Raw genomic sequence first — 525,595 nt, forward strand, 5'->3', positions numbered from 1 at the left:
CAACACAGTGGTGGGACACTCATATAAGAAAGTCATTATAACACACTGTGATAAGCTCTTCAAAGGAGCCATCTAAAAGGTACTTGGGGGCTTCCCTGGTGGCGCAGTGGTTGAGAGTCCGCCTGCCGATGCAGGGGACGGGTTCGTGCCCCAGTCCGGGAATATCGGAGCGGCTAGGCCCGTGAGCCATGGCCGCTGGGCCTGCGCGTCTGGAGCCTGTGCTCCGCAACGGGAGAGGCCACAACAGTGACAGGCCTGCGTACCGCAAAAAAAAAAAAAAAAAAAAAGGTACTTGGGAAGCACAAAAACAAACACTTTGATGGGGAGGGAATGCATAAATGGTCCAGGTAGTCCTACGTAGGGAAGGAAAATCTTTTCCCTTTACTCATCTTAGGTTTATTGGCTGGGGCTCTGCAAATAAGACTGATAAAAGACAGATTAACAAGAGAAAAACAAACAAAAGTCTATTAGTGCATGCACTGCACACATACATGGGAGCAGTCAGTGATGAGTAACTCAAAGAGGTGGTTAGAACTTGTGCTTCATAGCATGTTAACAAAAATATAACAGATATTTTAGAGAAGTGACAAGACAAAGGAAAAAGACTTTGAATTTCCAGGGCAGCAAATAGTGGGAAGGTAAATATATGGGGGAATTAATGGAAGATAAGGACTAGTTAGTAAAGTCTGTTATGTAGCTATCTCTGGGGTAACTAACTTCTGTTCTTCCTGGTAGAGAAGGGAGGGGAGAACACCTTTACAAATTTATGTCTTACATTTAGGCAAACAGGGGAGGGCAGAGAGCTTTTCTTGTATCTGTTTCTTCTCAATTGCCTTCAGCTCTAAATAATCCTTACGTCAAAATGGCGTATTTTGGGGTGACATATTCTGCTACCTTTCACTTAACAGAGGACAAGTATCAGTCAGGAAAACAAAAGCACATTAAGCATTTCAACAGAGAAAATTTAACATAAGAAATTAGTTAGTCAGGTCTTGGAGAATTGAAAACGCAAAAAGGGAACCCTGAGATTTCACAGAGACAGCAACTTCAGGAAGCAACTACCACCTCTAGGTCTGAGCAAACCAAGGGAAGAGATTGGGGTTATCAGAATTTAGAAGCTGAATGAAGTATTGTGCAGAGATGGGACCCAGACCTTGGAGGAGATAGGGCTGGCTGGTGCTGGTGTTTCTGAGGAAGGTAAGATGAAGCTGGTTCTTCTAGGCATGGAAACAACTGCTGTTGTCAGGATGAAGTGTCGCTGCTGGGTGACTTTACAGGAACTGCAAGCAAATAGGAAGGAACAAGTCCCTTCAACTTCCTCAGGCCTTCTGGTCTCCCAGTCTTCCTTTAGTGCCCCCTATTGACAGAAACCAAAAGGAATTCTGCTGTCTAAAAAGAAAGCTGGTTTGCATAGCCCCAGCCCCAGAGAAATGTGGGTTTGGCACTGACGGAAAATAGCTTAATCTCCAGTTTAGGAGTTTACCTTATAAAATGAGGAGGCAGACTTAAAAGGAGGGTATTTCAGGCAAAAGGAAACTGCACGTGCAAAGGCATGATGCCATCAAAGTGCTCTGTGCTCTTGGGAGGTACAAGTATGAAATCCGTTGTAGCTGGAATGCAAAATGCATTGGGAAAGTATCCGGCAGAGCAATTGGAATGACAGAAAGGGACCCTTTGGTCTGAAGGGCAGGGAATCCCATGCTAAGGAGCAGAGGAAAATATTATTTTTTAATATCTCTTGCATTTTTCAGTAGTTCAGGTTTTTTTTACCCTCATTTCCATTAAGAGTATACCTTGAATCTAAGGCCTAAGAAAGGAGGAGTATTTGATACAGCATAGAACAAAGAGGTCATTGCCTAGATTTTTGAATTTCAAAATAGTTTTTTAATTACCTAGGGAAACAAAATATCCTGAGAGTAAGCCCTTTTGATTTGCAAAAATTTGGCTTTTTGAAATAGAAAAAGATTGACTCAAAAGTACAAAAGCCTTATGAAGATCCAATAAACCATAGTTTATTCTAGGGAGCCGCAGACAAGGAATACACAGGATAGGATATAAGGCAAGTTCCTGTTCCACAGAATGAAAAAGCCTTCTGCAGCTGAGAGGAAGAACCAACCACAAATTCAGATTCAGATTCCAGGGTTCTGTGTTCCCCCCTTACCCCACACCTCTGGGTCAGACCTGTGCAGGGCAGGGAGTGGATGGGCGTGTGTGTGTGTGTGTGTGTGTGTGTGTGTGTGTGTGTGTGTGAACTTCCTGGAGACATTCAGTGAGAAATCACAGAACAAAAAGTTTATTCCTCAATTCCTCAGCTGCAACCTGTTCCTCAGAGAAGCCCTGTGTTGATATGGGGCTGCAATGATACCTTAGGATGGGTCTTTGATAGTGTATCACCAAACAATATGATGTATGTTTTTTTGTTTTTGTTTTTGAGTGTTGCAAAAATGGTATCATACTCTATGTATGGAACTTGATTTTTCCATATTGTTTCATGTAGGTGCAGTTCATTCTTAAATGTAAAGCATTTACGCTTAAATGTAATGCATTATGAGAATGTTCTATAATTTATTAATCCATTTTCTGGTCAATGGATGTTTGTGTTGTTTCTCATTTGTACTGTTATGAACAGTGAGGCAATGAACAAGGCATCCATTTCATTAGGGTATTATCAGGGATGGAATTGTTGGGCTATGTGATTATTCAATTTTATAAAATAATGCTAATAGTTTTTCAAGTTGGTTTTAACCCATTTGAATTCTCAGCAGTATTCTCTTTTTTTTTCAGCAGTATTTTTAAGAGTTTCTGTTGATTGTATCCTTTCCAATACCTGGTATTGCTTGACTTCTTAATTTTGTCAATCTATCAGATGTAAAATGTTATCTCATTATCATCTTAATTTCCATCTTTTTTAATTATTAAAAAGGCTGGACATCTTCCCATATGTCTATTTGCCATTAAGGATTTCCCTACTATGAAATTTCTTTGTATGTTCTTTGCTTTTTCTGTAAAGTCACTTGTCTTTTGATATTGATTGGTAGGAGATCTTGAGATATCCTGGCTTCTAATCCTTTGTTGGTTGTAGTTGTTGCAAACATCTCGTATTCTACTATAGTTTGTGATTTGAGTTTTCACTTTCTAAATGGTGTCTTTTGAGAAGCAAATGTTCTTAATTTTAATGTAGTCAGATTTGTCATTCTTTTTTTTAATGGTTAGAACTTTGTGTATCTTAATTTAAGAAATTCTTCTCTACCCTGAGGTTATAAAATTTTAAAAAAATTTCTCCTAAAAGTTAAAAAAAATGTTGACCTTCACTTTACATTCCCAATCCTCCTGTAATTGATATATCAGGATGATGTGAGGTAGGGATTCAATTTTACTCTTTCCATATGGATAACCAGTCATTCCATTTACTGAATAATCTGCCATGCATTGCCATGCATGTCCATATATCAATGTTCCGTAACTATTTTAGATTTTTAACAAGTCTTGATATCTAATATGAAAAATTCCCCATTGTTAAGAGTAATTTGGCTATTCTAGGCCCTTTGCTTTTCTATATGCATTTTAGAATTAATTTGTCAATTTTTAAGAAATATTCTATTTGGATTTTTACTGGAATTGCATTAAATCCATTCAATCTCAACCCACTCCATTCTAGCATCAATCCCTAGGACTTCACTAAAATTGATCTTGTCAAAAATCACCAAAAATCTCCATATTGCCAAATCAAATGGATTTTTCTTCATTCTCACTTTACTTGACCTGTTAACAGCATTCATAAGAACTCTCCTTTTTCACACAATTTATGCTCTGGACTTCAGGAAACATCACATTGTCCTGACTTTCTTCCTAAACCACTGAACTAGTCTCAATTTTTATAGCTGGCTCTTTCTCCTCTGCCTGAAATCTGAAAGTTGGACTGTTGAAGGGCCTAGTTTTCAATTCTCTCTCCTTAATTTTCTTCTGGTCCTATGGCTTTAAAGGTTACTATGTGCTCACGTCTCCCAACTATGTAACTGACCTAAGCTTCAGACTCATGTATCTAATTGCACAACTAACATTTCCAGTTGAATTCCAAATAGGTGTTACAAACTTAATGTACAAAAAAAAGAACTCTTCAATTCTGCCCTAAATATGTTTCTCTCTCAGTCTAAGTAAATACCCCCATCATATACCCAGTTGCTTAACCCCAAAAAACTGAGATCTCAGTCATTCTAGATTCTTCCCTTTTCCTCATTCTCTGTATCTAATCCATTGACAAGTTTGTAGGTGCTACTTCCAAAATATATCTTGAATCCCTCTACTTTACTCCATTTCCACTGCCATCATCTGAGTCTAAGCCATCATCCTCTCTTGCTTTGACTACTGCAATAATCTGCTAATGGGTCTGTCTCCTGTTCTTGCCTCCCCATAATTCACTCTCCACTAAGCAAGCAGAATAACCTAAGAGCAAGGACAGAACATGTGCTGCCTCTGGTTAAAACCTTCCAAAGCCTTCTTGTTGCACTTAGAATAAAATCTTAAACTCCCCACCACGACCTACAGGCCCTACGAAGCTGACTCCTGCCTACCTCTTGGGTTTCTGCTCACTAATTCCATTCCCATTGGCCTCCTTCCGCTTCCTCAAATATGCTAAGCTGTTTCCCGTGTCAGGGCTTTTGCATGTGTTCCTCCAGATGCCTTCAGCTCACTGGATGGCTTATAACTCCTTATCATTCTTCTATCATTTCATATATCCTCAGAGGGGACTTCGTTGACCCCAAAAGGTCTGGAATTATTTTATTTATTTATTGGTTTACATATTTATTCCCAACTAGAATTAAGTTCTTGGAGGACTGGGGCCTTAGGCTGTCTTGTTCATCATTATATCCCAGCACCTGGAACAGTGCTTGGCACACAGGAAGTGGTCAATAAATATTTACTGAGTGGATAAAAACTTCTCCCAGAGGGATAAGAAAAGAGGATAAGTAAAGAGGACAGATGACTGAGGCTTATTAAGCATCTTACTTTTTTTTTCAACCACTATGCAAATAGACTTGATATAGAAATAAACAAAGAAAAATTAAAACAACTGATGTGTTAGGGTATGAGTGCTAATGGTATTTCCTTCCTTCTAATATTGTTGTTATGCTATTTGGGTAATAAATTCAAATTAGTAGAGCAAATTAACTTCTTTGAATTTATATATTCTCATAATGAAATGGGCCACAGTCAGCTTAGGAAAACAATTTACACTTTTGACTTTGGAAGAAGAAGTGAAACCTATAAGAGGGTGTTCACCTAGGTGTTCTTTTCACTTTGTCTGACAATCCAATTTAGGTCTAAAATACTGAACTTACACATTTGTTTTAAAATCTTAAGTAGTACTTTATCACTAAGAGTGTGGTTCTTTAACCCATATTTTTTGTGTCTAATCTATTTTAGAGAAGGAGAGGTTTAAACAACTCTCAGTATGTTATTTTTCTTTAATTATTGTCTTAGTAAAATATTAGTTGGATGTGTAACTGAAAGTATACTGTGGCTAATACAACATTCTGTTTAAGAGATAAAATATGCTGGAATAGTCAGTAAATGATAACAAATAGGTACTTGTATGTTTTACTTATTTAACACATCCATACAAAATGCTTAGTATGTGTTAGGCACTGTTCTAAGTACTTTAAAATATGAACATGTTTAATTCAATTCTTATAAAAACCCTACGATATAGGTACTATTATCATCCATATTTTATATATGTGGAAAATGATATGCAGAGAGGTTAAGTAGCATTCCCAAAGCTCACGTAACTAGTAGGAGATGCCAAAGCTGAGATTAAAATCTAGGCTGTACTTGGTACTGGATATTCACTACAACTGAATGTGATAGCGACTGAAAAGTTGGTTAAGTAAATGAAAATATGTTTCTTTGTCAAATTGAAATAATTTTGTGACGTGCTTGTTATTTTGAATAGTTGCTTGTTCTGAAATACAAGAAGAGCTAGTAAGACAAGCAGACTGCTGAAGTATCATTTATCACACATGGTATTCCGAAAGATATCACTAGTATTTCTATGGGCACGGTCACTATGGACTATTTTGTGACTTGTGCAGTGTACAACTCCAGAAGGCACCACCCACATAGGTTCTATGTGAATGGCACCCCTTAGACTTGTTTAGGGTATAACCATCTGTAGTGGCCCTGCCAATGGCCTAAAGATTTATTGGCAGTCTCAGTGTATGACTTCCAAGCAGGAGACCCTTCTCTCTACATAATCCATTTTTAGTTTTACACCCATCAAAATTTATTACTATGAGAATATATTAAATGTCACTTTGTGTACTGGATAATTGTCAAGGCTCTTCCATGTTAAGCTTACTAGAAAGAAAAAAATGCTTAAAGGTCTCCATAAATGGTGCACTATAGAAACCCTTTTTCTTTTTCTCTATGAAACGTTATGATTTTAAATGCCTTTCTTGGTACTTTTAGAGATGGCAACAAATCTAAGCCAAGATTTCATGAAAGGCCAAATCCATTTCATAGTCCACTTGCCTTTAGATAGTTCTGAGAACATCTTATTAAATTCTCCATTTAACTAGCAGGCAGTCAGCTGGTTTGGTACTCCTGGTCCACTGAACTTAACTCCAAAAGGTGGGTGTTGTCACTGCCAGAATGGGCAGAGCTAGAGAAGTCATGGTTACATGGGGCCTGAGTTGTCATCTGGCCTAATTTTTCCTTAGACAGGTGAAGAACCTGAGGCCTGGGAAGTTGATAGCAGTCCAACTGTACACAGCTGGTTGGTGGCAGGAGTGAGACTTGAATCTGAGATCCTAAACTCTTACTTTTTGGCCTTTATTTGTTACACCTCACTATATTCCGTTCCCCTGTGGAAAACACAACCGTTATCTTGTGTAAATACTTCAAACCACTATGTCCTAACTTTGTTATTTGCCCTTGTCCACATTCACTGGTACAATCAGTACAGTCCTTTGAGCATTAAATGTGATCCACCCCATTTTTAAGGAAGGAAAAATCCATTACTAGCTCAAAAATATAGACTTGTGGTATATTGGTCATCATTCAGGAGTCAGGGCTCCACCTGCCATTGTGTGAATTTAATTAAGTGGTCAGTTAACTTCTATGGGCTTTCCCCAATTATGAAATGAGAGAGCTGGACAAGTGGCCTGCCATGTACTCTCCAGCTCTTGTATTTCATGTTTCTGTGAACTACCATTGTGATTCTCAATTATCTTGTCCTTAAGGTACATTTGGAACATATAACATTCTTTTTAGGTCTTATTTAAATTAGATCATGATTTTTAGTAGCCTAGTACTTTGCTGCCTTATTTTTCACATGTTGCTTTCGATACTTAGTACCCTAACCCTCTAATAGTCTGTTCTTTTCTTCCAAATTGCCACTATATATATGGTGACCTGTCATTCTGCTCTGGCTAGTCTAGTCTTACTTTTTTGTTTTGTTTTGTTTGGGAAAGGATTGTTGCTAAAACGAGCAGAGAAGGAAATCTTCCAGGTGGATTCTTCAGAGTCCCAGGGACCTGCCAAGGATTGCCATGCTTAGGAGCACATGACTGGTTAAACCAGGGGTTGTTGCCTGGTCCACAGGGAACTCATGGGGGGCCTGGATTGAGAACTTAGTCCAAAATAGATGCTCAGAACTAGACAGTAACCAATGGACCCAAACAGATCCTCTCTTGGAGCCTTTGAATGGAGGCAAAAAGTGGGCTATAAGCAGGAGAGAACAACAAAGACCTAGAGACAGGCCGTTCAAAGTCTCAAAACAGAAGCATTGAGGTAGTAGAATCCATGAGGCAGGGGAAAGTTAGTCAGAAAGAAAGGAAAATAAATGAAGATAGAGACTAGCTGAGTCACAGTAATTGAGTCTAGTGGACTCACTAGAGCAAGGATAAATAAGCCTGAGGCAATGACCAGATGACCAGAGCTCTTGTTTCATGAGGGTGTCAGGAGCTCTTGCTGCATACTGTACTATGTTCTAGTTCTCTGTGAGCCAGCTAAAAGCTGCTTTTTATAGCTCCATAGTTCCCCATCTATCTTTCTAGTAATTTCCATCCCCTGAAGTATCCCAAATAGGCCTCTGTACCTTGCCACTTGAAAAAGCCTAAATAACATGGTGTCTTAGTTGAATCCACACACCAGGCTCTTAGAGTGCCTGCATGCTGCATCGTGCCATCATATAAGAAGCTCTCAGTAGTGTTTGTCGAATGAAGCTTTGAGATGTACAGAACTACTTTGGGAGAAATCGAGTCCAAGTTAGGCTGGTGAAAGAGTAGTTCTGTACAAGGATCAAAGTGTATCCAAAGTTATCTGATAAGTCATGGGCTGGAGCAGAGTGGAGCCTTGTGAGTAGGTGAATAAAAAAGTGATTTATGTAGCAAGACTACCAGCAAGGGCACCTACCCCAAATATTCTGCCTCCAATTTGCCACACTGCCTGAAATTCATACTGAGAGATTGACTTCTTCAATGGAAGTCAAAATCTCCCCAAATGTCCACTTATAAAGTACTTATGTTCAGAGATAGGAGTAACACTTAAACTTGTTACCAGTATTTCACACCAAAGTGTGCATTCATTCAGCAAGAGCATTCCTTGCAGTTTGTTCTCTTAAGGGACTGAGGAAATAAGAGTTTTGATGGTGTCGGGTCATGGGAGGTAGAGAGGGGATACTTTCAGAGTGCGAAGCACTACTGAAGGAAATTATGGTGACCAAGTGGACAAAATAAACTCTGGCTAATGTCAGTGATGGCAAGAGCAAAGGAAACAGTAGGGATGAAGCTAGATGTGAAATACCTCCAGGCATCATTCTAGATGATCCAATTACCAAATATAATACAAAAAGGACAACCTTCAAGGATGATGTATGTTTAAGAAGATCTGAGCTCTATGTCCACTCTCTACTGCTTGTTTATTATACATATAACTTGGAGTCTCTGGACCTCAGTTTCTCCATCTATAAAATGGGACATAATAATAATATATAATTCTTCAGAGGGAGGTGGTAGGGACCAACTAAGAGGATGGAGGTCAAATGACGTTGAAATTGCAAACTGCATATGTTGTTAAGTAGTTTGATCCAGGAGCTGATGGAGAGGGCCTTACCCCCAGGGTAGAGCCTTTTTGCTGCTAAACCCTCACCACCCGCCCCCCACGCCTGGGCCCAGGGAGGGATGCATGGATTGACTTGTGTCCCACCCAACATTGCTATGGTGGCTACTCATCGTTGTGAGACATTTTTTCCTCAACCTGTTCTCAGTAGCAATCACTCTTCTTTTCCTTATTGGTCTTGCTCTTTTATACTTAGTTATGAAATTAACCTTAAAAGTAGCCCATTAGATTCTCTCTTTATCCTTTTCCCTTTCTTTTATAAATATTTTCAAACAGATAAAAGCTTTGGTTGCAAATTACAGAAAAATTGAATCAAGCTAGTATAAACAACATGGGGGTTTAATGGTTTATATTGTTAAATGGTCTAGAGATAGATCTTCAGGTCAAGCTTACTCCAGCAGTAAAATGATGACATCTGGGACCCAGTTTAATTCAGTTTCTCTGTTCTGCCCTCCATCATATTTGCTTTATTTCAAGGCTAGTCCCCATTATGACCCTAAGATGACTGCCAATTGCTTCAGTGTTCTTGTCTACCAGGAAAAAGAGAATGACTCTTTCCCAGAAAATGCCTCAAGATTCACTTTGATTGGATGAGCTTAGGTCACATGCCTCCTTTGAACAAATCTCTGTGGCTGGGGGACAGAATGCATTGAATAGTTTAACCTGAGTCACATCCTCTATTCCTGGGGCTGGAAGAAGATGAAGTTTTTCCAGAGCCTCATGAATCCCCACACATTTTCTGGGCTGATAAGGAACTGAATAGGGAGCAATGGATGCTGAAGAGGCCACTAACCAAGGACCACTGCAAAAGGTTAGAAAGAGATACTATCCCTACATGAAAAGCTGCAGTGAGTGGCCAAATGCTTAAAGATTTTCCATTTGAAAACTAGAGCACATGCTGTTTAAACCAAATCTGATGTGTCTAACGTGATACAAATTGACTTTCATCAGCAGGCATGAAGAACAATCATTAACCTTTCAATTTGGTGATTTTATAAGGCATTGAATTCTATACTTCAGTGCTCTCATGAGGGAAGCTTTTTTGTTTATGCATTTTAGCCATCTTCAACATGCCCTAAATTGAAACAGAGAATGTGTGGGGTTTTTTCCTTCTAGTGTAAAATTGAATAAGCAACAGCACACTGCAGGAAGTCAGTCTAGCCACAGCAAATCTGTACTTGTTGTTGTGAGAGAGGATGGGAGAATGAATATTTGCCCTGTGGCATCAATTTCCTGTTTAATGTTCTCCAAGAGGCATTTGGAAAATGCCCAGCAACACAGATGTACATAAATACCTCACATAACTTGTTTTCGTGAGTGGAAAGAGGAGTCTGTAAAATTATGACAAGACTGATTTAGCCTCATCGCCTGGTAGTTGGTGAGTCACTCTACCTTTCACTTAATAATTTGGAGGATGGATCATTCCAGAGTGTGGCATTGGAAGGACAAGAAGTATAGGAATATCATGGCATTTGCCTTCTTAGCCCAAGTTCTTATTCATTTAGGACCACTTACATTCCAAAGTTTGCTTGTGCCTGCTGGAAGCTGCCTTCAGACTGCCTGTAAGAGATATATATCTATATCTGTATACATATATATATAAAATGACAGTTTTCTAAAAAAAACAAACAAAGAAAATAACACGCCCCAAACAGAAACCCATCTGTAAGATTTGCAGACACAAATTTGTTTGTTTTCAAACCACAGAAAAACATATGCACATACCACATAGTATCTCTCAAGGTGTGGGAAGATGTATTCTCAGTTCTGTACAGTCATATTACCCCAGAACACTCACACACCATTTTTGGACAACTTGTTTGAAAGGTCATGGCTTGGTTGCAGAACCAAACTCTTATTTTCGTTTCAGAAACTAACCTCTAGGGCTACTATATAACTTAAGAACTTGACATAGAAAGGAAGATTCAGACTTAAAGAGTCCATCCTCTAACTTACTCTTTTGAGCCACTTCCTCACATAAGGAAAGATGAGAAATAATAGTTATGATATGTTAAGTATCTACTCAGGTGCTTAAGAAGGACTATGCAAGGAAGGCCTTTATATATCTCAATCTCAATGTTAATCCTTCTCATACCCCACTATTTGTTTCAAGTCTCCCCATCTTATAGATGAGGAAACTAGGACTTACAGAAGGTAAATTACAGCCCAAGGTCACCTCAATAACTAGTGGAACCAGTAGTCAAGCCCAGATCTGTCTGGCCCTGAAGCCCATGCTCTGTTCTCAAACTTAGAAATTATTAATTTAGGATTCATGGATGGGCTTCAGAAGATTCACAAGAGCCTAAAATTAAATGTGTATATATATATATATATATATATATATATATATATATATATATATATATATATATATATGCTTTTTTTTCTGGGGAGAGTGTCTAGAATTTTCCTCAGACTTTTCAGCTGTAATTCCAGAGCCTGACATAATCTTGAATACAGTAGGCACATGATAAATACTTGCTCAATTAACAATATGGGTCCAAGACACAAAAAAGGATTAGTACCACTGCTTGTCCCATTATCTGTCCTACAGCTTAATAGATTTGAATTTCCAGTACAACTGGCTTTGTTTTGGATACATAAATTCATTCCTTTAAAGAGTTAAAAATGCTGAATTTAGTTGATATTCCATTTGAAACTATTTGATATTTATATAAAAAGATTAAACATTTTTAGAGGCTATTGTCTAAGGACATTTTTTTTTCTTAAATAGAGCTTGCTAAAGCAAAGGAATGGAAACTATTTAGACCACTATAGAATAGAAATATAATGTGAGCCAAAAAGGCAAGCCCCATTTGTAATTTTTAACTTTCTAGTAGCCACATTCAAAAATAGGAGAAAGAAACAGCTAAAGCTAATTTTAATCATGTTTTATTTAAGTCAATACGTCCAAATTATTCTCATTTCAACCTGAAAGCACTATGAAAAATTATTAATGAGATATTTTACCTTTTTTCATACTAAGTCTTGGAAATCCAGTGTGTATTTCACACCTACTTCAGACTGGCTTCATTACTTATGCTCAGTGGCCACGCTGGCTCGTGGCTGCTGTATTGGGCTGTGCACATGGAGACCCGGGTGGTTGAAAGAAGTGGGCAGTGTTGATGAAGCACAGAGGAAAGCAGGAAGACAATGAGGCAGGTTTGGGCACGTGGGGACATGCTCTGACAATCCAAGATACAGTGACGTTAGGTTAGGTTGCCAGCTCGTTTTGCCGAAATTGTAGCTCTGCAGGTGATTATTAAGACAGGTTCTAGAAAACAGTGTAAAATCCAGCATCTCAGCAGAAGTCTTTTCCTATTCCTGCAGTCACCTTCTTTTCTTGGTAACAGACGTGCAGATCCAGGGTGCACATTTAGGGGAAGATTTGATGTAGAGTGACTAAAGTTACACCTAGTAATTATAATAATTTTGTTCTTTTAACCACCCCTAGAGCAAAGGATCTGAGTTTTATAGTGCATAGCTCAGGCTGTCTCCACGTCCTGGAGTTGCATTCCTCCATTTGACAGACCCAGGAAGAAGGCTGCAGAGCCCTGAGGTCATAGACTACAAGAACAGACAGGGCCATAAAAGAGCCCAGGAAATTTTGTTCTGCACCCTGCCCAAGCTTCACTCGTGTTCTTTTATGTGCTTTTTGAGGCTGTCCTAAGGCTTTTTCACAGGGTGTGGCCCTAGTCTACGCTTCTGTCTGCCTCTTCTAAGGCTGAGATTGAACTCATTATAACACATTTTGCTCCTAGGTGCGCAGCTTGTGATCTAGAAACACATCTAGAAATACTTTGTTGATATAAAGTATCTTTTGGAGTTTCTTCTAAATAGTTCAGTTACTCAGCATGACAAGCATAATATTGTATTTCTCCATAAAATACTTAGAATCCATTTGGGGGTTGACGGTCTGGTTAGCACAGGTACCATACCTAGAATTCCCAGGAATTGAGAAGTTACCTGAATCCATATGACGTGGTTTCATTTTACCCCTGGTTTTATGTTAAATGCATTTACTTTAGGCAAGTGGTAAAAAGATATTTTAAAGGAAAAACATATAACCAAACATATGAAGACCTATGCCACTTGAGGAGAACAGAGATACTGTATATTTGGGAACTTTCAATTTTAACGTCATACACTCCTGATAAACTATGAAACATTGACAAGATAAGTTCAAATTTATCAAAGTAAAATGAATTCCTACATCCATACAAATATTTGCTGGGTGAGGTGACCGATGTAGTTGAACGGATTCTTTCCACCATCACCACAGTGGTTACCACCACAGTGGTAACCACCACTGTTACCACCACCACAAACATGCCTCTCCTTCCATTAACCTACTTCAGGTAGTCGGGAAAAAGAATCTAGGGAAACAATACTTCATGGAGAGTCACCTCTGTACTCAGGGCCATGTCCTCCAGCAGGTTACTGGGTCATGGAGTGGTATGAATTGGAAAATGCAGCTTTTCTAAACCAATCTGCAATCCAGACACTATCTTGTTCCTCTATAATGATGCAAAGTTATTTGCTGAGGTAGACATCAACTAGCGTAATAGAAGAGTCTAAGAAAGCAATTAACTAGGAGGGTGAAAATACAAGTCAGAGATGACTGTGGCTGAAAACCCTTGGGGAGTAATGAGATAGGAATTTCTTAGGACTCAATTCATAATGGAGAGCGTCAGAGTGTGGAGGAGTGGATGGGTAGGTGATGATTCATATCGCCTGCACAGGGTACGACCTCAAAATACTGAGGTTGCTCCTACAAAGCATATATGAAAACCAGTCTCAGAACTGCAGCCACTACTCACCATTGACCATTGACTCTGTGCTGGTTAATTTCTAAGATTGCTTTTATAGCAAAATAGTGCTTTGTTCACAGCTAGTTTACAAGCAGAAGCCGTTAGGAGGATGTTCTTCAACATGTGTGATCTGTTTCTTAATTCTCTGAGTCTCAGTGGCTTTATCTGTAGAATGGGAATAATGCAGTATAAATTAGAAGATGCAAATAAAATAAAATTCAAAAAAAAGAAGATGCATAATTTATTACACAGGATCTTCAACATATATTAGGAATGATCATGATACCATGGACCTTATTTACTAAGAGAATGCTTGCCTTATCTCTATTAACCTCTTAATATCTCTAGGAGATAGATACTATTATCACCCCCATTTTATAAGCAAGGAAACTAAGGCTCAGCAAGGTTAAAATCACACAGCTTGCAGAAAGATTTCTTCTACTCTACTTTTCACTGTTGGTGCAACTAGATTTCTTTAATTTGCAATGCTTTAGACATCAATGGAAGATGAAAATTATCCAAACCCAAATATAAATACATATAGAAAAACTCACTAATCTGGATCAACTGGGCCATTTTGAAGGAAATGCAGCTTTATTACTTTCAAGTACATACAGTAACCAGAAAAATGACTAACAAGTGCTGGCAGTTCAGACCTAGATTTAGTTAATAGATAAAAATGATTATTGTATCCAAGAAGTTCTGGTCTTGCCTACACTTTGAATAGAATGTTTTATAAGTAAAAGAAATCTCAAGTGTTAGAAGACAAATTCTTTTCTTTGATAAGTAAATGCTTTCTTTCAGATATTATTTATACTGTCATTATTTACTAAGCCATTTTTTCATAGATAGTATAAAAGAACAGACCAGCTCAGTCCCTGCACACATGATAAAAAAGTTAGAAGTTAAAACTGTCCAAATTAAGTGCTGACATTTTTAACTAGCTTAACTTATTTGTCTTTTAATTCTTTAGAATATAATGTTCCAAATAAATGTAAATTTCTAAAATGTTTTTCAAATATTACGGTTATTCAAACTTTATAGAAAATATTTATTCTGGTATTAATATGAAAGGCATAGTATCAACTATGTCCTTTGTTACCATAGACAGTTTTTGAGCAATGTAGTCTTTTCTCAAATGAAATATTTATGTTATCTATGAGTACTCTTTATAGTAGAAAATGCAAAAATGGAGAAGGAAGTGTTCAGACTATAGTCTTTGACAACCCTGGTGCTAAATCTGCTCTCAGTTACAGACCTGAGACTTCCATTCACCTCAGTGTACCAAGTATGGCCCAACTTCGGTGCGGAATCTTTTAGCTGTTGCTGTTAATCCATGGAAAATGTTTTAGTGTGATGTGTTCCCATCAAAAGTTAACGAATTGTTGCAGAAAGAATAAAGGGATTTATTAAATATGGTGGTCTTGTACCATGCCAAATATTTTGTGGTTTTGTGGGAATACACAAAGGTAATAATTGGCATTATAATAAATGAGGGTCTCAGCAAGTCCCAGCTGTTGAACATATGATTGTTACTTGGGAGGGCAAATAGCAATATTTTTCCATCTCTTAAGTATAGTCTGCTCTTGATACGTCCGCATAACTACAATGAACCATTAGTGGGAGTTACATACAGAGAAAGGAGACTGAGGGACTACATTTCTTTTCTCCTGTCTAAATGAAACTTCATCTGGTTGGTATCTGTCCAGAGTTAAGTTTTCCATATCACACAAACTCTGTGTCAGTATTATAATTGCATTTGATAGGATGTCTTTCTTTATAAAAGCCAAACAAACATTTGTAGTAAATTTTTCATTAGGTAGTATCTGTTTTTTTTATTGCATATTTGTGTATATAACTAAATTTAATGTTCAACAAACAACTTATTTTTTTTTTTTTTTGCCCACACCGCACAGCATGTGGGATCTTAGTTCCCCAGCCATGGATTGAACCCACGGCCCCTGCATTGGGAGCATGGAGTCTTAACCACTGGACTGCCAGGGAAGTCCCTCAACAAAAAACTTTTAGGCAGCTGCTTTATGCCCAGCACTATAACCTGCATAAGCAAAGAAAAAGAACCAGGCACTGTCCTTCAAGAACTTTAAGTCTGGGTAGAGAGATAAGACATATTTATCCAGCATCATAGAGTTAGAAGGGACCCCAGAGGTGATACAGTCTTTGGGTTATATATTCAAACTCTAATGGAGAGTTAGCATAAACAAGTGAAGTGCCCAGGTCACTAGGGTACCATGTCACATCAGAGAGTTCCTGCCCTGTGTTAAGGGACAGTTACTTTGCTTCTCAATGGATTTACTGCCATGCAGAAATATAGGCTTCTTGTTGCCCGATCTGTTGATTTTTTTTTCAGAGAGGGTAGAATTCCAAGCTTTCCAAAAACTTCCCAATTTTTAAGCATTGCCAACTATTTTGAATTTTCCTAAGGCCAGATGAAACACATCTGTGGGCCTTATTCAACCTGTGGGCTGCCATTTTGCAACCTCTGGTCTAGATTAACTCTTCCATTTTACAGATGTGGGAAATGGCCTGTTCAAAGTCTGGAATTGTTCTCCAGGACTCCCAGTCCAAAACTTCCATCACTTAACCACACCTTCTCTCAGTAAGCAAACAATTTTAGATGACTTCAAAAAGAAAAAAAAATTATAGTTATAAAGCAACACTGATTTTTTTTTTAAAGCACAAGATAATATCATGAAAACGATGTGGTGAATCTGTGGGGGAGAAGTAATAGAATGCTCATGGCAGGAAGAATTTGAGAAGGGTTTTGCAAGTGTTTTGCATTTGTGCTAAATCTTGAAAGAAGTGATTAATACAAATTCATAAGGAGGAACAGTAAGGCGAATTCAGTAGAGTGGAATAGAATAAAGAAAACACATGATTAATAATTTGTTAATGTACATGCAATACAGCACAGAGTATGGCTTGACTTAATCAGGGAGTAAAAATCATGTCACTATCATTCACTCAAAAAATATTCCTTGAGCTCTAACTGTGTGCTAGGCACTTGTCTAGGCCCTGTAGATACAGCAGCAAACAGGAGAGCCAAGGTTTGGTTTCTTGTGGACTGTTTTGTCCAGTGGCACAGACAGGTTATAAACAAGTAAAAAATAATCTAAAGTACTATGAATAAAATAAAACTAAGAGATGTGACAGTAGCAGCTATGAATGCACATGAGAGAGGATGGTCAGGGAAGACTTCTCTGAGGAGATAGCAGCTGCACTGAGTCCCAAATGATGAGAAGAAGCCAGTCATGCAATGACCTGGGAAGAGAGCTTTCAAGTCAGAGGGGAAAGCTAGTGCAAAGGGCTTTGGGCAGGAAGGAGCGAGTGAACTAAAGCAGAGTGAGCTGTGGCAAGTGCGGTAGGAAACAAGGTCAGAAAGATAGGCAGACACTTATTAGGCCTTGATAAGGAGTCTGGAGTGAAATGAGGTTTCCCACAGGGAAGCAACATAATTTGATTATAAATTCTCAGTTCTTAACAAGAAAGTAGCATAATTTGATAAGAAAAGGAGGTAAATAATGGAAGTTCTTAAATGGAAGCTGATAAAATACAGTTAATTTTAGGGAATTGCTATAGATTCCAATGGGCAGAACAAAGATGAAAAGGGTGGCTGAGAGTCTACTCTGCCTGCCGAATGCAGAATGGATTGGGGTCAGGAGCTCTGGGTGGAGGCTGTGGACAATCCAGGGATAAAGGGGATTAGGATTCAGTCAGCAGTGGTGGAAATGAAGGAAAGTAAGCATCACAAAGAGAACAGAATGGATTGATGCAAATTAGAACAATCAGAGGAGAAAAACTGTCCTGAGGAACTCTCAAGTTTCAGAGTTGGAGGCCATTTTGGGAGTGGCCTTGGTGACTAAGATGGGAGAAAATTCTATCAAGATACTAACTCTTAGGGGATCATGAGACATATAAACAACTAGATATAAAATTAAAGAGGCTTTGGGGGTAACAGGGTAGGACAGGAGAGAGGTTTGGAACTACTCTTTGTAACAATAGAAACTGAGGCTAATAGAGAAGCAGAACTCCCAGGAGGTAATGTATTTGTTTTGTTGTTTGTTTGTTTGTTTGTTATTTGGCCACAGCAGTGAAAGCCCAGAATCCTAATCATTAGGCCACCAGGGAATTCCCCAGGAGGTAATGTAAAGAAGAGAAACAGGTCAAAAAACTCAACCCTGATTATATCCATAGCAAGGCTGAGAGTACAGTGTAACTAGGTGTTTGTTCTTTTTTTCTTTTTTTAATTGATCTGTTCAATCAAGGAAAAAAGCACAAAGCCCATTTGTCAACTAGGGTTTGGGCAAAAATAGCTTGTTAGAAGCATGCAGCTATTCTACATCAGTGTAATAAACACTAATATGTTTTACTATAAGAAAGTGTTATTTGAAGCAAAATTTAAAGGAATACAAAACTTAGACTTGGATGGCTTCTCTCTCATTTTCACTTACTATTGATGATTACTTAATATTTGAATGTAAACCTGAGTGTTTTCCTAGAATCTGCAGCCTCTCTGTATAGTCTAGGAAGGCTGATAGTCCTGAACTTGAAAGCTCTGAGTTTGAAAACAAAACAAACCAAAATTTCAGGCAGACTTTTAAACTAGCTCTTTACTCTTAACATAGCAAAGCATTAATTTTATATTTTAAGAAAAAAATTAAAAAAATTTTATACCCACAAATGTTTATTCAGTGCTTATGTGCAAGAATGAAGAAGATATGGTTGTAAGTGCCCATGGAGCTTACAATTTCATCAACAACAAAAAAATTGTTCTTCAAAGTAGAGGAATTACTTTTAGCAGAGCAGAGAGTGAGGGTTAATTTAAAGAATAAGGAGTTGATTGTTTTATAGGAAGACCCATGGCTATTGTCAGTTCCTTTTAAGAATAATCAAGCTCATAAAATGAGTGGAGAGGAAAAGATCAAGGACCTATTTTCCCACTCAAAATGCCAAATTGTGCCTTCCTCAGAAAAATTCTGAGGAAATTTGCTTGGTCAATTAGGAAAATTCTAAAAGATTTCCTTCAATTATTTTATTTATCTAGTTAGTTAGTTTTTTTATTTATTTAGTTTTTTTTATTTAGTTAGTTTTTGGCCACACCCTGCAGCATGTGGGACCTTAGCTCCTCGACCAGGGTTCAAACCTGCACCTCCTACATTGGAAGGAGGGGGAAGTCCCTCCTTCAATTATTTTTAAAATGCTTTCAAATTTTATTGTTTTGATTTTGAGGAAAATCACTGCTGCTTTCACAAACATTAACATGTTCATCAATCCTTGTCATGAAGAATTCAAACAATGAACACAGTACAAATATGAACATGAAAAAAATCATCTCACTTCCCACTACTTCATAATGAGATCATCATTATTATGAGCAGAAAAACATCGTCTGGGTGCTTATACTCAGATAGAAGGATAGATTAGAAGGGTAAAAAAGGAGACAGGAGATAGAGACATATTTTTATACAAATTAGGTTCTGTGTTGCTATTGTTAATAAAATATATTACATTTAATTGTAGCTGAGCTTCACTGGAAGAAAAGAAAAACAAAAAGGCAAAAATAGAAGGGAAAGAAAGATGGAATAGAGTGTGAGAAACACCAGAAGCCACTGAACTCTGGCCTCTAGTGCCATACTGCTCCGTACTAGGTGTACTAATCTGTGATTTAGTAGAGGTTTTTATTAGCTTTATTTATGTTATGTTAAGGTACATGTTTAACACTTCACTTTGATATATTGCCCTTATTATCCTTCCATGTTTAATCCAGTTCAGTTATAACATATGAGATAGCTTTCTATCATGAGCACATATTTTTCCATTAATATATGCTAAAAACTAACAATGATGATGTAGAATAGGCAGTCCTCTACATGGTTCTGACATGCGTGAGTTTCAGTACCACACTTTAATTACATAACACCAGGGCCCCAATAACACAGTTCATTTTAGTTAGCATGCTACATGGTATATTAACTGTGAGTAACTGCATAAAGTACAAACTTCGCTCCTAGCACTTCAGCACACAAATCACTATGTAAATAACAGATGCACATCATGATCCATGACTAATCACATCACTTCCTCCAAAGTCTGTATGGTCACCTCACATCTGTTATTCAGTTCACCCAGATCTGTTTGCTATCACACAGATAGCAAAGTGTGCAGTTGCACTGCTTCCTTGTCTCCCAGAGATAAACCTCTGTGACATTGTACAGAAATGGTCAATCAAAAGAATGAATTGACCAACAACGATGAAAGCACAGCAAAGTACAAAAAGAGATAAAGCTGGAATTGAAATCCAAATGGGGATTGGGGCTATAGAAGAAATAGCTGACTGTGTGCAATGTTGTCACTGCTCCAGTGTGAGTCCCTCTACGTATGCAGCAAGCAGCACTTAGTGAAGGCAAACTAATGACATTAAAGAGGAAAGTGGTTGTGATGAAAAGGATGACAATGTCCCAGAGGAAGTGAATCCAGTAAAATACTTCATATTAAGGAAGCTCTTGGAGACATGTCACAACATTGAACATGCAAAGGATAAAATGTTGGACGCTGATCCAGACTTAGAAAGAAATATGACAATTTTGCCAAAGCAAGGAAAAGATGTATTGTAAGTTGTACGATAAGACAGTAAGTACTGCTGAAACTACTCTCGGTATGTTTTTTACAAGGAAGTAAAATACTTTAATCCTCAATGTTTCTAATGCTTTAAATTATAGTTTACTGAATATCTGTGTTTACTACTTTTTTCTTCTCCCTATACATTTATAACTGGCCTTAAGAGGAGTTTTAATGTTTTCACAAACAATTTTAAAGGTCTTGGAATAATCATAATATTTCCTATTGATTATGAAGAACACTTGGCACGCTTCAGCTCGCATAGTCATTTTTACGTCCTATACTCCCAAGCAAAGTGAGATCTGCCTTACTTAATTACACCATGCAAATTAGCACTTAAATATATTTTGTCCCCATTTTGTGTATTGACTCCTCAGCTGGAGTTGAAACTGCTTAATTGAGAAATAAGGCAAACCCTATTACTTCTACATTGCCTACTCCACCTAGCATAGCATTGAATATTTGGTAACGGCTTAAATAGCACTTATTGGCTTACTAAATAGCCACTCTTATGGTGAACAATAGGGATTTTATAAAATGTGAAGCCATAATAATAAATATTATTCCTTTTATGAGAGTGTAAGATTTACCCATTTTATTTTCCACTGTTAGGGCAACAAAGTATGGCTCCCAAGGTTGTATATTCCTAGCTCACAGGTACACTGTTCCTTTGGTTGATGAGGTAAATGGTGGCCTGTGGATTTGCTTTGTACACAATTTGTATAATCCCACAGGCAGCCCCGACTCCTACCCCTAGCACCTAGAACAATGCCTACCATACCGAAGGCACATGATAAATATTTATCAAATGAATGTAATTAGTAATAATTACTAGGACTGTGCACTGCACATTGTGCCAGATTTTATATATATATTATCCTATACTATCCTTACCACAATCCTATGGTCCCCGTTTTATAGATGAAAAAATCTTGCCTCGGAGAGATTATGTGACTCACCCAGCAAGGGCCTACTAGAACTGGAATTTGAATATAGGGCTGTTTGATACTAATTCCACCACACTGCTAATAAACTGACATTAGTGACATCAAATGATGTGCAAATGGATTAGAGAGAAAGAGATGATGCAATTAAAAATCTCTTCAAATTCATTTCCTCTTATCCCAGGCCTATCCTGACAAGGGGAGAACTTCTTATCAGATTTATTTTTTTGCATAATTTTCCAGTTATAATTTCCCTTGTGACATTCCTTTTTTAAAAAACAATTTTTAGAAAGAATCACAAAAACTTATTTCCTATACTAGCTTAAAGCAGAAATGATTGTTTATTATTATTTTTTTTTGCGGCACGCGGGCCTCTCACTGCCGTGGCCTCTCCCGTTGCAGAGCACAGGCTCTGAACGCGCAGGCTCAGCGGCCATGGCTCACGGGCCCAGCCGCTTGGCGGCATGTGGGATCTTCCCAGCCCGGGGCACGAACCTGTGTCCCCTGCATCGGCAGGCGGACTCTCAACCACTGCGCCACCAGGGAAGCCCCAGAAATGATTATTTAGAACAGTCTCTATATTTACATCATTTTATGACGCTTTCAGTGTATAAAAGAAGGTGTGTGTGTGTGTGTGTGTGTGTGTGTGTGTGTGTGTATGTAACATCCTTTATATTTTAAGAAGTTCATGTTTTAAAAAAATCAGTTCCTTTTCTGCTTTGGTATTTCCCTACACAAACACTTTATAGGTACTTCTTGGCTAATAAACTAGTGATCGCAGGAGGAGACATGCCACTGTAGCATAATACACTACATAAATTTCTATTAATTTCTTATTCTAGTAGCAACACATCAGATCAGCCACAGCAGGCTCTTCATGCGAAGGGTCAGGAGGCACATGAAACCTGAAGAGGCCATCATGGGCCATCAGAGACTGTGATGTACCTGGGCAAACCCACTGTTTTTTTGGAGGGCTGCTATAACTGTCAACTCAGCAAATGCCCCTGCTTCAAACTTGAGTTAGTTTGAAACCACTGTTGAACAGAACACGGTTTACTGTCTCATTTCTCTCTGTCTCCTCTTTGTGTCTGTCTCTCCCTGACTCTCTTTCCTGCTGTCTCTCCCTGACCACATCCCCCCTGCTGCCCCATCCCTTTTCTCTTCCCAGGATTCTATGCTAAAATTGCTTTTTAAAATCAGGCTTTTGTTCTTTGATATTTGTTCTACTTTTAGATTCTTACTGTATGCCTTACAATGCTCTTTCCTGGCTGTTCACTTTGCCTCCCTTCAAATCTTCACATTTATCTTCCTTTCTCTCTCTCTCTTTTTTTTTTTTTTTTTTTTTTTTGTGTGTGTGTGTGTGTGTTTTCAAGTTCTAGACAGACCGGAGAGAAAAATATAAAAAACAAAACAGAGGTGGAAGCCCATCTAGGCCAAACTTAGTACATATTACAATTTTTATGATATTGGAGCTGGTAACATTTTGATTAAAGATCCACGACTTCTTCATTCAAAAGCAAACGCTAGCTTAGTATAATATGAAATAAGGTAGTATGAAATAATATAGAATAGAATAGAATAGAATAGAATAGAATAGAATAGAATAGAAATGCCATGATTCAAGGTGGAACTGTGAAAACCATACTTCCAAAAAATACTGTCTACTTTCCTCTCCATACAAGGTAGAATTTGCAGGGCAGGTGCTCCATGGTGAATGGCAGAATGAAGATGCATAAGACAGCAGTGTAGTTGTCAGGATTAACTCCTCTCTGGGAAAGAAGCCACAAGAGAAAACACTGAAACTCTTTAAAAGCAGTAGATCTTTTCCAGTCTCTTGAGACATCTATCAGCCTGCATGGCTCAAAAGAAAATTTTACTTGCACTTTTGTTTCCCTTTTCTGTTCTGTGCAGTGAGTGGTCTTTGATCCTAACTTCAAATCATGTACTACTTCTTATTTTAATTAAATTTGTCCTCAAAGTCAGGCATTTCAAAAGGATGCAACTTGGCCGTTCTTCTCGTCTGCCTAGAACTTCCTGGTGTAACCTCTCTCCTCTGTATTAAACTGGGTGATATTTTCCCATGGGTCACTGAGAGGGTGCTAACTTTATTATTTTTTTAATTTTGGTTTTCTCTATTCTCCTATTCAATATTCTGTCAAGTCCATGAGTGAAATTTTTATTTCACACATTATGCTTTCCTTTCTCTTTAAACTAAAGGATCTGTTGCCTGAGCATTTAGTCAATGCTCCATTAAGGTGGTAACTTGGCTTGTGCTCAGGACCTGAAACAAAGAGTTCTACCAATTGTGGTCAGTTAGTGGGGTTTTTCCATCAATATTCTCTCTCAAATACGTCACTCTCCTTGGGGCTTAAACTATATCCCCTCTGTACAAATTCAGTTGTTCAACAAATATTTATTGAGCAACGACTATGTGCTAGGCCTATAGATATGGTGGTAAACAGAACAAATAATTTCTTACCTTCATTGAGCTTACATTTTAGGGGGGATGACATTAAACAGAATAGTAAATAAAAGGAAAAGCAATATAAATTTTGATAGGTAAGTGCTATCACAGGGGAGGAAAAACTTTTCCTCTGCTTTCTTACAATCTGTCGCTAGGACCTGCAAATTGAGCTGACAAATGACAGCTTAAACAGCAGAAATTATTAACATATACATTTTATCTGATGTTAATAATTTCAGATGGCACAAAGGCTTCATAGGAAAGAGGTGAAAACCCTAAAGAAGCAGTTAGACTTGGGGGCCTATATACCGTTTTAACAAAGGGTGATAAATTGTGGAGAAGTAACTAGAGAAAGGAAAGGGGTTTGGGCTTCTAGGCGTGGTAAATTGTGGGAAAGTGACTAGGAAATATATGGGGGTACCTAATGGAAGGGACGGGTTATTTTAATAAGATTTGTTTGTGAAGATTCATCTTGGTATCAACTCCTCATCTCCAGATAAGAATGTTTTATTCTTTCTGGTACCAGGATGGCATTTTTTCACTGGAAATTTATGCCCTGCTTTTAGGTAGAAATGGGGAAGGGCAGAGAGCCCTTCTTGTATCTGCTGTTTTTCAATTGCCTTCAGCTCAATATAATAAATATGGCCTAAGCAGTGTATTTAGAGGTGCATATTCTGATTCCCTCACTGTGAAAGCAGTAAATGGGTACTATGATGGGGTAGAGATGCACTGCTTTAAATAGGGTCATTAGGGAAGGTTTTTATTAGGAAATGACATTTGCTCTGAGAGCTAAAAGCTGATATCCTGGATGGTCAATTCAAGGTCCCAAGAAAGAAGTCTGCAGGTAGAGGGAACAGCATTGCTACCCTGTGGCAGCAATGAGCCCCAGAGGCTGTCTTGCTGAAGAAAAGAAAGGCAGCCAGAGGGGCAGAGGAGAGGTGAGCAAGGGTGAGTGTGGAGGAGGTAAGGTCAGGGAATCATCAGGGGCTGGATCCTGTGGGGCCTTTGTGGGCCATGGGAAGGAATTTGGATTTTATTTTAAATGCCATGGGAGACCTCTGGAGGGCTTACACTTAAGGGTGACAAGAGCCAGTATACTTTCAAAAGCTTACTCAGAATATGTGTGGAAAACAGATTTTAGGAGGTGGGATGGTAAATACAGGAAGTCTAATTGGGAGGTGAATCAGTAGTCCAGGTGGCTTGGACTAGGTGGTAGCAGTAGTGATGGAAAAGTGTATAGATTTAAAATACATTTTGGAAGTAGAACTACCAGGATGTGCTGATGAGGTAGATAGATACAGGAGAAAGGGGAAAGGGAGGAGTAGAAAATGGCTCTTAAAATTTCGGCTTGACCACTATGGTGTGTTTCCTGAGACAGGGAGGACCAGTGGAGGAAGAGTTTGGGGAAGAGGAATGAAGAGTTCTGTTTGTGCGTGTTCAGCGTGAGGTGCCTATTAGACATCCCAGGGCAGCTATGTAGAGCTTGGAGTTCAGGGGAGGTCAGCATCTCTTGCCCTTAAGTTTGGAGGAAATTTTACAGAGCAAATAGTGTAAGAAAAATAACAATACATCTATCTTGAAGTTAGAATTATATCCTCATTTATTAATGTTTGAGTCAACTGCTTCATTTTGGAAAGCAAATGACTGGTGATGGCAGGTTAATACAAGAGGAGGACACTTTTGACATTGGCTGTTAAATCAATGTAGATAGTATTTTTCAGAGCAGGATTCTAAGTGTTCATCTGGGAATGTTCCAAACGATTTCCCAGTTTATTCTGATGTTTGACTGGATTTAAATCCCAACTCTATCACTTACTAACCTTATGATTGTGGCAAGTTATTTAAGTTTCCACAGCACTGTTTTCTTGTGAGGAAATGGAGATAATATTGACCTCACAGGGTGGATTTCATCAGCGGCCTCTTTAGTCTTACGTGGACATTATGTGAAGGGAGACAAGAGATTAGTGAAAGTTATATTTGCCTATGGCTCCCAAAGATGACCTAGGTTCAAGCTGGATCGGCCCAAGAGGGCCAGCTAAGGTGCTCAACACAGCACTGCAAGGAGGCCTCAACCCTATCCATCACCTCCTCCACTTTGAGATGCATTATGAAGCTAGTGAGCCCTGCTGGCAACCTGGAGTGGACGATCATTTAATAAGCTCAGAGGAGGGTGTGGAGTTGATCCCTGACTCTAAGCCTGGGGCCACTAAGACTTGCCTTGAGAAAGAGACACATGTTTGTTATTCAGACTGATGCCCCTAATGCAGTGGTTCTCAAATTTAAGTGTGCATCAGAATCCCCTGGAGGGTTTGTTAAAGCACAAATTGCTGGGCCCCACTCCCAGAGTCTTAAATTCAGTAGGTGTTGGATGAGGCCCAAGAATTTGCATTCCAACAAGTTTCCAGGTAACGCTGATGCTCTGAGAACCATACTTCGAGAGAACCATTGCCCTCCTGCAACCCAGAGACCTAGGCTGTATGTGTGACTGTGACCTCATACTCTGTACCTGGTACAGGCAAGAGTTATCCATCTTGGCAACAATGTTACAATGCATACAACAATGATGATCTCATACAACAATCCTCAACCTATGGGGAAAAACTCATCTCTAAACACAACTTCTCTCAGCTCCAGAGAGAAAATTAGAATCCTGGCTTTCAAGATCAATTGGATCCAAAACCCATATGAAATGAAGAATATAGAAAAGTAGAAAACTGCCTTAAAAAGCTATATACCAATCCAGGGCCTGGGACCCCTGCCGCCTCCACAGTTTGCATCTAACCATAGGATTTGGGCCCAGGCAGTAGGCTGGACCTGAGCTACTACAGCTCCCATGTCCTCTCTGAAATGGTACCCTGCCTCATGGAGATTGTGTGGGATACATTAAAAATTCCACCTGGGGCTTTCAATCATACCACAGGCAGTCAAACTTGGCCCAGAGGAAAGAAAGGGCTTGAAGTTTCTCTTAGTCCTATCCCCAAAAGACTATTTCATTTCTACTCTACAGACAACTAAGGGACTTTTGCTCTTTTGTGCATTCTGAATTTTGTGTCCTTTTTCTCCCCTCCTATCTCCTGAAGGAAAGTCATCGTGTAGGTTTGCTCCATTTGGCGCCTCTGATCCTGGATTTTCCTGTCAGAGCCTATATTGTTCCCGTTGGAGGTTTTCTTGATATCTGACTGGCACCTAAATTTCCTGTCTCGTTGTGCCACAATCTACTTGACTTGTATTTCCCCTCCCACACATCCCTACTACTGCTCTCTCTGGCTTCTGGAATGAATGTCTTATCAGTCAGGTCAAGCTACATTATGGTGCAATAACACATGATCTTGATATTTGAGTGGTTTACAACAACGAACGTTGTTTTCTGATTTAATTTCTCATTCATGTTCTGTTCCATGTCATCTTTATTTCGGGGCTTGGACTGAAGGAGTAATCCCTACCTGTGACACACTGGTCATTTTACAGCAGAGAGAAAAGCAGTGGCAGAACCATGCAATAGCTTTGAAAGCTCTGCTAGAAGTGTCACATGTCCCTTCTACTCACATTAGTCAAAGCAAGTCAGAAAGCCAACCCTAATATTGGTGTGTGGAAAATATAATCTTCTCTCAGTATACTCCCTCCTGTAATATAATACTCCCCTGCTGGGAGGGGCTGGCAGGGTGGAGCTGGACTTGTGTTTGTTTTTACAAACTGATACAAATTAAATTCTAACTTTATGGACATCTAGGAGATTCAAGTTAGCAGTGATCTGCTCCACCCTTCTTCCCTTTTTACTTTTGCAGCCTCTCTGTTTTCACTGGCCATTCTACCCATTTTCCTTCTGTCATTCAAGCCATAATCAGCTTCTTTGGACTCTACAAATTGATCTTAAACTTTCTTTGGTTGAGAGGTTGAGAAAGGGAAGAAAAGAAGTGAAACAGGGAGAAAGAGGAAAGGAAACTACTTTATTTAAGAATCTTAAACCAATGTACTTTCATAGATTTAAACAAAACTATGCTCCACAGGAAAATTTCATCTGTCCAGCGTGGTACAGACTAATGACATTACCAGTTGTCAGTGGCCATCTTTTAGTCACTGCCATGTTTGCTGTGATCGTGCCTATATACGGGGGTACTTTATGAACCCTTTTGACTCTGTTTTGTCCAGAAAGTACAAAGGCCATGGGACTGTTGGAAGAGCTGGTAAGAAGACACATATGGCTGTGATGGAAACCAAAATGGAGAGAATAAACATTTTAAATGAGAAAATGATGAGAGTTGCATGTGTACAAGGGCTGAGTTGCTTCCCAGAAGGAATAGTTCTGAAGGACAAAGAGAATCAGGCAGCAATTGAAGAGCTGGGCTTTTGCAATCAAGAGTAATCAGCAAGAGATGAGGCACAGTGATTAACAAAATGGAAAGCCTTGCCCACGGAGATAGATGATCAGAATCAACACAGATGTCCTTTAGCCTGTGTTAATTCAGGAGAAGGCCAAGAGTTTGTTTGAGAACTTAAAGGCTAAATATGTTTGTGGTAGACCAAGGCCGGGCCTGCCTACAAAATAAGTGGAAAACTCCTACACCCTGCCGCCCAGGTGTAGATAAGGAGCGATTGCCCCAGGCTGGGCACAGCAAGCATTTCAAGGTCTGGAATCTGGACATTAGCCTGAATGAAACAGCTTAGTGAGTAACTACATTTTTGCCTTATATGGTAGCATAAATTTTTTCTGGTTGCTAATGTGTGTGGAGGTATGAAAGATAGTGAGTCCACACTTCTGGGCTCCCCTGACCTCCCAGACATCTCACTCTCTTCAGGCTGCCAAGACCACAAAATTTATGATGTCTCTGTGAAAAACAAAGGAGGCAATGGACAGCTGCATCTGCCTTACCTCATGTCTATGCTTTGCACTGCCTACACGATGCTTTGGAAATAAATCAAAGTGCAGCATCTTTGAACTGAACTCAAGATGTCATTCTTGCCCATTCTCTCACCTAGACCAGACTCCATGTTCTGACTCTGCATGGGGTGAAAGTTCTGCTGAGGAAGCCCCTGTTAAAAGCCACAAGTGATCCATTAGTTTAAGGCTGGGCCCCATCTGCACTGTCAAATGACTAGGTAAGTGCAGATATTATATCTGTGAAGGTCAAGGGATTACTGCCTCAAGAGGTTTTCAATGATCTATTCTGGTGGAGAAAATGCCCAATAGTACACATGTGTCAGTAGAAGGGGGACGAATGATTTAAAAGTTCTGAGAACCATCTAACTCAGGTAGAATGTGCTTAGTTATTATAAGCTTAAACTCTTAGTCACATTAGACAGTGGCAATGCGTCCCAACTCCCACCTGCTTGGTGTCTCCTTTTCCCTCTGAAAGTCTCTCCCCAGGCACCTTTACAAACCCCAGGGCTCCTTACACCACAATATTAATAGCCCTGCCCTACCTTATGCAATATTAGTAAGTTATAGTCCAAATTGGGACATTTTTGAGCATGAAAGGGAGCACGGCTGGTAATGATGCCAGACCACAGACCTAACTTGGGACCATCCTGGGAAAACTGGGATTACAGTCACCCTAGAGATGTCCCAATCCCAGTATCTGCCTGCTGAGGCTCCTTCTGAAGGAATCCTGCTCCGTCCATAACCCCTGCTGGAGAGGCAGCCCCGGGCTCATCAGGCTGACCCTGAGCCGCAAGACTGAATTCTAGTTGAGCATGCGACCCAAGGCTGGTAAATAACCCTGGGCTAGTGACTCCGGGAGACCTTGAGGCTTGGCTGGACACAACAAGCCTGGTCAAGCGGATTCTCTCTTTCATAAATCAGAAATACTGACCAAAGTAGCTGGGGGGTATGATGATTCTATCTTTTCTGCTTCCACACTGTTAACATGGGGAACAAGCACTGCCATTGTCAGTAAGTAACATCTGTCATTATACTGCAACAATTCTCAACTGCTAGGGAGTGGAGCGGGGAAGCAGCAATGTAAAAATTTCCAGCAATGTCTGCTAAACCCACAAATGTACACATCTTGACCAAGCAATTCCAAGCCTAGAAATTTATCTGACAGATATCCTTGCACATTTGCAAAATGATGTAGGTAGATGCTGTTCATTGCAGTCACGTTTTACTAGCAAAAGACTGGCCCCCCAAAACGCTTAAATGTTGATCAATAGGGAATTTATTAATATATTATATAGGACCATGAAATGTAAAAACTGAATGTACTAAATGGAATGACTTTCAAGATATATTAAGTGAAAAAAGCAAGTGTGAATAATATGCTACAGTTTGTGTACAAGGTAGGACAGAGGAAATGTTTGTGTGAGCGTGTGTTTTTGCTTGTATATGCAAAAAATAATAAGGATAATAAAGGTTGCCACCAGGGAGGGAAATTGGATGGCTGGGGAGTGAGTTGGAGAATTCTTCCTGGACACTTTTATACTTGTTGAATTTTGAACCATGTGAATTTATAACCTATTTTGAAAATGAGTAAATAAAATTAGAGACCTGGGATGTATGACAGCTCTTAGGTAGGAAGTATTTAAAAGAATTTGTCTTAGAAATATTAACTCTATCCTTGCCAACAGGACTACCTAGGATTTCTTTGGGCACAATGGACTCAGGAACAATGAGATTTGGGGATTGGCAGTGTGGGGATTGGGTGACAAAGTCCTGACATCCAGCAAATACGTGCTAGGCTCTATGGGGATTACAGATATTAATAAGATAATTTACAGGTGCACAACAAAGTAAGTAATAGTTAACACTACTGAACTGTACCTTTTAAAATGGTTAAGATGGTAAATTTTATGTTATGTGTTTTTAACCACAATTCAAAAAACAAGGTAATAATAATACGAAACCAAAACAAAACAAAAATTTAGTCTTCTTAGAGCCTGGATATAATCCAGTATTTTACCCATAGATGATGCTCAACAAATGTTTGATAAATGGAATAGAACTGGCAGAAGAGAGAATTAAAATAAATTAAAACACAAAATGGAGTGAAATAATTGCAATGATAAAAGGATAAGCCAAGTGCTGAAAGAGGGGAGGAAGGGCCCATTAATTCTGATGCAGAGGATCAGGGGTATGCACATTGTGATGGAAAGGAACAAAATGAAGGGTTTTGGATCTTACAGTCCTGGGATCCATTCCTGGCTTGACTCTTTTTCTGGCTAGGTGACAATTTCTCATTGCTGCCTTGTATAAAGCAGTGATACTACCCACCTTTCAAGTCTACTGTCCCTTGTAAATGAGGTAACTCAAATAAAGCACCTAGTAAGATGTGTACTTCACATATGTTGGACCCCCAGTGAGATTCAGTAAGAACCTTAAAGGATGAATAGAAATAGACAGTCTGGAAAAAATCTAGGAAAAAAGTATTTCAATTCAAAGGACTATTATGATTGGGTGAGTCAAGCAAGAGAAGCCTTGGGATTTTCATGAAAACCATTCAGAGGACTTAAGTAACCTTTGAATATGGCTAAATGCCAGCGCAAGATCTGGGTCTCCTGTTTCCTTTTCATTTTTGCTTCTGCTAATTTTCTTCTTTTGATTTCTTACAGTTGTTTTTTTTTTAAATCCTTCTCCTCCTTTCCTTCCTCCTCCTTTTTTCCCCTTCTTTTTCCTTTTTTTTTTTTTTTTAATGTCAGAAGGTAGATTCTATTCTGAAGACCATTATTATTTTCCCAAGTAGTTTCAAGGAAACTACAAAACTTTTCTGAAACAGCGTAGTTTCATAGGAGTTAAGACCTGGGAGGAACTTGCTTTCAAATTTAAAACAGGGAGGACAGAGTTATTTGCTCTACTGAGACATAATTTACAAAGGAACAATGGTAACACCTCCTGTGTACTGAGTACCTGTTAGGTGCTTCGCATGTGGTATTATTATTTCTCACAACTGCAAGGCAGATATTAGCCCCATTTTACAGAAGAGAAAAATCAAACCTGGAGAAGTTAAGTGCTTAGACTTAGTGGAACCAGGGTTTGAGCCCAAGTCTCAGTTCAAGACCAAGGTCTTTCTTGTGTACTATCTTCCCTCCCCAGACTCCTTAATTTTCTCTGGTCTCCTGTCTCTAGCCTTCTAGTAATGCTTGCTGTCCTTAGTTCTGGAAGACATAGTCAGGTTTAACAGAAAAGAGTGCTTGAGATAGGTCATCTATATAAACTAGAAAAATGACAATAGTATTGCTATCTTTTTGTTGGTTCTGAGAGTAGAATTGTATTTAATAGAAGCCTAAGTTATTAATAGTTTATTAAAGTACATGAAAGACACAGGAATGCCTTTGATTCCACCAGATTCTCATAATGATTGATACTGAATCAGTGAATCCCCCTTCCTAAACCATTTTGTTTTTAATGCCTGAGGTCATATAGCTGTCCTCTTTCTGTAATTCCTTTTGCTTAAACCTACTATGCAGTGAACAGAATTATCACCATGCAGAAAAACATGGAGAGTGTGTCCTCTATACTCAGGAGAAAAATGTATTGTTTTGAGAATTTAACAACTATTGTACATATTTTATTCATTTGTTCTCTTAGTGACGATGTTTGTACACTGGTGGCCTGCTTTAAATGCTGGTGTGTTTTCTTTAATATTCCAAGTATTGTTTGTAAGGCTCAACAGTTTTTTAACTGGACTGTGCTCATGTCTGAATACAACTATAATTGGAACAACTTCTTGGGAAGTTCCTTTGCTTATAAGAGAAATGGTTCAAGTATGATAGTGTACAATTGCTTAATTACTCTTTGTTTTTATTTTTTATGAAATGCTTCTCTCTAGCTTATGATGTTCTGATGTAACTTTACCATTGGTGTCTACACACACACACACACACACACACACACACACACAAACACACACATATCCCTACTTCTTATCACATTTCTAAGATAATTTTTCCCCTGGAGGAAGATAAGACTTAAATGTTGAAAGAGGAGGGAACTTACGGGCTTTTTGCTAGAATTATAGAGTATTTGTTGTAGAAATGGCTTTAAAGAAAATTTGTCTAAAACTTTCATTTTACAGATAATGACAATGAGACCCCAGCAGGCAAAGTTACATACCCAACGTTACCCAGCTAGAGGGTCACTGAGGCAGGATTGGAATCTATTTCTTCTGACTTCCAGGTTGAGATATGGTAGATTGATCAGAGGGAGCAAGCCTTAAAACAATTTGTGTTAAAGGTGCCACTTTGAAACCATGTTCCCTTTGCTCCTGGTGACCTTCTGCTCCCTCGTGTTTCCTTATCAGTACTTTTGGTTGAAATTTATAGCCCAGACTCTTCTGTGCCTTTCACCTGCCTGCAGCCTTTCTTTTATCCTTCCCAACTCTACTCCAATTCTTATGTGTACTGCTGCTTCTTCTCACTGGGCAAGTATTTTACAAACCTGCTCAAAATTCAAAGGGAGTCACTGAGAGAGGCATTATGTAATGCAAAAGACTAATGGTAAAAATTTAGACAGCAATGGAAGAGAGGTTTTTATTTGTTAATTACATTAATTAAGTACATAATGTTGGTTGGAAGAGGGGAGAGCTTAGTTGGAGAGTGGTTCTCAGCCTTTAAATAATAACCCTCTAGTCCACTGTGAACCACCAAACCATACAAACACCTTTGTATAAATTAAGCTTAAAATCCATAGCAAAAATGAGAACTAGGATTTAAAAGATTGCCCTTTAAGCCTGCAAAACAACTAACATTTTTTATAGTTCTTTACAGTTTACAAAGCACTTACACATTCATTTTCCTCTTTGGGCCTCAAACAACCAAGTGAGCTCAGTAAGGCAATCTGTGTTGTCATCTAGAGGAAAAACAGAGGTTCAAAGTTAGAGAGACTTACCCAGGGTAGACTCAAATCTAAGTCTTCTAATTCTATAAATCCCAAGTTCCTATCATCTGGCCACTCTGTCTCCCAAAAAGCCCAACTGCAAACTCACAGTTTTAGAAATTGAGGAAATTGGACCAAATCTGTTTAGAAGGTATGATGGTTAATTTTATGTAGCACCTGCAACAGGTCCAGGCTGCTGTGCAAGCTGCTCTGCTGTTTGGGCCACACGATCCCAGAAGGTTATATTGATATTATAAGACACTATTTCCTGTGGCAGGTGAGGTCAGAACATGAGGCACAGATATGCACAATGGAGAGAACTTGGCTGGTTTGGGATGGTTCAAATACAACAGTAAACACTTGCTTACTTACTCTTATTTTTATGAAATGCTTCTCTCTTGCATACATACAGACAGAGATTTTATTGATGAGAAAGCTGATATCTGACAGTTACCTTCCTCATTTAAAACCCCAGTATGAGACTTCTCTCCCCACTCACAAGACCTAAAAAGGCCTCCTTCTGCCCTGTTCATCATTGGGCCTGGAAGAGCAAAGAAGAACAAACATTCCCTTCAGGACAGCTCAGTCCTAAAGAAGAGAAGATGCTGGGCTACTCACGGGCTGTTACTCTTTCCAAACTCAGATGTCGAGAGAGGAGCCAGGATGTTTACATTTATGGAGTTCCCTCCACACAGGAGGAGACGACAGGGGTGGGAAGACACATTCCACCCTACTATAAGCTAGTGAAGATTTCAAGAGTTAATGTAGGTGAAACACTTAGGGCCTGGTCCAGAGTCAGTACTTGATCAATGCAAGCTCTTTTAATTAGACATCCACAGACTTATTTCTGGTTCCAGCTCCTCCATTAACTGTATGATTCAAGGCAAGAAACCACATCTGTTTGGTTCACTGATGAATGCCCAGAAGCAAGACTGGTGCCTTGAATAGCACCTGTAATAATAATAATAATAATTATTATTATTTTTTAAGATAAATTATCCTCTCTAAATTTGTTTCCTCACCCATAAACTGAGGAATTTGGTGTCTTGATGCCATTTAGATTTCTTCTTTGCTCTATTGATCTACTTCTATAATAGGGAGTTGAAGCAAATCTCATACACAGTTTTTTTGTTTTTTTTTTTTAAAGATGAAAGGGTTTTCTGCCAGCATTGGCATCTAGTCTTTGCATATTGAATTCCAATATTCTGAAAGGGCAATTCACTTAGAATAGCAACATATGTATAATTCTCTAATAATGTTAGGGTTAATTAATTTTGCTCTACCCCCCAAATATCCCAGTCAATAGTGCCAGCATTTTCTTTTATTCTTTATAATTTTTCAAAAAACTTTCATTTGGGGGTGATAAAAAGCTTAACTCTATTAGTAAAGTGTCTACAGCTATGCTACTATAAGTTCTTCTCACTTTAAAAGTTTAGGATTTTATGGAACAAATCCAATGTTGCCAAGCATATAGAAAATTGTTTTAGAAAATAGTCTCCTCCTTGCCCTCTGAGCCAAAACCAAAACCATCCTCCAATTGTTACCGTATTAGAGATGAGAAAATAGGCTCGGGTAGTAATATGACTAGGGCACAAAGCCAATAAGCGGCTGTACCTTGTTCTGAGCTTTATAAGGTGTCTGTATCTTATTACTATCTTATCAAGCAGTTGATACTTATAATCATGTGCCCCATCTTCCACTACACAGCTAGAGAGTTAACATGCTCCAGAAGAGAACATGCACAGAACATAGTAGAATTTCGAAATTTTCCATTAGAAAATATAAAACTCCTTATTTACATTTGCACAGATTTGCCAACAAAGACAAATATAATCAATCTAAAGCAGACAGCCTCAAAAGGCACAGTGAAAAATACCACAGTAGGTGAATGAATTCAGCAATTCCAAACACAAATGTTCTTTAAGACTCAGATCTCCTTTATGCCCTGCTGTTTCAGTTTGGAGTCTAAAAGACTATCTATCTACTTTGTGTCTGACTTATTTTCCTGTCAGACAGGAACTGGAATTTGAACTTTGCTCTCCAAAAGCCAAAGGCCAACTAATTTAGAAGGAGACTCTCAAAATCAGTGATGGTTTCTTCTAGTTTCATTAGTTCTGTCTAAAGTGATTAAAGGATTTGATTCCCAGATAACCATGATCCTTACTGATATTTTTACAAATCACATTAATTTCTATACTTAATTCTGATCACTTGTGGCATTCCTGAGGCAAGTCTGGATTCATGCAGCATTCCAACCTTGAGTGCCTTTTCAAGTTTCCAACAGAATCCTGTGCTGGTGAGTGATGATACCTTTATTGTACTAGCCCCAAGGTGTGGAAGTTGTTTCCTGTGGCCTAGACTCAGCCCAACCCCTCCACTTGTTGAAACATCTGCAAATATTTTGTTCATTTCAGAGGCATCTGACCACAGCTAGCCTCCCATCCGCATTGCTTCCTTTTTCCTGATTGCTCACGTAAGGCATCAATAATCTGGGAAGGCACTCAGCAAGAGAGAAACTGGGAGGGCCTAGGGATTAGAGTGAAGTGCTTGGAGGATAGTTCTTATGGGTTTTCTCTCATACTCATTCATTAATTGATTCATTCAATCATCACCATTTATTGGGTGGTACTAGGGCGATGCAAACATCAACAACAAGCAGTCTCTGTCATCAAACAGGAGACAATCTATTGTGTGCTACATTTATTGTCTCAAGTAGGGAATTATATTAATCAGCTTATAATAATAAACTATATTTACCAGGTGTCTTCTATCTGTAAAGTTCCACAATTGCTTTAATTCTTATCTTTAGTAGGTATAAGGTTTATAGAATCTTTCATCTGTTTCTCCACTTTGAAACTACATAAAACTGAAAGCAATACTCTCTAAAGGATTTTGTAGATAATGATCATTAATTAATTTAAGGAATACCATAGGAATCTTTACTTGATAAGTGAAATGATAAATTGTGTAGTGCTGAGTAAACACATTCCTTCATATGTTGCATTTGCTTTAGTCCTATATGTTAAACTACAAAACTATCTGCTTAACTATTATTAGAAAGGGACTATATTTTAAAAGATGCTAATGCAGTTGGATCATTTTTATGCTCTTATATGATATTAATTCCATGTTTTAAAAATATATCTATCTTATGCACACATTTGCACATTTTATTAAGTTTATTATAATCAAATCATACAAAAATCTAATTAACCCATCCCCTGAGTTGTTGAGCAATAATTATACCTTCAGAGAACCAGGAGATTTAAGGTGTATACAGGGTGGGGCCCATCCACCCAGGATTTCAAAACCACATGGTTCTTCAGGTCCTGTTGGGGCTTATCTATTTGCACGTCTCCCCTGCAGGAGTTTGGACTAATCAGGTCACTACATCTTGACTGCAGTCTCTACCACTCATTGTTTGCAACATGAATTAGCATCAACAGACCACAGAGAAGTTAGCAATGGGAAAAGGAAAAGGCTTTAATACCAAGGTTGTCTCCAGGGTTCAGCAGGACATATATCCTCTATCAAGTCATCTGACATCAAATCCTACAAATAAGGGCAAGCAAAAGGTTGAGCCATGTTGTCTGATGGTATCGTGTTCTCCGGTTGCAATGCAGTACTGAGCAACCTGTTGTGAGTTGATAGGTCTTCCAGTTTGCTAAAACTGAAAAGGCAGGCTGTTGCTCCAGCATTGTTTCACTTTTGCTGCAGAACATTCACACAGCATCCTGCCTTGGCTAGTCTTCATTGATCTAGATTTTTTTTCAAATAAATTTATTTTTGGCTGCGTTGGGTCTTCGTTGCTGCGCATGGGCTTTCTCTAGTTGTGGTGAGTGGCGGCTACTCTTCGTTGCGGTGCGTGGGTTTCTCATTGTGGTGGCTTCTCTTCTTGTGCAGCACGGACTCTAGATGCGCGGGCTTCAGTAGTTGTGGCTCTTGGGCTTAGTTGCTCTGCGGCATGTGGGATCCCGGACCAGGGCTCGAACCTGTGTCCCCTGCATTGGCAGGCGGATTCTTAACCACTGCGCCACCAGGGAAGTCCCCATTGATCTAGATATTAATTGGACATCCTGGAAGCTGACGGGCTGGTTCATTTCTCCTTCAGCCTTGGCTTCTCCCCATCCCCCAGTGCTCCCTGTCTTGCGACTCATAACAGAGCAGTGCTATTAAATACAGTACGAAAATACACGTCAAGGGGCAGATGGGAGCTAGGTGCCTGAGAACTCTGAAGAACAAAGAGATCCCCTGTGCCCTATGGTGCTTTGTTCAAATTTTTAAGAAGGCACCCCTTCCTCAGGTGGATGGTATATATCTTAGGAGGTGAAGCTAGGGGCTGGAGTTCAAAGCCTCTCCACCTCCTCTGCCAGGCACCATTATGCATTCAACAAACCGCACAAGTGTATGGCGGCTGGGCAGAAAAGGTATGCAGAGCCTTACAATGATAGCAGAGGGCATTAAGAAAGATGTGGGCAACTTTGAAATGAAGAATAATGGAAAACAGGCAGTACTGAGTGATTTCGTCTTATGATTTTCTAAATAGAAGAGGCTGATTAAGCATGGTATCTGCCTTCTGATTCAAGTTAAAACCACTTACCACTCTGTAGTGACTTCCTTCCCCTCTCAGGAGATCTCTTCTAAAAGCTGAGATGACGAGCTAATTTTACATTTACACAAGGACTTACGTACTGTATTACTATTCCTAAGGTGGTTTGCATTTAAATAGAGGCAAAAACATTTAAACATTAAGTAATCAATCAGTTTTGTCTGTTTCCTGCTCTATCCCCAACATCTATAACAATGCCTGGCACACAGTAGGTCCCTTAATATGATTAAGTAAATCTCTAATCCTAGACTTTCAGTCACTGAGCATCAGGAAAATACACCAAGATGGTCTCTTGCTTTCAAGATTCCACAGATCAAAGTCATCAAAAATAAGTTTTCTTCTAGGCACTTCATAGGCCAGAGGTCTCAGCTCTCTTATAAAATACCATCACCACAAATACTACTCAAATATCAATTATTTAAAACTTCCATTGCAGGGAATTCCCTGGTGGTCCAGTGATTAGGACTCTGTGCTTTCACTGCTGAGGGCCCTGGTTCTATCCCTGGTCTGGGAACTAGGATCCCGCAAGCTACTCGGTGCAGCCAAAAATAAATAAATAAACATCAAACTTTCATTGCACATCATGAGCTTTTTGTCAACTGACAATAAAACGTCTATAAACCAAATAGATTATGTAAGGATGCAGCCTCCCACACTGTAGTTCAGTACTTGATAGACAAAGTACAAACAAACAAAAATTGGTGGCACAGTTGTAAATATTATTTTATACTTTTCTAATTTTATATATGGGCCGTCATAATTGCAGTGTATTATTTATAATAATTGAATGTATCACCTTCCTCCAAAGATCTCAAAGCACCTTTGGTGAGTAAGGAATAGTCCTCCCCACACCTCTGGTGAAGCAGGTATGCTGTAAGCATTATTTCCATCATACCAGGATCCCACATGAGTCAGTGGCAGGGCTGCATTACTCAAGACATTTTAGTTCACAGCTCTAACCATCAGAGGACTGCCTACACATTCATTCATTCACTTATTCTTTACTTCATTCAAAACATTCATTTGATGCAGTTTGCTAGGCACTTAGGTTCAAGTCCCTATTTCCTTACTGAACTTGCATCATACGAACACTGCAATCTCTTAAAAAATTTTTTCTCATAACAAATATTTAAAATTCAGAGCAGAGATTTTTCTGCATTTTGTGATTAATTCTATTTGTTTCATAGTGGCATACCTACCAGGGAGTCACATGTATACTAAGGAAATGACTGAAATACAAAAAAATTTAAAGATATACCTCTCTTATGTTATGGATGTCAAGCATGTATCTATAACATTAAGCTTTTTTATTTTTTATGTTTGCCTGGTGAGCTAAATACTTGCACTTTCTGTGTCTAATTATAAGTTTCTGCTGTGTGTTATAGCTGAGTTGGTACAAGATGTTCAAGACCATGAAAGGATGAATGTAATGGCTTCCTCGTGTCATGGTCAATTTTTTTTTTTCAGTTTATTTGTCCTTTTAAGTAATCATACTGTTTGTACCCTGACTCTCGTACTGAATTCACAATTATCCCTCTTGCCAAACCATGCCTCCTGACTTGACTGTGTAGATGGAATTTCATGCAAGCATATGCAAACCCTGTGCACCGCCTGCCGAACGAAGTAATATAAGCAAATTAAAGGCACATTTTAACGACTTTTGAGTTCCGTGTTAGAGTGGTTTTTAGACAGTTACCTACTGGGCAAAGTATAAGACACCGATTCACAGAGGTCATCATCAGTGTGCGCCTCCCAAACGGGTTTGCTCATGGAATCCACCCCGTAACTGTGCACGTCGCATTTTCTGGCCCCTGGAAGGGGCTGATTCACCCCCAGCTCCCTCTGCCAGAGCCGGCGCGTCCAAGCCGCCGGGTCAGGGCCGGCGCGCCGCAGAGGCCGGGGTGCGTGACAGGCTGCACTTCCCAGCCCTGACGCTGTGGTAACTGACTAAGCTCATCGCCGCTCGTCACGACACGCGCAGCCTCGGCGGCACGCGGCATAGCGTGAGAGGCGCCGGGGCCGCCGGCGCGCCCACCCCGAAGCCTTCGTGCAGACGCGCCTCGCCGCTCCTTGGAGACCCAGACTGCTTGTCACCACGCCGCCGTTCTCAGGCTGCAGAAAGACGGCCTCCGGACGTCAACAAATAACCTGACCTCCCAGGCGGTGGCCTTCGTTCTTTTCAGCCTCGACCCTGTCCCTCACCGCCCCCTGACGCACAGCTGCCAACCCCCTCGTTGTGGGAAAGCGCCGGGTCAACGTGGTCAGTCGCCCGGCAACGCCACTCGCCTCACGTGCGCCCCGGGTTCCCGGCAGGCGGGGCTGCGGTGGCGCGCTGGGGGAGGGGGGCGCAACCCCCTTCCTGGGTGTCCCTATCCCGGGGCGCAACATCGGTGGGGCGCGAAGCTGCTGTGGCTCGCGACCGCGCTCCCGGGCAAGGCAGGCAGCGAACAAGCGCCGGGGCAGCTCAGGAAGCCGACAGGTGTCCGCGGGGCGAGACCGATTCCTCGCCGGCGTTCCCCTTCGCCCTCGTCCCGCCGCCCGTGCTGTTTGCTTTACAGCAGCGGAGCTGGGCACTTTTCGGCCTTAAAATGAGCGCATCAGCCGCTTGGGCTCAAGTCGGCGGCGGGGGCCGGGCGGAACCGGATTCTTCGCGGGCTTAGGCGGCCGGGTTGGCACGCGAGGCGGACACTTGGCTGGCCAGGAAGTCCGGGTGAGCGCGGAAGAGGCGAGCGCAAACCGCCGGGGGCGGGGCCGCGGGGTTGCGTGACCCTCCGCCCGGCAGCTGCACGCACTTCGTGCCCCGGTCCGCCCTCCTAGCCTAGCCTGCAGCCTCGCCATCGCGGGGCAGGAGCACAGGTGCAGGAGGGCGGCGCCCAGTTTCCATTTTTATAACCGCAGCCGGGAGAGGAGTCACGCTATACTTCTGGGACGGGGAGTGAGTTCACCGGAGAGGACACGGCGTCTCCTTGTTATCGGAACCTGGGTAACATTTGGTAATAAAACCCGCTCAGACAGGATGTATTAAACGAACTGGGAACCAGAGCTGCTCTATCAGTAAGCAGTCGTTCCGGGGAAACTTTCCAACGAAAGCTTTACATTAAGAGGGCACACAGGTGCGGTTCGTGTGACATGCTATCACAGGAAGGAATAAGAGCAAGGACGGTGGCTTTGGGACGCAAATTTTGTGCACTCTGCGCAAGAATTAGTAACAGAGTTGTGATGCTGTGCAAACTGTCATTCCTCCTAGAAGCGTTCTTGCCAGTGTTTTATTTTAAAAGAAGAGGAGCCTGATTTTAATGACATAGTAACTGGAGAGCCCTCTATTACATGTTGACTCGAGAGTCCCAAGGACATTTAAAAGAAAAAAAAGTGACTTCACAGGACGCCATAATCCAAGTTCCTTCTCAAGATCATGTGCGGGAAAAATGTTTTTTTCACTCAGATATCTGTTTATATAATTCAAATATTTGTTGATTTGTAGATAAATCAAGTTTGGAGAGAAAAACAAAAATACTAACACAAAGACAGTTTAACACACAAGACCACTCCAGTCGTCTAAGCTCTCAAAATTCCACATTAACTTATTTATTTAAAGTTTGATTTGGTGGATCTATGCATTTATTTATTTCTCTATTATTACCCTTGGGCCTGTGGTGCCTAGTTACACACACACTTGTTACACAAGTAACACACCATTATATAAGAGGGGCTTCTCCGGGGTTAGGATACCTATCATAAACTCCCAGAAAGCTCTTTCAGAAGACACATGTTCACCTCTCAATTTACCACATGTGGAACGATAGCAAGATTCACTGTTTAATTTTAAAATGTTCTCCCAGCTAACTCAGATTCTCACTTGTGTATGTAGGAACGTTTATTTTATCTGCCTAGCACTCTTCCTGTCTTCTGGGACAGAACTGCCCCTTCTCGGATTCTGCTTCTGCCTTACTCTTCTAGACATGTAATTAGAAAGGGAGGTGTCATCATGTGTGGCCTTGCCTCCCTGGTCACCACAATTGGTCAGGAGGCAGGTACCTATCTCCTCCTGGCTTCAGTGATTTGGTCAAGGAATCGGTGTGTTACTCAAGGTGTGCTAAACAGTCATTTCCTGGCATTTTTCTAACTGGAGGTTGGGAATAGAAGCCCCTTTTCCTCTTGGTGTCAAAACTGGACTGTCAGCCACCACTGCCCTGCCGCATGCAGACACTGTAAAAGAGAAAGGAACCAACTTTCAGTAAGTGGTAGATTCAAAGGGCTGAGACTTTCCATGACTTCTTAGAGTTCCAGAGTTCTCAAAGCAGTCCTGTTTCCTGCTTTCTTGAAGCTTGGTTATTTAGCGCTTCTGTTGATTCTGTGAGGTACCTTGATATTCTAACAGAATATACATTGATAGTAATCATTAACAAAATGTATATTTAGAATGCTGTGTGGAATACGTTTTAAAAATTTATAACACTATTTGTAACTTGCTTTTTTTCATAGAAAAGAAGAATAGAATTCACTGGGACATTCATCACCAATAAACTACATCATCATTTTAAACAGCTGCACAATCTTCTTGTTTGATAAGTCAATTTATTTCATTTTGGTATTTCAGATTTTTAAACATTATAAACAAGACTCTGATGAACACTAAATATATGTGCTAATAACAAAGAACTCTCCCAGAAGCTTCCAGAAGGCTTCTCCTGGAGAATTGGGTCATAGGCCCATTCCTGATTTAAATAACTGGTAAAGGGCAAGTGGCCAGTAGAATTGACCTAATCTGAGCTCATTCCTGGAGTTGGGCTGATTCACGTGTGCTTAGGGGCGGAGGGAGGGGAGGGGAGGGTGATGAGGTCTGGATTCCTGAACAAAAGGAAGAAGGGGGAATCAGGTGTCCACTACAATAGTTTTGAACATTTCAAGGTGTTTAAAACATAATGTATTAAAATACATTAATTTTTTCACCCTAAAAGCAGTGTTTAAGAGTGCTAGTTGCTCTACACCATTGCAAACCAAGGCTACTATAATTACTTTAATCTTTTTTCACCTGTTTGATAGGGAATTCCCTGATGGTCCAGTGGTTAGGACTCTGCGCTTCCACTGCACGGGGCACAGGTTCCGGGAACTAAGATCCTGCATGGTGCAGCCAAAAAAAAAAAAAAAAATTCAAATGTTTGATAGGTCTGATAATAATGTTTGATTTTAGTTCATAAGAAAATCTCTTTAAGATGATTCACAACTCCTTATTTAATGGTATTAAAATATTCTATTAATAGAGATATAACAAAATGACAGGAAAATTGCCCTAATTCGATTCTTATATAAATTCCATAGCTACCTAAAATTATAGGTGCAGAATCATGAACTTCATCTCTATAAAAGCAGAATGAAATCACTTCTGCCAGTCACGTATCAAACATGTTAGGCTCTTAGGTGCTTCATTAGAATCTTATGAAAATCTCAGAAACAAGTAATAATTTCATTAAACAAGCAAGTTCTTTAAAAAGTTGTTTTTTAAATGCATAAGGCAGTTGTCTATGTTCGGTCTTTGAATTCATTAACATTTGTTATAGGCTAGATATTGGATGCTAAGGTTTAAAGAACTATCAGTGCCATATTTTTGAGCATCAAATGCATTACGAGAGTTTTAAGTCACTACCTTAGAGGTTTATTCTTTTTGTGTTTTTAAATATATTCATGAAAGTAAGTCCTAGGGATGTAATGTTCAGCATCGTGACTGTATTGTATATTTGAAAGATGCTAAGAGAGTAGATCTTAAAAGCTCTCATCACATCTATGTGTGGTGATGGATGTTAACTAGACTTGTGATTATTTCACAATATAAACAAACATTGAATCATTCTTTTGGATACCTGGAACTAATATAATGTTATATGTCAGTTATATCTCAATTAAAAATAAACATATTCGTTTGACAAATATTAAACTATATTTGGCACACAGTACATTTTTGGGTAAAGCTCTTACCAACAGTGAACAGGCCACAAAAGAATACATTTATGATCATCAAAAGTTTCACTGTTGAGCTTGACTTTTAATATTTGAAAGTAGATGTTTTATTGCTTTAAGGCCTAACTTGTCTCATTGGAAATTTTGTTCAATAATCATATTCTTAGGGCTAAAAAGAGTTCAGTACACAATTTATTTCTGCACAGATGACAAAATGAACTCCTAGAGAGAAGCTCTATTTAAACATTGTGACCTTCATTTTATTAGGTACTCTAGTTTACACTGCACATGTGATGGATTCAAAAATATACAGAGTCTAAACCCACAAATAGTATTTTGTGTTCAAGCCACCTCTAGACCAGAGTTATTTGGGGTTCAAAATAGACAAAACAGTTTTACAAAGGAGTCTAACTATTGATTAGCAGTTAAAAAAAAAACAGAAAAGAAAATCCTATCCACATTTTGGTGGGAATAAAATGTGGTAAGTACAAAAAGCAGGAGGTCACTTGTAGCTTTTTTTTTTTTTAATGAAGCTGTATGGGAAAAGTTATGAAAAAAGTAAGTATAACACAAAGTTACATTTCCAGAATTAAATACTTCTTGGGTATTTACATGTGACATCCATAGCAGGCTGAGGTCCCATGGATACTGGCTGGCTGGCAGAGTCAGCTAACCCAATACAGGAGTCCCAGGTGCTTCTGCTTACACTCATATTCGGTCCAAGTATACTTTAGTGCTCAAGTGTTGGGTCATGCCCTTGGCCACTTCCATCATTTGAGTGAGAGTAAACAATAAATAGGATCTGACTGAGTTACGTTTGGAAAGATTCTCCATAAATGAGACATTGTGTATGAAATGCCAGGAAAGAGCCCAGTAAATGTTAGCTTTTAAAAAATTCTGCACTTGCATTGGATGGAACCCAGAAATAGCAGTGAAAGCCATTGTTGCTTCCAATCTGGGAAGCCCGTCTGCAACGATTTATTTCAAACTCTTGAGGATCTCAGTGTTGTGTTGTACTGTGTTCTGATTCACAGGATAAAAATAAAGTTGGGCTAACTGTAATTTTGTCATGCTCCCTTTGTACAGTTTTGAGCTCACTTTAAAATAAGCAATCTTGGGTAGACTTCCTGGTCTTTGTATCAGACTTGCAGACAAAGTACCTATTCTCCCAAATGCTTTTCATGTGGGCACAGGGAGAGGAGAGGAGGGGGCATAATATTACTTACCAGAATGAATGGGATGAATGACAATGCCTTGCTGGATAAATATCTTAGGTAAATTCAAATTCATAACAGAAGCATAGACACTGTGTTCTCACAAATGTTAATGCTACAACACAAAGGTGTGCGGACCATGTGGAAAGCCCTAGTTTATCACTTTACAGAGACCCTACTTCCAAAACTAGGGAGTATTTTTTTTTCCCCCCCGCTCTCAGGGGTCATTGACCCACAGGAGAAAAATAATAATAAAGGGTCACAGAAGGGGTTAAAAGGAACTCAATTTGGTTCTCACTGATTATTTTTAAAATATTTTTAGAAGTCACAATAAAAAGTGAAACTTACCTAGTTTAAAATTTAAGAAGAGGATAAAACAAAACTTTATTCAGTATGTCCAATGATGGAAATGCTTTAAATTCTGCTTCAGTTCCAGTATGGCCAGTAATGGGGTGGGGAAAAGGACTGGAAAAACAAAAGGGACAAGGAAAAAAAACCTGGAGAGGTAAAGGGAGAGACTGAGACCAAGCAAGAGTCAAGAAAAAACACACCAACAATGGGAAGAGGCTTTTTGGATTACTTTTTTTTTTTTTAACTTTTTTAAAAACCTGTTTTGTAAAACCCTGTTACAACTCTTCATCTTTTTTTTTTTCCTTCCAGGCAAGGCTTTGCGGGGAATCCTGCTGCAGCACTAGGGAGCGAAAACAACAGGTTCTCTTGCTTGCTCCCTGCAGGGGTGGGGTGGAGGGGGTGTGGGAGGCAAGCTGGTTCCTTATATGGAGTGAGGGCAGGGGTGGGTCTGTGGTGTTCAGGAATACAACTTTTCGCTGCTACTCTTTTAACAAGGTCTGTTCTTCACAATTTATCAACTCTGTTTATCCTGTAAATTCTTACTGGGTCTACCAGTGTTCAGCAGAACTTTTTTTGATGATGAAAATGTTCTATATATGTGCTGTCTCATGTGGTAGTAACATGTGCCTACTGAGGACTTGAAATGTGGCCAGTGCAATAAAGGAATGGAATTTGAAATTTTATTTCATTTTAACCAAATTAAGTAGTCACATGTGCCTATCTTATTGGACAGTGTGAAGGTCTAAGGGACATTTACAGTGGAAGGAAAATCGGTCTCAATGTCACTGTAGAGATGAATAAGCACAGGTGAAATGAGACCACACAATGAATTACAGCCTTGCAGCTGGATCTTCTCCCATCCTTAAAGTGTTTCCTTATCATATATACAAAGTACTCAATAAATATTATTAATGCTAATAATCATACAATAGCCAAACTAGCCTCAGAAGAGTGATCTTGCTTTAGGTGTGCAATTCCTGTTCTAGGTAAAGCACTCCATGGATCTGGATGCTAAACCCCCTAACCTAAACCCCCATTGTTACAAAATGAGAACAATCCTACTTCATTGTCCCTCAAAGAAACATGCTGAGGATGAACAGCTCTGAAAGTTCTTTGCATTTCTCATAAACATGCTGTACTTGACCACTTCATTGGCTGTCCTCTGCTTCCCTTAACCCTCTCTTCCATCCTCTAATTATTGCTTATCTTTTCCAAATGAAGAAAGATGCTCTCTTTTAGGGAGTGGAAACAGAAAGTCACTGGTAGACGTTGGGGCAAAAATATCAATCAGGTTAAGTGTATTTTGTGTTTTCTTTGTATTTACTCAACCTTATTTCATTCAATAGTAGTAAGTCTCTTACCCGGCTAGCAAGCTGCGAATGTTCTATTTCTTGGAAGAGCTGCATTTTGGACCTCATAAAATCCTCAAAGGAGAGACCTGGACTATGAACGAGTTCCCTGCATGGATTCAGTCACTGAGCATCACCCCAGCCTGGTATGCAGTTGCTTATTACGTAGTAGGTCATCCATAAACACTTTCTTTTGAACGAAGAAAGGAAAGTAAGTCACGTGTAAGGGTGGGCAGCCTTCTATAAATTGTGGACTAGCGGGTCTCAAGATATCTTTTGAACTAAGCCTTTCATCTTGACTACTTTTGGACTAGTATGAAAATTTTACTAACACCTTCCCAATTAACTTGCCCTCCCTGCAATGACTGAGACCAGAGCTTCCCTTTACACCCATAAATTCTACAGGCATCTCTCTTCTTTCCGCTCAAGAACAGTAATTGCCCACTGCTGCGTCAGCCACAAGGACTCTGGGGCCTGACGTGAGAGGTAGGCGGACTTTGGCCTCCACCTCAGCCAGCGTCTCTCCAACCCGCCGCACGGCTGGGAACGCCTCCCTCCCCCACTCCAGCCCGCCCTCCCCTGCCTCGCCCTTCTCACCCATTGCTTCCCTCTCACAGCCCCCAGCGTAAACCCAGCCCTTTCTCCGAGCCCCGCCACGAGATTTCCCGCCTCCGCGCAGCACTTGGGACCCCGGGAGGCGCTCGGGAGTCCCGCTTCTGCGTTGGGGAGCGGCGTGGGCGTGACGTCATCGCGCCCTGACGTCAGGCCGACGTACAGCACTGTGTCCTGGGAGACCGGGAAAGCCGTTTCGCACCCGGCAGAATTGAAGTCTAGGTGAGAGACAATGGAAGGTTTCCTTGAGCCCTGGGATGACCCGGTCCCCGGGCGCAGTTCCGGAGCGGAGGCGTGCTGGCTCCCGGGGAAAGGGCCGGAAAGCCGAGCCGTGTTCTCGCGCCTAGTGGATGGGCCCGGCGCCTAGCCTCTGACCCCAGCTGCAGCCCCTGTAGTGTCTCCGCAAGCCCGCCGGGCCCGACGCCCTCTTCTCCCCGCGAGTGCGCGGCTCGGCCTCACCCCGCACCCTCCTCCTCCTCCTCCTCTTCCTGCCATCGCAGGTCCCGATGGAACGGGGTTAGAAAGGGACAGATTTCAAAACCCTTGCAGCCGTTTTGGCTGGACTTGCAGTTAGTTTCTGTTTGGAAAATCCCGCCCCTTTAGAAAAGTCTTAGGACGTTAACTTCCGCTTCACCTGACCCTGACCTACTCTTCTGTGGGTGATTCACACCAAGGGAATAGTTCTTTAGGGAAGGGCATGAGAGCTGAACGTGAGTTAATGGCCCAACGTGACACTGGTGTCAGGAAGGGAATCGGAAGTGAGCAGTCGGGGACGTGTCTGTATTTTTGACGTCTGCCTCGTGATCCTGTGGTTCACAAATACCTACGCGGCTGCTGCCGGTTATCATCTCACCCCCTGTCTAAGGGCAGTCTACAAAGTGTGTAATGTGAGGGAATAAAAGGGTCTCTTTTGATAAAAAATGTAAAACAATGCAAGAGCAAATTAAAAATTAAAAAATTTCCCTCTTGCCTAAAGGGAAAGAGACCTCTCGCCTCCCTTTCTTGGGAAACCTCTTATTTGTGAGGGCTTCCTCTATTCCTTTAATATGTATGCACATATTTTAAAGACCCAGAATGTTCTTCTGGAGCACCTGGGAGCCATTTCTTTAAAATGTAAACATCAAGGAAGATAAGGCCCCTATCTCCATATTACCTTGAGAGTTTCGTACTTCTAGTAACCACCTGCTTTGTCATAGAGATATGTATTCCTTAGAACAAACGCTCTTAGCTAGCACAGGTGGCTACTTCAATTACCAGTTGAATTGAAAACAAACTATGAAAGAGAGTACAGCAAGCTGTGTTGAGGACAAGTTATCATTTATCTTGAGAACATTGTATGTAATGGAGTGTATCTGTTTGGCTGTATTAAAAAGAGTGGGATTTTCTTCTGTCTTTGTAATCTCATTAGCAGATTAGCTGTGCTGTGCATCACAGTCTAGTTAAATGCTTATTCAGTAATAAAATTGTTTTCTCTCTGCATCATGGAGAGATTTTCTGGATTGGCAGGATATTTTGTTTTTAATTTTTCCTCAATAATCAGACCTACCAATTTTTCCCACTTGGTATAATAAGGCCACAAAATTGGAATAGATTTAGAATAATGATACTGTTCAACTATACCTTGTTTATAGTGTCTCTAGATCCATGCTCTCAAATGAATTTATGCGTGAAATTTAAAAATGAGATTTAGTTGGTAATTTTAGGAAAAATTCTGCTCCCAGTAGAGTTTAATTAAGATGATGCCATCTTATTTTACTGATGGTGAGCCCATTGTAAAATGGCAGAAATGAGAATAATGAGCTTTCTGTGAGGAATGAGCTCTTGCCACATCACCATGACAGTCTGCCAAACATCAGATGATTATGTACTTGGCCATGTGGGCCTATGTTAACTACATCAGTTAACTTTACCCCCCATCCCCGCACGCAGAAACACATTATGTTGATGTCAGAAGACAGCCCATTAGCTATTTGTTTTAAACAGCAGCTCGTTAAAATGTGGAGCTCTGTGCTACCACAGGGGATGGGAAATCCTCTCTTCCACCAATACTCGCACAATTAAAAAAAATACTGCCTCTACAGGAATTTTTGTCAACTACGATTTTCCTAGCACCTTGCTATGTTGCTGGGGTTACTGTCTCTGATAGAGTACTATGCCTCTTCAGTCTCTCTGTCAAAATCTTGTCCTGATCAAAAGTAAACCACCTCAGGTAGCCTTCACTAATTCCCTACTCCCATGAGAAAGATAAGACTTTTTTTTCCCTGAACTTCTAGATTTGTTCCTTGTCTACGACTCCTGGCCCTCAGGCCTTCTTTCCTGCTATGGAATTGTGCCTGTATCATCTTACTCTGCTGTCCCCCTTCACTACTCCTCTGTCTCTCTCTCTCTCTCTCTCTCTCTCTCTCTCTCTCTCTCTTTCTATATATACATATCTCTCACTCCTGAAACTGGACTGTCTATTCTTTCTCCACATTTGGGAAGGATTTAAAAAAAAGAACCCAAAGTGCCCCTTCATTCATCTTGCGTGGTTTTATGAAAGTAGTGATAGAGTTTTGTATTGAATTGTTTCATTAGAAAATGAAAATCTACTAAATGTAAAACATCTGCATAAAAATTATTTAAATGTCTATCTGTGGTAAGATTGGCACTTGGCTTCTCATGCTTTGATGACTCTTCTATTCAGTGCCTGCATATCATACTTAACCTGATAACCCTAAATATCTTTTTCTGCACTTCATCATTTAAACCAGCATTCATGTCACAATTGCTTTTTTAATCTGCTGAACTAAAATTATTTAGATATTTTTTCTAGCAGCTTTTCAGAAGAAACCACTTTCTTTTAAATGAAATAAATCGATCGTTTAAAATTTTGTTATCCTTATTCTGTATTTGCAAAGCAAATAACTAGTAGTAAACCACCACAGAAGTTACAATTAGACTATAAAGTTCCAAAGAGAGAAAGTATTATTTCTAATTCAGTAGTCTCTCTCGAGGTCTTTCCTGTTCTATTGGCCTCATAACTAACTGAAAAAAAACCCATTTGTACCTTTTAACTTTGAGTTGATGAAACAAACATCTGTTGAAACAGTTATCACCATTGATCCCCAAATACTCCTAGGAATTTATTTCTTTTAATTTGAATTTTCTTCACATTGTTTTAATTCTGACTATCACCATCAATGTTTTTAGATTATTTTACTTCAGAGCTCCCTCAGTATATCTTGAGAAATTATGGATCGTCACATTCCCATGCATGCATTACCTGAAGAAATCCAAAAGGTATGATATTATGTTATTACAGCACAACATTAGGAGCATTTTAACAGATAATTCTAAAACATGGGAGAATGAATTCAGAGGTTTTATATTTATTTTAGTCAGAGGATCTGCAGTGAATTGGTGGGGTAAGGAAGGGAATAATTGTAATGGTCAAAACTGTAGAATTCAATTCAGTGCAAAGAATGTTCAGCCTGTGAAAGAAGACAGATATATAATTCTGGCATGGTATTTGACCAGGTGTTTGTGGACCTCTTGTGAAAAGAGGGCTCCAGCAATGGCCAAATAAAATATTTAGATATTTTTCTAGCAGCTTTTCAGAAAACAAACAAACAAACAAAAACTAATTAAAAAAAAATCAACTGACATTAATGGGTCTGTTTAAAATTTAAGTGATATTTATTCTATATTTGCAAAACAAATAATTAGTAGTAAACCACTACAGAAATTATAATTAGTTTGTAACTTTTTATGATGCAAAAATTTTTAAGTGTGTCTCTCTATAAGGGTCTATTTCAGTTTCACCTTAATTCTTATTTTACCGTGTTTTAAGGCCTTACATAGATATCAACTCATTTAATCTGGTTAACAATCAATTCTTTTTCACCGTTGCTATGCTACTTTCCTCCCCGTTAATTTATAGCTGTCCTCAGGCAAAAGCATTTCTCCCATGTTTAGTTTGGCAATGCATACATTGCTAACAGCATAATTAAAAATATATCTCTTTGAAACTGATTGACAAATTATGAATTAAAACCTCAAACCTTAACTGTCATTAATCATTCAGTTTTTAAAGTAAATCTATAGTCAGCTCTTAATTAATCACCAGTCGTTAGTTTTTAATTAAAAATTGCAGTCAGCTCTCAGATATGCTTTTATCCTTTGTGCATGTTGTTTTGGGCTGCCTGTTAACATTAATCATGCCATTGATTTAACTTGATGCTTACTTCTACTGCATGTTCTTTAGATTTATGTAAATGGCAATCTAGCAGGAACTGGAAGGGAAGTCCAGTTACTAGAAAAGACCTTTTAAACCATTGCATTTAATTTGCTTCACCTTTTAAGTATGAGAGAGTAAGCACAGAGGGAACTCAGCTCTGCTATGCTTACCTGAGAAATGGTGCCTAGATGTGTTTGAAGACATGGAGTGTCCTATCTCTCCCTCAACTCAGTTACTTCCGTGTACTAGCCTGTGTGGTAGAGATTAAAAGAAACAAAACAAAACAATCTGCAAGAAACAATACCCATACTCAGATACCAGTCATCTGTCAGGAAGCAGATATATAATGACATGAAAAAAAAAAAACCTCTAAAAGATAGTGTTTGATTTAAATGTCACATAAGATAGTATCTTCTCTGAAAATGGAGAAGGTGGGGAGAGGAATCCCTGAGTATTAGGATGGTCAAGGGAGGATCTTTATGCAGGAGATAGAACTGGAATTGGCCCCTGAAAGCTAAATATTTCTGGAGACAGACAGGGAATAGGGCATTCTGGGCCTAGAGAACAAAAGCTTACTGGTGAGAAGAAACTGGCCAGGTTACAGGATGTTTAACAACATAAGTGTTTTAAATGCATGAAAGAGTATGTATTTATTTTAACAGAGTTTTTATGACTTGAAGAATGCGTTTGTTTTTTTTTTAATGTTTAAGTAAATTGTTTAAAAACGCTAAAACCAAGCATTTTATAAATATGGTTATATTCTTAAAGCTTGAATGGCAGGCAGCTGTCTATATAGTGCAGAGAGGTGAGGAGGCCAGGAGCAGCTCAGTTGTCTAAGGTCCTGGACAAGTGAGCTGATAGTAGCCCTTGGCCTGCTAAATGTTTAGAGTATAAAGTGCAGCTTTGCACTTTTTCAGACCTAAGTTAGATACATTTGTACAACAAATATTGATCAAGTGCCTATAATGTGCCAGACACTGTTTTGGGTACTTGATGATAAAGCAACCAAAAATATGTACATGCATCCCACAGCCTATTAAAGCTAAGTCTGAGCATGTCAGTTACTTGTTTTCCATAACTTCTTACCTATATTTGATTCCTCTAGATTGTCCGTAATATAACTGGTTAAATTGTCTAGTGATCAGCCAGTATATCTATTTAGTCAGCTTGCGTACATCATTCTATACACAATCATGTTAGATAGATATATAGCTTATAATAGTAATAGGAGTACTTCAGATTACAACCATTTCATTATTCAGATAAAACAAATCTTTGTGTTTCATAATGGCTTGGAAATTGTGCTACAGTTCTTTATTGGATAGAAAAAGACATGAGGTGGGTGGATCAGTGTACAGTGACAGAGAGGTCTTTCAAAGGCTTTTTTTTTCTTGTTCTTTTGTTAACTTTTTATGTTAGTTTTTATGCTGGCTATTCTTTCTAGAGAAGGCCCTGCTGTGTTTCCTTTTTTTCTGTGTGTAGTCAAGGAAGGTTAGTGTAGAAATCAAGGAAGGGAAGGGAAGGGGAGTCTTTCCTCTTTATTTCTTTCTGTACTTTTGCTGTATGATATGGAAATGGGATGGTTGATGAAATACATGAAAGATATGTGATAAAGGAAATGAAAATGGCTGTACTACACTGTACTACTAATAGTAAAATAGGTAGCAGTAGAAAGAGTTGCAAGAAAAAGTAAATGTGTGTGTGGGGGGCAGGAGGAGATGGCCACCAAAGGAAAAGTGTGGAGAAGAATGCTGATGATAATAAGCTCTAGTGAGAGAGTCCATTGTCTGATTAGAAAGCGAAGATTGTTAAATCATGCCCCCCACTCCCTGCCCAGTCTCATCTTAGGGAAGAAAGAATAAGATAATCTTTTGACTATCACTCCCTAATCTTTTTGCTTTTTATCACAATTTCTGATTGAGCATAAAACATGTTTCAGGTTCCCATTTCCCCAACTGGCAGAAAATGTAAAACAGGCCCATGGGCTGGACGGCAAGACCATACTTATCCCCTTTGCTGCTAGACTCCACAGCTTACTTCTATATGTACTTAGATCATATCTGTAAATCTACTCTCTAGACTGAGCTGACTCCTACCTGTCTCTGACCTCCGATAAGCAGTAGCTTTGCTAGAATTTTCATCTAGCATTCTGAAAGCAGAATATACCTGTAATGATAGTATAGTTCTGTGTTTGGGATTTTATTGCCACAGTTTAAAACTAAAACAACATTTATAGATCAGCAAAGTAATAATTCTATATCTCTTCCGCCCTTGAATGTCCACCTATCTCAGAGACATATGGACTCCTCTTTTTAGAAAAAAAGCAATGAATAACTTTCTTTTTTGCTGTTTTTGCTAGAAGACATACACAGAAGTCAGAACAACCTCAACAAATCAGTGGAAAAATCACTTATTTTGCAAAAGTAGAACTGACCTCTTTTTTTTTTAAATGGTGACAAAATGAGCACTTGTAATAGGATTTTAGCTTCAGGAGATATTTATTACCACAGGACACAAAGTAAAATAAAGAGACCAGAGTTATTTATTTTACAAAACAGAAGTGACAGAGCAAGGTCTGGAGAGCACACTGTTCTTTCTGGGATAACAATCCCTTTCCCTACCAGTAACAGCTCATTTTGTCCTGTTTCAGTAAAGTAATCTTAGTACTTTGGAACTTTGAAATTTATTCAGAATAACAGTTTTATATTTCCAAGCACAGATTGTCATTGCCAGAAAAAATAAACTTAATTTTCCAGGTCATTTTGGGCCACTGTGGCTAGGGTCAGATTTTGTGTTCAGTTAAAGTAGAGAAAAAAAGAGAAAACTGTCTTAGAAACATTAGTGCTAGCATCCTGGAAAAGTAGTGATGTGTGTTTGTGTGTGCAGGTATATGTGTTGTCTTTTTAAGCAATTGTGCTTTTGAAACTAATGACAAAAGAAACATAGGGGTGTCATGTATAATTTGTGTATGAAAACAACGTTTCTTAAAATTGCTCAATAAAATTTCTTTATGGATTAATCTCTGGTATTTTAGTCCCAGATTTGCATATATATATATATATATATATATATATATATATATATATATGTAGCCTTAAACCATTATCATTATTGTCAACATTATTTTTTTTTCAGTGATACATATACATGTATCTATTCTTTTTCAAATTCTTTTCCCATTTAGGTTGTTACATAATACTGAGCAGAGTTCCCTGTGTTATACAGTAAGTCCTTGTTGTTATCCATTTTAAATATAGCAGTGTGTACATGTCAATCCCACACTCCCTAACTATCCCTTCCCCCTAACCTTCCCAACTGGTAACCAGAAGTTCTTCTCTAAGTCTGTGAGTCTGTGTTGTAAATAAGATAAGTTTGTATCAGTTCTTTTTAGATTCTGCATATAACCGATATAAGATATCTCGCTTTCTCTGCCTGACTTACTTTACTCAGTATGACAATCCCTAGGTCCATCCATGTTGCTGCAAGGGAATTATTTCATTGTTTTTAATGGCTGAATAATATTTCATTGTATATATGTACCGTATCTTCTTTATCCATTCCTCTGTCAATGGACATTTAGGTTGCTTCCATGTCTTGGCTATTGTAAACAGTGCTTCAATGAACATTGGGGTGCGTGTATCCTTTAGAACCATGTTTTTCTCCATATATTTGCCCAGGAGTGGGATTGCAGGATCATATGGTAGCTCTATTTTTAGTTTTTTAAGGAACCTCCTTACTGTTCTCCATAGTGGTTGTACCAATTTACATTCCCACCAACAGTATAGGAGGGTTCCCTTTTCTCCACATCCTCTCCAGCATTTGTTGTTTGTGAATTTTTTGAAGATAGCCGTTTTGACTGATGTGAGGGAATATCTCGTAGTTTTGATTTGCATTCCTCTAATAATTGGTGATGTTGAACATCTTTTCATGTGCTTCTTGGCCATCTGTATGTCTTCTTCAGAGAAATGTCTATTTAGGTCTTCTGCCCATTTTTTGATTGGGTTGTTTGTTTTGATGATATTAAGCTGCATGACCTGTTTGTAAATTTTGAAGACTAATCCCTTGTCAGTCACATCATTTGCAAATATTTTCTCCCGTTATGTGGGTTTTCTTTTTGTTTTGTTTATGATTTCCTTTGCTGTACAAAAGCTTTTGAGTTTAATTAGGTCCCATTTGTTTATTTTTATTTCCATTATTCTGGGAGATGGATCAAAAAAGATATTGCTGCGATTTATGTCAGAGAGTGTTCTGCCTATGTTCTCCTCTAAGAGTTTTATAATCTCCAGTCTCACATTTAGGTCTTTAAGCCATTTAGAGTTTATTTATGTGTATGGTGTTAAAGAATGTTCTAATTTCATTTTTTTACATGTGGCTGTCCAGTTTTCCTAGCACCATTTATTGAAGAGACTGTCTTTCCTCCATTGTACAGTCTTGCCTCCTTTGTTGTAGATTAATTGACCGTAGGTGCAGGGGTTTGTTTCTTGGGGTTCTGTCCTGTTCCACTGATCTATATTTCTATTTTTCTGCCAGTACCGTACTGTTTTGATGACTATAGCTTTGTAGTATAGTCTGAAGTTAAGGAGCCTGATTCCTCCAGCTCCATTTTTCTTTCTCAAGATTGCTTTGGCTATTTGGGGTCTTTCATTTCTCCATACAAATTTTAAGATTTTTTGTTCTAGTTCTGTGAAAAATGCCATTGGTAATTTGGTAGGGATTGCATTGAATCTGTAGATTGCCTTGGGTAGTATAGTCATTTTGAAAGTATTGATTCTTCCAATCCAAGAACATGGTATATCTTTCCATCTGTTTGTGTCATCTTCGATTTCTTTCATCAGCATCTTATATTGTTCTAGTTTTCTGAATACAGGTCTTTTGTCTCCCTTAGGTAGCTTTATTCCTTGGTATTTTATTCTTTTTGATATGATGGTAAATGGGATTGTTTCTTGAGTTTCTTTTTCTGATCTTTCGTTGTTAGTGTATAGGAATGCAACATTTCTGTGTTTAATTTTTTATTTTACATCTTTATTGGAGTATAATTGCTTTACAATGGTGTGTTAGTTTCTGCTTTATAACAAAGTGAATCAGTTATACATATACATATGTTCCCATATCTCTTCCCTCTTGCATCTATCTCCCTCCCTCCCACCCTCCCTATCCCCCACCCCAGGCGGTCACAAAGCACCGAGCTGACCTCCCTGTGCTATGTGGCTGCTTCCCACTAGCTGTCTACCTTACGTTTGGTAGTGTATATATGTCCATGCCTCTCTCTCGCTTTGTCACAGCTTGCCCTTCCCCCTCCCCATATCCTCAAGTCCATTCTCTAGTAGGTCTGTGTCTTTATTTCTGTCTTACCCCTAGGTTCTTCATGACATTTTTTTTCTTAAATTCCATATATATGTGTTAGCATATGGTATTTGTCTTTCTCTTTCTGACTTACTTCACTCTGTATGACAGACTCTAGGTCTATCCACCTCATTACAAATAGCTCAATTTCATTTATTTTTATGGCTGAGTAATATTCCATTGTATATATGCGCCACATCTTCTTTATCCATTCATCTGATGATGGACACTTACGTTGTTTCCATCTCTGGGCTATTGTAAATAGAGCTGCAATGAACATTTTGGTACATGACTCTTTTTGAATTATGGTTTTCTCAGGGTATATGCCCAGTAGTGGGATTGCTGGGTCATATGGTAGTTCTATTTGTAGTTTTTTAAGGAAACTCCATACTGTTCTCCACAGTGGCTGTATCAATTTACATTCCCACCAACAGTGCAAGAGGGTTCCCTTTTCTCCACACCCTCTCCAGCATTTATTGTTTCTAGATTTTTTGATGATGGCCATTCTGACTGGTGTGAGATGATATCTCATTGTAGTTTTGATTTGCCTTTCTCTAATGATTAATGAAGTTGAGCATTCTTTCATGGATTTGTTGGCAGTCTGTATATCTTCTTTGGAGAAATGTCTATTTAGGTCTTCTGCCCATGTTTAGATTGGGTTTCTTGTTTTTTTGTTATTGAGCTGCATGAGCTGCTTGTAAATTTTGGAGATTAATCCTTTGTCGGTTGCTTCATTTGCAAATATTTTCTCCCATTCTGAGGGTTGTCTTTTGGTCTTGTTTATGTTTTCCTTTGCTGTGCAAAAGCTTTGAAGTTTCATTAGGTCCCATTTGTTTATTTTTGTTTTTATTTCCATTTCTCTGGGAGGTGGGTCAGAAAGGATCTTGCTGTGATTTATGTCATAGAGTGTTCTGCCTATGTTTTCCTCTAAGAGTTTGATAGTTTCTGGCCTTACATTTAGGTCTTTAATCCATTTTGAGCTTATTTTTGTGTATGGTGTTAGGGAGTGATCTAATCTCATACTTTTACATGTACCTGTCCAGTTTTCCCAGCACCACTTATTGAAGAGGCTGTCCTTTCTCCACTGTACATTCCTGCCTCCTTTGTCAAAGATAAGGTGACCATATGTGTGTGGGTTTATCTCTGGGCTCTCTATCCTGTTCCATTGATCTATCTTTCTGTTTTTGTGCCAGTAACATACTGTCTTGATTACTGTAGCTTTGTAGTATAGTCTGAAGTCAGGGCGCCTGATTCCTCCAGCTCCGTTTTTCGTTCTCAAGATTGCTTTGGCTATTCAGGGTCTTTTGTGTTTCCATACAAATTTTGAAATTTTTTTTTTTTTTTTTGGTGGTACGCGGGCCTCTCACCGTTGTGGCCTCTCCCGTTGTGGAGCACAGCCTCTGGACACGCAGTCTCAGCGGCCATGGCTCACGGGCCTAGCCGCTCCGCGGCATGTGGGATCTTCCTGGACTGGGATACAAACCCGTGTCCCCTGCATCAGCAGGCGGACTCTCAACCACTGCACCACCAGGGAAGCCCCGAAATTGTGAAATTTTTTGTTCTAGTTCTGTGAAAAATACCAGTGGTAGTTTGATAGGGATTGCATTGAATCTGTAGATTGCTTTGGGTAGTAGAGTCATTTTCACAATGTTGATTCTTCCAATCCAAGAACATGGTATATCTCTCCATCTATTTGTATCATCTTTAATTTCTTTCAGCAGTGTCTTATAATTTACTGCATACAGGTCTTTTGTCTCCTTAGGTAGGTTTATTCCTAGATATTTTATTCTTTTTGTTGCAATGGTAAATGGGAGTGTTTTCTTGATTTCACTTTCAGATTTTTCATCATTAGTGTATAGGAATGCCAGAGATTGCTGTACATTAATTTTGTATCCTGCTACTTTACGAAATTCATTGATTAGCTCTAGCAGTTTTCTGGTAGCATCTTTAGGATTCTCTATGTATAGTATCATGTCATCTGCAAACAGTGACAGCTTTACTTCTTCTTTTCTGATTTGGATTCCTTTTATTTCCTTTTCTTCTCTGATTGTTGGGGCTAAAACTTCCAAAACTATGTTGAATAAGAGTGGTGAGAGTGGGCAACCTTGTCTTGTTCCTGATCTTTGTGGAAATGCTTTCAATATTTCACCATTGAGGACAATGTTGGCTGTGGGTTTCTGATATATGGCCTTTATTATGTTGAGGATAGTTCCCTCTATACCTACTTTCTGCAGGGTTTTTATCATAAATGGGTGTTGAATTTTGTCAAAAGCTTTCTCTGCATCTATTGAGATGATCATATGGTTTTTCTCCTTCAACTTGTTAATATGGTTTATCACATTGATTGTTTTGTGTATATTGAAGAAACCTTGCATTCCTGGAATAAACCCCACTTGATCATGGTGTATGATCCTTTTAATGTGCTGTTGGATTCTGTTTGCTAGTATTTTGTTGAGGATTTTTGCATCTATGTTCATCAGTGATACTGGCCTGTAGTTTTCTTTCTTTGTGACATCCTTGTCTGGTTTTGATATCAAGATGTTGGTGGCCTCATAGAATGAGTTTGGGAGTGTTCCTCCCTCTGCTATATTCTGTAAGAGTTTGAGAAGGATAGGTGTTAGCTCTTCTCTAAATGTTTGATAGAATTTGCCTGTGAAGCCATCTGGTCGTGGGCTTTTTAATCACAGTTTCAATTTCAGTGCTTGTGACTGGTCTGTTCATATTTTCTATTTCTTCCTGATTCAGTCTTGGCAGGTTGTGAATTTCTAAGAATTTGTCCATTTCTTCCAGGTTGTCCATTTTATTGGCATATAGTTGCTTGTACTAATCTCTCATGATCTTCTGTATTTCTGCAGTTTCAGTTGTTACTTCTCCTTTTTCATTTCTAATTCTATTGATTTGAGTCTTCTCCCTTTTTTCTTGATGAGTCTAGCTAATGGTTTATCAATTTTGTTTATCTTCTCAAAGAACCAGCTTTTAGTTTTATTGATCTTTGCTCTCATTTCCTTCATTTCCTGTTCATTTATTTCTGATCTGATTTTTATGATTTCTTTCCTTCTGCTAACTTTGGGGTTTTCTTGTTCTTCTTTCTCTAATTGCTTTAGGTGCAAGTTTAGGTTGTTTATTCGAGATGTTTCCTGTTTCTTAAGTTAGGATTATATTGCTATAAACTTCCCTCCTAGAACTGCTTTTGCTGCATCCCATAGATTTTGGGTCGTCGTGTCTCCATTGTCATTTATTTCTAAGTATTTTTTAATTTCCTCTTTGATTTCTTCAGTGATCACTTCGTTATTAAGTAGTGTATTGTTTAGCCTCCATGTGTTTGTATTTTTTACAGATCTTCTCCTGTAATTGATATCTAGTCTCATAGCATTGTGGTTGGAAAAGATACTTGATATGATTTCAATTTTCTTAAATTTACCAAGGCTTGATTTGTGACCCAAGATATGATCTATCCTGGAGAATGTTCCATGAGCACTTGAGAAAAATGTGTATTCTGTTGTTTTTGGATGGAATGTCCTATAAATATCAATTAAGTCCATCTCGTTTAATGTATCTTTTAAAGCTTGTGTTTCCTTATTTATTTTCATTTTGGATGATCTGTCCATTGATGAAAGTGGGGTGTTAAAGTCCCCTACTATGAATGTGTCACTGTGGATTTCCCCTTTTATGGCTGTTAGTATTTGCCTTATGTATTGAGGTGCTCCTATGTTGGGTGCATAAATATTTACAATTGTTATATCTTCTTCTGGATCGATCCCTTGATCATTATGTAGTGTCCTTCTTTGTCTCTTCTAATAGTCATTATTTTAAAGTCTATTTTGTCTAATATGAGAATTGCTACTCCAGCTTTCTTTTGGTTTCCATTTGCATGAAATATCTTTTTCCATCCCCTTACTTTCAGTCTGTATGTGTCTCTAGGTCTGAAGTGGGTCTCTTGTAGACAGCATATATATGGGTCTTATTTTTGTATCCATTCAGCCAATCTGTGTCTTTTGGTGGGAGCATTTAGTCCAGTTACATTTAAGGTAATTATCAATATGTGTGTTCCTATTCCCTTTTCTTAATTGTTTTGGGTTCGTTATTGTAGGTCTTTTCCTTCTCTTGTGTTTCCTTCTCTTGTGTTAGCAGTTGTTGTAAAGCTGGTTTGGTGGTGCTGAACTCTCTCAGCTTTTGCTTGTCTGTAAAGGTTTTAATTTCACCATCAAATCTGAATGAGATCCTTACTGGGTAGAGTAATCTTGGTTGCAGGTTTTTCTCCTTCATCTCTTAAATATGTCCTGCCACTCCCTTCTGGCTTGCAGAGTTTCTGCTGAAAGATCAGCTGTTAACCTTATGGGGATTCCCTTGTGTGTTATTTGTCGTTTTTTCCCTTGCTGCTTTTAATATGTTTTCTTTGTATTTAATTTTTGACAGTTTGATTAATATGTGTCTTGGCATATTTCTCCTTGGATTTATCCTGTATGGGACTCTCTGTGCTTCCTGGACTTGGTTAACTATATCCTCTCCCATATTAGGGAAGTTTTCAACTATAATCTCTTCAGATATTTTCTCAGTCCTTTTCTTTTTCTCTTCTTCTTCTGGAACCCCTATAATTCGTATGTTGATGCGATTAATGTAGTCCCAGAGGTGTCTGAGACTGTCTTCAGTTCTTTTCATTCTTTTTTCTTTATTCTGCTCTGCAATAGTTATTTCCACTATTTTATCTTCCAGGTCACTTATCCGTTCTTCTGCCTCAGTTATTCTGCTATTGATCCCATCTAGAGTATTTTTAATTTCATTTATTGTGTTGTTCATCGTTGTTTGTTTCATCTTTAGTTCTTCTAGGTCCTTGTTAAATGTTTTTTGCATTTTGTCCATTCTATTTCCAAGATTTTGGATCATCTTTACTATCATTATTCTGAATTTTTTTTAGGTAGACTGTCTATTTCCTCTACATTCATTAGGTCTGGTGGGTTTTTATTTGCTCCTTCATCTGCTGTGTGTTTTTCTGTCTTCTCATTTTGCTTATCTTACTGTGTTTGGGGTCTCCTTTTTGCAGGTTGAAGGTTCGTAGTTCCCGTTGTTTTTGGTGTCTGTCCAGTGGCTAACGTTGGTTCAGTGGGTTGTGTAGGCTTCCTGGTGGAGCGGACTAGTGCCTGTGTTCTGGTGGATGAGGCTGGATCTTGTCTTTCTGGTAGGCAGGTCCACGTCTGGTGGTGTGTTTTGGGGTGTCTGTGGACTTGTTATGATTTTAGGCAGCCTCTCTGCTAATGTGTGGGGTTGTGTTCCTGTCCTGCTAGTTGTTTGGCATAGGATGTCCAGCACTGTAGCTTGCTGGTCGTTGAGTGAAGCTGGGTGCTGGTGTTGAGATGGAGAGCTCTGGGAGATTTTCACCGTTTGATATTATGTGGAGCTGGGAGGTCTCCTGTGGACCAGTGTCCTGAAGTTGGCTCTCCCACCTCAGAGGCACAGCACTGACTCCTGACTCCAGCACCAAGAGACTTTCATCCACATGGCTCAGAATAAAAGGGAGAAAAAGTAGAAAAAAAGAATTAGTAGAAGAAGAAAGAAAGAAAGAAAGAAAATAGGGAGGGAGGGAGGAAGGAAGGAAGGAGGGAAGGAAGGTAAAAAATAAAGAAAGAAAGAAGATAAAATAAAATAAGATAAAAATACAATAAAGTTATTAAAATAAAAAAATATTAAGAAAACAAAACAAACCAAACAAACAAAAATGGACGGATAGAACCCTAGGACAAATGGTGGAAGCAAAGCTATACAGACAAAATCTCACACAGAAGCATACACATACACACTCACAAAAAGAGGAAAAGGGGAAAAAATCATAAATCTTGCTCTCAAAGTCCACCTCCTCAATTTGGGATGATTCGTTGTCTATTCATTTATTCCACAGATGCAGGGTACATCAAGTTGATTGTGGAGCTTTAATCCGCTGCTCCTGAGGCTGCTGGGAGAGATTTCCCTTTCTCATCTTTGTTCTCACAGCTCCCAGGGGCTCAGCTTTGTATCTGGCCCCGCCTCTGCGTGTAGGTCACTGGAGGGCGTCTGTTCTTCGCTCAGACAGGACGGGGTTAAAGGAGCCGCTGATTCGGGGGCTCTGGCTCACTCAGGCCGGGGGGAGGGAGGGGCACGGAGTGCGGGGCGAGCCTGCGGCGGTAGAGGCTGGCATGTTGTTGTACCAGCCTGAGGCGCGCTGTGCGTTCTCCTGGGGGGGTTGTCCCTGGATCCCGGGACCCTGGCAGTGGCGGGCTGCACAGGCTCCCCAGAGGCGGGTGTGGATAGTGACCTGTGCTCGCACACAGGTTTCTTGGTGGCGGCAGCAACAGCCTTAGTGTCTTATGCCCGTCTCGGGTCTGCGCTTTTTAGCTGCGGCTCGTGCCCGTCTCTGGAGCTCCTTTAAGCGGCGCTCTTAATCCCCTCTCCTCGCGCACCAGGAAACAAAGAGGGAAGAAAAAGTCTCTTGCCTCTTCGGCAGGTCCAGACTTTCCCCCTGACTCCCTCCCGGCTAGCCGTGATGCACCATCCCCCTGTAGGCTGTGTTCACACCGCCAACCCTAGTCCTCTCCCAGCGCTCCGACCGAAGCCCGAGCCTCAACTCCCTGCCCCGCCCACCCCGGCAGGTGAGCAGACAAGCCTCTCGAGCGGGTGAGTGACGGTCGGCCCTGATCCTCTGTGTGGGAATCTCTCCGCTTTGCCCTCCGCACCCCTGTTGCTGTGCTCTCCTCCGGGGCTCCGAAGCTTCCCCCCTTCGCTGCGTGCGAAGGGGCTTCTAGTGTGTGGAAACCTTTCCTCCTTCACAGTTCCCCCCCACTGGTGCAGGTCCTGTCCCTATTCTTTTGTCTCTGTTTATTCTTTTTTCTTTTGCCCTACCCAGGTACATGGGGGGCTTCTTGCCTTTTGGGAGGTCTGAGGTCTTCTGCCAGCATTCAGTAGGTGTTCTGTAGGAGTTGTTCCACGTGTAGATGTATTTCTGGTGTATCTGTGGGGAGGAAGGTGATCTCTGCGTCTTACTCTTCCACCATCTTCCCGGGAGCTATGTGTCTTAATTTTGTAACCTGCAACTTTACCAGATTCATTGATGAGCTATAATAGTTTTCTGGGAGCATCTTTAGGATTTTCTATGTATAATATCATGTCATCTGCAAATAGTGACAGTTTAACTTCTTTTCCAATTTGGATTCCTTTTATTTCTTTTTCTTCTCTGTTTGCCATGGCTAGGACTTCCAAAACTGTTGAATAATAGTGACAAGAGTGGACATCCTTGTCTTGTTCCTGATCTTAGAGGAAATGTTTTCAGATTTTCACTGTTGACTATGATGTTAGCTGTAGGTTTGTCATATATGGCCTTTATTATGTTAAGGTATGTTCCCTTTATGCCCACTTTCTGGAGAGTTTTTATCATAACTGGGTGTTGAATCTTGTCAGAAGCCTTTTCTGCATCAGTTGAGATGATCATATGGTTTTTATTCTTCAATTTGTTACAGTGGTGTATCACACTGATTGATTTGCAGATATTGAAAAATCCTTCCATCCCTGGGATAAATCCCACTTGATCATGGTGTATGATCTTTTTAATGTATTGTTGGTTTCAGATTGCTAGTATTTTGTTGAGGATTTTTGCATCTATGTTCATCAGTGATATTGGCCTGTAATTTCTTTTTTTGTGGTATCTTTGTCTGGTTTTGTAATCCGGGTGATGGTGGCCTCATAGAATGAGTATGGGAGTGTTCCTTCCTCTACAATTTTTTGGAATAGTTTCAGAAGGCTAGTTGTTAGCCGTTCTCTAAATATTTGATAGAATTTACCTGTGAAGCCATCAGGTCCTGGACTTTTGTTTGTTGGGAGTTTTTTAATCACAGTTTCAATTTCATTACTTGTGATTGGTCTCTTCATATTTTCTGTTTCTTCCTGGTTCAGTCTTGGGAGCTTGTACCTTTCTAAGAATTTGTCCATTTCTTCCAGGTTGTCCATTTTATTTGCATACAGTTGCTTGTAGTTTTTTATGATACTTTTTATTTCTGTGGTGTCGCTTGTAATTTTTCCTTTTTCATTTCTAATTTTACTGATTTGAGTCCTCTCCCTTTTTTTCCTTGATGAGTCTTGCTAAAGGTTTATCATTTTGTTTATCTTTCAAAGAACCATCTTTTAGTTTCATTGATCTTTGTTGTTGTTTTCTTTGTCTCTATTTCATTTATTTCTCCTCTGATCTTTATGATTTCTTTACTTCTGTAACTTTAGGTTTTGTTTCTTCTTCTTTCTCTCATTGCTTCAGGTGTAAGGTTAGGTCATTTATTTGAGATTTTTCTTGTTTCCTGAGGTAAGATTTTATTGCTATAAACTTCCCTCTTAGAACTGCTTTTGCTGTATCCCATAGGTTTTGGATCGTTGTGCCTTCATTTTCATTTGTCTCTAGATATTTTTTAATATCCTCTTTGATTTCTTCAGTGATCCATTGGTTGTTTAGTAGCATATTGTTTAGCCTCCACGTGTTTGTGTTTTTTACTTTGTTTTTTTCTTGTAGTTTATTCCTAATCTCATAGTGTTGTGGTTGGAAAAGGTGCTTGATATGATTTCAATTTTCTTAAATTTACCAAGGCCTGCTTTGTGGCCCAGCATGTGGTCAGTCTTGGAGAACGTTCTGTGTGCACTTGAGAAGAATGTGTATTCTGGCTGCTTTTGGATAGAATGCCGTATAAATATCAATTAAGGCCATCTGGTCTAATGTATCATTTAAGGCCTGTGTTTCCTTGTTGATTCTCTGGATGATCTATCCTTTGATGAAAAGTGGGGTGTTAAATCTCCTACAGTATTCTATTATTTTTAAATCAAACTTTTTATTTTGAGATCATTGTAGACTCACAAGCAGTTGTGAGAAATGATACCAAGAGATCTCATGTACCCTTTCCCCAGCTTCCTCCAGTGGTAACACCTGGCAAAACTATACTATAATATCACAACCAGGATATCGACATTTACACAGTTAAGGATTCTGTCACAACAAAGATTCCTCATGTTACCCTTTTATAGCTGCATTCACCTCAGCCTCCCCTTTTACACACCTCCACTCTCCCTCTTCCAATTCATGACCCTTGGGAACCATTGATCTGGTCTCCAATAATTTTGTTGTTTCAAGAATGTTATAAAAATGGAATCATGCAATATGTAGTCTTTGAGATTACTTTTTTTCTCTCAGCTGTAATTCTCTGGAGTTTTATACATATTGTTGTTGTGTTTATCTGTAGTTTATTCCTTTTTATTGCTGAGTAGCATTCCATGGTATGAATGTAGTACAATTTGTTTAACCTGTTGAAGAACATCTGAATTTTTTCCAGTTTTTGGCTATTATGCATAAAGCTGCTATAAATATTCGTGTATAGGTTTTTATGTGAACATATGTTTTTATTTTCCTGTGATAAATGCCCAAGTACAATTACAAAACAGTGCCAAACTTTTCCAGAGGGCTATAACATTTTACATCCTCACCAGCAGTGTATGAGTGATCCAGTTTCTCTACATCTTTAGCATTGATGTTGTCATTAGTTTAAAAAAAATTTTTTATTGAGGTATAGTCAATGTACAAAATCATATAATTTCAGGTGTACAACAGATTCACAATTTTTAGAGGTTATACTCCATTTACAGTTACTGTAAAATATTGGCTATATTCCCTGTGCTGTATAATATATCCTTGTGGCTTATTTATTTTATACATAGTAGTTTGTACCTCTTAATCCCCTACCGCTATCTTGCCTGTCTTCCTTTCCCTCTACCCACTGGTAACCACTGGATTGTTCTCTTTATCTGTGATTATTTTTCCTTTTTGGTACATTCACTAGTTTGTTGTATTTTTTAGATTCCTCATATAAGTGATATCATACAATATTTGCCTTTGTCTGACTTATTTCACTTAGCATAATACCTGCCAAGTCCATCCATGTTCGTTGCAGATGGCAAAATTTCATTCTTTTTAAAAAGGCTGAGTAGTATTCCATTCACATCTTCTTTATCCATTCATCTGTTGATGGACACTTAAGTTGTTTCCATATCTTGTGGCTATTGTAAGTAATGCTGCTATGAACATTGGGGTGCATGTATCTTTTTGAATTAGTGTTTTCATTTTTTTGGGATATGCACCCAGGAGTGGAATTGCTAGATCATATGGTAGTTGTATTTTTAGTTTTTTTTGAGAAACTTCCGTACTGTTTGCCACAGTGGCTGCACCAATTTACATTCCCACCAACAGTGTATGAGGGTTTTTTCCTCTCTGCATCCTCGCCCACATTTTTTGAGTTCTTTATGATGACAGCCATTCTGACAGGTGTGAGATGATATCTCCTTGTGGTTTTTCATTTGCATTTCTTTAATGGTTAACAATGTTGAGCATCTTTTCATGTGCCTGTTGTCCATGGGAAAAGGTTTATTCATGTCTTATGTCCATTTTTAAATTGAGTTATTTGGGGTTTTTTTGATATTGAGTTGTGTGAGCTGTTTATATTTTGATTATTAACCCCTTATCAGTATTATCATTTGCAAATATTTTTCCCATTCAGTAGATTGTCTTTTTGTTTTTTCAAAGGTTTCCTTTGCTGTGCAAAAGGTTTGATTATGTCCCATTTGCTTATTTTTGCTTTTATTTCCTTTGCTTCAGGAGAAAGGTCAAAAAAATATTGTTGTAATTTATGTCAAAGAGAGTTCCACCTGTTTTCTTCTAGGAGTTTTATGATTTCTGGTCTTACATTTAGGTCTTTAATCCAGTTTGAGTTTATTTTTGTATATGATGTTAGAAAATGTTCTAGTTTCATTCTTTCACATGTAGCTGTCCAGTTTTCCCAGCACCACTTATTGAAGAGATTATCTTTTCTCCATTATATATTGTTGTCTCCTTTGTTGTAGATTAATTGACCATAGGTGTGTTAGTTTATTTCTGGCTCTCTGTTCTGCTCCAATGATCTGTGTGTCTATTTTTTCTGTTTTTATGCCAGCATCATACTGTTTTGATTACTGTAGCTTTGTATTATAGTCTGAAGTCAGGGAACATGATACTTCCAGCTCTGTTCTTTCTCAACATTGTTCTGGCTATTGGGGGTCTTTTGTATTTCCATACAAATTTTAAAATTATTTGTTCTAGTTCTGTGAAAAATGCCATTAGTATTTTAATAGGGATTACATTGAATCTTCAGATTGCCTTTGGTAGTATGGTCATTTTAACAATATTAGTTCTTCCAGTCCATGAACACAGTATATCTTTCCATCTGTTTGTGTCATTGTCAGTTTCTTTTATAAGTGTTGTATAGTTTTCCTTACCTCTTTGGGTAGGTTTATTCTTAGGTATTTTATTCTTTTTGATGTGACTGTTTTCTTAATTTCTCTTTCTGATAGTTTATTGTTAGTGTATAGAAATGCAACAGATTTCTGCACATTCATTTTGTATCCTGCAACTTTACCAGATTCATTGATGACCTCTAGTAATTTTTTGGTGGCATCCTTAGGATTTTCTATCTATAGTATTGTGTCATCTGCAAGCCATGACAGTTTTACTTCCTCCATTCCAGTTAGAATTCCTTTTATTTCTTTTTCTTATCTAATAGCCGTGGCTAAGACTTCCAATACTATGTTGAACAAAAATGGTGAGAGTGAGCATCTTTGTCTTGTTCCTGATCTTAGAGGAAATGCTTTCCGCTTTTCACATTGAGTACGATGTTAGCTGTAGGTTTGTCTTATATGGCCTTTATTATGTTGAGGTATGTTCCCTCTATGCCCACTTTCTGGAGAGTTTTTACCATAAATCGGTGTTGGATTTTGTCAAAAGCTTTTTCTGCATCTATTGAAATGATCATATGGTTCTTATTCTTCAGTTTGTTAATGTGGTGTATTACATTGATTGATTTGCAGATATTGAAAAATCCTTGCAACTCTGGGATAAATCCCACTTGATTATGGTATATGATCCTTTTAATGTATTGTTTGATTCAGTTTGCTAATATTTGGTTGAGCATTTTTGCATCTATGTTCATTAACGATATTAGCCTGTAGTTTCTTTTTTGGTTTGTGATATTTGTCTTGGTTTAGTATCAGGGTTATGCTGGGCTCATAGAATGAATTTGGAAGCATTCGTTCCTCTGCAATTTTTTGGAATAGTTTGAGAAGGATAGGTGTTAACTCTTCTCTAAATATTTGGTAGAATTCACCTGTGAAGCTATCTGGTCCTGGACTTTTTTTTTTTTTTTTTTTGCGGTACGTGGGCCTCTCACTGTTGTGGCCTCTCCCATTGTGGAGCACAGGCTCCAGACGCTCAGGCTCAGCAGCCATGGCTCACGGGCCCAGCCGCTCCGCAGCATGTGGGATCTTCCCAGATCGGGGCACAAACCCGTGTCCCCTGCATCGGCAGGCAGACTCTCAACCACTGCGCCACCAGGGAAGCCCTGGACTTTTGTTTTTTGAGAGTTTTAAAAAACTGATTCAGTCTCATTACTGGTAGTTGATCTGTTCATATTTTTTATTTTTTCCTGGTTCATTCTTTGGAGATTGTACATTTCTAGGAATTTGTCCATTTCTTCTAGGTTGTCCATTGTATTGGCATACAGTTGTTCTTAGTAGTCTCTGATGATCCTTTGTATTTCTATGGTGTCTGTTGTAACTTCTCCTTTTTCATTTCTGATTTTATTGATTTGGGTCCTTTCTCTTTTTTTCTTGGTGAGTCTGGCTGAAGGTTTATCAATTTTGTTTATCTTGTCAAATAACCAGCTCTTAGTTTTATTGATCTTTTCTATTGTTTTTTAAAGTCTCTATTTAATTTGTTTCTGCTCTGTTCTTTATGATTTCTTTCCTTCCACTAACTTTGGGTTTTGTTTGTTTTTCTTTTTCTAGTTTCCTTAGGTGTAATGTTAGATTGTTTATTTGAGATTTTTCTTGTTTCCTGAGGTAAACTTGTATTGCTATAAACTTCCCTCTTAGAACTGCCTTTTTACTGTATCCTGTAGATTTTGGATTGTTGTGTTTTCATTTTCTTTTGTCTCCATGTATTTTAAAATTTCTTCTTTGATTTCTTCAGTGAACGATTGCTTGTTTAGTAGCATATTGTTTAGCCTCCACATGTTTGTGTTTTTTACAGTTTATTTTTCTTGTAGTTGATTTCTAGTCTCATAGCATTGTGGTTGGAAAAGATGCTTGATATGATTTCAGTTTTCTTAAATTTACCAAGGCTTGTTTTGTGGCCTTGTACATGAACTATCCTGGAGAATTTTCCACGTGCATTTGAAAAGAATGTGTATTCTGCTGCTTTTTGATGGAATGTTCTATGTGTATCTATTAAGTTCACCTGGTCTAGTGTGTCATTAAGGCCAGTGTTTCCTTATTAATTTTCTGTTTGGATGATCTGTCCATTGATGTAAATGGGGTGTTAAAGTCCCCTACTATTATTGTATTGCTGTCAACTTCTCCCTTATATCTGTTAGTATTTGCTTTATGTATTTAGATGCTCCTGTGTTAAGTGCTTATATATTTGCGATTGTTGCATCTTCTTGGATTAAGCCCTTGATCATTATGTAATGTCCTTCTTTGCCTCTTGTAACATTCTTTGTTTTAAAGTCTATTTGATGCAAGTATTTCTACCCTGGCTTTCTTTTGATTTCCATTTGCAATGAATACCTTTTTCCATCCCTTCATTTTCTGTCTGTGTGTGTCTTTAGATCTGAAGTGAATCTCTTGTAGGCAGCATATATACGGGTCTTGTTTTTGTTTCCATTCAGCCACTCCATGTCTTTTGATTGGAGCATTTAGTCTATTTACACTTAAAGTAATATTGATATGTATGTTCTTATTGCCATTTTGTTAATTTTTTTAAGGTCTTTTTTGTTCCTTTCTTCTTCTTTTGTTCTTCTTGTGATTTGATGACTGTCTTTAGTGCTATGTTTGGATTCCTTTTTCTTTTTTGTCTGTGTATCTATTATAGATTTTTGGTTTGTGGTTATCATGAGATTTATATATAGCAATATATATATATTTGATTGTTTTAAGTTGTTGATCTCTTAATTTCAAATGTATTTTAACAACCTTGCATTTGTACTCTCCTCCCCTCATGATTATTCTTTTTTTTTTTTTTGCGGTACACGGGCCTCTCACTGTTGTGGCCTCTCCCGTTGCGGAGCACAGGCTCCGGATGTGCAGGCTCAGTAGCCATGGCTCACAGGCCCAGCCGCTCCGCGGCATGTGGGATTTTCCCGGACCGGGGCACGAACCCATGTCCCCTGCATCGGCAGGTGGACTCTCAACCACTGCGCCACCAGGGAAGCCCGATTATTCTTTTTGACATAGTATTTCACATCTGATTGTTTTGTGTATCCCTTAACTGCTTATTGTGTGTATAGATGATTTTATTACTTTTGTCTTTTAACCTTCCTACTAGCTTTGTGCCTGGTTGATTTTCTATATTTACTGAGTTTACCTGAGTTTTTTTCCTGTTGTAATTTTCATGTTTCTAGTTGTGGCCTTTTTTTTTTGCTTATAGAAATCCTGTTAACATTTCTTGTAAAGCTGGTTTGGTAGTGCTGAACTCTTTTAGCTTTTGCTTGTCTGTAAAGCTTTTGATCTCTCCATCAAATCTGAATGAGTGTCTTGCTGGGTAGAGTATTCTTCATTGTAGGTTTTTCCCTTTTATAACTTTAAATATATTGTACCACTGTCATTAGTTTTTATTATAACCTTTCTGATAGGTGTGAAGTGATAGCTCATTAAAGTTTTAATTTGCATTTTCCTAATGGCTAATGATATTGAATATCTTTTCATGTGGTTATTTGGCATCTGTGTATCTTTTTGTTTAATTTTAATTTTTTAAATTTTTATTTATTTTTTTATTATTTTTTAAAATTCTTTTTAATTTTATTTTTGGCTGTGTTGGTCTTTGTTACAGTGCGCGGGCTTTTCTCTAGTTGCATTGAGCGGGGGCTACTCTTCGTTGTGGTGCGTGGACTTCTTATTGTGGTGAGCTTCTCTTGTTGCAGAGCATGGGCTCTAGGCACGCGGGCTTCAATAGTTGTGGCACGTGGGCTCTAGAGACCGTTGTGGCACACAGTCTTAGTTGCTCCACGGCATGTGGGGTCTTCCCAGACCAGGGCCTGAACCCGTGTCCCCTGCATTGGCAGGCAGATTCCCAACCACCAGGGAAGTCCTTTTTTTAAATTTTTAATTAAAAAAATTTTTTTTTTTTTGGTCTGCATTGGGGTTTCGTTGCTGCGCGCGGGCTTTTCTCTAGTTGCCATGCATGGACTTCTCACTGCAGTGTCTTCTTTTGTTGTGGAGTCTGGGCTCTAGGCACACGGGCTTCAGTAGTTGTGGCGCATGAGCTCAGTATTTGTGGCTCGCGGGCTCTAGAGCGCAAGCTCAGTAGTTGTGGTGCATGGGCTTAGTTGCTCCGTAGCATGTGGGATCTTCCCAGACCAGGGATTGAACCCATGTCCCCTGCATTGGCAGGTGGATTCTTAACCACTGTGTCACCAGGGAAGTCCCATCATCTGTGTATATTTTTAGGTGAGATGTCTCTTCATGTCTTTTGACCATTTTCTGATTGGATGTTTTTTAAACTGTCGAGTTTTGAGAATTCTTTATATAATCTAGATACTAGTCCTTTGTCAGATATGTGGCTTGCAAATATTTTTTCCCAGTCTGTAGCTTGTCATTTCATTCTCTTTACAGGGCAAAAGTTTTAAATTTTGGTGGAATTCAGGTTATCAATTTTTCCTTTTATGGTTCATGCTTTTGGTATCAAGTGTAAAAACTATTTCCCTAGTTTAGATCCTGAGGATTTCCTCCTAAGCTTTTTTCTTCTGAAATCAAATTTTTATGTTTTACATTTTAGTCCATGACCCACTGTAAGTTAATTTTTGTATGGGGTGTGAGGTTTAGGTTGAGGTCCTTTTTTAATTTTTTTTTAAACCTATGGATATCTAATTGTTCCAGGACCATTTGCTGAGAAGGCTATTTTTCCTTTACTGAATTGCTCTTTTACACCTCTGCCAAAAATCAGTTTGGCATATTTATACAGATCTATTTCTGGGTTCTCTATTCTATTCCATTGATCTATGCATCTATCCTTTGACAAATACTACACAGTGTTTATTAGTATATAATAGTATGGCTTGAAATCAGGTAAAATGCTTATCCCATTTTATCCTTTTTCAAGACAGTTGTAGCTTTTTTAGTTCCTTTGCCTTTTCATATAAATTTGAGAAGAATACTGTCTGTATCTAAAAAAACCCATATTGCTGGGAATGTAGGTTTAGGGGTTTTGGGTAGATGGTCTTTACCAAATTGATTTTTAAATTGGTGGTGCAGCCAGTTGACTTATTGAAAGGAAGGGTCTTGATGGCCTTATGAAATGGTCAGGTGGTCTGTGTTGCTAATGACTCAGAAGGTCCACTGTCCTGCCTCAAAATGTTTCTCCCAATCTGAATGAAATACACTAGGTAGACACTCATTGTTTTGAGTAAAGGCATTTTTTTTTAAATGTAAAACTTCTTCGAAAGGTCAACATTTTATACTGCTGTCATTTTTACAGCAGTGGAATAGCTTCTCTGTTTCTTTCCTCCTTACGCAAGCACAAAAAGCATGGGATGGGTGGGGAAAGGAAGGAAGAACAATTTTTGGATCAGAGAATGCTTCGCTTGCACAGCAGGAGGTTACTGAGTGCTTTTTCCAGTTGAAGCACAGACAGGAGTTTTGAAAAGGATCTGAAGCCTAATTTAACCTTTTAAAAATTTTGCATCATTTTTATATTTAAATAACTATAATTTTAAAAGTATAGATACTACATTTGAGAAGTTTATTTTACAATTTATTTTCAAATGGCTCTGCATTTGTTTAAAATACTGCATTTGTTGATGCCTCCTCCAAAGTGCATCTTGTAAAAAGCAAAAGCATCCTGCTAATGATAGCTCTTTTCTCAAGAATGACAGCATGTTCTTATTTTACTTACACAACGAGATGATATACCACCTAGTTATAAGAATGAAGCACACATTATATTTCACAAAAAACATCTAAGTTTTACTTACCTCATCTGGGAACATAATTTTAGTATTTCATATCTTCTCAAGTTTCACAGAAACGTCCTAAGTAATTAGCCTATGTAGATACAAAGAATTTGAAAGCGTTATTATATTTTCCTGTTGCAGTTTTACTTACAGAAAACTATTTACAATTTAATAGCATTGAAAACTTTTGTTCAGTATATTTGTTTTACACAGTGATTCAGGTTGTACTAAGTGAAGTATAGAGTCTACTCCTATGGACCTATTACTTTATAATTTGTCTTGTTTCCTAGATCATAATGAGTATCATGTTTTGGCTTCCTTTCCTGAACTTTTAGAAGACCTGTTCTACAAAATGTATATTTCACTTATTTTCAGCTTTCCCCACCATGATTGCTATGGTGTAATAACATTTTGATAGCTTTCACAATTGTGAAGTTTATACTGTTTGTATTTTGTACATCAGGCTGCATAAGCTCCATCCAGCAAGAGTTTTATTTAAAATAAGGATATGGCACTTTCCCAGGAGCAGGGAAAGAACTGTGATTAATAGGTTAAGGATGAAATTTCCTTAGAGTAAGAATGTAATTTTCAAATTGATGAGAAGGAACCAAAACTCATGATGGGCAAAGGGACTGTAAGAAAATACCCTTATTCTCTGCATTAGTTCAGGTCTCTTGACCTGGATGAATTATATTCCTGGGGACTGATAGTACCTTTCAGTGGGATTGCAAAGCCACTCTTGATGATCTTTGAGAATGCGTAGAGAGTAAGAGGATAGTGTACAAATACCATTCCATGTATAGAATGACCATAAATTACAACCAGTGAACTCCCAGACAGGATTCTAGAATATAATATTAAAGGGTGATTTGTGGGCTTCCCTGGTGGTTCAGTGGTTGAGAATCCACCTGCCAATGCAGGGGACACAGGTTCGAGCCCTGGTCCAAGAAGATCCCACATGCCATAGAGCAACTAAGCCCATGTGCCACAACTACTGAGCCTGTGCTCTGGAGCCTGCGAGCCACAGCTACGGAGCCTGTGTGCTGCAGCTACTGAAGCCTGCGTGCCTAGAGCCCGTGCTCCATAACAAGAGAAGCCACCACAATGAGAAGCCCACGCACCGCAACGAAGAGTAGCCCCCACTCGCCACAATTAGAGAAAGCCTGTGCACAGCAGTGAAGACCCAACACAACCAAAAATAAGTAAATAAAATAAATATATTTATAAAAAGAAAAAAAGGTGATTTGTGAGGAGATACTAGAGCAAATACTAACCCTTGAGCCAATTTTATGTTCTTGAAGAGAACCAGCACGTAGACCTTGCCATGCCATTTTGTGTAAAGTCACTAGATCCAGGAACTGTAGTTGACATAGAACATATGGACTTTATGAAGGCGTTTGACAAAGTTTGTCTTAATATTCCTAAAGACAGTATGAATAAATACAAACTGGTTACACAAATAATTGTGTAGTTTAATAACCAGCTGAAGCGCTGTATCTGTAATGTGCAGAGTAGTGGATTAGTATCAACCAAGCAGATATGACATGCCATAGCCTCAACTTTGTCATATTCAACATTTTTTTATCAATAAATTAGATGAATAAAACAACTTGCAAGGATCAATTTTGCAGAAGATACAAAGCTTAGAATTTTCTGGGTACTGAAGTCACTAAAGTCTGAGTTTAAAACGTACATATGGGGCTTCCTTGGTGGTGCAGTGGTTGAGAGTCTGCCTGCCGATGCAGGGGACATGGGTTCGTGCCCTGGTCTGGGAAGATCCCACATGTCGTGGAGCAGCTAGGCCCGTGAGCCATGGCCGCTGAGGCTGCATGTCCAGAGCCTGTGCTCCACAACGGGAGAGACCACAACAGTGAGAGGCCCGCGTACCTCAAAAAAACCCCAAAACAAACAAACAAACAAAAAACATACATATGTATGTGTATATATACATAAAAAATATATTTTATTTATTTATATTTGCAGTTATATTTCTTGTTGTGCCCTTGCATCTGAAAAGCCAAATGCTCACATAATAGAATGAGGGTTATTGGTTGTAAGGGATAGGTAGCTTTAGGGGAAAAGGAGAATAGTGGAGGAAGATTGGGCATGGATCCTGAAGGGCAAGTAGGGCAACTAGGTCTCATCAGGGACTGAAGTAAGGAATTGGAAGTTCGCTGGGTATGAGACACTGACTGGTTCCATATTTTCCTCTCTTACTCTGGATCCACAATGTCTTTTTCTCATCTTCTCTCTATGTGTCTGCTCATTTTTCGCTCTCATCCCAATAATGTGGCTTACTCTGTACATCGCACGTGACCCTTCTTTATTATGGCCACCCTAAAGGTGTCCAAATTGCCTGGTCTTCAACACTTACAGGCCTAGCTGGCTCATCCCAGCTCAGGGCTTGGTTCTTCTTGGTCTTATGTCCAACCCTCATCCACCACTCAGCCATGGTAGGGTGGATGGGTGGAGGGGGGTTTAGTCATATAACCACACAGAGCAACCAGGACTGTGGAAGGTGGATTCTCTACAAAAGGGGAAATAAGTGGGAAGGAATGGATTGGTATATTCAGTATAATGAGACATGGTTTTACAGTGCAGTGTGGTTTTTTGTTTTATTTTTTCCTGCGGTAAGCGGGCCTCTCACTGCCGTGTCCACTCCTGTTGCGGAGCACAGGCTACAGACGTGCAGGCTCAGCCACCATGGCTCACGGGCCTATCCGCTCCGCGGCACGTGGGATCTTCCCGGACTGGGGCACGAACCTGTGTCCCCTGCATTGGCAGGCAGACTCTCAACCACTGCGCCACCAGGGAAGCCCAAGTGCAGTGTGTTTTTAAATAGGGGCTTTATTTAACATAAAAGCCAGTTATAGTATATAATAGCAACATATAATTGCCAAAAATACAAAAGACCATTGTGATCTAAGGTTGAGTAAGATGATGTTACTAATGGTATTATTAATGAGAGATTATAATGAGGGAAGTTTGAATCCTCTCTTATTCTGCTTTAGTGAGACCAGCTGAAGTATTCAATTCTGGGCACCATACCTTGAAACATATAGAGAACACTGGAACAAGTTCAGAGAAAATTATCTAGAATGAGGAAGAAATTCAAAACCATGTCATATGGGAAACAGCTGAAGGAATTGGAAGCGTTGACCTGGAGAATTAGAAGATACAGAGTGTTCCTAATAGCTGTCTTTAAATATTAGAATAAGGCCTGGGTTATTCCTCATGGTTGCCAGGTGGTTTAGGACCTGTGGATGCTGCAGGGAGGAAGATTTGGGGTCAGCAAGAGAAAGAATTTCCTCATAGACAAAACCATCAGAGGATGGAACAGGCTGCTTTACAAAGTAGTTTCCCATCACTTGGGACGCTGAAATAGAGCCTGGATAACAACTTATCTAGCTTGGAATAGTCTCAATGAACCCATCCAGAGCTTGAACCAGGTTATATTTATGATTTCTTTCAAACTTCTTTTATAAATCTGTAAATTTGGTGTCAGTGGCAGTTAGGTGATTGATGTAGTCATTCATCTGTATCCCATAGTATTATATCATGGTTTTTAATTTGAATTTTTTATTATTTAAGTTTAAATGAGAAAAACGTTAATGTATAAAAAATTTTTTTTGAATTTTATTTTATTTTTTTATAGAGAATGTTCTTATTAGTTAACCATTTTATACATATGTCAATCCCAATCTCCCAATTCATCCTACCACCCCCCCTACCACTTTCCCCACTTGGTGTCCATACGTTTGTTCTCTACATCTGTGTCTCTATTTCTGCCCTGCAAACCGGTTCATCTGTACCATTTTTCTAGGTTCCAAATTTATGCGTTAATATATTATATTTGTTTTTCTCTTGCTGACTTACTCTGTATGACAGTCTCCAGATCCATCCACGTCTCTACAAATGACCCAATTTCATTCCTTTTTATGGCTGAGTAATATTCCATTGTATATATGTACCACATCTTCTTTATCCATTTGTCTGTCAATGGGCATTTAGATTGTTTCCATGACCTGGCTATTGTAAATAGTGCTGCAATGAACATTGGGGTGCATGTGTCTTTTTGAATTATGGTTTTCTCTGGGTATATGCCCAGTAGTGGGATTGCTGGGTCATATGGTAGTTCTATTTTTAGTTTTTTAAGGAACCTCCATACTGTTCTCCATAGTGGCTGTATCAATTTACATTCCCACCAACAGTGCAAGAGGGTTCCCTTTTCTCCACACCCTCTCCAACATTTGTTGTTTGTAGATTTTCCAATGATCCCCATTCTAACCAGTGTGAGGTGATACCTCATTGTAGTTTTGATTTGCATTTCTCTAATGATTAGTGATGTTGAGCATCCTTTCATGTGTTTCTTGGCAGTCTGTATAACTTCTTTGGAGAAATGTCCATTTAGGTCTTCTGCTCATTTTTGGATTGCATTGTTTGTTTTCTTAATATTGAGCTGCGTGAGCAGTTTATATATTTGGGAGGTTAATCCTTTGTCCATTGATTCATTTGCAAATATTTTCTCCCATTCTGAGGGTTATCTTTTCATCTTGTTTGTAGTTTCCTTTGCTTTGCAAAAGCTTTGAAGTTTCATTAGGTCCCATTTGTTTATTTTTGTTTTTATTTCCATTACTGTAGGAGCTGAATCAAAAAAGATCTTGCTGTGATTTATGTCGAAGAGTGTTCTTCCTATGTTTTCCTCTAAGAGTTTTATAGTGTCCCATCTTACATTTTGGTCTCTAATCCATTTTGAGTTTATTTTTGTGTATGGTGTTAGGGAGTGTTCTAATTTCATTCCTTTACATGTAGCTGTCCAGTTTTCCCAGCACCACTTACTGAAGAGACTGTCTTTTCTCCATTGTATATCTTTGCCTCCTTTGTCATAGATTAGGTGACTGTAGGTGCGTGGGTTTATCTCTGAGCTTTCTATCCTGTTCCATTGATCTATATTTCTGTTTTTGTGCCATTACCATACTGTCTTGATTACTGTAGCTTTGTAGTATAGTTTGAAGTCCAGGAGCATGATTCCTCCAGCTCTGTGTTTTTCCATCAAGGCTGCTTTGGCTATTCGGGGTCTTCTGTGTCTCCATACAAATTTTAAGATTTTTTGTTCTAGTTCTGTGAAAAAATGCCATTGGTAATTTGATAGGGATCGCATTGAATCTGTAGATTGCTTTGGGTAGTATAGTCATTTTGACAATATTCGTTCTTCCAATCCAAGAACATGGTATATCTCTCCATCTGTTTGTATCATCTTTAATTTCTTTCATCAGTATCTTATAGTTTTCTGCATACAGGTCTTCTGTCTCCCTAGGTAGGTTTATTCCTAGGTTTTTTATTCTTTTTGTTGCAGTGGTAAATGAGAGTGTTTCCTTAATTTCTCTTTCAGATTTTTCATCATTAGTGTATAGGAATGCAAGAGATTTCTGTGCATTAATTTTGTATCCTGCTACTTTACCAAATTCGTTGATCAGCTCTAGTAGTTTTCTGTGGCATCTTAGGATTTTCTATGTATAGTATCATGTCATCTGCAAACAGTGACAGTTTTACTTCTTCTTTTCCAATTTTCCAATTTGTATTCCTTTTATTTCTTTTTCTTCTCTGCTGTGGCTAGGACTTCCAAAACTATGTTGAATAATAGTGGCAAGAGTGGACCTCCTTGTCTTGTTCCTGATTTTAGAGGAAATGCTTTCAGTTTTTCCACCATTGAGAGTGATGTTTGCTGTGGGTTTGTCATATATGGCCTTTATTATGTTGAGGTAGTTTCCCTCTATGCCTACTTTCTGGAGAGTTTTTATCATAAATGAGTGTTGAATTTTGTCAAAAGCTTTTTCTGCATCTATTGAGATGATCATATGGTTTTTCTTCTTCTGTTTGTTAATTTGGTATATCACATTGATTGATTTGCGTATATTGAAGAATCCTTGCATCCCTGGGATACATCCCACTTCATCATGGTGTATCATCCTTTTAATGTGTTGTTGGACTCTGTTTGCTAGTATTCTGTTGAGGATGTTTGCATCTATATTCATCAGTGATGTTGGTCTGTAATTTTCTTTTTTTGTAGTATCTTTTTCTGGTTTTGGTATCAGGGTGATGGTGGCCTCAAAGAATGAGTTTGGGAGTGTTTCTTCCTCTGCAATTTTTAGGAAGAGTTTGAGAAGAATGAGTCTTAGATTTTCTCTAAATGTTTGATAGAATTCACCTGTGAAGCCATCAGGTCCTGGACTTTGTTTGTTGGAAGATTTTTAATCACAGTTTCAATTTCATTACTTATGATTGGTGTGTTCATATTTTATGTTTCTGCCTGGTTCTGTCTTGGAAGGTTATACCTTCCTAAGAATTTGTCCATTTCTTCCAGGTTATACATTTTATTGGCATAGACTTGCTTGTAGTAGTCTCTTATGATGCTTTGTATTTCTGCGGTGTCCATTGTAACTTCTCCTTTTCCTTTTCTAGTTTTATTGATTTGAGTCTTCTCCCTCTTTTTCTTGATGAGTCTGGCTAAAGGTTTATCAATTTTGTGTATCTTCTCAAAGAACCAGCTTTTAGTTTTATTGATCTTTGCTCTTGTTTTCTTTGTTTCTATTTCATTTATTTCTGCTCTGATCTTTATGATTTCTTTCCTTCTACTAACTTTGGGTTTTGTTTGTTCTTCTTCCTCTAGTTCCTTTAGGTGTAAGGTTAGATTGTTTTTTTGAGATTTTTCTTGTTCCTTGAGGTAGGCTTGTATTGCTATCAACTTCCCTCTTAAAACTGCTTTTGCTGCATCCCATAGGTTTTGGATCGTTGTGTTTTCATTGTCATTTGTCTCTAGGTATTTTTTGATTTCCTCTTGGATTTCTTCAGTCATCTCTTGGTTATTTAGTAACATATTGTTTAGCCTTCATGTGTCTGTGTTTTTTAATGTTTTTTTTCCCTGTAATTGATTTCTAATCTCATAGCATTGTGGTCACAAAAGATGCTTGATATGATTTCCATTTTCTTAAATTTCCTGAGGCTTGATTTGTGACCAAGGTGTGATCTATCCTGGAGAATGTTCTGTGTGCACTTCAGAAAAAAGTGTAATCTGCTGTTTTTGGATGGAATGTCCTATAAATATCAATAAAATCTATCTGGTCTATTGTGTCATTTAAAGCTTGTGTTTCCTTATTAATTTTCTGTTTGGATGATCTGTCCATTGGTGTAAATAAGGTGTTAAAGTCCCCCACTATTATTGTGGTACTGTTGATTTCCCCTGTTTTAGCTGTTAGCAGTTGCCTTATGTATTGAGGTGCTCCTGTGTTGGGTGCATATATATTTATAATTGTTATATCTTCTTCTTGGGTTGATCCCTTGATCATTATGTAGTGTCCTTCCTTGTCTCTTAGAACATTCTTTATTTTAAAGTCTATTTTACCTGATGAGTATTGCTACTCCAGCTTTCTTTTGATTTCCATTTGCATGGAATGTCTTTTTCCATCCCCTCACTTTCAGTCTGTATGTGTCCCTAGGTCTGAAGTGGGTCTCTTGTAGACAGCATTTATATCGATCTTGTTTTTGTATCCATTCAGCAAGCCTGTGTCTTTTGATTGGAGCATTTAATCCATTCACGTTTAAGGTAATTATCAATATGTATGTTCCTATTACCATTTTGTTAATTGGTTTGGGTTTGTTTTTGTAGGTCCTTTTCTTCTCTGTGTTTCCCACTTAGAGAAGATCCTTTATCATTTGTTGTAGAGCTGGTTTGGTAGTGCTGAATTCTCTTAGCTTTTACTTGTCTGTAAAGCTTTTGATTTCTCTGTAGAATCTGAATGAGATCCTTGCTGAGTAGAATAATGTTGGTTATAGGTTCTTCCCTTTCATCCGTTTAAATATATCATGCCACTCCCTTCTGGCTTGGAGAGTTTCTGCTGAGAAATCAGCTGTTAACCTTATGGGAGTTCCCTTGTATATTATTTGTCATTTTTCCCTTGTTGCTTTCAATAATTTTTCTTTGTGTTTAATTTTTGTCAGTTTGATTACTGTGTGTCTCAGCGTGTTTCTCCTTGGGTTTATCCTGCCTGGGACTCTCTGCACTTACTGGACTTGGGTGGCTATTTCTTTTCCCATGTTAGGGAAGTTTTAGACTATAATCTCTTCAAATATTTTCTTGGGTCCTTTCTCTCTCTCTTCTCCTTCTGGGACCCCTATAATGCAAATGTTGTTACGTTTAATGTTGTCCCAGAGATCTCTTACGCTGTCTTTATTTCTTTTCATTCTTTTTTCTTTATTCTGTTCCACAGCAGTGAATTCCACCATTCTGTCTTCCAGGTCACTTATCTGTGCTTATGCCTCAGTTATTCTGCTATTGATTCCTTCTCGTGTATTTTTCATTTCAGTTATTGTATTGTTTATCTCTGTTTGTTTGTTCTTTAATTCTTCTAGGTGTTTGTTCTTTAATTCTTCTAGCTCTTTCTTAATCATTTCTTGCATATTCTTGATCTTTGCCTCCACTCTTTTCCTGAGGTTTTTTTTTTATCATTTTCACTATCATTATTCTGAATTCTTTTTCTGGAAGGTTGCCTATCTCCACTTCATTTAGTTGTTTTTTGGGGTTTTATTTTGTTCCTTCATGTGGTACATATCCCTCTGCCTTTCCATCTTGTGTATCTTTCTGTGAATGTGGTTTTTGTTCCACAGGTTGCAGGATTGTACTTCTTCTTGCTTCTGCTGTCTGCCCTCTCAAAAATGATTATTAGTTTGTTTCAACCGTCTCTTGCATAATGGCATGGATAGGCACAGATGGTGGATGGCATTGATAGGCAGATGTGGTGGCATCACTCAGTTATAGGAGCAGTTTCTACAGTCCTAAGGGAGGTTGCATTAAGAGTAAGCATTCCTTGTATAATCTAAGAGTTTTAGTGCCCTGGAGCAAATATTTAACAAAGCTTTGTCCTGTCTTTGGTGAATAGCGAGACAAGTAGAGGCCACTTGAAGAATATTTGTATACTTGAGACAGAAAAAAGAATTACCTTTCTCTTGACTTTGCTAAAATTCCATTTTTCACTGCCCCTATCTGGCCAAAGATATATAAGCATTTTATCTGAAGGAAGTAAGAGGATTTAGCTGACATTCATATGGTAGATAAATATGATACAAATGGTTACAGGCATAAGTGCTGATTTTAAAATAGACTTGGGTTTAATGCTGACTTCTCTACTTAGCAGCTGGTTATCTAACTTCAGTAGTCTCCATTTCCTTAAGTGTAAAATAGGTATAATCATACCTACCTGAGGGGAAAAGTACTATCTGATTTAGGCAGAAGAGATTAGGTTCAAAGTGTTTCTCCTATATCTGGTTTTATGACAGAATGTTAAATCCTATAAAAATCTTAAAATGTTAAAAAACTGAACAGGAACTTAAAGTTCATTTGGCCCAATGCCATAATTTTATAAATGAGGGAAATGAGATCTGAAGAAGCTAAGAAGCATCTCCAGGATCACAGTGCAGTTGGAAGTGAAAGGCCAGTGATTTATTCCCACATCGTGGAAAAGGCATCTTAAAATAAGAATTGTAAAGATGTTTTCATCATTTTTAGTTTTATTTTATGGAAAATATTTCAAGAGTAAATCTTTCTTAGAGATACCATGGAGAAATTATTACTCTGAACAACCCTATTCTAATTCCAAGATTTTGTGTCAGTCGATATCATGCCAGTTTTTAAAATTTTATCCAGATGTATGCAGTGTTGCAAGTATTACTCCATGGCATAGCACAGTATACATTTACTTCATTTAACCAACATGGTTACAATAACATCTTCAGTTGAACGTTATGTTTTAGAATTAAAAAACTATCATTTCAGTAAATGTCTGTTCTATTTTCTAGATGTCTCCAGAAGAAAAAGTTTGTAAGTACTGTGGAGTCAGCTATCTAATTCTTCATGAGTTTAAGGCTATGGAAGAAAAAGTGAAAGCAATGGAAAAAGAGATGAAATTTTATCAAGGAAGTGTAGAACGTGAAAAGAGCCTTCAAGAAACACTACAGACTCTTAGCCAAGATTTTGAACAGTACAAAATTGACAGTGAATCCAAAATGGAAAGGTTAGAATATGTTATTCTTTTCTGTCATTTATTTAGTTTGGAAGAAAAGTACAGAGTATAGACTTGACTTTGTTTTTCTAGAATTTCTCTGCATCAAGTATAATTTATACCTTAATACATTTGAGTTTGTTTATTATTACTGATTACTAAATATACTTCTTAAATATAATTTGAGCATTCCTTTGAGGTGTATATTTCTATCAATAATTAGAAACCAATTGATTCAGTAACTATAAGTTGTGATGGGTTGATTTAACTTTTCCCCAGATATATATCTTAATTTTTTCATTAGGAAAGTTTATCTATCAAAAATCAGGTGAATTTTGGTAGATTTGATATCTAACATTTGTTTTTAAACATGCATGAATATTTAGATTTATAGAATAAGGCTTTCATGTTATGAAAAGGAGGCCAAAACATTAAAATTGGCACATGATTCTAAATCAGTGAAACTGGAATAAAATTAAAGATTGGTTTCCTAATGTTGAGTCTAATCAGCAAGTTAGTCTGCCTAAAGACACCTCACTGAGCTTATACAAACACTTCTACGAAAGGGTTTTTGCTGTTGTTTCATGGCTTTTCCTTTGAATGAATATGTCTCCATTTAAAATATCGACAGCTGGGGTTTCCCTGGTGGTGCAGTGGTTGAGAGTCTGCCTGCCGATGCAGGGGACACGGGTTCGTGCCCGGGTCCGGGAAGATCCCACATGCCATAGAGTGGCTGGGCCCGTGAGCCATGGCTGCTGAGCCTGCGCGTCCAGAGCCTGTGCTCCGCAATGGGAGAGGCCACAACAGTGAGAGGCCTGCGTACCGCAGAAAAAAAAAAAGAAAAAACAAAAGAAAATATCGACAGTTGTGTTAGTAAACTATGAACTAATGAATATAATGAAATCGTGTCCTTATAAAGTAGAAACTTTCTTAAATCTCTTAGGATTAAGTACTCCTATTAAATTTTATTACAAATTTGAATAATTACATTAAATACCAATCCTTAGTCCTTTGCTAAGAAAATTTTGTTATATTTTCTTGAATTTCAAGTCTGAATAGTAAAGTATTTAATAATGTTTGAGTGGAAAAATTAAAAATATTTAGTTTAAAATTTTAAATTTGGAGGGTTTTTGCCTGTCAGATTCTTTTGTTTGGTGTTACTCCCACTTTCTTGAATAATATATTATATTATATAAATAATACATAAACATACGAAATAAAAGAAGTATTGATATATAGAAGAAAAGGCAAGAAAGTCCTTTTTTATCCTTCTGATTGCTTTCTTCTTACTGGAGATAAAAAAATAAAAAAACACTTTTAATGGTTTGGTATATATCTTTCTAGATCCTTCATTTTGCCTTAAACTTTATTATAGATATATCCTTTAAATATATGTAATGTTTATATATACCATGTAGTTTTAAAACTATTTTTTAATAGACTCATTTTTAATATAAGTAATATAATAAATATATTGGTCTGTGACTTTTGCCACTTAATTTTATATACTGGAAATTGTTCCATGTTAATGCATATAGATCTATCTTGTTCTTAACTGCTGCAAAGTCTTCCTTACTAAGAATATGCTATAATTTACTTAACCATTTCTCTTTTCAACATTTAGATTATTCCAGTATTTATGATTACACACAGTAGTTTTATTTATATTCTTGTGTACGTATGTTTTCCATAGGATAAATTCCTAGAAGTGGAATTGCTGAAAAGAAAGTAAATACCAATTTAAAATTTTGGTGGACATTATACCAAATTGTCCTTTGAGAAGATAGGGTTAATTTGTATTTGGCCAATAGTTTATAAAGTGGTCATTTCCTTACATCTTGTTAATACTGGAGTCTTCTTAATTTTTCTCAAATTTTCACATTTTTCTTCAGCAGAAAAAATGTTACTTCATTGTTATTTAATTTGTGTTTCTTTATTGCTAGTGAGGTTGAACTTTTTTTCATATGTTTATTAGATATTTATGTTTTGTCAGTGAGTTACTTGTTCATATATATTTTCCAATTTTATACAGTATTATTTGTATTTTTTGTTTATATATAGGAGTTTTTAATATAATATGGACTCATACTTTGATTACATATTGCTAATATTTTCTCATTGCTGCTTATCTTATTGTTTATTGTATTTTTTTCTGTATCAATTTTTAAAAAATATGCCAAATTCTGGTAAGGGTTCTGAATCAAGTCCTTTTGGTTGCAAACAACAGAAACTTACTCTGGCTTTTGCTAACCTAGATTCAAGCAAGTTGAAAAACAACATAAGTTTAAAACTTTTATAGTGTTGTTGTTCTGGTAAGTCTTTTAATGTATGAGTTAGATTTATAATTTCATGGGTTTTTTTGTTGTTGTTTTATAAATATTTATTTATTTATTTATTTATTGTTGTCCCAATATCATTCTTTAAATTCTTCATCCTTTCTCACTTGATTTGAAATGGCACCTATTATAGTCTTATTCTGGACTCTGTTTTATGCTATTGATCTATAATCTATCACTGGGTGTCTTAGTCCATTTGGGCTGCTATAACAAAGTAGTAGACTGGGTGACTTATAACAATATTATTTATTTCTCATAGTTCTGGAGGCTGGGAAGCCTAGGATCAAAGTGCTAGCATATTTGTTACCTGGTGACAGCCCCTTCCTGGTTCATAGACAGCTGTCTTCTTGCTGTGTCCTCATATGGCATTGAAGGCAAGGGAGCTCTCTGGAGTCTCTTTTATAAGGATACTAATCCCATTCATGAGAGCTTCATCCTTAGGACCTAATCACCTCCCAAAGGCCAAACCTCCAAATATCATCACATTGGACAATAGATTTCAACTTAAGAGTTTTGGGAGGACACAAATATCCAGTGTATAGGAGTGGGCCAGCAACACACTTTTAACTACTTTTGCTTTATATGTTTTGATATTTTGTAGGGCAACTGTTTGTTTTGCTTTTCATATTATCCTGGCTTTTCTAACATTTTCTAGATGAATTAGAATCAGCTTATCAGATTCCATAATACATTCTATATTATGATTTAGATTGGAGTTGCATTTGCTTTCTAGAGCAATTTGACATCTTAAGAATTTACATCTTTATAATCTTCAGTCTTTTTATCCTGGTACATGGTATTTTACCCCCATTTATTTAGGCTTTGTTTAAATTACTCAATAAAATTTTGGAATTTTCTTGCATATTCCATATTAGTTTAATTCCTGGACATGTAACTTTTGTTGCTGTTGGGGATGGGATCTTTTTGTTCATTAGATTTTTAAATTTTTCTGAATGCTATTGATTTTCATATATTGACTTTGTAACTAGCTCACTTACTGAATTCTTTTATTACTTGTATTTGTTTTTCAGTTGATTTTCTTGAATATATTACATCTATTCATTTTATATATACACAGTACACATATATAAGACAATCACATTATATGCAAATAGTAACTGTCTTACCTTTAAATTTCTAATAGTTCCCCACTCCCCGTCCTTTTTGTCTCGTTAACTTGGATTAGACCTTTAGAACAGTATTGAACAGTAAACTTGTAGAGTGCATCTTTGTCTTATTTCTGATTTAATGTGAACCCATCTGGTGTGTTTCTATGTTAAATTGGGTGTTGGCTATAGGTTTCTTTTTTTTTTTTTTTTTTGTGGTACGCAGGCCTCTCACTGTTGCAGCCTCTCCCGTTGCGGAGCACAGGCTCCGGACGCGCAGGCTCAGCAGCCATGGCTCATGGGCCCAGCCGCTCCGTGGCATGTGGGATCTTCCCAAACCGGGGCACGAACCCGCGTCCCCTGCATCGGCAGGCAGACTCTCAACCACTGCGCCACCAGGGAAGCCTGGCTATAGGTTTCTTAAAGATGACTTTTGTCAAAGGAATTTCCCTTTTTTTCTAGATCCTTAAGGTTAATATTTTAATCAGGAATTGAATTTTAACAAATGCTTTACTATCTTCTTTGTTGTAAATTAATTGTCCCTATATGCATGGGTTTATTTCTGGGCTCTCAATTCTGTTCCATTGATCTATGTATCTTTTTCTGTCAATACCATGCTATTTTGATTACTACGGCTTTGAAATATTTTTGAAATCAGGGAGTGTGATACCTCCAGCTTTATTCTTTTTTCCTCAGGATTGCTTTGGTTATTTAGGGTCTTTTGTGGTTCCATATACATTTTAGAATTTTTTGTTTTACTTCTGTGAACAATGTCTTTGGGACTTTGATGGGGATTGCGTTGAATCTGTAGATTGCTTTAGGTAATATGGACATTTTAACAATGTTAATTCTTTCAGTCCATGAGCATGGAATATCTTTCCATTTATTTGTGTCTTCAGTTTCTTTCAACAATGTCTTAGAGTTTCCAGGTCTTTCACCTCCTTGGTTAAATTTATTTCTGGGTGCTTTATTCTTTTTGATGCAGTTGTAAATAGAATTTTCTTAATTTCTCTTTCTGCTAACTCATCATTAGTGTATAGAAACCCAACCGATTTTTGTATGTTGATTTTGTACCCTGGAACTTTACTCATTTATTATTTCTAATAGTTTTTTTTGTGGATTCTTTAGGGTTTTCTATATCTAAAATCATATCATCTGCAAATAGTGACAATTTTACTTCTTCCTTTTCAATTTGGATGCTTTTTACTTATTTTTCTTGCATGATTGCTCTAGTTAAAACTTCCAGTATTATGTTGAATAAGAATGGTGAGAGTGCATATCCTTGTCTTGTTCGTGACTTTAGGGGGATAGCTTTCAGTTTTTCACCATTGGGTATTATGTTAACTGTGGGTTTGTCATATATGGCCTTTATTATGTTGAGGTACATTCCTTCTATACTAACTTTATTGAGAGTTTCTATCATAAATGGGTGTTGAATCTTTTCAAATGCTTTTTCTGCTTCTATGAAATGAGATCATGGTTTTTATCCTTCACTTTGTTATAGTGATGTATCACGTTGATTGATTTGTGGAAGTTGAAGCATCCCTGGAATAAATCCCACTTGATCAAGGTTATTATACTTTTAATCTATTGTTTTATTAATCTAATATTTTGTTGAGAATTTTTGCATCTATGTTCATCAGAGATATTGGCCTATAATTTTGTGTGTGTGTGTGTGTGTGTGTGTGTGTGTGTGTGTGTGTGTGTGTGTGTGGTCATTGTCTGGTTTTTGTATCACAGTGATGTTGACCTCATAAAAATGAGTTAGGAAGTCTTCCTTCCTCTTCAAGTTTTTTTTTTTTTGTGGTACGCGGGCCTCTCATTGTGTGGCCTCTCCCATTGCGGAGCACAGGCTCTGGACACGCAGGCTCAGTGGCCATGGCTCATGGGCCCAGCCGCTCCATGGCATGTGGGATCTTCCCAGACCGGGGCACGAACCCACGTCCCCTGCATTGGCAGACAGACTCTCAACCACTGCACCACCAGGGAAGCCCCTCTTCAAGTTTTTTGGAGTAGTTTGAGAAGGATAGATATTAAATCTTCTTTGAATATTTAGTAGAATTTACCTGTAAGGCCTTCTGGTCTTCTGGTGGACTTTTGTTTCATGGGAACTTTTGGATTACTGTTTCCATCTCTTTACTAGGGATTGGTCTATTCAGATTTTCTATTTCTTCATGACTCAGTCTTGGAAAGTTGTATGATTCTAAGAATTTGTCCATTTCTAGGTTGTCCAATTTTTGGCATATAGCTGTTCATTATATTTTATTATAATCCTTTGTATTTTTGTGGTATCCATTGTTATTTCTTCTATTTTGTTTCTGATTTTATTGATTTTATTAACAGAGCCTCCTGTCTCTCTTTTTTCTTAGTTAGTTTAGCTAAAGGTTTGTCAATTTTGTTTATCTTTGCAAAGAACCAGATCTTAGTTTCATTGATCTTTTCTGTTGTGTTTTTAGTCTCTATTTCATTTATTTCCTCTCTGATCTTTATTATTTCCTTCCTTCTACTGACTTAGGACTTTATTTGTTCTTCCTTTTCTAGTTCCTTTACATGTATGGTTAGATTGTTTAATATTGTTCTTGTTTCATTGAGACTTTTTTTGTTTCTTGAGGTAAGCCTGTATTGCTATAAACTTCCCTCTTAGAACTGCTTTTGTTGCATTCCATAGATTTTGGTATTTTATATTCTTATTTTCATTTGTCTTCAGGTAATTTTTTATTTCTTCTTTCATTTCTTCATTGAACCAATAGTTGTTAAGTACCATGTTGTTCAGCCTCACATATTTGTGACTTTTCCAGCTTTCTTCTTGCAGTTTATTTCTGTTTTCATACCATTGTGATTGGGAAGGATGATTCATATGAATTCAGTCTTTAAATTTATTGAGACTTGTTTTATGTCCCAACATATAGTCTATTCTTCAGAAAGTTTCGTGCACACTTGAAAGAAAATGTGTATTCTGCTGCATTGGAATGGAATTTTCTGTACAAATCTATCACATCGATCTGGTCTAATGTTTCACATAAGGCCAGTGTTTCCTTGTTGACTTTCTGTCTAGATGATCTATTTATTGATGTAAGTGGAGTGTTAAATTCCCTACTATTACTGGGTTGCTATCAGTTTCTCCCTCTAGGTCTGCTAATAAGTGTTTTATATATTTTTGTGCTCCTAGATTAAGTGCATATATATTAATAACTGTTATGTCTTCTTGATGAATGATCCCTTTATCATTATATACTGTCCATTATTGTCTCATGTTAACTTTTTTGGCTTGAAGTCTGTTTTGTCTGATGTGAGTATGTCTATACCCACTTTCTTTTGGCTGCCATTTGCTTGGAGTATCATCTTCCATTCTTTCACTCTGAGCCCGTGTTTGTCTTTAGAGCTGAGGTGAGTTTCTTGGAGGCAGCATACAGTTGGGTCTTGCTTTTTAATCAGTCCAGCCACTCTGTGTCTTTTGATTAGTGAATTTAATCCATTTACATTTAGGGTGATTATTGATAGGTGAAGACTTAGTACTGCCATTTTATCTTGTTTTCTGGTTGCTCTATTTCTCCATTATTTCTTTTTCCTTGTGATTCTGCCTGCCATTTTGGTTTAGAGGTTTTCTGTGATGTTTTTCTCAGTTACGTCTTTTTTTATATTTCATGTCTCTGCTCTAGATTTATGTTTTGGGGTTACCATGAAGTTTGTATAAAATGTCTCATAAATAAAATAGTCCTTTTTTAGGTAACATCTTATCTTCACTTACCTATATATTCACTCTACCATGTTGTTGACATCACTTTCTCCTAATATATTTTCTAATATTAAGCTATACTTACATTTTTGGTATAAAGCCATTTGGATTATGGTGTGTATTTCAGAGTTCCCTAAATTTTATGCATTTGCTTACAGCTATGAGTACTCTATACTATTTTTCCATAAATGCTCCATTTAATATATATGTTTAAAGGAAATTTTCTGTAAGAAAAGTAAGTGGGAAAACATTATCACTTGCCATAAATAGAAGGTTAAAAATAAAGATATAATTATTAAAATAAAATGTCTTTGTACCACTAAAATAATTATCCATATTACTAGTTATGTGTGAGAAATTTTACAAAAGTTATTTATATTTAATATGGTGCTGGATTAATTTGCTAATGTTTTACATAGATTTTTGCATCCGTATTCACAGGTTAGGTCTTGTTTTATAGTATAAATACTGGCTTAAACTAGCCTGTTGAAAAACGTTAAGAAGCCTTTCACCTTTTGTGTACACCAGACATGTTGAATAACACATGAGTTGCCTGTTCCTTGCAGCTTTGGCAGATATCCTTCATAAAGAGTGTGCTTGTATCTTTTTTGGGAAGTAGAATTTTGATGACTCATTATGTGTCCTCTGTACTTATTGGTTTATTTGTGGATTTTACCTCTTCCTGAGTCAATTTTAGAAATTGATATTTTCCTAGAAAAACAAGTATTTCACTTACATTTCAAGTTTCTTGTTAGTTAGTAATATGTGGTATCCTTTTATTTAAAACTTTTCCTCTGTATCTGTTACGACCCCCTTTATCTTTTCTTGGGATGATTATTTCTGTTTGATTAAGAGAGAGACAGGATAAAGAGAGGGGAGGGGAAACTTTTTTTCCCTAAGAAAAGAAACAGATCTATTTTATTGACCTTTTCAAAGAACCAGAATTCAGCTTAACTGATCAAATCTGTTTCTTTACTATTTCATTAATTTACACTCTTATTTTTATTTATTTATTATGCTTTAAAAAATTTCTAGTTTTCTTACTAGTTACCTCACCAAAGCCTTGGCTAATTTTTCAGTCTCTTTTCCTAGTAGTTACATTTAAAATTATTAAGTTTCCTTATGGTAATAAGTTTTCACAACAAAATTTTGATAATAGTGTTATATTTTTATTTACTTTTAAATAAGATGGGAGTTCAGTTTTATTTCCTTTTTAATCTAAGACTCTTGGAAGAACATTTTTTAAGTTTTCTAAGTGGATACCTTTTATTTTTTGCTATCTTTTTATTTATGTCCATTTTTTATTCCACCATGGACAGAGAATGTGACTTATTTAGAAGAACTTACTGAGAGTTTAAAAAACAGTGAGTTTTTGGAACTACCCCATAACTACTTGAAAATGAGGCATGTTCTCAGCTAGGTCCAAGATGGCAGAAGACTCGACTTCCAGTGAACCTTGAGCCTCATTATATGCTCTTTGTAATACCTTAGCATGCTAAATAACATACCCACCAGTGCCATGACAGTTCTAAGGCTAACCATAAAAGGCCAAAAAGTGGGCAATGGCCCAATTCCTGGAAATTCCCTCCCCTTCCCCAAAATAGTTGGAATAATCCTTACAGTCATTAGGCTATGAAATTACCCAGTCCCCAAAAACTAACCACCCCATGTTTCGGGGCCTCTCACCTTCTGAGATGGTCCACACTGTCTGTGGAGTTTCTATCTCTCTAAATAAATCCACTTCTTACCTATTTTGATAAGGTGAAAAAAAAGAAAATGAGGCATGTTCTTTGTATTAGGGATATAACTTTTTAATAGATCCATTAAAGTACACCGGTTAATTGTGCTATTCAAAATCTGTATGTCTTTGCTTATTCTTGCCTATTTCACTTGGCAAATCATAGGGGAATATTAAATTCTTCCAAAATGAATGTGGGTTTGTCCATTTCTATCTATTGCAAGGTTAGGTTGATGGAATTTTTAATGGGATGGGATTACATATGTTTTAGTATAGAATATTTTTCTTGACCTACTATAACTTTTCTAACACTTGATTTTTTAAAAAAAATTATTTATTTATTTTTATACAGCAGGTTCTTATTAGTTATCTATTTTATACATATTAGTGTATATATGTCAATCCCAATCTCCCAATTCATCCCACCCACACTCCCCCACCCTGCTTTCCCACCTTGGTGTCCATACGTTTGTTCTCTACATCTGTGTCTCTATTTCTACCTTGCAAACTGGTTCATCTCTACCATTTTTCTAGATTCCACATATATGCATTAATATATGATATTTGTTTTCCTCTTTCTGACATAACTTCACTCTGTATGACAGTCTCTAGGTCGATCCACGTCTCTACAAGTGACCCAATTTCGTTCCTTTTTATGGCTGAGTAATATTCCATTGTGTATATGTACCACATCTTCTTTATCCATTTGTCTGTCGATGGGCATTTAGGTTGCTTCCATGACCTGGCTATTGTAAATAGTGCTGCAGTGAACATTGGGGTGCATGTGTCTTTTTGAATTATGTTTTTCTCTGGGTATTTGCTCAGGAGTGGGATTACTGGGTCATATGGTAGTTCTATTTTTAGTTTTTTAAGGAACCTCCATACTGTTCTCCATAGTGGCTGTATCAATTTACATTCCCACCAACAGTGCAAGAGGGTTCCCTTTTCTCCACACCCTCTCTAGCATTTGCTGTTTGTAGATTTTCTAATGATGCCTGTTTCTAACACTTGATTTTTAAAATTATATTTTGTAACATTACACTTCACAAATGTTTTATGCTGGCTTTTTTATTGAAGTATAGTTGATTTATAATATTATATTAATTTCAGATGTACAGCATAGTGATTCAGTATTTTTACAGGTTATACTCCATTCAAAGTTATTACAAGGTAATGGCTATAATTCCCTGTGCTGTATTCTTTGTTGCTTATCTATTTTATACATAGTAGTTTGTATCTCTTAATCCCATAACTGTAATTTGCCCCTCCCCCTCCCCTCTTCCCTTTGGTAACTGACTTTAAAAAATCAATAAACTTTAATTTTTTGAGCAGTTTTAGGTTCGCAGCAAAATCTAGTGGAATGTACAGAGTTCCCATATACCTGCTGCCCCTACACACCTACAACTTCCCCCACTGTATACATCCCACATCACAGTGAAACATTTGTTACAGTCAATGAACCTACCTTGGCACATCATTATCACCTCAAATCCATAGCTTACATTTGGGTTCACTCTTGGCGCTGTACATTCTATGGGTTTTGACAAATGTGTAATGCCATGTATCTACCATTGTAGTATTATACAGTATAGATACGCTGCCCTAGAAATCCTCTGTGTTCTGTTCTGCATGTTTGTCCCTCCCTCCCCTCTAAGGATGGACAATCAGTGTTCTATTTGTTGTCTCCATAGTTTTGCCTTTTCCAGAATGTCATATGGTTGGAATCATATAGTGTGTAGCTTTTTCAGATTAGCTTCTTTCAGTTAGTAATATGCGTTTAAATTTACTCCACGTCTTTTCATGGCTTGATAGCACGTTTGTTTTTAGCACTGAATAATATCCCATTCAGTGGATGAACCTCAGTTTATTTATCTATTCACCAACTGAAGGACACCTGGGTTGCTTCCAAGTTTTGGCAGTTATGAATAAAGCTGATGTAAATATCCATGTGCAGGTTTTTGTGTGAACACATATTTTCAGCTCCTTTGGGTAAATACCAAAGAGTGTGATTGCTGAATCATATAGTAGAAGTATGTATAATTTGTGAGAATCTACCAAATTATCTTCCAAAGTGGCTCTATCATTTTGTGTTCCCTGCAGCAATGATTGAGAGTTCCTGTTACCAAATTCTCACCACGCTTTGGTGTTGTTGGTGTTTTGGATTTTGGCCATTCTAATAGGTGTATAGTAGTATCTCATTGTTGTTTTAATTTACATTTCCTTGATGACATATGAGGTTGAACATCTTCTAATATGCTTGTTATCTGTATATCTTCCTCGCTGAGGTGTTCGTTCAGGTCTTTTGTCCATTTTAAATCAGATAGTTTGTTTTCTTATTGTTGAGTTTTAGAAGTTCTTTGTATATTTTGAATAATAGTCCTTTATCAGATGTCTTTTGCAAACATTTTCTCCCAGTATGTGGCTTGTCTTCCATTTCTCTTGACATTCTCTTTTGTAGAGCAGAAGTTTTAAAACTTAATGAAGTCCTGCTTATTGTTTCTTTCATGAATCTTGCCTTTGGTGTTATATCTAAAAAGTCACTGCTGTACCCAAGGTCATCTAGGTTTTCTCCTATGTTATCTTAAAGGAGTTTTACAGTTTTATATTTTACATTAGGTCTGTGATTCATCTGAGTTAATTTTTGTGAAGTGTGTATGACCTATGTCTAGATTCATTTTTTTTCTTTGCATGTAGATGTTGTCTAGTTGTTTCCGTCTCCACACGTCTTTGCTCCACTGCATTGCCTTTGCTCCTTTGTCAAAGATCAGTTGACCATATTTATTTGGTTTTATTTCTGGACTCTGTTCTGTTCCATTAATCTATATGTCTTCCACCAAAATCACAGTATCTTGAATATTGTAGCCTTATAGTAAGTCTTGAAGCTAGGCAGTATCAGTCCTTCAACTTTGTTCTTTTCCTTCAATATTGAGCTGTCTATTCTGGGTCTTTTGCCTCTCCATATAAACTTCAGAATTTGTTTGTCCATATCCACAAAATAACTTATTGAGATTTTTGTTTGGGATTGAATTAAATCTATAGATCAAGTTGGGAGGAATTGATGTCTTGACAATATTGAATCTTAACTATGCACAAACATGGAATATCTCTTCATTTATTTAGTTCTTTGTTTTTGTCCATATGAATTTTATAGTTTTCATCATATAGTTCTTATACATATTTCATTAGAGTTTGTACATTTATACCTACATTTTTGGGAGGGACTAATGTAAATGGTAATGAGTTTTAATTTCAAATTCCATACGTTCATGGTATATAGGAAAGTTACTGACTTTTGTATAATTAACCTTCTATCTTGCAACCTTGCTATAAGCACTTGTTAGTTCCAAGTTTCTTTGTTGATTCTGTTTCTTTGTTGATTCTTTCAGGTTTTCTGTATAGGTGATCATGTCATCAGTGAACAAAGACAGTTTTATTTCTTCTTTCCCAATCTGTATACCTTTATTTTTTTTCTTGTCTTATTGCATTAGTTAGGACTTCAGATACAATGTTAAATAGCAGTGGTGAGAGGGGACATCCTTGTTTTGTTCTTGATCTTAACAGGAAACCTTCAAGTTTTTCACTGTTAAATATGGTATGAACTGTAGATTTTTTGTAAATTTCTTTTATTTATTTTTTTTCTGCTCTGTGTGGCATGTGGGATGTTAGTTCCCTGACCAGGGATTGAACCCGTACCCCCTGCAGTGGAAGTGCAGAGTCCTAACCACTGGACCTCCAGGGAATTCCCTAAATGTTCTTTATAAAACTAAGGAAGTTTCTTTCTATTCCTAGTTTGCTGACAGGTTTTTTTTTTTTTTTTTTTTTAGTATTTATTTATTTATTTGGCTGCATTGGGTCTTAGCTGCAGCATGTGGGTTCTTTCATTGCAGTGCATGGGCTTCTCTCTAGTTGTGGTGTGCAGGCTCTAGAGCACACGGGCTTAGTTGCCCCACGGCATGTGGGATCTTAGTTCCCCCACCAGGGATCGAACCCACGTTCCCTGAATTGGAAGACGGATTCTTAACCACTGGACTGCCAGGGAAGGCCCTGCTGACAGTTTTTAACATGAATGAATGTTGGATTTTGTCAAAATATTTTTCTTCGTCTATTGATATGATCATGTGACTTTTCTTCTTTAGCCTGTTGATGTGATGGATTACATTAATCGATTTTTGAACGTTGAACCAGGTTTGATACCTGGAATAAATCCCATTTGGTTGTGGTGCATAATTTTTTAAATATATTTTAAAATTTGATTCACTAATATTTTATTGAGAAGTTTTACATCTATGTTCATGAGAGATATTGATCTATAGTTTTCTTTTCTTGAATTTTTGTCTGGTTTGGTATTAGGGGTAATGCTGGCTTATTGAATGAGTTGGGAAATATTCTCTTCACTTCAATCTTTTGGAAGAGAGAATTGGTATAACTTTTTCCTTAAAAAATGGTAGAATTTTTTAAGGAAATTAAAAAATTTGGTAGAATTTATGAGTGAATCCATCTGGACCTGGTGATTTCTGTTTTGGAAGTTTATTAATTGTTGATGATATTTCCTTTCTAGATACAGTTATGTTCAGATTGTCTATTTATTCTTGTGTGAGTTTTGGCATTTCTTTTAAGGAGTTGATTCATTTTATCTTGGTGATCAAATTTGTGGGCCTGGAGTTATTCATAGTATTTCTTTAAAACATTTTTTTATACTTTTTTTCTGTTGAAGTATAGTTGATGTATAATATTATATGTCACAGGTGTACAACATAGTGGTTCTAAATTTTTAAAGGTTACACTCCATTTATGGTTATTATAAAATATTGGCTGTATTCCCTGTGTTGTACAGTATATCCTTGTAGTTTATTTTATACATAATAGTTTGTACCTCTGAGTCCCCTACTCTTGTATTGCCCCTTCCTCCTTTTCTCTCCCCACTGGTAACCACTAGTTTATTCTCTATATCTATGAGTCTGTTTTCATTTTGTTGTATTCATTAGTTTGTTTTATTTTTCCACATATAAGTGATATCATACAGTGTTCATCTTTCTGTCTAACTTATGTCATTTAGCATAATGCCCTCCAAGTCCATCCATGTTGTTACAGACGGAAAGATTTCATTCTTTTTTTTATGGCTGAGTAGTATTCCATTGTATATATATACACCACATCTTCTTTATCCATTCATCTCTTGATGGACACTTAGGTTGCTTTCATATTTTGGCTATTGTAAATAATGCTGCTATGAACATTGGGGTGTATATATCTTTTTGAATTAATGTTTTCATTTTCTTCGGATATATACCCAGGAGTGGAATTGCTGGATCATACGGTAATTTTGTTTTTAGTTTTTTGAGGGATCTCTAGTGATGACTCCTCTTAATTTCTTTCTTTTTTTTTTTTTTTGCGGTACATGGGCCTCTCACTTTTGTGGCCTCTCCCGTTGCGGAGCACAGGCTCTGGACGCGCAGGCTCAGTGGCCATGGCTCACGCGCCCAGCCGCTTCACGGCTTGTGGGAGCTTCCCAGACCGGGGCACGAACCCGTGTCCCCTGCATCAGCAGACGGACTCTCAACCACTGCGCCACCAGGGAAGCTCTCCTCTTAATTTCTGATACTAGCAATTTGTATCTTCTCTCTTCTTCTTTGTTCGCCTTACCTGAAGATCAATTTTATTGATCTTTTTAAAGAACCAGATTTTGGTTTTATTGATTTTTCTCTATTGATTTCCTATTTCAGTTTCATTTATTTCTGCTCTAATTATTATTATTTCGTTTCTTCTGCTTACTTTGTATTTAATTTGCTCTTCTTTTTCTAGTTTCCTAAGGTGGAAGCTTAAATTATTGATTTTAGATCTTTCCTCTTTTCAAATAAATGTTTCCAATGCCATAAATTTCCCTGTAAGCACTGCTTTGCTGCATCCCACAAATTTCAATACGTTGTATTTTCACTTTCATTTATTTCAAAGTATTTTTAAATTTCTCTATGATTTCTTCTTTGATACACCTGTTAATCAGAAGTGTGTTGTCTAATCTCCAAGTATTTTGGGATTTCCCAGCTCTTTGTTTAATTTCTAATTTAATTTTATTGCTGTCTAAGTGCAGACATTGTGTGATTTTTATTCCTTTAAATATGTTAGGATGTGTTTTATGGTCCAGAATGTGGTCTATCTTGGTAAGTGTTTCATGTGAACTTGAGAAGAATGTATTACACTGATGTTGTTTGGTGAAGTCATCCGTAGATGTCAGTTATATCAGTTGATTGATGATGCTGTTGAGGTCAACTATGTCCTCACTGATTTTCTGCCTCCTGGATCTGTCCATTTTTGATAAAAGTGTGTTAAAGTCTCCAACTGTAATAGTGAATTAATCTGTTTCTTCTTGCAGCTCTATCAGCTTTTGCCTTACATATTTTGATGCTCTATTGTTAGGCTGTCTTCTTAAGGATTATTATCTCTTCTTAGAGCATTGACCCCTTTATCATTTTATAATACCCCTCTTTGTTTTGTTTTTTTTAAAGCAATGCATTCTTTTTTTAAAAATTAATTAATAAATTAATTAATTTTTGGCTGTGTTGGGTCTTCCTTTCTGTGCGAGGACTTTCTCTAGTTGAGGTGAACGGGGGCCACTCTTCATCGTGGTGCACGGGCCTCTCACTGTCGTGGCCTCTCTTGTTGCGGAGCACAAGCTTCAGATGCACAGGCTCAGTAGTTGTGGCTCACGGGCCTAGTTGCTCCGTGGCATGTGGGATCTTCCCAGACCAGGGTTTGAACCCGTGTCCCCTGCATTGGCAGGCAAATTCTCAATCACTGCGCCACCAGGGAAGCTCCCCATCTTTATTTCTGATAACTTTCCTTGCTTTGAAGTCTTCTCTGTCTGAAACTAATATACTCTCATTTTCTTTTGATTAGTGTTAACATGATATATCTTTCTCCACCCCTTTATTTTTAGTCTGTATGTGTCTTTATATTTAAACTGTGTTTCTTGAAGATAGCATTATAGTTGGGTCTTGCTTTTTGATCTACTCTGACAGTCTCTGTTTTTTAATTGGTGTCTGTAGACCATTGATATTCAAAGTAATGACTGATATAATTGGATCAACATCTACCATTTTTTGGTTATTGTTTTCTATTTGCTGCCCTTTTTCTTTGTTCTTATTTTTGTCTTCCACACTTTTTTCTGCCTTTAGTGGACTTGACAGTATTTAATACAACAATTCCATTTCTCTTTTTTAGAATATCAGTTATACTTCTTTTTCTCACTTTTTTAAGGTGTTGCCTTAGAGTTTGTAATATATTTTTATAACTAATCCAAGTCTACTTTTAAATAGCACTTCACTGCTTCATGGGTAGTGCAAGTGCCTTATAATAACAAAATATTCCTAATTCTTCCCTCCCATCCTTTGCATCACTGCTGCCATGCATTTTACTTACAAGTAAGCACACATAAATATCTATATATAGATAGATATAGATATCTCATAGGTAATCAAATATATTGTTGCTCCTATTAGTTTGAATAAACTGTTACCTATTAGACCAATTAAGAATAAGGAAAAGTTTTTATTTTACCTTCACTTATTCCTTCTCTTATGCTCTTTTTCTTTATGTTGATCTGAATTTCTGTCCTATATTGTTTTCCTTCTTCCTGAAGAACTTCTTGTAAAATTTCTTGCAAAGCAGATCTACAGGCAGCAAATTTCTTCAATTTTTGTTTGCCTGAGAAAGTCTTAATTCTCCTTTACCTTGGAAGGATAATTTCTCAGGGTACAGAATTCTAGGTTGATGGTTGTTTTCTCTCTCAAACTTTAAATATTTCACTCCACTATTTTTTGCTTTCATGATTTCTGTGGAGAAGTTGGATATGTTTCATCTTTGTTCCTCCATAGGTAAAGTGTTTTTATCCTTTCAGTTCTTTTTGGAGTTTATCCTTGATTTTCTGTAGTTTGGAGATGTTAAATCTTAGTTGGCATTTATCCTGCTTGGTATTCTCTGAAGTTCCTGGATCTGTTGTTTGGTGTCTGACATTAATTTGGAGGAAATTGTCAATCATTGTTTCAAATATTTCTTCTTTTCCTTTCTCTATTTCTTCTCCTTCTGGTATTCCTATTATGTATATGTTATACTTTTTATAATTGTCCCAAAGTTCTTGGATATTCTATTATTTTTAAAAATTTTTTCTTTGGGCTTCCCTGGTGGCGCAGTGGTTGAGAGTCCGCCTGCCGATGCAGGGGACACGGGTTCGTGCCCCGGTCCAGGAAGATCCCACATGCCACGGAGCGGCTGGGCCCATGAGCCATGGCCGCTGAGCCTGCGCGTCCGGAGCCTGTGCTCCGCGATGGGAGAGGCCACAACAGTGAGAGGCCCGCGTACCGCAAAAAAAAAAAAAAAAAAAAAAAAAAAAAATTTTTTCTTTGCTTTTCAGTTTCAGTAGCTTTTCAGTTCTATTGTCATATCCTCCAGCAGAGAGATTCTTTCCTCAGTGATGTCTAGTCTACTCATCAGCCAATCAAAGGCATTATTCATTTCTGTTATGGTGTTTTTTTATCTCTAGCATTTTTTGATTCTTTCTTTGAAGTTCCATGTCTCTGCTTACATTATCCATCTGTTCTTGCATGTTGTCTGCTTTTTCTATTAAATCCCTTTTCATATTAATAATAATTTTTTAAAAATTCTGGTCTGATAATTCCAACATTCCTGCCATATCTCACTCTGGTTTTGATGCTTGTTTAGTCTCTTCAAACTGTTTTTTTGCCTTTTAGTATACACTGTTAAGTTTTTGTTGATAGGTGGACATGAAATACTAGTAAAAGGAATTGCAGTACATAGGCCTTTAGTAATGTGGTGGTAGTGTCAAGGGAGGAGAACTGTTGTACAGTCCTATGATTATGTCTCAGTCTTGTAGTGAGCCTTTGCCTGTGGACTGTGAACACAGATATTTCTCAGTTGCCATATCTTCCATCCCCAACCCCCCTGACCTTAGGTGGGACAGGATTTCTAGAGCTGGGCTAGGGCTGGGTTTTTCCGTTTGCCAGGTTAGTTAGGCTCTGATAATATCCCAGCAGGTTAAGTTCTGGTAAAATAGTTTCTCCTGAGGGCAGGTCTTGTTAAACAAGCTTTGGCTTATTTAAAATATTTGCTTTTCCCCTTCCCCTGACAGAAGCCCAAGTAGATTTTTCTTTGGATATTAGAAAATTTCACTCATAAATTTACTCTCTTCACTGCTTTAGTTATGCTGCACGTATTCTGATATGTTGTATTTTCATTTTCATTCAGTTCTGTGTTTGTGTATAATTCTTAACATTTCCTTTGAGAGCTTTCCTTTGATATACAGATTATTTAGAAGTGTGCTGTTTAGTTTCCAAGTGTTTGTAGACTTCCCTGTCATTTTTCTGTTAATGATTTCTAGTTTGATTCCATTATGGTCAGGGAACATATTCTGTATGATTTCAACTTTTAAATTTTTGTTGAAACTTGTTTTATGGACAAAGATAGGCACTTGCTTTGGTGACTGTTCCATGGGTACTTGAAAAAAAATGTGTACACTGCTGTTGTTGGGTGAAGTTTTCTAAATATGGCAGTTAAAACCTGGTGTTTGATGGTTTTGAGTTCTTTCATTTCCTTGCTGATCTTCTGTCCAGTGATTCTGTCAGTTGCTAAGAGTGGAGTATTGGAAGTCTCCAACTCTAATTGTGGATTGTCTGTTTCTCTTTGAGTAATATAATTTTTGCTTCACGTATTTTCTAGCTGTTTTGTTTGGTGTGAACATATTTAGGATTGTTATGTTTTCCTGGTGGATTGATCCTTTTATCATTATGTAATATTCTTCTTTGTCTCTAGTAAAATTGTTTACTCTGAAGTCTACTTTGTCTGATGTTAATATAGCGACTCCTGCTTTTTTTAAAAAAAAAACTGTTTAGAGCTTCCCTGGTGGCGCAGTGGTTGAGAGTCCTCCTGCTGATGCAGGGGACACAGGTTTGTGCCCTGGTCCGGGAAGATCCCACATGCCGCAGAGCAGCTGGGCCCATGAGCTATGGCCGCTGAGCCTGCACATCCGGAGCCTGTGCTTCGCAACAGGAGAGGCCACAACAGTGAGAGGCCCGCATACCGCAAAAAAAAACCACAAAAAACTGTTTACATGGTATATTTTTTCCATTTTACTCTCAACCTACCGATGTCATTGAATTTGAAGTGGGTCTTATAGCATATTGTTAAAGTATGTTTGTTTTTTTTTAATCCACTCTGCCTCTTAATTGGTGTATTTAGATTTACATATATATTTAGGTAATTGTTGATATGTTAGGGTTTACATATGCCATTTTATTTGTGTTCAGTTTGTTTCTTCTGGTTCTCTTCTGTTTCTCTTTCTTACCTTCAGATTGGTTTGTTGAGCATTTTTAGGATTATATCTTGACATAGTGTTTTAAGTATATTGCTTTGTATAGATTTCTTAGTGGTTGCTCTAGTTATTGCAATATAGATGCATAATTTATCATAATTCAGTTATGATCTGTCTTAACGTGGATTTCTTTGGGTTTATTCTATTAAGATAGAATGGGATCTTCCCTACAGCTTGTTGAATCTGTAGGTTTATATCTCTTGCCATGATTACAAGTTTTCAACCATTATTTCTTTGAATATTTTTTAATCCTACTTCCTCTCTCTCCTCTCCTTCTCAGACTCTGATCATATGAATGCTAGCTTTTTTGTTATTGTCACACAGGTCTCTGAGACTCTGTTAATTATTTTTTCTGTCTATTTTCATTCTTGTTCAGATTGGTGAATTCTGTTGATCTATCCTAACATTCACTGATTCTATCTTCTGTCCTTAAACTCTGCTGTTGAGCCCCTCCAGTGAGGTTTTTTTCTTTTTTTCTTTCAGTTATTATATATTTCAGTTCTATCATTTCTGTTTGGTTTTTTGTAACTTCTATTTCTTTGTTGAGATTTTCTTTTGTTTCAAGAGAATTTTTAATTGCTTTTAAAAGAATTTTTATGATGGCTGCTTTATAATCCTTGTCAGATAATTCCAACATCTGATTCACCTCAGTGTTGGGTCTGTTGATTATCTTTTCTCGTGAACATTATGATTTTCCTGGTTCCATGATGAGTGATTTTCCATTGAGCTTTGATTATTTTGGAGGTTATACTGTGAGACTCTGGATCCTATTCAATCTTTTTTTTTTTTTTAGCACACATTCCCCTTGTTGAGATAAAGCGTGAAAGCCAAATGGGTATGTTTGTTCAGCTTCCTGCTAGGTCCAGTGTCACTACTTTAGCAAAAGTTGGGTTTTGACTTACACTGCCTTGTATAAGACTAGTGAAGTTGAAGTTAACATATTGCCCTTGGCCCCATTCACACCTTTCTGGCAAAAGTAGGTCACCAACTTGCACAGCCTTGTGTCTCTGCATGGGGATATAAGATCAGTTCCCCACTGAACTCACTGTCACCAGGGAGGGGGGAACCAGAGAGCTGTCTCACACTGCTTTTTTGCAGCAGGGTGGGGGCAGAAGCTTGGTTTCTCTCTGTGCCCCACTGACACCAAAGGATGGGAGAAGTAGGGTGCCAACCAGCCCTGATTCTGCCTCATTGATGCCAGCTAGGAGTAGAGGCTCATCTCCCTGCATGTCCCACTGGCATCAGAGGAGGGGAAGCAGGGTGTTGACTACTCTGTGTCACTACCTTTTTCTACCTCACTGATACTGCGTGCAGCTGGAGGCTTCTGACTGAGACCCTCTGAAACAGGATACGGGTAGGGAGTCAGAATAAGAGTGCCACCAGTCCTGTTTTTCACTGCTTCCTTTGGTCTCTTTGCTGCCAGTTGGGTTTAGTTCCCCACTGGGCCTCACTGACACAAGGAGTGTAAGGAGAGTGAGTGCTTACTACTAACAACTTGTACCACTTTGTTCAGATTCATTGGTGCAGGGTTGGGGTGGAGGCTCAGCTCCCCGTTGGCCCCACTGACACTACCGTGTGGGGGAATGGGAGCATATCTTGCTTCTACAGAGGGGAACGGAAGATCGGCTCTCAGCTTACCCCACTGATACTATACCGGCCAGGTGACCTGGAGTGCATCACCTGCATCTATGGAGCAGGGCTGTGGTGGTGTGGAAGATCAACTCTCTGCTCAGTTGTGTCTGCCCTTAAACCGTGAGGTGGGGAGGGGGGTACAGTTTTACAGTTGATATTTGGTGAGAGAAGGCAGCTATTACCAAGATTGTTTTCTATTGTTTAGTCAGGCTTTCCCTGATCAGCTAAGTAGATCAGACTTTTCTTATTTTTTTTTTTTTTTGTCTGTGGCTTTTGGTGGTTCTGGGTTGGAAACTTCTGTAGCACTCTGTGAGATGTATGGGAGACAATAAGCAAACTCAGGGATCTCATTGCCTTGGCATTTCTCAAGTCCTGAAGCAGTGCTCCTCCATCTTGGTTGTGACCTTGTGTTGATTTGTTAGTCAACTTAAATATTGCTTTGAGTAACTAAGAACATTTTTTTAAAGTAATGGCTTAAATTCTCACAATGTTAATAGGTAGCTCACAAAAGTTAGTAGTTAGATATATGCATCTCTACGTGCCTGCTAAATATTTCCTTTTTGATTTCTCTTTTGCTTATGCCAAATTGAGATGGTGCATGGAAATTTAAGCAGTGGAAGGCTAGGCCTGTCCATGAGGAACTAGACTTAAGAGTTCTGTTGATCATAATTGGCCACTCTCACAAATCAGATGAGCTGTAGAAGTCAAATCTAGACCAGTCAGCCCAAGAAAGGGGCATAGGTACACACCAAGGGTTCAGAGAGCCAGATTGAGTCCACAATTTGGGATCAAATTAACAGAGCGTCTGCAAGTTTATAAATGAAGACACTTGGAGGAAATAGATGTACCTGGCTGGAGTAGAGGATAATGGGGCAAACAGGCAGATTTTGTAAGTCATTATCTTCCTCTGCCAAAACTACCTCCCTCATAGACCAGTTATGTCAGTTAGGAATGCATTCTGGAGCAAGTGGCTCGAATGGACAAGGTTTTATTTGTTTCTTGAATCAAAAATAAGGCGTGTAGGCAGCTCAGAATGTCACCAGGGATCCAGCCCCTTTCCATCTCTCATTCCGTCTTTCTCAGTGAGTAGGCCTTCAGTCTCATGCTGATCTCCTCATGATCTCAAGATGGCTTCTGCACTGTCAAAAGTACATTTCTAGGCAGAAATATGAAGGGGGAAGCAGTCAGGGGAAATGCCAGTGACAGGAGGTCCAAAGCTTTCCCACAACTGCAGGGGAATCTGGGGAACTGACTTCAGGGAGTTGGCTCATTGCTTCCTGAAATAACAGGGTCTGTTGTAAGGAAGAAGACACTAGCAGGGCCTGCCTCTCTGGACATTACATTTCCCTCCAGAAAATAACACATGGCTGCTTACTTTATTTCCTTAAGAGGGGGGAAAAAATAGTTATCTCAAGGAAAGAAACCTATCAGGGCCTCCCTTTTTTAAAGGTCTTGTCTTTTGCACACGTCTTACTCAGGCTCAGCTTTTTTACTTGTACAGTACTCTCTATTGTCTATGGAAGTAGTGTAAGAGGCATACATGTTAAAAATGTTTGTGACAACTGAATTTTGAATAATCAAGATTTTATAGAACAAAGAACTGATGCAGAACTATAGCTCTCATGGTTTGGGCATACTTCCTAGGCATTCATTTCACATATCTAGGAGCTTTCTCAAACCTTCACCTCTCTCCTAAGATTCTGATTTGCCTTTTGGGGCCAAGTGGGAATCTCCGCAGTGAAATAAAAGCTGTTACTGATGAGAGTGTGACTGGGCATATGAACATGGGGAAGGCAGGAAAAAAAAGGTTGAGTACCATTTGGAAGAGCATTGGTTCTTTGTCAGGCTACTGAAAAATGACTCCAATAGACACAGGGTGTTAGTAGCAAATAATTTAAACCTAGATGTTTATATCATGTTTCTCTTATTCTAGATGTATGGATATGAATTTATTATATTGATATTTGTACTATGTATTACTTAAACTTTGAGAAACCTAAACAGGTTTTATTCATACCATGTAGCTCCAAGACCAGCTCATCCTTTTATTATCTTTTCATTTTTCTCCTGTACCAGCACTAATTGTGTTGCAGACCAAAGTACTTAGGTATAGAGCATACTGTTTTCCATTACTCCTTTTCCTTGTGGACACATACAAACAGTAAATACTAGAAGTTGACAGCTGGTTTTTACTATTGATATAAATAATATTTACATGGGTTTCTCGTTACCAGATCTGGCAAGGTTATGGAGATTGGTATTTACTCAACAACATTGATAGACCTGTGTATTCATGTATATCTTTTATTACCAGTATAACTTTGAAAGCTCTTCTGTGTATCATTATGTTGTTGCTATAGCAACATGTTTACCAAAATAAAGTACATTTTTTTCTGCTTTGTGTTTTTAAAGGAGGTCTTTTTAATCCCTCAAGCTTTTTTTTTTTTTTTTTGCGGTACGCGGGCCTCTCACTGTTGTGGCCTCTCCCGCTGCGGAGCACAGGCTCCGGACGCGCAGGCTCAGCGGCCATGGCTCATGGGCGCAGCCGCTCCGCGGCATGTGGGATCCTCCCAGACCGGGGCATGAACCCGCGTCCCCTGCATCGGCAGGCGGACTCTCAACCACTGCGCCACCAGGGAAGCCCTCCCTCAAGCTTTTTAATCAACACGGCAGATCAGCGGTCCCCAACATTTTTGGCACCCGGGACCAGTTTGGTGGAAGACAATTTTTACACGGATGGGGGGGGTTTGGGGGGTATGGTTTAGGTGGTAATGCAAGTGATAGGGAGCGATGGGGAGCGGCAAATGAAGCTTCACTCACTCTTCTGCCGCTCACCTCCTGCTGTGTGGCCCGGTTCCTAACAGGCCATGGACTGGTACCAGTCCCCAGGGTTGGGGACCCCTGCTATAGAGTTTCTGTCCCAGACATTCAGTATTCCTTCTATTTATCTTTCCTCCTTGAATTTCCCTTACTTAAAATTAGTTATCATTATAACATAAAATACAGTTTGTATTGGACTAAATCCTAGTGGAATTACAAGAATAAATGAAGCGAAGCAGTGTATGATATAGTATAAACAGTAGAGGCTCTGCTATTGCTTAGCCCCATGACCTTGCCTCGTAATCTTTTTGTACTTTTAACATATAGCTTTTTTTTTTTTTTTTTTTTCCGGCCGCACTGTGGGGCTTGTGGGATCTTAGTTCCCCGACCAAGGACTGAACCTGGGCCCTTGGTAGTGAAAGCACTGAGTCCTAACCGTTGGAGCGCCAGGGGATTCCCTCTTTTTGTACTTTTGATTTTTCATCTATAAAGTGGTCAGAGACATAGCTACTTCACTGGGATGATATATACATTACTCTGTGCCTGGCAGGAATTCAGTTTTTTTCACTTCCCTCACCTTCCTTTTTTTTTCCTTCCTGTGTTTTTTAACTAAGGTTAATAGCATACAGTCCCCCGCCCCCCTCCCCCCCACCATAGATAGCATCACATTCCCACCTACTTTGGATATCTAAACATTGCCCAATATCACAAGGGAAGTTCTTGTATCTAGGAAATATCCTGATCTCAGCTCTATCATGACAATTAATTTCAGTTTAATTGGGGATTTTAAAATGCCTAGCCCAACTTTGATTAGGTTCATACCCTGTGTTTTCTGCTCGGTGGAGTAGAGATTTTGTAGAAAGCATAACTTTAGAGCTTAATTGTTACTTTTATTTATCATACACCCTTCTTTCCAAAAAGGGTGTGAGGTGTTTTAAAAGGACATAATAAAATTAACAACATAGGGGAAAAACGGAGGGAGCTGCTGGATAAAAACCAAGAAACGGAATATGTAAATCCTGAGGGTCAACAGTTAAGTGCAGCTTTCCTGCAAATCCTTCTACCTGAGCTTTTAGGGATTTCTGAAAGGCTTTTTGTAGGAGTAGGATTGGAAGAAGGGTTTGGGGAGGTGGATTTTCTTTCTTTCTTTTTTACGTTTATTTATTTAAGCAAGGCTGACTTAGTACTAGAAGAAATCTATGAGAGCTCTACGGAAGTAATTCAGGAGGGCAGTGAGGCCCTAGTGAGAACCCGCACTTTCTGCCCTATTGAGGGCAATCCTATCAGGTGCTAGGTAGCTGCCCTCTAACGCTGGAGGCAGCAAGACCATTCTAAACCACCCAGCCCTGCTTACCTTTCCGTTAGTTTTCTTTCTATCCTCACCTTTCCACCCAGCTCCTTACTGCCTCACCACCAGGCCTGAACAAACAAGTCAGGACATGTTATTTTAGCTTAGGAATAGAATGATATTTATTTGTTGTGGGTTCGAATTAATGCATCTTCAAAAAGTGTGCATTTTTGTTTCTTCTTAGATTCTTCACGATTTACATATTTCTAAATGGGAACACTTTCAAATTGGAGAAAACTGAATTAACTCATTGGGTGAGGTATGATTAGAAACTCCTGTCATATCCATTTTATAGATGGATAAGCAAACAAAAAGATTGAATAACAGTGCTCACACAGTTGATTAAATTCGTTGTCTTTTCTGTAACATCACTATTTGGGTTACTTGAAGAAACCACACAAATATGGCTATGGCAAGCGATGGCATGAAGACACTGTCATTGGAGACCTGCTCTTTTCTATTTTGATTCTACATTTTCTCTTCAGTTTCCAGCTGTTCTTATCCAAGCCCAAGGCCTCAGTTACTCTCTTTGTGTTGTGGGCTTGTGAATCTCCACTTTTACTTCTAACTTATCCTCTGAGCTCCAGGCTAATCTATTCGACTCTCCAATCAAAATTTCCACCTGGCTGCATCACAGGCTTCAACAGTGCCCCAAGATGAACTGGTCGTCTTCTGTCCACATCTGCTACTCTTGTCTTCTTAATGCCAGGAAATGTTTCCCCCATTATTACTAGGCAGCATTTAAGGTAGTGTTGAGAATCTGGGTTCTATAATCAGATTGACTGGGTTTGAATCTTGGCTCCACAGGTTATTCGTGTTATGGACTTGCTTCAGTTTCCTAGTCTAAAATGGGAGTAATGCTGCTACATATATCACAAGGTTATTCTGAGTATTAAATAGGGTTGTTGTGAAGTGTTTATATATATGTGTACATTTAATAAAATACATAAATTACTTATATAACAAGTTATGATTATTATCATTCCTGGGCATTCCTTGATTTTTCCTATTTTATCACCTTCTTCCTGAATATCTCTTCAATCTGTCTATATGTTTCTCAATCCACACAGCCACCATCCTGGTCCATTCTCTGTTTGGACATCTACAGTAGTCTCCCTACATGACCTGAATGAATCTGTTCTTTAGTCTGTACCCAAGATGGTTGTGTCAAAATACATATCTGACTATTACACTCTACCACTGTACCTGCCACAGGTTTGCATTTGCCTTAGAATAAAGTCCAAATCCTCTCTATGGTTTGAGACTCTATATGATCTGTGGCCCTTGGTTATATCCCAGCCTCACCTGCTTTGTTCCAGTCATCCTAGACTTTTTTTTTCAGTTCCTAAGATGTACCATACTCTCAACCATACCCTTTGAATGTACTGTACTTTCTCCTGGGGACTCTTCCCCCTTCCACGTTCTTCTATTTCCTTTTGCAGGTCTCAGCTAAAATTCCAGGTCCTCAGGAATTCCCTGACCCGTGATGGAGCTCCATGATATTCTTTGTTTTCCATTTTTATAGTGCTCTTCATACTTATAGTTATTTGTTTAACGTTTGCATTCCTGGCTTAAATGTGAGTTCTGTGAAAACCAGTCTTATTCTTTGCTTTATCTATCCCCAGCACCTAACAGAGTATCTGGCACATAGTAGCACTCCCAAATATTTTTTTGATTTCATTAATTTATAAGCAGATAGGAAAAATGTATAGTGGCTTCCTGTGTTGGAAAAATTCTCCACTCTGATTCTTGTAAGCCGTAGAGCTGACCTTTCTCTATAGATGCTGAAAAGGCTAGACACTCACTTTCTCAGCCTCACTTGCAATTAAGGGGGACTGTCTATGAACATACTATCAATTAGATGTAAGTGAAAATCTGCTGGGGGTTTGTGGGAAATTTTATACTCCTCCTCCCCTTTGTGGTTTCCTTTTTATTCTTCCTACCTGAAAGTCAGAGGACAGGCTGGAGGCAGATCAGCCTTCTGTAATGGTGAGGTTACTTTGAGGAGGGTGAGCATGACATTCTAAGAAAGACAGGAGGAGTCTGGGTCATTGATGACATCTTAGTACCCTTCTACTGTCCCTGAAATGCCTCTCCCCAGACTTCTTGTTATATGAGAACAATTAACCACTATATGGTTAGTATACTGTAGTCTGTTTTCTGTTGTATGTAACCAGATACAATCCCTGATAAATAAACTTGCTACCTACATCACTTATTTGGTACCTAGCATGTGCTCTTTTATGATAGTGGATGAATGGATGGATGAATGCATGGATGTATGGGTGGTTTGGATGGATGAGATGGATGGACAGATGGGTGGATAAACAGCAACCAATAGATTATACTGCTGGAGAATCAAGACCATATCTTATTTTTTGTGTGTCACCCTTTCCCCACCCAACCCTATCCACCCTGAATACTGCACTGCATATAGTAGATGCCCAACAAATGTTCATCGATGATGATGTTGATTGTGGATTGAAGATGTTATTTCATTAGGGAAGGCTATGAATAAGGTTTAATTTGGTTTCTAACAATGCAATCCCGTAAAATGGTAGCTTCTATACTTTCACAATCTAAAGATGCTCATAGACATTTGGATCAATCTTGTGGTGGTACATCCCAGATAATTTAGAAATTTACATGTTTTTATAAAAGTCAGAATCAAGGATATATCTTGGCAAAGGTTCTTCTCAATGGTGTTTAAAACAAAACAACCTTTATTAAATGAAAGGATGTCAAGTAGTGTAATTCTCTGCTGAAACAGCACATTATAAGAGGACCATAAGATTCATATCCAAATTGGGAACTTTATGAGAGTCAAATGGATGTTATTAAGAATTATTCTTTGAGACTTTATTTTTTAAAGCAGTTTTAGGTTCACAACAAAATTGATAGGGAGATACTGAGACTTCCCATATCCTCTCTTCTTCCACACATGCATAGCCTGCCCCATTATCAATATCACTCACCAGAAGTGTACATTTATTTTTTCCAAGGATCAACCTATATTTACATATCATAATTGCCCAAAGTCTGTAGTTTTTCTTAGGGTTCCCTTTTGGTGTTGTATTCTGTAGGTTTGGCAAATGTATAATGATGTATATCCATCTGTTGTATCATACAGAATAGTTAACACTGCCCTAAAAATTTTCTGTCTTCTACCTGTTCATCTACCCCTCCCCCCAGCCACCACTGATCTTTCTCTTGAGTCCATAGTTTTACCTTTTCCAGAATGTCATATAGTTGGAATCATACAGTATGTAGCCTTTTCAGATTGGCTTCTTGCACTTAGTAATATGCATTTAAGGTTCCCCCATGTCTTTTCATGGTTTCTTTTAGCTCTGAATAATATTCCATTGTCTGGATGTACCACAGTTTATTTATCCATTTACCTACTGAAGGAAATCTTAGTTGCTTCCAAGTTTTGGCAATTGTGAATAAGGCTGCTATAAATATTCGTATGTAGGTATCAAGGAGCATGATTGCTGGATCATATGATAAGAGTATATTTAGTTTTGTAAGAAACTGCTGAACTGTCTTCCAAAGTGCCTGCATTCCCATCAGCAATGTATGACAGCTCCTGTTGCTCTACATCATCACCGGCTCTTGGTGTTGTCAGTGTTCTGTATTTTGGCGTTCTAATAGGCCATCTCATTTTTGTTTAATTTGCACTGATGACATATGATGTGGAGCATCTTTTCATATGCTCATTTGCCATAACTTCTTTGGTGGGGTGTCTATTAAGGTCTGTGGTCCATTTTTTAATTGGGTTGTTTATTTTCTCATTGTTGAGTTTAAAGAGTTCTTTGTATATTTTGGATAACAGACCTTTATCATATGTGTCTTTTGCAAATATTTTCTCCCATTCTATGGTTTTTCTTCTAATTCTCTAGGTATTGCCTTTTGCAGAAGTTTTTAAATTTAATGAAGTCTAACTTATCAGTTGTTTCTTTTATGAATCTTGCCTTTAGTGTTGTATCTAAAAAGTCACTGCTGTAACCAAGGTCATCTAGGTTTTCTCCTATGTTATCTTCTAGGATTTTTATAGTTTTGTATTTTATGTCAGGTGTATGATTCATTTGAGTTAATTTTTGTAAAGGGTGTTAAGGTCTGTGTCTCCATTCATTTTTTTGCAAGTGAACATCTTGTTCCAGCACCATGTCTTGAAGAGACTGTCTTTGCTCCATTGTATTGCCTTTGCTCCTTTGTCAAAGATCAGTTGACCATAGGGAATTCCCTGGCAGTCCAGTGGTTGGGACTCGGTGCTTTCACTGCCAGAGGCCGGGATTTGATCCCTGGTCTGGGAATTAGGATCCCACAGGCCGTGTGGCATGCCCACCCCCCACCAAAAAAAAAAAAAGAAAGATCAGTTATCCATATTTATGTAGTTCTACTTCTGGACTCTCTATTTTGTTCCATTAATCTATTTATCTATTCTTTCACCAGTACCACACTATCTTGATTATTGTAGTTATATAGTAAGTCCAGAAGTCAGGTAGTATCTCTTTCAACTTTATTCTGCCTTCAGTACTGTGTTGGCTATTCTGGGTCTTTTGTTTCTCCATATAAATCTCAGAATCAGTTTACTGATATCTATAAAATAACTTGTGGTACTTTGACATTGAATTGAATCTATACATCAAGTTGGGGAAAACTGACACCTTGACAATATTGTCTTCCTATTCATAAACGTGGAATATTTCTTAATTTATTTAATTCTTCTTTGATTTCTTTCATCAGAGTTTTGTAGTCTTCCTTATATAGATCTTGTATGTATTTTGTTAGATTTATACCTAAGTATTTCATTTTGAGGGGTGCTAAGGTAAATGGTAATGTGTTTTTTAATTTTAAATTCCATGTGTTCATGGTATACAGGAAAGTGATTTACTTTTGTATATTAACTTTGCATCCTGTAACCTTGCTATAATCGCTTATTAGTTCCAGATTTTCTACGTAGGCGATCATGTCATCTGAGAACAAAGACAGTTTCATGTCTCCCTTTCCAATCTGTATACCTTTTAGTTCCTTCTTTTGCCTTATTGCATTAACAAGGACTTCAATGTGATGTTGAAAAGGAGTGATGAGGGGTGATATCCTTGCCTTGTACCTGATATTAGAAGGAAATCTTCAGTTTCTCACCATTAAGTATGATTTAGTTATAGTTTTTTTGTGTGGATTTTCTTTATTAAGTAGAGAAAGTTCCCCTCTATTCCTAGTTTACTATGAATTTTTACCATGAGTGGATGTTGGATTTGTGAAATGTTTTTTTCTGCATCTATTGATATGATTATGTGATTTTTCTTTTTGAGGCTGTTGATGTGATGGATTACATTAACTGATTTTCAAATGTTGAATTAACCTTGCATACCTGGGATAAATCCTACTTGGCTGTGGTCTATATATTTTAAAACTTTTTTGGATTCAATATGCTAATAATTTTTTGAAAAATTTTGCATCTGTGTTTATGAGAAATGTTACTCTGTAGTTTTCTTTTCTTGTAATGTTTTGTCTGATTTTGGTATTAGGGTAATGCTGGCCTTGTCAAATGAACTCGGAAGTATTCCCTCTGCTTCTATCCTCTGAAAGAGATCATGAAGAATTGGTATAATTTATTTCTTAAATATTTGTTAGAATTCACCAAAGAACCCATCTGGGCCTTGTTGTTTCTCTTTTGGAAGGCTGTTAATTATTGATACAATTTCTTATCTAGGTATAGTCCTATCCAGATTGGCTATTTATTCTTGTGTGAGTTTTGACAGTTCTTTCAAGGAATTGGTGTGTTTCACCTAGGTTATCAAATTTGTGGGCATAGAGTTATTCATAGTATTCCTTTATTATCCTTTTACTTTTTTATGTTATCTGTAGTGAAGTCTCATTTCTGCTATTAGTAATTTGTATCCTCTCTCTTTTTTTCATAGTTAGCCTAGTTAGAAACTTATTGATTTTATTGATTTTTATCAAAGGAACAGCTTTTGTTTTCATTGATTTTCTCAAGTGATCTTCTGTTTTTAATTTCATTTCTGCTCTAATTATTAATTCTTTTCTTCTGTTTACTTAGGATTTAATTTTCTCCTTTTTCTAGTTTTCTAAGTTAGAAGATTAGATTATTGGTTAGTAGATCTTTCTTATTTTCTAATATATGCATTCAATACTATAAATTTGCTTCTAAACACTGCTTTTGTTTCATCCCACAAATTTTGATAAGGTATGTTTTCATTTCATTTAGTTTGAAATATCCTTACATTTCTTTTGAGATTTCTTTTTGGACTCATGTTATTTAGAAGTGTGTAATTTAATCTTCACATTTTTGGGGATTTTCCAGATATTTTTCTGTTATTTCTAGTTTAATTTCTTGTAGCCTTAGAGCAGACTCTACTCTCGTGTATGATTTAATATTCTTTTACATTTGTTAAGATGTGTTTTATGGTCCAGAATGTAGTGTATCTTGATGAATGTTCCATTGATCTTGAGAAGAATGTGTATTCTGTTCCTGTTGGATGAAGTTGTCTACAGATATCAATTATATAGTTGTGATGGTGTTACTGAGTTCAACTATTTCCTTACTGATTTTCTATCTACTGGATCTATTCATTTCTGATGGAGGGGTGTTGAAATCTGCAACTATAATAGTGGATGCATCTATTTCCCATTATAGTTCTATAACTTTTTGTCTCAGGTACTTTGGTGCTCTGTTGTTAGCACCTACATGTTAAGAATTGTTATGTCTTGGGAGCTTCCCCAAGATGGTGGAGTAGGAAGACTCTGAACTCACCTGCTCTCACAGACACACCAAAATTACAACTGTTTACAGAACAACTATTTATGAGATGACCCGAAGAGTAGAAGAAAAGATGTTGACAACTAAAGAGATAAAGAATGAACTACAACAGGATGAGTAGGAGGGGTAGAGATGCAGTTATAGTGAAGAACCACACCCCTGGGTCAGCAACCCAAAAATGAGAGAGATATCACAACTGCAGGGGTCCTGCCTGAGGAGCAAGGGGTCCTGAGCCTCAAGTTGGGCTCCCCAGCCTAGGGGTCCTGCACTGGGAAGATGAGCCCCCAGAATGTCTGGCTTTGAAAACAAGCAGGGCTTAAATTCAGGAGAGCCAGAGGGATATAGGAAATGGAGACTCCACCCTTTAAAGTGCAGGTGCAAAATCTCACGTGCTCCAAGTACCAGTACAGAGGCAATAGCTTGAAAGGAGCCTGGATCAGACCCACTTGCTGATTTTGGAGACCCTCATAGAAAGGCAGGACTCCCCCTGGTGTTGGAGACACTGGCAGCAGCCATTTTGGGCAGCTCATTCTACTGTGATGACACTGGTGCTGGGAAGCACCATTTTGGAGTTCTCTCTCTAGCCAATTAGTGCTGGGGACTTGCCCTGCCCATCAGCAGGCCTGCAGCAGCTGCATGCCCCTGGGCCAGCCAGATGCACAGGGAGCCAGCCCTGCCTACCAGTGGGTTAGCAGCTGCCATGTGCCACCAAGATGCACAAATAGCCATGGAAGGAGCTGGTTTCATGAACCAGTTAGCCCCCAGCAACCACGTGCTGTTGGGCCACCCACCAGTGGACCACAGCCACCACACAAGGCAGGGCCTTGCAGCTAGCCGGGCTGGGGGCAAACCCTACCTACCAATGTGCCCACAGTAGTTGACCCCACCACAACAGAAGGGTGATGTAGTTCCCATAGGTAATATCCCTATAACATATACCTCTGGTGATTAGAGGTGGTGTGCTGCTTTGCCCCATAGGAAGTCTCCTACATAAGGCCACTTCTCCAAGATCGGGACATATAACTGACCTACCTAATGCATAGATATAAACAGAGAATTCGGCAAAATGAAGAGGCAGAGGAATATGTTCCAAATGAAGGAACAAGACAAAACCTCAGAAAATGCACCAATGAAATGGAGATAAGCAGTCTACCCAATAAAGAGTTCAGGGTAATGATCATAAAGATGCTTATTGAACTCAGGAGAAGAATGGATAGACACAGTGAGAATTTATAAAGAGTTAGAAACTATAAAAAAGAACCAAACAGAACTGTAAAGTACAATAACTGAAATAAAAAATATATATACTAGAAGGAATCAACAGTAGATTAGAAGATGCGGAGGAACTGGCCCGTGATATGGAAGATAGAAAAGTGGAAATCACCCAAGCTGAACAGGAAAAAGAGAAAAGAGTTAAAAAAAATAAGGATAGTTTAAGAAACCTCAGAGACAACATTAATCTTAATAACATACAAATTATAGGAGTCCCAGAAGAAGAGAGAGAAAGGGGCAGAGAATTCATTTAAAGAAATAATAGCTGAAAACTTCCCTAACCTGGGGAAGGAAACAGACATTAAATTCCAGGAAGGATAGAGAGTCCCAAACAAGATGAACCCAAAGAGGTCTGCACCAAGACACTTTAATTAAAATAGCAAAAATTACAGAAAGGATCTTAAAAACAGCAAGAGAAAAGCTACTTACCTACAAGGGAACTCCCATAAGACCACCAGCTAACTTCTCAGCAGAAAATTTGCAGGCCAGAAGGGAGTGACATGATATATTCAAAGTGCTAAAAGGGGAAAAAACCTACAACAAAGAATACTCTATCCAACAAGTTTATCATTCAGAATTGAAGGAGAGATAAAGAGTTTCACAGACAAGCAAAAGCTAAAAGAGTTCAGCACCACTAAACTGGCCTTACAGGAAATGTTAAGAGGACTTCTTTAAGTGGAAAAGAAAAGGCTACAACTAGGAATAAGAAAATTATGAAAGGAAAACTTTCATTGGTAAAGGCAAACATACAGTAAATGTAATGGATCAATCAATTATAAAGCTATAGGAAGGTTAAAAGATAAAACAAGTAAAACCATCTGTATCTACAATAAGTATTTAAGGGATACACAAAATAAAAAGATGTAAAACGTGACATCAAAAACATTAAATATGGGGGGAGGGAGGTTTGTTAGAATGTGTTCAAACTTAAGAGAGTTTCGAGTTAAAATAGTCACCTGTAAATATAGGTTGTTATATTTGTATAACCTCAGAGTAACCATAAAACAAAAACTTACAATGGATGCACACACACAAAAGAAATTAATGCAAACCTAACACTAAAGGTAGTCATCATATCAAAAGGGAAGACAGCATAAGAAGAAGAAAGGAACAAAAAGAACTACAAAAACAACTAGAAAACAGTTAACAAAATGATAAGAGGTACATACCTATCAATAATTACTTTAAATGTAAATGGACTAAATAATCAAAAGACATAGAATGGCTGAATAGATTAAAAAAAAAAAGACTCATACATATGTTGCCTACAAGAGACTCACTTCAAACCCAAAGAAACAAACTGAAAGTAAGAGGATGGAAAAAGATATTCAATGGAAATGGAAATGAAAAGAATGGTGGGGTAGCAATGCTTATATCGGACAAAAGAGACTTCAAAACAAAGACTATAACAAGAGAGGAAGAAGGACATTACCTAATGATCAATGGATCAATCCAAGAAGAAGAAAAAACGATTGTAAATATATATGCACCCAACATGGGAGCACCTAAATACATAAAGCCAAATATTAACAAACATAAAGGGAGAAGTAGACAGTAATACAATAATTGTAGGGGACTTTAACACCCCACTTATATAATGGACAGATCATCCAGACAGAAAATTAATAAGGAAACACTGGCCTTAAATGAAACATTATTTCAAATCTTGTTAATAGGCATATACAGAATATTCTATCCCAAAACAACTACACATGGAATACTCTCCAGGATGGATCACATGCTAGGCCACAAAACAAGTCTCAATACATTTAAGAAGATTGAAATATCAGGCATCTTTTCTGACTACAAAAGTGTGAGACTAGAAATTAAATACAAGAAAAAAAACTGTAAAAAACACAAATACATGGAGGCTAAAAAATATGCTACTAAATAAACAATGGGTCATTGAAAAAATCCAAAAGGCAATCAGAAAATGCCTGGACAAAAATGAAAATGGAAACAAAACAATCCAAAATTTATGGGATGCAGTAAAAGCAGTTCTTAGAAGGAAGTTTATAGCGTTACAGGGCTACCTCAGGAAACAATTACAGTATTAACCAAGCTAATCTTGCACCTGAAGGAACTAGAAAAAGAAGAAAAAACACAAAGTTAGTAGAAGGAAAGAAGTAATAAAGGTCAGAGTGGAAATAAATGAAATAGAGACTGAAAATAGCAATAGAAAAGATTAATGACACTAAGAGCTGGTTCTTTGAAAAGATAAGCAAGGTTGACAAGACTTTAGACAGACTCATCAAGAAAAAAAAAGAGAGAGGAGAGGATCCAATCAATAAAATCAGAAATGAAAGAGAAGTTACAAGCAACATAGAATAAGAAAAGATCATAAGAGATTACTATGAACAATTATATACCAATAAATTGGACAACCTAGAAGAAATGGATAAATTCCTGGAAATGTACAATGTCCCCAGGCTACATCAGGAAGAAATAGAAAATATGGACATACCGATTTCCAGTAATGAAATTGAATCAGTAAAAAAACAAAACAAAACGAAAAAACTCCCAACAAATAAAAGTCCAGGACCAGATATCTTCACAAGTGAATTTGAATAGACATTTAAAGAAGAGTTAACACCTATTTTTATCAAACTATTTCCAAAAACTGAAGAGGAAGAAATGCTTCTGAACTCATACCATGAGGCTAGCATCATCACTCTGATACCAAAACCAGACAAAAATACCACCAAAAAAAAAAAAAAGAGAGAGAGAGTTAAAGACCAATATCACTCATGGACATAGATGCAAAAACAAAATATTAGCAAACCAAATTCAACAATACATTAAAAGGATCTCACACCACAATCAAGTGGGATTTATCCCAGGGATGCAAGGATTGTTCAATATTCACAAATCAATATGATACACCATATTAACGAACCAAAGAATAAAAATCATATGATCATCTCCATAGATAAAGGAAAAACTTTTGACAAAACTTAACAATCATTTATGATAAAAACTCTCACCAAAGCGGGTATAGAGGTAACATACCTCAACATAATAAAGGCTATATGTGACAAACCCACAGTTCACATCATACTCAACAGTGAAAAGCTGAAAGCATTTCCTCTAAGATCAGGAACAAAACAAGAATGCCCACTCTCACCACTTTTATTCAACATAGTATTGGAAATCCTAGGCAATGCAGTCAGACAAGAAAAAGAAATGAAAAGAATCCTAATTGGAAAAGGATAAATCAAACTCATTGTTTGCAGATGACATACTATATGTAAAAAATTCTAAAGAAGCCATCAGAAAGACTGTTAGAAATAATAAATGAATTCAGTAAATTTGTAGGTTACAAAATTAACATGCAGAAATTTGTTGCATTTCCATACACTAATGACAAACTATCAAAAACAGAAATTAAGAAGTATTTCATTGTGCATTTGTGTGTGTCTCACATCTTCTTTATCCATTCGTCTATTGATGGGCACTTATATTGCTTCCATATCTTAGCTATTTGTAAATAATGTTGCTATGAACATTAGGGTTCATGTATCTTTTTGAATTAGCGTTTTTGTTTTCTTCAGATACATGCACAGCAATGGAATTGCTGGATCATATGGTACTCCTATTTTTAATTTCTTGAGGGACTTCCATACTGTTTTCCATAGTGGCTGCACCAATTTACATTCCTACAAACAGTGTACAAGGGTTCCTTTATCTGCACAACCTTGCCAACATGTGTTATTTGTTGTCTTTATCAGATATATTGTTTGCAAATATCTTCTCCTATTCAGTAGGTTGCCTTTTTGTTTTGTTGATAGTTTCCTTCACTGTGTAAAAGCTTTTTAGTTTCATGTTGTCTCATTTGTTTATTTTTAATCCTTTAATCTGCATGTGTCTTTATATTTAAAGTAGGTTTCTTACAGACAACATATAGTTGATTTATTTTTTTGTTTTTTGGATCCATTTTGATGATCTGTCTTTTAATTGGTGTACTTAGACCTTTCCCATTCAAAGTGATTATTGATATAGTTGAATTAATTTCTGCTGTATTTGTACTGCTTTCTACTTATTGCCCTTGCTCTTTTTTTTTAAATCTTCTACTCTTTTCCTATCTTTTGTGTTTTTAACTGAACATTTTATATGATGCTCTTTTCTTTCCTCTTTTTGACATATCAATTCTACTTCTTTTTTTACATTTTCAGTGGTTGCCTTAGGGTTTGCAATATATATTTACAGCTAATCCAAGTTCACTTTCAAATAACACTATACCTCTTCATCAGTAGTATTATGTATACCTTATAATAACAAAATAATCCTGATTTCTTCCTCCGATCCCTTGTATCATTGCTGTTATTCATTTCACTTATATGTACATAAGCATGTATATACTGATAAGTTATATACATAAGCATTCATAATCAAATACATTGTTGCTATTATCATTTTGAGCAAACTGTGACCTGCTAGATGAATTAAGGATAAGAAAAACATAAGTTTTTTTTTTAACCTTAACTTATTCCTTCTTTGATGCTCTTCCTGTCTTTATGTAGATCCTAGTTTCTCACCTATGTTAGTTTCCTTCTCTTTAAAAAACTTTTAAAATATTTCTTGCAAGGCAAGTCTACTGGCAACAAATCTCCTCAACTTTTGTTTGGAAAGCCTTCATTTCTCTTTCACCTTTGAAGGATAGTTTCACAGCATACAGAATTCTAGGTTGGTGGGTTTTTTTCTCTTAACTCTTTGAATATTTATCTACTCTCTTCTTGTTCACAAAGGTTTCTGAGCAGAAGTCACATGTAAATCTTATCTTTGTTCCTATATAGATAAGTGTTTCTGCCCTCTGGCCTCTTTCAGGATTTTTAAATTTATCTTTGATTTTCTTTAGTTTGGAGATGATGTGCCTGAGTATGCATTGTGGGGTTTTTTTTTTGTTGTTTATTTTTTATTTGTTTGTTTGTTTTCACTTATCCTGTATGGTGTTCTCTGAGGTTCCTGGATCTGTGCTTTGGTATCTGACATGAATCTGGGGAAATTCTCAGTCATTATTTTTCAAATATTTCTTTTGTTCCTTCTCTTTTTCCTCTTCTCTTATTCCCAATATGCATGTGTTATACCTTTTATGGTTGTCCCACAATACTTAGATATTCTGTTCTGTTTTTTTCAGTCTTAGTTCTCTTTGCTTTTTTAGGTTCAAGTATTCTATTGATATATCAAATATATATTGATATATTGATAACTTAGAGATCCTTTCCTCAACTGTACTGTCTACTAATAAGCCCATCAAGTGTTCTTCATTTCTGTTATAGTTTTTTTTGTCGCTAACATTTCTTTTTAGGTTTTTCTTAGGATTTCCATCTCTCTTTCATTGCCCATCTGCTCTTGCATTCTATCTACTTTGTACATCCGAGCATATTAACCTTAGTATATTAATCATAGTTGTTTTAAATTCACAGTCTGATAGTTCCAATATCCCTGCCATGCCTTGTTCTGATGCTTGCTCTGTATCCTCCTCAAATTGTGTTTTTTTGCCTTTTGGTATGCCTTATAATTTTTTCTTGATGGCTGGACATAATGTACAAGGTAAAAGGAACTGCTCTCAATAGGCCTTTAGTAATGTAGTGGTGAGGTGTTGAGGGAAGGGAAGTGATCTGTAGTCCTGTGATTAAGTCTCAGTCTTGTAGTGAGCCTTTGTCCTGTGAACTTCATAAGGTTTCCCACCTCCACCCCTGCCCACCTTCCATCCCCAGCCCTTATTTGGGACAGGATGGCTGGAGTGAGCTGGAGTTGGGTATCTCCCTTAGCAAGGCCTCTGATAATACCTCAGCAGGTTAGGTTCTGGTTGACTGGTTTCCCCTGAGTGCAGGTCTTATTAAGAACAAAGTGCTCTGGCATATTCATTTTCCATTCCCTCTACTAGAATCAGAAGGAGAAGGGGTTTTTTCTTCAGTATCTACTATGGGAACCCAGTCAAGTTCCTAGAGGTAAATTGCACAATATTATGGAGGCAGTGCTATGACTAGGTCCCTTTCAGAGTTGTCCACAGTGAGCCTTCAGCAGTTTGTCATTTGCAATTTAGGTTTTCCTCCCCTCAGTAATTATTCTTGAATAATCTTAAACTGGAACTATCCTAGGACTTACGATTAATCTTGGGAAAATAACTCATTTGCATATTTAAAAAGTCTGTAATTTTGATACAGATATGAATTAGTATAAAACTTTCTGAGGCCATTCTCGTTTGTGTGTTTGCACATATTTTTTCCCAAGCCAAAATAAACTACCCATTTCATTTCTTTCTTTTTGCTTACATTATTTTGATTCTTCAAGATCTTTCTTTTTTATGATGTTACCTCTGTTTACTCCAGCCCATAATAATCTTTTTGATATAATATAGCACTTACATTTTCAAGCAAACCATTTAGCAGTTGAGTAGGTACAGTCTTATTTTGTATTTTTGTAGATGTTTGTTCTTAAGTCTTGCCTTTTTAATATGTCAAAATCCTTGAGGCAGTAACTGTCTTTATCTTCCCCTATATTACCCATAGGATCTAGCACCTCGTGGTGGTTGCATGGGAGGTGTTTGCTAGTTTGCTGAGTGATTGAAATGCATGATATTAATCATGAAGCCAAGGTTTTCATATTACATTTCATTTTGATTTTACCACTGTCCACAAAAAAGAAATGTTTACACACCTCCTGGAAAGTAATCAAGCTTATGCGTTGTTCTGTATTATAAATGATATTCATGTCAAGGATGGAGAAATGGAACATATCTCTTGCTGCCACCTTTGTTTTCCGTTAACAGTAAATGCATGTAGGCCTCTAGATGGCTGTCTGCTATGAATTGCATCATTTACAGTGGCTTTTAATATGCCTCCTGGCATTTCAGTTTCTGTTCTCAGCAGGCAACCTCACTCATGCTGAATCCTCTGATATTTGTACCCAGATAAATGCTTAGATTGCTATGAAAGATGTTCTCACTTTGCTTCTTCATGGTTTCAGATGAATGTCAATGACACGTTGGAAAGCACATCATTCAATATTATTTAAAATATTGAATCATAGCAATTTGCTAGAATTTATATTCCATGTTTCTGTTAATGGACATGAGTTTTTATACTGAGTTTTGTCGCCTGTATATGATTACTCGTGGGTTTTGTTATCATCTGCTCTCAGAAGAGGAGGGATATATTTTACCTGCTACCAGCCAGCATCTTGTGGAATACCTGTGCCTGAGTTCAGAAAGGGGAGCAGAGAAACAGAGAGAAAGGAAAAATGGAAAATGATTTATGACATTTTCCTTATCCAAATTGGGGATGGAGTGTTGCAAGGAAGCTTGGAAGAAGGAAAATGCATATTTAAATGTGGTATTAGCTTTTAATCAAGGCTCAGAGAACAAGACAAAAATTTTTACTTTGTAATAATTATACATTTTTCATGTGTCAGTAATTATGTAGATGAACTTAAACATTTTTTTAAAGCTTTTTTTTTCGTCAGGACCCTTTGTGTTCAAAGACTCACGTTGTACACGAGATAAAGGTAAAAGAAAATCACATTTATTTTCATGGAGAACATTCTTTTTCAAATTATATGTTAGTAAAATGATATAGATTTTTTTTTCAGGGAACAAGACTTCATAATTAAAAACATGTATTCATAAATATTAGGATTATTTTTTAGATGTTTTGTGTGGCCATCAGAATGGTAGCTTTGAATTCCGATTTCTCTATTGAAAAATATTTGAATGATACTTTCTATATTCTGCTTTATTGGTATATTAATGAAAGTCCCCTGGTTATTGCTCAGGGAAGAGCACTCAAATAGCAACTCATATAATTTATATGAGTTATAATCCTAATGTTGATCTAATTTAGAATCATTTTTATCTACTGGAAATTTTTTAAAAATTTTAAATGGAACATAATTATTGTGGTAAGGTGCTGGAATCAGGGTAATTCTTCGGACCCTCCCCTTGCCATTTGAAAAAAAATCTGTAGATAAAGATTTAGGTTAACTTGTTCACTCATTTATTCATGAATGACTGATCGTTTTCTAATTTTTTCCCGGTGGTATATCTTAAGAAAGACATATGAATATTCATTTGTATATATTTTGCATCATTCTGTTATTATTTTGACAAACTCAAGAGAGTTGTTCAGTCCATGTTCTGTCATTAACATGCAGATAGAGTTGTGATAACAGTGAACATAATGATACAATCAGGGAATAGGGAGGCAAGGTAGTATGTATGGCCAATCTTAACAGCAGAATATATCCTAGACTCAGGCTTAGATTGGAAATACAGTATGGCCAAGAAAAAAACTAGTGCCAAATTCACAACACTCACTGAGCCGTGCATAGATCTGTGATTTATGTTGTCCTTATCCTTTTGTTAATAACCTTGGTTTTGTAAAATAAGTAATTTTGTGAAATGAGGTTAATAGCTTTCTTTTGATATTAAGTCAGAAGGTTTTGGAGAGGCACAGAGAGAGAAACAAAAATAAAAAGATTGCAAATGCCTAGTTAGAATATCCAGCAGATCTGCGGGGCTGCTAATCTGAGGAAAGGGATAGCTAATTAAATGTGCTGTGTCCTATTGCTCCTTTCCTTTTGCTTAGATTTATTTGTTTTCTCTTTCTTTAATCTTTTGCTTTTAGCCTTTTGCTGTCTTTTATTTCTTTTTAAGTTGTGTCTGTTAAAGGCAGAATTTTCTTGGAATATTTGTCACCATTGTTCTGTGTCAGACTTTATCCAGTGTTTTCAGGTCTTTCTCAGCAGTGTCACATTCCAAACACAAGCCTGTCTTTTTTTCCTTTTTTTTTTTTTAACTTAATGAAAAGCTAATTAGAATATGAGCAGAAAAACATATTATGTTTATGCCTCTGAAAAAAGAAACATTAGTATAACCTGTTTTAGAGCTCTTATTTTCTGAAATGGAAAGCTTATCTTCTTGTAAATGTTAAATCCTAGATTTCTTTATTAATCTTGTTTTCTTTGGCTAGATATTTTATTCACTCATATCTTTATATCTAGAAGAATAGGTTATAATTTTCTCTATTTCCTATCACTTTTAGAGGAAAAAAGAAGTTAGCTATAGAAAGTAAAACTCAAAATTGTCAATGAGTTAGAAGCCAATCATTTAGTACCTCGTTTACACTATAATATTGGCCTGGGTTTTATGCTGTTGTGAGAGGGAAGCTGCAGCTCGAGAGCTTTCTAGGGTTGATAGCAAGAATTATACTAAAAAAATATGTTTCACATAATTATAAGCATGTTTTGTTTGTTGCAGTAGAAAAAGATAGCAACACCAACAACCCCCCTTATGCCCCTTTCCTCCAGTGCCTTTCTTTCTTTTGCCCAAATCTGAAGCCAATTTGGAGGAAGTTAGAAGGAGATGAAAGAGATTTGCTGTGGAAGCTAGAATATTAAGCGCTTTGGCAAGCATTTGGATTTCTCTCTAAGGAGGAAAGGAGCAGCATGCCAAATTCTTACCGTGCTGAAAGACAGAGACTAACTGGGGTTGATTCTGAAAACATTTTATGCCTATGAAACAAAGGTTCGTGAGAATTACCAGTGAACTCTTTCCCTCTGTGAACTCCTGGGTTTTGTGAGGGGATTTAAAAAAAAAATGTGTATTTGGGAATATGTGTAAAGTTAATCTTCTGCTTAACTTCATGCGCATAACATTTTTAGCTGCCGCTCACCCCCCTTTCTTAATAAGGCCATTTCCTACTCCTCGATTCATGTCAGTCCCCATTAAGTATCAATTCAATCAAGACAGAAGTCAAAGTACAATATGCATATAAAAATCCATCTTCTAAAGTGATATGCAAATAAATAATCAAATGTACAAATCAGAGCAAAGTATGGTCAATTCCACGTTAGTAGCAGGATGAGAGTTAGGCTGCCTGGGTTCAAATCCTGGCTCCATCCTTGCTTGTTGTGTGGCCTCGTTCAGCTTGTTTACCTCTCTGCCTCTTCATTCCTTTACCTGTCAAATGGGGCTGGTTATGAATTAATCTCATAGGAATATTGTGATGTTTCATGCAAATTATTAAGCACAGTGTTTGGCACTCAGTAGAGTTAATTATTATTTTTGTTGTTATTATTGTCATTGTTATAAAAGTTTTCTGAACTGTAGGAAGATATGATTTTGAAAAATAAACGTTTTACTATCAATAAAATAGCAACATATAAAGCAGCATACTGAACTAACTCATATATTTAAATGCCAAAATTAAGAGAAGTAAAATCTCACAAGTGGTAATTGACCTCAAAATTCAGTATTGTTTGCCAAGAGCAATCTAGATTACTAAATATCTAAATGAGAGAATGTTTAATATGTAGTTTTAATTCATTGAAATATATATAAGTAATAAAACCAGGATGACAAAGCACTGTGTGATTTAATACTTCACCGATTTGATTTAATAACCCTTAAACCTAATGTTAAACTTTTTAATTATTTCTAAATGTAAACAGTTCATACTTAAGTATTTTTCTGAAGTTTGTAAGTGGTTATTAAATTAATATTTCCCTCATAAATAATGCAGACAAACTTTAGCCCAGTCTTTTGTTCCAACTATCAGAAATTCCCCGTTAGTATATTTGGAGTCAATTAAATTGTAATATTGCACTATATTTACCAGGCAACTCTGTGGTGTCTCTATGCTGTTGATTGAGATCAGCACTATCAGCCTACCCCTGATAGAGCATTACTTTGACAGAGGGTGGATAAGAAGAGAGGCAGCAACCTTGGATATGGACAGTTATTTTCTAAAAGTTGTGTTTCTTTTTTTAATCAAAGATGACAGCAGTGTTTATGGGAAGCTAGATAAGTATCTTTTTGCTTGTTTACACTATGACACTCTAGGAGAATTTTTTTTATTTTACAAGTTTCAGGTATGCAGCATTATAATTCGATATACACTACAAAGTGATCATCACCACAAATCTAGTTACCATCCATCACCAGACAATTGACCCCCTTCCCTCATTTTGCCCACCCCTCAACCTCTTTCCCCTCTGGTAACCACTAATCTGTTCTCTGTATCTATGAGTTTGTTTTTGTTTTGTTTGTTTATTTTGTTTTATAATCCACATGTGAGTGAAATTTGTATTTGTCTTGGCCGACTTATTTCACTTAACATAATACCCTCAGGGTCCATCCATGTTGTCACAAATGGCAGGATTTCATTCTTTTAGTGGCTGAGTAGTATTCCATTGTGTTTACATACCACAGCTCCTTTATCTGTTTATCCATCAGTGGACACTTAGGTTGTTTCCATATCTTGGCTACTGTAAGTAATACTACAGTGAACATAGAGGTGCGTATATCTTTTTGAATTAGTGTTTTTGTGTCCTTCGGATAAATACCCAGAAGTGGAATAGCTGGGTCATATGGTAGTTGTTTTCTTAATTTTTTGAGGAATCTCCATTCTGTTTTCCTTAATTTTTTGAGGAATCTCCATTCCATAGTGGCTGCACAAATTTACAGTCCCACCAAAAGAATAGGAAGGTTCCACTTTCTCCACATCCTCTCCAACATTTGTTATTCCTTGTCTTTTTGATAATAGCCATTGTAACAGGTGTGAAGTGTCACCTACAAATTGGCACTTGAAATGGTCATGTAATGCCTCCCAAACCATGGTCGAATTTATGACCATGAGGGGGCCCTGTCACCTACAAATTGGCACTTGCCATCTACCTGTACAAGAATCAAATTATGAGCCGCTGCAGCTGCTGACCTTCAACACCCCCTGAAAGGAGTTCAGGGTGGAGATCAGGAATGAGGCACTCTGTGATCTGGGAAAAACTGGCAGAATAGGTCTTCAGATAGTTAGATATTTTCAGGAGATGATTTTATGAGCCCTATTCTTGCATCTCCTCATATCTAGAAAAGCATTAAATCCTTCATGGTGATGTCTGCTCCTTGTGACTAGCAGTAACCTTCATGAGACTAGCAAAAACCTTCTGCAAAAAATATGTGCTTGATTACATGTACTCCCCCTTTACCAACATCACATACACAGTGACCTTCCCCCCTACCTCTTTGGAGCAGTTTCTCAGAGCTATCTGAAATGCTGTCTTCCGGGCTGTAGTCCTCATTTTGCCCCAACTAAAACTTAACTCACAGCTCTCACATTGTGCATTTTTTTTTCAGTCAACAGAGGTGATATCTTGATTTGCATTTCCTGATGATTAGTGATATTGAGCACCTTTTCATATATTTTTGGCTATTTGTATGTCTTCTTTGGAAAAGTGTCTGTTCAAGTCCTTTGTCCATTTATAAATCAGGTTATTTGTTTTTTTGGTATTGAGTTGTATGAGTTTCTTATATAGTTTGGATATTAATTCCCTATTGGATATATGGTTTGCAAATATTTTCTCTCAGTCCATAGGTTGTTTTTTCATTTTGATAATGGTTTCACTGTACAGAAGCTTTTTAGTTTAATGTAATCCCATCTGTTTATTTTTGCTTTTGTCTCCCTTGTCTTTGGAGACAGATCCACAAAAACATGGCTAAGACCGATGCAATGCTGTTACCACTATGTCTTCTTCTAGGAGTTTTATGGTTTCATGTTTTACGTTCAAGTCTTTTATCCATTTTATTTTTTTGTGTATGGTGTGAGACAGTAGTCTAATTTCATTCTTTTGCATGTGTCTCTCCAGTTTTCCCAACACCATTTATTGAAGAGACTATCCTTTCTCCATTGTATGTTCTTTGCTCCCTTGTTGTAAATTAATTGTCCCTATATGTGTGGGTTTATTTCTGAGCTCTCAGTTCTGTTCCATTTATCTATGTGTCTGTTTCTGTGCCAGTACCATACTGTTTCGACTATAGCTTTGTAATATAGTCTGAAATCAAGGAGCACTATACCACCAGCTTTGTTCAGGAGAATTTTAATTTTGAGAAATAAATTCAAAATTACTAAAGGGTAAGAAAAAGTATTCGCTTTTGCCTTCTGGGTTACATGATTCCATATTCAATAGATTATAAGTCCTACAGCATAGGCCCAATACTATCTAGTTTCTTTTTTTTTATTAATTAATTTATTTATGGCTGCATTGTGCTGAGTGCAGGCTTTCTCTAGTTGCGGTGAGCAGGGGCTACTCTTTGTTGTGGTGCGCAGGCTTCTCATTGCGGTGGCTTCTCTTGTTGCAAAGCACGGGCTGTAGCGCACAGGCTTCAGTAGTTGTGGCTCATGAGCTCTAGAGCTCAGGCTCAGTAGTTGTGGTGCACGGGCTTTGTTGTTCCACAGCATGTGGGATCTTCCTGGACCAGGGCTTGAACCCATGTCCCCTGCATTGGTAGGTGGATTCTTAACCACTGCACCACCAGGGAAGTCCTATCTAGTTTCTAAGAGTGGAAGAATTGAAGCGTTTATGAATCTTTTAAATCTGGATAAGGGAAGGAAACACTTAAAGGGTAGCAAAGGAGAAGTATAACATGATTATTTTATGGCATGCAACGTAAGATTTAGGTGTCAGTGAGGATCAGTCTGAGGAGCCAGGTTATCATCTGAGAGAACAGTTAGAATAAATGGCAGTTATCACCTTCCTGAGCTCAAGTGAAGGTTGGCTTGGTTTCTCATGACAAGCATATAGCTTACTAGAAGGGGTTGGGACCTGGAATTACGCTCATCCATTGGCTAGAACAGGTGCTAAGGAAAACAGCCTCAGCCTTATGTACTGTATAGGTGTAGACTTTTAATACTTGCTCTCCTTCCACACACATCCCTTGAATTTCTAAGTTGATGTGTTGGATAAAAATTAACATGAGAAGTTCAAGTCAAAGTACTAATAACTAATAAGTTTCCCCAACAGATAGCAGGGCTCATGTTGGGGAATCCAAAAGTTGATTTAATCACTCAGTCAGTGACAATTAGAGAAACTGAATTGTAAGACTGTGATCCTGGCCTGGAAAGAGAATATTAAGGATGTAGTCTTAGATGGGGTTACCAACAGAAGAAAAGATGACAAGAAACCAAGATAGAAGCCTATTTATTAATGGAGCATAAGAAATTCAACAACAAGAATGAATTGGTGCAGAGAGTTGTGCAGGGCTGTTGAACTCAGGCCTGGAGTCAGAACTGGTGTCCTAACAAGCAGGAAAGAGAGGAGGAGAGAGGAAAAAGGCATGAGGGCAGGAGTTCGAGTCTCTAAGTGGGGAAATCATGTGGCAGTAGTTGTGAAGTAGAATAAGCACTGATTGATGCTATCAATCAATGAGAGCATCTATAAGTTGAGCTGTATAGGAGAAACAAGATTCTAAAGGAGAGGACTCAACTGGAGGATATACTGATAGGAGGAGGGGGTTCTCCCCCTCAAATATTCCTGAGCCTAAGTCTTTTTGGAAGTTTTTTAGGTGACTTCTGGCAGAGCAATCTTTCTAAAAGGCAAATCTGATTCCTGCCTCAAATCCCTCAGGGGCCCCATAGCACTGAGGGAAAAGTGTACATTCCATAACATGGCTCACGTGATCTTCAGTTTGCCCTTAATTGTTTTCACTCCATGGAAACCACTAAGAATTAACCACAATATGCCAGTTTTTCTCAAGCTTCTCTGCTTTGGCTAATGCCCTTCTGAAATTACTTGCTTATTATGCCCTCCTCTGCTCCATACTGACCCTAACTCATCCTTTACCATTCTAACTTCCTTGACTGAATCCTCCTCTGTGCTCACAAAAAATTCTGTGCATGCCTGCTGCTATAGTACTTACCTTTAGTGCAGGTTGACCAACCAACCAGTTTTCTAAATTAACTGTTCTTTGATGAATGAATAAATGAATAGGTGAGACTGAGTGGAGAGAATTACTGCTAAGATTTAGCCTGGTTTGATGGTCAGCTAGTTTGAAGCACCTCAGGCCTACTAATGATAGCTTCCTGTTTGCAGTGAAGGAACTATCCAAAAACTTTCAAGAGGTCTCCCTTAGCTGGCTTCTGTTTCTCAATAGAGCCCTTTGTGGGACACTGGAGCCTTGTTAGGTCAAGATACATAGGAGAATCTCTGTTATTGAGGGGCTCAGGAATTCTAACTATGCCTTTGCTATCAGGGGAGGTTTCAAGTTCTATATTTTGGAGAGCGGAGAAGTCTAAAAGAAATAATGTAGTTTCTGTCTTCAAGATGCTGGTGAAGGAATGGCATTGGAAAAACCTTCCTTGGCTATAATTTTTATCCATGGATCTTGAAGTTCATGGTGTGGGCTGCTTGGGAAATATGTGAAGATCAGATAGATCAGATTTTGTGGATTTGACAACGTGACAAGTTGTGGGTATGACAATATACTCTTCATTAGCTCACTTCATGTATCTTTTGGATTGGCCTTACTGATCTTTAACAAGAAAAATATTAATATTCAACTTCACCAAACTTATAGGAACAGCATCTTTATTTTATTTATTTTATTTTATTTTATTTTTTTGCCAGAGTCCAAGAATTGATCATTTTTTTACAGGAACTAATTCACACTAACTGTACCTAATGACAATCATTTATTATTATCTCTCACTGTTCTGGGAATTGACTGGATCAGCTCTGTGGTGCTTTTTTTTTGGGGGGGGGAGTGTATTTTTACTTTTTTTTTTTCCTTATTAGTCATCCATTTTATACACATCACTGTATACATGTCAATCCCAATCTCCCAATTCATTACACCACAACTCCCAACCCCCGCCACTTTCCCCACTTGGTGTCCATATGTTTTTTCTCTACTTCTGTGTCTCAATTTCTGCCCTGCAAGCCGGTTCACCTGTACCATTTTCTAGGTTCCATCTATATGCATTAATATACGATATTTGTTTTTCTCTTTCTGACTTACTTCACTCTGTATGACAGTCTCTAGATGCATCCACATCTCTACACATGACCCAGTTTCGTTCCTTTTTATGGCTGAGTAATATTCCATTGTATATATGTACCACATCTTCTTTATCCATCCGTCTGTCAATGGGCATTTAGGTTGCTTCATGACCTGGCTATTGTAAATAGTGCTGCAGTGAACATTGGGGTGCATGTGTCTTTTTGAATTATACGAATTTTAAGATTTTTTGTTCTAGTTCCATAAAAAATGCCATTGGTAATTTGATAGGGATTACATTGAATCTGTAGATTGCTTTGGGTAGTATAGTCATTTTCACAATATTGATTCTTCCAATCCAAGAACATGGTATATCTCTCCATCTGTTGGTATCATCTTTAATTTCTTTCAGCAGTGTCTTATAGTTTTCTACATATGGGTCTTTTGTCTCCCTAGGTAGGTTTACTCCTAGGTATTTTATTCTTTTTGTTGCAGTGGTAAATGGGAGTGTTTCCTTAATTTCTCTTTCAGAATTTTCATCATTAGTGTATAGGAATGCAAGAGATTTCTGTTCATTAATTTTGTATCCTGCAATTTACCAAATTCATTGATTAGCTCTAGTAGTTTTCTGGTGGCATCTTCAGGATTCTCTATGTATAGTATCATGTCATCTGCAAACAGTGACAGTTTTACTTCTTCTTTTCCAATTTGTATTCCATTTATTTCTTTTTCTTCTCTGATTGCTGTGGCTAGGACTTTGAAAACTATGTTGAATAATAGTGGTGAGAGTGGACATCCTTGTCTTGTTCCTGATCTTAGAGGAAATGCTTTCAGTTTTTCACCATTGAGAATGATGTTTGCTGTGGGTTTGTTGTATATGGCCTTTATTATGTTGAAGTAGGTTCCCTCTGTGCCCACTTTCTGGAGAGTTTTTATCATAAATCAGTGTTGAATTTTGTCAAAAGCTTTTTCTGCATCTATTGAGATGATCATATGGTTTTTCATCTTCAATATGTTAATATGGTGTGTCACATTGATTGATTTGTGTATATTGAAGAATCCTTGCAGTAAATCCCACTTGACCATGGTGTATGATCCTTTTTATGTGTTGTTGGATTCTGTTTGCTAGTATTTTGTTGAGGATTTTTGCATCTATGTTTATTGGTGATATTGGTCTGTAATTTTCTTTTTTTGTAGTATCTTTGTCTGGTTTTGGTATCAGGGTGATGGTGGCTTCATAGAATGAGTTTGGGAGTTTTCCTTCCTCTGCAATTTTTTGGAAGAGTTTGAGAAGGATGGGTCTTAGCTCTTCTCTAAATGTTTGATAGAATTCACCTGTGAAGCCATCTGGTCCTGGACTTTTGTTTGTTGGAAGATTTTTCGTCACAGTTTCAATTTCATTACTTGTGATTGGTCTGTTCAAATTTTGTTTCTTCCTGGTTCAGTCTTGGAAGGTTATACCTTTCTAACAATTTGTCCATTTCTTCCAGGTTGTGCATTTTATTGGCCTAGAGTTGCTTGTAGTAGTCTCTTAGGATGCTTTGTATTTCTGCAGTGTCTGTTGTAACTTCTCCTTTTTCATTTCTAATTTTATTTATTTGAGTCCTCTCCCTCTTTTTCTTGATGAGTCTGGCTAATGGTTTATCAATTTTGTGTATCTTCTCAAAGAACCAGCTTTTAGTTTTATTGATCTTTGCTATTGTTTTCTTTGTTTCTCTTTCATTTATTCCTACTCTGATGTTTATGATTTCTTTCCTTCTGCTAACGTTGCATTTTGTTTGTTGTTCTTTCTCTAGTTCCTTCAGGTGTAATGTTAGATTGTTTTATTTGAGATTTTTCTTGTTTCTTGAGGTAGGCTTATATAGCTATAAACTTCCCTCTTAGAACTGCTTTTGCTGCATCCCATAGGTTTTGGATCATCGTGTTTTCATTGTCATTTGTCTCTAGGTATTTTTTTATTTCCTCTTTGATTTCTTCAGTGATCTCTTGGTTATTTAGTAACGTATTGTTTAGCCACCATGTGTTTGTGTTTTTTATGTTTTGTTCCCTGTAATTGATTTCTAATCTCATAACGTTGTGGTCAGAAAAGATGCTTGATATGATTTCAATTCTTAAATTTACTGAGGCTTGATTTGTGACCAAGATGTGATCTGTCCTGGAGAATGTTCCATGTGTACTTGAGAAGAAAGTGTAATCTGCTGTTTTTGGATGGAATGTCCTATAAATATCAATTAAATTTATCTGGTCTATTGTGTATTTAAAGCTTATGTTTCCTTCTTAATTTTCTGTTTGGATGATCTATCCATTGGTGTAAGTGAGGTGTTAAAGTCCCCCACTATTATTGTGGTACTGTTGATTTCCTCCTTTTTAGCTGTTAGCAGTTGCCTTATGTATTGAGGTGCTCCTATGTTGCGTGCATATATATTTATAATTGTTATATCTTCTTGGATTGATTCCTTGATAATTATGTAGTGTCCTTCCTTGTGTCTTGTAACATTCTTTATTTTAAAGTGTATTTTATCTGATATGAGTATTGCTACTCCAGCTTTCTTTTGATTTCCATTTTCTTGGAATATCTTTTTCCATCCCCTCACTTTCAGTCTGTATGTGTTGCTAGGTCTGAAGTGGGTCTCTTGTAGACAGCATATATATGGGTCTTGTTTGTATCCATCCAGCAAGCCTGTGTCTTTTGGTTGGAGCATGTAATCCATTCACGTTTAAGGTAATTGTTGATATATATGTTCCTATTACCATTTTCTTAATTGGTTTGGGTTTGTTTTTGTAGGTCCTTTTCTTCTCTTGTGTTTCCCACTTAGAGAAGATACTTTATCATTTGTTGTAGAGCTGGTTTGGTAGTGCTGAATTCTCTTAGCTTTTGCTTGTCTGTAAAGCTTTTGATTTCTCCATCGAATCTGAGTGAGATCCTTGCTGGGTAGAGTAATATTGGTTGTAGGTTCTTCCCTTTCATCACTTTAAGTGTATCATGCCACTCCCTTCTGGCTTGTAGAGTTTCTGCTGAGAAATCAGCTGTTAACCTTATTGGAGTTCTCTTGTATGTTATTTGTTTTTCCCTTGGTGCTTTCAGTAATTTTTCTTTGTCTTTAATTTTTGCTGATTTGATTACTATGTGTCTCGGAGTGTTTCTCCTTGGGTTTGTCTGGTATGGGACTCTCTGTGCTTCCTGGACTTGGGTGGCTGTTTCCTTTCACATGTTAGGGAAGTTTTTGACTATAATGTCTTCAAATATTTTCTTGGTTCCTTTCTCTCTCTCTTCTCCTTCTGGGACCCCTATAATGTGAATATTGTTGCCTTTAATGTTGTCCCAGAGGTCTCTTAGGCTGTCTTCATTTCCTTTCATTCTTTATTCTGTTCTGCAGCAGTGAATTCCACCATTCTGTCTTCCAGGTCACTTATCCGTTCTTCTGCCTCAGTTATTCTGCTATTGATTCCTTCTCGTGTATTTTTCCTTTCAGTTATTGTATTGTTTATCTCTGTTTGTTTGTTTTTTAATTCTTCTAGGTCTTTGTTAAACATTTCTTGCATCTTCTCGATTTTGCCTCCATTTTTTTTCCGAGGTCCAGGATCATCTTCACTATCATTATTCTGAATTCTTTTTCTGGATGATTGCCTGTCTCCATTTCATTTAGTCGTTTTTCTGGGGTTTTATCTTGTTCTTTCATCTGATACAGAGCCCTCTGCCTTTTCATCTTGTCTTTCTGTGAATGTGGTTTTTGTTCCACAGGCTGCAGGATTATGGTTTTTCTTGCTTCTGCTGTCTGCCCTCTGGTGGATGAGGCTAGATAAGAGGCTTGTGGAAGTTTCCTGATGGGAGGGACTGGTAGTGGGTAGAGCTCAGTAAAACTTTAATCTGCTGGTCTGCTGATGGGTTTGGCTGGGTTCCCTCCCTGTTGGTTTTGTGGCCTGAGGCAACCCAACACTGGAGCCTACCCGGGCTCTTTGGTGGGGCTAATGGTGGTCTCTGGGAGGGCTCATTCCAAGGAGTACTTCCCAGAACTTCTGCTGCCAGTGTCCTTGTCACTTGTTAAGCCAAAGCTGCCCCCTGCCTCTGCAGGACACCCCCCAACACTAGCAGGGAGGTCTGGTTCAGTCTCCTGTGGGGTTACTGCTCCTTCCCCTGGGTCCCGATGCGCACACTACTTTGTGTGTGCCCTTCACATGTGGAGTCACTCTTTCCCCCAGTCCTGCCGAAGTCCTGCAATCAAATCCCGCTAGCCTTCAAAGTCTGATTCTCTAGGAATTCCTCCTCCCGTTTTCAGACCCCCAGGTTGGGAAGCCTGACGTGTGGCTCAGAACCTTCACTCCAGTGGGTGGACTTCTGTGCTATAAGTGTTCTCCAGTTTGTGAGTCACCCATCCAGCAGTTATGGGATTTGATTTTATTGTGATAGTACCCCTCCTACCGTCTCATTGCAGCTTCTCCTTTGTCTTTGCATGTGGGGAATCTTTTTTGGTGAGTTCCAGTGTCTTTCTGTCAATGATTGTTCAGCAGTTAGTTGTGATTTGGTGTCCTCGAAAGAGGGAGTGAGAGCATGTCCTTCTACTCTGCCATCTTGAACCAATCTGAGGAACGGCATATTTAGATACGGTCCTATAGCTCTTCTCTCAAAATCAAAGAAAGTATCTAGGTCTGAGGAAGAAATTTGGTTTTGGGGAAGGGAACATGCCCCAGTTGCCCCCTGCAGGTGGAGGACAGGATTGGGCACATTGGCCTGCTCAAAGAGTCTTCCAAGTTGAAAACAGTGGGCCAAGGGTGAACTTAGAGGTGAAACAAAGGATTCAGAACTGGAAACCAGTTTGATTATCAAGAAAGCTTGGAAGGCAGAGCCTCAGACCACCCCTGAAATAGTATGTAGGGAAGGGAAGCCTTTAATGGGGCAGAATACATCCTGGGCAGGAGTCCCTCTGAAGGGGACAGCTTATGGGGCCAGATGTGAGTCCTCTTCAGGACTCAATAGGAAAAGAAGAATCTCTGTTCTTGTTGGGAGTAGCTGCTATCTGCTTGACTTTCTGCCTTTTGCTGATATATTCTGATACCCTATTGAAATGAACATCACTTTAAATAAAAGTAACCACTTAGAATGATTATTAAATTAATACTGAAAATAGAACACGCTCAAAGTGTGTTCCAAGGGATTCCTGAGAAATGTTACTGAGAAAGTATTCTATGGTCAAATTTTAAGTTTAGAACATTCTCTACATTTATCTTTTCTCGGTGATTCTCTTTACACATTAGCATAGTAAAAGCTGTGAGAAGTCTTACAGTAAAGAAATCTGTTTTTTCTAATCTTAGTTTACTATGAAACCATTATAATTGTGGTGGGGGCTTACTGTAGAACACACCTTGACAACATTAAAATAAGGGTTAATGAAACATTTGATCTGGTGAAGAAACTGCTAAATATCTGGTGAAAATCCCTTGATTGGAACTGAAAGGAAATTGAGAAGCTGGAGCTAAACCCCAAAAGATTGCAATCAGAATATCTGTAAAGCATGTTGCGTGGGCCTTTTGTATAGTTGGTGCTGGGCCACTTCTTGCTGCAGTTGTTTTTGTTTTTATTGTTTAAAGGGAAAGGAGATGAAAAAGGCCTATTCTTGCCAGCTGTGGTTGAACCAAATTGCTGTCAGTGTGGTAGATATCAGCTAATCTTTCAATTAAGGAACCATTGCAGTTTTGGAGCAGTCATGGTTTCTCCTTGCCTTTAAGTTTTAATATCTTGGTAACTGTCCGTATAAATTTAGATTTTTCTCTATGGTTTTACCATTCTCTCTCTCTCTCTCTCTCTCTCTCTCTCTTCCTCTCTTTCTCTCTTTCTCTCTAGATAGATAGATAGAGATAGATATATACTTTTTTGTTTTTAAAAATAAAAATAGAGTTCATTTATTCTACGGAATTCCTCAAGTGAATGGCAGGCAACCACCTTTCGTAATTTTCAGAGAAAAAAATATTTGAAGTAGCCAAATGCTCATTCAGTTGGGCTCATTTTAGAAGTAGGCAGAATGGCAAATCAAATTCCTATGGAGCAAAACAGGTATCCAGAGTAAGTGAACAAAACAGGCTGGATGTGAACTACAGTGATTGGAAAAGTACAGGCTCATTAAATGAGGCAGCTGCTCCAGGAGATAGAAATGTGGGCCACTGTTTCTGAATTACTTGATTTTTACAGAAAAAGCAGAGAATCTGGATCTTTATGTAAAATCCCTCAAATTTTCAACTGGTGCTCATTAAAAAAAAAAAAACCCACTCTGCAAGTCAAATAAAACGTGTTCAGGAACTGGTTTGGAGCTTCTAAATTAGGCAAATGTAAGATTGTTCACAGCAGAACCCGGGCAAGTCCTCACACCAGCTTAGTTCTCTGTTCTGTCTATAGCTGAACCCTTTACAAAGAAACTAGTGTAACAATGTTCCTAGCCAACCCTATAGCTGAGGTGTCTTTTGTGAACCTTATAAGCATCTGCTTAAAATTAATTTGAGGCCACAGTACCATTATATGATGATCGAAAAGAGTCACATTTCCTACTGGCATTGCCATTAGGAAACTTTCAATTTAAGGTTGTAGGATTTGAGTTAGAAAATATTTAGTAAAACAATGATAGCAGAAAAAGTGGCCAAAAGTAAAATAGTTTTCTTAACTGCAAGAATATTTTGGCTATTATATTTTTATGTGATTTAATAATTTTCAGTTGGAGAATATTTCATAACTTTATTTCCTCAGAATATGGCAGGCAATAAGTTGAATTTTAAATAAATACTACTTAAATTTTTTTTTCCTATTTTTCTTATTCTCTTTGAATGGTGAAATGAAGAACATGTAATACCTTGTTGAAAAGATTTTTCATGCATTTTAAATGTCACTGCAGTATTAATGAACTTCTTTGAATGACCTTTGATTTGGGAGTAACCACAATAACTTTTTTTTTTTTTGTGATCATTAAATATTTTGAGAAGGAAATTAAGTCTTTCTAACAAACCTTCATTTTTTCCCTCCATTACGCTTGGCGGACCTCCTCCCTCTTTTCCTCTCCCCTCCCTCCTTGCCTGTTTACAACAGCATTTATGATGAAATCAGAGAGACTTCTCTAATCAGAAAGTTCTTCATGCTTTCCAGGACACAGAAACAGCAGCTGATTACTTGCCTTTCTCTGCCTCCTCTCATCTGCCTTTTTCCTTTACCATTGGTATAGCACTGCAATGTAACTACCTTCTTTTTTGCTCTCTGCCACATCTAACCATGAGTCCCTCGAGGACAGGTACCATTCCTTTCTATCCAAATAAATAAATGGTGTTTGGTGTGGTATCATACACATCGTGGGCATGTAATACATAGTTTAAAATGAATGACTTTCATCTTTCTTTTTTCTCCTTAGTGTAATTACAGCTTTATCAGAAGATACAAATAGTGACCTGAAGCTCTCACATCCTCTCTTTTCCTTTTATTGAACCAAGGTTACTATTTCAAACCTAAAAGTGGGAAGAAAAGGAAACCTTAAATTTTAATGATTCTTTGAACATCTTATAGTTGTATATGTTATTTCTAGAAGCTTACGTACAACTCTCTTGAACCTCTTCAAAGAAAAATAGATGTTAGACTAGTGTTTAAAACAACTGATGTAATCTAATGATATTTTGGGGCACATTAATAAATGGGTTATCATACTGTGTTTCAGATATACTCATTTTTTCATCATTTCAAATGTTAATTTGTAGATGATTTGCTGATCTAGATCTATTCTTTAGAAAAAATTATCTGTCATATTTTTGCTGTACACATTATGGAATATTAGGAAAGTAGAAAGTAAGGACTTCCCTGGCTGTCCAGTGGTTAGGACTCTGCGCTTCCACTGCAGGGGGCACGGGTTCCATCCCTGGTCAGGGAACTAAGATCCCGCGAGGCATGCAGTGTGCCAACCCTCCCCACCAAAAAAAGAAAGTAGATGAAAAAGATTACCTTAATTTTACTTCCTATGATAGCTGATATTAACTTTTAGAGTCAGTTTCTTCTTTTAAAATGTGTTCATTGGGGGCTTCCCTGGTGTCGCAGTGGTTGAGAGTCCGCCTGCCGATGCAGGGGACATGGGTTTGTGCCCCGGTCCGGGAAGATCCCATGGGCCCTTGAGCCATGGCCGCTGAGCCTGCGCGTCCGGAGCCTGTGCTCCGCAACGGGAGAGGCCACAACAGTGAGAGGCCCGCGTACTGCCAAAAAAAAAAAAAAAAAAAAAATGTGTTCATTGTATTACCCCCCAAAACTTTAAAAATCACACTTAAAAAAAGATATTTCAATGAGAAAAAGAGATTTAGAAGCTGAGAATTTCACAATGAAAACATTGCTTTTTCTATAAGAATTTTAATAAAAGTTTAAAAATCTTTTATAGACATTTTACTACTGCAGGATAAAAATAATAACTATAGTTTAGCTAAGGGACAAACATATACTTAAATATCACCGAGAACATCCTGAACAGCCTGTAAAACTGTACTGAAATTGGGTTTCTAGGAATTGTGCGTCAGAACCACCAACAGTAAAGAAAGGAGGCAGCCGACTCAACAGCCAGCCCCTTACACAGAGTAGCCGTGTGTTCCAGCATTTGGAGAACAGCTTTTATCCCTTCACACAAGGTGCTAATACCTGTAGACATCAACTTTTCAGTAAAATCAGTCTTCAGAATGCAAATTATGTTCCCTGTTAACCTATTGAATAATATCTAGCTTATATTATAAAAACTTACAGTCAAAGACATGCCTGAATTATTTTGTTTATATATATAGTTTTAAAAACATTTAATTTTGCAATCTGATATTCTGATTTTTAAAAATCCAGTACCATAATATAAGCATTTTTCTGTGTTATTACACACACTGACTATAAAATTATTTCTAATGACTAATACTGCATTGAATAAATTAATAAATCACTTTCTTACCAAGCATTTGTATTACTCTCAGAATTTTGCTACTGCAGATTACTGGGTGATTGGCTTTCTTCCAAGCCAAAGCAAAGAAAAAGGTTTTCTATATTAGCGCTAGATCCGAGCAGTGCAATTTCTGGGTCAAAGAATATGAATACTTTTAAGCTTCTTAATGCATAGTTTCAAAATATATTATAAAAACAGTTTATAAAAATTTATTCTTCCACAAATGATGTAAGAGAATGCTGTTTCATTGTAACTTGCCAATATTGGATATGCTCATTTTTGTTAAAGCTTTGTTAATTTATTAGATTAAAATACTATTGTTTCAGTTTCCATTTCTCTGAATTTTAGTGATATACATTTTTTTGGGTGTTTTACTCAGAATATTACTTTCCTCTGAATTGCCCATTTATTGTCATTTGCTTCTTTAACTATATGTTTTTCATTCTTAAGGACTGGTAGAAAGCATTCAGTCTTCAAACACTTTTAGTTAGGACTCTTGGTTGTAAGGACTAAAATCTAGCTTGAACTGGCATAGGCAGAAAGTGTTTAATAGATCACAGATTTCAAGGAAAAATTTGAACGGTGGAAGGGTCTATGAAGCTAGGCTTCAGGAGTAACCTGAACAAAGGACATGACCAGCCCTAAGATTTTCCTTTTGTTGTCTTTCATTTCTGCTTTCTTTGCATTTTGCCTTTATTCTCTTAAACTGCTGATTGGCTTTCTTTACCTAAAGGAAAAATTGTTGCCCACAATGCCTAAGTTTTACTTCTTACATCTACTGCCACCTGAGAGGGACTGTCTGCTGTTTTCTGTAGTTCCAAGAAAATAATCCTGGATAAGAGCTCTGACCCAGTTTGGGGCAGGTGTTTCGTCCACTAAGCCACTGGGGTTGGGTCATAAACATGGAAACTTCTGTCTGTGGCAGTCATATGAATGGTTGGATCTGTAAGAGTGGGGTGGAAGGAAGCATTGATGATTCCCAAAAGAAAAGGAATATGTTAGGTGGACAAAATAGTAGCTAACTACTACATGAAAAAGAGAGGATATCCAAGGATTTTATATGCTTTTTCATCCTTTAGAGTTAATCAATAGAAGAATATTTATCAATGCCTACTATGCTACTAGAACTCTCAGGAGAGAACAATTAGGGAAGTAAGAAACATAAGGTCTTGCATTAAAGAATAAATAAGGTAATTTTTATTCAGAGTACTTTAAAGTGATGGTAGCAATATTTAAGACAGTATTTTATATAAACAACGTGATTTTATTAAGAGCACTTTAAAACAATGGAGATTTCAGTTTTTCTCTAAATTGTCTTTTATTTCTTTACTTTCAAGAAAAATACAGTAAAACATTTTGCCTCCATTTTATGAACTATATATATCAACCCTAAAATACAGAATTGTGTGTATTTTATCGGTTTTTTATTAAGTCAGGGTTAAGAGTTTTAACTTCTGCTTCTGCACTAGTAAAGCTTAACATTATCGTATTTAATCAAGGGAAGATCTATTATTTTAATAGACTCTCTACATATTAAAGAGACCGGGGGGAAATAAGTGAATAATCAAAGACTGAATAAAGCTCAAATGAGGTTAATTAAATGAGGTTAATTTAACAAGCAATGTAGATTCAGTCCAATGCAAGGTACCATTCCCTCGCCTTATTGGGAGAGGGTGGGGAGAGACAGAGACAGAGGGGAGAGGAGAGAGGAGGGAATGAATATGAATGTGTATCAAAGTCAAGCGATGGCTTATTAATGTTAGACTTTTGAAACCCCTACCTGTTAGCAAAGCTAAATATTCCTGACCCTTAACTCAATAAGGCAAGCACGTTTTAGAAGGAGTCAAACTAAAGGAGTACATTGTACAGGGTAATGACTCTTCAGGATAAATTTAAAACTACTTTAGCAAAAGAATATATTTTTATATTATATATAAAATTTTTAAAATAAAATAAATTTTTAAAATAAAACCAATAGAATGCCACTCAAGAGGAAATTAAGTGTTTGTATTCACAAATAATTTTGTCTTGAATATTGCTACTGTTCTATACCCTTGTATGTTAGTGACATTTCTGGTCCTGTGCAATCTCCTGTTGACACTTTTGAAGTTGCCATAGGTCCTGATAATAGGTAAAGAAGTTTGGGTTCTGCCTCTGGAGTTTCACAAAGTACTTATGACTTTTCTCTGCGAAATAAGAATTCTTTCTAGTTTTATTGAATCCTGAGTGATTTATCTACCTGTATATGTGGGCTTCCCACCCCCATTCTTTATTTTCTAGAAAGGTAATTTAATTTTCTGGATGCATTTAGGTAGTGATTGATTCCAAAAAAGTGGTTACAGAAGCCACTTCTTGGCAGTCGTATGTCAGTGTCTAAAATCCATTTCCCAAGAACCCTTGAAGTACTATCTTGTTTTGATTGATTTCTTTGTTGCAGTTCTAATTTTCCCCTTGATAGTTAGATGCCTTTGCCTGTCAGATCTTGGTAGGATACAATCCTGAAAATCCCCCACTTTATTTTTTTCAGACCCTGAACTTCCACCTGTCATCTCAGATTGCTGCAAAACCAGTTTGATGGAAAGACTAAAAATAAATGAATCCTTAGAACCAGGAGCTTAACAAAAAAGAGTTTAGGTTTCAGGTGGTAAAATACCCAATGACGCGATCAGCTTTCTGGTTGTCTTTTCTAAAGTGTTTGACTACAGAGTGGAGGGAAGTTAAAAGGACATTTTAAAGTATTTTCCTTTATAATATTTTCATTACGAATAATGTCAATAGATGATCCAAATGAAAATAATTAAGAAGAGACAGTAATACCTTTCCCAAATTTGTTTTACAACTCTGTGATTCTTACCACAATCCGTTTTGATCAAGTTGGCTACAGGAAAAACTGGAAAATAGATAACAGTAATAAATGTGTTGTTCTCATGGTTGCGTTGGCAAGAGGGTTATAATACAAGTCATCTAATTCCAGTACAGGACTCTGTCCACTAGAACATGCTGTTAGTCCCACTGTTTTTGGAACACCCTCTGACTAGACAACAGCATGTCCTCACATCAGTCAACGTAGTGTTCAAATTCTGTGCAGAAGAATTATGACTCTTAGCGAAATCCGTGTGCTTGCACAGTGCATATTGGATTGCAATATTTTGTGAATTATTTATTTCATAAAGTTGATATAATATATACAGTAAAAGAGAACATAAGGACCTTTCAGGCATGTCATTTTTAACCGTATCAGTTTGATTTGAAAGAAGTGGAGTTAGCAAAGCCAGAACAGAGTGAACTAATGTGACCTAACTTCTCAGGGAGTGTTGTCAGAGGGCTTGAGATGCTATTTATATGTAACATTCATTTGGGGAATATATCAAAATAAGTGACCTTGGAAAGTGTTTTAATGTGTGTTTTTTTTTCTTTTTAAATTATGAAAAGAAAAATGTTTTGTTAAAAAACAGGCTTAGAATTCTTTTCTGGGTAAATCCTAATAGTTGAAGTGGGCTTTTTAAAAGAATTTTATTTTTATACAATTTTTAAAGGTTACACTCCATTAACAGTTGTTTTTTTTTTTTAAGTGGTAGCACTGACGATAGCTCCAGTCAGTTTTATTTTTTTTAATTTTAATTTAAAGGATATACTATATAGCATAGGTAATTATACCCATTATCTTGTAATAACCTATAATGGAATATAATTTTCAAATATACTGAATCAATATGCTGTACACCTAAAACTAACACAATATTATAAATCAAGTATACTCCAATAAAAAACTAGAATTTTTAATTTATTTAATTTTTATTTAAATATGGTTAATGTATCATATTATGCTAGATTTAGGTGTACTACATAGTGATTTGACTTTTTAAAACATTTTTATTGGAGTATAGTTGCTTTACAATGTTGTGTTAGTTTCTACTGCACAGCAAAGTGAATCTGCTATACCTATACATATTTCCCCTCCTTTTTGGACGTCCTTCCCATTTAGGTCACCACAGAGCATCGAGTTCCCTGTGCTATATAGTATGTTCTCATTAGTTATCTATTTTATACAGAGTATCAATAGGGTATATATGCCAATCCAAATCCCTCAATTCCTTCCACCCACTCCCTTTTCCCCTTGGTATCCATACATTTGTTCTCTATGTCTGTGTCTCTACTTCTGCTTTGAAAATAAGATCATCTATACCATTTTTCTAGATTCCATATATATGCATTAATATCCAATGTTTGTTTTTCTCTTTCGGACTTACTTCACTCTGTATGACAGTCTCTAGGTCCATCCATGTCTGTACAAATGACCCAATTGTGTTCCTTTTTATGGCTATGTAATATTCCATTGTATATATGCACCACATCTTCTTTATTCATTCCTCTGTCAATGGACATAGGTTGCTTCCATAACCTGGCTATTGTAAATAGTGCTGCAGTGAACATTGGGGTGCATGCATCTGTTTGAATTATGGTTTTCTCTGGGTATATGCCCAGTAGTGGGATTGCTGGATCATATGGTAATTCTATTTTTAGTTTTTTAAGGAACCTCCATACTGTTCTCCATAGTGGCTGTATCAATTTACATTCCCACCAACAGTGCAAGAGGGTTCCCTTTTCTCCACACCCTCTCCAGCATTTATTGTTTGTAGACTTTTTGATGATGGCCATTCTGACTGGTGTGAGGTGATACCTCATTGTAGGTTTTTTTTTCTTTATTATTATTATTTTTCTTTGGCTGCGTTGGGTCTTAGTTGCGGCACATGGGATCTGTTCGTTGAGACGTGCAGGATCTTTTGTTGTGGTTCACAGGCTTCTCTCTAGTTGTGGCGTGTGGGTTTTTCTCTCTCTAATTATGGTGCATGGGCTCCAGAGCATGCCGGCATCAGAGCTCATGGGCTCTGTAGTTGCAGCACCAGCCTCTCTCATTGAGGTGTGCGAGCTCAGCAGTTGTGGCGCGTGGGCTTAGTTGCCCCATGGCATGCGGGATCTTAGTTCCTCGACGAGGGATCAAACCGGTGTCCCCTGCATTGGAAGGTGGATTCTTCACCACTGGACCACCAGGGAAGTCCCCTCATTGTAGTTTTGATTTGCATTTCTCTAATGATTAGTGATGTTGAGCATCCTTGCATGTGTTTGTTGGCAATCTGTATATCTTCTTTGGAGAAATGTCTATTTAGGTCTTCCACCCATTTTTTGATTGCGTTGTTTGGTTTTTTGATATTGAGCTGCATGAGCTGTTTGTATATTTTGGAGATTAATCTTTTGTCAGTTGCTGCATTTGCAAATACTTTCTCCCATTCTGAGGGTTGTCTTTTCATCTTGTTTATGGTTTCCTTTGCTGTGTAAAAGCTTTTACATTTAGTTAGGTTCCCTTTGTTTATTTTTGTTTTTATTATCATTACTCTAGGAGATGGGTCAAAAAAGATCTTGCTGTGATTTATGTCATAAGAGTATTCTGCCTGTGTTTTCCTCTAAGAGTTTTATAGTGTCTGAACTTACATTTAGGTGTCTAATCCATTTTTAGTTTATTTTTGTGTATGGTGTTAGGGAGTGTTCTAATTTCATTCTTTTACATGTAGCTGTCCAGTTTTTCCAGCACCACTTATTGAAGAGACTGTCTTTTCTCCATTGTATATGCTTGCCTCCTTTGTCATAGATTAGGGGTCCATAGGTGCGTGGGTTTATATCTGGACTTTCTATCCTGTTCCATTGATCTATATTTCTGTTTTTGTGCTAGTACCATACTGTCTTGATTACTGTAGCTTTGTAGTATAGTCTGAAGTTGGGGAGCCTGATTCCTCTAGCTCTGTTTTTCTTTCTCAAGATTGCTTTGGCTATGCATGGTCTTTCCTGTTTCCATAGAAGTTGTAAAATTTTTTGTTCTAATTCTGTGAAAAATGCCATTGGTAATTTGATAGGGATTGCATTGAATCTGTAGATTGCTTTGAGTAGTATAGTCATTTTCACAATACTGATTCTTCCAATCCAAGAACATGGTATATCTCTCCATCTGTTTGTGTCATCTTTTATTCCTTACATCATTATCTTATAGCTTTCTGCGTACAGTTCTGTCATCTCCTTAGGTATGTTTATTCCTAGGTATTTTATTCTTTCTGTTGCAACAGTAAATGGGATTGTTTCCTTGATTTCTTTTTCTGATCTTTTGTTGTTAGTGTGTAGGAATGCAAGAGATTTCCATGTATTAATTTTGTATCCTGTGGCTTTACTAAATTCATTGATTAGCTCTAGTAGTTTTCTGGTGGCATCTTTAGTATTTTCTATGTATAGTATGTCATCTGCAAACAGTGACAGTTTTACTTCTTTTCTGATTTGGATTCCTTTTATTTCTTTTTCTTCTCTGATTGCCATGGCTAGGACTTCCAAAACCATGTTGAATAATAGTGGCGAGAGTGGACACCCTTGTCTTGTTCCTGATCTTAGAGGAAATGTTTTCAGTTTTTCACCTTTGAGAATAATGTTTGCTGTGGGTTTGTCATATATAGGCTTTATTATGTTGAGGTAGGTTCCCTCTATGCCCACTTTCTGGAGAGTTTTTATCATAAATTGGTGTTGAATTTTGTTAAAAGCTTTTTCTGTATCTATTGAGATGATCGTATGGTTTTTATTCTTCAATTTGTTAATATGGTGTATCACATTGATTGATTTGCATTTATTGAAGAAACGTTGCATCTCTGGGATAAATCCCACTTGATCATGGTGTATGATCCTTTTTATGTGTTGTTGGATTTGGTTTGCTAGTATTTTGTTGAGTATTTTTGCATCTATGTTCATCAGTTGTATTGGCCTGTAAGTTTCTTTTCTTGTGGTATGTTTGTCTGGTTTTGGTATCAGGGTGATGGTGGCCTTGTAGAATGAGTTTGAGAGTGTTCCTCCCGCTGCAGTTTTTTTTTTTTTTTTTAAAGAGTATAGTGGGGTTTTTTAAAAATAAATTTATTTATTTATTTTTGGCTGTGTTGTGTCTTCATTGCTGCGCACACGGGCTTTCTCTAGTTGCAGTGAGTGGGGCTTCTCTTCATTGTGGTGCATGGGCTTCTCATTGCTGTGTCTTCTCTTGTTGTAGAGCAGAGGCTCTAGGTGCACGGGCTTCAGTAGTTGTGGCACACAGGCTCAGTAGTTGTGGCCTGTGGGCTCTAGAGCACAGGCTCAGTAGTTGTGGCACACGGGCTTAGTTGCTCTGCGGTATATGGGATCGAACCCGTGTCCCCTGCATTGGCAGGTGGATTCTTAACTTCTGCACCACCAGGGAAGTGCCCCGCTGCAATTTTTTGGAAGAGTATGAGAAGGATAGGTGTTAGTTCTTCTCTAAATGTTTGATAGAATTTGCCTGTGAAGCCATCTGGTCCTGGGCTTTTGTTTGTTGGAAGATTTTAAATCATAGGTTCAATTTCATTACTTGTGATTGGTCTGTTCATATTTTCTATTTCTTCCTGGTTCAGTCTTGGCAGGTTGTACTTTTCTAAGAATTTGTCCATTTCTTCCAGGTTTTCTATTTTATTGGCATATAGGTGCTTGTAGTAGTCACTTACGATCCTTTGTATTTCTGCAGTGTCAGTTGTAACTTCTTTTTGATTTCTATTTTATTTATTTGAGTCCTCTCCCTTTTTTTCTTGATGAGTCTGACTAAAGGTTTATCAATTTTATCTTTTCAAAGATCCAGCTTTTAGTTGTATTGATCTTTGCTATTGTTTTCTTCATTTCTATTTCATTTATTTCTCCTCTGATTTTTATGATTTCTTTCCTTCTACTAGTTTTGGGTTTTGTTCATTCTTCTTTCTGTAGTTGCTTTAGGTGTAAGGTTATGTTGTTTATTTGAGATATTTCTTGTTTCTTGAGGTAAGATTGTACTGCTATAAACATCTGTCTTAGAACTGCCTTTGCTGCCTCCCATAGTTCTTGGGTCATCATGTTTTCATTGTTATTTGTTTCTAGGTATTTTTTGATTTCTTTAGTGATCTCCTGGTTATTTAGTAGCGTATTGTTTAGCCTCCGTATGTTTTTTTTACAGTTTTTTTTCTGTAATTGATTTGTAATCTCATAGCGTTGTGGTCAGAAAAGATGCTTGATACGATTTCAATTTTCTTAAATTTACTGAGGCTTGTTTTGTGAACCAAGATGTGATCTGCCTTGGAAAATGTTCGACGTGCACTTGAGAAGAAAGTATTTTCTGTTGCTTTCAGATGGAATGTCCTATACGTATTAATTGTCTGGTCTACTGTGTCATTTAAATCTTGGGTTTCCTTATTTATTTTCTGTCTGGATGATCTGTCCATTGGTGTAGGTGGGGTGTTAAAGTCCCCCACCATTATTGTGTTACTGTTAATTTCCCTTTTTATGGCTGTTAGCACTTGGCTTATGTATTGAGGTGCTCCTATCTTGGGTGCATAAATATTTACAATTGTTATATCTTCTTGGATTGATCCCTTGATCATTATGTAGTGTCCCTCCTTGTCTCTTGAAATAGTCTTTATTTTAAAGTCTATTTTGTCTGATACGAGAATTGTTACTCCAGCTTTCTTTTGATTTCCATTTGCATGGAATATCTTTTTCCATCCCCTCACTTGCAGTCTGTATGTGTCCCTAGGTCTGAAGTGGGTCTCTTATAGACAGCATATATATGGGTCTTGTTTTTGTATCCATTCAGCCAGTTTCTCTCTTTTGGTTGGAGCACTTAATCCATTTGCCTTTAAGGTAATTATTGATATGTATGTTCCTATTATCATTTTCTTAATTGTTTTGGGGTATTTTTTGTAGGTCTTTTTCTTCTCTTGTGTTTCCTGCCTAGCAAAGTTCCTTTAGCATTTGTTGTAATGCTGGTTTGGTGGTGCTGAATTCTCTTAGTTTTGCTTCTCTGTAAAGCTTTTGATTTCTCCTTCGAATCTGAATGAGATCCTTGCTGGGTAGAGTAATCTTGGTTGTAGGTTTTTCCCTTTCATCACTTTAAATATGTCCTGCTACTCCCTTCTGGCCATCAGAGTCCAAAGACCTACCTGGAGGTATTGGAGGGCCTCCTGGGGAGGTGGGGATTGGCTCTGGGCACTGTGGGACCAGCTCAGACAATGCCCTGCCCCAACTCCCACGTGTACTTGTCCCCAAAGTCCACTGCTGCTAAGGCTAGACCAGTTTCAATTGTGGGAACACTCATTGTCTGTTCAGGTATTCCTCAGATGCAGGATTTACCAAGCCGATCTCAGGGATTTAATCTGCAGCTTGTGCACCTTCACGGAAAGATTTCCACTCCTTTTTCTTAGTCTCCCTGCCCCTGGGGCTCAGCTTTGGCTTTGGCCCCATCGCTGCATGTGCATCACTCTCAGGCATCTGTTCCCTGCCCAGGTGACAGGGAGAGAAAGCAGTGGCTGATTAGGGCACACTTACTCCTTCCACCTAGGGAGGGGTACAGCAGCCACACCTGGGGTGTGTGCAAGTTGCCTGTGGTGGCAGGGACCAGCAGGCAGTTGCAACAGACTGTGGCATGCTCGGTCTGGTGGGAGTCCCTCCCAGTGCGCATGGAGGCAAGAGCTGGTGTGGGGGGGGCAGTGGCATCCCCATCCCCTGCACACCTCTCAACAATGGTGCCTCATTTCCTCGGCAGATCACGCTTCCTCTAGGGGCATTCCCAGCCATGGAGCCCCTCGCTCCCATCCCCTCTGTTGAATTCACACAGCCAACAGCATTCGTCTCCCCAGATCCTCTCCTTAACCCCTCACTTTAGTACTCAGCCCCCACCAGCATTGGCAGATTTCCATCTCATGCAGGGGCACTCAGGACCCCAGAGCCTATGCGGGCGGAGGAGGCCTTGGCTTGAGGGACAGGCGAACTACTCAGATGGGAGCCCTTTCCAGTTACCATGGAGGCCGAAGAAGCTGGCGGGTAGGGAAAGGAGTTGTAATAGCGGCCCCGCCCCTTGGGCACCACTCAACAATGATGCCTTGCTTCTATGGTGTCCTGGGCTTTTTTCCACAAACTTTCCCGGTTGTGCAGTCCCTTATTCCTGTCGCTTCAGGCTATCTTTATACAGCCAACAGCTGTCCCCTACCTGTGTCTGGGCTCCAAACGCCACTTTCCAGCACCCAGCCCCCCTCAGCAACAGGCGACTCACGACTCAGGCTGGGATGCGCAGAGCTGCAGCGCAGACTATGCACGCAGTTCTTGCTTTGTCCTGCCTTCCACAGGCCGTCCGCTGCATTCTCCTTTGATCTCCTGAAGGTCTCCTTCCGTCCCAGCTGATTTCCCCACCGTGAGGGATTTTCTGAGTGCGGGGACCTCCCCTCACCCTCAGCTTCCCACCAGGGTTGCTGGTCCCTTTTTTGATTCCTCTTTTCTTTTTTTTCTTCTTTCTTTTGTCCTACCGAGTTGTGAGGGGATTTTTCTTGTCCTTTTAGGTGTCTGAAGTCTTCCCCTAATGTTCAGCAGGTGCTCTGTGAGAAGTGTTCCATTTATGGATGTATTCTTGATATACTTCTGAGGGGTGACAAATTCTGCATCCTCCTATTCTGCCATCTTGCCTCCTCCCTCCATTTACAATTATCACAAGAGATTGGCTGTATTCCTCGTGTTTTATTAAGGAATGTTTAATACAAATTTCATTTAACCCCACAATGTACTATATAAGGTTAAAATCCTTCTAATATTTCTGGACTTTTTTCCCTATTTATCAACCTTAGATGTACTTACACGTAATGAGACTCTCTAGGTGATTTTTTTAATTCTACTTTATTTAATTTTTTATTTTTCTAAATTTTTATTGAAGTATAACATATATAAGAGAAAAATGCACAAATAATACATGTATGACTAAACTAAATTTCACAAAGTGAATTTCCCATGTAATCAGCATCCGGATCATGAAACTGAAGATACATCCCCCTAGAAGCGCTCTTGTACTTATCTTACTGTCACCCACCCAAAGGAAATTACTATCTTGAATTATAACACCATAGATTAATTTTGCCTATTTTTGAACTTTATGTGAATGGAATCATATGGTGTGTATTCTCTTGTCTGGTTTACTTCACTTAGCCTTATGTTTGCAAGAAGCATTCATCTTGCTATGGGTAGCTGCTGTTCGTTCACTCTTATTGCTGTTCAGTTTTCAATGGTATGAATATACCACAATGGATTTATCTATTCTACTGTGGGTGAGCATTTGGCTGTTTCCAATTTGGGGCTATTAAAATCAGTGCTGCCATGAACATTTGTGTGCATGTCTTTGGTACATACTTGAGTACATTTTTCTGTTGGGTATGTACCAGGTGTGGAAATTCTGGGTCATGGCATTGTGCATATGGCCAGGCTTAGTAGATCCTACTATTTATTCAACGTAGCTATGTTAATTTACATTCCCAGTAGGAGTGTTTGAAAACTCTTGTTGATCTGTAAATTACAACTTGCTTTTCTTTTTTCTTCTTAAGTCTTAGTATTCTTTCCATGTCAGGACATAGAGATCTACTTCATTCTTTTTTTTTTTAATATATATATATATGGTATTCCATAGGAATATAGGTTACTTAATGTTTCTCTAATATTGACCGTGAAGGTGTTTTCTTTTATTTTTGCTATATAAAAATGCATAACTTCCAAAATTTAAAGTATACCTACCTTTTTACACCATAGTTTATAACAGATACATTTGACATGTACAAATTATTCATTAAATATGTACAAGTGATTTTTTTAACTTTTTACTTTGAAATAATTTTAGATTTATAGAAAGTTGCAAAAATAGTATGGAGAGTTCCCATATACACAGCTTCCCCTAATGCTAACAACTTTCATAACTATGGTACAATTATAAAAACTAAGAAACTAACATTGGTATACTACTATTAACTAACCTACAGACTTTATTTGATTTTATCCGTTTTTTCACTGACATGTTTTTTTTCCCCCACTCCAGGATTCAATCTGGGATCACTGATTGCATTTAGACCTCATATCTTTTTAGTCTCCTTTGATCTGTGACAGTTCCTGAGTCTTTCTTTGTCTTTCATGACTCGAGGTTTTTGAAGAGAACTGGTCAGTTATTTTGTAGAATCCCCTCAATTTGGGTTTGTCTGATGTTTACGCATAATTTAATAGAGATTGTTCATTTTTGGCAAGAATACCACAGAAGTGATATGCCCTTCTCAGTGTATCATGTCAGAGTGTATGTGATGTCAATATGTCTTAATACAGATCATGTTAAATGTTGATCACTTGGCTAAGGTGATGTATGCCAGGTTCCTCCACTGTAAAATTATTATTTTTCCCTTTACAATTAATAAATATCTTGGGGTAGAAACTTTGAGAATATTCAAATATTCTGTTTCTCCTCAAACTTTCACCTACTTTTAGCATAGATTTTGCTTGCAACAGTTATTACTGTGCTCTTCTAACAATTTTTTTTTTTCTCATTCCTTCTATGTTTATTAACTGGAATTTCTCTGTAAGGAACAGCTGTTCCTTCTCTCCCATTTGTTTAACTATTCAGTTATTTGTTAATGTCAGTATGGACTCATTCACTTTTATTTTGTGGGTTATAATCCAGTACTACAGTTATTTATTTTGTTGCTCAGTTGTTCCAGTTTAGCCATTAGGAGCTCTTTGAGGTGGTACCTGTGCCCTTTCAACATGCCTCTGTCTTCCTTTGAACTCTTCCTTACTTTCTGGCATCATAAAATGTTCTAGGCTCATCTTAAATTTTTCCTGCCCCACCCCTGGAATCAACCAGTTCTCTAAGATCTTCTGATATCTTTTACTGGAGAATAGTATTTAGAAACCAAGATATTGGCTTTGGGTGTGCTCATTGCTACTGGGGTTGCCTTGCTTCTGAACATTCATTGTTTTTTGTCATTTATGCTTTTCTCCTGGCTTATGACATTCAGAGTACACATTCATTGTTTTTTTTAAAGTAAATATTTAAAGCTATAAATTTTCTTCTAAATACTTTGATAAATAGTGCTTCCATTATCATTTATTTCTAAATAGTTTATAACTCGACTTCTATTTCCTCTTTGGCCCAAGGTTTATCAGATGTATGTTGAAGTTTCCATGTATGTGGTTTTTGACTACCGTTTGTTGTCGATTTTCATGTGATTTTATTGTGGACAATGAATGTGGGTGTAATTTTTTTTCTTTTTATGAATATATTAAAATGTCAGTTGTGGCTGATTACGTGGTCAATTTTTGTGGTTATACCATGTGTTTGGAAGAAATGATTATTAGATATAAGTTCCGATTATGGCCATACATTAAGCTTGTTAATTATGTTATTCAGATCCTCAATATCTTTACCTATTTTTCATGTCATTGTGACCATTTCTGTGAGAAATGTGTTAATACCTTTTATTATGATTATTAATTTGTTCTTATTGGATTTTTAACAGATTTTTCCTTTATATAATTTGAGGCTATGTTTTGGGTATACAAAGGCTTATAATTCGTATTTTTCGTGGTAAATTAGGCTTTTTATCAAAATAAAAGTGTTGTTCCATTTAGTGTCTTGCTAGTTATTAACATTAATATATATCTTTTATCGTTTTAAAGCATCTGTCCGGTATATATTTTCTTAACCTTTTTTCTACGTTCCTCTGTTAAATTATTTTTTTAAGGTGTGACTCCTGAAAACAAATTCAGCTGATTTTTTTCCTCTTAGTATGCTTAGGGAAATACTTTCAGGGTACAAAGTGGGAATGGAAATAGTACGATTCATGAAAAATATTTTAAAGGTGCATTTAGGCTTTTCAGAACTTCTTCCCAGTATACCTTCCCAAAGGCTGATAATTACCCTTCCCTGACTCGGTCAGATGGCATAGGTACTATCAAAACAGCTAGTTCCTCACCTGATTTCCCCACAGTGAAGCCCATCATTTAACAACTACTGTACACACATACACACACACACACACACACACACACACACACACAAGCTTACAGAGAGCATTTCAGTGCCTCATTCATTCTTTTTTTTTTAAATATCTTTATTGAGGTTAATTGCTTTATAACAAAGTGAATCAGTTATACATATACGTATGTTCCCATATCTCTTCCCTCTTGCGTCTCCCTCCCTCCCACCCTCCCTATCCCACCCCTCCAGGCAGTCACAAAGCACCAAGCCGATATCCCTGTGCCATGCGGCTGCTTCCCACTAGCTATCTACCTTACGTTTGTTAGTGTATATATGTCCATGCCTCTCTCTCGCCCTGTCACAGCTCACCCTTCCCCCTCCCCATATCCTCAAGTCCGTTCTCCAATAGGTCTGTGTCTTTATTCCTGTCTTACCCCTAGGTTCTTCATGACATTTTTTTCTTAAATTCCATATATATGTGTTAGCATATGGTATTTGTCTTTCTCTTTCTGACTTACTTCACTCTGTATGACAGACTCTAGGTCTATCCACCTCATTACAAATAGCTCAATTTCGTTTCTTTTTATGGCTGAGTAATATTCCATTGTATATATGTGCCACATCTTCTTTATCCATTCATCCGATGATGGGCACTTAGGTTGTTTCCATCTCTGGGCTATTGTAAATAGAGCTGCAATGAACATTGTGGTACATGACTCTTTTTGAATTATGGTTTTCTCAGGGTATATGCCCAGTAGTGGGATTGCTGGGTCATATGGTAGTTCTATTTGTAGTTTTTTAAGGAAACTCCATACTGTTCTCCACAGTGGCTGTATCAATTTACATTCCCACCAGCAGTGTAAGAGGGTTCCCTTTTCTCCACACCCTCTCCAGCATTTATTGTTTCTAGATTTTTTGATGATGGCCATTCTGACTGGTGTGAGATGATATCTCATTGTAGTTTTGATTTGCATTTCTCTAATGATTAATGAAGTTGAGCATTCTTTCATGGGTTTGTTGGCAGTCTATATATCTTCTTTGGAGAAATGTCTATTTAGGTCTTCTGCCCATTTTTGGATTGGGTTTTTTGTTTTTTTGTTATTGAGCTGCATGAGCTGCTTGTAAATTTTGGAGATTAATCCTTTGTCGGTTGCTTCATTTGCAAATATTTTCTCCCATTCTGAGGGTTGTCTTTTGGTCTTGTTTATGGTTTCCTTTGCTGTGCAAAAGCTTTGAAGTTTCATTAGGTCCCATTTTTTTATCTTTGTTTTTATTTCCATTTCTCTCATTCATTCTTTTTTTTTTTTTTTTTTTTTTTTTTGCGGGTTGTGGGCCTCTCACTGTTGTGGCCTCTCCTGTTGTGGAGCACAGGCTCCGGACGCACAGGCTCAGTGGGCATGGCTCACGGGCCCAGCTGCACTGCGGCATGTGGGATCTTCCCGGACCGGGGCATGAACCCGTGTCCCCTGCATTGGCAGGCGGATTCCCAACCACTGCGCCACCAGGGAAGCCCCATTCATTTTTCTAAAGAGAACATAGTATAATAAATACCCATTAACACGGATTCAAAAATAACCAAGATTTTGTTATATGTGTTTCATCTGTTCCTATTCTTGTTTGCTGAAGTAATTCAAGGCAGATCCAAGACTCCATACTGTTTTCATCCCTGTTTACTTCAGTTTGTTTTTTTAAAAAAAATAAATGTATTTATTTATTTTTGGCTGCATTGGGTCTTTGTTGCTGCTCATGGGCTTTCTCTAGTTGTCAGAATGGGGGCTACTCTTCATTGTGGTGCGCGGGCTTCTCATTGTGGTGTCTTCTCTTTGTTGCGGAGCACAGGCTCTAGGCGCGTAGACTTCAGTACTGGTGGCTCACAGGCTCAGTAGTTGTGGTTCGCAGGCTCTTGAGCACAGGCTCAGTAGTTGTGGCACACAGGCTTAGTTGCTCCATGGCATGTGGGATCTTCCCAGACCAGGACTTGAACCCACGTCCCCTACATTGGCAGGTGGATTCTTAATCACTGCGCCACCAGGGAAGTCCCTACTTCAGTTTGACGTGCCATTTTCTTATATAACAACAGTATTATTAGCCCCAAATTAGTAACAGTTCCTCAGTATTATCTAATTCCTAGTCCATAATCAAATTTCCTCACTTCTTAAAAAAGAAGTATAATTTTTTACAGTTTATTTGTTTGAATCTGATTCTGTACAAGGTCTATGTATCCCATTTGACTGTCACTTTTCTTCTCTTTTATCTTGAAAATTCTCTCCCCCCTTTTCTCCCTTTGTCATCATTAACTTGTAGAAACTGGACCAAATATCATTTTAAGTGCCTCAATCTTAAATATGAATAGACAATAAAGGATCTCCAGACTTTTGAGAGATGCCTCAAATGTGAAAGACAGAAAGTAAAGAGAGAAAAAAACAAACCCAAAGGAAACAGAAGCAATGCAGTGAGCTGAAGAAAACTTTAAAAACACATTATAATTGATAACCTCAAAAAAATAAACAGAATAAATGGTATCAATGAAACAAAAACCAGGTACAGTAAAAAGAGGACCTTTTGGAGAATAAGAATTCTTGGTAATTAAAATATGATAGCAGAAATTAAAAATTTCATAGGCAGGATGGAAGATAATGAAAGTAGAACAAAATGTCAAAAGTGGTAAGATGGCAAAGAAAGGGTAAGAAAATTAGATCTCTCTGGGAAGCACCACATTCAAAAAAATAGAAAGATACTCCAGAAATAAAATAGAGAAAATGGAGGGGAAGGAATCTTTCTCCTTTTCCTAGGGAAAAATTCCTGGAATTCAAAGACATCCATTTCCAAAGGAAGTATTCACCATGCGCCCAGTACAGAGAATGACAAAAGACTAACATGAAGATATATTGTGATCAAATTTAAGAATACAAAGTGAAAAGAGAAACTTTTAAACCTTCTGAACTGGGGTGGAGACAGGGTGGGGAGCACCTACCATGTATCACACAAAGCAGTAGGAATTAGAATGTCATTGGACTTCTCAGAAGCAACATTAAGAGTTAGGAAACAGCAGAACAAAGCCCTAATTTTCTGATGAAGATTACTTTCCTCATCTATGATTCTACATCCAGCCAAACTGTTCAGTCTGAGATCAAATAAAGATATTTTCAGATTATCAAGGTCTCAGATTTACCTCTTGTGCACAAAAAGCTCTTGGAGGATTTACTCCACCAAAAGGAGTAAACCAAGGAGGAGGAAGACTTTAGAACCAGGATACAGGAGATCTGACATGAAAGCAAGCTGAAATAATAAGGAAGGGAAGTCCCAGAATGACAGTTGTATAGTCAAACCAGAGCATAATGAGACTAGAGCAGGGGAGTGGAGAGCTCTAGGAAGGCTGCCTCTGGAAAAGAAATGATATGGAAGGATTATTTGCTGTGCTGAAGGTATCGAGAGCGGAGGATTACACCTCTGTAAGATTCAGAAGTGATAGGCACACAAAAAACTAAGAAGGAAGAAAAGGAGATGTTTTTTAATCCAGGGGCAACAAAAAGTTGTACAAAAAAAGAAATGTGATCATGGCATAACATGTCGCCCATAGTGAAGAATAATATCAACACTGGATAAAAAGAGTGATTTAACTATATTGGGAGGATGAGGGGAGGAAGGCTGTGTGTGTGTGCATGTGTGTGCATGTGTGTGTGTGTATCTGTATAGGTGTGTAGATATGTATAGGAGGGTTAATTCTTATTGCAATTGTGTTAGAGACTGCAAGGTACTTATCCCAGCGTACATTCTTCTTTCTTCCTTAGAAATAGAACTATGGATATATCTGGGGGGTAATCTTTCCAGTTAAAATAACTACATTTCTCAGCTTAACTTGCAGCTAGGTACAGCCAGGTGTCTAGGTTCAGCAGAAGTATACTGTGGTACTTCCAGGAAATATCCTTGAAAGGGACAGAGGAGTCTTCTACTGCTGATGGTCTGGAATGGGAAAGTGATAGTTGGCATTTCTGCCATTATCATAGACCATGAGAATAATGGACACACACCAAAGATAGTAGACCATAGAGCTGGAAGGATCCTGGGGCCCTGATGACACTCTAAAGCTATCATATCAGCATTGGACTGGCTAACAATACATTTGTTTTATGTAAGATAATATATTGATACCTTTGTATATTTAAGTCATCATATTCAGGTCTCAGTTATATTAAGTAGCAGAACCAGATTTAACTGATTTATTCACTAGACAATATCTAAAATGAAATTTAAGAAATAACAGTATAAGCATGTTATTTAATAATACAGAGTTAAATACTAGAAGAAAAAAGTTGAAAGTTATTTTGGGCAGTGAGAATTGGGGTAAAATCAAATGATTACTATTTTTTCTTATAACTCTTTTAGAAATATTTGACATTTTAAGTTATGTACATGTATTACTTTGATAAAAGTTAAATTATTTGTCCAGGTACATTTTAATTAGTATTACAAGTAAAAATACACGTTCATTGCAAAAATTCAAACAATACAAAAGATATAAAGTTATGCTTCCCTTCAATATTTGTTGCCTATTCCTTGCCTGAGAATTCCACTCTCCTCCCCAGGAAAAATGGCTATTTGGTATGTGTCTCTCTATACTTTCTCTGTACATTCATTTAGCATATAAGAGAAGCATAGGTTTTTTTTCTTTTCTTTTTTTTTAACATCTTTATTGGAGTATAGTTGCTTAACAGTGTTGTGTTAGTTTCTGCTGTATAACAAAGTGAATCAGCTATATGTATACATATATCCCTATATCCCCTCCCTCTTGCATCTCCTTCCCACCCTCCCTATCCCACCCCTCTAGGTGGTCACAAAGCACCCAGCTGATCTCCCTGTGTTGTGTAGCTGCTTCCCACTAGCTATCTGTTTTACATTTCGTAATGTATATATGTCAGCGTTACTCTCTCACTTTGTCCCAACTTACCCTTCCCCCTCCCCGTGTCCTCAAGTCCATTCTGTATGTCTGCGTCTTTATTACTGTCCTGCCCCTAGGTTCATCAGAACCATTTTTTTTTAAGATTTCATATATATGTGTTAGCATATGGTATTTGTTTTTCTCTTTCTGACTTACTTCACTCTGTATGACAGACTCTAGGTCCATCCAACTCAGTACAAATAACTCAATTTCATTTCTTTTTATGGCTGAGTAATATTCCATTGTATATATGTGCCACATCTTTATCCATTCATCTGTAGATGGACACTTAGGTTGCTTCCATGTCCTGGCTATTGTAAATAGTGCTGCAGTGAACACTGTGGTAGATGTCTCTTTTTCACTTTATGGTTTTCTCAGGGTATATGCCCAGTGGTGGTATTGCTGGGTCGTATGGTAGCTCTGTTTTTAGTTTTTTAAGGAAACGCCATACTGTTCTCCATAGTGGCTGTATCAATTTACATTCCCACCAACAGTGCAAGAGGGTTCCCTTTTCTCCTCACCCTCTCCAGCATTTATTGTTTCTAGATTTTTTGATGATGGCCATCCTGACTGGTGTGAGGATGGCCTCATTGTGATTTTGATTTGCATTTCTCTAATGATTAGTGATGTTGAGCATCCTTTCATGGGCTTGTTGGCAATCTGTATATCTTCTTTGGAGAAATGTCTATTTAGATCTTCTGCCCATTTTTGGATTGGGTTGTTTGATTTTTGATACTGAGCTGCATGAGCTGCTTGTATATTTTGGAGATTAATCCTTTGCAAATATTTTCTCCCATTCTGAAGGGTAGTCTTTTCCTCTTCTTTATGGTTTCCTTTGCTGTGCAAAAGCTGTGAAGTTTCATTAGGTCCCATTTGTTTATTTTTGTTTTTATTTCCATTTCTCTAAGAGGTGGGTCAGAAAAGATCTTGCTGTAATTTATGTCATAGAGTGTTCTGCCTATGTTTTCCTCTAAGAGTTTTATAGTGTCTGGCCTTACATTTAGGACTTTAATACATTTTGAGTTTATTTTTTGTGTATGGTGTTAGGAAGTGTTCTAATTTCATTCTTTTTCTTGTAGCTGTCCAGTTTTCCCAGTGCCACTTATTGAAGAGGTTGTCTTTTCTCTGTTGTATATTCTTGCCTCTTTTATCAAAGATAAGGTGACCATAGGTGTGTGGGTTTATATCTGGACTTTCTATCCTGTTCCATTGATCTATATTTCTGTTTTTGTGCTAGTATCATACTGTCTTGATTACTGTAGCTTTGTAGTATAGTCTGAAGTCAGGGAGCCTGATTCCTCCAGCTCCATTTTTCTTTCTCAAGTTTCCTTTGGCTATTCAGGGTGTTTTGTGTTTCCATACAAATTGTGAAATTTTTTGTTCTAGTTCTGTGAAAACTGCCATCAGTAGTTTGATAGGGATTGCATAGAATCTGTAGATTGCTTGGGTAGTATAGTCATTTTCACAATGTTGATTTTCCAATCCAAGAACATGGTATATTTCACTATCTGTTTTTATCTTCTTTAATTTCTTTCATCAGTGTATTATAGTTTTCTGCATACAGGTCTTTTGTTTCCTTAGGTAGGTTTATTCCTAGGTATTTTGTTCTTTTTGTTGCAATGGTAAATGGGAGTGTTTCCTTAATTTCACATTTTTCATCAGTGGTGTATAGGAATGCAAGAGATTTCTGTGCATTAATTTCATATCCTGCTAATTTACCAAATTCATTTATTAGCTCTAGTAATTTTCTGGTAGCATCTTTAGTATTCTCTATGTATAGTGTCATGTCATCTGCAAACAGTGACAGCTTTACTTTTTCTTTTCTGATTTGGATTCCTTTTATTTCTTTTTATTCTCTGATTGCTGTGGCTAAAACTTCCAAAACTATGTTGAATAACAGTGGTGAGAGTAGGCAGCCTTGTCTTGTTCCTGATCTTAGAGGAAATGGTTTCAGTTTTTCACCATTGAGAATGATGTTGGCTGTGGGTTTGTCATATATGGCCTTTGTTATGTTGAGGTAAGTTCCCTCTGTGACTACTTTCTGGAGAGTTTCATCATAAATGGGTGTTGAATTTTGTTGAAAGCTTTTTCTGCATCTATTGAGATGATCATATGGTTTTTATCCTTCAATTTGTTAATATGGTGTATCACATTGATTGATTTGTGTGTATTGAAGAATCCTTGCATTCCTGAGATAAACCCCACTTTATCATGGTGTATGATGCTTTTAACGTGCTGTTGGATTTTATTTTCTAGTATTTTGTTGAGGATTTTTGCATCTATGTTCATCAGTGATATTGGCCTGTAGTTTTCTTTTTTTGTGACATCTTTGTCTGGTTTTGGTATCAGGGTGATGGTGGCCTCGTAGAATGAATTTGGAAGTGTTCCACCCTCTGCTATATCTTGTAAGAGTTTGAGAAGGATAGGTGTTAGCTGTTCTCTAAATGTTTGAGAGAATTCACCTGTGAAGCCATCTGATCCTGGGCTTTTGTCTATTGGAAGAATTTTAATCACAGTTTCAATTGCATTACTTGTGATTAGTTGTTCATGTTTTGTATTTCTTCCTGGTTTCGTCTTGGAAGGTTGTGCTTTTCTAAGAATTTGTCCATTTCTTCCAGGTTGTCCATTTTATTGGCATATAGTTGCTTGTAGTAATCTCTCATGATCTTTTGTATTTCTTCAGTGTCATTTGTTACTTCTCCTTTTTCATTTCTAATTCAGTTGATTTGAGTCTTCTCTCCTTTTTTCTTGATGAGTCTGGCTAATGGTTTATCAGTTTTGTTTATCTTCTCAAAGAACCAACTTTTAGTTTTATTGATCTTTGCTCTTGTTTTTTTCATTTCTTTTTCGTTTATTTCTGCCTGATCTTTATGATTTCTTTCCTTCTGCTAACTTTGGGGTTTTTTTTGTTTTTCTTTCTCTAACTGCTTTATGTGTAAGGTTAGGTTATTTGAGATGTTTCTTGTTTCTTGAGGTAGGATTGTATTGCTATAAACTTCCGTCTTAGAACTGCTTTTGCTGCATCCCATAGGTTTTGGCTCATTGTGTTTTCATGGTCATTTGTTTCTAGGTATTTTTTGATTTCTTCAGTGATCTCTTGGTTATTTAGTAGCGTATCGTTTAGCTTCCAAATGTTTGTATTTTTTACAGTTTTTTTCCTGTCTCATAGCATTGTGGTTGGAAAAGGTACTTGATACAATTTGAAGTTTCTTAAACTTACTGGGGCTTGATTTGTGACCCACAACATGATCTATCCTGGAGAATGTTCCATGAGCATTTGAGAAGAAAGTGTATTTTGTTGTTTTTGGATGGAATGTCCCATAAATATCAATTAAGTCCATCTTGTCTAATGTGTTATTTAAAGCTTGGGTTTCCTTATTTATTTTCATTTTGGATTATTTGTCCATTGGGTAAAGTGGGGTTTTAAAGTCCCCTACTATTACTGTGTTACTGTTGATTTCCCCTTTTATGGTTGTGAGCATTTGCCATATATGTTGAGGTGCTCCTATGTTGGGTGCATAAATATTTACAATTGTTATATCTTCTTCTTGGTTCGATCCCTTGATCATTATGTAGTGTCCTTCTTTGTATCTTGTAATTTTATTTTAAAGTCTATTTTGCCTTATATGAGACTTGCTACCCCAGCTTTCTTTTGATTTCCATTTGCATGGAATATCTTTTTCCATCCCCTCACTTTCAGTCTGTATGTGTCCCTAGGTCTGAAGTGGGTCTCTTGTAGACAGCATATATATGGGTCTTGTTTTTGTATCCATTCAGCCAGTCTGTGTCTCTTCATTGGAGCATTTAATCCATTTGTATTTAAGGTAATTATCGATATGTATGTTCCTATTACCATTTTCATAATTGTTTTGGGTTTGTTTTTGTAAGTCTTTTCCTTCTCTTGTGTTTCCTGCCTAGCAAAGTTCATTTAGCATTTGTTGTAAAGCTGATTTGGTGGTGCTGAATTCTCTTAACTTCTCGTTGTCTGTATAGGTTTTAATTTATCTGTTGAATCTGAATGATATCCTTGCTGGCTAGAGTAATCTTGGTTGTAGGTTTTTCCCTTTCATCACTTTAAATATGTCTAGCACTCTCTTCTGGCTTGCAGAGTTTCTGCTGAAAGATCAGCTCTTAACCTTATGCGGATTCCCTTGTATTTTATTTGTTGCTTTTCCCTTGCTACTTTTAATGTTTCTCCTTTGTGTTTAATTTTTGATAGCTTGATTAATATGTGTCTTGGCGTGTTTCTCCTTGAATTTATTCTGTGTGGGACTCTCTTTGCTTCCTGGACTTGATTGACTCTTTCCTTTCCCATATTAGGGAAATTTTCAACTATAATCTCTTCAAATATTTTATCAGATCCAGGTCTTCTTCTGGGACCCCTATAATTTGAATGTTGGCATGTTTAATGTTGTCCCAGAGGTCTCTGAGACTGCCCTCAATTCTTTTCATTCTTTATTCTTTATTCTGCTCTTCGGTGATTATTTCCACTATTTTGTCTTCCAGGTCACTTATGCGTTCTTCTGCCTCAGTTATTCTGCTATTGATTCCCTCTAAAGAATTTTTAATTTCGTTTGTTGTGGTGTTCATCATTGTTGTTTGCTCTTTATTTCTTCTAAGTCCTTGTTAAACGTTTCTTGTATTTTTTCCATTCTATTTCCAAGATCTTGGATCATCTTTACTATCATTACTCTGAATTCTTTTTCAGGTAGACTGCCCATTTCCTTTTCATTTGTTACTCCTTCATCTGCTGCATATTTCTCTGTCTTCTCATTTTGCTTAACTTACTGTGTTTGGGATCTCCTTTTCACAGGCTGCAAGTTCATAGCTCCCGTTGTTTTTGGTGTCTGCCTCTAGTGGGTGAGGTTGGTTCAGTGGCTTGTGTAGGCTTCTTGGTGGCAGGGCCCGGTGCCTGTGTTCTGGTGGGTGGGGCTGGATCTTGTCTTTCTGGTGGGCAGGCTGTGTCTGGTTTTGTGTTTTGGGGTGTCTGTGAACTTAGTGTGAGTTTAGGCAGCCTCTCTGCTGATGGGTGGGGCTGTGTTCCTGTCTTGCTAGTTGTTTGGCATGGGGCATCCAGCACTTGAGCTTGCAGGCCGTTGGGTGGAGCTGGGTCTTAGCGTTGAGAAGGAGATCTCTGGGAGAGCTCTCGCCAGTTGGTATTATGTGGAGCTGGGGCGTCTCTCTGGTAGTGCAATGTCCTGGACTTGGCTCTCCCACCTTGGAGGCTCAGGCTTCACACCCATCTGGAGCACCAAGACCCTGTCAGCCACATGGCTCAGAAGAAAAGGATCCAAAAAAAGGGAAGAAAATAATAATAATAAAATTTTAAAAAGTTATAAAATAAAGAAATAATAAAAAAAGAGAGCAACCAAACCAATAAACAAATGCATCAACGATAGCAAGCACTAAAAACTAAACTAAGATAAACATAAAAATCAGAAACAATTCAGTTGCAGACAGCAAACCCCTAGTCTACAGTTGCTCCCAAAGTCCACTGCCTCAATTTTGGGAATATTCATTGTCTATTCAGGGATTCCACAGATGCAGGTTCATCTAGTTGATTGTGGGAGTGTAATCCGCTGCTCCTGAGGCTGCTGGGAGAGATTTCCCTTTCTCTTCTTTGTTCACACAGCTCCTGGGGTTCAGCTTTGGTTTTGGCCCCACCTCTGTGTGTAGGTCGCCCTCAGGCGTCTGTTCCCCACCCAGACAGGAGAGGGTTAAAGCAGCGGCTGATTAGGGCTCTTTTGCTGTCTCAGGCCAGGGAGAGGGAGCTGGATGGTAGTCATAATTGGAATGCGACGGGAGCATGCAGCGGCAGAGGCCAGCGTGACATTACAACAGCCTGAGGTGCTCTGTGTGTTCTCCCGGGGAAGTTGTCCCTGGATCTGGGGACAGTGGCAGTGGTGTGCTGCACAGGCTCCTGTGGGGTTGTGGGGCGGGTATGGGTAGTGACCTGTGTTTGCACATAGGATTCTTGGTGGCAGCGGCAGCAGCGTTAGCATTTCATGCCTGTCTCTGTGGTCTGAGCTGCTAGCCACAGCTCATACCCATCTCTGGAGCTTGCTTAGGTGGTGCTCTGTCTCCTGTGGGCACACATGGAAGGAATCCCCTCTCCTCACACACCCCGAAACAATGGTCTCTTGCCTCTTCGGCAGGTCCAGACTTTTTCCCTGACTCCCTCCCAGCTAGTTTTAGCACGCCAGCCCTCTTCAGGCTGTCTTCACGCAGCCAACCCCAGTCTTCTCCCTGGGATCTGACCTCCGAAGCCCAAGACTCAGCTCCCAGCCCCCACCTGCCCCAGCGGGTGAGCAGAAAATTGTCTCAGGCTGGTGAATGCTGGTCAGCACTGATCCTGTGTGCAGGAATCTCTCCGCTTTGCCCTCTGCACCCCTGTTGCTGCGCTCTCCTCCATGGCTCCAAAGCTTTCCCCCCATCCACCTCCCTCTCTACCAGTGAAGGGGCTTCCAAGTGTGTGGAAACTTTTCCTCTTTTACAGCTCCCTCCCAGAGGTGCAGGTCCTGTCCCTATTCTTTTGTCTCTGTTTTTTCTGTTTTCTTTTGCCCTACCTAGGTACATGGGGATTTTCTTGCCTTTTGGGAAGTCTGAGGTCTTCTGCCAGCATTCAGTAGGTGTTCTGTAAGAGTTGATCCACATGTAGATGTATTTTTGATGTAATTGTGGGGAGGAAGGTGATCTCCACGTCTTATTTCTCCACCATCTTGACGGTCCCCCCCCCCATAGTTTTCTTTTATTTTTATTAAAAATGGATTTAAAATTTAAAAAAATATATTTTGGAGTATAGTTGATTTACTATGTTGTGTTAGTTTCAGGTGTACAGCAAAGTGAATCAGTTATACATATACATATATCCACTATTTTTTTAGATTTTTTTCCCATAGCCCATTACAGAGTACTGAGTAGAACTCCCTGTGCTGTACAGTAGGTTCTTATTAATTATCTATTTATATGTAGTAGTGTGTATATGTCAATCCCAATCTCCCAGTGTATCCCACCCCTTCCTTATCTGCTGGTAACCATAAGTTTGTTTTCTGTTGATACATCTGTGACTCTACTTCTGTTTTGTAACTATGTTCATTTGTCCCCTTTTTTTAGATTCCACATATAAGCAGTATCATATGATATTTGTCTTTGCTGTGTCTGACTTACTTCACTCAGTATGACAGTCTCTAGGTCCACCCATGTTGCTGCAAATGGCATTATTTTGTTTTTTTTATGGTTGAGTAATATTCCATTGTATATATGTACCACATCTTCTTTATCCATACCTCTGTTGATGGACATTTAGTTTGCTTCCATGTCCTGGCTATTGTAAATAGTGCTGCAATGAAAAAAGTGGATTTAAATTTTGATAAAGTACTCATGAGGAAATATTTAGGCTTATAACAGTTGTTATTTGTTTATATTTTTAGAATTCGAGATGCAAGCATGCAGTTAAAAAGTCACCAAAATGATTTTCAGAGAGTACAGAAAGAATTGAGTCAGTTGCAACATGAGTTAAAAATTAAACAAAGACAATCACAAATCTTCAGGTAAGACTATCTTTAAAGAATTGAATATTATAGTATTGAAAATATACACTCATTTAATACTAACTTTATAAACATTCAAACACCTTTTAGTAATGTAGTTTCTATATTTATATAGTTTAATATTATAGTGTTGTTGAAAAAAATGGAAACACTTCACTTTTTTTTAAACTATTATCTCAACTAAATAGTTTTGCCAATAACATTTAAATTAGGCAAACACCTTGTTCTGATTTTGCAGTGACATTTAGAATGAAAGAACAGTAACTAATTCATTTTCCTCTTGGCCAGTATTTCTTGGTATACTTGATCTCCTGACCAACAGTCCAGTGACATGAAAAGAATAGAATGGGGAAACTTTCTAACTGGATAGTAATAGACCTCCTAAATTTAGAAATTTCCAATATAAATGGTGTTAAATCTGCTTTTATATAATCTTTGAAGGCTTTATAATAACTAAAGGTAAAGCCCAATGTTCTAAAGAAAATAGGAAGTACTTTTTAAAAAATGGAATTGAATATATTGAGAATATCAGAAAGAATGATTAATTTTTAAATTGAGTAACTTTTAGTTCTTAGAAAAGGGAAATAAGTTAAATGAACATTATAAATAGACACAGGTTCAGGATGACTAAAAAAAATATGCCAGGTAAATACTTTTAATGTTCTTATTTTTTCCAGTCTACTTATTATTATTGGGAATATTGTTCTGTTAAAAAAGTTATGTGGGCTAATAATTTTTTTATGCAATATCTGGTGATAACCTGTTATCCATCTAACCTTTCATTAATGCCTTGCACATAACTGATGCTAAATAAATAATTTTTGAATTAATGAATGAGTCTACTCACAAAACAGATGACAATTTTTGTCATCAGAAATCTTCTCTGTCCTTTCCTAGAAATCTGGTATTGAACCAGCAGGATATCACCCCGGTGACCCCAACTCTCCATTTTAGTCAGGACCATCAGTATTCAGTCTTGGCCCCAACAATAGCTTTGGCTCAGGTCCACTCGGGAAGTCCCATTTGTTTTATCCAGAGATGCCATTATGGATGGCAGGATTGACTAAATTTTAAAGGCTAGACTAGGACTAGATTAGACAATTAATGCTGCTTCAGGATATTATGGACTGATAAAGTCAGTCTTTATTATTCACATTTTACATGTAATTTGTAGTATTTTAAATTCTTGAAGAAGCTTATACATATTTAAATGTTATTTTTATTCTGTGTTGTAATTTTGTCATCATTTTGCATTATACTTTTACTGCTTATTTTTTAAAATGTTTTCAAAAGATCTGTGGTTTTTGTTTACTTTTAGATAAAAGATCACAAATTGGGAGTTTCGGATCTGATTTATATAAAAAAGTAACACTAGAAATTTTAGAAGTAACCATTTAACTAGACGGTATAAATAAAAGTTTGTGACAGATGAATAAAAATAATTACATGTTTTATTAATACTCTCACTAGTAGGTACATTGCATGGGAGAAGGCAGTCTGGTGAAAATAAAATCAAACCAAAAGTTGTAGAGTTCAGTGATTTTGTTGCATTACTAAAAGCTCATTTTAAACTAGTTTACTGATTATTTAAAAAAAATATCTACCAGAACGTAAAACTTCGAGTTTGCTGTGGATAAAGAAAAGGAGCTTATAATCTTATCTCTTAAAGTGGTAAAGAAAAGAAGCTTGAGCTTTAGCTACTCAGATGTAATCATCTTTATTTACGGAGTCCAAAAGGAACTTTCAAGAGATCAATGCACTATGTCTTTGAGTCACTTTGCTCTTTTTAAATTATTCTCTCATTTGTTTAATTGCAATAGGGCTTAATCACCTAGCCTCCAGCAAAGTGTTCTTCATGCTTTGTATTTTCCCTGACCTCTGTAAGGAGTAGCTGTGGTATGCCTCAGTTGGCTCAGCACAACTGCTATTCAGAATAAAGTGTCTTTTGAGAATGGAAATTAACTTTTGAAAGCCTGTAAAATAGATACTAAAAAACAATATGGAATATAGGTATACTTCACTTTATGTAAAGTTGTGTATAACTCCAATATTCCAAATCAATCCATATTTGAAATATTTTGGTAGTGCTTACTTTTATAGGATTCTTATTGTAAATCTTTCATAAATTGTTTGAAATATACTTATCCTTTAATTTTTCTTGTTTGTAAATCCAGACTCTGTCATCTCTGAAATTAAGCCAACTCCCCAAATCTCTCACTTTCACACCAACTCGTCAGCCACATTAAGGCTTCTAGTTTTGTTTTGTTTTGTTTTTCTGATTTTCCCAACCATTTCCTGGCCTTACTTTGTTTTCTAGCCTTGATCCCATAATCAGCTCATGTCTTTTTTAAACAGCTGTATTGAGATATAAGTTACATACTACAAAATCCACCCCTTTTAAGTAGACAATGTAATGATTTTTAGTAAACTTACTGAGTTGTGCAACCATTACCACATGTAATATTAGAACATTTGAGTCATCCTTAGAAGATCCTCATGCCATTTGCAATCTCTATCTTCACCGCCAATCCTAGGCAATTGCTTATCTTCTTTCTGTTTCTATAGATATTTCTCTGGACAATTCAAATATATGGAATCCTATAGTATGTGGTCTTTTATATCTGACATCTTTCAATAATGTTTTTGATGTTTATCCATGTTGTATCATGCATCAGTACTTTGTTCCTTTTTATTGCTAAATAGTGTTTCATTGTCTGAACATACCACATTTTATTTATGCATTTATTAGTTGAAGGACATTTGGATTGTTTCCGCTTGTTGGCACCTATGAATAATGCTGCTATAAACATTCACATGTAAGTCTTTGTGTGGATGTATGTTTCATTTCTTTTGAGTAGATACTTAAGTGTAGAATTACTGAATCATATGGTAAATTGATATTTAACCTTTAAGAAACTGCAAAACTATTTTGCAAAGTGGCTGCACTATTTTACATTCCTACCAGGAATGAGGATTCTTCTTTCACTGTGTTCTTGACAACATTTCTTATTGTCTGTCTTTTTTTTATAGTAGCCATTCTAGAGGCTGCGAAATGGTACCTCATTGTGCTTTGATTTGTGTTTCCCAAATGACTAATGGTGTTGAACATCTTTTCGTGTGCTTATTAACTATTTTTATGGTTATTTGGTGAAATATCTATTAAAATATTTTTTCTATTTTTCATTGGTTTGTTTTCTTGTTATCAGATTATAAGAGTTCTTTGTATGTTCTGGGTACAAGTCTTTTATTTGAAATATGATTTGCAAATATTTTCTCCCAGTCTGTGGCAAGTCTTTTCATTTTTTTAATTGTGTCTTTTCGAAGAACAAAAGTTATTATTTTTAGTGAAATACAGTTTAATCAATGTTTTCTTTTAGGGATTGTGCTTCTGGTAATGTATCTAAGAACTCTGTCTAACCAAAGGTCACAAAGATTTTTTCCAGTAGTTTCTTCTAAAGGTTTTATAGTTTTAGCTCTTACCTTTAGGTCTGTGATCCATTTTAACTCTTGTGAATGATGTAAAGTAAGGATCTAAATTCATCTTTTTTTTTCATGTGAATATTCAATTATTCTAGCACTGTTTGTTAAAAAGACTATTCTTTCCCTATTGAGTTGCCTTGGTCCCTTTACCTAAAATCAATTCACCATGAATGGAAGGAATTATTTCTGAACTCTCTATTCTATTTTATTCATCTATTGATGTATATCTATTCTTAATGTCAGTACCACACTCTCTTGAATATTATAATTTTTAGTGAATTTTGAGATCAAGAAATGTAAGCCCTTCAAATTTCTTTGTTTTCAAGATTGTTTTGGCTATTCTGGGAACCTTGTATTTCCATATAAATTTTAGGATCATCTTGTCAATTTCTGAAAAATAGCCTACTGGGATTTTGATAGGTATAGCATTAAATCTATAGATCAATTTGGGGAGAATTGCCATTTTTAAAATGTTGTATTTTTCAATCCAAGAATCCATATATCTCTCCACTGAGATCTTTAGTTCTCTCAGAAATGTTTTGTTTTTAGTATACAAGTCTTGCACTCCTTTTATTTAGTTTATTTCTAAATATTTTATTCTTTTTGATGTTATGACAAGTGGGATTTTTTTCTTAACTTTATTTTTGGGATTCATCATTGCTAGTAAACAGATTGGTTTTTGCACATGGTTTATGTATCCTGTGATCTTGATGAACCCATTTATTCTAGTATTTGTGTGTGTGTGTGTGTGTATTCTTTAGTATTTTCTTCATAGAGTATGTTTCTGCATAGAGGAATTTACCAATACTCCAGCTACTTTTACCTCTGCTTATTTACCCTTAAAACCCTCAGTCTTTATATCCACTTACAGGTTGTTAAACACCAGGCCCTCAATTTCTTCAATACTATTCTAAATCCTCAATATTCTGCTTAAAGTTCTTTGTGCTACTCATCTCTCACCAGCTGTGTGTCTTGCCTTGTATTTCACAAAGGGAGTTAAAGTTATCAACACAGACATATTTCCTGTGAGTCAAATGATACTTAAGTTTCAGAACCCCGCACTCAGGACCCCCTTCCAAGCTTCTGGGAGGGCCCCTGGCAAAGTAAGATGGTTTTAAATTATAATTGTAAAAATTCTGTCTCTTTGCACTCTGATTTCCCTTCTCCTACTTCTGATGTCAGTATGCCCTTGGAGTAGTCCCTGGCATTTGAGGGATCTGAGAGAGAAAGTTGTGTTGGGAATATACATTATAACTGCCATTTGGAAAGTCATTTTAGACTGCTTCAATTACACAAACAAGACATTGCAGACTAAAAATAGGGATGTGTATGAATTTTTTTTTTTTTTTTTTTTTTTTTTTGCGGTACGCGGGCCTCTCACTGTTGTGGCCTCTCCCGTTGCAGAGCACAGGCTCCGGATGCGCAGGCTCAGCGGCCATGGTTCACGGGCCCAGCCGCTCTGCAGCATGTGGGAATCTTTCCGGACCGGGGCATGAACCCGCGTCCCCTGCATCGGCAGGCAGACTCTCAACCACTGCACAACCAGGGAAGCCCTGTATGAATTTTTTTGAATTAATGGAGTAAAAGCAATAAAGATGAACAATTTAAACAATAGAAATTATTCTGTCATAAAAAACAAATTATAACATTTTTTCAGATTACATCATAAGTGATACAATTTCAATAAAATCTCTTGGATTATTTTGTAATCCATTCAATGAAGAGGAGTTAATTATTTGAATACATTGGAGAAAGATTTAAGTTTCTTGCTGATTTGACCAAAACTGCTGACATCACTGAATATAACATAAAAATCATAGTATACCACTTCAAGGACATCTGAGATAAGCTGGTTCATGAGTTTCATCATTTGAAAGACAATTTCAGATGTCATTTTCCAAGAAAACTTGAAATGCCAAAAATTCTATCATATATGAAAAATTTTTATAAGGATTTTCCCAAATTTGACAATGCTTAATATTTACATGATATTACCAGTAATGGGCTATGAAGCTAAAAGAATCTTTCTAAACTACCACAGATAATAAAACTAATGGCCTTGCTAGATGAAAGGCTGTATAATTTTTATATTCTCTCCACACAAAGTATTATTATAAAATGGTTCTCATATGAAAAGGTGCTTGTAAAGCATGTAACCAAAAATTATAGACAAAAGAAGTATTGTAGAGCTGTTACTTATTAAAAAGTTATACTGTTTTTCTGTATTTTGTGATATTGATGAGATTTATTAACTTTTACAATTTTATTTGTAATGATTTTTCTCAATCTATAAGTGCACACTTTTAAACCTAATTTTGTAGTCGTCTTTTACAAGAAAGCCATCCCTCTATCCACACCAATCGTATAAGATCTAGGCCGCACAAAATGTGATGGATCTGCTCTTCGCTAAGTGGCTTGATTTTTCTGTTTCCTGCCTTTTGTCCCTACAGAAGCACATGCATCCATATCTGGTCTTTCTTCTATTAAATGTCCCTTTAGGCCTTGACCCCCATGTTCATGACTTGCTCCCAGCAGCTGCCTTACATTGGGCCCATTAGGCCTTTAACCTTGACTTAGTTCATAGTTCTTGTCTCTGTCTTACCACTTCCTGGTTTCGCATTCAAACTTCCCATCCTCACCATTGCTCCCCTTTGCTTTAGTGATCTGTTGGACTCTTTCTTTGATTTTTTTTTTGGCTTGTTTTTAATTGAAATATAGTTGATTTACAATGTTGTGTTAATTTCTGCTGTACAGCAAAGTGATTCAGTTACACATGTTATATAAATTCATTTTTATATTCTTTTCCATTATGGTTTATCTCAGGATATTGAATATAGTTCCTGTGCTATACAGTAGGACTTTGTTGTTTATCCATTCTATATGTAATAGTTTGCATCTGCTAACCTCAACCTCCCAATCCATCCCTCTCTCACCCCCACCCCTTTCTTTGATTTTTTTTTTGAAATCAACATCTCTCTTAGCTCCCAGGTCTGCATGCTGATTGAGGATTCCCTGTGGCTTTTGGTCACTCAAGTGGACCTTATTAATTAACCACACAGAATGACACCACCCTTCTTCTTCCTGGCAAAGGCTAATCTTTCAGCCTTTGTTTTACGTCTGTCCTTTCTTTCTAGCTCTCTGCACAAAAAATGATCACATCTCTTGCCTGTGTTTTTTAGCCTCTGTGACTGTACTCATACTGTCTGCTCAGCTCTGTAAACACTCAGGTGTCTCCCATCCTAACAAACCATTCTACTGTGTATCTTCCTTTTTCTCTCCTTGCTGCCTCAATCAAGGTTCTTGATTGCTGGTACCACATAACTATTTTCTCACTTCTGCTTTACTGCTCAGTCTTTTCCTACCTGAAGCCTCTCTCTTAGGTCACCAAAGACCTCCTTAATACCGGATATAATGGCCTCTGTTCAGCCTTTGTCTGAGGCCTTAAACACTGATCACTACTCTCTACTTTAAATTCTCTTATCCCCTGGCTTTTCCGATGTTATCTTTTTGGCTTTTCTTCACTGGTTGCTCCTCCCTCATCTCCTTTGAGGGTTTGTTTTCTGATTTATTCCCATAAATATTAGTGTTGTCCAGTATCTTATCCTCAGTATTTCTTACTTCTTTATTCCTCCAACAGAGTGATCTGTTTTTTTCACTCATTCATTCATTCATCAATATGTGTTGAGTACATACTATATGGTAGGTAGTGTGCTAGGTGCAAGGGAGACTGTGATGAACAAGACAGATACAGTCTCTGCATAATAGATCTTAGCCTACTTAGGTAGATAAATATTAACTCCCATGGCTTCAGTCATCATCTTTTTGCTGGCAACACTCATATCCATGTCTGCATCTTGCTTGATTATTAGGTAAATGATAGCCAGGACATCTGAAGTAATAAAAATCATTGAGATAGTAAAAAACATGTGGTTACTTTGAGCTGTGGCATTTGATGTGGGAAAAGCACTGGATCAGTCACTTAAAAAGGTTTCATTGATTATTACCCTAGGTTTTACACTGCCTGTAGGACTCTAGCGCAGGAAGAATGCTGTCTACAAATCTGAGATTCTCTTTTAGGCTCAGTGACTAAGTCACTTTTTAATTTTATTTATTTATTTTTGGCTGCATTAGGTCTTTGTTGCTGCAGGCGGGTTTTCTCTAGTTGCGGCGAGCGGGGGCTACTCTTCCTTGCAGTGTTTGGGCTTCTCATTATGGTGGTTTCTCTTGTTGCGGAGCACGGGCTCTAGGCGCGCGGTCTTCAGTAGTTGTGGCACGTAGGCTCAGTAGTTGTGGCTTGTGGGCTCTAGAGCACAGGCTCTGTAGTTGTGGCACACAGGCTTAGTTGCTCCGCAGCATGTGGGATCTTCCCAGACCAGGGATCAAACTCGCGTCCCCTGCATTGGCAGGCGGGTTCTTAACCACTGCGCCACCCTGGGAGTCCTGACTAAGTCACTTTTGACTGAATTTCCTTCACTAAATGTTTGCTGTTAAATTAATTTTAAAAGATTAATAGAAAAATGTGTATGAAAGTAGTTAGCTATCTTTATTTATAGTTAAAATATTATAACACAATGGCAATGAGTTGGGGTGACCATATACCTCAGTCTTCCTGGGATAACCCCAGTTTATATGTTGTCTCAGCATAATGCAGATAGCACCTACTTTTACTTTCATAACTGTCTCCATTTAAACAGTAGATTGTATGGTCACTCTAAAACCATTTTTCAAAGAAAACCTTTTTTCAAATACATATTTGTTATTATGCTTGCTATTTTTAAAAATCCTAATTTTTCCTTCTTTACAGTCAGAGATTGACAGAATACAAGTATCTCTGGAATAAGACCCTTTCATTACTTACTTTTAGTAAAAGAGAGCTAACCAGTATTAAAAATGAAGTATATGATAATTTTCAAAACTGGACTTCACTGAAAGGAGAAGTTTTTCTACAAATTAAATCCATAAGTGAAACAGCCTTGACAGGTTTGTTATATATGTTTAGAACATAATCGTCCTTTTTTTGGTAAATGGTATATCATAAGTCATGAAATAATGATACTTCATTTTATGTGATGGGAATTATGATTAATTTTAAACCTGTTATTTGTTAGTATACTAGATGACCATTAAGATCTATTCCATCCCTGAAATTTAATAATTATAGGCCTGATCTAAGATAAGCTCTGATACATCAATCTTGAACTGTGACCAGAAGTCTGGTTATTCCTGTTAAATGTACAAATTTGTATTTTAAAACTTTTTTTCTGTTAATGGCTGAGTAGCTCTAATTAGATCAGATTTCCCATAGATAACAACTATAAATTCTGGACAAAGTACCTACCTAAAAACACTGGAGAGTGACCAAGACCAAGCACATGGAGGGAACATAAGAAAAATTGAAAGAAGCCCTATTACTATTTGAAAAAAGCCAATCTAGAACGGTTATGTACTGGATGATTCCAACTGTAATATATGACTATTCTGGAAAAGGCAAAACTATGGAAATAATAAAGAGGTCAGTGGTTGCCAGGGTAGGAAGGAAGGATGAATAGATAGAGCATGGAGTATTTTAGGGCAGTGAAATTTTTGTATAGTTTAATGGTGGATAGGTGTCTTTATACATTTTGCCAAAACCCATAGAATATACAACGCCAAGAATGTACCCTTAATGTAAGTTATAGATTTGGGATGGTAATGATGTGCCAATGTAGGTTCATTAAGTGTAAAAAATATACCACTGTGGTGCAGGATGTTGATGGTGGGGGAAGCTATGCATGTGTGGGGGGCAGGAAGTATCTGGGAATTCTCTGTACTTTCTGCTTAATTTTACTATGAACCTAAAACTGAACTAAAAAAATCTATTATTTTTTTAATTGAAAGAAGGGGATAGCACTGGGTGAATTCCCTGTTTGTTGTTGTTGTTTGTTTTGGTGTTTTTTTATGGCTATTAGATTGAGGGCAGGGTACAATCTATTCCAAGCAGGGAAGCTAGAACTTTGATAGAAATCTATAGTCTTTTTGGCTTTAAGACTGGAGGACAGAGATCAAGGCAGTCCCAGCTTTGAGAAGTGAGAGGATATCCTCGAAAAGAGATAGAAAGTGAGAGCTCAAATTACGCATATAAACTCTTCCCAAATCTCTGGCTTATCCCTAAAATACGTGTGTACAGGGAAGACTCTTAAGTAGCTCATCTAAGGCTAAAGCAATTGACATTACCTGCTACCTACCCTAGGGGAAACAGTCTTTAGTATATGAGTTCAGCCAAGTTAACTACCTGTTAAAACAAAGCAATACCAAAAAAAAAAAAAAAAACAATACTCTAGAGGACCATAACAGAATCCAGAGTCTCCATAACATAACATCTGCAATGTTTAGGATACAATCCAAAACTACTTGAACTGGAAAGAAACAGGAAAATGGCTTCTACTCAAAAGAGTAGACAGTCAACAGAGACCAACCCTGAGGTGGGCCAGATGATATAATTAGCTGACTAGGGTTTCAAATCAGCTGTTAACTATGTTCAATGACATAGAGGAAAATAAGCTAATAATGAATGAAAAGAGAGAAAATCTCAGCAAGAAACTATTAAAAATTGGAAAGTCAAGAATTAAAAAATACAATATCTAAAATAAAAATTTACTGGATAGACTTTTATAGCATATTGTGATTACCAAAGAAAGAATCAATGAACTTTAAGATAGATTAATAGAAATTATTCAATTTGAAGAAGAGAGATAAACACTGAAAAAAGTGAACAGAGCTCCAGGGAAGGGTTAAAATGTACCATAAGTAATAAATATCAGTAAATATGAAACTCTTTTTTTCTTTGAATTGAAAAACTGTCTATGATCATTTAAAGTAAGAATTATAATATTATATGGTGGAGGTTATAAAGTATATTGATTTAACATATGACAGCTAGAGCATAAAGGACAGGGGGATGGGGTAATAGATCCATATGGTTGCACGCTTTTTGTATTTTATGTGACATGGTGCAACATTCATTCTATGTAGACTAAGAAATTAAGGATGTATAATCCCTAGAGCAACCACTAAAAAAAATACAAAAAGCTATATAAAAAGCTAATAATAATGGAGAATTAACATCATCTGACTCTAAGATTTATTATAAAATCACAGTAAATAAATCAGTGTAATACTGGCATATGGATCAACAATAGATCAATGGAACAAAATAGCCTTGTAAATGACCCCTGTTGATAATGATCATTTCACTTTTGACAAGGCACCAAAACAATTCAATGGGAAAAAGAAAGTCTTTCAACAGATTGTGCTGGAACAACTGAATAGCCATATAGGAAAATATACCTTGACTCCTTAACGCCATAAAAATTAATTCAGGATTAATCAGAGCTAAATATAAAAGCTAAAACAATAAAAGGAGAAACAGGAAAATATCTTCATGAATTGATAGTAAATGAAGGTTTCTTGGATAGGACACAGAAGTAAGAATAACAAAAGAACAAAAATTGATGAATTAGACTTAAAGTTAAAAACTTCCGCTCATCAAAAGATGCCATTAAGAAAATGAATAGGTAAGCCACAGACAGAGATAATATTCCAAAACTCTGTGACAAAGGACTGCTGTCCAGGTTACATAAAGAACACCTACAAGTCAATAGTAAAAGGACAAGTGATCCAACCAAAAATGGCCAAAAGATTTGAATAGACACTTTACAAGGAAAGATACACAAATGGCCAATAAGGACATGAAAAGGTGCTCAGCATTATGAGTCATAGGGAAATGCAAGTTGAAACCACAGTGAGATACCAGTACATACACACTACGTTGGCTAAAATGAAAAAAAATGACAACAGCAAATTTTGGTGAGGAAGGAGGGCAACTGGAACTCTCAAACAAATTGGTGAGAGTATAAAATGTTACAGCTGCTTTGAAAAAGGATCTGACAGTTTTTTAATAAAACTAAAGATACATCTGTCTGATGTCTCTGAAATTCTTCTCTTTGGAATTTACCATCTCCCCCAAATGAAAACATATGTCCATAAAAACATTCAGCAACTTTATTCAAGCTTTATTCAAAATAGCCTTAAGTTGGTAAAAGCCCAGAAGTACATCAGTAGAATGGATTATCAAAAAAACGGCTGAATAAACAATGGAATATAGAATGAACTACAGTAATGCAGTAACTTGGATAAACATCAAAAATATTACGCTGCCTGAAAGTAACCTTACACAAATAATGCACATTGTAAGATTCCATTTATATGATGTTCTAGAATAGGCAAAACTAATCTATAGTGGGAAAAAAAACAAAAACAAAAACAGAAGTTACCTCAGAGGGGAGGATTGAATGGAAAGGGGGCATGAGGGCACTTTCTTTGGTGATAGTAATGCTCTCTATTTTGATAGAGGTTTGGGTTACACAGTGGATGTATTTTTCAAAACTCATCTGTTGGTACATTTGAGATTTATTCATTTCTTTGTGGGTAAATTTCACTCAAAAATTAGAAATCTATATTGAACGCTAATTAACAATGTGCATGCTGAAGTATTTAGGGAGTCAAATATATTGACTTATCTTGAAATGCATAAATATGTAAGATGGTTAGAGGAATAACTATGTTATAAAGCAAATATAGTAAAATGTTAATTGAAGAATCTAGGTAGTGTGTGTATTTGAGTTCACAGTACAGTTCTTCCAACTTTTCTGTATATTTTAAATTTTTTATAGTTAAATGTTAGAAAAAGAAAGCATTCTAACCTTATAACTTCAGTTTCCTAATTTTATTATATAATATGTGCCTTTAGAAATGAGTTGTATATGATAATACTCTTAAAATTTTTAACTAATTTTGAGAATTAAATTTGGACAAATACAGATGAATATTATAACAACCATGTTTTCAACTGCAAAAATTGTTAATTTTTAATACTTTACCTTTAAAAAAAGTGTCTTAGTTCAGCAGACATTGAATCAAAGGTATAACTGCAGGTAGTTTATTTGGGAAGTGAAGGTCATGCAGGTATAGGGGCAGAAAGGCAGCCAATAAAGGTTGCAGTATTGCAGTGGGCAACTGGAGCTTAATCCCATGAAGAAACTGAGAAATGGTTTAAAACACATGCCTCAGAATTCCTCACTCAAGGAGTGAGGGAGCTGGACATCAACTCCCAAGAGTCATTGGTTAAGGGCTGCTACCAGACAGTGTAAACTCCTTGGCACCTGTAGTCTGCCATTTGGTGGGAAGTGCTACTTTCTGCAGTTCCAGGGAAAAGATTCCTCCAGCACAGAGATGCAAATAGTGGGAACTGGAAGTCGGTAGAAGAACATTGAAAGGTTCAAGGGATATGGGAGGGTCACTGACAATGTCCACTACAGTTAATAATATAGATATACTCTATTTTGTGCATCATTTCCATTATTTGAACATTCACATGTATCTTTTGATGAATATATGCCTTTGTTTCTTTCCAGTAACTACCTAGGAGTAGAATGGCTGGGTCTTATGGTAGGTTATATTTAACTTTTTAAGAAACTACCCAATAGTTTTCCAAAGTGGTTGATCCTTTTAAATCCCTACCAGCAAAGTATGAGAGTTCTAGTTGCTCCATATCCTTGTCAACACCTAGTGTTGTCAATCTTTTAAATTTTAGCCATTTTAATGGGACACATATAGAGGATATTAATCCACATTCAAATCACTTCTCAATAACTTTCTCATTTTTGAGTGTCTTGTCACATCTTATTATAGAATATTTACCTCATGATGTCAGTAATGATGAACTCAGTCATACCAGAAGAGAAGAAGCATCAGCTCTACCTGTTTTTGTTTTCATTTTTGTTGCATTATCAGTATCTTCCCTAATGCATGATTTCTTTGGGGGAATCTTTTAAGCTAATTGTCAACTTTAGGACTTAGTTTAGGTAAACCACAGAGGAGCACATAGACTGAAATATGTCACAATCACAGAAAGAGATAGAAAAGCGAGGAGGTACTGACAACCCCTCTGCATGGAGGAATATTACTCCTTCCTCACTTTAAAAGCTCAGTCACTTTATTCTCTCTGAATGTGACCCATATAATATAAGGACAGAGGGAAGTACTGCAGGTACATGAAGGGGAGGTTAGCTAAGGGTCTCCCAGAACAAGTAGCTGACCTTTCTTATGACTTACGTCTTGGTTCAGATGTCACCTCTTCAGAGAGATCTTTGCTGGCCATCCTAGTTAAAGTAGTCTTCCCTTACACTTCTCTATCCTATTTTTCTGTTTCATTTTTAATAACATTTATCACTGTCAGAAATATTCTTATCCATTTACTGATTTATGTGTTTACTGCCAGACTCCTCACACTAGGCTATAATCTCCAGGAAGACAGGAATTTTGATGGCTTTGCTGAATGCTGTCTTCCTAGTGTTTTAAGAGAATTTTGCCTGTCACAGGGTAGGTGCTCAGTGAACATTGTAGAATTTAAATGGAAATAAAGGACACCCAAATTTTAACCCAGATTAAATCTGATAATTTTTATGTTCCTTTTTAAACCTCTGAGTATTTTCTAAATGTTTTTGATAATGCTCACTTACTACTTCTATATCTAGGGAGAGAGAGTAAGGAGAAAGGAGAGGCTTTGTTTATGAGTTGCGTGTGCCTGCAGCCATGGGTTACTATCAGTAGTAAAATTCTCAATCTGATTTTTAAAGCTTGTTTGAAACTTATTTTTTGAACTTTAAGGAGGGAAATGCAAAACTTGATAATTCTTTTTTTCCCCTCAAATTCAAATGCCTTTAAGGATTTTTCTGACTATAAACATAAAATAGCCTCAATGTTAAAACATAGAAAATAGAACATAGAAAAAGAACAAGGAAGGAAGTGAACATCATCTACAATCTCAATACACAAAGATATCTGCTGTTAACATTTTGATATAGAACTTTCTAATCTTTATTTTTACTGCATAGATATATATGCTCAATAATATATCATGTAAATATACAGTCATGCCAACTAACTGTGTAAACTATTTTGACATAGCATCTCATTGTAGGAATGTATCTTAACTTATTTAACTGGCTTTCTATTTGTGGACATTTAGGTTGATCATAGTTTTTGCTTTTATAAATAAGGTTTCAGTGAACATCTTTACTCATGAATCTCTATGATCTTGTCCCATTTTTTTTATTTAACACAGTTAATTCCTAAAAGTGGTATTGAAGAATCAAGTAGTATTACATTTTACATTTTATCTAACATGAGAAGACAGGAGGTAGTTTTCAACCCTTAACTTTAACATTTACCATTATAATAAATCATATTGCTTTTATATCAGAAGTGTGAGGGCTTTGTTTGGAAGTTACACAGTGGTGATTGCAGAAGCTCAGAGATGGAAATACATACACAAGGACAGTATATTTAATTTCCAAGCAAGAGCTTAGTGACCATAACAGTTGGGGTGTGTGAAAGTGAAGCTATATTATTGTAAGGGTTTTTCCCGCTCTTTTTAAAAAAATTTCTTCTTACTCTATGTTATCAGCACAATCGAAGCCTCAGGGCACATATATACAAACATGTACCAGTATATGCAAAATGACAAATATGCTGATGCTTGCCTTTTTATAATCTCTGATCAATTTGAGCACACTTTAAATTTAGCAGCAGTTCTAGTAAATATATAAACATGCCAATTTCACAATATAGAATTTTAAATAAATAATCTTTATCTTAAATTTAGATTCAGAGAAAATAGAGTGTAATACTTTTTTTTTTTTTTTTGAGTGTAATACTTTTGAAGGTTAATTCTTATAAAGCTTGAGTAACTATCACACCTACACAAAAAGATGACCAAAAGCCTAGGAAGTATATAGACCTACATTGTCCAATATTATAGCCGCCAGCCACACAGAGCTATTGAGCACTTTGAATGTCGCTCTAGCCTCTCTTTGAAATGGTAGTATTTTGGATACGTAGAATTAAAGCACACTGTTAAAATTAATTTTACATGTTTCTTTTTACATTTTTAATGTGGCTACTAGAAATTTTTAATGTATATATGTGGCTTGCATTGTATTTCTATTGGACAATGCTGGTATAAATAGTGAAATGAACTTTTTATACTTTAAAACTGTTAAAATGTTATAATTTTATTTTGGTTTATTTCCTATTTACAAAAATTATAAGGGCTTAATGTCAGTTATAATGACACCCTTATATTTTGTTACTGTTTCTTATTTCTAGTTTGTTGTCTTGACTATTCAATTAAGCTTTTACCTAAGTTTATTAACACTAACTCCAAAATATATCTGTACCCCTATGTTCATAGTGGTATTATTTACAATAGCCAAGACATGGAAACAACCTGTATCCATTAATGGGTGAATGGGTGTGTGTGTGTGTGTGTGTGTGTATATATATATATATATATATATATATATATATATATATATATACACACACACACAATGGAATATTATTCAGCCATAAAAACAGAAATCCTACCATTTGGGACAACATGAATTGACCTTGAAGATGTTATGCTAAGTGAAACATTAGGATGGCCAAAAATTTCATTCGGGTTTTTCCGTTACAGCTTATGGAAAAACCTGAATGAACTTTTTGGCCAACCCAATAAGTCAGAGAAAGACAGATACTGTATGATCTCCTCGTATGTAGAACCTAAATAAATAAATAAACAAACAAGAAAAACTATACACCAGACTCATAGAAAAAGAGATCAGATTTGTGGCTATGAGAGGTGGAGGTGGGGGAGGGAGAGGGGGAGTTGGAGTAAGGTTGTCAAAATGTACAAACTTGCAGTTATAAGATAAATAATTACTAGGGACATAATGTACAACATGATGACTATAGTTAACACTGCTCTGTGATATATAGGAAAGTTGTTAAGAGAGTAAATCCTGAGAGTTCTCATCACAAGGAGAATTTTTTTTCTTTTTATTGTATCTATATGAAATTATGGGTGTTACTAAACCTATTGTGGTAATCATTTCACACTCTATGTAAATTAGACCATCATGGTGTACACCTTAAACTTATACAGTGATGAATGTCAATTATTTCACAATGAAATTTTAAAATTAAATATATATGTATATATATTTATTTAGACCCACACGAATATGCCCAACTAGGTTTTTTTTTTTTATTGAGGTATAGTTGATGTACAATATTTTATAAGTTTCAGGTGTACAACATAGTGATTCACAATATTTAAAGGTTATATTCCATTTATAATTATTATAAAATGTTCACTATATTCCCTGTATTTTACAACATATCCTTGTAGCTTATATGTTTTATACAGCCCAACTCGTTTTTGACAAGGGTGCACAAGCACTTCAGCAGAGGATAGCCTAGCCTTTCAACAAGTGGTGCTGGATATCAAAAACTTTGATCCAAACCTCACACCTTATAAAAAATTTATCTCAAAATGGATCATAGACTTAAATGTAAAATATAAAATTATTAAACTTTTAGGAAAAAAAGAAAATCTTTGTAACCTAGGATTCTTAGACTTGAACTTAAAAGCATGATACATAAAAGGAAAAATTGGTAAATTGGACTGCAGCAAAATTAAAAACTTTTCCTCTGCGAAAGACCCTGTTAAAAGGATGGAAAGGCAAGTTACAGACTGGGAGAAAATGTTTGCAAAGCACATATCTGACAAAGGGCTTGTATCTAGAATCTACTTTTTGTAAACTCTCAAAGTTCTACATCAAAAAATAGTGCAGTTAGAAAATGGGCAAAATGAATGAGCAGAAATTTCATCAAAGAGGATATACAGGTGGCAAATAAGCACAAGAAAAATTTGTTCAATATCATTAGTCATTAGGGAAATGCAAATTAAAACCATAATGAGATACTACTGCATATCTACTACAATGTCTAAAATTTTAATTGAGCAAAGCAAGTGTTGGCAAGGATCAGAGAAACCAAATCAATATCGCTGGTGGGAATGTAACATGGTACAGCCATTCTAGAAAATAATTTTTCAATTTCCTCTAAAACTAAAAAGGCACACACTTACCACATGACCCAGCTGTTGCACTTTTAGGCATTTGTCCCAAAGAAATGAAAACCTAAGTTCATGCAGATACCTGTACATACACGTTCATAGCAGCTTTATTCATAATAACCAAAATTGGAAACAACCCAAATATCCTTCAGTGAATGAAGAACAAACTGGGATACTACTCAGCAATAAAAAAGGTACAGATTATTAATACATGCTCAAGGGACTATGCTGCATGAAAAAAATCCAGCCTCAAAAAGGTTACATGTTATATGAGTCTATTTATGTAGCATTCTTGAAATAACAAAATTATAGAGAAGGAGAACAGATTAGTTGTTTCCAGGGATTAGGGATGATGGTGGGGATAGGAGTAGGTGTACTATATAGGGGTAGCAGGAGGTAGCTTTGTGGTGATAGAATAATCCTATGTTTTGGTCGTGTTGGTAGTTATACAAAGCTACATATGTGATAAAATTGCATAGAGCTGTGCGCGTGCACACACACACACACACACACACACACACAGAGAGAGAAAGGTGTGTATAACTGGTGAAATCTGAATTAGCTCTGTGGATTATACCAAGAGCAGTTTCTTAATTTTGATAGAGTACTGTAGTTATACAAAATGTCAACATGGGGAGAGGAGGAATAAAAGCAGCACAGGACCTTCCTATACATTTCTTTACAGCTGCCTGTAAATCTCTAAGTATTTCAAAATAGTTTTTAAAAAAGTAACCTATATAGTGTTTTATGACTCCTTCATTAAATAATAAATCTAGTGTTTCAGAGTTTTTTAATATTATTTTATATCAGCTTGCCTTGGTAATAAGGTTATAGAAGCTTCCTAAAAACTTAATGATGTAACATAATTTTAAGTTCATTGACTAAGCTAACAGGACTAAGAACAACAGAAAAATTTTATCAAGGCAAAAAAATTGTATGAGATTAATACTAATAATTATACTTGCATCAGCTAGCAAATTCTGTCACACTTACTTTAAAAGCTAAAAACATCTATTGGCTATAAACTTTGACAATATTACAAACATTTTAAATAACATACTTTTTTTCAATACTAGCTTTTATTTGTTATCACATGGATATATCCTTATGGTGTGAGTTGATTCTGCACGGCATAGTTCTTCATTTGAAAAGTTGATGTAAAATAAAACTTGAAACATTTTTCTAAGAAGTAAAATAAACTCCTAATTCCTCTATACTAACTCAGTTGTTTTCAGTTTTCAATTTTATCTTCTATACTCCACATGCTCACCTATTTTTGCATATTTATAATCACAACATAAACGCCAATAATTATTCTAAAATATAGCATTATGGGCTGAAATGTGTCTCTCTCAAATTCATATGTTGAAGTCCTAACTCCCTGGTACCTTGGAATATAACTATATTTGGAGTTAGGGTTCTTAAAGAAACAATTAAATTTAAACGGGTGGGCTCTAATCCAAAATGACTGGTATCCTTACAAGAAGGGGAAATTTAGAAACAGACACACACACAGAGAAGACAATGTGAAGACACAGGGAGAAGGCGGCCGTCTACAAGCCAAGTAGAGAGGTCTGGAACAGATCTGTCCTTTATGACTCTCAGAAGAAACCAACCCTGACACCTTGATCTCAGACTTCTAGCCAACAGAACTGTGAGAAATGAATTTCTATTGATTAAGCCACCCAGTCTGTGATACTCTGTTATGGCAGCCCTAGCAAACTAATAAATGTAGTAAACCCCATATACACTGCACACATTATTCAGATACTTTAAAAGATTTTCACATTAAAATTAATTTACATTTAAAATCAAAGTCCAAAATAGGAAGGAAGTTTCTAGAAAAATGCATTGTTTAATATTTTCTTGCTGACAAAGTATGCTGAATATTAAGTAGAAGATACAAGTGAAGTATTTCCTATTCTTCTAATTAGTGGTTATCAATTTATGTAATCAATATTTTTAAGTCTAACTTTTCATAGATTAGGTTTTCTCAAATCAGAGCATAGCTATTTTAGTAGAAGAAATTTCAGAAAAAAATAATATTTTTACCAAGGCAGAATATTTTAGCAAGCATAGAATCAATTTGCTTCCACTCTCAAAATAACTCTTGACCGAATAGCTCTTGAACTTTTAAAATTCAAGTTCTGAATTAGGTTTAGAAATGTAGTCCACATTTTTTTATAAAATTGATGAAATTGGGGATAGAATAGGCCTATTTGCTTATCCTATTAAAAATGTTTCCTTCTTTTAGATGTGTGTGTTTACTGCCTTATCAAGTCTTACGTTAAATAATTTGCAGCTCAAAATGCTTGCCTCTGAAGTGAAGGGAGAGTTAAGATAAACACATATTTAGGATTTTCAGCTAGTGGTATATTAGAAGCTTTGTGCAATAATGCCTTTACTCATTTAGTAGCTATTTATTGAGCTTCTGTTAATTCTAGAATGTTGTGGCAGAAATTATGGGAGGAATAAAAAATGAATGAGATATTACCTCTGGCCTAAAATAACTTACGGTCAAATAGTAGGTCACATGTATGCATATGATCAGTGCCATAGAAATAGTGTAACTGGCGCAAGTTACAGATCTGGTCAGGAAAGATTTCCAGGCAGAGATAGCCTAAGAGCTGTGGTAGGTCCAACATATGAGGCTAGGAGGACCTTCTTCATGGGGCGGTGCAAAGACAGGGAGAGTGTATGGTGGGTACAATGACCAGAATAGGTTGATCATAATTTATGAACCCAGATTGGGACACATAAGTGGCGATTATGAGGTTGTATTAATGATGAAAGTAGGATTAAGTATTTGACACCAGGATTGCCATAGGTACAGGGGATATATAATTTGCCAAGGGTGAGTTAATTGACCCCCATTGATTTTACTCTCCTATTTCCATGTTAGAAACCTCCTGTTAAAAATCTTACTGTACTTTTCCATGTGTTAGAATATATTTCACAAATGAATTTGTATTGCAAATTCTTATGCTTTTAATGTCAGATAGAAAGTGACATTGACACAAGGAGTTATTTTAGAGACAGATAGTAGTGTACACTAAGAGAGTCAGCCTGTGAACCTAAGCAGTACCATTCTGGCAAACGATAAATAGGTCACAGCATGTGTGCACTCCTCTGCAGTGTCATTCGGACTTAATCATAGACAGATATGGTTACGGTAGGTTACAGTTTATTCAGCCATAAGAAGCTACCATTATGGCTAGAAAAATTACCCAGGAAGACTTCTTGGGCCTGAAGAAAAATTGCAACCTCCTTATTTTCTTTAACTACATAAAAAAAAAATTCTACTACTGTGTTAAAAAATTCTACTACTGTGTTAGTAGCTTTCCTCACACAAATGGGAACATATCCATAAATTTTTAGAAGCATATAGCTATTCCTAGGGGAAAATATTCCCATATAAAGGAACCATTGGAATATAGTAGACCCCCACTTATTTGATCCATGCCAATTTATTTCTCTAGGTTTTCCATTTTGAGTAGGAATTAAAGGTGAAGATGGTGGCAAGACCCCTTGTGTTCATGCCCTAGGTCTACCTTAAATGCCACTTTCTCTTCCAGATGTACTTTCTTCCCACAGAAAGGCATTTTGCTTTTCTCTCCTTAGACCACATTCCTGATCCTACTCATCACCATCCCTTGGGGCATGCCCTCTTCTCTGTGCTCTGTTCAGCGTACTGCTTTACTTCTCCTGTAACCATTTACTGGCCATATTGCCTCTGCAGCCATGTCTATCCCATGGATGTCTACTTCTGGTCTTCGCTGGCCCATGTGGCTACTATTTCTGCTGTGATGGCTCCAAGACCAGTAAACCAAGCCAACCTCCTTTGACACCCAACAACACACTAAACCCATCATGTAGTCCAGGATGAGCTAAGCAAGGAAGAAATGCCAAGTGAGCTCTCTGAAAAAGCAGACTGTCCAGATTTTCATGTAGATCACATCCTCATCAGTTCAGTTAATTGTTGTTGTACAAATTTTATAGTATTTTTATTGCATGTGTGTTTGTATATTTTAATGGTGGCTTAAGGCAGCAGTGCTGAAAACACTAAGCAAAGGAGACCTTGATAATTATCATTGTGAAGGATAAAATGTTCCATGAATTTCTCACAAATTTATATAAAATTAGCACATTTAAATCTACATAATGCTGTGAAGACATATTGTTATTAAACTTAATCTAAGTAGATAGAATAAGGAGAATTGATTGCTATGATGAAATTCTGCCCTTATTTTGAGGGGACAGAGTGTTATTAGAACCATTAAGATATATTAGCTAATACTTTCTGCCCATAAATTTATTAGTTTTAGACACTACATCCTTTTATTTCTCTCCACCCCTACCACCTTTCTTCATAATTTGTATAGAATATGCCCTAGTTATCTCCTAGAAATTCTTCCCAACCAGCTCATGCTAACACATTTAAATTTACTTTTCTGAATCATGTTGCCAAGAAAACAATTTAATTTCAATAAAACCCAGAACATTACATGGATATTATTTTATTCATTCATGTGAGTATTTAAAAAGCAGGTAGGATTGCCATTTAATACAATTTAAAGACTTAAAAAAACTACTAAAAGGTTTCATGCATCATTTAGCAATACAATCCTTTTTTCATTTATTTTTCAGAATAACTACTAAATTAAAACTTAACTTTTTGGTTAGGTGTCACTATACTCTCAGAGAAGTCATGTTGGCTTTCAACTATTCATTTTCTAAAAGAAAATAATCATTTTTAAAGAAATGTTTTATGATCCAGTGTTATCTATTTGTAAACTTTGAATTTTCTTTACAGAAATAAAGATGCTAAATAAAAGTTTGACAGTGTCCCAGAGAAATAACGTATGCCTTGAAGAGGAAATGAAAAATCTGAAACTGTTGTCAGATGCAGCCATATTGAGATCTCAGCAAATTGAGACATTCAAACAACAGGAAGTAAACTTGCAAACCAGATGCCATGACTTGCAAAAGGAAGTACTAGGTAAAAGAATTATTTTTTGCTGTTAGCAACTAGACATAATAAAGTAATGTCTAAATTTTTATTTCTCTCATGATCACAACAAAAATCTTGTTTTAACTAGTTTGTGTTGTAAATATGCCTAATTATTAATAACAATGCCATAACTGTTTCTGTGATAAATGTTTGCTATCATCCATTCCTATTCTGCCATTTAGAGTGGCAAGTATTAAGTGAATATATTAAAGACATTTCAAGTACAAAGTGAGATTTCAGGAAAACAAAGTAGAATTTTCTTTTGTATATCATTATTCCCAGTGGATGGTGGTTTAGAGTACTGAAGGAAAATATAGCATATGCTGTTATATAAGGTGATTCCAAATTTTTAGGCATTTCTTCATTTTCCCAAATGAAAAGGTTAAAAATTATGTTTTGGAAACCTTGGGCAAGGTTTTAAAATTTTTACCTTAGAACAATGAGTATGTTAGCAGTAAGGCTATGGGGTTTGTACTTTTTCCTGAAGGCAGTAAGGAATCTTTGAAAATTGGTAATCAGGAGAATGATATAACACAAGCAGTGTTTTAGCAAAATTAAGCTACTATCAACATATGGAGGTGTTCCAAATATCAAGAAATTGGAGTCAGGTAGCCATTTAGAAAATATCATTGCTGGTAACCCAGTCCCTAGACTAACCATAAGAAACTGAAGTAGGGTAGAGAACTAACATTTTTTAGGTCCTAATGTGTGCTAGAAACCATGTTAGCACTGTACATAAATTACTTCTGTCACTTCTGACAATGATCATGAATAGCAGGTATAATTATCCCATCTTACAGAGGAGAGAATGAAGGTCCAGAGAGGTAACATACTTGTTCCCACATAGCTGGTAAATGGCAGGGAGTGAAAGCAAACCTAGTTGGACTCCAAGACTCATGCTCGTCCCACTATGTCTCCTTGGCCCTCTCCATGGCCACACTGGGAAGGCTTAAATAGAATCAGGGTTGAGAGGACTACCCAGGAATAGAGAGGTAAACACCTGGCTGAGTAGACAAGGGCGAGAAAGAAGTCGCAGAGGGCTCTGAACTTCTTTGCTTGGAAGTCTTTAATGATGGAAGCACACCACAGACTAGAGAAATCTGGAGAGGAACTGATTCTGAAAGAGAAGAGAAGTTGTCACATGAACTTGGAAGCAATATGGAACTAGATACAAACTTTAAAATCAGATATTTTACTTTTTCTCTTGTGAATTACCTATTCATAGATCTTGCCAATGTTCTATTATATTACTAGAATTTTCCTTAACAATTTTTAAGAGCAGTTTGTATAGTAAAGTAATTATCTTCTCTATTCAATTTTTTTCTAATGTATAATTTGTCTATTGACTTTTCACAGTAAATTGCACCATATCAAAGTTTTTCTTTTGGGTGTCATCAAATTAATGTCTTTTATTGTTTCTGGTTAGTCTTGGTTAAAACAGTCCATTCCATTCCTAGATTATACATATGGTCTCTTGGGTTTTCTTTCATTTAAGTCAGTAGCACGTATGGAATTTATTTTTTATATGATGTGAGATTTGGGGCTCCAGTTTTATTCTTTCCAAATACATAGCCAGTTGTATCAGTATTATGTATTAAATAATCCATCCTTCTCCCACTAAATAAACCTACTACCTGTCATATGTCAAAATTTCACAAATGCTAGTATCTATTATTGTATTCTCTTTTCTGTTCCACTGATTTATTAGATGTACCATTAGTATCATATTCATTTGACTTAATAGTATATTCTCATAGCTGGTAAAGTTTATTCTCTGTCCTTTGTTCTTACTTTTTAAATATATATTTGAAGGCAGTTATTCTTTGATTTGAATTTTAAGATCATTTATTTACCTCTAATCCAAAGACTCTGATAGATATCTAGTAAAGTTTTTCTCTTCCAGTCTGTATACTTTTATTACATATTCACAGCAGGTATTCTTCCATATAAACTTTAAGATAATATCATTAAATTCTGATATTAACAGGGATTCTAATTGGGATTACATTATATTTATACTAATTTTTAGAGAATTGACATTTTTAGTGATACTAAGTCTTTTTAATATTATAAAAGTTTATTCATTCAAGATATGGTATGTCCTTATGTTGTTTTATGTTCTTTAATATAATTTTATAGTTTTATTTGAATGTTTCTTTGCCATTCTTTTAAAACTTATGACTATCATATTTGCATCTACTGTGAATGAACTATTTGCTCTATCTCAATGTCCTGATATTGGTAGATGAAAAAAGGCTATTGATTTTTATATATTTGTCTCATATCCATTAAATTTACAAAATTCTCATATTACTTCTAGTAGTTTTTATTTAGTGTCTCTTGGATTTTCTAGCTGTGCATTTATATGACCAGCCCCAATGCCCCCCAAAAAGAGTTCATGTATTCTTTTCCAATGTTTATATATTTTATCTTATTTCTTGTCTTGTTCATATCTTATTAAATCTATTTGAACCTCTGAAACTGTGTTAAATAATAATGGTGACAGTGATCATCCTTGTCTACTTCCTGATTTTAATTGAAATCATTCGGTGTTTTTCCACTTGGAATTATATTTGATGTTTGGGTTTTGGTAAATATTGTTTATTTTTAATCAAATATTTTCCTTCTATTCCAACTTTACTTAAAAGTTTTATTAGAAATGCTTCTGGATTTTGTTATATGCCTTTTCAGCATCTATTGATATTAAACATGTTTTTTCTCCTTTAACCAGCTGGTAAAATGGATTTGTATTACTAAATTTCCTGATACTACTTTTTTACATATCATTTTCTACATGGTTATATTTTATTTATAAGTTCAGTACCTACATTTATAAATGAGATTGGTCTATAATTTTTCTTTATTAAGGGGCACTAATTAGAGTTTTGTGTTAAAATTAAGTGATGTTAATAAATAGGTTTAATAACATTTGATTGTCTGTTTTTTAAAGGTTAGATAAAACTTGAATGTGAACCCAGTATCATTAAGTAAAATTCAATTATGAACTCATCTGATTCTGGTGCCTCTTTAAATGGTAATTATTTAATGTTTCCAGAGTTTTCTGTAGTAATTTGACTATTTAAATCTTCAGTTCTTCTGAGCTGTTTTTATTATTTATATTTTGACAGGAAATCATTCATTTTTCTCTAAGATTTCAGATTTGTATCCATAATATGGCATGTAGTACTCTTATTTTTAAAATATCTCCTCTATCTGTGGTGATACCTGATTTCTGATTTTTAATGGTATCTACTTTTATTTATCTCTTATTATTTATCAGGCTTTCAAAGAATTAGCTTTTGGGTTTTTTGTTTTTAATGCTTTCTACTACTTTTATATTCCATGACATTACTTTTGACTTCTATGTTTATTAATTTTTTCTTCCTGGTTTCTTTTTGTTTTTTGTTTTCATTTTTTAGACTTCTGAAAAGACTACTAAGTTCTTTTAGTTCTCATCTTTTTTGTTTAATAATAGAGGCATTTCAAAGTATAAATTTTTGTTTGAGTAAACTTTGTATCTCATAGCTTTTAATATTATTTTCTTTTTCAATGCTATCTAAATACTCTGTATTTCTTATTTTTTCTTAGATTAAAGGGTTATCTAGGAATATATTTCTTAGTTTCTAATTTGTTGTGCAAGGGAGTTACTTTTTTATTATTTATTTAACTTAGGGATATTCTGATTAAATAATGTGACATAATACCTCTATGAATTTGTTAAGCTTTTCTTTATGTTGAGTACATGATCAGGTTTTGTAAATGTTCCTTAGAAATTCAAAATAAAATATAATTCTCAACTTGATGGATGTAATGCTAACTTAGCTAGGTGTAGAATACTTGAGTTCTTTTCTCTCAGTAGACTGTTTATGCTAATGCTTTGACTTCTAGCTTTCAGTGTTGCAAATGAGAAATCTACCTACAGCTCTTATTCTTTTTCCTTTAAAGATAACTCATCCATTTACCTGAAAGCTTGTTAGATTTCCCTATCTTTTTTTTTTTTTTTTTCATTGGACCTCAGGATTATTCAGTTGGATCACTCAGTTTCTTCATGACATGTACACTGGCTAGGACTTCATATACAGTTTTGACTAGAATAGGGATAGTGGGCATCCTTGTACCATTCACAATTTTACAAAAACACACTGCTAAATAACTTTGGGGTTTAAGCAGAAATTATAATGAATATAAAATATCTGGAATTGAATGGTATTAAAAAACACTATGCATCAAAAACTTGTGGGATGTAGCCAAAGTGGTGCTTTAAATACTTACATCAGAAGGAGGGAATAAACTCAAAGAACATAGAAGAAAAAATACAATAAAAATAAAAGCAGCTGTCAGTGAAATAGAAAACAAAAATATGATAAAAAAGATCAATAAAACAAAACATTGATAAAAAATAAAATAAAATAGACAAACCTCTAGCAAGTTTGATCATAGGAAGAGAGAAGATACAAATGAAAAATATAAGGCATGAAACAGAAACAGTGGCTACAGGTAAAAAGTAGAAAGAAAAGTGAATACTGCCAACAACTTTTGCCAACAACTTTGAAATCTTAGATGAAACGGACATATTATTAGAAAAATATATCTTACCAAGACTTACTCAGAAAAATTAAATGTTCCTATAACTATTCAAGAAATTGCAGCAATATCTGCTCACCAGGAAAGGGCTAGATTATTTAACAAGCAAGTTCTACCAACTTTCAAGAAACAGAGGATCCTAATTTTACACAATATTTTCTAAACAACCAAAAATTGGAAATATTTCCCAACTCACCCTACAAGGCAAGGGTAACCCTGTTACCAAAATCAAGACAAAGACATTAAAAGAAAAGAATATTATAGACCTATTTATATTATGAATATCAGTGTAACAATTTCAGCAGTATATTTGATACTTTAAAAAATATTTTGAACCACTTGAATGTATTACTCATATAAAAAATTAATGAAGTTATAAGTAAAATAAAACTCCTACTATGCCATGCTGTTATTTTAGACTTCAGAGAGAAGAACAAATTTAGGACAGATTTGCTAAAATATACATTTCACAGTTATACATAACTTTCCCAAAAATGCAATTCACCCCAAAGATTATTATCCTTATTTCTCTTTTATTTCATCATTTTAATGTGGTTTCTAAGATAAGCCATTTCCTTGAATGTTTTAGTTTCTTAAAAGAACAGTGAGACATTAGGGAACATATCTTATATTGCATGTAACAGGTAGTTAAGGGGTAAGTCAAGTAACTACCTTTCTATGTTTGAAAAAAAAGTGATTTATGGGAATGAAGACAAGAGAAGAAAGGGAAAACATTTTCACTAACTAGGAACTCTCTCTGTATCAGTCATTTGACTAGCACTAAGCATTTGACTAATTTTCCCTTATCTAATCCTCACAGTATTCTAATGTGAAAGCTTTTATTCTTCCTATCAGACATAGAGACGTAGGCCATGGTCACACTGCTGAGATTCAAACCCAGGTCTCTGTTGGGACAAAGCCTGTTAGCTCATTAATCATTTCTGTCAATTCCAAAAAGGCATATGAAAACACTGAACTCCTTTTCCTTTAAAAAAAAAAAAAAAAAAAAGAGGTGGTGGATTTTACCCCTTTCACAAAAATGGACCATTGGCCTAGCAAGTCTTCTAGGAATTAAAGCTAGGACAGTGTTTTCCAAAATTGCCTGACCACAGGAACATCTGGGACTGTGGAAATGCATGTGTGGGGATAATAAAGGAACGTATTGAAAATGTACATTCTTGCATATCAGTCGGAACATACTGAGTATCTCCAAGATTCTAAGACTCTCTACTTTTAATAAGTGCTCGAGGTGGTTCCTATGATGAGGAAAATTTGGTACTAGCTTAACAATAAGAATAAGGAAAATAGGAAAAAGCATGTTCACATTGTAGCACAGTAAAAAAAAAAAAAGAAAGAATGAAATGCCTTAATTTAAAAGAAGTGCATTGGCACTGGCTCCACTATCCTTTGGCTTTTTAAGATTCGATGTTTTGTCTCTTCACTCTTTACTCAGATTTAAGCTTTACAAAGGGAGTCTCTGGTCTTAACGTTTTGATGAAGGCTGGTAGCTGTGAGGCTGACGCACTGAAGAAATTAGTAGGAACGAAAATTGTAGAGAAGGAGTATGAAAGATGAAGATCTGGGACGCTTATGTTAAGCTTTAGAAAACAGAGCAGGCCCGGCCCCTCGAGCATCAGGGCTACTGAGTCGCCGGGTCCTGGGGCTTTCCATCCTCTGCCACTCGAGAGATGGCACTTTTTAAAAGAGAAAAATGGGTGTTATTTTTATTTACTTTTTTGTAAAGTGATTTTACGTCTTCTCTTTGAGGCTTGGGATGATCCTTTGTCTGCACTGTGTACAATAATTGTTTCCCTCTGACTCATTGCTTGCAGCTCAGTGGGCTGTGTGCTGAGGATCCATCCGCTCCTGGGACACGTTGCTGTAACAATGCTAATAAAACGTCTCTTTGTAAAAAATATATATAATAAATAGAATAGAATAGAATAGATTAAGCATTAGTGAGGTTTTTTAGTTGCAAGTACCAGAAACTAACTCTAATCATCAAAGAAATTTACTGAAGGGATATTATTTATATATTCAGAATCTTTGAGAAGGTGGAAGAATCAGGCCTAGAAGATGGTTAGAAAACCGTGAAGCTAGAACTGCCAGAAACACAGCCAAAATCATGCCACAAGAACCATCTGGAAGGGTACAGCTGCTGTGTCCTTAAAGCACTGGACACCCTGCACGATCCCCTACTTACTCCTATGGTCTTGAACACCGATTGATCTTGGAATGAATTCTCTACTGCTTCTGCTGCTTGGTGTCAATTGCAGTCATGTCAGATCTTGGAAAAAACATATTTTTTAAATAGTCTGGAAAGTAAGAACCACGTTTGGCTGCCTAGCTCTAGCATATTTTGAATATGTTATTATAGGAGTGTGTAGAAGCTGTAAAAATGGCAATGTTATTTTTAGAACAGAATAGCAAATACAGAAGTCGAATCTATTTTAATATAAGGATCATTAACAAATGGGAAAAGCAAAATTATGTAATAAGTGGTGTAGGGGTAACTAAAACAAAATAACCCAAAATACACCCAAATAAACCTCGAATTAAATAGAAAAAAAAATAACAGGAAAAACTAGCACCAAAAAAAGATACAGAACTTACCCTAATCGCAGAGGGATAAAGCAGCACTTCAGAAATTGCAAAGAGTAATATTAACAGATTTTGCCTATAAAAATATATAATCTCTGAATTCAAAAACTGCCAAACCTAAAAATAGAAGATGGACAAAAAAATATTTGTATCATATATGGTATGCAAAATGTTACTATCCATACCATATAAAGAATTTATTCAACTGTGTGAGAAAACTCCAAGACCCCAAGCAGGCGAATGGTTGAAAAACAGAAACAGATAATTAACACAGGAAATTTGGTAAACAAGCAAGAAACATTGAATTACCAATAACTAAACAAAAATAAAACATTTACCTCCTTTTAAATTAGTACAAAGACTTTAGTGATAAAGCTTCCCTTCCTTTGGTGATAAAAAATTGTTATTATATTTCTCTAACCCATAAAAATATTTGTGATCAAGTAATCTCTTTGTGAATTTATGTTTAGAAAACTGCAGAAGAATGTTATTTATATGCAAAGATTATATTTTTAATAGTGAGTGATTAGGAATAATTTATTCCTAACTCTAATGAAATGGGTAATAAATTATCATATACCATCACTTGGAACATTATTTAGAGTTTTTAAAAAATATTTTGGGGGGATAGTTGATTTACAATGTTGTGTTAATTTCAGGTGTACAGCAAAGTGAATCTGTTATACATACACATATATCCCCTCATTTTTAGATTCTTTTCACATATAGGCCATTAAAGATCAGTGAGTAGAGTTCCCTGTGCTATACATTAGGTCCTTATTAGTTATCTATTTTATATACAGTAGTGTGTATGTGTCAATCCCAATCTTCCAATTTATCCCTCCTCCTCCTTACCCACCAGTAACCATAAGTTTGTTTTCTACATCTGTAACTCTATTTCTGTTTTGTAAATAAGTTTATTTGTACCCTTTTTTTAGATTCCACATATAAGTGATATCATATGATATTTGTCTTTCTGTGTCTGACTTACTTCACTCAGTATGACAGTCTCTAGGTCCATCCATGTTGCTGCAAATGGCATTATTTTGTTCTTTTTTATGGCTGAGTAATATTCCGTTATATATATGTACCACATCTTCTTTATCCATTCGTCTGTCAATGGACACTTAGGTTGCTTCCATGACCTGGCTATTGTAAATAGTGCTGCAGTGAACATTGGGGTGCATGTGTCTTTTTGAATTATGTTCTTCTCTGGGTATATGCCCAGTAGTGGGATTGCTGGATCATATGGTAGCTCTATTTTTAGTTTTTTAAGGAACCTCCATAGCATTCTCCATAGTGGCTGTACCAGTTTACATTCCCACCAACAGTGTAGGAGGGTTCCCTTTTCTCCACACCCTCTCTAGTATTTATTGTTTGTAGATTTTTTGATGATGGCCATTATGACTGGCGTGAGTTGATACCTCATTGTAGTTTTGATTTTCATTTCTCTAATAATTAGTGATGTTGAGCATCTTTTCATGTGCCTCTTTGCCATCTGTATGTCTTCCTTGGTGAAATGTCTGTTTAGGTCTTCTGGCCATTTTTTAACTGGATTGTTTGTTTTTTTGATATTGAGCACCATGAGCTGTTTGTATATTTTGAAGATTAATCCTTTGTTGTTTCACCTGCAAATATTTTCTCCCATTCTGAGGGTTGTCTTTTTGTCTTGTTTATGGTTTCCGTTGCTGTGCAAAAGCTTTTAAGTTTAATTAACTCCCATTTGTTTATTTTTGTTTTTATTTTCATTACTCTAGGAGGTAGGTTGAAAAAGATCTTGCTGCAAATTATGTCAGAGAGTCTTCTATGTTTTCCTCTAAGAGTTTTATAGTATCCAGCCTTACATTTAGGTCTTTAATCCTAAATCCTAGGGTGTGTTCTAATTTCATTCTTTTACATGTAGCTGTTCAGTTTTCCCAGAACCACTTATTGAAGAGACTGTTTTTCTCCATTGTATATTCTTGCCTCTTTTGTCATAGATTAGGTGTCCATAGGTGCGTGGGTTTATCTCTGAGCTTTCTATCCTGTTCCATTGATCTATATTTCTGTTTTTGTGCCATTACTATACTATCTTGATTATTGTAGCTTTGTAGTATAATCTGAAGTCAGGGAGCCTGATTCCTCCAGCTCCATTTTTCTTTCTTAAGATTGCTTTGGCTATGTGTGGTCTTTTGTGTTTCCATACAAATTGTAAAATTCTTTGCTCTAATTCTGTGAAAAATGCCATTGGTAATTTGATAGGGATTGCATTGAATCTGTAGATTGCTTTGAGTAGTATAGTCATTTTCACAATGTTGATTCTTCCAATCCAAGAACATGGTAATCTCTACATCTGTTTGTGTCATCTTTTATTTCTTTCGTCAGTATCTTATAGTTTTCTGAGTGTAGGTCTTTTGCCTCCATAGGTAGTTTTATTCCTCAGTATTTTATTTTTTTTGATGAGATGGTAAATGAGATTGTTTCCTTGATTTCTCTTTCTGATCTTTCATTGTTAGTGTATAGGAGTGCAAGAGATTTCTGTGTATTAATTTTATATCCTGCAACTTTAGCAAATTCATTGATGAACTCTAGTCATTTTCTGGTAGCATCTTTAGGGTTTTCTATGTATAGTATCATGTCATCTGCAGACAGTGATAATTTTACTTCTTCCTTTCCGATTTGGATTCCTTTTATTTCTTTTTCTTCTCTGATTGCCATGGCTAAACCTGTGTTGAATAATAGTGGCAAAAGTGCACATCCTTGTCTTGTTCTGATCACAGAGGAAATGCTTTCAGTTTTTCACTATCGAGAATGATGTTTGCTGTGGTTTTGTCATATATAGCTTTTATTATGTTGAAATGGTTTCCCTCTATGCCCACTTTCTGGAGAGTTTTTATCATAAATGGGTGTTATAAATAGATCAGCTGCATAAAGTGCAGCTGATCTATTCAGTTCTACATGTAGAGATTGGGTAGTTATAGATGTAATACAGATTCATCTAAAGGACAGTGTAATTGCAGAGCAAAATGACACATAATTTCAAAACTAAATTAGGGTTTCTGCTGCTGGTGTTGAATAGATTCACTCCATGGGTAACAATATCCAAACTGTGTTAACAGAGAAAGAAGCTATCTTAAAAGGCTATCTGTCACCTCTCTTTTGGTTGAAACCATTGAAAATTGGTATGTCAGAGTGGACAGGATCATTAAAGTTTCTCTTAATTCAAGATGACAAGTACCACTTCCTATGAACCTATCCATGAAGGGCACCAGGTTTTTTTGTTGTTGTTGTTTTACCCCACAACAATCTAATTCCCATGTTAAGTTCTCAGTAGAAATGTCAGACCATTTAGAAAAATGTTTATTAATATGCCTCCCTTACTTTATCTACAAGTACCTTCTGGCAAACTGATTGCACCAATGTATTGTTTCTCTCCAATTCATTTTACAAAAGTGGTTACAGTGGTTTAGGAAAGCTATAGAACTACAAGTGCAGGAAAGACAGCAAAGTTTCCATCTCAGGTCTTGGCAGTGTTGTATTCCCATACTTGGTACACTTTCTTCTCCCCTCTAGGGTCTATTGGGGACTTTCACAGGTGTTCCCACCTCCAGTGGCCCAGGCCAGCCCCTCTGCTCCCCTCCTCTTAGTACCTATTTTCTATTTGTTATAATCTGCCTTTATCTCTGCCCACTATCCATTGAACCAGCCTCTTACCACAACTCATCTGTTCCCATATGTTGGTGCTGGGCTGACCATATCCTGAGAATAACTTCATTTTTCAGCAAATATTTATTCAGCGTTAACCACATGCCAGCCAGCTGGCCTCGACTTCACTTTGACTTCTGGTGTGCAGGTGCTCTCCACCTGTTCACAGGTCTTCATTGGATGTCTGACCTCCTGGCTCCATACTGGTTATATGTGCCAACACTCTTAATTTTAGACATTCTTAACAGCCTTTTTTTTTTTTTTCCTCTATATTAAGAATATGCTATAAATTTCTCTAGCTCAAATTTTGTTGCCATTCAAATTACTTTACTTTTACTTTCTCTACGATGTTATGACATTTACTTTTATAATTTTCATGAACTTCAACAATCTTGCTTTAGTTGGCTTTCTTTTAAATGCCTGCCTAATTTTTCTATTACTAGCCAATTAATGTGCTTAAGATTTTCTGTTATCTCAATAATTATCATCGATAGCTTTTCCAGCTTATTAATATCTTTTCAAAATCATGTCAGTTATTTGAGAAGAGGAAAAACCATGCATCACAGTGAATATCTTCTCCCCAGATAAATCACTGGGTTAACATAATGGGCATAGCATTTTAGATTTTCTTTTGGCAAATGAAAATAAGGGCAGACTGATAAACGACTCATCTCTTGACTCTCCCTGTGTCTTGTTTGAAGAAACATAATTATTTGTTCAAAGCATACAATAGAAAGTATTTAAATTGACTTTTCAATATGAGCTTTGTAAATGGCTTTTTATAATTAATAATCTTAAGTCCAATTCTAAGCATTTGCATTCTTTATATTCTTTCTTACAAGTCATGTTACTGGCTTCTCCACAGTTGCAGAACCAGCTTTAAGTGATAAGCATCACAATAAGGCTTCTTTTCTAGTCCTAGCTGAATATCTCCCCTTCTGTTTTCCTAGGCTAATTTTCTGTCCCACCTTCTGTCCCCTGTTTTTTCTTTCAGAGTATTCAAATGCTTTACTATCTATTTCCCCTGTATCTTGCAACCTCTTAATTCATCTCACTTGAACTTCTGTACTGTGGCCTGTTATTATTTATGCTGTTAGTTGTTACTTATTCTCTCTTAGGTTCTCTTAATAAATGAGTTAACACGTCATACTTTTAAGTAACATGAAACATATTTTTATGTTCTGAATTTTTGTTTGTTTGTTTGTTTTGTGGTACGCGGGCCTCTCACTGTTGTGGCCTCTCCCGTTGCGGAGCACAGGCTCCGGACGCGCAGGCTCAGCGGCCATGGCTCACGGGCCCAGCCGCTCCGCAGCACGTGGGATCCTCCTGGACCGGGGCACGAACCCGTGTCCCCTGCATTGGCAGGCGGACTCTCAACCACTGCGCCACCAGGGAAGCCCCCATATGTTCTGAATTTTTAAACCTGTGAATACTATGTCATTATTGTGTTTACTTATAAATAAAGTTTAAAGTTCTAATATTTCATAATCCCATACCTCCTACTTTTAGAATAAATTTATATTTCTCCATTTTAAACTGTCTGTTGTGTCTTCCAGCCTCTACCCCTCTACCCACGTTCCCCACCAATGTGGTCTTAATTGAAATCATGCTAGGCCAAGAATCAGAAGATGATAACCCTCTATATATTAGCCAGGTGGCTCTGACATGACATTTAGCCCTGATGAGTGTGTGTCCACATCTAAGTAACTAATGGGTTCGACTAAGACCTCGGAGGCCCTTTCGGGCTCTCATAGGCTGTAATTCTTATCCTAACTCTGATGCCTTTTGCTTGTTTCCAATATTACATAAATATTTGTATTTCTACATTGATACTTTTTTCTTTTAAATCACCGCTGAACAATTTCAACTTTTATTCAAGAATATAGTCTTTATGATCATTACTTTTCTACATAAAAATTTTAACTTCGTTTTGCCCACATTTCCCTTTTGTCTTTTGAGACATAGATGCTTGAAAACTTAAGTAATATGATAAGTCTAGTCCATATATTTAATAGTGGTTTAAGAGTATATCATAGACACTAATTAGCAGCCTAACTATTAATGTCAAACTTTCATCTTTTTCATAGGAAAGTAACTTATAAAATGAAATTTTAGAGGCTAAATTCTTGGTTCCCTTTTAAAGATTTATTCACATAACTTTTGTAATTTTATGTTTAGCTCACACTAATATAACTTCCAAAATGTATAGTTTATCTCAATTGATAGTACTCCTCATAGAGGTCATTGTGACCCACAAACCTGTCTACTTAAATGATTTTCCTTCCACCTGATAGAAAAGAGTGTCCTTTACTTTTTGTCAGCAGTCACAAATATTGGAAGACACAGTTCAGAAAAATCACTTTAGCATTAATGTTCTTCCTAAAATTTATTTGACCAAGTTTCATATTTATTCCTAGTGAAAACACTTTTGGATGGATTTTTTTTCTTTCAGGAAGCTCTTTAGTATAATAAATAATACATAAATATTAATTATTTTGCACATAATGTTTTACCATCCTATTTGAACTTTTTAAAAATAGCCTTATTGAGAAATATTTTAAATATCATAAAATTTGTGCATTTTAAGAGTACAACCCAGTGGGTTTTAGGATATTTACAGAATTGTATGACCATCACCATGATCTAATTTTAGAGCATTTCTATCATCCCCAAAAGAAACATCCTAGTCATTAATAGTCCTTTCCTTTGCCCTCCTGCCCCTCCCCACCAATAATTAATTTACTTTCTTTCTCTATAGATTTGCCTGTTCTGGACATTTCATGTAAATAGTATCATATAACATGATCTTTCTTGTCTGGCTTCTTTGACTTACCATAATGTTTTTGAGTTTTATCCATGTTGTGGAATGTGTAAGTACTGCATTCCTTGATTAGTAGCTCCTCAAAGTGAAAGAAATCAAAATGAGTGATATGGTTCATTAAAAAAAAAATACTGTCCAGGAGTCAAACACTTCCACTTTCTGGCAAGTTTATGCCTTTTACAGGACTTCTGGATACGTTATCAATTTCTTTGACTCAGTTACTTCATCTATAAAATGGGAATATAATAGCTTTCCTTAACTACCTTGGAGTGTTAGGAGAATCAACAGATAAAATGTAGGAGCACAAAATAACTACACATATAGAAAATATTAAACCACCATTCTAAAGTGGTTTTTCTGGTATGATAGCAAACCAAATGATTATATTTAGGATAAAAGTAGTAGAATTTCCTTAAATGCTCCTTTAATGACCAAGGAAAACTATGAATTTTAATTTGTTTACCCAAAGGTCCCTTTGCCTCGACTAATTTATTTTACAGTCAGCATTGGTTAGTTGTAACAACAGTTTGCCTGCTCTTAGAACAGGATGCTGAGGAAGGGAGTGGCTGTGATTAATTCAGGAGTCATCTATTGCATGGCAGATGGAAGAGTCTCTGAACAGAGTTCCACTCTGACCTTACCTGCCAGGCATGATTTTCACAGGGAGTTCACTGTGGTGAATTGACCAGCCCTATGATTCCTTTTGAAGCCTTGAACTCCTCCAGAAGGAATAATGTAACCTTGGCTTCCAAAAAAAGAAGTGCTGATTTTACAAACAGAAAACCAAGGAGGTTTGCAGTGATCCTTAGTTTTACTATATCCAACAGCTTTTTTTTTTTTAACGGAAAAAAATTCTTTATTTCAAAAACAGGTTTTCTCAAAGAGAAAGAAGTAGGAGTAGAGGTAGGGAAGGAGCTTATATTTATATTCTTTTTCAAATTCTTTTCCATTATGGTTTATCATAGGATATTCCAACAGCTCTTAAAAGAGGCTAGCTTGACATTGGGATACTGTGGGCTGCTTGGTTATCCTAGGGACTCTAGACCAGTTGCAAACCAAATGGTCTTAACTAGAACTCAGAGAGTTCTTATGTAAAACCAGGTCACAACTGGAATATGGAGAGTAACAAGGGTCTCCTGTAGAAGCCACTTCGTCTTTGATCACTGGTGTCTTATAAGATTATCTTTGTTTCCTTTATTTTTCGTTTGCTTCCAACTTTGAGCTTTCCTATAAAGATTATCTCTGTTTACATATTTTCTCCATTTTACAAATGTTTGAATCTTAGAATGTTCTACAGTGATCTTAAGCATCCACTCCGTAGGGTGGTTACCTCTTCTCTGAGACTTCTTTCTCACCTTTGAGATAGCGGTAATTCTGGTTTATTATCTAGTCATGTTTCACCTGTGCCATTGCAACCTTCTTCCTCTCCTCATTCTGCCCCTCCAGCATGGTTTTTCTCTTTTAAGGCTAGGTCTTAGCCTTACCACTTTCTCTGACTTCTCCTTAACTGCACCATCCTCCCCAGGTCCTTGGGTTAAATTTTATACATCTTTTTTTTTTAATCCTGTGGACTCTGTCCTTTGCCTCAATTCCTAAGTCTCCCTCTCTCAGAAAGATTCGGACCATTCATTCTTTCTTCATTATTGAAATATAGCTGACTTACAATATTGTGTTAGTTTCAGGTGAATGACATAATGATTTGACAATTGCAGACATTATGAAATGATCACCACAATGTCTAGTAACCATCTGTCCCCATATAAAGTTATTACAATATTTTGGACCATCTTCCTAATGCTGTATATTATATCCATGTGACTTATTTATTATGTAACTGGAGATCTATACCTCTTAATCCCCTTCACCTATTTCACCGCCCCCTACCCCTTCCCTCTGGCAACTACCCATTTGTTCTCTGTGAGTCTGTTTTCATTTTGTTTGTTTTGTTTTTTACATTCCACGTATCAGTGAAATCATGCATATTTGTCTTTGTCTGACTTATTTTACTTAGCATAATACCCCCTAAGACCATCCTTGTTGCAAATGGCAAGATTTCATATATTTTAGGGCTGAGGAATATTCTCTTGTATATATATACCACACCTCCTTTATCCTTCTTTATCCATATATCTTTATCCATATATCTTTATCCATATATCCAATACAATTATTATTATCCCCCCATTTATAGATCACCTACCAGAGAGTGTGGGTCTTGACTATATTGTTTCTCTGACCCTCCTATTTGTCTCATTGTAGTTCCTTCTTTATATCTTTAGTTGTGGAAAATCTTTTCTGTTAGTCTTCAGGTCATTCTTATAGATAATTACTCTGTAAACAGTTGTAATTTTGGTGTGCCCATAGGTAGGAGGTGACCTCAGGGTCTTCCTACTGCACCATCTTGGCCACTCCTTGCCCCATTTATTCTTTCTTCAATTCTGTACTTGTGGCGTAATGTGATGCAGTCCTCTTTCTAAGTCATCTTCTGCCCATTCAGTCACCAGTCAATTGATTTGGTCATTCAGCATTATTAATTAGACACCTATATCATGAAGTCTAGGCTTGATTAGGAGCAGATCTTCTGTATTACACATAGCTTCTACACTAAGCATGCTGCATTCTCAGGAAAGCTTCAGCCGACCAGTGAGAGGAGGGAGTGATCCTCTGCCCTATCCCTAACACCCATATGAACACACTCCTGACAACACTCACAGCCACTCTTTCACACATGGACTCACCCAGGCACACAGCACACCTGCTGTTCATAGACATTTAAAAATCATCCACATTTATGGGCCATGAGTAATAGCAACACTAACTGAATGAGAAATAAATGACCCATCACCCTTCCCCACCCCTTGTTCAATGTCTCACTTCTTACCAGCATCTCTTTCCTACTAGCTAATCACTAATACTCTCCTTACATCATTAAAAAAAAAAAAAAGTCATTCCTATGAAGTAAAGTAGCTTTCCTACTACAGTCTAAATAATAGCTAACATTCACAAGGCATTAACCACATGTCAAACACAGTGAAGCCACTGTGTACCCCCTTATTATAATCCTCCTGCACTAAGCCCTTTTATTATCTCCAATTTACAAATGAGATTACTGGGGCTTAAAGGAGTTAAGTCATTTGCCCAAGGCAACAGCCACTAATCAGCAGAATTGGAACCTGAGTCCAGAGCTATGCTGCCAAAACTTGGGCTCTTAACTGCTTGAACTCCACTGCTTGTGAGCATCAAAGCATACACATTGTTATATTAACTTATACTTCAGAGAAAGCTACTATACCAGGTACTTCCATTACTGGTAGTAAAAACAAGTTTCTATAAGGGGAAGGCAGAAGAGGTCCAGAGAATAGTAGACACCTGGCGGTGGGTTACACAAATGCTTGATAGGTTATGAAATAGGTTGTAAGATGGGTATATGTATATTATGTTGTTCAGTGTTAGGCCACCTTAATATGATTCTTTTGTTCTCTATTACCAAAATAAGCCATGTTCCCTATTGATTAGGAAATTCCAACATTCGCATAGTTTTGTAAACATTTGATATGTATCCTCCTAGACTTTCTGTTTTGAAAAAATATATTTTTATGAGTGGAATAATAGAGTTTTATAATATCCACCTCCTCCATTTCTTCCATTATGAAATCTTTCCATGTCAAAAATATTCATAATATTCTGAATTTGGATGAATCATAATTTTTAATCATATCTTATTTTTGGACAATTGTTTATACTCTTTTCTGTTAAAATATTGTAATAAACATCCCCATAGCTAAATCTTTTCACATATATGTTAGTGTTGCCTTCAGATCGTTCTTAAAGTTATAAAATATTTTTGGTTTTATGCTTGCTACCTTTAAATTATGTAATTGTGTGGTAGACTTTTTATTTTTATTTTTTTAATAGCTACCCGGAGACAATAGAATGACATTTTATTTTATTTTTATTTTATTTTTGGCCATGCCCATGTGGTATACACGCTGTGGCGTGCAGGATCTTAGTTCTCCAACCGGGGATCGAACCTGTGCCCCCTGCATTGGGAGCACAGAGTCTTAACCACCGGACTCCGAGGGAAGTCCCCATGGTAGATTTTTTTTCTTTTCTTTTGCGGTACGCAGGCCTCTCACCGTGTGGCCTCTCCCGTTGCGGAGCACAGGCTCCGGACGCGCAGGCTAAGCGGCCATGGCTCACGAGCCTAGCCGCTCCGCGGCATGTGGGATCAGACCGGAGCACGAACCCGTGTCCCCTGCATCAGCAGGCGGACTCCCAACCACTGCACCACCAGGGAAGCCCCCCATGGTAGAATTTTTAAATGCAATTAGCACAAAGTAGTTTTGTAGCATGAAAACATTCTTTGGAAGAAATTCTTGCCCTTTGCCTATTTTGCTGCCATCCCAGCACAACAAGGAGAAAGGAAGCAGCAAAAAGAATCTGTGGGTACTCTGTGTGGCTGAAGATGCACTCCATCTCCTTTCCAGTTTGCATAGAATCAGTGCGGCACACAGGAATCTCTGTAAGCATTCTGATTGTAAAACACACTAATTGATTAAAGAAAGTTGATGTTTGTATGATTATGTGACTTTATTTGAAAATCTCTTAAATATTTTTAGATCTAAACTTCTGTATATTCCATTTATTCATTTACTTTATTATTAACCCTGTCTTTTTCTTTTTTAATCCCATACATGTTTTCAGCTAATATTCTGTTCAATATAAGTCCCTGTCCCTTCCTACTTACTTCACTCTAGGCTATCCATATCTATTACTAATATATTTCAGTCTTGAAAAATCTCATTATTTTATATATAAATAATATATAAATGCATATATAAAATGTGTACATGCATAAAATAATGAGATATATATAATTTTGTGAATTTACTTATTTGTACAAATTTATCAGAAAACAAAGTAATGTTCTCTTGTATTCAGAAGTTTCTAAATCATGAAGATTGCCAGTTGAGAAAGAGTGGTTAAATGATTTTTAGAATTTAAGACTCCTTCTATCTTATCCATCCATGATTTGTAATATTTTATAAGCCCCCATTAGTGACAATTATCTTTATATTATATTTGGCTGTTTTTAGTCTTCAGAATAAAAAATACAGTGGAAGTTTAGAAGCATCTTTTTTGCATTCTGAAGCAAATTCTTGATCCTTGGTATTAGAGGGAAATTTATTTCCAAATTTTAAATATCTGATTATCTCCTTAGCTTAATTTAATCCACTCTCCCCTCCCCACACAGACCCAGATAAATAATTTTCTGATTTTAATATAACTACATCTGGACCAAATTATAACTTATTAGCTGTATAGCCACACCTGTTCTATCATCTGATTTATAAAAATCTCCAAATGTTATTTCAGTCCCTTCTGGCATTATGCAGAAAATGTTAATATACTTCAAGTATACTTGTTTCAGAATAGATGTGAATTAAACCTCTGAAATATAAACCCTAAAATGAAATGAACTTTCCAAGTGGCTGTATTCACCATCTGAGCTTTATGAAATGTTTGCTTAAGTTAAAATATGTTAATTTGCAATTGATATAGTTGAATACTCATTAAAGAAATTTCTTCTGTTATTGGTATAGATTCTTAAATCTGTAAAGGTTTTCTCTGTTAATGCTCATTTAAAAAATTAAGTGATATATTACTTTTGTGAAGCACTAAGCTCATCAAACTGTGGTACAATAATTTATACATATAGATGACATCTAAATGCAAAATACTGATTGTGTTCATTCACATCAGTTATGTCTGATAAGAAATCCCACAACTTCAGCCACGTAATTAACTAACAACATAACTAAATAAAATCATTTAAAATTATAGAAAAGTAAAACAGGTTTAAGTTTAAAGGAGTTATTGATTTGTAATTTAAAACATAATCTATCATTCATGAAGGAAAATGAGACACTTGCTTATAATTTCTCTAAGGACAAGGAAATATATCTTATTGATATTTGTACGCTGAATCTAGCTAGCATGGATCCTACCTAAACAGAGTAGGGAGTCAATAAGCGTCTATTGAAATAAAATAACATATTTATAAGAAACTTGCCTTTTAACGCCAAGATACATATTAGGTGTTACCAATGAAAACTGCACAACTCTTTCAGTTCCATCCACTTTAATCTTAGGTACATAATTTTAAAAGTTTATTTGCTGGAATTCTTATTTCTAGTATTTCCAAAATTTCATTCATTCTTTCAACAGTAATTTGTTGAGCACCTTCCTTGTCTCAGACACTATGAGTATAAAAGATAAGGTTCCCACTGTCATGGAACTTACGTTCTAGTTAGTTTACATTAGGAAGATTAAATGAATGTAATGCACTTAGAATATAGTGTCTGGCACATAGTAAATACTCAACACTTACTATCTGTGATGGTGATGATGATGATGATGCTGATGACAATGATGATGGAAGATGTGAATATAAATGCTATTCAAAGCTATGAGACTAGATGAGATCAACTAGGGAGGAAATGCAGGTAGAGAAAAGGGCTAAGGACTGAACCTCTGGTGATTTCTAATATTTAGAATGTACCTAAGAATAAGAATCATCAATAGAGACTGAGAAGTAGCCAATGCAAAAGTGAACAAGGGTGGAGGAAACAAAAGAGTATAATGTAAAGGAAACCAGAGGAGTGTTTCAAAAAAGTAAACACTCCATGACATAAATCACAGCAAGATTCTTTTTGAACCACCTCCTAGAGAAATGGAAATAAAAACAAAAATAAACAAATGGGACCTAATGAAACTTAAAAGCTTTTGCACAGCAGAGGAAGCCATAAACAAGACAAAAAGACCACCCTCAGAATGGGAGAAAATATTTGCAAACAAAGCAACTGACAAAGGATTAATCTACAAAATTTACAAGCAGCTCATGCAGCTCAATAACAAAAAAACAAACAACCCAATCCAAAACTGGGCAGGAGAGCTAAATAGACATTTCCCCAAAGAAGATATACAGATTGCCAACAAACACATGAAAGAATGCTCAACATCACTATTCATTAGAGAAATACAAATCAAAACTACAATGAGGTATCACCTCACACCAGTCAGAATGGCCATCATCAAAAAATCTAGAAACAATAAATGCTGGAGAGGGTGTGGAGAAAAGGGAACCCTCTTGCACTATTGGTGGGAATGTAAATTGATATAGCCACTATAGAGAACAGTACGGAGGTTCCTTAAAAAACTAAAAATAGAACTACCATACGACCCAGCAATCCCACTACTGGGCATATACCCTGAGAAAACCATAATTCAAAAAGAGACATGTACCAAAATGTTCATTGCAGCTCTATTTACAATAGCCAGGACATGGAAGCAACCTAATCGACAGATGAATAGATAAAGAAGATGTGGCACATATATACAATGGAATATTACTCAGCCATAAAAAGAAACAAAATTGAGTTATTTGTAGTGAGGTGAATGGACCTAGCGTCTGTCATACAGAGTGAAATAAGTCAGAAAGAGAAAAACAAATACAGTATGCTAACACATATATATGGAATCTAAAAAAAAAAAAAAAAAAGGTTCTGAAGAAACTTGGGCCAGGACAGGAATAAAGACGCAGACATAGAGAATGGACTTGAGGACATGGGGGGCAGAGGAGGCGTAAGCTGGGATGAAGTGAGAGAGTGGCATGGACTTATATATACACTACCAAATGTAAAATAGATAGCTAGTGGGAAGCAGCCACATAGCACAGGGAGATCAGCTCAGTGCTTTTTGTCTACCTAGAGGGGTGGGAAGGAGATGCAAGCGGGAGGAGATATGAGGATGTATGTATATCTATAGCTGATTCACTTTGTTATACAGCAGAAACCAACACAGCATTGTAAAGCAATTATACTCCAATAAAGATGTTAAAAAATAAAGCAAAAAAAAGTAAACAATTGTGTCAAACGCTGCTGAAAGTTTGAATTAGATAATAACAGAGAATTAAATTTTGGAATTGCCAACATAGAGTCATTCATAACCTTGAAAAGTGCTATTTCTGCAGAGGATGAAGAAAACTATTGAAATGGATAGAAAAGAGACTGGGGAAAAGGCAAATCATGAAAAGGGAAATATGAATGACTAAGAAGTATAAAATGACATGATCAGCTTCAGTAGTAAGCAGAGAACTGCAAACTAAACCAACAATGAGGCACTACCTTTGCACCCTAAAAAAAAGATTTTTTTTAATACCTCTTCTAGTAAATATCAGGAAAGCAAGAACCGTCATTCAGTGAGCTGATGGTGTAAGCTGGTGCCTCCATCCTGGGAACCATTTGGCATTATTTAAGTATGTGTATCCCTATGACCTCATGAGTTCGCTCCAGGGATTATACTACAGAAAAACTCTGCTATAAGTACACAAGAAGATGGGTTAAAAGCTTTTTAAAAATTATTTATTTATTTATTTTTAATTGAAGTATAGCCGACTTAGCAATATTATAGTAGTTTCAAGTGTACAACAGAGTGATTCCATACTTTTATAGAATATACTCCATTTAAAGTTATTATAAAATATTGACTATATTCCCTGTGCTGTGTCTTACTCCCATTCTTGTATCTAATTTATTTTGTACGTAGTAGTTTGATCTCCTTCCCGCATTTTGCCCCTCCCTTCACACTTCTTCCAACTGGTAACCAATAGTTTGTTCTTTGTATCTGTGAGTCTGTTTCTGTTTTATCATTTGTTCATTTTTTTTATTTTTTAGATTCCACACATAAGTGATAACATACAGTATTTGTCTTTCTCTGTCTGACTTATTTCACTAAGCATAATACCCTCCAGCTCAATCCATGCTGCCGCAAATGGCAAAATTTCATTCTTTTCTATGGCTAATATTTCATTGTGTATATATATATATATATATATATATATATATACCACTTCTTCTTTATACATTCATCCATTGACAGGCACTTTGGTTGCTTCCATATCTTGGCTATCATAAATAATGCTGCTATGAACATTAGGGTGCATATATTTTTTTCAAATTTCAAATTTTGTTTTCTTTGGATATATACCCAGGAGTGGAATTGCTGGATCATATGGCAGTTCTATTTTTCTGTTTTTAAGGAACTTCCTTACTGTTTTCCATAGTTGCTGTAACAGTTTACAGTCACACCAACAGTGCACGAGGGTTCCCTTTTCAACACATCCTCATCAACACTTAACATTTTTTGTCATTTTGACAATAGCTGTACTGACAGTTGTGAGGTGATATCTCATTTGTTTGATTTGCATTTCCCTGATAATTAGTGATGTTGAGCATCTTTTCATGTGTCTGTGAGCCATCTGTATGTCTTCTTTAGAAAAATGCCTATTCAGGTTTTCTGCCCATTTTTTAATCATGTTGTTTGTTTTGATATTGAGTTATATTAGTTCTTTGTATGTTTTGGATATTAACCCTTATCAGACATATCATTTGCAAATATCTTCTCCCATTCAGTAGGTGGGTTGCCTTTTCATTTGGTTGATGGTTTCCTTTGCTGTGCAAAATGTTTTAAGTTTTATTATGTCCCATTTGTTTATTTTTGCTTCTGTTTCCCTTGCCCAAGGAGACGGATCCAAAAAAAAAAAACAAAACAAAACTCTAAGACCTATGTCAAAGAGTGTACTGCCTGTTTTCTTCTAGGAGTTTTATGGTTTCTGATCTTACATTTATATCTTTAATTCATTTTGAGTTTATTTTTGTATGTGGTATGAGAAGATGTTCTAATTTCATTCTTTTTCCTGTAGCTTTCTAGTTTTCCCAATACTACTTGTTGAAGAGACTGTCTTTTCCCCATTGTATATTCTTTTCTCCTTGGTCATAGATTCATTGACCATATGTGCATGGGTTTATTTCTGAGCTCTCTATTTGGTTCCATTGATCTGTGTGTCTGTTTTTGTGCCAGTACCATACTGCTTTGAATACTGTAGCTTTGCAGCATACTCCAAAGTCAAGGATCACGGTACCTCCACCTTCGTTCTTTTTTCTGAACATTGCTTTGGCTATTCAGGGTCTTTTGTGATTCCGTACAAATTTTAGGATTATTTGTTCCAGTTCTGTGGAAAATGTCATGAGTATTTTGACAGGGATTACACTAAATCTGTAGATTTCTTTGAGTAGTATGGACATTTTAACAATATTAATTCTTCCAATCCATGAACACAGGATATCTTTCCATTATTTGTATCATCTTCAGTGTCCTTCAACAATGTCTTATAGTTTGCAGAGTATTGGTCTTTCACCTCCTTGGTTAAATTTATTCCTAGGTATTTTATTCTTTTTGATGCAATTGCAAATGGATTGTTTTCTTAATTTTTCTTCCTGATAGTTCATTATTAGTGTATAGAAAAGCAACAGATTACTGTATATTTATCTTATATCCTGCAATTTTACTGAATCATTTATTAGTTCTAATAGCTTTTTAGATGGATACTTTAAGATTTTCTGTATATAATATCATGTCATCTGCAAATAGTGACAATTTTACTTCTTCCTTTCCAATTTGTATTCCTTTTATTTATTTATTTTTTATCATCTGATCGCTGTGGCTAGGACTTCCCATACCATGTTAAATATAAATGGCAAGAATGAGCATCCTAGTCTTGTTCCTGATCTTAGAAGAAAAGTTTTCAGCTTTTCACCATTAACTATAATGTTAGCTTGGGTTTTTCATAAATGGCCCTTATTATGTTAAGGTATGTTCTCTCTATAACAACTTTGATGAGAATTTTTATTATGAATTAATGTTGAATTTTGTTAAATGCTCTTTCTGAATTTGTTGAGATGATCATGTCATTTTCGTCCTTTATGTTGTTGATGTATATCACAATTTCACATAGATTAATTTACAGATATTGGACCATCCTTGCATCCCTGGGTTAAATCCCATGATCATGATGTGTGATCCTTTTTATGTATTGTTGAATTCACTTTGCTAATACTTTGTTGAGGACATTTGCATCTATATTCATCAGAGATATTGGTGTGTAATTTTCTTTTTTTGTAGTATCTTTGTTTGGTTTTGGTATCAGGGTAATAGTGGCCTTATAAAATGAGTTTGGGAGTTTTCCCTCCTCCTCAGTCTTTTGGAATAGTTTGAGAAGGACAGCTATTAACTCTTCTTTACATGTTTGGTAGAATTGCCTTGTGAACCTGTCTGATTATGGACTTTTGTTTGCTGGAAGTTTTTTGATTACTTATTCAGTTTCAATACTAGTAATAGGTCTGTTCAGATTATCTATTTCTTCCTGATTCAGTCTTGTATGCTTCTGGGAATTTATTCATTTCTTCTACGTTGTCCCAATTTGTTGGCATATAACTGTTCGTAGCATTCTGTTTCTCTTGTTTGTATTTCTGTGATATCAGTTGTAACTTCTCTTTCATTTCTAATTTTGAGTCCTCTTTTTTTTTTTTTTTAATGAGACTGGCTAAAGGCTTATCAATTTTGTTTGTCTTTCAAAAAATAGCTCTTGTGTTCATCAATCTTTTCTATTTTTTTTCTGTTTTATTTATTTCCACTCTGAGCTTTATTTATTTCCTTTTTTCTGCTGACTTTGGGTTTTGTTTGTTCTTTTTCTAATTCCTTTAAATGGTAGGTTGTGTTGTTTATTTGAGATTTGTCTTATTTCTTCAGGTGGGCCTGTATCACTCTAAACTTTCCTCTTGGAACTGCTTTTGCTGCATCCCCTAGATTTTGGAAAGTTGTGTTTTTAATTTTCATTTGTCTTAGGTATTTTCTGCTTTCCTCTTTGATTCCTTTGTTGAATCCTTGGTTTTTTAGTAGCATGTTGTTTAGTCTCCAATGTTTGTGTTTTTTCCATTTTTCTTCCTGTTACTTATTTCTAATTTCATACTGTTGTGGTCAGAAAAGATGCTTGATATAATTTGTATCTTCCTTAATTTATTGAGACTTGTTTTGTGTCATAGCATGTGATCTATCCTGGAGAACATTCCATGTGCACTTGAGAAGAATGTGTATTCTGCTGTTTTGGGATGAAATGTCCTATAGATATCTGTTAAGTCCAGCTGGTCTTCTGTGTCATTTAAGGCCAGTGTTTCCTTATTGATTTTCTGTCTGGATGATCTGTCCATTAACACCTAATACTAGGTGTTAAATCTGTCCATTTAACACCTAATACTAGGTGTTAAAGTCCCCTAGTATTGTTGTGCCATCAATTTTTCCCTTTATACCTGTTAATATTTGCTTTATATATTTAGGTACTTCTATATTAGGTGCATATATGTTTACAAATGTTATATTCTCCCCTTGTGCTGATCTGTATCATTATATAATGCCCCTTTTTGTCTTTTATTGTAGACTTTGGGTTTGTTTTTGTGTTTTGTTTTGTTTTTTGGCCATACTGTGTGGCATGTGAGATCTTAGTTCCCCAACCCGGGATTGAACCCATGCCCCCTGCAGTGGAAGCATGGAGTCTTGACCACTGGACAACCAGAGAAGTCCCTGTAGACTTTGTTTTAAAGTCTACTTTGTCTGTTATGAGTATTCCTACCCCCACTTTCTTATGGTTTCCATTTGCATGAAATATCTTTTTTCATCCCCTCCCTTTCAGTCTGTGTGTGTTTTTAATCTCTGAAGTGAGTCTCTTGTAGGCAGCATATATGGGTCTTGTGTTTAATCCAGTTAGCCACCCTATGTGTTTTGATTGGGGCATTTAGTCCATTGACATTTAAAGTGATTACTTATTACCATTTTGTTACTTGTTTTCCAGACATTTTTGTAGTTCTTCTCTGTTCTTCTTTTAGTCTCTTCCCTTTGTGGTTTGATGATTTTCTTTAGTGTTATGTTTGCATTTCTTTCTCTCTAATTTTTGTGTATCTATTGTAGGTTTTTTGATTTGTGGTTACCGTGGAGTTTATATATATTGGCCTATAACTATATCTACTTGTTTTAAGCTGATAGTCATTTAAGTTCAAACACATTCTAAAAGATCTACAATTTTTACTCCCTCCCCCTCCCCAGTTTGTGTTTTTGATGTCATATTTTACATTTTCATGCCTATCCCTTAGCTATTTATTGCAGTTTTAGTTGATTTTGCAATTTTTATCTTTTATCATTCATACTAGCTTATTTAAGTTGTTGGTCCACTGCCTTTACTATCTATTTGCCTTTACCAGTGGGATTTTTCCCTTCCTAGGTTTTCTTATTTCTGGTTGTAGCCTTTTCTTTTTTACCTAAAGAAGACCCTTTAACATTTCTTGTAAGGTCAGTTTAGTATTGATGAACTCTTAGTTTTCCTTGTCTGGGAAGCTCTTTATCTCTCTAATTCTGAATGATACACTTTCTGGGTAGTGTATCCTAGGTTTTAGGTTTTTTATTTTCAGCACTTTAAATATATCATGCCACTCCTTTCTGGACTGCAAAGTTTCTGCTGAAAAATCAGCTGGTAAACTTATGGGTGTTCCCTTGTATGTGACTCTTTGTTTTTCTCTTGCTGCCTTTAAAATTTTCTCCTTAACTTTTGTGATTTTAATTATGATATATCTTAGTGTGGGTCTCTTTGGGTTCATATTGTATGGGGTTCTCTGTGCTTTTTATACTTGGATATCTGTTTGCTTCTTCAGGTTAGAGAAGTTTTCAACCATAATTTCATCAACTACATTTTCTACCCCTTTTTCTCTCTCTTTTCCTTCTGTGACCCCTATAATGCAAATGTTAGTACACTTGATGTTGTCCTAGAGGTCCCTTAAACTATTCTCATTTCTTTAAATTTGTTTTTCTTTCTGCTGTTCTGATTGGGCAATTTCCACTGTTCTATCTTTCAGACCACTTATGCATTCTGTATCACATAATTTTGCTGTTAATTCCTTCTAGTATATTTTTCACTTTAGTTACTGTATTCTTCAGCTCTGACTGGTTCTTTTTTATATTTTCTACTTCTTTGTTGAAGTTCTCATTGTGTTCATCTATTTTTTTTCTGAAGTTCAGTTAGCATTCTTATTACTATTGCTTTGAACTCTTTACCAGATAATTATTTATCTCTGTTTCTTTAGAGTTTTTCAGGGGATTTATCTTGTTCTTTCATTTGAAACATATTCCTCTGTCTTCTCATTCTGTTTAATTTTCTCTGTTGTTTTCTATGAAATTAAGTGAACCATTTACCTATCCTTGTCTTGAAGGCATGTTGCTATGTGGAAGTTTCCCTATATAGTATGCATGTGTCCAGTGGCTTTGCTAGGAGAGCTGGATCTAAAGTGAGCACAGGCCAGATCTTCCCCCAGGGGGCACTGGCAGCTGCCACCGTGGTGCAAGTTAGGGCTGGATTCGGAGGGGCTGGAACTAGAACCAGATGTGAGCCAGGGCTCTTCCTAGGCTCCATGGAAGTCAGCACCCTATCAGGGGTTGGGCCAGGGCCCAATGGACTGGAGCAAGAGCCCCAAGGGAGTTAAGCTTCTCCCTCATGTGATGGCAGTCTCCAGCTTAGTTGGGGGTGTGGCTGTGGCCTGAAGGATTCGGGCTGCACTTCTGAGCTGGTTCCACTTTTTCCCTGGTATGCACGCCTTGGTTAGAAGCTGGGTCAGGGCTGGAGGGGTTGAGTCACACTACTGAGCTGGTTCCACTCCTTCCCAAGTGCGTGTTCTCATGGCCATGTGGCGATGGTAGTCTCCACTGTGGAACTGGTTCTGCTCCTGCCTGACTGCTCAGGGTCCTTCTACTCTGCCATCTTGATCCCACCTCTGGTAAAAAGCTTTTATTGCAGGATTATTTGTTGTGATACTAAGTTGTAAGCAGCCTAGGTTTCATCACTATTGGACTAGATCAGTAAAATGTGGTATGTGCACACAATTAAATATTACATATCAGTCAGAAAGGAATAAATCATATCTACATATAGCTATATGGATAGGTCTCAAAAACAATGTAGTGAAAAAAGTAAGAATTAAAATGAGATTTATAGCTTCACATCATTTATGTAGTTTTTTAAAACACCTGCAAAAAGTACTATTTTTTCACACATAGGTACAGGTTAGAAGGCATACATTAAATTCACAAGTGTGGGCACTCTCTAATTAAATGCAAATAAATATGTCCTGATATCTTAAAACAAAAACAAAATAAAGAACCTTCCTCATTACCATATCCCCCTTCAGCTGCGACTGAATTTCTCTGCTCCTTATTCACAAAATCAGATAGCTTGTCTTTACAGTTTCAACCTCATCCCCCACCCCCATCAAGTTCTATTCCCCTTGTGTTCTTTTGTACCCTGGACACACAGAACTGAGTTGATCAGACTCCTTAGTACAGAACATACTATCCTTGATCTGTACAAGCAAGACCCCTCCCTAAACAATACATCTATAAAATAGTCAAACACTGAAAAATACGGAGAATAATATAACAAATGTGTGTGGATCCATCACCTGTATTTTACAAGTTTTAACATTTTGTCATAGTTACTCTGTAGTTTTTTTTTTTAATATGTAAAAACCTTCATTTTTACTCTTCCCCATACAAAGATAACCACTGATGACACCAGGCCCAACCGCAAGAATGAGGTCCTCAGGCAGAAAGTGATGAGACTCAGAACAGAAGTGGGGGGAGGGGGGGTGGCCTTATTACCACCCCCAATGATGATAACCAGTAGTTATGTGTTCCTGGCACTGTTCTCCTCCTTACATATATTAAGTAACTTAATTCCCAGAACAATCCTATGCTGTAATAACCATTTTATAGATTAAGAAACTAAAATACCTAAAGTCACTTAGTTAGGAGGAAGCAGAGCCAGGATTTGAAGTTAGGCAGTCTGGCTTTAGAGTTCCTGCACTCCACCTCTATGTTACCCTGTCTTAGGAGTGTATTAAAAGAGCAGGGAGTTTTTGTTTTTCCTTTTCATCAATTATCTGTACCATTTTAAATATATATATAGCCTTCACCTTTTCATTAAAACGATTCTCCTGGATCTGGATTTCTGGGTGCCAATTCTCCTGCCTGCTTGTTCCTCCAATCTGCTGCTTGAACCTGGAATCATTTTCTTTCATATTGCACTTTGAGTCAAATTTTTTTTTAAAATTTTTTGGTGTTTTCTTTATCCAGAAAGTTTTAAGCTTGAAATATATTTCCACTATAAAGATTTTGTTTATTGTTTTCTCAAACAGTATACTAACTTAATATACCCTCCAAGTGACTGTAAAGTTTTATATCCTGCTATAAAATAGCTAACTATGAATACCTTTTGTATTTGTAGATCCTAGAAACCTTCTGGAAAAGCAGGATTCTCTTAAATGACTAATTACCCCAAATCTGATGCCTATGTAATGCTATCCAGCAAGCAGCTGGCTTCATATGAAGAGAGGCTAAGAGCTCCTTTTTGTCTTCATTTCAAATCACTTGCTTCTTATTTAATATCTGCAAGGAATGCAGTCACATTATAGTAGAATTTGCTGTTGTAAATTTTGGATTGTTTCCATGGGTTCCGCCTTACATCTGCACGGTGTTTAAAGCCAATGCTTCCTTTCTTTTTGTAGGCATTCAGGGCCTTTTGCCTCATAATCCAATGTCATGCTGAATGACAGAAAATTGAAGTTGAATTTATTTAACTATAGAGAAGGACTACACAGAACAATACACTTATTTAAGAACTCCTTGCATCAGGAACTGAAGGAGCTGTCTTATGCAGGTGGCTTAATCTCTCTGCTGCTTAGCTGAACTATGTGCCTTTATTTATTAAGGACAGGAACTGGGCACTCTGCTTCCAGAAACAAAAGGACCCCACTGGTCTATCAGAACCAATAATAAACCAATAACATGCTTATACTTCATTCAGAACAGTAAAGATATGTCCTATGTATTTTAAAAATAATTCTTAGCACTTCTTTATTACAGAAAATATATTCAAAGGTAAAAAGAAAACAATGAAAATATATTAACCAGCTTCTAACTATACACTGGTGGGCTGTTTACATTATGGATTATTCATAATACATCTATTTTTCTTGATTCTACGTGGTATCTTCTCTCCTTAAGTAAAATGATTTATTTGTTGACATTACTTATATTTCCACACGACAACCTCCAGAGGTTTCTGTGTTTTAAAGTAAAACATTTATTTGCTTTCCCGGTTTTTACTTAGAGATGCTGTAAATACATAGTGAATAATCTGAAGGAACTGGCTTCCCTACTCATTGAGTACTGTGATTTAAAGACTAAGGATCTATGTTTATCTTGAAATAGGGAGAAAGGGAGATTTAGGTGGGTATGTAGAGAGAATAATACTGGAAAGTATAATAGCTTTTCCTTTCTTGAGTTGAGTCATGATTGTGTAGTTTATTTTCCTTTAAATCTAGTAAATTCTGGAACTTTGATGCACAAGTATATTCAAATGTGATCCTAAGAATACTTCACAATGCTGTAAAAATGGGTTTTGAATTAGCTACCATTTTTACTGTCTACTGTTCTATCAATTATTAGGTAATTGAGAATTAATAGCATAAAATTCACATATCAGGAACCAATTCTTTGGAGTTTATTTTTAAGATAATCAGTTCTTCCTCTTAACAATAGCTGCGTTTAGAAGTAATAACATAGAATTTATCATGTGGGCTCAGATCCATGCTTCATCTAGTTTAGGATTATATCCTGACAAAAGCAGCAAGGGACATTTAACAGAAAGGTATAATTGTTCTCTCTGATGTCAGTGTTATTAAGTCAGTCACAAGGATACCATATTTGTCTTAATATCTTTCATTAATTGTATTAATTTTTAAACTATCTAAACCACCTCTTGGAATTAGACATTAGACTAATTCATTACATATTTTATGTAGTAATAAATAATACTTTTCATTTGTCTTAAGTATACCTCTTTAAATATTCTAGGATACACTAAACAAATATATGGCCACACTAACCACATTTTCATGGACAAATATCATATCTCCTTGTAGCTTTTATATTTTTGACAGTCAGTGTAAGAGAGTGAGAAAGATAAAGACTTGGTGATGAAGCCAAACTCAGTTTGAATCACGGGATCACTTCTTTTTTTTCTTTTTCGGGATCACTTCTAACTAGCTCTGTGACCTTTGAAAAGTTAGTTAATTACTCTGATTCTTAGAGCCTTCTAGTAAAGATAAAATGTGTATCTGTTTTCTTTTGTTTTTTTTTTACATCTTTATTGGAGTATAACTGCTTTACAATGGTGTGTTCGTTTCTCCTTTATAACAAAGTGAATCAGTGATACATATACATATGTTCCCATATCTCTTGCGTCTCCCTCCCTCCCACCCTCCCTATCCCACCTCTCTAGGTGGTCACAAAGCACCGAGCTGATCTCCCTGTGCTATGTGGCTGCTTCCCACTAGCTATCTACCTTACGTTTGTTAGTGTATATATGTCCATGCCTCTCTCTCGCTTTGTCACAGCTTACCCTTCCCCCTCCCCATATCCTCAAGTCCATTCTCTAGTAGGTCTGTGTCTTTATTCCGTGTCTTAGCCCTAGGTTCTTCATGACATTTTTTTTCTTAAATTCCATATATATGTGTTAGCATGCGGTATTTGTTTCTCTTTCTCACTTACTTCACTCTGTATGACAGACTCTAGGTCCATCCACCTCATTACAAATAGCTCAATTTCGTTTCGTTTTATGGCTGAGTAATATTCCATTGTATATATGTGCCACATCTTCTTTATCCATTCATCCGATGATGGACACATAGGTTGTTTCCATCTCCTGGCTATTATAAATAGAGCTGCAATGAACATTTTGGTACATGACTCTTTTTGAATTATGGTTTTCTCAGGGTATATGCCCAGTAGTGGGATTCCTGGGTCATGTGGTAGTTCTATTTGCAGTTTTTTAAGGAACCTCCATACTGTTCTCCACAGTGGCTGTACCAATTCACATTCCCACCAGCAGTGAAAGAGTTTTCCCTTTTCTCCACACCCTCTCCAGCATTTATTGTTTCTAGATTTTTTGATGATGGCCATTCTGACTGGTGTGAGATGATATCTCATTGTAGTTTTGATTTGCATTTCTCTAATGATTAATGATGTTGAGCATTCTTTCATGTGTTTGTTAGTAGTCTGTATATCTTCTTTGGAGAAATGTCTATTTAGGTCTTCTGCCTATTTTTGGATTAGGTTTTTTGTTTTTTTGTTATTGAGCTGCATGAGCTGCTTGTAAATTTTGGAGATTAATCCTTTGTCCGTTGCTTCATTTGCAAATATTTTCTCCCATTCTGAGGGTTGTCTTTTGGTCTTGTTTATGGTTTCCTTTGCTGTGCAAAAGCTGTGAAGTTTCATTAGGTCCCATTTGTTTATTTTTGTTTTTATTTCCATTTCTCTAGGAGGTGGGTCAAAAAGGATCTTGCTGTGATTTATGTCATAGAGTGTTCTGCCTGTTTTCCTCTAAGAGTTTAATAGTTTCTGGCCTAACATTTAGGTCTTTAATCCATTTTGACCTTATTTTTGTGTATGGTGTTAGGGAGTGATCTAATCTTATAGTTTTCAATGTACCTGTCCAGTTTTCCCAGCACCATTTATTGAAGAGGCTGTCCTTTCTCCACTGTACATTCCTGCCTCCTTTATCAAAGATAAGGTGACCATATGTGCATGGGTTTATCTCTGGGCTTTCTATCCTGTTCCATTGATCTATATTTCTGTTTTTCTGCCAGTACATACTGTCTTGATTACTGTAGCTTTGTAGTATAGTCTGAAGTCAGGGAGCCTGATTCCTCCAGCTCCATTTTTCGTTCTCAAGATTGCTTTGGCTATTCGGGGTCTTTTGTGTTTCTATACAAATTTTGTTCCAGTTCTGTGAAAAATGACAGTGGTAGTTTGATAGGGATTGCATTGAATCTATAGATTGCTTTGGGTAGTAGAGTCATTTTCACAATGTTGATTCTTCCAATCCAAGAACACGGTATATCTCTCCATCTATTTGTATCATCTTTAATTTCTTTCATCAGTGTCTTATAATTTTCTGCATACAGGTCTTTTGTCTCCTTAGGTAGGTTTATTCCTAGATATTTTATTCTTTTTGTTGCATTGGTAAATGGGAGTGTTTTCCTGATATCACTTTCATATTTTTCATCATTAGTGTATAGGAATGCCAGAGATTTCTGTGCATGAATTTTGTATCCTCCTACTTTACCAAATTCATTGATTAACTCTAGTAGTTCTCTGGTAACATCTTTAGGATTCTCTATGTATAGTATTATGTCATCTGCAAACAGTGAGTTTTACTTCTTTTCTGATTTGGATTCCTTTTATTTCCTTTTCTTCTCTGATTGCTGGGGCTAAAACTTCCAAAACTATGTTGAATAAGAGTGGTGAGAGTAGGCAATCTTGTCTTTTTCCTGATCTTAGTGGAAATGCTTTCAGTTTTTCACCATTGAGGATGATGTTGGCTGTGGGTTTGTCATATGACCTTTATTATGTTCAGGAAAGTTCCCTCTATGCCTACTTTCTGGAGGGTTTTTATCATAAATGGGTGTTGAATTTTTTCGAAAGCTTTCTCTGCATCTATTGAGATGACCATATGGTTTTTCTCCTTCAATTTGTTAATGTGGTGTATCACATTGATTGATTTGCGTATATGGAAGAATCTTTGCATTCCTGAAATAAACCCCACTTGATCATGGTGTATGATCCTTTTAATGTGCTGTTGGATTCTGTTTGCTAGTATTTTGTTGAGGATTTTTGCATCTATGTTCATCAGTGATATTGGCCTGTAGTTTCTTTCTTTGTGACACCCTTGTCTGGTTTTGGTATCAAGGTGATGGTGGCCTCGTAGAAGGAGTTTGGGAGTGTTCCTCCCTCTGCTATATTTTGGAAGAGTTTGAGAAGGATAGGTGTTAGCTCTTCTCTAAATGTTTGATAGAATTCGCCTGTGAAGCCATCTGGTCCTGGGCTTTTGTTTGTTGGAAGATTTTTAATCACAGTTTCAATTTCAGTGCTTGTGATTGGTCTGTTCATATTTTCTATTTCTTCCTGATTCAATCTTGGCAGGTTGTGCGTTTCTAAGAACATGTCCATTTCTTCCAGGTTGTCCATTTTTTTGGCATAAGGTTGCTTGTAGTAATCTCTCATGATCTTTTGTATTTCTCCAGTGTCAGTTGTTACTTCTCCTTTATCATTTCTAATTCTGCTGATTTGAATCTTCTCCCTTTTTTCCTTGATGAGTCTGGCTAATGGTTTATCAATTTTGTGTATCTTCTCAAAGAAACAGCTTTTAGTTTTATTGATCTTTGCTATCGTTTCCTTCATTTCTTTCTCATTTATTTCTGATCTGATCTTTGTGATTACTTTCCTTCTGCTAACTTTGGGGTTTTTTTGTTCTTCTTTCTCTAATTGCTTTAGGTGCAAGGTTAGGTTTTTTATTTGAGATGTTTCCTGTTTCTTAAGGTAGGATTGTATTGCTATAAACTTCCCTCTTAGAACTGCTTTGCTGCATCCCATAGGTTTTGGGTTGTCGTGTCTCCATTGTCATTTGTTTTTAGGTATTTTTTGATTTCCTCTTTGATTTCTTCAGTGATCACTTCGTTATTAAGTAGTGTATTGTTTAGCCTCCATGTGTTTGTATTTTTTACAGATCTTTTCCTGTAATTGATATCTAGTTGCATAGCGTTGTGGTTGGTAAAGATACTTGATACAATTTCAATTTTCTTAAATTTACCAAGGCTTGATTTGTGACCCAAGATATGGTCTATCCTGGAGAATGTTCCATGAGCACTTGAGAAAAATGTGTATTCTGTTGTTTTTGGATGGAATGTCCTATAAATATCAATTAAGTCCATGTTGTTTAATGTATCATTTAAAGCTTGTGTTTCCTTATTTATTTTCATTTTGGATGATCTGTCCATTGGTGAAAGTGGGGTGTTAAAGTCCCCTACTATGAAAGTGTTACTGTCGATTTCCCCTTTTATGGCTGTTAGTATTTGCCTTATGCATTGAGGTGCTCCTATGTTGGGTGCATAAATATTTACAATTGTTATATCTTCTTCTTGGATCGATCCCTTGATCATTATGTAGTGTCCTTCTTTGTCTCTTCTAATAGTCTTTATTTTAAAGTCTATTTTGTCTGATACGAGAATTGCTACTCCAGCTTTCTTTTGGTTTCCATTTGCATGGAATATCTTTTTCCATCCCCTCACTTTCAATCTGTATGTGTCCCTAGGTCTGACGTGGGTCTCTTGTAGACAGCATATATATGGGTCTTGTTTTTGTATCCATTCAGCCAGTCTGTGTCTTTTGGTGGGAGCATTTAGTCCATTTACATTTAAGGTAATTATCGATATGTATGTTCCCATTCCCATTTTCTTAATTGTTTTGGGTTCGTTATTGTAGGTCTTTTCCTTCTCTTGTGTTTCTTGCCTAGAGAAGTTCCTTTAGCAGTTGTTGTAAAGCTGGTTTGGTGGTGCTGAACTCTCTCAGCTTTTGCTTGTCTGTAAAGGTTTTAATTTCTCCATCAAATCTGAATGAGATCCTTGCTGGGTAGAGTAATCTTGGTTGTAGGTTTTTCTCCTTCATCGCTTTAAATATGTCCTGCCAGTCCCTTTTGGCTTGCAGAGTTTCTGCTGAAAGATCAGCTGTTAACCTTATGGGTATTCCCTTGTGTGTTATTTGTTGTTTTTCCCTTGCTGCTTTTAATATGTTGTCTTTGTATTTAATTTTTGACAATTTGATTAATATGTGTCTTGGCATATTTCTGTTTGGATTTATCCTGTATGGGACTCTCTGTGCTTCCTGGACTTAACTATTTCCTTTCCCATATTAGGGAAGTTTTCAACTATAATCTCTTCAAATATTTTCTCAGTCCCTTTCTTTTTCTCTTCTTCTTCTGGATCTTGTCTTTCTGGTGGGCAGGTCCACGTCTGGTGGTGTGTTTTGGGGTGTCTGTGGACTTGTTATGATTTTAGGCAGCCTCTCTGCTAATGGGTGGGGTTATGTTCCTGTGTTGCTAGTTGTTTGGCATAGGGTGTCCAGCACTGTAGCTTGCTGGTCGTTGAGTGAAGCTTGGTGTTGGTGTTGAGATGGAGATTTCTGGGAGATTTTCACCATTTCATATTATGTGGAGCTGGGAGGTCTCTTGTGGACCAGTGTCCTGAAGTTGGCTCTCCCACCTCAGAGGCTCAGCACTGACTCCTGGCTGCAGCACCAAGAGCCTTTCATCCACACGGCTCAGAATAAAAGGGAGAAAAAGTAGAAAGAAAGAAAGAGGATAAAAGAAAATAAAATAAGGTAAGGTAAAATAAAATAAAGTTATTCAAATAAAATAATTATTAAGAAAAAAAATTTTTTAAGTAAAAAAAAAAAACAATGGACGGATTGAATCCTAGGACAAATGGTGAAAGCAAAGCTATACAGACAAAATCTCACACAGAAGCATACACATACACACTCACAAAAAGAGGAAAAGGGGAGAAAATAATAAATCTTGCTCTCAAAGTCCAGCTCCTCAATTTGGGATGAATCGTTGTCTATTCATGTATTCCACAGATGCAGGTACATCAAGTTGATTGTGGAGCTTTAATCCGCTGCTTCTGAGGCTGCTGAGAGAGATTTCCCTTTCTCTTCTTTGTTCTCACAGCTCCCAGGGGCTCAGCTTTGAATTTGGCCCCGCCTCTGCGTGTAGGTCGCCTGAGGGTGTCTGTTCTTCGCTCAGACAGGCGGGATTAAAGGAGCCGCTGATTCGGGGGCTCTGGCTCACTCAGGCCGGGGGGACGGAGGGGTACGTAGTGTGGGGTGAGCCTGCGGCGGCAGAGGCTGGCGTGACGTTGCACCAGCCTGAGGCGCATCGTATGTTCTCCTGGGCAAGTTGTCCCTGGATCCCGGGACCCTGGCAGTGGCGGGCTGCACAGGCTCCCCGGAAGGGAGGTGTGGAGAGTGACCTGTGCTCGCACACAGGCTTCTTGGTGTTGGCAGCAGCAGCCTTAGCATCTCATGCCCATCTCTGGGGTCCACGCTGTTAGCCGCGGCTCGCGCCTGTCTCTGGAGCTCCTTTAAGCAGTGCTCTTAATTCTCTCTCCTCTCCTACCAGGAAACAAAGAGGGAAGAAAAAGTCTCTTGCTTCTTTGGCAGGTCCAGATTTTTTCCCGGACTCCCTCCGGGCTAGCCATGGTGCACTAACCCCTTCAGGCTGTGTTTGTGTATCTGTTTTTCGTGATAGTTGTGACTATGAATTAAATGAAATAGGAGAAAGCACCCTGCACAGTGCCTGGAATAAGTATACAATCAACAAACATCAACTTCCTTCCCTCATTTTTCAGAGGATAGGCAGAAATGTTTTAGCTGTGCCTGTGAACAGAACACTCTGGAAGCCCACATGTACTTAATAACAAAGCAACACATTATGCAACATTCATTAGAGATTGCCTTGTTTCAACTGGTTACCCTCAAAACTAAATTTTCTATGTGTACGTTATTTTATCTTTTCTCTCATATAATGATATCACTTGATAAGTGGAAAAAATGTACCATACAAATATTATCTACGAAGTTAAGTCCATATTGAATTATTTATTTATTTAAAGAGCCATTCTTTCAAATAGATACCCTTACCCGAGTTTAAAATCTTGTCAGTTTGACTGCTGGCTAATGCATTTATTCACTGTAAGATACTAGGCAAGAGAATCAAAGAAAATCTCATTTCTCATCATCTGAAAAATGGGGCTGTTTGCACTTATGTAGCAATTTGAGGGATAACATTAATATATGTGAACATGCTGAATAAACATAAAAATTTATACCAATATCTAGTAAATTCTAATTAAAACATTTGTTTAGAGTGAATTTATTTTCTGATTTAAGGAACTGCCTCATTTTCATGAAACAAAGTTAAGAAGGCAGACTGTAGATATGTATAGAAATTTTATATATTTGTATGGATGCATAAAGTTTTTAAAGTTTAACTCCCAAATTCATTCTATGAAGCCACCATTATCCTGATAACAAAACAAGAAAAATATATCACAAAGAAAGAAAATTATAGACCAATATCACTGATATTTGGTAAGGTTGCAGGATACAAAATTAATGCACAGAAATCTCTGGCATTCCTGTGCACCAACAACAAAAAATCAGAAAGAGAAATTAAGGAAACACTCCCATTTACCATTGCAACAAAAAGAAGAAAGTATCTAGGAATAAACCTAGCTAAGGAGACAAAAGACCTGTACTCAGAAAATTATAAGACACTGATGAAAGAAATCAAAGATGACATAAACAGATGGAGAAATATACCATGTCCTTGGACTGGAAGAATCAATATTGTGAAAATGACTATAGTACCCAAAGCAAGCTACAGATTCAGTGCAATCCCTATCAAACTACCAATGGCTTTCTTCACAGAATTAGAACAAAAAATCTTACAATTCATATGGAAACAAAAGACCCTGAATAACCAAAGCAATCTTGAGAAAGAAAAACGGAGTTGGAGGAATCAGGCTCCCCGACTTCAAACTGTACCACAAAGCTACAGTAATCAAGAGAGTATGGTACTGGCACAAAAACAAAAATATAAATCAATGGTACAAGATAGAGTGCCCAGAGATAAACGCATGCACATATGATCACCTAATTTATGATAAAGGAGGCAAGAACATACAATGGAGAAAAGACAACCTCTTCAATAAGTGGTGCTGGGAAAACTGGACAGCTACATGTAAAAGAATGAAATTAGAACACTACCTAACACCATACCCAAAAATAAGCTCCAAATGGATTAAAGACTTAAATGTAAGACAATACACTATAAAACTCTTAGAGGAAAACATAGGAAAAACACTTCGACATAAACCACAGCAAGATCTTTTTTGACCCACCTCCTAGAGTAATGGATATAAAAACAAAAATAATCAAATGGGAACTAATTAAACTTAAAAGCTTTTGCACAGCAACAGAAACCATAAACAATACAAAAAGACAACCCTCAGAATGGGAGAAAATATTTGCAGATGAAACAACAGACAAAGGATTAATCTCCAAAATATACAAATAGCTCATGGAGCTCAATATCAAAAAAACAAACAATCCAGTTAAAAAACGGGTGGAAGACTTAAATACACATTTCACCAATGAAGACATACAGATGGGCAAGAGGCACATGAAAAGATGCTCAACATCACTAATTATTAGAGAAATGCAAATCAAAACTACAATGAGGTATCACCTCATACCAGTCAGAATGGCCATTATCAAAAAATCTAGAAACAGTAACTGCTGGAAAGGGTGTGGTGAAAAGGGAACCCTCTTGCACTGTTGATGGGAATGTAAATTGATACAACCACTATGGAGAACAGTATGGAGGTTCCTTAAAAAACTAAATATAGAACTGCCATATGACCCAGCAATCCCACTACTGGGCATATACCCTGAGAAAACCATAATTCAAAAAGAGACATGTGGGCTTCCCTGGTGGTGCAGTGGTTGAGAGTCCACCTGCCGATGCAGGGGGCACAGATTCGTGCCCCAGTCCGGGAAGATCCCACATGCCATGGAGCAGCTAGGCCCATGAGCCGTGGCAGCTGAGCCTGCGCGTCTGGAGCCTGTGCTCCACAACGGGAGAGGCCACAACAGTAAGAGGCCTGCGTACCGAAAAAAAAAAGAGAGACCTGTACCACAATGTTCATTGCAGCACTATTTACAATAGCCAGGATATGGAAGCAACCTAAATGTGCATCGATAGATGAATGGATAAAGAAGATGTGGCACATATATACAATGGAATATTACTCAGCCATAAAAAGAAATGAAATTGAGTTATTTGTAGTGAGGTGGGTGGACCTAGAGTCTGTCATACAGAGTGAAGTAAGTCAGAAAGAGAAAAACAAATACCATATGCTAATGCATATATATGGAATCTAAAAATAAAAGGGTGGTATTGATGAACCTAGTTGCAAGGCAGGAATAAATAGGTAGACATAGAAAATGGACTTGAGGACATGGGGTGGGAGAGCGAAGCTGGGGCGAAGTGAGAGTAGCATCGACATGTATACACTACCAAATGTAAAATAATTGGCTGGTTGGAAGCAGCAGCATAGCACAGGGAGATCGACTCAGTGCTTTGTGATGACCTAGAGGGGTGGGATAGGGAGGATGGGAGGGAGGCTCAAGAAGGAGGGGATATGGGGACATGTATATGCATATGGCTGATTCACTTTGTTGTGCAACATCAACTAACACAGTATTTATTGTGAAGCAGTTATACTCCAATAAAGATCTATCAAAAAATTTTTTAAAAGATTTTAAAGTTTACTATTAAAAATATGTTACTAAAACACCTGAACAGATGTAACATGGAAATTTTATAAATTTCAATGTTTAAAATTATTTTCTTCATAGAAGTCAGTTAATCCACCTGTGTAAATTTGTTTTCCACCTTTTCCCAAAAAGAGTACCAACAAGGGCTGTTATTGGGGCTGGGGTTCAGATCCTGGTCCACACACACAGGCTAATGGTGGGTCTCAGATCATTCAAGCCATATGTTCTTTCTGCTTTAGTTTCAGTTCTGCATCCACACATGTGAGACGTGGCTGCCTGAATAATATTTCTCAAACACTACTTGAATTCCTCAGTTCAAGACTCTGTGGAAGCCAATTGCCTGCTTGTATTTTCTTGGCTTGAAAGTCATTAAAATGCCTATTAGACACTACCCAGAGTTAACAGATTCTTTACTGGAAGCCTTGCACGTGGTTTATCTATTTCAGTTCTACTGGGAGGCCTTAGCAATACTTCTAAGTTCCAGGCCACAAGAGCTAGCTCAGAAAGTCAAGTGTTTCAGAAGTGAGCCATATGACCAAAAATTCATATGTGTGCCAGTGACATAAATTTCCTTTGAAAACATCAGTAAAATTTAGCCTATTAGCTGTTTGAAAATTAGCATGACGTTGGGGGCAGAAAGAGGCCAATAAATTGAGTCTGTCAAAACCTATTAATTCTGCGGGATTTCAGAGTAGGGATGAGCTACATATGGTCATCCAAGCAAAGTGGAACAAACAGCTGCATTATTCTTCAGGAGGTGAGTGGCAATGCTAAAAGAATGTGGTTTACTCTATGAAAATATCTGGACACTTAAAATGTACTAATCAGAAGAACACATTATGTCATTCCAGATTTACAGTGTGAGATTGAAGCACGTGGGCTAAAACTTCAGAAGGCAGTGACTGAGATGGACAACTACAAAGAAAAGCTCATGTAAGATAGTAAACATTAAACAGCCTGTAAGAATTTAGAAAGACCCCCATGTATTCTCTGTGACTCTGGGCAGTAATTTGGATGTGTTGGTATGGTCTACTGCAATTTTTCTCAGCTACTTTTCTGGCCTATATTGAAGGACCTGTAAATATTTTTAAATATATTAAATGTTTCTTTATCTCAGTAAGAAATTTACCTATCCAGGTATTAAAGCTTTCCCTGATTATTCAAATATAGTAACTTAATATTCTCTGAACTTTTTGTCTTATTATCTCTTTATTATCTGTCTGGAAGAAACAGCATTGAAAATGTTTCATAAGATTATTGGGATTGACATATATACACTAATATGTATAAAATAGATTACTAATAAGAACCTGCTGTATAATAAATAAATAAATAATCAATTTTAGGTTCAAAAAGACAGTTGAGTAACTTTGAAATTCTGGACTGCTTATGCCTTATATAAGTGAGAAAGAAAATATTAGAAAACAAATGATAAGAAAATGCCCCTGTAAAATATCCAGAGTACTATTTCTTTTATTTATTTATTTATTTTTCATCTTGTTTATGGTTTCCTTTGCTGTGCAAAAGCTTTTAGGTTTCATTAGGTTCCATTTGTTTGTTTTTATTTCCATTACTCTAGGAGGTGGATCATAAAAGATCTTGCTGTGATTTATGTCATAGAGTGTTCTGCCTATGTTTTCCTCTAAGAGTTTTATAGTGTCTGGTCTTACACTTAGGTGTCTAATCCATTTTGAATTTATTTTTGTGTATGGTGTTACAGAGTGTTCTACTTTCATTCTTTCACATGTAGCTGTCCAGTTTTCCCAGCACCACTTATTGAAGAGACTGTCTTTTCTCCATTGTATATCCTTGACTCCTTTGTCATAGATTAGTTGACCACAGGTACGTGGGTTTATCTCTGGGCTTTCTATCTTGTTCCATTGATCTACGTTTCTGTTTTTGTGCCAGTACCATATTGTCTTGATTACTGTAGCTTTGTAGTATAGTCTGAAGTCAGGGAGTCTGATTCCTCCAACTCCGTTTTATTCCCTCAAGACTGCTTAGGCTATTTGGGGTCTTTAGTATCTCCATACAAATTTTAAGATTTTTTGTTCTAGTTCTGTAAAAAATACCATTGGTAATTTGATAGGGATTGCATTAAATCTGTAGATTGCTTTGGGTAGTATAGTCATTTTCACAATATTGATTCTTCTAATACAAGAACATGGTATATCTCTCCATCTGTTTGTATCATCTTTAATTTCTTTCATCAGTGTCTTATAGTTTTCTGCATACAGGTCTTTTGTCTCCCTGGGTAGGTTTATTCCTAGGTATTTTATTCTTTTCATTGCAGTGGTAAATGGGAGTGTTTCCTTAATTTCTCTTTCAGATTTTTCATCATTAGTGTATAGGAATGCCAGAGATTTCTGAGCATTAATTTTGAATCCTGCAACTTTACCAGATTCATTGATTAGCTCTAGTAGTTTTCTGGTGCCATCTTTAGGATTCTCTATGTATAGTATTATGTCATCTGCAAACAATGACAGTTTTACTTCTTCTTTTCCAATTTGTATTCCTTTTATTTCTTTTTCTTCTCTGATTGCCATGTCTAGGACTCCCAAAACTATGTTGAATAATAGTGGTGAGAGTGGACTTCCTTGTCTTGTTCCTGATCTTAGAGGAAATGCTTTCAGTTTTTCACCATTGAGAATGATGTTTGCTGTGGGTTTGTCATATATGGCCTTTATTATGTTGAAGTAGGTTCCCTCTGTGCCCACTTTCTGGAGAGTTTTTATCATAAATGGGTGTTTAACTTTGTCAAAAGCTTTTTATGCCTCTGTTGAGATGATCATATGGTTTTTATTCTTCGATTTGTTAATATGGTGTATCACATTGATTCATATGTGTATATTGAAGAATCCTTGCATCCCTGAGATAAATCCTACTTGATCATGGTATATAATCCTTTTAATGTGTTGTTGCATTCAGTTTGCTAGTATTTTGTTGAGGATTTTTGCATCTATATTCATCAGTGATATTGGTCTGTAATTTTCTTTTTTTGTAGTATCTTTGTCTGGTTTTGGTATCAGGGTGATGGTGACCTCATAGAATGAGTTTGAGAGTGTTCCTTCCTCCACAATTTTTTGGAAGAGTTTGAGAAGGATGGGTATTAGCTCTTCTCTAAATGTTTGATAGAATTCATCTGTGGAGCCATCTGGTCCTGGACTTTTGTTTGTTGGAAGATCTTTAATCACAGTTTCAATTTCATTCCTTGTGATTGGTCTGTTCATATTTTCTATTTCTTCCTGGTTCAATCATGGAAGGTTATACCTTCCTAAGAATTTGTCCATTTCTTCCAGGTTTTCCATTTTATTGGCATAGAGTTGTTTGTAATAGTCTCAGGATGCTTTATATTTCTGCGGTGTCTGTTGTAACTTCTCCTTTTTCATTTCTAATTTTATTGGTTTGAGTCTTCTCCCTCTTTTTCTTGATGAGTCTGGCTAATGGTTTATCAATTTTGTGTATCTTCTCAAAGAACCAGCTTTTAGTTTTATTGATCTTTGCTATTGTTTTCTTTGTTTCTGTTTCATTTATTTCTGCTCTGATCTTTATGATTTCTCTCCTTGTGCTAACTTTGGGTTTTGTTCTTCTTTCTCTAGTTCCTTTAGGTGTAAGGTTGGATTGTTTATTTGAGATTTTTCTTGTTTCTTGAGTTAGGCTTGTATAGCTGTTAGAACTGCTTTTGCTGCATCCGATAGGTTTTGGATCATCGTGTTTTCATTGTCATTTTTCTCTAGGTATTTTTTGATTTCCTCTTTGATTTCTTCAGTGATCTCTTGATTAATTAGTAAAGTATTGTTTAGCCTCCATGTGTTTGTGTTTTTTATGGTTCTTCCCCTATAATTCATTTCTAATCTCATAGCGTTGTAGTCAGAAAAGATGCTTGATATGATTTCAAATTTCTTAAATTTACTAAGTGTTGATTTGTGACCCAAGATGTTATCTATCCTGGAGAATGTTCTGTGCGCACTTGAGAAGAAAATGTAATCTGCTGTTTTTGGATGGAATGTCCTATAAATATCACTTAAATCTATCTGGTCTATTGTGTCATTTAAAGCTTCTGTTTCCTTATTTATTTTCATTTTGGATGATCTGTCCATTGGTGTAAGTGAGGTGTGAACGTCCCCCATTATTATTGTGTTACTGTCAATTTCCTCTTTTATAGCTGTTAGCAGTTGCCTTATGTATTGAGGTGCTCCTATGTTGGGTGCATATATATTTATAATTGTTATATCTTCTTCTTGGATTGGTCCCTTGATTATTATGTAGTGTCCTTCCTTGTCTCTTGTAACATTCTTTATTTTAAAGTCTATTTTATCTGATATGAGTATTGCTACTCCAGCTTTCTTTTGATTTCCATTTGTATGGAATATCTTTTTCTATCCCCTCACTTTCAGTCTGTATGTGTCCCTAGGTCTGAAGTGGGTCTCTTGTAGACAGCATATATATGGGTCTTGTTTTTGTATCCATTCAGCAAGCCTGTGTCTTTTGGTTGGTGCATTTAATCCATTCACGTTTAAGGTAATTATCGATATGTATGTTCCTATGACCATTTTCTTAATTGTTTTGGGTTTGTTTTTGTAGGTCCTTTTCTTCTCTTGTGTTTCCCACATAGAGAAGTTCCTTTAGCATTTGTTGTAGAGCTGGTTTGGTGGTGCTGAATTCTCTTAGCTTTTGCTTGTCTGTAAAGCTTTTGATTTCTCCATCGAATCTGAGTGAGATCCTTGCCGGGTAGAGTAATCTTGGTTGTAGGTTCTTCCCTTTCATCACTTTAAGTGTATCATGCCACTCCCTCTGGCTTGTGGCGTTTCTGCTGAGAAGTCAGCTGTTAACCTTATGGGAGTTCCCTTGTATGTTATGTGTCATTTTTCCCTTGCTGCTTTCAATAATTTTTCTTTGTCCTTAGTTTTTGCCAATTTGATTACTATGTGCCTCGGCGTGTTTCTCCTTGGGTTTATCCTGTGTGGGACTCTCTGCGCTCCCTAGAGTTGGGTGGCTATTTCCTTTCCCATGTTAGGGAAGTTTTCGACTATAATCTCTTCAATTATTTTCTCTTTTTCTCTCTCTCTTCTCCTTCTGGGACCCCTATAATGCAAATGTTGTTGCCTTTAATGTTGTCCCAGAAGTCTCTTAGGCTGTCTTCATTTATTTTCTTTTTTTTTTTTCTTTATTCTGTTCTGCAGCAGTGAATTCCACCATTCTGTCTTCCAGGTCACTTATCCGTTCTTCTGCCTCAGTTATTCTGCTATTGATTCCTTCTAGTGTAGTTTGCATTTTAGTTATTGTATTGTTCATCTCTGTTTGTTTGTTCTTTAATTCTTCTAGGTCTTTGTTAAACATTTCTTGCATCTTCTCGATCTTTGCCTCCATTCTTTTTCTGAGGTCCTAGATCATCTTCACTATCATTATTGTGAATTATTTTTCTGGAAGGTTGCCTGTCTCCCTTCATTTAGTTGTTTTTCTGGGGTTTTATCTTGTTCCTTCATCTGGTACATAGCCCTCTGCCTTTTCATCTCGTCTGTCTTGCTGTGAATGTGGTTTTTGTTCCACAGGCTGCAGGATTGTAGTTCTTCTTGCTTTTGCTGTCTACCCTCTCTATTTCTTTTAGAAATGATTTTATTTCAGAAATTTCAAAAATGATAGTATAAATATAGTACATCTATAATTATAACACTAAAATAGAATTTATATAATCTTTGAAAAGTAAATAAATTCTTTTACTTTGTGGTATGTAATCTGGTAGCTTTGGTTTTCAGTTCCTATGTTTTAGAAGGATGAACCTCATAAGAAATATAAATACTGAAAATTCTTAGCAACTAAATGTTGTGTTGACCATGGCCTATTCCTAAGAACAATGTGTTCAACAAAATCCTTAACAACACAAGGAAGAACAAATTCCAAAAATACTCTATCAAATTAATGTATAATTTGATTATTTGTAGCAAAATAATTTATTTTCAAAATCCAAGAAAAAACAAATATTCATGCTTTATAACACTGTGGTCAATAGTTCAGTAAATAATAGTTCAACTGTCTGTATATGATAGTTGGGGTTGAAGGAATAAGTGGGCAAGAGGTCCTAGCATGACTCACTGCACCCAGCAAGAACTTTCTGATGAGAAGATACATGAAAAAAAGAAGCAAGATGGGAATTGCCAGAAAATTGTTAATCCCCACCCTCTAGTTACATCAGGGAGGGCTTTGGCCTCATGAATGTCTCATGCGGGAGGGCCTGCCTCATCAGACCACAGCCCATTTAATATTAATACATGCTTTGTGATATTTTTGTTAATTTTAATATAATTTATAATATGAGTGCTAAGAAATAAGAGTCAGAGTAGATTGGAGTTGGAGGGAGAAAATACCACTCAGTAAAGTCCATCAAATGAATTACCTGGAGGAAATCACTGTAGAATTGTAGAAATACTGATGCTGTTGTTTCAGTTTATAATAAAACTGGTGCTTCCTACCTGTGTGAGAACTTTTTAAAATTAGAAAATGGGCAGAGCATCCACTTTTAGAAAACTTGATGAAAGATAGAGCCAGTTAAATGGTCTCACCTGATGGAGACCTTGCTCTGTGCTGCCTGTACCTAGCTCTTCCATCTCTACTCTGTCTACCCTCCTTCACTACTAGGATGAAGTTGAAGTTGAGTAGGGCAGGCATGTAGGATCAGAGCCTGGGACTGCTCAGGGTACTCAGAGCTCAGGAAGTCCCCAGTAGTATGTAAGTACTATTTTATTTATAGATTAAAACCAAATTTTCAACTTGGCCATTGTTTTATGGTAAATTCGGTTTGAAGTCAAAATAATTCACTCAAAATTTTTGACATGCCATTTCTTAATAAATTGAAGATTTGCTCTATATACCCAAACCTGTTTGAACTTCCAGAAATTGGAAGGTGGTGTGAAATCAGATATTTTAAAAATTTTAATCCTCACTCTTTGTGGGGGCTGGGGTGAGGAATGGTTTCACCCATCCAGCTTAAGATAATTGTTTTGTTTAAAGATTTTTAAATGTTTGGATATACGTTTTGTGGGTTTTTACTTACGGGGAAAAGGCAGTTTTTAAATGGATGAACTTCAGGTTCTTTTCTTCCTAAGATTTATAAGAAAATATTTTCCAAGGTTTATAAGAACTTGTTGTATATTTGAAAATAGAGATTTTATCACTTAGGATTCTTTGAGCTATAAGTAACAAAGGTAGAGTGGTTTCAGGTTTAGTCAATCCAGTGACTCAACAATATCACCAAGGATCTTGATGATCTTTCTGTCTCTATTCTGCTGCCCTCAGCACTGGCTTCACCCCAAGGCTAAGTCCCCTATGATCATGACATGGCTGCAATTCCAGGTACCACATCCAAATGTAACCACCCCAGTGGCAGGAAGGGCCTGTTTTTCTGGTGTCTCCTTAAAAGTGAGATAAAAATTTCTCAGAAGCCACCAAACAGCCCTCTCCTTACATCTCTTGGCTAGAACACTTTACATACCCTCTCCTAAAAGAATCACTGGCAAGGGGAACAGGACTACCACAGTTAGCTCAGGTCAGGCAGGATTTACCCTGAGAACAGATGATAATGGGGCTTTGATGGCCAGGAAGACAGCTATAGTACATGTCCAGAAGGTAACTAGTAATGTTTACTAGAGGTAGAGTGTTAGTGATGCTCTGAAAATTGATGACATTTTCTACAAATTTATTTGTGTCATAATATCTAGATTAATTTAGGGAAAACCTTCCTGAAGTAATGAAAAATATGGATGCTGTGAAATGCAACTTTATTACTTTTAAATATTTATGTAGAGAGAGGGAGAGAGAACTAGGAAATAACACTTTTATTTTATATATATGTATATAGGATAAGATAAGTAAATAAGACTAATAAGAAAGGCTGCTATAGAGGGTGAGAAGTTTTTAGGAATTCCTGAAAGAGAATACATAGGAAGGATAATAAAAAGGGTCAACTCTGCAGAGGAATAAACTAGAGGAAAACCAATTGTGTGGTGGGCATGTGACGGGCAGGACTTTACCTGGAATCAGTTAACACAAAGAGAAGGGAGTGGGATAAGGCAAATCATCAGAACAGTGGTTCTCAAACTCCAATCTGCAGAAGAATCCTGGATAGTTTACTGAAACTGTGTATTACAGTATGACCTCCCTCACAGACCCAATCCCAGGATCAGTTTCTGGGCTCCATTCCCACAGACATTCTGGCTTTAAGTTTGGGTTTGGGGTGTCCCTGAGCAATCTGCATTTGTAATGCACTCCCCCCACCACACACATACAATTCTGATTCAGGTGATCCAATGAAGCCCACTCTGAGGGATCATATTTGGAACATTTAAGCCACTGGCCCCTCACCAGCTCCACCCCACCCCTAATCAACAGGTCCCATGTGAAGCAGCATTTGCAAGGGATCTGCACCCAGAACAAAGCAATGAGTGTGGGGACTGGAGCTGGGGAGCCTGCCAGCTACTGAACCCCAGAGGCCACGGTCCCCACATCCCAAGACAAACCTCCAGTGCCCCCACCATACTCTGCCCCTTCATCACAACCTTCAGAAACAATCTAGGGCAACAATAAATAGCAACGCAGACAACAAACCAGAATCTTAGGCTTAGGATGAACACCTAACCAAAGATTACCAGGTATGTGAGAAAAACCTTCCCCCAGCCTTGTTCACATGCCTCTGAATTCACACAGAAAAGCTTTAACACCTAGAGAAATTGTTACATAGCAAACAGAAGATGTTAAGATAAATTTTTAAAGTTAGGATATACTTCAAAGTATGTCCAGGATTGTAACCATTAAAGAAGAACAGGCTGTTACCAAAAAAAAACTATTAGGAATTTTAGAGATTAAAAATATGGCTCCAGAAAAATGATTCCATTCATGTTTAAAAAGTATATGAATGTACATACAAACATATGTGGATTCAAATTCATTGAATAAATGATTGGTAGGATTACAACAGTTCCTTCTGGAAGTGAGAGCCGGGGTGTATAGAGACTCTTATTTTACTCTATATACTTATATATTGCTTAAATAGCTTACAGTGTGAATGTGTTCATTTTCACATATGTAATGAAAAGAACAAAATTCACTTTAAATGATTTATAATTTATCAGTTACTAGTGAATATGTCTAAAGTGGTGATATGAAATATACTTTCTAATTTGGGGAACTTTGTTACATGCTTACACTTTAATTTTATTAGCAGCCACCTCCTCCTCATTTAACTAATAATTGTAAGCAGTAATCAGCCATAACCAGCATAAATTTCTTGTTTATAAAGCTCTTGACCAAATAACAGCAACATTTTGCACAGTTGAGTTGTTCTTGGAACATTATTATTGCCTTCTAAGATACAATGTTCTCCTGATTTTCCTCTTCTGTCATCATTCATGAGAATTTTTTGCCTAGAAAGCAGGTGGCCTGGTGGCAATCCAGTGTCAGAGTACAGATACACTTTCACATGATCCTAGATTTAACAGGCTAGGTTTCCTTCATTGACTCATTCAATACAAAATGCTCATGGAGAGGCAGTTATGTGCCATGACTCTTTTGTGTACAAGCACTAGATACTGAAGTAACAAGATTGACAAGCTACAATAGGTAATTTCAGGTAACGTTAAGTGCTGCAAAAATATAAAACAGGCATAAAAGAATGTGAGTGTTGGGGAAGAGTGGTGTCCTTTTGATAGAGTGGCATCCCTGGGCAGATGACCTTTTTTTTTTTTTTTTTTTTCGGTACGCGGGCCTCTCACTGTTGTGGCCTCTCCCGTAGCAGAGCACAGGCTCCGGACGCGCAGGCTCAGCGGCCATGGCTCACAGGCCCAGCTGCTCCGCGGCATGTGGGATCCTCCCAGACCAGGGCACGAACCCATGTCCCCCGCATCGGCAGGCGGACTCTCAACCACGGCGCCACCAGGGAAGCCCCAGATGACCTTTGAGTTAAGATCTGAGTTACAGAAAGGAGCTAACAGTGCTAATAAGCTAACATCCGGAAGCAGAGAGATCAAGGACAAAAAATTCTTGGGAGTGAGTTTTACCAGTTAAAGAAACATGAAGGCCAGTTGTGGTAGATGGAATAACGGCTTCCAAAGATTTTCATGTCCTAATCCCTGAAATCTGTGAGTACATTATCCTATGTGGCAAAAGGGATTTTGCACATGTTTAAATTAGGGATATAGAGCTGGGGAGATTATGTTGGATTATTCAGGCAGGCTCAATGTTATAACTGCAAAGGTCCTTATAAGATGAAAGCAAGAGGGTCAAAGTCACAAAAGTGGATGTGAGGATGGAAGCAGAGGTTGGAGTAATGTGATTTGAAGATGGAAGAAGGGGCCACAAGCCAAGGAATGCATGTGGTCTCTAGAAGCTAGAAAAGGCAGGAAAACAGATTCTCCTCTAGAGCTTCCAGGGGGAACACAGCCCTCAAGACATCTTGATTTTAGGACTTCTTACTTAGAAATGTAAAGTAATAAATTTGTGTTGTTTTAAACCCCTACATTTGTGGTAATTTGTTACAGCAGCAATAAGAAATGAATATACCAGTGTGTCCAAAGCCCAGTGAGGATTTTGGATTTATGCAGAGGGCAGAGGGAAACTCTTGGAGGTTTGGCAATAGAGAGAACTGATTTGATTTGTTTTAAAAGGGTGGCATGGCTGCTGCATGGAGAATGGACTGAAGTGGGAGTGCAAGAGCGATCAGGGAGACTAGGTGGGAGGCCCAGCGTACATGCAAGTGAGAAGTGGCTGGTTTAGTGTAAGGCTATAGTGTGGAGATGGAGAGAAATATATGCCAGGGGTCGCTCTCACAGGATTTACTGATGGAGTAGATGTGGCCGGGGAGGAAGAGGACTGGAAAAGAAAGGAAATAATAAAGGATGGGGTTTGGGGCTTTTCAGCATCAGGTAGACAGTTGAGAGGCAGTAGAGTATAGTGACTAACAGCCTGGAAGCCAAATCCAGACGGCTGGGGCAGTACTACTTAGCATTACGTCACCTTGGGCGTGTTACTTACCTCTCTGTTTTCAGTTTCCTCAACTGTAACAAGGGCTGAGTAAGGGCTGGTTTTAACTTCGTGTGAGATATATAAGGTGTTACCTAATAGTATCATTATGAGTTGGTGCCATTTCATGAAGTGGGAAAATTTGTAAAAGAAATAGATAGGGGGGTGAGGGAAATACAAAACAATGCTTTTGATCTGTTAGATTTGAGATGCCTTTTGGACAGCAAAGTAGAAATATCAAGGAGGCAGTTTAAGAATGGCTATTTCACATAAAGAAGTGGAATGTTATGACCCTTGCCTTTCAAATTAGAGGAAAATATCCAACTACTCTATCTTATTTCCTTTGCTTTGATTGGCAGGAGCAGCAGGGGCCTTTCTGAAGGCTTATGCAAAGCAGTTGAAGAGAAAGGATTAACACTATTTGCTGAGGGTAAAAGAAGGAATGCAGTGTTTAAAGAGATGTAGGCATTCGTTCTATTCCTTCCAATTCCTCCCATCCTAATGAAGGGGAAGATAACAGTTGGGCAGTGAAGGGCAGACCATAAAAAGAGTGGCTTAACTGGCGTGGGGGTGGGAGATGACCATAATGAGGGGAGTTCTTGGGATGGTAGACTGCCCAGGGACCTTTTTTTCTTAAATTGCAGCCAAAATTTATTGGCCACATAGTAAAATAACCACTTAAAGGTGTTCTGCTGTCCCTGACTCTAGATTTGGAAAAGTGTGTATAAGAATCTGAACATAGAGTGAAAGTTGTGGCTGGGGCTGCTGAATCTCAAAGCATTTCTAAAAGGAACATTGTTGTTTGACTTAAAAGTAAAGGTATAAAACTTGGCAAATACAGGAATCCACAAAAAAAACCCATCATCTTTATATTTCGATATCCTTATAGTCCATTTTTCTAAGTAATGCATATTTTAAACATATTTTCACTTAGTAATATATCCTGGATATTTTCCCATGTCATTACATGATATATTTATAGTTATCAAATAGCTATGTAGTATTCTAATCTGTGGATGAATCATAACTTATTTTCTAATCCCTTGTATTTTAAAATTTCCAAATTTTTCACTTTTATAAGCAAGATATTTTGAAATTCATAGAGATAAATCTTTCTATTCACATGGAGTTATTTCCTTAGGATAATTTTTGCTAGACTCAAACTTGCATATTTTTAAGACTATTAATTCATAATGACTCATTACCTTGCAATAAGATTTTATTGATTTATAATCTCAGCAGTGTTTGTAAATACCTATTTCTCCACTTCCTAGCTAATACTGGGTAGTATAACTAAGAAAAAAAAAAATCCTAGTTTAATGAAAACTTGTACTCCTGCATCTTTGGCTCTTTGTATTCTTTCCTTTGTGACTCACCTTAGTACAACCTTTGCACACTTTTTAATGGTATGTCACTCTTTTCCTTATTCTTTATTTTCTAATGTTTTACTTGGAAATAATTTCAAACTTACAAAAAGTTGTAAACATGATGATAGTACAAAGAGCACACAAATAGGCTTTACCCAGATTCATCTATTATTAATGTTTTAACCCATTTGTTTTTTCCCCTCACCCCTACCCCTGTCCCCTCAACCTTTTCTCTCTCTCTCTCTCTCCCCCTGAAACCCACACACAAATTTTCCTGCACCATTTGAGGATAAGTTACATACAACACGACCCTTTACTTCTAAATAGTTTAGCCTGCCTTTCCTCAGGACAGTGATACTTCATATAACCAGGAGGGTAATCAATGTTATAATTTTACATGCAATAATTACATTAATAATATTCTAATCTAGCATCCATATTCTAATTTTCTGAGTGGGCCTTTATAATATTTTCTCCTCTAGCACATAGTCCAGGTAGGGTCAGCCTACTTGGTATGTCTCTTTAGCCTCCTTAAATCTGGAATATTTCCAGTCCGTCTTTGTCTTTTTATGACATGGACATTTTTGAAGACCGCAGAACCCCTCATACTTTTTTAAATAAAATATTTTTCATTTTGTATTTTTCTGGTTTCTTCTTGATTGGATTAAGGATATGTACTCTCAGCCAGAAAACCACATAGGTGAGAACGAGCACTTCTCAGAGCACCACATCTAAAGGCACATGATCATCTGCCTCTCGTTGGTGATGTTAATTTTGATCACCTGGTCAAGGTATTGCTCAATTTTTCCACTGTATTAGTACTGAGGGGTTTTGTTCCCTTTCAACCAGTAAGCAGTCTATAAGAGACACTTTAGGTACATACACGTGCTCTGCTTTTCATCAACACTTATCCCTAGATACAGCATCCATTAATGATTTTTGCCTCACCTAATCTTTATGACAGTCATTGCTAGATGATGATTTTTCCAACTCCAAGTCTCCCTGACCATTTATTAGTAAGCCCTCAGCATTCTACTTTAAATAGGAGCCTCCCTTCTTCCCATTATTTATTTACTTATTGGTATGGATTCATGAACTCCTGTTTTGTTCAATGGCTTATAATTCATTATTGTACTTAATTATTTTGGCACACAAATTGTTCTAAGCTTAGCCACTGGGGGCCACTTCCGGCTGGCTCTTATGACGTTGGAACATGATCCCGTCCTCTTTCATAAGCACTTCCTTACTTTCGGTATAACAAACTGTTTCAGGTATAGCTACTCTGCCCCAGCCTTGGAATCACCCATTTCTCTGAGTAGTCCTTGTTCCTTTGAATGTGAAGGGTATTAGAGACCAGTATCTAGGCTCTAAGTATGCTCACGTGCTGCTTGATTACGGTGATGGTTTCATGGGCTTGTACGTATGTCAAATCTGCCAAATTGTGGGCAGTTTATTGTATGTTAGTATAATACTTAAAACTATTTTACAAAAAGTGGATAATAAAGGAAACAACATGTTTTAAAAAACATTTTTTTCATAAAAGAAAAAGTAGAACTAAAGTATAGTGTTTAGGGATAAAACTTGGGCAATACAACTCCAAAGAAAATCAGTGATTACCATAAAATTCATGAGAATGATCAATTTAGGGAGGAGGGAGTTGGCTATTATTGGGCCCAGGACATGAAGCTTCTAGGCTAGCTGATTAGGTTTTATTTTTTTACATGGATGGTAGTTGCAAAAGTTTCTTCCTTGTAATAATTCATCATATAATTGTTTATGTAATTTTCTGTAGCTTACAATTTTATCATTGTAAGCTAGAAAAGAAAATAAATGAATAAAAATAAATGCTGTTCATATTCATGATATAAATAAATTATTGTTTATTAGAAATTAAAGTTATTTTGCAAGTAGGGCAAACCCATTAAGAATCTAACATTTTTTTGTACATTTATAAACGTATTAAATTAGCTTTCAAAGCTATTTTAAGGTACATTCATATAATAAATTATTAATGAGAAGTCTATACAAACAAACTGGAATATTAATCTTTCTTAATATGTTAACTTTTTGAGTATTGTTACAAAACCGAATCATATAAGATCAAGACAAATGTCTATTTCAGTTTTAGAATTTCCATTTCGTTCTTTTTAATGGTTTCTACTTCTCTACTGAGGTTTTTTATCTTTTCACGAATTAAAGTAGATTTTCCTTTATGTCTTTGAGTGAGTTATAACTGTGCCTTCAGAAATCCTTGTCTGCTAATTTCAGTATCCGGCTCATCTCAGAGTCAGTCCCTATAAACTGTCTTTTCTCTTTAGAATAGGTCATGCTTTTCTGTGTCTTCCTATGTTGAGTAATTTTTTTATATTCTGGACATTGTGAATGTTATGTTATGGAAATTCTAGATTCTGTTATATTTCTCTAAATACTGTTGTTGTTGGTGGTAGGGGTGGTGTTACTTTAAGCAGATAATTAATTTGGTTGGCCTCAAAATGCAAACTCTATCTCTATGGCAACAGTTCAAATCTCAGTTCAGTTCTTTCATCTTTAACTAGGCTGCTTGGAGTCTGCCCAGGGCACCTGTAGTTCAGGGCTCAGCCAGACATATGGGCAGAGTTTATATGCAGTATTTGGGATTCCCTCCCACTGTCTCACTCCCATTTGGGGTTCACTTTTCACTTTCCTGCAGCTGTGGTTGTCCCCAAACACTGTCTTGTAGTTCTTCAAGCCAGAATGACTGTGAGTTTTCTATCAGAATTTTGGTTCTCCTGTATGGGGCAGACTGGGGCCTGCCCTCAGGTTTAAAATCATTTAAAAAAAAAGCAACAAAAAACCCTGACCCCATGGCTGTCACCTTATTCTCAGTGTCAACTTTCCTCCAGAATCTTCGTGCTTTTGGTCACTTTCACATAGGGGTATTTTCTTTTGTTTGCTTTTTAAATGTTGTCTAAAGCTTAGACATTTTAGTTAAATGCAGATCAGTCTGACAGGAGATTACTTGGCCATTATAGAAGTGGACTGAATATTTATTTCTTTAAAGAAATAATAATATGAAGATGCTAAGAAATTTTTTTATGGATGAGTAAAGTAATGATATGGAAAAGCGCATATAATTGGACTAACAGATTAGGTTATTTTTTGGCAAACAAAAACCTTTTGACTATATATTTCTAATTTCAAGGAAATCTGCATATGTAACCACAAATACAATATAAAGATAGGAAAATTAATAAAGGAAAAACCTGTTTTTATAAAAGGGAAAAAAATTATACTTCAACTATTTTGAAATAAAATATTTGAACCTCTTTTGTATTATTTTAGGAATAAATCTAATGAAGCTGATGAGTGTCAAAGAGAACTTAGAAAACTGAAGTTCGAATCCATTATTTCTGAGTCACGGTATACACTGCAAATTTTTTATTTAATAGTTTTAGTAATTGAATTTGAAACCATATTTTAAATAACATTTAAAATGTACTTAGCTTTTCTTATTGTATTGTTTACATAAACAATACCTAATTCAAGTTTATAATATATTGAAGCTTTCATTGATTTTGCCTTTGCCTGGATGGGAAAATGTTTAAATCGCAGAACTATTCATTTACATAACGTTCTTATTTTAAAAATTAAAGTTATACTCTTTAGTTTTAAATGAGATATTTATCTATCTTTGATAAACATAAAAACATAGTATTTAATGCATATTGGTTGGGTTTTTTTCTTATTCCATTTTAGGCACACCAGATTGCTTAAAGAAAAGGAAGACTCTTTAATGACTTGTCAACAAATATATAAAACTTTACAGGAAGAACTGACTGCAAAAGAAAGGCAAGAAGCTGACTTAAAAAGAAGAATTAATCTTGCAGAAAATGAACTGGAAATAACCAAAACCCTTCTGAATCAGACAAAGCAAGAGGTTGTAACACTGAAAAGTGAAAGGTACAGTCAAGAATAATTTCTTCCAAATATATTTTATGTTTAAGTCAGTATTCCATATATATTTGAAACACCAAGGTCCCATATATTTTGATAACAGTAAAATCACAGTATTAAAGATATATTTCACCTGAAAGGTCATTGCATCCCACCACCTCATTTTACAAGTGATTAAACTGAATCCCAAATTGGTTAAATGACTTGCTTAACATCACACAGTTAGTGCAAGTAGAGATGGAACCCACATGGCATTTGGTGTTAGATTTTTGTTGAAAAGAATCAAAAAGATCATGTGTGGTACTTATACTACTGAGCTTTACCTCAGCCAATAATTGGTGGATTCTATCATTTTCCAATAGAAAAATATCTTTTTATGTCACTTTTTCCTTTTATTAGCTCCTACTTTTCTTCTCTCTTTGTTATTTTTCAATACCTGTTATTGGGGACTCTCCACGAGCAAAGATACCTCTGGTGTTGCGATAGTATCAAGGATACTAAGAAGCATATTCCTCCACACAATCTAGATATTTTTGGTCAGTTAATGTGTCTTTAAATTAAACTTACCTGTACTTAGTATCTCAACCCTGCTTTCTGTCTTTTTATTTTCATTTGCCTGATAATGTCTTTTATTCTTTCTGAGTCCTTTTGTTTTGAATTCATATTGATATATAGCACAAATTTGGGGGGTTTGTTGGTTTTTATTAAATCTAGGAGTCTTTAATGGGACATATTATGCCATTTACATTTATTGATATAACTATTATATTCCATAAGAACAGAAGTTCCATAAGGGCAAGAATTTTTGTCTTGTATTATTCTGTGTATAGAAGGCACAATTGGCTATTTGTTTTTCATTCTTCTATCATATTCTTTCCATTGGAGTAGAATTGTTTTACAATGTTGGCTTAGTTTCTGTTGTACAATGAAGTGAATCAGCTATATGTATACCTATAACCCCTCCCTCTTGGACCTCCCTCCCACTCTCTGCCCCATCACACCCATAACGGAGCACCCGTCACAGAGCACCGAGCTGCGCTTCCTGTGCTTTATAGCATGTTCCCACTAGCTAGCTATTTTTTATGCATGGTAGTGTATATATGTCAAGCCTAATCTCCCAGTTCATCCCACCCTCCTCTTCCCCCTCTGTGTCCACATGTTCGTTCTCTATGTCTACCTCTCTATTCCTGCCCTGCAAATAGATTCATCTGTACCATTTTTCTAGATTCCACATATATGCGTCAACATACGATATTTGTTTTTCTCTTTCTGACTTACTTCACTCTGTATGACAAACTCTAGACCATCCACATCTCTACAAATGACCCAATTTCATTTCTTTTTATGGCTGAGTAATATTCCATTGTGTATATGTACCACATCTCCTTTATCCATCTGTTGATGGACGTTTAGGTTGTTTCCATGTCCTGGCTATTGTAAATAGTGCTGCAGTGAACATTGGGGTACCTGTGTCTTTTTGAATTATGGTTTTCTCAAGGTATATGCCCAGTAGTGGGATTGCTGTATCATATAGTACTTCTATTTTTAGTTTTTTAAGGAACCTCCATAGTGTTCTTCACAGTGCCTGTATCAATTTACATTCCCACCAACAGTGCAAGAGGGTCCCCTTTTCTCCACACCCTCTCCAGCATTTATTGTTTCTAGATTTTTTGATGATGGCCATTCTGACTTGTGTTAGGTGATACCTCATTGTAGTTTTGATTTGCATTTCTCTAATAATTAGTGATGTTGAGCATCTTTTCATGTGCCTCTTGGCCATCTGTATGTCTTCTTTGGTGAAATGTCTATTTAGGTCTTCTGCCCATTTTTTGATTGGGTTGTTTGTTTTCTTGATATTGAGCCCCATAAGCTGTTTGTATATTTTGGAGATTAATCCTTTGTCCATTGCTTCATTTGCAAATATTTTCTCCCATTCTGAGGGTTTTCTTTTCGTCTTGTTTATGGTTTCCTTTGCTGTGCAAAAGCTTTTCAGTTTAATTAGGTCCCATTTGCTTATTTTGTTTTTTATTTTCATTACTCTAGGAGGTGGGTCATAAAAGATCTTGCTGTGATTTATGTCAAAGAGTGTTTTTCCTTTATTTTCCTCTAAGTGTTTTATAGTGTTCGGTCTTACATTTAGGTATTTAATCCTTTTTGAGTTTACTTTTGTGTATGGTGTTAGGTTGTGCTCTGATTTCATTGTTTTACATGTAACTGTCCAGTTTTCCAGGCACTACTTATTAAAGAGGCTGTCCTTTCTCCATTGTATGTTCTTGCCTCCTTCATCATAAATTAGGTGACCATATGTGCATGGGTTTATCTCTGGGCTTTCTAGCCTGTACCATTGCTCTATCTTTCTGTTTTCTGTTTTGCCAGTACCATACTGTCTTGATTACTGGAGGTTTGTAGTATAGTTTGAAGTCGGGGAGCCTGATTCCTCCAGCTCTGTTTTTCTTTCTCAAGATTGCTTTGGCTATTCAGGGTCTTTTGTGTTTCCATACAAATTATGAAATTTTTTGTTGCAATTCTGTGAAGAAAGCTATTGGTAATTTGATAGGGATTGCATTGAATCTGTAGATTGCTTTGGGTAGTATAGTCATTTTCGCAATATTGATTCTTCCAATCCAGGAACATGGTATATTTCTCCATCTGTGTATGTCATCTTTGATTTCTTTCATCAGTGTCTTATAGTTTTCTGAGTACAGGTCTTTTGCCTCCTTAGGTAGGTTTATTCCTAGGTATTTTATTCTTTTTGTTGCAATGGTAAATAAGGGTTGTTTCCTTAATTTCTCTTTCTGATTTTTCCTGGTTAGTGTATAGGAGCACCACAGATTTATGTGCATTAATTTTGTATCCTGCAACCTTACCAAATTCACTGATTAGTTCTAGTAGCTTTCTGGTGGCATCTTTAGGATTTTCTGTGTATAGTATCATGTCATCTTCAAACAGTGATAATTTTACTTCTTTTCCAATTTGTGTTCCTTTTATTTCTTTTTCTTCTCTGATTGCCATGGCTAAAACTTCCAAAACTATCTTGAATAAGAGTGGACATCCTTGTCTTGCAAGACTGGACATCCTTGTCTTGTTCCTGATCTTAGTGGATATGCTTTCAGTTTTTCACCATTGAGAATGATGTTTGCTGTGGGTTTGTCATATATGGATGGCCTCTATTATGTTGAGGTAGGTTCCCTCTATGCCCATTTTCTGGAGAGTTTTTATCATGAATCAGTGTTGAATTTTGTCAAAAGCTTTTTCTGCATCTATTAAAATCATATGGTTTTTATTCCTTAATTTGTTAATATGGTATATCACATTGATTGATTTACGTATATTGAAGAATCCTTCCATCCCTGGGATAAATCCCACCTGATCGTAGTGTACAATCTTTTTAAGGTGTTGTTGAATTCTTTTTGCTAGTATTTTGTTGAGGATTTTTGCATTTATGTTAATCAGTGATATTGGTCTGTAATTTTCTTTTTTTGTGATATCTTTGTCTGGTTTTGGTATCAGGGTGATGGTGGCCTCATATAATGAATTTGGGAGTGTTCCTCCCTCTGCAATTTTTTGGAAGAGTTTGAGAAGGATGGATATTAGCTCTTCTCTAAATGTTTGATAGAATTCGCCTGTGAAACCATCTGGTCCTGGACTTTTGTTTGTTGGAATATATATATATATTTTTTTTGCGGTACGTGGGCCTCTCACTGCTGTGGCCTCTCCCGTTGCGGAGCACAAGGCTCCGGACGCACAGGCTCAGCGGCCATGGCTCACAGGCCCAGCCGCTCTGCGGCATGTGGGATCTTCCCAGACCGGGGCACGAACCTGTGTCCCCTGCATCGGCAGGCGGACTCTCAACCACTGCGCCACCAGGGAAGCCCCGGAATATTTTTAATTACAGTTTCAATTTCATTATTTGAGATAGGTCTCTTCATATTTTCTAATTCTTCCTGGTTCAGTCTTGGAAAATTGTACCTTTCCAAGAATTTGTCTGCTTCTTCGAGGTTGTCCATTTTATTGGCATATAGTTTTTTGTAGTAGTCTCTTATAATCCTTTGTATTTCTGCAGTGTCAGTTGTTACTTCTCCTTTTTCATTTCTGATTCTATTGATTTGAGTCTTCTCCCTTTTTTTCTTGAGTCTGGCTAAAGGTTTATCAATTTTGTTTACCTTCTCAAAGAGCCAGCTTTTACTTTTATTGATCTTTACAATTGTTTTCTTCATTTCTATTTCATTTATTTATGCTCTGATTTTTATGAGTTTTTCCTTCTACTGACTTAAGGTTTTCTTTGTTCTTTTTTCTCTAGTTGCTTTAGGTGTAAGGTTAGATTGTTTATTTGAGATTTTTCTTGTTTCTTGAGGTGAAATTGAATTTCTATAAACTTCCCTCTTAGAACTGCTTCTGCTGCATCCCATAGGTTTTGGGTTGTGTGTTTTCATTGTCATTTATTTCTTTGTTTTTTTTTTTTTTTTTTTTTTGCAGTACGCAGGCTTCTCACTGTTGTGGCCTCTCCCGTTGCAGAGCACGGGTTCCGGATGCGCAGGCTCAACGGCCATGGCTCACAGGCCCAGCCGCTCTGCGGCATGTGGGATCTTCCCAGACCAGGGCATGAACCCATGTCCACTGCATCAGCAGGCAGACTCTCAACCACTGCACCACCAGGGAAGCCCTCTTTGTATTTTTTTATTTCTTCTTTGATTTCTTCAGTGATCTCTTGGTTATTTAGTAGCACACTGCTTAGCCTCCATGTATTTGGGTTTTTTACAGGTTTTTTCCTGTAATTGATTTCTAATCTCATAGCATTGTGGTCAGAAAAGATGCTTGATACGATTTCAGTTTTCTTGAATTTTCTGAGGCTTGATTTGTGACCCAAGATGTGATCTCCCCCGGAGAATGTTCTGTGTGCACTTGAGAAGAAAGTGTATTCTGCCACTTTCGGGTGGAATGTTCTATAAATATAAATTAAATCTATCTGGTCTACTGTGTCATTTAAAGCTTGCGTTTCCTCATTTTCTGTTTGGATGATCTGTCCATCGGTGTAAGTGGGCTGTTAAAGTCCCCTACTATTATTGTGTTACTGTCAATTTCCCCTTTTATGGTTGTTAGCATTTGCCTTATGTATTGAGGTGCTCCTATGTTGAGTGCATAAATATTTATAATTGTTATATCTTCTTCTTGGATTGATCCCTTGATCATTATGTAGTGTCCTTCCTTATCTCTTGTAACAGTCTTTATTTTAAAGTCTATTTTATCTGTTACGAGTATTGCTACTCCAGCTTTCTTTTGATTTCCATTTGCATGGAATATCTTTTTGCATCCCTTCACTTTCAGTCTGTATGTGTCCCTAGGTCTGAAGTGGGTCTTTTGTAGACAACATATATATGGGTCTTCTTTCTGTATCCATTCAGCCAGTCTGTGTCTTTTGATTGGAGCATTTAATCCATTTACCTTCAAGGTTATTGTCGATATGTATGTTCCTATTACCATTTTCTTAATTGTTTGGGGTTTGTTTTTGTGGGTCTTTTTCTTCTCTTGTGTTTGCCGCCTAGAGAAGTTTCTTTAGCATTTGTTGTAAAGCTGGTTTGGTGGTCCTGAGGTCTCTTAGCTTTTGCCTGTCTGTAAAGCTGTTGATTTCTCCATTGAATCTGAATGAGATCCTTGCTGGGTAGAGTAATCTTGGCTGTAGGTTTTTCTCTTTCATCACTTTAAGTATATCCTGCCACTCCCTTGTGGTCTGCAGAGTTTCTGCTGAAAAATCAGCTGATAAGCTTATAGGGATTCCTTTGTATGTTATTTTTTGCTTTTCCCTTGCTGCTTTTAATATTTTTTCTTTGAATTTAATTTTTGTTAGTTTGATTAATATGTGTCTTGGTGTGTTTCTCCTAGGGTTTATCCTGTATGGGACTCTCTGTGCTTCCTGACTTGGGTGACTCTTTCCTTTCCCATGTTAGGGAAGTTTTCCACTCTAACCTCTTCAAATATTTTCTCAGACCTTTCTTTTTCTCTTCTTCTTTTGGGACCCCTATAATTCGAATATTGGTGCATTTAGTGTTGTCTCAGAGGTCTCTGAGATTGTCTTCAATTCTTTTCATTCTTTTTTCTTTATTCTGCTCCTCGGCAGTTATTTCCACCATTCTGTCTTATAGCTCAGTTATTTGTTCTTCTGCCTCAGTTATTCTGTTATTGATTCCTTCTAGTGTATTTTTCATTTTGGTTATTGTGTTGTTCATCTCTGTTTGTTTTTTTTAAATTCTTCTAGATCTTTTTTTTTTTTTTTTTTGCGGTATACGGGCCTCTCACTGTTGTGGCCTCTCCCGTTATGGAGCACAGGCTCCGGACGCGCAGGCTCAGCGGCCATGGCTCACGGGCCCAGCCACTCTGCGGCATGTGGGATCTTCCCGGACCGGGGCACGAACCCGTGTCCCCTGCATCGGCAGGCAGACTCTCAACCACTGCGCCACCAGGGAAGCCCTAATTCTTCTAGATCTTTGTTAAATATTTCTTGTATCTTCTCAGTCCGTGCCTCCATTCTATCTCCTAGATTCTGCATCATGTTTACTATCATTACTCTGAATTCTTTTTCAGGTAGATTGCCTATTTCCTCGTCATTTATTTGGTCTTGTAGGTTTTTTCCTTGCTCCTTTTTCTGTGACATACTTTTTTGTCCTCTCATTTTCCTTTTTTTAATGGGTTGGATTGTGTTCCTGTCTTACTGGTTGTTTGTCCTGAGGCTTCCAGCACTGGAGTTTGTAGAGCTGGGTGTTGGTGCCGAGATGAGAACCTCCAGGAGACCTCACTCCGATGAATATTCCCTGGGGTCTGAGGTTCTCTTTTATTCCCGTAGTTCGGACTTGGAGCTCCCACCACAGGAGCTCAGGCCCGACCCCCGGCTCGTGAACCAAGGTCCTGCAAGCCGCACGGGCAGCCAAAAAAAAAAAAAGAAGGAGGAAAGGAACAGAACAATAACAGAGTAAAAGATAAAATAATATTAGAAAACTAACAGATATTTAGAAAAAATTTAAAATATTAAAATATAGATGAAACAACAACCTGGAGGTAAAACAGAACTACAGTGGCAAAAAAGAGGAGGATTAAAAAAAAAAAAAAAAGCCTGAAAAGTCCTTGGCTGTGGAGGATGGGGCTTATGCAGGGGCAGCGTTTAGGCAGTGGGTGGGGCTTATGTTTAGGACCCACAGGGCCAGAAAAGGCCCCAGGGGGAGTGGGGCTTTTGCTCAGTGCAGCAGGAGGGACCCAGGAGTGCCTCTGGCCTTGGAGGGTGGAGGACCAGGTCCGGGACCCCAGCAGGCTCCCCGGGCCCAAGTGGGTAGGGGAAATGCTAGGCACACTCTCCGCTGATCCTCCAATCCCGGAGTGCCCCTCCCCATCCACCTTTCCTCTTCTTCCCCTCCTGCCCAGGACTAACACAGACAGAGGGGGCCCCAGAAGTTGGAGGACCTGGCCTGGGACCTCAGAAGGCTTCCTGGGGCCCAAGTGTGTGGGCAAAATACCCACTGCACCTCCCCTGATCCTCCAAGCCCCCTAGGGTCCCTCCAGGCATGGGAACCCCTCCCTTCTCCCAGCCACCCCTCAGGGGTGCTAGTCCTGTCCAATCTCCACTTCTCCTCCCCCCTCACTGCCCCTTACATCCTACCCGGCTGCTCGGGGGTTCCTTCTCTCTCCTTGGGCATCAAGGCCCCCCACCAGCGACCAGCAGGTGCCCTAGTTGTGGTTCGTTTTTAGTTTATTTTTTATTTTATTCATTTTATTTTATGAGTATTTGACTGCTTTCTAATTTAGAAGATTTATAATTTTGTTTTCATTCTTTTTAAGGGCAACTATTTGCTCCCAGAGGAGTTTGGGAGTGGGGCCACAGAAGTGGCTAGCAGGCAGCTTAGAATTAGGTTCTAACCAACAACACTATGCCCTAGATCACATCTGTCTCTACTCCAGGCTAGTCAGAGGTCTGTCTAGTTCACAGAGAAACAAGGCTTGTCTCTGGTCCCCTCTGGGATGATATACATTTACTTCTCTTTGGTTTAGTAAGATGAACAAATGCAGAGCTTATTGCCATCCACCATTTCTTCCTCACCCTGCCACACCAATAAACTGCCTGTCGCTAAGATATTTTGTCTTGTAGTTCCGTGACTCTTCATCCCACCCCCACTTCTGCCGTTTCACAGTTGTGTCACTGATAAGCCCATAGCATATTAGAAGCAGTAATTTTATAAGCAGGAAATTGGCAAGAGCCAGGCTTACTAATAACAAGAAGGAATGGCAGCTGAAAGATTGACCATGCATAAGAAGAAAGAAAATCTATAAGTGCCAACAAAAAACTTTAAAAGAATTGCGGTTTGGCCCAATATACAATAGAGACAAACAGCCTTACACACATCAGTAATCATGAGTGCCCTTATATTTATAATATGGGTTAGTAATTGATGGCCATAATGATGACTGAGTCAGAATGATTAAAATCAGCTGTATACTCTATGTATATAAAAGGTACAGAATACCCCATTTCCAGTGATGTCAGATTAATTAGATCTAGCTGTTTATCCAGGTGAATTCTGTCTCCTTCATACTGGTCATTGAGAAGATCCTATCTTTGCTCAAACATTTCTGGAACTCTTTTTTGAGAATTGGCTTAAGTGTGCATGTTTTAGAATATCCTTAGTATGATGAATCTTTGACCTTTAGGAATGAATTTGATTTTTAAAACAATCTCAGTAGGTCCAGTGAAAGCAAGTTCAAGGAGAATGATGGGAAATCAATCTGGGAAATATCTTTGGGGATTAAAAATATGTAAAATGTTTTCCTTTTTTCTATGCTTAATAAATTATCTCTGGCAGCAATTTGAAGACAGCAGTTTCATGAATGTTTTGAGGATTAATAACATCATTCGAATAAATATAGAGCTTTCTTAGGGGATTGATTGCTTTGAAATAGCACACTATATTTGCCATATTTTTAAAAAATTTAGTATGATTCTAATCTTACCTTCTATTATAAGTGGTAAAGATAATTTCTTTGTTTTCAGAGAACAGAGACCTCACTGGACTACTTCTTCCTCTCTTCTCCCCTCTCCCCCCCTCTTTTTTTCCTCTTACATCCTTGCCCTTTTTCTTTCTTTTCTCTCTATACTTTAGTCTAGCCAAAAGCAGGCATGGTATTACTTAGTCATTTGGTGGCACCAAGTTTACTGACATGATGTCTGTCACATAATAAAAATTAAAATGTGCTTGCAGCCCAATAAGTTATCGTATTATCATAGGATTACTCCTAGATATAAGCATTGTTTTGGTTTTTTTTCTTTGTCCAAGGCCGCTTTCAGATTTTGCCTGCCTTGTCTTCTATTGTATCCTCAGAATCTGGCACATGTATTCACTCAATAAATATTTGTTGAGTCAATGAGTGACCTACTTTGGATAATTCAGTCAGTTAACAGTTATTTGTTGAGCATTTACTATGTGCCAGGTACTACGTACCCTGGGATACAATGGTGAATCTGAAACATCCCTGTCCTCATGAAGTTTACATTCTAATAGGAGAGACAAACAGTTAAACAACAAAAAAAAAGTAGAGAACTAACCAGAATAATTCTAGATTGTGATAACAGATATAAAGTAAGTGAAAGGGTGTTGTAGTAGAGACTCATAGAAGGGGTACCTGCTTTGGAAAGGGTGGTTGTAAAAGTAACTTCCAAAATGGTACATAAAGGAAGACAAGTAAGAGGTTCCCACGCCAAGGGCCAGGGAGGAGTCTTACAAGTAAAAAATGAGCTTGGTAACTTCTTGGAAGTGGCAGTATGACACGAGGCCTAGCAAATGTGAGGGGCGAAGGTGAAGGTCGAGTCATTCGGGGCCTCACAGGCCCGTAGGAGTTTGGGTATTAGTTTCAGTGCAATGAAAAGAAACCATTGGAGGGACTTAAGCAAGTACCGACACTATGGAAAGATGGTTCTGGCTGCTGGGTGGAGAAGGGATTGGCAACGGGCAGTGGGGGCAAGTCAGGTCATTTACTGTTTTGATATTCATCAAAGGGTTTTGTGCATAGCTAAGCCTAAGAGACATGAGAAAAATGAAAATCTTTAGCTCTCACCCTCTGCCAGTTTCTGTTGGGTTATTTGAATGTCTGTACCAAGTGAATGAGAGCAAACAGCCAGGGCTTACTCCATGTTGAGCCAGGGGGAGATATGAGAGCCAGGTTAAAAAGATATCCTGAAGAACAAGTTACCTTTCGGAGGCTTTGACGTTATTGTCTAAACCTGCCTTAAAACTTTGTCTTCCTTTGGCTTCAGGGGCAACCTGTTATCCTGCCCCTTTCCTCTCTCTGTTTTGGTTCTTAGCTCTTCCCTCCTGCCATCACCTGACAGCAGACATTCCTTAAGGCTCATGCATGAACTTGGCTTTCCTCCCTCTACTTTCTTTCCTTCAGTAAACTGTCTCTCAGCTGAGCAAATTTGCTCTTGGAGCTTTGATTTGAAGCACCAATGGGATCTCTAAATAGAAGTGTCCTTAAGAAGTTGGAGATGTGAAAGTCCTTCCCGAAAAATAGAAGCTGGGCTCAGGAAAAAACTTAAAATAGAGATGCTTGACGAGACCAGCAGAGATTCTAGTTCAGCAGGACCGGGCGGTGCCTGGGAATCTGCTGCACAGCAAGGTCCCAAACCACCGCTGTGGAAGGACAGCAGCCAACCAGGCTGCCAGATGTGCTCTCCAAAGGCCAAAGCCCAACTCACTCAAGGTGCCAGTGTGGGCTTTGCAAATTCAGGCAGCCTCCGCACACTGCCCCTCCTCCCCCACCCCTCCCCACAGCAGAGCCACTTGCCCTTGCTTCCATTGGGACCACTGTGGAAAATGCGAGGCTTAGAAGGTATGTAGTTTCAGAAGAGGAGGGAAAAAAGATATGAAAAGCCAGAACTGACCCTAGGAAAAAAAACTGGCAGAACTTCTGAATTTGAAGCAGGAAAGGAGCTAGTGACTAGGAAATAACTCATACATTAGTACAAATCTAATTAGGTATGCATTGCTTTCTCCCCCGCACTCAGCTGAGGAAGCTCTCTTAGGAGAAGAGGCTCCACTGGAAGGACGAGAAGTAGGTCCTTCAGGATCCTGGATGCTGGGGGTAGAGAAGGCCTGGCCAGCTTGGTCACAGGCACACTGGGCCTGGAGAGAGGGCTCTCCTTGCTGGATGGGGAGGACCGGGGCAGGGCACAGGGACAGTGCCAGAGAAAAGTGTGGCTATTTTTAAAATTCTGTGTAAGGAGAGCCCTCAGCTCTCATGCTTCTGGGCTACAGGGTCTCTTCGGCCAGGGCCAGAACTCCACCCAGAGCTATGAATTTGTGATACCACTTCAGAAGTATTGTGGATTAAATAGGGTTTTGTGGGCTGGCCTGCAGGCCTAATTCCTTTTTTATGGAAAAGTATTTCTATAGTAAAATGTGTTGGGAATTTCCTATAACCAACTCACAAATACATTTTAGAAGGGCATATGTGTTTAAGCTTGGAGACTGCCCACGTATAACGCTCAGAGAAATTCATTTATGCAGTAGCGTGTGGCCTAAAGCTGTACTGCTGAGACACACAGCTGTTTGTAATAGTCCGCACCCTATGCGTTCCTCCCCAAGAGCTGTGTTGGCCCTATCTTGGTAAATTCCAAGAAAAAATATAGAAAAATACTTATTATGATTTACTTGCCAGTAACATGACAGGATTAGTGAAGAATGTCGTTGGAGGAAAAGCTTCATTGTGACCAAAGTGGGGGGCAAGTGGCTTATGTGTAAATTGTTCTGTGAAATAAGCAGTTATCTGTCTGTCTCTAACAGCTAGCTCTTTACTTATCTTAAGTGAGATTTGCTTAATTGCTCCCCGTCCCCCTGAAGCATACCTTTGAGGCTATAGGGAAGGATTTTATTCCCCCTCCTACACCCACAACATTAACTTCTTTTTCAATTTCCTCATCCTCTTCTCTTTCTCTTTGTTTTTTCTTTTTTAATTGACAGCTCTAAACCCTCACCTTGGAGAAATGTACATAAAATCTAGCAAATTATTTCAGGAGGTTCATGGAATTTCCCATTCTGTATACGACACAGCCCCATGGTCAAACATACCTGTTTCTTCAGGCTCTCTCTTCCCTTCCTCCCTGCTTCCTTTCTTCTCTCCTCCCCACTGTGTCCCTCTCAAGCTCTCTCACACACCATCCCCAGGTTTCACAGTCATGGGGAGCCCTCTTGGTGCTTCTGTGGACATGATCTTGTCTTCACACTGCCCTGAGTGAGACGCATCGTTGTGTGGTGCTCATCAGAAAGGGTCAGGGGCCTGAAAACCAGCCTGAACTCTGCTCTCCTCACCACTTGCCACAGAGGAAGGGGCTTATTTTTCTTGCATAAGCATACCATTCCTTCCTCACCAAGCTCTATGAGGGGACCTGGGTCGGCCCCCACCCAGAGGGAGCACTCTTTCTAGTTCCCCAACCCAGAGGGCAAGCCATTTTCAAATTCGCACAAAGGCCCTGGCTAACAGAGCTGTGACCCTCTCTTGTGAAGCAGGTATCATTTTCCACATTTTACACTTGAAGAAACTGAGGTTAAGCAAGGCTAAATGTCTTGCCCAGGGCTACATAACTGGCAAAGACAGAAATCAAGCTCCGTTGTATCTAGCTTTATAAACTGTGTTCCCTCCACTACAGTTTACGCAGTTCCCTTAGCATTTGTCTTGAAGGGATCAGTTCTGTCAGCTTCTCTTTCTCAATCATGTTGTAACACTGAGTCTTCAGGGGACTCCCAGCCCTGCAGAAAGCAGAAAATCTAAGAGTACCCCCTCTTCCCCTCCTCTTGCCTTCTTACCCCACCTCCCCACTCTTTCAGGATTCTTCCATTCATTTAATAAATATAAGATGGTGACTTTTGTCTTCCTTTCTCTAGTGCCTTAGCAAAGTCAGAAGGGGAGCTATATCTTCAGAACAAAAGTAGAATAAAAACATTTCACAACACATTCTATAAGAAGAGAAACTTGATGTTTAGTTACTTTGATGAGCCTTGTCATACTTTCATGAAGGCTAGAAGCAATAAGAAGTGTAGAATATAAAAAGGGATGTGGAAGCAAGGTTTCAAGGGTTCTGTTACCTCGTGGTAGTGTGGCTTAGTATAAAAAGAATGGACTCAGTTAGGCAAACATAGGTTTAAACCCACTGTCAAGTTTGGACAACTGGCTTAACCACTTTAAGGGTCATTTTCCTTATCTGTAAAATGGACATATTAATAATAGCTACCTTCTTGTGAAGATTAAAGCATCTAGTATCATGCCTGGTAGGTTGTAGGTGCCCAGAAAGTATTAATTTCCTTCCTTTCATCTTCGTTTAGGTTGCTAACCTCTTAAAGCAACACATCTTTTATACCCTGCATTGGTGACGTAGATATTCAGTAAATATCTGTTGAATTCAGTGTTATCTGCTTTACTCTTTGAGTTGTAAAGATGAGTCCATGGAGTGATTTATTTTGGATGCAATTCTGTTAGTTTAGAGTGTTATGAAATGAATTGTTCTAAGTAATATCATTCTAAAATAACAAACCTTATCAGGTATTTTTCCCAAGACATACCTCTTTCTCTGATTTCCTGTCTATCAACAACTCTCAGAACAAGAGACTTGCCAAACTTCTTATGATATCACAGACACTGCTTTTAACAGTGGCAGGAGTTGTGGCAAAATCAAAATTATCTCTTTGATTGACAGTGTGAAGACATCTCTAAAAGAACAACTTGTGAAACAGAATTTAAAGCTGTCATTTGGCATTATGGTTTGACATTTGTTTGCAGTTATGTTTTTAACTACAATTAAGGGAATTAGATTTTTGCATGTATGTAAGAAATTAGATTCTCATTTTCTTTTTGGTCTAAGAATTTAAAAGTTAATGCTTTTTTAAAATAAATACTCTTAATTGTGAGTAGATCCTAATTTGCCTATTGTGCCAACTCCAAAAATGTTATTTTTTTAAAAAATCTGATGAAATTACAGGGTAGAGAGCCCTAGGCTGGTACAAGCTTGAACCAGCTTTACCTCTTGTGAATTATGTCACTTTATATAGTCATTTACCACTCAGGATCTTCTAAAAATTAGGAAATTGCATTAATATATTTCCAATGAGTGGCAAGAAAGAATGACCATATCCCTAGAGACTATCCCTAGTGCCTGAGACATAGTTGGGTACTCAATAAATATTTGCTGGATGGATGTATGGATGAGTAGGAATGAATTTAATCCCAGTTAAACCACCGATCACAGGATTTAAAACTCAGAAGCTCTCATTGTCTGGTAGCAAATCAGCTTCTGACTTGCCAAAAATCAATTCAAACTCCTGGATTCTAGTGATGATCTTCTCTATCAGATTCTTACTAAAATCCAAATATAGGACCTGAATCTGTGTTGTTTCTTATTATTCTAAAGCATGAATACCTCTAGAACTGGCTGTAAAGAGGAAATTGGATATCTGTATGATGTTCAAAAACAGGTGCACATTTTCAGCTTTTTAAAATATGAATATGCCTCTAACAATATTTAATTTCTAGAAATCCTCTAAATTTCTCTCAGAAAGCCTCACTAGAGTCAAAGTTGATCCTTTATAGTTTCTTTCAAGGCAAGACTGCTTTTTCTTTATCAATGTCTTAAGATGGTTTTACATTCCTGAATAATGTGCAAGCTCTTTCTTGAGTTTACTATATAAGTGTGATTTTTATTTTTGGAATCAAGATTATCTTTTTCACACATATACTCATCTCTGTATACATTACCCAGTGCCCATTCCATGGTAATCAAGGACAGTGTGTTTGTAACATCATTTATAATCATTCTTTCTGCCTTGTCTCATTAAAGAATTGCACTGAAGAGTTGAGAACAGAGGCTCAGCAGGAATCAATGAGATATGAAAGTCCTAATTTCTGTAGCTTTAATGTCAAGCAAAATTATCATCACAAACACAAGTTCATAAATTTTATAACAGTTCACTCAAAACACCTTATATTCTGTGGAAATGTCATAAGGAACTTTATGACTCTTTGTCAATTCAGTGAATGATTATCACTTCATTAACCTTGTTTGAACCTTGGCTTACTGTATTTTGGCTTCTATAATCTGCTAGCCTTTCACAGTTTTTATTCTAAAGGGATACATATAACAGCAGTGTTTTGTACTGGGTCCCTCAGAGGAATGTATATGGAATGGATTCTACTTTTGTTGATATCAAAATTATAACTGTCTCCAGGGAGACTAAAATTTGAGCATCTCAAATATTCAGTACCATCCATTTTATAGTAAAGGTAACTTCTAATGTACTCACAGGCACCCATCTGAAAATGCTCATTGGAAGTTTCTAATCAGTAAGACCTCTTTTCAAATACGAAACCTGGCTTAAGAAATAAAGTGGATCAAATTGCCAGGACTCTGCTGCCTAGCCACTTCTAACAAGCACATAGCGAGCCACATCCATTCTATGGTACTGGTATTTTGAAAACCAAGTGAAGAGCTACTTTATTTGCCTTGACTGTTGCTCCTTATTTTATCAAGTTTACTATTATAAGATTCTACTCTTATACCTGAAAGTTGTGTAATAACATTTGACGGTAAACCAGCATCGTTTTCTATCTCTGCTATAACAATTACCACAAACTTAGTGGCTTAAAACAACACAAATTTATACAGTTCTGGGGGTCAGAAGTCCAAATGAGTGTTAAGGGGCTAAAATCAAGGTGTCAATAGGGCTGGCTCTTTCTGGAGCCTCCAGGGGAGAACCCATTCCTTGCTTCTTCCAGCTTTTAGAAGCTGCTGGCATTCCTTGGATCCTGGCCTCATAAATCTAATCTATGCTTCCATTGTCACATCACCACCTTCCCCCCCACCCCCGCCACATTAACCTTCTTGCCTCTCTCTCATAAAGACCTTGATAATTATACTTAAGGCACATCCAGGTGAACCAGGATAATCTCCTTATCTCAAGATCCTTAATGTAATCACATCTGCAAAGTTCCTTTTGCCATATTTACAGACTTTGGGGATTAGGACATGGATATCTTTGAAGGCAATTATTTAGCCTACCACAACTGTGACAAGTTAAAAATAGCTATTATCAACCCTAGAGCAACCATTAAATAAACAAAACAAAGAGTTATAGCTAATATGCCAACAAAGCAGATGAAAGTAAATCATAAGCCATATGCAAAATCCAAAAGAAGGCGGAGAAAGAAGGCCAAGGAAACAACAGATGGGGCAAATAGGCAAGATGATGGATTTAAGTCTAAGTGTTTCACAATTCAATTAAATGTAAATTGTCTATACATTCTAATTAAAAGACAGAGATTTTCAGATTGTATAAAAACGTAAGATTCAGCCATATACTGCCTACAGGAAATGTATTTGAAAAATAAAGATACAAAAGACTAAAAGTAAAAGAATCGAAAAAGATATACCATGCTGACACTAATCAAAAGAAGCTAGAATGTGTTTATTAATATCAAGCAAGGTAGATTTTAGAACAAAGACTATTACCAGGAATAACTAAATTCATTTCATAATGATAAATAGACAAGTTCATCAGAAGGACATGACAATCCTAAATGTTTGTGCCTCTAATACAGAGCTTAAAAATATGTGAAGCAAAAACTGATAGAACTACAAGGAGAAGTAGACAAATTCACAGTTATTGTTAGAGATGTCAATAGCTCTCTCTTAACAATACATAAAACAAGTACACAGAAAAATTAGTAAGGCTATAGAAGACTTGAACTTTACAATCAATCAACTTAACCTAATTGACATTTATACAACATTCCACCCAACAGCAGCAGAATACACATTTTTTTTCTCCAAGAGCATACAAAATATTCACCAAGGTAGACCATATAATTTGGCTATAAAACAAAACCAAAGAAAACTTAAAAGGACTCAAATCATACAAAGTGTATTCTCTGGTCACAATGTAATTAACTTAGAAATAAATAACAGAAAAGTATCTGTAAAATCCCCCAATATTTGTGAACTATAACACAATTCTAAATGAGATATGGGTCAAAGAAAATATGAAAGGGGAAATTACAAAGATTTTTTAACTAAATGCGAATGAAGACATCAAAATGTGTGGAACATCTCTAAAGCAAAACTTCAGGGAGAAAATTTATGGCAATAAATGTCTATGTGAAAAAAGAAAAAAGGTCAGCTTCCACCTTAAGAAGTTAGGAAAAGAAGAGCAAACAGAACCCAAGATAAGCATAAGAAAGTAAATAATAAAGATCAGAGCAGAAATCAATGACAGAGAAAACAGTAAAACAATATAGAATATCAATTAAACAATCAGTTTCTTTGAGGAGATCAATAACATTAATAAACCTCAAGTCAGACTCATCAGGAAAAGATAGAGAAGACAAAAATTTACCAACATCAGAAATGAGAGTGGTGACATTACATTCTTCAGATATTAATACATTAATAGAGGAATATTATAAACAACTTTATGCCATTAATTTTTTTAATTCAAAAATACTTTATTGCTAAAACAGGCTACCCACCATCTGAGTCTTCAGTAAGTAACATCAAAGATCACTGATCACAGATCATCATTACAAAATAATAATCATGAAAACTTTGAAATATTGCGAGACTTACCAAAATGTCACAGAGAAACAAAGTGAGCCAATGCTCTTGGAAAACTGGTGCCACAAAGCCATTTGCTTGACTATGCCATTAATTTTGACAACTCTGAAAAATGGATACATTTTTTTGGAATATAAACTACCCAGCTTCACTAAAATGAATAGATGACCTGAATTTATAGTTTAAATTTTTTCCACAAAGAAAACTTCAGGCCCAGAAGGTTTCACTGGTGAATTTTATCAAGCATTTAAGGAAGAAATAGTATTAATTCTACTTAAACTCTTCCAGAAAATGAAACAGGAAGGAATAGTTCTTAACTTACTTCATGAGGCCAGTATTACCCTGATATCAAAATCTGACAAAAGCATTACAAGCAAATTAACAGACCGACATCCCTCATGAGCACAGATGCAAAACTTCTAAACAAAATTTTAGAAACTTGAATCCAGCAACATAAAAAAGAAAAGAAATCATGAATGTGTGGAGTTTATCCCAAGAATGTAAGATCGGTTTAACATTCAAAAATCGACTATTGTTATCCAAAAAGTAAAAAAGAAAAACTCAATGATTATGTCAATAGAAACAAAACAGGCAGTTGGCAAAACAGAACATTCATTCCTAATTTTTAAAAAAATCTCAGCAAAGTAGAAATAGAGAAAAACTTGTTCAAATTGATACTGGGCATCTAAGAAAACTGACAGACAACATCATACTTAATAGTGAGAGAATACATACTGTCCTCCTAAGATCAAGATCAAGAAAAAAACACCTGCTGTCATCAGTTCTGTTCAACATTGTGCTGAAAGTTTTACTGAGTACAGTCAGGCAAGAAAAAGAAATAAAAGGCATCAGACTGGAAAGGAAAAATAAAATTTTTTTATTCACAGATGATATGCTCACTAACATAGAAAACCCCATGGAATCTACAAAAGGAGTTACTAGAACTAATAAGTGAGTTTGGCAAAAGGTTGCAGGAAAAAAAGTCAACATCCAAAACCCAAATTAATTTCTATATATTTGCACAGAACAATCAAAATTTAAAAAGCAATATTTATCAAAATATTTCAAAACACATGAAATACTTAGGAATGAATCTGACAAATAATGAGCCAGACCTGTACATTGAAAACTACATAACATTGCTGAGATAAGTTAAGAGGATCTAAATAAATGGAGAGATATACAAAGTTCATGGAACAGAAGCCTCAATATTGTTAACAGTTATCCCCAAATTGATTTATAGATCCAATGCAATCACAATCAAACCTCCAGCAAACATTTTTGTACAAATTAACAAGCTAATTTTAAAATTCATATGGAAATGCAAAGGACCTAGAATAATCAAAACAACTTTGAAAACACTTTGAGGAGCCAAAAGATCAAAGTCACTACCTAACTTCAAGGTTTATCGTAAAGCTACAAGTAATCAAGACAGTGTGGTATTAATCTCAAGATAGACAAATAGATCAATGGAACAGGACAGAGAATCCAGAAATAGGCACACATGTATGGTTAATTGATTTTCTACATGGGTGCCAAAGCAGTTCATTGGAGAACACATAGTTTATTTCACCATTGGTGCTGGAACAATTGTATATCCATATGCAAAAAATGAACTTTGATTCATACTGTGAAATGTATATATAGAGATTAATTCAAAATAGATCCTAGATCTAAATATAAAACCTAAAATTATAAAACTTACAGGAGAAAACAGGAAACATATCTTTGTGACCTTGGATTAGGCAAAGATTTCTTAGATTCTACCCTAAAAGCCCAATCCATAAAAGAAGAAACCCCTGATAAATTGGACTTCATCAAAGTTAAAACTTCTGTTCTTTAAAAGGCACTGTTGAGCGAATGAAGACAAGCCATCGTCATAGATATGCACAATATATATGTCATAAAGGACTTGTCTTCAGAATATATAAAGAACTTTAGAAACTCAGATGACCATAAACAACCCAATAAAAAATGAGCAAAAGATTTGAACAGGCGCTTCACCAAAGATATACAGATGGCCAAGAAGCACATAAAAAAGATGTTCAACATCATTAGTCATTAGGGAAATGCAAATTAAAACCATAATGAGATACGACCACACACTTCTATTTTTTTTATTGATTTTTTTTTTTTGGCCACACCTCACGGCACGTGGGATCTTAGTTCCCCAACGAGGGATGGAGCCCATGCGCCCTGCTGTGGAAGCATGGAATCTTAACCACTGCACCGCCTGGGAAGTCCCACAAGCACACACTTTTAGAATGGCTAAAATTAAAAAACCTGAACATACCAATTGTTGGCAAGTTGTGGAGAAACTGGAACTCTCATATTCTGCTGGTTGGAATGTAAAACAGCACAACACTTTGGAAAACAGTATGGAGGCTTCTTAAAAAGTTTAACATACACTTACCTTGCTACTTAGCCATTTCACTCCTAGGTATTTACCTAAGAGAAATGAAGGGACATAGCCATACAAATACTTGTACACAGATATTAATAGCTATATTTGTAATAGCCAAAACCTGTGAAACAAACTAAATGTCCATCAGCAGGTGAATGGATAAACAAATTGTGGTATATCCATGTGATGAAATACTACTCAGCAAAAAATAATAATAATGAACTATTGATTCATGGTACAACATGGACAAATCTAAAAGGAATTATGCTAAATGAAAAATGCCAAACACAAAAAAAAGAATATACTGTATGATATATAGAGAGTTTTTATAGAATTCTGAAAGTGCAAACTAATGTATAATGACAGAAAGCAAACTCTTGATTGCTGGGGGCGAGAGGGCAGGAGTGAGGGATTAACAAAGGGCATAGGGAAACCTTGGGAGATGATGGATATATCATTATTTTGGTTGCAGTGATGGTTTCACACACATATGTTTATGCATATGTCAAAACTCATCCAAGTGTATACTTTAAACATGTAGTTTACTGTTTTCAATTATATCTCAATAAATGTTGTGGTTTTTTTTTTTAAATTCTCTTGGAACCATTTCTCCTCCAAATCTTCTGTGGATAGGAAAGAAGTTGAGAAAACTGTCTCTCAACAGGGCAGAATTTCTAACACCCTCTTCTGATGTGGCAAGGCTGTAGGATGAAAAAAAAAAAAAATTACATCTCAGAGAGGAAAGCCAGGAGCTACAGAGAAAAATGGTTTGAGAAATCACTCCCAAGTGAAAGAACCACAGCCTAAGCAAGGAATGTTCTCTACCTCCAGGGTAGAAATCCTCACAGTCGTTTCCAGTAGGATTTCAGAGTTGCGATGGACTCCACCTGATGCCAGGTGACCTACTGTGCACCTCCCGGTGAGAGGACTATACTATCCACACCTGATTCACATCAGACTTGGCCATTTGATTTGTTCTTGCCATTGAAATGGGAGAGGAGTGACATGCACTGATTCTGAGCATAAACTTTAACAGATCCTATGTTTTCGCAATTTTTCTTTTCTATCACAAAAGCAGCATTCCCAGGTAAGAATTGTTCCTTGGGCTACATCCTGGAACAAAACATGCAGAGCAAAGCAGCAGATTACATATATCATGAGCAAAAAATAAACTGACCTTGTTAGCCTCTGGGATTACAGACATGTTGAGTTTTGGATGACTCTGAAATATAAAAGTAGAGCAGTCAGGTGAGAGTTGGAAACATGAGTCAAATACTCAGAGAACAGATGTGAGCTGGAGATAAAATCTGGGAGTTGTCAGCAACTATTGCATTTTAACCATAGGCATGGGTATGATCACTTAGAAAAAGAGTAGAGAGAGAGAAAAAAGAGGCCTCAGAACAAAGTGCTAAGGAACACCAAACATGTAATTGACGGCAAAGATGAGTCTGCAAAGGAGACGGGAATGGGCAAATATTTGGAAGAAAGCCAGAATTGAGGTGTTTTTTTGTTTTATGTATTTATTTATTTATTTTTGGCTGCTTTAGGTCTTCATTGCTGCGCATGGGCTTTCTCAAGTTGCGGTGAGTGGGGGCTACTCTTCGCTGCAGTGCATGGGCCTCTCATTGCGGTGGCCTCTCATGCTGCCGAGCATGGACTCTAGGCGCGTGGGCTTCAGTAGTTGTGGCATGCAGGCTCAGTAGTTGTGGCATGCATGCTCAGCAGTTGTGGCATACGGGCTTAGTTGCTCCGCGGCATGTGGGATCTTCCCGGGCCAGGGCTCAAACCCATATCCCCTGCATTGGCAGGCTGACTCCCAACCACTGCGGCACCAGGAAAGCCCAGAATTGAGGTTTTAATGTAATCCCACTTTTACTATCCTCATTCTTTGTTCCTTCTGCTTCCTTTCTCCAGCCTAGAGACTGCTGAGCAAGCATCATAACCTGCTAGGTCCGCCTCACATTTTAAAAGATAAGTGTTCCTTTTACAACATTGCTGGCTTTTGAGCACCATTTGGACAGGGACCCTGCCCTCATTCACCTCTGTCTCTCCAGGTACTGCCTTGTCCATAGTGTGCATAGTGGGCAGTAAACCCCACCCTGCTGCTCACTTGCCATTTCCCTCTCCTTGGTCTTTCCCTTTAATTCTCTTTTCTCCAGATGCCCATTCTACTCTATGCTTAGGCTTTATCATTAATTGTTTTTATAAATACTGAGTAGTTACATAAAAGGTTTAGATAGGTATAAAGTATGAAGAACTACAATATAATGAACGCTAAGTTTAGGAAAAAGAGCCTTACCATTAACGTTGAAGTCCCTTGGTGCTTCTCCTTATTCCACCACATGGCATCCTTGCTCAGAGGTAACCACCAACCTGCATTTTGTGGTTCTCAGCAAACTAGGAAGAGATGGGAACTTCCTCAAACTGATAAAGAGCATTCGCAAAAACCTACAGAAAACACTTGTTATTCCTTTGCTTCACTCTATAATTTTACCACGTATGTTTGTATTCCTAAAAAAAAAATTAGATTTTGCATATATTTTATCTTCATGGAAATAAAATTATACTGTATATATTAGTCAGTGATTTATTCTTTGTGCTCAAGATTATGTCCCTGGGATTTTTGTCCATGATGTTACATGTAGCTGAAGATCTTTCATTTCTTCATCTGTATTATATTCTGAAGTATACCACAATTTATTTATCTTTTCTGCTTAGCTATATTTCGTAAATTTTAATGTGTAGAAATTTTATTATTGTTCATTTCTAAGTATTTTGAAGTATCAGTTATGATTTTTCATTTGACCCAAGAGTTATTCAGAAACACATTTTTTAAAAGCTCCAACTACATGGAGATATTTATCTTTGTTACTGACGTTTCTTTGTTTTCAGAGAATATGGGTTATAACAGTGCTGTTCAGTAGAAGTATAATGTGAGCCACATATGTCACTTTAAAAATTTTAATTGCCATATTAGAAGAGTAAAAATAAACAGGTAAAAGTTATCTTAATTAATATATTTTACTTAACCCAATATGTAGGGTTAGGGATAGGATTTGGTTTTATCAAGCCTGTTTCTCTTAACTCATGAGTTTAGTTTATTTGCCATTATTATGATTGTTACTTTAAGTTTTCTATCAATACTTCTCCCTCTTTTTCTACACTCTTTTCTCCTTTTGGGCCTTGGGCGGGGGCAATATTGTTGGAGTTTCTTTTATTTTCTTAGTGCATCTTCTTCTAATGGCGTATTCTGTTCTTTTAGTGGTTACTTCTGAGATTTTTACCATGCATGCTTAATGAAGTTTAAAATTAATATCTCAAACTTCTCTTGAATAATGCAAACTTCTCTTGAATAACACTGGCACCTTATAGTTGCCATCGTGCCATCCTATATTCTACATTTTTGTCTAGTGTTCTAGTTTTATACTTTTGTTAGCCCCACTGATTACACACAGTCAAAACTAATATTTTATACAGATGATATTTATTTACAAGTACTTACATACAAGGCTGGCTACATAATTTTCAAGCCCAGTGTAAAATGAAAACGTGGAGCCCCTTCAAAAAAAGAAAGAAGCTTTTTCCTTTCCTTCACCATCTTTCTCTCAGCTTGTCAGGGTCTTTTTTTTGTTTGTTTGCTGTTGAATCTTGTGCTCCCTTGGGCATGGAGAAATTGTAGCATGGATGCAGGCTCTCAGAGGCACCCAAGGCCCTGCCCCAGACTCAGCCAAAAGGACACATATGGCAGACCCAACATTCCCCATGCCTGTGCCCACTGAAGCAGAGGATGACAGCAGATGCTGGGCAAGGGTCAGGGAGAAAAGGGTTGAGAACCATCCTGGGGAGACAGGGAGGTGTCGAGAGGTAGGACTCTGTGTGAGCCGAGGCTCCAAGGCCCCAGCATGTGCTTGACTGTCCCATTAGACCTCACTTACAAAACACAGACTCAAAGATAAAGTTGTTAAGAATTTCTCAGTGGTGACCACAGAGCATTAAATCTGAAACCCAGGACCCCCTTCAGAACATGGGCCCCGTACAGCTGAATCGATCACACACCCAAGAAGCCCTCCCTGCCTGTGTGTTTGCCAGTTCCTTTGCTCACCATTTTTTCTTGATCGTCTGACCTTCCTTCTGAGATCATAATCCTTCCTGCAAAGCATATTTTTTAGAAGTCGTTTAGCTGGCAGTAAACCCTCAGATTATATTTTTCTGAGCATATTTTATTTCGGCCTCTTTCTGAAAGATAGTTTTGCTGGGTACCCAACTTCAGATTGATGGTTATTTTCTCATGGGATTTTAATATATTATTTTGCTGTCTTTGGCCTTCCTTGTTTCTATTGGAGAATAAGCTTTCAATACGTTTGAGTTCCTTTGAAGACAATATGTTTTATTTCCTCTCCAGCATCTTTTAAAATCTCTTTTAATTCCAATATTCTTCATTTTCACTACCAGGTGCCAGATATGAGATTTATTTTTATTTATCTTGCTTGGAATCCTTTGGGCTTCCTAGATTTATGGGTTGGTATTTTTCATCAATCTGTAATGTCCTTCCTCTCCCTTTCTCTCTCATTTGCTTCTGAGATGGTAAATAGAGAAATATTAGATCTTTTCACTCTATCCTCCATATATCAACCTCTTTTATATTTTACATATTTTTGACATCATGTACTGCACCCTGTATAATTTCTTTGAATCTCCCTTTCAGTTTATTACTTCATTTTTAGCTGTGAATAATCTGCTATAGGACCATCTACTGAGCTTTTCATCTCAGTTATTATATGCTTCATTTCTACAAGTTTGATTGGTTCATTTCAGATTTCATTAGTCATTTAAATTAATCTTTTATTTCTTCCAACATATTGTACATCCTTATTTATATTCAATATCTGAAAATACTTTAGAATTTGTGGCTTTGATTATGCTATCATTTGTGTCTGCTCATTCTTCCTCTTACTAGCTTTAAAAAAAATAATTTTGTGATTCTTAAAATTATGGTCTCATAGGTCTTAAATTTTTATCTGTAGGAATCTCTGAGTTTCAAGTCGAAGATAGGTTTCTCCCAAACATATTGGTGTTTTTCCTACCAGGCATCTGGAGGCAAGGTTATCCTAACACCATTGTAAGATATCTCCTCAATATGAAGCTTTTTGGACCACTCAGGTAGTGTGAATTCAGGATACAAACCTGCACTGGGACTGGCTTGTGTTTACAAATTCTTGTGGGAGATTTGTATTTTCCCCTCTACCTAGCACCAAACTTCAAAGCCGGAAATTTCTTTTTTGTTCTTTGAGAGGGGATGTTATTTGTATTTTACACATACTGGGTGTGAATTTCATATTCTTACATACAGTATGACAAAAATGCATACTGCATGTGTCCCTCTTTGAGATGCAGTTTTATGCAGGTGAGTTTCCTCTCAAGCTCTTCCTTTCTCTCCTGACTCCAGTGCCCTTCATGGCTATGAAATTTAATGCTCAAGTACATCAGATTTGGAAAGTACCTTCAAGGTGAGAATTGGCTTCAGTGCTCTACTTATTGTTGGGGTTCTTCCTTTTACTTCATTTTTTTAAACCATTAGTTTGGAATAATTTTGTATTTAAAGAAAAGTTACAGAGAATTTGTTTCCCTCTTGTCCATTTTTCATAACCATGGCACATATGTAAAAACTAAGAAATTAATATGGGTATAATACAATTAACTAACCTATAGACTTTATTCAAATTTCACTAGTTTTCCACTGATAACCTTTTTCTGTCCTTTCTCTTGATTTGTGTTTCCTGCATCTTCCTAACTTTTTGTCCAGATCACTGATGAATTTTAAGATTTTTTTTATAAGTGAAAACAAAACTTTACTTATTTTCAGTAGGAAAGTTGTCAAAGTACCTAGTCTGACACAGTTCTGAAAAAAAAGTCTGGGGAGTTTTGTTCTTTTCAATCATTTTCCCTCAAATAATATTCATAATCCTGGTTACCAAGTTGATGTGTCTTTATGTTCATGACCTTAAAATTTTCTTGCCTAGAAATGTAGGCACTATTTTTATTAAAAAATGTTTAATAATACTGTAAGAGTGAGATGAGAATACAGATCAAGATAGATTGACAGTCTATTACAATACTCTTGGTGAGAAATAAAGTCAAGAACCTTAACTGTTAGTAGTCGGAAAGGAAGGGAGGAAATAGTTCGAGGTGCACCACGGAGCAGAATACATAGAACTTGTTACTGAATGGATGTGGTAGAACAAGAAGAAGGAAAAGTCAGAGATGACTCAGGGATTTCAAGCTAAAGATTGTAACTGTTGAAGGTTTCAGAAGTCAAAAGGAAAGGCAAGACCGTTGGAGATGATGATGAATTTGTTTTTTGATGTGTGGAATCTTTGGTGTTGATGGCTCATCAGGGTGGAGATGTCTAACAGGCAGTTATAAATGAAAGTCACAAGTTTGAGAAAAGGGGTCAGAACTAAAGGGAAGAGGGTGATGATGGAAAACAAAGGGATTAGAAAGAGGAATAAGCAATGGAAAAGAATCACCTACACAGAAAATAAGAAGGGTTATGGTGATTATAGAAGGGGGTGGAGGGACTCCCTGATCAACAGGCATACTTTTGCCACCACTTGTGATATTTAAAGTCTTAACTTCAGGGCCCCTGGAGAAATGTTCTCATGAATCTCCCACACTTACTTCCACCCAGAGGGTCACAAACTTAGCTTTAAGACCCAATTACGTGGGGACTTCCCTGGTGGTGCAGTGGTTAAGAATCCACCTGCCAATGCAGGGGACATGGGAAGATCACACATGCTGCGGAGCAACTAATCTCGTGTGCCACAACTACTGAGCCTGTGTGCCACAACTACTGAAGCCCGCACACCTAGAGCGGGTGCTCCACAACCGCAATGAGAAGCCCACACACCACAACGAAGAGTAGCCTCCACTAGCCACAACTAGAGAAAGCTCGCATGCAGCAGTGAAGACCCAACACAGCCAAAAATAAATAAATAAATAAATTTATTAGAAAAAGATCCAATTACGTGGATTAAAATATTAAAATGTTCTTTGTGTTTTCTCTCCTATTTTCTAGTATGTTTTGTACTATACCACATTTCAGATATTACCCTCTACTTAATTCAGTCTGTTCCTATTAGCACTTGAGATAAATAAAAGAAAAATAAATCTAGCAGGAACTACAAACGTGCTGGTTTTGTGTCATATCCCAACACATTTTCCTTTTTTAAAGAAACAAAATATGACCTAGTGTTAGAATTTAGTCATAAACTTTAGAACCACAATGTATAGTATTTTATTATATTTGTGACTACACATATGTTGTTACTATTTCATGCAAAAATAATATTACTTATTAAGCAAAAATTAAGCCTGAGAAAATACTTACCTTGTTGCCAGTGTTTTTAAATTGCTGTTAACAACAGTTAAAATAGTATGTAGTAGCAGTACACACACACATATGTATATATATATTTCTAAAGAGAAGAATAAACAGACTGAGTTGTGAAATAATCCCTGAGCCACGAACTGTAATTTAAGAAGGGTGTTAAGGGTGTGTCTTGACTCATTTGTTGTGTTTATGATTTTCAGGGAATTGATGCTGATTTCACATCAGAAAAGCATGGAGCAGTTGCAGGAAACCCTTAGACAGAAGATGCTGAACGGTGATAACTGGAGGGAGAAGGTAACAGTAATGTGGCTTTCAGCAGCATGTGTCTTATTTGTTTTTAAAAAATTCTGTCCATTTGCCAGGCTACTTCAGATAGGTCTCTTTGCTTCTATGCACACCTTTGATTCTTTCTGGAATTTCCTAGACCAAACGTGCTTACAATATATGTTTTTTACAAAATATTAGACAAGTAGGAAGTTAAAACATAAGAATAGAATTTGAAATCTTATAAGATTAAGATAGCTGTTAGTTCTTATGTAAAAGCATAATTTTTACTTTTAAATATTTACCCTTTTTCCCATAAAATGACAGAATCTGCATTTGACTACATCCTTAAAAGCAGGGGAATATTAATTCATTCTTATGATTTCTCTGCTTTTAAGAAGATAATACAAGAGAATGAACAATGACCAATGACTTAAAATTATTCAGTTATAAACTTCTGGCAAATAAAATGAATAAGTATTTAGCTCACTATTTACAAAGAAGATGTTTGCTTTTAGAGTATGAAAAAATTGCATTGACTTTTGTCTTTTCTATATTTTTCAAACTTTCAAGAGTGAATATGTATTGCTTTCATAATTTTAAAGAATACAAATCATACTTTTAAAATTGTTAGCCCCTGCCTTCTCAGGCCTTGCACAGCTCTAGTCATTGAGGCTATAGACATCATCTTCCTGTCATAAACTTCTCATACTTTTTGATTGATCCCTTGGCTTTATCATGCATACTGTGCTGAAACCTTCCAAGCTGTTTCTTTTCCCCCACCAGTACCTAATCCTAGCTCTAGCCTTCTGTCTTGGTTTTCTGATTTTGTCTTACATGTGCATCTAGAACTAGAGCTGGCTACTGAAATTCAGATTGTTTGACTGAAGTTCCAACAATGTATTTGGTTATCATCAGATGCTTCTCCTTGGTGACTAGACCTTATAACTTGTAACCTCAAGCAACAATTGGTGGCCACCTTCAAACTAATGTCTCCACCTGGAATTCCCCACTCTGCCATCCACAGATGAAATCCTTTAGGTATTGTTGCTGGGTCAGGTTAATTCTAAATTTGTCACTTTCATTTCCAGTCTTCACACAGTTGGCCATACTCAGCCAGTCTGGCCCTCTATAAATCAATCCCCCTTCCCTTATCCTTTGGGGACAGCACATTCAGGCTATAACAAAAATGATCTCTATAGCAACAGTTCCATATGGGCAACAATTAAAATTTGAGAATATGGACTAAAGTTGCTCTAAGTGTCTCATTCTTTTGTTTTATTTTATAGCATAGGCTTCTTTTTATTATAGATCTTTATTGCAGTATCATTGCTTCACAATACTGTGTTAGTCTCTGTCGTACAACAACGTGAATCAGCCACATGCACACATACATCCCCACAACCCCTCCCCGCTAAGCCTCCCTCCCCCACTCCCCATCCCACCTCTCTAGGTCATCACAAAGCACCAAGCTGATCTCCCTGTGCTATGCTGCTGCTTCCCACTAGCTAATTATTTTACATTCAGTAGTGTATATATGTCGATGCTACTCTCACTACACCCCAGCTTTCCCCTCCCTCCCCCGCATATCCTCAAGTCCACTTTCTATGTCTACGCCTTTATTCCTGCCCTGCCACTAGGTTCAACAGTACCATTTTTTTTTTTTTTTTTTTTTTTAGATTCCATATATATGCATTAGCATATGGTATTTGTTTTTCTCTTTCTGACTTGGTTCCATGTCCTGGCTATTGTAAATAGTACTGCAGTGAACATTGTGGTACATGTCTCTTTTTGAATTATGGTTTTCTCAGGGTATATGCCCAGCAGTGGGATTGCTGGGTCATATGGTAATTCTATTTTTAGTTGTTTAAGGAACCTCCATACTGTTCTCCATAGTGGTTGTATCAATTTACATTCCCACCAACAGGGCAGGAGGGTTCCTTTTTCACCACACCCTTTTTTCTAGATTTTTTGGTAATGGCTGTTCTGACCGGTGTGAGGTGATACCTCATTGCAGTTTTGATTTGCATTTCTCTAATAATTAGTGATGTTGAGCATCTTTTCATGTGCCTCTTGGCCATCTGTATGTCTTCTTTGGTGAAATGTCTATTTAGGTCTTCCCATTTTTGGATTGGGTTGTTTGTTTTTTTGATATTGAGCTCCATGAGCTGTTCGTATATTTTGGAGATTAATCCTTTGTCTGTTGTTTCATTTGCAAATATTTTCTCCCATTCTGAGGGTTGTCTTTTTGTCTTGCTTATGGTTTCCTTTGCTGTGCAAAGCTTTTAAGTTTAATTAGTTCCCGTTTGTTTATTTTTGTTTTTATTCCCATTACTCTAGGAGGTGGGTCAAAAAAGATCTTGCTGTGGTTTATGTCAGTGTTTTTCCTATGTTTTCCTCTATGAGTTTTATAGTGTATGGTCTTACATTTAGGTCTTTAATCCATTTGGAGTTTACTTTTGTATACGGTGTTAGGTGGTGTTCTAATTACATTCTTTTACATGTAGCTGTCCAGCTTTCCCAGCACCACTTATTGAAGAGGCTGTCTTTTCTCCATTTTATGTTCTTGCCTCCTTTGTCATAAATTAGGTGACCATATGTGTGTGTGTTTATCTCAGGGCATTCTATCTTGTACCATTGATCTATATTTCAGTTTTTGTGCCAGTACCATACTGTCTTGATTACTGTAGCTTTGTAGTATAGCTTGAAGTCAGGAAGCCTGATTCCTCCAACTCCGTTTTTCTTTCTCAAGATTGCTTTGGCTATTCGGGGTCTTTTGTGTTTACACACGAATTGTAAACTTTTTGTTCTAATTCTGTGAAGAATGCCATTGGTAGTTTGATAGGGATTGCATTGAATCTGTAGATTGCTTTGGGTAGTATAGTCATTTCACAGTATTGATTCTTCCAATCCAAGAACGTGGTATATTTCTCCATCTGTTTATGTCATCTTTGATTTCTTTCATCAGTGTTTTATAGTTTTCTGAGTACAAGTCTTTTGCCTCCTTAGGTAGGTTTATTCCTAGATATTTTGTTCTTTTTGTTGCAGTGGTAAATGGGATTGTTTCCTTAATTTCTCTTTCTGATTTTTCCTTGTTAGTGTATAGGAGCACCACAGATTTCTGTGCATTAATTTTGTATCCTGCAGCCTTACCAAATTCATTGATTAGTTCTAGTAGTTTTCCAGTGACATCTTTAGGATTTTCTATGTATAGTAGTATCATGTCATCTGCAAATAGTGACAGTTTTACTTCTTCTTTTCCAATTTGGATTCTTTTTATTTCTTTTTCTTCTCTGATTGCCATAGCTAGGACTTCCAAAACTATGCTGAATAAGAGTGGCAAGAGTGCACATCCTTGTCTTTTTCCTGATCTTAGTGGAAATGCTTTCAGTTTTTCACCATTGCGAATGACATTTGGTGTGGGTTTGTCATAACATGGCCTCTATTATGTTGAGGTAGCTTCCCTCTATGCCCATTTTCTGGAGAGTTTTTATCATGAATCAGCGTTGAATTTTGTCAAAAGCTTTTCCTGCATCTATTGAGATGATCATGTTTTTTTATTCCTAAATTTGTTAATATGTTGTATCACATTGATTGATTTGCATATATTGAAGAATCCTTGCATGCCTGGGATAAATCCCACTTGATCATGGTGTATGATCCTTTTGATATGTTGTTGGATTCTGTTTCCTAGTGTTTTGTTCAGGATTTTTGCATCTATGTTAATCAGTGATATTGGTCTATAATTTTCTTTTTTGTGTGATATCTTTGTCTGGTTTTGGTATCAGGGTGATGGTGGCCTCATAGAATGAGTTTGGGAGTGTTCCTTCCTCTGCAATTTTTTGGAAGAGTTTGAGAAGGATGGGGGTTAGCTCTTCTCTAAATGTTTGATAGAAGCCATCTTGTCCTGGACTTCTGTTTGTTGGAAGATTTTAAATTACAGTTTCAATTTCATTACTTGCGATAGGTCTCTTCATATTTTCTAATTCTTCCTGGTTCAGTCTTGGAAAATTGTACCTTTCCAAGAATTGGTCCATTTCTTCAAGGTTGTCTATTTTATTGGCATATGGTTGTTTGTAGTAGTCTCTTATAATCCTTTGTATTTCTATGATGTCAGTTGTCATTTCTCCTTTTTCAACTCTAATTTTATTGATTTGTGTCCTCTCCCTTTTTTTTCTTGATGAGTCTGGCTAAGGCTTTATCAGTTTTGTTTATCTTCTCAAGGAGCCAGCTTTTAGTTTTATTGATCTTTGCTATTGTTTTCTTTGTTTCTATTTCATTAATTTCTGCTCTGATCTTTATGATTTCTTTCCTTCTACTGACTTTGGGTTTTGTTTGTTCTTCTTTCTCTAGTTGCTTTTGGTGTAGGGTTAGATTGTTTATTTGAGATTTTTCTTGCGCCTTGACTTGAGATTGAATTGCTATAAACTTCCCTCTTAGAACTGCTTTTGCTGGGTCCATAGGTTTTGGGTTGTTGTGTTTCTGTTGTCATTTGTTTCTATGTATTTTTTAATTTCTTCTTTGATTTCTCCAGTGATCTCTTAGTTATTTAGTAGCTCACTGTTTAGCCTCCATGTATTTGTGGTTTTTACAGGTTCTTTCCTGTAATTGATTTCCAATCCCATAATGTTGTGGTCAGAAAAGATGCTTGGTACAATTTTAATTTTTTTTAATTTTCCAAAGCTTGATTTGTGACCCAAGATGTGATCTATCCTAGAGAATGTTCTGTGTACACTTGAGAAGAAAGTGTATTCTTCCACTTTCAGGTGGAATGTTCTATAAATGTCAATTAAATCTATCTGGCCTATTGTGTCATTTAAAGCTTGCGTTTCCTTATTTATTTTCTGTTTGGATGATCTGTCCATTGATGTAAGTGGGGTGTTAAAGTCCCCTACTATTATTGTGTTACCGTCGATTTCTCCTTTTATGGTTGTTAGCATTTGCCTTATGTATTGAGGTGCTCCTATGTTGGGTGCATAAACATTTATAATTGTTATATCTTCTTCTTGGATTAGTCCCTTGATCATTATGTAGTGTCCTTCCTTATCTCTTGTAACAGTCTTTATTTTAAAGTCTATTTTATCTGATATGAGTATTGCTACTCCAGCTTTCTTTTGATTTCCATTTGCATGGAATATCTTTTTGCATCCCTTCACTTTCAGTCTGTATGTGTCCCTAGGTCTGAAGTGGGTCTTTTGTAGACAACATATATATGGGTCTTGTTTCTGTATCCATTCAGCCAGTCTGTGTCTTTTGGTTGGGGCATTTAATCCATTTACATTCAAGGTTATTGTCGATATGTATGCTCCTATTACCATTTTCTTAATTGTTTGGGGTTTGTTTTTGTGGGTCTTTTTCTTCTCTTGTGTTTCCCGCCTAGAGAAGTTTCTTTAGCCTTTGTTGCAAAGCTGATTTGGTGGTCCTGAATTCTCTTAGCTTTTGCCTGTCTGTAAAGCTTTTGAGTTCTCCATCAAATCTGAATGAGATCCTTGCTGGGTATGGTTGTAGGTTTTTCTCTTTCATCACTTTAAGTATATCCTGCCACTCTCTTGTGGTCTGCAGAGTTTCTGCTGAAAAATAATCTGATAACCTTATGGGGATTCCTTTGTATGTTAATTTTTGCTTTTCCCTTGCTGCTTTTAATTTTTTTTCTTTGAATTTAATTTTTGTTAGTTTGATTAATATGTGTCATGGTGTGTTTCTCCTAGGGTTTATCCTGTATGGGACTCTCTGTGCTTCCTGACTTGGGTGACTCTTTCCTTTCCCATGTTAGGGAAGTTTTGTTCTATAATCTCTTCTTATGTTTTCTCAGACCCTTTCTTTTTCTCTTCTTCTTCTGGGACCCCTATAATTTGAATGTTGGTACATGTAGTGTTGTCCCAGATGTCTCTGAGATTGTCTTCAATTCTTTTCTTTTTTTTTCTTTATTCTGCTCCTCGGCAGTTATTTCCACTATTTTGTCTTCCAGCGCAAGTATTCGTTCTTCTGCCTCAGTTATCCTGTTATTGATTCCTTCTGGTGTATTTTTCATTTACTTATTTTGTTGTTCATCTTTGTTTGTTTGTTCTTTAGTTTTTCTAGATCTTTGTTAAACATTTCTTGTATTTTCTCAATCTGTGCCTCCATTCTATTTCTGAGATTCTGGATCGTCTTTTCTATCATTACTCTGAATTATTTTTCAGGTAGATTGCCTATTTCCTCTTCATTTATTCTGTCTTGTAGGTTTCTACCTTGCTCCTTCTTCTATGACATATTTTTTTGCTGTCTCACTTTTTTTCTTTTTTTTAATGAATCGGATTGTGTTTCTGTCTTACTGGTTGTTTGGCCTGTGGCTTCCAACACTGCAGTTTCTAGCTGTTGGGTAGAGCTGTGTCTTGGTGCTGCGATGAGGACTTCTGGAAGACCTTACTCTGATGAATATTCCCTGGGGTCTTAGGTTCTCTTTTAGTCCAGTGGTTCAGACTTGGGGCTCCCACCACAGGAGCTCAGGCCTGACTCCTGGCTCGTGAACCATGATCCCGCAAGCCATGCCGGCAGCCATGCAGGAATCAGGCTCCTTGACTTCAGACTATGCTACAGTAATCAAGACAGTATGGTACTGGCACAAAAACAGAAAGATACATCAATGGAACAGGATAGAAAGCCCAGAGATAAACCCATGCACATATGGTCACCTTATCTTTGATAAAGGAGGCAGGAATGGACAGTGGAGAAAGGACAGCCTCTTCAATAAGTGGTGCTGGGAAAACTGGACAGGTACATTGAAAAGTATGAGATTAGATCACTCCCTAACACCATATACAAAAATAAGTTCAAAATGGATTAAAGACCTAAATGTAAGGCCAGAAACTATCAAACTCTTAGAGGAAAACATAGGCAGAACACTATGACATAAATCACAGCAAGATCCTTTTTGACCCACCTCCTAGAGAAATGGAAATAAAAACAAAAATAAACAAATGGGACCTAATGAAACTTCAAAGCTTTTGCACAGCAAAGGAAACCATAAACAAGACCAAAAGACAACCCTCAGAATGGGAGAAAATATTTGCAAATGAAGCAACTGACAAAGGATTAATCTCCAAAATTTACAAGCAGCTCATGCAGCTCAATAACAAAAGAACAAACAAACAACCCAATCCAAAAATGGGCAGAAGACCTAAATAGACATTTCTCCAAAGAAGATATGCAGACTGCCAACAAACACATGAAAGAATCCTCAACATCATTAATCATTAGAGAAATGCAAATCAAAACTACAATGAGATATCATCTCACACCGGTCAGAATGGCCATCATCAAAAAATCTAGAAACAATAAATGCTGGAGAGGGTGTGGAGAAAAGGAAACCCTCTTGCACTGTTGGTGGGAATGTAAATTGATACAGCCACTATGGAGAACAGTATGGAGGTTCCTTAAAATACTACAAGTAGAACTACCATATGACCCAGCAATCCCACTACTGGGCATATACCCTGAGAAAACCATAATTCAAAAAGAGTCATGTACCAAAATGTTCATTGCAGCTCTATTTACAATAGCCCGGAGATGGAAACAACCTAAGTGTCCATCATCGGATGAATGGATAAAGAAGATGTGGCACATGTATACAATGGAATATTACTCAGCCATAAAAAGAAACGACATTGAGCTATTTGTAATGAGGTGGATAGACCTAGAGTCTGTCATACAGAGTGAAGTAAGTCAGAAAGAGAAAGACAAATACCGTATGCTAACACGTGTATATGGAATTTAAGGGGAAAAAAAATGTCATGAAGAACCTAGGGGTAAGACAGGAATGAAGACACAGACCTACTAGAGAATGGACTTGAGGATATGGGGAGGGGGAAGGTAAGCTGTGACAAAGCGAGAGAGAGGCATGGACATATATACACTACCAAACGTAAGGTAGATAGCTAGTGGGAAGCAGCCGCATAGCACAGGGAGATCAGCTCGGTGCTTTGTGACCGCCTGGAGTGGTGGGATATGGAGGGTGGGAGGGAGGGAGACGCAAGAGGGAAGAGATATGGGAACATATGATTCACTTTGTTATAAAGCAGAAACAAACACACCATTGTAAAGCAATTATATTCCAATAAAGATGTAAATAAAAAAGTAGAACAATAACAAAGTGAAAACCAAAATTAGAATAGGAAACTAACAGCTATGTTAGAAAAAATGTAAAAATAAAAATATAGATGAAACAACAACTAGAAAGTAAAACAGAACCACAATAGTAAAAAAGAGGAGGAGGAAAAAAAAAAAGTGGAAAAGGCCTTGGCTGTGGAGGGTGAGGCCTAAGCAGCGGTGAAGTTTGGGCAGTGGGCGGGCCCTATGCTTAGGACCCAAAGGGCTGGAAAAGGAAGTGGGGTGGGTGGGGGGGTTGTGGGAGGGGGGGCTTAGGCTCAACAGAACAGAAGCCCCCAGGCATGCCTCCTGCCTCTGGTCTTAGAGGGTGGGGGGGCTCCAGTGGGTGGTGCAAATGCCCTCTGCTCCTCTACTGCTCCTCCAGTCTGGAGGTCCCCTCCCACCTGCCTCTCCTGATCTCCCTGCCCTCCTTCCTATGCCCCCAGGACCCACGCAGCCTGGAGGGGGCTTTGGAGGGTGTGGGACCAGCCTGGGGGCTCGGCAGGTTCCCAGTGCCTGAGTGAGCATGGCAAACGTCCTCTGCTCATTTCCTGATCCTCTGGTCCTGGAGGGCCCCTCTCGACCGCCTCTCCCGTTCTCTCCTGGCCTCCCTCCTATGCCCCCAGGACCAGCCTGGCCCAGAGGGGACCACTGAGCGTGTAGGACCCAGCCCGAGAGCCGGGCAGAGTTCCCCAGCTGATTGGGCAGGGGAAATGCTGGGCCCGCTCCCCCTCTGATCTGAGCCCCTGAGGGTCCCTCCAGGCGTGGGAACCCCTCCCCTTCCTGCCTCTCAGTCACCCCTCAGGGGCGCCTGTCCTGTCCAGGCTCCACTTCTCCTCCCCCCTCAGTGTCCCCACATCCTACCAGTGCTCTTGGGGGTTCTTCCCATCTCCCTGGACGTCAGGGTCCCCCACCAGCATCCAGCAGGCACCCTAGTTGTGGGGAGATGTGAACTCTGCGTCTTCCCACACCGCCATCTTGACTCGGAACCTCCAACATAGGCTTTTTCTTCTCCTTCTTCTCTAAAGCCCACACTTCTTTAATTACTTCTATTTTTTTTAGCCTCGGTGTACTAAGTTGGTTAGTCTATCCTTATTCACTTCCCCTACCCTTACCAATCCATGTTTAAAAATATGAAAAGATGACCCACCTATCTAGCAATCCAAAAAATTCAAATTAAAGCAAGGAGAGATTATTTTTTACTGCTTCAGCTTTGTCTTGCGGTGAAAGTCTAGTGAGATAGTCTTTTCTACTCTTTAAGGGACAGGAAATTACACACAGCCTTTTGGAGGGCAGGTTGGCAATATGTATAAAGAGATATTATAAACATCCCATCTTTTGAGTCAGAAATTTCACTGATGGGTACTTCCCTGGTGGTCCAGTGGTAAAGAGTCCACCTTACAATGCAGGGGGATGCGGGTTTGATCCCTGGTCAGGGAACTAAGATCCCACATGCCACAACTACTGAGCTCACATGCCTCAAGTAGAGCCCGCTTGCCACAAACTACAGAGCCCACACACTCTGGAGCCCATGCACCACAATTACAGAGCCCACGTGCCGTGGAGCCTGTGCACCACAACTAGAGGAGAGAAAACCTGCATGCCACAACTAGAGAGAAGCCTACACACCACAATGAAGATCCCGCATGCCTCAAAAAAGATCCTGCGTGCCGCAACTAAGACCCGATGCAGCCAAAAAGAAATTAAATAAATAAATAATAAATAAATCTTTGAAAAAGTAAAATAAATTTCACTAATGGAATTAGTGAAATGCAGATGGAGATTCACAGATCATTCCTTTCCCTCAAACTCCTGAGCTCCTCTTAGATTGACAAAATGAACTTTCCTGCCTTTGCTTATGTAGAAGTTCCTCATCTCTTTGGTCACACCCCACCAATGACCTTCAGATATAATCCACTGGAAAAGAAGTCTCTGCATCCATGATCCACTCTAGTACTGCTGCTTCCTGTGCCCTATCCCTGAGGTGCTAACACAGCATGCCGACCAAGTTAGTGTTAGCATCTGACCGTATAAAACTATATGTTCTTGCTTTATGCTAAGTTAATTTGTTGATGAAAATAAACATATGTGAGATTCTCTAAGTTCTTATTAAAACCATGATATCTTTCTAATAAATTAATTATATCATAGATGTATTTTGGCCTGTGTAATTTTCTTTAATATAAATGGACATTTCATTCTTTTGAGAGGACATGACTTTTTGTTAATAAACCTTATAATTTAGCTTAGTAGTAAATCAAGATCCAGACCAGTAAAGCCAGCGAATGATAATTACGCTTGGCTGTGTTAGTTATTGAGACTATGAATTAAAAGTTCCCTGAAAGTCCTCTCATGAGAAAGGAGAATCACTAATATGACATTGTCATCTCTTTCTTGGGTCATTGTGCCTTTGCATAGGAATGAAATGTTCCCTTTACAAATGTGTGATACACATATTAGAATAAACTTCACAACTTAAATGCTTTTAACAGTCAAAAAAAGTAGATAGCAATTTATGCCCTTCCTTAATTATTTTAGAGTATGTAAAAAGCACGTAATAGAAGCAATAGTTGCTGTGCAACAAGGATGGCACATTTTTAAATAACTGAGTATTTACTAATTATCATGGATTTTTGTTTATTTCAAGTATTGCTTTGATGTGAAGAAAGCAAATTAATGTGCATGCTGAACATTTTAATTTGGTTCCAAATGCAGTGTTGTTACTTTTCAGTTAAAATGTTGTAATTAAGGGCTTCCCTGGTGGCGCAGTGGTTGAGGGTCTGCCTGCCGATGCAGGGGACACGGGTTCGTGCCCCGGTCTGGGAGGATCTCACGTGCCGTGGAGCGGCTGGGCCCGTGAGCCATGGCCGCTGAGCCTGCGCGTCCAGAGCCTGTGCTCCGCAACGGGAGAGGCCACAGCAGTGAGAGGCCCGCGTACCGGGAAACAAAAAAAAACAAAAAACAAACAAACAAAAACTGTTGTAATTAAAACATTTCCCACAGCCAGACTGCTTACAATAAGTGATAGTCACCTATTGACGATCACTTTATAGTGCCATAAACAAATTCCAACCAAATATTTTCTTAGATTATTACTAAGATATCACATTATGGAACATCTTAGGATTATACTATTGACCTCATTTTAAACAGTACATAGCGTTTTGAGAAACCAGTAGTTAAAACAAACAAAACCTTAATTCCTGACTAAGCAAATGGATTGATAATGAAAACTCAGGGAGAAAAAGTTTACTTCAAGAAATAATTCCAGCATTGAAGGGTGAGGCAAAAAAAAATCTCAAATTCTTCTTTATAATGGAAGAGCCAAATGGCCTAATAATTCCTAATGTACCTCAGTGTACTGTTAATAGAATTAAAAAAAACAACTTGTAAAATACAATTTGACAGAGATAAAGTCGTCATTTAAAAAATATCAGTTTTCATTTATGTGTAATTAATGTATGGTTAAAATGAATATTGAGGGTACACTTTAATTTTTTAAATTATGCCATGTAATTTTCAAAATTGAATTAATAAAATCATAAAATTTTAGGTCTGGAATAGCCTGCAAAGATCATCTGATTTAAACCCTTAATCTACATAATAAAAATAGTCTCTATTATTAGAGTGTTTACTATATGCCAAGCCTTGTGCTAAATGCTTTTCATCAATATAATTTTAATCATTCTAACATTATTATTCCCATTTGCACATGGAAAAAAATAAAGCTCAGAGAAGTTAGGTAATTTGCCAAGGTTATATAGCCAGGAAATGAGAACTGATACCACACCCCCAACCCCTTCCAAAATGAGAGCTAATACAAAGTCCAAAATGTCTGTATTTGGCTTAGGTGGACTAACAGGAACCAGATTTACCCTCCTTCCTGAAACAACTAAAACACTGGAGAAAAGATAGAAACAATGGTTTCAAGACACTGGACATCAGGCAATGAAGGACAGTGATTCTTGGAGATAAGAGACAAACAAGATAACCCCTGTGATTGCCCTAACTTAGTGCCTTGAGATAAATTTAAGGCCATGGTACAGGGAGTGGGAATCCAGGTGGAGTGTGGCAGATTCTCTGAGTTGAGGAGACCTTATGAAGAGTGCAGGGAATCTAAGTGGCTAGAATTCACAGGATAGTGTTCTCAGCTGCACAGAGAAAGAATATTGGATGTCTACAAAGAATCCCCATTAATTATATGCATGCTCAGTGCATATAAATGGGGAAACTATCCAGAGCAAGGGAGACCATCTGAAAGGATCAGAGATAATGCTTACACAAGGCCAATAATAATGCCTGTTCTCACCAGCCAGACTGGAAAACCTATAATTCATAGGGCAGTAGGTAGAGTTCTCAGAAGGGTCTTGCATCAGTAGTAGGGAATAATTAGCCCTAGACTAAATGCTGAGTTGGTCCTGCTCAACAAATTTTAAAAGGAAGGCATTAAAAAAACTCAAGCTGATTCCAAGAAACTTAACTACATCCCAGAAGAGAGTTCAAGAATATTTATAAGAATACAAAAATATCCAGCATTTAACAAGATAAAATTCACAATGTCTAGCATCCAATCAAAAATTGCCCCACATGGAAACAGGAAAATAGGACTCAAAATGAGAAGAAAGATCAACAAATAAAAATTGACTCAGAAAGGCACAGATGTTAGAATTAGCAGACAAGGACATTAAAACAGTTATGATAACTGTATTCCATATGTCCAAAAACTAGAGGAAAAATTGACCATGTTAAGCAGAGATGTGGAAGATATAAAAAAGACCTAAACTGAATTTATAGAGATGAAAACTACAATTATCTGAGATGAAAATTATACTGGATGGGATTAATGGCAGATTAAACATTCCAGAAGAAGAGGTTAGTTAAATTGAAGACACAGCAATAGAAACTATACAATGAAATAAAATAGAAAAGAGACTCAGAACAAAAAAAGGGCATCAGTGAGCTGTAAGACAAATTCAAGTGGCCTAATATATGTATAATTGGACTCCTCAAAGCACAGGAAAGAGAGAACAGAAAAAATATTTGAAGAAATAACAGTTAAAAAAAACAAAATTTGATGAAAACTATAAACCCACAGATTCAAGAAGCTCAGCACACCTCAAGCATTATAATCCAATTGCTCAAAATTATTAATAAAAAGAAAATCTTAAAAGCAATCAGAGAATAAAAGACATATATGAGGAACAAAGATAAGGGTGAGAGCTGATTTTTTTTTTATCATAAACGATATAAGCAAGAAGACAGTGGGACAGAAAGTATTGAAAGAAGAAGGGTGGGGCAGGGGTGAGGGGGTGGTGGTGGGAGCTGTCAACTTAGAATTCTATACAAAGTGAAAATATTTTTCAAACATGAGGGTGAAATAAAGGTCTTTTCAGAGTGAAAAAACCAGAAAAAATGTATCTCCAGCACACCCACACTATAAGAAATGTAAAAAGAAGTCCTTTATTCAGAAGGAACATTATACCAGATGGAAATATGGATCTATACAAAGGAATGTAGAACACCAGAACTGGTAACAATATGGATAAATATGATATTTTTATCATTTAAATTTCTTTAAATTATAATGGACTATTTAAATTAAAATATTAATAATCTAATGAGATTTATAACACGTAGAAGCTAAATATATGACAACAATATCACAATAGCTGGGAAGGGAAAGATGGAAGTATACTATTGTGAAATTCTTTTTTTTCTTCTTTTAAGTGAAAATACAATTTATTGGCTCTCGTAACTGCAAAGTTCAGTGGTGGGCTACCTTCAGGCACAGCTGGATTCAGGGCTGTCAAGCTGGTTTTCTGCCAGATTGGTTTCATTTTCAGACTCAGAGTTGTCCTTCCTGATGGCAAAAAGGGAACAGTAGCTCCTCCCGTCTCTTTTCTGCATTCTTAGCAAAAAACTCACTGTAGCTGTCAGATTCTAACTGAATCATGTGCTTAGTCTTGAACCAATCACCACAGCTGGCAAGACGGGGCATGTTGATTCATTTGGACCTGAGTCACATGCTCACCCTTACAGGACAGATTCCCACTCAACCATATTGACTACAATAGGGGAAGAATGAATCCCTAAAAAAAAAAAGAAAAGAAAATAACAAATATCCCCTCAAGTTTTCAGTTGAAAGATAGGCCAAGAGATAGGGCAATGGGTAGGCAAACTGACAATGAGCTGGGAAATACAGTGGACCCTTCTGGGGGTACCTTCCTGGCAGATTACCCTTCTCTGAGAATTTCTCCATCTGCCTCATGGGTTGAGCCAGATTCCTTTCATTCGCCCCACTCTGGCCACTCTACACCCTTGAAACCCTGCTTTCTATCCCCAAAGCCTGAATTGAATGGATGAAAGTAATAGTTCCTGGACCCTCTGACTTTTGGTTGGGGTTGGTGAGTATGGAACAATGGCAGGAGATCTAAGGAAGGGAAGAAGGGGTCCTTTCATTTTAGTTTTATCCATCAACCAACCATCACAGCCCCCTTTTTCCTCCAGCCTTATAGAGATATTATTGACATGTGACACTGTAAGTTTAGTATGTACAACATGATGATCTGACACACACATATATGTGTTGCAAAATAATTACTACAATAGGGTTAGTTAACATATCCTTCACTTCACATAATTACCTTTGTTGTTTTGGTAGTGGTGGTGAGAATATTTAGATTCTTATACAATATATGAAGTGATATATCACAAGAAGATAGATTGCAATAAGTTAAAAATATATTCTATAAACTCTAAACCAACCACAAAAATAGAAAAACGAAGAGTTACAGCTAATAAACCAGCAAAGGAGATAAAATTGAATTTAAAAAATAATCCAAAAGAAGGCAGAAAAAGAGGGGAAAAAATGAGATGGGCCAAATAGAAAATGCATAGCAAGATAGATTTAAAGCTAATTATATCAATAATCAAATGAAATATAAATGGTCTAAACCAGGGTCAGCAAACTTTTTCTATAAAGGTCCAGTTAGTAAATAAAATATTTTTGGTTTGTGGAACATACAGCCTCTGTTGCAACCACTCCACTCCATCATTGTAGCTTAAAAGCAGCCATAGATGATATGCAAATAAATGGGCATGGCTGAATTTAGTCTGTGGACCACGGTTTGCCAAGCCCTAGTCTAAATACCCCCATTAAAAGACAGAGATTGTCATGTTGGATGAAAATGCGAGACTCTACTATATGTTGCCTATAAGAAATGTACTTTTATATAAAGAAATATTTTTAAAAATAGGTTAAAAGTAATGGATGGAAAAAAGATATGCTAGAACAAATCAAAAGAAGCTAAAGTAGCTACATTACAATCAAAATAGATTTCAGGGAAATAAATCTGAATATTTAGAATATTACCAAAGATAAAGAAGGTCATTTCATAATGGTAAAGAGATTGGTTCACCAAGAAGACATAATAATCCTAAATGGTTTTTCACCTAGTAACAGAACTTAAAAATTAAGCAAAAAATGATAGAACTACAAGGAGAAATAGACAAATCTATAATTAGAGTCAAAGATGTCAATAACCCTCTCTCAATAATTGATAGAAAAATATCCAGAAAACTCATTAAGGATATAAACTATGGAAAATAGTATAATAATTTATTTTGAAGAGATACAGTAAACACTATTACCAAATATGACCTAATTGATATGTATAGAATCCTCCATTTAACAGCAGAATACACATTCTTCTCCAGTGCACATGGGACATTTATTAAAGTAGATCATATACTGGGAGTAAATATGTCTCAATAAATTTAAAAGGATTCAAGTCATACAAAGTATTTTCTCTAACCACAATGGAATCAAATTAGAATTCATTAACAGTTATCTGGAAAAACATCCCCCAATATTTTGAAACTAAATAAATACCAAGTCCATGCTCTTAACCACTATGCCATGTAGATGTGTAGGAAGACAGCTGTGTGGAAAAACTCACCACGCTGAGCTATGGAGTCCACCAGAGACACCTGGGTGTGCAGCCCTCTCCACCTCATGGTAGCTCTAAGATCTTTGTGAAGGCACTTAATTTCTCTGAGACTATTTCTTACTGTAGACAGTGGGAATAATAATTATTGTATGTTCTTTCCAGGGTTGTTGTAAGAATTAAATGAGTTAGTAGATGAAAAGATCCCTGTACCATACCACCTAGCCTGTTTGTTACTTGGTGAACATTCTCTCCTTCCGCCCTCAGTTTACTCAGTTCTTGGCAGGACTTCAGTGCATAGTCTGATTCCTTAGCATTCGTATTTTTTTTACTACAATACAAAGCCTAGTATTTGAATAGTCATCTACTTTTATAACATATTTATTCAGTGGTTAATTTAGAAATAATCTGAAGTATTAGTTTTCAACCAGTATTTGTTTTTAAACTTTTAGAAAATAGTATAATTTATTTTTAGGAGATATATTTTGTTTAATGATATATATACATCAAATATAAACAAGTGGTCTGATTTCTACTTTGACATCAGAAACTCCCTTGGTTTTAAAGGGATCATCAAAGTAATCAGTGATTATATTTGGTGTTTGGCTCCACGAACAGTTAGAAAATGATATCAAAATCAACCACAGGGCTTCCGTGGTGGCACAGTGGTTGAGAGTCCGCCTGCCGATGCAGGGGACACGGGTTCGTGCCCCGGTCCGGGAGGATCCCACATGCCGCGGAGCGGCTGGGCCCGTGAGCCATGGCCGCTGAGCCTGCGCGTCCGGAGCCTGTGCTCCGCAACGGGAGAGGCCACAACAGTGAGAGGCCCACGTACAGCAAAAAAAAAAAAAAATCAACCACAAAGATCTCACTTGGAAAATAATTAGTGGAAAGATAGCATTTTGCACACTAGTATTAGACACAAATATTATAAAACTCTAATTATGCATTTCAACAACAAATACAAAAGGAATTAAAAAACAACATACTCAGAATGCTCTGGAGTCATCAGAAGGCCTTCAGGGAGGAGAGAGAGTTTGAGCTAGAGGAAGATATGGATGAATTAACATCTGGAATGTGTTCACAGACAATAATTGATTTTTGTGTAGCTCTTGAACTCATATATTATTCATGCTGTTTTTTAGAGATTAGAATTTTTTCATGATTTTCAAAATTACTATTGGTTTTGTATAAAGCAGTTCATAACATATGTATGCACCATCACCTAATTCATTTATTTTGCATAAACATAAGTCCTGCCATCTAAGATACTTTAAACAAACAGCTCTTATCAACATGTCAAAAACGTAAACATGACAATTTGGTATGAATTCGTCTTTTCAATGACAATATACCAGCTTAAGCAAATCATTGTTGTGGGCTCATCACTTTGTTCAGACTCTTCAGATCGTGAAGGAACCAGTAGTGTCATCTCTCTGTGCTACAGAGTCAACACATTCAGATGGCTTTTGGCTTCCCACTGCAGCTTCCTTAAATGTTTAGAAATCCCACCTGAAGCTCGTCACGTTGCTTCTCTTTCTCAGGTTGTGCAAATTAAAAATCAAATCAGAAATAGTAAATCACTCTTCTTTTTATCTACAGTGTTTTTCTTTCCCATCCTCCATCTATTCCTTCCTTTTTCCCCTTCCCCTTACCTACACTAGTTCATTCCAAGGAACAGTTCAGGGGCAAGAAGATCTCCTTTCTTCCTGACTCAGGTAGAACAGAACATTCTTCTCATTCAACCAGTCAGCCACCCCCTTTCCTTCCCTGAACTCTTCCTTTGTTTCCTCTTCATCAAGGGACTCTGCTGATTTGCTAAATGGCCTCTTCCCCGTGATAAATTTAAAGAACTTCTGTTTTTAAAAGTTCTTCTCAAGTCCTTCTGTCATCTAATTTAGTTTGTCCTGTCCCACATAGTTTATGTACATCCTTGTTCTCTTAATTTGAATCCATATTTTGAAATATGTCTTTTTATCCTAAAATAACTCTGGCTCTACCAATTAACCACACAAGGAAATTTTTTTGAACACTTGATATTTTAGTACCTTGGCACAAATTTTTCTTGAGTTTTTCAAAAAATGTTTGTTTACTCTTTTTTTTTTTTATAGTGTCATGGTATCTTGTGGGCTATTAACTCTTGAAGTTTTCTGAATGTTTTGCATTTGATTTCCTCCTTTCATGTGTTCTTGACTTATCTATTCCAGTGTGGCTGGAGCGCAGTAATCAAATGGGAAAGGCAGTAAAAGTCAGGTTGGAGAAGTCCAGGGCCACCATACATGCTGTTCAGTTTGCATCGTGACTAATAGCACAGGCCAAGGGAGAGAAGGGAGCTGGAATCCAGCCTGGGCTCTGCTCACCAAGTCTTGGGCCCTGCCCAAGGCTGTGTTCATCTAAGGAAGGCATGCTTTTTTGATTTACACAAAGGTGTCATATGGGCTGATGGTGGTCCTGTAGAAGATCGTGTATGGAAGTTTGGATTTTATACTAATGCATTGAAAAACCACTAAGAAGGAATAAAATAATCCAATTTATAGTTTGTGAAGAACACTCTGCTGTGTATCAGGTGTTGGAGAGAGGCAGGAATGGAAGTAAGGAGGCCACTCAGGAGGTGGTGGTGACCACAACTAGGGTGGTGGAAGTAGAGGTGTAGAGAAATGGATGGATTCGATGCATCTTTTGGAGGCAAAATGAACAGGACTTGGTGCTGGATTAGGTGTGGAGGGTAAGGGAGACAGAAGCGTGAAAGGTGATTACCCCAGTTACTGACTTGAATAACTCGATGGGTGATGGTACTGTGTCCTGAGATGGGGAGCACTGAGGAAGGAACAGGTGGGGAGGGAATTGTATCAAGATCTCTGGTTCAGACAGTTTTTTTGAGATACCTGTGATGTATCTAAATGGCTACCAGGAGGCAAGTGAACACAAGTACCTGGAATTCAGAAGAACATCTGCTCTTTTTTCTGAGGGCCCTGAGGCGCTCCTTGTCTTTTGTAATCTGCTAGCAACACACCTGAACAGTTCTATCATGTTCCTAAATGATTATCAGTATCCTTTCCCCCAAACAATCCAGAAATTTATTTTGAGAGAGCCAAAATAACTCCGTGCATTGAGTATAAACATAACTGTTTTGCCTTGATGCAAATGGTCAGTCCTATACCCAGTGCAATAAATCCCACAGACCGCACACTGGGACTAGTCTTCTATGTGGATTTTATGTAATTTAAATGGCTTCCTGAAAACTTTCTTAGCAAACTTTCTGTTTCCTGGTACCCTAGTTTCAGTATCCCCTTGAGAAATTCAGGTTGACCTCTCTCCTTCTCCTCTTAGTGGCCTGAGAATCACAGTCACAGTAAGTCATGTTTGACGGTTTTTCTCCCAAGTTATCTGGCATTTACTCCCTCTTAGAATTTATAATCATGGCACAATGTAAATCTCGAGCCGGCCTGTCACTGGGATCCCTTCTCTACTCCACTATATAGTCTCCCAGGGCTAAATGACTCCAGGACTCATAGATTTGTTCTCTCGCTCCAGTAGGCAGAGCCAAAACCAATGGTTAAAAACCATGGGGAGAGAGATGTTGGCTCAACTAAAGGAAAAACTTCCTAATGCTGAGCGCTATCTGAAAATGGAAACGCCTGCTGGGGAAGGAGTGAATTATGGTTTCTGGTGGTGTTGAGGCACAGAGCAGACAATGATTTGGTGCAAATTCCATGGTAGAGACTGAAGTCAGGGTGTAGAAATAATCTCCACTGCCTATTGAATCCCTGCTTGTGCAAGAGCTTTACACAGATGTTTCATCTCATTTATAATCCTCATAATGACCCCCAAGGGAATTAGTTACAACCACATCAGGAGAGGTTACAGTCACAATTTAAGATCACACAACTAGAGTGGCAGAGCCAGGATTTAGAGCCAGGATTTAAACTCAATCCAAAGCCTTTGTTTATTCTTCCACAATTCATGGAAGCTTGAGAAAATGAACTAGGGGATTTCTAAGGTCCCTTCCAGCACCGTGATTTTATGTGAGTCAAAATCTGGATACGGGCATCACTGACTATGTTTTCCTTCAATCAGCCTTCTGGCCTCAATCGCATTAAAATGATAATCTTTGTCCCCAAAACTGTCTGATCTCTATCAAGAAAGGACCATTTTTTAAAAATCGACATTTATTCCTTGTATCCACTCTTAGTTTTCAGCAGAACTTAGTGTAAGAGCCTCAAAATCTTTTGTTTTTTCCTTATAGGGTTGCTGGCAAGGACTGAGTTTACACCATAAATGTACAGAAGATGAATCTTTTAGTATTTCTGAAAACTGTTATAATATATTGTACTAACTTCTCTACTCATTTTACAGGTTTTGATGGTCTTAGAAGATGTAACGCTATTTGACCTAAGGTCAACTTTTCTGGCCCGAGTTCTGAGTCAGATTGTTTTTAAACATTAGAATTTAAAAATTAATATTAGGATTAGAATTTTTTAAATGATTAGATCCTGAGTTCTCATCACAAGAAAAAAAATCTATTTCTTTAATTTTGTATCTATATGAGATGATGGATGTTCAGTAAACTTATTGTGATAATAACTTCAGGATATATGTAAGTCCAATCTTTATGCTATACACCTTAAACTTATACAGCACTGTATGTCAATTATATCTGAATAAAACTGGGAGAAAAAATATGAGTCTGAAAATAGGCTTAATTTACTTATCTTAAGATAAAATGGCTCTATTTGTGTGTTAAATGCTATTTTCTAGGTTGAAGCTGAACTCGCCAAGGAAAGGGCCCAACATTTAGTTGAATTTCAGGAGCAAGCTCTTCTCTTTGAAGAAGTTAAACTGGAACTCGATATTGAAAAGGAAAAACACCAAGAAATAATCCAAAAGTGTAAGAAAGAAAAAGAAGAACTACAAATGAAGGTCTGTCATTATGATGTTCATCATTATTTAATGGGTTTGAAACTGTAGATGTTGGTTATTTCCTCCTAAGGACACCACTATATTTATAACTCCTGTAGATTTTCTCATGGTCATTGTGCCTTAGTTTTAGGTAGATAGAATGGTTTGGCTATTCTCCAGAATGAATGACTGAGATAAATTATATAAGCATACAATCCAGCTATGTATGGTATTTTTTCCTACTAAAATAAACTTATTTTTAAAACAACATAAATTATATAACTAATAATTAGCATGGTTAGATGTTCCAATACCTCAAGTATCCAACAAAAGATAATGAGGTGTTTCACATAATTAAAATTTTACCAACAATTAAAGGCTATCCCCTTTAATGGCAAATATTTTCAACTCTAAATATTTTTGAATGAAGGGAAATATTTTTTAAATGTAATCACACCTCCATAATTTCTTTTTTTCAAAGTATCATTTTAACTTTATTTATTTATTTATTTTTGGCTGCGTTGGGTCTTTGTTGCTGCGCACAGGCTTTCTCTAGTTGCGGTGAGCAGGGGCTACTCTTCATTGTGGTGCACGGGCTTCTCATTGCAGTGGCTTTTCTTATTGCAGAGCATGGGCTCTAGGCACGCGGTCTCTAGTACTTGTGGCTTGTGGGCTCTAGAGTTCAGGCTTAGTAGTTGTGGTGCACGGGCTTTGTTGCTCCGTGGCATGTGGGATCTTCCCGGACCAGGAATCGAACCTGTGTCCCCTGCATTGGCAGGCGAATTCTTAACCACTGCGCCACCAGGGAAGTCCCCATAATTTCTTAAGCAATGCATCCTAAACATAATACAAGGTTTCGTTAAGGTTCCCTTGTTTTCATAACACCTGAGAGTAGAATGTGTGTGTGTGTGTGTGTGTGTGTGTGTGTGTGTATTAACCAAGACCCAGTGGTGAAGTCATATTTTTGAATAAACTCATTAAGAGTCTATGTAAATTAGCCTTAAATGAGACCTACTGGCCTCTACTTTGGTGTATAGCGGGTATGGTACAGCCTTTTCAGTAGCTCACTGGGAACGATAGGCAGGGCTAGCCACGTGAGTATAGCACCATAGGTCCCCGCACTCAAAAAGGCCTTTCAGGTTTAACATTCTGCAAATGCTGTCTTGAAATTCTTAATAATTTTACATCTGGGGGGACTTCCCTGGTGGTCTAGTGGTTAAGACGCCCCCTTCCAATGCAGAGGGTTTAACTTCCAATGTGAGTTGGATCTCTGGTCAGGGAGCTAAGATCCCACATGCCTTGGGGCCAAAAAGTCAAAACATAAAACAGAAGCAATATTGTAACAAATTCAATAAAAACTTAAAAAATGGTCCACATCAAAAAATAAATTCTTAAAAATTTTTTTAAAAAGTAATTTTATCTCTTAATTTGTGTTTTGTTAAGTGAAGTCATATTGGGACAATGGAGTATGTGCTGGGAACTTGTAACCTGGCTCACCTTAGGCCCCTCCTCTTCTGGACAGATTCTATCCTAGACAGACCTCTTGCTTCCTGGCTCCTGCCCCCCAACCCACTTTTCCTGTAACCTTGTGACTGCTGTTGCAGTCCCCAGGTGGCTCAGGACCAGCAGCAGGGGAATGCTGAAAGGCAGGCCCCAACTTACTAGGGCTACAGTCTTTCAAGAGAAATCATAAGTCCAGATTTTGTGAGTGAATTCTCTTGATTTTTTATTTTTTTTAAAGGAATATTATTCAGCTTTATTTTCTTATTTATTTTTGGCTGCACTGGGTCTTCATTGCTGTGTGTGGGCTTTCTCTAGTTGCAGTGAGCAGGGGCCATTCTTCGTTGTGGTGTGCAGGCTTCTCATTGCAGTGGCTTCTCTTGTTGCAGAGCACAGGCGCTAGGTGCACAGGTTTCAGTAGTTGTGGCACACAGGCTCAGTAGCTGTGGCTTATGGGCTCTACAGCACAGGCTCAGTAGTTGCAGCGCATGGGCTTAGTTGCTCTGCAGCATGTGGGATCTTCCTGGACCAGGGCTCGAACCCATGTACCCTGCATTGGCAGGTGGATTCTTGACCACTGTGCCACCAGGGAGGTCCCTTGATTTTTAAAATGTTGACTCCCTTTTTAAAAAATCAAAACATGTTTGTGGCTATGTGAGCCTCCTCTCCCCAGGATAACCTGCTCTGTTTCAGTGTCAGCTCTCCTCTGGATGAAGGAGACTACTGTTCAGACCTAGCAGTGGCCCTCTTCCTTCCTGGATTAATTGAAGAAAATGGAATATTAATTTAATTTATAAAATTACTAATGTGGTAAATAGATTTCTTGTAAAAGTTATTCTTAATGTAAATTTAACATTTGAAACAAATTTTGGATACATAACTTAAGTAATGGTTCACAAAATCCTTGGAACTTTGGTCTATGAATGTTTTCCAGATTCTTCATGGGCTGATTTCTTGTACTAATATTTATGTGACAATATCCATAGCATAAATAATAAGGATATGTTTCATCAGAAGGAGTTTTGCTCTTCCTGGTCTGTTTTCTGTTATTTGTTTTGCTTTTTAAGGAGAAAAAAGTAAGTAATCTTTTCCCTTCTAAAGAATTTCATGACTTTGAGGAGAAGTTTCTCAAGTTATTCTTTCCTCTCTTTGTCTAGAGGTACCACCTTTAGAAGCAGTATATTTTCTAAGTATTCTGGTATCGTCTAGAACTGCACTGTCTAATGTGGTAACTTATGTGTCTACTTAAGTTTCAATTAATTAAAATTAAATTGAAAATTGAGTTCCTCACTCATGTTCGCCACGTTTCAAAGGCACAAGAGCCCATACTAACAAGCGAGAGCCTATTATGTGCATTTCTTCCCAGCTTAACGAACAGTGATATCACCTTCATAGCTTGGATTTGGCCATGGTGAGAGTATTCACACCATGGAAATTAGATATAAATCTGGCTTTTGTGTGTGTATGTGTGAGTCCGTTGTTAAATATCTACCAGCACACCACTATCAATAGTCACATGTGGCTAGTGGCTACCATATAGGACAGCACAGACTATTTCTATCATCACAGAAAGTTCTGTTGGGCAGGGCTGCTATAGAAGGTGTAGTGTCTAGGGTACCTCCAGTCATCATATTCAAGAAAGAAAAAAAATATATCGAAGGAAAACTTAACTGGTATGGTTTGAGTAGACTATAGGTGTGGTGCTCTCCTACATGCATCCCCAAACATCAGGCATTTCTAGGTCCCAAAGCCACCCTAAAGTGAGTCCAGACAGGCACTTGATCAAGACTTGAGCTGTCCTTGGTAGCTCAGTTCAGCCACAGAGATTTATGTATTTCCAAGTATGCCCAAGTGATTAATGCAATTCCATTTTAGTTGATAAAAATAAAATTTTAGTCTTAACTTTTAAAATCTTGAAGCCCTATATATGTCATAGGATTTGTTTTCATCAGATCAGAACACCAGTTATTTAGAATAAACCTCTTAAAACCACGAGAATTCTGTGGATACCTAGAGACTATCACCCACAAACTAAGGCAAGATTTATCTTACAGATATCTGACTTAATTGAAGGCGCTACTAAGGATCTAAGGCTGAAAGTGGCTGCTCTTGAAGAAAAGCTCCATGAATCCCATATTCAATATACTGAAGAATCTGAGTTAAAGGAGAAAGAAATCGAAAACCTTAAAAATTTGGTTGCAGAATTTGAATCACGCTTGAAGAAGGAAATTGACAGTAATGATTCAGTTTCAGAGGACTTGAGGAAGGAAATGAAACAGAAGTCAGATGAACTGGAAAGAGTAATGCTGGCACAAGCACAACTGATACAGCAATTCAACCAGTCCCAGGAAGAGGTAAGAAGCAGGTGATGGTACCATTGCAATTAGTGGAAGAGTGCATGTTCTTTCAACAAACAAAACAGGAAAGGTAGCTTGGTGTCATGCAAAGAGTCCTGGACTATTAATCAGAGATCTGGGGTCATATCCTGGCTCTGTCCTTAACTAGGCAGGCACTTAACCTCTCTGGACCTGGCTTCCTTTTCTGTAAAATGAATAATACATTTAACTACATAATCTCTAAGGTTTCCTGAGCCAGTTCTACTGTGTTGCAAATGACCATTTAAAACCTCTCAGATTAGAAATCTTTATAAATTTATGTCTTATTTGTTGTGACATTAAATCTTTGCCAAAGAAACTTTTAGAGTACTTGCTGCTTAAGTTAATATTTTGGACAATATATTTGAAAAACAATTGTTCTTTAGGGTTTTATTTTTCTGTCAATCTAAAGTTCTTTCCTATGTATGCATGATTATTTCAGCAGTGTTTTTATTTAAACCGGAGTAGACTTATTTCGATTTGAAATTTTTTTCCTAAGAAAATCTTATTTCTGAACTGCTGAACAGTTTAGAAATGGTGGATGCTATGGAATGAATGTGTGTGTGTCCCCCCACATTCATATGTTGAAACCTAATCCCCAGCGTGATAATATGTGGAGGTGGGTCTGTGGGAGGTGATTACATCTTGAGAGATGAACTAATTTCCTGAATGGGGTTAGTGCCCTTATGAAAGAAAACTTCCTCGCCCCTTCCACCATGTGAAGACACAGCAAGAGGATGGCCATCTTGAATCAGGAAGCGAGCCCTCACCAGACACCAAATCTGCTGGCACCTTGTTCTTGAACTTCCCAGCCTCCCAAACTGTGAGAAATAATGTTTGTTGTTTGAACCACATAGCCTCTTGTATTTTGTTATAGCAGCCCAAACTTATTAAGACAGTGGGGCAATTTTCCAATAGCCAGGAATTAGAATATTGTCACATTAGAACATTTGATCCCATTTATGACAGTATAGCAAATAAAGGCAAATGGAGGAAGATTCTGAATGTTTGTGATGAGTAATTTTTGGGGGGTTTTATTGGCATCATAATAAAAGAATAAAAGGAAAGTGCTAGTAGTAATATTGATCGTTAACAAACATACCATGTTTTCTTCCTGTATTTAAATTATCAACCCAAATTAAAAGTTTATGCTATCATTATAATTATGAAGTGAACCTATTGCAAAGAAATTTTAAGTTAAAATGTAGAATTAACAGAATACTGGATCAAGAATAATGCCTAAAACCCTATAGAGTAGGAATTATTTCCATGTTACAGATGAGGAACTGACTCAAGATATTTGAATAATTTGTAAGCTCACACAACATGGTGGAGCAAAGATTCAAATATGAATCTCCAAGATTTGACTCACCAAACTTCATCTCCATGAATCTCTATACTTCCTCTTTTAGGATACCAGAATTCTAGTTATTCTGCTTCCAAATTTCAAAGTGACCTCAGGCTTGGCACTCAACATCTCCAGGACACACACACACACACACACACACACACACACACACACACTGTCTCTCTCTCTCTCTCTCTCTCTCTCTCACTTTTAGAATAACAACAAACACACTAGTGCTTACTCCACCAGATGGTTAGGGTGTTACGTGATTGAGTGTCTCCTGTTGGAACACAGCAGCACAGCCTCCCTTGAAAAAGGGAGCTGCTCCACCAGTCCAGGCAGGAGTGACAAGAGCGAGCACACATGGATTCAGCTCTGCTGGAGAAGGAGAGAGGTGATGCTTCAAATGAGACAGCAGTGTTGAAGTTCAAGAGGAGGAGGGACAGCAGATTAAAGGAGAAAAAACTCAAAGTTACTAGACCAGCAGGTTTTCTAACTCCTAAATCCCCAAAAGAAATGGCAATATGGAAAGTGACGAGTAACTTATAAACTAGGACATGTAGAAAAAGACTGAAGGGTCAAATCCAGTAAATATATAATAGGCAACTATTCAAGTGCCAGGCACTGTGCTAGTCATCAATAGGCAATTATGAACAAGACTGGCAACTGCCATTCCCTGCTTTCAAAGAGGAATTTACAGAAAATATTATGTGAGCAATTAAACTGCCATCCAGAGGAAAGAATGGCCTAAAAAGAAACTTCTCATATAAAAAGCACAGACTAAAAGCTAAAAAATTGGCCATAAGGACTTGCATTAGTTTTCTATTGTTGCATAACAAATTGTCATCAAAATCAGTACTTCAAACAACATTTATTATCTCATAGTTTCTGAGTGTCAGGGATCTGAATGTGGGGCTTAGCTGGATGCCTCTGGCTCAAGGCCTCTCATGAGGTTGGTGTTAGGGTGTCAGGGGCTGCAGTCTCATCTAAAGGCTCAACTGGGGGAGCGTTGGCTTCCAAGCTTACTTATGTAGTTGTCAGCCAGATTTATTTCCTCAAGGCTGTTGGGCTGAGAGCCTCAGTTCAATGCTGGCTGTTGGTCAGAGGTCCCCACTCAGTTCCTTCCAACATGAACCTCTCCAAAGAAGAGCCTACAACGTGGCAGCTAGCTTCCCTCAAAACAAGCGAGTGAGAATGAGAGCATGCAACAGAAGTTGCCCAAGCTAGAAGCCACAGTCTTTTTGTAACCTAATCTCAGAAGTGGCATCCCACTGCTTTTGCTGCATTCTATTCATCAGAGATGAAACAACAAGTCCAGCCCACACTCAACACAGAGGGATTGCACAAGGCTGTGAGCAGCAGGAGGGCCGGGATAACTGGGAGCCGTTTTAGAGGCTGCCAATCTCAGGGCCTCTGGAGGTAATTTTGGCAAGAAAAGCTAGGCTAAAAGTGGAGAGCAAATATCTTTTTCACACAAAAGGAGCTACATTTGGAGTTCTTCCTGCTTGTTGTAAAAGGAAGCCACTTAGAGATAAAGTTTTATTTTTTTAAATGTGGACTTTTGAAAGATACAAGACACTGAGTTGGTATTTAAATGATCATGGATCATTATTGGGGAATAGAAAGAGATCAGCACAAAAGTAGTTACCTAAGGACATGCCTGAGGGCAGACTTTCCATTAGAAGTTAAATAATTACAACTGAATGGTAAGAGTAAATAATTAAGGCTGCTTCTCTGGTTAAGAATGCTAAAGTCCAGAATATTCTTATAAAAATAGGAAATGAGCTAATAAAAGTGATAGGAGTTATGAGCCAGAAAGAATCAAGGTTGTTAACAGGTAAAGTGAAAAGCACTACTTTTTTGTGACCATGCATTCCAGACACTTGAAATTTCTCAGGTTCTGGAGGAAAAAAAAAGCTTCATTTAAGTGGAGAACAAATTCCCATTAAAAAGAAGATAAATCAATGGTCTAATAAGGAAGCTAATTAAGGGGAGGAAAGCCCTGCTCTCATTCAAGAGGCCAGAGAATAGATAGAACTTTGTTTTTAATTGTATAAAGAAAATTCTCAAGGATAGGAGGAAAGCCATAGCCTCTAAAGGGCAAAATGGACATTCCTGCATGGAGCAGGGATTAGCGGAGAGCTGCCACAGAGACAAGGGTCAAGAAGCTGAGGCGACAAAAGGTGCAGGTCAATAAGAAGAAAGCAAATGGGAAGTAAAACTGTTTGGGAAACGTAAATGTGAAAAGGGGGCTCCTGAAATTCTATATAGGGCGAAGACACAGACATGAAAATTGGAACATTAAAAAAAAAAAGTAGCAAGTCAGAAAAGAAACATAGTATGTTAGAGAATAGGACATTATCATTTAAAGAAAGGTTAAAATAGATCACATGCTTCTTGCTGCCAGTTTTCCTTCCTACTAGCTCTGTATGAGTCCTATCAAGACAGCGTGGCCCCGATGTTAGGGGCCTTGTGATCCAGAGGAAGAACGTGGTAAATCTGAAAAAACAGTCCATGTACAACTATCAAAGGAAAGCCCGTACAGAGAGTTCAATATTTTTGTTGTCTTAAAATTATAGATAAGGAAAACATAAGGGGCAGAAGTTTTAAATTCTACTACTTCCTGCAGCTATTTGATGAAAATGGAAGATTCAAAAATAGGAGGGATTGCTCTTGGTTAAACATGGAGAATTGAATGCATATGTTTATCTCTGCTTCCATGCCAAACACCACTAAAATGACAGTAAGTTAATAAAAAGTGAATAAATCCATAAGGAGAAAAGAACAAGAAAGGAGGTGACACTAGATGAAAAAGACGTTGACTAAATTTTGGAAAATGGAAAGTAAGGTAGGGATGAGAGGTAATCAGCAGGCTACGGCTATTGAAACCTAATGCCTGTGGAGAGTGTGGGAGTATGCGGAATCCTAAAAGGAGCAAACCCAATCATGTGACATGACACTGGAAAGGCTCAGGAGTTGAGGACACCAGATACCTCTGAAAGAGGGAGAGAAGAGTGGATCTGAAAACAGGGCTGTTTGAATCATTGTAAAAGGAGCAAATAGATGCTTAGATGCCCTCTCTAACCCCCAAGCGGCCCCCACCTACGATCCTGGCAGGATACCAAAGGTTTACACTCTAGAAAAACTGAATGCAAGAGGCTTTGGTCTTGAGGATACACAACAGCAGAATATGGGATAAGGCAAGAGCTGGACTGAAGGTCTGTGTATTATAGGGTGAGACCTCCCAGTCCCTAAAACCCACTCACTTCCCAAAACACAGACAACCAGGCTTATCTATCAATATCCAGGAAATTGGAGGAGCTTTCTGTGGCGAAATGAGCTAGCTCAAAAGAAAAGACCTCTGGATACTGACAATTAGGGTCTTTTAATTAAAAGGTTTTTTTTTTATCGGAGTATAGTTGCTTTTCAATGTTATGTTAGTTTCTACTGTACAGCAAAGTGAATCAGCTATACGTATACATATATTCCCTCTTTTTCGGATTTTCTTCCCATTTAGTAGGTCACCACAGAGCACTGAGTAGGGTTCCCTGTGCTATACAGTATGTTCTCATTAGTTATCTATTTTATACATAGTATCAATAGTGTATATATGTCAATCCCCATCTCCCAATTCATCCCACCCCACCATCCCCCTTGGCATCCATACATTTGTTCTCTACATCTGTGTCTTTATTTCTGTTTTGCAAATAAGGTCATCTATACCATTTTTCTAGATTCCACATAATATGCATTAATATACAATATTTGTTTTTCTCTTTCTGACATACTTCACTCCATATGACAGTCTCTAGGTCCATCCACGTCTCTACAAATGACCCAATTTCATTCCTTTTAATGGCTGAGTAATATTCCATTGTATACATACACCATATCTTCCTTATCCATTCCTCTGTTGATGGACATTTAGGTTGCTTCTATGTCCTGGCTATTGTAAATAGTGCTGCAATGAACATTGGGGTACATGTGTCTTTTTGAATTATGGTTTTCTCTGGGTATATGCCCAGAAGTGGGATTGCTGGGTCATATGGTAGTTCTATTTTTAGTTTTTAAAGGAACCTCCATACTGTTCTCAATAGTGGTTGTATCAATTTACATTCCCACCAACAGTGCAAGAGGGGTCCCTTTTCTCCACATCCTATCCAGCATTTATTGTTTGTAGATTTTTTGATGATGCACATTCTGACCAGTGTGAGGTGATACCTCATTGTAGTTTTAATTTGCATTTCTTTAATAATTAGTGATGTTGAGCATCTTTTCATGTGCCTCTTGGCCATCTGTATGTCTTCTTTGGAGAAATGTCTGTTTAGGTCTTCCACCCATTTTTTGATTGGGTTGTTTGTTTTTCTGATATTGAGCTGCACAAGCTGTTTGTATATTCTTAAGTAAAAGTTATATCCATGTCCAATCTACCCACTGAGACATATACCGGTAAATAAGCCCTTATGCAGGCACACAGAGCTTCCAGTAACATTTTGAAGACTCATTTTTAAGCCCAAAAAGCCAAGAATCCCCAACCATTTGAGGAGCACCTCTAACATGAAAGGCAGAAGTCAGGATCAAACAAATAAGCAAAAAAAGAACTCATAGGAGACAGATACAAAACAATGTGGGAAGCAAAAGTGAGCTTCAAAAAAGAGCACAATTAATATCCTTAGAGAGAAAAGAGAAGATATTGTATCCATGAAACATGAACAGAGGCTATTAAAAAAAAAAAGAACAGGAATGAGTATTAAAATACAAGAACTGAAATAAAAAATTTAATATTTGACTTAGATGATAAAGATGAAGAAATTACCCAGAAAGTAGAAGGAAAAGGCAAAGAGATGGAGAGAAGAAAAGAAAATTAGAAGATCAAGCCAGGATGTCTAATACCTCATTAATAGGAGTTCCAGAAAGAGAGAACAGAGAAAATGGAAGGGAGAAAACTATCCAGGAACTAATCCAATAATTTTTCGAAGTACTGAAGGGCATTTCTATATTGAAAGGGTCCACTCAGTATGATGGATGGCAAAGCAAACACATCATGAAATGTCATTACCTTAAGGACAAACGTAAGTACTTAAAAGCATTCAGGAAAAAAAGAGGGGTCACTTAAAAAGGATTAGAAATCTGGCATTTTACAACAGCAGTAGAAACTAAAAGCCAATGGCTTCCAAATTCTGAAGGAAAATTTTTTCCAACCTAGGATTCTATATCCTGCTAAATCATCAATTAAATGCAAGTGTCAAGGATATTTTCAGACATTAAAGTTCTCAAAAACGGTACTTTCTTTGCAGCCTTTCTCAGGAAGCTGTTAGAAGATATACGACACCACAAAGAGGGAGTAAACTAAGAAGGGAGAAGACACAGGAATCAGGAAATGAGCGTTCCAGCACAGGAGAGAGGTAGAGGGATTCCCCAGGATGATGATGGGAAGAAATCCAAGGATGACAGCAGTACAACAGATTTAGAGAATAGCCAGGTTGAGCTCTGCAGAAGAATGGAGGGTTTTTAGAAGTATGTCTCTGATAAAAAAGAGAACTGATAGATTACATGGAGCGCTTGAACATGTTGAGAGGATATTTACACGTCTGTAAGTAGGTTTGGTGAAAAATTAGTTATCAACACCTAGAAAATTAAGCAGATAAGTAACGGGATAATAATAAACTCTAGAAGGAAACTTTGCAAGAAAGAAAATGTAATCATAGTACACTGCGTGGCTAAGATGTGCATAACATTTTTATACTATAATCATATAAGGTGTAATATAGATTTGACTGAAAATTGCTATAGAAATTGGGAAGATTTTCCAATAAAATTGTGATAGAAGCTTCTCCCAAAGGAGCAGAAACATCTCCTAATGGGGGGAAGAGAAACAACTGTTACGAGTTGAAATAGGAAGTTAAATCCTTGTCTTTCATTCTATGAAATCAGTAGATAACGACTTCAAAACTGAAAACTATGAGATAGCTGTATAATGATATTATTTAGGACTATGGAGACAAATATCATAAGAAACAGCTTAAAAACCTGAAAATGGTTGTTCCTGGGAGGCAGAACTTGTAGGTGTGAAGGAATACTTTATTTCATTATAATTTTATAGTATTTTAATTCTTAACTATGCATAATATATTACCTTAATTTTAAAAAATAATTTAAAATAATGGAAAGGAGTAAATTATAAAGAGGACCTGATAGAGAGAGCAGCAGAGGAAAGGATAAAGGACAAGAGTATAGAAGAAGAACCAGGAAAGTTATAAGTAAAGCAAATAAACAACAGAATACGAAGCTTAATGAGATATTTTTTAAGATTATGAGAAATTTAGAAATTAAGACAAAGCAGATTCTAGCTTAAATTTCAGTAACAGGTGCCTGACACACTTCTGTTTATTCTTCAAGTCTGAACAAAAGGAGAGCTCCTCCATGAACCCACAGAATCCCAGAGGCAAGCTTGGGTATACATCTGTGTGCCTAATGTGGCTGTTTTTGTTTTTTTTAATCTTACTTTTTTATTGAAGTAGAGTTGATTTACAATGTTGTGTTAGTTTCTGGTGTACAGCAAAGTGATTCAGTTTTATATATATCCATACATATATATATACATATATATCCTTTTTCATTATAGGTCTAATGCAGTTGTTTATGCACTCATTTAACATGTAAATAGTTGTTTTCTTGTTTTTGTGGTACACGGGCCTCTCACTGTTGTGGCTTCTCCCATTGCGGAGCACAGGCTCCGGACGCGTAGGCTCAGCGGCCATGGCTCACGGGCCCAGCCGCTCCGCGACATGTGGGATCTTCCCGGACCAGGGCACAAACCCGTGTCCCTTGCATCGGCAGGCGGACTCTCAACCACTGCACCACCAGGGAAGCCCCAATAGTTGTTTTTTAATAGATGCTAAGATGAAGTATTAATTTGGGTAAAGGCATACTTTCTGAGGGAGAGGACTCTCTGAAGAGATAATATTCAAACAGACCTGAAGTGAGGAAAAGAACATTCCAGGCAGAGCAAACAGGAAGTGTAAAGGCCCTGTGGCTAGGAACATCCTGGGAACCTTCAAGAAACCACAAGGAAGTCAGCAAGCATTGCTGGTGCTTAGTAAGCAAGGAGGATGTGGTAGAAAGCAAGGTTGGAGGGGCCAATTCATGTGGAGTCTTTGAAGGCAGTAAAGACTTTGGATTTTTTTCTAAGTGTGATGAAAAGCTACCTGGGAATTTTGAACAAGTGAGTGACATGATCTGACTTATTTTTAGAGAATAACTCTGACTGCTTTGTGGAAAATAGGTTGCAAGGTGGCAGGGGGAGGCAAAAATGAAAGCAGAAAGACCTATTACAAGGTCCTTGAAAAGGTCTAGAAAAGCATTGATGGTCATCGTGGTAGAGGAGGTGACAAGTGGCCAGATTTGGTATATATTTCCTAGATGGAGGCAACAGAAGTTGGAGATGGGTTGGATGATATGAAAGACTAAGAAGGGTCAAGGATAACTCCAGAGTTTGGAATCTCAACAACTGACAGTGAAAGTGCCATTTACTGAGATGGGAAACACTGGTCAAGGAATACAACTGGGGAGGAATGTCAAGAATTTGATTTGGGACATGTTAACCTTAATATGTATGTTAGATATCCAAACGGAGGTGTTGAATGGGCGGTATGTTCAGGGGAAGGCTGACTAGAAATGCTGATTTCGGAGACGTCCACATGTAGCTGATACTTATGCCTTGGGGCTGAATGAGATCACCCAGGGCATGAGGTAACAAAGAAGAGGGTGGAGAACTCTCCAACTCTGAGAGGCTGGGAGGAGGAGGAGACTAGGCCATGGTGACAGAGAGGGAATAGCTAGTGAGGTAGGAGGAAAAGAGGAGACTAACAAGGACTGTAAGGAAAGAAAGTGTCTAAGGAAAGGAGCATGCAACTTAGGCTCACAATCTCCTGTATAAGAACTTTGATTTCAGATAGGTTTTGGAATTCAACTTTGAATTTTAGAAAGTTAACAAAATGCACATGCCCCTGGAGATCTAGAGTAGCCTCTTCCATGCAGTGACATTAATATTTCTGCAGTGAAACACAGGAATGGCCCCATGAGTGAAATAACAAGACTATCAGTCCAGTCAGATTTTATTACCAAATGTTACAAGTTAGACACATTTTTCTTTACTGAGCTTTTTGGATGTCAGAATTGTGGCTAATGCAGTGTAGATGTGTATTTGCTTTCTTTCTTTATAACAGCTGTTTTTGCTGTTTCTGTTGGTTCACCTGACCATCTCTTGGCATCCTGGATCTGTTTTTGTTTAAAAAACAAAAAAGGAGAGTATATATGTTTCTCTATAGGATCACATACATAGAGAAATGTCAGGAAAAAGTGAAGGGAGAATTTTCCCCAAACTATTTACAGTGGTCACCACCGGGGGATAAGAAGAGATGGGCAGAGGTTTCACTTCTTATAGTTTTTTAAAATTGGGGGGATTATGGATGACTTTTAAATTTTTTGGTGTTCTGAATATTTTCCAAATGTAAAGCCTATTTTTTAAAAAAACCTATTTATTTAGGAAACTTTACTAATACATCTGGTAAGGATGGGTCTAATTAAAATTTAGGAATACATACATTTGAAAACATAAATAGCTTTTCTGCAAGAGGGATTTGCCTAGTTTTAAGATATGCATTTACTGTATTTCTGTATTTATTTGATATAGAGAAAATGCTACACATTTCTCTGGTAACTCCATTTATGAGAAACCAAAGTTAGTAAATTAAAAAATGAGTAGCTCTCAATTTGGGCCTGAGTAAAGAGAACATCTGAGTCTTTTCCAAAGAGTAAAGGGGTAAATGGGAGGTGCTCTAACTTCTGGCTCCACAGGGAACAGGAGAGGATGGGGTGTAGGTGCGGAGGGGCTGTTCCTAGGGTTGGTTGGCAGGGGTAGAGGGCTCAGATTGAGGATCTCCAGTCGTGGAGAGGCAGATCTAGGCAAGACTGTCTTCCACGTATTGGAGAGTCAGCCCTGATGCAGAGTATGGATGACAGAAATTTGACAGAATGAGGAAAAAATACAGAGAAATTGTTTTTTGTTGTAGTTAATGAATACTAATTAAGTCTCAATTAAAGTTGGCTTACTGACTTAGAAAGTAAATTCTGAACACTGTGTCTTCATGGGCTCTTCCTCTCCATCCTGAAAATCCACTCTTGAAGCCTATCAGTCCAAGGGAGTATTGCCCTCTGTTTCTACTTCTGGTTTGAAGTCTGCCATAGTTACTTCACAGTGTACATTATGTTTGCAAGCACAGAAATACAATTTTAAGAACAACCTGTCTGACATCCGTTTTGCTTCTTTCCTGGAAATTTATTCAGATTCTCCTTCATGCCTTTCCAAAGGGCCATTTCCACTGTTTTTCTGCAGTGTTTGGGGCTGATCAGATTCGTTGAACAGAAGCCTTAAATGGAAGTTTGGGCACATCCTTTGCTAACTCCTACTCATCTTTCTGGTTTCCACACCTTTTCCACAGTCTCCTTTCGCCTCAGCTCCCCACCCAGTTGGCCAGCCTAGGATAGATCTAGTTTGGGTTGGTGGAAACTGTAATCTGATCAACGCATGACTGGTTCACACCTAACTGGGTGTAATAAAGCATGAACAAAGGCACCCATCTGTGCTTCTTTTTCACTGAGGACTTGCCTTCCTGGCATGTTCCCCCCAGATTATGCCAAATACAGCTGATTGCCATCACAAATGGAATTCTCACCTTCAGAATGATCAAGTTACCCAGCAAAGCTTTCTCTTGCTTCTTCCACTGTTTTTGGAATTGAAACCAATCCAGCTGTCTCTAAGGATAAAAATGAAAACAAACATAAAAATAAACCACTCTTACATAGCAAAGAGTGGGGAAAATTGGCCATTTTTTAATATTAGAAATTTCAAACAGATGGTGAGCTAATTTATATTTTCATTTTGAAATTTACTTTCCCAGTGGGAATGCAATTAAGCCATATTTTAAGTCCATTCAAAGTGGCCTTCATCTGAAAATGTTGTAGACATATCTATAGATAATGCTCTCAACCAATTGGCAGAGATTAAGGACCCAGGAATGCTAGCTCCCCCTCTCCTAGACCACCCTAACCAAGGGGCCCTCGGGATAGGAACCTCCTCCATGAAAACTGGCCTCCTGTCCTCCCTGCCTCCCATCCTGCACCACTCAGGGCTACTTTCTACTGAGCTGGCAAAGCAATCTTCCTTTGTTGCAGATTTGACAATGCCAGCCCCCTGCTTGAAATAAACCTTTCAATGACTCCATGTGGCCCTCAGAATTAAGTTAAAACTCTAATATTTGCAGGTTGTCAAAGTCGTCCTTGATCTGATCCTGCTTATTCCTGCCTGCCTCAGTCCTGGTCTCTCCTCCCATTCTGCACTCTGCCCTTGAGTCACACTAAGCCATGTGTCATCCCGAGATGTGACTCTCCCTCTCTCACTGCCAGGAATTTGTACTCACTGCCCCTCTTCACCTGACTCATGCCTCCCTTTCCATTTTGACTTACAGTCTAGTTGCAATCCAGTGATAACACTATTTTACCATGCTAAAATATGGCCAAGATACTTTTACCTAAAACATTTAGAAGGCTATAGCTTCACTGATTATACTCATGTTTGCCCATGATTTTCAGTCTTACTGAACATATTCCATCTTAGACATTTTCCTGTGTTGTTCAGTGAAAACACGTATTAAAATTCTGCAGCAACACAACCTTACAAAAAGATCAACAACCCCAAAAGACAAACATTTTGCCTAAATTGCTGAAAGCGATCTAACCATGAGTGAATGATTCTTTTCCACATATGATGGAATTTTCCACTAATGTGTCTCCTTGACTCTGGCCACATCCACGTGTGCTCTTGTCATGCCTTGTCACACACACTCCACCTCTGAAATAGCAGTCCCCTAAACTGGATGTGTTCTATTTCCATTTGTTTATTCCATGATTGAATAAATTCTAACATCTGAACTACATGTTGTACAAAACTGAGTTATAATCCAGATTTTAAAGGAGGAAGTAATGGTGGCAAAGGATATACAGATATTGTAAGACTCATCTGAGATTTCATAGTGTTTATGACAAAGATAAAAATAGAAGTTCTATCTTTGGATCCTGTTCTCAGTTTAGAGGTTCTCCTGGTTTGGGGAATAAGAGAAAAGAGAGAATTTGTCCTTTGTTCTGGAAACTAATAGCCTTGAAGAAGGATGAGTTCCAGAGCAGTGGGCCCCAGACTAAGATGGTCAGCAGCTCTTCCAAAATTCAATCTGGAGTTGACAGGTAGAATGGGTGCTCCCACTGTACTTGTTATGGGGACATCTTTGGGTTCGCTCCACCTTTCCATTTCCTCCTTCAGTGTAGTGTCACTTGCCCAAAATAACTTTTAAATGACTTGCTTTATGGATGTTTTCCATAGAGCACTACTCCTTTCCTTTGAGACTTGAATTTATTTATTTATTTATTTATGGCTGCGTTGGGTCTTCGTTGCTGCGCGCGGGCTTTCTCTAGTTGCGGTGAGCAGGGGCTAGCTACTCTTTGTTGCGGTGCGAGTACTTCTCATTGCGGTAGCTTCTCTTGTTGCAGAGCATGGGTTCTAGGCACGTGAGCTCAGTAGTTGTGGCTCATGGGCTCTAGAGCACAGGCTCAGTAGTTGTGGCACACGGGCTGAGTTGCTCCGTGACATGGGGGATCTTCCTGGACTAGGGTTCAAACCCGTGTCCCCTGCATTGGCAGGCAGATTCTTAACCACTGGGCCACCAGGGAAGTCCCTGAATTTAATTTTAGTAAATGGATTGAATTTTATTTTTCTTTTAATGAGAGCCGTTGTCATCACATCACCCATCATTTTATCCTTCCATATTTGTGTATCTTTTATTCATGTCACCCATTTATTGACCGCATTGTTAACTTCTATAATTTTTTTCTTTTATATATTTACATAAAGTTAACTCTTTCCCATGGCTTTCTTTGTTTGTTTGTTTGTTTGTTTTTTGCGTTATGCGGGCCTCTCACTGTTATGGCCTCTCCTACTGCGGAGCACAGTCTCCAGACGTGCAGGCTCAGCGGCCATGGCTCATGGGCCCAGCCGCTCCGCGGCATGTGGGATCTTCCCGGACCGGGGCACGAACCCGTGTCCCCTGCATCGGCAGGCGGACTCTCGACCACTGCACCACCAGGGAAGCCCTCCCATGACTTTCTTAATCAAGAGAGTTTTTATACTAACTTATTTAAAGCCCTGTAAATCTAATCACTTAATACATTTTGCCTGTTTACTAGTGGGGAACAAAATGCATTGATGCTTTTTCCTTTTAAAAGAAAGTTTAGTTTAAGTTTAGAAAAGTTGGGCAAAACCAGATGTGATGTCTTACTGTTTTTTATTGCTTCAGTGTTCTGGAACAAAATGGCCCCTGCATGCTTGATATAATTAGACAATTAATTTAGGCCTACGCAGCTTGGAGCCAGGCTCTGGAGGCAGGCAGGGGCCCCACCATTTCAAAGCTGGGTTACTCTCAGCAAGTTACATACCAGTGTGATCTTCAGTGTCTTTCTTTGTCAAATATAATTGTTGGGAGCAAGAAATGAGATGACACCTAACAAGGCACTTTATTAACCTCTTCTCTAGCCCTCCCTCTCCTGCCTTTTTAACAAGTATTTCAGGAAGAGTTAATGAGAACCAGATGATAAAGCCACAAACACCATCCTTGGTCTCCTGTTCCTCCAAAATAATAATGATAATAACAACTGGAAGCAAGTAATTAATCCCCATGATTTGAAAAAAAATGTGAATGTATGGCTCATATGTCTATTACTAATATATGTAAATGATGAGGCTTTGTTTGACCCAGACATGCCACTGATTTTATAGAATATTAGTGTGCAACGGTTAATCTGAAATTGCTCCATATTCTGCAACTTTAATTACCAAATTTGGAATCGGATGGAGTTCTGACCGTAATCACAAGAAACTCAAATACAGGAAGATGCTACTTTCCCTGATGCTTTGTTATTTAGTTCCACTGACAGCAGATTAGTCAGTAAGCCCTTAGGAGGATGCTTTCCACTGAGCCTCAGACTTGGGAATGCCTTGGCTGTTTTTACAAACAAGCTAACCTGATGGAAAGTCATTTTCAGCTGAAGAATCCTACAGCACAGTCACTTGAATTGTGTTTACTTATTTGGATACCATTTTGAAGTGTTTACTTTTCAATCTCTTTTTTGACATCCTGCAGCCATGAATGTCAGGACATTAGGGAGATCCAAGACCTAATTCTTACCACGGGGCTTGAAGTAATTTTGATGAATTCCATAGATGAAAGATGGCTATCATTCTTCAACTAGAAATGTAGAGTCTCATCATTTGAAGAAGTTGCAATGATCTCTAGTCTAGTCAAACGCTTGAAGCTTAAATTTGCTCCAAAACCTCCCAGTCAAGTGAGATTCAACCCTTCAGAGTATCCTTGCACAGCTCTAGCTATTAAAAAATTCTTCCTTCTCTTAAACCTCATAGCTTCCACCGTTGGCTCCAACCAATGTTGGGGACATAAAAAGCAGCTCTGCTCAAACTTATGATGCTGCAAACTTCTTGAGGGCAGGAACTGTATCCACTACAGCTTCTAGTAACTTGATACATGATTGCTGAGTGGAGTTCAAAGCAGATTTTGTTCTTTATTTCAATATATATCTTACAAAAGAGCAGATCATCAGTATATTTAAGTTCTACTGAGAAAGCATCACATAAAATTACTGATTTTATTATCTAAATGCTAGAGCTGATATATTTTATTCTTTCAATTTTATAATTCGAGCAATTTTTATCTGTCACATACTGCAGTTTCCCTTCATTATAAAATAACATATTTGGGACTTCCCTGGTGGCACAGTGGTTAAGAATCCGCTTGCCAATGCAGGAGACACGGGTTCGAGCCCTGGCCTGGGAAGATCCTACATGCCGCAGAGCAACTAAGGCCGTGTGCCACAATTACTGAGCCTGTGCTCTAGAGCCTGCGAGCCACAACTACTGAGCCCGCGTGCTGCAACTACTGAAGCCCGTGCGCCTAGAACCCATGCTCCGCAAGCCCCCGCTTGCCAAAACTAGAGAAAGCCCGTGCACAGCAATGAAGACCCAACACAGACAAAAAAAATTAATAAATTAATAAATAAATGTGTTTAAAATAAATAAATAAATAAAATAACATACTTAATTGCACTACAGATATTAACTACAGACGTCACACGTGCAGGACAGACTGTCTCAGGCCCAGAGGAGTTGAAACCCCACTGAAGTAGGCATTGGACATTCTGGGTTCTAGCACCAACTCCACCACTATCATCTGAGTGACGCTGACTCTTGGTTCCTCTTCTGCAAACTGTGAGGGTTGAACCAAATGTTCTCTTAAAGTTCTTTCCAGCTTTACAGGTCATTTGCATTTTTGACTTATTTGTCCCTGTCAAAGAACATAGACCTCTGATTTCCAGTTCAGTTCTCAATTTATATTGCCAGTAACTATCCATATGTACACCGTTTAAAGCTAGGGCTGCTTTTTCTTTCCTTTTTTTCATTGCAGAACACTTTTCTTCAGGAAACAGTGCGTAGAGAGTGTGAAGAACGCTTTGAACTGACGGAGGCTTTGAGTCAAGCCAGAGAACAGCTCCTGGAGCTCAGGAAGCTCGGCGGGCGGTCACCCCTATCACCATGCTCCCTCAGCCAGGGCAGCCTAACCTCCTCTGTTGCAGCTAGCAGCAGTCAGGGAGAGAAGAGGCTCGCAAGACTGAACTCCGAAATGAGAATCAAAATCCCCAGCCTGCACGGAGTGTCGAAACCCACCGCTTCCCCAGCCTCAACTCAGCCCAGCAGGGTCAGCAGCTCAGGTTTGCCCACCCTCCCCCAGCCACACCCTCCCCGGGGTCGAACGTCTTCAGTCAGTGAGACCCGGCAGAGACTGGCTGTCATTCTGCAGAGGAGACTGAGTCAGCAGTGATGGAGCCAAAGTCAGGAGCAGCTCCACACAGCATGCCTGTCTTTCCCAGAGTCCAGAAACTCACTGTACAAGGATGAAAAGGATCAAATTACTACCACAGATTAAGAATGCATACTTACAGATATTTTTAACAAGACAGTTGGAAAAGCTAAAGAATTGTGAAACCACATTTTCCAAGAGGCCTTTGAAACTGCAACAGATAATGAAGTTGTTGGTATTCCAGAGGGCCAATTTCTATATTTATGTATTGTGTGTTTCGATGTGCTCTATGAATATGCCCTTTTAGAGATCATAGGTAAAATTTTTCACCCATAGCATCTTTTTTACTTTTTTGCACTATTACAAGCAGATCTACTTCCACAAAATAATAATAATAGATTTTATTGGTTTTGTTGGTGTTTGTTCATTTGTTTGTTGAACTGAATAGGTTAAATAGATGTAATTAGTATTCCAAATAGAAAATGAAAGGACTTAATCCTTAATTTGATAATTTTCAAAATGCTCATTCAAATATTCACAAAGTTCTTCACAATCAAAACTTTCTCTTTTTCACCTCACAATCTAACTGGTTAATCTAATTTCTTTTTAAGTGTGGTCAGAAGTAATGATAGGTAATCTTTAGGAAGACAGTCTGGGAACCTCTAGAAAAAGGGACAGAAACTCCAATTCAAGAAAAAAGTGGTTTATTTCTCAAACTATAGAGATTATTTTCGATAACAAGGAGGCTGGCCATGAAAATATTACTTGGTAGAGATTTTCTGCATTGAATGCTTTTTGGTATTCCAGGTCAGATTTTGTTTTAACTAGTATTCTGGAGCCATTGTGTAGAGAACTAATTCAAGACACTTTAGTAGATGCACGTAGTGCTAATTTGGGATTCAAATTGTATTACCCCTGAAAATGGGCATCTTGTTAACATGTTTTCTATTTTCAGAGTGAAAAATTAAAACCAGAAACCAGACCAGCTATTTTACGTAATCTTAAAGCTTCAGGCTCCTCCCGTTTCTTAAAACACAACTCTTTACCTTACGCTAGTATTTATTTATCATTTTATCCATCTGATAATAGTGTATTTCTCTTCCATGACTGATTTTACTCAAATCCTTCATCTGACTGCATCATAGATATCCAGGCTTCTTACTCCCAGATTAGAACGATACTAACATGTGTGAAATATGGCACATAAAACTCTCTGCTATTGGCCACCATATAGATGAGAGAATCCAAAGGTACTCGGAATCCCTTCCATGTGCAAAAAAAGTAAAGTTACTAATCAAAATCAAGTTTATATCCAATCTTTCAAAGGATTGATCTAATCTAGGGTGTTTTAACCTCAAACAATTCCACATTAGCGCCACTAACTTCCCCGACTAGTTTAAGTGAGCACATCGTGTATAAAGTCTTAACAATGCCTTGCTTTTGTTTTACAGAGATTGGCGTACTTATAATGGGTTTGACAGGAGAACATAACGTCATCTAATGGTGGTGCTGGAGTGGATCTTAGAGGCCAACCCCAACAATCTCTCTCTTTTTTTTTTTTTGCCAGTTTGTTCGTGTTTTATTGACGCCTGGATGCTCAGGCCTTGATCGCGCGCTTCCATGGTGGGTGTGGCTCCTTCCGCAGCTGCCTCTTGGCCTTCAGGTTCCCTTCGGGTTTGTTCAGCCAGCGTCACATGGCACAGTTCCAGGGGTCTATACTTCTCGCCCTTATATAATTTCCTGAGGTTCTCCTGGTTGATGACGGTGAGAACATGGGCAATGGATTTGCTAACACCTCGGACCTTGGAGAGTTTAGAAGCCGCGCCTCTTGTCACTTTAGCGACGCGCTGCTGAGACAGCGCCACCTTCAGGTCCTCCAGTTGTTTCAGCAGCTCCTCCTTGCCTCCAAGGTCTCAGGCCTTAATCTTGGCCATGGCTGTACAAGCGGCCTCGGCCGGCTTTTTAGAGGGAAAGAGAAACAGTCTCTTTACAAATAAGGAATAGATGCTCAAAGAAGTCTAACTTGGCTAAGGTGGGACAGCTAGTTAGTAACTGAGCTAGAACCAGAACCACTACTACCCGAACCCAACCTTTCCACCTCACTTTTCTGCTTACCAGAGAGTCCCAAACCTCCATCATGACTTTTGTCAGAAGCACCTACAGTGTGGTTACCTAATATTTTCTTTAAATGCACTCAATTTTTAAACTTAAATTTGTATAAAAAGGAAGCTTGACCCGAGGAGGAATAATTATAAAGTAATGAGTTTAATATACTTTAAGATAAATATGTATCTATTAAAATACAAAATGTTGTTAACATACCCCCTAAAATTATCTTGTATAATGCCAGCAGTACTCATGCCACACTCTGGAGACTACTCCACCAGACCTCAGTGTTTTTGATCTGGTGTTTGCATGTTCAGATTACAAATACTCATAAGGTGGATGGCAAAAGCTAGTGGAAAGTCTAGTAAAAGCACAGGAGAATATTTTGGGCAACAGTCTTTGTTGTCATATTATACGTGCTTTTCCACAGTCTTGCAATTTCAGTTCTCTCTTCAGGAACCATGGGGCTACATTTTTTCTAAATTATGAACATATTTAAATTTGTAAAGAACGTCACCCATAAGCTTTTCAAAAGTGACATACAGACCATCCATTGCAAAACCTGGTTTCTCAGTTTGTTGTTACACTCTTCCTTTACAATGAGTAATTTGGTAAATAGGCACTCTGAGAATAGAATCATGATCTGCAGTCAGGCTGTATTATATTCCACACGTATGTCAGAGAGGTAATTCCATGGATAAACATAGAGACAATATTTACATTTATTTCAACCTAGACCATCTGAAGCAGTCTAGGTTGTGTGTTTATATCTTTTGAAGAAAGACACTTAGAAAAGAGAATAGCATTAGAGTACGTAACCTGAGGGTTAAGAACACATTCAAACTTTCCTTGATTTTTGCACTGATTAACTCCTGACATGAAAGAGTATCAGGAATGTTAAGAAACCAGTGACTATTATGGCAAAATAGGGCTCTCAAATGCATATAATGGATATTAAGTCTAATAGTTTTAATTTCCCTATAAGACATACATTTTCCATGACTTCAGTGGAAGAATTTATAGGTGTCAAAAGAAAAGAATAGCATAGAAAATATTCCTTAGGAAATTATAATACTGTTTGTTTCTTTTCTTAAACTTAGATTGGTAGACAAAGATGGGGGAATTTTTCTGTAGTTAACAGATTTCTCAAGCACTATTTTATAAAAGTTTATTGAATTAAATGACTATAGTTAGTCAGAACTACTTAAAAGTTATATTTTCTGGCAATAGAATTGACTGGAAGAGAAATTAATATTGAAAATTATGTTAGCTAAGATCTTTTAATGTTCTATTGGTCTAAAAGTTTTTGTAATATTACAGATTATAGCCAATTTCTTTTTGATTATGCAACAAGTTTTCTCAAGCTTTATCTTTTAAAGTTCTTATGATGATTATAATATTGCACTTATAGATCAACCTAGTACCCTAAAAGGGTTAATTCTCTGTAGCTGAAAATTCCGAACCATCATGTTGAGTCTTACTGAGCACGGGAAATCAACTTGGTGTGTGTCCAAAGTTCACAAATCCCACAGTAATTATGGATTTTTTTACTTTCATGTTTTAAGATAATAATTAGTGTATACTGTAACTTGCGCAGGGCACCTTTAATGATCCCAAACCATGATAGACAATAATGGAAGCATTCCTAAGGCAGTGTCTGTGGTATCTTAAGGAAGAAATTCTACTTTTTCTTTTGAAAATATTAACCCTGTGTAATAATAAATTGTAAGGCCAGTGTAATTGTGTTGCATCTTTAGAATCTGAAATATAAATTATATCATCTTTGTATATTCTGAATTAACAGATAAAAAATTTTAACAGTAGTTGAATCTGAAACACACTTATCCTATGGCAATATTTACCATGATCCAGAAAATTGAAAGTTTTCTCTCTGCTCTAGCATTTATATAGTATAAAGCTTTATATCCATTAAGTGAGTAAAAAATGTACTAAAAACCCCTTACCGGCATAATATAGCCTTAATACTTAGGCTATATTATATATTCACTCATTTCTTCAACAGGTATGGAGAATTGAAAAAGCACTGTGAAAGTTACAACAGTAATTAAGATGTACTACAGATGCCCAAGAATTGTGTAATAGAGGGCAGTGAGGAAGTGTATGCAGAGATTATAATATAGGGCAGCAGGTGTTGGGAAGAGAATCAAAAACAAGGTGTTATATGAGTTCAACTTTTTGATGGAAGAATCAGGGAACACTTTAAGCAAGAATTGGAATTTACGATAGGTTTTGAAGAATGGAGGAGGGTTTTATAGAAGAAGGTGTACCAGGTAGAGGACATGTATAAACAGAGTCATAGATATGTAGAAAATACTTGGTGAAGGGAAGTAGTGGGAACCTGAAAAAGGTAGGTTGACCCCAGAGCTTGGAGGTGTTGAAGAAGAGCCCATAGCAGGATTTTGACTTAGAAGTGGCATGCACTTTGTTGAAATTTGGGAACATAGCTCTGGCAGGGCTGTATTAGAATAATTATAGAGTGAAAAGGCTGGAGGTGGAACACCAATCGGTATATTTGTAAAGTAGTCCAAACAAGAGTTAATGAAATTCTGAATAAAGATGCTGATAATGGGAATAAACAGGAAGCAGCTGACTCAAAGTCTATTCAGAGAAGGGAAAGAATTTGTTCCCTGTTAAATGCACTTTGAAACCATTACCAGCCATTGCCACTTAGCAGGGGTGCAATGTATGAAATTCGTTCCAATTAAAGGATCACCCTTTATTTAAGAATATTACAGCTTCTCTGAAAATGTGAAATCATAAGAACTACTTTTTCATTTGGGCAACAGATAACTAACCCACAGATTCAGTATTCATAAGAATTCTCCTTAAAGCAAACTACAAATCTGAATAGTGTTCTAAGAATTATGAGAGAAGAATGTGGAAATGGACATTAAAAATAGCTATCATCTTGGCTCAAAGAATGCAAAGCACAACTCAGTGGTGAGCTTTGGGAGTGATACAATGCAATAAACTTCTTTCCGATTTTTGCTTACCATTTATGAGGGAAAATACAGAAGATAGCAGCCAAAATAAAAATAAAGATTATCTTAAAGTCCTTAAATTTTATAGTTCTGAAGGGACCTGACACATCCTCTGGTCCAGACCTGTAATTTTACAGAAGGAGATAATAGGTCCCTTAAATGTTGAATAATTTTCCATTCTTACAGTTGCTTAACAGCTGACTTGACAAGAGAGCCTTGGCCTCCAACTCTTGGCCACACATCTCATTTCTACACTGGAAGAACAGTATCAGTGCTCTAAATTTTTGCTACTCAAAGTGCTTCAGCAGGATCAGTGTCTCCTGGGAGCTTGTTAGAAATGCAGAATATCAGGGCTCGCACCCAAACCTGCTGCATGAAATCAGATTTTAATGAGACCCTCAGGTGGTTCATATACATGTTAAAGTATGAGAATCACTGCTCACAGTGGTGCCGTTGCCCCTGGCGTATTCCACCTCTAAGAGCTGTGTGTTAGTGTTAGATGGAAATTGCCTCGCCACACTCGGTTCCCATATGCCTAATCTGAGACCACCGCCACCACATCGTGTGGACCCATTCAACATCTCAGCTTACAGTGCACTCAATTCTACTTCTTTGCCTATTGACTGTGAATCTGTAACTCTCCAGGAAAGCTAGTGAATTAAAGGAAATCAATATTCAACCAATATTCATAAATAGCTTATATCATCACCCAAATTTCTGAGCCTGAAAAGAACTAGAGATTTGTTATTTAAAAAAAAAAAATCCAGTAGAAATACTTTCATTTTGATCATTGGCAAGTCATTGAATAACCTTACATTTTAATCTCATAATGATATATATTTGGATATCTGATTCCCAAAAGAAAATTCGACAATACTGGTTTTCTTTTGAGGCTTGTGAAACAGAATACTTAGATAAGTTCTTAGAATTATGAAGGAAATGTTAGAGTATCATTATTCCCCCTGAAAGTAGTTCTCAGTCACTTAAATATAAAACAGTAACTTGCAGTATTACACCAAGATCAGTTTATTTTAAAGGTAGAACTGAATGGGTATTTGATTCAGATTCTCAATTTCAAAATCTGTATTTAACACAGTAAGGCACTATGCTCACTTGTCTGTGAGCATTAAGTCAGCTCATCTCATTATACCACAGGGTGGCCATATTCTCTAATCTTTTTGAATCCAGAAAATAGTGAAAGGGATTGAATTCATTTGCCAGTAAAAAGTTTTGAATACTCTTTATTAACATACTTACTGCTGTTATTTAACTTGTATGGTTATTTGTTATTACTATTAATTCTCATAAATAATAATAATTCAAACCCAAGAATTAGACAGACATATAATTTAGAACGTTGAAGCACTTTTAAGTAGAGGCTTTCATATGACTTAACATTGGAAATATATTTGTTTTCTGAAAAATACGAACATCTGGCTTTGCATCGGGCACCATGGAAAGATACATCCACCTTGCTCTCAAGTGAGCTTGATGTGGTCTAACACATTAATCTAAAGAGACACCTTCTGCCTTCTGCCTTCTTAAAGTGAATGAGTTCTACAGTTGTAATTTCCTATCTGGAACCTTAAATTTCTAGGGAATAAAGGTTACTGTCAAGATTCAAGTGACTACTTCTTTCATTTAAAGCAGAATTTCTTAAAACCCAGGGCAGCCAAGTTTCCATTTTCTATTACTAGACTTTTTTTTTTTTTTAAGATGTTGGGGGTAGGAGTTTATTAATTAATTTATTTATTTTTGCTGTGTTGGGTCTTCGTTTCTGTGCGAGGGCTTTCTCTAGTTGTGGCAAGCAGGGGCGACTCTGCATCGCGGTGCACAGGCCTCTCACTATCGCGGCCTCTCTTGTTGCAGAGCACAGGCTCCAGATGCGCAGGCTCAGTAGTTGTGGCTCACGGGCCTAGTTGCTCTGCGGCATGTGGGATCCTCCCAGACCAGGGCTCGAACCCGTGCCCCTGCATTAGCAGGCAGATTCTCAACCACTGCGCCACCAGGGAAGCCCTATTACTAGACTTTTTAAATGGTTGACGTTTAAGCTGGGATCTCATGGGATCTCAAAGTTAGAATCTTTTTATTCTTCCAAGGGACACATGGTACTCAGTATAGAACTGAGGTTAGTGAGAAGAGGTGAAGTTAGGGAGAAAAGAATCCACTACCTTATTTAATAGCAGTGATTAGGTAAGGACTTAATACACATGTTCCCTCCAGAATTGTTGGTCAATATTTTTGCCAATGTACCCTGAAAAAAAAATTTTTTTAATATGTACTTCTTGCACATTTTTAGGTTGACATCTAAAACATTTCATCATAAATATAAATAGTTGCAAAGGATATTGTAATGATAACCAGTATATTATAAATATGGACATTTAAAACTAAAACTGTTACTTTAATATATTTTTATAATTGTAAACCTTTTATTGCTCTCCTATCATATTAAATTACTACAAAAGCATGTACATAACTTTACAAAGTTCTTCTGGATTGAGTTGTTACTACAGTCATTAATATACTACTATTAAAAATAACAAATATATTATAAATTTTGACAAATAAGTATAAAAGTTAAGTTTTGCTGACAATGCATTTCTTGATACCATGAATCAATATCTAATGTTTCTCTATACATTTAATGAAAAAGAAGGTAGATGTAGTCAAAAATAATTGATCTGTACATAGGATCTTACTTACTTTTTATTAGTAGGATGTAGAAAATATTAAACATTTTATGATGAAATAAGATGAGGATTTTACTGTATTATAATAAACATTTGAAACAGTATCTGGTAAAAAATTGTTTTAACTACTTCATAGAATAATAAGTGCCAAGTGGAAAGATGTCATAGAAAGTTTATCTATTATATCTCCAAAATTTTGATAGTCTAAGAAGACATTCTAATTACATTTAAAATAATTAATGACACTAACCTACACTGCTTTGCTATTTAAAGTTTCTTTTCTTTTCAGATAAGGAAGTGTCCTGGGGACAAATATCAAGAAGGCCTGAGACGCTTCCCTGGTGGTGCAGTGCTTAAGAATCTGCCTGCCAATGCAGGGAACACGGGTTCGAGCCCTGGCCCAGGAAGCTCCCACATGCCACGGAGCAACTAAGCCCGTGTGCCACAACTACTGAGCCTGCACTCTACAGCCCTTGAGCCACAACTACTGAGCCCACATGCCTAAAGCCCGTGCTCCGCAGCAAGAGAAGCCACCACAATGAGAAGCACACGCACTGCAACGAAGAGTAGCCCCCGTTTGCCTCAACTAGAGAAAGCCCGTGCATAGCAACGAAGACCCAACACAGCCAAAATAAATAATTTATTTATTTATCTTTTTTTTTTTTAAAAAAAGAAGACCTGAAAAGAGCTGCTTATATTTAAATGCATTGCAGGAAGGGGAATTTTTAACAGTCAGCCTTTCTTACTAGTGTTATTTTCGCCTTGCTTTCATAAGACTGTCGTCCAAATGCATACTTTGACAAAGCCAAGGCATAAAAAAAAGAGACCCATCAGTCCAAAATTGTCTAATTCCCATGGCTACAATCTACTTGTATGTGAGCTCAGAAAATCCTAGCGTGGACTAAAATATCATTTCTAGCATGACACTTTATTTCAACAGGAATATTTATAAGTTAGGGAAATCCAGGAAGCTCTATGAACTTAAGATCATCAACCCCTTCAAGTACCCCTGGGGTACACATACTCCATGTTAAAGGCCACTGTTCTAACTTAGCAAGTCAAGTCAACCAGAATCTTGTTTGCATTGAAGCATTAGACCTTCTGGGCATAACTTAGTAGGGTACCTCAGGTCAGAGGGTTGGACTCCCAGACCTCAGATCCAAGACAGAGGCTGGGCTCCCCTCCCTGGGCCTGCCTCCACCCAAGAGTTCCCAATGTCAAGGAGAGGACCTGAGAGCAACCTCCTGCCTCTTCTGGTCATGAGCCCAGATCACAGAAGAGGAAATTTCTGAGTGCAGCATCAGTGGGGTCCTTGTGGTTCTCTGCGACCATGTCCCCATGGAACTCTTAATATACTGTTAACCGGAGAGACCCCAGAACCGACCAAGCCCATCCACTTTATGCAGTGTAAGGCAGACCTGCAATCACCAAGAAGAAAAAGTTCTTCTTCAATATCCAGCTGGCAGCAGTAGGAGAAGCAGTGAAGGGAAATGTGAGACACAAAGATCAAGTTTGGGGTCAGGGAGGGCTTAAATTCTTTGTAACTACATGGTTGGAACTCTGAACCAATAATTGTTAATGTCGTCAAATTCTCGATATGTACATTACATTAACTTGGGGAAAAGAGATTATACTTGTGTTTACCATTTGTGCCCTGGACACAGTATATTGGTAGGGAAAGATGACCCTATTTGATGGAAAGAGATATTTTTCCATGTTTTGATTTTATTATTTATGATCAAATATAGTCATACAACCAATATGAGAATTTATTTTGCTCATGTATTAAAGGCCCTTGAAAATGTTTGTCAAAACATCTGTAATTTGATGTTTTAAACTGGTAATAATGCATTTCAATAGCATATATATATAGAATCTATATTGCTATTCCTACTTTAATTACCGATGTCCCAAATGTTTCTAATACTAACTTAATAGGTGCACTCTTTAATTATCAATGGCCCCCAGATGCCCAGAGTCTCTGCAACCATCCAGCCCCTCCAGGACTGGGACACATGTTGGAAAGACACCAGAAAGGGTGAGCAACTGGCTGGGTCTGAGGGCATGTGACCTGACTGAATATATGATCCTGACTGTATTTCAACCACAACATCTTTAGGAACTGTCCATTTATTTATTTTTGTTGTTTACGCCTCTTCTGACCTTCCTTAGTGTAAAAGCAGCTAAACTTTTAACGAAGAAATTGTATATTCATACAGTATTGAAACTCAGTCATTAAACGTTTAATACAAACCTTACTCTAAATGTAATATCATGAGTTTCAGGACAGCTCTTCTTGTAAAGGTTCTGAACTTTCCTGAAAATATGATGAGAATGTTGTCTCAGCAGTTTTCCTTGGCTGCCTTTGGATTTAGTCCTAGTACTCCTGAGGGAATAATTTACCTCAGATCTTCTAACTTATCTAAATGTGTGTAAAAATGAGGCTATTATACTCCTTGAGTTAACGCAGGTTAGGATCAGGGTCTCGTTGCAGGTTAGATTGAGGGGTTTTCGTTCATCACCAAAAGGGCATGAATAAAAAAGCATGGAGTCCTCCTTGCCTGGTGAAAGAGGAGGTCTTCACAGGCATCAGGCTTATGCCCACACTTTGTGTCCCTGGTTTAAAAGCAGAAAGTAGATTTCCAGTGTAAAATGGCATGGCATCTAACAGGGCTTGATGCAACCCCTTCCAATATCCCATTAAAAGCCCTGTGATGGAAAAGGAAATGTCACATACGCACAGCACACAGACAACCAAGTCACAGCAAGAGCCTGGCCCCCCATTGCTGTGCCACATGGGTGCTGCCCCTCAAGGCACCCAAGCTACTTTGCTGGGAACATTCTGAGATGGCCATTCCTAAAAGAAAAGAGGAGTCATGTCTGAGTGGTGGTGAGGAGGGAAAGATGGGCAGTGATGCACTGTACCCTAGGAAGTGGGATTCTCTCAAATAGCAGTGGATCAGCATAACAGAGGCTGAGCAGCCAGGTAGAGAAATACACCTGACGGTACTTGTAGGGGTAGTAGTAGCAGCAGTAACAACAGTTTAGTACTAGTAGTAGCAGTAGCAGTAGCAGTAGCAGTAGCAATAATAAAGAAAATGATAATAGCAGATATTTATTGTTTATCATGGGCAATGTACAATACTAAGGGCTTTAAAAGTATTTCATTTAATGCTCCGAGAAACCCTATGAGGTTGACATATTTATTAGCTTCCTTTTACAGAGGATAAAACTGAGGCATAGAGAGGTTAAGCAGCTCACCCAAGTTACACAGCTAGGAAGTGACAACGCCTGGACTGGCAAATAGGCACTGTAAGCTGAAAACTGGGCCAGGGACCAGGTACATCACCTTCCCCCCCACTCCCAAGTTTTGTCTCTGAGAAGGGATGTTATCCTCATCCCAGAGCAAACTTGAGAGATGTCTCTGTAACCTATCTGTTGAAATAAAGATCTAGCTTCATTTGAGAGTGGGCAATCAAGAAGGAAGGCAGAAAAGAAGGAAGGAAGGAAGGAACAGCTTAGAAGCTATGAAAAAAGCATTACAGAACAAAGGAAAGAAAGTAGCATATAGGAAATAACAAAACAGACCTAAGAAAAGATCTACTGCACAATCTTATGAGGCCCCTCTAGGAAGTGATTTAGCATCCTGTAGAAGCAAAATATTATAGGCCTCACATTTCTTTTTTTAAAATATGTCATTTTCTATATTAAGTCTTTAGGTCCTGTGCTTCCTGATTTATTTCTAGAATATGGTGTCCTAGCTATAGCCTTAAAAAAGCAGTTTCTTTTAAACACAGACAAAGGAGAAAAAGAGTATTAAGACTGGTACAGAAGGAGAGAGAAATAACAAATTATACAGCTGTTCACAAGATAAAACTCTCCAGATAAAGACAAAGGTCAAAATTTATAAGAATAAAAACATGTTCTACATTTAGTAATCATAAAAGTGCTCCTAAAAATTGTCTATAAAAGTCCATTTTTGAGACATAGATCTTCAAAAGTTAAAGTTTCTTTTAACTTTAAATAAAGTTAATATAAAACAGAAGGCCTTGATGCAGCCCCTTCCAATATCCCATTAAAAGCCCTGTTATGGGAGACATTGGTCTCTGATAAGCTGAATGGTCTCTGATATGCTGAACTACTACTGTACTTGAGATAGTTGAAATTAAAGCCTTTTGTTCTCAAAAGTCATTATGCTCTTTTTTCATTGTTAACAGTATGAAATTATAGAGTGAATGAACATTTTAGAGTGTGTATGGACTCCCATTGTTTTGTTTTGGAGCAAAGTATCTTAAGACTCTGTCTTTGCTCTTCTTCCTTTGATGTATTTCTACCATCTTATTATGTGCTTTCCACTGTCTCTCTCTCTTTTTTTCTTACTTGCCATCTTCTGAATAGATTTTCTTTTTTCATTTCTTTTTCTTATTCCCACCATTACGCCCTACTTCTGTCCCTTTGGAAGTAATTCTCTCTACAACTATTTTTAGGAGTTACCCAGACATTTTTTTTTAATATTTTATTTTATTTTATTTTTTACTTTTTGGCTGCATCAGGTCTTCATTGTGGCATACAGGCTTCTCTCTACTTGTGGCGTGCGGGTTTTCTCTCTCTTGTTGTGGTGTGTGAGCTCCAGAGCTCTCAGGGTTCTGCAGTTTGCAGCACGTGGGCTGTCTTGCTGAGGCATGCGAGCTCAGTAGCTGTGGTGCACAGGCTTAGTTCCCCCGTGGCATGTGGGATCTTAGTTCCTCGACCAGGGATCGAACCCGCGTCCCCTGCATTGGAAGGCAGATTCTTTACCACTGGACCACCAGGGAAGTCCCAGGAGTTACCCAGACATTTTAACATGCTTACTTAATCTCTTGATGCTTCACCCAAACAATACAAGTACCTTACAATATTATAACTACAACTTTCACAGTGTTCCAATTTATATTATATTTTGACCATATTTGAATTCTATCTTGTTTGTTTAACCTCACAAATTAGACATGACTATTATTGTTATATGTAGTCAATGTTCGTCAATTTCTTTGCTCACCATTTGTTCTTGCATCTCAGACTTTCCTCCATTTGGCCTCATAATCTTTCTGCATAAAGCAGTTTTCCATTCTAAAAGTTTTACTCAATTTTTCTCCAATCTGCTAGATTTTTTTAAAAAATTCTCTTATTCCTTGTTCACAAACTTTTCATTTCTTTAAACATACCAAACATGCTTATTTTTTATTGTGTCTGATCGTCTTTACAGATCTGATTTTTCTGCCTGTTTCTGCTGGTTCTCGCTCATGGTGATTTATTTTCTTGTGTGGGGTGGGGGGAAGGGCAGAATATGCCTATGTGTGTTTTTATGTGAGCTTAAGTTCCTTGGAACTTTATCTATAGGAATTCTTTGAGACCTGGGTACAGACTGCATTCTTCCATAAAAGATTTGCCTTTGCTCTTGATTATACAAACATTCTTGGAGCACTTATATTAAAATTCTCTTCTTTCAATTTTTCAGATGCAGATAAAATAAATTCATACAAAAAGCCACATGAGGGCCAGGCTGCAGGTACAGATTCTCAGGTGAGAATTCATCCCACTCTCCTCCAGCATAAAGATCAAATCAAGATGCATGGCTGTCTCCTGCATAGTGGGTTATTTTTTACTCATCCTTTGAACTGAAGGTAAAGCCCTTTGAGATTCCAGCTTTATCTGAGAGTCTCCTATAAAACTTCCAATTTTGCATGGGCCCAAGGCTTCATCTCCTCCCCTTCACTATCAAACATTTTCCCAAAAGTTCAAGGTTTCCAGGTTTTGGCAGAAATATTGAGAGAGCTGGCTTTGGCTCTCCTCTCCCGAAGTCGCTACTTCTGTCTTGTTTTTGATTTCTGCAGATTCCTTACTTCTGTGCCATCTGTTGATGCCTTTAAAAAGTGTTTTCTTTGTTATTTTGTCTAGCATTCTGGTTGTTTTCACTGGGTAAATCTTTTAGCATATCTAGTTCAGCAAACTAAAGGCAGTAAATATTCTGTGGAGATGGGGGGACATCCCCTCCCCGCAGTATATGTGCTGAATTGAAGACCTCTATAAAGCACTGTGTCAGAAGAATACAGAGGTCTGGGAACCAAAGGATAGAAACAAAAGTGGCCTCATTTACCATTATTCCAATGACCACCTTTCTCTTTTTTTGTAATATAAGAAGTTAAAGCTAGAAATTTCCTCCAGTCATCTGCTTCTGGGAGAAGCAAATCCATATAGTGTTTAATGTAGAATATATTTTTCTGTTTGGAAAATACCCAGGATATATTTTATTTATTTTGATTTTTTGGTTATTTTTAGTCCATAGCAAATTAGAACAAACATTGCTCTCTAAAATTAATCCTGAAAAGAAATGCTGATTTTTAAGTAAAATTATCCATACTTTTTAACTTTATATTATTTCTCTTCATTCATTCATTCAACAAAGATTTATTAAGCTCTTTGTGCTAATCACTATGCTGAGGTGATAAATTAAGAAACATCTGTACCAGATAGTTAATTTCTTGCATTAAATACTGTAAAAAGAGAGGAAGATGAAAACCTGCTTTTCTGCAGATAACAAGTCAGTGTTTGACCACAAAGCATTGGTTACCTGATTTCAAATCGCTACTAAACAATTCTCCAACACATTTTGAATGAACCCCAGGAGCTCCAATGACTGTGTCATTAATAAACTGTTGAACTCATAATTATTTACAAAGAAATGGATCAAAAAAGAAATTTCTTTAAGAGGTGAAGAACATAAGTTACATATTGCCTGTTGAATGAATTCTCCACTAATTCATTCAGTATAGATTCATGGCTTCAGGAAAAGAAGAATATAAAAAATACGTTTAATCAAAAAAGCCTAGATTAAGACAAAAATTAGTAACAGCATCCCTCACTTTGGAGGCATTTCCAAACTCTGTTTCACTTACTATCACCATTGGCCAAGGGCATGCACCATCTCATTTGCTTTTCCCCCACGGTGCACATGGCAAAGGCCTGGACATGCTACCTATTCGCTGGGCTGGGTGAGAGTATTAGCAGAGCTCTCCTGCTTACCCCAAACAATCTGTGACTGTGCAGCCTGTATTTCTCATTCAAAGTAAATTCCATGTTAGTCTGTACAGAAACACCTTTTGAAGTCATGAAAAGCATGGCAGAGTTGAAAGAAGTGATGATCTAAGTGGTCTTTGTTTGGCATTGGGATCAAACACTACATTTGTTATCCAAAAAACAAGAGTATTTTGACCTTTATCTCTTTATACAGCATTTAGGCAAGAAATGGACTGTGTAAAGATATTTTATTATACTCTGCTCCTTCCTGAGCTGGATAGTTTTTATGTCATGACATCAGTTTTCCTTACTTACAATTATCCCTTAATCTCTTACGTCAATAACATATTCACACATACTGAGTCTCCTTCTGTAATTAGCATTGACTGAATTCCATACCTAACGCCTAAGTAACTACCTGGGGTATGGTTTAAGAAGACAACTCTGAACTGCCTGCATCTGCTGCTACGTCATGCCTGGGAGAAACGGACTCTCCCTTACTGATCTACGAATAATTGAAAAAGAATGAAAATCAGAGTTTATCAAGTTCATGTTACTATCTTTATGTATTGGCATTTGGAAAAGTCTCTAGTCATGGTTTTTCATTATCACTATGGCTTCTAAAGCCTCCAGTATAGTCATTTTGGCAAATGAATGAACATCAGCAACTGCATGAGAACAATGGCCTCACTTTGTGGTGTGATGTGGGGAAAATATTTTTTAATTTTCTAACATGCTGGGCAACGAGTCTGACTCATAGAGATAGTAATTATACCTCTTTTCTAAAGTGAAGCAGCAGAGAGAGAACATACTAAAATTAATGAAGAAAGCAAGACTTAGGTTCATTTTTTTAGGTTCATTTTTTCTATCTGGAGAATTCATGATCCTGAGAGGTTTTTAAAATGAATCATTGCTTTGTGAAGTATAGCTCAGGAGCAGATATTTGTCTTTGTGTCAAAAACAAGGACTCTTAACAAATTGAATCTCTTCCTACCTTTAGATAATTCAAGAAAGATAAAATCTTGAGGGCTTTATAGTACTGAGCAGGGATAAAGCCTTCTTACAGACTGGAACAAAATTCTTACCAATTTCAACTGGCAGATAAAAATGTATTTCAGAACTGATTTTCACATAAAGAACTTTATAATATTAGAACACTCCATGCAGTCAGGGTGGTTGGTAATTGTAAACATACTACATTATGTGAAAATGAAAGCTGATTGATTCTTGTGGAGCATGCATTAGTGATAGCGTGAATCAGAACAAGAAACATTTTCTCATTCCTTAAGAGGTGAGAGTAAGGTGGGAGGAGGGGTGGGGAGAGGGTTGGTTTGACAGTGAGGTAGTATGACAAAGACCAGCTGAAAACAAGGGCAAAAATTGCAAGGTAGGTGCGCTTTAATTTGAATTGCAAAGGGCAAGTGTATGACCTTGAATATTTGCTCCATGCCTTATTCAGCACCTGAGGCTCACAGATATGGATGTAAAATAGTTCCAAGTCCAATTCAACTCAGTAGAAGATTGTGTTCTCTCTCTCTCTCTCTCTCTCTCTCTCTCTCTCTCTCTCTCTCTCTCTCTCTCTCGCTCTCATTTTTGGAATGTGATATAAAACAATAAAACAGAGATTGACAAAAAAAGACATTGCTAGGAATTAATTTGCGAAGAAAAGTTCTAAAGACTACCTGCCAGTCACCCTAGCTCCTGGCATTCCTGCATGTCCTTAAATCATCCTCCGACCGCTGATGACAGCTTCCCTCCCAAGCCCCTTTCTAGATGCTGTTTATTCAGCTATTGTAAACTGACCAGGTTGCAACAGAAGAGCACCCACTTGTACACAGTGGCATGTCGTGCGTCACTTTGCAGTCAGCACTGCCTTATACTGAAGATTTGTCTGTGGTTTCCTTGGGCACCAAACAGAAAACAAGCAAACAAACAAAAGCTACCTGAGATCAGATCTTGCCATTGGCTGTGGAGAAGGACAAGTTATCACAGACGTCTATCCCCTAAGCAGGTCATCATGTAAAGGGATATGGGAGCAAGAACAGCATAAGCCTGAACTTACAGCCAGGAAAGTACTTGCGGGTAGAATGTAGATCACTGAGCTCATTCATTCTTTTCACTGACATCTACAACTACAGGGAGTGTAAACTACAGGGAGTGTAAACTACAGGGGGTGTAAGAATCCACTGTGTTATGGACTGAATTGTGTTCTCCCCAACCCTAAATTCATATGTTGAAGCCCCAATTTCAATTATAACAGGATTTGGAGACAGGACCTCTAAAGAGGTAAAGATAAATGGGGACATAAGGGTGGGACCCTAATTCAATAGGACTGTATCCTTATAAGAAGAGGAGGAGGGCTTCCCTGGTGGCGCAGTGGTTGAGAGTCCGCCTACCAATGCAGGGGACACGGGTTCATGCCCCGGTCCAGGAAGATCCCACATGCCGTGGAGTGGCTGGGCCCGTGAGCCATGGCCGCTGAGCCTGCGCGTCTGGAGCGTGTGCTCTGCGATGGGAGAGGCCACGACAGTGAGAGGCCCGCGTACCGCAAGAAAAAAAAAAAAAAGAAGAAGAGGAGGAGACACCAGGAATGTGCATGCATGGAGGAAAGACCATGTGAGGACACAGTGAGAAGACTTGCCATCTGCAAGCCAAGGAGAGGGGCCTCAGAAGAAGCCAAACCTGCCAACGCCTTGTTCTTGGACTTTCAGCCTCTAGAACTGTGAGAAAATAAGTTTCTGTGGTTTAAGTCACCCCGCTGTTATGGCAGCCTGAGTAAACCAAGAACCGGGGTGGTTTCCAGGCATAGTGCCGTCCCAGTGCGTCCCGTTGCTGCACTGAGTTGCAGCCCAGAAGCATGGAGATAGCCAGAACTCCATGAAAGCCTGATGCACACACCAAATTTGGCTTCTCTGTCAATTCTTGTCTCTCTTGTGCGTTATACTGATAGAAAAAGGAATAGAAGGACCATCAGTTAAATTCCATGTGCTGGACACTGCCCTGAGGATGCAAAAGTGACTCACACAGTTGCTTCCCTTAAGGAACTCATCATCTGGAGAAAGCCAAAGGCAAGATGAGTCAGTACTTCGATATAGGTATAGAGAAGGGCTTTGGAAAACAGGAATGACTAATTTTAATTTAGGACATGGAATTATGGGAAGGACAGGAAGGATCCGGAAAGGCTTCACAAAGAGGGAGTTTAAGGAGAAATGTTTTTGTATCCACTGCTCTCTAACCACTTCAAACTCAGTGGCATAAAACAATCACCATTTTATCATGCTCAGGAAGTCTGTGGGTCAGGAGTTTGGATGAGACACAATTTGGACAGCCTGTCTCTGCTCCATAGTGTCTTCATGCACTGAAGCTTTATTGCCTAAAATGTTTTTTTTCTGATTTTACATGAATGCACATTCATTACTTAAAAGAAATGAAAATTATGGAAAAATAAAAAGAAACTTCCTCATTACTTCACCAGGCAAGCTATATGACTGGACCTGAGCTAGGAATTAGAGCTATAACTTTAAGTAAGACATAGTTCTTACCTCAGAGGGTTTCCTACTAAACCATGAAGAGATAACCACTGCTAATGTGTTGGTGCAGTCCTTCCCAATTTGAATAAAATGGGTTGAGATGATTCTTACAGGTTTGTGTCCTGGTTTTTTTACACCTGGTACACAAGATAGTGTGAGTTTCCTCATAGCATTAAATATTCCACAAAACTGATTTTGAATGGGTGTATCACAAATCATCATATGAACAGACCCATTGTTTATTTCCCTGCTGCTAGACATTTAAGTTGTCTTCAAGTTTGGGCTACTACAAAATAATAATGTAATAAATATGCTTAGTCATCTTTCTGCTTCTCTGAAAATTTTCTTAGGATAAAGTCCTCAATTAGTTGAATTACTAGTTCAGAAAGAAAGAATGTTTTAAAAGCTCTTGATTATGGTTTTGCAATTTTGGTTTGCAAAAATATTGTCCCAGTTTGCATTTCCCTAGTGTGTGTTTGAGGAGCATCAAGGAGCAGAACACGTGGGAAGCAAGTCTGTTCCCCAGGTACAGGGTGGAAAGATTTGGCCCAGTCTGAACTGAGTAAAAGAATACTGCAAGAAACCAAAAGGCAGGTTAGAAACCATAGTCAGCTAATAACCAGCATGGGCTTGGCAACTAAAGAGGTGGATGCTGGGAGATGATTACTATGTAGTCTGGGTAAATGAAAAGCCTTCCCTGGCTTCAACTTTGGGGCAACATTCTGAAACCAAGTGTGACTTAAGGGATGCTCAGAAACCCAGGTTCATTGTGCGTGTGAATTAGGGCTCCTTGGGAGGTAAGCAACAGAAACCAACCCTGGCTAATCTACACCAAAAGGGAATTTACTGGAAAAACAGCTAATTTCTCAATGGCTAGGAAACCAGGCTCAGAAACCAGGACAAAATGGACAGGAACTGAGGAACTTCATGGGCAGGAAGCAGCACAGAATCAAGGGTCTAAGACACAAGAATCCCTCACCAGTGTCACCTGGGCACACTGCTGTGAATAAGGAATGACCTCCAATTGGATTCTGCCTTTTGATGACTTTGCTCCAATTTCGGATTCCAGGGAAGGCAGATCTGACTAACCTCAAAAAATTTGAGTGTCTGACCTTGGGCCAGGGACAGGCACGCACCTCGACTAACAGCTTCCGGTATGTGGAAGAAGTAATTTCCAGAGGTGACTCAGGGCACAGCCAACCCAAACCAAAAGTTATCTACCATACCACTTTACCTGGCAGGGGAAGTACACTAATACTTAACCAGCGTTAATCTCTGAGCCCAGAGTCACTTACCAGACTGAGCCCCTGCCTCCCCGCCCTGCCACGCTCCCACCAAAGTAGGGTTCTGTGGAAATGAAAAGAGACTCAGGGACTGTCAGGCTTTGATGAGACATGGATGAGAAATACTAAATTTGAGCCGCAGTGTATGAGGCACTGTGCTGGAAGTCAGCATGAACAACCAATTACAGTAAATCCCGCTTTAACTTGAACAGAGTTTTAGCCTCTTCCCCTCCCCACTCCTTTCTCATCTGGAACACTGGGCTTTGACTGATTAAAAGCAACCAGGGAGGGCTTCCCTGGTGGCGCAGTGGTTGAGAGTCCGCCTGCCGATGCAGGGGACACGGGTTCGTGCCCCGGTCGAGGAAGATCCCACATGCCGCGGAGCGGCTGGGCCCGTGAGCGGCTGGGCCCGTGAGCCATGGCCACTGAGCCTGCGCGTCCGGAGCCTGTGCTCCGCAACGGGAGAGGCCACAGCAGTGAGAGGCCCGCGTACCGCAAAAAAAAAAAAAAAAAAAAGCAACCGGGGAGCAAGTGGACTGGAAGGAATCTTGACAGAGGGCCAAAGCCAGGAACCACACGCTGCCTTCTGCTTGGCTGGAGTCCCCTCCTCCGCCTGGTGAGCCGATGCGGAACAGAGGAGCCAGAAGATACTGTCACCTGGCTCTGTTGGGGGGATACTGGACGCGGGTCAGGACATGGGCTAACTTTAGGAGGCTGGCTCTCCCCAAGAGCTCTCCCCCTTAGGGCAGTATCTCCCAGCCTTGTCTTTCCCTGCGAGCTGATGGGAGTTACTCCTCATTCCGGGGTATGAACAGGGTCATCAGCCCTGAAGGTGCATCTTGTACTTGGGAACCGGAAGAAGAGACCAGATTGCCCTGTCAGATACCCCATCATTCAGCCAGGCAGTGACAGAACGAAAAGAGGGCGGTTAAATCTCAGGCACAGAAGCAAGGTGACAAAGATTCATCGCACTTGGGGGACACAGAAAGTCACAGGGTCAGGGAGGTGCTCCTAGGATGAGAGAGTGTCCTAAAGGGGAAGGAGGGCCCATTGGGACAGGAGGGTGGTCAGCAAATGGCAGCTCTGCCCTTTCTGGGAAGAGGGCAGCAGCCCTGGTCTCAGCTTCCCATCGTTTCTCTCATTAGGAGAATAATCATGGGATGCTGCAGAGTAAGATATTCCCTCTGGTGATCAGGACTATCGTTAATTAATTGCTCCCTTGGGAAGTGGGTGTTGGGGCACAAGGTGGGGAGAAGGGTCCTGCACTGGCTGCCAGAGTCTACGTCTGCCTTCAAGGGCACGTTCTAGAAACAACTACAGGACCTTCACATCCACAGGGCTGCGGCAAGATCCCAACACCTCCCTAGAAAGACCTTCCAGCACCATGGAGGGGACTGGGCATGTGGCCGTTGTTCCAGACCCCTTGCTGAGCAGGGGAGGGTGGCCTTATCATCAGGGGCCAGGGTCAGAGCAGGACGGAGAGGGCAGGAGGGGCTATGGTGGCCCCAGCACACGCAGAAGTGAGAAACTGCCTGGCCATACAAGGTGTAAAGACACTAACAACGTTCTGATTTTTCCCATGATGAACACTTCAATATTTTTTTCTGAAATATGAAATTATTTCCAATTCTTTCCTCCCATTTTCCAGGGCTTTGTCTGCTGAGTGTGCTTTGGGGTAACTAAGTGCTGGGTGTGGCCCCATGAGGCCCGAACAGAGGGACTTTGCTAACTGTGTGGAGGCAGCCTGCATGCATCACAGCAAGAATTGAGTCTAGACGTGCAGCGCTCCCTGCCTGGAATCTGTGAGTCACCCGGCTGCTTTCCCGAGGAAGAGAATGTCTGTCCCGGCCAGCTCTGCCCTCCCCCGGGCTGCTCCAGGGGAGCCCCTCAGCCCCATCTGGGGGCAAGGCTGAGGGACTGAGAGCAGGGAAGAGTCTGCAGGGCTATCCAGGGTGGACTGTCACCCCAGAACTGATCTGTGCCCATAGCCTCCTTTGCCTCTGGGCCCCTCAGTCCTGGTCAGAGGGTCCCCGCATCGCGGGTGCGGCCACCTTGCCCTCACCCAGATCCCACGTCCCCTTCAGTACCTATTTTGCAGACTCGTCCTTAGAAGTGCAAAATCTTCCTTCAGCACCTGTGCATCAGGGCAGAAACTGTATTTCATGTCATTCTTGCCCTTGTTCCCATGTTTGCTCCTGATGCAACAGGGCCTTGCTAAGTCCAGCTGCATCTCAGCAGAGTTTCTCTTTCAGTGTCAGAGAGGAGCGTGTGGTATCGACAACCTGTTTGTTGCCTCCAATCTTTGATTTTCTCATCAGAGGCCCCCAGCTGGCTCCCCACATCTGAAGGCAGCCAACAGAAATCAAAGGTGAGAGCAGTCAGGTGGTTATCACTATTGCAGGCAGACGTCCTCTCAGCAGCTGTGCTAACATGCGCTGCCCCAAACCTCAGGCCTTTCCTCAGCTGTCCCGCCTCTGCAGCTCTGCAGGCCTCACTCCCCCTCTCCCCACCCCCCAACTCTCCCCACCCCCAGGCCCCGGGAGGTACATGATGTGATGAGGGGGGCTTGCATGAAAGGGCAGCGAGTCAACACCTTATATAACAGCTCCAGTTTCTACGTCAGCGTGAGATACATGGAATCAAAGTCCCTGTGCAACCATTAATGTGTAATGCCTCAGTCACTGCTTCACAAACCAATCTTTAACGCCTCAGCGAGGAAAAAAACAATCCCACAGTTCTCCCGGGGCCCTGGACCTTGAGTCCATCATGGCCACTGGAGCCTCACTCAGACTCAGTTCCCTGACATGAAAGAGTGTCGTAGCGTAAAAGAAAAGCAAGGGTGGTGGTTTGTGCCAACACCGAACACTGTTTGCCATGTTTGAGCCAACGCACTTCATCAGAGTTCCACCTGCCTGTGGGCTGCTGCCTGGCTGATAGATGGCCCCAGCATCTGGAGGCCAAAGGGATGACCCGCGGGGTTACCTCCCTGCACACTGAAGATATTCCAACCATCTCCACCCACAGCTCTGTGGCTTGTGCCAAAATAGGTGAACACCTTCCTGGAGTTTGTATGTGTTGATTTATTAAGAGTGATGTCTCCCCACATCCTGCTAAGAAAAAACGTCTTTCATTTCAGCTTTTGTTGTTGTTATTTTTTGCCTGTTCTGTCTTCCTGGCATGACCCCAGGCACCTCTTAGTAGCTGTTGTGCTGCCTCCAAGACGACAACCTCCCAAAAAAAGATATTCATATTTCACAGAGGATGGGCCTTACCCTGTTCTCTCTTTCCACACCCCACTTAAGAAAATTCCAGTGTTTGGCAACCTGTCAGTGACAGCCTGTCAGAGTAAAATATTTGGCCAGAAGCTATAAATAGCTGCCTTCTGCTGATGTATTAAACCAATAATGATTATAGGAGTAAGGAGCAGGTCTGGGCAGCTCCTCACTGGGCAAGGTGTCTCAGACTTCCGCTCAGGAAGGTTCCCTCTCCTTCGGGAATCACCTACATCAGTGGTTCTAAACTGGGGCCATTCTGACCCCAAGGGACATGGACAACGTCTGCAGGTGTTTGTGGTTGTCACAACTTGAGGGGAGGGGGAATGCTACCGGCATCTGGAGGGTGGAGGCCAGGGATGCTGCTAAACACCCTGCAAGGCACAGGACAGCCCCCACACCAAAGAACGATCCGACCCAAACGTCTCTTGTGCCAAGGTGGAGAAACCCTGACCATATCTGCTAAGTCACCCCCACTCTTACATGACATTCCAAGTAGTCTGTGGTATATACAGAGAAATCTAGAGTGGAGGTATTGTCACCCTTCTTCAATTCACTTAAACTTCATTAAAATGTATCAAACGTGTCTACTTGTGTAAGCGTCCACAGATAGGATTGCGTCTCTGCCTTCCGGAAGTCTAATCCCAGCCGTGGAGACAGACACATATACAAACCACACAAGGGAAGATAAGCCAGCGGTGTTGAGCGTTGTCTCCTCATGCGAAGGGCTGGGAACCTGAGACAGAGAGATGAACTCCCCCTGGCCTGGAGGGCAGGCGGGCTTCAGAAGTCCTCAGAAAGGAGAATTCACACTGTGAATTCACGCTGTGAATACAGACGAGGAAACCCCTGCCTTCAAAGTGGGACAGGAAGCGCTGAAGGCTTGGGAAGAACTGAGCAAAGACAGGGGCCTGCCTGGTGGGAGAGGACCAGAGGGCTGTGCTGGTGGCTGGCATGGGCTGCGTGGTGCTTTGGGACGGAGGATGAGGCCAACTTTCTTCTTTTTGTTGCATTTACTTTTTGTTGAATAACAGGCCACGTATTTCTGTGTCAGATTTCCATAGTTTCCCCTTTGTTTGCTACAGTAACATTACTAGTCAGTCGAGAATCTTGCCATTTTTATGCAGTATTTAAAGGGGAGAAGAGTTTTCACCCAAAATGTAAATTATCAGGTTCCTCCTGGGGCCAGAACCAAGTAAGATTCTGTACTTGGTTCAGTCGTTACTCACTTTGTGTGAGATCCAATTTGTTTTTAGAAAAACTCGCTTTGAGTGTGTATATTTGGAAGGATCTCAGAATCATGAGATTCTAGGAATGGAAGAAACCTCAAGAAATGCTCAGGTTCAGTTTTGTCCGGTCCAGCAGACAAGCGCTGATCATCACCCTTTCACACGTGAGACCATTACATTTCTGTATATTTCAGACAGAGAATAAACCTATACTAAACGGCAGGATTATTTATTGGAAACATTGGCTAAGGGGTACAGTTCTTCAGATTTGGGGGAGTAACCATTGTCCAAGTGGCTCTGCCCAGAGTTGCTGGCCCAGAGATCAAGGAGATAATCTTAGCGCACTCACGTGTGTGTGTGTGTGTGTGTGTGTGTGTGTGTGTGTGTGTGAGAGAGAGAGAGAGAGAGAGAGAGAGTGAATGCAGGGCTAAAGGGCAATAAGAAGCCACCAATCTCAAGATTTATGGGGGTGAGGTGTCCTCATCTCTGCTGATTGAGGGAGCAGAGCCAGTGAGATCTCCTAGAAGCAGATGTGGGGAACAGTTGGGACTGTTAATAGTCAGCAGCTAAAGTCCATCTGGAAAGTGTCTGTCCAGGGATTCCTTGGATACTGGAGCCATTTTAGGAAATTCAGGCTTTTGGCAGAGCAGACAGCCTCCCTTGGGGGCGGCAGGGGTGGAGGGTGGATCTCCCCAGGGATCTTGAGTGCCTGTGGCTACCAAGAAGCACTCCAACCCAGATTTCCCTGAATCCAGGCTCCCTGGGGACCCTCCCACCCTGGTTCAGAAGCTCTGCCTTGATTACAGCTTGAACTGAGATGACCTTGTATTTTCCTGTGAAAACTGCACCCCTATTCACGTCAACATCCGCAATGTGGGGCTCATTGCTGCATCATTTGTCCCACTCCAGGGCAGGACCCACCCAGGAAAAGCCCTGATTTTCTTTCTAAGGGACATCCCTAGTTTACCATAGCAAATGGATTATTTCCTCAATAGTAGGCCACTCAGCGTGTGACTCAGAGAGCTGCTTTTGTCAGGTCATGAGATGAAGAAGGAAACAGTGTGGGGAAACACCAGATCCTTGGCTACCCCATTTCCTAAAGCGAGCCTTACCCCTGGCGTCATAAAATGACTTTGACAGCCTTCTACCTGCCACAAATGAACTGAAAAGACAGATGTGTAAAAACCAGATCGTTTTTGTGTGACAACATAAATGCTTTACGAGATCCCTTTACGGCAGCCACTAATCACTTACTCATCTTTTGCTCAAACCCAGGGATGGTCCCCTTCTGCTCAGAAGAAATAGAAGAAAGGCAACTTCCATAAAAACAGACTTGGGAGGAATCCACGGCAGGGAGAAGAAAGTGGGGAGATCATTCCTGGACATGGCTTCTAGGGGTTGGCGGTACCTTCCAAGATAACGCCAATCAGGCGTTATCTTGGATATAGTGGCTGCCTCCCTCCCACCCAGGAGACGCCCAGGCTGCCCTATGGATTTTCAGGCTCCTGGTCACTGGCTCTCTGCAGGAAGTCAGTTGTGCATTTGCACTGGAATGAGTGCTTAGGGCAAAGGCACCAAGCTGTCACTGGTTAATATTTCTTTGGAGTAGAAGCAGGTACACATCAAATCTGCTGTGTGTGGCCCTTCACATCTCCTGAGCTTTCTAACACTCCTGGTGACATAGGAGTGATTTACCAAAGGCAAAGGGCATTTGTGTTACACCGAGGGTCTGTTTCCACCTTGGATCCCCGGTCTTCCTGTGTGAGTCTGGAGGCCTGCATCCTTGTTCTCAGAAACTGTGGTTTCAGGGGCCACCTTATTCCCCAGGCTGACCCTCCCAGGTGCTCGGCTGCTGCCTGACTGGGGCCATCACTTCTGGAGTTTGAACTGCAGATTATTCGTCAGAATCTTTGTGATGCCCTGATGCCCTGCTCAGAGCTATCATTTACCAAGCATTGATTCTTGCAAGGTGTTTACATATGTCATCTAACTTAATCCTCACAGGGATCCTGTGCTCACTTTACAAGAAAGGAATTCTGTCCACGCCGGCCACGTTCACCCAAACTGACCCATGTAGACCCAGCTAAAGGTAGGAGGCCAGACAGCCCCTGTTTGAGCATCCTTATGGCACTTGCTGTCGCTTTACAGGTTTGATTTTTCAAATCGAGTTGCTATTTGATACTCTAGTCCTACTACTGGGAAAATGATACCAGGGAGATGGGGGTGCCTTGGGTATGGCTGGCCTGAGGTAGCAAACAACCCAAGGTAGGGAGCAGTAGGTCTTGGGAAATCCCAGACAGCTGCGCCAGTAATTCAGCTTCTGTTTCCCCCAAAGCAGCTGAAATCTAGGTTTTGTTTTCGTTTTATATAAGAAAACTTCTAGTTTTAAATGTTGCAACTGATTTAAAAAATGAACGAAACAAAACTTGTTTAACACCCTGCAGGCGAAATAACACATTTGGGAGCTGGTTTGCAACTTCCAGGTTACGTTTTCCATGAGATATAGAAATTCAAACATGGGATAGAACAAGACCCATTTTTTTTTCATGAAATATACTTTTTATTAGAGTGTATTAAAATCCTCAAACTTCAGAACAAAGTCCTAAAAAATATAAATGCTTAGGTATTTTTGTCACTAACTTTATTTTCCATATTAATATCACCTTCTATGCATACGACAGTTTACACGGTGCATTAAGATCGAGGATATTGTCCCATCTATTGCTCACAAGGCAGCTGTGAGGTGTGCACTGTTACTTCCCTGGGTGCAGGCAGGGAAACTGAGGCTGAAAGAGGCTCAGCCACTGACTCAAAGCCCCAGGACCACACACTGTCAGCCTGAAACCCAGCCACAGCTTCCCAACTCTTCTGTTCTTTTCATTCAGTAAACCTTGATTTTTAGTTTCTTTCATCAGCACTACTATACCAATAAGTATTCTTCACCCCAGACCACACAATTTTTTTCCCAAGTCAGCTCTAGCATGAAATAGAAAAGAAATCATAAACTCTCCTTTAACCTAGCACTGAGCTTTTTTTTAAGAGGCCAATAAGGGAGAGGGTGATGGCTCTTAACCCAAGGTTGGGGGGCCTAAGAGTGAGTGGAAGGAGGAAACCTGTACCCCCTGCAATTGTCTGCACCACTGTGTGGAGAGGTGCCCTGGGCGTGTTCTGGGGAAGCAGACTGTAGCTTCCTCCGGAGGGTGTCCAGCTTTCTTGCAGAGGGCGAGAGCTGTGCAGGTTTGGCTCCAAACCCTTGATCTTTATCGATACTGAATCATAACTTAAGCAACCTTCCTAAATCTGCAAACTGATTTTTCCCCAATACGCTCCTCTATCAGGAAGATGTAACTCAAGCCACTTTGCATCTGAAATTGGTCACCACCAACTAATTTAATCCCTTGCTTATCAATGGCTTATTACGATGGATCCGGCTGTGTTCCTGCAGGACAGGCCTCCGCAGTTGTTAGGACCTTGATCAGCCCTCAGACTTTATAGTTGGTTTCTTCTTAAAAGGCCCAAGCCCTTTTTTCCTGTAATGAACATTGCAAAACATTTTTGAACAAAATGTAATCTTTTCATGAGGAATAATTACTTTGTGCTAACATGTTAAGAACCCTCATACGCTGTTGATGGGAATGTAAATTGGTGCACCGACTGTGGAAAACAGTATGGAAATTTCTCAAAAATTAAAAATAGAACTGCCATATGACCCAGAAATTCCACTCCCAGGTATATATCCAAAAAAAACCAACAAAACACTAACTCGAAAAGATACATGCACCCCATTGTTCATCGCAGCATTATTTATAACTGCCAAGATACGGAAGCAACCTAAGTGTCCATCAACAGATAAATGGATAAAGAAGATGTGGTATATATATACAGTGGAATACTACTCAACCACTAAAACCATTAAAAGAATGAAATTTTGCCATTTGCAGCAACATGAATGAGCTTGGAGGGCATTATGCTCAAGTGAAATAAGTCAGAGAAAGACAAATACTGTATATCACCTATACGTGGAATCTAGAAAATACAACAAACTGGTGACTATAACAACAAAAAAAGAAGCACTCACAGATACAGAGAACAAACTAGTGGTTACCAGTGGGGAGAAGGAAGGAGGGACAATATAGGGGTCGGGGATTAAGAGCTACAAACTATTAGGTATAAGCTAAGCTACAGGGATATACTGCACAACATGGGGAATAGAGCAAATATTTCATTATAACTGTAAATGAAGTATATAACCTTTCCAAATTGTGAATCACTGTAGTGTACACCTGTAACTTATCTAATACTGTACAACTATACTTCAACTAAAAAATTTTTTTTAAAGAATATGTAAAAAGAAGAACAAAGTAAGCAATAAAGTAACAGGCATTTCTTCTGTTAAGAAGTCTTTCTGGACAATGCAAGAACCCATAGCAGGAACTTCTCACTAGATGGTACAAAGAGCACCCAGGGCCTAGAGTGTCACCTATTTCATCACCTTTGCAACTGTCTGTGGGAGACAACGTGCAGAGAATTTTTATAGCAGGGGGTGAGGAGCCCCCCAAAGATGACATCATAGGGAACCACAGCACAGATATGGAGTCGGGTGGCCTGGATTTGATATCCAGCCTTGCACCAGCTCATGGTGTGACTGAGGATGTCATCTTACCTCTCCAGGGCTCCTGAGCTCCTGTCTCTCTGACAAAATGACCTCTAGGGACAAGAAGGTCAGAAGGGAAAAAGGAAACAGGAGTAATATCTACCGAGAACCCCAGGTTACCAGGTCCCGTGCCTGGTATTATCACACCCATCCTCTCATTTAAATCCTCACAATGGAGGGGCTCCCCTGGTGGCACAGTGGTTAAGAATCCGCCTGCCAATGCAGGGGACACAGGATCGAGCCCTGGTCCAGGAAGATCCCACATGCCACGGAGCAACTAAGCCCGTGCGTCACAACTACTGAGCCTGCGCTCTAGAGCCGCGAGCCACAACTACCGAGCCCGCATGCCACAAGTACCGAAGCCCGCACACCTAGAGCCTGTGCTCCGCAACAAGAGAAGCCACTGCGATGAGAAGCCCGTGCACCGCAAGGAAGAGTAACCCCCACTCACCACAACTAGAGAAAGCCTGCGTGCAGCAACAAAGACCCAACGCGGCCAAAAGTAAATAAATAAAACAAATAAATTTATAAAAAATTAAAAATCTTTAAAAATAAGTAAATCCTCGCAATGGGACTTTTGGATCTGTGCCCAAGGCCACGTGACTTGTAGATGGCATGGCCAGAATCCAAAGCTGGGTCTGTCCAACCCTAAATGGCACGGTTCAGGGGATCTCAAACTCCGCCCATGAAGCACCTCCAGCAAGAGAAAAGACTGACCCCTTGGATTAGTTTGCTCAGAGCTCCTGTAACAAAGTACCACGGGCTTCAACAAAAGAAATATGTTGCCTCACGATTCCAGAGCCCGGAAGTTTGAAATCAACATGTCAGCAGGGTTAGTTCCTTCCAAGGCTGAGAGGAAGGATCTGTTCCAGGCCTTCCCCTAGCTTCTGGGGGTTTGCTGGCAACCTTTGGCATCCTTGCCTGGTAGACACATCACCCCCACCTCTGCCTCCACGTTCACACAGCCTTCTCCCCGTGTGCATGTCTGTGTCTCATTTCCGCTTTTTATAAGGACGCCCGTCACACTGGATTAGGGGCCCACCTAAGGAATTACATCTGCAATACCCTATTGCCAAATAAGTTCATATTCTGAGGTCCTAGGAGTTAGAACTTCAACGTATTTGGAGAGACACAATTCAACCCATAATACTACCCACTTCAGGAGTCTCAGGGGTGTGGCTTATGGCCTCTGCTACCAGCACAAAATGTTTCTGAAGCATCGTGCATTATCTTTAAAATGTCTGCAAACTGAGCACACAACTCCATTGTTAGATCACTATTTCATATAAAACAACATTTCCCCAAAGTCTGTGAGTAAAATTCGTGATCCAGAAAGCTGCTGCATGTTGATCCTAGGGACCTGAGACCTCACATCTTTTCATGTCTGTAGAGGATGCTCACACCAAGTGTGAGAGCCTCTGAGAAGCAGAGACACCTGTAAGGAAGAAAAGGCACATTTAACCTAAATGAGCATGAAGAATATTGACTGAGACAGGGCTGAACGAGAAGTCATGTGAACTAGATACACAGAGAAAATACAGGGCATCCCTGACCAAGATCCCTGACCAACAAACCAGACCCGTGTGGAAACAACACTTGCAGAGAGCCCTGTGGCAACCACGTGGCTTTTTTTCATTCTCTCCTCTTTCCTTTTGAACAGAAATCAGCCTCGCACAGCACTGTTCATCCCGTTTCCCCAACACAATGGCTTTTGAAGAACATGCTTTTGAAGTGCAGGTGCCGTGGGGACAAAGCTGACGGTTGTGGTAGTAACCAGCTTTGTAACACACTGGTCAGATTCACATTTTTCTATTATAGTAAATGTGCCTCAAGTAACAGGACTTACCAGCAACACTAACCATGGCCATACTGTTCTTTTACTTCCTAAGAAATAACATTTTCAGAAGTGACAAAGGACTCCGACAAAGGCCCAGCAATGGGAGTGAGAATGACTCAAGTGGCAGAAAGGGCTCTCCATGTGGTTCGCTTACTGCCCCACTTGGTTTGTGACAGAAAAGTGGGTCGAGCTGATGCATTTCCACACGCTGAGGACCTACCGCCAGTCCCTAGAGCTGCACTGCCTCCAGAGCCCAAGCTGGAGAGAGCCTCTGATGGACAAGGCTCCAAAGACAGCACCAGATACCTCGATGGCCTGGAAAAAGAGGTGGCTTTCTGCTTTCCTTGCTTAAAAACATGGGGACCACGGTGTTCTTTTAATTTTTTCCCTGCCCCTCTATTAGGAGACATACGAACTTCACAAAGGCATTCCTTGTCCACTTAGCAGAAATGTCTATCAAAATCAGACCACAGTCAAGAAGAACACATCCCACAGGATGTGGCCAAGTGACAAGCCTGGAGAACACACCTGACACAAGGTTATCGCTCAGGGCAGCCATGAGGCTGCAGCTCCACTCAGGAAAAACCCCTACTGATGCCTGGGTTCTGAAAGCTGTGCACAGAATGCCAAAGGTCGCTCCTGAGAGACCCGGCGTTAGCAAACACAGTGGCCAGACCCTTGAGTAAAGTATATAAGGACAGAGGAAGATGGTCCTCAAGGGAAGGAGGGAGATAGGGATCAGAAAAACCAGAGCCAGGGGCCATCAGCCCCCTCCAGCGAGCGATCAGCTCCCCCAGGGCAGTGGGGACTGTTCCCTTCTCTAGGGAGATGAGCTTTCCTCAGAGGCAGGGCTGTTTCATCAGGCTTTCCCACAGCCCGAAGAGAATATCTCATGAGATCATCCGAGTCCCTCTGTCCTGATCCCACATCCATCACAGCTGTTGCTGTTTCCCAGGCCTCCCGATAACGGAAGGCACGGTGTCTCCTGGAAAGGTGTCTGCGCAGGAGGGGTAACCGGCCCTCGGCCTGTAATGTAGCAGAAACTGTAAATGATATCTAAGGATTGTGCACATCTCTCAGCTCTCACTGTGCTCTCAGATCCCAGCCTCCTCCCTCCCTCCCCCATCAGCCCACAAGGGTCATCCCTGGGCAAGCTGAGACAGACAGAAGGGGCCAGGTACCCAGCCAGGGCCTGGAGCCTGTGGCCTGGGGGCCCTGCATGCACTCTGGACCACATCCACGCTGCCCACATTCAGAGCTCAAACCCTGGGTAAAGCTCTGAGGAGATAAGCATTTTAAGGCAATACGGTCGCGGTCTGGTTTGCAGCCTGGTTTTGTGTGAGTTATTGCCCCCAGTGGCTTATTAAGTCCCAAGGAAGAGATAAAAATCTAGTTTTTCCCAAAAGGGAGGAGCAGATCCCCAAGCACGATATCCTCACCAGGGCAGTGTCCAGGCTGGGGACAGCAGGCAGCCCTGCCCAGCACCTCTGGCCAGCTGCCTCTCCTAGAGGTTCGTCATGTGCCCCTCAGAATTTGTTGAAAGTCAGTGGGACTCCTGAAACAAGATGGGATTAAGCCACAGAAAGCAGGGCCCAACCCAGTGGTAATGATGGGGGGAAAAAATGGCCCCTAAGGGGGAAAAAAAGGCAAAGAGGTGAAGTACTGTAATTTAAATGCATTTTGGGAGACTCTCCCTGAAACTGGCTAGGCCAGGGCACCAGACTGGTTATATTTTTCTAAAAAAAACCCAGAAAACCTCCAAAGAAAAGAAGAAACCTTGGTTATGATCATTCTTTCCCTCCAGCTTTTATCCCTTAGACAGTGGCTCCCCAGCAGCGTGTCTGCCCCCACCCCAACTAAAAGGGACACTTGACAATGTCTGGAGACGGTTTTAGTTGCCGCAACTGGGGAACACGACCAGCATCTAGTAAGGGAGAGATGAAGAATGTTGTTAAACACCCTGCAACACACACGCCAGCAGCGCCCCCACCTCCCCCCGACAAAGAATTATCCCAAAATGTCAAAGAGCCGCTGCTGAGAAACCTTGCCTTCAGAGAGTAATTTTCCTGGTCTCTCACCAACTCACGTGCTGCTAAACCAAACAAAATGTATATGGGGGATTCATAACAAGAGAGGGCTCGACGGTGACCGAGAACACACAGCAAGTCCTGGACCATCAAACACTTTGAAGAACACCAGCAGTCAGCTCTAGGGAGCCACTTCTCTGATTTTAAGCATCGTCTTCTGAAGTCCGTTAAGCATCTAGCCTCTCACTGTGTTACAGTCAAGTTAATTGGCAAAGGGAGTTCCATGGAACCTCTGTCCTCTAAGAGTTTACAATATGAGATGGAGAGTAATAACTGGGCAGCGCTTCCTATAAAGCTGAGATGAACAAATAAAGGGAGAAGTCAGGCCATGCCAATCGTACAAGCTGGGAACTGAGTATATTCTGAGAGATGGTGAGGGAGGATAAGAGTCAGCACAGGTGAGTAAGGTGGCACTGAAGGAACGTAAGAGACGGCCTTCAGATGGTGCCCACCTGTACCTTCATTTATCTGTACTTTCACTAAAGTATGCACTGCATGCTTCCAGGCAGTAAACGTACAGAAGGCACAGTCTCTGTGCCCCTAAGATTCACACAAATAAGCAAAATACAACAATGTCATTTTGAGAGGTACAGCAAGTAGATGTTATAGGGTTTGGTGAAGGGGGTGATGTCTGCACGTGGTAGAACTTGCCTTTGACCTGGGCCCGGGGCCTGGGTGCCGCTGGGGGCAGCTGAGCTTGCCTGAGAGCCCCAGACCGGGGATGCAGGCGGGGGATTAGGTATCATGCTGACAAGAATCTCTGTAAAGGGCGTTCTGATTTACGGTATCTGTTCTGGCTTGTCTTTTGGCCACTCAGCAAAACTCTCTGCACTTCAGTTTCTCCCTCCTTCCCATTTCCAAGCAATTAAGACCATACCTACTCTTATTAGGAACCACGACCGTGTGAAGCCCTGTGGAGCGTAGTGGCAAGATGATCAACATCAGTGAGGTTCAAGAGGGATGTTAGCAGTTCTTACTCACGGGGCCTCTAGTGTTGTTTACGTGCCTCTGACCTCACTCAGTAACAGCAACTCAGAAACCTACCCAGGCAAAAAGTCACACGCTTTGAAGACATACTAACGTTTCAATGGCCTAAACATTTTCCAGGACCAAGTCTTTACCAGAGCTGCAAAGAAGCAGTCAGATGGACTGCCCTGTGAGCTTTCTCCTCTACCATGAAGCCACAGAAAGGTCAGCAGCCGGACACAGAAAGAGGAGAAGGGTCCTGAATAAACACAGACAGTTTAATCAACCATGAAGAAAACCAGGAGTTGACTGAAAGTGCTTTGTCAGGAAGAGAAGCGAGGCCCCTGCCCTCAGAGAAAGGCGAGGAAGGTTGGAGGTCATCTAGCAGCAGAGATGGCCACTGACCACAGAGGCCACTGCGGAGGCACCAAGGGCCTGGTGGGGATGTCAGGGAGGGGAGGGGTGGCAGCCAGCGTTTGGCTATTTTCCAAAGAATAGGACAAATAAACGTTCCCTAGAAAGAAGATGGAATTTTAGCTCAATAAGAAGGGAAGATACTGTTTTAAAACCACCATAATTACTTAAGAGTTGGTTACTCCTTCAAGCTAATGTCCATCAAGCCTGTCGTTTCTGATTCCAGACTCCTCAGGGAATTTTAAAAACTGGTTTATTCAAATTACATCAGTATCCTTTACTTGCATCTAAAAAAATCAAGGTCAAGCTATGTTGATGTGAGAAAGAGAATTTAGATGAATGAGGGCTGACACCGAGTCTCTGGCCCTGTAATTACTTTCTTTGTAAACCTGAATACCGGACCAGATGGATGCCTTCTCCACACTTTTTGTCGTATTTATGGAATACCTTTAAACAATGGAATCTGGAACCTCCAGCAACGTTGTGTCCAAATATATCCAAGCCTGTTTGTTTATGTTTTTAACTGAAAGTCAAACAATTTTAGACCAACTTGTTTATGGTATCATTGGAAATGCATATTTTTAGAAAATTCTTGAGAATTTTGCATACCATTAAAGTAGCTTGACATCATACTTTATATTTCCCAGCTGTGATTGCTGTTGGAATGAAATCAGGGGAAGCATCCCAGAAGGTCTTCAGCCTGAAAGGTTTGCTTAAGAATTCTGATTCCACTAGAAAACCGCTTCTTTTAAGATGGCTTTGCCATTTTCCAATGGCTCATGTAATATGGTTGGTTTGTTCTCATTACAATTAAAGATGCAATTCATTCAGGAGTCTTTAACTTCATTAAAGCAAGGCTTTCTATTAATGTTATCAAGCACTGATGGGCTTCTAATCGGACATTCTCAGCAGGTAGGAAAACAACTTTCAAACCCTCTGATTTTGTATGAAGCAATGCTCATTTCTACACAAAGACTTTCATTTCTGTGATCTGACCTGGTAAAATGTTGATTCCTTCATGCTCAGTCTAGTTTATTTGAGTCCCAGGTCTGTGGGCCTGATAATATGTAGAGGAGGATAATTTATATGGGAAGACAGTTGTGCTGTTTATATTCAATACTTGAGGATTAGGAAAAATTTAAACCAATTAAGAATTCCCATCATCAGGAGTTTCTTAGAAGGAAATGACTTTTCAAGGCATGTGGGAATTATCAAGAATGTAATTTTCCCCTGAGATGGTGTGTTGGTACACAAGAGGAGTGTTGGCAGGATATCCAGAGGAACTGATAACTCGCACATGAGGAAATGAGTCGCTACTTTCAAGGCTACATGACAGGAGACCAGGGCATATTTTCCCCATTTATCTTTTCATTTTAAAGAGTAGTGGAATTCGGTTACATCTTGATTGTTCAGTATAATAAAGGATATGTGAGACAGGGATAGAAAAACCACAAATGGTGAGTAAAATAAGAAAACCAGGGATTACTTTTTTTTCCTGTTTATTAACATTCACACCGAGCTGTGTACTTTGGTTACCATGGCCTCGTGGTATCTCATGTCACAGGCCACACCGTATAAAATCACAGAGGCCACGACAGGCAGGAAGAGAGGCGGGGCCTTGTCTGAGTAATACAAACAGCCCAGTGTGTTGAATGTGAGCCTGGGTGCACTGCGGCCTGAGGCGCCCAGCCCAGGAGCCGGCTGGCTGCCGCCCCACCTCTTCTCCTGCCTCCGCCTGCCCCCTAGTGGACGGCCGTGGGAAAGCGCGGGAGTCCGCCTGGGGGTCTTTGCAGGGGCTGAGATGCGACTCCCTGAGAGCGGGCCTCCCCCAGCCCTGGAGGCACTCTCGGTCCGTTTCCTGGAGAATCAGGGTTCCGCCTGGCATGCTCTGAAGCCTCCCTAGGATGAACACCATCATTTCCTATGTCGTCTTCCCCATTTTCCTCTACCTCTGCCTGCCTGATCCCCCGCTGGCCGGCACCTTCCCTTGTGCAATCCCCACATGAGACATGCCTTTTCTAGAAAGGACCAATTATTCCTTCTTTGGGTCCCGCAAACTGTAGAGAACCAACACAGTACGGTGCTATGGAACCCATTCCCACTCTAGGGGCCTCTTATGCCTCCTATATGTCCCTATAGCCATTCACTTATTCATCAGATACCTACTAGATGCCGCACCCTGCACCCGGCCCTGGAGACACGGAGGAAACCGGGCCAAGGTTCCCGCCTGCCTGGGGGCGCACACAGCACAGAGGGACAACTCATCCAGCAGCTGCCGTGTGACGAGGCTCACACCTCTAAACAGACAGGAGTGCGGCGCTGCGGGAGCGAAGGCGGTGAGGGCAGGGGCCTTCTGGAGTTGTTGTGGGTTCTCGTCACGGCAGGCTTAGCCCCACAGCTGCTTTGTTCCAACGACTCGGAAAAGTAAATGCGGCTGGCACGGGCTGTCCGGACCCCACACACCCCCAGGATACCCTGGCTGTGCTGCGCATCTTCATCCCTGCCCAAGTCACAGAGATCCGACGGCGCTGACAGGAGGCAGACATCACCCGGAGCCCCTCAGATGGGGCTCGAGCTTCCCACCGTGGCAGCCCTCAGCTCCTGCCAACACTCTCCTCTGGCTTGCTCACCTCAAGCCTCCCTGAATTTTTCTGAGGCCCGGGTTTCCCACATCGCTGATTCACAGAGATGGAAGACCTAGAAAAGAAAAAAAAAGGTCACTCTCTCAAATGACTCAGGAGCCCTCTTGGACCCTGTGATCTGTGTATCGACCTGCACTGTAAAAGCTGAGAGTAATAATATTGTCGGCTGTGTAAGGAAAGCTGGAAGAAAAACAGGTTAACATTCTTCTGAACTCCTGGCTCCTGGCAAAAATTAGTGTCGCGAGGACGGATTCTCAGCCACGGTCTGACAGCGGAATACCTCATCCAGAGGTGAAGGTGCCTGTAAAGACCCCCGGAAGGTGACAAGTTCCTGGGGCCTGGGCCGCATTTGCTCCTCTCTCTCTCTGTCTCTCTGTCTCTCTGTCTCTCTCTCTCTCTCTGATGAAGTAAATGTTTGTGGGATGAATGGTTGCCACCTCCAGCCCTGTCAAGCCCTGGCAGAAACACGGACTGGGAAATGAAACCAACTGGCAGGCCCTAGACGCTTGCATTTAAGATTCATGAACAAAGAAGAGGAAATGACTTGTGTGCTACGAAACTACTGAGAGATGTTACGACCGAGGAAGGATGGGAATCGCCTACGGGAGAGGAGCGGGTGGGGGGACAATTCTCCGCCGGGGTCGGGGGTGGTGTGGGGCGCTGGTGAGAGGGCGCAGAAGCACCAGCGGGGGCAGCCAGAGCAAGGCGGTCATTTCGCCCCCAGCGGAGAAGGGTGGAGCTGCAGGTCAGCAGCGGATGGCGCCTGCGAGGTGTTCAGAAGGCAGAGCCAGAGACCTCTGGGAATTGACCCGAAATCCTTGGTTTTCCCTGAGGCGGCTGTGGCCTGGGAGAAGGGAAGTTACATATAGCTATAAATGTTGTGCACTCTGCAACTTTTGCAACTAGTCTAAAGAAACTCCAACATCCTATTTTAGGATGGCGTGCATTCAAATTATCATCCTGTGCCCCAGCTCTGGGTTCCATGAAGTCCTCATTCTTCCCGCATTTCTGCTTTTCCTCCATGTACCCTTAATAGCACCCATAATTCACTCATTTCAAGTCAACAAATATGGATTGAATGCCCACTCTTTGCCGGGTCATACTAGGTACCAAGAATACAACGTCAGTGAAAAAAGACATGATCCCTGCCCTCATGGAACTTACACAATGGAAAAGGAGACGACCTTGATCCAATAACCACACAAACTAACATGACACTGCAATGTGTGGTGCCCCAAGTACATAATAAGGGGCTTGATTTAATAAGGGATATCAGGGAAATCTCTGAGGAATTGATGAGTGAAATGAAATCTGAAGGAATAGGATTAACTAGGGCAGGTGGGTCTGTGCATCTCCGCGTGGCATGGCGCTTGTGTCTTCAAGGTCGTGAAAGACTCGAGTGTGACCACAGCACAAACAGGGAGGTGGGCAACATGCATGATAGGGCTGGATTCGAGGCAGGCCGTTAACAGGGAGCCACTGAAGTGTTTAAGTGGACAGGCGATGTGATCAAATGTGCATTTTAGAAAGATTGCTCTGGCCACAAGAGTTTGGAAAGAAGAGCTTGGAAAGGGTCATAAGTGGATGTCATGAGACCAGTTAGGAAGCTGTTATAGGTGAGTTCAAGACTAGGAGAAGAGCCACAGAGGAGAGAAAGGGGGAAGATTCTATATAGGAGGCACAACTGTCAGGACGTGGTGACAGAGTAGATAGGCTTACAATGTATTCCACACCTATACCATCTTCCAACAACCTCCCCTGCAATGAGCCCTCTCTTCATGGGCTAGATTGCTATACAAATACAACTGAGATACAAATACAACTTCCCCCTCTTCTAGGTTTACCCCTAAGGATGCCTTCCTTCATGGTTTCTTTCTAGCTTCCTCTAGAAATGAAGGGAAGGAAGGTCTGTGATGCCTGGAACATATCAAAGGTCATGGGTTGAAATGACAACTCAGATTACAGGACTGTCAACTCCTGTGACCTTAACTGAAGGGCTGAGGAGTTGATAGCAGACCAAGAGAGCCTTACAACACTGCAGGCTGCTACAGTGTTGGATCTGCTGATTGAGTTGACTGCTTAAAATTCATGTATTGTCCAATTAATCAAAGTATTCTTCTACCACACATTTAGAGGATGCTATGTAAAATTTCTGCATCAGCTGGGGGTGGAACTAGCTACCTAGGATCCTTGCTTCTGCAAAACAGCCATTGATCTGTTCCAGAAATGGTGTTTTATCACTGTGCTGTGCTAACAGGGACTGGAAGGGACTGGAAGATGAATAAAAGTGTCCTGCCTTCCAGGAGTTGCAATCTAGCCCGTCTGCAATCAGGACAGCACAGCGTGAGTGATAAAGTACAGGCAGAGGCAAAGCCCAGGGCAGGGGACAGGAGCTCTGTCTGGCGGAGTTAGGAAGGTTAGGAAGGTTTTCCAGAAGACACATCTGAGCAAGGTGTCAAGGGGTGAGCAGGAATTTATATGGAGAAGAGGAGACTGCTTATTTCAGGCAGAAGAAACAGCTCGTATAAAGACACAAAAATACCTAGGAGTAAGATGTAGCCAAAAAGTGGGCCCAGAGGTGATGGCGGGGGCTATAGCAGGAGGTGAGGCTGGAGACAGACCTCTGGTGAGGTCACTGGAAGCTCCTAACTACCTGCTTAAGGGAATATTAGTATTAATATTAGTATTTCTATTGTATAACAAGTTACTCCAAAACTTAGGTGCTTAAAACAACAGTCATGTATTATCTCACAGTTTCTGTGGGTCAGCAGTCCGGACATAGTTTAGTGGTCCTCTGGCTCCGGGTCTCACAGGCTGCAGTCAAGGTGTCAGCCAGGGCTACGGTCATCTCAAGGGTCCACTGAGGGAGGCTCCCCCTCCAGGCTCGCTCACATGGCTGTTGGCCGGCCTCAGGTCCTCACTGGCTCCTGGCTGGAGACATCCGTTCCTTACCACATGGGCCTATCCATAGGGAAGCTCGCAACATGGCAGTTATGGCAGAGAGACAGACGGAGATAGAGAGATAGAGAGGGAGAGAGAGAGAGAGATGTACAAAAAGACGTCTTCTGTTATCTAATCTCAGGAGTGACATCCCATCACTTTTGTCGTCTTCTAAAGGGTCACTAGGTCCAGCCCATATGAGAGAACTAGTAGGTGATGGATCCTTGGGCCGTTTTAGAGGCTGCCTGCCGTAGGTACCATAGCTATTTCAGGCGCGATCCCAGCATTATCGCATTCTGCATAAATAATATGGAAAGACGTATAATTTCACTGCATATTAGTTTGTTTTTGTGAGTGGGTACACTCTGGTCCCCAGGAGCCCTGAAGAACAATGTGCTTCATTTCACATCTCTCCCTAAGGATTTTATACAACCCACTTGGCACTCATGCTGTTATTATTAGATGGATTCAGCCAAAGCTGCCTGTGAGGATAGAGATAGATGCGAAGGTAGGGAGGCAGACAGAGGAAGTGATCAGGATCCCAAAGTGAATAAAGAAAAAGGTTACACGCCAAGTGAAAATCAGAAATGAATCTGAGTGGAACTAAGTATCGAGGTTGACAGCTCATAACACGATGCCAACTTACCACAGCTTGGCAGTGCCCTTGGTTTTCCCACATGCAACTGAAAATAGCTAGCATTCATCCTGAGGGAGTGCTTCTAAAATAAGTAAATACTGGGAGCTATACCTCACTGCTTATTCAGGCTGGAAGCAGTCTGCAATTATTTTGCTGAAATTAGATACAAACTAAGTTGCCACTCCCGGAACCCTTTCTCCTGTACCATATTACAGGAAAAAGACACTGAATTTTGAACTCAAATAGTTTAGATTTCTTAAAAATAAATGTGATAGCTGATAGGATATATGCAAAGGCGGATTATTAATACTAATCTCTTGTGAGACCTAATCTCTTCAGGAGCCTGGTTTTCTGATCTTTAGACCTGGGTTAACTTGCTAGGGACACAGAGTGACACAGAGTAAAGGTGACTGGAGGGGCGGATCAACTTGCCCACACTTGAATATACTGTGTGGGACCACCTTAAATTAAACCTGCTGGGGACAGAAGAGAGGGGACTAGCATAGGATTGTCCGCTGGGATGGATATGGCTGGCTGTGCTCCCACTTTTCTTAGTGATCTGAAAGCTCTCAGGGTCTTTATCCATTTGGATACAGAAGTTCTGCTATGTTTTTAAAAGCCAAACAGAATAAACAAACATACATGCAAACAATAATAATGATCATTTGGGGGCATTTCCCCTCAACCTCGGCTAAAAAGGAACTGGAATACAGATAATGGGGGTGCTTGGCGGCCGGGGCAGGGGGTGGTTTCTGCTATGAAAGAGCCCCTGAATCGTACTATCTCCTTAATAAAACACCATCTTCTTTGACCTGCCTTTGGAAGAAGTGGATGAATATCTAAGAGCCCAGCTGTGCTGGAACCTGGGAGGCTGTGGTACTGCTGGGTTAGATGCTTGTCCACAGCTTTGACTTCCAACTTCCCTTTGCAGAGGGAAAGATTACTTTCTTCTCTTTGTGGGAGACATCAGTCACAGATGAAGCACGTTCATCCCCCCCACACACATCCCCAACCCTATACCCTTATTGTGATCTGGTGAATCTTCGAAGTGCCAAATGAAATAAAGAGCTCCAAGTAACCTTTCCTCCTCAGTAAGGGGTTTGTTTTGTTCTGTTTTTGGTCACCATAATTCTCAGACAAAAACTTCTAAAAGGTTCCCCTAAGCAAACTCTTAAGATGGTAACCTCTACAACCTCCCTTTGATGTCAGGGGTCATTTCATGCCTCGTTTAACTTTTGAAATTATTTTCTGTGCCTCCTTTTTCCAGATTTGTCAGGGCTTGGGGAGGAAACGAAATGAAGTTCAATGGAATCAAAGTAGCCTGAGTGGTGTGAAGTGAGCTGATGTCAGCAGTGGTTCCCCACGCAGCTTGCGACCGTCTCCCATAGCACATCTCCTTGGACTGGTGAGTTCAGCACCATATTTATTCTGACAGACGAAAGCACAGGCACAGGCTCTGGCTGCCTCGTATCAGCTGAACATTGAAAGCAACCACCCTTTCTGGACATCCTTCTGCCTTCCCAGAACTTACCATGGTCTAAAAATCCCCGTTTGAAGAAGCAGGGCTTTCAGGACAAAGTCATACAGTAAACAGTGACAACCTGAATAGCATCCTGGTAGAAGGGCTCCTCTTCCTTGTCTCCTTCAGCCCATGGACCCAAACCTCCTAGAGGCCATTCCATGATCCCTGAGTAGGGAAAAGAAAATTCAGATCCATAACCTCGGACCTGGACATTCAAAAGATGGCAAACAAGGGGAGAAAGGACTGAGGGGACCGACGACAGGGGCAATTTCAGAATGTTGAGATCTCATTTATTTTCACCGTTCAGAGAACTTTTTGATTAGCGTCCTTCTTCCTTTTCTGATTTCAAAGTAATAAATAATTCTTAACTTCCGGGGAGGGAATCCGCATTGGGAAGAGGAATAAGAAAGCTCACGGGATGAGTAGAGAAGAGGCTGCACTTGTTGTCTCCCTAGGTCCTCCCCCCTGTTGCTCCCACCTCCTCCCGCAACTCTCTCTCTCTCTCTCTCTCTCTCTCTCTCTCTCTCAACCAGTGTAAAAATAGCTGTCTAGGTTCTGTTATTCATCCCTAAGCAGCAATGAAGGGTGGGCCTCCCTGCAGTGCCAGCTGCCCTTTAGGAGCTTCTACTATCAGGTGATGTCTCACACCTCCCATTCCCCGCTCCTAGTTGGATAAATGTCCTCGGTGACCTTAGACGTTTTCATTTTAATCAGCAGTATGGTTTTCGAGAGGAAAGTCCTCCCCGGGTTCCCGAGTCGGCGGAGCTGCGGGGCCGTCCCCTCCTCCACACCCCAGGCAGCAGTGCCAGGGGAGCGTTTCCATCTGTGTTGGGAAAGAACGGCCTCTCTGTGCCGCCCAGCACGTCCAGAGCGAGGGCGCGGAGGCTGTAACACACTCTCCCCCACAGGAACAGCTTTCCAGGGGCCTTGGGGGAGGCTGTGGCCTTTCCCAACGAGGGCCAGGCGCATCTCCCGTGGGCCCGGCTCGTTTCTGGCAGGATCACCCCATCCCTACTGAGGGCACTGATTCCGCCGCGCCGGGGGAGGGAGCCGTCTCTGCACCCGGGGCCCGCAGTTGGGCCACCAGGGCTTGCACATGCGCGGAGAGGGGTCGCGTTGCTCTGGGCTCGGCGCGAGGGCGGCGGGCGAGGGCGCATGCGTCAGCGGTAGGTCAGGGGAGCGCCCGCAGAGAGCACTGCCCGTTTGATCACGCTCTCCGTCCAGATTCCTCGCAGCGTGTTGGGGACACTGCACTATTGGAATAGAGCCACAGAATGCTACAGGCTCCTTGGAGGGCGCTTGCTTCGTGCCTCCATTTTACAGATGAGGAAATTGAGATACAAGGAACCATTGGGAACCGCCTAAAGCTGCATTTCTGAATTCTGCCGGCTGGGACCAGATCCAGCTCTTATTGGCGTGGTTTAGGCACTACTTCCCCGAGCGTTTATCTGGCACCTGGATGTACCATGTCCTAAATGTATGTATGGTATGGAAGATAACCACGAATACATCAGAAGCAGTGTAACCGTGGCCACCCCAGACTTACACGTAGAATGATACAGACCTGGGTTTGATTTGATGATTTGCAGGACTACACTGCTAGCTGGATAGCCTTGTGAAGCAATTAACCTCTCTAAGCCCTAGTTTCCTCGTCTGCAAAGCGGAGATAAAAAACAGGACCTACCTGCTAAGGTCGCAGTGCTTAAATGAGATAAGGTGCACATTGCTTAGCACAAAGCCTGCACTTGGAAGTCACTCAAACATATTCATGCAGTGTTTTGAGAAGTCGAAAGTGCTAGGCGCACAGGCTTTCGTGAGACAGTCAGGGTACTCATTTCCAGGCTGAACTCGGCTGCAAGAGAGGGAAGGTACTTTCCCGCGCGCAGCGCAGCACTTGGGAAGACTCACACAGGGTTACGTGACCTGGCAAGACAGGGAAAGGAGGAAATGACCTCTGTTTATCTTTCCTCCTACTGCCCCGTCCTTCCCCCTCCCTCTTTCCTTCCTCCCCTCCCAGCCCTCACTGTGACTCCTGGTGGCGGCAGGGATACATCGGGACCTCTTATCAGGGTGAAATGTGTTCTGCGAGGTGGTGCAATTTACGTTTGAAGTTCTACTTTATCACGGGGGCCTCTCTCCTCTTTTCCTAGGCGGGACAGGCACAAGAAGGAGCAATGGGGTTAAGTGGACAAGAAGGAATGGTGGTTACGCGCCTAAGGTAACAGATTGGAGTCATCTTGAATCACAGATGACCAGCGGTGAAGACCACCTGGTACAATGATGGTCCCTCTTGTTAAGGAAGAAGCAGTGAAAAACTGTGAAAGGTAAACCGGCATCAAATTTTAGACTCGGGGGCTTCCCTGGTGGTGCAGTGGTTGAGAGTCCGCCTGCTGATGCAGGGGACACGGGTTCGTGCCCCGGTCCGGGAAGATCCCACATGCCGCAGAGCGGCTGGGCCCGTGAGCCATGGCCGCTGAGCCTGCATGTCCGGAGCCTGTGCTCCGCAACGGGAGAGACCACAACAGTGAGAGGCCCGTGTACCGCAAAAAAGAAAAAATTTTAGACTCAAGTTAGAGCCCTGGTTTTCTGTGTCCCCCATAGTTCATTCACCCATTTACACACACTGCTTTGGGGGACCCATTATATACTGCCAGGTACAAGGTGTCTGCCTCAGTAAGCAGGGAAAGGGGAAAGGAAAATAGGAATTCAGGACTCCCAGGTAGTTTGTGCAGCTTCACGGATGGTGATACCATTTACTGTGATAGCAAGTAAAGGAGTAGAAACTGGTCCGAGAGGAAGATGGCACGTTTTGAATATATATTTTAATGTGCCTATGGAACTTCCAGGGAAGACAGCCAGGAGGCAGTCAGGAGCGTAGGTGCCAAGCGTGGGAGAGAAGCCCGGAGATGCCCACTGGGAAAGGGTCGACACAGGTAGTCACTGAAGCTGGGGCGGGGCTGAGATGACCCAGAGAGAGCAGGCAGACGGAGAAGATCATGGGATGGATGAGAACTGAACAGTGACACACACCAGCTTCTACGGATCAAATAGGGATCCTGAGGAGGAAGCAGAGGAGTGAGAAGAAAACTGAAAAAAAAGTGGCATCAAACAGTCCAAATGAAGAGATTATCCAGGCTCAGGAGGTGGTTAGGAGTGGGAAATGACACAGAGGGGTTCAGTGCACTAGTCCTGGAATGTGCCTGTTGATCTCAACAATGAGGAAGTTATTGACGCGTGTGACTCCAGTTTCGCTGGGGACGTGAGAGCAGAAACCAAGCCACGGTGGGTTAGAAGTCAATGGAGTCCGGACAGAGGAGCAGCAGTGGTAGTAGATATGGCCCACTGCTGCAGGAGAGTTGGTTGGCAGGCAAGGGGAAGTTACAACTGGGCGTGAGTTGTTTTTTTTTGATTGTTCGTTTGTGTGTTTGTTTGGGCCGAGCTGCAGGGCATGTGGGATCTTAGTTCCCCAACCAGGGATGAACCCCGCGCCCCCAGCCCCTGCAGTGGAAGCTCATTATCGTAACCACTGGACTGCCAGGGAAGTCCCTGGGTGTGAGTTTTTTGTCGTTGTCTTTTTTGCTATGGGAAACTGAAACATGTTTAAAGGCTAAGGAGAAGCAGGAAGGGTTAATAGGATGGGGTCTCAGTAGAGCCTCCACAGGGGTGAACGGGAGGAGAGGTGATTCTGAACCTAGATAACCCAAAGGAAAGATTCCTCTCTCTTCGTTCTTTTCCTTCTACCGTATGAGAGGAAGCAATGCACTTGCAAGGTTTAGGAATGGACTTGGGGAATTCTTCAAAACCAGGTTCGTCCTTGTCAGGTTCTAGCCATGGCAGCAATCTGACCATCAAATGCATTTAACCAGCCCCACTTGCATGTGAAGCTGTGCCGAATGCTACACAACCATGTGAAATAGCTGCTGCTATTCCCGCGTCAGTCAGGACTCCAAGTAGCAAGTGACTGAAACCCAGCTCTAACCAGCTAAACCCAAAATGGAATCCACTGGTTTGCTAAACTGGGCTACTGGCTTCAGGCATGGTTAGGTTAGGGTGCTTGAAAGATGTTGTCAGAAGGCATAGGGATTATGTTTTGAAGTTATTAGCGTGCTTTTCTCTTTTGCCTTTCAGAGCATATGAATCTAGTCTACTCAAGTTTGGAGGAGGGGATGAAGATTCTTTCCAGAAGGTATGCAAAGAGAAAGAAAAAGTAACACTCAGCTTCTGACATTCAAAAATAGAGTTTGTAGCAAAATGAGAGCCCTGTCATCCAAGCTCTTACCTTGAGAAAATAGCGTCTGCATTCCATTACCTTCCTCTTTAGAAGATCAAGGACTGGGTTTGGTAGACTAAACCCTGGGTTTTATGTATGAGACGTCCAGACAGAGGGAGGAAGGGGGATTGTGGAAGGACAGAAGCAGCAGCACAAGACCAGAGGCCTGGGAGGAGCAACTGTGGTGGAAAAGTAATGATTAGCCCCACAGGCATGGGAAGACCCTGTCCCCTGCCACGGTTCCAGAAGTATGAGAGGGAGAGCCTGGGTAGCCTGATTTTGGTCTGACAGAGGGAGGCCCACAATGGACTTTTTAAGCTATGCTAGGTCCCCGTGTAGCTTGGACCTACCCAGATGTAGCAGCAAGTCTGTGGCCAGCTTACCAGGGTGATCACTGTGGTGGGGTGACACAGTGGTACAGGCTGCAGGGTGGACCCCTGGGACCAGGACTGATAGGAATTCATGGCCAGAAGTCAGAAGCACCTGGAAGATCAAAGAAGAGGCTACGTCAGCCAGGGAGCACTGCCTCAGACTTGGGGATCGACTACAAACTCGCCATCCACAGACATCACATCAGAGGCTGGCAGCACACCCAGTCCAGGCAAAAAGTGGACCTTGTTCTGACATGCACAGACACTGGGCAGCTATACTCAAGGGTGCGTGCAAGGCCAGGAGTTCCCTTTCTCTCAACACCATGAGGATGCAGAAGCACAGTCCCTCCTTCTACCCCCACTGCATATACCCTACAGGGATGATGGCCAAAACATTTAAAAATCTTACAGGCTCAGACGTTGACCAGTCAGAATGGAGTGCCCTGCTGTGTCCAGGATTAACGTTTTCACTGATGGATTGTGGGGAGCTTAGGGAAAAGTCCCAGGGAGGGGGCAGTGGGAGGTGCTTAGGGAATTCAAGGCAGCACCTGTTTACCAGCTGCTCCAGGTATATCTCAGTATTTTATCAGCAAGGTCAGCCATAATGAAGGGTACAGGTGAACGTTGGCCAGACACCATCATCTTTATTGGTGGAGCAGGAGATGGGGGAGGCCATCTGAGAAACTGAGCATGTTCTCAAAGAGGATATTGGAATTATTGGATTGCACCAAGATTTAAACCGGTTTCAACCCCTACTAACCAGTGGAGGGCCAGATTGATTATGGGTAAGCTAGAGAAATTACGTTTGTTGTTACATCCAAGTTGCAGTGTGAGTTGAATTTACCATCTGTCTGCTTTCCTTTGTGTTGCCTTCAGTCTCAGGCAGCAGCTCCAAGTGTTAGCAATCCCAAAAGGGAAAGCACACCTTTTTCAATAGCACCAGCAACAATCCCAAATCAGATTCCTATTGGCCCGGCTTTACTCGTGTCCCTGCTTCTGAGTCAATTCCTGATTGGCCAAGCCTAGGTCACATGACTATTCCTAACCTCTGGAACTGAGAGTGGGGTGGGGCATGGCTCCCCCCGAAACAATCTGGATGCTGTTAGCAGAAATGCTGTACTGGTTGTTATGTAAGCAGGCACAACAGAGGAACACCACTCTGCCTTCTGGGGTTTAACTTTCTAGAACTCTCAGGGACGAATGGAGTCTTTCCACAGCATGAAGTGAACTGGCACCTGTACACTTATCCATAAACTGTGATCAGCATAGATAACTAATGTTGAAAATCATAGGACTTCCCTGGATGTGCAATGGTTAAGAATCCGCCTGCCAATGCAGGAGACATGGGTTCAATCCCTGGTCCAGGAAGATCCCACGTGCCGCAGAGCAACTGAGCCCATGCACCACAACTACTGAGCCTGTGCTCTAGAGCCCGCGAGCCACAACTACTGAAGCCCGCACGCCCTAGAGCCCGTGCCACAACTACTGAAGCCCGTGTGCTCTAGGGCCCACGTGCCGCAACTGTTGAGCCCGCATGCTGCAACTCCTGAAGCCCACAAGCCTAGAGCCCGTGCTCCACAACACGAGAAGCCACCATAGTGAGAAGCCCACACACTGCAACAAAGAGTAGCCCCCGCTTGCTGCAGCTAGAGAAAGCCTGCGTGCAGCAGTGAAGACCCAACGCAGCCAAAAATAAATTAAAAAAAAAAGGAAATCATAAAGCAGAATTTTTCTCTTCTTAAATTTTTTTACCACACTGACTAAATTAATTTCTGATCATTGAATTTGAGGAATATAATCAATTAAATGTCCAGTCTGGTTTAAAACTTAGTACTATTTAGTATCCATGAAGAGTTCCATTTAGAAATTGTTTGGTCTCTCCTCTTTTGGATGTGACAACAACTGTCTTACTTTTTCTCTGTGTCTTATTTCCCCTTTTGAAAGTAAATCACCCTCTCCTAAATCCAAGAGAAACTGGATAATTAGTTGTTGCCTGTTGTTTTTTTTAGAAAAAAGCTTTTTGTAATAAATACGAAGTTTAATTATTCCAAGAGAGATAGTAAAGACAACATCAGCTTTTCCTCACAGACTTTTATTTTCAGTATCATAAAACACTCCACATTATTTTTTTTAAAAAAATCGGCCCTCAATAAAAGGAGATATTTAAGGTCTAGGGAGAGAAAACATAGCCATCAGTTTTACTCTAAAATTTATGCTGTGTCTTTTTTGAAAGGAGGGATATCTTAAAATTTACAGTATATAAAACTTAAATCTGGGCTTCCCTGGTGGCGCAATGGTTGAGAGTCCTCCTGCCAAGGCAGGGGACACGGGTTCGTGCCCCGGTCCGGGAAGATCCCACATGCCACGGAGCGGCTGGGCCCGTGAGCCATGGCCGCTGAGCCTGTGCTCTGCAACGGGAGAGGCCACGTCAGTGAGAGGCCCACGTACCGCAAAAAAAAAAAAAAACAAAAAACAAAAAACTTAAATCTCAGAATTGAAAAACTCTTTGGAAAAATAAAATCATTAATCACAATAAAGGAGAAATAAACTCATCCTGCCCTGGCATTTTGAGTTACATAATTAATTCAGAAGGGGCTGCCTTTCTCACGTGGCATCCAGGCATTCATCAAATATCTATCACAGGCTTCATAGCTTCTCTGCACTGTGCCGGGCACTGGGGTGTAAAGGTGGGTAAGACAGCTCGTGTCTGGGAAGGAGAGATGGTGCCGCTGGGTCGGGGTATGACAGGCTTAGGGGGTGCAGGAACAGAGGGGACAGTCCCTTTTTCAGCAGGGTGGATGGCTGAGTCCAGCCAGGTTAAGAAGCTGCCGGGAGGCTTTGCCTTTCCCACACCCAGTGCAGTGCTGGGAAGCCCTGGTAGACGTTTTATTGCCCCGGCTATGATGGAGCAGGCGTAGAAATCCTCTTTGGCAGCCCTGAGGCAGCTGGCCTCTGTGACAGCTGAGAAACGAGAGCTCCTGGCCTTCCCAGCGCCGCGGTGTATGCGCTCGGGTGCTGCCTGCCAAGGCCGCGGGCGTTCCGCTCCTCCGTTCTGCAGAGAGTTGTTGAGCTCCCACCATGGGCCAGGTGCTCAAGCAAAGCAGCCTCAGGTCTCAGGGAGCTCACTTCTCTACTTGGAGAGGGGGACCCATAGGATATCAGAATGGTGATAAGGGCTATGGAGAAAAAGAAAGAATGGGAGGACCAGGAATGTGAGGTGGGGGGTATGTGGTACAAAATAAGGTCTTTAAGAAGTCCAGCTGAAGACTCAGTCCCCCCTACCCTCACCCCTGCATTAACTGAGCACCCAAGAGCCGTGGCTGCTGGTACATTAGGAGCCCACCAAAGAAAGTGACAAGTCGCCTGACCCCAGGAAGTGGCCAGCTCAGGAGGCCAGGCTGGTGTGCGTCCCCTCCCTCCCAAAAAAGAGTTTCCTCATCTGATGAGTGGAGCTGGTACAGCCCAAGTCTAGGGCAGTCGAGAGAGTTCAAGCTTGGGGAGGAAATGGGGGTCAGGAGAAGGTTTGTTTAGATGGAGGCAGGTCCCCTGGCAGCATCTTGGGAAAAAGAGACATCCAGCTCCCCAAGAAGAGCTTTGGCAAGGCCACAATAGAAAATCGAGGTCCTGGGCCAAGAGGGCTGGGGCCAGGACTGGGTGTGGATCCCTGCTGGGAACTGGAGTGTCAATGAGGAAGGGGGGCAGACGCCAGGTCATTGGAATGGGCTGGGGGGGACAGCTGTGTTAGTGTGAGCACATGGGGGCACAGGCCCCACCCCTCTGGGCACCAGGCTACACTGGGGACAGAGTGAGGAGAACTCAGGGTCAGGACCTTTCTGCTGGAGCAGAGGGTTGGTGTAGGGTGGCCAAGTTGCAGGGGCTTCGGGAACCGAGCGAGGGGTTTGTGTTTTTCTCAGATCTGCTAACCCTGGCTAAGGCTGACCTGCTTGTTCTCTCATCTGTATAAGCACCACGGTACTTTTAACCACGAGCCAAATAACATGGAGATAAATTATGAGTCTGATGGGAGGGAGCTAAGAGGGTGAAATGGCAAGGAATCCCCAGCTTTTTATGTTGAAAGCATAAATCCAAATAGAAACCAAGCAGAAAGAGACTGAAGTCTCCGGGGAGGAGAAAAGTACGTACAGTAAACACTGACCGGCACAGTGTGCCCTGCTGTAGGGACGCCAGGGTCAGAACAGCGTGTCACGTTGCCACTTTGATCATGGGATTTGGATCAGACAGAACATGGGATTTGGACTTTGCGCTGGGTTTGGCTGTCTGCCGCCTGTTGGCTGCACGACCTTGGGTAAGTTCCTTTCCCCTCTGAGCCTTCCTTTCTTCATTGGTGTAGCTGGAGCCTGCACTGGGATTCAGTCCCATCTGCTGAGCTAGTGGGGAAACCCCAGGGGTCGGAGTGGCTGCCAGGAGCCCAGTATGGTGAGCTCGCCAAGGGGCAAAGCATGCAGGTCCAAGAAGGGAGTAGGTTTGAGTACACTGTGCTAACAGCGGCCAATCTATCCTGGGCCCTACCCCAAGTCTGATCCCCGGGCAAAGCCGTCTCTAAAAGCTAACAGATTGTTTGCAGAGGTACAAGCTCACCGTAATGGGGACCCCAGAAACGAGCATAGGGAGAAAGGCATCTTCTCCACGGTGCAGTCTTGCCTGGACGAAGAGGCAGAGCAGGGAAAGGGGTGGGACCTGGCACCCAGCCATGGATTTGTTGGTGAGCACAGGTAAGACATCTTCCCCCAGGGGCCCCCCGAATGTACAGGAGGGAAGGCGCCTTGCTGGGATTAAGTTCCGTGTAAGAGATGGTGGTAACAAACTAATATCTGGATTATTAGTCCTGGTGTGGCTTCCTTTGCCGCACACGTGGTGAAGGCATCTTGGTTAATACCTATCCCTTGGAGATTGCACAAGCTGTCCCCGGGCCTGAGCCTGGACACGGCGAATGCACAGCAAATGTCAGATTCTCTGCAGAAACCACCTAGAGACCCTTGGGCCCCTTGGAGGACGGTTTGGGACGACCCCTGGGGCGTTGGAGTGTTGCACGGCATTCCTATGGCAAAGGTTTGTCATCGAAACGTAACCTAACGTGTATTTTTGAGCACCTGCTGTGTGCCAGTGAGGTATACGTGCTAAGAGGGGTTTCAATTCTTTTTTTTCTCAGCACTTTACAAAATACTCTGACATGCATTTTATTCACATTGGTCTTTATAACAACCTAACGAGGTAGGATCCCCATTTACAGACGGGAAGACTGAGTTTCAAAGAGGCTAAGTAATTTACCCATAATAACCCAACTAATAAGGGGTGTAGCGGGGCTCAAACCCGTCCTTTCTTTGGCGGGAAGCTGAGACCAAAGAGATGAAGGAATGAGGGGAAAACGGAGCAAATAATAAAAGCTGAGGTTCTGATGGGAAGAGCTGGAGAAGTCAGCGGGGACTGGAGCTGGACCTGACCAGGGGTGGACGGCGGGGGATGGTGTGTAGGATGGAGGCCGCGTGCGGGGATGGCTGGGCTCCCGGGGACCTTGCCTGTGCCCCTGGAGCTGCCCCCGACTTATCACACTTCACAGAGAATTCTTAAGGAAGCTTTCAAGAGGAAACTGCAGCTGCTCACTCCTGCCAAGTGTCTTTGCTCCCGTCTTTCTGTCTGAGTGTACAAACCACCTCTCCTCACTTCAGCGACTGCTGGCCTTGGGCTCTGTATACTGATCGTTTCTAATTTTTCCTGGAGGATTATTTATGACCTTCTAAAAGCAAAACCACATACTAAAATGTGCCAATATTAGAACATTAGTAAGCCAGAAATGATGCTCATTTCAAATAGCAGGGGGAAAGGGAGAGACGTGAAAAGGAATGCGCCTCTATGGGTCAGACTCTGTGCTGGCAACTGTGACATTCGTGATCTCTTTCAATATTCACTACTATGCAATGTGGAAGGTCGTATCAATTCCACTTTGGCAGCCGAGGAAACATTCAGAGAAGTGCTGTAACTTGGCCAAAGTCACGCAGCTAATAAGTGGCGAACCTATGATTTGAATCCAGGTCTGACTTCCAATAAACCACAATTTACAGCCTGTGGAATTCAGGTGGAATCAAGAGAGGACGAATAAATACAGTTTACTGGACAGTAAAACTCTTGACCCTTTTTATTAATTCAAGTTTACAAACAATGCAGTTTCAAAATTACCAGCTTCCAGAGAGTTCTTAAATCAGTGAAGTACTCAGAATTCATGAAATCCCAACAATTAGAGCTTGACACTGCCTGAGATGCCACTAGAGGACCCGACATGGAGGTGACCGATTCTACCTATGAACTTTCAGTTTTGAGAGTGTCCTATCAAAAATGAGGCCCCTGTTGCACTGGGTAGAGGATGCGGTAGAGATTCTCCGATAAACCTGATTTCTTTAAACGCTGTTTAGGACATGTGCCAAAGCTTGACACATTCTAATCACTTTACTTTCTTTGGCAGCTCCAACCTTGACGAGAGAGTAGGAAATACGTCTCCGCTTTGACGGGAACAATGTGTGACATGAAAGACCTCAGATGCTGTGCAGGTTTGTGACGGTTCTTCAGAAAAAGCATCCCCTGCCTGTTCTGCTCAATGCCAGTCCAGGTGAGTCACTGCCAGCCAAGCAGGTATTTTAAGACATGAGGAATCTAAGCCAGAACCAGCAAAGAAAGGTGAAGGATGGGTTATCGCCATTCGCTTTGATGGTTGTCATGGTGCTGGGAAAACCTTTTCTGGTTAGGGTCCGGCTCACCGCTGTTTTGCTAGTGACCACCCAGACACGGGTGTAGGACAGGGCGTGTGCACACACACCTGCAGCAGACACCCACTCTAGAGGCTCACGTTGGTTGGGTCGTGGTTAATCGGCTGTGCTCATGCGAATGGTAAATCCGCGCCCGACATCAGCTTGCAGGGAGCCAGCGTGACCCCGCCTCCCGCGACATCACTGGGTGTTTTGGAGCAGAGTCCGCGGATGCAGGAACTAACTCACTCTCTGCTCCCTGCTTCAGCATGTGGCTCTGGAAAATGCCCCATCGCTGTCTCTTAAATAGGATTCAAGGCTCAGGTCTTCTGCTAATCTGAGGGACAAGGGAAAGCTTCCAGGTCTCCAGGAGCTGGGGAGAGGGGCAGGGGTGCTGCGCACGGGAAATGACTGGAGCCCGAGGTCAGGCTGCACCCTGGCGCTGCCTGGGAGGACAGCCTCCCCTGCTGGCACCTACGCTGCAAAGCTCTGCCTGTCTGCACTGAAGGGGACCTCGAGGCTCTGAGTGGGAAAGTAGGCTCTATGTTGCCCTGTAGGACGACCCACACTATAGGAGCCATCAGGATGCACTGTACTCTCCCCTCCAACTTCCCATAGGGCTGCCCCTCTCTCTCCAGCTCCTCTTTCACCCATTTTTGGGGTGGGGTGTCAGAGGTGGGGGAGGAGACTGCAGGGGCGGGTGGGGATGCGGTGGGAGCTACCATGCTACCTGGCTTTTCCTGAATCTCTTTAATTAAACTAAGCCTTTATATAAATGTAAAAAACAAGCAAGCTCCGTACCTGGGGCCTGCAGTCCCCTCCCCCAGATTCTGACTCACAGGCTAGGGGGGCAGCCTTATTTTATTAAGGGCCCAAGGGATTGGACTCTAGGTGATCCCGGACCACACTTCGAAAAACACTGGGGCAGGCATGAGCCAGCCTGTGTATGGGGTACAGCTAGTGTGAGAGGTAAATTCATCTAGTGTCTTAAAATAGTGGCAGGGGCTGAATTGTGATCCACACTCCCACATTCATTTATTGAAGTCCTAACCCCTGGGACCTCAGAATGTGACTGTATTTGGAGACAGAGACTTTAAAGAGATAATTAAGTTAAAATAAGGTCTTTAAATGAGCCCTAATCCAATATGACTGGTGTCCTTATAAGAAAACGAGATTAGGACACAGGCACGCACAGAGGGAAGGCCATGTGAGGACACAGGGAGAAGGCAGCCATCTGTAAGCTAGAGAGGGGCCTCAGAAAAAAAACCTGCAGACACCTCGATCTCAGACTTCCAGCCTCCAGAACTGTGGGAAAATAAATCTCTGTTGTTTAAGCCACCCTGTCTGTGGTACTTTATTATGGCAACCCTACCAAACTAATACAAATAGGAGACCTGGTTTCACTGAATAATCCTCTCAGAAGGTAGAGCGTGCTTCAGCTTACTGTATAAACAAGGCTAGTTTTAAGGACCAAAGGACATGAGTCCCAGCCCTGGTGTGTCAGAGGTGGCTCAGGCTACACAGAAAGCACAGCTTCCAGTGTCAGACATGCCTGCACTCAGTGGCCAGAACCTTCTCTCCTGGTTACCACCTGAGTGGTTTAAACAAGACAGTCATTATTTTTTTATTATTTTATTTAAAATATATGCACATAGTGCTTACTATGTGCCAGGTAATGTTCTAAGCACTGTGCAAATATTAACTCATTTAATCCTCATTACAATCCTGTGATAGATAGATAGACAGATGGACACACAGACAGCAGGTTCACGATCACTTAATTCAAAATATTCAGGGCTTCTTTCTCTAGCTGCTTTAGGTGTAGGGTTAGGTTGTTTATTTGAGATTTTTCTTGAGGTGAGACTGAATTGCTATAAACTTTCCTCTTAGAACTGATTTTGCTGCGTCCCATAGGTTTTGGGTCATCGTGTTTTCATTGTCATTTGTTTCTATGTATTTTTTATTTCCTCTTTGATTTCTTCAGTGAACAGGACCAGTAGGAAGAAGAACAAAGAAAACCCAAAGTCAGTAGAAGCAAAGAAATCATAAAGAACAGAGCAGAAATAAATGAAATAGAAATGAAGAAAACAATAGCAAAGATCAATAAAACTAAAAGTTGGTTCTTTGAGAAGATAAACAAAACTGATAAAGCCTTAGCCAGACTCATCAAGAAGAAAAGGGAGAGGATGCAAATCAATAAAATGAGAAATGAAAAAGGAGAAATGACAACTGACATCACAGAAATACAAAGGATTATAAGAGACTACTACAAACAACTATATGCCAATAAAATGGACAACCATGAAGAAATAGACAAATTATTGGAAAGGTACAGTTTTCCAAGACTGAACCAGGAAGAATTAGAAAATATAAACAGACCTATCACAAGTAATGAAATTGAAATTGTAATTAAAAATCTTCCAACAAACAAAGATCCAGGACCATATGGCTTCACAGGTGAATTCTATCAAACATTTAGACAAGAGCTAACACCCATCCTTCTCAAACTCTTCCAAAAAATTGCAGAGGGAGGAACACTCCCAAATTCATTCTACGAAGCCACCATCACCCTGATACCAAAACCAGACAAAGATATCACCAAAAAAAGAAAATCATAGACCAATATCACTGATGAACATAGGTGCAAAAATCCTGAAAAAATACTAGCAAACAGAATCCAACAGCACATTAAAAGGATCGTACACCATGATCAAGTGGGATTTATCCCAGGGATGCAAGGATTCTTCAATATATGCAAATCAGTCAATGTGATACACCATATTAACAAATTTAGGAATAAAAAACATATGATCATCTCAATAGATGCAGAAAAAGCTTTTCACAAAATTCAACACCCGTTATGATAAAAACTCTCCAGAAAGTGGGCATAGTGGGAAGCTACCTCAACATAATAAAGGCCTTATAAGACAAACCCACAGCAAACATCATACTCAATGGTGAAAAACTGAAAACATTTCTACTAAGATCAGGAACAAGACATGGATGTCCACTCTCGCCACTTTTATTCAACAAAGTTTTGGAAGTCCTAGCCACGGCAAGCAGAGAAGAAAAAGAAATAAAAGGAATCCAAATTGGAAAAGAAGAAGTAAAACTGTCACTGTTTGCAGATGACATGATACTATACATAGAAAATCCTAAGATGCCACCAGAAAACTACTAGAACTAATCAATGAATTCGGTAAGGTCGCAGGATACAAAATTAACGCACAGAAATTTCTTGCGTTCCTATACACTAACAAGGAAAAATCAGAAAGAGAAATTAAGGAAACAGTCCCATTTACGATTGCAACCAAAAGAATAAAATACCTAGGAATAAACCTACTTAAGGAGGCGAAAGACCTGTACTCAGAAAACTATAAAACACTGATGACAGAAATCAAAGATGACATAAACAGATGGAGAGATATACCATGTTCTTGGATTGGAAGAATCAATATTGTGCAAATGACTCTACTACCCAAAGCAATCTACAGATTCAGTGCAATCCCTATCAAACTACCAATGACATTCTTCATAGAATTAGAACAAAAAAATTTTACAATTTGTATGGAAACACAAAAGACCCTGAATAGCCAAAGCAATCTTTTTTCTTTAATAAATTTATTTATTTATTTATTTATTTATTTTTGGCTGCGTTGGGTCTTTGTTGCTGCGTGCAGTCTTTCTCTAGTTGTGGCGAGTGGGGGCTACTCTTCATTGTGGTGTGTGGGCTTCTCATTGTGGTGGCTTCTCATTGTGGAGCACGGGCTCTGGGCATGCAGGCTTCAGTAGTTGTGGCACTCGGGCTCAGTAGTTGTGACTCATGGGCTCTAGAGCACAGGCTCAGTAGTTGTGGCACACAGGCTTAGTTGCTCCATGACATGTGGGATCTTCCCAGACCAGGGCTCGAACCCATGTCCCCTGTATTGGTAGGCAGATTCTTATCCACTGCATCACCAGGGAAGCCCAAGCCAAAGCAATCTTGAGAAAGAAAAACAGTGCTGGAGGAATCAGCGCCCCAGCTTCAAACTATACTACAAAGCTACAGTAATCAAGAGAGTGTGGTACTGGCACAAAAACAGAAATATAGATCAATGGTACAGGATAGAAAACCCATAGATAAACCCATGCACATATGGTCACCTAATTTACAACAAAGGAAGAAAGAACAAACAGTGGAGAAAAGACAGCCTCTTCAATAGGTGGTGCTGGAAAAACTGGACAGCTACATGTAAAAGAATGAAATTAGAACACTACCTAACACCATACACAAAAATAAACTCCAAATGGGTTAAAGACCTAAATGTAAGACAAGATATTATAAAACTCTTAGAGGAAAATATAGGCAGAACACTCCATGACATAAACCACTGCCAGATCTTTTTTGACTCACCTCCTAGAGTAACAAAAATAAAAACAAAAATAAACAAATGGGACCTAATTAAAGTTAAAAGCTTTTGCACAGCAAAGGAAACCATAAACAAGATGAAAAGACAAACTTCAGAATGGAAAAAAATATTTGCAAATGAAAAAACAGCCAAAGGATTAATCTCCAAAATATACAAACAGCTCATGGAGCTCAATATCAAAAAAACAAACAACCCAATCCAAAAGTGGTCAGTCGACCTAAATAAACATTTCACCAAAGAAGACATACAGATGGCCAAGAGGCACATGAAAATATGCTCAACATCACTAGTTATTAGAGAAATGCAAATCAAAACTACCATGAGGTATCATCTCACACCAGTCAGAATGTCCATTATCAAAAAATCTAGAAACAATGCTGGAAAGGGTGTGGTGAAAAAGGAACCCTCCTGCACTGTTGGTAGGAATATAAATTGATACAACCACTATGGAGAACAGTATGGAGGTTCCTTAAAAAACTAGGGCTTCCCTGGTGGTGCAGTGGTTGAGAGTCCGCCTGCCGATGTAGGGGACACAGGTTCATGCCCCGGTCCGGGAAGATCCCACATGCCGCAGAGCGGCTGGGCCCGTGAGCCATGGCCGCTGAGCCTGCGCGTCCGGAGCCTGTGCTCCACAACGGGAGAGGCCATAACAGTGAGAGGCCCACGTACCGCAAAAAAAAAGAAAAAAAAAAAACTAAACTAAAAATAGAACTACCATATGACCCAGAAATCCCACTACTGGGAAAACCATAATTCAAAAAGAGACATGTACCACAGTGTTCATTGTAGCACTATTTACAATAGCCAGGACATGGAAGCAACCTAAATGTCCATTGACAGAGGAATGGATAAAGAAGATGTGGCACATATATACAGTGGAATAGTACTCAGCCATAAAAAGAAACGAAACTGAGTTATTTGTAGTGAGGTGGATGGACCTAGAGTCTGTTATACAGAGTGAAGTGAGTCAGAAAGAGAAAAACAAATATGTATGTTATTTTTGTATACTATGTATGTATATAGTAAAGTCTTATGTATTTTAACACATATATATGGAATCTAAAAAAAAAAAGTGGTACTGATGAACCTAGTGGCAGGGCAGGAATAAAGACATAGACATAGAGAGAGAATGGAGTTGAGGGCACGGTGGGGAGGAGGAAGCTTGTTGAAGTGAGAGTAACATCGACATATATACACCACCAAATGCAAACTAGATAGCCAGTGGGAAGCAGCCGCATAGCACAGGGAGATCAGCTTGGTGTTTTGTGACGACCTAGAGGGGTGGGAGGGAGGCTCAAGAGGGAGGGGGTATGGGGATATATGTATGCATATGGCTGATTCACTTTGTTGTACAACAGAAACTAACACAGCATTGTGAAGCAATTATACTCCAGTAAAGATGTATCCAAAAAAAATATTCAGGGCCAGCAGTGTTTGGTGTGTCAGAACTTGGGGACTTGAGAAAGCAAATGCATTGCATGTACTGTAGGCTGCATAATGTCCTGTAGCATCTGTGACAGCATCCTGTAATCAAACGTACTCATATTTCTGTAGTGAGATGTATAGAGTGCATAAATAAAGTAGCCTCATGTAACTCAAGACAGGTTTCTCTAGCAAATGAGTTTATTTCAGATCAGGTTTTGCTGCCAAATGAGTTATAAATTTTGGCATTCGGAACTTTTAAGGTTTTGAAATGATATTCTCCCTGTTTCTTCAGATGAAGACACTGAGGCACAGGGAGGTGAAACAGTGTCCCACATTCGTTAACTCACGGGAGGTGAGGCTGGGCCACCAACCCGGGCAACCTGGCTCCAGACTCCAAGCTCTTCAAAGCCACGTGGCTGTGCCCCTCGGTGCTGCCCACTTCTCGAACGGGGCCTGACCCATCCGTAGAATACGGATCATGCCAACCTTGCAGCCTTGCTCTGAGGACCAGATACAATGTAAGTAGAGTTCTGTTATGGGTTGAATTGTGTCCCTCTCCCCGCCAAATTCATTTGTTGAAACTTTAACCCCAGTACCTCTGAATATAACCTTATATGGAAATAGGGTCATTGCAGATACAGTTAGTTAAATGAAGATGAGGTCATTAGGGTGGGCCCTAATTCAATCTGACCTGTGTCCTTATTTAAAAAAAGAAATTTGGACACAGACAGGCATGTGCTCAGGGAGAACGCCAGGTGAATATGAAAGCAGAGGTCAGGGTGATGCTTCCACAAGCCAAGGAATGCCCGAGATTGCCGGCAAAGCACTGGAAGCCAGGAGAGAGAGGCATGAAACGGCTTCTCTCAGTCAGCGCTCAGAAGGAACCAATTCTGCCAACACCTTGATCTCAAACTTGTAGCCCCCAGAACCGTGAGACAAATTGCTGTTGTTCAAGCCTCACCCCCCCCCCCCCCCCAGTTTGTGGTACCTTGTTACAGCCACCCTAGCAAGCTCGTACAGGTTCTTTACACAAGCACTGGGTTCCGAGTGGGAGGCCAATAAATGGTAGGTAACCAGGCTTACTATATTTTTAATATTTATTTATTTATTTTATTTTGGCTGCATTGGGTCTTAGTTGTGGCACGCGGGCTCTTTTGTTGAGGTACGCAGGCTTCTCTCTAGTTGTGGAGGTTTTCTCTCTCTTGTCGTGCGGGTTTTCTCTCTCTAGTTGTGGCACGCGGGCTCCAGGGCACATGGGCTCTCTACTTGTGGCATGCGGCCTTAGTTGCCCCGTGGCATGTGGGATCTTAGTTCCCTGACCAGGGACTGAACTGGCATCCCCTGCATTGCAAGACGGATTCTTAACCACTGGACCACCAGGGAAGTCCCCGCTCTTATTATTTTTATGATGGAGGCTTCAGATTCTTCACAGAAAAATAATCAGTCAGTTAGATGATCTCTAAGGCCTCTTCCACTTTCCAGGTCTAATTTTGCATGATTATCCCACGAGGATAATTCAACTCCACTTGTCACTTGCACCAATGGTCCAGGTCTTATAGCATTTCTTTGCTGTTTTAAAGATGGGAGAGGTGGTCTTAATAAGCAAAACAAAACAAAACGACGCAAGGAATTTCTCTTCCTGTGTTACGGGTTATATCCCTATACATTACAACTGAAACCCCTGAGCCCTAACTTGCCTTCTGATGTCCCTGCTTGTATCATCAACTCACTCAGCCGTGGGGTTTTTCTGAATCCCTTTCCCTTGTGTCTTTGGGGCTGCCGAGGTTAACCCACAGTGTGTGCTGGGCTACAAATTCTGCAGAGGAAAGCAGAAATCTAAGGTAGAGGTTGTTTCCTGTCAGTTAAGAGTGTATCATTGGAACCCTATTTAGACCTGGAAAGTTTGGGTTCTTCAGGTGGAAATGTGTCCTCACACTGCCATGTCACTGAACAGATAAAAGCTGCTTTAAGAGAGTCTAAAAGCTGTCGAACACTTTTTCTCTTCCTAGGACAAGGCACCGTTGGCCCCAGTGTAGGGAAAGAGGTAAAATGCTAAACAGTTTTCCTTAGGCTGCAGTGACAGGCCCCCCATTGTCAGAGCTGCCACATGGTATGCGGGATCCTTAGTCTCCCCGACCAGGGATCGAACCTGTGCCTCCTGCAGTGAAAGCACGGAGATTTAACCACTGGACCGCCAGGGAAGTCCCCCTCTGCCTTTTAGATTCTACACATCAAGTCAGAAAGTGATTTGCTGTAGGTGGGGTGTGGCCCCCAAGTCCCCATCTGTGGAAATAGGACTTTGATGGCTGTGCATGTTCAGAGAAAGGACTTCAGGTTCCTTTGGCATCCCTTTGCACCTGTTCTCAAGGCTGCCTCTCCCACGCCGTGTCAGCCCCTGAGCCTTGGGCCAGGGGGCTGCTTCCCACTGGTTTCCTGGAAGCACTTCCTGACCAGGCCAGGGGGCCTCTCTCACCTCCCTGCAGCCCAGGCGCCATCCCAGAGCCAGGAGTGGCTTTAATATCTGCTTAAGTCTTTTCATCTTTTTTTTTTTTCGGTACGCAGGCCTCTCACTGCTGTGGCCTCTCCCGTTGCGGAGCACAGGCTCCGGACGCGCAGGCTCAGCGGCCATGGCTCACGGGCCCAGCCGCTCCGCGGCATGTGGGATCTTCCCGGACCGGGGACGAACCCGTGTCCCCTGCATCGGCAGGCGGACTCTCAACCACTGCGCCACCAGGGAAGCCCCCAAGTATTTTCATCTTTGCTGCCTGTTACTGGTTACCCTCCCAGGAAGTTGAGGAGAAGCGTACCTTTTCTTATCATAGCTACAGCCTGCTGGAGTTCTGTTGGGATACGAAAATGCTTGCAGAGTGGGAGGTTTTACTTTGAGGATCTCATGGTTGGTGATTCCATCCAACACCAAAATGGGAGATTTAATTAAGCAGCAGTAAGTGCCTAATAGATGGAACTTCTCCGAAGTGGAGACCACACCTTGTTCATTTTTGAATCCTTGCTGCCTAGCCCAGAGCTTGGCACATAGGAGATGCGCAGTAAAATTGTTCGTTGGGTGAATGCACCTTTGTTTTCTTTCTTCTTCAGAAAGATGTCTGATGTGTGTTAAGTCCGAGAATCATGACCACAAACAAGGCTGGAGAATGCTTCTGCTTTGTAATAGCTCTCATGGGTCATGTCTAAGGAAAAGGTCCTGAGGCCAGAAGGCAGAGGTCCAGGTCTGGCTCAGCCATTATCCAAGAAACCCTGGGACCTTCGGCCTCCCTGGAGCTCAGCGTCCTCCGCTGCAGCATGGAGGTCATCCTGTCTCCTCTGCCTGCCTCTCTGCATGGTTATGAGAACGTGACACGAGAATGGATGTAACAATTTTCTGAGAATTTCAAAGACCGTGCCGAAGGTATTACTTTTATATATATATATATATTTTTTTGTTACAGATACTTGTGGACTTGAGCTGCTCGTGATTATCTTTTTTCTCAATCTCTTTTCTTCCACAAGTTCATGCTTAGGAACCAAAGCCAGGTTTACCTCCTTCCCCAGCTAAAGAAATATCCATCCTGGTAGGCCAGGCACTGCCAAGTGCTGGCCTCCTTGGAGTTCAATCGCCTGTCTGGTCAGCAAACATTCCTGCATCACAGGTGGCAAGGGACAAGTTAAGTCGCAGAAGACTGGCTGACAGATAGTTGTCAAAGCCACCAAGAGCAGAAGCAGCACGGTCTTCTCCCCAGAGCACTGTGCTCCTCTACGCCTCCTTGAGCTGCGTCCAGAGAGCACTTGGCGCCCTTTCTGTCTAGAACAGGCCCAGGGAGGAGGTAAGTCGTGCAGCCAGCCGGGGACCAGGAGAGCCTGGGCAGGACCCTCGCCTCCTGACTTCCGAGAGCTGCCTCCACCCCCTGCGCCTCTCCAGGGACTGATGGATGAGGCCGTGATGGGCGTGCTTGGCCTCCTGCTGTCTCTTGTTGCTCAAGTAACTGAGTGAGATGAAACAGAAACAAGCCACGTGACCTTGCTGCCTCCACCCATGCGTCCAGACAGCCCCCGTCTCAGCCAGAGAGTCACAGTCAGGCCAGTCGATCGGGGCTGGGCGTGGTTTTGGGGTCAGGGACCCCTTCCCCGAGGAGAAACGCCTGAGCTGGGTGGCCGCCGATATTCTCTGAACACTGTTCTTGAGCAGACAAGATGTTGAAGCGGGGGTGGGCTGGGGGGCAGAGGTTGAGGGATCAGAATGATTTGAGTGTGCGGCTGCCAGTATATCACATAGCTGGAATGGTGCGAGGCCTAGGATCTAGCTGCCTGTCCTTGGTTTACTCAGGGAATCTATAGAACGAGAGGGCAGAGGGCATGGCCTCTAACCCTCACCTTTGAAATCTGTGTCTCTAGCTTTCCCGCTTGCCCCCAAGCTTTCAGATAAGGGCGTTTCATTTTTTTTAAATAAATAAATTTATTTATTTATTTATGGCTGTGTTGGGTCTTCGTTGCAGTGAGCAGGCTTTTCATCGCACTGGCTTCTCTTGTTGCGGAGCGCAGGCTGTAGGCGCGCGGACTTCAGTAGTTGTGGCTCACGGGCTCCAGAGCGCAGACTCAGAAGTTGTGGTGCATGGGCTTAGTTGCTCCACCACATGTGGGATCTTCCCGGACCAGGGCTCGAACCCGTGTCCCCTGCATTGGCAGGCGGATTCTTAACCACTGCACCACCAGGGAAGTCCCAAGGGCCTTTCTTAAGAGCCACATGATACCATGGGGATGAGGGCAAGGTCAGCTGGGAAAGAGGTACCTCCTTGCAGGCCACAGAGAGGGGAGCTAGTCAGAGGAGAGGAGAGGAGAGGTGCTGGGCAGGGCACCACATAGACAACCACTGCAAGGTCTCCCTCCAGCCTCAAGGCCCAGCTCAATGATGACCTTCTTCTAAAGCCTTTTCAAATCCACCTGGGCTGGAAATACCACTTTCCTCCTCTCTACTTACCCAGTGTTTTCATTTGCATCTCCCTGTACACTTAGCACCTGTTTACCATGTCCTCACGTTTTGAATAACTTTTGTTACACAAATATTAATATGTGCTTATTGAAGGAAAAATTAGAAACACAGACACTCACAAAGAAGAGATTAAAAACCGCTCAAATGTGCTACCTGGAGGTAACCACTGTTGGCATTTGGGGGTGTTGGCCCTGTTTAGGTTCATGTCTCTTTTCTCTGCCTGCATTCAGCTCTTCTAAAGCCAAGTCCAAATCTCCCCTCCTCTCTGTGTACCCTCACAGCCACCACAATGCTTCCATTCAACAGGGTCTCAGTTCGTGTGTTTTAAATGGATGGATAAACAAAGGAAAGCACAGATGGATGAGTGGACAGAAGGTGGGGGAAAAAATGTTCTGCTACCCAAAAGTAGCCCCAGCGGAGGAACCAAGAAGAGAAGAGGAGGTGTCAGCCCTCAGAGTCACCTATAGCTGCCTTCCTCTCCCCTCCCCAGCCTCTCTGCTCCCATCAGAGCAGAATCAATGCCAGGAAGTGAGTGTGCACAGAGAGTGGGCCAGATCTGGACAATAATTATTAGTGCAAAGATAAAGATGAAGCCCGATCCCTGCCATCTGACCTGGAAACGTCAACCATGGCTTAAGGGAAAAGAGGATTCATGGGAACAGCCAAGTCAAGGTCGCCACGTGTGTGCAATATTTTAGGCTCAGCAAGCAATCTGGCCGATTCAAAGCTGCTGGTAAATGGGTTCCAAGAAATCTGATTTCATCAGCGCCGTGGACACGGGAGTACGTCCCCATGACTTGCCCCTCACTGGGTTGAAGATTATCAATGATTTATCTGGAGCAGAAACAGCAGGATTCCACATTACATCTTGGAAGGCAGCCGGAGCAAAGGCAGAGAATTAACAAACCTTTATTATTAATTCCAATACCACAACGCCCCATGGGTTCTGCAGCAAATCACGGGCTCTCTTAACAGGAGTTTCTCTGTGTTTAAGTGGAGCTGATTTTTTGTTTGTTTGTTTGTTTTTGGGGGGGTTGTTGTTTTTTTAATGGGGCTTGTCCTCATTCTTAACTATAAAGACAACCTCAAAGTCACAAATGTTCATTAATCATGCACAAGTCCAGAGCGTGCTCTGTGCTACAGGAAAAGCAAACTAAGTCAGACAGTCCCTGTATTGCATTCACACAAACATCAAACCTTAATTGAGGCTGTTCTATGTGCCAAACACTGTGCAAGGCGTTGGGTTTTACAGCACATTACAGTTATGATCCTGTTTTAAAAGCGGAGAGGGACTTCCCTGGTGGTCCAGTGGTTAAGAATCCGCCTTCTGGGACTTCCCTGGTGGCGTAGTGGTTAAGAATCCACCTGCCAATGCAGGGGACACCACGGGTTTGATCCCTGGTCCAGGAATATCCCACATGCTGCAGAGCAACTAAGCCCGTGCGCCACAACTACTGAGCCTGCGCTCTAGAGCCCGCGAGCCACAACTACTGAGCCCATGTGCCACAACTACTGAAGCCCATGTGCCTAGAGCCTGTGCTCCACAACAAGGAGTAGCCCCCACTCGCCGCAACTAGAGAAAGCCTGCGTACAGCACCGAAGACCCAATGCAGCCAAAAAAAAAAAAGAATCCACCTTCCCACGTGCTGTGGGGCAGCTAAGCCCGCACATCACAACTACTGAGCCCGTGCGCTCTAGAGCCTGCACGCCACAACAAAGATCCCACATGCCACAACGAAGATCCCAAGTGCCACAACTAAGACCCGACACAGCCGAATAAGTAAATTTTTAAAATAAATAAAATAAATAAATAAAAAATTAACAAAAAATAGAAGTGGAGAGATGAGCCTCGGGGAGGTTACACAACTTCCCCAAATTGCCCACAGGCACAGAGTTTGTAAGAGACTTGGGATTAGAATAAAGGGAAAGAATCTGACAGTTTATTATTTTTATGATCATTTTAGCTCCATTTCAGTAACCTTAGAAATACTCAGCCAACATTCGTGTGAGCTTCCCTCTCACTAGCCCAGAACAAGCCCCAGTTCATGCCAGGGGAGTGGGAAAGAGGTCTACTACCCTCATTTACTCTCCTACTGCTATGTGCAAAGCCAAATGTCAACTGGGCCCTGCTCTCTGCTTATTCACAGTGATCTGCTGATGCCTGCCCTCCACGTGGTGCCCAGAGATGGCCATGGTGCAAGGGCTGATCATGGGCCCCAAACCAACAGCGACGAGCAGGAGAGGAAGGCAGTTTTGCTCCCAGCTTGAGTGTTTTTTCTCCTCAACCTCAGAGCAGCATTCAGGTGCTGAGGGAAAGGAGCCTGAATTTTGGAGCCCTGCAGACTGGGATTCAAACCCCAGCCCAACCTTCTGCAAGTTGTGTGAGCTTGGGCAAGCCTTTCAGCCTCTCTGTGGCTTCACTTTCTCCCCCACTAAATGGAGGCCATACCTACCCTGCAGAGGGTTTCAATGCGGTAACGTCAGCCCGCTGTTGCTCAAGCAATAGTAGCCATTTAGTATTGTCCAAACTAAATTCCACCCAAGAAGCAGAGTCATGATTTTTTTTGGGGGGGGCGGTGTACGTGGGTCTCTCACTGCTGTGGCCTCCCCCACCGCGGAGCACAGGCTCCGGACACGCAGGCCCAGCAGCCACGGCCCACGGGCCCAGCCGCTCCGCGGCACGTGGGACCCTCCTGGACTGGGGCAGGAACCCGTGTCCCCTGCATCGGCAGGCGGACTCTCAACCACTGTGCCACCAGGGAAGCCCCAGAGTCACGATTTTTTAAGCCGTGAACTAACAAGTATTTATTAAAGATCCATGTTTTAAGCAGGAAGATAAAGAGAAACCTTGCCCACCCTCTCCAGGCATGAGGGACCCAGGCAGGGAGTAAATAAAACCCGTGGCCATGTGCAACTCTCCTGCAGCTCAAGCATCCGAGATACAGGAAGTGAGATAAAATTCTCCGGAGTGTCTCCAGCTTTGGAGATAAAGACCATGAGTGTGGGCCGATGGAGGCCCCTAGGAGACCCCTAAGGCTGCACCCCAGGTCCCCCTCCCCGGCTTTCTTTCCACTCCCTGTTCCCTTCTCCCTGTTCCCCGGAGTTTGCTTTCTCGCTCGAGCAGGTATTTTCCTTCCCGAGAGCCACCGAGGGCCCCGGGTACCCTCAGGTTATCTGCCCCGGGCCAGCCGGCTCCTCGCCGGGCTCTGACCTCACCTCGGCGTCAGTCTTATCAGGTGTGGACAGAACCGTCTCCCCACTCTGGGAGCTCCAAGCCCAGGATTCTCCCCACACCCAGGCAGAGGAGGGCCAGCCACCTCTGGCCCTGAACATGGTGGCCACCTGCCAAACCGGGAGCGACCACAGGGGTCTGCGAGCAAGGCCGTGAGGCCCAGAGTCGGGAGGAAGGGGGAGGTTTACGTAAGTGTTGACAAGGAACAGAGCAGATGCTGAGCTCCACCAAGCAGGAGAGAGGGAGGGGGGCGCGGCGACTCCCGCCTCGGCTCCCCCGGGGGCAACACGCAGAGGGCAGCGGGTCAGGGTGGGAATTCAGGCTCCTCTGGGAACTTGTTTCCTCCCAGGCAGCAGGGAGATCCAGCTGAGCCCAGTCTTCTGAGAAGTGGGTCTTGGAGGACTGGGACAGGAAGTGAGGAGCCCACTGGGGAGCAGGGAGGTGGGGGGGGCCTCTGCTCACAGGTCCATGTCATGGACGCCACTGCTCTGTGTCAGCCCCTACGCCATACAGCAAGGACACTTCATATCCAGGCCGCTCTGGTTTGTTTAGGTTTGTGGCTCAAATACTCCCTGGGGTTCATGGCCCGGGGCTGCCGTCGGGGCAGGGGGTGTTTGATTAGAATTCATTCTATACAGGCTCCTGTGTCCTGCTGCCCCAGACACTGGTTTGTTTGTACCAGGACTCTTGCCTTTGTTGGCCTTGTTAGGGTCTGTCAGTAAATGATAACTCATTTGAACTGTCCCCAGAATCACAGCTGTGTACTCGCCGGAAGCTTCTCATGTCAGTGTTTTCACATTCTAGTGCTTGGAAGAGAGGCGGGGGCAGAGCGCCCCTCACCGTGGTGTCCTGGGCGGTTGAAGGCCAGGTGAGCTGCACAGACTCAAGAGGGCTCATTCCTGGCAGGTTTGCCCTTGTCAGCAGAAGAGACAGGTAGGGACACTGTGGGGATATGCAGCTGCACAGCTGTGGCCCACAGAAAAGAGGCAGCCCGAGGAACAGAAAGCTTGTCCTTCCCTACAGCTTGCGTTCCGTGTGGTGCCCCACTGTGCTTGTACCCTGGGAACAAAGCTAGGAATTTGTCCTCCAGAAATACCCCCATGTGTACCGACGATGGAGTTCATAGCAGAAGACTGGAAACAATCGAAATGCCATCAACAAAGGCCTGATTAAGAAATGTATGGTGTGTGTATACAATGGCACGCTGTAAAGAAAGCTCCTTGTGCACTGGTAGGAAATGATCTCCAAAATACGGTTACGTCCAACAAATATGACTAGGTTAGGAACTGTATGTTATTGTTTGTTTAAAAAAAGAGGGGAGGGGCTTCCCTGGTGGCACAGTGGTTGAGAGTCCGCCTGCCGATGCAGGGGACACGGGTTCGTGCCCCGGTCCGGGAAGATCCCACATGCCATGGAGCGGCTGGGCCCGTGAGCCATGGCCGCTGAGCCTGCACGTCCAGAGCCTGTGCTCCACAACGGGAGAGGCCACAACAGTGAGAGGCCCGTGTACCGCAAAAAATAAAGAAAAAAAGAGGGGAGTGGGGAAGGGAGAACATGTATTTATATGCTTGTTTATGCAAGGACTGTCTTGGAAGGCTGCACGAGCTGCTAGTATTATATCCCCTGGGAAGGAATGTTCCCCGGGCGGGTGGGAGAGCTGGGAAGGTAGCAGTTGACTTGTGCTGTACAGCAACCCAGGCCAAACTTATTAGCTGAAAACCATCACCATTTTACCCAGTTCACATATATGTGGGTTGGCTCGACTGGGGCTTCTGCACATGACAACAGAGTCCCTAGAAGCAGGAGAGGGAGCCTAGTGCACAAACACTTTCAAGCCTTTACCTGCGTGACGTTGGCTAAAGTCCCCTTGGCCAAAGCAATTCACACAACCAAGCCCAAATTCAAGGTAGAGAAATGGACTCCGTGTTTTTGTTTTTTTGTTTCTGGGGGTTTTTTTGGCCACGCTTCTTGGGATCTCCCTGACCAGGGATTGAACCCAGGCTCTTGGCAGTGAAAGCACAGAATCCTAACCCCTGGACCGCCAGGGAATTCCCCACTCCGTGTGTTACTGGGAGGAGCTACAAAATGCAGTGGACATCAATCCACCACACAGTGAGGCAGAGGCAAGGACGGAGGGAGAGCCTTTCTCTTTGTAGCTTTTCGTACTTTTAAAATTTGAGTCGTGCCAATACACCCTCCTCAAAAAGAAGTAAAAAAATTTGAAATTTAAATAGATTCCCTGAGACTGGCTTTGAAATAATCCAGTTGTTGAAGGAAACATGGGAGGGAGAGAAGAGGTGGAGATACAAGTGAGACAGGACCAGCTGTGAGTCGATAGCTGCGGAAGCTCGATGATGAATGAATGAGACTCGTAGTGCTCTGCTACGCTGTGAATGTGGAAACTTCCTGCAACAGAACGTTTTTTAAATAAAAGTAAAGCAGGACTAATACCCAAAACTCAAGCTGATTAAAGCTCACTTCCATGGTGAGAGCATTGGCTGCGTCATCCTCTCTCGCCTTCCCAACCGCCCCGGAGGCGGGGACTGTTTGCGCCCTGACTGCGGCCTTCCTGAGGGTGCTGACTGCAGAGGTCAGCTGCAGAGTGGGCCCACAGGGTAGCCCCGAGCAGAGACACTGGGTCTTGAGGAATTGTCTGAGAGCAGGGAAGAAAGGAGCCTCAGGGAGCTGCCTCCACAGCGTGGGCAGGACTAGAGGCTGAAAAATCCAAGAGATGGGGTGGTATTGGTGGTGGCAGGGGAGGGGCTCTTTCTGAACCACGTACGGAGCTTCTGAGGGTGGGGAGCGAGAAGGGAGCCTTTCCAGGGATTCCAGACAAAACGTATAGAGCGTGTGGGCACATCCGAAGGAAAATAGCTCAGTGAGAAAGGTACGTTTTCCTGCCTCTTCTTCGTCACTCAGGATGGCCACATGTGTGCGCTGGCGGTGTGCCCAGGGTGAACCTTGAGCCGCCCACGTGGCCTGGGCCCGGCTCTGAGGGCCCCCGCTTGGAGCAGCTCTGAGAATGCTAAGCGCCCCAGGCTTCCTTTCTGTGGGCAGACAGGGAGGTCTTTCACCATCTCTACACAGTCCTGTGGAGGCCCTAGCTAACCCTGAGAACTTTCTCCTCTGTTCCAAATGTCTACTAAGAGGCAGTTACCAGAGGTTCTACCCTCTGAGGCCACGCTCACTCGCTTTCGTGCACATGCCTGTGAATGCCTGTGTGTGCATCTCCTGTGGCCACTACAGGACAGGGACGTGAGGGACATGACCGTGGCACTTTCTAGGCATCCAACTGTGTCCCCTACCCCACCTCCAGGCCAGGTTAGTTGACCCTCCCGCTCATCGTGCCCTACACCTATCTCTATTGCTGGATTCCCACATAGCTTAAACTTGTTCCTCACTAGTTAGAGACCTAGTAGTAAAGAATTGCTGTTCCATTTTAAACTACGGTAATGGTGTTGTGGTTATGTTTTGTTTTGTCTTTTTATTGAAGTACGATGTATACACTGAAACAAACCATATGTGTTCAGCTGATGAATTTTTTTAAAGGGGAAACACCCAAATTGCCAGCCTGCGGATCAAGAAACAGACCACTGCAAGCATTATAGGATGTTCTTTAAAGAAGAAACATTGTTTTTTTAGTAATACATTCTTAAACATCTACAGATGAAATGAAATGATGTCTTTGGTTTGCTTCAAAATAATCTGCAGTTGAGGAAAGGTACAGATTAAACAAGGTTGATAATTATTGAAGCTGAGTAATGTTTACATACAGATTTTCTGTCTCTCTCTCTCTCTCTCTCTCATACACACACACACACACACACACACACACACACACACACACACACACACACTTAAAATTTCCATGATAAAATGTTTAAAACAATCACTGTGGAGCCCTGGCTTCGCCTCAACCCAGTGACTGTGAGAAGGCATGAGGTAATAGCTGAGCAGGTGGGGTGAGGAATGTCTCTTTGGTATATTAGTTGCTCATCAAGAATCTAAGCATCTAATGGGTTTAATATGCAAATTATTATTTTTTAAATGGGTTTTCAGGTGCCTGTCTCCTCTGTGTAACTGAGAGCTCCCTCCACGTGCTGGGCTTTATTCGTGTCTGTATCCCTGACCCTTAGCACAGTGCCTGGCACATAATAGGTGCTCATAAGCATTTGTTGAGCAAGTGAAAGCTTGAATTCATATCTTCCACAAGGCCTGACGCAGCCCCAAGATGGCACAGGTGCACAAACTGCTTCATAACTTGAACTGAAATCAATACTACCAACCTCTCTTTCTTCTTTGCAGCTGCTTTCAAACAATAAATTGTTCAAATCCTAAACTGTCAGAATTGAGAGGGACTCAAGAGACCACTGTCTACAAACTTCTCATATGATAGATGAGGAAACCAAAGTGCAAAGAAGAAAGTGACCTTTTCAAGGTCACACAGCTGGTAGGGACCGAGCCTGAATCGGAACTCAGGCTCCTAGAGCCCAGGCTGGCCTCTTTGTGTTCTACCATCCAGCTCCACAGCTGTGAATTCGACACGTACCCACAATTCTATTTTCACAGGTAAAGAAAGAGAACTTCAAAGAAGTAACTAGAATTTTCTCACGGTCTTGGGTTATCGTGACTCCATAGCTTTCTCCAGAACGGTGTTCTCCACATTGTATTTTGTCTCTTACTTCAAGAAAACTTAAAATTCGAAAACCTTAATTTTCAAAACAAACAGAGGGGTGATTATTCTCATTAGAAACGGCTTTGGCGCACATTTCTTTTAAAGAGGTGAACTCTCTCAAGTGTCTCTGAAACATGAGTCAGTTTCTAACAATTCCATCTGCATCCAGCTTGTTAGGAATGAAGCAACTGAATAAAATCAGGCACAGCCCGAGCCACAGCCTCACAGCCCTGTCATGTCAAGTGTCACGAGGGCACTTTCAACATACCCAAGCCAAAAAATAAACAAATCAATCAGAGATAACACACCAAGAGTGGAAATAAATGGAAAACACACACACACACACACACACACACACACACACACACACACACACACGAGGAAAAAAAATCAAGCACTTCATATCTTTTTAAAAACATATGTTGATTTAAAGAAGTTTTTAAATTAAAATATTAGGATAATTTTGCCTTATAGTTTAATTTTGTTGGCACTAAAAACAGCATAACTCTAGTGATCTTTTGTGTCACTCATGTATTCATGTTCTGGGCTTTTCCATGCAAAAGTATTTTGCAGCTTTGCCCAGTACTTCTTTCAAGAATCTTGTGACACTTCCATCCCCTGACCCAACAGGGGCGGCCAGATGTCTTTGCTGTTAAGAGGATTACTGAGATGTTCTCCTTTATATAATCCAGAAGACTGGGAATAACAGGAAAGAGCAAATAAGAGATGTCAAGGAGAGAGGTTACAAGCAAGGGCTGCTCTTCAAAGATGCTCTCTAAGCAAGGAGAGGTCAAAAAATGTTTTAACGGACACTGATAAAGCAGGGGCTCGGGAAGCTGGGTACCCGGCGCCAGTTTCCTAGGCAAGCAGAGGGGTTAGCTTACATCCTCCATTAAGGGTTAAGCTTTAAGCCCAAGAGCTTTGGGTGAGTCAGGGCCAGAGCCTGGTGAAGAAAGGAGACACCTTATCTCTAATCAGCCTGGCCTCAAAATAGCTCTCTCTTCCCTCGGGCAGAGACCCGTCATCCCTGCACAGCACAGCACAGCACAGCAGTGTGGAGGTGCCCCAGCCCACTGAGTCAGAAACTCAATGAGTGTGCTTTATTCATCTCTTGCACAAGTTAGAGCTCTCTGGGTGAAGCATTGCAAAATTTAGCAGCCTTCAAGATGGCTTGACTAGAATCAGGATGTTCCAGTCAGGAAGGACCTTACAATTTACCTGGATCAACCGGTCATTTTACAGCTGGATAAACTGAGACCCAGCGAGAAGAAATGATTTGCACAAGAAAACACAGGGAGTCCATGGCTGGGCCAAAGGCGAAAACCTGGAACTAGAGCAGACATTCTCTTTCCCTGGCAGTGCTGCTGTACTTGTCTGAAAAAATGAATGAAACACTCATGCCCCCCGGTCAATTTTTCTTCCATTGTTAAGGAAATCATTTCCAGTGCTCCGAGAGCTTCCAAGTCAACACTCTCACAGGCAGCTGTTGTTAAACTCTTCCATCGTGAGTTTCTCAAACTTCATCTTCTATCTTCATTATCCAGGCAGCTTTACTTTTGAGGTTCTGTATGTGGGATGCCACGGTGGTTTTTCCCCCACCCAGGCTGCTGGAAGAGAATGTTACAAATGGGTAATTGAAGGACTCGGGGAGTTGCTTAGAATGGGGTCAGACAAAAATGCCCACCCGCCTCATGAGCGGCTCACCCCTGCCGAGGGTTATGACTCACAGCTAGGGACGTGCCCTCCCAGGGGCCATCTGTGAGATGGCACAGCTGAAACATTCCTGCTGCCACGCTTCCTACACGGCCATTTGCATACTGTGCCCTTTTGTGCAGCCGCTACACAGTATGGGCTCTGTCGAGAGCTGTAGGAGGCACACAAGTTCTAAGCAGGGAAGGGGCCAAGCCTGGGGCTTGCAGATGCTGCTGGAAACTGCGCAAAGTAATGGGATGTAGAATGGGGACGAAGGGCTGGAGTGTGCAGTTAGGAAATGCCTGGCTCCATCGAGCTTTACGCAGTTTTGTTTCAGGTTGTCACCATCCAGGACTTTGTGTCTGAGACCAAAGAGAAATAAAGCGCTGAGGCAGAAATTGAATTTCTCCATGGTTGTCATCTCTTACATGTTCCCAGTTATTTCTTGCATGAGTCACTTGGCTGGACTTATCACAGCTCTTAGGTGGAAAGTGGACCCTAGTTGTTCCTCATATGTGGCATTTATTTTCTTCTAGATAGGCTCCAAGCTACTTCCCATAAGGCCCAAGGCTTTGGAATTCCCCTAGGGCCTCCCACTATAGCGCTGGGCACACAGCAGGTGCTTAATAAATATTTAATAACTATGTCCTATGGGTCAGCATCACAGTTCTACACTCACTTTGTCCTAAAGCCAGATCATGCCATGAAGGCCTTCATTTTACTCATGAGAAGGCAAAGGGCAAAGACAAATGATCATCCAGGGTTTACACACATTCAATGGCAGAGCCAGGCCTCAATCCCAGGTCTTTTGAAACTAAATCCAGTCCATCTATCTGTCTATAATTTATCATAGTATGGAGACAAAAAATATTATGCTAAAGAACTTTAAGCTAAAGTTAGTGAAAAGGGAAATAGTATTAGCTCATTGCTTGAGGGGTCTTAAAATTGTCATGACAAATTTTTAAAAAGGATATTTTAACTAATATATCCTTAGCTTATTACATGAGTTACATGAACATTCTCAAACATTCATGTAATTATAAAAGTATTTCTTTCCTAGCAGGAGTTCAATCATAATCAATTGTTTTATCAGAATAAAAATGTTTCCTTTTTAGCTGAAGATCTAAAAGTTGGATGCAAATTAATGCCTAGTGAGATTAATCTCTCTCTATGAGGTAAGGTCTTATTGTTCTAATATCAACCCAACATGGATTTTGAACTTCTCAGTAACATTCATATTCATGTTCAAAGACTATCCTATCAAAGGAATATCAACAAGTATTCAGTGGGTGCCTACTGGTTGCACTGCATGGTTCTGACTGGCCTTTAAGTTTGGCCATTAACTAACTAGCTTTGAGACCTTAGGTACATTCTAAAGGACCCAACATTTTTGAATGTCAACTGTGTGCCAGGAACCTTGAAACACACTTTACATATGTTATTTCATTTAATCTTCATGACAATCTTATGATTTACAAATGAGGACTCTGAGGAGGAGAAAGGTCATTAACCTAATGAAAATCACACTGCTAATAAATGGCAAAGCTGGGATTTGACCCAGATATGAGTGACTCTAAAGCCCGTATTTTTCCTGCTATACCAGAGCTTCTCAATCCTAGGTCATATTAGTATCACCTAAGGAACTGTTAAATAATACAGATGGATTGGGTCCCACCACAGACCAATGGCATCAGAATATCTGGGGGTAGAACCTGGATTTCTAAAAATCCCTAGATGATTATAATATGCAACTAGGGTTAAGAACCACTGTATGAGGTACACTGAGCTTCAGTTTCTTCAAGAAGAAGTTTAGATGGACAGCTCTAAGCTCATATCTACTTCTGTAGTCTAATTCTGTAGTCACCACGTCTACTTCTGTAGTCACCAAAACTGTGGTGATAGTTGTGGGGGACGCATTGCTCCTTGAGAAGTCCCAATGTACTGGGAGTAAGCAGCTGTTACCCACCCTGCCAGGTACTCCCCCAACTTTATAGTTCAGTGTAGGCTCTGAGTAAAGCTAGTTAAACATCCAGGGATAAGACTTTAAAGTATACAATTATTTCATGTATTTTTGAAATTTCATCTATTTATTTATTTATTTATATTATTCAGAACAAGGCCCTAACTCTAAATAGATTCCCCATGCCATCTTTCCCTTTCTGTCTCCTTTTCAGGTATTTTCATAGTTATTCGTTGAAATCCCTATTGCTCCAAACTATCTTAATGCTACTTCTGTACATCATTATATCAAAAAGTCTTTTGAAATTGTTCACAAACTTTGACCCAGAGTTCCTCTTCTGGAAATCTATTCTAAGGAGGTAAACAGCAGAAAAAGCTTTATGAAGATGTTCATTTCAGTATTATTTATTATAGTAGAACATTGGAAACCACTCATACGTCTAATAGCAGGGGAATGAGTTAGTAAAATATGGTATAGCCTACTAAATGGTGAAATGGCCATCCCAAATGATCTTTACATACAGACTTTTAAATGATGTGGAAAAATACTAACACTTATGATACTGAATAAAAAATGTAGGGCCTACCAAATTACACAGAGTTAATCTATGAGTGAAAAATGACATGGAGTTGAGTAATCTCAACTATGTACGTCATTGAACCAAACTTGGGTCTGCTTGCCCACGTGCAGTAAAGCCAATTAACTGACACCAGGTTGTGGTGAGGGAAAGTGCAGCATTTATTGCAGGGTGCTGTACAGAGTCCAGGACAGCTAGTGCTCAAAAAGCCCAAACTCCCTGATGGGTTTCAGCAAAGCGTTTTTAAAGGCAAGGTGAGGGAGGGGAGTCCCAGGGTACTTCATCCGCTTGTGCACAGTCCTCTGATTGGTTGCCGGTGAGGTAACAGGGCTGAGTCACAGGGGTTAATATAATCAACCCTTAGAGGCCAGTAGGCCTGGGGGCTATGTGCTCATTATCATCAACTAGGTAATTTCTTCCATTTGGTGGGGGTTTTAGTCTCTGTAAAGCAGCTCAGGAAATGTGCATCAGATACTATTATCTAGGTACTTCAGAGAGGAGCTACAGCAGAGGATATGGGGGAGGGGAAGGCCCCATAGGGTCCTGCTCTATTACATGTACTTATTTTTATACATAGAAAAATGAAGAAAAATACTCAGGCAAAGGTTAAAATACCTGAAATTGTTTTCACCATCAACCCAATTCTAAATGTCTGGAGAAGAGAATATAAGTGGTTCTGGGGACTTCCCTGGGGGTCCAGTGGTTAAGACTCCGTGTTCCCAATGCAGGGGGCATGGATTCCATCCCTGGTGGGGGAACTAACATCCTGTATGCCCTGTGGTGCAGCAAAAAAAAAAAAGAGAGAAAGAAATTTAAAAAGTAGTTCTAAAACAGGCCCTGTCCAGAAAATCTTACATTTGGTCCTTGGCCTACAGGCCTATGTGGACATAGGACTTATAAGCATTAGAGTAGAAACATGAAACCACAGGTCAAATAATTCTTTTAGGTATGGGAAGCAAAGATCCCTTTAAAATTAGAATCAATATAAGGGAAGAGAAACTGAGAAAACCTACTGGCCCAAATCAACTCTAATCTAGGAAGGCTGTTAAGAAGGAAATGGGATTCACAGGTGAGTTAACTTAGGACAACCAAGGCTCCCATTTTCTAAGTATTTTCACATCCCTCTAATGCGGGTAGGATGCTTAGTGTTGGGCTTGGCCCCATCTCACTGATGAGGAAGCCAGAGCCTCAAGAAGATGCAGGGACTCGTTGGGTGTCACGGCGGCGGCAGCGCGCGGTCCAGACCCGAAGCTCCGTCCTCTGCCGCCACCGCGGGCCGAGACGGGCGTCGGGAGGAAGGCAGAGGCCCCGCCGCGGCTTTGTACCGGGGGTCCCGCTGCCGGCTGGGACTTTAGACGTTATCAGCTCGTCAGAAGCAAGGTAGGCCCCGCGGGCAGGAATCCGAAACCGGCTGGGGCGTGTGGTTGACGGGCTGGGGCCCGAGGGTCACCCACCGCGGGAGGGACGACCTAGCGTTCAGGCCTCCTGTCCCGTCTCCGCCCTGACGGCCGCAGGCGGGCCTTGACCTTGCCTGGGCTCGTCGTGGGCCCCGCGTGCCTGTGTTCCTGTGCTTCGGTGTCTGGTTTTCCCCTCTCTGACAAATTGAACCTTGTACTTTTTGCAAACGACCTGTGTTTGTTCAGCAATCGACCAGCAGCGGGAAAATTGCAGGCGGCGGCCGGGTTTGTGGAGGGCTTTCCAGATGCCAGGAGGTCCTGGGGGCCCTCCAGGCCTTCAAGTCAGCTGGTGACTTGAGCTGAACCCCAGGTGGCTGCCCTAAACTGAGGGTTCCTAAAGCTTCCTTAGGCCAAGATTTGTAATGAAGGATGTCCTAGGCCACAATGCAGTGACCATCTAGTATACTTTGACCATCTGAAAGCCCTCTTTAGCCTTAAGAAGCAAATATATTTAATGATGATAATGATGGTAATACATTTAGGAAGACTATGGTGATTCTTTTGTCCTTAGCTTCTGTCTCCCCCTGCTTCTTTTAAATGCAAAACAGGTCCCCTTTTTGCTGTTGTTAGCTTCAGAAACCAAAGCAAGCTATTCCAGCTTTTGTTCAAAATAGGGCTTAATCCACAATGGAGGTTTTGTTTTTCTAGATTTGAAAATCTATTTGGAATTTACACAAATGGCTTTCACCTCAACACCTTTTGTCCAAATAGAAACACAAAACTGTACTTCTCTTTCCTTCCACACACTGCATTTCCCGATATCTTGCGTACACATCAAATTGTTCGTCCTTAAACACTCTTATTAAAGAGCTATTAAATGCTGCTCTCTAATAATGTTTATCTTTGCATTTAAAAAGGGAGTTACATGTTGCCAAGACAATCGGCAAGGGTAATATGTAAGGTACTTGGCAATTCTCTAAACTTTTCCTTCTCTGGAATCACAAGGTTCTCTTCCTGGATTAGATTACTCTGGTACTCAATAGAGATGTGTTCTCAGATCGTTTAACATCATGCCCCTAAGCTTTTATCCGATGTCATTTTAAGAAATGGTCAGGTGAAGAACAACTTTAAATTCTCTGTAAAACTGCCATAGACATTCATTATGTTGCTGAATATAAAAAAAAAAAAAACCCTTGCAAATAGTTTCCACTTGTACTTCAGGACTAAGATAAAGTTTGGCTGTGTTTTCTTTTATCAATTAATGAAAGCCGCGGAAGGCATCCTACAGTTCTTTTTGCCTTCAGCGCCAGGAATCTCAGAGCTTCGTTTTCTGCTCCATCTCAAGAATCCCTCCTAACCTAGCTTTTCTGGATTAATTCCCATTCTATGACCCCTTTTCCCCAACCACCACCAGATTTTGCTTTTTCTGACTTATTTATACCGTCTTTGTTCATATTTTTTTTTATGATCCCCTCGAAACTTCCCAGAAGTGAGAGGATATAAAAATTAGTTATTCTAGATTGCCTCAAAATGTTCTTTCAATCTGCCTTCAACACTGTCTTCTATCTTTTTTAATTTTGTTGTCTGTTCAGGTGACATTCACTTTCAAGACTACCAAAGGCCTACCCAGAGTTGTGTACAGCCCCAGCGACCCTTAGCTCTGCTCCTCTCTCTTCATTCAAGAAAGACAGCTAGTCGTATGTATTACTGTTTCGAGTGAGTCACTCACAAGCCTCAGTACTTTTTTTAAAATTAGTAACAACTGACACACAGCACACCTTGCAGCTCTGGGGGCCTCACCCAGCGCCCGGACCCTGGGTGCAGTGCAGCTGGGACACCGCAGCTCATGAGTCATTCCTTATTTTCCCTCAAGTGGTAGCACAGATTTCCTTAACTCAAGTGTGCTCAACTCATTGTTCAAGAAAGCCTGACATCTGTGCTTCCTTCCACACCGCAGGAAAACTTTCTCATTTCCCTAGAATTTATTTGCCAGCTTTATTTATTTATTAGCAAAGTTACTCAGGAAGCAACTGGGAAAAACTCTTGGGGTTCTGAGGACATTTAGAGGAATGGCTGATGGAGAAGGGAAGGAGAATAAACATTTCTTGAGCCTCAGCTGTGGGCCAGTCACCATATATGTCGAGTACTAGGCAAACTTTTTTAACCTTCCCTGCAGGACTCTGAGGGCGGCACATTTATACTCATCTTCCAGATGAGAAAAAAAGCTCGGAAGGGCTAAGGGACTTGCTCAAGTTACATCACTATTAAGTGCTGAGTCCCAGATTCTAAGCCAGTTTGATAGATGATGGGGCTCATTCCATGTTCACTGTGAATTCTGCTCTCAGAGAGCAAGACTGTTAATAAACACCACGAACTGAGGACGCAGGGTCCTATAGTGCAGGCCTCAGGCAGGGGCTCTGAGACCAGGGTGCCTGGGTTCAAAGCCCAGCCCTGTCACCAGGTGCATGACCTTGGACAGATTACTTAGCCTCACGGGCCGCCTGTTTCATACATCTACAAAATGGGTACAGTTGTTGTGAGAAGCAAAGTAGTTAATCCTGGCACAGTGTCCGCCTTCAATAGGTGTTATTTGTCATTCCCTAGTTCTACCCCCAGTGTTATTTTATTGCTGCTTTCTTGCCCAAATGATGGTGTTTTTATGTCTGCCTATGTTAAGAAATCATTTACTTGGAATGGTAGATCTTGATAGTGGGGTCATCTTTGGAACTGCCTAGGTAGGTTTTAAAATATTGATGCCTGTTTCCCACCCCTAGAAATCCGGATTCAGTTGATCTGGGGAGTAGCCTAGGCAGGGGGAAGAAGGTTCTTAGTGGTTCTTAAAGTGTGATCCCTGGACCCGCAGCTCAGTATAACCTCAGAGCTTGCTTGTTGAAAACATAAATTCCCAGGCTCCACCCTGGACCTATTGAATCAGATTCTTGGGGAGCAGAACTCAGCAAAACAGGTCTTCTGGGTGATCTGGCATCCATGAAAGTCTGAGAGCCAGTGCTCTAAGGGGAGGCAGAGCCCTGAGATAACCTCATCCTAAATACAAGGCCTGGAGACTGAGACTGACCTAGAGGACCTATGTATTCATTTACACTGAACAGTGAACCACTAGTACACTAGTCTCCCTAGAACCCTAATATGCTGTGACTCGATCAGCCCATCCTTTCCCAGCCCCAAGGAAAGCCAGGTCCCCACCAGAAGTCTCTTTATTAAATGTCGAAGGACATCAAGCTAAACTAGCCCAATTTGCACATTTCATGATGGGGATCATGAAACCATGAACCAAAAATGTTGAATTCCTCTGAGTCCACATTACCAAGAGGCCATTGGCTACAGCCCCTCCCCTCATATCAGAGTAGCCTGCCATAGGCCTGTGGGCCCTAAAACTCCCTCCCCTCTTCTGGGCACTGAGGGACGGGTACTGCTGTCCTTTGCCTTGGTTACTCTCCTTTTTCTTTGCTCCCGCCACCCTGCCCCCTCTCCCATAATCGGTGCGATCTGTCTTGTATTAATACACTTCAGAAGGTTTTAGTTGGATATTGCAGTCCATAGAGCTACTCCGTCCCTTCTAGTGACTCTGTATAACTCTGTTTTGACACCTGACATGATGCCCCAACACTCTCAGAGGCATGGATGTCTATTTCCCTCTTTTCCTTATAGGCAACTCCCAGAGCACTCAGAATTCTTCGGACCCTGTGTCTTGTTCCTGCTCCTTTAGCCATCATTAGTCTCTTTTGAAAATAAGAAGTGTTTGCATTAAGCTTTTGCCTTCAGTGTCTGTCCAGATTCTGTGGAACTTGTGATCAGAAGATGTCTCTCCAATGTCATACAATGTATCTTTCGTCATCTGATTAAAAGAGAAAGGCCATTGTAGCTTGGAGTGAAACAAACGCCATCTGTGCATCTTTGGTGGTGTAACTTCTCACAGGAAAAACACTCATGTTTTTCTCATGCCTCATGGAACTATCCACGGAGAAGCTTGTAGTAAAACTATACTTTTTTCTAAATGATTCATTTACTTCTAGATTGCTTTGCCTCAGCTTCGCAAGTGAATGAGCAACAGAATCGTGAAAGCAAGGACGAAGGAACAACAGCAGAGCGTGGGTGGGGGGAGCAGAAGAGAGAAGGTGTGAATGAATTAGCAGGGAGGCGGGGAAAGGAGGCAGAGGGAGAGAGGGATCCAGGAGTATCCAAACTCTAGGCCAAGGAGAGGTTACTGCAGACGGGTGTTAAACTTAGTCTCAGCAATAGAGGCGAAAAGGAAAACAAGACATTCTGTTGCTTGCTCTGTAGCAGGATGTTAAGGGGGGGCTTTTCCTCCTGCTGCAGAATCTCAGCCGATCCCTTAAAGCTAAAAACAAGGGGTATTATGCGGCCATTCCACATTCTATGGAGGGCAGAAGACCATCCACACAGAACTTACTAAGCAGTGACCCGTAAAATGGAGCTCAGTGACCCTGAGCCCATCCCCGTGGGATGTGGGGAGGAGGGGAGGGGTTTGATGAGGAAGACAAGAGTGGTGAGTTGTCAGTGCGCTGAGAACATGACTCTTGACCTCAAGCCAAGTGGAGGGAGCTCCCAGAGAACCACTGGGAGAAGGTGGGGTGCCCCCAGGAGGGGAGGAGGGGAGATGGACATCTTGTCTCCTGGCTGGTCCAAGCAGAGCCGTGGAAATGCTGTGCCCCACGCTGTCACAGGACTGGGACAGAATGTGGGAGAGACATCTCAGGAGAGCTTGACCTGCGTCCCCAGGTGTTTAGGAGGGCCGGACCCCGACTGTCATAATGTCTGTAGTATACACTGAAATGCTTCTGACTAGGCAGGGTGACGCGGTGTGTGTTAAACTGTGCCCTTCCGCACACTCTAGAGGCAGCTACCGCAGGAGGCTATACAGTTATCTCTACCTTTGAACAATAGCAGAGGCTTTGCTAATTAGCATAATGAGCATAATAAAATGGATTTTATTTTGTGAAATTAACAGGGCTGGAGTTATGTGGATTGGTCAAGTGTTTGCGACTCTCCTCACACTTGTGTGAACTGAGTGTGGATCTAGGGGCCTGTAGCCTGTACCCTAAAAGGCACCAGAGGTTTGATCCCTAAAGGGTCCTTTGGCTAGCAGTTGGTTCGAAGGAATCTGGTCGTCTGATGTGCTAAACCTGTAGTTTATTTGAACCTTACCTCTACAACACTGTGACGTTTCCCTTGAGTGAGTCTCTTGTGCAAAGACAGAGAGCTTTCATGAGAACCTAATAGCAGAGTTGTGAAGAAATAATCTACCTCACCTACGTCTATAGATCAGCAGCTGCTATTACCTCCCACAAATAACCCAATGGTCGTGCCAGGCCAGATTGGCCAGGATGGTTCATAACACTGAAACTGACCTGGAAAAATCTGAAGGTGAGACCCTGGCTAGAGCTGCCTGGGACAGGAGAGTGGAGAGGAAGGGCCGAGTGAGGGTGGCCTGCAGGTGCAGTGCTGGGTGAAGCAAAGAAGTATGTTCACTGTGGTCAAGTGGAGACTTGGCAGGCGCCCCCACCCAAGAAGATGGAGTGCAACACTTCTGATAGAAAGTCAGGTTCTTTCCGGGCACATGGTGGGTGGAGGGACTGACGGAAGAGTTTGGTAGGAGAGGGCCAAGGGTTGGGACACTTTGCTGGAGACCCATGTGGTTGGAGATCTCCAAAACGCTCCCTGAGCAAGGAGCAGTCATTTGGACATCAGCCACTTCTGAGTCTGTGAAATCGACCTGCCTCTTGCCTCCCCACCTTGGGAGCGGGAGCCGGCAAAGTGAGTGGCAGACAGTAGGAAAGTCAGGTGGGAGACCAGTCAGAAAGCCAACCACCTTTGTGCCCAGTGCCCGGCTCTGCACGTCTGCAGGCTTCAGATGGGGAAAGCTTCCAATTAGATGAGAGCTTAAAGCTCAGATGGGAGACTGGACTGGCCTTCCATACCTAAAAATGAGATGTTTCTTAATACCAGAAAGTGACTGAAAAAGCTTTAGGATACGCCCCACATTTCACCCCCGAAAGTTGAAGAAATAATTCAACAGAGGGGGCTTAAAAGGGTGCTGATGAGAGGAAAATTGTTTATTTTTTATATCCAACTGAGTCCAACTTGATCAAGTATGTACAACTCTCACTGAAGAAAAGGGACTTCATATTTTTATTGTAACCTTCCAAATTATGTTTATATCACATTAAGTAGACATCCAGGGGTGGCAAATAGTTTTCAAACATAATCTTTAAAGCCACCGACTGAATAGCAGTGGGAAGGAGGGGTAAGGAGACATGTGTCAGTTACCCATTGCTGCTATAACAAATTACCACAAACTTACTGGCATACGCGACACAAATTTATTATTTTACAGTTCTGGAGGTCAGAAGTCCGAAATGGGTTTCTCTGCACTAAAATCAAGGTGCAGGCAGGGCCGATTCCTTCTGGAGGGGCCAGGGAGGAATCTCCTTATTTTTCCAGCTTCTAGACCCCGCACACCTTGGATTGGAGCCCCTTCCCCCATCTTCAAAGCCAGCAGCAGAGCATCTTCCAATCTCTCTGACTCTGCCTCTCCTGCCTCCTTTCACTTATAAGGATCCTTGTGTCTGTGGGATTATCACCCAGATAATCCAGAATGATCTTTCACCTCAAGATCCTTAACTTAATCATACCTGCAGAGTCCTTTCTGCCATGTAAGGTGATATATTCACAGGTTCCCGGGACTAGAGGGTGGACGTCTGTGGAGCGAGGGCAGGCGGCATTATTCCGCCTGCCACCGCACAGGCACAGGAGCTGGCCTGTGGTTCATCTCTCAGAGGACCCCTCACCCTGGCCTACTGGTGAGCCGGGCAAAACGGTGGCCTCGAGGAAATAACCTCTGTGTAATCTTGGGAAAAGCACGTAATCAGTCCATACTTCAGTTTCTTCATCGGTGAAATAGTGCAATGGGCTCTAAAGCGTCTTCCAAATCTAAACCCTATGCTCCTCTTTTCTTTGGCAAAATAAGCATTTGAAGAAATCTGGTTGCTTAACTCAAGAAGCCAAACTGATGTTTTTCCAGTGCACGCTGCCCAGCCCCCAGCCCCGCCCTGGGCCACGGAGGCTCCGACAGCCCACTGGACGGGAGACTGGGAGAAAGCAGGCAGCCCTTTGCTCTCCCAAAGGCAGAGGAGGGGCCTGGAAGGCACAGGTGGGAGGTTCCGGCTGAGAGACCTCTCCAGGGGGGGAAGGCAATGCGCTGAGTCACCATCAAAGGCCTTGGGTGATGGTGCCAATCTCAGAAATGGCTGCTGACTCAGAGCTGCTCCAGTGGTCCAGGGAAGCCCCAGCAGGATGAGTCACGGCCCTCTTAGGCCTGCTCCTCTCAAGTCGGCACACGGGCTGCCTCTGACCTCCCTGGAGCCTCAGGCTCCTAGAACAGCACGTCTCTAAACACTGAAGATGGATGGAACTTCAGACACCATGTCACAGATATCCTCCCCTGTCACGTGATCTTGAGCTGGTTGTGTTTTGGCTCTCCAGCTACTCGGATAAATTGTAGTGTTTTGGTGGCCCACCTCCCTCGCTGGTTTGGCCTTAAGATTAAGGTTCACTTTGCACCCTCAGCCCCATGGGCCTCAGAGAGGCACCCCAGGTCCTCAGGACTCCTGTAGGCCACCCTACACTTTCCATTTTCGAGGTAGTGTCATCTATCAGCAAGAGCTCTGGGCCATAGAGCAGGGAACCAGGGCTTCCCATTCCTGTCTTCTGAGCAGCTCTGGGGCCTTCAGCAAGTCACACCATCCCTTTGGACCACGTAGGGGTTTGATGATATTTCTTCCAAAGCCCCTTCCAGCAGCCATCTGAGGGGATCAGAATAGATCATCCTGAAAGTCCTCTTTGGTTCTGGAAGTCAGTCATCCTCTGTCACAGAATTCCTGAGTATGGTGAGTCTGGCTTGGCTTGGGGAAAGCCACAGCTACCCCCAAATGCAAGCCTTCCTTGGATTAGCTTTTCCTGTGGCTCTTGACCGCCACATCTGTCCCCCTGCCACGAAGCTCCTGAGCCACAGCCTCTGCACCCAGGCATTCTGCCGAGGGCCCCTTTCCTTTCCTGAGCAGGCTTCTCAGTCCTGCCAGCCTATCTAGGTGATAGGCTAGACTGTCACCTCTACGTGCCAGTCCCCTGGGGGAGGCGGTCAGAGGTGCGACTGTGGAGACCAGAAACTGGACCGGGACTTATTATTCATCCACGTGACAAGCCTATCGTTCCTCTTTCATCGTCAGGCCTGCCTAACCAGACCAGCGCTGGGGTCACCGTGTGTGAGAGATGGGAGAGACTCCTGCCTGTGTGGTAACTCCGAGGGCAGGCACTGCCCAGCGGGTGGATGTCACCTCTGCCTCTGGAGCACCCAGGGCCCCCATCCACCCACTCCACCCTTCTAGGGCCTCTGTGTAAGGCCTCGTCCCCCTGCCTCAGGCCCTGCCGCACTTTGCCAAGGTTCCAGAACCATCTTGCCCCCTTTGAACCAAACAGGTGCTCTCTGAAAGAGAACAGGGTTGCCTTTTGCCACATCCATTTCAGAGTCAGCGGGCATCTCATGTTTACCCTTAAAAGAAAAAAAAAGCAATTTTTCTGCTCATCCAACAGGGAGAAGCATGTATTTATGTCATGGGTTTAGGCACCACCCTCACCTCTGCAGAAGGACACAACGCAAATTATGTGTGTGGTAAAGTAGCTTCCCCTGGGGTCCAGGCTCCGTGCAGACGGGGCCTCCAGGAGAGGGTCCGCCCTCCTCCTGGACGTGTGCTCAGCTGCGGGAAGGGAGAAAGGCCTATTGTTCCCGCCGGCCACGTGCTGGGTGTCCCGCCCCCCCCCCGCCCCCCCCCCCCCCCCCCCCCCCCCCCGCGCCACGAGAGGCAGAAAAGCCTCCAGGAGATCGGATCATCTCCTGTCTGGTCTGGTCTTTCCTTTTTTGCTATACCTCCTGGCCCAGGCCACACAGCCCCACCTCGGCCCCGCGCTTGAGTCCGTCCTGTACCCTGTGCACAGCGAACGCCTTGTGTGCGCCTTTGATGTCCGCACTCAGTTCTGGGGGGAGCGGAGGGAACATCTCTCACCTGCGAGGCTCCCCGGGGGGCCGGGCAGAGCGAGTGAACAAAGGCACGCGGGGTGGGGCTGGGGTGGGGGGCAGGGCCTGGGTCGCAATGCAGGGTCACCCCTCCTCCCCGACGCCGGGATGGGAACGGGGGCTGCTGCTCCCCGGTGAGTGTTGGGATGCGGGACGTGGCAGGGCTGCGCCGCCGGCATCACCAAAGTCTCAGGTCTTCGGAGCACCCAGCCCGCCGAGGCTCCGAGGGAGAGTCTCGCAGGAGGAGCCAGGAAATTCTGGTCGCCCGTCTCTGTCACCGTGTGACCTCGCGCGACCCCGCGCCTCCCAGGGTGAGCCTCTCTGCCCCGAGAGGGGCAGTAAGTCCCGCCCCGCCCGCCTGCTTCCTGGGGCTGAGAGGCGCTAACACAGCCCTCTCCGAGGAAGCGCTGGGAGAAGCAAAAGGCCTTTGTGAGTCAGCGGTGGGAGTCCAGTTGCTCGGTCCTCACCCACGATTTACCCGCCACCCCGGGTCCCATAAGCATCTGGTGAGCTCGTGCTGCCCCCTAGTGGCTAAACCGCTCCTCATAATTCATTTCTCTTTTTTTAAATTTATTTTTTAATAAATTTATTTATTTTTGGCTGCTTTGGGTCTTCGTTGCTGTGCGCGGCTTTCTCTAGTTGCGGCGAGCGGGGGGCTTCTCATCATGGTGGCTTCTCTTGTTGCGGAGCACGGGCTCTAGGCGCGCAGGCTTCAGTAGTTGTGGCATGCGGGTTCAGTAGTTGTGGCTCGTGGGCTCTAGAGCGCAGGTTCAGTAGTTGTGGTGCACGGGCTTAGTTGCTCCTCGGCAGGTGGGATCTGCCCGGACCCGTGTCCTCTGCATTGGCAGGCAGATTCTTAACCACTGCGCCACCAGGGAAGCCCATAATAAGTTTCTTTCCAATTAAATTTCAATCCTCTCAAAATCATCAGAAAAATTAAGGATGAATATGTAATAATGAACCCAGCGTGGATTCAATCTATTTTTATACCAATGCAGTCATAAAAATATATGTTAAAATATTTTTTAATGGAGGAAGTGGCCCATGAGCGCAAAAGTGCCTAAAGCAGCCCTGGTCCCAAGGTGGGACGCATGTTGGAGCTCGCCCTTCCCCAGGCTGCTACCCGGCTGCTGCCTGCTCCTCCAGGCCCGCGGGGAGCCTGCCCTGGGGACTGATGGTGGCCACTTGCCAAGGCCATCCCCAAAAGGGCCTGTGTTTCCCCCAAGATGATGGAGATAAGATGGAGGAACAGATGGAGAAAGCAAAGCAACTTGTCCGCTTTTGTTCAGCCTTTAAAAAGCCTTTTAAAAACCCCAAAGATTACAAAATGCCTTGATAAATAGCTACCTTTCTCTTTGCTGATATTGAGACAGCACTAGTTGGCCTGGAGAGAAATTAGGGCTCTTGCATATTAGCAATAACAAGTGACCAATAACAGTTGGGTTCCCTCTTTATGAGAAGTGTTCTCACAGACTGCTCACAGCAGCCCCAGGTAGCAACTGCCCCTGTTTTCAGATGAGGAATTTGGGGTCTGAAGGGTCACATGCTGGTGAGAGTGGAACCATAGCTTGAACCCAGGGATTCTGGCTTCACACCCTTTGCCCTCGAGTGCTGGGAGTTGAATCACCCCCGCTCTGCATGGTGGAGAGGAGAACGCGGCACAAAAAGTCAACAAGCCTTTTTCCCCCATACCTGTGGAATTAGTAATCTAGTCAACACCTGTGGAATTAGTAATCTAGTCAACGGTCACCCTCTAGTTATGATGAATTATCAGCTGAAATCTCGTGCCCTTTCACCTGGTTAAGCCCTTTCCTTTTCCCTTCTCATCTGACAGAGATTCCTTGAGAGCCTCGGACATTCCAGACAGCTCTTCACACCCCTCCCAGGCCTCTTCCCAGGCTTCAGAGGAGCTTCCTTTTAGACTTAGCCTCCTGGCATTGGGACAGGGATGAAAGGTTGCTGGACTTCTGGAGGCTTCCCTCCATGGCTCCCTCCAGCCCCTCCTCCTAAACAGGCAGGATGATGGGCAGAACTGAAAAGAATGTTGTCAGTTTGGTGCCAAAGTATCGTCTTGCTCTGAGGAAGCTAAGCACAACACTGAAAAACGTGGACTGACGGTGGAGCGGCAGGTGGGCAGCCATGTCACAGAGGACTCAGGGACCCAGGAAGGCAGTTGACAACCCATCATAGCTGCTGGGTTTGCTGAGAAGGGCTTCTGACGCCCACAGTGCAGTGAAGTGACACAAAGACTTGCTTCTTTACCCATATGAGGCGTGAAAATTCGAGCAGGCGTGCAGAAAGCCTTCTTCCAGATCTTTCATCTCTGGTGGAACTAAGTGAGATTATATGTGGGTTCTTACACAGGCTAGGAATACTCACATTTCATAAACCTCTCTTGCATACCAGCCCCTGGCCTTTTTGCATATGTCAAATCATTTAACCATTGGAAACCCCTGTGAGGTAGGGATCATCTGCCTGGCTTTACCTATTAGTAAATTGAGGTTCAGAGAGGCTGAGGGATTTGGCCAGGATCACAAAGCTAATTAGGAGAGTATCAATTCAGGGCATGAGATAAGCTCCAGAAAATGTTTTGGTTTTTTTAAATAAATTTATTTTATATATTTATTTTTGGCTGCTTTGGGTCTTCGTTGCTGCACACGGGCTTTCTCTAGTTGCAGCAAATGGGGGCTACTCTTTGTTGCAGTGCGCGGGCCTCTCATTGTAGTGGCTTCTCGTTGCAAAGCACGGGCTCTAGGCCCCTGGGCTTCAGTAGTTGTGGCACGTGGGCTCAGTAGTTGTGACTCACTGGCTCTAGAGTGCAGGCTCAGTAGTTGTGGCTCACGGGCTTAGTTGCTCTGTGGCATGTGGGATCTTCCCGGACCAGGGCTCGAACCTGTGCGTTGGCAGGTGGATTCCTTAACCACTGTGCCACCAGGGAAGCCCTAGCTCCAGAAAATGTTGCACCCTTGAGACCATAGTTTGCCTGACCCAAGACACCTCTGGATACTTTTCTGCTTTGGGGCCGAAGTGAGCCCCTCGTAGCATGGTAGGTTAGTGTGTACGGTCTCCCCACTGATTGGATTTATAAGTTGAGTGATTGGATAACTTAGTTATGCATTTGTGCCCGTCCCTGCTCTGCTCCCTGCAGCCTCCGCCTTTGGCCCAGTTTCCTGTTCCCTGCCTCCACCACACATGAAGGCCGAGTCCCGACTGTCAATCCCAGTGGCCTCATTTGTCTGTCTGCCACAGATGTCTGGGCAGCTATGGGCAGCTGACCAAGATAAGAATGGAAAGTCCATGGGCTTTGGAGCCAGGAGGGCTTGAGTTTAAATTCCACCTCTGCCACATTTTCAGGAAAAACAACTCAGATTTTAGGATAGCGATGGGGATGAGGATGTTAGAGTCAGAACCCTGTGGTCTCAGTTGGCTGCCAAGTAGAGGAGGGGAGGAACCAGGGCCAGCCCTCTCCAGAGCAAGCTGGACCTTCCTGCCCCGAGATGGGTAATGAGCCCACCGCTGGCAGCTGGCAGGCTTCAGCTCAAGGGGTACAATTTCAGGGCCCAAATAAGACTCCGGTGCCTCTGGTTCTCCAAATTCTCTCCCACACAGTGGTCTAAAACTCACTTTTTTTTTTTTTCGGGGGGGTGGGGTACTCGGGCCTCTCACTGTTGTGGCCTCTCCCGTTGCGGAGCACAGGCTCCAGACGCGCAGGCTCAGCGGCCATGGCTCACGGGCCCAGCCGCTCCGCAGCATGTGGGATCCTCCTGGACCGGGGCACGAACCCGTGTCCCCTGCATCGGCAGGCGGACTCTCAACCACGCGACACCAGGGAAGCCGTAAAACTCACTTTTAAGGCTCAGTGTAACCATCCCTGGGATGGGACCACACTTTACAATGTTAAAGAGAAACAGCATGGGGTTCAGGGGAGCATTTGCGTGGAGCCCATCAGAATCTGTGCTTTACACCTGATCCGTGGCCTGTTTTCTCATCTTTAACGTATAAAGCTAATACTGTATGATGATAAAGCTAATACTATATGATGATGACTAACACTGCTTCTCTCGACGCTTTTTTTTTTTTAATTTTAATTTTTTGTCTACATTGGGTCTTCGTCGCTACATGCGGGCTTTCTCTAGTTGCGGCGAGCGGGGGCTACTCTTGGTTGCGCTGCGTGGGCTTCTCATTGAGGTGGCTTCTCGTTGCGGGACACAGGCTCTAGGCACGCGGGCTTCAGTAGTTGTGGCACGTGGGCTCAGTAGTTGTGACTCGCGGGCTTAGTTGCTCCGCGGCACGTGGGATCCTCCCGGACCAGGGCTTGAACCCGTGTCCCCTGCATTGGCAGGTGGATTCTTAACCACTGCGCCACCACGGAAGCCCCCCGGTGCTTTTTACATAAGTTAACTCCTTCTGTGCTTTCAACAGCCTGATTCCCATTTCCTGGCAAGGTGGGCATGTAGGTCAGATCAGCTGCCCAGGGTCACACAGAGTGAGGAGCAAAGCTGGACTTTGAGCTCAGGCGGCAGAGGGCCTGCTCTTGGCCTCAGGTTCTTATGGGAGTAATGAGACCTTCTGCTCAGGTGACAGGGCAGGATTAAGAGAGACCCTGCATCTGAAGCTTTGGGCACAAAGCACGAACTCAGTTAATGCTGTTTTCCTTCCTGGCCTTTCGGATCTGTGAGGAGGGAGCCATAGCCTACCTCTCTCAGCAAAGGTCTGCCTTGCGCATGTAGGTCCTGGATCAGTCTCTGAAGGAAGAATGAAAGGGCGAGTTTTGACAAGGTGGGTGGCAGGGAGGAGGGGCGGGGGACACCAGAAATAGAGGTGCATATGCGAGGCCGTGGTCAGAGGGCTGAAGCTGTGGCCGGTGCCATGGTTCTCCCAGGGCCTGGCCTGCACACCCAGGTGCCACCACGCTGGCTGCGGGTTCGAGTCCATGAGAAGGGACTTCGGCTCCTACTGCCCCTTACATCATGGCATTAGCCTCAGAGACCCCCTGGCGCCTGGGAGCCCCAAACAGCTGGGAAGCCACTCGTCCCCTTCTAGTGCCGAGAGAGGGCAGAGGCTACTCCTTGGGCTGGCGGTGTGGGCGGTGGGTGGAGCCTGGGAGGCTGGTGTGAGGAAATGGGGCTGTTCTGTTCCAGGCCTAAGATAGCCCAGGCCCACACCCAAGCAGTGGCTGCCCTACCCCTGTTCTGGCCTGAGTCAATGACTGGCAAATGGAGAACCAGAAAGAGGTCTCTGTAGGGGCCAATGGAGACCAGCTCTCTGATGGAAGGACTCCAAGCCCTGCTGGCACAATTCCGCCAGAACCTGGCTTCACCAACCCAGGCAGTCCGGGCAATGGTTACTGAGGTACATTCATCTCTGTTTATCGAGATCACGCGGGCCAAGGCCAGGTGTTCCCCGGGCCAAAACAAGCAGACCTTGACCGGACAACATACCAATGTATTGGTTTCACCATGTTCTCTCTGAATGTCCCTCAGCTCAGTGGATACAGCGTGATCAGGATGGTTTAAGATGACAGATGCACTGCCGCACCCTGCTCTGACATTAGTGTGTGCTCATAGGCACAGCCTGCTTCTCCGATGCACAGGAAGCGGGGCAGGTTTTTTCCACAAAGTGGACTCACTGAATCCCAATGACTTGGATGTTTTGGGAGTGGCTGTTTAAAAAATCCTACCCATGGCTTCAGTTAGCGCTGCTCTTTGTAAGGACAGTCACAACCCCAGACTCTGGGAGGGATTAATCCACTGTCCTTGTTCGGTTTCTTCCCACATAACCAGCTGAACTGAGCTTTTCTTGTTCACGATTTGCCAAGGATAGTGGAGATCCTGCTTCAGTTGCTGGCATTTCAGAAGGGTTCTTGAGATGACAGAACCTTTGCACTCTCGACGTTTTCATCATCGATGAATATTTATGAAGGGCCCACACCGAGGTTGCTTGACGTTCTGAACCTAGATAAGAGGGAAGGTTCTTTAATCAATTGCAAAGGGTGGGGAGGGGTTTACTCAGTCAATTGTGTTTCTTTTATCTTCTGAAAGCCTTCCTTTTCCTGGAAAAAAAATGTCATTTTGTTTTTGCAAAGGAAAGAGTAAAGCTTTTGCTAATGCATAGTATTCCTTCAATTATCATTTGGGTTTCTGGATAGGGCTTGTTTTCTGAAACCCTCAAATTACCTTATTCCTTTGCACTAAAAATACTTAGAGTCACTTGAACATTGGTTGAACTCCTGACTGTGGCAGCTTGCGAATTCAACAGATGGTTTCATTTTTTCCGACCCGTTCTCTTTCCTTTTTCCACTCCACCCAAGAACAAATCATGCAGACACCACATTGCTGGAGTGAGTCACCAGGGAACCCATCACTGACTGAGTTCGCCGCCTGCGGTCTAACACTGCCCCCTCGTGGTGAGGAGGGCGTGGCCATCTCCTCTCTCACCATCTCTTACCCCCGGGCCCTCGGGCACTAAAGGCTATGTTATGTGCTCTGCAGGGTGAAAGGCTCTGGGCTGTGGACTTTGCTTTTGCTTCCTGTTTGAAACGCAGTGAACCAGACTGCCTCGACCAAGAAAACCCTCCCCTGGGAATCGGATGCTTGGAAAAGTGCACGAACTATTCCAGGCCTTTGCAGAAAAATTTAGCCTTAGCAGGAGCTCCTTCAATGGGAGGCTGGGTTTTAATCTCCTCCCTGTTCCCAGAGGCTCACCCATGGCCTGACACTTGGTAAATACTCCATAAATACTTGTGAACTGACTTCAGTTAGTTTCTGTCATCAACAGTCATGTGCTGGGCACTGTTTTGGGTCCCTGATTAAGACGAAGTGTCTAGAGTTTGTATAAAGGACCGTCCCAGCTCTGATTGGAGTCGAGTAGTCCAGGCACAAGAGATGACACTTGCCAGTGTTTTCATTGCTCACGAAATAACACAGGCAGTAGGAAGCACCCGTGTTTGGTAAAAAGGAGAGCTCCACTGAGGCTGTGACATCAGGTTCAGCTGTTCTGATTGGTGGGGATTGGGCTGTGCCTTTAAGGAAGTGATAATAGTCAAATCTATCAAGTACCTCCTACCCTGTACTGGTGTCCTTTATGTATATCATTAATTCTCACAGCCTTCAGGGAGATGTTACCACTGACTACGCAAAGATGAGGAAACTCAGGCTCAGAGGAGTTTAGCAATACTATCCAAGGCCACACAGCACTGATCAGGACCAACGGGTTTCAAATGCAGGCTGGTCTAACTCCAGAACCCATGACCCTTCCACCACCCACTGCCGAGGAAAGACCTCAAACCTTATCAGGTATCTTTCTTTGGGCTTAATTTGAAGCAGCTTCCAAAGCAGGCTGCTACTGCTTCTAGGAAGAAAGGGCCAAGTGGGGGAAAGCTGGTGGCCTCGGATACTCTGGGCATGACACTGAACAGGGCCACAGGGTTACTGGGAGCAACCCCAAGACTGGCCAGCTTACCGCCACGAAGGCAGGCTGGGCTGAGGTGTGGGCCAGGGCACGGCTGCTGGACCAGCTCCCAGGGCACAGCAGGTGAGCGGCATCCACTGCCAAGCTATGAAAGGCTCGACAACTTCAAATCTCATTATGTGAGCAGTTTATAAAGAGGCCAGTGATTCCAGGCTTGATATGGAAAGATGGGATCAAAATGGGCCTCTAGCAAAGCCGTGCAGTGGGTGAGGATATGAGCAAACCATTTCGGGTTGAATCCTGGCTCAACCACTTACTGGCTGGGGGAAGTCACCTCCTCATGGGTTCCCCACCACCACAGGGTTTTTGAAAGATGCTAAATGAGTTACTGTATGTGAAATAGAATGGCACCTGGAACTCGGTGCACATATATATTGGGGTGGCTGTCTATTCTCCTGCCAGCAGAACTTAGCAAAGGCGTATACTCTTAGAGTTGTTATCAAGGGTTCATGTCTGATTAAGGGCCCAAATGAGGCTTAAGTGGACATGGCTAAAGATACTGTTGCTCCTTTGAAAACAGACAAGTCCTTATTGTGTTCAGAATAAGGCTTACGAGTCCAGCTGATCAGAGTGAGATCTTCCAGCGCCTCCAGCCAAACAGTGACCTCTAGTGGCGGTAGTGCTTATTACTACCTCGTACTGCAAACTAAAAGGCTCCTGTCAGGAAAGAACAGATTGCCAGAGTATGGAAACTTTTATAATCCGTGAGGGAGGGAGGTTGTCCTGGACTGAAGGACAGTTGTTCCGGAAATTGCAGCCATGAGAAGCCCTAAGAACTGGCAGTGTCGGCATCTTGACCTTCAAAAGTCACTTCATGCCCTCTAAAGCCAGTGCTGATGAGAAAGCCCGAGAACTTCTCGTTTTACGCTTCCAGAGAACGTACAGATGGTGGAATCTTCCGGTAAATCATACATGTGAAGAAAAGTTTTTAAAATGTTCCTCTCAAAGCTTAAGGAGTTCCCATTGGCCACATTTGGGATAATTTGAACAACAAAATACATAATGATAGTAATGAATTACAACGCACAAAATTAGTCCATTTACAAATGAAGAAATGCTCTTCCTTCCAGTGAGACTCTAACTAATACATGTAGAAGGGATGGTATTATAGAATTAGAAAATTATTTTCTTTATTTTGGCTGCGCTGGGTCTTAGTTGCGGCATGCAGGATCTTTTAGTTGCGGCAGGCGGGCTCCTTAGTTGTGGCATGCAAACTCTTAGTTGCGGTATGCATGCGGGATCTAGCTCCCTGACCGGGGATCGAACCCGGGCCCCCTGCACTGGGAGCGTGGAGTCTTACCCACTGGACCACCAGGGAAATCCCAGAAAATTATTTTCAGTAAATGTTTCTGGCAAAAATCATCAATGGATGCTAAAGTTAGCAGGCAGAATTATGATGAAAATATATGATCTTAAAGTATCTGATTAATTACAAAGGTAAAAATAGTAACATTTAAGTAGAGAACACTGGCAGACACTACCTTAACACAATGATCAAAGCTGACACCATCAGTAATGGGACAAATCGACATGATATGCCTCCTAAGAGGGTGCACTGAGAGGACACTCTCTTCTGTTGTATCAAAACCCGTATCTAACCACAAGGAAAATCCCCAATTAAGGGACATTCTACAAAACCACTGTTTTACACCGGGGGTGGGGACGGGGGGAAGAGGGAAAGAATCTTATAGTGATAGATTGGAATCAGAAGTTTCATACAAAAAAGTGTAGAAACAATGACACCCCAATAGCCAGAATTTGGTCCCTCCCTTAAAAGAACCTATACTTCTTAGAGGAGTGGCTCATTCCTAGGTTGAAAGCAGAGAAAGTACCGGGTGAGCCTGGATAATCTTGTTGTACAAGAAAGTAATGTAATGCCCCAAAATAAATGGGGGCATGTCGAAAGGTCAAAGGAGCTAGCTTAAATTGGCATGGCCACTGGCCTAATTTGGCATGATTTCAACATCATAATGTATAATGATAGGAATGAATTATAACACATTGAATTTTTAAAATCTATGAATCCACAGATACTTTAAAATATTAAGGAGGTGGAGGGACTTCCCTGGTGGCACAGTGGTTAAGAATCTGCCTGCCAGTGCAGGGTGACACGGGATTGAGCCCTGGCCTGGGAAGATCCCACATGCCACAGAGCAACTAAGCCCGTGCGCCACAACTACTGAGCCTGAGCTCTAGAGCCCGCGAGCCACAACTACCGAGCCTGCATGCCACAACTACTGAAGCCCGCGCACCTAGAGCCCGTGCTCCGCAACAAGAGAAGCCACCGCAATGAGAAGCCCGTGCACCGCAATGAAGAATAGCCCCCGCTGACGCAACTAGAGAAAGTCCATGTATAGCAGCAAAGACCCAACACAGAGGGAAAAAAAAAAAAATTGAAGAGGTGAAGGGAAAGCTCTTCTTTTCAGAAGAACAAATGTTTAAACAAACTAGAATTGGAAAAAACATTTTCCAGCCAAGGCCATGAATGGATGGTAAAGCCACTGGTAAAAACTCTCAAGAAACAGGAAATTCACTGTCTTCATGTATAACCCCACAGAGTACAGATTAAAGATACCTTTACAGTGAAGAAATCTGGTAGACACCACCTCGGTCAAGTGATCAAACTTAACATCACCGATAGTGGGCCGAATTGACATGTGCCCTCTGAGTGATACACTGAGAATATGCAATCATCTATGTAGTATGCTTCCCAAAACTGTTTAACATGAATCTAATCATGGGGAATTTTCTAGATTAATGTGGCCTAAGAGATACTCAACTAAATACAATAGATAATCTTTGATTGGATCCTGGATCAAACAACCAACCCACAGTTATACAGGACATTACTACAACTGTCTGGAGAATTCAAACATAAACTGTGTATTACATAACTGTATCAGTGTTTAAATTTCCTAAGCATGAGGACAGTTGTATTGTGGCTATGTAGGCAAATGTCCTTGATCTTGGGTGCTACATGCTAAGGTATTTAGGGGTGAAGTAACTCAAATCGTTCAGAAAAGAAAAAGAAAAATATGTGTCTACACATAGATACGTAGAGATACGAAGCAAGTGTAGCAAAACATCAACTATTAATGAATCTTAGGTAATGAATATAAGGGTAGTGCTTGTACTACTCTTACAATTTTCCTTAAAGATTTTAAATTTATCACACTATCATATGGGGAAAAATAAAACAAATCTCCCCCAAACAAAAATGTCAAAGTGATGAAAGACAGACTGAGGAACTGTTGCAGATGAAAGGACTAAAGGCATCGTGTGATTCTAGATTGGATCCTGGACCAGGAAAAGGACATTGGTAGGAAAATTGGCAATATGTGAAAAATGTCAATTTTCACAAAAAAGTGATTATAGTTTGGGATCAGTTAATTTCCTGACTTTGATAATTATATTGTGACTATGTAAGAGAAATGTCCTTGTTTTTAAGGGAGTATGCACTGAGATACTTACAGGTAAAGGGACATCATGACTGTAACAACTTCCTCACAAAAATATCAGATCCATTACATACACATACACATGCGTGTATGAGGGAGAGAGTGATAAAGCAAGTGTGGTAACATAATATTTGGGAAACCTGGGTGAAGGATATACAGGAATTCTTTGTAGTATTTTTGCCAACTTTTTTATGTCTAAAATTATTTCAAAATGAAAATGTTTTTTAAAATGTTTCCAATTTCTTTCCACATTTTTTTTCTTATGTCCCTGTAGTGAGTTGAAAGTGTCCCCCCAAAATTCACATCCACATAGAACCTTAGAATGTGACCTTATTTGATAGTGTCTTTGCAGATATAACTAGTTACGATGAGGTCATGCTGGGTTAGGGTGGCCCTAAATCTAATGACTGGTGTCCTTATAAGAAAAGAAGAGGACACATACAGAGAAAAAGGCCATGTGAAGATGGAGGCAGAGAATGCAGTGACAGCTACAAGCCAAGGACTGCCAGAAGAATCGAGGAAGGATTCTTCCCTAGAATCTTCAGAGGGAGCGCGGTCCTGCCGACACCTTGATTCCAGTCTTCTAGCCTCCAGAACTGTGAGCGGGAAGACGCTTGTTTTAAGTCATCAAGTTTGTGGTCATTTGTTAGGGCAATCTTAGGAAAATGATAGCCACCCATCTGCTTAAAACGGCTCTCCGGTCTACAAGGCACCTTATTCTGGCATCCCCAAGCCTCCGATGATGTTAATAATGATAATACCATTATTTATTTAACACTTACTACAAGCCTAACACTGCACTAAGTGTATTATATGCACGATTCCTTTAATGCTTATCTGAATACAGCAGGTTCAATGACTACTTCACGGCTGGGAAATGGAAGCTTAGAGGGGTTAAGTAGTATGTGCAAAATTAGACAGCAGACCCCAGGCGGTCTGACTCCATAAGCCTCACCATTTCTGCTCCAATATTAGTTCATTATTCCCCTAATGAGCCCCTCCTGTAAGAGCAAACAAGCCTAGTGTGCCCTCTCGGGGCACACTCCAAGCTGCCCTGAGTCTATAACTCGAATCTTGCCTCAAGGTTACACTGCCTCTTCCTTCTTATCCTTTTAAATCCTTCCCATCCTAGGCCCAGCCCATGCTCCCTATTCTCTATGAAATTTCCAAGGCACCTAGGCCACAGCGGTCCCTCTTCCTTCTTAAACTCAGCCCTCAGTGTACTGCTTGCTTGGACCTAAAATATACTCAGGATTACTTTGGATGTTACTTGGCTTTTTAAAAACTTATTTGTCTCCACCCAGATAGCAAGTATCCTGCAAGCAGGTGTTAATTATATGCAGGTTATCTGCCACATACCTGAACATCAAGACTTTCGCTACCCTTATTTCTCTAGGTAGAAACCTATCATGAAAGCTATCATCAGGTGTATATGCAATTACAGTAGAAACTCGACATTTGCAATTTGACTGTTTTCAAGTTCGCTGACTCTCACTTTCAATCGTGTATAAAATGTCATCTGCTACAACAAAAAGACCACAAATAAATGCTGAGGAGGGTGTGGAGAAAAGGGAACCCTTGTACAGTATTGGTAGGAATGGAAATTGGTGCAGCCACTGTAGAAAACATTATAGAGGTTCCTCAAAACCTGAAAATAGGACTACCACATGATCCAGCAATTCCACTCCTGGGCATATATCTGAAGAAAATGAAAACATTAATTCGAAAAGATATATGCACCCCAGTGTTCACAGCAGCATTATTTACAATAGCCAAGACATGGAAGCAACATGTGTCCATCAACAGATGAATGGCTAAAGAAGATGTTTTTTACACACACACACACACACACACACACACACACACACACACACACACACACACACACACACACACACACACACACACACACACACACAATGGAATACTCCTCAATGGAATATTCCTCAGCCATAAAAAGAATGAAATCTTGCCATTTACAACAACATGGATGGACTTGGAGGGTATTATGCTAAGTGAAATAAGTCAGACAGAGGAAGAGAAATACTGTATATCACTTACATGTGGAATCTAAAAAATAAAACTAGTGAGTATAACAAAAAAAGCCTCACAGATGTAGAGAATAAACTAGTGGTTACCAGTGGGGAAAGGGAAGGGGGAAGAGGCAAGGCGGGTAGGGGATTAAGAAGTACCAACTATTATGTATAAAATAAATAAGCTACAAGGATATATTGTACAACACAGGGAATACAGCCAATATTTTGTAACTACAAATGGAACGTAACCTTTAAAAATTGTGAATCACTATGTTGTACACCTCAAGTTAATATACATCAAATATACCACCCCTCATATATATGTGTATATGCATACCTGTGTGTGTGATATTGTCCAATGAATGAAACTTGGTTTTTTTGAAAAAGCCCAAGAAAAGAATATATTTTGAGCGGAAAATTAGTTTTGTAACTTGGGTGGAATACTACACCTCAGGGTGGCTCAGCATTATGATGTGCCTTGTGCTCTGTTCAAAGATCTGATGTGTCATATGCTCTACGTAAAACCAGGAAGAATCCACTTGTGGAATTTTTCTATAAGTGCTCCAGCAATGAAACAGCTGCCCGAGTGAGGAATTCCAGTTTGAAAAGGTAAACCACATTATACTGCAGGTAACTAGTGGAGAGATTTTGGGCACAGTACACAATCTGATTTTCAACTGACCCAGGAGCCTATACAAACAATGCCACATTCACAGATGCGGGGATTCATATAGGTCTTGGCTATCTTTCGAGATGTCAGGGGTCTACTGCAGGTAACATCAGTGAGCAAAAGGCGTAGGATCCAAGGAAGATACCACCGTCCACACAGTGATAAATGCAAACTTACACCTGCTTCGCTGTTGCAATTAAGAGGGAGTAGACAGAACTGTAACACACTGTAGTGTGCACACCCCAACCGGAGGGCTGCTTGGTGCTAGTCAGTTGTTGCCTTGAGGGATTGTAGATCTCATGTATTCTAATTTTTATAAAAAAGTTGGAGGTCTAGGTTTTTATGTATTTCCAATTAAAAAATGCTAGCAGCTAGTTCACTAAAACAAACATTGTACAAACCAAATACCCGTGTGGCAAGCTAAGATTCGGCCCATGGATCACCAATTGGCTACCCCTGGGCTGTAGTTTATTTATCTGCCCCCTTTTGCCGGTGAGCTCCAGGACCCTAGAACCTGGTAAAAGGAATATACACATTCACTGAAGGGCAGTTGGAATAAGAACATGCACTCAAACTTGAAAGATGAGGGCTTAAAAGCCTTATTCAGCAAATTAGTGTATGTGAAATTCATTCATTCCTCATTATTTATTGCATATCCTAGTGCAGGCCAGGCACTGTTGTAGGATTAGGTAAGGGCCATACAGTAATGAATAAATCACATTTCTGCTGCTCTCTTGAAGCTTATATTCTAATAAGAGAGTCAATGATAAAGTAAAATAAGGTAATTTCAGATAGTGGCAAGCATTATGAAGAAGTTAATGTTAGCAAGGAATAGAACGTTGATGGGGGTTGTCAAGAGGGGCTTATTTCTGGAGAGGGGACCTGAATGATGAAGCCTATCACACAAGATATGGAAGAAAAGCATCCCGAGCAGGGAGGACAGCAAGTGGGAAGGACCAGGAATAGATGTGCACATTTGAGGGAGAGGAGGAGAGGTTGGTTGATGGAAGAGGCTGGCAGGGGTCAGATCACATACAGCTGGAGTCGGGTTTGTAGAGTGAAATGAGAAACCACTGCAAGTTTTATGTATTAGAACAACATGGGATTAACGTTTCCAATACATCATTAGCTACTGTTTGAAGACTGTGGCAAAGACGTACAGACAGAAATGCTACTATACCTACTATTGAGATGATAGTTGATATAGGAGAGGAATTTGATGACATAGAACCAGGCAGGGTAGGAATTTCCTGTCCTTAGAACTGAGTTAGAATTATCCTGAGCAGAGGTGGCAAAAGCAGAAAGGTCAAGAGGACAGCTGGAATCAAGGAGACTGGTGTTTATTTCATGCTTTCATTATTAAAATCTTGTACTGTTCAGATTCAGAGCTAATCTCAGTGAGGCAGCATTCTGAAACAGCTGTATTTTGAACTGTGTTCATAGGAAATGTAGAATTCAAACTTCTCTAAGTAGTTGGGTGCTTTCTAACATGATTGTTTGGATTGCAGGGGTAAAAATAGAACCCCCTTATGTCTAACACACATACTGTGTACAATGCTGGGAGGTAAGGGCCAGTTTGCAGACAAGACGTTAAATAACTTGCCACATCCCCTTAGTAGATGAATGACTTGAATGCAGAGCTGACATGGAAGCCCATGTTCCTTTTATTCCAGAAATGGACAAAGTTCAAACGGTTACAAAGTCAAGCTGTGTCTTCCAGCCACAGGATTGGCTCCTCTAAGGGACACGAGGGGATCAAGGCTGGACCTAGAATTGATCATTACTTTTGGAGCCAAGAGGTGGGTACTCGACTTTCCCCAAGAAAGGGCTTGTATTAAGAATCATTAGGATGAATACTAAACATCTTATTTGTAGATTTACAGCTGCAGTGGAAACCAAAGGTGAGCGGACAGACACAAATGGGGCGCGTACATACAAGGCTGTTGAGGTACAAGAAGTAATGTATTAACATCAGGAACTTGGTGAGATACCTGGTGAATGAGGCCGCAATTTAGTACGTTTAGCCTGGGTTCCCAGACTTCTGAACTTCAGTAAAAAAAAAAATTATAGTTACCAAGCCTTGAGATCTACAAGGAACAGAAAAATGTGTTCAGGGACACCATAGGGTTACAATCGGGCAACCCAGAATATGGAAAATTCCAAGACAAATGACCCAATTTCTTTAAATTTCAAGGAAAAAAAAGATGGACAATCTGTGATTTAAACCAAATATAGACCTTGTTTGAACAAACCAATTATAAAAACAAATGAGAGACAGTAAGGGAAATCTGAATACTAAGTTAGACACACTGTTACTTTAAGTATAATAAAAATATTATGGACATTTAAAAAGCCCTTACCTTTTGGACTGAAATACGTGATGAAATCATTTGTCTGGGATTTTCTTCCAAGTAAGGGTGCGAGGTGGAATGGTGAGTTGGTGAGGTATAAACAACATTGCCTGACCTAGAACTGATCAGTACTTTTGGAGCCAAGAGGTGGGTATCCGACTTTCCCCTAATAAAAGTCTGAAAATTAAGTTTTTTAATTTGGGTACAGCAGCATAACGTTGTCAAGCTCTTGACAACCTAGAAAACTGATTCACTAACAGCACAGGACAAAAATTAGGACACAAGGAAAAGTTACCATCTCAAAGCAACGTCTAACATGCAACCCTCACTTCACATGCAGATGTATCCTCCATACCTTCCATCTTCACAAAACCCCTTCACCCGTGTACTATTTCCAAACAAGGATAGAGCAGGTAAAAATTTCTACACTATTAAGAATTCCGGATTAATTTGTTAAACAGGGCCTTGACATTTGCCTGTGCTTTTCTTCATGCCAGTCTTGTAAAGGAAAGAAACTGTTTGCTATTTAGAGGCAGTTTAAGCTCTGCACAAATACTGTTACGGTTTAGCAATTTTATCATAAAAGCACATGTAGAAAGAACACTCTAAATGAACTGTTTATCCTTCCAGAAGTTGCTCATTCATACTAGGCCATGTTAGTTAGTTTTTATAGTCAGAAATGTAACTGATTAAGTATCATACCCGACATTTCTATATCCAAGTGAATCTTGTCTCCCTGTGAGGCTTTCTACTTTTTCCAGCCCCAACGCCCGCCACTGCTGAAATGTGTTCGGAAATCTTTGGAATCCTCTTCAGAAGCTGTAACTATTCTTTTTAAACATCCTTAGTGGCAGTAAATCTTCATCTCTTTGTGGGTGTATTTGATTTTTTGAAACAGCAACAAGTCATTTGGAGCCAAGTCTAGTGAACAAGGTAAGTAATCAAGATGGGTGAAAATTTTAATGGAAAATTTTAACTATAAAGCAATCTTTTATTTATTATGGCCTTTACGATCTCTAAATTGACTTCCAAAATATTGGGGAAATAACTCTCCATGTGAATAATGCTAAAAATATTCTTTGGCTATGACTTCTGGCTTTTTTTCTTTGTGGTCAGACTTGACTTTAACAGCCAGCCTGGGGGGTGGGCAGCTCACCTTATCACTTAGTTCTCCTAGCTTAGATAAAAAGCGTCATTAAATACCTCAAGAAAAATGTTAACGCTCAGTAGTTGTCTCTAATTTGCTGTCATGTTGAACGTTCTGGTTTGCTCACCCTTGCAATAGTACTTAAAACCGACTTAAAATAACCTTATGGTGCCATTTATGTGCAAATCAAGTTTTGACTTAGTTTCATGCTACAATTAAACATTTAATGTTACATTGTTGGGCCACACCCATTTGCTTTTTCCATATATACAGAGAAGATTTCTATGATAGCTCCCAATGCAGGTAAGAATTACATTTTAATCTCCAACTTTATGTAATGGAAGAAAGAACAGGTCTGTCAGAAAATCAGTACAGCCATTTTACTATTGAAACTTTTCTCTTTTTAATAATTTATTTAAATAAGATGTATGAAGCAGTTTAGAAAAACAAGATTTGTATTTTATTTCCTTGTAAAAATCTTTACACATGCAGACGAACCAGTGTTAAGAAAGTATTCACCATCATTTAAACAAATAACCACTTAAATAGAACAGTGTCTGCAATTTCATCTGTATAAAAATAAGATACATTTTTACAGAATTCACGCTCCAGTTCTTATAGCAATAAACAATACACAAGTATAATAATTACAATTGAACCTGACCATGGTTTTCAATTAAGATACTGCTAGGGCATTTTATGTGCAAAAAAAAAACAAACAAAAAAGAAACAAACATAGTTCTTTTCAAAAGAAAATGTCCTCAGTGTTTCTAGAGACCTAGAGAATTTTAAGAAATCAAATCCTAATCAGTTTGCTTTTAATTGTTTGTTTCAATTATGAGTCCATACATCACACTGTAGATAGCCAAAATCAAAAGTTGATGCAGGCTCAAAGGAAGAAATTCAGCGCCTGTGCCTGCCATGTCCTGAGCGACTGCCACCATGGTGCTTGCCTTTATGAGACCTCTCAAAGGAGCGAGATCTTTCACGCCTGTCCCTATGGTGTCCCCTTTCATGCCTGTGTTTCTTGACAGCGTCTGAGTGATCCCGAGACTTGCTCTGAGATCGAGAACGAGACTTTTTCCTTTTATGACCATGTCTATTTGAACTTTTTAAATCATCTCTGGTATGCTTGGCTTTAAGGTGAGGAGAACCATGATTATGATGTCTTCTTGGGCTTTCACTGTGACTGCGGGACCTGCTTCTTGATCTCGAGCTGTATGTTCCAGATCGACTCCGCCTATTATTGTAACTTAGATAATAAAAATTTGAGGTTTAGATTCAGTTTCTACTGCGAACAGATTAGTTTTGGTGGTGCTCATCATAGCAGGTTCAAAACAAAACTATCAAATGGTGTCAGTAACAGGCCAGACTGAAGACTTTTATTGTATTTCCCCACCCCTCACTACCTCTCCTCCAGCCTGTTCACATATTAGACAAATCTTGAACAAATTTACTGTATGTCTATATTCCAAGGAGGGGAGTAATTAATTTTTAGTGCCCTAGATAGCTATTTATTGAATTATCTCCCACACGCTCAAAAGAACCACTGAAGAGCCACAAGTAGCCAGCCATCTAATTATAAAGCTAATTAGTGAAGAGTCTTTGGCTATGATTGTCCTGATTATTGGTTATTAATTATTAAGTGGTCAGCCAGGCCCTACACTTCAAAAAACGTGGACAAAAACAATAGAATGCCATACATACACCACCACAAAACAAAAAAGCCACATGCCTACAGAGCGTATTTCCAAACTCATTTCTCACAATTTACCTCATATTAAGCTAAATCTAGCCTAACTTTGAGAATAGTCTATGTGCAATTTTTTAAAAAAAAGCCAGAACCTTTACTCCAAATAAGACTGCTTTCCCTAAGAGAGTATCTACTTACTGTCTTCTTGGAGTGTGTGATCTAGAACGTGATCGTGTTCTTGACCTTGATCGACTTGCACTTCTGCTATTTCTACTTCTTTTGCTGTCTTTTCTTACACTTAAAAAAAAAAAACCCACACAATATTTTAGTTGCATACTAAGTATGTTAGAAATTAAACACATTAAAAAGATTCCTCAGGCCATTTTTCTAACTCAAGTATACTCACCCATTATAAGGGCTTTTGGAAGCCTGTTGTCTATCCTCAGGTTCTTTTTTGACTGTCTTCACATTAACGGAGATCGGCGACTTCTCTTCAGCTTTTACTTCTCTTGGTGATGCTGTTAAAAAAAACATAATAAGGCATGTTAACTATTAGATTTTACGGAGGGCCAATTTTGTTTCTAAATGTGACTCCAAATACCATCCAAGTATCAGTCCTCAGTTGGCTGTCATGAGAGAAAACAGTAATAGTTTCTTAACATCTTTGTTTCTATGCAACTGTTAAGTGCTAAGGCTTTCTAATAACCATACATCTTCAGTACTCAAGTCATTTCAATCCTGAATTAATCTTACATGGTTTAGAGGCTGGAGAGAATCCACCAAGGGTTGAAAGGGCTGGAGTTCCATCGGGATTCAATCCCTTTGCTTTTAATTTGGCTTCTTGTAAGGCCACTTTTCTTTTCTCTACTTCTTTTTCCAGCAATTCATAGTTTGGCTGTTGAAGAAAGTGAAGTTAGTATTTCTCTTTTACAGAAGTTTAGATTCTTAGCACTGACAAAATATTAACACAAACACTAGTAAACAGAATTACCTTTTTTCTGGTATAAAGCCTGAGCGTTTCTATGCAGATTTCCTGGATATCCTCTTCGGTAGTACCAAAAAGAAGAAACCAATGGGGACGAGTTGGCAATGGAATCTAAACCATAAAAATAGAATAGTTTACATGAAATTGTCACTGTTTTTATTAGGAGAACTGATACTTCTTGTGATTTACCCTACAGGACTATAGAATATATATATATCAGGCTATATATATAACAACCTACCTGAAGAGCTCTAGCTGCAAGGTAGATGCAAGCACATGCTATAGTCTCTGGTTGAAATCGAACAAATACATTGGTTCGAAGACTGTCATTCATATAATTCCTGAAAAATATTTCAACCATAAGCTTTGTATGTAAATAAACCAGTTCTTCTGAAGCTTACATAAAATTGGAGACTCAATCTACTTTATTCTTTTTTCTTCTCATATTTTTATCTTCAATATTCTAGCATATAACAATTCTTAACTCAAAAATCAGTAAGAGATAAGAATTTAACACTAGAATCATTCTTCATGTCTCATATATAAGCAAAGTCCTTTAAAATAATTCCTTATTATTCCAAATAGAACGTAAAGTTTTTTAAAAACATATTTCTATGAAAAGCAATGAAAGTCAGTTCTGACATGACCAGTTTCAGAAATAAACCACTCCAACAATACTTCAAGCCATTAATTACTGACCATCTCTCCTTTATCCACAATGAAAAGCAGTGTCAATCAAGTTCTTTCAAAAACTCAATACTGTGAGAGGGGTAAAAAAGGCATTTTCAATAAGCACTCACCAAATTATATTAAGAAAGCTACGTAATCTACTTCAGAAAACCTGGGTTGGGAAGTGAAGAGCAAACACATACAACAGCCTTGTTTACATACCTTTTTGTGACTAAGTATAAATAAAAGCAGTAACTACTTCAGTTAACAAATTACTGGACTTTTATATTAGTGAACCCTCCCCACAAAATTCCTAAAGTATTGAAGAAATTTTACAAATAGTTCAAAAGGTTAACTAAAAGACTATTTCTTAAAATTCCTTACCCATGAAAACTGCTAAAAATCTGTTTTATAGAACATATATTAAAAAATGTCATGCATTTTATAAAAGTAATGAGACTTTTCTAGTATTAATATTTATTGAGCCCAAAAAGCATGGCAGTCATAAGTCCAGAACATAAGAATTACATCACTTAAGTACTGCACATCATCAACAGTCTTAAGACAGTAGTTGTGGCTGAACCACGAACTCCTTGTTTTGACTTTAAATAAGTCAGCACTGCAAATCACACAAAGTAAGTTCTAAAGTGCTATGTTAATATTAACATCTCTTAAAAATGAAGTACTTCTTTCTTCTAATACTATTGCCTCCAATAGCCCAGCAGCTATGAATTCAAGTATGGTAATGGTGCCCACTTTAAGCTGCCGTCTCCTTTGGTAGAATTCATGCTATACATACCAAAAAAAAATAGAAATCTAGTCAAACTCCTAACAAAAATCATTTAATTCATAATGGCTGGACAACAAATCTATCAAAAATGAACTATTCATTTTGATAGTTACAGGTATACATTAAATACATAGGCATGTTGAAGAGTTACTTCTAGAAGCAAATATACAAATCCTTTTGACACCCCGACAGAACTAGAAGATGCTGCCAGATGGATATGGACCACTTCAGTGAATCTCGGATGAGAGCTTGCACTGGATTGGCTGGAGAGCAGGGCAGCCAATCAGGCCATCCTGAGGTCATGGGCTGAAGTGCAGAGGGCAGAGTTCTATGACTTACCATCATGGACTACCCTTTAATTAAAGAGTAGAAAAAAGAACAAAGTTAAACTGAGTTCTCCATTAAAAGTAATTAGTCAAGCCAAGAAAACAGGAAGCAGAAATAAGCATTATTTACCTTTTCATTAAAAAACAAAAAAACAAAAAGCACCAAAACAAACTCATCTCATTATTTTGGAAAGGGAAAATGAAACTTACTTTATTTCTGCTTCTGTTTTCCTGGCTAGGAAAGAAATGTAAAAAAGCAACTTACCAGGCAGTTTGAACCAGGGTTTGATTACGTTCACATTCTAAGACTTGTAAATACATAACAATGATCTGAAGGACAAGGGAAAAAAACTCAGTTTAGCATACTGGTGGTTCTTTCAGAGTACAGAGTTCAATGAACATAAGTAACTGAAAATGTTAGGTGCAAGTTTTAATTCTTCTATAAACTGTATAAATAATACAGACCAACTAAAATGTACCCGAGAGTCAATGTAGGTTATTATGCTACTAGAGTTCATACGGAGACGTAATGTTCCAAAATCGTGCAGGAAAAAAAATGGAAGTTATATCAGTTAAGAACAGTATCTAAGTTTCATGTGACAGGAACTGATTATTTCATTTAATTTCCCAAGGTACAAAAACCCTAGAAGGGCTTCCCTGGTGGCGCAGTGGTTGAGAGTCCGCCTGCCGATGCAGGGGACACGGGTTCATGCCCTGGTCCGGGAAGATCCCACATGCCGCGGAGCGGCTGGGCCCGTGAGGCATGGCCGCTGAGCCTGCGCTCCGCAACAGGAGAGGCCACAACAGTGAGAAGGCCGTGTACCGCAAAAAAAAAAAAAAAAAAAAAAAAAAAAAAAAAAAAAACCTAGAGACTGCTGTATTTTTAAAGTTACACAATGGGTATGATACATACGTATGTACAACTCAGAGTGGGTAAGTAATCAAACACTAATATTTCTACAGTGAAGCTTATCACACTAAAGTGTGATGAGTTTACCTCAGTTCTGATCTTTCTGGACCTGTATTATCACTCGCATTTTACAATTTTAGAGATGTGGAATCTTAGAAACATATCTGCCTAGGTCACACAGCTAACAGCAGAAACAAGTTTCTATGTGCAGATGATCCTGCCCCCAAAGCACCTGTTCTCTTAACCATTGTGCTACAGCTTATGTTGAGCATACGGAAGCCAAGAGACACTGGAGAAACCTAAGAACATTCAATAATGCTAGAAGTGAGCAGCCACACTCAGCATTTCACCATGCAACAGGGTAGCATACTGTCAGATACTTCTGTAGATACACATATTATTTATTCCTTGGCTAATATCTAAAAATCTCCGTTTTCTAGGTATGGAAACTGGGTTACCTCAGAAGCAAAAAGAACAAAATAAAGAGTGAAGATTTGAACCCAAGTCTTTTCAACTCCCATTTTACTGATAAATATCAATATCCAAAAAGTTGCTTTTTACAACCAACTCTCAAATATAAATTCATGTAAAATAAAATTTTAAGAAAATCCCTAATACTTACGAATGTTATTTCTGTATTCTACAACTCACCTTATGGGGATGCTTGACATGAACACAAAATCCCAACTCCTTTAGCACCCTCCTCTCTGCCTTGATAACTTGATTTTTGGTGTTAATGTAGTTCTGATCAAGGATCAGGGGGCTTGGAGTCCTATAGTTTGTAAGAAATAAAATCAAAACTGTTTTGCACATCCAAAAAATTTTATTTGTGGCATCTCCATTTTCCCTTCCAACCAACTATTGGCAACAGAAACCAGCTTTTTAAACTCCTGCAAACAAGTTAAAAGCATTAATCTTGTGCTGTCCAAGTTATACTAATTAAATATATACTTTCTAGACTCAGTTCCTAGTTTACTAACAAAACCCTGCAATGAAAAAAATTCACTCTAATGCTCTTAGATACATCCTTGTTGATTTTTTTCATCCAGATATTTTAGGTATATATATTAGGTGATAGCCTGATTTCCACAAACCTCGTTAGTCTCCATAGACTCCAGGAACAAAACTAATGTGCTCTTGAAAATATGTATTATAAAGACCTCATAAGATTATAGTGATTTTACTCATTTTATAAAATATCAACTCTTGGCTAGTTTAACGCCAAAATTAAAATTAGGGGATAAAACGGTGGGTAGCTAATTCAGATTCCCCTAAATGGGCAATTTGTTTAAATAAACTGATCTAAGAATCTCTGTTAAAGAAAATAATCTGGAAACTATAGATTCAGCTCAATTACCAAAGAAATGTTTTAAAAATCAAATTTAAAATTCGAAGTGATCAATAAAACCAGGCCAAAATTTGGTCAGAGTTGTCCTTATTAGGTACTAACTTTAGTATGCAATGGCAAAAGAGATGGGAAGACCAACCATAATGAAGAAACTAGAAGAGTACTCAAGGTCTCTGTGCCAGACTAAATTATGATAGCTTCAAAAGTTATGATGCAGAAGGCGACATATATCAGTGGTTCAATGCTTTGGGGAAAAAAAGCTTTCAATTAAAACATCTTTAAGTCTTAAAATTGAAAACTAGTTTCTTAATGAGAAGTCAGTCAGGACTTAGACTTTCACTTTAAAGCCTATAAAATGTCCCAATGTCCTTCATTTGAGACATTCTTAGATCCAACCAACAACAAATACGTTTTTATTAAGACCCTGATAAGGTATGTATCTGGGTAGAACAATTAAATACTTTTCCCCATACTCAATTCACTTTCAGCCAAAAGATTCAAGAGTTTTTGCTCTGGGCAGAACACAACATTTTAAAAAGACAGTCATTCTGAACATTGCCCCCACTTTATCACTCATTTTACCATGCACACCAAATCCAGAAAAATTTAAGCCCACGTTAGCCAAAAACCTAGATATCCATTTGAAGATCAGAAAACAATCTGAAATAAGCTACATCACCCTGTAGTGATATGCTACCAGAGTAAAAACAATCAGCTACCATATTTATATTCCATTCCTTCTCCTATTTCAAATTATAAAACTGGAATGTTTAAACTATTTTAAATTATTCTATACTATACGATTTCTATCAAGTTGGATGTAAGACAAAAGTTGGCAAAGCTGACAAGATGGAAAACAGCATGTTAACAACATTTAAAATGGCCTTCACTCAATTCAGTTCTTCTTATAGCTTTGAAAGGTGTGAGAAATGCGGCCACCAATTGGGGAGGGAGCTGATTTCTAACATTAAAAACATAATAATTAACCCATTTTTATCAGGACAAATAGGCTACAAGTTCATTGTTCTTTGGAAAAAAATCAAATTTAACTCAAATGATAACAATTAATGTATATATGAAACATATTCCAAAGATCTTAAGGTTTATGATTTTTCAGATATTAAAACAGAAAATTTGGAAAAAAAGTCAAATGGACTAGTTATCTGATGGCCCCTTCATCAGGCATTCATTAGGAGACAGAATACCTCTGGTGTTATAGTTGCGCATCACCTTAACCCTTAACGTACAACTCAAACAGTAAACTGCACCATTAGAATCCTTATAAAATTATTATAAAAGCAGTTTTGTCTCATTTTTTCCCACTTATGTTGAACAAATTCATTATACCTCTTACTCAACTTGCTTTAAGAGTTGATTTCAAATTCTGTTAAAATTCATTTTCTTGCAATCAACCAACTAAACATTTGAATTATGGCTATTAGTCCCAAATCAGGTTTAATCATTAATTCTGCTTACGCGAATTACTTCCCATCCACTCTGCCACAATCTTTACTTTCCCATTTTTTTGTGTCAAAATCCCGACATTAAACCAATTAAGCAAACCAAACTACTATCTACTATAATTCCACTAAGTGCACAGCTTATTGCTTAGGCCTACTACTACCTGTAGTCTTCAAAGTTAACTTTGTAGGTGTATAATCTGATACCTTCTTTTTGTTCAGAACTGGTTTTACCTCACAAATCAAAGGCTCGATGAATATATAATTTACACTACTTACAAAGATTATTTTGTATCAGAAGTAGAAAAATGCGTCCCCATATAACAGCAGTAAGAAAAGATTCAGACTGCCTCAGCAAATGGTTTCTTTAAAGTATCAACCTAGTACCTTACGTGGTAACAAGTACATCAAATTGAATTAAGGCTTACTAGAATTTCTTCCTCCCCAATTAGGTAAACTTTCCTTTCCAATAAAAGTTTGAAGAGGTAACATTTTAAATCTTTTTAAAAGATACCATCTGTTCAGAAAACAATTTTCATGATCAAAAAGTACCCAAACCTAACTCTACCTACCTCCTCCTCTTTTAACTTGGTCAGATTTTTCAGATTAATTTATATGAAAAGAACAACTTTCAAATTTTAGTCTTAGTATGAAATTCTGAGTTCCGGTCATTTGACGTTTATTATCTGGTCTCTCAGAATAGCTATTTTTCCTTCAGCATGATCTTGAAATACAACCACAACAACAAATTTAGGAGCAGATCCAAACATGGTTTGTCTCTCTCACGTGGTACAAAGGACCAAGAAAATGAAGAACAAGTTCTTTAAGAGACTGTACTTAAATGAGATCAGTTTACAAGAAGGCAGACTGCTACTCAACCTACAGAAATTTGTTAATTCCTACCTCAAAAGAACGTTCTTTCTTTGGCAGTGTTTAAACAACAGTTTTCGAGCCACCAAAATAAAATGCAGAGGAAGACTGGACTAAATGACAAGATCTCTTCCCTTCTAACTCTAATCTATGATCTATATGCATATTGAAAATACCACACCATATTCACCAATGAGTGGGTTGCACCAGGCTTCGAATATTTGTCTTCTTTTAGAGAAGCCTTATAGTATGAAGGTAGGTGCCTTAAAACTACATAAAACTCTTAATTTGCTGGGAGTATGCTACATCTCAAAAGCAAATTATAATTGGAAACTATTGAAACAAAAAAGCAATCTTACTTTTTTAAATTCAGCCATTATTCCGAGCTTAAAAAACCATTCTCAAACTACAAAAAACTGAAGAGAGAAAAAAAAAAATCCAGGATGGGGCTTGGGCATTAGTTCTTTCTAAAAGCTCCTCTGATGATTCTAATATGTAGTCAGGACTTAAATCCAGTGACCTAAAGTCTACAAATACAATGCCTCTGTTTTTTTTATTACCAAGGTCACACTTCAATTTAAAGCTATTCATAAACTAAATTAAAATAAATAGCACCAATAAGACAAACTGATACATACTTTACCTAACTAAAGTGTGATATTGATAGTACTTTCTAATAACATTAACCTATGCAAAAAATTACTAAACTATCGTTCTAATAACTTGGACAGCAAAGACAAACGCTTATAACAAGAAACAGGAGTTTTTCTAAATGGTTCACCAGTGGCCAACCTGTTAGTCCCCGATTCCAGTGACCTATTCTCAGAGCACTGGCTTCTCCTTGGGGATTTTCGATACTTCACTCACTGTTGCCATGACGACAGCTTCATCGCTATGTACCACTCCACATCACCCAGGCTTTGGTAAATGTAGCTGGTCGCTGTATAGTCGGTTGCAAGGGAAAAAAGAGTTGAAGTTAATAACATATACAAGCTACCTGTCTGAGTAAACTTGTAATATGCATAGAACACTTTTACATCCTGCCTTAAAAAAAAGACTTCCATGCAATTAACAACTCCTTTTAAATTTCATGCTATAATCAGACTTCTAAGATTGAGACACAATCAATTTCTCTGCGATAATGACCGAAAGAAAAGGGGAAAAAAAAAAAAAACACAGTTACATCAGACACGACAGTCAAATCAGGTGAGATGTTTTAAATTCCAAGGTTTTTATAGTTAAGAGGACCTACTCTGAAATCAAGGAAGACTACTCAAAGAAAAATTTCAAAGTAGATAATACTAAATGATAATAGTGAGCTCAATGGTCCAAAGAATACTAACAAAACTATTTCCTTTAAGCAAACACAGAATCCTTTGACGAAAGATACAAAACCTTTTTATTAGTGTCATTTTGTTTAAACACCCTGAAGAATCACCTAAATCTAAGTTTTAGCTCAGAACATGCTAAATACCAATTTGAAAACTTCCCAATTTTCAGGGATTCCTCACTAAGAAGCTAAAAGATATTTTAAAATGAAAACTAAAAAAAGTAGTCTATCCCTGGAAATGGTTACGGTTAATGAGAAAAGATGGCAGAATAAAGAATGTAGAAAACTGAAAAATGCCGTGAAAACTATCTGGGTAGCAATGTTTCAGATTTTAAGGTTACTACTGGCTTGTCTCTGAATAATTCCATTACTGCCAACTTACAGACTCAGCAAAAAGACCACTCACGTAAGACACTAATTGGGTACTAACCGGTTACCCAACCCCAAAACGACTTAAAATCCTTTTATAACTAACTTCCTTTCAAACTCAATACAAATTTATCTAACATCACAACAATTCCTTAAAAAGCAAACACAAGAACTAATCTACACCAAATATATTCTTTTGTAGCCTGTACTAGAGATCATCTATAGACAAAAGCACTACAACTAAAACTTTTTGGTACTGCCTCGCAGGAACACATAAAGTGTTAGCAGGTATCCGAGACACCTAAAAGACAACACTATTTTGGTCTCTATTTTCTTACAAGATCAGATAAATGGGCCTTATCTAAATGCAACCCACTCACTGAGACTGTCACCTGACCAAAACAAAATACCTGTTTAATCCCTTTGACTCCAAACTTTATCATCCTGCAGTCCTTTCAGATCCGGTATTATATATCGTAGTTCAATGTTGAGAAGTATTCTAACAAAAGCCAACCTCAATTGGTAAGGAATTAACTGGGACTTCCCATGGAAAAACAATCTACACAAAATTTTGCCACAGTATTAACTTGAACTGCAGTGTTTACACTTCCAGCCTTCAGTCTTCCAGAGAAGGGAGGGGAAAAATAACTTACAGAATACACTCAGACTTGAGTCAAACGTATTCCCTTTCTTGTTTAATCTTAAACCACAGGACTGGCTTCACAGCACTGTTAGGATTGTCCATAAACGCAACTGCCTCTACAAACTTTAGATAACTGGTTAATTGTGATTTTTCAAAGTAAGTATCAGCGTGCTCCTACGTGAATTTTAACACCTAAATGAAAGTCAGTTTTCCCTTGCATTGGTTTTAACTTGAGAGGAAAGAATGTTTTGATCTGATGATTGGTGCACAGCACAGTAGTATCAAGAGATCTGTGTTCAATAATGCCAATCTTACCTTTTTCCTCTTAACTGGCGTAGATGGTGAAATACATTAATCACATCTCTTATTCTTCTAGGTGCTTCTTCGATTTTTGATGCAAGATTAATACATGCCATGGCAACAATCTGAAAGAACCACAATCCAATAAAAAGTTGTGAGATTATGGCACTACAGAGTACTGCTAGAAAAAAGTGCCCCTCTCAAAGTCTAAGGAACTTATCCTGTTGAAAACACTTTAGAACACAGCTGAGAACTTTAAGACCTTTGGTGAAATGAAATCGCAGTTGACATTTCTAGGCCATAGGCTTACCAGCTATGCTAGCGTTAATGCTTTCTTTTTATTGCTTAATTCCCCTTAATTGTGAATCCAGAGCCAAGCTCAATCTCACAGGAATTTTGCATTTGGTTGAAAATTCTAATCCTTGATAACAGGGCACCTGGGCTCAGGATCCATCTTCTGGTTCTAAAACACTTTCCTCAAGTCCCTACTTCCCGGTGGGTGAGAGCTAGGTACAAAGGCCTGAAACTAACCACTCCCTTTCTGGAAAAACTGGCTGCTGACACCACCTCCGCCCTCCTTCCCATTTCCGGATGAAAAAAATCCCCCTTCACCCGCCCCCGCTCTGCTTACCTCGAAACTGTGCTTGACGAAAGATTTGGAATAGAAAAAACGATGAAACAACACCTGCCCCGTTGCCATCGCCACCTGCAGACAAGAAAGAAGAACGGAAGCGCAGGGGTCAGGCGGGCCCGCACCAGGCGCCGCCGCCATTTTGTGCCGCCGCCGCTCGCTTCCCTCCCCCTCCCCCTCCCCGCCGCGAACAGCTCCAGTCCCCGTCTTCTCGTCGCCCAGCGCCCTCCCGCTCTCGACACGCCCGGGCTCCGGCTGGGACCCGCGGCTAGAGAGCCCCAAGGGGACACCCCCAACCCGGCCGGGACCTGGCGGTACCGGGACGCAGCGGAGAGAGAGGCGCAGCAGGTCGGCCCGGGGCCGGAGCACTGACCTGCGGCAGTCGAAGGAGAATGCCGGCGGCCTGGATGAGCTCGCAGCCCAGGATGCGCAAGTCCGTCTCGCTGGGCAGGTCGAGCCCGTCCTGCATGGACGGGGTGGGCGAGAGCCGCTCCTCCGGAATCAGTGAGTGGTCGATGGTGAGCGAAACTTCCGAGTACAGGCGGTCGCCGATTAGGATCCCTCCCGTCGTGGTCGTCGTCGTGGTGGTCGTGCCGGAGCTGGAGCCGCCCGCGCTCGGGGCGGCCGACGAGGCGGCGGCGGCGGCAGCGGTCGCGGTGGGGTGAGGCCCGGACGCCATGGTCTCAGCGAGCTGCACGCACACCCGACGCAGCCGGAACCCGGAGAGAGACTAACCAGCGTCCTCGGCGCGACGGATATTCCCGTGACCGCCGGGTTCTGGGCCGCTTCACGCAGCGTGCGCTTCCGCCCTGACGTCACCACGCCCCTCCGGCGTGCGCCAACTAGTCCCTTCAGGCCTCGACTCCGCCCGCGGCGCATCAATCCTGCGCTGGCCCGGGAGCGGCGGGACGCTCGGGTGTCCTGGGTTCCCCCTCCGCTGGGCCTCCAGAGTGGTCGAGGAGGTGATCTATTTCCTAAAACAAGCCCAAGCCGCTTCGTTTGTAATATTTTAAACCACAAGTATAATAAGGGAGGCTAACAAAATAGCTTTACAAGATACCTTATCCCCAAGTTCGGGTCTGCAAAATTTACTGTAACCCCTGCGCGTTGACAACTTGTCTAGAACGTGCGTCCCTGTGCTCCCGTCTCTCTTCCTCTCCTAACTTTTCGCATTTAGGTGGCGCAGTTTCGGCGAGCACAAAGCGTCGACCTTCGCCCACATTGGCGGGTGGAAGTGGCTACTCCGATGTCGTGTACGGACGAACTTGTAATTTAAAGTGACCCGCAAGGAATCTGGAGAAAGGTGCTTTACAGTATTTTTAGAAAACAGGAATGTGAACTACTTCGGCTCAAAAAAACCCAAAAAACAAAAACCTCTACGATGAGCGTGTGGTTCACAGGGGTTTAGAAGTAAGGCGAAGGCTTCGTATTGACTGGGAGGGCAGCTGCTTTAGCAGTTTCGCTTGCGAAACTCAGGCCTGAGCCAGTGACAACGTCACAGCTTTCGCTAATCTGGAAAATCCCTAGTTTCCAAAAATAGTCTTAGGGCGAGACTTTACAGAGGTAATTTGATGATGCCTGGGGTCTCTGTATTCCTGCGTGGTTACTCCAATTAGGTAGTATAGGAGAAATAAAATCTCCATTGTATACGTATTTTTCCCTCTGTGATATTAAAAGTTCTCCAAATTTCCTCAAAATTGAAGTAAAAACAATGATACTGATCCAGACTACTAGAAGCTAGAGACGGAGAAAAAGGAGTAGATCCTGATTTACTCCAGCCATTTTTTTGTTCTTTGACTGAACTTCGGAGACGTCCAGGGATGAGAAGTCCCATTGCCTTTCTATTACATAGCTCAGTTTTAAGACTTAGTTTAATTAGAGAAAATTGAAGCCTGGATCTATAGAACAAAGGGAGCTTGAATACATTGAAATATTTGTCAGTGATGTCACTAAAGCAAAACATATTCAAGGGACTTCCCTGGTGGTCCACTGGTTAAGAATCTGCCTTCCAATGCAGGGGACGCGGGTGAGGAACTAAGATCCCACGTGCTGCAGGGCAACTAAGCCCGTGCGCACTAGAGCCCAAGCGGTAACTACGGAGCCTGTGAGCCTTCACGCTCTGGAGCCTGTGCACCACAGTTAGAGAGAAGCCTGCGCGCCACAACGAAAGATCCCGCATGCCACAACGAAGATCCCGTGTGCCACAGCTAAGACCCGATGCAGCCAAAAAAAAAAAAAAAAATTCAAAAACCTCATTTTTAAAAAAGCATTAAATCAACCTTACATCAGTATTTCTGAACTCTGGCTGCACATAAGGATCTTCAGAGGAGCTTTTATTTATTTTTGGTTGAGCCACGGTGGCTTGTGGGATCTTAGTTCCCTGACCAGGGGTTGAACAGAGTCCTAACCACTGGACTGCCAGGGAATTCCCCAGAGGAGCTTTTTAAAATATACTGATGCCTGAGTCTTACTTGTAGGGGTTGATTTTATTGATTTGGGGTGGGCCCAGCCAGTGGTTGAATTTCGCCCATCCTCCAGATATTGGAATGTTCAGCCAGGATTGAGAAACATTGCTCCAATAGAGATACCGGACCTCTCTGCATGTCATGTTCACCTTTCTGACTAGGCTGCTTCCAGGGAAACTTCCTTCTCCAGTATTCAGCAGGGATTTAAAATGCTTTAACAAACTTTGAAATCTTTAAAAATTGATGATATGCTATTTTCATGGTTCTGATCATCTAGTATGGTTGTGTAAGATAGTATCAGTGGGTAAAGCTTCAATTATTTCAAAATAAAAAGGGGAAAAAAACCCCTAATTGGTGATATGCTTCATTGAAACATTGAGCTTCAGTGAAATCACCACCTATATTTGTAATGACTTAAGAGTAATATAATTTATTTTTAATTTCTTAATGGAACATTTTTCTAATATTTAGAGGGTCTCCCACCATGCCTCTCCAGTAGGCTGATTTGGTGATATCTTGATATATTTTATAATTATTTTTTAATCTCTAGGTCTATGATTAATCTAAAAAAGTTCACAAGCATAGGAGTGAGAAGTTCTGGGACAAGGAGGGGTTACCTGCTCTACTCCCGATATCTTTTCCCAGCGGACCTCCCTGTTCCCCACACCTCCTGTGTCTGGCAGTCATTTCCAGGAGTGCAGAACCACCCAAACTATTCCACAGCTTTGTGCCCATTTCCCATTCCCTTCTGACTGTACCCCAAATTATATCCAATAGACACGACTATTTTCACTGTTCCTCCCTTCAGGCTCAACAATGGTGGTAGAGAAAGTGGGCCGATGTTTTAAATGCTTAGCATTAACTCATTAAACTGTGATGTTGTTGATACTTATAATTTAAACTTTAAAAAAAAAAGTTCATGACTAATCCAGAAGATGGAAAGTAATGGGTCTAGTGGCTCTGCTCCACAAGGCTGTCTAAGGCCCGGAGTTGAAAAAAACTTTTGACTATCCTTTTAAGAGTCAAATTCCAGAAAAATCATGGTTTGAAAAGGTTGTTACATTATTTCTGAGTTGTTTTGAAGAAAGTTGCTTTTCCATCTACCTACTTCCAAAACATCAACATTAAAATGTGGAAAGACTAAGACCTATTCAGAGTTATAAAGGATCCAGAATTGGGAGGGATAAAGCATATGTTTTAATTGCATAAAAGCTTTAGTAGCAATGAGTTCAGACAAGTGAGACTGTTCCATTAAGAAGGTAAATGAATATGAAAAATATATATATGTATAACTGAATCACTTTGCTGTACAGCAGAAATTAACACAACATTGTAAATCAACTACACTTCAATAAAATAAATTTTTTAAAAAAGAAGGTAAATGACTGGGTTGTCATTCGAAATAAAAATAGAATGGTAAGTCTATAATATATTTTGTATATTCTTTCTCAACAAACAGAGGTCCTAGTACTAGTATACCCTGAGTTCACCCATGTCTAAAAGGAAATCAACGATAATTAAAGTTGCATTTTTACTTACCAAGACCTGCAGGCTTCAGAGGATGACTGAAGAGAAAAATGGAATTATCTGTGACCTGGGGGCTACTGAAGAATCATATTCCTGATACTTAAATCAGCTCTCATTCCATTAGTCTCTGCAGCCTCTCAGGGGAGCATGTTTTTCATTAATATTTAAACATTCAGGTTCTTTAATCCTAAAATTACAATTGGCATAATTTCATTAATTTCTTCAGCAATTGGTTAGACCAGCAGAATTTAATAACGCAACAGTGTAATTTAGGCTAAGGACAAATGAAATGTAAGTCCCCTGCCTAGATGGAGGTACACTCTTAATAAAGGGAATGGTACACACACAGACAAATGTCAGGGTGACTAGTAAGTGCAAAAAGCAGTCAGAGAAGGTGTAAATCATTACGGTTAATGTCAACAGGGATCACTTAGAACCTTAAGAAGTTGCTCATCAAGTTTCTATTTATGGCAGAAATCAGAGACTATCTGACTTTACACATGACTTTATTCACGTACTTACATGACTTTTTCATTTAGTCCTGTGGCAGTTATATGACAATGCATTCTGGTCTGGTTTCCCTCATTATTAGAAATAGTCATTCTGGGGGATTCCCTGGTGGTCCAGTGGTTGGGACTGAACATGATTTATATGTAATTAACACTTAGGCATATACTGCTTGGTAAATCTCATAATAGCACTGGCCTGGGCATTCTGCTGCTGGCTCTGCAGAGAACTAGTTCTGACACTTAACCACAGTTTTCTCATTTCTTAAAGTGAGGGAGTCCAATTGGACCCCTTGCAGGTCTAAAGTTCTTTGACTCTGGTCATCCAGACATCTTAAACCTCAGACTCATCTTTGGTTATTTCTTCTTTATTGTATTTTAGTCACTAAGTCCTGTTGTTCCTTCCTTCAAAGAAGGAAATTGTTCTTGAATCTGTCTGTTCTATTCTACTATATCTGCTGTTATCTCATGCCTGGACCATCACAGTAGCTTTCTAAATGGTCTTCTTGCCTACAGTCTCTCCCATCCCTCATTCAACCTGGGACATCTCTAAATTGCTCTTGATATATCAGTGTACTTCTTCCACTTCCTCAAAAAAAAATGCTGAAGATAAAAGATAGAGATCAAACACCTTTCGGCAATTGAGGCTTTCCACAATCTTAACTTACCTTGTCACTCATTTCCATATCCCATTACCACCTGACCTTATTCCCCTCTATGTCTCAACTTGAACCAAGACCTAGCACTTAATGACCTTTAGTATATTTTGACACATGATTCCATACTATCATGCATTGTTGTTACTTGATTAGTTCATGGGTGAATTCATTGACTCCCTAAAAATAGGACCATTTTTGCATTTATTTGCATTCTCTACAGAACCTGATAGACACTGTGTATATGGTAGATACATAATCAGAACTTGTGGACTGAATTGCGTGTTTTTCTCCAAGGGCCTTCCATAGGCAACCTGGTCTTGCCTTCTCCTTTCCATCCAGAATTCAGTTCCATCTTCAAGTGCCTGTCCTATCACCACAGCCCTGTCTCCCTAACGGGGAGCTACAGGTCCCAATTTATCCTGTTATTTTTGCAGCACTTTGTAGCAGATCAGCTGTTTCCACTTCTGCTCTATTCTGTGTCCTCACAGTGGGCTACTTAAATAGCCCACCACCTCTGTTCTGTATAGGCCTGGACTGCAGAACAGAAGGCCTGTTGGAATTGCTATACCCAGAGAGTTGCAATGGGGGGACAGGAGCTCACAGAAACAATATAGTGAAGTCGTTTGGTGACTGAGTATGGACCAAAGCTCTGAGACAGTTTTTGGAGGTGTTTCCAGAAACTGGGCATGTGTGACCAAGAGTTAAGGCCAGTGCCAATTTGATAAACTGAACTGTAAAGCTAACACAAAACCACAGGTTTGCTTTTGGAGCTAGATTAAAGTTAGTATCTACTCTCATCTCTTTTATTCAAGCAAGGAAATTAAGGTCCAAAGATGAGGCTTCAAATAGCTACTCAGTAAATATCTGCTGATTGCAAATAATCCAGTCAAGCTGGTCCTTGGATGGATTTATTCTTTATGGTACTTCATGTCAAAAATTGGCCAACCAGTCTTAGTTTTAGTCAGCAGTTCAAGAGTAAGAAGAGCTTATTGGCATGACTTCCAAACAGACAACATCAAAGGAGTGTGACCCTGCCAACACCTGGGTTTTGGCCCATTGAAACTGATTTAGGGCTTCTAACTTGCAGAACTGTAAGATAATATAAATTTGTGTTGCTTTAAGCCACTAAATTTGTTGTAATTTTAAACAGCAGTTATAGAAAACCAGTGCAGTGAGAGCTGCCATTTCCTGATATTCTTTAAGAAGTGCTTCTCAAACTTTAAGATGTATACAAATTACCTGGGTGGAGACTGAGAGCCCCATTTTCAAAAAAACTCCCAAGTGATGCTGATACTGCTAGTCTAAGAGCTATACTGAGTGGCAAGGCTTTAAAGCACATTAGATGATTTTATCTCTTTTAATAATCTCAATATGGAGGAAGTGGAACCCAATGGCTGAAAGTATTGGAGGCTCTGTAGTTGACTTACTGGGAAAAAAAAATCCTGTCACTCAATAGCCATGCAAATATAGGCAAATTATTATTAATATTAATTAATTAATTTATTTTTTGGCTGCATTGGGTCTTCGTTGCTGCGTGTGGGCTTTCTGTAGTTGCGGAGAGCAGGGGCTACTCTTCATTGTGGTGCGTGGGCTTCTCATTGCGGTGGCTTATCTTGCTGTGGAGCCGGGCTCTAGGTGCACGGGCTTCAGTAGTTGTGGTGTGTGGGCTTCAGTAGTTGTGGCACACAGGCTCAGTAGTTGTGGCTTGCGGGCTCCAGAGTGCAGGCTCAGTAGTTGTGGCGCACGGGCTTAGTTGCTCCGCGGCATGTGGAATCTTCCTGGACCAGGGCTCAAACCCGACATTCCTCTGCATTGGCAGGTGGATTCTTAACCACTGCACCACCAGGAAGTCCTGTGAATTGTTTATTGTTAGATTCAACAGACATAAAGTTCTATCAAATTGCCAAAACAAGTTTTAGACTTACTCTCAATTTCTGTACTTATTGAGGACTGTAACAAACAGTTCAGAGTTTGGTGACAGTCCATGGGCCACTCTTTGAATGATATTACTCTTTGAATTTTTAATAATGAATATATATTACTTGTATAATTGCAATTAATTGTTCTAAAAAAAATCCAGTTCAGTCTGATAATAATAGAAATAGGTATGAGGTATAGAAACAGTTCCAAGGATGGAGTAATTTTACAGACAAAGAAGGTGGCAAAAAGGAGGTGACATGTGATCTGGCTTTTAAAGGCTACACAGGTATTTGTCAGAAGGATAACTGTGGAAGAGCATCTTAGGCAGAGGAAAAACAGGGGCCAGGGCAGGGAGGTATGAGATTGCTGGGTGTGTTGAGAAATACAGTGGACACCTGTTGTTTCAGCCTGCCCAGCATTCAGTCTTCCTTCTTTCATTTTCCCTGGGGGACCCACAACTTCTCCGTCCTCGCTGTAGGTGGCTGAGGTGGGGCTGACCCCTTCCCCACTTCCTCCCGGTGACTGGTTCAGGACAACAGCCAAGTCCAGGGCTTTGGCTGTACTCCTGGCCAGGGGAGGGGAGAGAGCTGCTTGTTGCTGCTGGGACTGCTGAAAGGAGGACATAAGCCTGGAGCTGCAGAAGAGAACCAGTTTGAGAATGAAGTCAGCAGAAAAAAAGAGCAGAGACCAGAGATGGAAACCCAACCCAAGACTTCATATGGGCCCCTCCCTGTAGTCACAGCCTATATGCTACCCCTGGGATTTTCAGTTATGTGAACAGACAACTTCCTTTTTATTCATTTCATCCTAAACCTACCTTAATTGAAAGAAGACTTACACAAGGAATATTCTGGTGTGTGAGAATACAGTGTGTGTGTACACCAGGGATTGATGAGTCTGCAGAGGTAGGCAGGGGCTGGAAGGTGAAGGACTCAGGAAGAGGCCCTCATTTCTAGAGGCTCTCAGGACCTCTGGAGGGTGTAAAGCAGTGATTACCTCAAGAAAATCAAGAGCTATATTAATAAAAGAATAATATTAAGAACATTTACTTCCTCAAGCTTTTCTAGTAGTTTCATTTTTTTTTTACATCTTTATTGGAGTATATTTGCTTTACAATGGTGTGTTACTTTCTGCTTTATAACAAAGTGAATCAGTTATACATATATATACATTCCCATACCTCTTCCCTCTTGCGGCTCCCTCCCTCCCTCCCACCCTCCCTATCCCACCCCTCTAGGTGGTCACAAAGCACTGAGCTGATCTCCCTGTGCTATGCGGCTGCTTCCCACTAGCTATCTATTTTATGTTTGTTAGTGTATATATGTCCATGTCACTCTCTTGCTTTGTCACAGCTTACCCTTCCCCCTCCCCATATCCTCAAGTCCATTCCCTAGTAGGTCTGTGTCTTTATTCCTGTCTTACCCCTAGGTAGTAGTTTCATTTTTATTATTCTTTGCCTGTTTCCCTCTAACTGGGCCTAGGCAATTAAAAATAGAAAGGGCCAGCAAATCCCTAAAAATGACATTTTAAAAATGATTCCATTTTCCTTTTAAGGATTGAGTTATAATTTTGAGCAGTGAAGTAGCTGACCTCATTTAGTAGTGTTTTCTGTTTCCAGTAAGTGTTTAACACAAGCGGTCTTTCACGGAAGAAACTTTCAGGAATAATAAGAATCAGCTTTTCTGAAGCTCCCTACACATTTAGTTTTCTCAGAGCGAACAGGAGGTAACTTCTGGGAATCTGAGGACCACATTAGCTATTTTGAACATTATGAAACAAAAATAAATAAGCCTCATTAAAAAATAATAAAATAAAAATAAATGAGCCTCATATCAAGTTCCCTGCATACAGTTGTCACATTTCTTTAATTTAGAACAATTCCCTAGGGTTTTTGTCTTTTATGGTATTTTTCATGATTCCAGGTCAACTATTTTGCAGCATGTTCCTTAATTTGGAGTTGTCAGTGATTAGATTATGATTAGATTCAGGTTAAATATTTTCCCAGGAATACTCCATTGATGATGTTGAATCTTTCTCTAAGCTTCACAGCAAGGGGCACATGATGTCCAATTATTGTCCAATTTTTGGTTAATTTTGATTATTTGATTAAGGTGGTGTCAAGATTTATCCTCTGTAAAGGTACCTGTACACCTCTGTAATAAGTCATCTATGGAGTGATTCTTTGACAATAAATAGCATTCTTAATAACAGATCTTACATGTATTGTTTCAAACAATAAAAACAGCTCAACATCAAACTTTGTAGAGTTGGAATTATTTCAACAAACCTCTAGTGAGTGCTCACTAAATTATGGTACGCTAAAGTGCTAAGACCAAAGAGGGAAAGCCTGACCAGCAAACAGAATTCAGGAGAGTGACAAACCCACATTAAATGTGAGGAAAGGGAAATCCAGAGAAACGAACGATTTTAGACGATTTTAGATTGAGTGGCAGGGTTAGATTAGAACTCTGGTTTTTCTGATGCCCAATCCGGTGTTCTTTCCATGACAGCATCCAAAGGCTCTATTGTAACACTGTTTCTCCCTGGACCGGTGTAACATTGGTTGCTACAGTGAAAATAATTCATCTTACTATGTAACTAAAAGAACAAGCTTTCTCCAGGCCCACCACAAGATGCTTTAGAGGAATTGTTAGTTGGATTGATTTAAATTATGTACACTGTGACATTAAACTCACTGGAGCCCTAGTCTAGTTTTGTCTCAGGGAAATGTTTCCTCATAGTGACAGTGACACATGCACACTATCGAACCTGATATTGCTCCTCTGCCACACCTTAAAACTACCACAGATTTCTCTATTCACAAATCACGAAACAATTCAGAGGTATCTAAATCCTACATCCTGAGAGCAACTACTTAGAGCTGACATATAATTGCTTTAGAGTGTACAGTGTTTTCATACATATCACTGGAATCTCAAAAGCAATCCAGTTACTCTTTAAGGTGGGAAGCATGAATCAGTGGTAGATGTCTGCTGGGTTACTAACAGTTTTGCCTTTAGGTTTAAAAATATCTAGTGCGTACCTAATTTTCAGAATAGAAACATCACGGACAAAGTCTTATACATACGTTTAATCACTAGTGTATATTTATTCATTCACTCCCAGCAGGACTATCTCAGCTTCCAATTTAAAAAAGGATATGGAGATGGGCTGTTTTAGGCATTGTTCATGTGATTCCTTCTAGGCTGCTTCGGATCTGTAGACCCGGAAATCCCAACCTGGTCTCTCTGTTCCCTGGGCCGAGGGAGTTCAGGGAGAAATAGGTAGCGGCGGGGAAAAGACAAGCTGGAAAAGCTCCACTGTATCCCCTCAACAGTTTCAGGAACTGTTTTTAAAAGCGAAGACCAAGCATCATTTGCCCTTTGCTCGCCCTTCTCAATAAAGAACCTCACAACATTCTGCCTGCTTTGCGGAAGTGAATTTAATCAGATAGTTATTACAGCATTTACAATTTTTTACGGAAGGACTCTGGCGGTAACTCCCTTCTCCAGCTGCTAAAGGGCCATCCCAGATCTAGAGGCGGGTTTCCCGGAGGGCTCTACCGTGGGGGAAGTGAACGAAGGGGGTGGTCAGTTGCAAAGCCCTTCAACTAACTCGGCGTCAGCCTGGGGCCCACACCCCGCGAGACAAGTGCTCGGACTGAAGACCCCACCCCCGCCCCGCCCCAGGCCCCGCTACCCCCGCAAAGTTTGACCGCACTCGGCCCGGGGACAATGAACACGTGCAAGACCTGGCTGGGCTGCCGTGGACTCCGGGGGCATAATGATTTCACAACGGTCATGAGGGAGGAGAGCGCCAACCCCATCATTTCTAGGAAGGCCTGAGGCGACCAAGCCGCGAGGGCGGCCGGGAAGAGACACTCACATGCCGGAAAACCTGCAGAACTACAGCCACGCCCCGCGCACGCGCGGCGCGCCCTGCCCTCGCGTGGCCGCGGTCGTGCGGCTCCCTCCGCCAGCTGCCGGATCTAGCTCGCCTGCCATCTCCGTCCGTCCGCCTTCCGCCCCTGCGCAGTCGCGTCGTCGCCCGCCCTTCCCTCCGCCCCTCGCAGCAGCCGGCCTCTTTTGACGTCAGCGGCAGAATGCTGCCGCTTAGTTCTAATCTGATGCCGAGTGCTGGGTGGGGTGGGTAGGAAGGTCGCCTGCTCCTCCCCTGGCCTGAACCTCTCTTGGAAAGGAAACCTCTTTTGTAATTTCCTAAGACTTCGAATTAAGCCTTTAAACTGTGCCCGTTTCCTAATAAGGGTGAACACGACCTCTCATCCTAGTTGATCTTCCAACCTGGGAGTTCTGTTAAAAGGGAACTGTAAAATGTGTTGTTATTTGGGTTTATTTGAAGGCTTTCGCTTGTCGTTTTTATGTGTGCCCTTAGGGTGTAAAGTGGAAGAGTGACATCCATAAAATGACGACTTTGTGTATGGAGGCTGGGATAAGCAGTACCTAGTCCGGCTTGATGAGATTAATGTGATTTTAAGTTAGTTTCCATTTGAATAATACAGGGGTGGCATTTTGAAAAGATGGGTATAAAAAGCTGTTAAAGAACTTGAAACCGTGGTTAATCATTTTGTAAGCTGCTTAAAGACAACGTGAAAAGGTATCAGAAATAAAATGAGAATTTAAATTTATAAGGGGCAAAGGTTTTGTCTACCTTTTACAGGCAATGAAATTGACCCAAAGATTTCTGTGATTTGCCTGAGAGGGGTGGAATTCAGGCCACTGTTTTCACCATGCCAGTACTCTGGCCAGCGTGACTAAGGCTGTCTTTAGAGCCCTCTGAGCTTGATCTTTTATTGCCTCTTTTCTTGTCTTCCTACCTCACTTGTCTTTTTCCACTTTCCATGATTTTTGTTTTCTTCCGGAGTTCTCTTTCTCCCCGCCCTCCCTTTGCTTTCTCTATTTCTTTAACTTCCTCTGTTTTTTTTGGGTTTTTTTGTGATAGTTGAGCCAGCCTTTCCTTCCTCCTTTAAATGCCTCTCCCTTAAATGACCATAAAAGGAAATAGAAGAATTTTTAAAGTTTATTTTCTTGTTTTAAGGGTGTTTTGTTTGGGGGGGGGGATTAGTTAGATATATATTATGTATATAGTTAGATATAAAATTTCCTCTTCTAAAAGCTGCCTCCTACTTCTTTCCATAGATGTTCAGTGAAAGTAGGAGTGTGTAAGAGAGAGTAGTGAAGGAAAGAAAAGAGAGGGAGAGATAGGAAAGAGGACGGAGTGTGTGGTGAGCTGTTTAGAATCAGAAAGAGGAGAAAAACATATATAAACAGAGACATGCTCTAAATTATACAAAACTCAACGTAAAATAACATAGCTGTAGGTAGGTTCTATAAAACTCAAGAAACACATCACTTTCAATCAATCCCTGCACATGCCTCTGTGACGCATTGCCTCAGATGAGTTGTGTCTTTCACAGAATAAACCTGTAGCTTTAGCTGCTCCAGAAGAAACAATCACAGGGGTTCTACCTATGAAATAATAATATACCAGTGATTGCAGACTACATGCCAACCCATAGGCTTCTCAACGTGTTGGCCCCTGTGCCCAGTCCTGCCAGTGGTTTTTGTTATCCTTGTTCTACACTTGGGGAACCTAAAGCCCAGAGAATCCCTTGCCCAGTGTTATAGAAGGCAGAACCTCTGCTGCTATTTCCAATTCCATGGTCTCTGAGTGAATATGTATAATAATAAGGAATTAACATCTAATTTAAAATGAATAATAGAGTTCATTAAAGTACACTATTGCCAACTGACTGAAGTATGCTCTCTTGTTATCAATTTCTCTCTTTGGTGTCTGTCTTATTCTGCTTGGTTAACAATAACTTGCAGAAGTTGGTTGGAACATATTTTGTATTCTGCTAAAACATTCAAAGGTACTCCTGAAGTGTGGTTTATGTCTTAGTTCCCTTCATGAAAGAAAATACACTGCTCTGTATTCCATCATTTAAAAATAATCGGAAGCTTGAGGGCATTATGCTAAGTGAAATAAGTCAAATAAAGAGGGACAAATATTGTATGATCTCACTCGTATAATCTTAAAAAGTCAAACTCAGAAACAGTAGAATGGTGTTTACCAGGGGCTGGTAGAAGAAATGTGGAGATATTAGTCATAGGGTACAAACTACAGCTGTAAGAGGAATGCATTCTGGGCATGAAATGTACAGGATGGTGACTATAGTTAACAATAGTTAACAATACTGTATTATATACTTGAAAGTTGCTTAGAGAGTAGATTTTTTTATTCCCCCAGCTTTATTGAGATATAATTGACAACACTGTATAAGGTGTACAATGTGCTGATTTGATACATCCATATATTGCAAGATTATTACCACCATAGTTAGCTAACACCTCCCTCCTGTTACATAATTACCATTTCTTTTTTTTGTGGTGAGAATATTTAGTATCTACTCTCTTAGTAACATTCAAATATAAGACAGTATTATTAGTTATAGTCACCATGCTGTGCATTAAATCCCCAGAACTTGTTAATCCTCTAACTGGAAGTTTGTACCCTTTCAAAAGTACTTTCCCATTTCTCCCACCCCCTAGCTCCTGGTGACTCTGCTTTCTGAGTTTGGCTTTTTTAGATTCCACATATAAGTGAGATCATATAGTATTTGTTTTACTCTGTCTGACTTATTTCACTTAGCACACTGCCCTCAAGTTTCATCTAAGCTGTCTCAAACAGCAGAATTTCCTTCTTTCTCATGTCTGAATAGTATTCCATTATATATACACCACATTTTCTTCATCCATTCATCAATTGATGGATGCTTAGGTTGTTTCCAGATCTTGGCTATTGTGAAATAATACAGCAATAAACATGGGAGTGTGGATACCTTGATGAGATCCTGATTTCAGTTCCTTTGAATATATATCCAGAAGTGGGACTGCTGGATCACATGGCAGTTCTATTTTTTTTTTTTTTTTTTGCGGTACACGGGCCTCTCACTGTTGTGGCCCAGCACAGGCTCCAGATGCACAGGCTCAGCAGCCATGGCTCATGGGTCCAGCCGCTCTGCGGCATGTGGGATCTTCCCGGACCGGGTCACGAACCCGTGTCTCCTGCATGGGCAGGCTGACTCTCAACCACTGCGCCACCAAGGAAGCCCGGTAGTTCTATTTTTTTAATTGTTTGAAGAAACTCCATACTGTTTTCCATAGTGGCTGCACCAGTTTGCATTCCCACCAACAGTGCAAAAGGATTCCCTTTTCTTCACACCTTTTGCTGACACTTGTTATCACTTGTCTTTTTAACTATGGCCATTCTAACAGGAATGAGGTGATATCTTGTGGTTCTGATTTGCATTTCCCTGATGATTAGTGGTGTGGAGCACCTTTTCATGTGCCTGTTGACCATGTGTATGTTGTTTTTGAAAACTCTATTCAATTCCTCTGACTACTTTTTTTTTTTTTTTTTTTTTTACGGTACACGGGCCTCTCACTGTTGTGGTCTCTCCCGTTGCGGAGCACAGGCTCCGGACGCGCAGGCTCAGCGGCCACGGCTCGCGGGCCCAGCCGCTCCGCGGCATGTGGGATCTTCCCGGACCAGGGCACGAACCCACGTCCCCTGCATCGGCAGGCGGACTCTCAACAACTGCGCCACCAGGGAAGCCCTCTCTGCCTACTTTTTAATAAGGTTTTTTGTTGTTTTTGCTGAGTTGTATGAATTCTTTAAGTACTTTGGAACCACTTACCAGATATATGGTTTACAAATATTTTCTTCCATTCTGTAGGTTGCTTTTTCATTTCGTTGGTTGTTCCTTTTGCTGTGCAAAAGCTTTTTAATTTGATGTAGTCCCACCTATTGATTTTTGCTTTTGTTGCTCGTGCCTTTGGTGTCATATCCAGGAAATTGCTGCCAAGACCAATGACAAGGAACTTTTCAGCTATGTTTTCTTCTAGGGGTTTTAGGGTTTCAGGTCTTATGTTTAAGTCCTTAATCCATTTTGAGTTAATTTTTTTGACTGGTGTTAGATAAGGTCAAATTCTTCTGCATGTGCTTATCCAGTTTTCCCAGTAAGAGTAGATCTTAAATGTTCTCAACATAATAACAACAACAATAAATGGTAATTACTGTATGTGAGGTGAAGGATGTGTTAACTACGCTTATTATGGTAAACATTTAGCAATATATATTTGTATCAAGTCATCACATTGTGCAACTTAAACTTATGTAATATTATATGCCAATTATATCTCGATAGAGTTGGAGGAAAAATAAAAACAATTATTCATTTCAATGACATTTGGTAGCTGAATAGTAAAAATAGAAAAAATGATAAATTCTATTATTCCCATAATATCTGTGTAATACTATATGTCTACCTTGAATTCAACAATTCACAGAAGCACTGTTCTACATTTTTTTCACATCTTTCTTTTTCTGAATTTTATCTTATTTATTTGTTTTTTATACAGTTCACATCTTTATTGGAGTATAGATGCTTTACAGTGTTGTGTTAGTTTCTGTTGTACAACAAAGTACAACAAAGTGAATCAGCTATATGTATACATATATCCCCATATCCCTTCCCTGTTGAGCCTCCCTCCCACCCTCCCTATCCCATCCCTCTAGGTGGTCACAAAGCACTGAGCTGATCTCCCTGTGCTATGCAGCAGCTTCCCACTAGCCATCCATTTTACCTTTGGTAGTGTATATATGTCAGTGCTACTCTCACTTTGTCCCAGCTTCCCCTTTCCTCCCTGTGCCGTCAAGTCCATTCTTTATGTCTGCATCTTTATTCCTGCTTTGCCACTAGGTTCATCAGTACTGCTTTTTTAGATTCCATATATATGTGTTAGCACACGGTATTTGTTTTTCTCTTTCTGACTAACTTCACTCTGTATGACAGATTCTATGTCCATCCACCTCACTACATTTTTTTTTAAATTCTACATTCCAGGGTGGTGATTCTTCAACTTGTATATCTTGTACCTTACCATAAGTTGAGAACCTGGATTCCAGGATGGTAGAAACACAAAGCTTGCTTATTCTAATGAGCATTTTATATATTTATAGGACTTTATCATTATCCTTATCATATACTGTGTTTTAAGGACAAAAAAAAAAAAGCATGAGCATTGTTGGGGGTTAGTTTTATTTTTTGTGGCTTTAAAATACAAACAAAAATAAGGATCATATTAGTTTTTAAAATGTCAGCAATAGTATTAGCATTTTTACTGCTAGAACTGTGAAACATATAGACATGAAATAGCATTATCACCTGAGAAGTTATGCTAATCCATTCTGTTATTAGGAAGCTTGAGGATGCAGTTCACTCACATCTGCATTCATGGGATAAAATTTGAAATGTGGCAAGGCTGACTTTATCCTTCTGTCTTATGACTAAGATAGAGGTTTTCACAATTAAGAAGCAATTTGAACAGAAAGCATGAGCAAGGGATGGGCTTTATACGTTTCACTGCTCTGAAGCTATAATAGAAAACAAGTACAAAGATTATTCCAGATTATTTTGGAAAAACTTTTATTCCAAAGTATTGTAAACTTCCATTCTGCAGTTGACTGGAAGATTTTTGGATAATGAATCTACCCATTCATATTGATATGTCTTCGACCCTCATACTCTCTTGCAGTTACTTTTGCTGCATAACAAATTGACCCAAATTCAGCAACTTGAAACAACCATTTGATTATGTTCACAGGTTTTGTGGGTCAGGAATCAGACTGGGCACAGCAGGGATGGTGGACCTCTCCTCCTTGAGATTTCAGGTCTCATCCCTTGGGCTGGGCTGCCTCAGGGTCTGGGACTGCCAACAGAAGTAACTGCACTTGTCTTCTTTATGTGGCTTGACTTCTCTACAGCTAATGTTCTCAGGGTAGTTAGACTTTTACATGGCAGCTCAGGGCTCCAAGCTTGAGTGTTCTAGTGTGTAAGGCTGATGCTGCATTACCTTTTATGACCCAGCCTCACTATTGTGTCCACTGTAGTCTCTTGGTTGAAGGAGTCATAAGCCTGCCCAGATTCAAGAAGTGTGCCCAGTGCTCGCTTCGGCAGCACATACACTAAAATTGGAAAAATACAGAGAAGATTAGCATGGCCGCTGCCCAAGGATGACATGCAAATTTGTGAAGCATTCCATATTTTTGGCAACTAGAGATTATCATACTAAGTGAAATAAGAGAAAAACAAATACCATATGATATCACTTATATGTGGAATCTAAAATACAGCACGTGGTTGCCAAGGGAAAGGGGGGTGGGGGGTATGGACTGGGAGTCTGGGATTAGTAGATGCAAACTATTGCATTTAGAATGCATGGACAACAAGGTCCTACTGTATAGCACAGGGAACTATAACCAATCTCCTGGGATAAACCATAATGGAAAAGAATATAAGAATGAATATATGTGTATAACTAAGTCACTTTGCTGTATAGCAGAAATTAACACAACATTGTAAATCAAGTATACTTCAATTAAAAAAAAAAAAAGAAGTGTGCCCATAGGACCCCCACCCACCATCACCTCTCCATGAAAGGAGTGTCAAAAGACTTGGGGCCATGTTCTAAAACTGCCACTTACTCCAATACCCAACTCTCCCCCATTCAATTCTAAAAGAATTTTCCTTCAGATGTTTTCTCAAAGTGAATACAATGTATTAATAAAATTCCCTACATGGGATCCAAGGCCACTGAAACTGCCATGTAATTATTTTTCTTTCTCAGGGGAAGCAGATGGAATTATCAGACTGTGATTACTGGTTTTAAACACGGCTGCCAATATCTGTATGTCCCTCCTGAGAGATGGGCTGCATATCTGAAATGAGGGAGGAAAACATGTAATCATCCCTTGTTGAAGAAATCAACTTTTAATTTAAAAACCATGCTTGCTTGAGCAGACGCAAGAAGAACCACAACTCTGCAGCCTGTGGAAGGAAAACCACATTCACAGAAAGATAGACAAAATGAAAAGGCAGAAGACTTTGTACCAGATGAAGGAAGAACATAACCCCAGAAAAACAACTAAATGAAGTGGTGATAGGCAACCTTCCAGAAAAAGAATTCACAATAATGCTAGTGAAGATGATCCAGGACCTCAGAAAAAGAATGGAGGCAAAGATCGAGAAGATGAAAGAAACGTTTAACAAAGACATAGAAGAATTAAAGAAAAAACAAACAGAGATGAACAATATAATAACTGAAATGAAAAATACACTAGAGGGAATCAATAGCAGAATAACTAAGGCAGAAGAACGGATAAGTGACCTGGAAGACAGAATGGTGGAATTCACTGCCGCGGAACAGAATAAAGAAAAAAGAATGAAAAGAATTGAAGAGAGCCTAAGAGACATCTGGGACAACATTAAATGCAACAACATTTGCATTACAGGGGTCTCAGAAGGAGAAGAGAGAGAGAAAGGACCTGAGAAAATATTTGAAGAGATTATAGTCGAAAACTTCCTTAACGTGGGAAAGGAAACAGCCACCCAAGTCCAGGAAGCACAGAGAGTCCCAGGAAGGATAAACCCAAGGAGAAACATGCCAAGACACATAGTAATCAAATTGACAAAAATTAAAGACAAAGAACAATTATTAAAAGCAACAAGGGAAAAACGACAAATAACATACAAAGGAACTCCCATAAGGTTAACAGCTGATTTTTCAGCAGAAACTCTACAAGCCAGAAAGCAGTGGCACAATATATTTAAAGTGGTGAAACGGAAGAACCTACAACAAGATTACTCTACCGGGCAAGGATCTCATTCAGATTTGACAGAGAAATCAAAGCCTTTACAGACAAGCAAAAGCTAAGAGAATTCAGCACCACCAAACCAGCTCTACAATGAATGCTAAAGGAACTTCTCTAAGTGGGAAACATAAGAGAAGAAAAGGACCTACAAAAACAAACCCATAACAATTAAGAAGATGGTAATAGGAACATACATATTGATAATTACCTTAAATGTGAATGGATTCAATGCTCCAACCAAAAGACACAAGCTCACTGAATGGATACAAAAACAAGACCCGTATATATGCTGTCCACAAAAGACCCATTTCAGACCTAGGGACACATACAGACTGAAAGTGAGGGGATGGAAAAAGATAGTCCATGCAAATGGAAATCAAAAGAAAGCTGGAGTAGGAATACTCATATCAGATAAAATAGACTTTAAAATAAAGAATGTTACAAGAGACAAGGAAGGACACTACATAATGATCAAGGGATCAATCCAAGAAGCAGATATAACTATTATAAATATATATGCACCCAACATAGGAGCACCTCAATACATAAGGCAACTGCTAACAGCTATAAAAGAGGAAATCGACAGTAACAGAATAATAGTGAGAGACTTTAACACCTCAATTACACCCATGGACAGATCATCCAAACAGAAAATTAATCAGGAAACACAAGCTTTAAATGACACAATAGACCAGATAGATTTAATTGATATTTATAGGACAGTCAAAAAATGTCCTAAACAAGAGATTACAAAAACAAGAGATTACACTTTCTTCTCAAGTGCACACGGAACATTCTCCAGGATAGATCACATATTGGGTAACAAATCAAGGCTCAGTAAATTTAAGAAAACTGAAATCATATCAAGCATCTTTTCTGACCACAACGCTATGAGATAAGAAATCAATTGCAGGGAAAAAAACATAAAAAACACGAACACATGGAGGCTAGACAATACGTTACTAAATAACCAAGAGATCACTGAAGAAATCAAAGAGGAAATAAAAAAATACCTAGAGACAAATGACAACAAAAACATGATGATCCAAAACCTATGGGATGCAGCAAAAGCAGTTCTAAGAGGGAAGTTTATAGCAATACAATCCTATCTCAAGAAACAAGAAAAATCTCAAAAAAACAATCTAACCTTACACCTAAAGGAACTAGAGAAAGAAGAACAAAAAAACCCCAAAGTTAGTAGAAGGAAAGAAATGATAAAGATCAGAGCAGAAATAAATGAAATAGAAATGAAGAAAACAATAGCAAAGATCAATAAAACTAAAAGCTGGTTCTTTGAGAAGATAAACAAAATTGATAAACCATTAGCCAGATTCATCAAGAAAAAGAGAGAGAGGTCTCAAATCAATAAAATTACAAATGAAAAAGGAGAAGTTACAACAGACACAGCAGAAATACAAAGCATCCTAAGAGACTATTACAAGCAACTCTGTGCCAATAAAATGGACAACCTGGAAGAAACAGACAAATTCCTAGGAAGGTGTAACCTTCCAAGACTGAACCAGGAAGAAATAGAAAATATGAACAGACCAATCACAAGCACTGAAATTGAAACTGTGATTAAAAATCTTTCAACAAACAAAAGTCTAGGACCAGATGGCTTCACAGGTGAATTCTATCAAACATTTAGAGAAGGGCTTCCCTGGTGGCGCAGTGGTTGAGAGTCCGCCTGCCAATGCAGGGGACATGGGTTCGTGCCCCGGGCCGGGAAGATCCCACATGGCGCGGAGTGGCTAGGCCCGTGAGCCATGGCCACTGAGCCTGCGTGTCCGGAGCCTGTGCTCCACAACGGGAGAGGCCACAACATGAGAGGCCCGCGTACCGCAAAAAACAACAACAATAAAAAAAAACATTTAGAGAAGAGCTAACACCCATCCTTCTCAAAGTCTTCCAGAAAATTTCAGAGAAAGGAACACTCCCAAACTGATTCTATGAGGCTACCATCACCCTGATACCAAAACCAGACAAAGATATTACAAAAAAAGAAAATTACAGACCAATATCACTGATGAATATAGATGCAAAAATCCTCAAAAAAATACTAGCAAACAGAATCCAACAACACATTAAAAGGATCATACAGCATGATCAAGTGGGATTTATCCCAGGGATGCAAGGATTCTTCAATATATGCAGATCAATCAATGTGATACACCATATTAACAAACTGAAGAAGAAAAACCATATGATCATCTCAATAGATGCAGAAAAGCTTTCGACAAAATTCAACACCCATCTATGATAAAAACTCTCCAGAAAGTGGGCATAGAGGGAACCTATCAGAACATAATAAAGACCATATATGACAAACCCACAGCAAACATTCTCAATGGTGAAAAACTGAAAGCATTTCCTCTAAGATCAGGAACAAGACAAGGATGTCCACTCTTACCACTATTATTCAACATAGTTTTGGAAATCCTAGCCATGGCAATCAGAGAAGAAAAAGAAATAAAAGGAATAGAAACTGGAAAAGAAGATGTAAAACGGTCACTGTTTGCAGATGACATGATACTATACACAGAGAATCCTAAAGATGCCACCAGAAAACTACTAGAGCTAATCAATGAATTTGGTAAAGTTGCAGGATACAAAATTAATGCACAGAAATCTCTAGCATTCCTATACACTAATGATGAAAAATCTGAAAGAGAAATTAAGGAAATACTCCCATTTACCACTGCAACAAAAAGAATAAAATACCTAGGAATAAACCTACCTAGGGAGACAAAAGACCTGTATTCAGAAAACTATAAGACACTAATGAAAGAAATTAAAGATGATACAAACAGATGGAGAGATATACCATGTTCTTGGATTGGAAGAATCAATATTGTGAAACTGACTGTACTACCCAAAGCAATTTACAGATTCAATGCAATCCCTATCAAATTACCAATGGCATTTTTTTTTACAGAACTAGAACAAGAAATCTTAAAATTTGTATGAAGACACAAAAGACCCCGAATAGCCAAAGCAGTCTTGAGGGAAAAAAATGGAGCTGGAGGAATCAGACTCCCTGACTTCAGACTATACTACAAAGCTACTGTAATCAAGACAATACGGTACTGGCACAAAAACAGAAATATAAATCAATGGAACAGGATAGAAAGCCCAGAGATAAACCCACACACATATGGTCAACTAATCTATGACAAAGGAGGCAAGGATATACAATGGAGAAAAGACAGCCTCTTCAATAAGTGGTGCTGGGAAAACTGGACAGCTACATGTAAAAGAATGAAATTAGAACCCTCCCTAACACCATACACAAAAATAAACTCAAAATGGATTAGAGACCTAAATGTAAGGCCAGACACTATAAATATCTTAGAGGAAAACACAGGAAGAACACTTTTTGACATAAATCACAGGAAGATCTTTCTTGATCCACCTCCTAGAGTAATGGAAATAAAAACAAAAAGAAACAAATGGGACCTAATGAAACTTAAAAGCTTTTGCACAGCAAAGGAAACCACAAATAAGACGAAGACAACCCTCAGAATGGGAGAAAATATTTGCAAACGAATCAATGGACAAAGGATTAATCTCCAAAATATATAAACAGTCCATGAAGCTCAATATTAAAAAAACAAACAATCCAATCCAAAAATGGGCAGAAGACCTAAATAGACATTTCTCCAAAGAAGACATACAGATGTCCAAAAAGCACATGAAAAGACGCTCAACATCACTAATTATTAGAGAAATGCAAATCAAAACTACAATGAGGTATCACCTCACACCAGTTAGAATGGGCATCTTCAGAAGATCTACAAAAAACAAATGTTGGAGAGGGTATGGAGAAAAGGGAACCCTCTTGCACTGTTGGTGGGAATGTTAGTTGATACAGCCACTATGGAGAACAGTATGGAGGTTCCTTAAAAAACTAGAAATAAAATTACCATATGACCCAGCAATCCCACTACTGGCCAGATACCCAGGGAAAACCATAATTCAAAAAGACACATGCACCCCAATGTTCATTGCAGCACTATTTATAATAGCCAGGTCATGGAAGCAACCTAAATGCCCATTGACAGACGAATGGATAAAGAAGATGTGGTACATATATACAATGGAATATTACTCAGCCATAAAAAGGAACGAAATTGGGTCATTTGTAGAGGTGTGGATGGATCTAGATTCTGTCATACAGAGTGAAGTAAGAGAAAAACAAATATCATGTATTAACGCAGATATGTGGAGCCAGGAAAAATGGTACAGATGAACCGGTTTGCAGGGCGCAAATAGAGACACAGAGGTACAGAACAAACGTACGGACACCAAGGGGGGAAAATGGTGGGGAGGGTGGGGGGGTGTGATGAATTGGGAGATTGGGATTGACATATATACACAAATATGTATAAAATAGATAACTAATAAGAACCTGCTGTATAAAAAAATAAATAAAATAAAATTCAAAGATTCCAAAAAAAATATCATGCTTGCTTGCTTTTACTCTTTGTTCTTTGGATATAGAGTATATGTCTCTGCAAAATGACTGACTGAGAAAGCTATGTGTTAGCAATTCAATGAAAGTAGTTAAAACATGCCCCAGGGCCTGGATTTCAGGGGCAAAATTTAAGGGGGGGGGGCCAAAAAACTCATTTATCAAGATATTTTAATGTAGTATTTAAAGAAATCAAAATTAATGCCAAGCAATCCATAATAAAATGTCAAAATTTTAAATAAAGCCATATCAGTTTCCTAGGGCTACTGTAACAAAGCACCATAAACTGGATGGCTTAACAGAAACATATTGTCTTCCTGTGCTGGAGGCTGGCCACTTGCAGGGAGAAACTTCATGCCTGTCCCCTAGCTTCTGGTGATTGCTGAAGTCTTTGGACTTTCTTGGCTTATAGCTGCACCACTCCAATCTGTGCTTCCATCTCCCCCTGACCTTCTTCCCTGTGTGTACCAGTCACTGGATTTAGAGCCCACTCTAATCCAGTATGATCTCATCTCATCTTAATCTAATTATATTTGCAAAGACCGTATTTCCAAATAAGGTCACATTCTGAGGCTCTGGTGGACATAAATTTTTGGGAGGCACTAGTTAACACTGTAGACAGGATCAGTATTACTGATTTTCCCTTTTGCCTCAGGATCTAATATGACTCAGCGTGGTCTGCCCCATTTTAGTAGCAAGCACAGGCTGGCCACTGCCCAGTGAGCTGCTATTACATCAGCTTTGTGGTCCAAGACTTAGAAGGCGGCTGTGTGTGTTCTTCCTGAGAACTTTCACCTGCTCACCTGCCTCAGCTTGCACATACTTGTATGATGACTCTGAAATCTCTCCAGCCTTGCTACTTTCCTGAGTTCTCGTTTCCAGTATGCTCTTTTTTATATTTTTTATTTATTTTTTTATAGATAAGATTTTTTAAAATATTTATTTTATTTATTATCATTTATTTTTGGCCGCGCTGGGTCTTCATTGCTGCGCGTGGGCTTTCTCTAGTTGAGGTGAGCGGGGGCTACTCTTCGTTGTGGTGCGCGGGCTTAGTGTGGTGGCTTCTCTTGTTGTGTAGCACGGGCTCTAGGCACACGGGCTTCCGTAGTTGTGGCTCGCAGCCTCAGTAGTTGTACAGCATGGGCTTAGTTGCTCCACAGCATGTGGGATCTTTCTGGACCAGGGCTCGAACCCGTGTCCCCTGCATTGGCAGGTGGCTTCTTAACAACTGCACCACCAGGGAAGCCCCTCCAGTATGTTCTGGTTACCTGTTCTATGCATATAACTATACTATACCCCCTTTCTCCAAGGCTTTTAGGATCATTTCTTTATCCCAAATGTTCTGAAATTGTACAGTGATGTAACTTATTTTTTTTTTAATTCAGTAAGCTGGGTATTAAGTAGATGCTTTCAATCTGGAAACTCATTTCTTTAAGTTTGAGGGAATGTTCTTTTATTATTTATTCAATAATTTTTTCCCTTTGCTTTATTCTCATTTCTTTCCAGAACTTCTATTAGTCTAATGTTGGGGAGCCTGGATTTTTCTCCTAATGTTCCTATTCTTCTTCCCTTTTTTTGTTTTTTGTTTATTTTATGGGAAGTTTCCTTAAAATTCTCTTCTAACCTTTCTTTTGAAATAGTTTTCATTCTGGTTATTATACTATACCCTAATTAGGGGTAGGGTTAGTTTTCAAAAGCCCTTTCTTTTTCTCTGATTGCTTCTTTCTTTTTTTTTAAAACTTTTAAGTATCACTTTATTCTTGCGTCGTGGGTCCAACAGTTTTTCTTCTTTTTCAGAGGACACTAGTTACTTTGAAATTTTCTTCTGTTGTCTGCATTGTCTCTGTTTCTTCAATTTTTTTTTTTTCCTTTTTGCCTTGCTCTGTGTCTCTTATGTTGGAGATTTCCCTAAAATGTTTGGTGATCCTTGGCTGTCTGTTTGTACGTAAGAGTGAGGATGGAAAAAGCTGATTTTGGTGGGAAGGGGAAGCCTGATGCATGGAGGATTAAGGCGGGAGTGAGCCAATCTCTAGAAGCCTTGCCCTCTGTTAGAGCACAGGAGGATCTATGGCTCTCTAGTTTTGGAGGGGGTAAATCGGCCTGGTCAGAAAGCTTTCCGGGAACTGAGTGGGCAAAGGGGCTGGGAAGTCTTGCAGACCAGTATGTAGGTTTCCCCCCAAATTATTCTATTTTCAATTTATTTCTGGCCCCTGCCTTTCCACTGGCAAGGGGGAGTGGCACTTTTGATCTCTGAGTCTCCAGAATCCTGGGATGGGATAGGCTTCCAGATCACTGCTCTCTGCTCTGCTGGTGCTTTGGTTTCAGCTTTTTCCTAGGTTAGTCACATTCAGCTATTGGGTTGCCAGCTTCCTAAAAGTGTGAGTTGGTCTGCTGTTTATATTTCTCTTTATTTCCTTGTGGATTTATAACTTTTACTTTCCTTTTCTGTCTTTTGAGGGGAGTTTGAGAGAGGAGATAAAAAGCATATGTTCAATTCTCTATCTTTTAGGTAATTAATAATTCATTATTAAACTTTGTAGATGATCACTGCATGGTTTTCCCTTAGAAGAGGACTTCTTCAATCACAAATATAATTAAATATGTCAGTACTTTATTTTATCATGGGATTAAATGTTCCACCTGTTAAAGGAACTCATATGTATTAGGGCCATCTAGTGGACAACTTGAATTTAGCACCAAAGGCTTTAAATGCAGCAGGGCACTTTCTGAAACCTAGGAAAAGAGCTAGAAAGCATCACTTACTACCATCACTTACCTTGGTGTCTGTATGCAAAATCTCCCCAAATAGAAGTGTTTCCTCTATAATATGGAAAGAACATACACACATTTATTTTGTAGTTTATTTTAGTACATATTTTATTTCATATTTATGGCTATCTTAAAGTCTAATTGTTGAAATTTAAAATGTTTCTCTACTAATATCCTTGTGGGAGATGAAAAAATAACTGACCTGACTGTCCTCCTTTCTTTATAACAGGCTTTTTATTCAATGAGGATTAGATTCTATTTCTTTCTCCTCTGGGATATTTCACTAGTCTATGGCTGGCCTTTCCTAGGAATTAATTGAAAAGGAAATGGCAGATAGGATTAAGCTGCTGGACCCAGTAGAACATTAGAGGCCAGGCTTGGAGGTACCTGTGGCCAGCTGAGACAAGCTGCCTGTGAATTATGCTGCTCTGTGGTTATTAAGACTTCATGTTACAACCAGTGAATTGAAAAAACGTAAATTATCCAGTCTCTCAATCTTACCCTCAATAATTTACTTAAAAAAACCCAACAACACTGTTCTGGAGATTTCAGGCAAAAATTTAAAATTACTTCTCTTTTTTCATAACTCAAAAGGTTTTTATGATTTTATGTCCATAGCTGCAGGACCTGTTGTAGATATTCCTAGGCCTCCATTCAGCCAAATCATGAGAGTTCCCACAGTGTCAAAATATATGAACAGCCAGTGCTTGAGCCAAGTGCAAACCAATTAGGATTTTAAATAGATCACGTATGAGCTGAAACTTGCTACATAATTTAAATGCCATCTAGTGGCCAAATGTCATTTTTAGTCCTCAATCAAAACAGTTTTGGTGCCTTCTAGTATTTTTCTTAGAGTGATTTACCAGATAGTTCTGAATTAGGGATATTATAGCTGCTTCTGCTCTTTGAGTGAAATGGAATTGGAATATTTCCTGACCATAAAAAACGTTTTACAGCTTGAAATGTGCCTAAGTCCTAGCTCTTATTCCAGATGCATCTGCTTGTATGGCTGCAAAACAAAGAATTGTTGCTTGGTTTGGCTACTAGGTCATTAAATAGCACCAGTAGTTATAATTTATTACTTTGTAACTGATAAGTAAAAAGAAGTATTACATGTATTGTGAGGTAACTAGTGTAGGAACAAAATTCTAAATAATGATGGCCAAAGGGTTTAAAGGATCAACAATTTTCAGTCTCAGAAAATTGAAGAGCTATGAGAGAGACATATCATTTGCCCATAAATGAGTGCCATGTGCAAGCAAATTAGTGTGATATAATAATGGTGGTGGTAGTAGCAGCAGCTAACATATTGAATGCTTAAGTGCCAGACGCTATTCTGAATGCTCTGCTTGCATTAACTCACAACCTAATTAAACAGGTACTATTGTTATACCGATTTTATAGACGAAACTGAGGCACAGAATGCCCACTAGTGAAAGGCTGAGTAGGGATCAGAATATTTGGAGTGTCCTTTGGTCTCTTAGCTGCTTTGGATTTTGGTTAGTACTACTTCGGTTGAAGGATTTTTGGAGAATCATGAAAGTCCCTTTAATAGAACCAGGGCACAGTCAGCCTTGATCATCCTGGGCTGGGGCTCCACGTTGGGTTGGAGATGTTGGCTCAGGGATGAGGTGGAGCAAACAGGGTTCACTCTGGTCCCTGAACTACCTGCTGGTTCCTTGATCTACCTTGGTTAGACCTACCTGCTCTCTTGGCTCTGTGGGGGTAAACTGCCCCTGGAGAATTGAAGTAAATTTGACTTTTGTATGATTGTGGTCTGAGGTTATTTATAACCTCCTCTTCAGCTTTTTACTCCAGATAGTAGAGAGTTGATTGAGTGTAACCAAACTAGCTGTCTGTGTTTATGCAATAAATAGGACATCATTAAGCATTCTTCTTCTTGTTGGTCACAACTCTGGTTCTATTCTTTCACTTCTGGCATGTGACCAGTTAAAACCTTAATGATAATAAATAAGTTAATACCTCACACAGTGCTTTGTTGATTTCAGTGAGCTTCACAAAGTATTTTTGAGGTCGATAACAATGGTTCCATTATCCTCAGTATACAGATAAGGAAACTGGGACTCAGAGAGATTAAGTGGCTTGCCAAAATACACACGACTGCTGGCATAAAATTAAGACTAGAACACCTAGGCATTTCATTGCATTTATTAACACACACACACATTTTTCCAGGCACGCAGATGAATATGTGTGCATGAATAAATGACGATGCCAACTGCATGTTAAGTAAGGTAGCCTCATATAAAAGTGAAACCATGCTAACTGCAATTTTATCTGCTATCTCCTACTTCCTCAGTTACTGTTAGAGATCTTTGAAAGGAAGTCAGACAATTAAATCAGCGCTATAGGTTAGATAATTTAGATGTTTTATACTCTCTCTCATAGGCAGAATCTAGGTAATCTTTCAAGGCTTACTCTAGTCCTCTAATTTTATTTTTTAATGAAAAAAAGTAGGATTATAATTCTTTAAAAAATGTTTTACTTGTATAAAATAAGCAGTTTTACAAACTTATCATGCCTAACACGATTTATCCAGAAGGAGGCAGCATTTTACTATTAAATTGATGCTTCTGCAAAGATTCTAACAAGTTGTTTTTTCTCCTTTTCTTTAAAGTTGTAGACTACCTAATCACACATATCCAAAAATCTTTCAGGGCAAAGATTCTTGGATATCACCAGAGCTTTGCATATTGAACAGTTATAAAATCCAAATCCTGCTCAGATTAAACACATCTAAAATTACAAGTAGCAAATCCATTGATAGGAACTGTTTTTCAGTAAAGATAATAATCAAAATATAGAGTTGAACAGAAGTTGGAGTATAAGAAAGGGAAAATGAATGGTTCAATTATTGTAGAAACTTGTTGAAAATAGGTATTTGATCAATAAAATATAAACTTTAGATTAAAAAACGCTTTAATTCATTCAGAAATAAGGATAATGAATTAGTTTTAATCATCTACCTAGTTTCATAAATGTAACTTGCTTTTTTTCTTTCCTTGTTTTCATAGAATCACAGGATCTTTAGAAGGGACCCTGAAATTTCACGTGACATATTTCAGTGATTGCTGGTTAGAACTCATTTCACCCATCTGGGGAAGCACCTCTATCTGTTTTCAAAGAATTAGGAAGAAAGGGATTCCAATATGATAGGGGAAGTGCAATTGTGAGAATGACAGGATGGCAAGGGGGACTTATTCTATTGCCCTGTGTTTGACAAAAAGGGTCCAGGGCTCAAAACACTAACTGGGGTCTGCCACTTTCTCCAAAGTTTTCCTAAGGGTCTGAAGAACTGGGCATCAGTCCACACCTACTCCCCCTGCCCCTTAATACTCAGTCCTTGGTCTATAAAAGATGAGGGGAGTAGGTGATTCCTGCCCTTCGTATTGGGGAGGGATTTCTCCTGACTCCCATTGCCAAATGAAGAAAGAGGCTCCAAGACAATGGCTTTTAGGGTCTACCCCTGGTGACCTCTGCTTGGATAGCAGAGTTGCTGGGCTATCCATTCCTACCAGAGCAGAAAAGATGGAAGCCAGGGAGAGCTGGCTGGCCATGTGGAAGAGATGACAGTGGAACAGTGATCTTGCCCACCCTTATGTGGCATGGCCAGGGTGTGAGAAATTCCTTGGAACAAGGGAACATACAGAAGGCAAATATTCTTGAGCCACCCTGCTGTACAACTCCCCCCGCTCCCACGACTATGCACCACGACTTGGGTTATATTACTGAGATAACTGAGGGCGTGGGTGGGAGAGGTCCAGCTAGAGCTGAACCTTCCAATGGGAAGATCCCTCTGGATAATTTTCACCTGTGCTCCCAGAGAGGTGGACTTTGGATACTGACATGCACACTCAGGGCTCACTGGAGAAGCAGAGCAGCCAACAGAGAGATGGCTACGGCTGCCCCTTTCCTTCCCCTTCTTCCTGATTCCAACACTTGAGAGACAGAAGCCCGGCCTGGGACAGATAGGAGAGGGTGTTTTGCAGCCAGGATTCCCTCCAACTCCATCTCATGCCAAGCAGTCAAGATTCCAATTCATACCTTCTCTGGAGTCGTGCACTACCAGGAGATAGAATTTACATAGAGTTTGAAATTGAAGTTTTATACATTTTTGAATAACCAAAAGTGAATAGAAAGTGATGCAATCTGGCCAGGATGTCATGGAGTGATAGGAAAGGGAAATGTGGAGTATAGATGAAGGCAGATACAGTTCTGATCACCAGTTCCAGTGGGTCTAGTTTCCCTAGAAACAGACTGGGAAAACTTCAAGACTTCTAAGAGAATCACCATATCCAATATGGAACCACCCAAGCAGCAACGTAGAAATGGCTGAAGGTAGCATTTAAACATAGACAGGGTTAAATACAGAGTCCCAAGAATCCCTTGGCCTCTATGTGATGTGGAAGGATCCAGAAGTTCCTACTTGACCTGAGGAAGGGACAAAGCAGAAGCCTGCTTGGGCTGTGGTAGCAATGGGTGGGACCCCAGTGCAGGCTTCTCTTAGGCGCTGCTGGAAGATGAGGTGGAGACAGACTCAGAGGATTTACAGAGCCAGCCTGGGATAAGGTGGAGCCAGTTAAGAGGAAAAGACTCTCGAGAGCCCCAGCTTTGCCAAAAGATCTGACGACAAATGTCTCCAGCAGGGTATGAGCAGGTGGTGCAGGGGACACCTCTGAGGACTCCAGTCCTGGAGTCAACCACCCCCTTCAGCTGCCCCCAAGGATATGCAATCTCTGCCCTACGTGTAAGTCCCCATCTTGGGAGGAGGGAGGAACAAGAGAGGAGAGAAAAGTCTTAGAGGGAGTTTGAACTTCAACTGACTGCATATTTATCTGGGACTGTTTAAACCAAAGTAACTGATTGATTCTTAACTGGTAAGTTTGTATTTCCCTTTATCCCATCCCATCCCACCACCTCAAAAAGTGGGAGTGGGGATATATTAGACTTTGGGGCTGCCATAACAAAACACCACAGACTGGGTGGCTTAAACAACCCAAGTTTATTTTCTCACTGTTCTGAAGGCTGGAAGTCCAAGATCAAGGTGCCAGCAGATTTGGTTCCTGGTGAGAATCCTCTTCCTGGATTGCAGATGGCTACCTTCTCACTATGTCCTCACATGGCAGAGAAAGCGGGCTCTCGTGTCTCTCCCTCTTCTTAACAAGGGCACTAGTCCCATCATGAGAGCCCCACTCTCATGATTTCATCTGAACCCAACCATCTCCCAAAGGCTCCATCTCCAAACACCATCACATTGGGAGTTAGGGCTTCAACATCTGAATTTGGAGGAGGGACACAATTCAGCTCATAGCAGTGGGCTTGTGAGGAAGTTTATATCATTTATAGAAAAAGCATGACACCACCATCTTTTGGTGTGCCTAAATTATATTGTGTCATTAAAAAACAAATACCTTGTAAACCTCCTGAGGGCAGAGACTTGATTTAGCTCACTGCTGTGAGCTAAATCAATAGCTTACCACCATGACTGCCAGTGAGTAGCAGTCAATAAATATTCATTAAAGAAGTAAATAAATAACAGTTTTCTTTTCATTTAACTGTTGAATAAATTCAATAAAGCTAGAGATTTCTGATTAAAAATGAAAAAAGAAATTCTACCACAAGTGCTTTTAGTTCCCCACCTTCCTACTGTGGGAAAGGTGTTTGTGTGGGGTGGGTAGAGAAAAAGAGGGAGGGGTGGTGGGAAGGAGAGAGGAGGAAGTACAAAGAGGCTGGGAAGGAGAAAAAGAAAATTAGAGGGAGACCAGGAGGAAGAGAGGGAGTGACCTGAGGAAGGGGGAGAGAGATAGTGGGAAGGAAGGAGAGACCTGGGGTGGGGGGGACAGGGACTCAGAGATGATCAGAGTAGTGGAATTTGCCAGAAGGATTGGAATTTGGGGGGAAAGAGGAATTAGAGAGGATTTGCAGGGAGTCTTGCTCTATAATGTGTGGTGTGACACCCTCCTGATATCCTCAAGACCTTTTGTCAAGAAACACATTCCTCTTCCCCTCTTTTCCAGTTGCTTTCCTGTTTCCATCATGATACTTGGGTGTGTTGGAGGATTCAGTGTTACACACTCTTCACAAAGTGGTGATCCAGGCTAAAGTTTAACAGTCAGATGGAATCTGTCTTATGTCTAATTCCTTGTGTTGACATTCATGACATCCTTTCCTGTTTTGTCCTGTTGGAGAGCAGTCTGTCCCTGACCTGTTTAACAGCCATTTTAAACTGAAGGCTTATTGGAAATCAGCCTCCCAATTTTTCTTTCCTCACTGGAATACCTCAATTTCTTTTCTTTCTCTTCTTTTTAGGCTGCACTGTGCGGCATGAGGGATCTTAGTTCTCCGACCAGGGATGAAACCTGTGCCCCCTACATTGGGAGAGTGGAGTCTTAACCACTGGACTGCCAGGGAAGTCCCTCAGTTTCTTTATTCTTTCCTCCTAGGTTGCTGTAGGCTTTCCTTCTGAGTCCTTTAATCATCTTTAGCCTTCTTTGGATTTGCCGTGGACTTCTTCAGCTAATTAGCCTGGAGGAGGATTAGCAAACACCACAAACAGTGCTTGGCTTGTGTATTTCTGAGCCATGCCCTATCTCTTTCAATGACTTTATATTTCTTCAGACTTATTTGCTTAATTAAATAAAAGGCCAATTTTTAGTTACAATGGTCCCAGTGATTTCAACTATCAGCTGAGTTATTCTAACTCCTTCATACTTAGATCTCACTGCCTTTTGCAACAACATTGGCTGGAGTGTCGAGACTGGTGTTACATGAGTTTTTTTTTCCGGTAGTCTATTTTCAATGTAAAACTCTTAGTGAATATTTAGAAGTATGATTTATTAAAACGTTTAGAGTACATGTTTACTTAAAACTAGAGAACTTTAAGTCTATCATAAATGTCTGTTTTGCTTGATTACTTGCCTAATGAGGCATATTACTTTAAAAATGCTGAACATTCCATTCAACCATGTGGGACAAACTGGGAATTCTGAAGGATTAAATTTCAGTCCAAGAAAATGGGAAAATTCCATATAATTAAGAGGAGACGGGAAGAAGGAAATGGTAAGTTTGTAATTTTCTGGGTAAAAAAATTAAAGAAGTTTTTTTCTGTATAGAAAAGTAGGGGAAGGGATTATAGAATTTTAAAATATATTGACTTTGTATCTCAGGGTAAATTTTGTGGTCCACTTTAAGGTTTGAAAATAATGTTTGCAATAGCCAATTGGATTAGTTATACTGAGAGCATCTTTCACAGTAAAAGACTATGTGGAGATAGTCCTGTGACGTTCGAGAATATTAACAAATACTTCAGTACACGTGATCCCAGGCATGAAATAATAGATGTGGTTTTAAAGGCTTTCTGGAGGCTCTGTTGAAATTTTTTGGATAAGGTCAAAGGTATTTTGAAATGTCAAGTACTTTATTTTGTTTTTGACCAAAAGAATAGAAAACTAAAGCTATGCTTAAGTGAGTGTTATAGGTGCAAAGCAAAGTAAAAATTTGAGCTGATTTTCTAGGTAAGAAATAAGAAAGTCTGAAATATTCATTTAAAGGCAAAAGTGAGTTCAAGTTGAATCCTTCATTGAATTGACTTTGTTCTATGGAGAATTAGCCTCAAAACTGGGAAGTGATAAGATTAGAAATGATTTTGTTTGTTTTCTGTTTGCATCATTTTGGAGGCAGATTATTTGAGCCTTAGTTGAAGGGTACCCAGCCATTAGGGCATATTTTCTCAAAGTACCCACTTTGGTTATTTTAATTTCTTTGACTCTTCCCTTATTTGTTTCCATCAATTCTTTTGTTCAAAATGGAAAGAGAATGGTCAGGGATGTGCATTAGTTGTCAAGTTTTCCTATTTATTTTCTCAGAGTCAGTGAACTCATTAATCATAATGCAGTCCTTGGTGAGAGAGGACCAGAGATGCATTGTGAAAGAAAATAAAAAGATGAGGGCACAGAGGGAAGATGGGGCAGATTCAGTTTCCAGTGCCCCGTGGTTATATTAGACTCAGAAAGTAAAATTAACATGCCTGTGTCCAGATCACACATATCTAGTGGCATCCACTTACCAACACCCAACCCCCCAAAAATCATTAAATCACCTAAAGGATACATTACGTCTTGAAAAGTGTGACACAGGTGCAGTTCACCTACTCTGAGTCCCCCTGTCTCTTCTGGCATTGATTGTGTGTTTTCCATCACTGTAGGCAGACCAGAGGTGACATCACATTTGAGGTGCAATGAACACAATTAGCAATTAGGTGGGATGTAGGCAGTTCTGGAGAGCTGGACCTGATGCCAGGGGAGGGCAATCTTGCAAGCTCAGAAGAAAGGACTATCAAACAGTGCACATATTTTGGGGACCTTGACCTAATAAAGCACACCACAGCACACCCACCACTACAATATTTTACATTTGCATAACAATTTTGGTCTAAACATCTTGGACATTTTTCAAGAAAAAGCATTGTTATTATAGTTCTGTTTTTATGTAAGTGGGAATAGTGGATGGCAGGAATTAAAGTAACTTTTTTTTTTTTTTTTTTCTGTACGCGGGTCTCTCACTGTTGTGGCCTCTCCCGTTGCGGAGCACAGGCTCCGGACGCGCAGGCTCAGCGGCCATGGCTCACGGGCCCAGCCGCTCCGCGGCATGTGAGATCTTCCCGGACCGGGGCATGAACCTGTGTCCCCTGCATCGGCAGGCGGACTCCCAACCACTGCGCCCCCAGGGAAGCCCTAAAGTAACTTTTAAAGGCAGTGTTCAGTGCTAGGTGAGGCCAGGAGTGGGTAAGAAGTATACAAATTAAGGAGAAATGTATATAACAACATTAGCCAAAATAAATCTGGAAATGTAATTCTAACAAGTCTTCACCTTATTTCATTTTTTGCCTCTTTCCTTCCCAACAGCTCAACATTCTTATATTTAATTAAACCTGATCTTAAGAATGTTCTAGAATCCAGTTTGTGAATTTCAGCCAGTATATTACGTCCTTTAGAGATACATTATATTTTAAGTCTTTTCTTTCTTTCTGAAAGATAAGCTTTGTCCTCAGTAAAAGGAATTTCAAAGTCAACAGAGGGTGATGAAGAACTTTTTTTTTTGAAGTAGAGAGTCCTTGCTAGTACAGTTCTGCTTGCCTCATCTGTATGTATTGATGATTTTTGTCTATAAATATTTCTTCACGTAAGTTAGGTACAAAAAGTCAGAGAGTCCCAGTTGATTAAGTGGAAACTCATCAAGTAACTTTGAGATGGTCATACTATTAATAGAATTTTTTGGCCATTCCCTGACATAAGCCAAGAAGTCTTCACTGGTGTGTTTTCTGGCAATATTGCAACAGCATATGTTACCAAGTTAGTAACAGTTCTTCCCCAATACATCTATCCCAAGAGTATTGGGAGAGACTTTTTTTTTGAGAGACTTTTAATTAAAGAAAAAAAATAGCAAATTTGTAAAATAGAATATACTAAAAATCTGGACTATTTAAGCACAATGTTTTAAAAGAATGACTCTATTATACCTGTGAAACATCACCCATATTCTGTCTGGTAAAATAAAAAAGGAAATACTTGGTTGAAGACAAGAGCAGAGTTCATGTCTTCATGATCACATATCTCAAAATCAAAATATAAATTCATTAAGTTCATTCCAAAGATTTGTCAGTTTGCATATGATTTATTCTTGTTAACAAGGGCCAATATATTGAATTAAAGCTTTATATCAAACTTCTGTCCTATAGGACTTAAAGTAAACCAGTCTGGATGACACATGGGTATGACACAGAAAATCACTAATGAAAATAAGGCAGGATTCCAAGTATATCAGATGTCTATGTTTGTGTATGCGATATATTAAATAATGGATTTGTGATTGCATAAATCTAAGGTCTTGTCTTGGTTTTAAGATTTTGATATTTCAATGATCCATCCAGACCCTTTCATCATCATTCCTTGACTATCCCTAAGCCTCTACTTCTCCACTTCTGCCAACCCTTGGTATGTTCATACCCTAGACCTCATCATCACATGGAAGTACTTTACCACTGAATTTTTTTTTCCCTTTGACCACAACTTTTTCTTCAACCTCCCCCATTTTTCAACCCTTCTGAAATGGTTGTTCTTTCAATCTCACCCTTGGCACTCCTCCATGGAGCCTGCAACAGGCCCATTCTAGCCTCTTGTCTCTCTCTGTTCACTTGGGTCCTGGAATCTCATCTAGACCAGACTTGGTTCTTGAGAATGTGTATTTAGGAAGGAGAACAGCCTTGATCTCATTGTGATGTCCTTCCCCTTAACACCTCCCTCCCTCTCTTTCCCGTCTGTTGGCCCACCATACCCTTTGCTCCCAGCTTCATGTTTGGTAAAGAGAGAGTCTGGGGAAAGCACATCAGATACGTAACTACCTCTGCTCAGAAGTGACCCACATCAGTCACTTCTGCTTACATTCTATTGTCCAGTAGAGCTGTAAGGGAAGCAGGAAAATGTAGATGTACACAGAGATATCCACGGGCATTAATAGTTTCTCTGACATCTACCTTGTAAGATTGTTTTGAGAATTATATACAATAACATTTGTAAAGTATTTAGGTCAGTGCTTGGTAGATAGTTTTCTCAATAATTATCTGGTAGATAGTTTTCTCAATAATTATCTCATATTTTTTACTTTGATGAAAGTTGTTTTTCTCACTGTAAGTGGATGAATTAGCATCCCACTTTATATATTTCTGTGAGTTTCGTTAATGCGAGCCAAAGTCAGAGAGGCTGCTTCATACTCAGAGTGTTGATAAAACCATATTTCTGGTTCTGCATATACAAAGACTACCTAGAAACCACATAGAAACACCACCTTGTGAAGTCACATCTTGGGGACAGTCGTCTCTGAGGTGAAACTGCTCAGTCACATTTTTCCTTCTGACCTTAGCTGGGCTTTCAATATTAAGAGCCATGGGGGCAGAGTATATATGTATCTATCTATCTGGATGTTTGGGGTTGTCCTTAGTTATCTCTAGCAGGCTCCCTGTCCTATTCCCCACAGCAGTTCCTGAGGTTTTTGTAGGATACTTGCTATGGAGTTTCCTCCTGGCATAGCCTGGTGTGGGGTTTTCCTGGAGACCCTGCTGCTCATTCCATAACCACCAATACTCCAGCTGTTTTACCTGCTAATACTGACCCTGAATATGTCACCCTTTCTAATAATTTCATGCCTTTATATCTTCTAATGCTTCTGCCACTTGCTTCCCAGATCAGGTCACCGCCTGACCTGATCTGGGAAGCAAGGAGGGGCATGGCACATCTGCCCCAACATCAATTTTACTCAATGGTGAGAAATAAAAACTATTATTTTTTATTTTGGAACAAACATAAATACATTAGGGAATAGAATGTAAATCCTCTTGAATTTTAACTCTAGAACTACAAGAAAATTTCTTCTATAAAAGAGGTGGAACTCTGGCTCTGTTTCTAGTTTGATTTCCTTTGCTGTGTGGATACACTGGGGGGAGAGGTAAGGAGCACACCTTTTCTCAATTGCCCCCCTGGTTAACTTGGACTTGTTCTTGCTTAGTCTCATATAGAACCTGTTCCAGCATGGTATCTTCTGATTGATAGGCCATTCCTGATGTTCTCTGGCTAGCAGAGATGCCTCTTTTTCATTCTCAGAGTCGTGCAGGGTTCTCTTATGGACTTTGTTTATAATTTTATTATTTAGTTATTTAACAAACACATGCAGCACTTACTAAGGGCAAGGCAATCTTCTAAGTGATGAATATATGTTAACTCTCACAACCACCATATGAAAGAGGGACTGCTTTGTGTGTGTGTGTGTGTATGTGTGTGTATGTAGGTACAGTTGACCCTTGAACAACACAGGGGTTAGGGGCGCTGATCTTCCACATAGTTGAAAATCCACGTGTAATTTATAGTCTGCCATCCATATCCCCAGTTTCTCTGGATCTGAGGAGTCATCAGCCAATCACAGATTGGGCAGTACTGTAGTATTTACTATTGAAAAAAATCCCCATTTAAGTGTATTTAAGTGGAGATCTGTGCAGTTCAAACCTGTGCTGTTCAAAGGTATCTGTAGATATGTGTGTGTGTGTGTGCACATGCGTGCGGGCATGTATGAAACACCGAGGCACAGAAGTCAAATAACTTTCTCAAAGTCACACAGCCACTTATAGGCTACAAGCCAGAGCCAGAATTCAAACTCAGATATCTGACTTCTAAATTACTATGTTTGCTGCCTCTTGCATTAATTGTTGGGTAACTTCTCTTCTTCTCTAGACTATTAGGGCCTTGAGGACAGAGTTTTATTGATCCCTGTGTCCCTCCAGCCTAGAATGAGGCCAGGCACACAATAATGGTGTAGCAAATGTTGGTTAACCTCTTTACAGAGAGGGTGGAAGTCGCTAGGACTGCATGCCTGGGCTGAGTTTTACCCACTTAATCACCCTGTCACTTTCTCTATGTAAATAGCCCATGACCTCTAATTGCTAGAGGAATCTTAAACTCATTTCATCCCGGGGCTTCCCTGGTGGCACAGTGGTTAAGAATCCGCCTGCCAATGCAGGGGACACGGGTTCGAGCCCTGGTCCGGGAAGATTCCACATGCCGCGAAGCAACTAAGCCCGTGCGCCGCAACTACTCAGCCTGCGCTCTAGAGCCCGAGAGCCACAACTACTGAAGCCTGCATGCCTAGAGCCCGTGCTCCGCAACAAGAGAAGCCACCGCAGTGAGAAGCCCGAGCACTGCAAGGAAGAGTAGCCCCCGCTCGCTGCAACTAGAGAAAGCCCGCAAGCAGCAACGTGGAAGACCCAATGAAGCCAAAAATTTAAAAAATTAAAAAGAACCCCCAAACTCATTTCATCCTGTACTTAGTGGAACAAGATGTGAAATTTTTGTATAAAATAACTTTTGACATTTTTCTGGAATATTTCAATAATATCTTTGACTGGGAATTGTAGGATCCCAATTTCCCTCTCCACCCTGTTGTTTATGATTCTAGGAAGTTTGGTTTGGTTGTGCCTGTTCAAGGTTTGTGGAAGTTCGGGAATCTGCATGCCAAGCTCTGAGATTTCAGTCTGTATAACCTGCCCTAGAGCCATGTCACGGGCGGACTCCACCAAAAAAAAACAACACCACCCCCCAAAACACCACCACCACCACCACCACCATCAAAACAATGACAGCTTTAAAGGATTTGGAAGTAGAAGAAAATGTCACTACCTGCAGCTTCCCTTGAAATCCTTCCTAAGCCACATCTCGAGAGGGTGTTTTGGAACCACAACTTTATATTTCCTGTAAGCTAAAGCATTTTGAAAACATACTTGTTGCAAGTGATGACTGGTTAGAAAGAAATTCACCAACTGTGAGCTCCACAGAGAAGTAATCATCAGAGCTGAAGAAATCAAAACCATATTTTTCTTAGAAAATATGCTTTTCATGAGTATCAAGCTGGGGATCTTCCTAATTTTGTTTATAATCAAAGGGAGGGCTTTGCATTGAAGCACATTTTGACTCTCCTGTGGTCCTGGTTTTCTCTGGCTGGCCTCACCTTCTCTCTCTCTCTTTCTCACACACACACTTTTTTGTTTATTTGTTTCTATTTGGAATATTTTGAGAAAATGTGGTCTCCCTGCCATCAGCCCCCATGTCAACATTTATTGATTCACTAATGTGGTAAACCGCTGTATAACTTTTACCATTACCTAATGTGTATCTGATTTTCTTTTTCAAAAACTGGAAGTAGTTATACATGTCTTTCTATGAGCATATAGTTAAAATTATGTCAAAATTATTCTCTCTCCCTGTTTCCCTCCTACTCTTGCCCCTCTTCTCCCATCTCCAACTCTAGAAACAAGTCATGGATGTTTTTACAGTCAAAGAGTACCTTGAGGGAGGAAATACTTCTATTTCCCCTTGAGGGCAATCTAGAAAATTCTGCTAACACTCTAAGAGGTGTGAATCACTACAGCAAGGCCAAGGGGATCATATAGTTGAATTCAGATACTGAAGCAGTTACTTTGGATAGAAATAGCTTTGCCACTAATTGCTTATGACATATTAAGGGCTATGGGCTGCAAAGATTATAAATAACAAGAATTTAGGGTAGTACATTTTAAGTTATTTGTTGAGTATTACCTGTGGTAGGTAGACAGGGTATGAAAAATACAACTGATAGTCAAAAATCAATGCTTCACATATTCACAATAAGAATGTATATGTATGTATATATAAATAAATACATACATATATTTATTTATGGCCTTGCTTATCCCCCAAAGGATTTAAGATTATTTACCAAAATATACATGATATAAAGAGATAAATAAAATAGAAAGCAAGTGGATGAGGGGACCTAAGGCCCTAAGAGGGTAGGAAAGATGCAGATGAAGCTAGGAGTGATATTAGTACCTGCAGTGTGTGCTGTAAGGATGGGTCTCTGCTCACGTTGGGCTACATGGGCTCTTTGCTACATGTCTCTTTGCTACATGTTGGGTTATATTTGCTCAGCAGCTAATATAAAAAGAGACATAGGCCCAAAACTGACTTAGCAGGAGAAAAGCCATTTCTGATACTAAGAAAAACAGGAGAACTTCTCATAGAGGGTATAGTAAAATAACAAACAAAGTCTTCAGCAATATCCCCTGAGTAAGGACAGTGATGAGTTTTATTTGGTTGTTCCACGATCCAGAGTGCCCTGAGGCTGGCTGACACTTACTTCTCCAGAAATAGTTGTTTTTCATTTGTGAGCTGCGTATAGTTTACTATGGCTCAGGAATCTTTGAGGAAGGGAAGATGGCAAAATGTTATTGTTTTCCTAGATTAACATAGGCAACAATACTTTGGCAGCTGACGTATAGCCAATGTAGAATCAAAAAAAATTACATATATATTTTTAATCCCAGAGGTAAATACAATTTTTCTTAATTTCACTGAGTAGTTATTATTATTATTGCTTACTGTCATTCGATGCTATTTATTTGAATATTCCTCCTATACCTTCTAGCATGTGTATAGAGGAAAGAGGGCAGAGGTTAAGAGATTTAAATAAAATTTCTTACATGTTTCCTGTGTTTGCATTAGACTCAAATTTTTTTATGAAAGTGATACATGTTCATTGTAGAAGATTTAGAAAATACAAGACAGACAAATGGTCTAAAATCTCACCATCTAGAAATACCTCTGAGGTGTTATATAGTGTATGTCTTTATGTATGTGGTGTATGCATTGGCTTAGTTTCCTAATTTTATGAGGGTTACCTAACCACAGCCATAGAAACTAAACACCATAGTTTCTCTACTTATGACTAAGCAAGGCTATTGATTTTCTATTTACTTTGAACACACAAGTAATGTGGAATGGGAAGAAAAACACAAAAACAGAGCTTTGAGTATAAGGCCAAAACCTGAGATAAAGCCTGACATTCACAACTGGCACCTACCCCTTTCTTAAAAAAAATAAATCCTTTTAGGTCTCAGCTTCCACAAAGCAAAAATGTTACCAAAGTGCTGGTGCTTCAGAAAGTGGGATGCATACTCTCACCACTTCTATTCAACATAATGTTGGAAGTCCTAGCCACAGCAATCAGACAAGAAGTAAAAGGTGTCTAAATTGGAGGGGGAGAGGTAAAATTGTCACTACAGTAAGTCCTCTACATACGAACGAGTTCTGTTCCAAGAGTGCCTTCGTAAGTCCAATTTGTTTGTAAGTCCAACAAAGTTAGCCTAGGTACCCAGATAACACAATCGGCTATATGGTACTATATAATGTAATAGGTTTATAATACTTTTCACACAAATAATACATAAAAAACAAACACACAAAAAAAAGAAAACATTTTTAATCTTACAGTGCAGTAGCTTCAAAAGTACAGTAGTGCAGTACAACAGCTGGCATACAGGGGCTGGCAATGAGTGAATAGGCAAGAAGAGTTACTGACTGGAGGAGGAAGAGAGGGTGGGACATGGCAGAGCTGAAGGATCGTCAGCAACAGGAGACGGAGGGCAAGTTGCAATTTCATTCACACCTGATGTTGTTGGCACAGGTTCTGGTTCCTTGCTGGATTCAATTCTATCTACTCTCTTGAAAAAAAGATCCAGTGATGCCTGGGTAGTAGCTCTTTTTATCTCATCATAGATGACACAGTAGCACTGGATTGCATTCTGAATGGCTGCTGCAACCTTTGTGTACCATTCTATGTTCAGGTCCTGTGCCTCAAAAACTAACAGTCCTCCTCAAATAAAGAAAATCCCCTTGCCATTTCCTGCATCATGAATCTCTTCAGTTCTTCAGTTACTTCTTCTTTCTTTTGTTTCTCTTTGTCCTTTCTCCTGGGCCTCCAATTCCATCAGGCCTTCATTAATAAGCTCCTCATGTTGCACAGCAAGGAGTTCAGTGAAGTTGTCCTCTTGCAGATCTAGCTCCAGCTTCTCGATGAGGGTCAGTAAGTTGTTGAAGACCTCTTTGGACTCCTCATCCGTCTTCTCAAATCCACAAAAATTGTGAACAAACTGCGGGCAAAGGTTCTTCCAAACTCCATTCATGATGATGGCTGTAACCTTACTCCAAGCAAAGTCAATGTTTTTTATGGCCCTGTAGATATTATAGTCCATCCAAAATTGTCACAGGTTTATTCCTGATTCGTCATTCGCCTTTACTGATGAAAAGTGTGACGTAAATAATATTTCCTGAAAGTTGCTATAACTCCCTGGTCCATAAGTTGGATGAACGATGCACAGTCACATCTTTGAAAGTTTGCAACTTGAAGGTTCATATGTAGGGGACTTACTGTGTATATGCAGATGACACGTACTATATATAGAAAACCCTAAGGACTCCACACAAAAACTACTAAAACTATAAATGAATTCAGCAAAGTAGCAGGATACAAGATTAACATTCAGAAATCGGTTGCATTTCTTTACGCTAACAATGAAATATCAGAAAGGGAATGTAAAAAACCAGTACCTTTTAAAATTGCACCAAAAAAAAAAACAAACCTAGGAATAAACCTGACCAAGGAGATGAAAGACCTATATGCTGAGAACTATAAAACATTAATAAAGGAAATTAAAGAGTACTCAAAGAAATGGAAAGCTATCCCACAGTCTTGGATTGGAAGAATTAATATTGTTAAAATGGCAATACTACCCAAAGCAATCTACAGACTTTTAAAAGATATTTATTTATTTATTTATTTTGGCTGTGCCAGGTCTCAGTTATTGCATGTGGGATCCTTGTTGCAGCATGTTTAGTTGTGACACACAGGATCTGTAGTTGTGGTACGCGAACTCTTAGTTGCAGCATGCGTGCGGGATCCAGCTCCTTGACCAGGGATCGAACCCAGGCCCCCTGCATTGGGAGCATGGAGTCCTACCCACTGGACATGAGGGAAGTCCCCAATCTACAGATTTAATGTGAACCCTATCAAATTACCCATGACATTTTTCACAGAACTAGAAAAAATAATCCAAAAATTTATATGGAACCATAAAAGACCCAGAACTGCCAAAGCAATCTTGGGGAAAAAGAACAAAGCAGAAGGCATAACCCTCCCAGACCTCAGACAATACTGCAAAGCTACAGTAATCAAAACAGTGTGGTATTGGTACAAGAACAGACATACGGATCAATGGAACAGAATAGACAGCCCAGAAATAAACCCATACACTGATGGTCAATTAATCTTCGACAAAGGAGGCAAGGATATAAAATGGGAAAAAGACCATCTCCCCAGCAAGTTGTGTTGGGAAAGTTGGACAGCTGCCTGTAAATCAGTGAAGTTAGAACACACCCACTCACCATACACAAAAATAAACTCCAAATGGAGTTTTGAGTTTTAGAGTTAAACATAAGACATGACTCCATAAACCTCATAGAAGAGATCATAGGCAAAACATTCTTGGACATAAACAGTACCAGTGTTTTCTTAGGTCAGTCTCCCAAGGCAATATAAATAAAAACAAAAATAAACAAATGAGACCTAATCAAACTTACAAGCTTTTGCACAGCAAAGGAAACCATAAACGAAACGAAAAGACAGACTACAGAATGGAAGAAAATATTTGCAAATGATGCGACTGACAAGGGCTTATGTACGTATGTATATTTCCAAAATATACATACAGGTCATACAACTCAACAACAAAAAAACAAACAACCCAATAGAAAAATGAGCAGAAGACCTAAATAGACATTTCTCCAAAGAAAAAATACAGATGGCCAATAGGCACATGAAAAGATGCTCAACATTGCTAATTATTAGAGAAATGTAAATCAAAACTATAATAAGGTACCACCTCACACCAGTCAGAATGGCCACCATTAAAAAGTCTACAAATAACAGATGCTAGAGAGAGTGTGGAGAAAAGGGAACCCTCCTACACTGTTGGTGGGAATGTAGGTTGGTGCAGCCACTATGGAAAACAGTATGGAGGTTCCTCAGAAAACTAAAAATAGAATTACCACATGATCCAGCAGTTCCACTCCTGGGCATATATCTGGACAAAACTATAATTCGAAAAGATACATGCACTCCTATGTTCATGGCAGCACTATTCACAAGATCCAAGACATGAAAATAACCTAAATGTCCATCAACAGATGAATGGATAAAGAAGATGTGGTACATATATACAATGGAATATTACTCAGACATAAAAAGAAGGAAATAATGCTATTTGCAGCAACATGGATGCAACTAGACATTATCACAGTAAGTGAAATAAGTCAGAAAGAGAACAAAATTCCATATGATATCTCATATGTGGAATCTAAAATATGGCACAAATGATCCTGCCTACAAAACAGAAACAGACTCACAGACATAGAGAGCAGACTTGTGGTTGCCAAGGAGGAGGGGGTTGGGGAAGGCATGGACTGGGAGTTTGGGGTTAGTAGATGCAAACTATTACATTTAGAATGGATAGACAACAAGGTCCTACTGTATAGCACAGGAAACTATATCCAGTTTCCCGGGATAAACCATAATGCAAAAGAATATAAAAAAAGAATGTATATATGTGTATAACTGAGTAACTTTGCTGTACAGCATAAATTAGCACAACACTGTAAATCAACTATACTCAATTAAAAAAAACACAGAAAGTGGGATGCACTGTGCAAATGCAAATGTTATTGTCCTTGTTAACTAACCTGGTGGCTTGGAAGTTGTGTAAGAGCCCCATGACGGGGGTCCTGACCACGTGCTCTTGACAATAATGAGGAAAAAGAGAAGTTAGAAGGAACACTCTGAATCTAGCGTCCATGATTTATGGACACCAGAGATCATGAAGTCAAATCTGAACCCCTCAGAGCTAGTCTTGTTTTCTTTGTTGTCCTTCTTATCAGCATTTCCTTCTTTTCTCTGCTTAATTTCCACTTTCCTTTTCTCTTGTTCCCTTTTCTTTCTTTTCTTCTTTCTCTTCCTTCCTCATCTCCTTCCACTCCTCTCCTCTCCCTTCTCTATCTTTAACTGACCTGCATTCTAGACATTTTCTGTCAAAATAGGAACAGAACAGTAGGACAGAGCCCTTAGAATTGAGTTTGAGTTTTGAATCCCAGTGAAAAACTTATATAAAGTCTATGACAATCTTGGCTTTCACCAAGCCCACAGCTTAAAAAAAAAGATGATCATTTCTCCTGGACACTCATATATGAGATTTATGGGTGGGTGGGGGAATCTACCATTCCAGCGTCACTGCTGAGGGTGGAGGTGATCATCTTGGCCACCAACATGATTGCTCTCAACCATCCCTCCATTCTCAGTCACAGCTGCTGGAAATTAAAACCCTGGAAAAGTTACCTGAATTTTAGGAGAGGAGTGGACTTTTTCTCTCATGAACCCTATAGAAAGTCTGCTACTTTCGTATATAAAGCCTTCTTGAAAGCATAAATGAAAATTGAATATCAAACATATAAGGTAAGTCTAATTATACCAACTAAACACAATCTTTAAAGATGTATTTCTAACATATCATATGCTATGTGCTGTAATTTTGATCTTTTTTCCCCCTGTAATAGAACACTCTGTCACCTGGGTTAAGTTCAATGAAAACATTTGAATAGGAATGCAATCTACAGTTTTTGGCATGTCCACTGATTTCCATCTTTATCTCAATAGTATTACTTTTATGAAACCTATATTTTTCACCAATATCAACCATTTCATTTTCCTATTTTCCACTACATTTTATAAAATGCTAATGGCAAAATATAATAAAGCGGTCAAATTCTTTCTACAGCACCACCCTGTCATAAAGATGGCTGTGCTGGACAAAGTAAGTGGCTGACGGGCCTTAGGTAGCTCCCCATATCATGGCTCGAATCGTTTGTTTGGAAGCCAAGAAAAAATTCAGAATGTGGCCAACAAACGTCAGTTAAAGGGCCCTAATGTATGATGTGTGTAAAAAAAAAATGTGGGTTATGCGGAATTTGTATTGAGGGAAATATAGGACCTGTATGTTAAAAGGTGGATAAGGTAGGAAAAAAATAGCCTAAAGGTAAAATCTAAACAACATCATCATCATCAACAACAACAATGATATGACTAAGTTGTAAGCATAATAAACAATTTGATTGTTTAAGATATGCATTTCTATTATTTTATTTTATTTTATTTGGGGGGTGGGATGGGGTTAAATGAGATATGTGTCGAGGCAAAAAGAGACAAGTGAGAAATATTTATCAGAGGCATTGCCATTTTAATATATTTTCCCTGAAGCATCATTAAAGTTGACAGGAAAAAGTAACAATTGCAACTATAAATAAGGAAGGTGACAGAGATGTATCCATTTTCAGTTCAGCAACACTATTGTGTTCCAGGTACTTTGGCAGTACAAAGCTGAGCAAGATGCAGTCTTTACCTTTGAGGAGCTCCAGATGCATTTTGGGTAATACTGAGAATACAAAATAAAAGGTGGGAACAATCCAAATTGAATAATGAGATTTATTTCATTTTTCAAATAAATATTATATTTTATAAATATATTTTATTTTAAAATTTGGAACAGTAGTAAATATTTAGAAAAGTTGTAAGCACAGTGCAGGACAGAAACCTTTTTGTTTTCCTGAACAACTGGAGAGCACATTGCTCACCTGATGTTTTATCATTCTTAAATACTTCAGTGTTCATTTCCCTACAAGCACATTCTCTTACATGACCACAGAATAACCATCAAAATCAGGAAATTAACACTGAATCATTGCTAACTTCTAATCCTCAGCCCCCACTTCAGTTTTGCCAATATCCTAATTATGTACTTTAGAGTAAAAGGATCCGGTTCAGGATCACACATGGTATTTAGCAGTCATGTTAGTCTCCTTCAGTCTTGAAGTCGGTCTTTCTTTGAGTTTCACAACCTTGACACTTAATAATCACATGGTAGTTGTTTTGTGCAATATTCTTTAATATGGGCTCCTCTGACATTTCTTCGTGATTATATTCAGGCCATGAGTCTTTGGTAGGACTGCCACAACATTCTCTTTGCTACAGCTATCAGGTGATGTACAATTTAGATTTGTCCCATTGCTAATGAAGTTGACTTTGATCACCTAGTTAAGGTGGCATCTGCTTTTCCATTGAAAGTTACTCTTACTTTCTTTGGTACTTTGAAACTGTTTCTCACGAAACTTTTAATTCATTCATAACTTAAATCTGTTTGGAGTCACGGTTTCCTGTTTTATTCAATAGGTTATAATTATTATTTTTATTTTGATGCTCAAATTATCCCTGATTTGGCCAGTGACAGCCCCCTCCAGCTGGCTTCTCTATCCTTTTGACATTTCCCCATCATTCTTTTTTTTTTTAATGCTAAATTTTTTTAAAGTTTATTTATTTTATTTATTTATTTTTGGCTGTGTTGGATCTTCGTTGCTGCGCAGGGGCTTTAGTTGCGGAGAGCGGGGGCTATTCTTCATTGAGGTGCGAGAGCTTCTCATTGCAGTGGCTTCTGTTGTTGCAGAGCACAGGCTCTAGGCGCGCGGGCTTCAATAGTTGTGGCTTGCGGGCTCTAGAGCTCAGGCTCAGTAGCTGTGGCGCTCGGACTGAGTTGCTCCACGGCATGTGGGATCTTCCCGGTCCAGGGCTCGAACCCTTGTCCCCTGCATTGGCAGGTGGATTCTTTTTTTGTTTGTTTTTTGTTTTTGGCCCAGCCGCTCCGCGGCATGTGGGATCTTCCCGGACCGGGGCACGAACCCATGTCCCCTGAATCGGCAGGCGGACTCTCAACCACTGCGCCACCAGGGAAGCCCCCCCATCATTCCTGAAGCACTTCCTTGCTTCCTGATATAATAAGATGTTATAGGCTCATCTTATACTCTCTCTGACCCAGTTCCAGAATCATCCATTTCTCCAAGAAATATAGGTTGCTGTTAGTGGAAAATCATATTTATAACTCAAGATCTGGGTGTTAGGTGTGTTCATTGCTATGAGTGTGGCTGTTCCCAAGCCCTGCCAGTGGAAAGAGACAGACATCCATATCTATATCTATATCCATATCTATATCCATATCCATATCTATATCCATGTCTATATCTATATATATCCATATCCATACCTATATCTATATCCATATCTATATCCATATCATATCGATATCAATATCCATATCATATCTATATCCATATCTATATCCATATCTATATCTATCTATATCTATATCCATATCTATATCTATATCTACCTATATCTATATCTATGTATATCTATATCTATCTATATCTATATCTATATCTCAAACATAGATGCAAATGTATCTTTAAACAATATGGTTTTATTTACATGCATGTATAAAGACACATTTGCATTTATATGCTTTTCTATGTCTCTATACCCATTTATATTGAAAATCATGAGTTTACACTGATATCTCCAATTCCAATCCAACACCATGGGGTCCATTCCAGTTTTCTTCCTTCTCATATTTGTACCTTCCTTCTCCAAACATGGAGAACCTGACTCTTAATGTCCTTAATTTATTTACTTATTTCATCAGTCCCCTAGTAGGTAACCCACCTCTGCTGCCACCCTCTTGCCCACATGGACACTCACTTCACTCAAGTTGAGATGCCCTGTCCTGGGCTGTCCTCACCTCAGGGACACCTGATTACCCTGCTTGGGCTTCTGCATTCTGTGCTGGGCAGCCCAATGCCTGGATGTCTTCCTCATCCTGTCTGGGCTCTGACAGGCTACATACACCAGGTTGCCCTTTTGCAGACATGTTGCTTACCCAGCTCCGGCTCTGACCTCACCTAGGGCAACCATCCTGGGTGGTCACTGTCTTGCTGGATTTGAGCTCTGACACCCTGCTCTGGGCCACTGTGGCCCTCTCCTTCGAGGGCAGATGCCTGCCTTAATCTGCCACACTTCGTGGCTTCGGGACTATGTTTTGGAGGAGGGAAAGCAAGGGAAAAGGGGAGGGAGGAAACGGAAAAGAAGAGTAAGGTCTATTTGAAATTCTAAAATTTAAAAGAAATGAAACAATATACACTACGTATTTGTTTTCCATACCAACGAGAAGTGAAGCTTTCTCCAGGTCTTCTAAAAAGATGAAAAGATTAAACATGTTTTTTCTTCTCGGGACTAATGGAATGCTGGATAATTAGACTCAGATTCCTTATTTAGATTCTTATTTGGGGCCAGAAGGGAAATCTCTTTTAATATACAATCTTTCCTTTTTTAATATGCCCAGAAGCATTGGAAAATAGTGGGAATTAACAATTATTGGTGAAGAGACTAGACTGTAAAGCTATTATAGTGTAAAATAAGGGTCAGCATTGCTCCCTCTAATCACTTCATGAAATTTCACCCCAAAGGCATTTATTCTTGTCTTTAACCATTGAAAGGCATGGTAAATACTATTAATTTAAACCAGATGAAGTCAAACAATTATTTATGACTCCATTTTGCTATTCTCTTGAGGTAATTATTACCAAGTGATCAGTGATTGAGTCTGAAGAAATGCTTTGAATTATTATTAACTGAATAACCACCGGCTTAATAAAACTGTCTTAGGATATTACACTGGGAATTAATTGAATATAATGTATCTATCTACCTTCAAGAAATTATTTCCTGAGGGAGATAATAGAGAAGGAACAATTCTTTTTCACTTAAATAAAAAGACACTTAGTAAATCCTCATTAAATGAAACATTTTTCTAATATTTGGGAGCTGGGGTGGCTTAGGGTAGTAAAATAATTTTATTTATGCAAATTCTTAATATGGCAAACATCTCAAATTAACAAAGGTGGACAATCCAGTGCCTTGACTGAGAATTTTAATACCTAGTTAATAAACTGGATTAAAAAATGTGTCTATATAGTCAGTTGTCTATTTTCTTATGTAAAAAGTAGTAACAGGGCTTCCCTGGTGGCACAGTGGTTGGGAGTCCGCCTGCCGATGCAGGGGATACGGGTTTGTGCCCTGGTCCGGGAAGATCCCACATGCCACGGAGAGGCTGGGCCCGTGAGCCGTGGCCACTGGGCCTGCGCGTCCGGAGCCTTTGCTCCACATGGGAGAGGCCATAACAGTGAGAGGCTCGCGTACCGCACCAAAAAAAAAAAAAAAATTAGTAACATGATCAAATTAAGGTAAATAACTTAAAGGTAAAAGACCTAAACATGGCCACAAGACTATCCTTTTCTGTTTCTTTTAAAACTCAAGAAGCCAAGCAATTTGCTTAAATAATGATAGAGCATAAAATACAGGTTTTCTGTCCCTGACTGGCCTAACACTGCATTGTTCCATGATTCTGCCTCAGGACTCGTACTAACTATAACATGGAAGAATTTTAGGGCCTCAATGCAAGGCATGATTCTGGAACTGTTGTCTCATAAATTCAGACCAAAAAAGAAGTGAGATGTTTTGCACTTGGTAATTCACTGAGGGGTTTGAAGAGGTTATTACGAGTAAGTTAAGTGCCTCTGCTGAATACATGGAAGCTAAAATTTCTCACTGAAAAGGAAAGATGACCAAAATACCCAACAATATGTTTAGTGATTCATCATGATCTTCAAACTACATTTCACTTTTCTTTAAATGAATGTGTGTGTGTGTTTAAAAACATTAAAGAGAGTTGGAATATGGCTTCAAGGATTCAACAATCTTTGAAGAGCATCAAATAACAGAATCAAAAGAAACAAACTGAAGGAAATTGTGGACAAAGATGAAAGGATCTAAGTCTCTGGAAATAGTTAAGTAAAAAGATTCCTGAGCACTGAACAAGACCCCCATGCAAGTCCTGAGAAGACAGAAAAGCAATGAAGTGTTGAATCAGTAGGAAAAGTACTGTGCTAAGAGGCAAGAACAACACTTCTGTTTGCAGAGGCAAACAACTCTGAGACTTCAAAGAAAACCTTTTTTTTTTCTGTCTTCCTTTTTCATTTCTTTTTGTTTAAATCTTTAAGAACTCAGTGGTAGAACTGTATCTGATAATGGCTTAGTGGACTTTGGGCACTACTGTCTTATGCCCAGTATTTTAAGTCAGTCATTTGCAATAGCCCTTATCAGTCCCCCTTCTCCCGCCATTTCCAGATAGACCCCATTCTGAAACTCTATCTGTATTAAAAAAATGCTTGCCTGAGAAAACAGTTCTTTTAAATTTACAGACCTTAAGGTTCTTAAAGCAGGAAATTTTCCAAGCACAAACCAGATTAAGATGGGAAGGGCTGTTTTTCTGAGGGCTAGCTTGTGTTCAATTCATAAATATAAAATTATTGGGACCCATCTGACAACAATTTCAATACCAGTTTAGGAGATTAAGAAAGGGATAGATGGGGATTCAGACCACTGACTAATCATTCTGAACCCAGAAGTCCAGAGAACTTCTGAGGTTTCAAATAGATTGTATTGTGTATTAGATCAAATTCTCGTACATATGAAACTCCAGTCGTCTGTCTTTGAAGATCTCAATGATGTTAAGACGTCTGATCCTACCAGCAGAAATCAGGATTATGATTCCCAGTTCTCTCCTATAATAAAAAGATACATCCATGTTCTTTGCTATGGAAATTTGAAGGGCTTCCCAAAGTGGGTGGATAATCTTTTCATTCCCTATTGATGTTGGGCTTGGCCATGTGACTTCATTTGGCCCATGGACTGTGGGCAGTGGTGACAGTGCCAGTTCAGAGACAAGATCTTAAGAGACAGTGCATGTTTCTGCACCCACCTCTTGTATTCTGCCATCTCCATGAGAAAAACATACAGCCATTTCAGCCTGGGCCTTAGAAAGGAGACCTGAGGAGCAGACCTGAGCCCAACTGAGAGCCTCAGGTTGAACCTGGCCCCCCTGACTGCACCCAGCCAACTTGCAGACCCATGTGGGGATATATACAGGTGTGTTGGTAAGCCACTGACTAATAAGCTCCTTCACAAGGTGGCTTTCAAACTTTACTTCTTAGTATAAATCCTAATGATCAAATGACATTACAAACGGCCTCATCATCCCTATGTATTTCTAATGTTCTTTCAAAATAAATTGCTTCAAAGTCTCCAAATATAAAAATATAATTGAATCCTAGATTAAGTTATACTTAGTATTGCTTAAACATTTTGGCTCACTTAATGTGATGGATAAACCATAAGTGGACTCCCAAATTCAAAACTTGAAATCCTTTTGCTCACAAAAATAAAACTACCTTGTAGCCATTATAGAGAGAATCCCTAAACCCTAGGACAACTCAATTCTCTACCTACTCCATACCTGCGCCTGAGCTGCTGACTGTGGAGAAAGGAAGCAGGTCGAGAAATGCTGCTCTGCTGGCTAGTCTCACTTAAGATTTATTGTTACTGCTGTCATACAGTCAAACCACACTTCTGTGGTACGCTTCCTCTCTTCAAGAGGGATCGTTTCACAGAGTCTCTTCTCAGCGCTCCAGCACCTTCTCCCCTAGCTTCACTCTCAGCTGATGACTTTGCTTCTAAGTTTACTGAGAAAATAGAAGCAATCAGGAGAGGTGTGTCTTACCTTCCTACATCCAGCTCTGCCTGCCTCTGTCTTCCCTCTTATTACATCATTCCAACAGTCTCTGTGCCCATATGGGACATCTTCTCCACTGGGCACCACATCCCTGAAGCCCAGCTTGTCCTGCCTCCTTGAGAACTTTGCTTCTGCAGTCATGCCCTGTCCTTGCTGCACTGTCGATTTCCACCTCCTTAAGAGATCATTCCCATCAGCATACAAATGTGTAATGTCTCTCATATTAAACAACCTTCTCTTCATCCAAATTCTCCTCCGTTATTATAGCTGTTTTCATTGCAAAATTTCTTCAAAACAGTTCCCTGGATTTGCTGTTTTCACGTCCTCATTCTCTCTATAACTCACTGCAGTCAGGCTTTCATCCCTCCTGCTTCAATGCAGCTATTCTCATCAGGGTTGCTAGCGTCTTCTGTGCTGCCAAACTCCTGGGTCAATGGCATTTAATACTGCTGGTTACTCCTTTTCCTATGAAAACCTCTCTTTACCTGGGTTCCAGTTCTCCATCCTTTACCAGTTTCTTTCTACATTGCTGGACGCTTCCCCATCTCCCCTGCTGGCTTCATCTGATCTCTGGACCTCTCAATGTTGGAGGACCCTAGGGACAGTGTCCTTGACTTTTTAGCATACCCTTTACAGGTGATCTGGATCAGCCCCATTGGCCATCTATTTGTGGATTAATCCCAAATTTGTATCTCCTCTAACTCCCAACTCACACACCTATCTGCTCACTAGTCATCTCTACTTGTATCTCTAACAAGCATCTCAAACCAGACATGTCCAAAACCCAGACTTTTAACTTCCATAACCAGCTTCTTCCCCAGCCATCTTCACCTCAATGATGGTAACTCTATTCAATCAGTTAATTCAGGCTAAAAATGTAGGTGTCATCCCTGGTACTTTGCTTTCCTTCACTCCCCATACCAATCAGCAAAACCTACTGGCTCTACCTTCACATTATCTGAAATCTGACAACTTCTCACCACCTCCCATGCCTTCTGGCTTCCTTTTGGGTTCTGCCAACGAGTGGACCAGCAGGACAGCAGAGAAAGGGAGCAGAGAAAGGTCAAGGTATTTCTTCCCCACTCCCTCTTTGCTTCAGGCTTGCATCTCTAGCAGTAGCTCTATCCCCACAACACCAGAGGCACCTTCTCCATGTCCCCACCGGTACTGGGCACTCCTATGACCCTGTTTATTCCTTTCTTTGCCACTTCAGCCCTTGGGATAGTATCACCTTCCCTCTCTTGCCCTGCATCCCTCTCCATGCCTCTGTAAACAGCTCCTTCATCAGCCACTTCATTTGAATCATCATTCTTTTCCTGCCGGCACACTGATCAACATACTACCCTACATAAAATATCCTTTATCTCCACTTTTTACCCCTTTAACTATTTTTTTCAAGTACATACTATTCACTGAAATTTATTATCTTCTGTCCCCTCCTCTCTTTTCTAAAATGTAATCTTTCCATGAACTTTTCTTTTTACTTTTCACTTTTATCCCTAGCCTCTAGAAGACTGCCTGGTATAGTGTTTCATGTAAACAGGTTGCTGGGAAAGATAATATGTTCTTGATATATTCTTAACAGCAAAAAAAGCATGTGTTAAAGAAGAATACTATGGTATGTTTCTATTGTTAAAAATCTACCTATCCAGATATAATAATTGAGCAGTAAAAAGAAACATCTGGAAGCATATACATCAAATATTAATAGTGGTTACTTCCTGGGGAGTGGATGATAGGATTTGGTTTTCTGCTTTGTACATGTCTATATAGTTTGCATTTGTAGGAGAAGCAAGCAGGACCATTGGAAGCCTACATGAAGTTTCTGGGCAAATTAGAAAAAGTCATCCCTCCACTATAGGAGACACAGCTGCCTTGGTACCAAGAGAGCGGATTTTACCACGCTGGTACCAAATAAAGTCAATTTTCATTTAGATTAATTCAGAATTAAAATTTCCAGTTATTAACATATCTGACAGTCTGTGAAAATGTGAGAACTCTTCTTTATGCATATAAAAACTGGATTTATAAAACAAAATGATTATAATTCTTCCAAGTTATGCTCCAGAGTCCTCAGTACTCTATTGTAGGAAAATAACTATTCCTTCACCTGTTGAGCTCACTTCTAGTGCCTGGTTTGTGTTCTTACTCTAAAAAATACTATTTAATAAAATATTCTTCTTTTGGATACATCTTGTGTAGCTGTTTTCTTAAACATTCTTTATTAAAAACATCTTTGCATCTTAAGTTTGTTTTGGCAGCTTTAAGTCACAATATACAGATCTGAATTATTTTTGTAATAACGTATTGGTTTCTTATATAAATTCCAAGGCATGTCTAAGAGTCTGTCACTGCAATCAGGATCAATTTTTTTTTCTGAGCAAACAGATAATCAGAAGGGCTTTAGGATTAATTACATGTTTAAACATTTAGTAGTAAAATGTCCAGAAATTCCTTATTCTTCTAACTAAAGTCAGCCTTGAGAAATGTCCTTGGCTTTGTTAGGATTTAAGGAACATGAGGGTTGTTGGGAAATTCTTATAAGATTTTAAAAGGAACAGGAACACCATGCTATAAAATGTAGGAAAGGAACTCAATATTTTTGTGAGTAGCAAGTTTCCTCATAAAAATGGAAAAGAAATGTAACTTGATCTGCATGACTTTTTGCCAACTCTGGTTTATCTTGTTGCTTTTGTTCATTTGCTTGGAAGGTTTTGGCTGTTGGGTTCTTGGACTAAGGCCTGAAGAACCCTGAGCTCCAGTGCTCTCGACTTGCCAGGTGGCATAGGGAAATTGCATCTTTTCATATTTGTGAATCCCGGGACAAAGGGGATTATACCACTTACTTTTTTAGAAAGTGTTTGAGAGGTTTTATGTGAAAAGCTGAACAATACTTCGAACACCATATAGCAGCTGGAGAGAATCAGAATGGGGCTGAGGGGGCGGCTTGCTCTGCTGATCTTCTATGGGGCTCTGCAGGGCTTGCCCTGCAGTCCCAAATTCAGGGCTGGCTCCCCATGTGGCTTCTGGAGCATGACTTTTTCTCCAACCTCTCTCACTGCTGCTTCTTCAATTGCTTTGCTGACTCCCCTTTCTTGACCCGGCCCTGAAATGCAGGGGTTCTCCAAAGTTCTACCTTCACCCTCTTCTCATCTTGCATTACCTCTGTGCTGCAGTGGTCTTTTTCCACTTTGGAGGTTCCAACCGTATTTCCAAATATCTATCAGACATCTGTGCCTGGGTGCCCCCTAGGTACCTCAAACCCAACACTTCCAGAATTTAGCATGTCTTCCAGCCCTCCATTAAAATGCCTTTCTTTCCAGACTCCTGTTGATAAACAGTGTCACCTTTTCATAGTCTATGAAACTGGAAACGTTTTCACCTCCTTTGCCTTTCCACTTCCAATTAACGCCCGGGTCCTGTCAATGCTGTCTCAGATGACCTCTCCCCCATCATTTCTGATAAGTAGCCATATTCCATCTACATCACCTAAAATGTTGCCAATTCCTTTCTCCTTTCTCCGTTCTGGCTTCTATTGTCCTTGTTCTGACATCATCACCTAGTGCATCAATCAACTAACTGGCCTCCTTGCCTCCTTCCCTCTTCATTCCATCCTGCATGTGGCTACCAGAGTGGTTTTTCTAAAACACAAATCTAATAATAACGATCGTTTGCAAAAAAGCAATGGTTGCTGCAGCATAGTCTGGCTTCAGCCTCATTTTCTGGCTTCACTGCTTCTCCCATCTACACCCTGTCATTCACATGTGCTGCTTTTTGCTCATCAAGCCACCATAAACTTCCACAGCTTCATGTTTGTCTGTCCTCCTATAATGCCCTTCCTGCCTTTTCTGCCTGGTCAAATTTTACCAGTCCCTCAAGGTCCAGCTTCATTAGAAAGACATAATAAAATATGTTTACAACATAGTAGGACTCAAATATTTTGGGGCTGAATTAAGTGAAAAAGAAGATACCAAAACTTCACAGTATGAATAAAGGATGAGGGATTATTTCGTTAGCCGAGAAGTATAACTGAACTTCAATGTGAGTCGAATGTATTGTCTATGATCCCCTTGTTCCCCCCAGGCTCCTGCCATTGGTGTGGCCTGCCTTGAACAATCTTTCCTTACATCCCTACTTAAAGAGAATTTCCATATTTTCCTACTAAAAACAACGTTGCAATGAACATATTTCATGGTCTACTTTTTCAAGTATATCTCTACTGTAAGTTCCTAAAAATGAAATTGCTGAATAAAAAGCACATGGATTAAAACATCTGATACACGTTGCCATAGTGTAGCAACTACCCTTATTCAAAGTTGTATGAAGATGTCTGGTTTCCATGCCCTCACCAATAATAGCAAACTTAGATTTTTGCCAATCTTAAAGATTGAAAAAATGTTATTTTGGTTTACATTTCCATAATTATTAATGAGGTTTAACATCTTGTCATATGTGTATTCGTCATTGTATCTCTTTTCTTGCTTTCCCTGTTCTTATCCTTTGTTCAGTGTTCTATTTGGTTGGTCATCTTTTTCTTTACTGATTATACTTGTTCCTTGTAAATTTAGGAAACTAGCTCTTTGTTTACAGTATGGGTTTTAAACAGTTTTCCAAGTTTACCAACTGTTTTTTTCATTATTAATTTTTATTATAAATTAAAAAAAATTTTGTAGTCAAGTTTATCAATCTTCTTTATGCTTCTGAGTTTTGTGTCATTCTTAGGAAAGTCTTCTCCATTCTAAGATTGTAAATAAATAAACCCAGTTTTCTTCAAGTGTTATTATAGTTTCTTTTATAGAGTTTAAATATTTGATCTATATGAAATTTACTTTCATATAAGAAGATGAGAATTTGGCATAATTTTTTTCCCAAGTGGTTCCTAGTTATACCAGTTCCACTTATTGAATAATCTTTTCCTCACTGGTCTGAAATGTAGCTTTTATACTAAATTCTGGTATATAGTTAGGTGTATATCTCAACTCTGTAAAATTTAATTAGAGAAAATTTATGGTGCCCTAAACCACTAGTTCAGGAGCTCCAGTATTAAACCAGTGTTATTCTGGATCTAGATTGCCTAACAGGTGTAAATTTCACAATTGCAAAGTTCAGATGTGCAAAAGATGTATCTTTACTTCTCTACAACTGAATTTAATTTAGCCCTTGAGCTTCCATGTCCATTCTGTGGCAGAACACTTAATTCAGCTAATTCAAGGTATCTCTGTCTCTCATGGATGATCTAAGCTCTGGGGGCTGGGGATGACGACAGCTTCTCTCTTATCCAGGCTTTTGTGAAGGGGATGAATCTGTTTAATAGCCATCTTCATATCTTTTCCTGGCATCTACAAAATGTAACTCAATCTCTCTGGTTCTTACCATTGCACACTGGCCAATGGGCCTCCATTTGCTAGTTCCAGGGCCCTGTGCTCTCCTTCCCCATTCCAGGACCCCTCTTAGCTTATGTGAGCCCTTTTCAGGGGGAGGCCAGGGAACCCCTGACTGCTTTTCCTGTACCACCCCGAGGTGCTGAGTCTCTATGAAGCTGTGCTCAGGCCCATCTACATGGGCATCTCTTAGCCTTTGTCACTTCTCCGCTCTAGCCTCTTGTTGGATATGGGCTTCTCCAAGAGGCTTTCAGTGTCTCTGGGTGGTACCCTGAGATGAGAGGTAGAAGTTTCCTGTGCTCTCAGGTCCCCCTAAAAACCCAGCTGGGATTTCTCTTAGAGGTTCCCACTCTAGCACCATGTGTCTGAAGCTGGAATGCGCAGGATACGGAGATGCTTTCTCAGGAATTCATATCAATTACTCACTGCCCTGCTCTCCTTTCCCAACTACCTTCTTTCCTCAAATCTGTGAGATTTTCCTCTGGTCTTGGGGAGTGGGCAGTGGCTGTTGGGGAAGGAGAAAAACGGCATAATCATCACCCTGCACTTTCCAACTCCCTTGTTGATAGTACAAACTTTGACTATATTATAAACTTTGTGTTCAGTCCACTGGATTCTGATAGTCAAAGCCAAGCTTCTGGAACCAAAACAATCTTTTGTCTCTCAAAAGGTCAATTCATACAAATCAAAATATTTTGGCTCTTAATAAGCTCAGTTCTGTTATGAATTTTAAGAGCATGTTTTGGAGCTAAGAATATGATTCTTTGTTCTTGCTGAATCGGGAAGAGTAATGGACACAAAGAAGGCTAGGAGAAGGACGCATGGGAAGAGCCTTTGTTAACATCTCAAAATTATCGGCAACACCAAGTCCTTCATCTGGCCCGTAGACTCCTGTCTCCATCCCTGTGATCACTCCACTGGTTATGGGATCTATTTCAACTAACAGCTCCCTGGGCCTCGCAGTTCCTTTCCTCTGCTCTTTCTTAGTCCCTACTGCCTTTTGAACTGGAGTCTTGCCTGGCTTCCCTCACCACCAATCCTCCCAGGGACCAGAGTCTCAGAATCTACCCTCTTTGGCTACAGCATCATTTTGACCGCAGAGCTGTCTAACTTCCAGACTTTCACCTACTCTCTCCTCTGGGAACCTCCATCTGCCTCCTGGTGCAGCTGCTGGATCTTCCCAGATCACCTCCCTACCTCACCCAGCCACTCTGCTCGACAGGAAGGTGGAGGGCACCAGAGTATTCCAGTGTGGATGGCGGGGATGCGGGGTGTGAGGTGGCTGCAGGAGGCTGTATGTGACGAGGACACCAAAGAGAATTACTGCAAGAAAGGTTGCAGGGACAGAAGGCGGGTCTCCAAGAACAAAGCATCATAATGTTGCTTGAAAGGTCTAGTCTGTGAGTCCTTATGGATTAGGGCTTTGGTGTATTTCTGTAGTTAGTGACTCTTTTTCATGACATCACCCTCTTCCCTCCCATTTCATCTCCTACCTCTGAATATTCTTCAGGTCTAACTCTGAGTATTTAGTCATCATAGGGATTTTACTTCCTTCATATCAGGGGGTAGCCATTGTCACAGTTTTTTTTGTACCATCCATAGCTTGATCTTATTCTCTGGAATTGTGTAAATGGCTGGGGTTTTAAAAACTCATTTTTCTCTAAAGGGAACGCTTGTGCACTGTTGGTGGGAATGTAATTGGTGCAGCCACTATGGAAAACAGCATGGAGGCTCCTCGAAAAACTAAAAATAGAACTGCCATATGATCCAGAAATTCTACTCCTGGGTATATATTAGAACACTAACTCAAAAGGATACATGCACCCCAATGCTCATAGCAGCATTATTTACAATGGCCATGATATGGAATCAACCTAACTGTCCATCAACAGATGAGTGGATAAAGAAGATGTGGTACATATATACAATGGAATACTACTCAGCCATAAAAAAGAATGAAATAATACCATTGCAACAAAATGGATGAATCTGGAGGGTATTATGCTTAGTGAAAAAAGTCAGACAGAGAAAGTGTATGTTACCACTTATATGTGGAATCTAAAAAATAGAACAAATGAACAAACATAACAAAACAGACACAGACTCACAGATATAAAGAACAAACTAGTAGTTACAGTGGGGAAAGGGAAGGAGGGAGGGGCAAGATGAGGGCAGGGGATTAAGAGGTATAAAACTACTATGTATAAAATAAATAAGTTATAAGGATATATTGTACAGCATAAGGAATATAGCCAACATCTTATAATAACTTTAAATGGAGTATTATCTATAAAAATTCGGAATCACTGTTGTATACCTGAAATTAATATTGTAAATCACAACTACACTCAATTTAAAAAAATCATTCCTCTCTGACCACTAATTTATGTTGTTCTCTTATTTGCCTTTCAGTAAAAGACCTTTAACACAGAAGTTTTGATTTTGAAATAGTAATTAGGAAAGAAAACACTTCATATGGGGGCTGGAGATTACAGGGAAATGGCACAGTCTTCCTCCTCAGAACTAGAGTCCAGTTGCTAAACAAGCAAGTTCAACAAGTTGCAATTTCTCTAGATTAATAATACTCTTTCTCAAATCCTGCCTCATGAGATTCACTGGGAAATTTTTGTCTTTTTTGCTAAGTTTAGGTTTCAATTATTTTTGGATCAGCTGCTTCTTTGATTGAAAACAAAGCAAAAGAAAGCAAACATGGAGTAGAATCTTTAAGCAAATGTGTCCTTACACTGTAAGAACATGGAACTTGCTTGAGAGGCCTGGATCACTTCAAATGCCTCCATATTTCTTATACCCAATTAAACTTCCTGGAATGTTCCCCCAGGAAGCTCTCCATATTCACCAACTTTTTGAGTAATCCAGGAACTCTTACAGCCTGATAAAGGGATTAGGTAAGAACTTTTTAGATAGGAAGATGTTTCTGTATGTCTGTTTGTTAACTGGATAATATTCCTTTTCTAAGCACTAAGCAGTTGACCTCTGACTTGGAGAAAAACAGAATAGTGGCTGTTACTCATTGATGACTTTGGTGGGAGGAAACAACAGCTTGTGGACTTCTGATTCTGTCATCTTAACAGACTAGATACCCTGAGAAAGTCTCAATAGAAAACACCTAGAAATTGAGGGATTGAATATAACCAGTAGTCTTTAAGATATTGAGCTCTTGAACACAGGAGAAACTTCCAGACACCAACGGTGGTGAAGTGGTGCTGATACCAGCCCCAACCCTGCTTTGGAACATTTGGTGAGCTTGGTAGTCAAGAGGTTTGGGTTTCTGACATGTAGGGACAGAGGCAAGGCCTTGAACTGTGAATGGTTGGGAGGCAGAACTGAGGCTCTGCATAAGTGGAGGACTCTCAAAAGGCTAGCCACTAGAAAAAAAAGATGTCCAGGCAAAGAGAAATGACAGGAAAAATTGTCTGCTTCTGGGCTCTGAGTAGAAAAAAAGAATTCAGATCTGTATATATATATATATATATATATATATATATATATATACACACACACACACACACTCCCACAGCATAAGCCCCACAAATAAACCTCACTAACATGAACTCAAACCAAAATTATAAACACATGACAAAGAAATAAGTTACTAAGAGTGAGAACAAATAGAAACAAGAAGCAATGTGATTAGAACCCCCCAAAAGATAATAAAAATATCACATACAAGATATTTAAAATAATTAAGGCAGTAAAACATGGACTAAACAATAAAGGAATAAGATACTATTTACAAAAACTTAGAAGATTAAAAAATAAATGAAATAGAAATCCTAGAGATGAAAATAAAAGTATTGAAATGAAAACTTGGTGTATAGGATAAGCAGCTGGGTAGACACCACTGGAGGAAGAATGAGTGCACTTGGAGATAAATCTAAAGAGATTATATATAATGTAGTACAAAGAGACAAAAAATGTGAGAGATGAATTAAAACGTATGGAAGATAAAATGTGTAGGTCAAATATACATTTAGAAGGTGTTTCATTCCATTCCTAGGTGTTTTACCCAAAGGACATGAAAACATATGTCACACACACAAAAACGTGACAAGAATGTTCACAGCAGCTTTACTTGCAATAGCTGAAAACTGGAAGCAACTCAAATGTCCATCTGCTGGAGAGTGGATAAACAAATGTTGGTATATTTGTATAACGAAATTGTACTCAGTAATAAAAAGGAATGAACTATTTACTGACACACATAATCACATGAATGAATCTTAAAAATATGATGAGAGAGGAAGCTAGACACAAAGGAATACAGACTGTATGATCCCATTCATGTGAAGTTATGAAATAGACTAATCTATGGTGGTTGCTGCTACGGAGGAACATGAAGAACTTTCTGGGGTGACAGTAATATGTTACAGCTTGTTTTGGGTGTTGATATTGTGGGCTCATACAATTGTCAAAACTCATAAATGAAACAGTTATGATGTGTAAGTTTTATTGTATGTAAATTATATCTCAGTAAAAAATTTAAAATCTAGAGAGGAAGAAAACAATAGAAAAGATCGATGAAACTAAACACTGGTTCTTTGAAAAGATAAACGAAATTGATAAACCTTTAGTCAGACTCATCAAGAAAAAAAGTGAGAGGAGACCTTCATGATGGCAGAAGAGTAAGACACGGAGATCACTTTCCTCCCCACAAATACATCAGAAATACATCTACACATGGAACAACTACAGAACACCTACTGAACGCTGGCAGAAGACCTCAAACCTCCCAAAAGGCAAGAAACTCCCCACGTACCTGGGTAGGGCAAAAGAAAAAAGAAAAAACAGAGACAAAATAATAGGGATGGGACCTGCACCAGTGGGAGGGAGCTGTGAAGGAGGAAAGGTTTCCACACACTAGGAAGCCCCTTCGCGGGCGGAGACTGCGGGTGGCGGAGGGGGGAGCTTCGAAGCCGCGGAGGAGAGCACAGCAACAGGGGTGCGGAGGGCAAAGCGGAGAGATTCCCGCACAGAGGATTGGTGCTGCCGGCACTCACCAGGCCGAGAGGCTTGTCTGCTCACCGGCCGGGGCAGGCGGGGCTGGGAGCTGAGGCTCGCGCTTCGGTCGGAGCACCGGGAGAGGACTGGGGTTGGCTGCATGAACAGAGGCTGAAGGAGGCTAGTGCACCACAGCTAGCCGGGAGGGAGTCCGGGAAAAAGTCTGGAGCTGCTGAAGAGGCAAGAGACCATTGTTTCGGGGTGCACAAGGAGAGGGGATTCAGAACACCGCCTAAACAAGCTCCAGAGATGGGCGCGAGCCGTGGCTATCAGCATGGACACCAGAGACGGGCATGAAACGCTAAGGCTTCTGCTGCTGCAGCCACCAAGACGCCTGTGTGCAAGCCCAGGTCACTCTCCACACCTCCCCTCCTGGGAGCCTGTGCAGCCCGCCACCGCCAGGGTCCCGTGATCCAGGGACAACTTCCCCGAGAGAACACACAGCGTGCCGCAGGCTGGTGCGACGTCATGCTGGCCTCTGACGCCGTAAGCTCGCCCCGCATTCCATACCCCTTCCTCCCCCAGGCCTGAGTAAGTCAGAGCCCCCATATCAGCCACTGCTTTAACCCCATGTGAAGAACACATGCCCTCAGGGGACCTACATTCAGAGACGGGGCCAAGTCCAAAGCTGAACCCCAGAAGCTGTGCCAACAAAAAAGAGAATGGGAAATCTCTCCCAGCAGCCTCAGGAGCAGCGGATTAAATCTCCACAATCAACTTGATGTACCCTGCAACTGTGGAATACCTGAATAGACAATGAATCATCCCAAAATTGAGGCGGTGGACTTTGGGAGCAACAATATATATATATATTTTTCCTTTTTCTCTTTTTGTGAGTGTGTATGTGTATGTTTCTTTGTGTGATTTTGTCTGTATAGCTTTGCTTTTACCATTTGTCCTAGGGTTCTGTCTGTCCATTTATTTTTTGTAGTATAGTTTTAGCGCTAGTTATCATTGGTGGATTTGTTTTTTGGTTTGGTTGCTCTCTTCTTTCTTTCTTTTTATTTTCTTTTTTTGCTGTTTTTTAATACTTTTAAATTTTTTTATTTTTAATAATTATTTTTTATTTTAATAACTTACCCCTTTCTCCCTTTCTTCCTTTCTTCCTTTCTTTCCTTCCTTCCTTCCTTCTTGCCTTCTGTCTTTCTTGCCTTCTTTCTTCCTTCCTTCCTTCCCTCCTTCTTTCTCCCTTTTCTTCTGAGCCGTGTGGCTGACAGGGTCTTGGTGCTCCGACTGGGTGTCAGACCTGTGCCTCTGAGGTGGGAGAGCCGAGATCAGGACATTGGTCCACCAGAGACCTCCAAGCTCTATGTAATATCAAACAGCAAAAGCTCTCCCACAGAGCTCCACTGCAACTCTAAGACCCAGCTCCACTCAATGACCAGCAAGCTACAGTGCTGGACACCCTATGCCAAACAACTAGCAAGACAGGAATGCAACCTCACCCATTAGCAGAGAGGCTGCCTAAAATCATAATAAGGGCACAGACACCCCAAAACACACCACCCGATGCGGACCTGCCCACCAGAAAGACAATATCCAGCCTCATCCACCAGAACACAGGCACTAGTCCCCTCCACCTACACAACCCACTGAACCAACGTTAGCCACTGGGGGCAGACACCAAAAACAATGGGAACTACGAACGTGCAGCCTGCAAAAAGGAGACCGCAAACATAGTAAGTTAAGCAAAATGAGGAGACACAGAAATACATAGCAGATGAAGGAGCAAGGTAAAAACCCACCAGAACAAACAAATGAAGAGGAAATAGGCAGCCTAACTGGAAAAGAATTCAGAGTAATGATAGTAAAGATGATCCAAAATTTTGGAAATAGAATGGAGAAAATACAAGAAACTTTTAACAAGAACCTAGAAGAACTAAAAAGCAAACGAACAATGATGAACAACACAATAAATGAAATTAAAAATTCTCTAGAAGGACTCAAGAGCAGAATAACTGAGGCAGAAGAACGGATAAGTGACCTGGAAGATAAAATAGTGGAAATAACTACTGCAGAGCAGAATAAAGGAAAAAGAATGAAAATAATTGAGGACAGTCTCAGAGACCTCTGGGACAACATTAAACACAACAACATTCGAATTATAGGGGTCCCAGAAGAAGAGAAAAAGAAAGGGACTGAGAAAATATTTGAAGAGATTATAGTTGAAAACTTCCCTAATATGGGAAAGGAAATAGTTAATCAAGTCCAGGAAGTACAGAGAGTACCATACAGGATAAATCCAAGGAGAAACATGCCAAGACACATATTAATCAAACTAAGAAAAAATATTAAAAACAGCAAGGGAAAAATAACAAATGACATACAAGGGAATCCCCATAAGGTTAACAGCTGATCTTTCAGCAGAAACTCTGCAAGCCAGAAGGGAGTGGCAGGACATATTTAAAGTAATGAAAGGGAAAAACCTAAAAGATTACTCTAGCCAGCAAGGATCTCATTCAGATTCTATGGAGAAATTAAAAACATTACAGACAAGCAAAAGCTAAGAGAATTCAGTACCACCAAGCCAGTTTTACAACAGATGCTAAAGGAACTTCTCTAGGCAGGAAACACATGAGAAGGAAAAGACCTACAATAACAAACCCCAAAAAATTATGAAAATGGTAATAGGAACATATATATCGATAATTACCTTAAATGTAAATGGATTAAATGCGCCAACCAAAAGACATAGACTGGCTGAATGGATACAAAAACAAGACCCATACATATGCTGTCTACAAGAGACTCACTTCAGACCTAGGGACACATACAGACTGAAAGTAAGGGTATAGAAAAAGATATTCCATGCAAGTGGAAATCAAAAGAAAGCTGGAGTAGCAATTCTCATCAGACAAAATAGACTTTAAAATAAAGACTATTACAAGAGACAAAGAAGGACACTACATAATGATCAAGGGATCAATTCAAAAGAAGATACAACAATTGTAAATATTTATGCATCCAACATAGGAGCACATCAATACATAAGGCAAATGCTAACAGCTATGCAAGGGGAAATTAACAGTAACACAGTCGTATTAGGGGACTTTAACACCCCACTTTTACCAATGGACAGATCATCCAAAATGAAAATAAATAAGGAAACACAAGCTTTAAATGATACATTAAACAAGATGGACTTAACTGATAGTTATAGGACATTCCATCCAAAAACAACAGAATACACTTCCTTCTCAAGTGCGCACGGAACATTCTCCAGGATAGATCATGTCTTGGGTCACAAATCAAGCGTTGGTAAATTTAAGAAAATTGAAATCGTATCAAGTATCATTTCTGACCACAACACTATGAGACTAGATATCAATTACAGAAAAAAAAAACTGTAAAAAATACAAACACATGGAGGGTAAACAATATACTACTTCATAACCAAGGAATCACTGAAGAAATCAAAGAGGAAATAAAAAAATACCTAGAAATAAATGACAATGAAAACATGAAGACCCAAAACCTATGGGATGCAGCAAAAGCAGTTCTAAGAGGGAAGTTCATAGCAATACAATCCTAACTCAAGAAACAAGAAACATCTCAAATAAACAACCTAACCTTACACCTAAAGCAATTAGAGAAAGAAGAACAAAAAAATCCCCAAAGTTAGCAGAAGGAAAGAAATCGTAAAGATCAGATCAGAAATAAATGAAAAAGAAATGAAGGAAACAACAGCAAAGATCAATAAAACTAAAATCTGGTTCTTTGAGAAGATAAACAAAATTGACAAACCATTAGCCAGATTCATCAAGAAAAAAAGGGAGAAGACTCAAATCAATAGGATTAGAAATGAAAAAGTAGAAGTAACTAACACTGCAGAAATACAAAGGATCATGAGAGATTACTAAAAGAAACTCTATGTCAATAAAATGGAAAACCTGGAAGAAATGGACAAATTCTTAGAAAAGCACAACCTTCAAGACTGAACCAGGAAGAAACAGAAAATATAAATAGACCAATCACAAGCACAGAAATTGAGACTGTGATTAAAAATCTTCCAACAAACAAAAGCCCAGGACCAGATGGCTTCACAGGCAAATTCTATCAAACATTTAGAGAAGAGCTAACACCTATCCTTCTCAAACTCTTCCAAAATACAGCAGAGGGAGGAACACTCCCAAACTCATTCTATGAGGCCACCATCACTGTGATACCAAAGCCAGACAAAAATGTCACAAAGAAAGAAAACTACAGGCCAATATCACTGATGAACATAGATGCAAAAATCCTCAACAAAATACTAGCAAACAGAATCCAACAGCACATTAAAAGGATCAAACACCATGATAAAGTGAGGTTTATCCCAGGAATGCAAGCCTTCTTCAATATACACAAATCAAACAATGTGATGCACCATATTAACAAATTGAAGGAGAAAAAGCATATGATCATCTCAACAGATGCAGAGAAAGCTTTCGACAAAATTCAACACCCATTTATGATAAAAACTCTCTAGAAAGTAGGCATAGAAGGAACTTACCTCAACATAATAAAGGCCATATATGACAAACCCACAGCCAACACCGTTCTCAATGGTGAAAAACTGAAACCATTTCCACTAAGATCAGGAACAAGACAAATTGTCCACTCTCATCATTATTATTCAACATAGTTTTGGAAGTTTTAGCCACAGTAATCAGAGAAGAAAAAGAAATAAAAGGAATACAAATTGGAAAAGAAGAAGTAAAGCTGTCACTTTTTGCAGATGACATGATACTATACATAGAGAATCCTATAGATTCTATCAGAAAACTACTGGAGCTAATCAATGAATTTGCTAAAGTAGCAGGATACAAAATTAATGCACAGAAATCTCTTGCATTCCTATACACTAATGATGAAAAATATGAAAGAGAAATTAAGGAAACACTCCCATTTACCACTGCAACAAAAAGAATAAAATATGTAGGAATTAACCTACCTAAGGGGACAAAAGACCTGTATGCAGAAAACTATAAGATACTGATGAAAGAAATCAAAGATGATACAAACAAATGGAGAGATTTACCATGTTCTTAGATTGGAAGAATCAACATTGTGAAAATGACTCTACTACCCAAAGCAATCTACAGATTCAATGCAATCCCTATCAAACTACCACTGGCATTTTTCACAGAACTAGAACAAAAAATTTCACAATATGTATGGAAACATAAAAGACCCCGAATAGCCAAAGCAATCTTGAGAAAGAAAAACAGAGCTGGAGGAATCAGGCTCCCTGACATCAGACTATACTACAAAGCTACAGTAATCAAGACAGTATGGCACAGGCACAAAAACAGAAATATAGATCAAAGGAACAGGATAGAAAGCCCAGAGATAAACCCACGCACATATGGTCATCTCATTTTTGATAAAGGAGGAAAGAATATACAATGGAGAATAGACAGCCTCTTCAATAAGTGGTGCCAGGAAAACTGGACAGCTACATGTAAAAGAATGAAATTAGAACCCTCCCTAACACCATACACTAAAATGAACTCAAAATGAATTAAAGACCTAAATGTAAGACTAGACACTATAAAATTCTTAGAGGAAAACATAGGCAGAACACTCTATGACATAAATCACAGCAAGATCCTTTTTGACCCACCTCCTAGAGAAATGGAAATAAAAACAAAAATAAACAAAGGGGACCTAATGAAACCTAAAAGCTTTTGCACAGCAAAAGAAACCATAAACAAGATGAAAAGACAGCCCTCAGAATGGGAGAAAATATTTGCAAAGGAAGCAACTGACAAAGGATTAATCTCCAAAATATAAAAGCAGCTCATGCAGCTCAATATCAAAAAGAAAACAACCCAATCCGAAAATGGGCAGAAGACCTAAATAGACAGTTCTCCAAAGAAGATACACAGATTGCCAACAAACACATGAAAGAATGCTCAACATCCCTAATCATTAGAGAAATGCAAATCAAAACTACAGTGGGATATCACCTCACACCAGTTAGAATGGCCATTATCAAAAAATCTAGAAACAATAAATGCTGGAGAGGGTGTGGAGAAAAGGGAACCCTCTTGCACTGTTGGTGTGAATGTAAATTGATATAGCCACTATGGAGAACAGTATGGAGGTTCCTTAAAAAATTAAAAATAGAACTACCATACGACCCAGCAATCCCACTACTGGGCACCTACCCTGAGAAAACCATAATTGAAAAAGAGTCATATACCACAATGTTCATTGCAGCTCTATTTACAATAGCCAGGACATGGAAGCAACCTAAGTGTCCATTGACAGATGAATGGATAAAGATGTGGCACATATATACAATGGAATATTACTCAGCCATAAAACGAAATGAAGTTGAGTTTTTGTAGTGAGGTGGGTGGACCTAGAGTCTGTGATACAGAGTGAAGTAAGTCAGAAAGAGAAAAACAAATACTGTATGCTAAGACACATATATATATATAGAATCTAAAAAAAAAAAAAGTTCTGTAGAACCTAGGGGCAGCACAGGAATAAAGATGCAGATGTAGAGAATGGACTTCAGGACATGGGGATGCATAAGGGTAAAATGGGACGAAGTGAGAGAGTGGCAAGGACTTATATATACTACCAAATGTAAAATAGATAGCTAGTGGGAAGCAGCCGCATAGCACAGGGAGATCAGCTCAGTACTTTGTGACCACCTAGAGGGTTGGGATAAGGAGGGTAGGAGGGAGAAGAAAGAAGGAGGAGATATGGGGGTATATGTATATGTATAGCTGATTCACTTTGTTATAAAGCAGAAACTAACCCACCATTGTAAAGCAATTATACTCCAATAAAGATGTTAAAAGAAAAATGAGAAAAAGGGAGAGGGTTCAAATCAATAAAATTAGAAATGAAAAAGTTACAACTGACACCACAGAAATACAAAGGATCATAATACAAGCAACTATATTCCAATAAAATGGATAACGTAGAAGAAATGGACAAATTCTTAGAAAGGTACAACCTTCCATGACTGAACCAGGAAGAAATAGAAAATATTAACAGACCATTCACAAGTAATGAAATTGAAACAGTGATTTAAAAAAATCCCAACAAACAATAGTTCAGGGCCAGATGGCTCCAGAGGCGAATTCTATAAAACATTTAGAGAAGAGCTATCACCTATCCTGAAACTGTTCAAAAAAACTGCAGAGGAAGGAACACTCTTAACCTCATTCTATGAGGCCACCATCACCCTGATACCAAAACCAGACAAAGATACCACAAAAAAAGAAAATTACAGGCCAATATCACTGACGAACATAGATGCAAAATACTCAACAAAATACTAATAAACAAAATCCAACACCACATTAATAAGATCATACACCATGATCAAGTGGGATTTATCCCAGTGATGCAAGGATTCTTCAGTACCCGTGAATCAATCAGTGTGATACACCAGATTAACAAATTGAAGAATAAAAACAATATGATCATCTCAATAGATGCAGAAAAAGCTTTTGACAAAATTCAACACCCATTTATGATAAAAACCCTCCAGAAAGTGGGAAGAGAGGGACCTTACCTCAACATAATAAAGGCCATATGCAAAAAACCCACAGCTAACATCATTCTCAATGGTGCAAAGCTGAAAGCATTTCCTCTAAGATCAGGAGCAAGACAAGGATGTCCACTCTCACCACTTTTATTCAGCATAGTTTTGGAAGTCCTAGCCATGGCAATCAGAGAAGAAAAAGAAACAAAAGGAATCCAAGTAGGAAAAGAAGAGGTAAAACTGTCACTGTCTGCAGATAATATGATATCATACATAGAATACTACCAGGAAACTAGAGCTCATCAATGAATTTGGTAAAGTTGCAGGATACAAAATTAAGACAGAAATCTCTTTCATTCCTTTACACTAACAATGAAAGATCAGAAAGAGAAATTAAGGAAACAATCCCAGTTACCATCGCATCAAGAAGAATAAAATACCTAGGAATAAACCCACCTAAGGAGGCAAAAGACCTGTACTCTGAAAACTAAGACGCTGATGAAAGAAACTGAAGATGACCCAAACACATGGAAAGATATACCATGTACTTGGATTGGAAGAATCAATATCGTCAAAATGACTATTACTACCCAAGGCAACCTAAAGATTCAATGCAATACGTATCAAATTATCAATGGCATTTTTCACAGAATTAGAACAAAAATTTTAAAATATGTATGGAAACACAAAAGTCCCTGACAGCCAAAGCAATCCCGAGAAAGAAAAATGGAGCTGGAGGAATCAGGCTCCCTGGCTTCAGACTATACTACAAAGCTACAGTAATCAAGACAGTATGCTATGGGCACAAAAACAGAAATATAGATCAATGGAACAGGATAGAAAGCCCAGAAATAAACCCATGCACCTTTGGTCAATTAATCTACAACAAAGGAAGCAAGTATATACCATGGAGAAAAGACAGCCTCTTCAATAAGTGGTACTGGGAAAATTGGACAGCTACATATAAAAGAATGAAATTAGAACATACTCTAACACCATACAGAAAAATAAACTCAAAATGGATTAAAGACCTAAATGTAAGGCCAGATACTATAAAACTTTTAGAGGAAAACATAGGCAGAACACTCTTTGACACAAATCTCAGCAGTATCTTTTTGCATCCACAACCTAGAGTAATGAAAATAAAAACAAAATGAACAAATGGGAGCTAATGAAACTTAAAAGCTTTCGCACAGCAAAGGAAGCCATAAACAGAACGAAAAGAGAAGCCACAGAATAGGAGAAAATATTTGCAAGTGAAGCAACTGACAAGGGATTAATCTCCAAAATATATAAATAGCTCAAGCAGCTCTGTATCAGAAAAAACAAATAATCCAATCAAAAATGTGCAGAAGATCTAAATAGACATTTCACCAAAGAAGACATACAGATGGCCAAAAAGCACATGAACAGATGCTCAACATCACTAATTATTAGAGAAATGCAAGTCAAAACTACACTGAGGTTGGGGATTCCCTTGCGGTCCAGTGGTTAGGACTCAACAATTTCACTGCCGCTGCCCGGGTTGAATCCCTGGTCGGGGAGCTAAGATGCAAGCTGCATGGTGGAAAACAAACAAACTATCAATACAATGAGGTATCACCTCATACCGGTCAGAATGGCCATCATCAAAAAGTCTACAAATAATATATGCTGGAGAAGGTGTGGAGAAAAGGGAACCCTCCTACACTGTTAGTGGGAATGTAAATTTGCACAACCACTATGGAGAACAGTATGAAGGTTCCTTAAAAAACTAAAAACACAGCTACCATATGATCCAGCAATCCCATTCCTGGGCATATATCCAGAGAAAACCATAATTTGAAAAGACATAAGCACCCCAATGTTCACTGCAGCACTATTTACAATAGCCAAGACATGGAAGCAACCTAGATGTCCATTGACAGAGGAATGGATAAAGAAGATGTGGCACATATATACAATGGAATATTAGTCAGTCATAAAAAAGAATGAAATAATGCCATTTGCAGCAATGTGGATGGACCTAGAGATTACCGTACTAAGTGAAATAAGTCAGAAGGAGAAAGACAAATATCATATATCACTTGTATGTGGAATCTAAAAAAATTGATACAAATGAACCTATTTACAAAACAGAAACAGACTCACAGACTTCAAAATCAAATTTTTGATTACCAAAGGTGAAACGTGGGGGGGGGGGGAAGAATAAATTAGGAGTTTGGGATTAACATATACACACTACTATATATAAAACAGATAATCAAAAAGGACCCACTATATGGCACAGGGAACCCTACTCAGTATTCTGTAATAACCTATATGGGAAAAGAATCTGAAAAAGAATGGATATATGTAATGAGTAACTGAATCACTTAGCTGTACGCCTCAAACTAACACAACATTGTAAATCAACTATACTCCAATATAAAATAAAAATTAAAAAATAAAATCATACATCAAATTTCAATAATATTTTACTATAATTAAATCAGTTATACTTCTCTCCTGAATTCGAGAGCCTTTTATTTTGTGCCCCTGCTAGTGTTTTGTCATTATAATACTTAAAAATAAAGAGTGTTATGTGACCAAAAATGTTCGGGAAATTCTGCACTAAACCATGTGCTTCTTGGGAGAGTATTCTGGGAAATGAATTCTGAAAAGATAAGTGGTATCCAACAACAGGTGGCCTGGATGTCATACAATGAAAATCAGTAAAAGATTTTAACAAGGGAAGTTCATGAATAGATTTTTTTGTAATGATAAGTCAACTGGTACTATGGGAAATTAATTATAGAAGGCGTTTTGCATCAATGTTACCCATAACTATTATGCATTTTATGTAATCTCTAATAAAATCCATTATATAAAAGAAAAATATTAAAAATTAAAAAGTGTAAAAAGAGAAACCAGCTAGGATACATCCCTGGAAAATGTAAAGAGTCCCTAAAAGTTCATGTGAAAAGACAACTTAATAGAGGAATGTGCAAAAAGTGTAAACAGAAATTTCAAAGAAGAGAAAATCTGTAGAGCCAATAAATACATGGAAAGTGTATAATCTCCCCAATCACCACTTTGGCACCTATGAGATATAGCAAAACTTTAAGAAACAATTCCAGAATGCTGAGAAGGATGTGAGCAATGGACACCCTCATATACTGCAAGTGAGAGTTTAAATTGATAATGATTTTGGAGAATAATTTGGAAATATTTAGCAAAGATAAAATCCAATCTAGCAATTCTTCTCTTGGATATATCCTCTAGCAGCAGTCCTTAAAATTTCTGGCCCCAGGACCTTTCTTCTTTAAAAAAATATTTATTTATTTATTTTTAAAAAATTTATTTATTTATTTACTGGCTGTGTTGGGTGTCGGGTCTTAGTGGCCCTTCGTTGTGGTGTGTGGGCTTCTCTCTTGCTGTGGCACGGGCTCTAGAGTGCGTGGGCTCCATAGTTGCACCACTCAGGCTCTCTAGTTGTGGTGTGCGGGCTTAGTTGCCCCATGGCATGTGGGATCTTAGTTCCCTGACCAGGGATCTAACTGACGTCCCCTGCACTGCAAGATGGATTCTTAATCACTGGACCACCAGGGAAGTCCCCCCAGGAACTTTTTAAACCTTGAAAAATCATTGAGGATACCAAAGACCTTTTGTTTATGTGAGTGATGTCTATCAGTATTTACTGTATTAGAAAATAACGTTGAGAAATTTAAAAATACATTTATTAAGTCATTTAAAAAGTAACAAGCCCATTACATGTTAATATGAATAACATTTTTACAAAATAATTATATTTTCCAAAACAAAAATTTTAGTGATAAGAGTGGCATTATTTTACATTTCTGCAAATACCTTTAGGTCTAGCTTAATAGAAGACAGTAAGTTTATGTAATGTTTTAAAACTTTTGTTGTTATCTCAACAATCTTCATAACATCTTTACCAGGAGTAGATTCCATCTCAAGAAACCACTTTTTTTGCTCATCCATAAGAAACTCCTCATCAATTAAAGTTTTATCATGAGATTGCAGCAATTCAGTCACAACTTCAGGTCTCACTTCCAATTTTAGTTCTCTTGCTATTTCCACCACATCTGCAGTTACTTCATCCCCTGAAGTCTTGAACCCCTCAAAGTCATCCATGAGGGTTGGAATCAACTTCTTCCAAACTCCTGTTAATATTGTTATTTTGACATCTTCCCATGAATCATGAATGTTCTTAATGGCATGTAGAATGATTAATCTTTTCCAGAAGGTTTTCAATTAGCTTTGCTCAGATCCTTCAGAGGAATCACTATCTATGGCAGCTAGAGCACTATAAAATGTATTTTTTAACTGTTAAGTCTTGAAAGCCAAAATTATTCCTTGATTCATGGGCTGCAGAATGGATGTTGTGTTTGCAAGCATGAATAAATCTCATTGTACATCTCCATCAGCGCTCATGGGTGACCAGGTGCGTTATCAGTGAGCAGTAATATTTTGAAAGGGTTTTTTTTTCCTGAGCCGTAAGTCTCAACAGTGGGCTTAAAATATTCAGTAAATCATGTTGTTAACAGATGTGCTGTCATCTAGGTTTTATTTTTCCATTTATAGAGCAGAGGCAGAGTAGATTTAGCATAATTCTTAAGGGCCCTAGGATTTTCAGAATGGTAAATGAGCACTGGCTTCAATTTAAAATCACCAGCTGCGTTAGCCCCTAACAAGAGAGTCAGCCTGTCCTTTGAAGCTTTGAAGCCAGGCATTGATTTCTCCTCTCAAGCTATGAAAGTCCTAGATGGCATCTCTTTCCTATATAAGGCTGTTTTGTTTACACTGAAGATCTGTTGTTTAGTGTAGCCACCTCCATTCAGCACTTACTGCTTCACCCTGCACTTTTATGTCGTGGAGATGGCTTCTTTCCTTAAACCTCATTAACCAACCTCTGTTAGATTTCTTCTGCAGCTTCTTGGTCTCTCTCAGCCTTCACAGAATTGAGGAGAATTAGGGCCTTGCTCAGGGTTAGGTATGGCTTAAGGGAATGTTGTGGTTGGTGTGATCTTCTGTCCAGACCATTACTACTTTCTTCATATCAGCAATGAGGCTGTTTTTCTTTCTTATCATTCATGTATTCACTGGAGTAGCACTTTTAATTTCCTTCAAGAACTTTTCCTTTGCATTTACAATTTGGCTGTTTGGTGCAAGAGGCCTAGCTTTTGGCCTGCCTCAGCTGTTGACATGCCTTCCTCACTAAGCTTAGTCATTTTTAGTGTTTGATTTACAGTGAGAGATGTGTGACTCTTTCACTTGAACACTTAGAGGTCATTGTAGGGTTACAGTTGGCTGAATTTCAATATTATTGTGCCTCAGGGAATAGGGAGGCCCAAGGAGAGGGAGAGAGATGGGGAAAGGCTGCTCGGCAGAGCAGTCAGAACACAAGCAACATTTATCAATTAAGTTTGCGTCTGATACAGGCATAGTCTGTGGTGCCCCCAAACAATTACAATAGTAACAAAGATCACTGATCACAGATGACCATGACAAATATAATAATGAAAAAGTTTGAAATACTGCAAGCATTACCAAAATGGGACAAAGTCAGGAAGCGAGCAAATGCTGTTGAAAAAATGACTTGCTTGATGCAGGGTTGCCACAGACCTTCAATTTATAAAGAAATGCAGTATTTGCGAAGCACAATAAGGTGAAGTGCAATAAAACGGGTACACCTGTAAAGTGTACAAACTTCACAGTAATGGTGTCCTTCTCCCTAATAACGCCAAAAAGATATTCAGCTATATGGGGCTGCCTGTTTTCCTTAGCGGTAAGGACCACTCAAGCTCACTATTTAAATAGATTACCTTCAAGTCATTCCTTCTCATTTACAGAAAGCATCTCTCCATCTCTCCTTGCAGGTATAAACCAAAAGTGTCTGCTCCCACAGCAATCCAGACAGTTTAGAGGCTTCAGTTTTCAGCATTCTCAGCAGCCACAGCTCTGTGGCATCTGCTGTTTTAATTCCATCTTCAGGGGGCTCCTTGCCCTCTTGAACTTTGTAATTGAAGTGGAAGTACTTTGCTCTGCTACCGTCACTGTAACCTCAGCAGCCTTTGAACTTTCACCTTACTCAACACTGCCACCCCAAGCCTGTCCTTTCCAGGGATTTGAAAGGTAGAGCAAACTGCCTGGGCTTAGTTAGTGGTAACAGACACCAAAATAATCGTAATTTGCATAATGGCCTTTTCATTTTGCGAGACAACCTCAAGAGCAGGGCAACTGGTGAGGCCTTAACCCAAGTTAAATTAGTCTCTTGATGTATTTAGCGACATTCCTTTTTTTTTTTTTTTTTTTTGCGGTACGCGGACCTCTCACTGTTGTGGCCTCTCCCGTTGTGGAGCACAGGCTCCGGACGCACAGGCTCAGTGGCCATGGCTCACGGGCCCAGCCGCTCCACGCCATGTGGGATCTTCCCGGACCGGGGCACGAACCCGTGTCCCCTGCATCGGCAGGTGGACTCTCAACCACTGTGCCACCAGGGAAGCCCGTGACATTCCTTTTTAATGTATAATTCATTTTCTTGTTTTTTTCCTGTTGATTGTGGTCTCCAAGATGAATGCAGTTTTAATGCCTTCATCCAAATCAGGGGATAATTTCCCTAGGAGGGCTTTAACCACTTCAGAGATTTTCTGTCCAGGTGGGATATGCTTCCACTCGTCCTAAAAAAGTGTCCACACAAACACTAGCAGGTTATCTGAAACTTCTTGCAGTCTAAGGCATGTGAGTAAAGTCTATTTTTCAGTCCTTGGTGGGACAGGTTCCTCTGTGTAGAGTTCCCATCTGGGGAGGTCTGACAGCAGTCTTTGGGTTATTTTTCAAGACCTTGGGGGAAAGAGCTCTGTCTCCTTTTCTGGGGTTTTCATGAGTGCCATCTGTAGGCTTAAAGCATGTTCTGGTGAGACTCTGATGTCAAGCTATTCTGGTGAAAAACTTCAGGGTGAGGTCATCAGGAAGTTAATCAGCTCATTCCCCACTGTCAGTTTTACCCAGGGAGATCCTTTTGTGGAGAATTAGGCACTCAAGTCCAAGGGAGGCCCTGGGCCTCTTCAGAGGTTCCTCTCTTTCTACCATGAGAGGCTCTCGTCTTTTATTGCTCTTCTGTTTTAGCCTAGGCAACCTGTTTTCCACTGTTCCTCCTCCTTACAGTAAGCACATTGTTCCTTCCCCAATGGGGGCTTACCTCTCTTCCAGTTACTCGCCTCTGGGAATCCAGTGCTGCTGCCAAAAAAGTGGCATTTCCTTTTGCATCTTCTTTCTTCTGTTGTTGTTCCCTGTTCAACACTTTAAAAGCAACATCTAGGGCTTCCCTGGTGGCGCAGCAGTTGAGAGTCCGCCTGCCAATGCAGGGGACACGGGTTCGTGCCCCGGTCCGGGAGGATCCCACGTGCCGCGGAGCGACTGGGCCCGTGAGCCATGGCCGCTGGGCCTGCGCATCCGGAGCCTGTGCTCCGCAATGGGAGAGGCCACAACAGTGAGAGGCCCGCGTACCACAAAAACAAACCAAAACAAAAGCAACATCTACCAGTTGAGAAGGGTTCATTCCAAATGGCCTATCTAATTTTTGCAACTTTCTCTTGATACCTGAGGCACTTTGCCCCAAAAGGTCAAATTGACCACTTTAATATTTTCAGGGGCCTCGGGATCTGCATTAGTATGATGTCTGTAGGCCTGATAAATCCTTTCCAAAATTCAGAGAGGTTTTTGTTTTGCTGAATTTCTTGAATTTTGTTCAAAATCTTTTGCTTTGGTTTTCCTTTCCAAAGCTCTGCCAAGATGCACTAATAAGTAGTGCTCTAATAAGGGCCTTCTTCCCTTACGGGGGGTCCCAGTTTGGTTCAGCTGTGAGTGCTACCAAGTGGGCTTCAGGTGTAGAGGATCCTCCCTATAAGGAGGGTTGCGATCTTTCCAACTAAAGAAGTCTGAGAAACCTAGCCGGCTGGTCGTTTGCATTTAGGCCCCCTACGAGATAATGGCACGAGAGAAATTGCACGAGAGAAATCCCCTGTCCTGAAACCAAATTGGGTGCCCTGTCGAGTCTTAGATCGCGATACCAGACCAAGTCCCTGTGCCAGAAACTAACACAGGATTTTCTAATCGATCCCTATAAGGAGGGGAAGCCCTGAGCCTCAGTGTCAGGAATTGGGGCTGCATAAGGATGGAAGGTGGTGGAAAGGGTGGATATATTGGCATAATGTCCAGAGCCTCTGGAACAGCTAGCTCAGCCAGAGGAGTTAAGGTTTGAAGCAACATATCCTCACTCTCACTCCCTTCTTTTTCTTATGTTTCCTGATAATAGTACAAATGCTTGCACATGAAGGATTTCACCATTCTTCCCTGTTTCTTCACAGAATAGCTATAGAGTTATTCAAAAGCCACTGTAAAACCATAGCTAGCAATTGATCATCTAACCATTAAAAGGATGGCTTTTTGCTTTGGCATCAACCAACTGGGATTACAATGCAATTGAACAGAATCTTGATTACCGCCGCGACAAACAATGTAAGATAATTAGTAAAATTATGACTGGCTTCACTTACCAGCATATACCAGAATTTCAGAAGTCCCATACAATTTCTAGAATGTGTATATTAATAACATTTACTCATATGATACAATCTAAGAAGTTTTATCACCACTCATTTGATAATGCCTCCCATGCAGTTCAACACACCAAATAAGCCCAATTAGTTTAATATTCCTCTCTCTCAGATGGAGAGAAAACAAGTAATGTGAGGTGTTCCAGGAACCCTCCAGAAAGCCCCAGAGTTAGCCAGAGACCAAATGAACCTCACTTAGAACTTGATCTTTGGGAAGTTTGTCAAAAATATCAGAAAGTTTTAACCAGTGATAAAAGATCTCAATGGCAAATACAGGTCACTTAAAAAAACTCACAATTACCAAAAGCAGTTCAATATTTTACGAAAACTTTGACCTCTTAGAGAACCAAATTCATGTTTTTTAACCACTTTACCTTTAAGATTTATTTTCTTAATTAAGTTCAGTCTTATTTTAGATTTTAGTTTAGTTTCAAGTTATGAAAATCTAGAAACACTATTCTAGATAGATATTCCTAAAACATTATTCCCATAGTTTACCCAAAACTCTTTACTTCATTTACCTCTATTTTATTTAGTTAAAAGCTTTTGTAACAGGAATAATAAGGTCTTATTTGATTTCTAGTAAACCTAGGCATAATAAAAGTATTATACTTAAAGTTGATGACTCTAAAGATATATCTGTATCAAACCAACAACCTTACGCTAACTGTAACACCAGATATTAATTCAATAGTGAATAGTTCCTAGATCACGTGAACCTGAAACTCATTCTGGCCAGTTTCTTTTATATTTGAGTATTTATATAAGAACTTAATTTCCTTTAACCAAATTAAATAGAGTTCTTTTACAAATTAATTTTGACAATGCCACACATCTATAAACACATGTACAAACACACAAACACAGGGACCTCATAGTTCCCATTCCAAAATTTTAACCATGAATTGGGTACAACAATGTAAAACCCATCAGTTGCAAAAGAGGCTGGATTCAAATTGGATTTCTGGCAGATGGGATAAATCAGGGTCACCCATCTAGATAGCTAAAGCCTTTTAAACTAATATTTATGGAAAAGACACTTCTGTTTCTATTTATAGTTTTGGTGATTTTCAAGTGGAACCTTTCTCTTCTTCCTCGGAATGCCCCACTCTTGGACAAGAACAGACAGTTTTTTTTTCCTGTTCCTTTCCTCCATTTGACATCAGTAAAAGTTTTAAGTATCACAAAACTGATTTGGCTATAAATGGAGAAACAGTACCAAACAAAATGAAAAACCCAAAGAACAAACAGAAAATCCTAAATAAACCCTCAGGTTTGGTCTTGGCCTTTTACATATGCCAATGACACAGGAGACCATAAACGACGTAATTAACACAGCAAGGGTAAGCAGTACATGGTGCACAGGGTGCCGAGATAACCCTGCCTAACCCTCCTGTGGAGATCCTAACAGGTATTGCAGCCATACATTGTTACAATAAAATATCATCTTCCTCTCACCCATGGGGTCATAGCTGTAATCAGATCCCTTATCCAAAATGCACCTTAGAGGACTTTCTTTAGGGATAGTTGAAACATTCCCCATTTTTAAAGATAGAAATTCAAGACAAACAAAACACAAACGGCACACACAATGCTAGCATCCAAAGAAACAAACGAACTGGTTCACAAATCGGGTAAAAGACCAACAACTCTTTCCTCTCTCCCACAAGGTACCCCACTCAAAAACAAAACAAATTGGCTTATTCTGGAGAAAAAGCCCCAAACAGAGAGGAAATAAAGTTTCCGGCTGTATACACTGTAGCAACTCACCCTACTGGATGGAGCCTGTTGGCTCCCAAATGTCGATTCCTTGCTCTAACTGCCAAGTGCTGGGGCAGCCGGTGCTGCTTGGGGGAACTTTGAAAAGAAGACTCTCAGGACAAGTGGTCCTGGCAGGTGCTAGGTCTACCTCCAAAATTCCCCAACTGGGACCGGCTAGCCACGAGCAGCAAGGCTCCTGGATGGCTCATCAAAATTTGTTACTGAGCCCTAGCTTGTACTGCTTGCCACACAACAGGCCAATAAACTGAGAGATGAGTTCCTGGGGCAAGGAACAGCGACTCTATTCAGAAACCCAGGAAAGTGAGAAGATGGTGGACTCGTGTCCCCAAAGAGCCATTTTGCCTGTGTTAGAATTCAGGCTTCTTCATGAAATTTAACTCTTAAATATGCCTTTCTATAAACTGTTTTATCCTGTTGCATCTGACCATGCTCCATTACTCTGTTTTTATTTCAAAGATTAGATGTTGGATCTTTGTCAAAACTGGGGACTGTTAAATCTAAATTCATGTTTGGTATTGTTTCATTTATCATTTTCATTCATTGATAATACACAGTGATCATACATTTCTATAACACCAAGACAGAATAAAATAAATATAAGATGCATCTCTCATCCTTAACTATACCCCTCCCCCTCCCTCAAAATAAAAAGAATTTGGGCTTCTTTATACTAAAAGGGGAGGGAGTAAAGTCATACATTTCCTGGTTCCAGTCAGCTTCCGGAGGGTGTGTTAATTCTTCCTCCCTGCAGTCATTCACAGGTGGGCCTGGTTAGGATGTTTCCTGTGAGCTAAACAAAGGTATTTTAGCTTAATGCTCATTACCTGGGAGGCCGGGTTCCCAGAGATGGGCCATTATGTATAACTTAAGCTTATAGGCAACATCCCTTTAGTGATTAACTTGTAATAGAATACAAAAGGTTCTTCCCTATTACAATATTACATAAATAAATAATAGAGAATCCTGATTCCACTTGGAGGATCATTGTGAAAGGATGCTTGAAAGTTGTGCAGTCAATCCATTCCTCCACTCTAAAATGTATCCCTTAAAGAAGGTGTGGTACATATATACAATGGAATGCTCAGCCACAAAAAAAGAACAAAATAATGCCACTTGCATAAACATGGATGGATTGGAGGGTATTATGCTAAGTGAAATAAGTCAGACAGAGAACGACAAATACTGTACGATATCACTTTTATGTGGAATCTAAAATATGACGCAAATGAACCTATCTATGAAACAGAAACAGACTCACAGACCCAGAGAACAGACTTCTGGTTGCCAAGGGGGGAGGGGGATGGGGGAGGGATGGATTGGGCGTTTGAGGTGGCAGATGCAAACTATTATATATAGAATGGATAGGCAAAAAGGTCCTACTTTATAGCACAGGGAACTAAATTCAATATTCTGTGATAAAACATAACGGAAAAGAATATAAAAAAGAAGGTGTATGTATGTACAACTGAACCACTTTGCTGTTCAGCAGAAATTAACACAACATTGTAAATCAACCATACTTCAATAAAAAAATACATCCCTGACTTAATTACACCTTACCACATGCTGTCTGTCTGGAGCACATAGTTTGAGCCCCTCACCCAAATTACTTTTTTTTTTTGCGGTACGCGAGCCTCTCACTGTTGTGGCCTCTCCCGTTGCAGAGCACAGGCTCCGGACGCGCAGGCTCAGCGGCCATGGCTCACGGGCCCAGCCGCTCTGCGGCATGTGGGATCTTCCGGGACCGGGGCACCAACCCGTGTCCCCTGCATCGGCAGGCGGACTCTCAACCACTGCGCCACTAGGGAAGCCCCCAAATTACTTTTATTTGTTCTATATACTAGTGTTGTGCTACTGGTTTTCACTGCAGAATATTATTTTGAAAAAATGATAACAGTCTATTAACCAATAAGCTTAAAAAAATCTCTTGTTATTAATTTGATCTCCTGTAGACCCATTTTTGCCCTCCCCTCCCACCTCTACCTTCTCATTCAGACTTTAGGAGGTATCCATTGCCTCAGAAAAGGGATGTGAAAAGAAGTTAGAAGTAACAGTGAATTGTCAGCCTTTGAATTTCAGAATAAACTTCTGAGACTCAGAGCAGAGATAATACTTTGAGAAAACAGGGTTTTAAGTCTCTCAAGTCAGGATTTTGAGGTTAAAAATTTCATGACCATGAAGAACCTTGGATATGAACCTTGTTGCATAAATAATACATTTGAGAATACTGTGGGGAAGGGGGACTAGGAAAAGCCTGAATAAATGGCGACTATTCCTAATTGGCTGAGTTTCCCCTGAACTGACTAAGATGACATTTTTTTCACCAGGTGAAATGGGATCCAGGGCTCAAGATATAAATTAAGTCTAATATAAAGTAATAAAGAAAATTACACATCTCGTGTAACTTTACACATCTCGTGAAACACGCTCCTGCCCTGAGCAGGGAGATATAGAGGCTATTGTTGCTATAGGGTTCTCATGGGGAGGCCCCACAGGAAAAAATTCTTGGGTCTCAGTATCAGGAATATTTTCTTCCTCTGGGCAAATGCTTTATTTTTAGTCTGGGAAATTGTGACTCATGGATCTGATTGAATGTCTCTCCTAATTTTGGCTGCATGGAAGCGTGGAGTCAGCTCTGAACCCTACCTGCCTTTTGCGGTGGGTAGAACCTCACAGCATGCATTTCATCTGCTTACGTCATACTGGTGACTATTTTTTCTGCTCTATGCCTTTACTTACTTTCAATCTGGTTGGACTTTCTGGGAAGCAGACCTTGAGACAGAATTTAAGGTGCAGGATGTTTACTAAGGAGTACCCTTAGAATCAACACCTATGGGAGGGTGTGGAGAAGAATCAAGATTGGGGAGGGGGAGAAGCTGAGCTTTAACGCAGCCCCAGTGATAGCCTCAGCTGACCCCATGGGGAGCTCTGGAGGTAGAATGGGCTCTCAGAGCTGTTCAAATTTGTGCTGGGGCACCAAGTTCTTCACTGGAGAAGGGCCTTGGTAATGCATCAGTCTGAATGTTTGTGTCCCCTAAAATTCAAGTGTTGAAACCTAGTCTTTGAAGTGGTGGTGTTTGGAGGTGGGACCTAATTTGGGAGGTAGTTAGGTGATGAGGGCATAGCCCTCATGAATGGGATCAGTGCCCTTATAAAAGAGACCCCAGAGAGCTCCCTCACCCCTCCTGCCATGTGAGGACACAGCAAGAAGATGGCCGTCTGTGAACCAGAAGCGGGACCTCACCAGACACTGAAACTGCTGGCACCTTGGTCTTGGTTTTCCCAGCCTCCAGAACTGTGAGAAATAAATGGCTGTCATTTCTATGCTACCCAGTCTAGGGTAATTTGTTATAGCAGCCTGAACACACTAGGACAATCAGTGTCCACCACACTTATTTTTAAAATCTACTATAAATTTTTAAAAAAATCATAAATTATTTTTGGAACAAGGGCACAAATAAAATAAGTAGTTAAAAATAAGTGACCCCTTGGGCTTCCCTGGTGGCACGGTGGTTGAGAGTCCACCTGCCGATGCAGGAGACACGGGTTTGTGCCCCAGTCCGGGAAGATCCCACATGCCACGGAGTGGCTGGGCCCGTGAGCCATGGCCGCTGAGCCTGCGCGTCCGGAGCATGTGCTCTGCAACGGGAAAGGCCACAAGAAAGAAAAAAAAAGTGACCCTGGGGACTTCTTTGGTGGTCCAGTGGTTAAGGCTCCATGCTTCCAGAACCGCAGGGGGCACAGATTCAATACCTGGTTAGGTGACTCTGTCCTCATTCTTGCTTACTTATGTTATGTCGTCTCTTAACTTAACTTTGATCCTGAGTCTTTGCATGCACTGTTCCCTAAGACTAGAATGAGCTCTCTCTTCTTTGACTGTGAGAGTGTGAAAGAACAGGTCTACAGTAGAAGAAAACTGGATTCCTTCTCCAAGGCCCAGAATGTTATCACCTCTTCGGTGGAGGGTTTGCTACCCCCTCTGAAGAGTCAGCTGCCTCCTTCTCTCTCTCTGCCAAACCCCCAACATCACACACTTATAATCCCTCCTCCACAGACAAGACTTGTCCTCAAATCTGACCCCTTTTGAGCATTCTCTTTATAGAACAGTGCCACCACCAATCCACTGGTGCCAGAATCCTGAGGGTGGGTTCCTATCTATCGCCAAGTCCTGTAATTTTTATTTTAAAAATATCTCTCTAGCCCTCCATTTCTATTTCCAGTGCCACTCCCTCCTTACAAGCTCTTATTATATCTCTTGCCTGTACTATCTTAGTAGCCCCCTGTCTTTCTCCCAGTGTCTATTCTTGCTGTCCCAGCAACCCATTCTCCACACAGAAGCTGGAGGACTTATAAAACTGTTCACCTAATCGTGTCACCCTGTTTTAAGCCTGTTAATAGCTCTCCCTCTGGGCCTGCAAGACTTGCCCATATCCCCTGTCTCACCACCCTCATCAGTTTTCCTCTCCTCCCTGCTGTTTTCTGGACACACTGGCTTGTTTTTGATTCCTCCAATGGGCTGTGACGTTCTTCTCCCCACGGTCATCTCTCATTGTGATCTCTCTTTCTGGTCTGCTTTTCCTTCACCTCTTCTGAAGACTAATAACTCCTGTTCATCCTTCAGATTTCAGGTCAGAAAACTCACCCTCCAGGAAGCTGTCCTTAAATTCCTAACTAGGTCAGCCCTCTCATTTCATGATCTCTATCCATTGTGCTTTCGCAAAGTACTGGTCACATGGCAATTTCATAATTAAGAAAAGACTTTAACATCTTTCTCTTCTACTAGAATATAAATTCCACAAAGATTGGGATATCTTGATGACCTCAGCATTCCCAATGCCTAACACAGGTCCTGAACATAAGAGGTGCTTTCTGTTTTGTTTTACATACTGGATAAATATGTACTTATTTACTGAGTTTCTTAAAGGCATGGACAATTTACTAGTCAAGGTCCTGGCATAGTATCTGGCATATGTTGGATATGCAATACATGTTTGTTGGATGAATGTCTTGAATCAACTAATTGAAGGGCTGTCTTGGGGAAGAGGAAGCAGACATTTCGTGTGGCTGCAGGAAAGAGAATTAAGACCAAAGGTTAGAAATTACCAAAAGGCAGAATTTTCCAAAAAGCAATCCAAAGGATGAGTAACCTAATAGGAATCACATAATAGGATGCTTTTGGGTTTTGGGATTATGGGAAATTTTTGTTGTATTTTATTTTAATAGTCCTTTTTTGTTTTCTGCACTTTCTACAATAAATATTATTTTTATAATCAGAAAATATTAATTTAAAAAACATGTGGACTGGTGATAAAGTAATGGATTCTCTGTCCCTAGAAGTGTTTGAACAGCTGGGAATGACACCTGCCAATGATGACAAGGAAGGGACTTCTCCGTGGTTGGGGCAGAGGAGGTTGGACCCTACGTGCTCTAAGGGTCTTCTAACTCCAACACCCCATGATACTGTTAACTGAATGATAAGTGCTGAGCCCCCTTTCTTGGAAGAACTTGGCCTAGTTTACATGGCTGTCTTACATTCTGCCACTGACTTCCTTACACTGGAAGCTCACAATGACAGTATTGGCTGCAGTGGAATTTGATTTGTGTTCACCTGAGGCTGATATAACAGGAGGGTTTCTGGACATTATAGTGATGTCAAGAACATGAATATACAGGTGAGGGATGTTTGTGTGTAAAAGCTTAAGATATCCCTCTATGAAATGTTTTAGTGAGTCCTGATTAAAATGTTCTCAAATCAGCACTTAAAGCACACATATCCCAAGGATTATACTTCATGGTTAATCTTTCAAGATAGACATTTCCAAACCGTGGTTTTGGTTAAATTAAAAAGATGGGCCTTACTCTGATTTTTGTGTTTATGAGCTAGTTTGGGCAAACAGGATCATTGCTTTTCTCTCTTAACAGAAAAGACGTTTAGAACAATTCCTCCATATTACAATAGCTTTGAATTAAGAGGAATAGAATACTTCCAGAGGTTATCGCATGTGTAGGAGTGAATCTCAGTTAAGAACAGTGCAACACACACAAAGTTCTTCTGATTACATGAAATCCCGGCCTAATTACATAGATAGAGAGAGCGAGGGGGAAATCTAAGACAATGACATAATAAGACTGATTTCTACAAACTACATGTCAACATTGTTTTGCTGTCACAACTCCTGTGTAAAAGAATATGTGTATGTATATATGTATAAATGTGTACTATACTGACAAATCTGTATTATCCTGACATAAGTGGACTGGTAGTTAAAGAATAAAACAAGGCAAAAAAAGAATTCTAAAAGAATTCAAAAAAGAAAAATTAGAATTTACTATTATCTGTCTCCTCCCAAGTTTCCAGTGAGGTCTCATGGAGCACTTGTTATTTCTATTAACAAATAAGTTTGTCATTTGTTTGCGTACTTTCCACTTTTACATTACTTGAGTATTTTATAACTCTTCTAAGTTCTCAGTACCAAAGTGAATTCTAATCATTTTATGACTGAAAGACAAAGGAAGTGTATTTTCTTTCTATTTGACGAAAGCTTTAAAAAGGTTTGTTCAAAAAGGCATCAGGAATTATGTAAACACAATGTGTCTGATTATCATCTTATAGAGTAACGCACAAGAAAGTTCCAGGATTTCTGGCTCCCCTCCCCATACCCCCAGAAAGTTTTTTCTTTGAAGTAGACAAGTTCAATATGTGCGGCGTTGGGGGTGTAGAATGAGAAGAATGTCAATATGGAAACTGCTCTGCGAGGCTGGGGTTCTCATGGCAGCACCCAGGAGCTCAGGCCTCCAGTGGAGCTGGTGGCCTGTCCCGCCAAGAACAAGGCTGGAAGGACTTGTGTAACCTGGTAATAGAAGGACAGAGAAGAGGAGGTGGAAGCCTGTCTCATCAAAGCGCACTGAATAGAAGCTTCCTTACCCAGGCAAGTACCTGGAAAAGCCCAGCCTTGGGGCCTGTCCTGATCTGCTATAGTTCATACAGTGGATCCATTCTACCCACTGTGCTCCTCTGTGGGTCCCCAGCTTCCAACTTGGCTCCAGGCCTTGCCTCCCTACTCTTGTCTCTGGCATGACTGACCTCTATAGGACTCATCTGGATATGCCTCCTCCTTCTCGGTCTGGATTCCTCTTCAGACACCATCCCAATTTACCCCCATGCTCCCCCATCTGTGACAGTGGATAAAAGACACACCACATGCCCCTACCCTCAGCCCTGCCATCTTAGTCCATTCCCTATGGAGCTTCCCTGCCAGGGCAGGGTACTTGGATAAAGGAGAGTACAGGAAGGGAGGCACAGAGGCACCAGAAACATGGCTTGTTGTGTGGACATTAGCTATTTCTATTTCCATCAAAACAGAGGGTGTGGTGGTTAATTTTATATGTCTACTTGACTGGCCCAAGGGATGCCCAGATAGCTGGTAAAACTTATTTCTGGGTGTGTCTGTGAAGGTGTATCTGGAAGAGATTAGCACTTTGAATCAGTAGACTGAATAGAGATCCACCCTCACCAATGTGGGTGGGTCTCATCCAATCTATGGGGACCTGAACAGAACAAGGAGAACCCTGGCTAATACAGAGGGTAAGCACGCACAGGAAGGGCTGATCTCATACCTTTGAGAATGGGTGCATTTTGAAAGATTTTAAAATTTCTTATATTTGCCATATGATTTACTGTTCACAAAACTTTTACATACAGTTTTGAATACTGTGGAACCCTTAAATTAATACTTACTTTTGATCATTTATTTGCATTTTTTCTCCTATTATTTACCAGTTCTGAAATTGGGAGGTGTCTTACAATCAGTGGTGTTTTGCGATCGTCATCCGGCAGGAATGACTGTGACCAGGTATCACTTGAACTGGGCCCCAGCTCTTTGTGTTGTAACTTCAACTGAATTGTGTACATGGTTGACACTACATGTTTAGTATGTAAACTGCTGTTTAGTATGTCTTAACAAATTATAATATGATTTGACTTTGAAACAAAAATTTATCATGTACATAGAAAAGCACAGAAATAGAGGATTGGGATGAAATGTGACATTAGTGAACCAAAGAGCCAACATTGGAGTAATGACCACGGTTCCATATGGTCATGCAAAGCAACCACCAAGTGTTTTACCTAAGAAAGGAAGATATCAACACGTAATAAAGCCATGTTTCACTGTGTTGCTGAAATAGATACCAATCTATAGAATTACCTATCACATAACATGCAAAGTACCTAAAGTCAGAAAGAAATTGCTAAATCCCTCAGAATAGATAAAAGACATTTTGGTAAAACACTACTCATTGGACTGTTATTAAGGTATTGCATCATAATGTCATTGGTAGGATTTCTTTTTTCCATAGTGGTAGATAAAAAAGTGGAGTGTTATTACCATGCACCTATTAAGATAAAGGTTCTCTGCTGGAGGCTTTTACATGACATTTAATCCTCATAACAGTTGTACTCCATAGATAATATTATCCCCAACCCAGAGATGAGAGAGGAGTGATTTTCTCAGGTTGGTAATTCAGTTTGGGTAGAAGTAGGACTCGAATCCTCACGTGTCCATGCCCAAATCCTGTGCTGCTTTCTCCAGACTCCGCTGCCTGGGGAGAACTCTCCCTGATTTTCCAACCCCTTTGTCCTTCAGAAGCATCCCTGGGGAGGAACCTCCCCACCCCCAAGGGGTCTATACCCTGGTGCTATTCTGGAACAAGACAACATCTTGGGTTTTTCATCCAAAAACTTAGTTAGCTTTTGGGAACTAGAAATACTGACTGGGGCATCTGTGGTATTTACTTCTCTGCAACGCACCCTGAATTTATCTCACATATTCTCTTGCCTCATCTCAGAATTGTTTCCTAAAATGGGGAATGTTTTTTCAACCAGGTAATCTATATTTATGTTTAAGAATAAGTCATAATAAATAAGCCCTAAAGTAGGCAAACGGAAGATGACCCAGTAAATGTCCCTCAACATCACCAGCCAAGGATTTTCTAGAAAACCTAGTGTTAGAAAAATATTGAATATTTATTTTTACCAAACTCCAGGTTCTCAAGAAGTAACCAGATGGGAGTCTCACACATAAACATTTATGTTTCCACAGCTATCTGGGAGGAAAAAAGAGTCAAAATGAAGTCAAAATGAAAACCACTTGAATTTCTGTCTATGATTATAATTGTATTCATACCAACATATTTAAAGGTTTAAACATGTTTAGAAAAGTGGTTTCTTCGTAGGTCGGGATCAGCAACAGCAGCTCCCTTGGGAAAGGCCAATCTGTGGTAAGCCAGCTGGCCACAGGGGTGCAAGTGCCAGAAATATCAGTGGGAAGACAATGATTCTAAAATGCCTAGTGTGATGCTGAACTCGGGAAAATCTGCCTGCATTTGGAATTACTGCATCATGGAATGTAACCAGAAAGATCAGTCTTTACATTTCATGTATTTACTTCTTTTTAGAACCGGTTCAAAGGCTCTGAGAGTTGTGCTTTAAACTAGAGGCATCTAGTTAATTAAACCACAAAAATAATTCTTTTCCTCCAAATTGAGTTCATAGGGCCATTCTCTTCTTTTTTTAAGACAAGCATTCAGTGAAAACAGAATCAGGGAGTAACTGGTGTTTTACTGTAATCCCTCTTCTGTGAAAGGTTTGAGCACATTACTGGCATTTAAATTATTAATAATATAGTGTCACTTACTACTCTATTTCTATTTGTCTGTTACCAATTTTTCCTAATTGATGAAACCATCTAGGGTTACTCACTGACTCTTAAGAATGAGCTGGCAGATTTAAAAACACTATTTAGAGAATTATTTAGGACTATGCGTATTCTCACCCTTTTCCTGCCCAACTTCATAGAAGGAGATGTCCCTTTAGTCCAAGGTGAATCACTTATCTAGACTCTGAATGTATACATTAAAATTAAATTTACCACCTGTCTCACCTCTCAAACTGTTGCTTTGGAATTTTCTATCTCAATGAATGCTATCATCATGCATCAAGCTTCCCCAGAGCACCTTGGAGTCATCAGAGACTCCTTCCTTCCCATTTTTATACCCCAGCTCCATCCAATCCACTAGTGTCCTGTCCATTTGATTAGTTCAATATTTTCCCTGCATTTCCATTTCCCTCTATCTCCTCTGCTACTACATCGGTCCTCACTACCTTCCAAGAACCTCCCAAATCACCTCCCTGCTACAATCCATTCTCTATACCATGATCAAAATTATTTCTCTAAATGCAAATCTTCTTAAAACCTTTCAATATGTTTCACCATCTTAAGGAAAAAATTCAAGATCCTTAGCATGGAACCAAGCCCTTCATGCTATGACCCTGCAGGCCTTTCCAGCATCATTCTGCACCATCTCCCAACAGGTCCCTTATGTTCCAATCCCAGGCAAGGACTTGCTGTTTTGCAAGTAGACCATGTTCCCTCTTCCTCCTTCACCTCTGCAAGGTGGTTCCCTCTACTGGCCATTTGCTCCTTGTCTGCCCATGACACTCCTACTAGTTCTTTAAGACAAGCTCATTCTCTAACTCCTCTGGGGAACAGTAAGGGAGCCCAAGCTGAGTTCAAAGTCACTTACAGTGGTGCCTTCTCTTATGTTTCCTCAGGACCCTGTGCATACTTCCATCAAGGCACTTGCCACATAGCATTTCAATTTTTGTTGTACATGTCCATCTCTTCCACTACACTGTTAACTCCTTGAGGGGAAGAGCTGGATCTTTTATTTTTCTATCTCCAGGCCAACCATGGTACCTCTTTCTTGGTAGCTGCTCCATAAATTGCTGTGGAAAAAAGGAGTTTTAATCGTTTTCCT

At 39.5% G+C, this 525,595-nt stretch overlaps 3 protein-coding genes across 7 annotated transcripts in view; 1 reads left to right on the forward strand and 2 right to left on the reverse strand.

Annotated features, from left to right (window-relative positions):
• Nucleotides 1-45,835: 45,835 nt before the first annotated feature.
• Nucleotides 45,836-317,516, forward strand: LEKR1 (leucine, glutamate and lysine rich 1). Of its 3 annotated transcripts, XM_079923312.1 has the most exons (16): nt 45,836-46,272; nt 47,259-47,407; nt 47,667-47,747; nt 47,879-48,095; nt 51,063-51,152; nt 84,312-84,526; nt 168,567-168,686; nt 176,971-177,146; nt 190,982-191,167; nt 232,952-233,033; nt 247,799-247,876; nt 248,213-248,416; nt 276,037-276,130; nt 296,932-297,093; nt 300,627-300,926; nt 316,881-317,516. In XM_079923312.1, the coding sequence occupies exons 5-16, from the start codon at nt 51,105-51,107 to the stop codon at nt 317,292-317,294; spliced, it is 2,079 nt and encodes a 692-aa protein (XP_079779438.1). In that variant the 5' UTR covers nt 45,836-46,272; nt 47,259-47,407; nt 47,667-47,747; nt 47,879-48,095; nt 51,063-51,104; the 3' UTR covers nt 317,295-317,516. The 3 variants fall into 3 exon arrangements, with proteins under 3 accessions (XP_079779438.1, XP_079779439.1, XP_079779440.1); XM_079923313.1 differs by lacking the exons at nt 45,836-46,272; nt 47,667-47,747; nt 47,879-48,095 and having other exon boundaries at nt 46,915-47,407; XM_079923314.1 differs by lacking the exons at nt 45,836-46,272; nt 47,259-47,407; nt 47,667-47,747; nt 47,879-48,095 and having other exon boundaries at nt 50,687-51,152.
• Nucleotides 317,517-421,362: 103,846 nt separating this feature from the next.
• CCNL1 (cyclin L1) lies at nt 421,363-435,466 on the reverse strand. Of its 3 annotated transcripts, XM_079921280.1 has the most exons (11): nt 433,835-435,466; nt 433,462-433,536; nt 432,846-432,955; nt 427,162-427,282; nt 425,866-425,930; nt 424,057-424,156; nt 423,822-423,926; nt 423,584-423,725; nt 423,237-423,348; nt 423,029-423,127; nt 421,363-422,389 (listed from the first exon to the last, which is right to left on the reverse strand). In XM_079921280.1, the coding sequence occupies exons 1-11, from the start codon at nt 434,138-434,140 to the stop codon at nt 422,041-422,043; spliced, it is 1,584 nt and encodes a 527-aa protein (XP_079777406.1). In that variant the 5' UTR covers nt 434,141-435,466; the 3' UTR covers nt 421,363-422,040. The 3 variants fall into 3 exon arrangements, with proteins under 3 accessions (XP_079777406.1, XP_079777407.1, XP_079777408.1); XM_079921282.1 differs by lacking the exons at nt 433,462-433,536; nt 433,835-435,466 and adding an exon at nt 431,056-431,128 and having other exon boundaries at nt 421,368-422,389; nt 432,846-432,954; XM_079921281.1 differs by lacking the exons at nt 432,846-432,955; nt 433,462-433,536; nt 433,835-435,466 and adding an exon at nt 431,056-432,817 and having other exon boundaries at nt 421,367-422,389.
• An 80,010-nt stretch (nt 435,467-515,476) lies between these two features.
• VEPH1 (ventricular zone expressed PH domain containing 1) overlaps nt 515,477-525,595 on the reverse strand; it is a 713,106-nt gene continuing 702,987 nt past the window's right edge. Inside the window, exon 23 of the mRNA XM_079923356.1 lies at nt 515,477-515,567. Coding sequence (XP_079779482.1) covers nt 515,529-515,567 — 39 coding nt within the window. The 3' untranslated portion in view covers nt 515,477-515,528. The remainder of the gene's footprint in view (nt 515,568-525,595) is intronic.

The sequence above is a fragment of the Stenella coeruleoalba genome, assembly GCF_951394435.1.
Source record: "Stenella coeruleoalba genome assembly, chromosome: 5".
Lineage (NCBI taxonomy): Eukaryota > Metazoa > Chordata > Mammalia > Artiodactyla > Delphinidae > Stenella > Stenella coeruleoalba.

Bases quoted from the DNA above. Each gene is read 5' to 3' on its own strand.
- LEKR1 (XM_079923312.1), top strand. From the start codon at position 51,105: ATGGATCGTCACATTCCCATGCATGCATTACCTGAAGAAATCCAAAAG. The intron at 177,147-190,981 runs GTTTGTTATATA...TTTTCTTTACAG, and splicing joins AAGTGAAACAGCCTTGACAG to AAATAAAGATGCTAAATAAA. The intron at 300,927-316,880 runs GTAAGAAGCAGG...TTTTCATTGCAG, and splicing joins TCAACCAGTCCCAGGAAGAG to AACACTTTTCTTCAGGAAAC.
- CCNL1 (XM_079921280.1), bottom strand. From the start codon at position 434,140: ATGGCGTCCGGGCCTCACCCCACCGCGACCGCTGCCGCCGCCGCCGCC. The intron at 423,726-423,821 runs GTAATTCTGTTT...TTTCTTCAACAG, and splicing joins GGCTTTATACCAGAAAAAAG to CCAAACTATGAATTGCTGGA. The intron at 423,349-423,583 runs GTAAGATTAATT...TTTTTTTAACAG, and splicing joins CTCTCCAGCCTCTAAACCAT to CATCACCAAGAGAAGTAAAA.